The 576,716-nt window shown below is 39.7% G+C and overlaps 2 long non-coding RNA genes across 4 annotated transcripts; both read right to left on the bottom strand.

Moving 5' to 3' along the window:
• Positions 1-147,734: 147,734 nt before the first annotated feature.
• LOC136012937 (uncharacterized) lies at positions 147,735-422,581 on the bottom strand. 3 transcript variants are annotated; one of them, XR_010612084.1, is made up of 11 exons: positions 422,376-422,581; positions 403,601-403,687; positions 342,020-342,180; positions 337,345-337,422; positions 213,789-213,855; positions 211,447-211,600; positions 197,532-197,627; positions 175,017-175,203; positions 174,801-174,918; positions 159,288-159,490; positions 147,735-148,404 (listed from the first exon to the last, which is right to left on the bottom strand). It is a non-coding gene; the product is annotated as an uncharacterized LOC136012937 (long non-coding RNA). The 3 variants fall into 3 exon arrangements; XR_010612085.1 differs by lacking the exon at positions 147,735-148,404 and adding an exon at positions 158,419-159,218; XR_010612083.1 differs by lacking the exon at positions 147,735-148,404 and having other exon boundaries at positions 158,419-159,490.
• Positions 355,392-358,076, bottom strand: LOC136012536 (uncharacterized). Its single transcript, XR_010611798.1, has 3 exons — positions 358,031-358,076; positions 356,002-356,145; positions 355,392-355,470 (listed from the first exon to the last, which is right to left on the bottom strand). It is a non-coding gene; the product is annotated as an uncharacterized LOC136012536 (long non-coding RNA).
• Positions 422,582-576,716: the final 154,135 nt, after the last annotated feature.

The raw sequence follows: 576,716 nt of genomic DNA on the forward strand, positions 1-576,716 counted from the left end.
GACATCTCCTTGCAGCTTAGGAGATTCCTTGCAGCACTCCTTTCCTTTCAGAAACTTTCTGGTTCTAGCCCATGCTCCTGGAGAGGCTGCAGACCACCAGTTACATACCATGGACATGGATAATTGTAAAAGCTTGCTAAAGAGAATCCAGTGCAATGCTTATTTCTGAAGTTTTACTGACGTTCTTTTGCCTTCTAAACTATTCAAACTGCCTTTTCAAAAGAAGAATGAGATTGACATTTTGTGATTCTTTCTCTGAATTTATCTATGTTTTTTAATTCTTTCCATATAAGTGGATAGAAAACTTGCTTCAATTTCTGTGTAAGTTCAGAAGCCAAGATTCCTTCTTCTTTTTTCTTTTTGTCTTTCCCTAGTTCCTGCTTCTGCCTCACTGAAGGATAGATATTTGTATTTCAATTCCGTGCATATTTACCCTCTTCCATAACATCATGGGGTCTAAAGATCGCTTGCATCAGTTTCGTCTCTTGCCAACTTAGATGCATTTAACTTGCCTAAGTATTCTTTAACCTACTTGTTCATTTTGGATTGCTCTTCTTGATCATTATTGTTAATAATTGTGCCTAGCTTTTTTTTTTTTTCAAAGTTCAACTTAAAAAAGAAAAACTGAAGGAAAATGAACAATTTAATGTTTCAGCATTCTGTGTCATCCATTATTTGCTCACCTTGCATTGTAAGGCTTATACTTCATTCTGGTTTTCTCTTACGTCTAGGGTATTTATAGAAGCTGTTCTTACTGTCTTTATCCCCTGATAGTTGTGACTCATCTAAAGTCTGAATCTTTCTGCTTATGTCTCTATGCCCTTGTACTGTCCTTTTCTACTCATCATCAGCTACTCAGCAGCAGCAGCAACACGTCCTTGTTCCAACTCTGTGTACCATCTCCTTTTGATTTCCAGGTGAAGAGCCCTATTGCAGTGACCATCTGAAACAAGCTTTTCTCTGATACACTCAAAGAACTTTAAGGCTGTTCTGGGGCTATGTGCTCACCTTTTAGCAGTTGTCTGGGTGATGCTTTCTGTTGCTGCAGTTGCTGATTGGGAATGTTTCTTACAGTTCTTTCTTGTTTCTGGAGAAGTCAGACTATTTCTCCAGCAAGATACTGTCCGCAGTAATTAGCTAGACCTTGCCTGGTCATCAGAGGGTGGCAGGGTTGTTTTCTCTCTTGTGAAGCCTTTAACTGAGTTACTTACTTAACACAGTACCCCCTGCAAGGTTGCAGGCTCCCCTGTCCCCGCATGGTTTTTTCATGGTCTTTGGCAGTCAGCTTTAACCTCTGATCTTTACTGAAAAGACGTAGTTAAAGAAATCTATGCAATTTACAGATTTAAAATTAATATGGTGTGAATAGACTAATATCTGCATGAAGGTGTGTATACTGTTCTTAGGTTTTTCATCAATATAAAGGTGGAGTAAGCAATAAACACTAGGTACTTCTATACCAGTCTCTGGATGCCTTATGCTTTCTATTCATTGTTTTGATTTTTTTCTTATTCCTTTTTCAGAATGCAACTAATTTTAAAAGTGATCTTGTAAAGTTTTCAGCTAAAACATGTCTTTGATTTTAAATAGTAAGGGACAAATTATTTCTCATGTGTGTCCATGAAATTGCTGTTGATATTGCTAAGAGACCTATGAGGACTGCTTTCTGCCAACAGAGCTCTGTAAGGCATGGAGGGCAATATGGCCCTGAATCCTTTGGGCATCCCAGTTCAAGGCTGACTTGGACCAAATCCAGAGAAATACAAGGAAAAGACATTTTTGCTTTCCTATAGTGAATGTAATTTGGTTAAGACTTATGACCTGCACAGACTTGGTCACAAAGTGATCAGCTGAGCTGTGGCAATTTTCTATGTATGTGCTCCTTACCCGCTGGAAAACATAATCATGTAGGACCAGGTTAGGAGAGACTGTATATGCATGTTAACGACTGAAGTTGAGATGATGCACATCAACTTACTGAGTTTTCTGAGGCAGCTGATAATATTGGAATCAAAACATAGAGCAGTCCCTAAACTCCTCAGCTGCCTCTAATGTCCTTCTGTTTTCTGTATTTAAAGGGAATAGATTGCAAGTATTTTCCATATTTTGAATTTCCTTGCGCCTATATAAATCAACAGTCCTGAGCTGTCTTCTTCTTAAAGGTCAGGGAGAATATTCTGTGAATTATTTTTAAATCCACAACTAAGCCTTCAAAGCTTTTATTTTCTGCTTCTGCCTTACTAAACCAGCTGTTGATTGAATTTAGAAGAGAATTGTTATAAGAGGAACCAATATCAATAAAACCCCTTATGGGAAGAGGGAGGGAGAAAGCTTAAATTGGTTAGTGGACAAGGACTGCGCCCTATCAGGCAGTGATACATTAGCCAGTAATGCTTGACAGTTTAGCCATGCACACCCATAGTGCACACGGCTAAACTGTCAACTCTTCTTGAAGGGTGGCCACATTTGCCATGCTTCATCTGACAAAACGTATTTGGTGTTTAATTTAAAGCTCTGCTCTAGTAATAGAAAAGGGCTCTTAATATTGCATTAGTAAGAAAGCACTGAACATCCAGTTCAATAAAATAGATTTTTCCTACTTTACAAATAAGATGAGAAAGTAGATAATGTGCCATTTACAACTTTTGTTATGTGAATAGAAAAATCTACCCTGGCAAATGCTTGCTGTACGTTTCCTTTGTTAAATGAATGGAGAAGACTGAGAACTTTTCATTATTTGAAAGATTCCTTCACAAATGTTCACAGTGAAAATTATTCCAACTTATTCTGAAGTTTTCGAGTTCTTTTTCCCTAACAAGTGCTGCTAGAAATAAGAGATCAGGGGATCAGCATGTAGGCACAGCTGGTCATTCTTTTTCTGATGCAATAGGAGGGAATGATTTTGTGGTGCAGGATAATGAGGAAGGAAGGAATGATTTCAGAGTTGAGTACCTGTTAGCTAAGAGAGGAAAGCTGTTGGAAACTGAGCTGCTCTTCAAACGTGTGTGATGTGTGTTTGCAATTAGTTTTTCTACTATTGTGTCATTGCAGAAGCCACCTCACCATGTATCTCAGCAAAAACTGTGAAGTTAATGCAAGTATTTTCTACTGACATCAGTATGAATTGATGTAGTTCCTCATGCAAAGAGGTGGCCTATTAAATCGAGTTCAAGGCATCCAGAAACTTATTTTGATGTTGCATTTGTATCTATAGAGAAAGGTAGTCTTAGGAATTATTCTCTATCACCAGACCGCACCGTGCAGGACCATGTGAAAATACTGACCCCGTGCAAAGAGGTCAGAGAATTCTTTTAAAATGGGCTCAAACTGAAGTAGGGGAGATTCAGGTTAGACATAAGGAAAATAAAAAAACCCTGTGAGGTTGCTGAGGTGCTGGCAAAGGGTACCCAGAGAAGCTGTGGCTGCCCCGTGTCTGGCAGTGTTCAAGGCCAGGTTGGACAAGGCTTGGAGCAAACTGGTCTAGTGAAAGGTGTCCCTGCTCATGGCAGGGGGTTGGAACTGGATGATCTTAAGATGCTTTTCAATCCTAACCATTCTGTGTTTCTATAAAAAATCCGTGCAACTCGATGACATATCATAGCATCTCTTCATGCTTCAGTCATGTGCAGCTGTTTATGATCTTTTTAAGTGTTGTAGAGATGAAGGATTTAAGATACGGTAGTATCACAGAATCACAGAATCCCAAGGGTTGGAAGGGACCTAAAAAGATCATCTAGTCCAACCCCCCTGCAAGAGCAGGGTGTATTGAGTTCTGTCCGGGGTCGGATGAGGAGCAAGTGGAATGTCTGTGGGTACGAATCAAGGGGCTGACTGGCACGGGTGATACAGTTGTGGGGGTCTATTACAGACCTCCTGATCAGGACGAAGGAGTTGATGAGGCTTTCTACAGGCAACTGGAAGTAGCCTCGCGACTACATGCCTTAGTCGTCGTGGGGGACTTTAATTACCCCGATATTTGCTGGAAGACTCACACAGCCAGTCATTCACAGTCTAGGAGGTTCCTCGAGTGCATTGATGATAATTTCTTAATGCAAATGGTGGACGTACCAACTAGGGGAGCAGCGCTGCTAGATTTAGTACTCGCCAACAAGGAGGGTTTGGTCGAAGTGGTGACGGTCAATGGCAGCCTTGGCTGCAGTGACCATGAGATGGTGGAGTTTAGGATCCTGTGTGGGAGGAATAGAATACCTAGCAAAGCCACAGTTCTGGATTTCCGAAGGGCCAACTTTGGCCTCTTCAGTCAACTGCTAAGGGAAGTCTCATGGGAAAGTGTACTAGGCAGTAAAGGGGCTCAAGATAGTTGGTTAGCATTCAAGGACCGCTTCTTCCAAGCTCAGGATCGGAGCGTCCCAATAAGTAGGAAGTCAAGTAAGGGATCTAGGAGACCGGCGTGGTTAAACAAGGAGCTGCTGGGCAAACTCAAGTGGAAAAGGAGAATCTATGGATTATGGAAGGAGGGGCTGGCCGCTTGGGAGGAATATAGGACAGTTGTTAGAGGATGTAGGGAGGCAATTAGGACAGCTAAGGCCTCCTTGGAACTCAATCTTGCTAGTCGGGTTAAAGACAATAGAAAGGGCTTCTTCAAATACATAGCAAATAAAACTAACACAAGAGGCAATATAGGCCCACTGCTGAACGAAGTGGGTACCCTGGAGACAGAGGATATAAAGAAGGCAGAGGTGCTGAATGCCTTCTTTGCCTCTGTCTTTACTCCTGCAGACTCTCCCCGAGGGCCCCGGATTTCTATAGCCCCAGAAGGAGTCAGGACAAAGGAGGAGTTTGCTTTGGTAGATGAGGATTGGGTTAGGGATCAGCTATGCAATCTGGACATCTGTAAATCGATGGGACCGGATGGAATGCACCCACGGGTGCTGAGGGAGCTGGCGGAGGTCATTGCTAGGCCACTTTCCATCATCTTTGGTAAGTCGTGGGAAACGGGCGAGGTGCCTGAGGATTGGCGGATGGCAAAGGTCACACCAATCTATAAGAAGGGCAAGAAGGAGGACCCGGGTAATTATAGACCGGTCAGCCTTACCTCCATCCCTGGAAAGGTGATGGAACAACTTATTCTTGACTCCATCACTAGGCATATCAAGGATGAGGGGGTCATTAAGAACAGCCAACATGGTTTTATGAGGGGGAAGTCATGTATGACCAACCTTATAGCCTTCTATGAGGAAGTGACTAGGTGGAGGGATGATGGTAGAGCGGTAGATGTAGTTTTTCTTGATTTCAGTAAGGCATTTGATACTGTCTCCCACAGCATCCTCATAGATAAGCTAAGGAAGTGTGGGCTTGATGATCAAGTAGTGAGGTGGATCGAGAACTGGTTGAAAGGAAGAAGGCAGAGAGTTGTGGTCAATGGCGCAGAATCTAGCTGGAGGTCTGTGACTAGTGGAGTTCCTCAGGGGTCGGTGCTGGGACCGGTGCTGTTTAATATTTTCATCAATGACCTGGATGAGGGAACTGAGTGCACCCTCAGCAAGTTTGCTGATGACACAAAACTGGGAGGAGTGGCTGACACACCAGAGGACTGTGCTGCCATTCAGCGAGACCTGGACAGGCTGGAGAGTTGGGCGGGGAGAAACTTGATGAAATTTAACAAGGGCAAGTGTAGAGTCTTGCATCTGGGGAAGAACAACCCCATGTACCAGTACAGGTTGGGGGTTGACCTGCTGGAAAGTAGTGAAGGGGAAAGGGACCTGGGGGTCCTGGTGGATAGGAGGATGACCATGAGCCAGCAATGTGCTCTTGTGGCCAAGAAGGCAAATGGCATCTTAGGGTGCATTAGAAAGGGAGTGGTTAGTAGGTCAAGAGAGGTTCTCCTCCCCCTCTACTCAGCCTTGGTGAGGCCGCATCTGGAATATTGTGTCCAGTTCTGGGCCCCTCAATTCAAGAAGGACAGGGAATTGCTTGAAGGAGTCCAGCGCAGAGCCACAAAGATGATTAAGGGAGTGGAACATCTCCCTTATGAGGAGAGGCTGAGGGAGCTGGGTCTCTTTAGCTTGGAGAAGAGGAGACTGAGGGGTGACCTCATCAATGTTTACAAATATGTAAAGGGTAGGTGTCAGGATGATGGAGCTAGGCTTTTTTCAGTGATATCCAGTGATAGGACAAGGGGCAATGGGTGTAAACTGGAGCATAGGAAGTTCCACGTTAACATCAGGAAGAACTTCTTTACTGTAAGAGTGACAGAGCACTGGAACAGGCTGCCCAGGGGGGTTGTGGAGTCTCCTACACTGGAGATATTCAAGGCCCGCCTGGACAAGTTCCTGTGTGATGTACTGTAGGTTACCCTGTATCGGTGGGTATCATCTCTTGGAATGATTTATTTAACGGCAAAAGGGGTATCCCCACTCTGCAAAGTGTTCACATTTATGTACTCCTTGAAGATACACTTTGATCTGAGATGCTCTTTTCTGTTGAGAGCATGCAAAGGGGAGAGTTTCTTCCTCCTCTGTCAGGAACCACAATCACAACAAAATAGTGTCATTTTCTGTGAGAGGACATGTAAAAGAATTCTCACCTTAAGGCAATCACAGGGTCTTCAAGTTTTCATAGCCCTTAAAAGCTCCTTTGTGTCAGGAGCTGCAAAAGTATTTTTGTCTGATTCAGAAAGCCTTTGTCCAGGTGGTGTCTTGTGTATGTATGCAAGCCTTGTTATGTGATGACTGAAGTTGCAGTAGCTTGGAATAAAGTGTATGACTGAACCGTGTTAGTACATGCAGATACTTTATAGGGGCCTCAAATTCTTATTTTTAGATTCTTTTAACTACCGGTCCTATATTTAGGCAGGGTATATTTTTGGGAGCATGGGTAGGGTTGTGATTTGTAATTCCATGTTTGCGTCTGTCCTGCTTTTAAATTTGCACATTACTTTTGTGGTGTGTTTTTCTGTTGCACGCACACGTATATATATATTTATCTTCTTTTGTTTCTTATCACTTGCCTGAATTTTTTTTTTGTATGATAAGGAGCTTGTACTAGATCTTTGACTTAAATTTGCTCTTGCCTTCCTAAACATTAGAAAAAAAGCATGTTTTCACCTTTTAGGTTGATTACTTGCTTTTTAGCTTTTTTCTTCCTGGGTTCCCCAGTTCCTGATAGCTATGGGAAAGTCTATGGAGCTTCTTACCATGTTTTTCACTGGCTCCTTAGAAATTGTGCTCTTACCTACCAAATGTTACACGTTTTCTTTTTTGAATGCCATTGCCTGTGCTTACAAGCCAGATGCTGCGATTCAGAAGAGCCTGAGGTGTAATTTCCTAGCAAAAAACCCACCTGTGTTGTCCTTTAAAGGTTGGTAAATGGTGCTATACGAAGCCATTGCCTGTTTTCCTGCCTGAATTAACATCTTGGAATCGTAAAGCACATGTATAAATATCACACAGATGGGACACATAATGCTCATAAAAATATTACTGTGGTACTGGGATTCCTCACAGCCTCATCGGGGAAGGTAGTGATCTCTGAATGCTCTGTTGCTTGCTATTTGTGTGAAGTTGATGCATAGCAGGGTCATCAAGTTGTCCTTCCCAAACAAGTTGCTAGGTACATCAATATGACTATACCTGGCTACATTTTTTCCCCCCACCGTGTATTGATTGCAAGCTTTTCCAATTTATGTATAGCTTATTTTCAACAAAACTTCACTGTTTCTTCTTTGTGCTCATTCCTTTTTTCTTTTCCTATTATAATGAAGAAATAGTGTCTGGAGGAGGTGCTTTTTTTTCTTCCTTTGTTTTGTTCCTTGCTACTCTTCCACTTTTTAATCTTTCTACCTGTGAATTTCTTTTTGAGTAGCCAAAAAAAACCCCCAACCCTCAAACCAAGAACAAAATGATACCTAATTATTTCAAAGGTTCTTGCTCTTAGATTACGCAGCAAAAAAGAAATAGGAGAATGAAAAGGGATGAAAAAGAGCTTTGTCTGTTTTAGTCATTTTAGGTCATAAAGTTTTGAGGGAAAGGGTCACTTGCAAAAAGAAGTATTTTTCTTGGGAGTTTGAAGCATTAAAGCTGATTTTTATTTTTATTCTTAAAAAGCAAAGTAACTTTAAGGAAAAAAATCAGAATTGCCTGCCTGTGTATTTGTGTTCAAAGAGTAACCCTCTAGTCTGCATTTGGTGTAAAATGTCTGGCACAAGTATGAGCTTAATTTGGCGTGTGGGAAAGAAAAGGAGTGATCTCTTGTTCTGTAAAGCTGAAGCAGTGACCTCATCCAAAACTGTTCTTGACTGTCAGCAGAAGTAAGAGGGGAAGCTCTCGGGCAAGGGGCTGTATGAGATGGCTGAGTTCTCTGGCGGGGGCAACTCAGGAGGCCGACCTTGGGGCTGATTGACAAACTGCAGTGAGGAAAAGCAATATGCACCATACGTAACTTGGGAAGGCGCTACTCACACTGGGAAATGGCACAATCGCGTTACATACTGGCACATGAATGTTCCAGAGAAGTGGATCCTTTCTGTATTTGTTTTCTGGGTAGGGCTCTTCAGGGACCTGATTTCTTCATACAAAACCAGCTTCGTTGAACAGCAAATGCCCCAGGGAGGATGCAAGCCGTTTCTGGTTGCCTTTGAGTGTGCTGTTGCACAGCGGAGACGCCCCGCATCCATGGTTTTAAATGGAGTTCTGATAAGATGCAACCCATCTCAGCATTCCTGAATATCCTTGCCTAAAGAAGGGTTGAACCTGCTTGGCTCAGCTGCTTCCCTTGCTTTCACAGCGGGCACAAGCTCCAAGCATAAGGCTGCCTCTGTGCCTTGTGGCCTGGCCAAAACCAGCTCCCAGTCCCTTTCTGCAGCACTGTGAGACCCGGTGGTCACATGCCTGGAACCCTGAAGAATATTTATTAGGCTTCATTTTGGAGTTCTCCATCATCCTGGTGCACTGCCCTCCCTCTCTGATATCAGCAGGAAGGAATCAAGTGGCTGACTCTCCTTGAGTACCACTGCAGATCCGAAACACAGTTGAAAGTTTGTAAGGACAAGGTGCTCAGCTGTGGTGTACTCAAGCAAACTAAGTACCTCCGTTTACTGCGTAGAGACCTTGAGTTCCCTGTGCTGTTGTGCCCTATGCAAGTTCATGTGAGGGAGGTGGGCTCTGTAAGGAGTCTCAGCTTGGCAGATGGCAAAAAGAAGGGATTTTCTGGTTGATTGCTTCTTAATTTCCTCTCCTGTATTTCAGACCCAATTGTACAGTTGCCTGTGGATCCAAGCATGCAGAGCTACTCCTGTTCAGTTCCTCAGGACACACTTAGATTTTCCTCCTTGAAGGCATGATCAGATAGCATGCTGAGAACTGCCACCCCAAACCATCCTGGCCTTTTAAAAACACCCCTGAGACATCACCTACCTCATGTTTCTCCCTCTTTGTTCAAGGGAGAGGATGGAGCATAAATCGTGTGTCTTCCCTTAACCCTTTGTAGCTGTTATCTACACTAAGCTATCTATCACTAAAGGGATCTTGTCTATAGGCCTTCTCAATCTTGTGAGATGTTGTTATGGAGGAGTTAGCTATAAGTTTGATACACCTGGCAAGAGGAATCGGTGTCTTTTGCAAATCCAGTGGAATCTGAAAATTATCCAAGTGATCTGAATGTAGGGCCAGTATTAACAGACACCTGGCATTGATGTATCTTGGATGAAGATTCATTATTCAGATCCTGGTTTGCAGTTGTTTGATTTGTACACTTACCACCAAGTGTTCCTGTGACCCCAAATTAATCAGATGCTCACAGTGAAAACAGTCTGTTTGAAACAATTCTGTCCGTGGTTAGAATGACTCCAGGCAAGTGAGCAGTATAGTTGCACGCTTTGAAAGTTATCCTGATTCATGGCTTGTGCATTCTTGCACTTTTCTTGCACTGTTTTAGATGTCTCTTTTTAAATCTTTCTTATTCTTGTGTTGAATGAAATTGTTCATAGCATGCTAATTGAGTGGTTTATTAAATGGCCTGGGTGAAGCCAGGGCTCTATTCCTGGTGATGCTATTGTGGTACAGTGTCACCTTGAATGAGGAAATTCGCATTGGTTCCTTTATGTCTTTTCCCACAGTTTGCCCTTGCAAAGCTGACCTGCAAGTTGTCTGGGGCTTTGCTGCTTCTGTAATTAGGAGTGATGTTCAGGTTCTGATGCATCAGCTCACCCAATAATGCTTTAGTATGTGAGTACTGGGGGCTTCTTTATTCCCTTTTATATGCTCTGAAAGAAACATATTTGTTGGCCATTCATTGCAGCACCCACTATAGGATTTGGTCAAGGTACTTCATCACACAGTACCAGCCTTGGTTTTTGCAATGCTAGAACACAAACAGTATGCTCTATCTTCATTATAGAGTTATCTCTGATTATAAAAATTATTTCCCATAACTGGGATCTTTTTTCTATAGCCAGGCACGAAATAGACTTTCTTCCCATTTGCAGGACACATTGCGAATATTTTAGGACTGGATTAAAGCACATTGGTGCTTTCTAATGTACTTTTGGATGGAATAGTGGAGTGAGAATTAAATCCATTAAAACATTTATTCTAGCAACACTGAAATGCTTTTTTCCCCTTCTCTAAATCTTAACCTGTTTAAAACAAACCATTGTCAAACACCCTCTCCTTTTACAAAGCATTTATCCCAAGTGTCAGAATGAAAAATTTCTGTTCCACCAAAACCAGTCTACTCTTGCAGTAAGCTTGCTTTGGAAGAAACTGTTTTCTATGACAATAAATGTCCTGTGGTAGGGTTTTCTTGCACTCTGACACACCTGAATTCAGTTGTGTTTTTACTCAAGTTGTCCATGTGCATTGGTGCAGCTGAGTAAGGTTAGGCAGACTCTCACTCAGCTGTTACTGGTCCTCTACACTTTTCCTGTGACTGCCACAGGAACCCAAAGAATGGATAGGATTTTTCATGCAGTTCATGCAGAAATGCTTCAAAGGAACAAGACTTAGAAGTTTCTTATGTCATTTGAAAGTGGATTCATTACAAGTGTAAATGATGAGTTGAAGTGTTAACTTACAGGATGATTACCCTGTCAGTGGAGTTAAGCTACTCCCAGTTCAGATTTTTGGGAAGGCATACCCTTTAATGGTTTGCAGAATATCAGCGCTCAGAGTGAAGTGCAGTGTAATTGATGGTTTGGGACTGTCAAGAAATATGGTGATGGATTTTAGGTGACAATGAATAGCAAGGTCTCTTACAGCAAACAAAACACTGGGTGTTTCAGCTGAAAGTTAATACACAGTGATTTCATCTCTCAGATGTTTTCTCGCAAGACCTCTCTTGGAGTACTGTGTGCAGTTCTGGTGTCCTCAACATAAAAAGGACATGGAACTGCTGGAACAAGTCCAGAGGATGGCCACGAGGATGATCAGGGGACTGGAGCACCTTCCATATGAAGACAGGCTGAGAAGGTTGGGGCTGTTCAGCCTGGAGAAGGCTGCATTGAGACCTTATAGCAGCCTTCCAGTATCTGAGGGGGGCCTACAAGGATGCTGGAGAGGGACTCTTAATTAGGGACTGTAGTGATAGGACAAGGGGTAATGGGTTAAAACTTGCCCAAGGGAAGTTCAGATTGGATATAAGAAGGAAGTTCTCTACTGTGAGGGTGGTGAGGCACTGGAATGGGTTACCCAGGGAAGTTGTGAATGCTCCATCCCTGGCGGTGTTCAAGGCCAGGTTGGACAGAGCCTTGGGTGACATGGTTTAATGTGAGGTGTCCCTGCCCACGGCAGGGGGGTTGGAACTGGATGATCTTAAGCTCCTTTCCAACTCGAACTATTCTATGATTCTATGTTGTGCCTCACTGTTTTTAATTTGTAGAGGCTCCAAGTAAAAGCAAATGGGAGACTGTGGCTTAAGTAGTGCGTTGTATTTGGCCGTACAGCTGGAGGCAGCCTATCACAGAACGTGTGAACTTTATCAGGACTGTTAATTTTCCTTTTGAGCATTAAGACCATTAGAACAGGTCCAGTCAAAAAGAGATTTTATGTAAGTGCAATTATATGATTACGCTTTTAGCAGTGAGACTTGGAGCAGAGGTCGTCTAAAAGATCTTGTTTTTCTCATGGCTTGCAAAACTAAAAGTTCTCAAGAAGACAAATGAACTGCCAGAAATGTAAATATCAGTGTAGAGGGGCAGAAGCACAACTGATGTAAATCTATTTAAGCTTTATTGATTTCTCCCGCCACCCCCCCCCCCCCCCCCAGCTGAGGATGTGGACCAATATATTTAACATCCATTAGTGGGATGTTTGAACAAAACTAAATGAAAGCACAGAAACATGATTACAGTTTCTAGAATTTCAGACCCCTCAGCACTTTCTTATTTTTATGCATTCTATGCACCTCTGTTTTATTAATGCCTTTCCTGTGGTATTTTAATACACTTCAGGGTACTGTTGAAGAAGGTGGCAGCTGCCTGATTCAGAGTATTCAGAAAAATCTGAACAGATGCAAGACTTCGCAGTGCTGCATATGATTGCAAACAGCATCCCTGTTGTATAACTCAAAGGTTCAGAAGTATTATATATTTGTTAACACTCAGATGCTTTGTGTATTTAAACTAACTAGAGCTCATGTGTCTGCACAGCAGTGGCTTGACAGCAAAGGTTAGATAGCCCTTTCTCTGATCTGGTCTCTCAGATCAGCTGAAATGTTGAACACCACTTTTTATGCTGTTATTCAGAATATGTATGCCTAGCATTGCCATGATCAACAAAAGTAGAGTGAATGGCAGCACTGTGATTTTCACTTCTAGTTGAACTACAGTTCTGAAACTGGTCCATAAATTTAGCTACCAAATCCATAATGTGGCACACAAAGAAAGGTGACAATGTTCAGAACAGGAAAAAGTGACTGAAAATCAGATTGTTTTCATACGCATGGTACAATTTATGAATTCTGATTGGTGTTGCAAAGTAACTTAATGCTTTTGCGTATGTGGAGTTTGTCATGTACTGCTAGGCATAACTAGGAGAAGGAGTTTTGATTCTTCCAAGTCAGTGTTATTAAACTCTGTTTTTTGCTAGAGAATATCAGGAAGAGTAGTCTGGATGTGGCCTGTGAAAAAGCTGGGGTTTTTCTAGTCTCTAGCATGAGGTATTGCAGACTGAAAAAGTCTGCAGAAGGAGAAAGGAAACTACTAGGTACTAGTTTGTTAGCGTAAGGAATGGCAAAAGTGAAAAAGAGCAGAATGAATGGCAGTAATGGACACATTAAAGAACAAGAAAAGGGAATTCTTTTATAGCTGGAGGGGTAATTTAGCTTCAGAGCCATCTGAGGATGAAGGAACTGTGTGCAGAAAAAACACCCCTAGGAATCGGAGAAGAAACCATGCGCAGAACAAAGGAACCTGGACTACTAAGATAAGTTTGCTCAAAGTGCAAAAGGCAGTCAGGACTGACAAAGGAATTGAGTCAGCGCTGAAAGCAGATTCTGTTTTAATCCCTTTATATCCACGTGCTTCTTGCACTGCATATAGCAGTGACTAGATTTTTTGGAACCTTTGCAGTCTTTCCATCAGTTTGTGTTGACTATTATGGGCTTCCAACTGGAGAACTGTGTAAACCCAGACTGCCAGCAGAACTGCTTGTTTGAGATAAAAATACGACTAAATAAGCATAAGGAAGCAGGGTGTATCTGGGGTACAGCAGAGGTCCTTAAGCTTCTGACAGATAAGATTTCAGGTACAAGCCCCTCAAAACACAAAGATTTAGGCTCATAAAGTGAGACAGAGAAATGGCGGTAGTACCGTAGGGCACACAAACCCAGGGGTTGAGCTTCAGCTACAAATGGGCATTCAGCTGTGTAACCCATCAGAAAGTTATATGGAAGTGCTCAGATATGAGCACTAGCGAAGGAGCTGATCCATTTCTGTGTAAGGCTTGGCTCTTAAAATTGTATTTGCACTTAATAATAACCTATCTAATAATCCTCCAAGGTGTGAGTTATTCAGATGTTACCAAATGAATGTTAGTAAAATCTCCCCATGATTCTGAGGTATGTTTGCATAAAATAGGTAGAAATTCATAAGGTGGAGCTTGGCAGCTGCTCTGCATTGTGGAAGACCACAAAGCTGAGCCATGTGATTCCTGCAAGCAAAGATCCATTAGTCACCCTGGGTTCTTCAGACAGTCACTGCAGGTTTGAGGATAATTTAGTAGTGGATCTGTCTTGTCCATTGCACAAGTACTTTGCTTTATGTGTATCTTGTATATAATTAATAGGGGAGTTTAATCACTTGATTTGTGAAGCTTAAAATATTGAAATGAACTAATTACTGCATACATTTTATTTCTGTGCTGCTATGCTTTGCTTCAAGTATGCGTTCAGATGTAGGTTGCAATGACATGCAGATACATTTAATTAAATGCAGTGAGTACTTATTCATATATGAGAGGAAAAGAACTCAAGTTCTAACCATGAACATTGTAATTTATTGCAGGCTCTTCATGGGCTTTCTCATTTTCTTGTTTCCTCCCTTTTCTCTGGAGGGGAAGTCTCTGTAAGTACGTCTCTACTTGAAGAAGTTGACCATCATGGCAGAACAACTTCCCAGAATAAATTCCTACTTTGAATTCTGTTGCATTAGTAACTTTATTTTGCAGCAGCTGACTCACAAGACAGTTGTTATCTGTAAATTACATTGCTTTACTTAAGAAAATGTACCCCTGTGGGTGAAAAATCCTGATAAAGCTGAAGTTATTGGAAGTGCATCTCTACTGCAGATAATGCATATGAGTATCTACTTTGTAGGAGTTGCTGTGGAAGACAGCAGTGACTAGGACAAGTGGTTTCAAGGCGGTAGCTTGCAAAAGCAGAGCTCCAAGTTATCATTGTACTTAATTTTGTTTTGTGCCATTGTGCAGTGAGGAACAGAGCACTTGGAGCAATACTGTATTACCACTGTAATTGTTACAGACTGGAAGCCTTGCTCCAGGGAAAAAAAAGAAAAGCTGCTTTCTGTATTGTCTAACTACCTGCCTACTTACAATACCTATCTCCCTCATTCATCTGAAATTTCCAATACCTTGATCTGCAGCAGCTATATTGTTAAACCCTAAATATCCTGACTTTTTCAGTACATGTTGCTTTCTCACTTAACGTGGCAGAACCACAGCAGTTGAAGTCTAAATAGAAAACAGAAGCAGGCAAGTGCTCCAGAATAACGTTGGGGAATATTCCACTTCATTCTGGATAGCTCTTTACTTTGAACTTGTTCAGTAATGGTTTTGTTTCCTTTTACATGCTTAAATAGCATTTTGGTTTTTATTTGATGGCTTGTCTTCATTCAGATGCTTATATAAAGCTGTTTGTTCATTCATACAGCCTTTCATTGTTATTCACACCCAATCTAGAAGCATGATTTTATGAAATGTCACTCATTTCCTCAAAGGATAAACCCAGGATTGCATACACTATGTAGCGTTGTCCTTAAAAAGCATCTCTTCCTGATTTCTACATATCCAGAAGAATTTCTTATAAGGAAAGGTCTCATCGCAGCTTTTGTCTGGACAACCTTCCATGAATAACATTGGAAAATACTGGTTATTCAGTAAGTCCTTGAGGGAAGCCTGTAAGCCTGTAGACTGGTGTATGTAGACTCCCAGGGCTGTAATTGGCTGAGCTGAACAGTTTATTTCTCTGCTGCTTTGGATTGCATGAAGTCTTTTATGTGATAACAAAGCCTGGGTAAAAGCATTGCCAGGGCTATCTCGCAGTAAATTCTTTTCCAAGGTTCAGGCCATGAGAGAATCAAGCCCATGCTTTATATTTGTTTCTCACTAATGGCTTTTGTAATGCATCATTGTTTTCAGTTCTCAGTTTGTTTCTCCCTTTTATGCTGGCTAATTTGCCATATTTCTTCCTGCTCTTCACTGCAGAAAAGAAACAAGCAGACACACCTTGCTGCAAAACAAAATGTTGTGTTGAAACAAGGGCTGTCTATGGTAACTCTCACATATCTTTATCTTTAAAGCACATCACGGACTAAGCAGTGCTGCTGCCAGTGCCTGTATGTTATTAATGCTGCTCTAATTAGGCCAATCAGTTTTAATTAGTATACTGTCATGTAACAATCTCATAAAATACTTTGTGTAAGAAAATTGATCTGGCTCTAATGCTAATTAGCTCACCAGACTCCCTACCTTATAAATGGGAATTGATTGCTTCCCCTCAACACCTCCTTCTTTCCTTTGCAGTAATTCTCCCATAAACTCTGTATTCTCTTCTTTTTTCTTTCAAGTGTCCCTGTGTCTCCCTGAATTAATTCTGCCCATAACCCCACCTCTGGTGTAACCTGAAAAGAGCAGAGCTTTATTACTCGTCAGAGAGAACCTTCCTCAGTTAAATTTTTTCCTCTCAGGAATTTACCAGATCAGAGACCCATAATCCTAAGGACTGTCTCAGAATTTAAGCTGACAAGGTTAGGCCCAGGTTAGCCCACTCGTAAATCAAAGCCAGTAAGGAGCTAAGGCTGTGCCTGAAATCAGAGATTTATAAAGACAGTAGCATTAACATTACAAAAGAAGTTCTTTATTGGCTCTCACGTGGGATTTGTTTACTGGTAGTAAACTGCAGAGTGAAACAATAAGGTTAATAAATGGGAGAGTGAGCAACAGATGAATCAAATACTTCTTGCTGCTCTTAAAAGCTCTTTAAAATTGGGATTAATTTGGTTAATTATGAACATAGCAATAATGCATAAAAAGTCTGGAAATTCTGCCCATGTAAATTTACAGTGTTGTTCTGGTTCAGTTATCCTTGCCTGGCTTTTAATAGAAAGTAAATTAGCAGGCACGGGCAAAGCTGGCTGCTATAATTCTGTCCTGTTTTGTTCCTTAATAATGAAAATATCCTCTTTGGGGGATATTCATAGAAAACAACTATAATTTAAATTTAATGGTTTTAGTTTTCCGTTCTGTTTATTTGGCATATTGTCTCAAACTGGCATAGAGTTACGTGCCAAAGCATATCTAGGTATCATGAGTAATGGATCTAGAATTGATATAAGCAGTCTGATGTGCCGTGTAGGCTTTTTACATGGGTGTTCATGCTTGGATTTCTCCAGGCACTTTGCTTGTTATCAGGTATCTTCACTCTGGGATTGGTATTTGTGACTTAACATTAACATCAGTAAATTACTCATGTGCATGCAGATACCACACATGTGAGTGCAGGAATGATGTCTTTGCAGTTTCCCGAGTATGTATGAATCGTTTTTCACTTGCTTTTGGTGAAAGTGGCTATCTTGCAGTCAGCCTTCACAGAAGCAAGTATCGTAAGTGTGGCTACGTGATACCTGTGAGTAAATAACTCTGTCTCCAAGGGACCTTTTTAGCGCATTGGACATGCACACAGGCACAATTCATGTCTTTTCCTGGCCAGTACTGCTGTTGCAGTACAGATGATGGCAATGGAGCAGAAGAATCTCTGGTTATTGAGTGATCAGTCATAGTCCATTTTTGCTTATAGTGACATTTGTCATGTTCAGAGGTGAAGTTTTCCTCCTACTTCTTAATGAAATAAAAACCTAAAGGCTGATATAATTTGATGAATGTGTCTGTGTCAGAGAAATGCTCAGAGGCATTATGTATGATGTCAGATTATAGTTTTGTGCAATTTATTAATTCAGGGAATGGATTTTCTTTTTCTTAGTCTTCAACTAATTCTTGGTTCTTTGAAAGTATTTTTGTTTCTTATTTTTTTAACCTGCTAAGAAATATTGGCACTTCTTTAAGCTCTTTCATAGTAACATCAAATATAAGCGTATGTATGAATGTGTGTTTCCTAATATGGGTCCCCGAAACACTTTCAGCCATTTAAAAAGGAGGAATTCTTCATTCATTTTTACTGGAGATACTTCTAAACTTTGTGCTCACTGGCAGCTGCAAATAAAGGAGCCATTCAAACTTGGTTAAAGTCAATTTTTATACATTATAACAACAGGCTGGGCTATGGCAGTATTTCTTTAATAGTTACTATCCCAACAGCATCACATTTCTTTCCAGCTTCCAGCAAAGTTGCTGAAGGAGCACTGTGGGAATACCGTTGTTAGCAAGAAATGTCCCAAACAGTTGTTACTAAGTTGATTTGATTGCAGAAAGATCTTGATTTCCCCTCTATTAGGACACATCTTCATTTCCTACAGGATCTGGAGGGGTGATTATCAATTCCCAGCATAATCCTCCTCTGGATATTCAAATCCCTTTAAGGGAGACGCTGAAAATATGCGAGTTTATATCAGCCTGCAGATTAATCAGTGACACTAAGGGCATCTGTAGTTGTAAAAATGAAGGACCAGACTGAGAATTTCCTTGTTCATCGCAGCTTATGATTCAAGTTTTCCACACCTGGTTTGTCCCATGGGAAAAGCTTGATTTCTCTGACCAAAGGCTGACCAGAAATCTCTGGGTATTATGTCTACCAAAACACAGGTACATCCATAGACCTTTTAAGCAATTATCTCCAGCTTCTAATATTAAACTTGTCTGTATTTTGACATGGGTGAAGTCTTGGCCCCTTAAAAACCTGTATTTTTAAACCTTTGAAAATGTTAAGGTCATCACTGTTTCTTGTAGATAGTAGACATTAGTAGCACAAAAGTATAGATGCTAGTGTTTTTTTTTTTATCCAGTTAACTGCATATCCTCTGCCCACACGTTTGCCTGTTCAGTGCTTCCCATCCTGAGCCCTATTGCACAGGGTGGTGCTGCATGCTCTCCAACACCTGACATTTTTCATCCCAGAGGTGTTCCCGTGTTGTGAGATATGACCAAGAAAGGTCGGGTTTTGCCAGGTATTGCTAAACATAACTCTTTTATCTCTATGAAAAGCAGTATTAAACTTGAGCACCACTGTGAGGTAACTGTCAGCAAGTTTTGATTTTGACCACGGGATATCATTAAAAATATTTTCCCTGCTGTGCCATATGAGGCTTAATTAAATATTTGTTCAAACAGTCTGACTTTCCCCAAATGAAAGGATGCAGTATGAATATATTAGTGTAATTTGGATACCTGAACTTCCGAAATGCTCCAGTTGTCAGCAGCAAAAACATTGGCCTTTGATGCATTTTTGTCAGGGCCTGCACTGACATTACAGATGTCACCAGAGCACACCTGGATTATGTGGAGGTCACAATAAGCATGGGGTCCCTGCTGCTGGCATGTATTTCTCTAGCAGGGTGCCTCCAGGCTAACCTTTGGGCAACTTAAGAATCCTGGTTTAGGGTTCTGCTCTGCGTCATGGGCCCATCTCCCATGGGGGGAAGAGGATTGTTCTCTTATTCTTCTCTTAATGGTCTTGCGCTCCATGTAATCTTCCAGATTTATCCATGTGTGATTCTGTACTGTCATGAACAAAACTGTTCCCCAGTTAAATTGGTGTAGCCATGAAATCCACCTAGTGTAGGAGCAAAGCCATGGATTCATGTCATCTCTCATGCAAATAAAAGGAGCAGAGGTAGAAAGTACTGGAAGAAGGAGAGGGTAGCCTTCAGCTTGCAGATGCATACAAGCATATATATATGTAAAATATACATGCACTTTTAAAAATCAAAATACATGGAGAGCAGGCAGTATTTTTTTTTTTTGGGGGGGGTATTTTGGGGTTGTTTTTTTTTTTTTGGTAATAGCAAAATACCTTTCCATTATTCTGAATTTTCAGGTGCTCAGAGCTTGTGAGGATTTTTGTTAGTGGTGGAATATTCTAAGTTGCACAAAAGTGTGATTTTTCACAGGTATCTTATTTGAAAACAAGCTAACTTTTCAGTTGGAATAATGTACATTTGGGGTTTGGGGTTTTTTTCGTCTGAAATATCTTGCTCACTAAGTCCCTTTTTAAAACAAGGAATGAGCTCATGATGAAGTGCCATGGAGGTTTTATTGATCTGAAGCGTGTTTGCCTAGAACAAGGAATATAAAAAGGGAGAAAGAAAAAAAAAATGTTTAAAAAGAAAAAATGGGCTAATGTTCAACAATACTGACGTTGGGACAAAGATGACTGACTCTGAATACAGATGTTACATTGAGGAGGAAGCTAAATTCCATTAGCTTCAAAATAACCTGTGAGTGTCATGAAGCTCCCTTCAGCTCCAGATTGACTTCCAATAATATTTTCTTACATATATACTCTCCTATATCTATCTAATCTTTCTGTCTAATGGATGTAGCAGAAATTCCACTGCTACCTGGCAAAAAATGCTGTATTTCCTGACTGCAATGTCATTAAAGGGTCATATCTAGAGTTATGATATAGCTGTGAACTATGACTATCAAAATGGGAAAGGGCTTGTGCAGAATCTTAAAACAATTGAACATCTGAGTGCAAATGTATTTGTTGCCTTTGTGATGTCTGGCTGGGTCATTGCTGATGTCATAATTCTACCATTCCATGAAATATTTATCAGCTTTGAGATCAAACAGGACCAGAGGAGAGCAGAACAATCCCTCATCTGGGGATTCAGATTGGTGCTGGGAGGAAAGAGACAGAGGGTCTTCCACGACACAGAGCTAATGTGCACTATGTCTGAGGGTTGAATCCGTCAGCTGCTCGTCAGCCTGAATGCTTCTGCTGCCTGCACCGGGACACCCAATGTGCCTGGAAAAGGGATGCACAAGTCAATTTCATAGAAGAAAGAGGAAATAAAATTGGTTTAAAACCAGCATTTGAACAAATAGGATTGAGTACTTCATTTTGGAAAGAAGTAGCTGTTGTTTCTCCAACTGCAGGAGGGAGCAGAGTCACTCAGAATGGAGGAGAGCAGTTTACAGAAGAAAGGGGCAAATGGATTGAATTGATGCTTTGGAAAGCGCAAAGCATTTGTATTGTTATTGCAGTGGGGAGGCCAGGGAGCAAGCACGCTGCTCCGTCGCCAATTTTATTTCATCCTTCTTTCAATAAGGAAGAATTGCGGTTAGGAACATTATCAGAACTTGCCCTAGTTGGCGCAAAGAATGTCTTAACTTTCTTCAGATTTGATTCAAGATGAGCTGGGTTAGCGGTAACGCTGGTAAAGGCCACAGAAAAAGGAAACTGGAAACTTTGAAGGCAGTTTGAATCCGTATCTTGCTGGGAACTGCCCTCCAGGCTTTGGGGCAGTTGGACTGCACAGATGGCATTTTCCATCTGATATCACCTACTTGTGGAGGCAAGGATCTACAGACACGTTCTGTAGCTTCCAGCTTGTGCCTGAACGCAGTAAATCTCATTCCTTTCACAAAGGATGGAGAATTTACAGTTAGTAATTTGAGACAGACATTGGTTTGATGAGAAGGAGAATCTTGGGCTTTAACTCTGCATTGCAGAATTCTTTTTCGTGCTTTTGGTGTAAGTTGTTTTCTTCTCTTGATAGCGTATTCTGGTCCCTAGGATGCAGCGTTGCCCCCATGTCAGTCCAGTTAACTTCTTGTGGGCTATTGTATTAAATATGTCAAGAAAATATTCTTTGATTAAAACAAAAAGTTATGCCTAAAGAGTCTGATTAATTAACCTGATTTCAAACAGGTTGTAGCAGCACAAATCGAAGGGTGAAACAGTGCTGAAAAGGGACAGGAATGAATAGGCAGGGCAAATTAGTCTGAATTAAAGCTAATTAAGGCTTAAAACTAGTTTTATTACTACAATTCCTACGTTGTGAAACTTGAGTCTCAAAGGTCACATTTCCGAACAGCCAGGAAAGGTCTAGTGTAAGAATGGGAGTTAATATAGGTAATTGCATTGCTTCATAAGGGTGCAAACCCGTTGTTTGAAGAGGTAATTCAGAAGTCATTATTAGTATTAAGTGACTCTATTAAGATATTCTAGCTTGCTTGGGTCACCCACACTTTTACACGAGCTTGACCTAATTGACAGATATTCTTGACTGACAACTAGCAGCAAATAGCTTTTTTACGCTCCTGAATGGGGTTCATTAAACCAGGGTTGTATAATAGTGGCCTGGAGCGTGAAAACCAGATCATTGGCAGTTTCTGTAGCTTTGACCATGAACTGACTGAAGATAGCTTCATTCTTCAGTCCTGTATGCCCAAGCACCTCCGTGAACACTAAGCTCTGTCGACATAAAGAAGGGCAGTTATATTGCTGTTACAGTTTGGTGTACATCAGACAAACAGCATTCTCTTAGCATGTCTAGAATTCTCTCCAGGTCTCAAATGAGACAAAGAAAGTGAAGAGAGTGGCAATTTTTCTTCATGCTTGCATAATTTACTCTCATTCAGCGTACTTATTTTGTATTCGTATTCCTTTCATTGTTTCCAATCTGGGTTTATTCAGTTCAATCTTTTATTTAATCAGGTACACAAATCCTTGGAGGTATTTCTTTTCATGCCAAGGTAGCCTCATTCACGCTGCAATCAACTGTCACTGATTTTGGCATTTGTTGAATATTAGAAGTAAAGATTACTGTGATCTCAATGTAATTATTTAATATTTTAGCTAGAAATTCAGATGTCACTTTTGCCATTACAGTAAGGGCATGGATGTATAAACAATAGGTAACTGGATTCCTTTATGCTTGGATATCACAGCATGGAAAAAATAATGAAAGTTCCATATATACTGTATAGCTCTTCCCTAATAAATGTCATGCAGATAAATATAAATGTTTGTGTGCAGGCCTTCTGACTGCCATTTGTCCCGAAAATGATAAATACCCAGAGTGCTGGCAACAAAATGCCAAAGTTATAAAGGACATTATTCTTCTGGAAACATGAATTTGTAAGAGTAGAATAAATTGCATCCTCATGTTTATAATTGGAAATAAGAGACTGCATCTATTATTACTTTAAAATAACATCTTTGTCTTCATATTTGCTGGACAATCTGGGTCTTTGCTGCTTAGTAAGACAGAATATTAAAAGCAATCCTGTTATCAACGGGTGAAGTTATTTCTTACTAGCCTGCATTTTCACTCTGTCAATGCCAGAATGTGAGTGGAGGCCCGCTTACAGAGCAGGGGCTGTTCAGCCTGGAGAAGACTCTGAGGAAACATTAAAGCAGCCTTCCAGTACCTAAAGGGGCCAGCAAGAGAGCTGGAGAGGGACTTTTTACAAGGGCATGTTAGGACACAGAGGAATGGCTTTAAACTGACAGAAGGTAGGAAGAAGCTCTTCACCATGAGGATGGTGAGGCACTAGAGCAGGTTGTTCAGAGAAGCTGTTGTTGCTCAGTCCTTGGCAGTGTTCAAGGCCAGGCTGGATGGGGCTTGGAGCACCCTGGTCTAATGGAAGTTGTCCCTGCCCATGGTGGGGGATTGAACTAGATGATCTTTAAGGTCTTTTCCAAGCCAAACCATTCTGCGATAAGTGAACAAAATCATACCTGTGTACCATGATGTACATGCCTATATAGAAAGAGAGAAAAAGAGTGCTTAGACTAAAATGTATGTGACTCAGAGGCTCATGTTCCCTTCAACTTCATTAGGATGTGAATGACTGCCTTTTGACATGTCCTCACAGCTTTTCTGGCATCCAGATAAGATACCACTTTAGTGCTTTACATGTGGCCATCGTTAGACATGAAAGTAGTTCTGTGTACTTTGCTGATATCATCCTTCCATCCCCTTTATTTCTTTGAGTTGTGGTAAGCGCCTTGCTGAAATGCAAGTATGTGCGCTACAATTTCTTTTATATATTCCTTTCTAGGCAGCCTTGTAAAGGTGAGTCTCAAAGCCGTACTATGCCTGGGAAGGGGTCCGAAGGCAGATGGTCAGTATTTAAGGCCAGAGAGAATGGAGTCTAAGCCAGGGAGATCGCACCAGATTTTGCAGTGAACTTGATATGCATGAACATCCAAGCATAGCTTATGCTTCTCACCAGCTCCAGTGCAGTAGCAGCAGGGAATGATCTGGTCCCTTTGGTTGCAGAGCATTTGTGAATGTGGATCTTCTCAACAGATACAACTGATTGTTTCTTGTGTCAACTCTCTCATGCTTGAGCAAAAGCTTAAGCATCCTGTTTGGCACTACCCAGTAATGCTTTTCTCTTTCCCTCATGTGAGGGAGATGCCCCATTATGTAAGTGTTTGCTTTACTTTCCACCTGTCTCTGTTTTTTTTCCCTCCTAGCTTTAGATTTATGAGCCATTATAAGCATTTCTGACTGCTCCTGAAAAGAATTCATGGCTGCTTGTGCTCACAGCATCCACCGAATCACTCATTTCACAATGTTCATTTCTTTCATTAAATGGGTATTCATTTTTTGTACATCCCTTGCTTCACTGCAGTAGTTTGAAGGATTTTGCATACCGATCTCAAACAAGAGGAATATATTTTATTTGTCGTTGTTTTGAAATGTGGATTCAGTCAGTACCAGTCCTCTTGCCTTTTTGTCACCACAGCAAGAAAAACAGTGAAAGGCATCTGCACATTAAAATGAAGGGTAATTTCCAGGTTCTTTGGGGTTTTTTTGAGGGTTTTGGGGGGCTTTTGAGGGGGGTGGGGCTGTTTCATTTGAAGAGTTGAATTTTGCTTTGAGGGGAAAGGATGGACTAACTGACCTAACGATGTCCCTTCCAAATCCATTTTCTATGCTTCTGTGGTTAGCAGAATGCTTGCGGCAAAAAGTACGTTGTATTTTTAGATCAGATGCTTTTCTCCCCTTTTAATTATTTATTTATTTTTTCTTCTTAAATTTGTTGCAGTTTAGTTTCACAGTGAAGATTATTCCTTTGTCTCACAAGCAGAGCTTACATTCATCGGTGTTTCAGCAATGCCAGATGATTATGACAAATAAACGCGTTCAAAATACCACTTGTGTAGAGCAAATCTGCACCAAAAAATTTTTTTAGTTGTTGGTTGGTTTTTTTTTTTCTTTTGGTGGTTTTTTTTCCTTATTTATTTTTTTTGAAAACAGAGCAGATATTCAGCTTTTCCCTTGGGCTCCTCTCTGTCTAGATTTGGGAACGCCAGAGCCTTTCCTGTGTCAATCTGTCTCCTTACTTGGGAGACGGGAAAGCCCCAGAGAGAGACACATCTCAGAAGACTCTTAACTGTTTAATGTCCCTTTTGATCCCTGAGTTGGCAGCCAGATACTATTAGCTTGCATTTTCTTTGAAGCAGACCCATGACAATTTTTCTCTTTGGTCTCTTGGGTGTGACTTGACTGCTGAGCTTCCTTTCTCTAGGAAAATGATATCTGTAACAGTGGGTGACAGACTCACCTAGCCAACTTTCTCATCCCCACCAATAGTCTGTGCTGCGTGCCTGGGGAGAGAATGCAGAAAATAAATCATGTCTTCCCCTGACATCTCTCTCTCCATTTTCCCTGGTCAACAGGAATGATTGTTACAGCCCCATTTTCTTTCAGTGACTCGCAATAAAAGTTAGATTGGAGTTTGCTTGTTGTGTCTGTATTGATGATATGTTGCAAACGCCCCCTTAAGATACTGTTGTTTTGATTTCTGGTTGTGATCCTTTTGGGTGTTAGTTTGGTAGTGTAAGTGCCAGAAGCTTGGCATAGCAAAACATTAGAGTTCATCTATCTCAGCCCCCAGTAGCGCTAGATTATTTTCAGTTGGATACCCTTTGGGCATGGGAATTTTGGGCAACTCTTTTACAGAGAGTTTCTCGAGGGGGGCCTGCATGGTTTTTCTTGACAGATTTCTCTGCATCTCACTGTTAGAAATTGTTTGGTGTACTGATCTTGTTTTGTTTGTTGGGTCTTGGTTTTGTTTTCCTGGCTTTTATTTTATCTAATTGACAGTTATTCATTGCAACCCTTTCCTTTCCCAGCGCTTCCTGGTATACAGCTGTCGTATATCCTAGCAGGTTATCAAGCCAGTTCACTCTATTTTCAGTTTTCTCCTAAATCCCTTTTCCAGCTTTAGTTCATGGCACATTGGGCTTCTGTTTTTTTTTTTTTTCACCCACTGCATCTCCTGTGCAGAAGGACCCAGAATTCAAGGTAGTGTCTTACACCTGGGTATGCCAATGTTCCCTAAAGAGCTCAGGAGTGATGTACATCAACAACAGAACCAGGGACCTCGCGGCTCATCCAGAGAGTGCAAATATCTTCCTAAGTGCCTCAGCTGTATGGGGTAGGAAGCTCCTACTTTTTCTCTCTGTTGCAGTTACTGCTTAATTGCAGACTTTAAAAACATCTGTTCTCTGCTTCTGTCCTAGATTTTCTTAAGCAAATCTACCTTACTCATGCCATGTACTCTCATTTTGGTTTAAATTTATCTTCTAAATAGGCATATCGATGTATTCTGCAAAAACAGTTTTTCAGGATGCATACCATGTATTATCTTTTCAGCTCCAAATAGTGCCCTAGTTTTCAGTATCACCTGCAAATATAATTAATGTGATTTTTACACTCTGTTTTTGTACTTCAAGTGACATTATACAGCTGTTGATGCAGGGAGAGTGAGTGAATACATTCTTGCAGTTGGATTTCTGACTGATTTACAGTTACATTTCTGTTAGGGATCTTAGGGCAGCTTTATGGTTTGGACTTAAGCTGTTTTGAAAAAAACTTTTCACTAAAGGTTCTATGATTCACTAGTGAGGGGGAGGATAATTTTATCCTCTTTGCTTCTTTTTCAGTTTTGTCACCAGGTCTTCCCTATTGCATTCACATGACCTGCCCCTCCGGTCTTCAAATCCATCCACAGCTTAGTCTCTGCGAGTCTGTCTATGCAGATCTTGACATGTACCTCTGTTGTCCACTGTAAGGAAGAAGAGGAAGAATAGGAATAGCTGTTTAAGATGTATTCTAAGTTCTGTCATATCTGTGAGGGTAATGACCTTGTGAAACTTGTGGTTTTGTTTGCAGCTGGGTGACTGTTGAATACTAAATGAGTCAGTAATGTACCTTTCTTTCAGTGAGACTTTGCAAGCTCTATTAATCCTACTTTTAGAGACAGAAATTTCTAAATCTTCTAGACCATATGTTAAGCTTACAATCTCATTTGTTATCGCTCACAACGGGTCTACTTAATATTCTTTCACTGTATGGTACATATGTGAACGTTGCTATTTCTGGAAAGATGAGATGGTGTTATATGCCAACAGTGCTTCATTTGGTTTTAATAGGAGTTTTCTAACTACTGCGCATTGGCCAGTGCTTGAGAAAGTTTGCATTTGCAATCATGGATTCATGAAGTATAAAGAAAAGGTTTTCTTCTGCACAGAGATTTATCAGAAGAGGATTTATTTTGCTTGGTGGCCACAGTTGTATTTTTTTTGCCGTTAAGAAGAAGCTGCTGAATCAGACATTTCTGAGCTTTTTGTAATTTGATTAAATTTATGCCATAATTAAAGGAAATCTGCCAGGGTTTTTTGCAGATATCACGCTAATGTTTGCGAGTTGTGTTTCCCCAGTCTGTTACTGAGTTGCTTTCTTGCACAAATGTAACTCCCAGGTGTGCTGCTACGCTGGTGCTTTTAATTGCATTTTATTTACTGTGCTCCGGCATTATCGTTTTGCTTTCATCAACATTTATGGGTAATTTAATACATGCAAACTAAATTCGTTAAGATCAAAGCAGTGACTGTGATGCTTGCTCCATACTTTTATTTCTATAGCAATTAAAACCTTTAAGCTAAACATACATTGACATACCTTCTGGAGGTCTGTCAATATATCTTCTGGAGGTAAATTATGTCTTTCTTTTACAGGTAGATTTGCAAGCTATGTAGTTTCTCTCAAGATCAAGTTATGTGGTCTCCATACCTATTCGCTAGAAAATGGAGGCAATGGTATTTATTATTAGCGGAGTATAAAGATCATATGAGGTGATGTAGGAAGCAGCTATGGAAAAGAATCCTTCCCCTTTGCTGTGCACTCTGAAAACTCGCTTGTGCTTCTGGTGCAATACATAGAGTTTACCAGCTGTGAGTAGTCCCCTTGGAACCAGTGATGTTGCTGCAGGTGGAAAGCACTAGAATAAGTGGAAAATGATGTAAAATTGGCTAGTTGACACACTGATAAAAGTAAGATGGGATGCAGCAAAAATCAATGCTCTTGTGCCAGTGCTGTAATAGTGAATATTTTAAGTGACTTGCATTTTGCCCTCCTGCCAGCATTGTTGACTTGTGAATGAAGGTGAATTAAACAATATCGCATGCATGTTGTTCCTATTGAGCAGCTATTTGTCATGTAGCTGATGCAGTTGTCCTTGCTGAAGGAGTGGCTACTTAAAGACGATGTTGGAATTCACTGCTGAGACTAATCTAGGTGTTTGAAAGTCAGCAGTCTGCAGTATGTGCACACCAATGGATACTTGAGAGTCTGTGGGCATCTTGAAAGCTATAGGCTTTTGGATGTGCTGGAAAATAATTTACTGAATGACAGGTCCAGAGAAGTGGCACTGTGTATGAGCAGTCAGCTGGGGAAAAAGAAAGCCTGGCTACAGGAATTATAAATGAGAATAACTGTTGAACTCGAAGAGAACACAATGGGCTGAAAATGCAGTGCAGAAATACATGGTCAAGAATAAAAGGGAGCCAGCTAGGACTTGCTAATAGTGCTGTTCTTAATAATAATAATAATAGTTCTTAAGTTCATACTCCCAAGGGAGAGGAAATAATAAAAAGCTAAAATCTAAACTAAACCAGCCCCTGATCTGTTCTGGATGGCAAGCAAAATGCTATAGCTGCCTTGGGAATGGGAGAAGAAAAAAAGTAAGCACTGGGGAAGTTCTGTATCTTGGCTGCCAAGGGGGAAACAGAACTAGCTGTTCTCTTGGTACAGCAGACAGGATTTCTATTGCACATAGGCAAAATGAACCCAGCAAAGACACAGGCCCATAGATAAGTGGGAGAGCTGCCAGAACAATGAAAGAAGGTAGCTATTTGGCTGTGATACAGATTTTCTTTTGATTGTTACTGAAAAACATACCCTGACTGACGCAGAACATAAGTCTTTTCTGTGAAGACAGTAACACAGCATTTGCTGGAGAACTTGGAGGGTTGAATGCTATCCACACCTACCAGCTGTGTTGCAAAGGGAGCAATGCCATGTCTTTTGCATAAGGCTGCCCAGTGCCCAGTTTGCCATTAAGAGGGGGAACTACTTTGTCTTTGGCTGGTACTGAACATGATTTCATAGGCCTTGGGCAAATTGAATATGATTTGAAGCCATGCATTCTTCTGTTGGCTGCTGTTCCTTGTGCCAGTTTCGCTTGTGTTCATCGAAGTCCTGGTTGGAAACTGCTTGACAGGGGTCATAGCTGGCACTTTCCTGTTTGTGGTTTGTTGCTGTATCAGGCCGGAGCATTTGAATACTCGTGAGGTTTTCCAATCACCGCAGTTCGGTTATAAGAGTCTCTCATAGTGAAATTCTTGCAAAATATTTTAAGGTCATTTCATTGAATTAGCAATATGAGTATGAAGCAGCAGGGGATCTCCTGGCTGTAACGGAGTACTGATTTGCTCTTCCTCAAGTTCCCAGGGCCCTTCTGAGGTTCCTTCCAACCTGACTGAAACAGAAGTAGTGCTCAGTTTTCTCAGCCTTAATTCTGTGTTTTCCAGCCTCTTGACTGGAAACTTTCAGTGATGTAGCTGTATCGGTTGGGAGATTTTAAATGATTTCTGTAACTGACATAACTGCATCAGTAAAGGCCCTGCGTGTGGCTGCAGTTAAATGAGTATAAAACATGCATTATACTGTAATAGCTCGCTTCACATTCTGTATCAATTTATGTTGATGCAGAAGTATTTACATCAATTTGAGTTTGCCCTCTTGGAGGGCAGAAGAGGGAAGCAGGAATATTGCTTGAACTCTGATGGCTAACTGAAAGTCAACTTTTCTCCTTATCCTTCATAATCTCATCTTCCTAAAAGCTGTACTGCATGTGCTGAATTAGAAACTCATTAATGTATCAGCCACATTAAAAAAACAAACCCAAACTGCTAGGCAATTGATTATTCTTTGGGGCATCTCCCAGCAAGTTGAGCAGTTCACATAACTTCTGACAGGTTACGTTTAGCAAATATAAACCAATTCCACCCAAGTACTTTGCCTGAGAACCTACCAGTTTCACCTCCTAATAATATCCTAATAATATCTATAATATCTAATAATATTTATATCTAAATGTAGGGGTAAAGCAAAAAAAGCTACATAAACGCTACAAAAGCCTTAGTGACAAAACCAGTGTAAAGCCTTTGCGTAACTGCTTCTGTGCTAATTAAAGATGTTGAGCATGCATGCTCAGAGCTGCGTAAATACAACCTTATACAATAGGATGGCAGGGATGCAAAAGGTAAACACAGACAGAGCTCCTACATGAATGCAGAGCACGTGAAGCTCAGTATAACAGCACAGATATTTTGTACTGCCTTCTTTTATGAAAAGCACAAAAGCAATTCATTCACTTCAGCTGCTTGTGGACACCAGCAGAGAGAAAGGGTAACAGCATAATCTGTTAGGGTGTTGGTTTGGCAAACGAGAGGTTGTGTTTCCATCTGGAGGCTGCCAAGTCCTCACTGGGTCCAGACTTCACATTACAGTCTCTGCCATTGGCAGCAAATAAGGATTCCTGTGAAAGGATGTTCGTGAAGGGCCAAATGCTGTGCCAAGAGCATCTCTTATATGTCTGTGGTTACAGCTCCTGTGCGTTACAAGACAAATACCGTCTGACAAATACTGGGAGGAATGTAGACACCTTTATAAATCATAGCTTAATATTTAAAGTAATTGTCTTTCCTACCCTCAAAGACAAACCCCCAAACCTATGAAACTTCCTGAAGAAATGTAGTTGCCAGAATAAGGCAAGAATGTAGGAGGTCCTGCTTGGCTAGAAATGGGTTGCTTTCCTGGACTACAAGGTGAGCAAGGGAAGAAAGTGCGATTACATAAAGTCCGTACCTCTATTTGAGAAGGTGATCTAGATGGGAATGCAGTTTTAAAATCTGGATTGCTGTATTGCCATGATAACTTACTCCAGAAGCTGGGTGCTATTCCTAATGGCTCGTATTAGTTCATTTGACTATACTCTGTAGTGCCTTCTTGTGTCTGTTGAGACCATGTCATGCAGCAGTTCAGCCTGAAGAGTCTTGGCTGTAACAGAATTGCACAGAATTTGCTTGGGGGTTGTCTGTCCCTACAGTCTTGTCTTTATATAAAGTAGACCACACACAGGACTGAGATTGAGGGCAGACAAATGAGCGGATCACCTACATCAACATTTTGCAAGCATTGTGTTAATATGATACTTCATGTAAAACCACCTCCAATTGTTTGTGTGGTTCGTTACTCCTGCCACAATAAATGACTACTGAAACGTCACCATGAAGATTTAATTTCAATGAGTAGAATCTTGTTTGATTTCTCCATCTCAATGGCTGAGTAAATTGTGAAAAGTTAGAATTAAGTCATCACCCTTTGAACAAATTCTTCCACAAAAAAGATCCAAAATGTGAAGTCATTGCTGGAAACAAACACATGAACACCCTACCCCTGGACTTTAGTGTTGCTTAGTGTTAACTTTATTAAGATATGAGGAATAACTGATTCCCACTGATTTTACTAAGATAAAAAAAACCAAGAACAGTGCCCAACCTTTTAAACAACAGTGTGTCAGTTGGGGGTTGGACTAGATGATCTTTTGAGGTCCCTTCCAACCCTTGGGATTCTGTGATTCTGTGATTCAGTTCCATCACTCACCTGAATAAAATGGGATGCCTTGTTCCAGACTGTCTGGGGCAAAAGTCATAAAAACTTTCCTATTTCATTTAGCTTGTTTTAATGGCTTTATGCATTTAGTATGTGGTTTGGTTTTATATTGCTGGGGAGACTTGGATTTGTGGCAGCAGAGGTGGAAATGCAGGCAGTGCCATGAGGATGCAAGCACTGGCTGGAGTTAAGTGGGAAAAGTAGTGGCTATTATGCTTCCCTGGGATTTTAGTGGAAACTCTAGAGAGGTGACAGCTATATTTCTGACTTCAGGAGACTGTCCCAGCTTCTGGGCTACTGTAAGACTGAAATGATGAGGAGGGGAGAAGATGTGAATGGGTTTGCAACTTGCTGTCTGTCCTGTTGAGGTTGGGCTGCTAAATAGAAGGCATGCAAACCATTTTGATCCAAAGTGTTGAGAGTACACTAACAACAACAAGAAAAGTAAACACAGCCTAAATACCATATAAAAATCTGTTTCTTCAGTCCGTTGCCTGGAGAATGAGGGTGATGCCACCTGTGTGGAAGTATTGTAAGGATATATCTGTGTTCGCAAAACAAACAGTGGGTTCTGTCACAGTAGAAAGGAGTGCTAGAGTTTACCCTTCACAGAGATGTATGCCTCCTGTTTTCCTTCCAGACGGTCGATGCTTGTTGATCTAATTCTGCTGGCACCCTGTTTTAGTGATCCCTGGAGTGATAGAAGAGTAACCATATGGTTTGCAGTAACATGCATTTCAGCATAGAGCCGAAAGAGAGACTAATGTTCTCTTTGCCTAAATAATGCTTTGAACATTATTTTACGTGGCCTGAGCAAAAATATGGAAGTAACCAGGCAATTTCATAACACCATCTCTACAGAGATCAGAACAGCAAAGTGCCTGAAGGACAGTCCCTTATGGCTGCCCCTGGAGAAGTTTCAGTGGGTAGGAAGCAGATGGCTCAGTTCTGTCTGCATTAGAAAGTCTCCTGAAACACCAGGGGGCAATGAGGTTCTGGCTAGCTAACTACAGGCAATGAGGTTCTGGCTAGCTGACTACATCTGAGGTGCTCATGGGCATGGCTCTCTTTCAGCCTATGCCTTCCTACAAGACAAGAAAAGAATTTTGATCCTTGAAAGAAAACTTTAGAAAGGAAGTATATGAAAATGGGAACTGTAACGTAGATGCATGTTTACTATCAACAGTGAAAGACTAGATCTAGCAGTATAGGAGAGCTCTTCCAGTCTACAGCCCCATGGTATCTGCGAAATTGCTTTATCAGAACATCAGTGGGTGTTATACAGAGGCTATGCCAAATATGACAAAAAATAGTGAATAATTAAAACCTGAACTATACAGGTAATTTAAATCTCAGGTGTGCACAAAAGAAAAATAAATGTGAATGGTTTACAATTTAGGATTGCATATTAGATTTGCCTTGTTCAGGCTAAAGTATACATTCTCTCTGTGTGTAGGTTTCTTTGGTTGTTCCTTCCCTCCTTGTGTGAACTCTCTATATATTATACACAGTCAATCAACACCCCCAGTCCTTCTCCTCAAGGCTGCTCTCAATATTGCACTTCACACACAGAAACATGCATGAGTGAGAGGGTGTGTGAAGAGAAGAAGTAAGAATTTACTTGTGCAGTGATCTTATAGGTAGAAAAAGCTACTTTTGCTGTAAAATGGAGTAAGAGAAGGTTGGTTTGTTGGGGTCTGTTATTGGTGGGGTTTTAGGTGTTTATTCTAGTGATAGCATTTACCCTACCTTCTAACAAGAACAAAATCCGCCAGCTCAGGGCAGCATATCACCCCTTTCTGAACTCATCAGTTCTATTACGTTTGTTACATGTTTGCTTTAGGATGTGTTTCTGGGCTGTAGCTTAGTTATATTTGCCCTGCAGGGGTAATCTCACTAAGGTAGCATACATGCTATTTTTCCCTCTATGTTTCACTTGCAGACATCAAAAGCTTTACTGGAGTTCACGTTGCTACTTCCATGCCTTTTTTCTTAGTGTCTCACAGATAAGGAAGGAGCACGGGGAAGGGACTTTGCAACTTACAGAGAATAGTGGTAGGCTGAAGAAGGAACCGAGTTAATGCTGATATATGTAGCAAGAACAACTAAAACAGAAGGAAGAAGAATAATTCATCTTCTGTCTATACTTTCTGATTTCTTGCTATTAAGCAGATGTCCTTCCAAATAGATTTCCCTTTTCTTACCACTAAGAATTGTAGAGACTTGCACACTTCTGTCTTTCTGAAGCAGCACCAATGTTTCTACACTTACTTGTCTAGAATAGCAGGTCAGGATTGTAAAAGAATGGGATTTTGAATGGAAATCTGAATAAAGCTAAATAGGAAAGTTCTGAAGAAAAAAAATTCATGTTTAGCTCTTTGGTTTATATTGAATAAAAGCCAAGTTTCAGAATGTCTTTACACTAGGTTGAAAAAATAATTGAGAACTGTTTTTTAGCTTCTGCCAGTTTCTTTATTAATATGTGCTACTTAAGAGAAGTTACGGGTCAGCCTTAGAACACAAAGGGATGCAGTCTATATGAAAACTTTATTCCTTCAGGTATTTCTCCCATTTGTCTTACAGTGCCAGCTATTCAGATAAGAGTCTTTTGGGTTTAATGACCATTTCACAAAAGGAGTCCTTCCCTTAATAGTGGCTTTACGAATGATGATAGCGTCAGCCTGAAGTAAGTTAATTTCTTGGCAGCCAAATTGAAGATTCAGAAAAGCACAAGCCTTGAACTTTTCAGGATATGCTGTATGGAGGTAGGGACTCCAAATCTGTAAGGTCTTTCTCTGCTTTGCAGAGTCAAATCTCTAGTTAGGCAGATGGCTTTCATAGTGTGGCTCAGCTCTCCTGTACAGACTAAGAAGCAGCTCAGCTTTAGACTGTTTTTATCTGGAGTGAAAATTGACCCCTTAAGGAAAGCAAGGTGTTTGAGAAATGTAAATAAAGCAATGATGATTTTAGGAGCATTCAGCCTGATGTTCTCTCACCAGGTGGTTTCCTAAGAAAAGCATTCTTTACCCTCTTTCTTTCTTACCTTTCGAGGTGGGTTGGATTCCAAACCTAATCTAGAATTCACAGTGAACAGAAATAACAGGGCTTTGTCCTTCTTAGTATCGTTGATCTTCTGAGTCGATACCATTCATAAAAATAAACATCTGGCAGAATTAATTTCACATGACTTCAGGCATCTCTTGTAGATGTAGCTCTACACCCGCTATTCCCACCTCTTGCTACCTTGTTAGTGGCAAGGAATGAGCATTAGGGAATGACTCATCTGAACTTCTTCAGGCAACCAATTAGGCTGTAATTGGGGGTGACACAGTGGGCACAAAAAAAGCCTGTTTCTTCTCAATGACAGCCGAGGCAGCCCAAGCTGATACCTTCAGGCAGAGGGAGTCTTTCAGGAGGACGTTTCTCCAGACATGATGTCTGTAGTTTCAAGGGATGTGCACAGCCCTGAATGTCACTGCCTGTGCAGGAGCAGGACCTGAATATATATGCCTGCTCGGATCATTTTCTTTAATGATAACCGTTGTGTAGCTTGTCTGATACCTTTTTTTCTGAGCAGGTAACTATTAATAGATACCAGCAGGAGGCTAGAAGTTTAAAAGTTTATTTGGTTTACATGTTATCGTTCCTGTAATAAGAATAAAACTAAGAAACATTTATTAATTATGGGGTTTTTCATAAAATCAAACAACCCTGAAGGATAATACTTTAAAATGTTCCATTTAGGCATCTTACAGTAAAATTCCACAGAGGGTAAATATGTTTTTTGTCTTCAGAGGGTCCCAAAGGTCTTCCATTCTTCCAAGTAAGACTTTATGTCTCAAAGAATGACATTTTCCTTTCCAACTAGACTTCAGGATGTTTTCCTCAGGAAGACAAACTTCTTTCCAATGGTAACACTTGTGTTTGAGCCTTGTTATGTCAGGATATGTCAACATAAGGCTTTTTAATGTGAGTACTATAATCTGCTGCTCACACCCTTGCTTAATTCCTTATATGTGTAACTAGATATTTTACTTTATATTAGTTAATAATAGTTCATTGTTTCAATGTCATGTTTAAATCAACAGCAAATGGCAAAAAAGCACTGCCTAGATTCCAAGCGTATCAGTCTAGCTCAGGTCTTAGGCTGAAAAAATCATTACCATTCCACAGAACTTGACATTGTAGCAGTACTATTGCATGTATATAGCAGCTGCAGACATATTATGGTTGAGGCTTTTTATTCTAAGTGCGTTTATTAGGTTGGCATTTAGGTACCTGTGTAAATTGTAGAATATATAGAACAAGGGATACCCTGACTTTTCCAACTGAGAAAAAATGCAACAGCAGCACCGGCCTGGTACCCACTGCTGTGTGTTTTCAGGGTTACTGAATCGCATGGACTCCTGCAGCACCTACATGCTCTGTAAGCCTTTGCCATCAGATTACAGTCCATTGGGGGCTAAAACTGAACTCTTGCAGTCAGCAGAGCAGGAGCTCCTTTGCAGCTCTGCTGCCATGGGAGTTTGTAGGCAAGACAGAGATGCATATTTATATTTATTTCATATCAGTTTGAAGCTGATGGTGCAATCAGTTTGTTGCGGAAGAGGTAGGCACTTCTGCTACGGTACCAAAAGTGTTATTTTCATGTATCTTGGCTAATACTGAAAAGTATCAGAGAAGCTTGAACTCTTAATGGTTGAATTTAACAGGCCACTTTTTAATAGGACATAATTGAGTGAATTCAACCAGAGGAAAACAGCATTTTCAATTGCTTGTACACAGTAAAATAGCTTTAAAAAATAGCAATAAAGCCTGCACCTCAGGGCAGTTAAAGCATCCTGTGGCCTGGCAGAGGTGTAGGTTCAGGTCCTCCTAGGGATAAGAGAGGATTTGAACTTATATCTCTGATATTCTATGCCATCATAGGTATGGGCTAGAATGGCAGTAGGGATTGTGTTTACGGGAGAGAAGAGTAAATTCAAAACTCAGCTTGGGCGAGAAAAGCAAGCAACTCCCTGCAGCCAAGGTGCAAGGTGCTGGCTGAGCCCTGGAGAGAGGTAAATCCTATTAAAGATTTGACAGAGGGAGGATTCCCTTACAGAGCTGATGTACAAGGGTAAATTGCACAAACAAATACGAAAGGATTGCCCTTTGTTTTAGGGGCTGCTACGCTGAAATAAGCTACTAATAAAAACATGAATCAACTAAAATAAATCCCCAAGCCTATCATGAGAACCTGCATTTAGAATAGACTGAACAAGACAAATAGAAAATGGACTTGGGCATCAAGGTCACTTTCATCTGAGAAGTTTCCTAAGTCTGCTTGGTCTTTGGGGAAATAATTACAGTCAATGGAAAGGAAAAACAAAGAATCAAGCCCTTGCGAGGCCAGATGGGCAGGCACCAAATGGCAGCGTAGGGGCAAATAGCAGCAAGGTGTTTGCCAATAATGCAATGCAAAGCTTGTATCATACTGAACAAAGGTTGAGATTATTGGCATTTGAAACACATTCATCACCAGTATCCATCTGGGGGAAGACTGCGTCAATAGTACTTTCCCGTGCTTGATTTGCAGTCTTTGGTGACATGAGCTTGGCTACTGAGCTCCACAGTGACTACGCTCTTCCCTGGCTGAATTTTAGCCTATGTGTAGCTCTGTTATAACATTCTGTACAGTCTCTCCAACTTTATGAGGATCCTGCTTCAATTTGGAAAAGTCTCTTTGGGCCGTCTTCTATTATCAGTACTGCACAGTTGAACATTTCTGTTGTTCCTCTGAATGCAACAGCGTTCATCAAAATATAGCCGCCTTTATTGCTTAGATTTGAACATGTATTTTCTGACTTTTACTTTCATTTAGTGAACAATGACTGTAAAGGTAAAAGTTCATACCTTTTTTGTCTCGATCTAGAGGAACTAATTTCTTGTGTAATATGGGAAAGTTGCCTCCTACCTTGTATCTCTGCTGGGCAGTGGGTTTCACCCTCTATTTTTAGCCCAGTGGATAGGGAAAGGTGAAAGTCCCATTCATTATATATGATGCCATTGTTCTTTTTGAAAATAAGTTGAAGTCTTAAAAGCAGGTAGGAGTAACAAGTACATTGATTTCATTTTAATGGGATTTGTGTCTCTAAGTTGCCCAGGCTATTTTGAAAATCCCCATGAATGCGTTCTGTGTTACTGCAGGTCTGGGAGGGAGGCTCTGAGGGCAATGCTTATCGCCTTCTCCAGGCACCCAGCTCCCCTTGCTGAAACAGCACCTCCTGCTTTCTGGTTTCTAACAAAAGCTGTAGAATTTGAAGGTCCGCACCTATCAGGCATCACTGCTACTATAGCTATACTCACTAAACTGTGCCCTGCACCAGACGCGTTCAGGTGTTACGCATCCAATTGCTATATACAAGACGGGAGATAAAGGGCCAGGCTTATTTGTGCATATGGGGTGAACCGCTTCTGAATGAGCCTGTGCAGCTTCCGCCTGCATACATTGAGTCCTGTTGAAATCCCACAGCAGCTCGTGGAAAGCCTTCCCTTATCCTGAGCAGTGACAGGATTGGGCCCATGCTGAACAAACCTGCTCCACAGATGTTCACCTCCTACCTGCACCTGGCCACCCATTGCAATATCAAGCGACCTAATAACTGCAATTGTGTGGTTCTCTTCACTTCACCCGAACATCTGCTGAGCAGTTCTAGCACAGCATGGAAGAGCATTATCTTGCTTTACAGCTTATCTTGTACTAACAGTGTCAGAAATACCAGCCATCAATATGCTCCCTCTTGAGAGCAAACCAGTCGCAGGTGTGTCAGCTGGCTACAGTTATCTTCACAGACTCGTCCTCCTCTTGTGTCAGCTCATCATAACTGAAAATCTGTGTCGTTTTAACATTCTTTATTGCCACACGTGTGAACCAGATGACCTAATCAGTCTGGAGTTTGATTCGTATGAAGAATAGTAATCGATGTTAGTCAGAAAAGAAACATCCGAAGCTTTGAACAAATTTCCATTAAAATATGGTTTTCATATTATGACATTTATTTCATGAAACATTAACTCCATTTTCTGCAGACTATTGTAACATTTAGAGGTTTTTCTCTCACTTTGGCATTACTAGATAACTACAATAACGCAGAATATATTGTAAAGTTTGCAGACAGCTGTAAGTCTGAAACAATGTCACAGCTCAAAAATAGAAATGAAACAAAGTCCAAAGAGAAAACTGTCAATGAATATTGGTAGAAATTGGATATGTATGCAAATTACAGAAAGTAATCTACCAAGATTCATAGGGCAAATAACTCCTGCTACTATTACTTGGCCCTGAAAAGGAACATTTCATTGAAAGTGCTGCTGTTAGAGAAATGAACTGATGAACATAAATTGAACATAAATGGCTGCAGGCAAACTTGAATACCAAACAAGAAACAAGTAACTGTATACGTATGTGTGTGTGCACACAGTGTTATATACATATAAATGTCTGCAAGTCTCAGGAATGGATTGGGATAGCCAAGGATTCCCAGCCCAGCAAGCTTACCAGCTGTAAATCTCTCAGCTACCCTTCCTGGGGATGGAGACACTCCCAGGCTACAGGAGACGAAGCCCATCCAGAATGAGGTCTGACCACTGGTCAGAATGGGATGTCAACTACAGTCAGAGATAAAAGGGATGGAAGGATGAAATCAGGCTCTGAACTTCATGCCGTGCTAACTGATTAGCAATATCAGGCTGTTATAGAAGTTATTATGTAAAGTATTAGGCCAAAATCTGATACATTTTTCATTACTTTAAATCTGGAATTTACCCCATTATTTGTAATAGTAAAGGGGAAAAGCGAGGTTTTACCTTATCCCTCCTCCCTTCCCATTCTTTGCTTAGTCTCTGCTGTATTGCCAGGTGCTTCTTTGAATTAAATCCTTTCCTTAAGGACACCTGTTAATTAATGTTAAAAATACATATAAAAACATTATATACATATGAACATCTAAACACCCCTCCTCCTCCCATGCCCATAGATGACATAAATTTTTCTCTGCAGCTTCCTAGAAACCATACTAGAGATGTGTTATTTAAGAGTGAATGTGGCTGGCGCTTATTAGGCTTGAACTGTATTGTGGGTAATTGTCCAGTAATAACCTTTGGTAAATTATATGAAGCCTTTACTTTACTTAACAGGGAACGCAGGCTCCCCAAACTCTAATATTATCATCATTCAAGATAATGAGCAACACAAACCATTCTATTACCAATCTAAAAGCAATAAATGTCAAAGTAAAGAACTATGCAATATTCTGGCCTGGAAGAACAAAGGACAAAAGTAATGATAATGCCTTTTTATATTAGCAGTCTATTATATCATGCATAACAAATGACCCTGTAATTGTAGACGGTGTTATTTTAACAGGTTGTAAAGAGAAAATGGTAGGGGTGGAAAGGGGGTGTTTTGAACACTGCCCTGAAAAATGCTGTGGGGTTGGTAAACCGGAATACCTGATGGTTTAGTTGAATTTTATCCTGGTGAGAACACTAGATTATTCTGAAGCTGTTTTGTTTATCACCATGATCATCTAAAGCTCTGCAATGTGACACCGAGATCCTTGTTTGCCGCGTTGAGGGTTTGACAAATAACTTAGTGGTAGCCTCAGTTCTCCTCTGACACAAGCACAGGCAAGGACAAAAATACATTTTAAAACACAGGTTATTGATTTATGGAAATTCCTAATTTGGGCATTTACAGACCATTCAGAGGTCACACAGTGTTTGGGTATTCATTCATTATGAGCCTGAGAGTTACAGCAAGTAATGGGCGCTCTCTGCTGCTGCGCGTACGGTGGTATACATTCACGTACTCATGGATTTATAGAGTTACTCCACTCAATTTTTGTTATAAACAAAGGAGAATCTAGTCAGCTATTTGATCAGCATTTAGAGTATTTTTTCTTTAAATTAAGGGTGAAGGAAATTGCCTGAAACTCAGGAAGCCAATGCCTCAGCTACCCCTTTGTAAAAGTAACATCATTCTTACTTTCATAGAATCATAGAACAGTTAAGGTTGGAAGGGACCTTAACAATTACCTAGTTCCAGTCCCTGCTACGGGCAGGGACAACTTCTAGACCAGGTTGCTTAAAGCCCCATCCAGAATGGCATTGAACAATCCCAGGGATGCAACAGGTTCTTGCACCTTATATTCATTGCCTGTTTTGAGAAGGACTTTTTGCTGAACAGGTGCTGTCTCTTGGGTTGCGTGTGTTTCACGTGAACATGTGAAAGTCTACAAAGCAAGACGTGCTAAAACAGATATTTAAATGGTACCATTCTCTGTGTGTTGAAAGAATTCATTCATGCAGCTTTGGTGTACTAAGGAAGCAATTAACACAAGTAACAATTATACTTTAGATCTCATTCACTAATATGCACAGTCAAATTCTGTTCTTAAGTACCTCAGGCTGAAGTAAATCCATCCATCCTGCTCTTTCTTTAGATTTACACTTGCGGTCATGAGAGTATGATTTAGCTGTAAGGGGAAAAGTTAAGAGTTCTTTGTCCAGAAACAAGCCCTCTGCTGACATTCTATTGCTTTATTACTCATGTGATTCTTTGCCTTCCCTCCCTTGCCCAACACGTCAGATCTATCCAAGATCCCATCAGATTCAGGACCCTTTAGGGTCAAGCCCTGTATGGTTTCAACTAGGTAAAATTCTACTCTGACTTGCTTTGGTGCTTTGTAGCTGACAAACTTTGAACTGAATTAACCTTGCTTGTATTACCTTTATTAAGCTGGTTTAAAAAGTTGCCCTTGGCATATATTTGCTGTTCATAAAGTCACGTTACTTCACCACCTCAGAACTGAATTCACAACAGTGCTTGTTGGAGAGAAAGCAGGCCCTCATAACAAAGATGTAAAATTTAGGTTTGCATTTGTGCTGCTGAACAGAAGTGACAGAATAAAATAGCAAGCAGTTACTTTACATATCTCTTTCCTTGTTAGGGAAAACAAATGATTAAACTTCTCAATATTTGCATTTCTCCCACCAGCATACATCCCAAACCTGTCAAGCGAATGGCAGGGGGTGGCAGTGCCTGTTGCATGTTGGCTTTTGGAAGAAATCAGAACCCGAACTTCCTGATGGCGCAGCCATACTGCAGTTTCCATACCAGATCTCAGAAAAGATGTTCCTCGAGAGAGTTATTTATACAACTGTATTCAGGTAAGTCCAGAATAATGAACACAGCTTGTTGTGTTTTATTGTTGCTCCTTGTTCCTAATCTCTAAATGCGTGTTACGCGTTTGTCTATATGTTCTTCTGTTTCTGTTTGTAATTTTATGTAGTAGCATCTGTGAGTGGTAGTTTTGTATAATAACATGTATATAAGTGAAATCAACAGTTGGGTTTAAGGACTGTTCAAAATAAGCAGAGGAGTTTTGAATGACTGTGTGAGTTCCTATGGGTTGACTGCTATGCAAGTGATACGTGAAGAAGGATTTAGTTAAACAGTTTTTCTAGGTGTTAGGATTGTTGCCCTCTTTTCTTGGGCTACTACAGAAAAAGAAATCTAGTTTCTTTTAGTCTGAAAAACTAAATAATTAATGTACGGAACAGAACTGTCTTTTGGCTCACTGACTCCCCATCCCAAATGGCATTTGGTTGCTCATCAGACACTGTGAGGCTCAGAAACAGTTATGGGAAGAACATATGTGAATCCATCCTCAGACAAAAGTGTAAATGGTAATTCCGCCACTGAGCTGGGAGTAAAGTAAATGACAATGTCCAAGAGAATCAGGGGAAAATAACTATGGGAAATGTTTTGGAATTGCTTACATACTGAGTTTTAGATTCTAAAATATCATTGAAATAGATTGGGAGGCCATGTGAATGTTCCAAGTATCGGTCTGAAGGTAGGAGTGTAAAACTTCAAATGGTACATCTGAGGCACAGGCAGTCTCAGAAAGAAGTGGAAATCACAAAAGTCTGCTTTTCTGGAAAAAAGAGACACAAAACGCCAAGAGTGGGTTATTGTTAATCCAGCTTTCAGCCGGTTTGACACTGCACAAATGAGATTTGGCACATCAGTAGTAAAACTATAACGTAAGACTTTGCACAGATTAATTTACAGATATGATTTAGCCTTCTTGAACTATCTTTGCAAGGCTTAGATGGTAGAGATTCCTTCCAAGCCAGTGAATGAAAGAATAGTAACATTATTATAGTCTAGGAGGATTTCAATATTTTCAGTCCTGTTCTGTGTAACAGTGCTTGCTCGTTAAATCTCAGTCCCATTGTGCTGGGTTTCATTACGAGCAGGGAAGTCTCACCTCTGAAATGCAATATCCATTCCCCCAGTTGTGCTTGCAAATGTCTGGCAAATCGATCTGTGCCTAATCTCGCTAGTCTCCCACTATCACAGCAGTTGATCATTTGTTGGTCCCAATAGCTGTGTCTCTGACTAGCTGTCCTGAAATTATTAGAGGTTTACTTAAGCTGACATGAACAAGTTCTATTGGAGTTCCTTATCATAGAGTCAAATATGTTGCTCCTGGTACTTACCTTATCCAAATATGATTTCCAACTCATGACCAGGGAAAGAAACGACTTCTCTTAAGCTTGTTTCTGCAATTTACTCACTTTTGAAACTTAAGCATCTCTTAGACACTTTTGTTTCATGTATTAGAATACAGCTTTTAGTGACTACACAAATAAAAATCTTGTCAAAGAAAAGTACTGCACCTTTGATTTTTTTTCCTGTTAGCAAAAAAGAGGGTCAATTTAATTCTTCCGAATAAAAGGATATCTCCTGTATATGAGTATGCTGTAGTTTACTTTATTTATGCCAACCAAACTTACTAAGTCTACTTTTTCACTGCCTGTACTTCTGCAAAGCTTAAAAACCTTCAGTAGAGTCAGCAGCTATACACCAGTTTTGCGTCTAGTGCATAATTGTGATGGATACAGTTGAGGATGTCAAATTCCACTTAATTGGTGGTGTCTTTTCTGAAGTATTTCTAGTTATCTTCTAACATTAAGATGATTTTGAGGGGAAAGAAGTGATTTATTTCTTTTCTTCTATCATTAACAATACTAAGCAATAGAACTCTTTTTGTATTTAGTGTTTTCCCTTGTTTTCATTGCTACAGGAGAACATACTTAGAGCTTCTTATGTTTCTTTTAGAAGGGCATTTTCCTAAAAAAAGCTATTGCTAGAATTCAGTTCTGTATTGCTCATGAGACAGAGCAAATTCAGACAAATGTTGATAGAAGTCATATAAGTAGATGGTACTGTACACTTTACTGTACAACGGTTAAGTGAAGAGGATGCAACTGCAGGAAGATGTGTTCTACTGTGATGGTTTACACCAACAGGAGCAGGTTCCCATGTCTTTCTTTAGCAGGTCCCAGCAGGCCTCAGAAAAAGCATGGGAAACGTCACTGAGGACAGATACACAGTTACATGTCCATAAAGTGGGGTTTTCTTTTTCTGTCTGGTTGCTTTGTTTTCTTTGTCTCCAAAAGGACTTTGTTTCCAACTACAAAACCTCCAAGCTTAAAGGTACAGCAAGTCAGGAAACCACATCTTTAGTACAGGGAGATTGTCACATTTTGAAAGAAGTTCTGATCTAGAGTTCTGCTTTATCTAGCCCATTTCCCAAAATATCCTGAAAATGAAAACTCAGGGTTGAAGACAAGTAATTATGTCACCCAAGCTTAGGACCAAGGTAGGAGATGCACACCTTCTAGACTTGATTATTTTTAGTGACAGGCTGCATATTCTTATCTACAGACCATCCTTAAACTCTGTGTATAGCTATTTTGTGACAGCGACTAGTTAAACACACACCAAACCTAGCATCTGCAAGCCCAGCATGTGCTGTTATATACTCGGTGCTACTCCATGAGCAATGCTAATTGAAAAGGCTTTAAGATAGCCTAGCCAAACTGCCTAAAGAGCTGTTCTGCCTGTCTTCTCCTCCTGCAACTGGTGATGCATTTTACACGTGAATGAGAGATTCCTGAAGTTGTTAATGCATTTTGGAGATGGATAACTTGTGTTAATGAGGAATTGCGTGGAATGATATGGTGCAGAGCCTTGTGGGAATTCCATGCTTTTAAATAATCTCATCACATATACTTCAAGAGAAAGTGCTAATTAAAAGTATAAAAGAGCGTATGTGGTATCTGTGAAGCTGTTATCCGAAGTTGTATTACTGCATCTGTTGTGCGCTGCAATTAGTCATAGTTTAATGAGAAAATAAGATAATCTGAGGTCTTCAATTCTAAAACTACAGCACCCTCCCTACACTTCCTCCTCCTCTGAAAAAGCAGTCACAGGTCACCTAATACGCTCTTATTTCCCTGGCTTCACAGTGTGGTGAAGGGTGTAGGTTTTGGGTTTCTTTTTTTTGTCATTGATGGTTGTTCCTCCCCCTCGGCCCTGTTCCCGGTATATGTAGGATTTAAATAAGTTAATAAAAATGTGAAGTTAATTATCACAACTACAATAGCAAATTCTGTTTTCCGGCTTCTTCCAAACTAGGATTTAATCTGTAACATTTCACACTGCTACTACCTGCAGTTCAGAGCCATGGTTAGACATCAGATCAATGGAAAACTCCTGGCCATATGCAGTATGCAGGCATTCTTTTTGTTTCAGCGTTACCAAAAATTATTACAAGAAGTTAATATAAAGAGAATAATATTAATAGTGGAAAATGTTAATACTGGAAAAAAAGAAGTATAGTGTAATTTTCTATATTGGTTTTATGACGTGTGGCCCATTTTAGAACTTAAACTATAATTTATGGTGGTGCGATGATTTTTAGCAGCATCCAAAATCAGTACTTTTCACTAATCTGTCCGTAGAAATCACAGTAGTAGAAAGGGGAAGAAAAGCCGCAGTGGTTCTGCATTTTCTTAACAGGTGTCTCATAGTTCTGAAAGCTAAAAGGACAGTGCACTTTGAGAACAGGAAAATGCTGTGAAGCCCTGTGATTTATAATGCCCTTACTTAGTGATGATGACTTTTTAGGTTTTAATTGTTTAGTTACCCTGTACTGTTGGTTTGACATTTCTTGGTGCTTACCTTTGCTTGTTGCAGCCCTCTTTCTGCATGGTCCTCTCTTTCCTTTATGAAATATTTTCCTTCCTAAGTAGGGGAGATGGGCAATTCTATCACAGATGGGGCCCCAGGCCTCAGGGAAAACAGGTGAACTCCCCAGAAAGTGTCTGAATTTCCTACAGCCCAGTACATTTTATTACTAGTCTTTCAGTTCCAGTGTATAAAATGCGCTGTAGAACTAAATAGATAGATGGAAAGTATCTATGTTATATAACTTTTATTAATGACGATTTAGCACTGAGTATACCTGATATTATTTTCTCCTTCAGCTGTCATCAGAGGCTTATGGCATGCTGTTCATGACTAGTATTTCAGTGTGCTATACTCATGGTTAATGCTGGGTGAATTATTCATCCCAAACAATACTTATGAATTTATGCTCCCCATTTCCAAGAGCACTAGTTACTATTATGCTTATTGAATAGGACAGTATGCTGCTTTCAAAGGGCTCTCTATTTCTGGGTTACAAGATGCACCTATGAATTGTGTACCCTGAGTCTTTTGTTTTCCCTCAGACGTGATGCAGATGTTGTTCCTTCAGGAACAGCTCTGAGGAGTTACTCATTATTTGTGTGGTAACTGTGGCTGGTCAGCTGAAGCAAAGGAGAGGTTTCTGAAGGTGTGACCTTTCCCTACAGGCAAATATCTTCAGTCAGAATAGTTCATGACCGATCAATTTGCAATTCATGCACTGGTGTTCAGGGGTCCTGTTTTGATCCAGGCCAACTTGGCTTCATGAATATTATTCGTTGTGATCTTAGCACCTCCATTTGAGGTAAGCAAAGATGTTTTTTGGCTTTGACTTCCAGCATGTTTGTAAACTGACCTGACCTGAGCTGGAGGTGTTAATGTGGCCTGGCAGCTTGCCTGCCGCATCCTCCAGGGTGAGTAATCATGGCTTTCTGTGGTTTATCTGACTTGCATGTGTAGTTGGATACTGGGCTGCAGCATGTGTTGTGGTTTAACCCCAGCTGGCAGCTCAAACACCCCCACCCAGCCACTTGCTCCCACCTAGTTGGAATAAGGGAAGGAGTCAGAAGGGTCAAAGTGAGAAAACTCATGAGCTGAAATCAGGACAGTTCAATCAGTAAAGTAAAAGTTAGGCACACAAGCAAAGCAGAACAAGTAATTCATTTGCTGCTTCCCATCAGCAGGCAGGGGTTCAGCCATCCCCAGGAAAGGAGGGCTCCGTCACACACCATGGTGACTTGGGATGACAAGTGGGATAATTCTGAACCTCCCTTCCTCCTTCTTCCCCCGGCTTTTATTGATGAGCATACTGCCATTTGTTCTGGAATACTTCAGTGCTCAGCTGAGGTCAGTTGTCCTGGCTGCGCCTCCTTCCAGCTCCTTGTGCACCCCCAGCCTGGGATGCTGTGATGAACAGAAAAGCCTTTGTTGATGATAACCGCCACATCCCTGTTTTAACAACATGACTTTAATCACAAATTCCAAACGTATTCACTACTTAATCACAAATTCCATACTAACGACTATGAAGAGAATTAACTCTAACTCAGTCAAAACCAGTACAGCAAGTTACCCACTGCATAGGTATTTAACCATATCTATGTCTTTGAGCCACTACTTATTCCCATTATTGCATGGGAGAAGGGCTTGTGTCAGAGGCAGCCCAGCATGTGAAGCAATGAGATGCTATTGCCTCTTCTGATGGTCCCCAGTGGGGTCCTTGACCATCCAGGAGGGGCTGCTGCTGCTGCAGGGCTTCAGCAGCCCTCTTTGTAAGCAGCCTCCATGATGTTCACAGAAAGCACTCCTTGAATTCTGGTTTTGCTCAGTAATACTCATTTCTAACATTGCATGGTTGCTTTTCAAGTAATTTGGCATTGGCTTTTCTCCTTTTTGGAATGGCAGCTGTTTTGAATGGGAGAAAATAGTGGGAATTGGTTCCGTGGTGGTGACAGGAAAGCTGCTCTTGTGCTCAAACTCAGACTATCAAGCTCGCTCTGATATATGAGGAAAATGAATTTTCCTTAAAGAAAAGATTAAAAGTTCCCATCTTTCATGGCTGCAGACGTAAGCTTTACAGCCAGAGGAATGCACAGGCTGAATAGCTTAAATGCAAAAAAAAATCACAAAGAAAATAGAAGGAACTGATTCTTTAATGAAATCATTATATTGTGGGTGCGGGCTGTATCCGTGTGATTTAGGAATAGATATTTCTTGCAGCAGTCTTCACAGAATGTCACAAAATAGGCCTGAAAACTGGCTTTGGGTGCTAACACAATGATGGTTATTCTCTAAATATTTTCTTTTGTTAAAAAAATCCTCTATTTAAATGCAGTTATATATAAAATCCATAAAGTCTGGGGACTTGTACATCTTTCCTAATGATCCATTTCTTGTATCCATACTCTCAAATGCCAACAACAAACAAGTAAGTCTGATGGCGTCTTTTATGTATACGTTTTGCTTTATTCAAACAGATCCATTTTTGTAGCAGTTATTTTCTGCTGAAGTTAAAGGTTTGGGTTATTTTTCCCTCCCCCTCCCTTTTTTTTTTTTGTCGTTGCTTGATCTAGCAAAGAGCAAAGACATTAACCGAAGGTTAAACAGATCCTTAAAATAAGAAATGAGTAAAAAGGCAAATTTATCTGGTTATTTACGGAACTGCTATGCTCATGATATTTTGAGTGAGACTGATAAAATGAGTACTGATTGCCAGCAAAGAAGAGAAAATCACTCTGTGCTTAAAATCTGCCTTCTCTAAGGAGTGGAATGGAATCCATTTCGTTCCATCAAAAATACAAGAGTACTTGTTCCCCACATGATGCACAAAATTAATATTGTCTCAGAAAGTTTCTGTACCATTTAAGATTTACTTAGATTCTTTATAAGAAAGGTTTTATAACCTGCCTCTTTCAAACCACAGCATCTCTGGAGATGTGGCCAGATGAATATGGAGTATATATTCTCCCAGAGACTAACAAATACTGTAGCTCTGAAGTTAACAAAATCCCTTGTGTATCAGAATGCAAGTAAAGTCGCCTGTCTTCCAAACTCCTTTTCTCCAGATATCCTTTCTCCTTCCTCTTCCTCAAGACAAAACCCTCTCAGGTGCTAAGGAACTTGTACTCCCTCTGAAATTAAAGATTTCCTTGGTTCTTTCTGTTTTCCCTATTAAACTAATTCAAATAAATATTTAATTTGAAATGAGGAATAAGAAATGGGAAGGATGTGACCTAGTTTGCTTCTCATGACTACATGATATTTTCAGTCATTCTTAAGATATCCTGAAATACCACCTCTAATACGGACATATGTTCATCTTTCCCTCACAGGATCTCTTTGTTTTTAATATTCATGGGTAACATGAAGCTGGCCTGAGACGTAGATATGTTGCTTTGCTGTATAGAGTGCTATGAACTCAGTGTGGGGAAGCGTATACACTCAGAGCGCAGAAATGGAGTACGTGTGTGAGAGCGTTAGCCAAGTGCTTTAGAAGCAGTAAAAGCTTGCTAGGAAGGGAAAAAATTGGATATTGAGAAGTAGAAAACTTGAAGTTCAGATCTTTTCTCCCTGTAGTTTTCACCTTGTACCACCGAGGCTGTGGTAGCTATAGATGAGAGCAGACTTTGAACCAGGGTGACCTATATAAAGCAGGCATGCTTGGAGGCAGTACTCTGTGCAAACCTGTAGTCGAGGTTAGTTGTAGTGCATACAATGACAGTTTGCCTGATGCTTTCTGATGCTGCCCTACCATCCTGGAATTTTACTTAAATAATTCTGATTGTGTTTTTTTTTGTTTTAATATTTATTTGTATTTTTATTCTTTGTGGAAATTGAGGTTTGTAAAAACACCGTAACCACTTTAACTAAGGTCTGGTGACTTCAATCATCTCTTAGTTAAAACCAGGCATCCACCTTAGAGTACAGCCTTATCCATGAGAAGATTGTACTGGTCTGGGAGCAGACATTTCATCTTGTTTTTTACAGGGATTTAATTTTTTTAGGATCCAGATCTTAAAGTATTGGAGTTATCTGAAAAATACAGGATTTCTCATATGGAACCATTCTACCATTCACAAACGTTATAATCATCAACACCTACATGGCTTTTCATTTCTTGCAGGTTTATTGAAATCTTAAGGATCATATTGTAAATCGCCTCACCTGAATCTAAGCCACAAGCTGTAAAAGGAGTGAGAGATCTAAACCTCTTAAGTTTTGTTTTATCTTTCACAGTAACAAGCACAATAACATTTAAGTTACTGACATTTTCAGATTTGATTGAGGACCTACACCTTTATTAAAGCCCCCAAAATGTCATCATTCTCTTTTTCACTTCTTCCCCTTCCCTCTTGCCTTTATCTGCTACAAAGCTCATTCTTTCTCCACTCCCTGTGCTTTCTTCTCCAGCCCTCTCTTTCATTCTGTATCCGCAGCCTTTTATCCTTTGCAACGGCCAGGTCCTGCTTTGTCCCCAGCCAGTTCCTGGGGGATGATGATGATGATGTTGACCTTCCTCAGCTTAATGCCCACCTTTTCCTGCTCGTATCAGCTGCACATAGGGAGTCTCATTGCTAAACCCAAGGTTTTCTGTCTCCTGAGCAGCAAGTGGTTTTTATCCCACCCTCTGGAGAAGTGATGTGCACCTGCAGCTGCCTGCTGGGTATAGGGAACAGGGAGAGTCACTGATGACCGGCAGAGGACTCTCTGCAGTGGTTTGTCTAGGAAAATTTTGGGAAGATCCTAGGAATTCAGTACTGGCATCAGCATAGCTGCTTTGCACTGCTAGTTCTTGTAGCTGCTTTTAAATTATAGGGGTTTCTTTTTGACAAAATGGGAACGCTTGGAACTTTAGGCTTAAATGTAGGTCTCTCCTCTGGAGAAAACACAAGGTTTTCCATAATAAAAGCAAGAACAGAGATAAAATAGGCAGAATTTCTCACAAAATGTTTCTTATTTCTTTTTTTTTTTTCCTTGAGTGCACATGACAGGACAAAACCCTAATGGCACCATAGCACTTGGGTCTGAGAAAAGCTTCATTTCACCATAGCAGAAAGCAGCCAGTATTTCTGTTAGAACATAGATTTTGTATTTCACTTCGTTTTTCTTCTTCACAGGAACATATCAGTTTGCTAACTTGGAGTGCAGCATTGTAAATAATATGTTTAGCTTTGCCTTAAAATGTAAGCAGAATGCATGTGATGGAAGGATTTTATTCCTCTCCTAGAGCTTTCCCCATCATTCAGTGTTTCAAACAGAGAAGGCCTGTTTCCTGCAGCTGGGTACTCACATCAGGAATGAGATGTGTTGACAAACAGAGAATCTCTCTGGAGAGTGACAAGCTCTGTTTGAAGCCAGTAGCATATCGGGCTTACACCCCGCTCCCCCTCCTGCTTCCTGTCCTTTTAAACAGAAGTCCTGAAATTTACTGTATGTTGAGATAAATCTGAGGGGTGACATATGTGTTGGCACTTCTGCTGTATGAAGCATTTACTCTTATTCCACAGCCTCTGCCAGAGTATCCCTGGTACAGGGCATTGGGGAGAAGCGGTGTGATAGTTATCAAGGTTTAGTTTGTCACTGAGACTGTTTTACAAAGGACACTTATTAAAATGCAAGTTTTTTGTTAAAGAGGAGATTTCTGAGACTTCCATAAATACAGCACTGTTGAAACTGGCATCATCTGATCGCTGGTGTAGAGTGAAACCAGTGTCAGCTTAAGCACTCTCTGGAGCCTGACTGATTTTTATACAGCGCTTTGCTGCGTGAACATGGGCTCCATCTTCCCAGATAGGAACCTGATCCCCTTTCCTTACGGAGCTCTGGGCACACGATGACATCTGAGAAGAAAATGCCATCATGTGTCTGCTGAAGGTGTGATGAGGTCTGCTAGCCTGACAGGTCTGGAAGCTGGTGTGCAATGAAGAAAATTCATGTCCAACCACAGCATAAGGGTTGATTAGCTCAATCTCATAGATACCAATTGTTGCGAATGTCATCCTGGTTAGAGTTGGTTTTCCAACCTGTAAGAAAGGGACCATATTGTTTTACAGGGAAGTAAGAAGTGATCATGGCCTTCCATGCCCCTCTCTAGAAATGAAATGGGATATGGTTATTCACTACTCTGGACGCATTTCATCCTGTGACTTAAAACTGGCAATTAATAAGTACATTTTTCAAAGTGAAGGACTTGCACAATGGAGGCTGCAATAGCATTTCTCCCTATGTATGAGTTACTGAGTGCTTAGTTCTGGAAGCAATAAACCTAGGGCTTGCTTGAATAGTAAAAGCACAAGCTGAAAAGTGCTGACTTCGGTGTGATAAGATGAGTTAAATAGAAAAAGTCCAGCTCCATCTCACATAAAGCTTGCACTACCCTCAATAACCTTGCTAGCATGATTTTTTTTAACTTTTAGTCTATAAAGGTCTTAATAAACACTAGCAATTGATTGTCTTCACTGCATCTTCAAAAGGTTATTTTATTACAACCTTTTGTCTGTGTTTCCGTGCAGTACTTGAATTCCTGTGTTTGCAAGGTGGTTTGCTGATCTTTGTCTTCTTTTTTTAATTGTTTTTACCGTTTTTCTGGCTTCTGCGTGTCACCTTTTTATTATCCGAATTGCAGCGTCTTGTTTCCACCTTCTTCTTACGTTCTCATACAGAGGAGCAAACAGTGGCTCTGAAGCCTGGGCAGACAGTCACACAAATGCCCATTGGCTCTGCTCACGACTGTAAAGCCAAAACAGTAGAGACACCTAGAAAGTCCTTAGGGTTAAATGCAAACAAACTCCCCCTGCAGCAGGCAGGGAGCCTTGTGCCAAGAGCTGGAAGGAGTCATCCCCTGGCTCGATGGGTCTGGGAGCAGCAGCTCAGCCTCTGGCCTTGGAGAGCTGCAGTGTTCCCTGGCCCTGGGTGGGGAGCCAGCCTGCCAGGATATGTGCCCCAGCCCCTTCCTGGCCCATGGAGATGGACTGCTGGCCCTGATGTTTTGTGCCCCTTGGAAAGGGTTGGAGAGTTGATAAGCAGAAGTTTGTGCGGATAGTTTTGTCTCCACAGTCAGTTTGTTGCTAAGATCTCAGAGGATCAAACCCCAAAATAAATGCGTATCAGTCTATTCTCAGAAACGGAACATAATGCGTCTTTTATGATGTACTGGTGCTTGAAGTACCCAGCTGGCTCTTCTAAATTCAGCTTGTGCCCCACTGGTCAACAGGCTCACAGAAATACAGCGCTCTAAATGAGCGAGACTGAGCTCAGAATAACATGTGAACTATTTAGTGCTGATAGGGTTTTGTGTCTGATTCTTTTTCTAAAGTCCACGTGGAGTTGTATTTCCTAAAAATCGTATCAGGTTTTGGGGCATTATAGAATATAAAAGTGTAAAAAGTGTGTGGATGCCAAAGTTGTATTAACCAAATAATTTGGGATGCAAAACCGACATTTCCATGGAGCCCCCTTCTTAAAGCAGCAACACCAGGTCTTGTCTACTTCGGTAAAAAGAGGAAAAGTGAAGAGGAGATGATCAAGAACATGTAACATGGATAAATGTTGTCTGGTAAATGTTATCTGGATAAATGTTAGCTTATCTTGACCTTGGGTTTACACTGAGGAACAGTGTTAATAACCACAGGAGATGACCGCATCACTTTAATGCTCAAAGGGCTGAAGTTTGAGAATGTTCAGAAATGTTCACCATTTTTGTTTTATTCTGCCAGATTAGCAAAAGAGTCTTTCAAAACCTTTTTGTTTCAGTCTTGTTCTTGTAGTGAAGTTCTTGTAGCTTTTACTTTGATTTTTTTGGATACATAAGATATCAGTATTTTACTTGAGTTTTGCATCAAAAGGTAAGAAAACAGAGGAAAGGTAGAGGATGTTTCCCTCTGAGGAGGACTCTGAATCCCGCAGAGAAGGTGGGAAGGCTCCAAAGCCCCCATTTTAAAACAAACATTTAACCTTACCCACTGTGATAGGCTTGTTCCCATGAGCAGTGTTTTTAAGATATTAAGAGGAAAAAACACAAACCCAAAACATGGAGAATTTAAAGAAACAGGAGTGGAAACACCTCCTGTCCAAAACAGCCATTGTGAATACAAGAATTGATGCTTTGAGTAGTCGTGTATTTCATTAGGGAAAGGAAGGCTGTGAAGGCAGCTAAGAATGTATTTATTAAGGCATGACTGATGAAAAGAAATAGAGGTAGAGGTGCTGGGTCTAGTTATGCTCATTTATAAATGAGTCATTTGCATTGAACTCTACTGCAGCCCTTTGAAACAAAATGGAAACAAAAGCCACTGAAATTGCTGTATCACAGCAGGAGAACAGAAGGAAGCCACCCCACAGAAAGCACAATCTGGGTCTCTACTGGTATGGCATCATCTGAAATCTTTTTCTCGATGACAGTAACAGAATGATGTGTTATTTAGCCTGACAGAACACGCAGCTTTTTAGGAGACACCGTGCTGCTCCTGTCCCGGCCAGAGTAAATGGGCACTAGGGTTTCCTACCAAATTTAAGCAATTTTAGCTACTCTATTCCACTTTGTTGTCACACGTGCTAGAGGTTTTATTGCTTAAGATTGAAAAAAAACTGCTTACAAAGGGGACTCTGGAAGCGCTTCACTGTACAGTGATTTCAGTTTCCCAGGGAGAGCCACAAGCAGCAATACAACTCATGGAAGGTCTAACTTGCATCTTCTGTATTCATGGTGGCATATTGGTTTTTGGAGTCCACCTCTCACCGGAACCTCTACTGAATAACTTGTGATGTGTCATAAAAATGCATTTTTTGGGGGCTGTTTTGTCTTTTTTTTCTTACCGTAATATTAAGTACCAGCGGGCAGTGGTCTGCTATAGTAAGAAAAGTGTCAGTTTCTTTTCTCTTTCATTTATGTGGGTGTATTCAAAACAAACCCAAAGTTGGGATGTGCATCCTGTATACTTTTTAATATACAAACTTAATATACAGTATGAACACGTGGACAAGTGTGTACACAAATACCCCTCATCTGTCCTTGTGTATTAAAAATATTTTAATCTTTAAAAACAGAGTTTCTTAAACATCTGCTATAGTTGTACCTTAATATCACACACTACTTGCCAGATCATTTAGTTCAAGCCTGTTTATTGATTGAATTGCCTTTGGACTAATTAATGATTACCACCTGCAGTGCACCCAGTATGAGATTCATTGGTTCCCCTTTAACCAGTTGCTTCTAAGTTTTGTTTGAGAGCTTAGCAAAGAAGTATTTCAAATGAAGCTAATGTGTCGTTTCTAGAAGAGCAGCCTTTTGTGAGATGTTTTGATTACACGGCAGAGCAGCCTCTATAAAGAGCTATTTGGCTGAGTAGAGCTTCTTAACTCCAAATAGGGAAAAAACCCTACAAAATGAGTACTCAAGTGAGTGTAACAAGAGCAAGGGAGATAGTCTTAACAAGCCCTGGGGGACAGACTGTTAGCTGAAATTCCCACATCAGTGTATATGCGTGCCACGCAACTTCAACATCACTGAGGTCCTGTGCAAGCCCTGACCTGAGAAGGTATTTGTAGTTTTGTTATGTGTTTTTCTTCTTCAGTTTTTGGTTTAATTATATAAATGTAACACAGTTCTCATGCTGCTGCTGAATTTGTCCAGGTTTATGCTTTCCCAATAATGAATGTTTCTTTTTAGTATCATAAAATAAGTGGCACTTGTGGGACATGTACAAAGGACGATTTGTCCTACACCACGTATTTATACATGCTTCTTTATGGCCTTGTGCTAATTCCTTCTATCAACTTCCATTTCATATCAGTAAATTGGAGGGACACACGGTATCTGCTGCTTGATTCACAGGTTTGTACAGCATCCTCCTCAGAAACCTTAAATTGGTGTGTCTGTGTGTTTTCCATCTCTTGTTAGAGGCTATGTATTTAAAAATGGCTGATTGGGTCAGGAGATGCAGAGGAAGGGATACAGGGCTGTCTAAATCTTTTCTGTTTTCCAGCTATTTCAATCATGCTGGCAGGGACAGTGGTGACAGGAGCATTGGTTTGAAATGTTTTGGCATGTAATCTGAATTCTTCTTTGGACTTGAATTCATAGTCATCATCTCAAAAGAATGTAACTACCTGTCTGTTTCCAAATGACCGCAACTGAACCTCATCAGCTTGATTTTTGGCAGAAGTCGTCCCCCCCATCTGATTTATGGTGGTATATATATAAAAATACATGTATTTATATATATGCTTATGTTTATTTAGATAAGAAAAGCAGAAAGTTCCATCTTTATTCACATAATTCTATAAGTTTTTTGCAGCTACACATCTTTTTTGCTTCCTTGCACCATTGCAATATGTTTTCTCCTCCTTCATTCTGGGGCTCTTGTTTTCCATCTCTCAAAATACTCAGAATGGAAAGGAGGGAGAAGGAGAGCTGGATGTTGGTGAGGTGAAGGAGGAAGCTTCGGCAAATTCATCTCCTTTTCCATTTCATCTTTTCTCCTGTGTGAAGAATGTCAGTGTAGCGCACTGCTTGGGTCAGGGATTGCTTTTTATTTTGTGGATTTCGGCAGTAAGAGAATCCTTCCTGCCAGCATTCCTCATGCAGGATGACTGCTGGAAAATCTGACTTTGCAAGCACTGTAGGCATTAAAAAACATCTTTAAGAGATTTTGGTTTGGTTTTTTAAAGGTATTTTCCTATTCAAACAAATATGATCTGAGGCTGCCCCTTGAAAACTGAAGTTCAGGTTTTTTATTACAGTTCTTAGCTGTTTTGTTGGCGTTTTGATTCCCCGTCAGCAAAAATAACCCCCTCAAGATAAAAGTAGAACATAAACAAACTCCATTGGATATTCCAAATGTTATTTCCTGCTTATCTTTTACATTAGGGTTTTTTTTTCGTGTGTGTGTAAGTGGAAAAAGTGATAAAGCATAGGCAGAAAGAATTAAATGTATGTGGAAAAGCCACGCAGAGGATTCATGTACGGACAGGCTTACACAGCATTCTAACGTGCGCAGCTGTGAACTTATGATCAATACCAATCTCTTTTCAAAGAATCTGGCTGTCCTTTGAAGTTAACATCAGATCTTATTCCTCAATAGAATACCAAAAGGAAAAAACAAAATGAGGAAATAGCCTCCCAGGTGCTGTTTTGATATCCTGCTTGTGGGCATCTCCTTGGTAATACCGTCCAAATTAGATAGGAACAACACAAATCTATATGAACTTGATAAATGCTGCAATTATGTATTGATTTCTTCAGCAGACCTTTTACACACTGTTAACAGCTGTGGTTGAAAGAGGCTTACCTCACAATTTCTGGTCAACTGTAATTCATGCTCCAGCATTTCTTTGGAGTTGAGTGACTCTTGCCTGTAATTACAGTTTACATCCTTCTTTTACACCTCAGTTTAATACGTGTGGGCATGATCTAGTTTACACAGTGCAGGCAAGCTCAGAACCATAAATTCCTCCTTTACAGCAGTGCAGCCTTATGTTCCTCACATGCACGTCGATAATGGGCTGAAATTCTTGAAGTCACATAGGGAGGCAGTTTCCTCTCTATGCACCATTTTGCGTAAGATGAATTCCGACTTCTGAACTTGCTTAATGTAGTTCAGATATAGGAGCAGGAACCTGAGAGAGATGAGAGCATTTTTTTGTTGTTCAGATTCAGTTCACTGACTTTAGCATCTTGAAAATGTTCTGCATCTGACCTAAGTTAATCATCTGGGCTTTTTCTGTAGCAATGAGAGATGACAATGAAGGTACTTCCAGTAGTGGAGGGATCCTAAATGAACACCTTTTTCAGACAGGCTCTTCCTTAGCCATCCTGGATAGGTCTTTTTAAGGAAAATAGAGATGGAAAGGGAGACAACTGAATGTGGGGAAATAAAAGAAAGAGGAGGAAACATTTATGGCACATTATCCCTTCACTGATACTGTTGGCACATCATTCTGATGAAGAGGGGTTTTCCATCAGCATCAAGTTGTAAACAGCTCAGGTCCCGGGCAGGCTTGCTCCAGGCCTGTCAGAGAGAGGATTTGCTTTTCTATATGTGCAGAACTGGAAGTTGTTGCCTCCCTAGCAGAAACTGGTGTGTAAAGCACCTCTCCACCATCTCTTATAGTCCTCTGCCAAAAGCGAAGCTTGCAGAATCATTCCAAAACAGAGCTCAGAATGGGAGTTTACCACCCAAAAGGGATTTGCAGAAGGATAATATAGATAGCAAGCTGTATCCTCTTCAGAGGTGAAAAATACAACCTTACAAAGAAAGAAAGGAGATTTTGAGTAAATGAGCCCTGCAAATTTCTGACTCCCAGTTCATAGAGAGATGTCTGTGCTCTTTTAAGAGCATAGGACATAGAGGTTTTCAGGACTTAAGAGTCCTCAACAGTTTCTTGTCATTTCAAGGAACGGCATAAAATGAGGTTGATCAATACCTTTGTATTTTATAAGAGAATTACACAATGAGAAGCTCAGTGTTATCTGTGCCTTTTAAGATCAGATGCTTCCTTGAAACAAAACTGCAGGTATATAAAGTGTGAGAGACAGGAAGTATCTTTGAAAAGCAATTAAAAAAGAAAACACCAAGAGTACAGATGCCTTTAGGAGCTTAGGTTCTGGGATACTAGACAATAAAGGAACAAGTGAAACATGAGGAGATCAAGTGGAGCATTCAGTATTCTGCATGCAGTACTGTAACAGCTGTAATTTTCCTGGCAGAAATTAATCAAAAGACAGTGTGGGAACTGCAAAGAGCATGAATAAAGCCATTCAAGATGGAGGAATTAGATGAAATTATAATGCATTTCATTCAGTAGCCATTAAACATTTGTACTCATAAACTCACTATCTGGCTCTGCAGCAAAAACATCCCAGAGAAAAGCATAGGGTTTTAAATCTGGTAGGGATTTCACCTACTTGGACAAGGTGTCAGAAATGAGAATTTCTTCAGCATGCTTTTAAGATCCTTTCACCAAATAAAGGGAATGAGAACACATAATCAAAGTAAGAAGCAAGTTAGATAAAGTTTGGTTTATTGCTAAGTGTTTTCTATTACAGTTTAATCATCTGATAGGTTGATACTGTTGAGAACAAGAGAGTAATTGATTCAGGTAAATGCGTTTTAAGTTATTGGAACAGACATAAAGGAAACATTCATATTTTAGTTATTTATTTACAAAGCAGGGGTTTGCCAAAGAGATGCAGTGGTGCTGTGCAGAATTTGGAAGCTCTTGGTCCTGTATTGATCTAAGACTAGATCTTCTTTGAGATTCATCCTCAGAAAAGCAAGACTTTTTCATCCCATTTTTAGTGTGTCTAACCTATACAGCTGAGGTCAGATTCTTTTAGGTATGATTTTATTTGTATTAAGATTACATTTTACCTGGTGTGTCTCTTTCATCTTTTTAAATGACACAAACCGCGCAACAATCAGTCTTCTCAACTAAAGGTGAGAATATAACCTTATCAGATATAACATGATACAGAGAAGGATAACATGACACAGAGAAGGAATAGTAGATCAGGGAATATATGGGTGACACATCACAGAGAACTGTAGTTACTGTATAGGTATATACATCTTCTTATTTTGCATGCTCTTCATATATATCTATTTTACTTTTGGTGGCTCTAAGAGCAACTTCCTTTGTGATCAGCATTCCATACCTGATCGACAGAAGACTGAAGGACAGCTCTGTCAAAGCATCGTCCAGCTTTGATGTCTCTACAGTGAAAGGGGGTTTGGTAAAATATGTATTGATTTCCTTGGAGCAAACGTGAAATTGTCTTTAGTGATGATTCTTTAAGAGGCAGCTACTGGGAAACTGCTTGGTTCCCTTTCTGAGGTGTAGGTTCAATACCATCCATCTTGTAGCAGGGCTTGGAATAGCCAAGACATGACGTTGTAATGCATTGACCCTTCATTCTCTCAGCGATTGCTGCAAACAAATTGCAGGAGGTCTGATAGGTTTAGCTTGTTGCAGGTTAAAGATCAATGTTCAATGAACATATAAGGCAGGCAGACTAGATTCGCCCTTATTCCCATTCATTTTGAAAAAGGGTTGTCTGCAGGTGAATTGGCTTATGTGAGAATCTATAGCAAGCTGGAGCAGCATTCCAGATTTAGTTAAGAAAGCCTTTTTGATAATATGAAGGTCTCTCACGGGGACAACTTCCCAGTCCTTTTCACTGTCGGATCAAAAGAGCTCTGCCTAAACATAATAGCAAATCCCTTTCCATTGGGTATAATGAGGGAGAAAGAGTTGAAATTGGGCTGTTAGGACAAAAATAAGAAGTAGAGAACTCATTTGATTAACTAGTTTGGGAATGTTTTTAGGTTATTAAAACCCACCTGAATTTGTTTCATTCAGTTCTGTCAGCAAGCATTACTAGTGCTATCTGCCATTTTTTCCCACTGATCCCATAGTGTGCATGTGTCTCAGACCTGCATGAACTGCAATGCTTGTTTCCTGGTGTGTTGTACAATCACCCCAAATTACAGCTATAAGTTGCACACTTCATCTACCAAAAGACTAAAAAGAAATTACAGCCCTATGTAAGGACATAAACTTTCACTTACATCTGAAGTTATATGAATTTAACTGCATTCTCTCTATCTGCAGCTCTGATTCACCTTTCCGTCTTTACTGGTTTTCATTTTCTTTCCCCATAGACAACTTATCTTGGTAATTTTCAACTGCCTGGAAAGTTAAAAGCTTTATCTGTATTTTTTGTCTAAAACAATAGCTCCAGTTCCTGCATTTGTCCCCTCTGATGTAATTTTTCTTATGTTACTTTCTCATAAAACCTTTTGGATATATCTTAATCACTTTTTGTTTCTAGTTCGGTTTAAAACTGATCCAGCATTTGTAGCTGTGGTGAAGCAAAGCCCGTATTTCCCCGTAAACACTAAAAATGCGTTCCACTATTTCTTAAGCAGTTGGAAATTAAGTTCTATTTTTCTGCAATTATTTTTAATAGTTTTTTATTGAATGGAATTTGATTCTAAAGGGTTAATAATAGCCCTGTGGTTTGGGTGATTTTTGCTTTCCAACATTTTCTCTCATTTCTAGATACCGGATTTATTACATATTATATAATTGCAAAGCCAGAGTGCTTGTTTTGGCTTAGTTTTCTACAGTTGCTTTTAATGACAGGTAGGAAAAAAACATGCCAGCCTTATGGTCAGTTTGGGAAAAGAGAAGAGATACATTTTCTATCATAGTGATGAGAGTTTGGTGATACACACTACAGTTACCCAGGAGCAAGAATATTATTACCAGGAGAAACTGAGAAGGAAAGGTACAAGTAAAAAGGCACTGGGATCTCAAATAAATTATTCATCTTGCCTCTAGGCCCCTGAAACAAACCCCGGTGTCAATTCAAAGCCACAGTCCTGAAGCCAGTGGAACAATTTTGATCTACAGTCACCTTGATCATTTGAGAAATACAGAGCTGGAACGCTATTTCAGCTGCCTTGCAGTCCGCTAAACAGTTTTCAGCTTGCAGGTCTATAGCAAACAGAATTAGGTCCTCGGGAGATAACTTATAGCCCCATAGTACTGATGGGTTTAGGTTACAATTATTTTCTTGTTTCTAGCTACCTTTGTAATACCTGTTATATTTAATTGTGGAGCTGGTTGGGTAGGGGATTGCACACATCTCAATACACTCATGGTGTATCACCTGTCTGCCCAGCCATCTCACAAATTAAAGGTATCTAGTTTATCTAGGTTTGAGTGTACTGTTATGTCAATTAGCTTGACGTTTTCCATCAAAAAAACGGTGGGTTTTTTAACAGATTGAGAAAAACTACTAACACTAGGGGAAATGACTGGGAAAACTGCTTTTATGGAAGCAATCTGGTATATATATTTTTCTGTGGCAATCCAGGGGGATCAAAATTGGAAGATGTCTTATGTACTCCATCTCAACATCTTTCTCAGTCTCCATATTTTCCTCCTTCCTGGTGCTGATACTGTCTCTCTAGGTTGAGTAGCTTTACAGTGTCAGAAGTAACACAGAGAAGAAGATGAAATATTGCACTACTTGGGTGTGCTGTAACGTGGTGATTTACACCTTCCTCTTCAAAGTGTTTCTCATGTGCCAAGATCAGAGAGAGACTAGTAAAATTACTGACACCTAGTGAATTAATAGCTGCAGGATAGCAGATGGCTCTTCAAGCCGCTCTATGTTTGTGCTTTAAAGAGCTGTAAATGCACATGAATGTGCTCATCATCTATTGAGATTGCCTTCCTACACACTACAGAGCAATATTGATGTGTGACATTGTACCCTGATAAGGACCGGTTTTACTCTTGGCGTACTGCTTCAGTGCGTCATTAAAACGAATCTGTTCTGGTAGAAGAGTTTTGAAAATAGACCCTACAGTAGATGCCACCTTCTTCAAGACCTTTCTTTTTTGGTGAACTCATAAATCCAAATCGAATTGGTTTAATCAGTGCATGAGCTATATAGGAGAGATTTTATGAGGCGAGCACAAACTTCTGAAATATTTCTTGTTGAAGGCAGAGCAACTCTTGCATTGCTTCTCTGTCAAATACCTACATACTAAACACAGAAGTTATGGTGTATTCAGTCTGATGGATTAACGTAATAGTAGCACATATATGTACTTACTGTGTCAGTGTGTCGCATAGATGAATCTGCTGATGAAAAGCTTAACTAAGGAGCACAGAGGTGATTGTTACTGGGTTGGTTTTTACCAGTTACTTTCTCTTACTTTTTAACGAACAGTATTTCTGCACCTCCTTTACTGGCAGATACTGCCTCATTTTCTGAGAGAGTTTCAAAACAAGGCCAGTACTGTCACATGCCTGCAACAGTCAGATTCCTTCCCTGTCCTTTTCCCCAGGCAGTGAAAATTTTTGTGCATCATTCTGGCCAGCAGCAGCCTGAGCCATCAAAGCAAAGCCTTCCATGAAAAAGCACAAACACCTTTGTGCTGCAGTATGAAGCTAACAGAAGTCTATTATTTTAAAAGGCATTTTCAAAACTAAGCGTTTCACCTCAGTTAGGTGCCATTTTTCTCCTGACAGCCCCTGTGGAATAGAATCTACGGAGTCTGACAAAGCCAAAGATTTGCTGGTTGATGGGTGTTATGTTTAGTTCAGCTTCTACTTGTAATTTCGTTTTCTTTTGCTTATGTCCCTAGTCTGGTCCTCTATGACTGTAGCTTGAGATACTTTTTCAGTCCTTGGTTTTGTTCCTCATTTCCTATCAGTGGGACAGAATGAAAGAAGACATTTGATTGTTCTTTCATTATTTGTTCCTTTTTTCTTAACAGATCAAAAGCAAACGACTATCTTCAAACCAAGTACGAGGGCATTGCAAGACCTTAAAAATGTTTTGACATTTTCCATAAATTTTCTTAAAATCCCTATGTCAGCATGATCTTAAATGCTCTACTGGCAGAAAACTGGGCTTTCGGTGGACAGAAGAATGCAATTTTAATTGCTCAATGCAAGGCTTCACTTACTTTCTCCTGATCAAACTTTACCGTCTCTTTTTCCACTTGCAAATGTCTGTTAGACCGGGGTCTTCCCCATTCATCTCAGACACTTTCAACTTCCTCTAGACATCACTCTGCTTGTGCAGACCTTGTGTACCTCACGCCTCTTCTGCCACTATGGTTTAGCAACAGCCTGTAGTGTAAAGGTAACATATGGTGGAAGCGTAAAGATTTTACTAGCATTCATATGTCGCCTTACAGAACAATGCTAGTTACCTCAGTAGAGATTCTTGGTGACAAAGCCTGACTTGGGGCTTTTATTGATATAGCAATGTTCATTGAAATACTAATTCCTTCAGTGGAACTTTTGTATCTGTTTCTGGTCCAGAGCTTCAGGTCTGACTGGTGTCCATCTCATCTCCTGCATATCCTCTGCTTTTTACGGTGAGGTGGAGAGCCATCCCTTCCCTTCAGTGAATCAACTGAACCACACATCTTGGTGTCATCGGCAAACTTGCTGATGGCTCACTCAATCCCACTGTCCATGTCACTGATGAAGATGTTGAACAGGATCAGTCCCAACACTGAACCCTGAGGGACACCACACGTTACTGGTCTCCAGTTGGAGCCATTGAACTCCATTGAGGCATTGACTACAACTGTCCACATGCATCCATCCAGCCAGTTCTTTATCCAGCGGGTGGTCCATCCACCACCTTTATGTCTCTTCAGTTTAGAGACAAGGATGTTGTGTGGGACAGTGTAAAGCGCTTCGCAGAAGTCCTGGCACATTTGTTGTGCCCCAAAAGATTTGGCTTGGTTGAGGCTCTGCCTACTTTTAGGCATGATAGCAGATAATGGCTGCCTTTGCAAGGGGCAGCTTTGCTTCTGTTTTCATCTTTGGCAAAGTAACTTCAGTGATTTTGAGGCTTCCAGTTATATCAGAAATGGCTGCTTTTCAACATCTCCCAGTGCTGGTTCGCTTAACTCTTTTATTTTTAAATTAATTTTTCTAGCATTCCACTTTTTTATTCTTTTACCATCTCTTCTTTCCTCTTTAATGTGGCCACTGGAACATTGCTTAATGGTAATTGAAAAGATCAAGCATCCAAAATGTACAAGTGTAGTGTAAACCAATCTCCTGGTTTAATATTTTCTGCTTGTGTTCTTTTTTATTTCAGTAGCTTTTTCTTACCAACAGGGAAGTATTAATTGTTATGAAAAAAAAGAGACAAAAAGCAAATATTTTGCTTGAAAATGGTGGTGTGTGTGCATGCACAAATCTAGTTCATAAGCTTTGGGAATCGTTTCTGTAGTGGCAAAGGTGTGTTTTGCAAAAGAAGAATCTTTAACTATAAGCTTGAGAGTAAGTTTCTGCAGCCACACAAAGCTCAGAAAGGGAGAAAATGGTATTCTAACATTTTAAAGAATTTACTCTAAAACATTAAATTGCCTTTTTTTTATTTCTTGCCACAGGCTAATGTGGATTAGAAAGAGAAATTGAGAATGGGGGTAAGAAATCCTCTCTAGATACTAAAAGGCAAGGGCACTTTGTGTATTGTAAGGACTTACTTTGAGATTACTGAATATAACTTTTTACCAGGATTGTTTCCGACTTTCCTCTCATATAAGTGCTTTTAGTTGGATTAGTAAACCGATGTTCTGATCCCATCTGCTGTTTTTATCTCTATTGCCTATGTTCCACTGACAGTTAAAACATCCCACTGAGAGAAATATTCCAAATTACATGCAAGTGTTTGAATGTGCAGTCTGTATTTGGCTGCTAGCCAAAGATGTGCTTATAAATCTCATCAGTAGCTGAAGCACCTTGATTATACCTTTTCTTGTTCTATTTTATTTCTTTTAGTATTTAAAATGCAATTCAGCTCAATGCATCTTTGACGAAAAGTCATGACTTTTCTTTTTGGAGAAGTCCTCCTTTTGGGAACACCATGTTTCTAAATCTTTAGCCCTTAAGCTCAGCACATATCTTTCGTGTAGTTAAATGTCTATCAGGAATTTACCAGACTTCTGAAAACAAAGTTAGGAGAATGTCTTTTTCCACAGGGCTAAGTAAGCCTTACATTTCCTACACCAAAGAGCTATCAAGTAAAATTGCCTATAAATAATAGAATGATACTATAGATATCATTTAATATAAATATTATTACAGGTAGCATATGTAATTAAGTTGATGATGACTGCAATAAGTAAATATACTTTTTTGACCACTTGTTGTTGCCATGTTGGTTGATTTGGTAGCAAACAAAGGTCATAGTTAGCTGGCAACTGAAATCTTAGAGCAAGACACCGGTTCATCACTCTAATGTTATTCTTGACCAGTTCCCAGGAAGAGATGTTTTACAGTAACTGTAGTACTCCAGCAGGGGCCATTATGCAGGTTAACATAAGATTTACAAGTTCCTTTCACATGATAGAATTGCAAGAGCCTAGTGTCCTAAGACACAAAGCTTGAAAAGATACAGCAAGTCATACTACATGATTTTGTATCTGTGGAAGCAGACCAGGAATAATCTCACGTAAAGGATACAGGAAGGTGTTTTCTTGGAAGCGCAGTTTTTGATATGAATGTACCTGATGAAGAGTTCTCCCTTTCTTTCACTCAAAACATTCTGAGGTAGGGCAGGACATCCATGTCCTGAAAGGCAAAGTCAAACACAGATCTGTCAGTGGGGCCGAAAGATTATTCAGCTGCTTTATTGTCATCTCTCCTAGAACCTGACCCTTAAACTTTTGTTTTAGTGTGTTTTTTTGCATTGTGTTTGTAATATCAGTTGTCTTTTGGCCAAAGAATAAAAGCACTCTAATACCACAAACACCATGTTTCTATCAGAGCAACTTCCTTATCTTGAAGCGTATACACTTTCCTTCATATACATCCTTGTTTATTATAGCAGATAAGTTATTAGACTATGTTAACTATAGTTAAAATAACTAGACTAATATAACTAATATTTTAACTATAGTTAACATAGACTAATAACTATAGTTATTAGACTATGAGTGTACTTACTCATCATACACAGTTTAACAGGTTGGTTTTCTGTTAATCTCACAAAGTCAGATTTTCATTTCAGTAGAGAATAACAAACTTGTACTACTAACAGTTTATCACTGACTGTGTATTTTTCAACTGGGTCACATCTGCCTTTTAGTCCACCTAAAGAACTTCTTTCCTCTTAAAAACCTCTGCAATGTTTAGGTACTCACGATTTGTGATGAAGTTGCACATTAACTTTGATGAAAGTGCATTTTGCTTCTTAAACTTCATTTTATGGAACTGTTCGGCAATGCAAGAGCATGGCTTTGCAGAGAGACCAGGATACTCCTTTTTAAGTCTTACTAAATGATTTTCTACTATCTTCTATTTTTTTTTTTTTTCCAATTGCACTGTCTCCTATTTTTTCACATGCTAACTGCCTGGTCAATTTATATGCAGGAGAATGAAGAAGATATTTTCCTATTTTATGGAGCATATATTGTCACCTATTTATGTATCATCAGGGGGGCTATAGGGATGCTGGGGATGGACTCTTCATCAGGGACTGTATTGACAGGACAAGGGGTAACAGGTTAAAACTTAAACAGGGGAAGTTTAGATTGGAAATAAGGAGGAAATTCTTTACTGTGAGGGTGGTGAGGCACTGGAATGGGTTGCCCAAGGAAGTTGTGAATGCTCCATCCCTGGCAGTGTTCAAGGCCAGGTTGGACAGAGCCTTGGGTGACATGGTCTGGTGTGAGGTGTCCCTGCCCATGGCAGGGGGGTTGGAACTGAGTGATCTTAAGGTCCTTTCCGACCCTAACTATTCTATGATTCTATGTATGTCAGACAGGCTTGCAAACAAGTATTAAGAGTCTTTTTCAGGATTCCTATCATGTTCAAAGTAAGGCGTATGTTTGCTTTAGGGTTAAAAACCAGGTTTCCCTGTAAGTAGAACTTTGCAAGTCTGTCTACGCAATTTCTCTAGCGTATTTTTTAGAAGTTCAGTTTTGTGCTGTAAATAGTTGCTTTTAAGGGAAAGTTTAGCAAGAATTAAGGAGTCCTAAAATGTAATATTAAATAGAAAACATATGCACAGTGAATGCATCCTTTAGATTAAAAGTTCTTTTGGGTGTATTACTAGTTAACAACTGGTAACCTGTGCAATCTGAAGTACAACTCTTATGTTCCCCCTTAAGATTAATTAGCTTTGCAGCATATTAATCAAACAGGTTGGGGAGCGACATCAAAATGCATATTCCTGTGTGGTTCTTAGACTTCTCATTTGTTTAATGGAGCTATTTGGATAATTAAGATCTGTACAGGTAATATAGCCAGAATGCAATCTACAGGAAAGGTTATCTAGCAATTTACTCGTGTCTATCTCAGGTTTTTCTCCTTTTTCCTCCTCCCTAGTTATTTATACACATAGCTTAGTAGTTTAAAAACCTTCTCTTCTGTATCATCCCTTCGTATTGGTAAAACTATGATGGATTGTTTACGTTCAAGAAAGCCACCTCAAAGCAAGTAGTTAGGAGGTCCTATTCAATGTCCCTGAAAAATGTTCTTGTTTGACTTCCCCTTGATCCAAAACCCAGAATTCCTATCAGTGCTGGGCCGTCCTCAGGTGAGATCCTATCCTCCTTTACACCTTTTCTTTCAACATAACAGAGCTTTCAGACCAACAACTGACTATGCTGCTGCTGTGGTTAGCAAATACGGAAGAAAGTAGTGTGAACGGGCTGTTTTGGGGCAGCATCCATACGTGGCCAGGAGGGGCTGCAGATGAGATTGCTGGTACCCACATGGAATATGACAGGTAGTGCAATTCTTCATACATGGCTTAGCTCTGGTGGGCTCCAGAACAATTATTCTTAGACTTATTAAACATATATATGTATATTTCTGTTGGATAAATTTTAATTGCATGCTACCTTAAATATCCAACACAAACACTTGGTCAGGTGTTTGCAGATTTTCCCCTGTAATCAGTGGAGATGTATCAGCTCCTTTTAGGTGGTAGTTCAAATGTAGAGCCTCATTTGATGATCTGAACTGCTCTTCAGGAAAGGATTGTTTTTTTTACCTAGAGGGTGTATGTGCTAGTCTGCCATTCTATTTAAATGTCATAGTCCAGGGTGTGATTATCTCCCCTTGGATCTTATGCATCCATTCCCAAGGAGAAGCCATCTACACTAAGAGTGTACCAAGAGATTTCAGCAGCATCAGTCCTGGGCTGAAATACATTTGATTTGCAAGAGATTCCCTGCAGCAAGCTGTCCTTTTTTTTTTGGAGGTACAGTCAGTAATGGGAGGGACTGTGCATCTTTTGCATTAAAAAACAGATAAATAAAAAATGCTATAGCAGTGTGCTCAGTGAAGTGAAATTACTTTTATTACTTGTGGAAATGTAGTCTTGTAAAACTTGCTATTACCAACCACAAGACTATGCCTGACTCATATTAGTAGCTTTGAAAACCGTGTGCAAGTGTTTTATATGAATTGGACATTAGGCTTTAAATTAACCTGAAATGCGTGATTTTGACTACTTGTGAAATACAAATGCATCAATAGTCTAACAATTAATATTTTTTGCATGTTCGTGCTAAGCATCTTTGACACTTAAATGAGATGATTGAAAAAGCCCCTGCTTTCTGAAATATGGTACATTAATAAATTAGAACAGAGATTAAAAAGCACTGCAGTTCATAAGACACACTGTTCAGGCACACTCGGATATTACATTACTAGCTTCATCTTTCAGAATTAGCAAACCCATCATGCAAGCTACAAACTTGAGGCAGTATGTGCAAATCTGTTAGCCCAGTGCAAAAATTCAGCACTACTCAAGCTAATGGATCCGTAAAAGCTATTAGCTTGAGGCTTAATGCTTCAATTCTGATTATTTGAATATTTTAGTGGACTGTTATTAAATATATTGTACACAGCTGTTTGTTTGCCTTTCCAAGGCATAGAAGCTGTTTACACTATTGCAAGGAAGAAAACTGCTCGCACAGTACTTGCAGGCAAATAGTCTTGTTTTGTCTGAAGCTAATATTCCTAGATACTGAGCCTGTTAAATATCTGTTTGCGTAATCTTTACCCCAGTGCTCTTCAATAATTTAGTGACTTAGTGCTACAACTGATAGCAATGCATCTACTCTGGGTAGATTTCTGTGGGACTCCAAATCATGGTAGTCAGTACTTACACATGCAGCAATAAGTACTGGCAAGATTGGCTCTTTATATTGTAAGCTTAATCAGAGTCAGACGGGATATTGGGCACCTCTTAGTGTTTCCAGAGTGTTCATTTGATGGCTCTCAGAAAGGAGAGCTCAGTTGCCTAGAGCTCATATACCAAGCACTTCAAGGATGAGGCAATAACGGAAAATCCAACTAGCGGCTAGGGATGTACATTTTGGGCTGTTAAATGGGACAGAAAGATCACACTTGGTGCTGGGGGTGCATGTTTGAGCTACAAAGCATCAGTCAGTGTAGAAATTAATAAAGACATAACTGACAGCAGTTCTCTGTCTCTCCATGCGTGCATATGTACTTAAACCTGGAGAATGACACAAGTGGGCTATTATTACAGCTGTGACATTCATGGTAATGTCACTACTTTACACTACCATGATGTAAGGTAAAAATGTTACTACTTACACTTAAAACCGCTATGTTCACAAGTTTTTAACTCAGCAAAATAAAATAGCTAGGAGCCTTGGAGTAATTTTTTCTCCTCTTCAATAAAACTCAATCAAGCTTTTACATGAGAGGAGTAATTCACTTCCCTCATCCCCAACTACATTGTCCTTCAGTGTATATTGATTTGGATGATTTGACGTTTACAGAATTCAGGTTTTAAAACATTTTATTTGGGTATCTTATGCTTTCAGGGTCTCTCACTGGTATTCTTTAAGGAAAAGTCAAAATGGAAATAGGAAAAATACTACTACTTAGAGGTCAAGATAGAGTTTCACTTTATCCATCAAAAAATGTGGTGCCCAGCAGTAGAGATACTTTCAAGTATCCCGGATGCTGGCGATGCTTGTGGAGATACTTAATGGAGTTGTAAACTCATTTTAATAATCTCTCACATATGCAGCCTTGCAGTCATGCTGCATGATCCACGATTTAAGCATAAATTGAACAAAATGCAATGCGATTTCAGATGCTAACCCCTGTGACTGAAGTTCGGTTCTTTATCTTTTTTCCCTTCATCATATGTCTTTGATTTTTGTTCTAGTGCTTAGATATCTAGGGCATTCCTCCCTTTCTACAGGAGGTAGAAGGTTTAACAGGAAATTGTCTTGACTTTTCATTTCCAGTCGTGTATTTTTCATCACAAAAAAATGGAATTACAGACCATTTAAGCAATGGCTATAAGGTAAGCAGCCAGAATGTCAGAGGGTTGTGGGAAAAGCCCACATTAGGTAATTAATGAAAAACTGGTAAATTAAGAAGAAGTTAGCAGGTAAACACTTGATTTCTGCCAGTATAAACTGGTTCTGAAATAAAAATTAGTTACACTGATTATGCCCAACAGTGTTCTGGATATATCCACTTCTGTTCCCAGCTGGAGCCAGTCACCAGTCAAGTGGTTAATTAAAAGGAATGAAGAAGCTGGAAGAACAAACTTTGGTGGGCTGTCTCTGCTTTGAGGCCTGCTTGATAATTCCTATTTTTGTTCTATTACTGGGGCACACTGGTCACCTGTAAGGAGTATGGGTTTTTTCTAGTGCTGTACTACAGAAGGCAATTATGCTCTGAACTAATTCTCATTAGCTTGGGAAAGGGATTGTAGTGGTATAGTGGATAGATAGCTGCAAATTTGAGCTTAATGCTCAAAAGCTAAAATGCAGCTGTTGCTGGAAAATAATTCCGGAAAAGCATGTGCAGGGCACATTCCTTGCCTCACACAGATGTAGTAGGACTATTCTATGATTCTATGCGATGTACAGTCGAGAGGGGCAGGGTGGCCAAAAAGTGTAAAATGAGTTCCACGTGGATAGAGGTTAAAGAGACTAGGGGTTATTTTTTGACCTGGAAAAGAGACAGAGGTGCATGCAGCTATGATAGAAGCATATCAAATCATAAGCACCAAAAACTGGAGTAAGAAATAATTATTTGCTGTTTCTCATAGTGCCAGGAGTAGAGGCATGCCATGAATCAGTCATCTGAAAGGCTCAAAAGCACACAGCATGTGATACTGCAACAGAAGGTATTTGTCTCAAGGTGTGGAAGCCCAAACTGTACACAGGTTCAAATGATAAAGACACCTTCACAGAAGAGAAAAGGAGTTATGAGGGCAATTAACAGCCTTACCTCTGTAGGGGTTAGGAATTTCTGAACTGCAGATTGTTGAAGTCTGAGAAAGACAGGACAAGTATCTTCTATCTTCTCCCCCTATGCTATTCCTAAGGCGTCTGCATGCCCTCTTTTTCTGTGTGGTTGGTGGCCACAAAGCATGCTCTTAAATGGAGTCCCAGTGAGGACTGCTGCTGGTTAGCTGGCGGCTTGGCTTAAGGGATGCATTGATTTGAACAACACCCCCAGGGAGAGTGATTTCAGTGTGCTTTAGTAGAAGTAGTGACACCTGCTTTTGGAAAACACCTAAACTCTTTGTAACGCAGGTCAGTTGGTTGTTGCCCCTGTATGTTTCTACTTGGGGTGTAAGGAATGACCCAAATATGCACTTGGGCAAAAATTAACCAGCACGTAAGTTGGGCTGTTAATTACGTGCACTCAGTTTCTCAAATGTTTACCTCTTCTCATCTACTTCTTCATGCAAGTGAGGACTGAGGGCACAGAGCCACCCATCTGTGACAGCGTAAAGCTTTGCTGATGTACGATCCATAAAAGCATTTATCTGTTAGTCAGTGATGGTAACTCTTTGCCTCTTTCATACTGTATGCAGAAAATCTCACCATTTTGGGGAGCAAGGGAGGTCTAGCGATGACAGCGATTACTGTGGCTTGCAAATGTGTTGGTTGCTGTGATAACTAGACCTTTCTTATTTCATATGTATTAGTGCAGCAATAAGAAGTTTAAAATACACTTTATTGTTTTTCCCCCACCTCAGAGGAGGTTTAAATTTGATCAGTTTAGAAGCTCCGTGTGTGATGGGAATGTATGTCAAAAAGGAAGAAACGTAATAGGCTGAGGGTTTAGGCTATAAAGCGGTACAGATGTGTGAGTTACAGTGCAGGCAAAACCGGAAGGCTGAGCCAAGAAACAATCCTAGTGAAGAAGGTGCTGGGTAATTAGACAAGTCAGATTTATGCCACAGGAAGCCGTGGACTCCACGTTGGCTCTGAAAATCAATTTCTCACTTTTGTGGGGCCCAGCAGAGCTCTCCAAAGGGACTGGAGATGAGAGGAGCAGCTCCACTCCCAGTCACTTGGCTGCTGAGTTGTAAATTGCAGATGGGTGAATAGGAGCTGCAGAACAGATAATAGAGAAAGAAAAGAGAGAGCAGGAGCAGGGAAGGAAGGGTTGGATTTACACCCTTTTAGGCTTTCCGAGGAAAACAGTAGATGCTGGAGGAAGAGCAATTTATCCTACCGCAGAGGAAAATGGTGTTTCTTAAGGCAAAGATCTCAGCTGGGGTAGCCATATGGTATAAAGTAAAGCCACATTTTGCAATGCAAGGGATAGAATTTTGAAGCTCCTGAATCTGTATTTCCAATTTGAAGAACAGCCTGGTTTATCCTATCACTGTTTCTACTCTGGCTCACAGTACAGTTTAAATTGAGTGACCAGAAATACATTGACACAGTCCCTGTTCAGATCAAAATTAACCGGACGTGAAAAGCAAGTATAATTTAAGAACGTTGCACTGAGTACAGGTGTAATTATTTGCATCCCTCTCTTTGATGCTCTTTTTTCATTTAAGCGACAGTACTGAACTGCACAGGCAGGATTTCCCCAGCTGTCCACAGAAAGCAAGCAGTATGCCAGTAAAACTTAAATCTAGGCTAGTTATCTAAATAAATAATTCAACTTACTGGTTCTTAAACTGCATTAGTTTAGTGGAAACAGAATGTTAGACATCTTCCCCTACAAGAATCCAGCTAGTGATTCTTGGCTGGAGAAGACAGTCTAACAATTGAATTAATGAGCAAGTGAATCAGTTAAGTTTTAATAATAGACACAGTTACTAAGTAAGTGAGCACAGTGATTTTCCTTGAGAGGGGAGAGCTGAGTACCAGGCATTCTCAGGATGATAGGTCTGATTTTTATAAATGCCTTCTTTGGCTATCTCTGCAATTTATATGTCTGAATTATGTTGCTCTGTATCATTTTGTTGCGCTGTAGTAGCTACTACCCTCAAATCAGGTTAGCTTTATTATCTATTACCTATCATGATAATTTCAGTACCTGTATTCCATGCAAGAATAAGCCATTTTATGTTTAGCTGTTGCTGATTTACTTCAGACCACTACTCTTTCACATCCTCCCTGAAAGCGTTTGAAACTGAGTGGGTTACATCTTGATTTCTCTCTCCTTCCTGTACTTGCATATTCAACCTGTTGCAGAGCTCAAATGACACTGAGGTGCAACCAAGCAGGACGTTTTATTACGAACAAAAACTGAAGTAACAATGCTATTCTGTATGTAAAAACATGGCTTGGGATTTCTCCAAGAGCAGCTCTTGGTCTCAGATTACTCTTGCGTCTCAAATTATCAAATTAATGATAGTGAATTTAATACCAAGGAGACTTTCAAGGCTGAGGGGAATAATTAGAAAGGATGGACTTTGGTGAGTGAGGCAGGTGTCCCTAGGCTTTGTATTTGAACTGTGGAGGGAGCCTTTACTCTCTTAGAAGATTGAGAGCAGAAGTTGAAGTATCAGGGTGCTGAATTGTCTGAGGTGAGGAGGAGGGATGGGGGCCCGGGGGGTGTCTCTTTTGACTGCACAAGAAAAGAAGCCTGTAAACTTTCTCACTTACTCAGAAGCATCCTGAAGTATTTCAGTGGCCCTTGCTGCTGTTATACCTGAATGTCTCTGAGAATGACTGAACCTTGGGGACCACCCTCGTACCTCTCAGATGAGAGAGAAATTGCAAGTACAGCAATCCTGCTTTTCCACAGAGTGTAAAACCTGGTTCATTTGTTAACCAAAACAAGGTTTCTTTTCAGAGTTCATAAGAATGAAAGTCAATATCCTTCCCTGTGCTTAACCCATTTCATATTGGAAGCATTATACTAGGTTAGTTTTGCACAAATCACATTGTGGTTTTGGTGGAAGAGAATTCATATGGTTACTGTGAGAAAAACAAATGCAAATAAGAGTCTGTGTTTTGCTGATGGTTATAAATGTCTCTGCCTTTTATTGGCATAGCTGGAGAATTGGGTTAAGCTTCTGGCCATGAGCACAGTAGGTGTCTGTATTTATTCTGTATAATCTGTTTTTTTCCTCTCTTTTTAATCTTTGTTTACTTGCCAGGCTTTCCTTTGTGGCCTCCTTCCTGCTACTGCATGCTGGGTTCTGCTCTCTCATGTTGCTTACTGAAGCTTAGACATGAAAGAACAATGAAATGGACGTTTTAATCAATTAACTGTAGCCTGATCAAAGTTTCATTCTTCCTTATTGTTGTGGTTGTTGTTTAAAGTGGTTTTATTTACAACAGCATCCAGTTGGGCTTTTGATTCATGTGGTGTGACAAAGTCACTGTCTTGCATAGAATAGCAAGCTGAGAGTTTAAACACTGCGTCTGATCAAGGCTACGCTTTAATCACGGATCGTGTCAGAGTTCCGAGTAAGAGCTCAGCTTTCCTTGTGGACTAATGCTGAAGGCAGAAGGGGAGTGTGCAAGCGTAGCAGAATGCACATTAAGCAGAGAGAACACAAAGAGGTTAAACGTCTACATACAGGTCCTTTATTCAATTCCTTTTGCCTTCAGAGGCCACCTGCTCACTTTTTTGCCTCTTAAAAGAGAATAACAAACTCCTTCAGTCTCTGCTTTTGCAAAGGGTTTGTTCATCCTCTCTGATTCATGGGAGGTGACTGTTAGATATGTACAAGAAAGGGTATAGTCCGCATGAGGTCATTATGACCTGATGGCGGTTGCTTAGGACTTTTGGTAGTTTTAAGTGCTGGGACAAGTGAGGTTTTTTGGTTTTTCTCCTCCCTCTCTCCCTTTTAAGGGTGATATTTGCCTCAGGTTCCTTCTCTACCAGTATTACAACAAAGTAAAGAAAGAAGTGCATCCTGTAGCCCATCCAAACAATTTGGTTGACAAATTTTGCTGGCTTTTATAAATTTCTGTGTATCTGTGATTTGGAGGAGGGATATGAGATCTTGGAATAAATGTCTTTGGATCAGGCAGATCCCTGTCTGACTAACTGCGGATAAGTTGCATCAGTTTTGGAAAAACTACTGCTTGCATGGAACTAGGAGAGCCTTTTATATGTAATGGGTGATTCTTAGTTCTGTGCTCACTGAACATGGCCTGTCCACATGTGAGATCAAGCTACTGGGAAAATACAGGATTTTAACTGCTGGAGGAGGCTGCTGCTGGTCATATCAGGTCTAGCTACTAGCATCTGATTGAAGATCAACAGCATTTTCCTATTGCTACATTGGTTCCTCCTTCCCATGCTTTGACACAGTCAATGCCAGGAAGGTAGTCTATTTGGTCAAGATCTTACTACAAGAGTCTGGTATCTATTAAGTCATTTTGAGCAGTTAAAAGGGCAGGGGAAGATATAGTGCCTTCTGTCAAGGTGAATGGGTAATTCTGAGGAGAGGAAAACAATTGGAATCATACCGGTTGATCAGTACATCTTAAAGGCTTTGCTCAGCATGCAATTAATGCATACGGCTTGTTTAACTGTGGTGTCATGTGGGTCAGATTCAAAACTTGAGCTAAAGAACTGATGTCTCTTGAAAGCACCTCCAAAATGACTGAAGGCCATGTTCTGCAATGGGAAACAAGCAGCACTCAGGAATGGGTTTGCAGTCTAAGTAGTGAAATCAAAGCTCCTGGCTGCCCTTATAAAGTGTGCTCTCAAAGTTCAAGCAGAGATGCAGTCAGGCAACCTACTGGCCTGTCTCAGAAGGTCCCTCTACTCCCATATTCTGGTGTTATTTAGGAAACTTGACCTGCACATGCAGCAGTAGTAATAAGCACATATTCATTCCGATCCCTTAATATTGGAGATAAGCACTTAGTTTTGCTTTGCAGATCTGTATATTTATGTAAATACAAGCAAGCAAGTAATGTGTCTGTTTTGTTTTTGGCATGTTTTTTCCAATCCATCTTCCCCAGTGGCAGTGGTTAATGAAAAAGATTATTAATTAAACATTCAAAACAATGCAGTTTATTGCTGGCAGCCACTTGTTTGGAATAATCTTTTATGCATCATAACCTTCTATCTTTGTGTTTAATTGCTTTTTTTCCCCCTTCCCTTCCTCTGGAGCACTCCTTCAAAAATCTCTCCTGACCTTTCATGCTGCTTTTGCATTTCATGTAATTTCAGTTAAGAAATGTTTAATTACTAAAATAACCACTTCTGCTTTTTATCTGTTTATGCTTTTCTGCCTAGCTCTGTTCCTTCACTGTCATTCCTGCTGATTGCAACAGTGCTTGTGGTAAGGGAAGAATTGATCTCTCCCAGTTCTTAGGAGGACTCCTTCATAATTATAGGTCACTATTTTAACAGAGGTTTCAGACAAGCACCTGCAAAGACAAATTTGGAGCTGCATCAGATTAAGGGTCATAAAGGCTTTCATACAGTCAGATACAAGAGAACTTTCCTAGCTTCAAGTGAATGACCCCGCTTAAAATATCAGTGGAGGAATATACCTTGCTATGAAGAGGTGTATTGCATATGGAGGTATCTAATCTGTGGGGATGAGTGGTGTCATGGTTTAACCCGAGCCAGAAACTAAGTATCACGCAGCTGCTTGCTCACACACTTCCCTGCTCCCCTGTGGGATGGGGAAGAGAATTGGAAAAAAAGGTAAACCCCATGGGTTGAGATAAGAAAAGTTTAATAATTGAAATAATATTAATAAACCCCAATGAACAAAATGATGCACAATACAATTGCCCACCACCTGCTGATCAATGTCCATCCCATCCCTGAGCAGCCATTGCAACCTCCTCGACAACTTGGCCCAGTTTACAGACTGAGCATGATGTTCTGTGGTATGGAATACCCCTTTGGCTAGTTTGGGTCAGCTGTTCTGTCTCCGCTTCCTCCCAGCACCCATGCAGGTTGAAGGACCTAAATAAACTGGCTAGTTTAGCACATCTCCCTAAGTTTTCTGTTTCACAGATGGAAAAAGAGACAGCTGGAGAATGACTGAGACCGCCCAAGTTAGGCACTCCACTCATGAAGCAAGTGTAGGGAAAGCGGCTACAGGTCCACTAATTTAACTTTATAGGTACAATGCAAATACTGATTACCAATGTGGTTTTGGGACCTTGCCTTACTGCTTCTGAGAGCTTTCACTCATGGAGCCTGATCCAAACCCTCTGCAGAGAATCCTTCTACAGCCTCCCATATGCGTGGGGCTTGAAGCAGATTGACTAGGACAAATCCTACGTGTCTTTGAACTCATCTCTGATAAACAGACTTACCTCAGATTTACAACTTTGTCACTTCTAGCAGAAAGTGACTGCCTGACATTCATGTACTGGTGACAAAAGAGCTCAGAGTCAAGTCCATCAGAGCAGACAGATGTGAAGGAGATTAACAGTATATGACAGAGTTGCCATATCTGGAGAAGAACAGAAGTAAATTGCACTCCTGAGTTTACTGTGCAAACACATCTGAGTAAGTGTTACTTAACCTGAACAGTCAAAGGTAAATCAAGTCAGGTTTTCAATCATGACATTTTTTCATCTACATGAACGCTCACTGATATGTTGGCTTACAAAAGTAGTTACAAGCACCTGAAGGTCTCTAATCTGGGTATAACTAGAAATCAGTGGCAAAAAAGTCCTTTGGTAGATAATGAAAAATGGTGAGAATAACTGAGATTACTTCCTCTATATCTGCTTCTCTGCTCAAGAACTCTGCTGATCCCACCAACATCACATAGTAACCTATCTTTAGGCATCACTGCACCCAGGTTTCAGTGTAATGCATGTTCCATGCACTCATTTGAAGAGGCAAGGAAATAAGATTCTCAGAGCTGGACTACAGCTGGAGCACCTGTGGACTTACCAGTCATTTTAATTTGCTCCCTTTCCCTCACACCCTTGCTGCTGAGGCAGCCTTTGCACAGTCCACCCCCCAGTTCTTGCTCCACGTTTCCCTCGCCAGGAGGAAGAGGTGGCCACTGCTGTTCCAACCTTGAACAACAAAGATCCATGGTATGCTGCTACAAAGCTCATGCCAGAGATGCCAGGGTTTAAGATAAATACGATTCGTGGACAGATTTTTACATTTAAACATGCTTCATTTACATGTCTGGTATCTCTCCTGGTTCTTCATTTCTTTTGTTTAAAGCCAACTTGACATTTTCATTGTGAGTTTATTGAGAGTCTAATACATTATATTCAGCCAAACAGAGACTTTTAGCCCTGAGATCTCTGCATTATGCAAAAGTTAAAAAGAATCATGTTTAGAGATCTAGCCTTGCATAATCAGCAAAACCTTCCAATTCCAAACAGCCAATAACTTCTGACTCAGTGGGTTTTCTGCAGGTGTAGATATCTCATCTTCATGTGGCTTCCTATTAACTGAGGAATCCTGGAGGATTGTGTGAGTGCCATTCAGACAGAGGACCCATCCTGACTAAACATAGAAAGAAACAGGGACATTTGTTGCCACTCACTATGTTTTTACATCTGCTTCATTCTGAGTTGCCCGTATTTTTCAGGAAGTTGGACTTTACCCATATTCTCAAACGGGTTTGCTTAACATCTTGCAACATCAGTCTCTGACTCATTGGAGAGAGAGAATATAGAAGAGCACTATATCTCTTCCGTACTGGGAAGGGCTGCTGGAAGAGCTGCCCATCTCCTCCCCTGTACTGCAATAGCTGGTCTGACCCTGGCGTAGAAAGAGTGTGGTGAACCTTTTAATGAGCTTTAGGTAATTTATCGTCTCTTGAGTACAGCTCCCATTTTAGTCCTTCAGGGAAGATGATTCTTTACACCTTTTGTCAAGGCTGTGACTAAACGTGACAAAGTAGTTCTCAGGTTTGCAGTTCATTTACAGTTTTGCCTAACTGCAGACACAATTTTTGAGGGATTTTTATTTACTAGTACCTGGGCTATTATTTAAATAGGCAAAATGACTTGTAGTGAAGTATGCTTACCAAGGTCATTTTCTTACATGAAAAAAGAAAAAACCCAACCTGAAAATAAAGTTAGGAAGCAAAACCAGCTGGTTTGCTTTAGCAAAAAAAGGTTACGATCCCCTTGTGAAGTTATTAGCTTCCTGTAATTAAGCTTGTAGAAATGCAGTTTTGTAATGTGCACTACTACTGAGCATTAGTGTTTACCATAGAGGATGGTCTACATTTTGTTTGAGATAACGTCTCAGGCAGTCTACAAGTGATTATGGAGTGGTAATACAGCAGCAGGCTGATGAGCAGCGTTATTATTTCCATGGTGTGTAGAGTCTTGATGAACTTGGTTGCATTTATTTCCCCATGCAAAGAAAACACAGAGCTGCCTACCTCCAAGTACAGCCTTAATTAAAAAGGTATGTGTAGAAAATTACTGTCAACAGAAAACAGTGCTAGTGAAGGAAATCCTCCAGATCTATGAAGCTGCCTGCACTTAGGATAGTAGTGGATGGTAGTGGTAGTGGTAGATGGATCTGTGAGGTGTCTGCCAAGGAGATACGAAGGAGATGACTAAGGAGCAGAGGGACCTACACCCATTTTCTGTGTCCCCACGGCTTTTTTTTTTCAACTGGCCTATAGAAATAAATAAAATCCATCTGTGACAATAAGGTTATAGGAAAGATGGAACAGAATCCAAGTGTCACCGCCACACTGAGATGAGGTATCTGATACAGCTGCTATAGCAGTGCTCTGTCTTGACTTGAACTGATTTGAAGGTCCAGCAAGTGACTGGACCAAGAGGCAAATTTATTTCCATGTCAAGTCCTTAAATATAGACCTTTCTGTACTTTATGCCAGTACATAAAGCACAGTGCTCAGTATGTTCTGTTCAGCGAGAACTGCTTTAAATCTGACAGGCTCCATTTGTATGGGAAAAAGATGAGGTTTGCATTTGCTACTTAATTTACCATCATAGTTAATGCAGGACTAGTTTGATTCTTGGAAGCTTCTTTCTGTTGTTCTTGTTGGGACTGGGCAGAGAGAGAATAATTTGTTTTGCTGACATTTCCTTCTGTGTTTGTACACTCCAAATGACTTTTTACCTCTGCATAAGAAATGCCAGAATCTTATGAGTCCACCTAGCATACTAAGGTATTTGATAGAAAATACATCTCGTTTTGGCCTAAAAATGTCACCAAGAAGCACACAGATCATAACAGTATTTGTAAAATGTCGTCTGTTTAGATTCATTTGTCCCTGCTAACTTCCTTGTGTTGTTTATGGTTAGAATTTTGAGTTTTTCACACACAAGTGAGCATTTGCATCAATGGTTAGCAATTTATTCTTCTAGATCAGTGCCTAATTTTCATATAGTATTGCTTTTGTAGTGAAGAAGTCAAATTAGATGTGTAATACACATGTTGCATGTTCAACTGGTTATTTAGGTAAAAATCGAGGCTATAAACTCACTGGTATGTTTAAATAAACTTGTCTTCTGTCCAGTGTTGTCAAAAGGGAGAACACTTCCACAGTCACTGTATCACTTAGTGGGATTTCCCAAGCTTCTGCAAACCCAGGACATCCAATTTGTTAGCTAAGCACTCCTGTTCTCTTAAGGACTTACAGTGATTTATTTTCAGTGCCAGTAACAGCATCGTCATTACTGGTAGATCCAACTGTACGGAATGTTACCTTAATAAATCATCAGCCCTGAAAATCAATACTCCAATGAACTGAATCAAATGAAACTGTTTCCGTTGCACAGTTTCACCCACAAAGTCAAAACCTCTGCTGTCCAAGTTCATAAAATTTCCATCAGCTGGTTAGGCCAGAGCCATCAGACGCAGCTCCCCAGACTCAATGTCAGACACACCTTATCAGTTGATGGATTTATTTTCTTTTCATGTCAACCCATCAATGTGTCTGTGAGGCTGTATTCTGATATTTGCTTCCTCTGAAGTGACATGAACTGCCGCTTTATTTTATATCCTGAAAAGGTATCAAAGGTTAAGTATGACCTACCTTTTCTCCTTGTACTGTCTGGTTTCCCTCCTGAGCCACCTCTTTCCACCTCTCCCCCCTTTTAAATCTGCTTTTGCAGCAAAAACTAATGGCTCTATTTGTTTTCCCAAGTTTGCTTATTGTTCAAGTACACAGCACACTGAAATTTGTATACCTTAGAAACATGCTTGTCGTCTGTGTTTATATTGTCATGTTTGAATTGTCGGTGCAATATTTTTGCATTCACTACACTTACTGTTGCTGTCTGGAAGCCTGGTGGAATTGGTGGTACTTCCTTTTCAAGCTGCCATTACTCCTACTAGTGATGAGAAAAAAATAGTTGTGACAGAAGATTTTCCACTGTGCATAAGTACATCTTCTGTCACAAACACTAACAAACGTAGACAGAAGGTTAGTTATTTATGAAACTTAATGATGGCTAGTCCAAGTCTAGCACTGAGGCTGAATGCAGATAAACCACATATGCCAGAGTGAAAGCAGATTACTTCTCTATCATAACAGAGTTCCCCTTTCTGCTTCCCATCATTACTGAAAGCAGTCTAAATCGTATGGTGTATTTGTATACGTTACTCAGAAAGCTCCTACAACAGCACTAACTGGGAGTTCTTAATGTTGTAAAATAAATACAGTGGTTTTACCCACTTCTTAATGCGAGCATACTGGAAATCTTCATGTTGCTTTGGTATCAGTGCAGTGATGCCATGATCTTAGTGATCAAGACAGTTCTACCTTGTGAAGAAAATCCAACCAGCATTTCTCTCTGTAAATGCCTTTTCATTCTATAAAATGCTTTTTTCTCTGTATAAATAAATTACTTGTATAAATTATATATTTTACATAAATTACTTGTATAAATTATATATTTTATATACTTATATAAGTTATATACTTAATATACTTATATAAATTACTTATATAAATTATAGACTTAAATGTCAATTTCTCTCTATAAAATGCCTCTTTTCTCAGTTCTAAATGTTCTATTTTTATCTACTAATGTTTTCAACGAGAGCATTAATCCACTCCTGAAGATGAAGCTCTTGGCAGAAAAAGTAACATGTTCTCATGTGATCGATTTTCCAGCTGTTGTTTTAATGTGACAGGAAGGAAGAAAAAGTTTGGGGCCTGGTTTGCACTAATTCAGCAGTTACGAGAAATACTGATTTTTAGCTGACTTTGCCTGTGTGCTTGCTTGTGGTCCCCTCTGTCTCTGTGCCCAGAACTCCCAGCAATGTGCAAGTAGCAGAAAGGAGCCTGAATTTGTCAGTATACTCGATTTTAGCATCTTTTCCTTCCTTGTACTCAGCTGTCATCTCTTGCAACTTCCTTAAAGCAGGAACTCTTAAAAACTCTGGCATTATGTGATGAGTGAGCTTACCGCCACTGGGGAGAGGTGGGAAGAATCCTTTGCTCTGTGCTGTGATGGTGTTTGTAATTGTACCTGGCATTTCAGGTTTTTCTTCTGTGTGTTTTGCCTCATGAGTTCTGTGTGTCAGGCTAATGGTAATAGTTTCAAATTCTAAGTTCACATCCATGTTCCTAATTGTTGTGACATTTTGAGTTGAACTGCATCCTTTCATGTTACAGTTATTATCCTGGTTATAGTGAGAAGAGTGAGTGAGCTCTTCCTGTGTTGCACATAGGAAGTGAGAATGGCAAACATGTCCAAGTAAAAATCAGATGAACTGTTTTATCTATGTATCACAGACTGTATCTCTGCTCACCAAGAGCACCCGCAAACTCCATAGTGGCAGGTGCACTCACTCTTTGCTCCCTGCTCCCATCTCCCGTGCCTAGCTTTCCCATTGTGGTGAAGTCTTCCTCTATTATACGGCCTCTTGCCTTCTGGCTATGCTGTGATGGAAAGGACTGCCTTAGGGCTGTACAAACTATAAGAGATACCACGAGGTGCTGGAGCCTTGCAGACTTATAGAGTTGTTGCTGGACATCAGAAGTCTGTGAACTTGATAGAGTTTGCCTTAGGGCTGTGTGGGTTTAAGGGCTCTGAAGGATTTTATGATACAAAAATGTCTTTAATAACTAGGTAACTCACCTTCAGATCTTAAGAAAAAACCCTATTAAAAATCTTCATGCTGACCAACTGCAATAGATTAAAACAAAATTAGCTATGTCTTCCCAAAGCTTTATTTGAAATATGGTAGGTCATTCTGCACCACGTTTCTTAGCAAGATGTAGATTTAGTCAGTATAAAGCATGGGGCAGAGGCAGAAATCTGGTTGAGGGGATGAAATCAGGTGTACCTCTAACCGGCCAATTAAAAATTATTTTGGGGAAAAAACCCTCTGAGATCCTTACACCTTAAAAAATTATACCTCAAAGAATTCTGTATTGTTTGAGGATTTTTATAACCAGTATCTGGAGTATGCATTTGGCTCTGATATCCTGCGGGATGGCTGCTGTCCAGTGGCCAGAGAAGAAATCATTGAATGATCCTCAATGTTAACCAGTTAGTTCAACCCAAGCTAGGGTGATGGAGAATATCAGTTGCTCATGTGTCTGAGGACTGGAGTACTGTTGCAAATCAACTCTTGACTAAGGTGTTATCTTAGAGGAAGGCTGAATCACAGTCGCACATCTATATATCGCAGCTTCTTGCCTTTCTTGATCTGTGCTCATGCTGCTGAAATTTTCTTATGAGGAAGGGTTTGATTTAGAGAATCATTATTCCGAAATACTATAGAGTTTGAGGAATGAAGGAACAGAGGTCATTTAGATGTTGTTAGTTACATGTTACTTAGGTGGAGACTGTCTGGTGCTCATTGCAAATTGAACAAAGCAATCCCAGCACTTTCTTCTTGGTGTTACAGGCCAGGGAATGAAACACAATCAAAGAAAATCAACTCTCAGTGATTTATTATAAGAACTGGGTTAAGGCTGCATTGATGAACACAGTGTCTGGAAACTCAGTCAAAGCAGTGAGCTTTGTCACCCTGAACAAGTAAATACAGGATCTGAGTTGCAGTTTTTGACAGTAACACTTTCATAGGTTCCAAGGTGAAAGGGATCTTGTTTCAAAGCCATACGAGAAAAGATTAGCTAATGCAGGTCAGCCTGAGGAGGTTTTGTTTGTTACCTCAGAAATTCCAGGGGAAAAATAACAAATCAAACGGTACACAAAATAATGGGAAAAACACCCTCAAAAACCAACATACCCCACACCCTTGCCTCAAAACCCCACTTCTTTGTGCTCTTTTTCACACACTGAAAAGGAAACCCAGTAGTCAGTTATGATCAAAGGGATCTCAGATCTTGTCTAGCTCTCTCCAATAAGGAGCTGATTAATTTACCTACTCCTCTTCCAGCACAGGCTTTAGTAATTAAATAATGACAAAGCTACACTTGAGGGATTTTATTACATGTAGCATTCATTTCCTGTTTCTTGAGCAGTTATTGATGTATAAGCAGACTTTCCTTACTATCCCAAGGAAGACAGGTTTTTGTAAGAGCGTCTGATGGAGGAGTTTGTCAAAAAGCTTGCTGAAATCGAAATGATTTTACCTATTATGTTTGGATTTCAGCGGGTTTATAAAAAGGGAGCAGTTGCAACACAAACATTCCTGTAATTCTATATATGCATTTAATATCCAGGTTTTCTGTGTTGGGAGAGAAGCAGGGGGCAAAGCAGGAGGAAGGGTGACCTTAAAGGAGGTGTTTGACAAAGCAGGTGCACTACCCTTTGAAACTTTAGAAGTACATGTTAAAGATGTGTTTCTTTGTAGGAGATGGACTTAATTGCTCTCTGAAAAAGTGCTGCCAGGGGGGTCTCTGCTTTCAACCAATAGTTCTTAAGACTGCAAACCCTTAAAGCTTTGCACACAATTAGAAGTCAAACATATCATGAAGCAAAGAAATCATGAATATTCAAACACCTCTAATGTCACATCAGGTAAATGGCATAGGATGTTATAATAAAATTGGCACTTAACACCACTCTGTTCCTCAATCTGCTAATGAAATCTGTAGGTTGAGCACAGGGAAAGGAGAAAGCCATCTTTGCACTGCCAGTGAAGCTGTGATAGGAGGATAAAAATCTTTGTAAATGAAGGAACTGGCACGTTTTGCTTCTGTCCCTCATTTTTAGAGGCCTTCCTGTCTCAATGCTTTGACCTCACCTCCTCTGGCTTCTTTCTGACAGCCAAAGTGGCAAGAAGATAAAAAACCCTAAAAGCCCTCATACAGCCCTAGAAGCTATGCCACCAGCATGGCCCTGCTTCTGCAGTTACTGCCATCGCTAGATCACTGCTGTCGAGTGGTGAAAGGGCGTTTGTCAAAGCACTATCAAAAAGTTACATCTTTCCGGTAATGTTACTACTTACATTTTATGTGCATCTCCTGCTAAAATCCAAGCAATTTCAGGAGTCCTAAAGACAAAACCAAATAGTAATCTTGCAAATGGAAAAGTAAAGATGTTTAAAATTGAATGTAGGTTTCTTAATACACCTTCATTTCCCTCACAAGATAATTCCTTTCATGGCATGTTTTAAGCCACTAAAATAGCTTGTGAAAATTACTTGTGTTTCACCATTTTGTGAATTCTTTGTATTAACCAGGATCAAAATGACACTCAATTTGTCTCGAGAGCTGCTTTTTTGCTTTCACAAACTTGTTTTGGAAACCTGTGTCTCTGAGTAGCTGAAGTAACCATTGTTCATATGTTTGGTTCTTCCTCTGCTGTTTGCCTTCCTCATTTTTTCCCCTTTCTGTAACAAGGTGTCACGCAGTTAATTCAGGTTTTGTTTCCTCATTTTAACCATGGTTTCCCACAGCATGGTTTGTAGCAAGAGCAGGCATGATCCCCAGTAAGTGTTAAAAAGGATGCAGACGTTAAAAGGTTCAGTTGCTCGCTCTTATTTCCTTATGCTGCACTTTTAATTTGGGAAATTAGCAGCAGTGCCTACTAGAACCCATGTACATTTTTCTCCATCTGATAGAAAAGTAGTTTGACAGCATATGTCTGCTTCTCTCTCAAGGGACTGGGTTAAAGTGGGATCTTGAGATGGCAAGAGAAGGACAGATAGAAACAAGCTGGTATTGACTAAGGGAATGGAAGTGGTTTGGAAAGTCCAGAAGAAAGAAGCAGAGGGCTGCTTTTGCTCACAGCACTTTGATATTACACTGGTGTATTTCTGAAGAGGACAAAGAAGTGTTAAATAAAGCAGGTACCTCTAGATGTAGATTCCAAGCTACACAATGCATACGGATCCAGCATTGTGTGTCTTGAGGACACATTTAGTAACATTGCCAAATGCTGTATTTGAGGATCAGCACTTGTTACACAGGACATTTTTGCCAAGAGATGGGTTTTGGAGCTGGCTGAAAACCAGGTTCCTCTGGGTGCCTGGAAAACTGCCACTACCACCACTCCCTGGTTCTTTCCTTCTAATACGGTGTGCATCCAAATCAGGATGAAACAACAAAAGTGTAGGGGTATGGTGTTGATTCTTCTGGTGAGCCAGAAGAGCCCTGGATACTGCAGCTGCTCAGTGAAATTACTGTGCTTGCCAAAATCATTGCTGCTAGCAGCTGTCAAAATAAGGCTGTCGGCTGTAATGACCAAGTGTACAGTTTTGTATGTGCAGGGTTACATGCAAGAATACGTCTGTCTGTCCTTGAGTCACGGACTTGCAGTTTTCAGGATCTGGTGCTTTGGAGAAAATCCCTCCCGCCATTGATTTGAATGAAACGTTTCAGACTCTGATGTAGCATTTTCCATCAGATCTTTGTTTTGCCAGGGATTTGCAACTCTACCAAATACATTACCATAAATGTTGTGAAATAGTGGTAATGCTTCTCCAAGTTGTTTGTGATAGCTATTCTCTAAAATACAAAGGAGAGTGAGGAGGTCTCATAAGCCATTTTAAGTATTTTCTATAGCTATTTTGTTTTCTTCCACTTTTCATAATGATTGACTTTACCTCCCTTTATTAACATTCAGAACGTTACAGAAGTTAGTTCAGAGAACTAGCTTTCATTGAAACTTTATGGAAGCTGCAAACACGATACAGATTTCTATCTTCAGTTCACCAAAGATGCATGGTCAAGAAAGCAAGAAGAGGTAGCTGGCTTCTAAGTCAGTACTGCACAAGCTGTCACTCTATGTGGAAAACTGGGGAACTGTATCTTCAAATAGTAATCCACATGGAAGCTTTATCCCCTTTCATTGGAAAAGTGTGTTAGTTCGGGTGTCTTCTATTTCTAAAGAAAGTAAAGACTCAGCTAAAGTGTCTCGGCTATTGCAAGCTATTCCAAACTGTGTTACTAACCTAAGCAGATTTTACTGTGCCTCAACATTTCTGCTACCATGACTGTATGCAACATCCATCACAAGGTGCCTGCTCCAGGTACTCTGCTGAGAACTATTCTCTCAGTATTGGCAAATGTATTGATTCTGCTACTGGAAGAAACAAAGAAACTGAAAGAAACACCGCACAAAAGCTGTTGGTTGAGAATTGTGACTTATCCTGGGGCTTTCTGGGGGTCCACAAAGAATTCTTGCCCCTTTGAAATTAGTATTTCACCTGATTACAAGACAAATGCAATGCCACAAGCAGTATGACAGTATTTAATGTAAAGTACATTGCTCTCTTTTGGCAAGCAGGAGGAACTGCACGGGTTTTTCTTCAATGCTAACGTGTAATAGGCTTGAACTGTTATGGATTATGTTAGGGTATGTTATGGAAGCATGCTCAGACAATTCCTTTCTGTATCTCCTGTAGTTGGTGGACAGTTTGAGGTTTTCCATACATGTTTCAGCTCCTCAGAATACAATATTTTTTTCCAGTGACATGTATTCACAAAGCTGTGTTTTGCAGATGAACCAGTTATGACTAATTTGGAAAACTTTCCTCTGCACTTTAAACGTATGAGTTCACCCACTATCAGCACCTGTAAAACTCCAGGGTTTACCTGCGAAGTAATGAAGTTTCAGGAATAAATGTAGCAACCAACTGGCTTTATTAGAAAATCAGGCTGATGACAGCAAATAGGGAAAAAGTATTGGTACATAAATCTTCAGGGAACCGGGGGCTGACTTAACACTGCAGGAGACCCCAAATGTCCTTCTCCTTTCAGTTTCTGTGCATGGCTAAATATAGCCTCAGTCCTTATCGTTCCTGCGTGATGGGATTATGAGCAATCTTGTGTACGCTGATTCTAAGTGGAGGAGGTTTTAGACACCTCTTCACTTTCTCCTGTGTTTTCACATTGCCACAGGATGTGAGAAATGAAATACATGTATGCACACATCCTGTTCACAGTGAGAAGCAAAAATATAATATCCCTTTTCTATGGAGGCAGAGATATTGTGACTTGTTAGGACCTTCTATGCGTAACTAAATGGTGAAAGAAAAGCATCGCATCTGCCACACTTCGTCAGATCTGGGGCAGATATCACAGTATCATGGTCTCTATAAATCATCTTCAGTTACTTCACATATGCAGAAACAGAAATTTATGTCTTGGGGAACCTAATCTGTTGCACCAGGTTTAGTTTGTTCTTTGCACTATTGATATTCCTAAGTAATATATGGGTGAGCGCTGAATCGAATTATTTTTCCTTTTCTTAGGAGAGGAGATACTGCAAATAGACATTCAGTTAAATATGGCAATATTTATGATAATCTGAAAAAGAATGGCTTTGGGTCTTGATTACAGTTAAACTACAGTAGTCCAAAAAGACCAGTGTCTTTCTGCTCTCTTCAACTGCTGGCAGCTCATATTAGTTTTTTGATGGTAAAGATCTGCACTCAAACCGCAGAAAGTTAGCAGGTCAGGCCCATTAGTTCTCAGAAGAACGCTGAGAGCACCATTGTATGCACAGAGCTAATGCAAGTCTGTCTTAATAATGTTTTAATTATATGTTAATTATTTATTCATTAAATTGTTTATCCTCGTATTTCATCAAAAGTCCCAGGTGCCTCTGCATAGAAGGCGCAGTTCTTTTGCTGGCAGCGCAGTGCTGCAATGTATGATTACATTTAAGCCGAAGTTGATGAAATTACACTTTTAGCTGGAGGAGGAGGTCTCTGAAATTTCACAGCATCCAAATCTGTGAATTTTCAAGCTTCCCTGACCCCATAACTGTGAAGTCAGTATATTAGAAAGGAGCAAGTACGGAAACACGAATATAGCCCTGCAGTTGACTCAATCACACCATATTCAGTTCTGAGGTATTCAAACCAAAAAGAAAGTCTCTCAGAAGATGTCTTTTCCCCAGCCATGGAAGACCCTTTCTATTGAAGGAGCTTGCAATCCTTTGAGAGCTTTTTTTCCTTAATGTGTACAGAGTAAGCTCTTCCTCAAAGTCCTCTGGAGTATTAGTAGCGATCTGTGTTCTTTCTCAGCATTGCATCATCAAATGTGTCTTGTTGTGAGACACGGCAAATCACAAGATGTGATTTAAGCCATATATAAACTGTGTGCTGAGCACTTGTCTGCAACCTGTAAATAGTGAGTGGGCTTTGTATCAGTGACCCAATCAAGGTCTGTTCTTTCAGTGGGTCCTTTCTTTTGTTCTTTCTGGCATTGCTTTCTCTTTTAAAAGTATAATATGCAAAGGATGCTGAGGTGGAATCACAGTAGATACTCTGTTTTTCTGTGCAGTCAGCACCTAACCCAGTGTATTTTGTAATGTCTTTAACCCCTATGTCTTTAGAGTTTAATAATGTATAATGCTTTTATGTCTTTTACGGTTATCGTCCAGGCTCCAAGCTACCTTTTTTAATGCAGGTTATTAAAAAAGAAAGAGTAATATTTTGGGAACTGAGCTTTATCTAAAAAGCTGCCATTCTGAGTTTTTCACCATTACTGCCTATATTTATTCACACAAATCAGAAGTGTCACAAAATGTTACACTGTACAAAACAGTAATAACGCCCTTCAGATTATCATCAGCAATTGAAATCCCTGGAAAGAGTTTGCTGGCTCCAGATTTGTGGGAGTTTTAAAAATTAAAGAACACCCTGGCAATCCGATCTCTTGATTCTGTTGGGGAATGAGCAAACAAGCCTTTTCGTGAACACGGTGAGTTAAGTCCCAGGCTAGCATAAAACTGAAAGATCTTTATGTAGTCTGTAAAATAGCACCTGTCTCTTGCAGAGACCCGGCGGGTCCACAGTAAAACTGTTCCTTTGTTCTCTACTGGGCCTTCTTACAGATTTAATACTTCTGGTTTACTGCCATAGCTACCACTTACTGCTGTTTCCTGTTAGCATCTCATTCCCCTCCTGAAGAGGCCCAGGGGTGATTGTTTTTGTAATAGTAAGCAGACACACCTTTAAGATGGAGAAATCGGTACCAGTGAGATTCTTTCCATGTACGTGTGACATCTGCTCTGACGCACAGTGGTCAGACCCACAGTTCTGGGTCCCAGGAAACCTGGGCCATCCATTCTTCTGCATCCTTCCTTACCAAGATTTGTTTGCCGGTATTCTCATCTCTATTTTATCATAGACAGATGGATGTTTATGGAAGGTTTCAGATCTGCACTGTTCCTTCTTCCTTAAGTTTTATGAACGTCTGCAGCTTTTTAATTGTTTGACAAGTGGGATGTTGTAAACAACCCATATTTTATGCATATATGAAATGTGGTCGTGAGTTTTATGGTAGTGATTGATGGCCTTGAAAAGTTGAGCAGGGAGGGCTGGAAAATTTGTGACTTGGCAAGAATGGATGGCTTCTTTGTGATACTTGGTATCTTTGCAGTATGCTTTGTATCTCAAGTGTTTTGTAGAAGTCAAGTTTGTGGCTGCTCCTCAACAACCCCTAAGTTGCTAGTGAACATAGCAGCAGCCTCAGCTTTCAAAGGAGGGCCTTCTAAGTGCGGTGTCAAACAGCACAGATTTTAAGGCTACTCTGCCACATTTTATCATATGACTATTGTTCTCTTTGGCTTTCTTTAGAAAGCTACATAACCACCAAATTTTTCCTGACTGCTACAGACATGACGTGTCTAAGGGAAAGCTGTAAGAACTCTTAAAGCCTTTGTCTGTACCTTAGAGCATGGTAAAGGTTCAGACCCGAAAGCATTACGCGTATTGAAATTCCACAAAGGGTCAGACGTAGGTTAACTTTTGCAGTGACTTGCACTGGATTTAAATCACAGGATGGAAGTTCATTTATTTTACATGTAATTCATAAGCTCTGTATCTGAGAATCTGATCACAGGGCTGGTCATATAAACAAGTGTATAGCTGCTCAGAATGAGAGCTGGTTGGAAATACTTGGAAATTCCAATTTTGGCAAGTACAGATGGAGGACAGAGTGAATAGGGTATTTCCATCTGCTGTTGAGCTAGACCTGGACAGCTCCCTGCTCCATCTCTCTTTTCCTCTTCTCTTTTTAAAAGAATTTCTGAAGGCAAGCATATGCTGAAACCTGAGAACCAAGTCTATCTAAAGACACCAGGATAACTGTGACCATATCTTAAATTCCCAAGTGGGCTTTCCGGGGCTGTGTCACCAGATACGCTGAAATACAAGAAGCGTGACGGAATCACACTGCAAACCTCTCAGCTTCTTCTGATTTTGGAAGGGGCTGCGGGCGTTGTGTGGTTGGTTTTTTCAAACCTGTCCTTTGTTAGAACTATTTATTTTTCAATAGAGTTTGTGTCCTGAGGTCAGTCTATTTTTTTAAGCTTTAGCAAGAGTGCCTACTAGCATTGTGGTTATGCGCTTCTCATGTAAATTGTGTTGGTCCCTACTGTTCAAGAGACTCTTCATACATGTTTTAATGTATTTCAATAGAGAGGGAGGCAAATATGAACTCACTCACCTCAGGGTAACAAAGGAGATGGCAGAGTGGGTGCCACTAATACAGCAGTTGGATGTCAACATCATATTCTCCTCCCAGCTGAAGTGCAACAAACTTGACATTTTTCCCTGAATTACTTTCCCACATTTCTTCAACATGTAAACCAACAACCATTCTTTGTCACAGATTCTAGTTGTGCAGTGCAGGTTGCTTTTAGAGTGCTTTTGCTGGGGAAAAAATATAGAATGTAATTGCCTCTTCTAAAAATACTTCTGTTCTACACCAAAGTCTATTGCTTTGTCAGAGAACTTCATAACTTTAAAAGGATATGTGCTGAACTGCAGGTGGTCTTTTGTTTGCCATTGTTCATAAGCACTGTCTTTGTGAAGGAGGTTTAGTTACTGTTAAGATGCTCTAGTTTTCTTTCAGTACAGTTGAAAATAGATAGGAGTACAAGTGTACCTTCATGACTGGATAAATGAAAACCATCCTCACTATTCCACTGGAAAGCTGTCTTTAGCCAAGCACCTATTTGGCAACTTTGGGATGTAAATGACTGCAGATTAAAAACATTAGGTCCTAGTGCCCTTTCCATTCCATTAAGAGCTAACATGTGTATAATTATAAAAGCCAATGTGCAGAAGGCAATCATGTAAATACCAATAAAGGTTTCTTAGTAGCAAAGCTGATTTCATGTAAATAACTCATCTTAATCTGTTTTAATTAAAAAAGTCTAATTACAGAGAGCAGCTTACGTTGATCAGCATGCTCAGATGAATGCTGGTATATGTCAGCCAGAAATAAATAAATAAGAGGGAAATAACCTATATAAAGAAATCCAAAAATAGTGTCGGATAACAAGAGTTGAGCTCGAACACTGGCACTGAATACGTATTGCTGGATTCATCCCAGACAGTTAGAAAGTGAAGGCCAGCTGAAAATACTACTAATTAAAAGAAGAAAAAAACAAGGAAAAAAGGCAAAATCAACATATGGTAGTGTAGATGGAACTCTGAATGCAAGAGTGTGGGAGGGACTGCCGTCAGATCACATCATGTATGCCTTGTCCTTTTGTGTGGGAAAGTTGTCCACCAAGCATGGCAAGGAGTAAGTCCCTCCCTCCCCAAATGCATCCTTCATGTACTCGTGTAGCTTTTACTACTGAGGGCATAAAGCAAAGGCTTAGTCTGGGTAACACAGATTTTCAGATATTTAAAAGAAAGAAACAGTGAACTAGGAGTAAATGGTGATTTGATGGTTATCTAGAAAATAATGGAAAACCTGCAGTTTCCCACTGCACAAAGACAAGAACAAAATGTTTCAAAACAGAATTTCAAAGCAAATTCTGAATACTAATTAAGCAAATTTTCTTCTCTTCACATAGTAGTTCTAATATTATAAAACTACTCTGAAAATCAAAGATTAGGAGAACCATCATCAGTAAGGAAAAACAAGCCATAATGAATAGATCGAGGCAGGGATTTTTTTCCCCGCAAGGTGGATTAAAGTCCACTTAAAACCAGATAAGAATTGCCTTTTTGATTTCAAATGGCATGGTTTTCTCCCGCTGTCCTCTGAAGACAAGATTTATGTGATCACGTTGTTTGTCTCCTGCTCCAGTAAACTTTTGACCTTTTAAGCGGATTGAAGCTGGATTTGATAAAGCGTTAGAGATCTCAAAGCCTCTATCATGTTCTTAAAAAAATAGTGTGAAACAAGGATAGCAAGGAGGAAGGAAGATGATGGTGAGCTGTGAATCTGGTACCAGTGTTAAGCAGGAGGGAAAACTACCAATGCTCTCCTGTGACTATAACCCTTTTGTTACTATGCATACTGCAAAGGGAAGTTGAAAATAAAACAACGTATTCCAAAACGATACTAAAGCCATGTGTATTTATGGTGTAACTATCACAACATATTTAAGAAGTTCCATGTGGTTTTGGTGTGGCACTTGTTGATATTAGGTCATTTCAGCAGACATGTGGAACAGATCTTGGAAGCGGAAAGCTTCTCAGTCCACCTTTAACACCCTCAGGAGTGAAAGGGTATAGAAGTTTCATGTTCATATTCCTGCTTTATTTTGGTTCAAACCAGGCATTTTCCCAAAACATCTTGAGTTCCCTACCTTTCTAGGCTGTCTCATTAGCACCAATGAGCATTTAATTGTTCACTGGCGGGTAGAATAGTTTCAACAGTGGAATGCAAACTGTAGATCCATGGGTACAGCATTAGAGGGAAGATGTAGATGAGTCAGTCTGAAATTGTGCAGGACCCCACACTGGAGCTGGGGGATGCTGAAGGAGGCTGTGACCCCATGCTGGAGCAGGGGAGGAGTATGAGGAGTCCTGCCCGTGAGGAGGAAGTAGCAGCAGGGATAGTGTGTGATCAACTGACAACAACCCCCATTCCCCATCACCCTGCACCGTTGCAGGGGAGGACATAGAAAATTCATGAGTGAAGCTGAGTCCAGGAAGAAGGGAGGGGTGGGGGGAAAGTGCTTTAACACTTGGTTTTATTTCCCATTACCCTACTCTGATTGGTAATTTAATTAAAGTTAAATTAATTTCCCCAAGTCGAGTCTGTTTTGCCCATGACAGTCATTGGTGAATGATCTCTTTCTGTCCTTATTTTGATCAATGAGCCTTTTGTTGTATTTTCTCTCCCCTGACCAGTTGAGGAAGGGGAGTGATAAAGCAGCTTTGGTGGGCACCTGATGTTCAGTCAAGGTCAGTCCACCACGCTCTAGAAGGCCACAGCTGAAGCCTCATTGCTCAAATTTGTAAGTTAGATTGGAAAAATATAAAGGAGCTTTCAATCAAGGCCACTCCACTCCTCCAGTGACAGAAGATGGAACAGGTTACTTATCCCCAGACTGTATTATCTTCAGCCATACATCATCCTGCTATTTTTCCACAAAAACCCCAATTGATTTAAATATTATTTGGGAGGTAGAAGGATGTTCAGCAGCGTGATTACTCTCACAGAACCATAAACTGTGCTCAGGAGCTGTGGGAAAACTTACACCCTGTTAAACATATTACAGATTACTTTCTTTTGTGGTTATGGCACTACCAGTGGCGACAAGAAGCTGTGGCTTCTGATTTCAAATAATTCTTCCCTTTTAAGATGTACCCCTTCTCTTTCCCAAGGAGGTTCTGGCACACTGAGATTTGTATTTGTGGTCAAGTATGCGTGATCCCTCCATCCACGAGAAGAAAAAGGGAATGTTTCTTGTAATACCTGTGGATCTGAGAGCCAGTTCAGTGGGAGAGATTGAGAGTTACACTCCACTGTGTAGTATGATCAATTGGTTTTCTCTCTGAAAATGAAGTCATACAAAAGCACAGCACTGTAGTTCTATGCTTCATAGTTTTGCTCTAGTTTTGACAAAATCCTATTTACAGCAAGCAATGGGTTGAAAAGAGTATCTAGCGGAGATCAGCACCTTCAGCGCTTACTGGCGGACTGGCCTCCTGATTGATGGATAGAGTACAAGTTTTCCTTAAAGGCTCAATAAGGAGGTCTGAAATGGATGCCTTCACCCCTATGGTACCTGTTGGTATGTTCAGCTGGAAAAATAAAATATGGCTGCCTATTCTAGAAAGCATACGAAGTATATACATGTGCCCCAGATGTTAGCTGCAGCACTGTGTTTATGCAGCTACAAGGCACACTCGTGTCTTTAAAGGTATCATCTGGAGGAGTAAACACAATTTGCCACCTATATTTTTAGGTAGCAATGCTACCCTAAAATTCTGGACATAACAGGCTTTCCATTTGGGGGAGAGGTCTTGCTCAAGGTCAGACAGAGTTATGGGATAATATTTTATCTTGCTAGCACAGTTTTTGCATCAACCTTGCCTTGAATTCTTTGTAAGAAACGTTATGTCTTCCTAAAAGTCTTGAGTTAGCAGGTCAGTGTGCTGTCAGCATAAATGTATTGTGGGTCTCGGCGAAATGAGTCTTTTGACTACGAGTATCAGCTCTTAAAATAGCATCATTGTCATTCCCTAGGAGGGGAAAAATAACAGCTGACTCTCAAGAAAAAAAAGCCATCAGCATGTTCTGCAAATATAGATGAGATGTCCAATATAATAACCATAAACATCCTGTGCAAATATAGGGTTGCAATCCTAGCAAAACAGTGTAAATGCTAAAACCCTAGTCCAGATAAAAAAAAAATCAATCTTAGTTTTTCCCCATGAGTATACTGCTGTCCTGAGTGTTGTCTCTAGGTACGTCTTACCTTTCAGAGCCAGCTTACGTGGGGAAAGGCAGATGAGGCGTGTGCTTTGCCAGTAAGCAGCACATTAGAGGCATCTGAAAACACGGAAGATGGGATTTAGCTCATTCATCTGAGCAAGCTGTGGGTAAAAGGGCAGTTCTATTTTTATGTTTTACAAATCACGCATCGTAGAGGCTGATAATCACTTACCTGTCTAAAAGTCCTGATGTCATTCACGTTGTTCTCAAGAGTACACAAAGAGCAAACAGCGAACAAAACACAGAGGAAAGCGTATTTAAGAGGGATGCCAGCTGGAGCCCAAGGACACTTCCAAAAAGTACCACTGTGCTTCAGTCACCAGCATTTTGTTGTACCACGTACACCTGGACATAAATATCCCTAATGAAGCAGCACTTTATTGTTTGTGCAAACTCAGTATTTCAGCAACTGGCAGATACAAACAGAGCAAAACATATCAATATACCTCTGACACATATATTCCTCTACCCAAAGGGTTTTTTATCAATTCCAGGCATTAGAACCTGGCCAAGCAGTAAAGGGCTGTGTATCCAGTAGTAGTCCCTCAAACTTCTGCCCATACTGAGTAGGCTTCCAATAAAATCCAGTTTAGTCTCCTATTCTCCCTGCTTGTCTCTCAGGGCTGCTTGTCTCTGAGGTCTCACAGACCTTAGCAAGTCTATGTACATCTCTTTCCTTTGCAGCTGATCACAGACTGCAACTCTTTCCTCCCTCATGCAATGAAGCTGTCTGTTCACTGCAACTTATCCTGCAGGACCACCAGACAAATTGATCTTTTCCTGAAATCCTGGTCCCCATTTATGTCCTCCCACTGGACAGCTTTTATATCTACATCTTAGGATGCACAGGCTTCACCCAACTCAGACTGTATCTTTCAGTTACCCTGAAATTGCAGGAAGCCTGTAGTACCACCAGGCATGACAGTACACACACTGTCCATTTTATCAGTGCGAAGAAGCACTGCTTTCCTCTGTTCTGAAGAATATATGACATGGTTTAGTGTGAGGTGTCCTTTCTAACCCTAACTATTCTATAATTCTGTATTCAGCTGAAGCTTCAAGGAGTCTTTACACAAGCAGATCAAGACAAACTTGTCATCAGGATGTTCCATGGATGACTTCCAAATGTAGTGCGTGCTCTAAGAACAAAAAATACATGCTGAACTTCCAAAAACAATCTCTTACAAAGATAGACTTCTTGAATTTGCATTTAAACAGAAAATGCCACTTTACTGCATCACCTATGCGGCTTCCTCCAACTTACTACTCGTTATTATGTTTGATAGTGTTTATTCTTAATTCTTTTGCTTGTGGTTTTGTAGCAGCTGTGTGTGAACTTGTACGGCTACATTTAGGATCATTCCAACGATGTTCCACAATCTAGGAATAAAAAGAAAGGAAAAAGTTTTCCAGAAAATATCATCATATAATGTCATGAACTCTTGTGGAGATACAACTTCCTATTTCTTGTCATTGGAGGCACATTCTGGCTTGTTATTTGTTTTCTTCACAAGATAAAAAGCAATCAATTCTAAGCCCATGTTCTGAATGCTGTTGCTGAAATCTGAAGAAAGCAATACTGTTTAGAGAGTAATATTGCCTTTTAATAGCGTAGGTAACACAATCACCTTAATGTTAGGTATGTCAAATACAAGGCAGAAATCTTGTTTTTATTAAACCACTTAAGTCCAACTGCAGTGTGCATGTACGTATGTGTGTATATATTAAAAAATATGGCCTTTTCCTGATAGGCTTCCTCTATACTGAATTGACAGAAACAAGCGCTTCGAGAATGTGATTCTTCTGATCTCCTTTCTAAGTCAAGATGAGATGAATCATGCAATATAAATGCTGATTTCTCCCCATTGAAGAAGGGGTGTATATATTCTTCAGATAATGAAAACAGGGATGACATATTCAAGTGCGGATGTCTTTGTTTGGACCATGTAGAGTTAAACAGGTTTTGCAGCATGTGGGAGGAGGCGCCTAAAACCCCTCCAATCTATTCCTGTAGCCATGAGTGCATATTTATAGGGTCCACAAGTGTTGTCAGGTTTGCAAATCTTTCAGCACAAGTATGAGCTCAATTTTAGTGCCGTCACTTATTTTGTCGTCTGAATGGGAATGACCCTCTCCTGAAAATCTGTCCTTCCCTGCAGATGCTGAGCCCTTCAGAAAACTTAACGGATACATCTGAGCCTGCATAGCTTGAGAAAAGCACAAAATACAAACTGGTCAGAAGTACTGAATAAAAGCTCATTTGATTAATTACTATTGATTGTTGAAGATATATCTGAACAACTGTCTTCTCTTAAACAAGAAACTGATCAATACTAGGAAATAAATTAAGCAAGGATAACTCCAGAAGAACTTTGAAAATGATACAAAGAAAATATTAAATAGACATGTCTGGAAGAGCTGTGGCTCTTTCACAATACTAACAGCAACTTTAACAGAAACAGATGTGTTTGTGAAGTATTGTTCTTGCTCTTGGTTATAAAGAGACTGATGATAACAGAATGAATGTCTTGCTCAATAATAAAAGATCCTTGTGTTAACAGGGATGGACAAGTTTTGGCAAGATCCACTTTCTCAGTTCATTTTCAAAACTTCAGGAGAGTTTCAGCCACGTTCTCAATTGACCATTGTTATGCTATTAAAATCAATGACTTGTCACCAGTTGCTCTTTGGTGATACATTACTTTTGCTCCATCTCAGTGAAAAGGTTTGATTTCTCCTTGTTCAAAATCACTTCAGAAAGGCTATATAATTTATCTGTGTTTATTGCTTAAGCATTTTCCCTTTTTTCTTTGGAAAAGACATACTGGAAAAATGTCTCCCCTCTCAAACTGGTCCTTCACACCCATCCATAAATGTGTTCCAGTCTTAGGACATATTTTATATAGAGTCCTTTTTTAACTGGAGCATCTATCAAACACCAGAATAAAAATCAAAGAGCATGGGGAGAAGGAATGAATAAAACCGCAAAGGACTGACACCCAAACTAACACAGAGAGGTTGCAATATCAAGATAATGGTGGTCTGCATCTGACTGCTTGAGATTGCTTATTCTTAACTTTTAACATTTATGTTTATTTTTTCTTCCTGTTCTTAAGGAACTTCCACATCTCAACATATCAAAAAGGCATTTTACGTTACTTGTGTTATAAATTTAGTCCAGATCTTTCTGTTCCCTCAGGATGCCTGCACTTTGTAAAGTGAAACAAATGAAGCATACCCCAGCACCCGTGAAATTCTGTTTTGATCTTCAGGCACAGGCTCAATTATTATTAAAATGGGTTTGGTTATTAGACAAAGCACATAATATTTACACTTTTCTTTCTGCTTTTACAGACTTCTCCAATTTATATTGAAGATTAAGGATACGCAAATATCAAAATGTCCCATCAGAAATGCTTTCCAAGTCATTTATTTACATAGCACTGCTAAACTAATACTGAAAGTCATTTAAACATTCATTAATATTGTATTCTGGGGTGTGTGTGTCTGTGTTATTTGCTTATGAAAGGAAGTGTGGTGCCAGATTTGTATTTCTAGATATAATAATCTATTGTCTAGATACATCCACATTAATGGCTACAGTACTCTGTTTCTTTGGGACAACAGCTCAGCTGTAACATTTGTTTATCTGACCCGTCATTTTTTCTCTCATCTCGCACAGAACCTCCCACTGTTCAAATAGCTATTCTAAACCAGTCAGCTCATGTGAATCCGAATAAAGGCCTCTTAGGCACTCTACCTACATCAGTCTGTCATCATGGTTTTTGAGATGGTTTAGATATTAAACTTGGTAATATCAGACACTGTTCTCTCTCTGAGTTACGGTGTTTCTACTGAGCAATCTTTGTTTCGTTAGTTTCTTGCTACTTTTGATAGCAGCCAAAAGGTTGTCCTACATCTCTAAAGAAAAATATGTCCAAGGAGGAAACCTGGAATTTTATTGTAGTCTATAATAATTAAATATTGAAAATCCTTACTCTTCACAAAAAGAATCACAATGTGCTAATAAGATGCTAAGGGGACAGACTCCGCTGTTTAAGTTAGAGTGGAAATCCTTCCTGTAAATGGTCCCTTCTGCTTGGTCATTTTTCAGTTTATTGGAATTGAAAATATTTAAATTGAGCAGAAATATAGGGGAAAGCCCCACTTACTATAGTGACCAGAAATATTTTTCCCAATAGATGTTCATACTTCATTAATCAAATCTGTTGCAGCTCTCTCTAGAACGTAGGGAACTCTACTTTCCTTGTAACAGTTCAATGAACATCTGCAGAATAACTATCTAGGTTAAATATCTATGATCTTCCTTTTAGTTTATATGAAGGTGCTACCTGTTACATGAATGAATCAGTGAACGTCTCTCCTTAGATTTTACTGGGAGTGAATCAGTCTGATTCAATCATACATCTGATTTTAAGACAGACTTGCAGAATATCCCAGGAAGACATCGTCCATGTTTCCAGCAACTCCTCTCTATTCAGAAGCTCAAAGAGGACTTACTGGAGCAGTGCGTGATTCATTATGCTTTTGAGTAAAATCAAATATAGAATATATATTATATATATATTATTTGAACTTCTAATGGTTTTAAACAGTAATATGCTCAACATTTGCAACAGATTTTTTCCCCCATTCCAAAAGCATGTTACATATACATTCCTTCTGCTCTGATCCTTTTTCATACAAATGTGTTAGAGTACACAAAAAGATCTGTTATAGAGAGGAGTTACTAACTTAACTATTTGCCTAATGAACGATACCCCGAAAGCTGTCAGAGCATTATTCACAATCTAGGCAAATATAAATGTTTAAAATCATCAGCCTGTATTAGGAGCTTTGTGAGAATTCCGCTGGTTTAAGTCACACTTTTCCCCCTGTATTGAATGCAGGGAAAGTTGTTTCAGTATCAACTTAGAGACTGTGTTCCCACTCGCTGCTTTCTTAGGTATTTCCTCTTGCTGGTAATTTTTGTTTGTTTCTGATTTATCATTATTTATTTTACCGCTGTGATCAACACTGGCTTTGCTGACAGAAGATTCCATTTGGGTATGAATACTTCCATTTCATAATCTTGATTTATGACTTGCCTTTGAACCCATTCATTTTTTCTTGTACTAACTGTGAATTTGAGCTAGAGCCGTATGAATGTGCTAATGGGTCATCTTTTGCTACATAAAGTTTTCTCTTCTGCACTTCCCTTTCATTCATTTTGAAATGCGTAGCCTGCAGACTAAGACCATTCACTCGGCCAACTAATGACAGCTAACGATGCTAATGCACACATGGAATATCTGCGTGTGCAAACAAAACTCTTCATTGCAATGGACATACTGGATTAAAACTCACAGGGATTTCCTGAACAGGAAGAAAGATACTTTTAATAAGCCATGTGCTTGGTGAGGGACACCATTTGCCAGTTTTCCTTGACTCAGAAAAAAAACCCAAAATTTCTTAGAAAGATCTTGAGAATGAATTCACCCTAAAATCTGTGAATAATTGTGGGGGGGTTTAAAATATCTTTAGTATCAAAATGTACTCAGACTGTCTGAAAAGAGTTAACAATTTGGTCACCCAAAGTTTTTTCCTATGTAATTGGGACAGTTACTAATAAATTATGAATATAAAAATCACTTGTTTTGCATAGCCCTACTTATTACATCAGAATGTAAATGCAGTCAAAAGGAAGTGATTAGTTCCATTAAAAAGAAACCTGAATCTCTAGGCTGTGATTTAAAATACTGTTCATATCCTTATGACTGGCTGTAGGGGCAGAGCTACCTTTCTAAATTCAGTCTTTAAAAGTATGTGCCACTGAGTTAGCCTTTCTTCAGCAGTCTTATTGCATGTTTTGCTTTTTGATGACTTGTTTGGTTAAGCTTATTATAAGGTTTGTTACTTAGATAATAGTAAGACGCTAAGTTGGGTTATAGCCATACATGAGAGAGGGACTGTAAGACACACCAGCCCAGAGCTAGCGAGGTTCATATTAGCATCAATTCATTTAATTCAGCAAAGTTTTTCAGAGTTGTTAAAACTATAAAAGAATCTGGAAAAGCAAGGCAAAACAAAGAACAGAAAAGAAACATGGTGCCCTTCATCTACAAATAAAGTATATTGATAGTTTATAATCTGCTATGAAACATTTTATAGAAACGGAAGTCCTAGCGAAAGCTTTGCATGGTAAGCAGATACGCAATTAAGGGAAAACAGTTTGTTACCATAACAGTTGCCTATTGACCCTTTTATTGAACATAAGAATCTCAGGAGTACTGTGTATTTCAGTGGTGTTTTACAGTGTTATGGAGAGAAGAAGTGATACATAAAATCACTTTTCATATTTAGTTTGAGATACTATACATTCAGGTTCTGAAAAGCAGTTTTCATTTTTGTTATATTTAATGTCTTCTTTGCCTATTTTGAAAGCCAGCAAATGTAAGGAAATAAAAAGGTGGTTTTTTACAGCTTTCTGGCTCTGTTACAGATTCATCCTTCACATGCAGACAATAACCAAAATTTCCTGCTACTGGTCAAAAAACATACTGTGAATATGCCAGGCTTCTCTAACGGGCCTGTTGATACAGTTACAGCCATGGCTGGAAGAGGTAGCACAGTGCAAAACCAGACCCAAAGCAGAGTTGGAAAAATCCTTACAGCAGCTTCTCTTTGCCATTGTTGCCAGAACAACACTGTGTATGTCTTTTAATGTGCACCACTCATAATCATGCTGATGCAGAACTCTGTATGCATGAAAAGCATGAAACGCTCTGGCTCCATACTCAATAACGACACACTGTTGTCCAACCACTGCCAAGGAACAAGCATTTAAAAAAGCACAACAAATGGTGTTTCAGTGTTTGACTTCTACTAAAGAGTTCAGCACTTTGCGACAGCCTTCTCTGAAGTGCAACAAAGCGCGCTTGTTTGGTCCCAGGTACTGCACATTAGACAAGCATTATGCACAGGGACTGTTTAATTGGGATAGCTTTTGTCTAGGTCTGACACACATTTGCTTACCATGTGTTTAGCTGAAAAAAATGTATTACGTTTTTCAGTTGTACCAGAGAAGCCTCGGGGGAGAGAAGAGACTTGTGCACGTTTGGACAGAGCTTTCGGCAAGGAAGGGAACAAGGCTGATGGGATCTGACAATGCCCAGCGGGGACACGGTAAATTCACAGACAGACATGGAATTTGAGATTTAGTCACAGCATAAACAAAGACTCTGTCTTAAACTGTCTATCTTTCATTGCGACAGGTCCCCAGAGATGCTCTCCTTCACCTTTGTTAATCACATGCAAAGGATCAGTTAGACAAGCAGATAAATGATCATTCTGGCCACAAACCTTCAAGGTCTGTGCTGCAGCTGCTTCTCCAGCAAATCTGTTAAGCTTTTTCTCAAGGTCCCTTTATTGGCATTTAGTCCATTGCTACTATCCATTGAATTATCCTTTTTTTTCTTTCTTCTCCCCCCAGTTAAAGCAATCAGTAATATTCTATGTTGGGTTTGAAGAGCATTAGGATATTTCTGCAGCCTGCACATTTTAGACATCCGGCCAATGCTAACCGCAAATGGTCTGGGTGCAGATGGGGATTTCTTTTTTCTGTTTTAGATTTATCCTTTTTTAATTAGGGCCATATATCTTATGTGTATCTTGTAAATATTGTTGTAAGGTTTCCTGTCTGTGCCAGTTCTGCTGGATCAGAACCACACTAAAGGAGGGGGTTAATGGCACGGACTGCCTAACCTGTTAACCAGCAACAAGGAAAAGAGATTCTGACCCCTCTTTGAGTGTTGGCTGGTCTCTCCCCAGGTCTGGCAGCCAGTCTGCCCAGTGCAGATTGCAAAGCTGCCTGAGAAGGACGTTCAGAATCTGCTCCTGTTTCACCACTGCCTAAGCTTTTACTATCATCACTGATTATTGATTGAAGAGGACATAGAAAAGGTAAGATCTAATTTGTGAAAGAGGAAAGGCTGTAACAAAAGCAGTACAGGAAAAAATGCAAGACTTTTTACTGAAATCCTCCATCTTGTAAAGAGTGATGTTTGCCTGCTCAGTATCTGTACACAATACCTGAATCTATTCTGCTGAGGAGTCAAGTATCTCAGGTCTGGCTTACCTTTCATGTACACATACTAGGATGGTGCAGGCATGTGTATGTGCATGCTATCTTAGCTCAGTATATGAAAGAATCTGAATTGTCTGACAACACAGAATACAAACAAAAAAGCTTATTTTTTGTTATTATTATTATTACTGGACCAATTCACCTTTCCTGCACTCTCCTTTCTTGATGGCAGTATTGTAAGATTCTGCTCCCTTTAACTTACTAAAAGGTGACTAGATTATCTCCAAGGAAGACCTAACTTAAAGACCACATCAGTGTAGCGTCCAGGTGATACAATAAACTCCTTGTTTCTGCTTAGGATACTACCACCCTTTTCAGTTTGTTTCTTCTTCCCCTCCCAAACCACACAATTGTAGGTGATAAGGCATTTGCAAGGCTTGTCTCTGGAGCTTCCAGGAGGTGAGGTGTCTGTATGGCACAGGAGCCATAAGGAGGCTTTCATGAACACATACTTGGGCATCTCTGCTGGTGCATGACCATATGGTAGATGGGAAGCCTGCTTCTAGCAGGTATGATGAGGCACCGTAAGGGGAGGCCATGAGGCTGCACTGCCAAACTGTTGGGAAGGAGGATGCAGGAGGATATTTGTGCTCTGTGCCCTGTGCTTGGAGTTGTGGATTTTATTTTGGTGATCTGTCACTGTGGAGAAAGCTGCTCTCCTTGCTGACAAATCTGCTTTAGCCATAACAGTCCTTGACTCTTATTTCAGAAGATGATTTAAGACAGCGTTTAAGAGCCTTAATGAGAACAATAACTGATCCCAATGGAACTGATATGCAAACCTTGCTGAATCATGTTCTCAAGTCTTATTTCTGGCCACAGTGGTAGAACCACACTTTTCCTACTGCTACCACTTCCCCCCACCAAAGAGATTTCATCTGGGAACATCTAATACTTTCCCAGTAACCTACAGAGTACTCCAGTTGAACACTTCTGTGCTTAGTAAATATGCTAGTCAGTTGCTAAGAAGAGTAATGAATCCTTAAGTGTACATAAGAATGATTTATGGCATAATGTGAATTTACAGCCCATTACAGGAAATAATTACATTCCACTAATTACAAAATTTAATAGTCACTCCAGCCTAGGAAACAGCAGTATGAGCAAGCAGATTTGCAGCCATGTACTCAGAAGCATCTAAACAAGAAGCAGTTAGCTGAAAATCAGTTTGCCATTTAACCCCAGCTCAATTCAGAGATCTAATTCATGACGAAGTTGTTAGTGAATTAGGTTTTTTTCCCCCCAGTCAACTGTTCTATAAACTTGGAGGAAATGGGATCATTAAAGAGATTGACTGGAAGTATATTAAGAAACTTGCTTCATCAGTCTTCAAATCTGCCATGTTTCTGACAGAGTTCAGGAGGAAAACCAAGACTATTTCCCATAGTGTGGGTGCTTTTTGTAATGCGTGTATGATAATATACTTCATTCAATGGGGTGAAGAGACACTCTTTTGTCACCTACTGTCGCTCACACTGGGGAAGCAGTGTAAGACTTGGTTCTTTCCTTTGAACACTATAAATGATTAGCAACTGTCAGAATCGGTTTTCTGCATATGGAGAATAAAGCCCAACATGTCTGCTCTGAGATTTTCAGCTGAAAAGTAGACAGTCTTGATTTTACTCTTTATTACCTGATTCACCTGTCAGGCTCTTGACAAGGCTGCACGCATCAGTGTGGTCTGTAGCCTCGACATGCAAGATATAGAACCTAGGAGACAGATTTTGTACGAGGATCTGTTTCATAAAACAGCAAAATTGACAAGGACAGTTTTAGTTTGATAGAATAGCATCTAATAGGAAGTGGAGCATATTAACTGAAATAAAGAATTTCATCCAGCTTGCATTATATATAGGGAACCGAAGGGGATGCAAACAGAAAAGCCACCCATTATGTGGAGTGTTTGTTTAACCTTCATAGTCACCTTTGTGGGTTTTAAGAATAGCTGCTTGACAGATTACATGTTCTGTGTTGACCTCAGGAAAGTAAAACCATCTTTCACTGACCAAAAAAGCTTGAACTTGGCAAGAGCAGATTGTAAGCAAATTGTCAGCCAGTGGGCATATAACGGAACTGTGCAGCAAACCTGTTATTTTTATATGTATGCATGTTCCAGAACAGAAGATGTTACATGATAATACTGGCCAGAGCTGATGAATTTTCTTGGAGAATAAGATATCTTCAAGAGCACAATCAGTTAAACAAAGGCTCCTTTAAACACGACTGCAGCTTTTCTTTCCTTAACTTTACAAGTTCACACCACTGTGAAACTGGAAAAGCATCATTTGAGCTAGTAGTGGGCGCTAGATGCTCTTCTCACATTCACAAGGTTGCAAATGATGCTCTTGATCTCATCAAGACATAGCAGAAAAGAAATATGGTCTTTTTTATGAGTGTATAGAACATCAAACATCTTTTCATGTATTTGAAGTCAAAAGACAAGCTCCTCAACTAGTTTCACTGGTTTTGCAAACGACTGATGTGGGATTCCGCTGTTTTTCATTTTTATTTTTAAATATACTGCAAATTTAAGATTTTACCAAAGTTGGTTTTACTTTTTCCAGCTTAAACTGGTAAAGTAAAAACAATCTTACTCCAAAATAGAAACACATGTGCTTAAATGACATTGTGCTTAAATGACATTGTGCCTCACTGTTACAGGTCTAGATGAGCCGGTCAATCTAAATGTCTTTCATGGAGCCTCACAGGCTGCCATCTCAAAGGCTGGTATGTTGTCCTCATCAAAATACATACTGGTTTGGGGGGGTGGGAATAAATCTCATGCATCTATTGGGGCATTATATTGGTTTTTGGATTTGAATCTAACATTATAGATTTACTCCACGTCCATTTGAAATTGTATGATAAAGCACGGTGAAGAAATGAGTCAATAGGGAAACACTGAATAGCCATTTGAGGGTTTTTCTGGTTTTTGATGCTGTCTCCTTGAACCATACAATGTGGACAACATTCTTTTTCTCTGTATCAGAAGGAAAGATGCTGTCTTGGTATTTGAAAACAAAACCAAAACCAAAAAACCCTGTCAAAAAAATAAATGAAGTTCTGTTTTGTTCATGCCTATAAGCAGGCTGGATCTCACATCAGAGAGATTGAGACAGAGTGAAAGCAGCATCAGGTCCAAAGTATACATGTGTGCTAGCCTTCCCTCCCCAGCCCCTTTGTCTTTAGGAAGGCAGAATATCTCTCTTTCATCTGCTACTTGCCGAACTTCCTTGCCATAAAATTATCAGTTAAGCATGAATGCCAAAAAGTATCTACTTTTAATTCTCTGATAGTTAACCTCATTCCATCAGGAGCTGTAATTTACAGATCCTATATGAAAATTGCATTCATTGTCTCTTCTCCCTGCAAATCCACATGCGAATTGAGGAAGCTGCACTTTTCCTTTTGTACAATTTTAGGGTTGGGTATTTATTTAAAGGGACCTTTCAAAAACTGGTAGAAGTGAAAATCAATGCATAGCAAGCAGGAGGGTATTCAATTATATGATGATATTTGAAGTTCTGTTTTGCAAGTTAAAGTCTATGGTTATCTTTTCAAACATGCACCTTCCCAGGATTGCAAACACAAGGCTGAAGTTGTTTGGTTTTACCTCTGTTTACAAACTGACTGCAGCAAACTGCAATATGTTTGAATAAATATGTTCCTTGCTCTTCGTTTAAATAAACATTTGCAAAACAAGGAGTTTCAGTAAGTAGCTAGAGTACAACTTGAGTCTTGGTTTATACCATTTGCCCTGAGATTAGTAGTATTTCACAACTACTTAACACTTGATGTTCAAACTGTTTGTGACAACAAGGATGTTGTTTCTGTGTCCTAAAGGGCAACCATCTCTTACATCAAGGTTTTTGGCATGAAAGGTTACACAGGAAGATTGTTTCAATGTTAGGCAGCCTTGCCACTGACTTTCTTTCAAAACTGAAAAACAGCTTTCACTACAACTCTAGATAAAGCCTCTTACCTTCATGATTGATGCAGTCAACAGTTGCTAAATGATACAATGAAGGACCATTCAAATGAGTTAGTTGATATATGAGCATGGGCCTGAAATTTATGACTGACAGAAAATGGACTGACCAGACTCTGAGACAGCCAGGATTTAAGTTCATGATTCATCTGTAATTATCACTGCAAGATGCTGTTAATGTTAGGCAACAGTCTATATACTAGCATTCATTAATACAGCAGCGTGCACGCATTATTATTAATCAAACATTAATTAGTTGCACTTAAGAGAATTCCTCTTACCTTTATATGATTTTATTACTAAACCTCTACTGTAAGTGTAATCATACCCACAGATCCTGAAGTGCTATTGGAACATCTGCTAACAGCACACACTTCTAGTCAAGGATTATTTGACATTAATCCCATATGTAAAAGTTCTCTATACTATTTTGTGGTGATACTCAGAGCTATAGTGTTTGAAGCTCCGTGCATAGATGTATTGTGCATGCATGCACACACCACAAGTAGAACCACCCAACATATGTGTACATTTATTTGTGATTATAGCATTACATTAATATGGGCCACTGGATTAGCTGGTGCCATTTATCATTTATCAGATTGCATAAAGGTTTAGTTCTATAAGACATCATTATAGTAAGTTACTGTAAATTTGTAACTAATTTAGATGATCTCTCTATGCTTTCAAAGGTAACGGCTCCTAGAAAAAAGTCCTTACATGGCCTGTGCCCTTAAATAATCAAGATAAAAATAGAGTGGTGTTGTGGTAAAGGAGGATGTATAATTGACCAAGAAAGGGACTGTAGAAAGGCTTGAGGTTAAGTTTCTCTTTTATTGCCAGTGACGTTGTTTACCCCAAGCGTCACCCCGTAACCTCTCCTTATTTGTTAAACACTATATGTTTGAAAGTATGTTATCTGCACAACTCAGCAGAGTTTATTTTACACTATCCTAAGGTCACAAACTCAACTAAACTAACCCTTCGCTAGGCCTGAGACAGTTAACTCTTGGTTCTCACTCAACCTTACTTTAAGAATGGAAGTGAAATTATTACCTAGTTTCTGCCAGGCAAGCATCAGAGGGTCAGTATAAGTGAGCTAACTTGCTAAATAAAGCAGGTCCAAGGACTGTTTTCAGGTGGCTAGATTAATGCTGTTGAAATAACTGCAGATCGCCTGACCCCTTTGGCCCCCTTGCTATGTGTTATGTACCTAAGACAGTATTTGTGTGTGTGTGATCATTTATCTTCAGGTCAGTGATGTTTTCATAGCATGAAAGTGAAGGTAGGCACTGCATGTCCCTGAGATACTCTCTGTGTGTGTGCGTGTGCGTCGGGAACTAATTTCCATCACTGTGCCACAAGGATTTGGGTAGCTCAGACTATAAACCAGTTCCTGTTGTATGCATACAATGTATGTATGAGTGCAAAGCTGCTTTAAAATTTACTAATGCACATAATAGCTAACTATGAATAATAAGGTACTAAGCTAAACGTTAATATGCTCATCACCACCTGATTAAATGCCTGATGGGGTTCCACCAGCCAAGTAGTTGTCAATCAAATGGTGACGTGTCAGTCTCCTTTGCTTTTTAGAATGGGCTGATCCTCTTGTGTTGCTGAATGAACATCATCTGAGTATTTGTTGTTTTTTTCTTATAGCTTTATATATTTTCATGTAAGTATTTTTCCTCTTGAATTCTTGAGCTGTTCATGACTCTTGTCTCAAAAATTAGATGACTTCCATGTGTTTTTACATGTTTTATCTTGCATAGCCTTACCCTATGTACTTTCTTATGCCTTAATAGTAGTTTTCTCTGTAAAAGTGAGCCTAGATCATGCAGTTCTCTTGCACAGCAGTAGTCCTTGGATCACATACCCTGAGCCACTGACTGAAGCTTACAAAGATGAGGGTACAAAGTGTGCTGTGATACTGTTGAACAACAGCATATGGTAAAGGAAGCTAAACCTGGTACAGTCTTATCCCTGCAACAGGAATTGTCCCTGATGTGTGCTTCTCCTCAAACCAGACCAGTGTGTTGTCCAAGAGTGCTAATTCGCATAGCCAAATCTGCTGAGGAGCACAGTAGTAGTTCAGCAGTATGGATGATCAAGGGCTACAATGCTGGAGGTTATCCTTGGCACCATTTTCCTTAGAAAACCAGAAAAGGCTGCTAAGGAAAGGCTTGCTTTGAAAGGGCCAGCTAGAGGTTAGAAACTTCTGTATCTACACTTCTGGCTTCAGGAGATCTCCTATGCATTTCTCTGGTTGGTGTATGCTTCGAATCAGCCGGTGATTTCCTTACACTAGAAGAGGAAATCTGACGGAAAGCACCTGAAGGTCAGTGTACTGCAGGCATTTAAGATCTGGAGAAGCCGACTATTTCTCTTGTACACGGAAGCCTTTATTCTCCAGGATGCAGTACTGAATTGGAATTCCATAGTGCAACATCTGTCCTTTAATCTGTTGAAAAGGAAAGTGCTTCTTTTACACTGAGACTGAGTGACATTTACTGATATTTGGGAAACGTTGATTTGTGCACAGTTAAATCTGCAATTGGATTATTACTTCATAACATTTTCAGATTCTTTCTCATTCATGTGCCTGATCATTTTGTTTAGCTGTCCTTTCCCCTTTCTCAGACACCTTACTCTTGCATTCTGAAATGTATCCAAGCTATTGATTGTCTCAAAAATCCATTCTTATTACTAGGCAGATCTCAACATTACAGCTGAAGTTGACAAGCAGATGATGGATTGTTCTCATTCAACACTGATATTTTAAAGAGTGTCCCAAAATTTCAGTGATTAAAATTAGGATTCAAAATTGGAAGAATGGAACATTGGAAAGATTAAAGCTTTCCATGGCCCAGAACTAGACCCCAGGTAATGACTAAATCATTAATTCTTCACTAATGTTTATGAAGGGTTTGGGGCTCCTTCCTTTCAACTGCTCTGGTAAAGGAAAATCTCAGATCACTTTATTGTTCTATAAAGTATGCTTTTCACATATAGCAGCATAGAATAAACTCCTCCTAGTCAGCTTAAAACTTGCAAGGGCACGTTAACCAAGTTCCTTACTGCTGTGTATAAATTACTCTGATTTCTGTTAACTACTTGTGTATTTTTATGTTACATTGGAGTGTTAGTATAAATAGATTCTAAGTGATTAAAAGCACCTTCTTTATTGTGGGTCAGAAAACATAATTATTTTTATGGAAAAGAAAAAAAATTATTCTAACAATGAATGTAGTTTTGAGGAATTAATTGGTATTTTCCAAACTATATTTCACAATGGAAAACGAGTTACAAGTCGAAGACACACTCTGGTGCTTCCTGGAGATTAAATCTGGCTGGAGATCCCAGCTCCCTGGGGAGAGCTTCTACATGAGGCACTTAAACCGTACCTCTGATGATGCACAGCAGTGCCAGAAATTGGATCACACCGATGTCAAGTACCCTGGTTTTGACTGAAAAATGTCAGCATTACATCTGGCATCAGGGTTTTCTTTAATTTTGTTGGGTTTTTTACAGCTGATAACCTGAGAGGTTTGAAAGGGCTTCATGATTTCCAATTTTGCTTTATTCTGCTACTGTGATTTGATACCACTTCCTTGCATAGCGTTGCTGTACTGTTCTTGAGGCGTTTTTCTAAACCGCTGCATCTGGACTGCAGACAGAGTAAGCTTTAATGAAAGTTTATTTTAGACACAATGCCAAAAGAGGAAAAGAAAAAATGCAATTTTCTCTCAGTCTTTTAAAGGAAATCCACTAACTGGGACTTTTTTGCTTCCTGATTTACTGCTAAGTTTAGATCTCTGTAAATCATTTATAGGCCAGTTCTGTTTCAAAAACCAGACGCTCACTGCCACTTGGTAGCTGAATGGGCAAATAAGGCTACTGATGTGGAACAAGTGAGTGAGCCTGTGTGCTCTGTGTGGTACGAGCTAAACGTTTGCAGTGACACATGCCACGGTCCAGGGTAGAAAAAGACCCTATAAACGACCCAGTGCTGTCAAAGCATGTGATGTTTCAGAGAATGGAGGACCATCTGTCCACAGACAACTCTCTATGCTTGGAGAACACCTGGGTCAAGATGGAGTATAATAAGGATGCACTCGCGAGCTGAAATTGTTCGAGGGTTTTAAGGTTCAATCACCGGCTGAAGTTTTCCCAAGTGTGGATATAAACATATCCTGATATTCTGGCTAATGGAGGGATTGACAGCCCTGTGTTTAGAATCCAGCAGAATCTCACTCTTTATCCTCCTGAATACACCTTGTGAAAGATTTGTCTGTGCACCATCGCCTGCCAGGCAAGGTGCTGTGATATCCCCTCTTTTTCCCTTGAGCTAAGTTTTCCTCTTAAAAGGACATTAGGGAAGGGGTTTCAGAGCTGTGCTTAAAATGCCACACTTCATAAAAGCATTATGCTTTGATAATCTTTTTCTCGGCACCTTTTTTCAGCTGAATGGTGCATCAGGCTCCTGTCAGACAGACCCTCTTCATCACAAGGTGTGCCGTCCCTCAGCAGGCAGCCCAGCGGTGACAGGGAGGAAATAACAGCTTGCCACCTATTCAGAGGTAGAGTCACCTTGGAGGATCTGTGCTACCTTTTTCTCCCTTGAAAACACTGTCTCGTGTACATAAACCTATTATATATTTCCTTCTTTTTTTCCTGAGTGACCAGCAAGCTACAATTTGGTTTCACTTACAATGCTCTCAAATACAGAAATATGCTGGATGCAAATCTTAACCTTAAACTGTCTTGAATTGAAACAGTATGAAAGGGGGTCAGCAAACAAACAGGAAAAGGTACTGGTTTTTTTCTCATAAGGTGACTGTCCCACTATGTATCTATTCAGAGCAGTTATACATTAGTGAATGCTAACTTCTGTTTATTTAGCAAATTATTCCTTTCCACTTGTGACTCCTATCAAACTTCATCTGAAACACTGACTTCAATCAGGGAAGCTTAAAAATAGAAGTTTAAATCTGCATTTCAAGCTCGCAGTTTAACAGGAATCTGACCCTTCTGCATTCACCACAATGCTCAAAGCAAAAATCAAATGAACTGTTTATTCTAAAAAAGGGAAGCACTATTTTTAATCAGTGAGTTATCTTTCTGGGCTCCAAATTATCCTGGCTTATGGGACTACTATTTCTTACTTCTCTTTTACAGCCTACCATATAAGGAAGCAGTTTTCACAATTTTCCAATTCCTTTGACAATTCCCTACTTTAACTTACTCTCTGAACTGGAATACTTTAATGAGCTGACATGGGACAGCTATTTACCTTTAAAGAGGCTATGGCTGTAAAAAGCTGATTTAACTTCTCCGAGTGTTTAAACTACCTACAAAGATTAGAATCCGCAATTTCTAGTACTTTACTGGTTGGTAATTCATTGAAGGTCAACAGATACTACCTCAAATATTATATTTAATTGTTAGAAAATACAATGGGTAATACATGAAGTACCAAATGAATTTTTAAATTATGCTGATACATTTATCTGAAGTAAAAACAACTTACTTTCTTGAAATTAAAATCAACGGTAATATTAAATATTTCTATATTTAAACTAAATGCTTCCTTAACAAAGCTTTCTTCAGAAACAGATCCTACCTTGCACACTGCGTATCAATACTGTACCTTTACGTGTGCACTGTCTCCCAGAAACTTCCTTCTTTTCAGCCCAGAGGCTGAAAAAGTGGGTTTTGAAAAAGTGGCTTTGAAAAAGTGGGGAAAACATCTTTCCCATGAGAAGGAAGTAGTTTAAAAGCAAGCCAAAACTATCAACCAGAAGCCTACTACTCTGTCTACTCTGTTTACAGTTAGTCTACATGGAGATCAAGGTATACAAACACCATTTGAGAGATGCTGAAGCTTTTATTCTCAATTCAGATGAACATTAGTACAGCAATAATAATACCAGTAATACTAAGGGATTAGCATTATACAGTGAAGTAGCATTTTGCAGTGCAACAGTATCATAGCCTCCTTGGTGAATGATTGCTATGGTTACTCGGAATGGAATGCGCTGTATGTACACTGCAGAGGTTATGACAATAAAGCAAGAAGTCATAGGAATTAGTGGGCTCTTCATTATTACCATTGTAATGGCTCCCCAGTGGGCAATGTACGCTGGGAAAAATCTCAAACGCTCTAAAAAGTAGTTAATATGAACACATTGCTACCTTTCCCCCAAGGTTAATAATTCATCTATGTACATGCGAAGTACCAGAGGGCCTTAATCTATGCTAAACTAAGCAATTTCACTTTATATCTTCTTTTCTTTCTAGAAAAGCCTCTTGATTAGAACACACTGGCTAACCTGCTGGCTATATTCTTTTCTCACTTTAGACACTACAGTGAGAAAGGGAAGAAGAAAAAACCCTGGAGGACCTTCTCGGAGGAGAAAATTACAGTCAGAAAAGTAAGTTTCTGGAAGAAAACAAAGAACCAGTTTTCTTTGCCACCACCTGACCACACAACTTTTGCTGCTTGCAAGGATAGCGTAGGACCTTTCCGAGCTCTTCTGCAAGCTTAACGTTGCAGCTTCTTTTTAACTAAGGTGAAGTCAATAGAGGTCACAGATGTGCTAAGAAAACTCCCTCGCAGAAATTCAGCAAATTATCTAATGACAACCCTTTGGGGATTTTAGTCTCACTGTCCCTGATAGCTGCAGAACACAAGACAATGAGCGGGATCAAAATAAATGGAACAATTCAATACCCTCAACTTTAACTCCTCAAAGATCCTGACTTGTCGCCTTCCCCCTATGTTCCCCGCATACTGCAAATTAATGAAACTATTTTTGGTTTTTAATGCAGTGATTTCCTCTCCCCCCAGCCCCCAAGATAAATGGTGCATTCCTGTATTTGTTTTCACAGCAGTGTGGTTCCAAAATGTTCTCAGTGCATTGATCTGGAAGCCTTTTTTTATTGAGTAATGCCAGCAGAGATCCTCCCAAGCATGTGAGATGCCGTAAATTTCAGGAGACACAGAACAACCTGAGTCTTTACCACATCACTCCTGGAGTGACTTCTATGTACCTATCCCCTACAATATCCCAAAACACCATAGGATTTGCCTTTCATTTTTCCTTTGATGTTACAAACATTAGGTCGAATGATTCATATGCTGAATTATGTTTGGTTTTTCCTATGTGTGTTTGTGAGATGAAATCAAAGCAGGAGCAGCCATGTCTTGAGACAGCAGGATGTCACGGCTCAGTTCCTTGGCCAGTTGCCGTTCAGACTTAGAGAGCACTTTGCAAGAAAGAAGCTACTTTTACCAAGAAGTTTTAAAACAGGAGGAAGATTTAGGCAGCTAAGCTCAGAGGGGCATGATAACAACAGAGCTGCTGGTGGTTATTAAAGGATTTATAACAAGGTTAGTAGCAGTACTAAAGATGTTTAGCACAAATTTCTGTTTCTCCCTCACCTGTTAGGTTTCCCTTGCCCCAGCAGCAAATAGGCAGTAGGCAGAGAATTCTGTCGTTGCAAAAAGATCCCACAAGCCAGCAAGAATATTTAGGATGAACCAGGGAAAAAGAACAACTTCACTGTCTATGAAAAACATAACTCCCCCTATAATAATATAGGAGGGCCACAAAGATGATCAGGGGGCTGGAGCACCTCTCCTATGAAGACAGGCTGAGAGAGCTGGGCTTGTTCAACCTGGAGAAGAGAAGGCTCTGGGGAGACCTTACTGTGGCCTTTAAGTACCTAGAGGGGACCTACAAGAAATCTGGAGAGGGACATTTTACAAGGGCCCATAGGGACAGGATAAGGGGGAATGGCTTTAAGCTGACAGAGCGGAGATTTAAATGACCTAGTAGGAAAAAAAGTCTTCACTATAAGGCTAGCAAGGCACTGGCACAGGTTGCCCGGAGAAGTTGTGGATGCCCCATCCCTGGAACTGTTCAAGGCTAGGTTGGATTAGGCCAAAGCAACCTGGTCTAAGTGGAAGGTGTCCTGCCCAGGAGGTTTGGAACGAGATGATCTTTAAGGTCCTTTCCAAACCAAACCATTCCATGACTCTATGGTACATTTTTAGCAGGCTCTTACTTGTTATATTTTGCTAGTACTGATTTCAAGTATATAAAAAATGGAGCACTTTCTACTTTTTTAAGAAACTGAGTTTTAAAGCCATTACATTTTATTTTAAAGCAATCCAAAGGGAACAATTCCTTTTCAAAGCTAAAGCAGGTTGGGCTGTATACTCAGACCCCACATTTCTTGGAGCTAGAGTAAATCAACTAGTAAAAAACAGAGAAGAAAGCTGTCTGTTTTTAAGCACCAAAAGATGTGATTTGGAGTCTCCTATAAATCATCAGGACAGATACTTCAACTTCATTAACACTGAAGTTATGAATTATAATAGAATGCACTAACAGTATAATAAAATCCCACACAGCAAATGGCCTCTCTCAACCCCGATAACCAGAGAGATTCAGCTTTCATAAGCAGGTGTCAGCATCTCTATAAAACATTTTGGCCGTATCTCACAAGGAAGCAGTCACCATTCGCTGACACACTCAATTATTCAAGATGCCTTTCTCAGAAATTCATGTCAGAGTTACCTTAACCAAATAACCAAAGTCCTGAAATCATAAATTAGCCACAGAAACAGGAATAGTGTAAATGGACCTTCAACTGTTCTTCTTCAAAAATCAGTCTTTTCTTCTCAGAAGTATACTGCAGTTTATAAAGGTAATAAATGCAGGCTAAGGGCCTGACTTAAATCTGCAATGTTCTTTCTTTTGCTATTACTAAACCCTAAAATGCAGTAACTTTTCTAGCTAGGTGTTGTCACTTGTCTTATTTCATACCACTCATCACAGCTGCACTCATTCTGCAGTATAATCGGAGATACACACAACTTTTATGCCTGAGTTGGAAATCGGGGTCAATCACCCCTGTTCAGGTTCTGTTACAAACTCAAAACTTAAGGCACTTTACAGTCTGCTGGCCAGAACTCAGCAGAGCTGCAACTGAGCACTCCAGCACCTCCTTTAATCTTTAAAGACATTTTATGGCTTAAAGACCTCTGCTCCTTCCTCGCTGCAGGTCTCTTCTGAAGAAGCAAGCTATTCTTTTCTCATTTCAGGGACTTCTTTATTGCTAGTAGTTCCTATTCAAGTGTTCCTGCTTTCAACAAGCTCATCTCTCTTCCCATCCTTAATTTTTGATCAAATGTTGGGAAAGGCAGAGAGTTGTGGTTCTTTTAGATTTTATAACGATCCGATACCGGTTGATACGTCCTTAAAAGCATCAAATGCAATGCTCTGTGCAATGATTCCTAAGAGACTGGAAGTATGAGGAGAAGAGGCAGCCATGCAACCTCCTGAGGAAACTCTATGGAGGTCTTTAACGGAGATCCTCAGTCTCCATTAGAACGTGTCTGTAGTACTTGACCTGATTACCTTCTAAGTTTGAAAAAGCCGCCTGTGGAGCCTACCAAAACAAAGCTGCCACTCAACTCAGTGGAAGACATGTGGCAAGACAAGGCTGTCCGCTGGTGTTTAAAGCTCAGTAGTGAAGAAGTGGGCTTTCTTCAGACACAGTAAGAAGTTGTAAATAGAACAATGGCATGCATTTACAAGAAGTGTAATATTGCTGAATGCAGGAAAAGATCCGTAACAATGAGATTTATTGTGCTCTGGAGCAGTCTCCTGGGGCAAGATGTGAAAGCCCCAATCTTTTAGCACAATTTGAAGCATGGTGAACGAAAGAAGATACATTGCACGGAAAAAGTGCCCCTCTGAAAGGAAGATAAAACAGATGGACTGATAGATCTTTACAACTGCAAATCCATGATACTCTGGCTTGGAGGTCCCTGTTGTTTAATTAGTTCCATTAGTTTCAGCTGAACTGTCATGATGTGGTAGTTATTGTGCAAAGTAAAATCAATAGATGTGTGTCTGTACTGTACTGTAGGCTACACTACATACACTGTAAGATGGAGGAGGAATTCACTAGCAATGTGAAATTGTCATGCGATAAAAAGGAAGGGGGGAACTGCTAAAATTTACAAAGTAGAAGAATATCTCCTGCACCGCACATTGATACTGGAGAACATAAAACCTCGTGGTTATGCTCTCCAGTATCACTAAACTCTCCTTGGAGAGAAATTACAGTTACAATAGCTGATATTGTAAATAGGACACCAATTGCTGACCACCAGTTTGCAGGAAGGAAAATGAGACAAGTGTAGAAACTGCTGTGATTTTAATACAGAATAAACTATTATATAGTATTTCTGATATATATGTAAATTACTGTATAGTGGGTGAGCAAGTTTATTAGTACGTCAATTGCAGTGCAGTAATCTAATGTGCAAATGTCTCTGTTTACTCCCTGTTTTAATTTCCACTGGAGAACTTATGGGGGACTTAAATGATAATATGTCGTTGTACTGAAACCTTTCTGAAATCATGAGCTCCTGTTCAGTTTCCAGCCCTCCTTTTCAGTAAGCTTCAGCTCAGGCCAGTGAAGACAGCACTGTTTTCTACCTGGATAATGAAGGTAGGCACAAGCTGTCTCTTTCAGATTACAGCTGGAAGACTGCCATCAGTAGAAGCTCCTTTCCACACACATTCCCCCCCCCCCTTTCTTTTTTCCCTTTTCAGTCATATGCAAAACCCAAAACAATCTCAAGCAATGGGAACACAAGCCTTTTTGACTCTGAGACTGCTCAATTAGTAGGGCTTTGCATCAGGAAAGGTGATGGCTGCTGGCAACAGTCTCCATGTCTGCTCAGTACCTGGCTTCTCAGTTGGGGTAGCTAGTAGAGGGTGGGACAAATTTAATGCTGAGTACCTCAACACAGTGATAATAGATTATATCACCAAAAAGCTAAAGCAACATAGGATAGTACATATTTACAGGATTACTGTCAAATAAGGGTACACTTTATTTACTGGAAAAAAAAAACAACCTAATGCTCTCCTTGGGAAATACAGAGTTTACTCCTATAGATTTGGAGAGTTCTTTAATATTCTAGACTACCTATTTCATTGCATATACAATAGTTCTGTTCTTTATGAACCCTGACAGGACGGCCGCATTTTGCTACTTCCAGAGAAAGGAAAAGAAAGAGAAATCAGAGTGTATCTCTGGTTTGGGCTGAAAGCTGGTTGCTAGTCTTGTGGAATTACTGGTTAGACTGTGCTTGGTCTGATGGTAAAGTCAGTTTAATGGCTACTGCAGGGTGGTGAGCTTCCAGGACTCACTGCTTGAAAAACACATCGAATGCTTGCATTATGGAACATCAGAATATTGTATTATAGTGATCGCTATCAGGCTCATCACATCATTTAGACCTAATAGCATTGTCTGAGTGTGGCTCATGAATTGCAGGTCATAGATTCTTACTGTGCTATGTAATTTGTTTATTGATGCTTGTGTTTAAAAACGTGATATAGATAAATAATGGAGTAATTAACATGAAAAACAAGAAAATAAGCTTTCCTTAGATTACGAATTCTATTCCTTTCTCTCTTAGAGAACACTTACATAATTTACACGCTCATAAAGCAGGATAATGATTGTAATCTGCCTTCAATTTGTAAAAAGTCTTTCTTGAAAAATTTGGAATTTTCAGCCTTGCTTTCTGAACACATTTAACCTGCCAGGAGAATTCAAAATATTAAAAGGATACAGATCTTTAATGAAGGGAAGTTATTTTTTCATATAACTTAATTGCCCAGATCATTCTATGTTTCAAGGCAATATTTGAGCAGAAAAAAATCTGCATGTCCACAGAGCGCAGTATTGTACACAGTACAGGCATCTGCAGGGAAAGCCAGCCTGGCTGAATGTGCTTACAGCTCTGCTCAATTAAATAAGGTGTGTATCTATTCTGCAAAAATGTGCTGTTCCGCGACTAACTTAAACAGCTTTCCAAGATGGATAAGTATGTAAAGAGATGACCTGTTTGCGTATCTTTGGGCTTTATGTCAAAGAGATTTGGGTATTACAAACCATCTAATATCTTTTGCAATGCTTAGAAGATTAGAATGGCATCCAATTTGAGCAGTTGTTTGGAGAAAGATGCCAGGTTTTGTCTCAGTGACATAAAATACCTTAGCATGAAGCAAAAACAGTAATAAAACTGTAAGAGAAAGAGATAAACTGAGACCTATATCAACAAAAGAAAATGACATCTCTCTCTATTTACTGCAGGTGCTGTGTTTGACAACTCTTAGCCTCTGGAAGATGCTCTTCTTAAGGCAGTCTTTTCCTAAACTTAATTAGGTAACTGGCATAGCCTGTTCTTGATAAACATATTTAATTTCATCAGTATGTCAAGCAGAGGCCAGATGCCTTTAATAAGAGACAGTGGAGAAATATAAAATGAATCACAGCTTTAGACTCTTAAATCTGCTTCTAACAGGCTGTCCTACAAAAGGAAGGTGCCCTAGATTGCACTGCTGAACAGTTTTAGGAATCAGTGCAGGCTTTTTGCCCAATTCTATTTAGCTGAGGCCATGGACATGCATCCTCCCTCAGCCACAGATGCGTCTGTGGAAAAAGCAGCCATCAGCCCTCTTTCCATAAGGAGCTTAGCCCCATTTCTTTCCTTGTTACCACCACAGCAGATCTAGCAGGTTATATGAGCACTCTCTATCACATTCCAATCAATATGACCTGCATTAGTTTAAACAATTAAATGAGAAAGTTTTGCTAATATTGGCTGATTTCCATTCATAAGCCTAGAGGAGAAGGGGGGGAAGGAAATACCCCCCTTTTCCAGAACTGTACCTCCACAGTAGGTTGTATTGATTCCCAACAGGGAGCGATCCTGTAACACCATTTTAAATAGCAATACTCTTAGTGTATTCTATGTAACAAGATTAAAGTACTAGCCACATGCAGCAGTCATCCCTAGGTTTTCCTGTACTCTTCCCTTCTACACTGGTTCTTACAGTATGGATTGCAAAGCTTTTGAGGATTGCAAAAAATAATTCTGGAGCCAAATGGTGGGAGAAAATAAAGCCAAAAGAGGTGAAATAACCAAAGTGGCATGAGATACAGGTAAAAGTAGTTCTAAGAATCAAATGCCCAGAATCACAGCTCAGTGTCTTAGCCATTCTTTGTCACAGTGTTTTTGAATTTCCCTGAGAGGAGATATCCCTTTCCTAGCTAACTTCTATAGAGTAAACAAATGTCATTTCCATTTGCATCAAATAAAACTATACTATCCCGAAGAAACATAAATGACTTGACTAAAACCATACCCTGTGTCAAGGACAGTTACAGTAGAAAAGTAGGCTTTTCATCTCTTTGCAGCATTAATTTTGGTGACTCCAAATTCCCAGAGACTCCTGTAATTATGATTTCTCCTGAACACTTTTGAGAAACAGTCATAAGAAAGAACACTAACTATTCTGAACTACTAAGTTGATTTTATTCTTGTAGCTAACACACTTGTCTTACATTCACTTGCAGTATTTCCAGCTTTGCTCCACTTATATTACCTTCTGTTTTATATACTTCTGACCATTATTTTCTATAATTACCAAATGCCAGTGCGATTTATGAATATGGAAATCCATTCTTTTTTATTTTGATTTAATCATAGAATTATAGAATAGTTAGTGTTGGAAAGGACCTTAAGATCATCTATTTCCAGCCCCCCTGCCATGGCAGGGACACCTCACACTCAACCATGTCACCCAAGGCTCTGCCCAACCTGGACTTGAACACTGCCAGGGATGGAGCATACTATTTATTAGTATCACATCTTTGGGCTCTGCTAGTTCCTTAATATTACTTCATTTTTGAAAGTATAAGTAAGTATTTCTGAAGTGCTATAAATACTTAATTTCTGTTGTCCTTTCAGTGAGTATCATACATTTTAATGGTCATTGATTTTGATGACAGGAAATATTTTCCAAAAAGTGCTTTATTTACTTTTTTAACTTTTAGATAAAGTGAAATGACAACAAAATGACCTGTGTATGTGAAACCAGAATTTCAGTGTCAATGTCGGTCTTTCTGTAGTCTATGCTAAGTTAATTCATTTTCTTTCGGAACATGATTTTGAACAACAACATGCCATTAAATATCTGACTCATCAAAAATAGAGAATGAAAATAATGGCATTACCTTTACAAATATGTGGTCTTGACACTTCACAGATCGTATGTGCAAAGATAGCTGGGTTATGATGCGTACAGCATGTTCTATACAGAGCACAATTGAATGTATTTCAGTCTAATTCCCCTACATAGCTTCAATAGCGAAAACAAAAATTAAGACATGGTGATTTTGCCATACATTCGCTAGTAAATGTGCTTGAAGAACAGAAGCTCTACCTTTTGTCTTTCAGGAAGTAGAGCAAGAGATCTGTTTGCAGAAAGAGGACTAGAAAGCAGGATAATAGGAATAGCATAGCAAAAAAATGAAAGTGTGTCCAAGAAAAAATTTAGAACTATCATCTAAAGCTGCATAAAAAATAGCATGCCACATTAATTATACTGGAAGTAGCAATAGGAATATTACTTCTGTGCAATATGACATCCAGAGAACAGGTTTTTAGAATGGTTAGTGCACACTGAATACTCAGTGACTCTGAAACCCGCTGGTCAGAATGTCAGCGAGTCAGTTCAGTGTGCAAAGCAGATTGATCAAGCAATTGATCAACGTGGGAGCTGAACTCTGCATCCTAAATCCTACATGCTTTATGAACAGAACTACCTTGTATAAAGGTGTGTGGTACCACGACCAAAATGCTTTCAGTACTTACCCAGTCTTGCACATCTGTATTCTACACTGCAATTAAAAAGATAGATCATCCTCCTGACTCATCCAAACAGGGTATTTTTATTATCCAGAACTCTGTGAGTTCCAGTCCTTTTTTTCTGAGACTTTGGAAACAAAAATAAAGGAATTGCACTCAACCAATCATGAGCTTATAAATGAAATTTCTGCCGTTTAGAGTTATGTGAAAAACAAAATTCAGGAATACAGAGGAAGTTAAGAATTCCATCTCGTTTTGGCAAACACATTACTACATGCTCATACGCATTTTTTCATTCTCATGTAGTGTAACAAAGGAACTACTGGAAAAGTCTACTGTGCTTACAGTTTCAGTATGTTTTTTTATCTAACTTTGAAGTTTCATAAAGCTTGAGCTATAAATTATAAAGAGCTGGTAAATGATTCAGAGCAGTTCATGTAATTATTGCTCATGTATCATGGAATAGTCAGTAACACACAACATTAGTTTGAGTACTACTACATATCTTAATTGGCTAATCCCTCGTAATTTTTTCTTCTTTAAATAAGTTACGTGTATTTATAAGTTCCATCAGCTAATAATTAACACCCTATGGAAATTTGGACCACATTTTGTATTCAGGTTTCATTTCCCATTAAATTTCATTTCTTATTTCTCATGAAGAAAATATAACTGTCTAGATAGTGAGACATTGCAATATATATTTCTATTCCAGCAAGCACAACACCTTTGATTACAGGAAGCTAAACATACAGTCTCTGTGCCAAAAATTAATAGGCCCTTCTGTTTTATTTCATCGAGAAGTTACTTTACCTCCAAGTGCATGGGAACCTTGTGTGCTTGCACAGAGTACAAGAAAAGAAGCAAAAAGAAATAAAACTTGTATCTGGGCAAAATTTCTTTCATCCATCAGAGATGCCTGAATGTCTCTTCAGCATTTACCTTTAACCAGCACAGATTGGAAATGTTAGCACTTAGGTAAACAGATGGTGTCAATAATGACTGATACCCACTGGAGTTCTATAAACACAGGCATTTTCATAGCCTGTCAAACAGCCCATATTGTAATAAAACGATATGTTACATATTGGAATAAAAAGTGTGAAGACGACCAAGGCGCTTCAGAGTTAGGGTGCCTAAAATTGGTCTCTTCATTGCATACTCTTCTAATGTACCTTGGTTTACAGAAGTGATGAGATGAAGTTGATAGAGATTGGTTTCAGTGCTTACAATAATCACCTAACAGAAAGATAATGTACTAACTGGCAAACTTCTCTGAATATTTCTAAGCCTTTAAAGACTATCATTCCAAACCCAAAGTCGTGTCCAAGCTGATGGACTAGTGGGCGAGTAGAAATTAAGCATTATATTCACTGTTTACATAATCATACTTCTAATAAACAGGAGGGTACATAAATAGCATTGATGCTATTTGGCCCATTCTCTTTAGAGCACATTAGCCGCAGAGCCTAGATGCCAGATTTCCATAGAGAAATCAAGCAGCCTCTTTTCATGGAAACCTTTGAAGACCATGCAGTGGGTGAATCCATAGGAAGCCATCAGAGATGAGAGCAGCTTGGGAGTTTAGTTCATGGATGTCACTGAAAAAGCGTTATTTAACGAGGCAATAGTTACTGAAACTGAACTTAATGCAGTCATTTGAAACTAGTTTAGGAAGGGCAGCTGCTGAGTGGAACTAACTTAATTCATCTACAAGAATGTTTTTAGATGTATTATCTCATGTCCTGATATCTTGATGGTTATGACAGATCCTGATTGCTAAATAAGATCCCCTCTCCTATCACAAGTTTATAGAAAAGCTACTTGCTATTTTGCTATAATTAAGATGACTGCATAAAAGCCTATGAACCGCTTATGCTCAATGATTTCCATTATTAACACAATTCTGTAAAGCTAATATCTGCCTAGATTCTCAGTACCACAACCAGGCTTGCTGCTTACTGTTTCAGAAAACTGACCTATGTCAATATACAGACTCTTTGTGCAGTGCAAGATTATGATATCCTAAAACATCTGTGCGTATGCATCTGTTGAAACTGTACCGCTATCAGGGATGTAACAGTTTAGATTTTCATGCAGGAGTAATACAGTAGGATACATCTTATTAGCACAGTTGAAAATGGAGACAGATACTTGCTTTCTAACTGATGCCTGATTTCTTAATGTTGACTGCATTCTATTTAATAAGAAGTGCACAGACCAAGAACCTATGGACTAAATCCTGGCTTTGTGGAAATCTGAGAACCTGTGTAAAATGAAATACTACAAAAGCAGAATTCAAGTCTTATTTCCCATTGTAAAAAGTCATAAATGACTTCACTAGAGATCAGACAATAGGGTTTTTCAGACACTCAGATCAATTTACTTCCACAGTGAACACATGAAGTAGAAGAGCTGAATTTGACACTGAGTGCTTTTATTCATGTATTTAAATTAATATTGTCTCTATTTTGAGCAGGCTCAGTGATTATGTTTGCTGATTGCCAAAATAATCTCATTTATATTACAAAATAAGCATTGCCTGAAGCAGTACTTATGTCTAAAGATATTTTTGCACAAAGCTGCAACACTCTGCTCCTGTCCTTTCTCTAATAATGGTAAAAATTTCATTTATTAATAGTTGTAATGCGGAAATGGAATTAGAGAATGATCATTCCCTTCCCTTTTTTCTTCTCTACTTACTGGTAGTATGTATTAGTTTTTATATCAAAATGGATCTCCTTTGTTAGAGTAATGACAAATTATGACACGTCAGTAAGTATTCTCTGCCTTATCATTCCTCCAGGTATTTAAACGCTATGTTTTCCTGAGGATCTCAAATGCTTCTCAACAGCATTCAGAAACTTTGCTTACCCTTTTCTAGCACATTCCTCCATTTTTTTGTGGAGGGATGGAAAGCTGGGAAAGGAGGCTTGGTTGCATTTACTCACTGGTGGCTGCACTGCAATTCAAGCTCTGCCCCAAGAACATAAATTCTCAGTATTCAGTGAAAATTCCCTGCAGCTAATGAGTCAAATGACTGTCAGCTGGGCTTTTTAATCCATTGGTAACACCATCTTTAACCTTCTATTTGAATCAAACCACGTGGATTGCATCCACAGATTGTGACAGTTTGCTATTGGACAGTCATTGCAGTGCTGACTGAAGAACCTAGATGGCAGAATAAATACTGATGACCTAAACGAATGGTAGGATATAAATCTGAACACAGGCTTGCAACAGACATTGCTCATTTAAATTTCTTCTTGAATTCAGCTTTATAATTTCCCTTCTAATATAGTAAAAGGCAGACATTTTCTAGATCTAATGCATTTTCAGTATCAGTGGAGCACTGGGTACAACTGATTCCTTTGGCCACTGTTTTTCCTCTGTTTTCTTCTGAGGCGTAAGTAATAGAATTCAAAATATATACAATTCCCACCGATACGTGTCTAATATTGTCATTGAATCACAGAATATTGTTAGGTATTACTTAATATGTCATCTGGTATTACAGAACACTCAAAACTGACATATGTATATATATTCTGCTTTTCTACTCCAGCTTAATCAGTTACACAAAAATACCCAGAAAAATCCCTTAGTAAGTTCTCATGGGTGTCACTTAAAATTCAGTATTTGATAAAACTTAAATTTGGTTTAGTATATATTAGGAAATTTATGGCTATATTATGCAGATCTCTTCAGTAACTGAACAGTCTTTGAGGAATAAGTAGAATTATCATTTTTCCAACTAAAATAATGAGTAGACCCACACAGACCCAACCAAAGGACCAAGCCAAAGAAAAATTATATGTGGAGTTCCTGAATGCATGTATTAGTACATACACAAACTGCAACTATTGTACACTGATCCACCATACTATAGAGGCTGACAAGGAATTTGGGTAACAGAGCTCTGGGTTTCAGAAGTTTGGATAAATTTAGACATCAGTACAAAATGCTTCTGGCTCAGAGTGAAATCAGTGGGGAAGAACTTCCACACTGGGATGCTTGCTTCTGTTAGTAGCAAGAGGTGCATAGGCCAGTGAAAATTGTAAGCACAAGGTTTGTATTCCCCTAAAACTAATTAAAGGAGTTAAATTCTGGAAAATTTTCATTATATTTTACATGGTTCTGACTGAGCTGGATCCATTCTAAGTGGTTTTCCTCTTCCCACTGCTTTCAAGCAAAAGGTTGGCCTGGAATGAATTCATCCATATGAGCAAGATCTTTCTACCCACTACTTTTTTTCTCTCAACCTTCTTGTCTCTGACACTGTCAAAACCTGCCCTGGCAGCAATACTGGTATAAAGAGTATTAAGCATGCTGCACTGGTCTCCTTGCTCGTTTTTGACTGTTCCCTGCCTGTCACCTTCACCACTGTGACTGATGATGTAATTTGTGGTTGTACTCACACACTGCCACTTCCCTCCTCCCATATCTTTCCTGGTTAACATTTGGGTTTATATATGCCATTGCAAATGAGCTCACTGTGGTTATTAGAATACGGTTAACTTGACGCATAGCAAATAGTTCTTATAGCTTTGTTTTAATGCCAGGGTTTGCCTTCTTTTGTTCCTTTTTTCCTCCAAACATTTCACTGTGCACAGAGTGTACCCTCCTCAGTCCAGAATCTCGAAGCACAATACTTTCATGCTTCATCAGAATTTCCAGAGTTTTATTTCGAACCTTTTTATTTAGATAGTTCTTTTTTCTGTCAGCAATCACTGTAATAGAAGGGTACTCAGGGGAAAGGGAGGTACGTATCACTACAAAGTCAGTGTATTTTCCAAGATCGCTTATTCTGGGGTTATGACTGTCTCTAAATAGACTTGTCTAACCTCACAGTCTGCCAATCATTCAGAAGACAAGGCATACATCCAGTCTTCATTCAGTCCCTGGGAGAAACCAGACAAGACATCCTAACAAAATAAATGTAGGAAATGGCTCCCTGTTCTGCCGCTTAAGCCTGAAAATGATAAAAAAAAATCTATAGCTTTCAATTGTTTTACTTGTTTTCGTGCAGATGTGGGATTTCTGCAATAAGATAGATGCCTCCAGTTTTCCCAAAATGCTGCTGGTGAAATTTATCCTTGGTGAAAGCCCAGCAATAAATGGAGACGCACCTTGAATTAATGTGACTCAACATTCCTGAAAAAAGTCCCATAATGAGATCGTACTGTTTCTGCAACTAAGGAATCATGAGAAGACAGCTGAATTGCAAAGCTTAAATTTCATCATAAAATAGAAAAGAGTGGTTTTACCAAAAGCTAACATGAAGTCACTTTTGTTTATCTTCTATTCATTATACACTGACATTGGTTAAACCGTGACAACTGACTATAGCAGGCACAGGGATTTTATTGTGTCCAGTCCTGTACAGTAGATGACTACCACAGCCAAACCGGACACAAGGCCAAGATGCTCCATAGCTTGCTGCTGCTGCAAACCCAAGAGGTCTCAGTACTCACTGTATGTGTTTTAGCAATTGGCAAATTAGGACCTTGTTGCATTGCATGTGTATAGATGCAAAGCACCCCTTTCCTTCTTCAGACACAGTTCATCAAGTAAAAAGCATCTACTGTTAAATAACAACTTATGAAAATGCAATTTAAACATATTTGTAACTGTTCTCTCATGGTAGAAAAAGGATAACGGTCCCCAGGCGCCAAAAAGTCCATCTGAGGATCTAAATTACTTCCTGTTAGCTGTATGGAAGATCTCCATCTTGCCAACTGCCTGAACTGAGAAAGACTGAAATAAGGTGAATGAAGATGTGTGAAAAATTAATTAGCTAAAGGTGAGCAAACTGAGGGGATAAGATAAGGTTAGCCTGAAAAGCTGCCTCTAAGTGATCACCATTACAGGAACCAGTATCAAGCACAGCGGAGCATATTCCTGTCATCATTTTCTCTGCACTTAGCAGGCAATACTTTTCTTCAAGTAATCTCTGAATGGGCTTGTAGTTGTTGGAGGACACTGGGAAGTTATTGCTTCACTCCTGTTTGTCTGGGGCTTTTATATGCTTCAGTCTTGCTAGAGTCTCACAGCCTCGCTCTATAAAACAGCTTTCCTGTCTGGCTTTCCAGGGGAGGCATGGGTGTCTTCTCCTTACTGTCTTTCTGTCTGTATCTGTCCTCTTAAAGGTTTCTCTCAGTGTAAAGCATATCAATAGCTGTCATATTATTTCTATCTAATTCATTTCTGGCCCGTATTTATGAATCCATGCTTTCTCACTAGGAAATATATCACAAAATCACTGAGCTAGCAAAAAAGCCAGCACCTCAAAAGAAGTAGGAGAGAAATAAAGTAACCTGTTTGTTTAAAAGAATAAATAAAGAGTATGCTTTCAAATAGTATGCTAGGAATCAAAGACTGTGGACTGTCATATGGATGTGGTATTGCTCAGCTATGGGCTCATTTACATGCAATCTTTTGTGTACCAGTCAAACCCATCCAACTACCTACTGGCAGTTCAGAGCACCATCACCTATATACTAGTACAGGTTATAGCTTCCTAGTAAAGCCTCGTATGGATGTGATGCAAACAAAGCTTCTGAAAGTGGTTTTCCTTCACCTGATGGAAAGATGACTGAAGGAATTAGATGATTTATGGGCATGATCTGCAGTAACACTCAGTTATCCTACAGCTTTGCCATTTATAACACTGCACGGCTGGCTGTGCAAGCTGCCTGCTGTGCCTACAACCAAGCACAACAGACTTCCACCCATTTCCATCTATAAACAGAGTTAAGAGGCTAACCTTTTGAAATTCAGAGAATGCTAAATATTTTCTACAGAGTGATGGATGCTACATGTTTATATTCTGGTTTTTTAGTTCAGGTATTGACAAGCCTCAGAACATAAAATTAAGACATATTGTACATTTTTCCACATTTAACACTTGGTTTAGCCCCTGGTTGGCTATGTGAATGATCCCCATTTCACACAATCTCATTTTTCTTAGCTGCTCCCTCCTCCAGAGCTTCAGGCCTGTTTTAACGGTGTTACTAATCACTGCCTTTTGTAGAGACAGCATCTCCCAGAGGAATTTGAATTATGGGAAGAAGCAAATACTCTTACTTGGAAAACGGTACAGAGCAGAGTGATTTTTAAAATGATTACTGGTGATATCAAGTGTTGAGTAACTACACTGTTTATCATCGAAATGACTTTCATCTTGTACTCCAGGTCACTCAGAAAGCCTAAATCTAATAATGCTTTGTCTTCCATGTCTCAAACATGAGTAACTTAAAGCATGCACGGCACTTTAATTTTACTGGTCTAGTCTGTTCTGCCTAGTGAAAGAAGTGGCTTTATCATGGGAAGGCAGCTTCCTTAAAAGCAAACCAGTATTCTGGATCTTAAACATTTTTACCATCTTCAAACTGAAATGTCATGATCGGACATGCTTGCAATTAAGACATTTTTAAACTTTCCAAATACTGAAAAAAATTTCAAGTTCCAACACATGACCTCCATCGAGTTAAATGTGAACTAAACACAATTTGTCTCTGTGTAATATTCATATCAAATAACACACAGTCATAGAACCACACAATAGTTTGGGTTGGAAGGGTAAAGATCATCTAGTTCCAGCCCCTCTGCCATGGGCAGGGACACCTTCTACACTACCAGCTTGCTCAAAGCCCTGTCCAATCTGTCCTTAAACACTTCCAGGGATGGAGCAGCCACAACTTTGCTGGGCAACCTGTTCCAGTGCCTCACCACCCTCACAGTAAAGAACTTCTTCCTTGTATCTGATCTAAATCTACCCTCTTTCCTTTTAAAGCCATTCTGCCCTTCCCTGTCACTATATGCCCTTGTAAAAAAAAAAAAAAAACAACAAAAAAAAAACCAACCCTTTTCAGTTTTCTTGTACCCCCCTCTTTAGGTGTTAGAAGACTGTTATAAGGTGTCCCCTGAGCCTTCTCTTCTCCAAGCTGGACAACTTCAGCTCTCAGACTGTCTTGGTAGGAGAAGTGTTCCAGCTCTCTCACCATTTTCATCATATGCACCAGTCTTCTGTTTGATGGAGATACAGTACCCTGTGTACCTTTCTGTTCCAGTGGATGGCGGTTACTCAATGAACTGTTTGGTGATAAAAGCCTTCTCCAGTATTTTACATGTTTATGTGCTCAGTTTCTCTGAGTTCATTGTCTTTTCACTATGTATGGTTGGTTTTCACTTTTCCCTTTCAGGAACAACCAGAAAAGAACTCTTCCACCTTTGCCTGCAGTCAGTGACTCACTCAACAGCATTATCAGGTTCTCACAGAAAGTACCAACCATTTTTTCTGTATTGAAGATAGTTGCTAGCAGAAGTTTCGTATCTTTTTAAGGAAGTGACTAAGCAGCAGAAATAGACAGACTGCAAAACAGCGAAAGGCTATCTTGCCATCCAAAATGTCCTTCACATGAAGAGTATATGGGAAATTTGGCTGCATTGTACTGTGAGATGTTTCTGTTGTGCTTGAAACATCAGTGACTAGAAGGGCATGCAGGAAACAGACAACCAAAATCTACTCAAAAAATCCTAGTAAAATACCTTTTATAATCTCACACCAACATAACTAAGTGGGAAAGGGGAGAATGAAGAAAAGATGTCAGTGAAGCTGAGAACAGACTGCATGGTGGCTTACAGGAGGTCCCTAAGCAACACCAGCCAGCAGATCTGCGGCGTTTTATTGATAATAAGGGTTCCTAAGCAGATTTGATACTACAGTGTCACACATGGTATTCTATGGGTGCAACACAGTGGCATTCTGGCGCAAATAAAAGAATGTGGGACTCTGAGCCTGGCTGCAGGACCTTACACTCTACAGGGTGCTTCAAGGCTAATGCTTTCCTTCCATTGCAGTAAGGAAATCATGTGGGGAAAAAGATGTGAAAGGGATATTTTAGGCAAGGTGTGACTGAAAAGACTGTGGGTAAAGGGGAGCTCCGTAATGCAAACCTGAGAGGGTAATTTGGTCTGGTTTCCCTGTGGCGCAGTGCGTAGATCCTTCTTGCCTTTCAATTCAAAATGCAGTGTAGCACAGCTGCACAGCCCATGCCAAGGTGCCTAGTGATGTTGAGACCATTACATCACCATTAGCCATCATGTGTAAAGAGGACAAATTTAGTCAATTATACAACACTTTTGGCACCAATTCAGGAACTTGTGTACCATGTGCATACACTGAAAATGGTTGAATGCTCATTTCTGAGATGATTGTGTTACCTTTGTGCCTACACATAAAGCATAACCTGGCTTGGATTATGGTCCGTAAAAGGTGGACCATCGATTATTTGGTCTATAGTGAGTGAAGTGACCACTGGGCCCAGTGATTGAAATTTTCTTTTCTGTAAACTAAGAATTACAGTCACTGACATGTCCTCCAGCCACGCACATTATTCTCTACCATTTACCCAAACATGCTTTTAAAACAATCCCTCTTCTTATAAACATGTATGTGTACACAATTTTTAACTCCAGTTGCTGCAATGGCATCTAATCGAGTCAAATTCATTTTTATTACAGTTCACACTGTGAGACTAATGAACCTAAAGCACTGGAATCATTCTCAGTACACACAGATCTATTTACTGAATCTGCACTGTCTCATGCCCAGAAGCAAAAAACCAAACCAAACCAAAAATGAAAACCAAAAGCCAACACCAACATGCAAACTGCATCTTCATAACCACTTCCCATACCGGAAATAGTTTAAATTAACTATTTAGCCAAATATGAAAGAGAAACTGAATAGGGGATAGGGAATACGTAAGCAACGTTTCCATTACTGGGTTTTAATATGAAAGAATGGTTGACTGATGAAGAATGGTTTAAGGGATCATGAAACTAGGAGAAGGAAAAAAGCTGCTGGTGATGGACAGCCAGATGACAGAGTTACAGACAGCTGACATACATACAGAATTGATGTACCCACAAGCTTAAGAAAAGATACAGTCATTCTGGCTGACAGGCAACTGTCTTTCCATGTTTTTTTCCTAATGGCCTGCAGGAGGCTGGGAATGATCTAGAAGTCATTCACAAGGTCACTCTTCCCCTGTTCATCCAGTTCCCCCTTCAAAACATGCTCTCCCATGGCATGTGCAAATAACCGGCCAACAAGCAGTAAGGAGAAGGGGGAATATGTTTAAACTGCAACAGGGGAAGTTCAGGTCAGATATAAGGAAGAAGTTATTTACTGTGAGGGTGGTAAGACACTGGAATGGGTTGCCCAAAGAAGTGGTAAATGCTCCACCCCTGGAGTTTCACTCAAAAGCCCGAGTAAGTCGATCTTGGTATTTGATGGTGAAGAAACTGTCTGAGATTTGGGGTCACTCTGAAGAAGTGAACTGGAGACAGACTAGACTGTAAAACTGAAAATCATCGTCAAAACACTTGTTTCCACCACCCTATTCCCCAAGCAGGGGGTGCCTATTTATCCCACTTCAGCACCAGTACTTTCTTTTGAGAAGGGAGTACAAAACGTATGCAAAGTGCCAGAGTTTCCAAATGGAAGCTTCTCGACAGGTAACAAAACACAATTTGCCACGTAACCACTTCCTTCCTGTGCTAATGACATTTCTGCACCTCGTGGAACACAGGAAGACCTCTTCTCACTCTGTCCTCTTGGTGCCTCAAATGCAGTATTGACTTTTTCCATGGTTTTAAACTCACGATAAGAGCTATCAAAATAGGTTATCTCCTCATCTGCCTGAAGGGAATGGCCTTTATATCACATTTAGATTTTGGCAAAATACAGAACTACTTTTCCATCAACGTTTTCATTGACTTTTTCATGGCAGTTTTTTAGTCATTTTTAGCCAATTGTAATTATGGATCATCCAACACAAATGCATCAATAAAGTATTGCAGATAACTCCTCAGTAATAAGAATACATAAATCCCCTGCTTAATAGGCTATGCAATCAATTCACCCCTGGGAAAAAACCCAAACAACAAACTCCAAACACTTGAGATACTGCAATCTCTATAAAAATTCATTTAAAGTGGAATTTGTTAATGTTGGATGAGATTGTCAACTGCAGTAAATCAACACAGCCTCCCTGAATCAATGGAATGACACTGAATTGCACCAGATGAGAGTCAGTCTGAAGCTTTTAATAACTAAGGGTTCCTTTTGATTAGCTTTGTTCTTACTGTTACACCCATTATAAATTTACTTAAGTTTACTTATGTATGATATGTTCATTTAAAATGACACAATATTGCATCTCTTTTCCACTTGCAGAACATAAAATAACAAAGGTTTTACTGAAGTGGTTGGCATTACTCAGTTTCTCTTTCACGTTTGGCTAGCAGTGGATAAGACAATCATGGCTCTGCTAAGGGGACCAGGTGGTCCTCTGATCTCCCAGACAGGGAACCAGTCAGCTGTGGGCTGGTTCCAGCATACATACTAGATTTCATTCCCATGGAAACCCTAATGGAGGAGAAGTAGCAGGTCTACAGAGCCAGGACACTGACTTCAGCTGTGGAGCTGAGAATGCTTGCAGGTTTTACAGTTTAAGCATAGCCTTTGTGCTGTTATTGGACTTTTCTCCCCATCTGCCAGACAGAGCACTCAGTGTCACTCGGCTTCTTGCTGCATTGCTAATGTTCTCACTTTAGGGCGTACATGGCAATTCTGCAGTAGACTACACATTTTCTGCATTGCTCACCTTTCAGAGCTGGAAGTACAGACAAAGACATAATGTTATAAAGTCCTTAAACACATAGTAAACCCATGTAGCTAAGATATGGTTTGGGAAGGGCAAGAAAAAAAGTATCTTTAATTTCTCATGTCCGGTGAATAAACCTTAGGAAGAGACTGAATAGAAAAAAGATCCTGCACTGTTGTCTCAGCTTCCTGCCTTAAGCATTTCCATTTACTGTGTTAATGAAGTGCATGCAACAAGAAGCTGTATAGGTAAGTAAAATAAAGGGGAAGGTTTGATTTTAATACTTTTTACATGCAGTTTGATTTCAGATCTAATATACATATCCCAAAATAGATCACAATATGTCCTAAAGCATACAAAATTAATAACATCCTGCTTTCTTTATAACTCTCTATGTTGAGAGGGCTACAAAATTGCCTTGTGCATGTGTGCTTTCAATTAAAATTTCCAATTTCCAGGTCCATTGCTTTGTCTCCGCAAGTACAAAAGACAGCCAAAAGCAGGGAGAAATGACTCCATGGAGTTGGACCTCTGTACTCATTACGAGCTGGTCAGCAAGCACCTGCTATTCACCAGCTTAGAAAACCATTTGAAATTCAAGTAAGTCTCAGCAAGAACCTAAGAGAGCATCAGGAAGCTGGGCAGCTGGCCAGTTTTGTATGCCTCGTCTCTCCAAGATTTTCTTGCTCTGATGCTCTCCCCCACCACCATACACCTCTTATTGATTGATTTATTTATTCCTGCTTTTCTTTCTGTATTTGAAGTGGAAATATGTCACTGTTTTAAATGTCTCCTATCTGTTTTCTAGAATGGAGATTTTAATGCCTTGTAACGACAAAAGTTACTTAGTAATGTATGGCTTAGGAATAAAAGAATGTGTTAAGATAGAAAGCCAAGCCAAAGTTTCTCTTCGTAAGAGCGAACTTGTTTGTTAGTGAAAAATATGCTTGGGCCAAATCACATTGAAAGCCTGGCACATGCTGTAAGGACTCTGAGCGTACAATTTCCAGTTTTCCTCAGGTATTCATTGTAGCAGCAATGTGAAATTACCTTTAATTGTGCAGCAATTTGAGAAACGCTTTATGACAATGAGGGATCTTGTCAGCATTTCTGATAGACAAATATTTTCGGCCAGTTTCCAACTTCTGCTTTCTAATAATTATGCTCAACAGAAAGATCAGGTAAATCTGATGTAAAGTTTCATTTTTGGAAGGAGAGATGTTGTTCATAATGTGGAAAACCCACACCCCATACTGCTTTCTAAGTAGTGTTGAGGCACGGCATCATGACATCCCTAGATATATAAAGCCAAATCTTTGCAGGTTCAGCTGAACCAAGCTTGGATTATTCTTACAGGTGACATGCACGAAGTTGCAACCCTTGGGACCTGTTATCCTAAACTAAGTGATCTGATTTTCACTTAAAGGTGGAAAAGCCGGTTTTCTGCAGTCCGTGTTTAGTTGTCACACCTCTAAGTTTGGTTCCCTCTTTGGCTACAAGCAGCGTGGCTTGGATATCCTCGGATTAGCAATGGTTTGACATTTTTAACTCAACCCAAAACTTTACCTGCTACAGGGCCTTGTTAGCTTTTGGGTCCCGAAGAATGGGAATCCATTCAGCTTTACCTGTAGCTGCTTTACCTAAAGGTTGCATCTCCTCACCACTTTTGTGTAGCCTCTACCAATATAGCTTTCACCTTCTCCTACCATTGCAGAACTGGGAGTATGGTTCTGTTTTAATGAAATACAGAAACCAAATTAAGTGAGACCGGTAATCACAACTATGTGAATATCCATTAAAAAAGAGGTCTAAAGAAAGCAATATACTGAAAACGTGTAAGAAGAAAAATGGATCTGATAGTCTGAATGTTATGCATAGATTGAAAGAGTGGGGAAGTTTGACTTCACGATGTGTACTGATGTGGGAAATTAAATTGGTCAGGGTAGCTCCAGGGAGCAAACAATATTTTTACTTAAGGGTATATAAAATGTCATATTTTCATCTAAAAATGCTAATACATTGCTCCTTTGTTAGCATTTTGTATTTAGTATTAACCTGCAATTCACTGCAGGCAATAAAGTATTTATTTATTATACTGCAAAGAAAGTATAATGAATTCTTTGATGTGTTCAGAGAAAACCTTAAAAAAAACTTTTTGAGACCTGAAAATCTGAATAAATACAGAACTGCACCCCCTTATTGACTGAGCTACTCCAAATAACCTGCAGTCTCCAGGCCTTACATTCCTTTGTTATAATGACAGCAGATAATACAAAGGACAACCACACAGAAGGGCTGCACTTGCCTCTTATGAATGTGCATGTGTGTGTGGTGCAGGGTTTCAGGAAGGCACAAATGTAGTAACAGATCAGGAAGAGTGGGTTTTTTTAACCTGCTACTCTGGTTTGTAGTATCTGGGTACAGGGATTACCTCACCCTGATTTATTTGTGCGGTGTTCATCCATATGAGACTAAAACAACTGCCAGATTTGAGGTTGGCAAAGAACTGCAACTGCTTGTCAGTTTGGTAGCAAACACTGACCCTCTTGTGTAGTGGTTGGCCTGGTCTGCTTCTTCGGGACATTCAGGGTAGTTTCATCAATGTGCTTTCCCAAAAATACAGGGTGCATCATCCTTTTTTCTTTTCCTCAGGCACATGATAGCTGAGTCTTTTACTATGCACTGAATGAGTATTTGGAAGAGTTCTGTGACTTGCAAAACACCACAGTGTGTGAAGTTGCTTCTGAATTAGAAATATATATAGCCTAGTAGTCCATGACTGCAGGGTACAGAACTCAGTGATCCAAATAATTGTTTCCAGTCCTATGTTCTCCAGCATCCAGAAGTACAAAATAGCTGGTAGGAGAAGGATGCTATTTATCTGACCAAAAGTGGTCATGTGCATTGTAGGTGAGTGCCTACATTTTATCTGATCAGCCTATAATCTCTTTATGATGAACCAATATAAACAGGAACTTCTGAGGTGCAGTTCAGCACCCCTAAAGGACATAGGTAAAATACTCAGTCACACCCTAAAATCAGGACATGCACTTAAAAAGAATTTAAGGACACTGAGGTCAGGTGTACACAGCTAGAGCATAAAGTCAGATGAAATTATTTCAGCCAGTGATACTTGGATGGAATATAAATAAGACACATGAAATAACTCTGATGTTCACTGTCAAGATACTAACTGGAACACTGCATCAAGTTTTTTGACTTTGTACTTCAAGAAAGGTGTGGACTGATTTGAGGAAGTCTACAAATGAGTGAGAAAGATTAAAGGCTTGAAAACCAACAATTAGACAGAAAGGCTAAACGAAAGAGAAGTCAAGACTCCAAGGAGACCTTATTGCAACCTTTCAGCTCTGAAAAGGGGGCTATAAGAAAGATGGGGAGACTTTTTAGCAGGGCCTATTGTAATAGGACAAGGGGTGATGGTTTTAAAATAAAAGAGGGGAGATTCAAGCTGGATGTGAGGAAGAAATTCTTTACAATGGTAAAATACTGGCACAGGAGTCGTTCAAGGCCAGGCTGGATGTGTTTCTGAGCAAACTGATCTAGTTGAAGATGTCTCTGTTCATTGCAGGAGGGTTGGAATTAGATGACATTTGAAGGTCTCTTCCAACCCCAATCCATTCTATGATTCTAGATGGCTAAATACAGATTAAAGGATAAAAGGCCAGGGAAAGGGAAATACGAGAAAAATCAATATTAGCACTCTTCAAGTGTATGAAATACTGTTAAAAAAGACTATATATTTTTTGTCCCTGTTTGACCCAAGAAGAAAGACTGATGAACTTTGCTGCAAGAAAGAGGAAGATTTGACCATGGCTTTCCCAAGAAAGTGCAGCAGTAAGAAGCAGCCCCAGAGAATCAGTTTTTCCCAGGGCTCCTCCCTGCCCTGGGAAGAGGCAGAGAGGTAGAGAGCTCAACTGTGCCAGATCTCTGCTTAGTTCACTACCTGCTGGTAGATAAGGGGAAGTAGCTAAAAGCATGCCCATCTTCACTCTGTTCACTTACCTCTCCAAGTCCCATTTCTTACCTTGTTGTTGTCTTTGTTCCTTTCAACAGGCAAAAGTTTGGCCATAAAATACAAATACAAATGGTGCTTAGAATTCTGCTAAGAGCCCAGTCAAGACTTTACCACACTGGTGAAACAGGAGCATATACGACCCTGTGCGCTAACAGGTGAGTAGAATTGCCCTGCACTCGAACTAAATCACAAAGATATTTTGCACACCTCTGAAAGCAATCTTGAGGAGTGATGAAACAATTGGCTTATGCTGGTATTGCTCAGGCTTTTCAGCTGCTGCAGCAACTGCTTATGTTGAATATTTAACCACCTCGCTATTACAGATCCCAATTTACTGATGCTCTGACAACTTTCCTTTATCTCTCACCCTTTCATCACTCAAGGTGTAAGACAGACAAGAAGAAGCGTGGGAAAAATGCCAGTCATAATGCATTAAGAGCCCACAGAAATGCAGAATGAAAGAGTAGGGAAACTATGCAAATAACCATATTGCTGCTAATGTGCAAACCAGGGTGAAAACAGCAAGAACCTCTCTGAACTGAATGAGAGACTATGTGAGGAGTGTGGCTGGCTAACAGAAATTTAGTGCGGCCTTTAGCTAACTCACCTTATTTTATGAAAACACCTGTATGTGTTTTAAATTATGTTTTCAGTCCAGCATTCTGAGTGTGCAATTGGGTTTTGAGCAGACTAAGGAAAGCCCTGTTCGAACATCTCTCCTTGCACCTGACACTGAGATGTCACATACCTCAAGATGTGGTCTGACTTCACATATAAGTTTGCATTTAAAATTTGCAGTTAGGGGGAATAGTAATATCTTCACTTAATGCCACCAACAGAAGCGAACAACTTTGGGGGCACACAAGTATCCTGCTGTGGCAGGTTAAAAAAGCCATAGGACCATGACTTTAGCAGATTGTATAAAGCTTTTGCCCTTTAATGTTTGCATTTAAAGATAAATAACAGAATATAGGAATTAATGCATGCATTTTAGGCAACTTCCCTTATTTTGTTGTAAATCATTTTCAAAGTAGGAGAGCACAGGTGCATCCCAAATGACTGAAAAGCAACCAGCCTTATTCAAAAAGTACAATTGCAACTGCCAAAAAGATTTTAGAAGTCAATACCGCAATGCATTCCCCGGTTTTAGTTACCACCAACACTGCAGACAATTGAAATTACAAAAGAAATAGGCATTTATACATCTAAAAGTCAGCCTTCTTTATGCTGACAGTGTGAAAAGAAAAGAATATGGCAAGGCAAATGTTTAGCATGTAAACCCATTCTTATCCTTATTAAGGGCAGGCTTCCTGTTGATGCTATTCCTTAAATTGCTTGCAGCCAAAATCTTTGTGCCTTCCCCTGGCACTTCTGATACTGCTGACTAAACTAAGGGGATTGATGTGTGCTAGAAAATCCTGTGAACTCTATTTCAGTCTTACGGTTTGATTGAGCAAGCATACCTGCAATAGATTGACAGGATGCCAGCCTCCACCATGGGAGCTGCATTTCCATCTGTGTGGTTTCTTCTGTTTAGATGTGTGTCCCCCATCAAGCCTGTTTCTATTCTAGTATTTCATACCTCAGGAACCTGATTCAATGGCAGTGTCAGACAGTTATTTGCCTGATCATGTTGCTGTGAAATAATATGTATTTTACACTTAAAGTATTTTTATTTGACTTACAGTCTGAAGCCCAGAAGCAAAGTGTTTTTCTCTCAAACAGAATCCTGTACCAATAGCAAGTCAGGTGCTACGCAGGACATAACTGTCTCTCTGGGAGGCACCAAGGGGTTTTTCAGCATCTCTCCTTTCCTTGTAATTCCACAGCTCTGTGTTACCTCTCTGCCTTTTCTGTCTGGCCTGAGACCCGACTTTTCCCACTAGCTGACCCTATCTCAGTGTTCAGTCATTTGCTTCTCAGTGTCATTTCATGCTAGCTCAATTGCATGTTTGAGCCTTCCTGTCAAATATGGTATCACACAGGCATAGGCTTCCCAGAAACGAGAGTCCTCTCTTCAAGGGACAATATCTTCCTCAATGATATAGGAATCTTCCTAATACCCAGAATGACAGGCTAATCAGATGATATAGGCTTTCATTTGAAAACTGACTTTTAATCTTCATTGTCAAAATTCAAATTTAAACTCAAGGGTATCCTAAAAGCTTAGATATTAAAAAAATAACCCAATATAATTACTATTTTTAAATGTCAAGAAGTTTTAAGATTAAGAACTTGATGTGTAAATGGTTACGCTATAGTGCAAAAAATGTGGACTTTTTCTGGACATCCTGATTAGCAAGAAACCCCTTTGAAACCAAAGGATCTTTTCCACACTTTCTTCTCTGACACAAGGAGTTACTAGGCCAGTTTCCTTCATTAGCTTCAGAAGCTGGCACATCATATAATAACAAATCAATGAACTAAACACATTCTAATTAATCACTTCACTGTTGCTTTTTGACCATACAGTCAATTACTTGAATGAATCAGTGCAGGGTTAGAAAGTTTTCTAAATTAAGCTTTTTTGGGGCCTATGGGTTGGAATTCAGACAAAAGGAAAGCCACTAGAAACTACTGCACTAGAAAGAGCAACTGCTTTGCTCTTTGTCAGCAAGTTACATGCTTGAGATTGCAAACACTTGCTAGCTCTTGACTTTAGCACAACTATTTCAGGAAAAAGCACTTGGTCTGTAATCATTACTGTCAGTTATGATGTTTTCATCACAGTACCTCATTAACTGCAATCTATGTAACTGAAAATAGGAAATCTTTCCTAAACTGACAGAAGAGTTCAGCTGCAGTCTTGGTAACTTTGTGTGTGCAAAAGATCACAAACACTTACCCTGAAACCCTGCCAGCCCAGACACAGCCTCAGCTTCACAGGCTAGTGAGGTTGTGGACCCAGCTCTTCAGCTAGGACCTAGGACTGATGTGACCATGCTTTCTTTGCTCACTATGCTAACCTGAAACATGGTCGCAGCTCTGACTTCAACCCTACAAAGAGATCCTGGTGTGGATCAGAAGCTGAGTCACCTTATGACACTAATTTATAGGGAAGCTTGGTATTGTATTAGAGAAAGGCACCACAGTGCTGAACTCTTGCTCAGCTTCTTTTATCTCCTGCTCTGAGGCAGACTACTGTGAACCGGTGCAGAGACCAGCTCTGGTTTGTGAGGAAAAATGGCTATTTTTCATCATGGTGCCTTTGAGCTTCCAATCAAGGAGGAAATGTAGTATATAATGGAGGGGTATTTACCATCCTTTCAGCTTCACAGCAGCTTCTGAGACAAAGAAAAGTGACTAAAGTGGCAGCATTAAAGTATGTCACTTCATTTAAAGATGTCATTATGCACGTAACCATTCTGAAATCAGCTGGTACTTGAACAACACTAAAATTAGCCAGTATTGCTTTGTCTATTCTCTAGGTGACTTCGAAGGGGTGCTCACATGTACAAAGCTGTCTGGCACCACATTTCTGACACTGACAAGAGTTTATACTTCAGGCATGTGAGAAGAGCTGGTGATGGCCAAAGCTGGTCCTTTACTTCCCAGCAAAAAAAGGGCTACAGTCAAGGGACTGGAGTACTTGTCACATGAAGAGAGGCTGAGAGATCTGGGACTGTCTAACCTGGAGAAAAGAAGACTAGGGGGGATCTTACCTATGCCTGATTGGGCCAGTAAAGAAGACAGAGCTAGGGTCTCCTCTGTGGTATGCAGTGAACAGGCAATTATCAGAGTGTTTTCAGAGTTTCCATCTTTGTATATCAAAATCAGACTGGATATGGTCCAGGGCAACCCATTCTAGATGACCCTGCTCGAGCAAGGATGTTGGACAAGATGATCTTCAGAGCTTCCTTCCTACCTCTGCTCTTCCAAATAAATTAGAAGAAAAAAAAGTAAATGGTAATTCAGAAACCTTAAAAACTAAGAGTGGCAAGTAATCTTTAAGGATAGCTCAGAAGATTTTAACTTTCTCTCCCCTTTTATGTCTACCTTTTACCATCAACAATGACAAAATATAAAAGCAAGGAAAAGGAAGCATGAAAAGACTGGCCCCGAAAAGAGCCAACTACGCATCAAGCACAGCACAGACAGGCAGCCAAAGGGAGGTGACTGTCCCACTCTACACTGCACTGGTGCATCCCCACCACAAGTACCATGTGCAGTTTTGGGTGCCTCAATATAAGAAGGACATCAAACTGTCAAAGTGTATCCAGAGAAGGGTGACAGAGATGGTGAAAGGCTTCAAGGGCAGGAATTGCCTTGTTCAGCTTGGAGAAGAGAAGGCTGAGGGGTGGCCTCATCACAGTCTACAGTTTCCTCAAGGGGGGCAGTGGACAGGTAAGTGCTGATCTCCTCTCCAGCGGCCAGGACAGTACACAAAGGAATGGGATGAAGCTGCATGAGGGGAAGTTCGGATTCTTCCCTGAGAGGGTGGCTGGTCACTGGAACAGGCTCATTACACCAAGCCTGTCAGAATTCAAGGAGCATCTGGACACTGCTCTTAGTCATAAGGCTTAGTTTGAGCTAGAGTTCGACTCGATCCTTATGCATCTCTTCCAACTTGAAATATTCTATGATTCTAAAAGTTCACAATTATTTATGGTTATATATATATATATATATATATGTATTATAATTACAGGATTTTTTAAAAGTTGAGTTTTAAAGTCAGTGGAAAGGAATCGTTATTTGTGGAGGATTCATCTCGAGGTAGACGTCTAAGACAGATCCAGTTGACTACCATCACCCTAGCACTGACTATATTTTACAAATGGAGACTAGCATAGTTTACAAGTAGACTGCTCTATATACATGTACCCTAACACATTTGGTCAGGTGAATCAAAAGAAAACCCCACTGTAAACACCATTGAATGTGTAAGCAAATATTTGCCTACTACATAAAGTACCCTAAGGAGGAAGGGGAGATGCCACAGCTTTCACTGGGGATGCTGGGAACGTTTGTCTCACTGAGTCCTTAAGCTCTCCAGCTCACTTTCACTTTCTGTGTCATTAACCTGGCATGAACACACTTTGGTAATTTAAGAAAATTAAAATATTGAAGTCTTACAGTTAAATTTACCCTTGCTTGCAGGTTTTCCAAGGCATGGAAACATCATGACATGTATTATTGGTAGTACACATTAAAGTAGCTGTAAGGGAGCTATACAACTGTTCTTCTGTACAAATGTATGCCTGCAGAGCTGTGCAAGAAAGCATAAAAGTTTGACAATGATCAGTCTCTCAGGGAAGAAGATAAATACTCAGTCTTTTTCCTCTCCTAATCACACTTAGCTTCTGTATTTATTTATCCAAGAATGACTCTGGGAGCTTGTTCTAGCCCCTGTGATAAGCAAATGGGGTTCTGTTTCCTCGTTTAGAAAATAATTATGCATTTCGGAAAGCCAGTAAACTGCATCTTAAAAGTAAACATGCATAAAGGAGGAAAGAGCTCTGTGGAAAGGGCGTACCTAAGAATACTAACGTCTGGTCTGCAGAATTGTAAAAGCTATGAAAAATAAAGGGTGACCAAACCATTTTGCATTTCTGCCTGCCCCTGCGTTATATTCTGGCTTGTTGTCCCCTTTTGGGGGTTGCTAACCTTCAAAGCACAGGACAAGACCCCTCCTTTCAATTTACTATAGTAAGAAGAGAGTTCCTGTGTTTATCCCTTCACTGTCTGGGTATTAGGAACTGCAGAGCACCTGCAGGCAAGCACACACTCCCAGGCACTCCCAGTGATTTTCAGTTTTCTTGGGATCTTGATAATTTCCCTAAGATGGATCACATCTATTAATTTTCAAAACCAGAATTACTTCATTTACTAAGACTTTGTAAGAAAGAGAAAGACAAATGGCTAAAAAGGATTCAATAAGTGGTACTCACGAACCAGGAGCTCATTTTCAAGCAGTCTCTAAAGCCTGTACAATTACTAGTGACTCACTGTTAATTAACCTAAAATCCATTCATTTCCACTGCTTCTGCCAACTTAGAGGCCAAGCTGGAAGACAAGACTACTGGTACAGATATATATGCATGTGGGTATATACTTACAAACAACCAGAGGACCATTAGCAGACAGCAGAACAAAGGTGTGACCGATGCTGTGGAAGAGCAGCAACTGCAATCCCAGCAATCCCACAGCAGCATTTGAAGGGTGCAATCACAGGCTGGGCTCTACCACCTGAGCAGCACAGCTGTGTGCAAGTGGAGAGACAAGCTTGGGTGTCTGTGGTCTCCAGTGGCTTCCCACTGCTGAAGCCTTCCTATTGGTCTTATCTTTCTAGAAAACATGCAGTTTTCAAACTCAGCCAAAATACCCAACATGAAGCCAGGTCCTTGGAAGGTGTAAATTATATCTATTGACTCTACTCTGTTCCCAATGAATTTTATAACCTCTGAAGACAAACACTTCTGTGTCTTTGCAATACAAACTAAGTAGTTTTATGAAAAAGAAAAGATGTGTGTGCAGGCATGTGTGCATTGTGGGTAATACCTGCCGTTCTTAGGAACTGCTTGAATTACTCCAATTCAACTATTTCAGGCATCTTGATAGTGCCATATAAAGATTTCTGCAGCTGCGAGACACTGGATAGACAGAGAGCCCTGTGCCTCAATAAGAGGGGAAAACATTAGGTAAAAATCACTGAATCTGTCAGTCTTCTCCCAAGTTACATGCACATCAGAGAAATGGCATTTCTGAGACGCTTAAAATAAGGGCTCTTCAGTGATGAATTATTAAAGTGCAGATTGTTAAGCTGGATTTCTAATAATTGTAAATTGAAGAGATCTGTCTGACATAGTTCATCCCATCACTAAGTTCTTTCTAAAAATTGTTAAGTTCTGCAAAAAAAACCCAAAGATAAAGTAGTAAGATAATGGGATGGAAGGAATGTATAATGAAATCTGTCCTTCAAATGTATTCAGTCCTAGGGTTGACTAGGTTATATGTATGTAGTAGTCAAGCTAACCAAACCCTGCAGTCAAACCGGCAAGCCATGTGCACAGCACAGCACGTGAATCACTGGTGCAGCCATCATTTAAGGAAGAAGGAAGACAACAGTCTTTGAAACAGCAAAGGACTTAAAAGCAGGTAAGAAGAAAAATAATGGGAATAAGAAAACTATATTAACTTGTTCGGCAAGCAGAATATAACTAGCAGTTAATGTGGAATAAAGGATGCAGAGTTCTTAGTATTGCCAAGGGTAGGAAATATTGCCACCTAGTAAAATATTACTGCAGAGATACTACTAATGGATGTTATACGGAACCACAGGAGAGTGACGCCTTTTCTTGCGCCTAGAAGGGGACATTTGACAGCATTCATTAATGCTGAGGCACTACTGCAGTAATATTTCAGAATGAAAATTACCAATAGGACGAGGAATAGTGTGAGTCAAAATGTAGGAATTTATACAGACACACACACAGAGGCATGCACACTCCCACACATACCAATAGTTCTGTACAGTGCTGTTTAAACACACCCCTCTTCATTTCAGCTGTCGGTCTTGTGGGAATGTGAAGATTTTTCCTCAAAGAATTCACATGTTCACCCTCACTCTTGAACATGCTATAGCAAAATCATACAGGACTGCTATGGTCTGAGGAGGTATTTTACCTACAATTAAAACATTCCTAAACATGTAAGTCAGAGTACAGATATAATTCTGCACATGAAATCATACATTTTATACAACTGCAATCATAAAGCTGAAGACAATTTGTTGGCGGTAAATAATTTTCCTACTATGTCTGTTGATACATATCACATATGAAAGCAGTCAGAAATGACAAACCAAATACAGAACAAAAGCTTATGGGATAAAAACTCTCAAATGCTCCAAGCATTCCCTAGTGAAGCACTAAGTCCTTGAGAAATCAGTTTATCATCTGATGGTGGGGGTAGATCTCTTGCAAAGCTTGTGACACAGGGCTGTCAACAAGTATGGAAACAAAGCATAGACACCTTACTTTATCAAATGTCTCATTTACTGAAAATTTAGAACATCATTTAGAAAGGCTCCTGACCCTCTTGAAAACAGAATCTTTGAATGCCTGAAAGCTTATTCTTCACAGAAGGGAGCTGGTTACATAAAAAAATCTAACCAAGTAAATGCACTATCATTTATGTATAAAATACGCAAAGCAACAAATGAGTTTGTAGGGCTACAGTGGATGTTTTGGAACTGCGTATTTTGTATTTTTAACTGGGCTATCAACATAGATTGCTTCTGAATGCAACCTCAGAAATGCTGGCAGCAATAATCCCTCATTCATAAAAAAAAGAAATGCATGCCTTTGAAACCTCTCAAGGTCAGGTTCTATGCCATTCCTGTCCTGGGACGCACTGAAGTCAAATGCTTTGAATATGGGAGTGTTGGAAACCTATCAACAGTAGACTTCTAAATGATTTGTTCAGTGAGAGTTATAAAATCCAGAGGACAATTTGGACTGGATTTAGGGATGACTTGGAAATCAAACCAAAATTTAGCAATTCAGATGCCAGCTGAATGGCATTTCTGCCCTTACTGAACTGAAGATCAAAACAATAAAACTTGGTCTCATGCCCGAACCTTGGCAGTTGTCTACATGAAAGAATTAAGGCATTTTGGGTTTTCTGTAGGCTATTTTCCCCATCAGAAACAACTCCCTAAATCTTTTAGACCAGAACTAACACATGCATTTTAAGCATCTCCCAGTGAGTTGAAAAGCATTGATTTCAGGTTTTTTTCAAGGGCTTTCATTCCAGACTGTTACTTTCAAAGCAATGTAAGTAGGAGTCTAGGCTAGGCTACCTGTACTTGAAGCTGCATTTTGTATACAACAAGTTCCACCTTATTTATGCTATTTGGTCTACTACTAAAAGCCTGTTGCATAATGACAGAGATGATGAGTATTAGTGTTTGTAATTATATATAATATAATAATATGTGCAGTGGTATTTTCTGATTCGTTTCTATGTCTAAGAAGCTGTGCTTTTCACACCATTCACATGAAAGTCACCCCTATTACTATGTCCCCCCCCCCACTATCAATAGTACTTAAAGCCGCAGTTGTATTAATAATACATATATGATCATTGGCTCATTTCTGATTATGATCCCATGCAGAATCAGGGTTTTCACAGTGAACAGATAGCATAATCTGAACCACACTGTGGCATTTGAAGTTTCTAGTTTCTTTCCTGTTTCATCTGAGACACTTTGTTAGGCGAAAGAGTAAGAAAGAAACAGCAGGGAATTATATGTCCAGCCCTCCTCCTAGCTGCAATCCAGGTTTGTAGCAGCCAGCTCATATAGTCAGCAGAGACTCCACACTGGGGGGAAAACAGCCAAATAAAAACATACAGTCATAAATCAAAAACCAGCAATCCAAACACTGGGTGAGAGGAGAACAGGGTAAAATGATGACCTGGGCATAGCTGCATGGAGCTGTGCCGGGTGGGGATTTGGGCTGCAGACCCGCATGGTATTTTTGAGACTGAGCGAAGCTGTGACATCCTGCTAGAGCAAGAGCTGCATCATCTTCAAGAAGATGTGTGTGGAAATGTCACTGCTTCTGGAGCTTGCTAGGAATCCTTTAAAAAACGGTGGCCTGCACCATCGCTGTGTGGTTCTGCTACCCATTCTTCTGGCCATGTTTTTTCATTCTTCATTGGTAAACTCCCTTGGGTTTTAACTTTGTAAAACCTTTTCTCTCTATAAACCTAGGTAAAAAAGCTCATAATTCTTCTCTCCTATATAGTATAAAAGCTGGAGATGCTACCAAGTCTTATTTTCCATTGCCCTACAAACAATGTTTTTCATTGCCCTACTAGCAATTTTTGTTTTGTGACTTGTTGCATAGGCATTTTTCCTGCCCCTTGGAATCTTTCACTTTCTTTTTAAGGCTTTCCGACAAAGAGACTGCCCGATTGGTACTAAAACATTTCAGACAGCTGACAATTTGGACTGCTGTGAGCACAGGCTTCCCGCCAGATCAGAGCACAGTTGGCTGTTCTTCTATCCCTCTTTACTTTGTACCACTTATTAAAAAGGAAACCACAGAATGGGCTCTCATCTTCCTTGTGGGCCATACGTAAGCGGTAACACACAAGGTGTACTGACTGACCGTGGGATAGTGTGCAAGGGCCTCTCACAGCAGAGACATAAACATTCCTCTGCCTCACTGATTCTTAGTAGACTCATATAATATGAATAGGGTCCACAAAGGGATGTATTAGAGGATGTAGGAACAAATAGCTGAAGCACTGAAAATAGAATGGTAAAGAGTTATTTTAAAATCTTTAGGGTTTTGTTGTTGTCGTTTTTTCATCAGGGGAAATGAATAGGGAATTAGATCTGGCACTGCTAGGTTGGCTGAGCACTACTACTTTCCCATAATGACTGTATTTTGCTTGGGAACTCTCTCCAAAAGAGTTGTTTGTACAACACAAGGCTACATGCTGCCCCTTGACTGATTTTTTTCTTTTTTCTCCTATATTTGGGATTTGATTGAGTGCCCTCCCACTAATTTCTGCTTTCTCCCTCAGAAAGTGCCATAAATGATACTTCAAAGATTAGGTCTCGTTTCTATTAAAGCCACTTTGACACTTTCATTCCTCTTTGGTAATCAACATAATTTGGACCCTCACATTTTTCTCACTAGTAGCAAATTATGGGCAAGGTTACAAGGATAGTTGGGGCTGCATCCAATTTATCGGGTTCACTTTACAGGGTCCTTGAGCCATTCTATTAATACTTGTGTAAACACAAGTAATTTCTGTCATTGTCATGACATCATGTTCATATTGTCTCATACTGATTTTAGTGCTTGTTTGATAAGGTTAGGCCCTTAGATATGCTTAATGACGCATGCTTAATGATGAGCTCAACATTTGCTCAGGTGCATATATAAGCATATACAAGCTGATGTAAATATTATGTATGTTCATATGTGTAAATTTATGTAAATCTATACAAACATTCACATACTAATCACCTATAAATACATATGAATTTTCATAATTTATATTTAAAATAATGATATTACTATTAAGATAATCTTCAATAATTAATATATATATGATCAGTATGCTCTTTACCTGTGGAAGGCTGGTTAAACTTGGGTCAAATTTTACTTCTTCCATAAATATATTGTTCCAAATATTTATGACCAAAAACCCCAAAATCCTCTAGGGGAGCAAAACTCTTGGAAGCAACTGCAAGGTTTTCAGGGCCATGGGGCTTGCAGAGATGCAAGAGAAGCTTGCTTTTTGTGGCTGCTATTGAGCTACTTCATAGAAATATATGACAGATTTAATTGTAAATACTAAGAATGCCAAACAATCATTTAATCTAGGATATTTTGTTAAATTTACTTCATACTATTTTGATGCTTCAGAGTTTGAGGCTGCTGTCTCTGCTCTCTCATTCTCAGCATACCCCTTCTACATTGCCTGAGCGATGCGAGATGACTCATTTCCACATTAAGAACAAAAAGTAACAGCATCGCTTGGCATATGCTAAACTGGTAAATTATTCAAGCTTTGGTGGAATCTGTCATAAGGCATCCACCTCAGTCACTTCTGAAATGTCTTTCAAATGCAGTTTCTTAGAGTCCACAGTGCATCATTAGTAAACAAGACAAAACTGCAGAGTAGCTGACAAGTACAAGCTCACGCAGATCTTCACAGTTACTTGTCAAGCCAGGTTGCGGAAGTTATTGCAGCTACTTGAATTATGGTTGAAGGTATTCTTTGGGGGTTTTTTTGTTCTCCTCCTGTTTTCACTGCAATTGTCACAGACCTCTGGCTACTCAAGGTTTTCAAAGTTTCAACAACTTTATTTTCCTATTAGAAACTTGATATATCAGTGCTCCACTCTTCTCTAGTGCCCGTATCAGTAATATCTCACTCATAAACTGAAAGCCCACCTTAAATACGTGCATTTCTAGTATTTGCATGCTTTGCACTGCATAATCACAAGCAAGATGTGACAGGTTTTATACATCTGTGATTTGAATTTCTGTTCTTTCAGGGTGGCACTTGTACTGAGGGGAAGGGCCAACATCAAATATATAAAATATAACTTCAGTCCTGCTCCGGATCTTTCGCAGCACTTAAGACACACTCATTGAAACAGATCCTACGCACAAAGTGATGCTTGAACTGTGAGGAATGGAGATTTTCTGTTTATGCTATTCCCAAATACACTCATCTGGTTACTGCTGAAACCGGTGATGAAGCTTTGAATTGACTGCAGCGCCTAATGCCAGCTCTGTTTTTAAGTCACCCTTCGACTCATGCTGGAGAATATTTCATTTGCAACAAAGAGTCTCTTGAAAGAAACTCTTCTGGAGCTTTACAGAATACATTAGACTACTTATCTCTGACAGCATTCCATTCGCTATGAAATCCAAATAAATCTTTAAAAGAATCAGTAAGAATGTGATTCAAGAAAGAATAAGCAGTGAAGGTTTAAGAAGACACATCAAGATACTTCAACAAGTCCTACTAAGAGAGAACTTGTTCGTGCATTAGGAACCTGATGTCATTTCTTTTTCTTTTTAAATTCAAAGTGTGACACTTCAGGATATTCCCCAAGGACACGTGTAATTCTATGATCAGGTTTTGAAACCGATGATTTCCACCCACTCTGGCAGATAATTCACCCTTTTTTTTTTTGTATTGCCAATAATAGCTCTATATCTAAGTTCTTCAAAATCCATCTCAAACAAGATCATTGTATCCTATGAGCCATGAAAAGCTGATATGGGAAGAAAGAGATAGGAGAAAGTATTTTATTTTTTATATTGCTTTGGGATTTTTTAATAAAGAAGTTCACTTATTTCTCAGTATATAAAAGATGAAGACATGCTCACATAAAAAAAAAGAGACAGTTCTGTAAGTAGAAACTTTTACTTTGGGTTTCGCATCCTTTTGTTTTAATCTAAAATTTGACTTAGGCAAAGAGGCAGGAAAAAAAACCTAATTTTTATCTCAGTGAAGCTTTTTCCACATGCTATAGATTAATATAAAGATTATAGTAATGGCAAAACTGCACAGCATCAGCAGCAAAAGGTGTCATTCACCGTGCACTTCTGCGCATTTCTGCATTCATTTACTGTGGAGGATATCAGTATTGTCTGTAAAATAAACCATTGTAATAGCCTTGCTGCAATTTAAATTAGTTTACATTTTAAAAATCTAATATATATTATACACTTATATTTCAATATCTATGTATTATTATGAAATGTTACCCCTTTTGTATACTATTTTACATCTCCTTGGTCATCTGCTCTGCTAATTGACACATGCCAGAAATATTCCGTGGGTCTGGGGTTTTTTAGATGACCACATTCTATGCATCCAGTTACAACATCTAAGCTTTCAGGGTAAATGGTTTTGGGGGTTTTTTGATGCTTAATTGGAAAAGGACTCAGCTTTGATTGCTTAGTGTGGAAGGACCTCACTCACTAGAAGCAAGAAAGAGCAGGAAAGGAAAAAGCAACTTAAATGGGCCAGGACCACTAGCACTGGGTATGCCATGTTTAAGAGACATTGTAAGTAATTGTCCTGCCCCTCTCTCAAGTTGCTCTTTGAAGACACTTCTATGACATGGCTCCCATGGCCATTACCATCTATTCTTGCCCTCAAGTAAGGCTGCTTCCTAAAAGGAGAATCAAGCCATGTGAATTAAGCACCTAAATGTTTGTTTAGTTCAAAATAGCACACAAAACAGCAATCTTTGGCTCTGCATTCTTTTCCCAGGTACCTGGTTTACCCCTTCTAAGATGAGCCCTGCTCTATTTGTGTGCTATGGCATGCCGCACCTTCTGGGTTCTATTAAAAAGTTACACACGGAGGAAAACCTAAGTTCTTACAGGGATTCTACTATGCACAGCAATGGGTGAAGAGTGCTGTAAAACTCAGAGGTGAAGTCAAAGATGTACCAGCAGACTCATCAGAACAGAGTGGAGGTATTTCAGATGCTTACCACATTGTTTTCCATCAGGTGCTGTGTCACACTGTGCATGCTCACAGCCCTCACAAGAACACAATGACTGTGTGGGTCCATAAGGGAGGGCCAGTACAGCTGGCAATATTGTTCAGTTCTTGTGCTATTACAAACCATATTTGTACTGATGAAATTGCTCAATACATGTGCACTGGAAATGGCTCTGAGGAAGGTGTCTGAAGCATTAATAGTAACATTAAAAACTGGCTTGCTGTTGACTATATACAATCCAAAGTATTCTTGTTTTGGGAGATAAAGACAGCCTGTAGGATAGCTTTTTAGTTGTTACACTATTGCTGCTGTGTTAGGTTGTATCTGAAGGCCATCCCAGTAAGGACATCCTTGGCTGCATCCACGTTTCATGCTGGGATGTCAGAAATGTCAGACTACCCTGCTTCTGCACGTGATGTGGTATGTCTTACCCCATGAGGTTTGGCAAAGCCTCCTGGCAAAGCCCCATTAGCATTCACCTGGGCCTTGTTAAATTTCCATGGGGCAGAGATACGGAATGGGACCATCTGCCCCATGTAAAGTGACTTGAGTTGATAACCTCTGGACCCTATGCAACACAGATCTTCCAGATGTATTCTGGAGCTAGTCTAAAGAACACCCTGAAGACATGGTGCTCCAAAGTCTCAATCCTAGCATAACAACTGGGGCACCCTTTAAGCTTCCCAAAGGTTTTCCAAAGGCTTGGTAATTCAGAAGGGTGAGATTTTGGTCCCAGACGCACTCACAGGCAGCACTGCAATAGGTTGCTGCAGACACAGGCAGCATCAGTAGCAGTGCCAGACCTGCATCCAAGTAACCCCGTATTTTTATTTCCAACCTTCTAATATGCAATGGAGGGAGGAAAGAAATGCAGTCATGTTCAAATGTCAGCACAGCAATATGCTGGTGACCAAGCACAGTGCATGACTAAATTTCATGCTTCCCTGAACTGCAAATAATTCACAGAGCTATCAGGCCACTGGCTTAATTCTCCTATTTAAATTGGCAGTCGTTTGACCCAGGAGTTAGCCATTTAGTATGTGAAAAAAATCCTTTCACTATAGGGCTTTATAATTTTTTACATTTATCCCAAACAATCAACTGATGCAAAAAGCTGTAACTTTCAAATAGAGAGCTTTATGGTACTCATTATATTTCAAACTCTCTCATTGCAGGACTCGAATGTGCATTATATGCATACAGAAACAGCATTCCAGTGATCTACTTTGGAGCAGGTTTAAAGAAGCTTGTTTGCCTGTTTCCAGTTAAAAACAAACAAGCCAACAATGAAAACAACCGAAAAACTGAACAGCAAGGACCAGGAAAACAATCCGTCTGCTTCAGGTCAATGGTAAAACAATGGGCAAGTGTTAAACACTCACACAGTTACCACTGCCCCGTGGCTTTTCCTCTTTCAATACTGACACAATTCCTCATGGGTCTGCTTGTCCCAGCACTGAGGCAAATTATTGTTTATTTATGTATGGTCTCCCTTCTGTATACTCTGAGTCTCATGCATTTCCCAAGCATCAAGGAAGCTCCTACCTGTTTCGAGCTCTCTTTAAATCAAAGATGAGTAACACTATGAGTAGGTGAGAGCTTTTATCTTGTTTTTGCATCATGTCAGGCCTGAATGCAAATTCCCACTCCCAAGGGTATCTCAGCAGAAGTGAGAGGAAGAAAACAAAACATCTGCAGTATTTTGCCGGCAACAGCCAGGGCAAACATGGTTGAGTGGGCTATGCCAGTAGTAAAACATGTCACAAATATACATTACAGGAGTGGCCACTGCAGGAAGTGGCATACAGGTTGATATCCTTTGTCACATTCACCCTGGATGCATATTACCATGACGGCCGTCCCTGCTACTGCTATGTAATACCTTGAAAGTCATTGGGAGCTGCAAATTCAATTAGAAAGATATTTTACAACAGATTACGTTTTTGTAGGCTGGAGGATTGTAAATTTTTATTCCACCATAAAACACTTTAAAATTAAGTAAACAGGGCTCAAAACTCTCAAGGAGAATTGCCTTCTGCATGTATTTAATTACACACAGTGTAACACGTATCAAAATTTAGGAGACAGAAGGGAAGTATGTCTGCCTGCAACAATTACATGTGGAATAAAAGCAGATCAATACTGCCCAATTTTCATGTCGATGACTTTGTATAAAGTCATGGAAAACTGCCACAACAAGTAGTTATTACTGCTACTACAGAGCAATACTAAACAGTGGTCAAGGAAAAGAAGCTTTTGATACAGAAACAGTCTGCATAATACAGGCCTCCACTGTCAGGGTTTCAGCCAGCTACCTGTTCTTCACAATAAAGATAGGATGATATAATGAAATATAACAGAATTGGCTGTTATCAGTGCATAAGCACCAAAAAAAAATTGACATTAATAGCAAACTAAGCCAAATAATGCATTTTCTTAGTGCTTCTAATGGTTTGTCATGCTGAACTGATGGCTGGTTGTATTCTCCTCAGAAAGCAGACTAATGTGTTCAAAGGAGACAGATAGAGGAATACCGAATTAACTCCTAATTTGTGGGCTACAGTTTACCTGCTAAGTTTGCACACATGGATGAAATAATATTGATCACACCTGATTTCCCAGGCTAAGGCTGCAAGCAGGCTACTCCACCAGACTCAGGATGAGTTCATAGCAGGAAGGGCAGAAGTTGCATTAAGCTCTGATTGTTCCCCCAAAACTGGCAAATCTGCCAAGAAGACTGTCCAGCCCTCAATTCTGACTTCATGAAAACTCCTTCTTGTTCCTGGGAACACGCTCACTGCAGACTGTTCTGCCCATGGGGCCAAACTGTGCAAGTGTCTTATCAAACTTTATATTCCTGCATTTGAAGAGTGAGGACCAGAGCAGAGCTTGTCTTATTGCATGTGTTTAAGCAGTAGAATGGAAAGGACTGAGAGTAGGGGTTCTCTCTGGCAATGCCTTTTTGAAAGAAGTTGTTGCATTTACTGGAAGTCCAGACTGAGTCTGAGTCTGGATACAGAGATGCATCTCTTGCTCAGTCTGAGGCAGATACCTCTTCCTGGCAACAAGCAGGTCCTCTGCAGCCTGACACTATCCGTTACCATACCTGCAACACATTGCTTATTCACATTCAACTCCCATGTCTGCCCAGCAATTTTTGTTGCCAGGGGTCTGATTCCAGGTTTGCCGTGTTTATAACCAAAGTGAAGTTCATACTCCCCGAGCACAGACATCCTACCAATACTACTACTGTTTCCTGGAAGCCTCACTTACTTAACACAATATAATTGCACATTATAAAATCACAGCTGGGCATCCAGTAAAGTAATCCAACAACAATTTACTAGTAACATGAGAATAATTCTTCTAGCTACATGTTGTGTTAATGGCTGTAGGTCACAGTGGTATGGGTACTCAGCTGTGGCTCTTTCACAGGCCACCACTGTCATCAACAGCTCCTGGTTGTTCAGAGCTCTCCAAAACAAAATTTGCAAAGGGAATCTCTTTTATATCAGTTTGTTTCCCTTCTTTGTTCCCTTTCGCCTGCTTTTATAACATGGTGTCTACAACCGATCTGAAGAGAGCAAAGAGGAAATAGCAAATGCGATTTCTTAAGGGGTTTTGGCATTCCAGTGTTTCCTTTAGCCATTGCTCTGTTACAGAGACACATTTTTCAGGTAGTACGGGAGGGTCTGTTAAGTGGAGCACCAACAAGCAGACCACATTTTTTGCATGTATTTTCTTTTCCCTTCCTTTGTAGCATTGGATGCAAGCTTTGTAAGGCCAACACTGCTCTGAAAATTATATACATATATATATATAGTGGTTGCTTAAGCTACAGCTCTTTTCAAAATCAACACCACCACAAGAAGGACCTGGTCAAAGATTACCTGATTTGCAGTTATCAAGATGACAAGGTCAATTTGAACTGGAGGGCTCCAAGTTTTAATCACGTCTCCTCCAACTCGCTACTAGTCATGGGGTAGAAACTCTTTGCTGGTAGTAGGCACAGGATTAGATTTTAACTCACTTTTGCAGCACTGTGCACCCCTAGATCCTCATTGCATTCTGTGGGTTAGAAGCCAGATTTCCCACAAAATGACAACCTAATATTTGCTTTTATATCTAGCAATTTTTCTGAAGTCTTGCTGTTGTTCAGTGCAATTAGTTTAGTCAGCAATGCCTACAGCAACAAAAGAACAAACTTTCTCAAAGAGCAAAGCTCCTATGGTAAGCCTTCTTCTTGTGTATATGGTCCTAAGATCACAAATTTTACATTAGCTCCTTAGGGTGCCTTTTCTCTAAGACGCACACATAGATATGCACCTATCTGTGTCAGAATGGCTTATTAGAAAGGTACACCTTTCCAGCCATGCATGGATGAAATCAGTGAGGAAGAAGCATCTAACATGCATGGACCAAGTCTGTCTGCTTGGGGCAGTGTTGCTTTGCATCAGGAGAGTTAAATCAGGGATGCTTCATACAATGTGGTGTCATTTCTTCAATCACATTTTTTCACGCCTAGAAGCTGCTGTGTCTATTAAAATAGTGGATCAGCTCCAAAAAGGATGCTTTGAGGCTTAGATTTACCCAAACACTTTGGTTTGTACTGGTGGGACTGATAAAACGCATGGTTTTCAGTCTTTTCCTGATTTGGGACTTAAATAAGCAACTACAATAATGCCTAGAGTAGCAGTATCTTCCTTCAGGCTCCTTCCTTAAACCCCTTTTGTTTTGTCATGTAGTACAAAAAGCACCTCTCAACTTTAGGACATTGCCCAGAAACCACTTAGGCTTAACCTATAAATAGTGATGATGTTCTCAGTACCTGCTTTGTCCTCAAGAACACATGAGCATAAGCTGGCTCTGGTGTGACATGGTCACAAAATATAACTACAGGTAGTTATTACAAAAGATCTTTTCCAAACTCTTTCTGAATTTATGGTGTTTTCCAGCAACAAACAAACTTCAGTTCCAGAAAAGAAACAGTGAATGACATAATAAAGGGTTAGAATGACAGCATCGTATCTGATGATACAGACTGAAACAAATTTGAGGTTAACAGAAAGATGGAAGAATGAATGGAAATGGAAATGGAATGTGATTCCTGTGAGTTCTACTTCCCTAGGGTTGAATGTACATTCAAACCACGTTAGCTATCTCCCTGAAAAGATTATACAGTGGAGGATAAATAACTAATAATAAAAATGAATCACACGGTGATGTGTGTCTTTAAAGATCTCACTCTGACAAATAAATCTCCTACAACCAGCTCTCTACTTAATATACAGCAGGAAATCCGTATTGGAATCAAGTATTTGACTCAATTTTACTGCCATCAGAAAACATATAATACACCTTCCTGCAGACTTGTCCGAAATAAAAATCAGCAGAAGAAAACTTACTGCATTCTGCAATGAAATTAAGTGATGGCATGTGTTACTTAATGAAAAACACAGGATGTAAACGTGATCAATACTGCTTCTATAGGTAGCTCATGCTCTGGATGCTAGCTGTTGACTAAATCATACATGACCAGAAAGGTACATGCAAAAGGTGGTAGCCTTTTTTAATGGAAGTCCAAACCAACGACTATTCTGACTCACACATGATTTTGTGTTTTTCTCCATTGGTTTGGTGTATGCATTTAGGAAAAGACAAACATTATTTTTACATTAAGAAAATTAATTGAAAATGCAGACCCTATCAGCTGGTGCTGTGTTATGCAACCATATAAATCCAACAACGAAATACATACAAAAATATTATTCAGGACTGGAGATACAGGATGCTGCTTTGGGATTAATACAAGAGAATATTTGAGAAGGAGCATAGATATCCTATGATGTTTCCAAAATAAATGGGATCCTGTCAGTTATAGGGTACACCTTGACTAGATGTGTGCAGATAAAGCCCCAAATTTACAAACCCCCATTTTACTTCAAGACAGATAAGCCCCTGATTGTGATACACAAAGTGGTCCCTTGAAGTACTGTGCTGGCCCAGCAAAGGGCATCACACACGGTGTTTGTGGCCCAACAGGAGGTCAGATTGGGCAGGAGTGCCCTGGACTTCTTTGCCACCCAGCACTCCATACCCTTAGGCTGTGGCTGCAGGAGGTTCCGCTCAGTCACTGCAACTGATTTATCTCACATTATCTAGCTGTGCAGAAAGGTCAGAAAAAAGGAGTAGCATCAGCTCTTCTTACCTTTTACTTTGCTTTCATTATTCTTCCTTTATCACTATAACCTTGTCTTCAGCAATCGAAAGGAGAGCAAATACATTTCCTCCTATGCCTCTTGAAGACGGCTCAGCGGGTCAATTTTCACCAGTACCCATCAACCAGGAGCAGATCGGGTGGATCAGCGTCTCTCAATCACGGCGCTGCACAGCAGGATGACTTGCACAATGCTGTAAACATGGCAGACATTTCAATTTGATTTTCATTTTCCTTGAGCTTCAAAGTATTGGCATCTATCACCTCTAAAGACACCAACTACTTTTTTCACCACTCTGTATAGAGGAAGAGGGTTTGTTCCAGCAAAGGCCCCTTAATATCAGAGAATGCATATATGGCAGGAAAAATCCTCCTTGCCTTGAACATATGGTTGTCCCGAAATATGGATTGTGAAAGTCCCAGAAATGCAGAAATATTACAAAACAGGAAAAATACAGACTATGCAGCATCCTGCAGCACATTAACACAGATACCTCTTTATAAACACAACATCCCAGAAAAACCTCAAAAAGAAGAATTTTGTCTGTAAAGAGTTTGGCTGTTAGGAAAAGGCAAGCTTAGAAACTCTTAGATAAAGCTCACCATGTAGGATTAGTGAATCCTACTGAGTGCAATGCATCTGTAGGCAAATTTGTCTTCCTAATGCCAATGCACTCTTTCTGAAAGCATAACTGGGACTTGAGAGATGCAATAAGCCCTGCACTGCTGCTGTATGCATGGACCAATTCAGCTCATCAGTTTGTTCATGAGAGCGTGCAGAACTATTTTGTGGCTTAGTATGAATCTTCCAGTAAATCTGATGTATGCTAAAACACTCTTTTCTTTTTAATAGAAGGCAGTTCAATCAAACGGCTTAGAAAACAGACAAACCAGCCTGCTTGGAGAAAAAGGTATTCATTGTCCTTGCTGGAGCAAGAGATCCCAGGCAAGGAAAACTGCAGTGACTTTCTGCACACTCTCAGTGATTTCTAAAGTGCAGCACTTCACTTACTTACAAATAAATTCCCCTACAAGGGGGTTCTGCTCTGTTTTTTCAACTTAGAACTAACAGCTCAGCTCTGGAATATGCCTCAGTGTTCTACCTGAATTTAAATGTACTGAGAGGAGGATAGAAGATCACATAGAAATCTAGACTCCTGAGCTCTCCTGGCTGTAGTCAAGCCTTCTTCCCATTTTATAGGATCTGATGAATATAAGTTATAATCAGAAAAATTATCTTAGTAAGAAGGCCATTTGTCCATTCCTTCTCTCTGCATTTAATCTACTCGCAAAATGATGGAAAGGGAAAAATGAAAACAAACCCTCCTGGCCCCACCAAGAGTTAATTTTCTGACATCTCTGTGAAATACAGAAATCGGGCAGGGAAAAGGGTGAAACCTACAGGAAAGAAAAAGAAATCCCTTGTACATGGGAGCAGAAATTACCAAAACCCAAGACATCCCACTGAAATACACAACTGTTACAGGGAAATCATCTCCTCAGTTCAGGTGGTTTAAATCAAATCAAGATCAAACGGTTTATTGATTTATAGACAGCACATAAATAACTGCTACTCTGTGACCTATATGCTCAGGATCAATACCAGTGATAGAGGAGATTCATCACAGCACTAGACAGTTGCAAAGTGTTAATATGTCCTTGCAGATCCCTCACGCCTTCCCATGTCACCTCTGAGACACAGCACCTGCAGGCACGCAAGCCCCCATGCCCTGGCTGGGAGGGCAGTCAGTTCCCGGCCCTCCCTGGGTGCCAGCAACAAACACACCTCATGTGATTTCCAAAGTCTCTTTATAATTCACAGTTACTGTTTAACCCAGCTGATGGGTCATCTTCCTCAGTTACTCCACCAGTCTGGGGCAAACACCCTCTCAGGCAGCTTTTAGGTGTTTATGCGAGCAGGCTTATGCTCACTTTTCTAGCTCTGCAGCTGCTGCTATTGAGGCCACCCAACTGAAAGGAGCGGTAGTACAGGTCCCTTAACATTGACCCCTGTCCTCAAGAAATATGGCACATAATCTTCTAATTAAAGCTAGATGAGCTACAGAAATAAAAGCAGGGAACTGGACTGCCTGGAGAGGCCATGCTGGATCTGAGGTTCTGCTACGCCGTGGCAGGGTAGACATTACAAGCTGAAGAGACACTACACCTGCACGAGACTGTGTGCTCTAGAAAGAGAAAATGACAAATTATAGGGAGAATCATGTCATCATTTAGCACCCTGAAGATAGTTTCAACGTTACAGCCTATTAGTTCGGAAGCATCTCAGCTTTCCATTTATGTCCATCTCTGAAATAGGCAAACCTTTTACAATTAGACTCACGCAACTATCTCAAAAGCCAGAGCATGAAACTTTGTGTAATTGTTTCCAGCATGCACTTGCTGTGCATTAGAAGGAGCAGTACTCCTGAAAGCAACAATTCATGCTTTAAATACGTAACTTCTTGATATAAAGGCAGCTACAAACATGTTTTTCATTTACATTGTGGTAACAAAATCTGAGCTAAATTGGAGCCTTAATAAAAAGAAATGAGTGCATGACACATTATTTCTTGTACAATTAGATTTTGAGTATGAGTTTTATAACAATAGTCTTTCCATACTGTCAGAGTCAAAACAACTCACCCATTTCTTTTTAAGTATTGTATTGTATTTTGGTTAAAACATTTGGACTGTGCTGAAATTATTTACTGTAAAAACCCTCCCAATACTCACTGTTTCAGACTAACAACTGTCTTTCCAATGGTTCGCAAAGTCAAGTTCAATGAGTCAAGCTGCAGGTTGGTTTTTTTATTATTTAGTTAATTAATTTTATAATTTTAATAAATTTCAGGGTTTATTCTAAGAAAAATGAAGTATCATACTATAAATGCTTAGTGCAACCAAATGGTGGGTATCACCTAATTCACATTTGACCTAGAGATGCTGGGGACTGGGCCCTAATTCTCTTAAAGTCCACGCACATTAATTGCATGAATTATCAGACACTGACTATAATAACTGAATAAAGCAGAAAAGCTGAGAAAGGGCACTTTTTCCTTACCTCCTTGATAACATACTATCAGTCATGCAACATAAACCCATGTACTTGCTTTTCTGCCCACCTGGAAGTGGTTAGAGCATTATATACTTTCAAAAGCTCCCACAGTATCATTCATGATACTGTATTCTGACTCTTTTCAAGGTGTCAGGCACTCATCATTTATTTTTATAAACCAAAGTGTTTACCAGGAGCTGCCTTTCCTTCATCAATACCCAGCTGCATCCCAGTTCAAACATCTGAAGGCTGACTGTGATTAACAGTGGCAATGTCTAAAGCAACCTTCGTGCAAATGCACCACTTCTAAAATATCAAATGTAATAGTAGTGCTTCAGCATATGCTGACATTAAAATTAGTTGAAAAGATAATAAAGTTTTATCAGCAAAACCTTTAACTAGGCCTTTAACAGGAGCTTCAGGATTGAGGTCCTAGACTGCTCACCACTCTTTCTTACTTATATCACTCCATATACTCCAATATGTATCTGTGACTTTATGAAAGCTACTGTGTTAATATAAAATCATCTTTGGGCAGGGGTGAGTCATACAACTACATCTCAGCAAGCAAAGCCACTCTCATATCAAGGCCCGCCTGGACAAGTTCCTGTGTGATGTACTGTAGGTTACCCTGCTCTTGCGGGGGGGTTGGACTAGATGATCTTTTGAGGTCCCTTCCAACCCTTGGGATTCTGTGATTCTGTGATTCTGTGATTATGTATTTGTTATAGACAGAAGGTATGGTGGTCTATGTACTGCATCTTCCTAGTAGAGACATTTCCATCTAGATGCTGAAGAGAGTTCTGCCTTCTCCACAGACACAGGGAGCGCTGTCCTGAGTGGGACTCACAACAGCAAACCCACAGGTTTGATTAAGTGTTCAACGTTCTGTCATTGCCACACACCTCAGTCCCAGTGAGTGACTGAAGGTGAAGGATGCCTGCAGACAACATGCAAGAAGGCTGCTGTGTGAAAATGCGAAAAGGGCTCTAGGTTTAATTACTGATTCCCTTCTCTCTGCTCTTTCTTTTGCCAAATCTGGTTCAGACAGAAGATACCTAATAAGTATCTACCTACTCCTAGTAGATATTGGGGAACCAGAGCAGTCCTTCTCTATATTCATCTTTGCTCTCACTAATCTTTATTAAAGCATTAATTTTCTCCTATAAAACAGCCAGAGATGGAATTATCTCTGGAATTCAGACTTGTACTTTTAGTAAAAGAAAAGACTACATATAGGACCTTGCTTCTGCTCACATTAATGTTTATGCATGCATTTAATTCTCCTCACCTGAGTGCAACTGTGCATTTGCAGAACTGGGGCCAAAATAATTGGAGTTTATACAAGACTTGAGACAGGGAAGTATTCTATTACCATGATGAATCCTTTAGAGCGCTATAAACCAGTCAATTTCTCAGAATTAAATAGAATATTTGTTGCTAATCAAAGGTGAATAGTCTATATTTAATACCATAAGAACATATAATATTTAACAGCTCCATAATCCATGGTTATTTTTCTTTCACTAATGTTTATTGCAAATGGAAGAGAGAGAATGAGAAAGCCTTCCCTTATACTATCAGAGACACTTGGGTTACATTTTTACATTAGGTGGCACTAATTCCCTATTAACTGGTATTAATGTAATATGCAGGAAGACTTCAATTTCATAAAGCTAATGTATAACTATTACACTTCACAAAGCATATAGTACAGTACTAAATGCAGGCTTTTCTATAACTTACTTATGCAAGTTATAATAACCTTCAGATGTTCTTCAGCTCAACCAAGTCAGATCACGTTTTGAGATGCTGGGCAGTTTCAGAACCCTGGACCAGTCTCAGATGTCCAGTACATGTCTCTGTCAACTGCCACCATAAGGAATTGGTGTTAAATCAGATAATTAACTAATCTTCAATGGGACAGGTAGTAGAAAACAATTGCCAAGGGTACTATTTGCATTTGATTACAAAGTACCTTTTTATTGCACACTAGAAGAGTTTCCTATCAATCAATTAAAAGGTGCAAAAGAATGTCATCTGCTGTAAAGAGTGATGTGGCACATACATATCGCAGTACAGATGTAAAGTCTTGGTAAGCTTCACTACTGAGTTCACTGGGTTAGGGTCTGTGATTCCCTTTTGCAATGCAGCACATGCCCTGCCAAGCCCAGGCAGGGAGCTTGATGAGCCACAGTAGAACTCCTGATTTCAGAGAAGTCGCACTGGGATGGCAGGAAGGGGGAACCAAGAGGCAACTCTTTCAAGAAATACAGTAAGAGATGGCTGTACATGCACTGTATTGCAATGCAGGCAGATGTTGCATGGCGACACTGAACCCTCTTAAGACCAGCTCCTGCATGGTAAGTACCTAAAGTGAGGTGTTAGCATTGCCTGCCTTGTGTCTGGAGTAACTTGGGCGCATCATGTGCTAGGCAAGCTCACAGAGAAAAGTGCAGGCTGGGCACAGTGGTTAGGAGTCTATAAATCCAGTAAGCCTCCAAGCAGCAGGTGTGAGCACAAACATCATTTTATCCATGTAAGGATATCTGTAAAACAACCGCGACTTACTGTCCTAGTTTGATTTTGATTTAAAAGTCAAGTCCTCTATTTGCATCTGCTGATGCACACACTTTAGAGAAACTCAGGCACAGTGAACGGTGTCATAGACTGCTTGCCATTCCCTGTTTAAACATACACGCGCTCCTACACATACAAAGGCATTAGTGCTTTTCTATGGTACCTAGCACACAGGAAGGTGGGAAACTGAGCATTCTTGAACGCATTACTTAAGTGTGTCACCTTCCAAGGGTTCAAAGAAGACAGATGGGCTCACCATTTTACATTTTGCATTAGCTGTATTGTATAATCCATCGCCTCATGGCTCCCAACTCGGTGGCGTTTTGTTACAGTGCACGGTGTTTGCTATTGATAACTGCCAGGTTAATTGCTCAGGAGAGTCGCAAGTTCTACTTGCCAGCACTAACCCTGGAAAATAATTGACAAAGCTGTGGGGTGGCTTTTTAAAGGGAAGCCTTTTAATGGGTTCACGAATCAGGTGTGAGAAATCTCAAGAAGGAAAAGAAATGAACAACTGATACAAATCAGAGGAAATGGCTTTTCTGGAAGGTACATCCCAGAAAATGTGCAGAATTAATTAGAAGTTAGAAGGAGAATTATTAAGGGAAGAAAATGTGGAATTCTCTTTTTGGCAAAGTCCATGCTAACACAGTCCTAAAGAAAAGACAATAAAATAAAATAATCAAGAATAATTTATTTCATTTCAACATTTTCAAGTATTTGTGGTTAATTTACTGTTCAAACTAACTAGAAGAGTTTTACAGAGCAAAGAGCATCTCCCAGCCAAGTCTAGCTCCCTGCTGGAGACACCAATCCAACAAGTATATGTTCCCACACACTACCTACCCCAAGCCAACCATCATGGGTAGCAGATGTTCAGGTATTCAGTTATCAAACCTTCCCTTCTGCTGGCTCCTACCACTGTGCCAGCAGCCTGGGGAGGTGAGAAGCAGAGAGCTGGTAGGCAGCATGTCAGAGACACGCAGGGCTTCCTAAACTCAAAATCAGCACTTCTCTGCAGTTTTTTTTTTCTTAGGTGGTCAGCATTTTTAAAGGCTTGACCCTATTGTTTTCTACAGAATCAATTCTCTTTTCTCCTGAGGTTTTAAAACTTTTCTTATCAGTTCCCTATGCTGCCTATTTCAAGCAATTCCTGTTTCAAAGGGTGTTTATTTTGTTGACATGTAGGCATTTGACCAGATCTTATTCTAGTATATTATAACCTATTCTGGGTACAACCACACTTACAGAGTTGTAAGGCTGGTTTTACATTTACAGTGATTTCCTTGTCAAATATCCCCCAACCAGAGAGAAGGAATTATCTAGCATTGTTTCTACAGACAGTTAGTTTCCATACTGGATCTTCCCCATGTTACACCTACCCCAGTATTTGGGTCTTCAGGTAACTTCAAAAAAACAAGTGTGTTGGATTGTTTTCCAAGAATTGCCTGGTTGGTTTCCCATAATTTGCTGGGACTTGATGTAAAGTTAGTTGTAAGAAACTATGTAACTGCATTTACTACTGGGAGCATTTCCCACCAAAGTCAAACAGATACAGATTTAAACAAGGTTAACCTAAGAAATTAACAGCGTGCAGTGCAGAGTGAGAAATAAAATAAAAACTATTAAGGAAGAAGTGCTTGGAAACTGAAAATATGTTAGGTAAGGTAAACAAAATACTGTATAACAGGTCTACCCAAGCTTTGTTTGGTACTGGTTTTTGCCTTTATAGGCTTGGTCAACCTATCAGCATGCAGTTCATGTGGAACAAACTCATGTTTGGGTCTAGCGTGAGCAAGATCTAAAATCAAAGGCCTTTTTTTTTTCTTGGTTTGGGCTTTAGTATCATTGACAACATTAATTTCATACCTATACTGGAATGTCAGAGCAATAAAGGGGTGTTCCATTTCCACAGCTGGCATTTTTAAGTGAACTGTTTATTGTAATAGAAGGGATTTTATTGTAATAGAAGGGTTTTTATTGTAATAGAAGGGATTTCATGTGGCTTGTGTAAGAAAAGTAAAATGTGGTGAAGGTTGGGAGGAAGCTGGGACAAGACAGCTCTGTGCAAATTATAGTCAAACCTAAGCCAAAAGCCTGCATTTGAATATTAGGATCTCTTTACATTCCAGAGCTTTGAAGAATAGCTAAAAATTCCTACATAAACCATCCTAAACTCTCCTTAGGGCATTACCGAATTCCATTTGAATTTTTGTAGCTTGAGTCTATCATCTTTGCTATGAACACAATGATAACCGACTTTAGCTGGCACTGAAGTGTTTTCCTCAAATCTGTGGCAGGCTTATATACATATGCATCTCAGCCTTCTCCCTGCTGGAGCTGCAGAAACCTCCTCAGTCAGGTTTCCCACTGCTCTGTATCCAGTAAAAAATGTGAATTTTGCAACCCACCACAAAAACCAAGGAGATGAGCTTCTGCCTTTGTTTTAAATGTGTGCAAGTAACTTCTGAAAGCCATGCACAAGGCCTCATACAAAACAAAGCAGGAGTGCAAGTCCCGCTATGCTGTTGGTGATTATGAAACGACACGGGAGAAGAGCAGCAAGGGAGGCTGAATGGAGAGCATTGTGGCAGGTTTGATTTACAGTTTGGGAAATCCCAGACTGAAAAAGAACTGAGCTTGCCCTATTTAGCTTACCAAGAAATGTGGCAGGGGAGGGGAGGAGTGGGGAATGAGATGCTGAGAAGAAATTTCACTGATGTACTGAATTTCATCAATTCATTGAATTACATCATTTCATTATATTAATAGTATAGTAATATATTATTGGTATTATTAATTCATAGATTGAATTATAATATTATATTGTTATGCCATACTATTTTATTATATTATTCTATTTTGCATATATATTATTATATTACATTGAATTATTATGTTGAATTATATTACTATATTAATTATATTTTATTCATCTACTGAATTACACCATTTCATTGATGTATTGATGAATGAAAGGAAATACTGGTTATTGAGAGCTCTGTAACAAAAAAGATAACAAATGGCTTGAAGTGAAGACAGACTGATTGTTTACTAATGATAACATGCACATGGGGAGGCTGCCAAGAGTCTACCAACAGTCTGCTTTTACTTCTTTACGACAAGATTGGACACTTCTCTAGAATATATTCCTTTGCCAGATACCAAAGAAGTTTTCATCAAACCAAGTATTTTTGCCCTATAGAAGACAAAAATGTTACAGTTCATGATAGATGAGGATTAAGACAAAAGCTTTAATGCTTTCTTCTGTATTAAAAAAATATTGATTTCTGAGTAAATACATGAAGAACAGCCCATTTTCTTATGTTCATTGCTGATGGCATAGGAGGCTCAGCTATAATGCATGAGAAACTATACTGCAGTCAATGAAAATACCCAGAATAACTGTAAATCACAGCCAGGAGTTAGTGGATGTTGCATTCTAATACAGTAATGTGAGCTGAAAGGAAAAGCTATAGGAAGCAGAATATCAACAAATGTTTTTTCTCTCCCATGCCATATCTCCCCTAATATTCATTCACTGCAAGAATTAGAAGAAATCTCTTCTGCCCCATTTGCTCTGTTTAGACTTTTGCACAAAAGCTGCTCTGAGGTGTGTGAGGTCCATCATAAAGTCTGAGTATAGGCTTGTGAACATAGTACGTGTGTCCTGGTTTGAGCTGCAGCAGTCAGTTTTCTCCTTCTTAGGAGCTAGTACAGTGCTGTGTTTTGATCTTTTGGCCTTGGAACAGTGGTGATAACGCCGATGTTTTCAGTTGCTGCTCGAATGTTTGGTCTGGCCAAGGACTTTCTGAGCCTCATGCTCTGTCAGGGAGGAGGGGAGGCCGGGAGGAAGCAGAGACAGGACACCTGACCCAAACTGACCAAAGAGGTATTCCATACCACAGCACGTCATGCCCAGGATGTAACTTAGAGTGACCCGGAAGGGGTAGAGGGTCTGCAGGGTTGGACGAGGTATCGGTCGGTGCTGGGCTGGGGGGAGTGGGGCGAGTTATTGGTCGGCTGGTGTTGAGGTGTTGTATTCTTTCCTCTTGTTATTTCCTTTAGCATTATTATTATTGGTGGTAGCAGTAGTGATTTGTGTTATACCTTAGTTACTAAACTGTTCTTATCTCAACCCGTGGGAGTTGCATTCTTTTCGATTCTCCTCTCCGTCCCTCCAGGAGCAGGGGGAGGGCAAGAAGAAGGGAGGGGAGTGAGTAAAAGGGGTTTGTGGTTGGGTTTAAACCACGACAACGTGGCATGTTACTTATAAGTTTGGTCCTTTAAAATGTTTTTAAAACTTGTAAGATGCTACACCCATCCAAACACTGAATGTGTGTTAAGGTAGCAGTACCAGAGCACTGAGTGATGAAATGATAGCGGATGCTGTGTTCACTGGTAAAGGCAATGACACGATTTGTGCTACCCCAAGCAGGGGTCAGCACAGGTCTTGCTAAGAGTGTGAGAAATGCAGCTATAATGTACCAACAGAGTGACATTAGGAAAATTAGATTTTGCATAGTGGGAAAAGCAAGTATGAGAAGTGGCTATGGGAGCATTTGTAATGACTGGCCATTTTGCACTAATGGCTGGGGTGATGACTGCAGCGTGCTTTTTAGGAGTAGAGCAAAACCCTGTGCGCAGAAAAATTCAGCATTTCTGTGTCCACACAGTAAGGGTGTGTGTGAATGACGACTGTGGAGCGGCTTGTACACTATTCATTTATACCCTAAACCACAAATTCTTAGGTCATCATGTACAAAAACTTGCACTGCCTTCCAGCCTTCAGAGTGCCTGGAAGAGCTGTCCTCAGTAGGTGGACATTTGCTGTGATTTAATGACACTGAGAAACGCAAGAGGTGGCAAGAGAGAGACTATCACTGCAGTCCCACAGTCAGTCCCTGACAACACTCATTAACAGCACCAACATGGATGTAGAGCGCATTCAAACCAATAATTCTTTACATATAACACCCCAAGAGTAAATGACCGCTACCAGTGCAAGGCAGCAGGAAAATCACTCATTTCTATTTCTGAATAGTTTTCCCCATCAGGGATAGGGCTTTATTTGACTGAACAGCAGCAAAGCTAATGGTGTTGCCCTGCTTTCTAGTTCATCTTGTGCTCTCTATAAACATTATGCCAATAGCCAGCTATTGTCATGAGCAGGGTTAAGATAAACGGTGATGCTAAGAGTATATTGACACTTGTATCCACACAACATCTTTTCCTGCTTAAGTCTGCCAGGAGAGGGTAAGATGGGGCAAAGAAAGAAGTCAGTATTACGTACACTAAACACAACATTACATTTGAATCACTTCATCTGACCTATATATGTGGCTACACAAGGACTCATAATGCACTCAAATTTTGTGTTGCATCTATTGAAAACAAGTTTGGATTTGAATGCTATTCCAGATATGAAAAGGCATTTTATTGAACAAGCTCTAGTATCATTGCTTTAATTATAAAAATAGTTAATTTTATGTATTGCTTTACCATGCAGCAAAAGCAGGTCCCAAGGCAAACACAGTATCTTCTCCTGTTCTGATGCCTATTCTAACTTCCTATTCATGTCATTTGTCCATTTTCCTTTCTCTGGCCCATCTCCTCCTTACCATTACGAAGTGATGGAAGTTAACAACATAAAGGAAGGTCTCAGTCCCGCCTTACTGTTGTCAGGCTGTGGCAGACCTGCCCCAGTTGCCTGCTGGTGCTGGCAGAACTGATGCTTCGTAGGGGGAATGTTGTGCTTAAAAGTCTTGTACTGCTACATTAAAACTCAGTATCCAGATTACTATTACGGTGGTAATCTCACAGCAGCATCTGAACTACCATACAAGCAACATGCAAAACCTGAGCACATCAAGAGCCGTCTTGCAATGCCTGGGTAAAAAGCACAGGACCAACATATTCCCATGGTGTATGTTTTAAAACCTATGTGGGCAATGCAATTCATCCCTCAACTTCTCCTGCTGTGGACTTTTCCAGTAGGAAACAGCGGCTTTGAATATTGATTCAGTGTTTGTGTTTGGAGTGGAACATCACTGAGAAGTACAACTTCACCTTATTACTGCTACAATAAATGCAAGAACCCTTGCCTTTCCTCTGGCTGGATAGCATCAAATCAATATTCCCCAGGTAGAGATCCCAGTGATAGGCTTAGTTACAACATTCTTTTTTATTATTTCTTCCTTTTAACCTTTCTGAGGGATGGAAATTACATCAGTGCATCAACCTGGATCACTGTGCCTTAAATCAAATCTTTCTGCTCTCTATTCTCAACTGATGTGAGAAGTTTTATTTGACTGTCTGGAATTTATAACCATGTTTCTGCAGAGCTCTCATGACCTAAGCCACAGCTTCAACTTATTTTTAGAGTAATAGCAAAGAGCCAGGTAAGAGCTGTGGCAACTAAAAGATGCGTCATGTTCCAGAACAAACAAAATATTCAGGGCCTGCAGCCTCTCTTATCAGAGAAGCGGTTTCCTGCCCTCCACGTGCTGATTTAGATGGTGACATGGAAAAGCTGTGAACTGAAGGATATTCTCCATGTCTCTGGGTGTTCTATGCCGAGGGCAATGCCTTCATAAACAATGTGGCTCTTTGCATTTCCAAGTGCATAAAAAACATAGGCATATTTATTTTAAAGTATGGTGAAGGATAATGGATCATGAATCGCTGTTATATCACTAAGGAAACACACATATTCATTGGTGCCTAGCGTATCTGCAAGGGCTATACAAATGTCACATAGGGCAGAATTACTGTGGTTCAAATGCAGATGTATCTGGAGTAGACACATGTATGAGAGCAAAGAAATACTGCAAACCAGTTTAGGAAATCAAATAAAGAAGGAAAAAAAGCTGTAAAGTAATTGAAACTTCAAAGGTAATGTAGGCAGGGAAAATTTAATTACTCAGTTTAGAACATGACCAAGGCACATCTGATTAATAGTCCTCCTTGGTGAAACCTGCTGAGGGGAAGTAAATCAGTGTTAGGGGCCAGGATCTGCTTGCAGTATCACCCTCTGGAAGTACAAAATACTCAAGGTGAATAATGGGGTAAGGTGCAGCACTGATTTTGGCTGTGGAGGAGGAGGGAATAACAGCACTGATTACTTACCCATAAATACCATGTCCTAAAAATGTGATAGGTTTCCCTTATCGGCTCTCCTATCAAGCTACTAACAAGGTAAAGACTGACTTAGCTTAGAAATCACGGTAAGACCCTAACTCAAGGAGACGTGACAGCAGGTATCATTCTGTATTATTTTCAAATGGCTTTGGCTTCTCACTCAGTCTACGCCCAGCATTTGCCAACACAACTATGTTCACTGTTGAAAGAATGAAACAGTATTTCTTCATCAGGTTGGCTATACTTTTGTTACACTCTGTTCTCAGCTCCTGAGCTTTGGATAGTTGTAGCCTCTTAACTGAGAACATACATAAGAAATCTTTAAACCACACCTCAGACAATCCTGAAATACTTCCCCAAAATGCATCTTTCTCTAATGAAACTGCTAAGCGTGTGACTTCTGTCTCTGAAGGCAACCTCCCTTTCCAACAAGGAATGCTCTCCCAGGTGCTGACAGGGACATGTCATCCCTCTGACACGTGCACGCAGGACAGTTTTGTGTGGTAAGCAGAAACTTTGCCAACTTTTCCCCCATTATAAGTTGATTGCCTGTGTTATGTGTGGATTTTCTGTCAGTCCGTGAGGTCAGCATGCCAGATGCTAGCTTCCAGGATAAAATTATCACTGTAACTGTGCTGCTGACTTTGCAAATATATATTGTATACACACTGCTTTTTCTCACTTCCGTTCAAGACAGTTTATCTTATTTGCCCCGTACAATTAATCCTTGGGAATTAGAAATTAATGCAGAAATGAACTCAGAAGTAGAGTCCTTTCAAATTCCTTAAAGAATTTGAACACTACCCAACTTAAACACCAGGCTTGCAGTTTAAGTTCGTAGTCTTTTAACCCAGTATACCCAGTAATATCAATATCATGGAAAATACTATTTCTTTCTTCTTCCCTATGCTTCTAGAATCCTGTGGTAAATTATACCTCGAGGAAATGGAGTGGGAAATGCCCTCTCAGTCTCTTTGACATTATAAAGCACATTCAGACGGGAGCACACTGAAAAAAAACCCCAAACCCCAAAATGACACACACACAAAAAATCAAACTAATCAAAACACAGCCACCTTTTTCCTTTTTTTATCTCCCAAAATAATTATTTGTTAGAAAAAAACCAACCTGTCAGCAAGACAGCGTAAGCTGAGGCAATATTTAAGTACACTTATTCTGGTATAAAGGCTCGGTATACAAAAAAAATGCTAATCTGAAATCTTTTAGATGAGTATTTCACAACTTCAGTCAAAGCATTTGTGGCATTCACTTGTAAATACACTCTAATAAGCCAGCAAAATGCTAGGAAAACAAAAATGTAAACATTCCTGATTATTTGTCACTTTAAGCTACCGACACTGTTCCATACAGTATATTAAAACCCCTCAAAATTACAAGTTGCATTGCCTATGGGAACGGCTATGAAAACAGACGGCAAAACCTCAAGTATGTTATAAGTTTTTGCATATATACCCAACATACACTGGCATAAAAAACTGCCATGTGCTGGTAAGTTGGTAAGACAATTCTGCAGGTAAGGAGAGCTAAGCACTGAAAACCCAAGGTAAAATACTAATTTAAAAAACCCCTCTGATTAAAAGATACCTAAATTTCCTACTTTTGGGAATGCACTATTAAGTCACCCGACTCCACTCCTTTTACATGCAATAAACAATAATGATGTAATTAAGGTGTAGTACTCTATGCTGGTTTAGATTATGAGATTTTAGGCAACCTTTATTTCATTCTCCTCCCCAACCCTGTGATATTGCTGTTTGTCTGTGTCGTGGCTCTTGCAAAAAATGCATTCTTCTTGGGTAGAGCTAACCCAGAAGACATGCACTAGCAACACATGCAACGCACCCGAATTGCAAACGGATGCTCAGTACATGCAAGGCAGTCTGAATTAATAAAACCTGAAAAAGCCTGAAATGTGGCACTCTCGCTACTATTTCACTCTTCAAGTACATTCCTCTCAGTCCATCCTACTAGATAATCCAGTCATTGTACCCATTTCAGAAACATCACACATTGTGAGACTCAGTAACTGTGGGTAGCAAAATTCCTGTTGAACTATTACAATAAAAGCATGCAAACTTTTAAGTCTGCCAGCTAACAAATATCAACATTACAACTTCTTCTAGACATAAGCTATTTCTGAAGGACAGAAGCAAGTACAATAGTCAGGGATGTGTTAAGTTGCAGCTACGTGTATTTGGAGGATTGCAGAGTAGGGACTCAGTATCAGCATTATCTTTAAACTAGTTAGAGTCTGGCAATGGCTATGCCAGCTACAATGTACTGTTGTGAATTACAGCACAAACTGACTCCACTTGGCAGAGCTCCTGGGTATGGAGTATAGCTTGACTTGTGCCTATGCTACTGCCACTTGACTGTGTATGGTTTTTCAAGTTAGTTAGAGAAAGCTAACACATTCCACTTTTACCTTTGAAACACTATGCTGGTACCCCCAAATCTGAGAGGAAAGCAGAGACAGTTCGAAGAAGGCATGAGGACAGTAATGCCAGTCAAGAGAAGCATATGGGGAACGATGCAGAGGTAGCTTTCTTCATGCTTTAATCTTTGTACTAAGAACATGTCAGTTAGGCAAAAAATGCAAATTTGCCTTCACTTGCAAAATCACCTGATTTTTACCTTTTAATTGACAGCACGTGAAACAGCCCTGGCACCAATACTAACCTTATTTGCCAATGATTTTTCACACTTACCAAGAGCAGAAAGGACTGCTTAAACCTGCAGCTGTTGTGATGCAGCTTCATCACATACGTGTGAACATTTGCTTTGCCTAGAGTCTCTGCAAGTGTGGAAGAGTCTGTGTCGTAGCCTCTAATAAGGAAACAAGGGGGTTTTACATCAGTGGGCTGGAAAATATCTGCTGTGAAAACAGTGTTCCCTTTTCCTCTGCCTTGCAATTGAAGCATTACCTCTTTACACATCCATTCAGCACACAGCTGCAAAGAACACTTTCCTAGTGCAGCTCTCTCTCTTTGGCACAGATTTCCTCTTCCCCTTGAATGAGAGTTTAGGAGTGAGTAGGATCTATTGCCTTTCCATTCATGGGTATAATCCACGGGTACGATTCAGAAGATGTTCCCATATAAAAGTCAGCTGCTGTTTGAAAAACAAAGCAACATAAAATGTTGAAGACTAAACTAACAGGAAAGTATTTAACTGCACTATACGCTCTCTCTGGGAGATGCCTAAAATAACCCTCCAAGCAACAATATGCAGTTTTGCACGTTTTAAAAAGTTTCCCATCACTCCAGCATTTGACCCCATCACTCGTCCAGAAGGCTGCCTCCCTTGGCACAGCCCTTCTGCCACAGGCAGCCTCCGAGCCTGAGGAGACACATGTTTGGAAAGGTCACTGCAGGGAAGCTAAGCTGGAGCAGAAACTGCAGCTGCAATGACAGTAATGGACATTCATGTTTCAACTGGCATGAAATTCCAGCTGTACTTTTAATACAGTTTCAGTGAACACTCTTGTTTCTTGATGAAAACCACCCACCACCAACCTGCTGTTTTTCCACTGCCTGGATGAGATCTCTTACATAATTAGAGCTGACACCATTGTGAATTTAAAAAACAACTGTAAATATAACAACCATAGAGGGGCACGAACTTTTAATGGACATTAAAAGTAGTAAAATATTAATGGCAGACTGGGTAAATCCCATGTTAATCAGTGGGCAGACACTGGCATCCTTTGAGGTCAGTGGGAGTTTTGCATGCCTTAACTTCACCCTGAGAAGTTGTGATTTTTTTACCTCTGAAAGGAATTTCGTATTCATATCATTCAATAAAAGTGTTTCATTCCAAAAGCAATTTTAGTTGGTACCATACTGAACTGTAATTAAAGATTTATGATCCTATTAAAAGGTAATGTTGTAGTTAATCCTTAATAATAACGCGCTTCATAGAAGTTCAGTGTCGCACACAAAGCTGAGAGCAGTTGATGCGTTCCGCAAAGTATTTACTGTATTTTCCAAGTGTCAGCAAAGAGTGCATTGCTACAGCCCTCCTTCAAATAACAATCCATACAACTGTGGAAGTAACCTACCAACTCCAGACATTACTTATCTTTTATGACTTACACATCTACACTGATGTTAGCTTTCTTCCATCTTGATTTACACCATTAGCATACAGATAATCCTACTGTATTTCATACGGCTCCATTGGGACGATAGTGACAGAACTGGGGCTGGATTTAGCCTGCAGCATGGTATCAGTATTACCTATGTAGATAACCCCACAGTGACTCATTTAACTGTGTAATGAGTTATTATTCAACATAAGCATGAGATAATCTCAAATCTGATATGATACATGAACTAGGAAAAAAGTGCTATCCTGCAAAAATAATGTAGTGTAACTGGTAAATTTAAACACACGAATTACCACAAGCCTTAACACTGAAAATGGGTATGTGCTTGGCTGCTTTTCTGTTATCATAATTCACGTACCATTGAATCTGTGAGAAATTCTGTGATTCAAGACAAAAAATACATGTAATGCATTTTTTTAATTCTCTTTTTAAATTCTCTTTTTACACATAATTTTAAGGAAAGAACAAAACCGCTCTATGGGCCACATAAGAATCCAAAATACCTCCTCTTTCAGTTTTTGTCATGTAAAGCTTGTCTTTAGCTTCGGTTGATGTCATGCAGGAGGTGATCCTGACCCTCTAACTCTGCTCTTGTGAGACCTCACTTGGGAGTACGGTGTGCAGTTCTGGTGTCCTCAACATAAAAAGGACATGGAGCTGTTGGAACAAGTCCAGAGGGGGCCACGAGGATGATCAGGGGACTGGAGCACCTCCCGTATGAAGACAGGCTGAGGAAGTTGGGGCTGTTCAGCCTGGAGAAGAGAAGGCTGCGTGGAGACCTAATAGCAGCCTTCCAGTACCTGAAGGGGGCCTATAGGGATGCTGGGGAGGGACTATTCATTACTGACTGTAGTGACAGGACAAGGGATAATGGATTCAAACCCGTTTAGATTGGATATAAGGAAGAAGTTCTTAACTGTAAGGGAGGGGAGGCACTGGTATGGGTTGACAAATGAAGTTGTGAATGCTCTGTCCCTGGCAGTGTTCAAGGCCAGGTTGGACGGAGCCTTGGGTGACATGGTGTAGTGTGAGGTGTCCCTGCCCACAGCAGGGGGGTTGGAACTCGATGATCTTGAGGTCCTTTCCTACCCTAACTATTCTCTATTCTATGGTGGTTCCAATCAGCTTTAAAAGTTTGCATTGAAACTCAGCCAAAACTCCTGCAAACCACACAGGAGCCAAAAATGGCCCACGTACGTAGATAATACAAATACTGCAAATTTTTTTTACTGTAACTGGTTATGCAAAGCTGTTTTGACCATTATTCCACAAACACAAAACACTGCCCTAATATGCCCTTAGGATACATAAAGGGAAGTAGTTGTTGCATTTTGTTCAACTCCAGAAAAGAAACAATGCTAAATCATTGTAGTTATAGGCAACAGAATTGTTGAGCTTACCGCTATGTAACATGCTTCTTAAACTTTTACTGTGCTTCGAGATACCTCATACCCCTCAAAATAATTCATAAACCACTTCTGTCCATTGCATTTCTGAACTAGTAGTAGTCACTAGAGTGACTTTTCTGCCTGCACTATGTGCCATTGCTGCTTTTAGGCTGGTGGGGAGTGTTTCGGCTGTGTCACCAACTGTAGCCAAAGCAGTCATATAAACATGACGAGCCTTTGCACTGTTTTTCTCCCCCCTCTCCTCACAGAGCTGAAAAACCAAAGCCATTCCTTGCACCCACCTCTTGAGGACTTTCTGCTCCCTGTTTTAGGATGAGACAAAGGAAGAACCACCACAGCAACTGGTCCAGCACTGGCACTTCCCTGCCCTAGGAAGTGATGCTAGAAGGGATAAGAGACTTTTCTAGGAATATTCATAGTGATTTGGATTGTGCCCTCAGTTCCCATTATATTTTAGCCACCCATGCACAGCAAAATTTGGTGCTTGGTTCATTTCACACACATCCCCCCTGCCCTGAGACTCAGTCTGCAGCAACCACTAGTCCTTTTGCCCTAAGGTAAGAGAGAGGAGCGATGAATCCTTCGCTGTGTTTCATCTCACACAGCAGGACACAGGATCCCAGTGACAGCTAAAAACAAATGGTCGCTGCTGCTGGCCGACCATAAGTGCAATACAAATAAGGTGTCTGCCTAGGAATTCAAATAGTTTCTTTCCAACTTGCACTCATTATCTGCTATCCCTTCAGAGCAAATGTGAAGCTAAAATGGTATCTTAACAGCTGTTCAAAGGAAGCCATTTGAGCAGTGAGGAATGTTGCTGACAATCTCAGCGTGATATTTCCTTTACACCATGGAATACGATTTCGAAAGAGATGAAATACTGCTTTGAAGCGAGAAGAGCTGCAGCAAGTTGCTGTTTGTGTGAGAGGGACTCTGCTCTCCTACCTGCTATATCTGGCTGAGGCATTCCTGTTGCAGCGCAGCTCCCCCCAATGCCCTCTGAAGAGACTCATGAAATGGATGGCACCTGCAGTAAAAGGCTTTGCGCAGATGAGTCAATGCCTGATTCAAGTGTCGCAATGAGAGTCTGTTATGGGGAAGAATGTGCAAATATTTTTGTCTCTGTTTTCCTTTGCAGCTGCATTTTTTTTCCTTATCTGCAGAAATCTTTCAGCCATTTTAGATTTTCTTCTTCCTTAACTGTGGAAAAAGCAGTATGTTCTGCCAAGAGTTGTTCAAACGTTACTTCCATGATACTCCCAAGCACTATTTAGATAGGCAAACCAGCCCTATGTGTAGCATTTTAGCTTAAGATAATTGGTTCAGAGCAAAGACCTGGCATGATATTTGTCTGTTTAAAAACTATTAGGCCTTACAAAGCTTCTTAAAAATAGCCCCCTCCCTGCCCAACTGATTCATTAATTGGATCAAAACTGTCTCAGAATTAAGGTACATACTCAAATGGATGAAAAGGCATCCGAAATATGACATCATCCTGCTTATGACACTGTACACTGGTACTTACACTTTAATCTTCCGTGAATACGGACCCTTCCATAAAGCTATGTAAGAACCAATACAGTGACTGATTCAACCTAGAACCATGTCTTACATGATGGCCTGGAACATGTCTTCAAAGGAAGATACAAGAAACAAACACTATTTCAAGCATTGCTTTTATCTTGGGAAGTTGTTCTGTCCTCATTCCCATGACGCAAAAATGCCCACCTAATTCACCCATGAACTGTCAAAAAATTAAACCCACAGAGGCTGGTTTAAGCTCCCAACTTCAGTCATCGCTTCTGGCAAACAGTTTTACAAGCTAGTTGCTTGTTATGTAAAAGAATTCTTGCTTTTGCTATCTCTCAATTAATTGCTTTCAATTATTTATTATTTATATATTTTTATACATATTTATATATATACATATATATATTCAATTATTTATTATTTATTTCAAAAAGAAGTAAAATGGCATTTACTGTCAGTAACTTCTTTGCTTCCTCCCCCCCCCCCCTTTTTTTTCTCTTTTGATTGGTGGCTTGATTATATGTCTTTTTATTGTTTATACTGGCAAAAAACCACCAACATTTTGTATAGAAGTCTAATTGCTTCTGTAACCTAAAACCCCCATATATATTCTAAAGGGACAGGACCAGAACTGCACTCTGTATCACAAGATCTACCGTACCACTAGAATTTGATACAGATCTCATATACTGGATATTATCCAATTACCTGTTCTTGTGGAGCTCTTGGAAATTTTACTCAGTCTTCTCTTCTATGTGATTTCCAAATCCTGCCAACCCAATTATCTGTCCCATTTTCCACAGCCCACAAATATAATGACAATGCCGGGTGTCAGTTTCTGAACAGAAAATACTGCCATGATGAACTGGCGACAACTGATTCCTGGTTAGATACCTTTCTATTACTATTTTTTGGTGCTTAAATCTCTTTTAGCTTGAGATTAAAAGAACGCCTCAGAACTCCAATCATTTAAAAATCATGCTTCTGCAATGAAGAAACCATCAGGCCACTCCCTTGCTACTAAAAAGAAAATACTACCTACACGCACACCTACTTTAGCTGTGAATACACTTCAGTTTCAGTGTATCTGTAGCAAGTGAGAAAGGAAAAAATAATCTACAATGATACTAAGAAAATGAATTGGCTTTATACATCGCCCTAAACTACTGAACAAGTAATGTCTGGAATGCTCTCCCAAAACCTATCAGTCTGTGCTCCTTAATAAATCAGAGATTACCTACTTAAAGCAGAAATCTCAGCTTTGCTTGTTCTGGTTGTGGGTAGAAGATGCCTGATGCCACCTTCTCATTAGCAGATAGTCAAAAATATAGGTAAAAGAATAACTGAAAGTTTAAATGTTTACCACTGAAAAAGCCCCTTTCTTTGAGGAGTTTCAATTCCTGCTTTTCCTTCCCCATTTTTTTTTTCTTTTCCTATTTTAATTCTTTCTCTCTAATCTCAGGTAGCACCTAAATGGCATTGAAGTAAAATAAAAAGAGGACATAAACTGGCCACTTCAACAGACATTGAACTGTAAACAGTTTTGATGGTTATACTTGAATGAAAATTCCTTATACCCATAATTCTACTAGCAATGACATTAGTAAAATTGTAATAAATATAATAAGAACGCAAGCTACATTAAATCAGTGACCCATTTAATTACAGGATCATTAATACTGTAGATAGTATTAGCTTGTGGTCCTAGATCTCTCCTGATATTGAATTATTTAACCTGTTTCAGGATTGTTAATGGACTGTGATAACACAGAAGCATGTAAGAAAAGAACACTGTCTGCCCTAAAGAGCTTACAATGTATAGACAGGAGGAGGGATAAGAGGAAGGTACAGGCGAGAGAAAAAAAGGTGACAAGACAGGATTCAGCAGTGCAAGGGACAGCAGTCAACAGAGTGCCAGCTTTTCAATGAACTGAACCTGATGAGAGTTTGCTTTCCGTGTTTGGGAAAACGGGAAATCCTTGTTTAATTCCAGCTGTGTTAACAGCTGCCCTACTGCCACCAGTATTTTAGCTCTGCCAGTTTCTGTTAAGTACCTGCATACCAGTATGCTCTATTATGAATCAAATTGTAACAATTTCCACAAAACACAGACTTAGGCCCTTAATTTCCCAACATATACTTGAGTACTTCTGTGCACATGAATAGTTACAAGCACCGGGGTTACTCAGCTGAATAAAAATTGATACATACATACACACATATATATAAACATGTATCTGCAATTGAGCATCTTAAGGTGGATTGGAACAATTACCCTGAAAGCTCAATCCTCTATTCCATCAGTAATTACAATCTTTTATTTCACCAAATTTCCTCCTTTAATTCTTATAAACTCTGACCTCTTCTTGTCCTTTAAAACCTTTAGAACTGTTGTAGATAAAATAAAAAGATAAATTTTACATAGGCAGGATTGAGTTAAACAAACCTCAGTGAAGTCTTTGAAATCCTTCTGAAACAGGTGGTTAGTTCATTAACATAGAGCACTGGAATCTATGTCCAGAGCTAAAAGGCAGGTCTGTTTGGGTATGTATGGAATAGGAAGAATTATCTTCTCAGTGTTGCCTGCTGGGTTTTAAGACAACTCTGAGTGGCAGATGGCAGAGCCATGTTTATTTTTGAATAGAAAGCACTGTCGCTGCATGGTCATCGAACACCACCACATTCTCAAGGACAAAGCTGCCATTTGAATCACACGTTTTTTAAGTACAGGGGAAAATACTGAAATGTGTTAGTCCAAGAACATGGAGGGGGCTATTTATTTGTTTTTAAATTGTGAAGCAGAGTGAGGTCCAAGGCAAACCTGATTTAGTCGACTGCACACATTGACAAACTTCAGAGGCTTGGTCAGAGGGATCAACCTCACCCAAAGGATAAAGATTCTCAATCCCTCTGGGCAGCTTAAACAAAATAATCTTATAATCAATCATTTTTAGGAAAGGACGAGAATAAATCTCCACTGACTTCTATCTAAAATGAATAACCACTTTACAGCTTGTCCTGACACAAGAGATTTTAAAGCTGATTCAGAATGACATCTTATAACGTTTAATGTCCCTCCTCATTCTATTGATGAGGTGACAATATCCTTGACTGCACACATACATCAGTGCTTGAGGGTACTCTGAGTAGCCATCACCTAAACTCAAAAAACAAGAGGGAAAGTCAGTGTGAAATGTTTCTTTTGTCACTGAGCCAGGGAGTACATTACTGTCTTCTTGCCTAATAAGCAAATCAATGATTGGAGGCCAGGAAACCCCCAAAGGCCCACCCCAAACATCCTGAGACACAGCAGAGACCCTCCTGCTGTTTTGAGTCGGGAGGCTATCCTCAGTAAACAGTGGCTCATCTGCAGTTAGTGCTTCTAGTAACACTACTGGAGTGCCAAAGTCCTACAATGAAATGGATTTTGAACGCTCAGCTCAACATGCCACAGATCTTCCCTATTTTCAGACAGTGCCAGGCAGATTGCTGTGACCTGAACTCCTGATGTTCAAACCCTGGCACAGAAGCCTCGGAAAAGCCCTAGAAAGAGAGACTCATCTCCAAAGCTGAAGTACACTGGTTCTGCCTGAATAGCTGTTTTTTCTGTCTCAAAGATGCTGGTTCCCACATGAACACCCCTCCTGGACGTATGAAATGTGGAGGGTAGCCTTTTATCTCTTTTGACATTTTCACACAGCTCTACAAATTATCTTCTGCCTCCACAGGATAAGAGTGGCAGGACAATCACTGTGCTGTCAGCCTCGGCCTGATACCCAGTGAGATAGGTGCACTGCCATTCAGACACCCCCATCACCATACAGAAATATCGCCCCTCGGAAACTCAGAAACCACTGCAGCGCTCTTCTGCTTCCAAATTACAGGATAAATTAAAAGATAGCTATTAATATTTAATAAAAGTAACTGGGCATCCAAGAGAGATAAAATAAAATGAGATAGGATGCAAGGTAGAATTAATAATGCATTGGAAATAAATAAAATAAATTGCCTATAAGGACACAGAAGTTTGAAAATAAGGTCTGTAATTCTTGTTCAATAAAGTTAATGCAAATTATCATACTTGATGAAAATTACTATCATGTCGAGCAGTTATTCCAGGATAACATTTTCTCCAGCAACCTTCCTTTCCCATTTTACCTCTAAGTTTTCAATCCTCTTGGCAGGATTGAGCCATCAGCTCTATTTCTGTCTAGCTTGTGAACTCCACGTAGGTGCTACCGTGCTGTTGGGGTTACGGCACTTCATTTGGAAACCAGTGAGACCTGAACCACTCTTGCAGTTTTACTTCAAAATGGGTTAAGCTAGAGGTGAAGAAAGTCTTTAGGTTTTTCTTAGCTACAAACTAGACACGGTGCATAACACTGACTAATGTTAAAAACCGTATTTTCGGGGTGAGTAACAGAGTCTTGTGGTAACACAGAGAGGTTGCAGAAGATTGTTGACCTGCATCGGCCAGCTTTGGAGAGGAAGAGGAAAATTCATCTTTAACTCCTGCCATGCCTGAGAACAACAGGGCCAGCACTGTCCTTTGGCTGCTGTGTAGTACGCATGGCTGTGAGCCTGCCTCCCTGGTGTAACAGTATATCCAAATAATGAGCATCTCAGCTCATGTGATAAGAGTGTGTCTTCCTCTGAATTCATTCCCCACAGACTACTTTCATATTTTACGTAACAGTAAGTGACACATAAAATAATCATGAATACAAAAGGCCCTAAATATCTCAACATGCTCAAACTGTGTTTAGTAAATGATTTAAAACCCTCACATATAACTTATCTATAACGCCATTTCATTTTCATCAGACTTTATACTAAAATACAGTTTTTAAGAAAAGAAAGAGACAATTTGCCAAAATACACCCATAATAGTAATAAAACCCACTTTGTTTTCTGGAGCTTGAAACTACTAGACTGAACTGAAATAATCAGGTTTACCTTTGCTTTAAGTATACTGTTCTAGAAGACAAATTGTGCCTTACTACACAGCTGCTGTGTTAAGGCAAAATTAAAGGGTGAGAAGATGCAATTGCCAGGGAAAGGTAACTTCTTTTGGCATCCCCCACATGGCCTTGAGTGCTCTCAAGGCTGTGTTCTGATGAAACACAGCATCCCTGTGTGGTCCTGGGGGGAGCCTTAGCTCCCATGATCCCTATGAGATATCAGGGAGGTATAGAGGGGAGCCCTCGGTTGGGCAAGCAGAAGCAACATTTAGTATGAACCCCCTCCCACATAAGGGAACTTCTGGCTTCTTTAGACTGGAACTTCTCTCTCCTGTGATCATAACCTGGATCACTGCTACAAGTTTCCTTTCCTACACCTAAATGTAAATCAGGACTTCTTTCTCATTGCACACTCAAACCAATTTTCATCTTTTCTTCATTTCCTCTCCTAGTTACTTTTTTCAAGAGCCAGGAGAGAGGCCAGGACTCCTTTGCCTCTACATTATGCAAGAATTGGGGAGGTTTGGTTAAAAAAGAAGCCCACACAACACACTACACAAGCGTATTTTTAAAGCAATAGTGCTGTTGCATTCCTGCTTAAAAATGCATTCACCAGAGAGATCATTTTTATTTTGCATGCAGAAAGCAACACCCTGATCACCAGTGGGAAGGCAGAGAGCCTTGTGAGACCAGAGAGGCAAGGACTAGTCTGTCCTCCATGGGTAAAGGCTCAGTGAAAATATTCAGCAAAGGAAACCTATTAACTCACTGACTTTGTCCAACAGACAAAAACTGGCACTGGAGCTGCTGAAAGAGGTGATCCAATGAAAACTGGGAATGCTGACAGCATCTGAGAAATGTCTAGGATAAAAGGTTTTCAGGCTGAGGCCATCAGCTGCACCAGCCTTGAGGAGGTATTTGAGTTGTGGTCCAAGTACAGCCAGGATAATAATCTCTTCATCCCTCAGGAATGATAAACTTGAGTTGCCTAAAATCCGGGGTTCCTGAGCACAGACTGCAAGTTCTGATTAGGTGAGATCTTCTAGCAAAAGGCGGCAGCTAACAAACTCCTGAACGTCTCTCAAATGGAGGAATACTGACATGGGTTTAACAGTCAATAAACTCTGACCAAGGGGAAAAAAGTTCCCATTGCCTATCAGGTCTTCCAAATCAGCATTTTACTCTTTGCCCCCAGCTTCTCCACAACCTTCCTCTTCCCTTGTCCTGCAAAGTTCTGTCTCTTTAAAAATGCTGATGATGAGTAGGGCAGTATCACTCACTGAGTCCTCTGGAGCTTAGTTTTATTTCTCAGATTTCCTGTTGGGTGCTTCACTCAGCATCACTTAATTTCTTCCACGCTTGTAGGCTGGAATCAATTGAGACTGAACCTTTTTCTACCCAGAACTGCCCCGCAAGAAGCTGACATTTTAATTTATGGAAGATAATGTTATTGTTTTATAGGCCTAAATATAGATACACAGTGAAATCCAAGCAACTATTCCCACTTGGCCATTTTTCACAAGTGGGCATACTAGACCATTCCAACCCAATTACTAATTTGTAAACAAGTAATGGAGAGGTGAGCATTGGTATACTCAAGATTAATATGAAAGGGGAAAAAAACACCCAGTAACAAGTGTAATTACATTGATATTGCCTTCAATAACAAGCAGGAGCTATCAGCATTCAGCAAACAACTGATTCTTAACTAGACAGTGAAATTTCCTTGAGGCTGCTCTTTTTGTTCCTCAGAGGCTTCAGGAACAGAGACTTCCCCAAGAGCAGGCATTCTGGCCACAGCTGTCTCCTTCAAGCTTTCTGTTTCTCTCCCTCACCTCATCCACAGTAATGCATCTCTTTCCCTAACTGATGTTAATTAAAAACTTGGGAAACATTCTGACATCATCAAAGCAGTTGATTAGGCAGACGAATAATTTAGTGTCATGAAAACTTTAATCAGGAAATAGGCTTGTTTGCAGGGAGTTCCGTGTTTCTTCAGCTTAAGAACTACCTTCCCTTTGTGTTCCTTCCATTTACTGTTCCCTCCTGCATAGCTTCCCGCCAGTCGCTCCTGTTCCTTGTCCCATCTATGAGCCCGTGGGACTGCAGGGTGAGCCAAATGGCAGAAAGTTGTGATTTAAAAAAAACCAGGGTTGGACAGCAGCTTTAAATTGTTACTTGTAAATCTGTATTCTTGCAGGGACCACTTTGCAGAGTGCAACATCCCAAGGCACTTATACCTGCCTGGTAACCACCAAAGAACAGATTCAGGAACAGTAATAAGAGTAGTGTAAGTAGTATTGTATTATCACAAATAGTCTGTTCACTTCCCCTTCTTAAAGAAACTGTACTGGAAATACATACATGTTCAAAGATGAACAATGAAAATTATCACAGGCACAGGAGGACTTTTGCTATTAGTTTACAGGGGAGTTGTTTTCAGACTATAAACTAATTAAAGTCTGCTCTTTCCCAAACCTCAACATTATGTTACTGGGGAACTTATCCTCTATGAAAAGCTCATACCTGCCTCTCCAGCATCTGAACTCACCTACGTTGCATAAGTCATTTGATTGCTTTGACTTAGTACAGCAATTGCTGTGTGCCTGCATGTTAGCAATTTGGGGACTAATTTTTATCTTGAGCCTGATATAGAAGAGACACGGGGGCGTATCTCTAACATAACACACATAGATGTACCTGCCTCTCCCCTGGTAGATTATTCAGTGGTAAGTGCATCATAATGGAAATGTTCATATTTTTTAGCTATAGAATACTGCCCATGACATTAAAAAAATCTGACACCATTCTTACCTTTACTCTGTACTTCATTTAGCCAAGAATATGCACATATGTACAGACACATTTTATCACACAAAGGCACTAATAAACACACACAGAACGTTTGTCAAACTTCAGATTAACATAAAAACATCCTCATGCAAATACCTGATTCTGCCAACCCACTGCACATCCTCCACATCTTTAAGTGTCCTGCCTAAAGAGGCATAGCTGAAGAGTACATTAGTGGGAAGAAATAGGTAAGAATACACTACAGGTTACACAAGCAGAAACAGAAGAGACAGCAGATATCACAGTGAAAACCTTGCTGACAGCCCAGGGAATTATCCACTTAAATTATGCTTAAAAATTAATCATCAAGTACTGATAAACTAAGGGTAGAATTGCCTTCTTAGAAAGGAGACATCTCACATACATTGTGGTTGGTCTCTGCTAGACATAGGAAAATTACAACAACTTCCTTGAGTGAATTCCCACTTTAAAATAGAGGATTAAGCAACAATTACGCAGCAGGTTTAGAAATACACATCTCTGTTAATGCATTTTGTATAAGCAATCAGCATCAGTTGCCTACACATGAAAACAACATTCAAAATACTTTCCAAAACCTCTGCAAGCAGTGGCAGCCTAAAGAGAAAGCAGCTGTAGTGTATGCAGAAGATGAGGAGTACTGCCAAGTTCTCTTACCTAGGCTTTTACAAAGGCCTGAATGTTAGTGATTTTTAGGTTTAAATCCATACTTTTGCAAAAAGGTGTGGCTTTAATTACAGACGAACAACACCCGTATTTAGACACTAACCTCTTCTTAGGAAAGGCTCTTAGTCATTAGGTTGGCTGTTGTAACTACAAAACAGCACCAGCTCCTAGGTGAGCAGCATACAAACCCTGGATCTCCTCCCTGCTTCAGAAAGGGTAGAGAACTAAAAGAGGTTTTGCACCCCAGATGCAACAGCTCCTCTTACAACCAGTTTTCTCTTTAAACAAGGGGACAGAGGAGTGACTGTATTAATTTCATTAAATTACTTAAGTGACAGTCGTAATGAAGAGCATGAGTTTAGTGAAAGGGCACACAACTTCTCCATGGTATGGCAGCAGAGGATGACAGAAATGGAACCTAAACACTGTTTTCACACTTTTTCAAACAATACAGAAGGTTTTAACTTGGAAGGTAAATGCTGAAAGTTAATGCAGAGAGGCTATTTAGCCTTTCTCTGCTCCACTAGAAGCACACTTACTTTCTCTGTATGCTGCTGTCATCATCTACATTTCTGAAAGGTGAAACAGAAGCAAGAGGAAATAAACTGAATGTAGTAATTATTAGTTAGTTACATTTGAAGGCATTAATCTAGAACATGAGCTCGCAGGGAATGGAGTGGGGATGGACAGTATAGTTCTAGCTGAGTTCAGACTTTTGGTTTACAGGACAACAGCAAACACAACAGGTCAATTTATTAATTCTGAAACATCTATGATGCTGCCCAGCACTCACATGAAAACTGCTTTGTGGAAAAGACCCTGGCAGTAGCCTCAGTTGTAAAGGCAGAGACAGAGAGGGGAGTATCCCACCAAGGAATAAAATCTTGTCATTTCCGCTGAGAATGTTAGCTCATGGTGGGTGAATGCACGGCCAGATCAAGGCTTGCCTTCCATCCAGTCCACACTGGTAGTTACAGGAGCCAGGTGAGATGTAATGATGGAAGCTTCTGTGGAAAATTCCACAGGTCTAAAATAGCTAATTTGACTGAGGTTTGTGTGATAAAAATGTTGATCACTGTCACTCAGAAAACTGTTTCACTCTAGGGCTGCTTGCCAGGTGCCACCAGATCCAGATAAAGTTCGTAAGAACTTATTACAGATATTGTGCTTTGTGTCAGTAAGCAGTTCAGGGAAAACAGCAATGTAAAATGAGATGTATTAAAAAGCCCTATAGTGTAAATAAGGGCAAGGAAGAAGTTATGAAATCATACAACTCTACAGAAAATGTCGTACTGGTGGTTTCACTGTTTTATGCATTAGTTGGCATGAGTGCAGGAATATCTATGACAAGCAAAAAGGAATATATTTAGCCACCTTTGTCTGAAATATATGGGTCCCCACCAGGACTGCTTTGCTTTATAGGTCTTGGTGTACTAAGACCACATCTCAGACCTGTGAAACACAGTTCTGTCAAAGCATGCTATGATTAGTTGAGTAAGGAATTGGGAGTATTTCATACACGTTGCGGCTGGAGTCAATTCTTCATTAGAACAAAGCTCATAATTCTTGCATGTACACCTACTGTCAGAATTCAGCCTCAAAATATAATGAATATCGCATCTGAATGCTAATCAGCAAGAGTCTGAGCCCCTGATGATTTGAAAGGGTATAGGAGGTGAAAGAAACTCAAGCAATAAATGTTATACTAACAGGGTTTCACCTGTTGTTTTTTGGTTTTGGGGGTTTGTGGGGTTTTTTAGCTCTGAAAGCATTTTAAAAATAAAAGAACAGCCACAGCTTTATAGCCTGATCTCACACCTGAGAAAGTTCTTGGTAGCTGACAATGAAAAAAATGCAGTCTTATCACCATCCCACAAACCAGATCATTTTATGTATTTTACAGAGGAATTCAAACTCGAAGTCCGGAGTTTTAAATCGCTTTAAAATATTAGATTTTATAAGGGAGTCTGGAGTATAATCTCCAAATGCAGAAGCCGGTGGCCTTGACAGCAGTTTATTCATGTCCCACTTTCTGTAGGTTCTGCGCTCTTTTTTGATAAAGTGCAACCAGACATCTGCAGGACTTTTAACTTTGCTTTGCTATTGCTGTGGGAGCTCAGCAAGAACTCTCAGTTAGAAAGTCTGGGGTCAGCAACTGACTTGGGACCTGTTTTGGTACGCAGCCTTGGAGGAGATACTGTAATTACAGATGATGCGGCAATCTGGAGACAGTGTTTTATTTTCTATCTTGGCAAGGTAATGCAAGAATTAATTAAAGTTTGAAAACAGTAGGAGATCCTGAGGCTGACAATCCTATGGAAGCACTAATGATTAATCTTTTCTCTTTTTGACCATATGCACACAGGCAGCTAGATGTTCTTCCAGAAAAGACTAATCTTCTCAGAACAACAAGCTTGAGCTCTTCCTTACCGCCCCATGCCATGGCTTTTGGTATAAAGCAAAACTAGCTGCAATTGGTATAGATGTCCTGCAATCGTTTTCTTGATTCTTCTCCCTGTGTTAGATAACGTATGTAAGTTTATCCCCTATATTCCTTAAAAATTATTTGCTCAATAGTCTTCCAATTTCTATTGTCAGATTTCATTTCCTAATGTAGAATTAACTGGTTAGTGAATTTAGATACACACTTCATCTCCCATAGTAAAGCATTTCCAGTGTGCCAGAAGGTATGGCCACAGAAACTGTCTGGAGGCTGATCTACTCAAATGTCAGTAGGGTGAAATAAAAGAAACGTCACTTCTTGCTCCACAACGGCTGCAAGCCATAAAAGAAAGCAGGAATGACAGGGTGGTGGCAGAGGTGTGTGCCACTTTCGTGAGCAAAGCTGAAAATTCTGTATCTGGCAAGTGACTCCAGCTTGGTGCATCCACTGTTAGTCTGCTGCGATCTCTAGATCTATAGGTGGCTACCAGGATGAACTGGGAAAATGGAAAAATGGCTCTAGAAACCATAGTTACTATTTATGACACTGATTTGCCACTGGACTACACTAAATTGTAAGCTAAAGCATTTGTCTAACATCTTATCTTCGGCAATACCACCACTTCAAAAAGACAGCTCATCATCTGATAAAACCGACATTTAAACCTACACCCTTGCGGATGGCCAATGTCTTTCTACGTGTGCTCTTTTTGAAGCCTACTGAGGTCGATGGGAAAAGCTATCTCAGTGTGTACCCAAGAAAATTGGATCACAGTCTTCCCTTACAGTACTGATTCAGACAAAGTCTGCTTTGCATGCTAATGCAATCTCTGGAAGACAGTATGGCATATAATTTCAGTGCACCTCTGGAACCCCAGGAACGCTAAGTCTTACAAGAGAAAACCAAGAGAGAAAAAAAGGGGGCATGACAGTTTCATTTATCAAAACTGGGATCTGTGGCCTAAAAATATGTTACCTTGGAAACAACGTATAAGAATAGTGAAGTCTGAAGTGCACAGGTCTCTGACTGTTAGACAAAAAAAGTCAAAACTGTGGCCAAAAGACCATAAATGGATCAACTCACATGTTGAAGGCAAGTCACAAACAGCCATGTGCCTTCTAGATGTAATTCTCTTAATGAATGAGCAGAAACCACCGCAATGTCTGTTCTCGGGCTGCCTGCTACAGTGCTATCCTCCTCCTCAGCTTTACGATGTCTTATTATCACAGTTTAAACCCAGGCAATAACTCAGCACCATGCGGCCGCTCACTCACCATCCCCCCTTCCCCATCCTGCACTGGGCAGGATGGGGCAGAGAACTGAAAGACTGTAAACCCCATGGACTGAGATAAGAACAGTCCAATAACTAAAGTATAATATAAAACTATTACTACTACCTCTAGTAATAATAACGATAAGGGAAATAACAAGGTGAGAGAATATAAAACAAAGGGGAAAGAAAAAAAAACCCAATGAACAGCAGCGGTACACAATATAATTGCTCACCACCCACTGATCCATACCCAGCCCCACTCGAGCAGTGATCTGTCCCTTAATGGTAACTCCCCCCACTTTATATACTGGGCATGACATGCCATGGTGTGGAATATCCCTTTGTCTAGTTGAGATCAGCTGTTCTGCCTGTGCTCACTCCCAACCTCTTGTGTCCCTCCTCACTGGCAGAGCATGGGAAACCAAGTCCTCGATTAGAAAAACACCGGTATGTTATCAACATTATTCTCAGATTAAAGCCGAAACACAGCACTGCACCAGCTGCCAGGAAGAAAATTATCCCAGCTGAAACCAGGATAGACATCAGTGCTGAGGCTGCCTGCTAAAAAACCACAACGGATTCCCTCTGTTATCTTTGAAGCAGGGCAAGAATGATTATTATGAACAACAGTATATAATTTAACAAAAAAGACACTAGAGAAGTAAAGCATCTCATGCTTTAACAGAACACTAAAATCACAGGTAAATTTGTATCACGTTGTTAAAGTCATGCGTTCTGAAGTTTTACAAAACCGATCCCAAATTATCTGAACTCCATTCTCCTCAAGGGAAAAGTATCATTATCTCTGTTTTAAAGATAAGCCAATCTAGAGAAAATCAAGGCAGCCTGAGACTTATTCAGGGCCACAGAGGAACTCTATGTCAGAAGGAAGTTGTGTACCCTACGAAGGTACTGTTAGGTTAAAACTTCCCTCTTCCAAAGAATGGCAAGATATGCTATCCACTGTGAAAAGCATCCAGCTCACAGACGCTCCTTTAATACTAGTTTAAAGCGTTAGCTGCAGTCATATGATAGCTCTTATTATAAAAACACTGCTGTGTAGAAGGAATCCCAGATATGACATTTGATCAAAGCTGAATGTCACAATGAAGTTCTGTTCATTTTTGCAAAGTGGAAAAGTATTTGAGACAAGATTTTTTGATAGCCACCTAGAGGTTTAACCAAATGATTTCTTTTCAGTCTTGTATCATGATTTTCACCCTCAGCATCTCAAATTACTTGGGGCAGAGGCAATATGTAAACTAGATCAGTAGAATGCCAGAGGATAAATGGAAAGAAAAGATTACTGGAGATGCTCAGGTGCTCTAGTCTGCAGAAGAGTCAGGTGATACAAAAACACAGTTCTGTAATTCTATTGACAGATATTCACAAAACAAGAGCAGTGGACAATGACCAATGTTATCTTTTAAAGGAAACCATGCATTATAGCAAGGGAATAAATGCACAGAGTGTTTAAATATTTAGCATATCTGCTGTAATTAACCCCACCCCCTAAACAACCACCAGCAACAGAATTAAAACATTTATTACTGCATAATACTTCCTGCTCATTCAGCATAGCCTAAAGCTGCCACAACATTGCTTTTACCAGAGCTACTCCTCGCAATTACAACAGGAGAATTAGGACTTCTCCCTCAAAAATACTGTGTTAAACTGAACGCGAGCTACTAACACAACCCTTCCAGATAACTCTGGTACATGCACACCGTGACTGTTCAAGAACGAACTTTTCAACTTCAATCCACTTCTCTGAATTGCAAGATTCAGCAGGGAGAAAAGTGGCTAAATGGATGATTTTGCATGTTTTGATTAGCAAAGAAAACTGTATCTTCACATTCTCACTATGTATTACTATATATTATACATCTATATATTACTATATTCATCTAAAAATAATGACAGTAGTTAAGAGTATGTTGCTCTCAAACAGGTTCAGAGAGTCATTGCTCTTCCTACCCTGGAGTTTGTGATATTCAGTGTTATTTAGCTTCAGCGGGACAAGAACTTGAGTCCAAAATCCAGACAAATTATGCACTGTATTTTGTCATCAGCAGTGAGAATGTGTACCATGTCGTATGGAGGACATAAAGATGAGTTTGTGAATAGTGGTCTGACCACCTGCCCCAGCCTGACATGGAACGTTCTTAGCCTCACTTAGAAGAAATTAAGTGTTGTAGAAAACAGTGGTGGGTAAATGATCGAAGTGCCTTACAGGTAGCACTTGTATTAGCTTTCTTCAGGACTCACCAGGCCTCTTCTCCAATGTTAATGCAGCAATGGAAAACATACAAAAAAAGCCTTTGAGTCAGGCTGCGCATTGGCACAAAATCTAGACAAGTATTTAGAATAGCTAGAGGATATACGTGAAATCAGGTCCTCATTACAGAGCGACAGATGATATATTTTTTACACAGCAACATTTGTATCTTTAATGGCAGCTGATCCATCTTTCTCCAGACATGCAGACCTGAAGAGAGAACGGTAAATCTTTTTTCCACAGTTTGAAAGAGGAGCCCAAAAGTAACCCTGCATCCCATGACCTGAAAAGGATGAAGTTTTGCAGGCTTTCCAAAAAAGACCATTTTGGCTTCAGGCTGCTGAGTGAGGTTTGGAAATGGAAGAGCCCCAGTCTGACAGCAGTAAGTGAAAAGGCCATGCTCTAGTTCTCTTGAGGCAGCATGGGGCATGCCACGGGTTTTTTTCTGTTTTACTTTTTCAAAGCTGCTTTAAGAAGCAAATGCTGTAAAATAAATGTTCTATAAAAGGAAGACTTCTTTTCCCACATTAAAGTGCAAATTAAACTTTGCTCTGCAGTGGCACTTTTTAGAAAGGTGTAAGGAATGCCCAACCAAGTAGGCAATGGACTGAACGCTACCAAGGGCTTTAAATGTGTTTCACAAGCCCCATACGGTGAGAAAAGCTCTCCTGACAACACATGCAAGAGCCAGATGCTGAAAGAAACAAGTATAGATAGGATGTCTGATCCTGCAGTTCTCACATGGGGAAAAATCCCTTTGAAGTCCACAGGAATGTGAGCAAGGATTGCGGCTTCTATCACTTTTCTGTCATCCTCTATCATGCATCTAATTTAAAAGCACAATTTCCATCTGAAAGGCTAATTCTCATCTTTCTTCCCCTCCTTATACCATTTTCTTCTTTAGCAGCTATTTTTAGCCTAATTCAGCTGCCTATGTGATGTAACCAGATCATTCAGCACCTGTTATTCAATTATTAAAGGGAAAACTATGCAGAGAAATGTGTTATAATTTAAAGACAGCATTTATACTTCAAAAGTTAAATGACCTAGATTGATCCTCATCTGGGGAACTGCTCCTGAGATCCTGTCAGCCCACACCCCAAAAGATATCATAGCAAACTGAACGCAGTTGTCTGTCAGTGACTAGAGCTGTCATCCTGGCTGCAGATGGGTTGAGCTCTGCTGCTGTGCCTGCCTAATGGGGTATCAACACATTGCAGATACCAGCACAGGACTTGAAACAGGAGACCAGATTTTTGTGCGAACACTAGTCCTGTGGGCAGTTCTGAGGATCCCAATCTGAGCAGCTCCTCTGATAAGACAGAAAAAGGGACACCGAGTCTATGGATCTTGATGTATTCTGAGATAAACTTGGTATTGAGATTCCCAGACTCATCAGGATTTGGGGGAACATGGACTTTCTCTACTGCCACTACTTTCAGCATATCTGTCCAGAAGTGGATTTTCTAGTCTTAGAATCTGTAACATTAAACACTGAAGACTAGTGCAGAGTATAGGAGGAGGTGGCAGTAAAGCAAGAATTGTAACTGGGAATTTAGGCACCCCATTTCTTTTGTGGATCTACCCTGTCATAAACTAGAGTTTTTCAGGAAACATTGTATTTTTCTACTCTAACTGGCTTACGGAATGAAGGCCAAGGTCCTCACGCTTGATTATCTCCACATATCTGGGCAGAGTGCACTGGATATTTTTAACCCAAATGCTGATGCTGTATTGACTACATTAAATCAAAGAACAAGTAAAAGCATGCTTCTTCCTGAATTAAAAAATGACTATATTTATGCCTATTTAAAGAGCCGCTCATTTTCTACTGTCAATATTAAAAGCAACATTGTAAAGAGAATGCATGCTCCTTAAGATCAAAATTTGAAAGGAAACCCCAGAACTACCTGATCAGGATTTACACATCCCCTTCTACTACAAAACTGGGGTGCAGGGTTGTGGAAGGGCGTTTTGCAGAAAGGTGTCAAATCAACTTTTAAATGGAAAGGACAAAATGTACATGCATGGAGTGTACCTGTAATTTTTTTTCTCATACCTAGGATCTGTTTCCCATAAAAGTTTCCAGATTTATGGGTGAAACAAAACAGGCAGCAATGGCATTCTGAGTTTCTAGCTCCTGATGAAATTGGGGCTTTTGACAGATACTTACTTAATACTTCTTGTAATATATCTGTAATTGTGAGAAGGGACATTAAGTGCTGAAGATACTGTTCTGCCAGCTTTACTTAATGACAGATTGGAAATGCCTCCCCAAATGACTAGGCTGTGTGTTGTAGCAAAACACACACAAAAAAGTATGAGGTAAATGTAGCAATTTTGCTAAAATGCCAATCAAACTGGTCTTGCCCCTTTGTTCCCATACTGTAGAACATAAATATGAATCAGAATCAGGCAGGTCAACCTGACATGCAGGTTCCTACTGTATAAAAAGTATAGGATGTCCTCACTCTGATGAAATGTTCAAATTGATTTCCTAATTGTGTTGGAAAACAAATTTATTCATATTGAGCACAATTTAAATGACATTTCAGTATAAAATACAAATAGCATGATACCTCAATAAATCAGCAACCACACGTTCAAAACCGATATAATCTTCTTTTATAGTAGTAAAAGTTGTGATTTTTTGAAGGTATTATAGACTATGAAAATAATACCGATGCCTGTTTTCTAACATTCAGTCTTCTTGTTGAAGGTTTTATGTTTGACTTTTCAGGTAGGCGTTTTAAAGACTTTGAGAAAGTAAAATATTTTGAACACACTAAACGTTCTGCTGATTATTTAAAACTGGAAAGTATTTTATTCCTCAAAATCTGACAGGAAACACAAGCTTTAAGGTGCTGAAAACTCCTCCTATTTAAGCCTGTTATTCTCTATGCTGTAATTTCAGTAGCTTAGAATAGCTAACCTTCAGGTAACCCTATACTGGGATAACAATTATGTGAGACCCTTGTTGAGTGTTTCCTGCAAGATAAATGAGTCAGGTAGGTACAACATCCGCTATAAGTAGATGACACAAACCAGTTTCTCTTTTCACTAATAATAAAGTGTCTTGTCTTTCAATACACTTTTAGTTTGCCTAATGGGATACTCTGTGTATGCTATGTACTGTTTAACAAAAACAAAGGAACAAAAGGTACAACCAAACAGAAACTTGCTACCTTCAGGGCTCCCATACAACTTTCTAGTATAACCAGTGAAGATGCAACCTTACAGGAGAGACGCAGCATGCACTTCGCCAACTTTCTTCCATAAAACATATGGCATTTGCAACACGCTGTCACAGTGAGTGAAAGATTAAACTTCCCAGTAGTTCTTGTTAAGAGAAATGATCATCTGGCATAGCCAAATGTTATAATGATCCTGGCCCAGAAAAAGAGATTCTATTTTAGAAGCAACGGCTCTGGTTTAGTTCGTTAGGTAGAACTGGTGCCCACTGGACCATGAGAGACCTAGACCACATCTACGTTATACGACCGGCAGAGCTAAATCTGCCATCTAATCAATGCCGTTCTAAATTAATCTCTTCAGCGGGTGGAGGAAAAATTGTGCTGGTACTGCCTAGACTTCAAACTCTAGAGGTGATTCAGTGGGAAAGGAGTGAAATAACATTTATTCAACGTAGACAGCCATGAAATAAGGACCCCAAAACAAACTGGATAGTTGTTATTTGAGAAGTGTAGATGTGCCTTAAATTAAAAAACCCTAAAAAATAGCTCCTTTCAGAGTTAACAAGTTACCTTAACTGGGTCCCATTTCAGGCTAAAGAGAGGTTTGTAGCAGAGCCCCAGGCATCCCATGAGGCTTTTGAAACACAGCATTCAGGCTTTTAAAACACAGCATTAAGCCTTATAACAGCATCTATATTGAAATCAAGGGAGCAGCTACAGGGGGTTCAAATGAATCTGTTCTTACCAAGCTCTTGATATCCATCGAAATGCAGGAGCAGAAATGAGGCTTCAGCCTTTGTCAGCAGAATATGTTGTACTCTTTTCACCAGGCCTGGAGTACCTATATGCAAAAATAAAACGCTATCAAAAAGATCACATAAATTTGGCCACCAGATTCATCTTCACTAATTATATTAGTAACAGGGTTTGCACCTTGAATCTTGTTTTATAAACATGTGGTTATTTCAAGTAATAGAATAGAAATATGGTTTTGACACAATTAACTCCAAAGCCTGATGGGAAATAACAACCCAACATCAACATTTTCTGTAACATGATTTTAAGAAGGCCGAATTTCGTTCCTCTAGCTTGCACCAAATGACTCAGAACTTGAAGAATAATCTTTTTTCTTTCATAAAATAGTATCTGTGAGCTCTGTCAATTTTAGTGCTCCCACCTTGGTCTCTGGTAGCTGAAAGCACACATAGTTATGCTTTTATTATCATTGCTTTTTAAACTCAGAAAGAAACCCTAGGTATTTTTTCCCTTATCCATGGGAATACATCTTTTACAGCAAGATTATCACAGGGTTTTAATCTCTTCTACTTTTTAAAAGTGTAGGATTTTATTCGGACATTTATTTTTAAGCAGCCAATTACAGATGCCATTTTTACATTCTAAATTCTTTCTTCCACTATAGGTCCAGTTTTGTACACTGTCAACTGTCTTCCTATAGCCCTGAATTTTGCTGGATGAACTTTTGGGAAAGCATATATTCAGGTATAGTTGTAATCTTAGATACCAGACATCGATACGTTACTTTTGATTTAAAGAAGTAATTAACAATGTAATAACATGAAATGAAAATCCTCATACTCTGTTTTGTCCTTTTTAGGTACTCTACGCAAAACAGTGAGGATTAACTGTATCCTTACCTTGAAACATTTCTGAGCAGGCTTTAGCTAAAAAGGCTAACTAAAAAGTTAAGTAGATACACAAATGCAATGAAGAAAACACAAAGGGTATATTTGTTACCTCACTAATGCAAGAGTTTTTCATTACTGGTTCTCCATTGCTGAACAAGTGGTCACTGTTTGTATTTTTATTCCTCACCAAATATAAGAAAAGAGCTCAGAAAGCAATGGGGACATTCTTTTAGAGGCAATACTGTTGAACTTGAACAGACAGAGGGTATGAGCAGCAGATATTTCTTGAGTAATATTTCCATGTCTCTACAGGTATTCCCTCTACAGAGTCCACATAACTGCTGAATCATTGATAAATAAAGGTATACTTAATGTGCAGGCATGTAATTACATAATAAATTAGACTGATTTACAAAGACAACACAGATTCCAAGACTGAGTCAGAAAATCTGGTGAGGACATCGCGTGCTTAAAAGTCAGGATGATGTTTCATGATGATGCTCTTTCAAGGGAGAGGTTCTCTATAGCTCGTCTCTTTCTATGAACAAGTGGCATGTAAAATCTTGTGCAGACATTCCAGAGCACTATGCATGGAGAGAATATACATCTAGAGAGAGAGACAGCTGAAAGGCTGAGCACTGTTTACACGCTGTTCATGTCTCTGGGTTATGATTTTCTTGGAAGAAAGGGGAAGATATTCCCTGTGAATGTGCATTTGGTGCAGTTCATCTTTCATGAGTAATACCTGAACATCACACATGGACTAGCTGTAACTTCTAATCTTCTATGGCAAAATCCCTGAAACAGTGTAAGCGTGTAACAGTCATACAGTTATATTTGTAAGGGAAAGTTTCCCGGTCTTTTATAGAAGTACAAACAGTTTAAAATCAGTCTTCACTTCTCAAACATCTTTTTAACATTATGACCTATACCGGCATTTCTGAGAGAGGGAATATGAACTCAATTTTCTAATAAAATTATAGTAATTTAATGCAGCATACTGTAATATTAATAAAGTACATACCATACAATTATGGTGATTAACTTAAATTCCAATAAAGTTGTGTTATTATGGAGAGTGTACTACATTATGTAATTGCTTCTGCCTCTGTTACAAAAATCATCTTTTAAGACAGACAGAATCCTATTACAATGAAAGCTCCAATTCCATGAATGTGTAAAGCAAAATCTTTCATTTTCAAATCTATTCTATGAAGGGCTGTTTCTCCACAGTAAGCTGAAACTGATAAAGAATCTGTTTCAACTTTACCATCAGAAGACTAAGGCAAGACAGGGTTTATATTTTTGACTGTGTCCTGATTTCAGGACAATGGAAGTTACAATGGATGGCATCATTTAGCACCTTATATTGATTTGTCTCCAGAAAGCAAAGGATTTCATTATGCTGGTTTGTCAAGGTTTATGAACTTCAGTCTAGGCAGGATAAAACCTGTGCAAGTGTAGAGCTTTCCATGGTATTTATGATCAGGGAGCCTCCCACCTGTAACAAGGGATTTACGAAGAGACAGATTTTGTATTTAAAATAACCAAAAACATTTTTACCAAATAAATCCTAAAAAATTCTGTCTGAGCCTGAGTCAGATAAAGGTAAAAAAACCTTTGGATCTTTATTCAGGCATTTCCAGAGTAAGAAAGAAAACAGAGGTCAGAGTCAAATGTGTCTCTGGTATCTTTTCATAGGAATGCCAGAGGGATACAGGACATTTGGGTGCTTCCTCCAGAAACAGCAACAAGAAGAAAAGCAAATCCCCTCTCACCTGTACATGCTCTAATGTGGGTTTGAAAACACCACATTATGAAGCAGGGTTCTGTACCAGATGTTAGTCTGCCTTGTAAACTGGAACTGACTCATATAACAAGCTAAGACTTCGTAATTGTGTGGAAGTTATCTGAATATTTTCAGGGCAAATAGCTAAAAAAGAGCTTGAGCTGTGTGTACTCATGTGGAGATATACACACACATATATATATCATACAAATATATATCACACAAATATATACACATATATATACCACACAAATATATCTGTACATACATCCGTATTATAGACAAATCTTTATATTTACAGGCTTATTAACTATTTCAGAGTTAACACTACTACTCTGGCAGGAGGTTACTTGAGTCAAGGGATGCATGTGCACTCCTTAAAAATAAATCTTAACTGATTTTACATAGCAAAGGGAAGCTATGTCCATGTGGAATGTCAATGCTCATTATTTTTATGAAAATACTTCAAACTCAGGAAAACAACGTGAGTTATTAGAGAATTACAGAACATAGGTATTTTTCATCTACTAAGTATGAAAGTATAAATCACATAGAAAATAAGTAGCAATAATAATGATAATAATTTCAAGGCATTGTGTATCAGTTGGCTGGTCATTTTGAATGTAAAGAATCAAACTAAGTCAGTACAGTTTGCAAAAGACAATTGTAATGACAGACCATGCTTTTCAAATGTTGTGAGGGTGGCTGATTCATTTATTCTGCTTATGAGACCCAATTTCTGATGAAGCCTGCAGTTATTTCGGGTTAATAAGACTTTCCTCATTCCATTACACTTTTGTGAACTGTAAAAGTTTTTGAAGTGAGTAGGCTAAGAATTACTCACAGATGCTCTCAGCTGCAGATTACTTCCTCATCTCTCTCTTTGCACTCTATGCAGCTAATAAAATAAGAGACGGAACTGTATCCCACAGATTTCATCTCGGTCTTCCCACTAACAAAGCAAAAGTTGTCTACAGAAGCCTATGGCCTCCCCTTTGGGAATCAGTGCCTGATTGGTTGGGTTTCCCATTAATAATGCTTTGCTTTTCTGTAGAGAAAGAACTCTGAAGAAAGTAGCTGCATCTAAAATTCAACACCCTACTCCATTTTCTTAAAAGACAGCAGAAGAGATCTTCCTCTGGACTGAATCTCCCATTTATTTATCTTCTGCCTTCCCATGTTAAGAAAAAAACGTGTACAGATGATGTTTGGAATTTAAACCAAATTGAACCAGACATACCATTTTTTTTCAACACTTTTTTTCTGGTGGTGGCATTCTAGGATTCAGTGTATTCATAGGCAGGATCTTCCAGAAGTTTAGATATAGATATATATTTTTTCCTTCAGAAACTTTCAAGCCTTTTCAATAAAACACATTTGTCAATGAACTAGACTACGCATAAAAGTGAGAAGTCAACAAAACTAGTAACTGCGTCTTGTTCCTTTCTCATTTAGAACTACAACAAATGCTTGTCATTATGGGAAGCTTTCAGCATGGATGCAGTGCTCGCATAGGTGTAACTGAGACACATGGGCAGAAAAATGGTACCACATATAATGAAAATTTAATAATGAAGATTTAAATGGTGAAAATGTTATTTGTGCTCTTTCAAGGCCACAAATGCACAGTGCATACCAGCTGTCAAAAATTTACTTGGTGTAAGGTTTCCTGTTGAATACACAGAATAGCATTAACAAACTTCCAATATTCATAGTGAAAATTGACATAAACTGTAAATTCTCTGATAACGTTCTCATTGGACTTCTTACTGCAGTTTTCGCTTTGGAAAAGCAAACTCAAAAGTAAATAGAACGAAGCAGGGAGAATCAAAATTTATAAATGAGTTAGCTTCAACTTTTTGTAGTATCCCTGCTCAACTTCCCTCTCTGCTTATCAGATTTGTACCCACATCACCCCTCCACCTGAGCAATGTCTAACTACCAGGGCATTAAGCAGGGCTGCCTCTATCGGCATTTCCCAAATCCCTTCTGCCAGTACTTGTCCACTTTGCAAAGAACACTTAAATATGCACTGCAGCAGAGGCTGAAGGTCAGGTGTTTCATCAGGATGAGAAGTCATCCAAGTATTAGCCTACAAAACCATTCTCATTTTCAACCTCTGTTGTTTACTTACACTCTAGAACGTTCTGGTCAGAATGGGAAAATGTCAGCAGGAGGAACTCCACAACACAGAGTTCTCCCTAGCAAATGGCTAAAACCAGTTTAGAAGCTGTGTAGGAAACTAAGTTTGGTTTTCCATAAACTTACAGCAGTACATTTGCGAAAGCAACTAATTGATGTAAAAATAGCAGCAGAGTTTTAGCAGTGTAGTTTGATTATCTTCTTTTTCTGACCAAAATAATTTGGTGAACATTTGGCAAACTGGGAAAAAAAAAAAAAGCAGCGTATATTTTTGTAAATAACAATTATTTTTAAACCATCCATTTAATAATATTTTATATTTAATGTATTTTAATGTACATATTTATAACACTTAAATTTACATGGTATTTTTGTAAATATTACAGTACCTCCAAGTAAGCACTGTGTAAATGTTAACCAACTGTTTTTATCACCAGCAGTGTATTTCTAATCACACTGGTTAACAACAACTGACCTTGTAAATACCTTTGTTAATATTCTAGGGAAAGAATAAAAGGACTGCTCCTTCTCCTTAAATAATACTGCCCGCCCAAACTTGTGTTTGCAAAATGGTGATTTTTTTCTTTTCTTACTTGGTCAAACTTCTTCAAAGCTCAGAGAGCCCTTTTGCCATATGATTATATCAGAATTTCAGCTTTCTTTACAAAGTTCTAGCCTCAGGACACCAGAGACAAGACTAAGAACTTAAACCTCATGATCTTCAAAGATAAATAAAAAGCCACTCAAAATTATTACTTTTATCTTCTCCCATGGGTCTGACTCATATTTGAAGACTGGTACTACTGCGACGGCTTGAAGGACAAAAGAAACAAAGACAATATCTGGTCTTGCTTTTGCAAGAAAAGAGCTGTGCAATTTCACTCAGTAACTCCTGGTTTTCATTCCAGTTCTAAAAGCCTCAAATTCCTGTCTTCTATGCAGAAAGAAAACCCCTGCTCTTTCTTTGTTTATGTTTATGAGAAAGAACAAATAAGTCCTAGCCCCCTGTGACAAAGGGAAGGGGGAAAAGGGAGGTAAGACAAACTCATCTGCAATACATGCAATTCGAAATGCAAGTGAACGTAGTTTTGCTTTCACAGATTTGGACTGGTGAGTTCAAATTACAGGTCTGTGATGTCATTTTGGAAGCTCTAACCTGACAGGACAGAGGGAAGGCACTGAGAGAAGCACACTGCACAGAGAAAGGGCTGTCGTGTTGAAGAGAGCTGGCTTACATGTGCCTCTTGTCAAGCCTCTCTGCATGAGCAGGAGAAATATTTCATAGAAACAACATAGAATCACAGAATGGTTTGAACTGGAAAGGACCTTAAAAGATCATCCAGTTCCAACCCTCCTTCCACTGGCAGGGACACCTTCCACTAGACCAGGTCACCCAAAGCCCCATCCAACCTGGCCTTGAACACTGTCAGAGATGGGGCAGCCACAGCTTCTCTAGGCAGCCTGTGCCAGTGTCTCACCACCCTCATTTGAAGAATTTCTTCCTAATATCGAATCTAAATCTACCCTCTTTCATCTTAAAGCCATTACCCTTTGTCCTATCCCCCTAAGTCCTTGTAAAAAGTCCCTCACCAGATTTCTTTTAGGCCCCGTTTAGGTACTGGAAGGCTGCTTTAAGGTCCTCCCTGGAGATTTATCTCCTCCAGGCTGAACAAGCCTAACTCTCTCAGCCTGTCTTCACAGGACCTCTCTTCACAGGAGAGGTCCTCCAGCCCTCTGATCATCTTCACGGCTCTCTTCTGGACTTGTTCCAACAGCTCCACATGCTCCTTATGTTGGAGGCCCCAGAGCTGAACACAATAATCCAGGTGAGATCTCATGAGAGGATATTTGGTAACAAAAAAATAAAAGTCTAAAGCTGAACATCAGCATACGGGCTAGTGTGGGCTAGGTGTGGACAGACACATGAAGAGTTGAAATAGGTCTGAGGAAATACTCATTATAAGCCTTATACAAGGAACCCCTTATTAAAGATTTTTTTGGTTACAGCTCATTGACCCTGAAGTAATTAGCATTAAATATCACTTAGGGAAATTGCTATCCTATGGTATCTGACATGGTGAAAGAATAAAAGAGGAACTCGCTCTGACTCATGCAGCTTTGAACTTTCCTTTCTAAATACCATGCAGCTTTCCAATCTAGTAGTAAGTAACCCATGAGGTGAACTCTAGTCTGCAGGATAATGGAGTGAGGGACTGGACTCCTGCCTTCTTAGCAAAGAGGGCTACAGAGAGCTGTCACTGCACATAATTATGTCTCTCATTCTGTTCTGGCTGAATGGCAGTGCTCTCCTTCCTGGCATCCTTAGCAACTAAAATCATTGCTTCTGAGAACTCAAAAGCCTGGGGCTACACGCTAGCAAACTAGCAGGCAGAACAGTAGAGGATGCTGAGGAAGCAGACGGAAGAGGCTGACAGCGAGAAACATACATTATCTCCATCACTGGATACGTTATGAGCTTCATACCTCTCACATGAAGTGATCTGTGACACATTATGTTGATTCTAAGACAGCACAGACATCTGCACCTCACCCACAAAAGTCACAACCTCAGATGAAGCAAATGGGCATCAACAAGAAAGCCTGCAACTTTGCATTTGTAGAGGTTCTATAGAAAAGTTATGTATTTTTGCTGCGGAGAAAGAAGGCTGATTTTGAACAAGCTAACAACTGTGTGTAGACCAAAGAGATTAGTAACTGAGCAATTTTTTCCCCACAGGTTGTTTGGCTTTGTGGTAGTAGCTCTTTTGCTGTCCCATGTTTGTAAGTGACAACTTCCTGGAGATGTAAGCTGCTGTGTATGTTTCCGAGATCCTAAAACCTCACTGTTGCCTCTACATAAGCACAGGCATACTTCTGGCTGGTGACACTTTTGTCAATACTGCATCACCCAAGAAATCCCATTTATCCTAGAATCATTTAGTTAAGATCTACCAGAGCGCAATTCCTACTTATTACTACAAATAGGTTTCAGTGGAGACTCCTTTCCAGCATGCCTTAGCAGCGCCAGGAAACAAACCTCTCTTATTCTTTTCTCAAGCCAGAGGGTCCAACAGAAACACATCAGGGCTATAAACCAGACAATAATGGGAAAACAGGCAGTTCTTTAAAACATGGCAAAATTTATTTCTGCCAGAGAAGGCTCATGTGATCTACAACTGCCTTGTATGACCTTATATTCAGAGAGCTCTTGGCAGCTTTCTTTTGTTTTATGCTTTCTTTTCAATCCAATGCTGCATTCCTGGGGTCCTTACAGGGTGGCTCCTGTCTTGGTACTTTAGCTATTACTGACAAGTAAATGAATCTATGCTATACAACTCTACACCCTATCATCATGTAGTGGGAGATGTTTTCCCTGCTTCCTGTCTGGAATCTGTTCCTCAATCAGTGTCACATTTTTTGAGCTCTGTATTCAGATTTATTCTTGTTGAAAAGGTCCAAGACGGAGAGATTTCTAGTACAGTATTTGTACAAGGGTCTGCAACCAGGCTTCTAAAATATATCTGTGAACACAACATCAGTTTCTTGAAGTCCTGAGCTTTTTTAACCTTGGTGTTGGCACTATTGGGTTTATTTTTTTTTTTTGAGGTTGCTTACCTCATCTTACCGGTATCAGTGTAATCCAAGGTAACTCTTCAGAAGTCAATGGAATCATCTAACATAAACCCACATACATGCATGGAATAAAAGCCTCTGAGTCACAGGAATAAATCTGTAGCTGTTTGACCAGGCTGCCTTCAACTAACCACTGGGTAATGAAAATGTTCTTTGCTGTGAGATTGACTCTGTTAGAGCTTTTCTTTCTCAAATCCCATATAACATGAATAGATAGCTTTTTACTCTTTTCACTCGCTGTGGTACATTTCATCCCTCGCTCTGTGTGAAGTTTTAGATGTTAGATCTTCTTGATAAAATCTGATAACAAATCAGACATAAGACAAGTCACAGACTTTTGTATGCTCAGTCCAAAAGGGCTGCTGGATGTTTCCCTGAGGTGGCTTTTTGTATGTGATATACCGATGTGCGTGTGTCTATATGCTACTACTTGTAAGTTGTTCACCTCTCATGGTGACACTAAATAAACTTTTTTGCTATGACTTTCTTTCCACACATTAATTACCTTTTCTAAAAGTTTAGCTACTTTTGACTATTCTGCTATAACTGTAATTCACTGGTAAATTAAATATAGCCAGGCTGGATATATTCCAGTAATATTTTTAATGGAAGATTAGGGTCTGGAAGTAGGTTGCAGGAATTCCCTTTTTGTAGAGATGATGTTGCTTGGCTAATGTGATCTGCCACACTGCAAACCATTCCCCATAGCTGTGCTTTCTCTTTTATTTCTCATTTATGCTCAGTAGATATGCATGCATAACAGAGTGTCTTGGGTTCAGCAGTAGCAGTTATTTTTCTCCTTCTTAGTAGCTGGTGCAGCACTGTGTTTTGACTTTTGGCCTGGGAACAGAGCTGATAACACAAATGTTTTAGTCTGACCAAGGACTTCCTGAGCCTCATGCTCTGCCAGGGAGGAGGGGAAGCCAGGAGGAAGCAGAGACAGGACACCTGACCCAAGCTAGCCAAAGAGGTATTCCATACCACAGCACGTCATGCCCAGGAGGTAACAGAGAGTTACCCAGAAAGGTTAGGGCACTGCGGGGTTGGACGAGGTATCGGTCGGTGCTTGGTTGGATGGGGAGGGAGTTATCGGATGGCTGGTGCTGAGGTGTTGTATTCTCTTCGCTTGTTATCTCCTTTATCATTATTATCATTGGTGGTAGCAGCAGTGATCTGTGTTATACCTTAGTTACTAAACTGTTCTTATCTCAACCCGTGGGAGTTGCATTCTTTTTGATTCTCCTCTCCGTCCCTCCAGGAGTAGAGGGAGGGAAAGAAGGTGGGGAGTGAACGAGCTGTGTGACTTTGTTTAAACCATGACACAGAGAAATGTCATCTTGTACATTATAATGCCACTGAAATGAGAGATGCTAAACCTTAAATGAGAGTTTCTACAGATATTTCCAAAGGAGAAGTTAACCAAGTTGTCCAGTTTGGCTCTTTTGACCAAAAATCAGCTTTTTAAAAACACCTCAGTGTGATTTGACAAAGATCTGAATACTACTCATTTTAGAAAAAGGAGTGCATCCACTTCACTATCAGGTGAATGTTTTAATTTCTCCCTCTAATACTTTCTTGCCTTCAAGGTTTTGTATATGCGCTTCATTATTACATGGCTTTTCCTATGTTGTGGTTTTAGAAGTAGAATTCTGCCTCTTTAATTTTTAACTGTTACTTAATGATGATCAGTTATCAGGTTTGACTTTTTTTGTGACTTAATAATGATCATTAAACTGGGTAAAAATGGGAATTTAAAGCGGGCAATTCATTTGATTTGGACAAAAATCAGGTGCACTACCTTGCAAACATTTTACAAGAACTCTGGCTTTCTAAGCTACAGTAACATTTGCTTGACGACACATCTTCCACTGAAACCTTAGTTACTGTTTGTTTTGATTGCATGAAAAGTTAAAAAGAGCCTGCAGTTTCTTAACATGTTATCCTTTACAGGCAATGCTCCAGTTAATAGATCAGTAAAGTCAATCTGACTCATGTTGCCCCCAGACACAAACATGCTCTAGATACAAAACAAGGAAACATGTTGGCTCTTTGTCTTTTCTTGCGCATCACACTGTGTACCCCCTCTCACCTGGAACATCACTGTCTTGATGAGATGCTTCTTTTTAACTTGCAAAAAGTCCCTGTTAACCAACAAACTCTTAAGAAAGCTCGCCAGTTCCCAGATTTTGAAAAGCTTATGGGTTAAACATTAAACATGCTGTATGAAAAATATCGCTATATTAAAACGTACTGTATTTGAAATGCCTGCGTGAATACTCTAGAATATACAAACCACTGAACTGTGACTTAGAAATATTTGGAGGTCTGGTTTGTTTTTTTCTGTAGCTGCATGAATCTTATTGCAGCATGTTTCTCAACACAGGTGAAATTTGCTCAAAAACACAGGTGAAATTTGCTTCTAGCCTCATTATGGAAGTGAATGGATTTTCTGTTTAGGAACTGCTATAGTCTTCATTGCAGAGGTTTTTTTGTGGCTGAGGAAAACCAAGATGAATCTGACACGGTTTTCTGTTGTTTAGTTTTGTTTTTCTGGTAAGAAAAATGAAGTAGGATAGATCTCCTCTGGTCTTGTGGAGCTCTACTGCCTATTTCAAGACAACTTTCCAGCACTAAATTCTTCAGCTCTAAAACTACGTAGCGTTCCCTTTCTTGCTATTGTCAGAAAAAAAAAATGTGACCTTTCCATTCACATTTTTATGCTTATCTTGAGGCTACACAATACTTACTCTTTCTCGGCCAGACATAAAATTTACAGACAGCCTTAATGAGATCTGTTTATATTTAAGAGAATCTGACTGGTTTCAACCATACATCTTTGAGTTCAGCAATTTGCTGACATGTAATTTGTCATGGGCTTGGCTGATGTCCAGGGAGAAATATGAGGACCAAAACATATAGGCTGTGTCAAAACTTCACTCCATGCCCTCTTGCAGTGGAAGGGCATTTCAGATGCATAGCACACCTGCTTTTAACCATACATCCGTTCGTGCACATGCACAAATAGAGGTGTGATGGTCCTTTCTGTATCCCTGTGCCATCACAATGATGTCATGAGGACCCTTCTGATAATTCTGCATTTTTTGCCATTGCATTTACCGGGGTCCATCTGATGCTGCATGAATGTGGGGTTCCCAGCATGTAAAGGGATGTAAGATTTACTCAGTATCCTTCAATCCTCTTTTTATTCTGTCTTATTAATCAGCTATTTTATTATGCCATTTGTTGTCAGGCCCTTCTTACTGAGATATGAAAAGAACCCTGTGCTGTCCCTCTACTTCTCATCCCACATCCCTCAGTACAGAATAGAAGCCAAATTTTAGACTAAGTTTTTGAGAAAGGAGTTGGCTTTTCCCCTCCCTTCCATCCTCCTCACAAGAGTAAGAAATCTACAGTTAGCATTCAAACTGTTGTGCTAAAAGGCTTTCTTTACCCTGCATGTAGCAATCCAAAACAGCTGCTGACATGCATGTGGACCATTACCCTAGTTTCCTTCTCTCTTAATCCACTATATGAAGACATTTGGGGTTTTTACTTCTGGAGTTTCTGTCCAATACTCTAAAGCTAACTTTTTACCAGATGATTTTGTCTGTTCTCAACAAGGCTTGGAACAGCGGCAGCACAGAGCTTCCTATACATCATAGCATTATTCCAATTAAGCTTTACAGCCTGGCCACCTAATAGACTCGGAAGTCCATGACACAGTTGTTGCCTAAGTGCTTCATTAAAATCTTCAACAGGCTTTACAAAAGTTAGGTAAGCATTAAACGATCCACTCTCATAACACTTTTCCAAGTAATTTAGAAACTGATTTACATCACAAATATGGTACTATATCTCAGGAAACCAGCAATTCTGTGGGGCCCAAATGATATGATATTTGATATTTATAAAGATTTATGATAATGGCACTCCAATATGTGTCAAATTAGGCACTTACAAATCATTGGTCACATTGAATATCTGAATTTAAGTGATTTCATTAAGCCTAATATAAAAAGAGCCTGCCAAATCAATCTCTTTGGATGCCAAAATTGAATGCTTTAGGAATAATATTTTTTAAATATCAATAATTATACTTAAAATAATCCCATGGTTCATTCATTTTAAGGACCTTTAAATCATTCCAGTCTTGGATCTAATTTCAAACTTGCAAGCATTATTAAAGTGACTTAAAGTGTTTAATGCAATACATATGGGATGGTAATGTTGCTAACTCCCTCAGGCGTATGCTGAAAACAAATGGTTTTTGCAATTTATGCAGTAAGAACAGTACTTCCTCCTAATGAGTGAACACCAGACAAGTTTCAGAGGACTGTTATTATTCTTATTAAAAGCATTTCCAAAACTCACAATGAGCTTTCAAAGCAAATCTCTGTTATTCTGCTACCACAGTTCCCTATCAGTGTTTATTTAAAACACACCAATGCTGGTCCAATGAACCTTAAAGGAAATGGCATAAGAACAAGGAGCACCTAGACCAGACCTCAGGAGGTTGTCGATACACATCCATGTTCTTCAGGTTCACAACATCCAGCCTATTATTTTTTTATTGTTCTACCAAAAACTATCCCAACAGCTATAATATCCATCATACACTTTCAAATAGACTTCTGTTTATTTTCAACTGTTAATCAATCTTTAATTTCTGCAACTAGAAGAAATGAGTATGTGATAACGAGAAACTCTTCAGCCCTAAACCGCTGCTAAGTTTAAGACTGACAACCACCTCTACTAAGTTTTTGTTCATGTTTCTGTTTTTTCTTGTTCAGTGAACATAATGTATACATTTTGCCTATGTTTCCACTTCCTTGTCACCACTTCAAAGTATTTGTGATCAGAGCTGCAAACAAAACCACAGAAAATAACTGCTTGATATCCCTGTATCAATACGTACAACTATTTGGTATTACTGACCATCACAGAAGTAGGACTTCCTAACAGAGTCAAGCAAGCACTTGCTGCCACTTTACTGTGAGCTCCATCCTGAACACCTGCTGCAACCCACACAGTCCTATACAGAGGAAGACGCAGAGCTACAGTAGCACCTGTGGTCACACTTTAATTCATTCCATGCAGTAAATTCCTTGAGTAGTTTTTTACTCCTGTTATAATTATACAGATCAGGGCTGCTTGCCTTAATGCAAGCAAGAAAGCAAGGAAAAGAGGCAGGAAAGAGCTTGAACTAGGCAAGAAGAGAACTTAACACTTGTCATGTTTTTCTCAGTTATAGTAGCTAACTAGGCATATAAATGGGGATGAGAAGAGATAACAGGCTGCCTGAGCACATCCATCCCATCCTCATTCCTTGTTCTGGGAGAACATGAACTGGTGGAGGGAACAAGTCTATGTCAAACCTCTCTTTCGGGTCTGCTTTTGCAGCTACCTGTCTTATTGCAAAGACAGCAGATACAGTGACAATGTATGCATACCTCTTTTCCACAGGGTCAGAGGTCCACACTTTGTGCCTTCAACAGTTCTTTGTAAATAGAGCAGGTCTCCATTTTCTCTCTCAGTCTGTCCTTGTATTGGAGAGTCGCTCCACCACCAACTTGTGCAACCTCCAGATTTTTAGCCTGAAAATCCCTAGGAAATGAAAAGAATTCAGTTCTCAAAAGAGCTTTGGACAAACCTTCCAATAGTGCTAGCTTCCTATCTTAGTATTTCTCGTATTACATTTGAAATAGCACCATTTTATAGAAATAAATTAACAAAATGTGATTTTCCCCCTCTAATCCCCAAACTGTAACACACCTAGAATTTGAACATTCACCTGTAATTACAAAAATTACAGTCTACATAGCACTATAAAATAAACTGCTTCTGATCTTGACCCAATACATCACCTAGACTTGTCTTCATTCTGACACATTTGAGGTGCATGTAAATTGCTTCTCACTATTTCACTTAAAGCCTTCAATTCAATGTAACAGTAACATCCAGGAACAATCCCTATTACTTATCTCACTGTGGATTGTACATAATCTCCTGCTACTTTATTAGAAGGTACAGTGGTTTAATTTTTGTGAAAAAACAATTCCTTGCTGTCAGAATGTGGCTGAAAAGTATTTTCTAACCTATCTTCTCTCCGGCAGCATGCCAGAGTTGGCTGGGATTAAAAACTCCACTCTTTTATTATTGTTTTAATGTTTTTTCCTTTTTATTACAGCTTTCAAGCAGGATTTGGGGATGCCAAAGCATTATAAAACTTCCCTAGGAAAGTTATAACTGAAAGAAAGCATTTTGAAACAAACCTGATGGAGTGTAGTTTGCAGCTGAGTTTTGTAATTCCTAATGAGAAAAACACCTCCACTCCTGCTGTACATGGATAAGAGACAGCCTCTACTGCCTCATAGCTGACAACAAACACAACCCAGGGGGTACGGAGCTTAAGTAGGAGTCATCACTGTTTTTAAGTGCTTGTGAGACCATTAGGATCAGTGCTTTAACTGTACTGCTTATTTTGCTTTCCAAGTTGAGAACTCTGTGATGGCCAGGGTCTGAAAAGTGTACAGCGTAAAGAGATGAACCAACTGATTTCTGTTTTCAGCTAAAAGTAGGACTATGCCTTTGTTAGTGAACAGACACTGACTACCACATGGCTACAATTACAGAAGAAATTGTCCAGATAATTGACAGTTTTCAGTTTCTTGAGGACTACATCTCCAATACTGAGTCTACCTGATACAAATATTAACTTGACAAAACCGTTGTATTCTATCGAAGGCTCAGAGGTTTATCTGTTTTTATCCTTTTCTGTCCTCCCCCTCATTTTTAGCTGTTCCTGATCTTTGGAAGCTGCTTGTTTGCTTCTGCCTCTGTGAGCTGCTGACTGCTGGGCCTCTCTGCAGGATGCTGGCGATAAAGGTTTAGCCACTCTCTTTTGATTTTGACTGATTTTGCCATTCTGCCACAAAATCAGTTGGAACCTAGGCATAAGACATTCCCAAGACTCCTCATCTCTATTACACAATTTGGCCCTCAAAGCCAAATGCCAAAAGCTACTGAAATGCCAAATGTCTCCAAATCTTTTTCTTAATATCAATAAAGTAATGTGTAAATGAACAAAAACTGAAGCACAGCTAGCTATAATCCGTATTTATTCACTGTGACTACTGCCCTAACCTAGGAAAATGTGCTTTCTCCTGCTGGGTTCTGTCTTGTTTTCACATTTCTTTACACTTTCTTTTGGGAAGATCTCTTTTGAAAGTTATCCAATGAGGATAAACCATCCTTTTGTACTAAGCATTTCCAGTCTTCTGAAATATTTATGTTACTTTATACCTTATAAAGTTGACGTGGCCTGCTCAGATCATTCATCTTCTTAACGCATTTTCCAAGGTTGACTTGAAAATATTAACTTCATCTGGGGTTTTTCTCAACAACATAACTCTAGTAATTTAATATTAGGAAGCTATTACTTAGTAATGGGAATTCAAGAGTTTGTTAACTTTTTATTGTTTAAAAATGTAAAACATTACTGGTTTTGTTACAGACTTAAAACAACTTAATTACTTGTTAAATTGATCCCAGTCTTCTAAGACATGAAGTGACATGGTTTAGTGATGGACTTGGCAGTCCTGGGGTAACAGTTGGACTTCATAATCTTACAGGTCTTTTCTAACCTAGTTGATTCGATGATTTTAAGGCAATTCATTACTGTTAGCAATATATTAAGGTGGATTGCTAACTCCTTATGATAAAATTACAGTGAAATATTTAATCAAGGCCTGTCTCACAGTGCTGCGGTTTCCCACTGATGCAGTTGTGTTACCTGTATTAACTCTGCAGAATCTGCTGCAACAAACACGTCCTTCCTTGCTTTGTGCATATCTTCAACTCTGCAGAGAAGGAAAGTGTCAATAATCAGTTCATAGGAGTACAAGCTTTTTATCACAGAAAAGAAGAATTTGTGGTTTAAAAAGCTGTATCTTAAGAAAATCCATTCTGATGAACACTGATGGAAAAATGGTTTTCTCTAAGTTTGCTTTGAGTGAGACATGGCCTATATAAAGCACACTGGTTATGAATTATTAATGCAATAAGCCAGAAGGCTTAAGAAGAAAAGCCCTGTGCTCCCCCTCTAGGAGAAGGGGAAAAGTAGTGTGGGAAGGCTTCATTTACATACATTATTATTCAGCACCAATGCATTTTTTTCACGTAGCATTTTGCTGTAGTGAGAGTTTGTATTCTGAGCCTAGGAGTACTGTGTGATGCTTGTGAGTGTGCAGGAGTGGGAAATGATTGGGGAAGACATAGCCCAGGGAAAGTGATTACCCTGAACAAACTCTTAGGTATGGAAATCAAAGCCAGTAAGCAAATTGTGTGATGGGTTCCTTCCAGGGGTCCTGTTTTGCTCAGAGATGCCAAATGCTCTACAAAGAAGATGTTGCAGGACAATATCAGAGGTGACAGCTTTGGATAGAATCTGGCAGCAGAAATTTGTCTGAACCTGAGCAAGCAGAAAGAGCAAACCTAGCCCTGAGATAATCTTGAGTCTGGAAAGGGGATTTGAGAAAGTATTGGTGAGAATCTCATGAATGAAGTGCTGTATTTCAGAAAGACAAAGAATTCATAATTGAAGCAACGTAGCACCAGCCATATCTCTGTTAAATTCTTCGAATTACGGCAATTATCTTCATTCAAATGAAAATAAGACTTCTCCACTAACATAAAATTAGTTGCAGCTAGCCACTCCCAAGAATTACTGAGAGACTGCAAGTGGTGAAGGAGAGGTAAGGGCAAGCAGAGAAATCAATACCTAGATTTCAAATAATGTATTAGCTTTCCAACTTGACAATGGAGCTGCAGTTGTGTCTGTATCTCAGACTATCTGTTCCTAGCTCTTGTTTCTGAATGCAACCCACCATACTGACATCAACATCGGGCAGTAGAAAAGATGCATGTTAACTTGCATTCATGCGGTTCTAGACATACTACAGTGAGAGAACATTACTACAGTTCGTTTTGCCAGGTGTTAGCTAAATATTAAAAGTATTAGTTTATAAAATGGCCTAGGTGCAAGATGATCTGGACTCCATTTTTCTTAGGGAAAGGAATGCAGATTCGGATTCTGTTCAGGGAGGTTAATCATAGAGTGGCACTGAGTGCTGGATGCTCAACCTTCACACCCGGAGGCTGGGTAGCACCGCTACTTTCTGCAGCGAAGACTACAGCTATGCCTAGCCAGTCAGTTATCGTAGCCTTTCTTTATGCTACAACCATCTAGTGACTTGAACCACTTATTTATCCTAGTTTTCACTTATTTTTAATGCCTTAGAGGTTTTAGTGACTTCTGTCTGTCACTGATTTCCTCTTTGCTAAGCCATTCTTGGGCGCTCCCAAAATCATGCTTTGCGCCAATAGCTGATTTTGTGAGACTCGGAAATGAGAGACTTTTATTCTGTGTGTAAATCCCAGTCTTTCCTAATGCTCAAATGCAAGCACAGCTTTGTCAGCTCTGGGGCAAAGATTACAGTTTTTTAAGACTTTTTTTTTTTTTTTTAGAAACCCAACATCACTTTGCGTGAAATAAAACAGACGCGCTTTAAAACTTTCCAGTTGTGTCTGTTTCCAGTATGCAAATCTGAGTATTTGCAGAATTCATTATATTTCCCTGAAGTTCGTGCAAATGTTAAAGTAGCATTATTCAATTATGTAAAGCAGCAGGAAAGCTTTTCTTCTTTGTGTCTTAATATAATAGCGTAAGTCAATATTCATGCTAATATTAACTGGAAAATTAATACCGTTTCATTATCGTTGTCACAAATAATAAATATAAAAGCCTGAGTAAGTGGATAGACAACACTCCAGTTTCCCCACTTCATAAGATTATTTTCAGTATTTATTTATACTGCAACTAGACATCGAGTTAAAACCAACTGTGCTAGGCAATCTGTATTTAAAAGCTGGGCTAACAGCTTACCTATGGTCTCCTCTTACCCCAGGAGAAAAGTACAGCGCGCTTCTCTCCATATGCAGAACTCCACTTATTTTAAAGTACTCCCCATGCCCCAGGTGCTTTTAGGGTAGACCAACAGGCCATTAAATTATATAGACTGTATCAAAGACATTTGCTGGAGGCTCGAGGCTTTGTCTTTTCCGATTATTGTATTTCAAATGAACACACTCATATCATTCAAACTCTTACCCAGTTTGGATTTAGCTAAAGTGAATATAAACATATGCATAAATCTGCAAACACCAAGGGAACAGCACAGATGAAATTTAGCCTCTTGAAGTCTAAGCTAACTAAGTTCTAACTGGTTAAAATTAGTTTTAGCTATGTAAATTTAGAGGAGAAGTAAATAATTAATACACATACCCACAGCTCTCTCCATACTGATTTTAAAAACAAGTGAATTCTGCTTAATCCTCAAATCACAAATATAAGCTAGGGATCGGTGACTCTTCACTGGGGAGCTGAAGGCTTGCATTGACACTACCCTGAATTTCACTGACCTATGGGATGCTCCTGATTCTCACTATTAAAAGCAGACTCAATGCCAAGGAATGAAGTGGAAGTTACACCTTGGAAGAGAGAGTTAAATGGTGACATCTTGCTTCTTAATATAGATCTTGATCTTTACCCTTCCATCTTTTTTATAATAGAATTCATAAGGGCTATAAAAAACCACATAAATGCGATAAAAGCAGGTTTATTTCATATTGCTGTAATCTTGTGTTTGCAACAAAGGATTATTCAGAAAGCAATTCCTACAAAAGAAGAAAACATGAAATACATCAGTGTGCATATGCATGCTCTTTTTCTCTTTCTTTCCCTCAATTTTTGCTGCATGTATATAATGCTCATTTTGCCCAATATCTCGGTAATTTCAAACTGCAGCAAGACAGATACATCTCTAATATGTCTCATAATAACAGCTAGAATACACGTGGGTGTGAATTTTACAGAAAATACACTTGGATATTGTAGAAACTTTACTGCTAAATACAAGAATGTAGTAACTGACCAAGTAACAGCTGCTTGTGATAGGTAATACAGGCTGAATAATAAAGAATTACATACTCGGTGGGCAGTGAGAGACTTTCCTTCTCTTAAGATCCAATGCTAGGGTGCTGTGTGCTCTTAGAAAGGTCTTATCAGTACTGGTCTCTTTGTTTCCCACTTTCTGATCATCCTTTCTGTATAAAACACATTCTGTTGTTGGACCACCTCTCTGCATGCAATGGTAATGCAGTTGGTACTAGTATCTGATTCTAAGAACAGGAAAGTATTGCCTTAGTACCATGGTTTGGGGGTTGTTTTGCTTTGGTTTGAGGTTTGTTTTGTTTTGTTTTTTTTCCCATAGTTATTGCACTGAAAATGACAAAAATCCTCCAGGGCACTAGAAATTGGTGTTGACGATTGCCAAGTGATATTACTTCCCCTCTGAAGGTCACCCACAGGATAAGCAGGATGTTATAAGACACAGCATGGCTAAGGAAGATGCCTTTCAGAAAAGACTGAAATCCAGGGTTGCTAAAGACATTAAATTTGCAGTTATTTTTGGACAAAGGAGGACCATCCAGAGACTAAAACTGAATATTTTCCCCTGTCTGAATCCCTTCTCCATCTTCATCTGGATAAGCAGGTAACGGTTTCTGCAGTAGATGTGTTACACAGTGTCATGAGTCCTTAATCAGTTTGTGACTGCAGTGGAGCTGCCTTTCAGTATTACATCCCATTGCTAAAGTAGGTCTGTGATAACAGCACACAGGAGCAACACTAAGGGACAAGACTGCCAAGCATATGTGTTGAATGATGCACAAGAGGGAGAAGGGAGACCTTCTCCTTTTCACCCCACTCATGCAACCCCAGTTAGCCCCCACTGCACACCTAGATGGCCTGTGTCATGCATCATCTCACTTCAGTGCTCTGCAGCCCGTGGAAATGTCACACACATTTTGTGCCCCAGGACCCTTCACAGATGCAGTGGGACAGGTCCAGTCCAAATGCAACCCAGCTGAGCCTTCTCCCCTTCTGCTTACGTGGCACCTGTGTCCCTCTTTAGGTGTGAGTAGGAAGCCCCTGGCAGAAGAAACCCATAGGTTTTCCTTTCTTTTATTCGAGTCAAGACTACAGGGAAGGCTTTTCTCCAGAGTTTGCAAAGCTCTGTAATAATGGACTTCTTTATTACTATGAAGTTCTATGCTAAATAAACTAAGCATTATTCAGGACTCAGATTTGGATGTGCTTGCCTAACTCCGGTTAAGTTCTAACAATTAAAAACCACATAGGCCCTTCTAATTAAGATGCAAAGCTTACAATACATTTTAGTGAAAGGCAGCCAGGATTTAACTGCTTCACTACTGACACTGCATAAACTCCAGAAAGCTGTTATTCATTAATGGATATAAGGAAACTCACCCTCTGTAATTAACATGCCTCAGTGAAGACTGTAGTCTTCACCACACTGGATTGTGAAAGAATACTGCACAAAAGCAAACGTCAGCTCTTTGTGACTCAGAAATCATTAATATTTTCACAGCCTTTTATGTATCACTGTGTTAAAATAGGAATCTTGTCTTTCCTGGTAGTGCCTTAGTAGGAAAGTAAACTAAATAAGAAATACACATTGCTTTATTAAATGGTCAGTGAAAGTGTTAAACTTTCTTTCACTGCATTGTAAAATGGCAGGATCCAAATCAGTTTATAGCAGTGCGGATTTGCCTCTTTTTATTCACTTCTCTCAATACAAGTAAGAAAACCAGTCTCATGCAGAACTCCTTAATCCCATTTTTTTGTACTCATTCTTTATGATGACTAAATAACAATTCTGTCACAAATTGCTTTTAGAGTATAATTAATCTAGACCCAAACAATAATCACAATTAGCTACTGCATTTGGATTTGGGTCAGAGACTTGCACTGGGCAGGTTCACTTCAACTGTCTCGTGGGCTTGAATAAAGCTCAACTCAGCTTCACTGTGCATCTACATCGTCACACTGCTGCATCCTGTCTCTTTGACCTTTCACACAGTATTATTGGTTCATTCCTAGCTTCTCCTTTGATCCCTCTATAATTTAATTTGGGAATGTTTTCTGGGAATAGTTAAGAGGCTGAACAAGCAGGACAGGTTTTAATGGGAAAGCAAAAGAAAACAAAATTCCAGATAGTCTTCTGATGCCAGCAATACCACACATGGCCTCATGCCATGTCACCAGGCACGCAATGCCTCTCCCTACCAGGCAATTAAGGAAAGTAATTGCTCTGCACATTACTTCAGTGACTTTACATTGAAAAGTCACAAAACAAAGTATTTTAGGATACAAAGGCCTTGAAGAAATCTCAGAAAAGCTTGGGCCAGGCATCCTGCAGGAGGAATGCAGCTGCAGCTCACTGGGAAGGACTAGATGTGAGCAATGAACACAAGCCACTGCACTAACTCATCTGGAGACAGGGGAAGAGTGGGAAGGTATCAGCTATCTTTTTTTATACTGAGTCTTATTTTTAATAATATTTATACTTACTTTATATCTTTTATGTGTTTAGTATTTATTGAAATCTGCATTTATTATTCATATAAGCTTACTCATTTGCTCTATTGGGAAAACTTGTGGAGGAAAGTAAGCTCACTTTTTGGTTGATAGCTGCTTTTTCCATGTCCCAGGATAAGAGTGTTGCTCTGTAATATTCACTTCTAAATCAGGGACAATTTTCTGGAGCAAAACACCACACTAAAAGAACCTTAAAGTGTAAAATAAAGGATGTAGCCAAGGGGAAGATTGATCCCTCACATACTGTCTTATTCAAGGTACATTGAAAATTCAACTGAAGCTTACAAAAGTTTAATGGACTGCAGTTTCCAGAATGGGTTAATAAAGTGCTAAGGAAGCATATTCTAGTATGGAAAAAGGACCTTAGCTTCATAGGGAAAACAAGGTCATATGCACTTCAAAAAAATGCTTTGAGCTTGGTGTCTGCTTGGAAGCAGAAAATGAAAACAGGTCAAAAGACAGCAAAAGGTGAAAGAACATACCTATTGTAAAGACTGAGCAGCTAATCACCTGCCATAAGAGGTGGATAAACTCAGAAGCCAATATAGATAAGCAAGAAATTCTTCTGGGAACCAAAGATGAGATAACTTATGAAATGTGCGCCTGAAACTGAATGAGGGACCAAAGTTGTCTCCCTCTAGACTTTATCTAGAGTCAATGACTTACTACTATTTGAGACAAACCACTACATTATCAGCTCAAATTTGATTAAGTTAGAGTAAGCCTTCTTAACTCTCATTCTAAGGGAATTACAAAGATAGGAGTAAAGCTACAGAAGTCCCTGTAAAAGCCTATTACAATACATAAATTAAATAGGTCAAACCCCATTCTGGCCTTCCTCCTTTTCTGGCACCTCTCGTCTACTAAGTTAGTATTTGTTTGCATTCATTTTCCACACCGTACCTGAACGTACTGCTCAAACAGGGAGCCTGAGCCTGTGCATATTGATCACAGCGCTTCTCACACTGGCCTCAGATCACCAGGGACAGCAAGAGACATGCTGGGATGAACAAAGCCCTTGGTCAGAGAGCCTCCAAGGTAATTTCTGAATGGGTTGACACGCTGGATGGCAAGTTTCAAGTCATGTACCGACAGAACAAGGGGGAATGGCTTTAAACTGACCAAGGGGAGATTTAGATTCAATATTACGAAAAAATTCCTCACTATGAGGGTGCCGAGGCACTGGCACAGGGTGTCCAGAGGAGTTGTGTCTGCTCCATCCCTGGCAGTGCCCAAGGCCAGGCTGGATGGGGCTTTGAGCAAACTGGTCTAGTGGAAGGTGTCCCTGCCCATGGCAGGCATGTTGGAGCTGGATGATATTTAAGGTTTCTTCCAACCTAAACCATTCTGTGATTCTGATATTGAAGCTAATTTTCCAGCAATTGGTCCTGTCACCATGAATGGGATATTTCTGTAGACAGGGATATATGGAGAAGAAGGAAGATGAACTCATGGGAAGGTTACAAAAACTGGATTCAGGTACCAAACATGCTCTGTTAGGTAGACCTGGCTTCATACAACATCTCCAAAAGGTTTCCTCCAGCCAGTCTGCTTTCTCTGGGCAGCACAGATGAATTGTGAATTATCACCTCATCTTCTGTAATTAACCATACCAAACTTCTGTACTTTTCAATATTCATCCATTATTACTTTTACTATGACACTTTGTAATGGACATACTAAATGGCAGGAAGCTGGTTCTTATTACAGAGCATGGAATAACGTGTTCCCACTTCCACAAAAAGACAAGGAAATTAACAATCGGAAATGAGACGACTTATAATATGTATTTCTCATGAATCACTGACAAAATATTTTATGACCTCCTGTGAGATAAGAGGCAAGACAAAGGAGGTATTAGTAGATTTGTTAAAAAGGAGAATAGTTTTGGCAGAACAGCATTCTTTTCTATTTCAGAAATACTTATGGAGTAAAATTTTCCCTGGAAAAGAGGTGGTGCAATTCATGGTAGATTCTTATCCAGTGTAAGGTCATTAATACACTCATTTAAGACCTCTGAATATAAATATGCTCTTCAGAATGGTACTTCAGTATCAGATCTGAGAATTTTATTGCACTGTTTAGATGCTAATTCTGACTTTCCCCAAATTATTTCCTTTTATTGATGTATTTAGCTTTCCAGAGTAAGACTGCTATTTTACAGTAACAGGCTAGCAAACAGAAATGAAACTGCTGCTTATGTGTTGGAAACACGATATAACAAAGACTGGGTGGGGAGGGAAAGATGGAAAGGGAATGGGGGGAGGCGGTGGTGTTAGCCATCACAATGTGTATTTCTGTTTTTCCAGTTAGAAATTAATTTCAGCAAAAGCAGATTATTTTCATGAAAGTCACTGATTATTCCATTATTATAGAATTCAGAAACCAAAGACAATATGATTTCTGAAAGAGAAGGGTTTAAGCAGTCGAGCATCTTATTTTACCCTTCCTCCTTTTTCCTGTTCATCATTAGATAAAACAGAAAACAGCAAAGATTCTTTTTCTTCCTCTCCTCTAACCATTTTTGTCCATAGATTATATGGATTTCAATTTTTTTTAATGTGAGTTTTTGGTCAGTGACCATCTAGGAAAGAGTTTGCACTGGAATTAGGAAATACATTACTTCTTTTTTGATGATGTGATTTTCGCAAGAGTCTTTCCAGCAGTGAATGCTGCTGAGTCAATACATGGCCAAGCTCCAAGCAGTCATTTTCACATAATCAGGAATTTGAAGGCAAATAATCAGACAAAAGAAGGCAATTTCTTTAGCTCAAGTGGGCACAAAGAAGTTGTTACCCCCATCTCATGTTTACATCAAGAAAAATTATCAACTTACATCAAGAAATCTCCTGGGAAAGCACACTTCGGTGAACCTTCCCACAGCATCACTGGCCTAAGTCTATGTTTGAAGCACATTTATTTCTTTGAATTCCTGTTTCGATTTCTGCACCCTGCAAACACAGAATGGGGGAAAAAACCCACTGATGACTGTTTATAATGGGGCTTTGAGCAACCCGGTGTAGTGGAAGGTGTCCCTGCCCATGGCAGGGCGGTTGGAACTAGATGATCTGTAAAGTCCCTTCCAACCCAAACCATTCTGATTGTTTCAAAGGCAGACAACTTGGCATGTTCAAAAATAAAGGGTCTTAAGAGGTACATGGGCAAGAGGCATTTAAGTCTTACAAAACTGAATTTGCATGGGCTGTAGGTGGGAGCAGAATTTAGCAAAAAACTAATGTGCGTTGTGTAATGAGTGATGAATTTAGCAAACTTTACTGTGTTATTAGCTTTAACTTGAAGACAGGTAAGAGCAAAGATGATCCGTAAATTATAATATATTAAATATAACAATAATAAAGTCTCTTTTCTGCCTAGAAGGAAAGAAAACTTGTTTAGTCCTTTCTTTACTGCTTATCACAATGGCTGCCACTGTCACTAGCTCAGCCACTGTCTCTGTAAAATTGGATTTTTACAGATGGTATACACGTGGGTAACCCGTCTTCCTTCCAAAACATGGTGCCTGTATTATCCACTGAGTGAAACCCTGGTCTGTACTATCCTTAGACCTAGTTCTTGGGATTGTCTGAGAAACCACAGAATTATGCCAGGTAAGGACCAACAATTAAATGAAATGGGCAAACACAGGACACTGCTCAGGCAACTGCCCTAACCTTCTCCATTCACAAGCAGAGATGCAGTTAACACGCCCAAAGCTGCACCAAGCATAAGCTTTAAACATCTTCAAGAACAGGTCCCAGTGAAATCTTACAGGTCTTGTAATAATCTGCAAAGTACTCAAATATTTATCTTATCCCTGACTCCCAGAAAAATCAAGCCTAATTCATTTCATGGTTGTGTTATGCATTAACCACGGCAATCTTCTGCAAACAACAGATTCAAATTACAAGGAGAGGGTTCACAGTACGGTTTGGCAATATCCTCCTTCACAACCTGCTGGCAAATGGTCTGCCCTGGCCACACCTCATTGGTCAATGGAATCGCTCTGGCTCATGAACCTACCTCTTCTGTAAAGATTTGGCCTGTTATCCACAGCAAGTAACTCCCCTTTCATGCTGGCTTCATAGAATAGGTACGTAACACTCTCTATAAAGGCAGGAAAGGAGGACTGAAAGAAAGGGTTCTTCTCATGGAGAACGACTGGGCAAATACTGTTCCCTGAGATGAGAGCTGGGCTGCTGGGGGAAGGACGGAGTTCCAACTTGTCATCATCCCTAACTCCCCAAGATACCCTGTAATCTCCAAAAATTCATGGAGTTTAATCTTTGTGAAAGTAAATGTAGTGAAAGTCTGATGCAGCTGTCACTGCTTTTCGCCATCCCTCATTTTCCCACTTGCCATTATACCCAGTATGACACCATGAAAACAGGCTTTTCCGTGTTCTGGTTAAAAGCCTTTGCTCAACCCTGTCTTGAGCTGCCCTCTGACAGCTCCCTTAAGTAACCATCACAACACTTGGAAAAACCTAACACAGACATTACCTAGACATGCCTAGCTAACGTAGCAACATGGCTTCTGCCAGAAGGAAACCCATCTGTGCCTGCCCCCCTCTGCCAGGTTGCGAGTTCCATGGATAATATTAGCTGCACTCAAGCTAAGGGAATGAGAGTGCTTTCCCCTCATAGGCTCTGGATGCTTCCTGGTTCCACCCTAAAGCATGAGTGACGATGACTCAGGAAGAAAACCAGGGCATGTGGTGTCAGACCACTGGTGAGTATCTCAAGGACAGCCACACTGTGTTCCTGCTCCTCAGTCAACCAGCTCCTGCAACAACCACACAAACTCAGAGGTGGAATACTAGCCCAGCTTGTGAAAATAAACCTGCCCCTGGCTTCTACTGAGGAACATTTAATGAGGCTGTATGCAATCCTAATAATACATATTTTTCTGGCCTGTTCTGAGCTGCATTCTATTGCTAATTGGCTGCTTAGGTGGCCTCAGCCCAGCTAGTATTGCAAGCAGAGTCCATAACTACCTGCTACCCTCTAGATATTCAGTAAGAGAAAACAAAAAGAAGTGTGTTGGTATTTTCACTGTAGGGGAGGCAGTCTAAAGAGAGACAGATGGCACAAAAAAGGAGACAAAGAGCTCCAAATGCAGGTGGGTGCCTTTCCCTGTGCATGATGTGAATGATCTCAAATGGCTCTTCCCGATGGCAAGAGATGTCCATCCTACTGGTGACTCCACAGTTGCCATCAGATGACAAGATCACCCCAGATGTTCCACCGAACATCTAATGACAGCAGTTTCACTCCATCGCACCTATGGCTATGGCAAGTGCAAAAGGTAGAATGGTTCCACAGCTTTTAGGCAACAAAACAAGGAAAGAACAAACCCACAGCAAAACCAGAAACATTTTTAATCACATATGGTCTGAATTTTACTTCTCCTTGCTGCCCTTTGATGGACAGTCTTTAGGATATTGCAATGTTCCAGAGGGCAAGGGCAACTGTTATTACCTTCTTTTGCTAAAACTCAATGCCAACATTCATTTTCAATTTTACTGTTCTCTTTTTTCAGCTGAACTCTTACTGGAGGATGGAAACTTCCTTATAATCATTTATGAATGTAGTGAAGGATGCGACCATTGAGATGGCTGCCCTGTGCATTTTTAGTTTGCTAACCAAGCACAAAGCAAAAGATGGGCGAGATGTAACAAGCCTTGCTCCCAGTTAAGGAACAATGTTCAAACTTCAGCTCTTAATGTTTTATTTCCTAAAGAAACACCAGACCAAATTCTGTTCAGAAAAAAATAATATCCAGGAATGCAACAGAAGAGAATTAAAACACGATCATGCTTTCAAAAGTTATTTTTTAGGGAGAGCCAGACTATGAAATAGGCATCTATAGAGGATGCCAATGAAGTCAGGCTTGCTTAACTTAACCATCCAGGACCAACCACTAGTCTTAAGACTTTTCAACCATACACTTTGTTTTCACTGTTAAAATGAGAGGGAGGCTGTCTGAACCTATGGCTACAGCTCTCAAAGGGAGGACCTGAATACCTGACTCAGTCTCTAAGCGCAGTTAATACCTAACACGCTGCAGCTCTTAAGATAGGTCCATTCTGCAACCAAAACTGCAACTGAGGATCATGCACCCAGGCTAACTTTAAATTAGCCAGTGCAGTACAAAGCTCAGTGCTGCTGGGACACTTGCACATTCTCACAGCTCCTCAGAGGCAGACTGAGCAGCCTGCGCTGAGCACTGCGCATTGGTAATTAGAGTGTAATGAGCACTTAAGCCATCTTGTTCAAGGCTAGCTCAGTTAGATCTACGCAGGCTGTATTCAAAGGACAGAACAGGGATCCTCTTGGAGAACAGCACCTAAATGAAGTCTTCGACTGGGTAAAGGAAAAAGGGAAATATCATCCACACAGGGACAGAGAAAAAAGTGGAAGGTGTAGTCAGCCTGTAGCTGACTCTTCTGGCAGACACATACATGAGTCAGGCTCTGTTTACCGAGTGAATTCTCAGCCTTGCATACATAAATACTGTAGACAAGAGCAGTATGAATCTTCTCTCTTTGATATCACGAGATCAAAGCGTTCCCACAGACACATTGCTTTGTCATATTGATATTATGGGACAGCTAGCTTGTGCATGTAGTTTTGTGCATAACCAGAGGAGCTACCCCTCTGTTTCTCTGTTTGACCATATATGCTAATTTAATTTTCCTGATGGTAGAAAGCAATGGCTGTCAGAATGAGCAGTAGGTTTGGATATCTTGGCACTCTGATCATTTCATCACATCATTACAACGGCACTGGGTGAAACATGGGTCACAAGGGAAAAGTATTGATAAAAGATTCACTCTGATTTCTTTCTTGCTATATTATTGAGTCATCATCCTTTAAGCTGCTCACTATTTATGATGTGCACAAAATACATAATTAATTGTCCAATTCAACACCACTAGCACTGTGGCCTCTGACAGACTTTCATTTATCTAAATGTGGTTTTCTTTCTCTGGATTTATGATGTTGCTTAAGGAAATTAATTTCATCAAATTCCCCCAGAGGTTCAAGGGGGAAAACCACTCCTTCATTTCCACTGAAGTTACTGTTATTGGATTTGAAATGTTCTTTTTAACAGAGAATTAATTTGCATACATTAGAAGCCAGCCAGTTCTAAAATCAAGAAGCTGGGAGAATATACTGATAAGTACTCTAATGTATTTCTACATTTCTCTGCATTTCAAACGAGGTCCAGATACCCACTGCCTAAACTTTGATGTGATTACCCTCCCCTTTGCTGCCGTGGAGACACAGAAAAGTGTTATGATCTAGCAAGGCTGGATGCTATTGCTTTACTGGAAGTAATATCCGCCTGCACAATGGAAGGAAGACTGTCTTACGCTTTGGGCTGTGACAGTAGAAAGAACTGCCTTTCATACACAATGCAGCATAATAGAACAGGTTTCCTGGAGAAGGAGAATGATTATGCAGAATGTACAGCTTATATGTGTATGCATATATATCTCTGTTCAAAGTATATTATGTGTAACGCCCTGATAGCATAAATGCTGTCACCAGTTAAGCAAATTGGCTTGACATGATCTAAAATACTTGCTATTCAGCTAAAAAAAATCAAACCCCGCCAACAGGAAGTAGGTTCTGACTATGATTGCTGTAAGGATGAAAATGCTGCAAACAGAAATCATTCTTAACATCTATTTGGTGAAGCCAAGGAAAAGGCTCTTAAGGATGGAACTGTGACTTCACACGCATTGGGGAGCTACAGGTTCAGGACTCTGACATACAGAAGTATTGTTTCTGTACTTTTGGATACAAGCTATTTTGTTTCAGAGATCACTTCAAAATAACAGCAGACTGTGTGGAGACAAGTCTGGCACTGCAAATAATAGTAAATAGGTATAGTCAGATATCAATCACAGCTGCAGTAATACCTCAGCTCTTTCTGTATATTCCCTTTAATTAAATAAGTTAATCATTTCAGGTGTTTTTCTGACACTTTTATGTACTTTTTCACTGAAATAATTCAGTGATATGCATTAATATGCATCAAACTTTTAATTTAACAGATTCGTACTTCTGCTGTTTTCACCAATCCTCTATGGTCTGTATTCAAATGGTCATCTGCAAATAACAGTAACTAAAAATGTGGAAAACTCTATAACCCATTGGCTACAGCTACCAAATAAACTACAAATTAATAAGTAACTTGGTTTTGTTGATTTTTCTATCAAAGACTTAAAAGTAAGCAGCTCCTAACACCTGGAATTCTGCAAAAGAATCCAGGTGTGAAGGACCTTTCCCAGCACAGTAACATAAGAAGTAAAAAAATGGGTAAGTGCACATAGGTATGGTATTATGATTAAATCTACCTGATCAAAACAGTGGAGACATCAGAACAGGTTGCTAGCTAACATCACTGTATAAGGTTCTGTGTGTGGCAGTGGGTTTGCATCTAAGAAGGATTTGTTTGCATTTTTTACATTCTCTGTTCTGTACATGGTCTTCAGAACTGCACAATGAACTGTGCATACAGCCAGGAATGCTGCATGAAAAGTGAGGAATCAGTAAAGGGATACGTGTGCAGATGATGGAGCATTATGTACTGATGTGCTCTGTGGCAGGATTACTGCTATCCGCTAAATCTGAAGTTCTACAGTCTTGACATACCCATGGCAAACTGGCAACGGTAAAAACAACTTTACATTAAACAAAGCCAAGTACTGCCTTGTTAAATGTTGATGCAGTCTGCTGTTAGAAAAGGAAAACAAACTGGTTGTAAAAGTAGCAAAAAACATTAGCCAAAATAGAAACTTAACAGTTTAGGTAAACTTTTCCTGGAAAAATGACAAGAACTAAGTCCTGCTCTTGATGAAGTTAATGACAAAAATCAAGTGAATTAAATGGGGACACTGGAATGTATCCCTCAATTTTCTGAGAGCTACTTACACCATCTGCTTATTAATTCATACCCTCAGGACTTATTCTTAGGCTACAGCTTGTGAGCAGCTTCAAACAAGTGACATTTTATGCCAAAAAGTCAGCCTAGCAGAGGATATGATTTTTGTTATTCCCTCCAAAATCTGAGCTAAAGATTCACTTGAACTCCTCACAACTTAGAGCGCTTTTTTGTGAACAGAAAAATGTAATATACCATGTTTCTAAGTACCACTTTCTATTTTGCGCGATTCTAGCCTGATTAAACTTTGAGATGTAGTTTAAGTCTACCTGTAAAATGGTAGTGCCAGTAATGTGTAGTTACAACACAGCATCCATTCAGATTCTATCGGTTGTATTTTGTATTAAGAAAGGATGGCACCTGTAAACCAAGTTGCAAAGACAGTTTTCTCAGTGTTTTAAATACATTGGCACTGCCAGGACAGAAAAAAAACAGTAGAAAGGCACCTATACGTACACTCATGGTCCTTAAGAGGTTTTATTTGCATTAGAACATGAATTTAACATGGCTACAACCCATTTATCATAGCCACTGTCAGAGGACTGGAGAAATGAGATAGGACTCAACCACTATCCATATAAAACATTACTCTGAAATGTAAGGCACTTTGTTCCCATAATGATAGAGCTTGTCAGATAACACTGATGAAGCTTTAACATTATTGTGCCCTGAAGTACATTTCATTGTAGCTATGGAGTTTGAGATGAACAAGGGTCTTGCCTTATTTTTAAAGAAATGCACTCAGAATTGCTTGAAACACCAAACCTTTAGCAAATGATTACTATACCAAAGTCAGACTATGATGTTAAATCAGACTAAACATCACAGTTTATGTACCACCTAAAACAGCAGCTCCTGCGCTGGCTCAAGAATGCACTCTTTAGGCTTAGGTAGGCTTACTTCTACCCCCGTTCCACACCCTCTACACCAGATGAATTAGGTTGTTAGAAAAGGTAACAGATGAAGCTGCAAATGGGAGCTCCTCCTTTATCTGTTTCAGGCAGAGCCAGTTACTTTGTTAGTGCAACATGAAAACGCGGTCAAATGCGTGGAAAGAATGATTCCACGGTATGCGATCTCTGCTGGGCCAGGGCAGTTTCAAGTATAGGGCTTCTCAGCAGTATACCCTAAGGCAGTGAGCTACCATGAGCAGTTATAAATGCTAGGACCTACCAGGAAAAATGAGGGGGAAAGCAAGCAAGCAAACAAAACATGAAAAACTACGTATTTTTATCTTCAGAGTTCTGCAACACATAATGCCAAATCAGTGCATCTTGCTTTTCTTCACTACAACAGCACTGAAAACTATGTTATCAACTATTAAGCAGGACAACACAGACCATGGTAAGCAGAGAGATGTCAGGAAAGCACAGTCTTGATTTTCACAAGGTGCCAAAAGCCCCAAGCAATGGCCCCCAGGTACCCAGCTCACCTTGTCACAGTCATCATCAGTAAGAACTCACAGAACGCCAATGAAAGCCTGGCAGTACAAAGAATTTGTGCCAGATACTTCAGGATGTTAAGGTGTTCTAGTATCTCCTAAAGGAGCAAGTACAAAGCTGACTGACACAGGTGAAAAAAATCCAGCCCCAAACTCAGTGTGTATTGAGTCAGACTCTAGGGAGGAAAAGCGTTTTCTTCTCAACATTTAAAGTGAAGCAGAACATGAGCTTCCACCACAATCTGATCCTAAAGAAACTCATGTTTTAATTACACCTTCAATACAGAAGTAACTGCTTAACAATAAACGCCCATCTCCTTTTTGGTGCAAATGCAAATAAGGGCTGACTCTAATGTCCAGCTGCTACGGAAATGGTAACATTTTCAACGCTTTAAGCCTCATTTGCATTCTTCAGAAATTTCACAATACATTCATACATCCACATTTGAATGGACCACAGCTATTTATTGAAATGATCAAATAACTATTTACTTTAAAATGCAGGCTTGCTCTTGATTGATTGTATTCATTAAGCGCTGTCTGCCTTACAGGGACAACAAAAAAATCAACACACATCAGTATTACTTTTCCTTGAGTGTGTGTGCATGTGTGTGTATCTGTTGAATCTGACCCTTGCTGATTTATCTGAAGGCAAATGAGCTAATTCATACTGTTATACGACCTTATTTAAGCTTTTGATGTTGTTTACCTGCCTAGATAGAAGTGGATTGTCTATTAATTCATTTTACTCTGCTGAAAGTATAAAACAGAATCTCACAAGACTGCTACAAATGCTTCACATAAAATAGAAGAGTAAAAATGTCTTCATCTTATTTAACCTTGACTTGCCTTTATCCTATTACTCTAAAGCACACCAAGGCTTCTCACAGGCAGAATTAGTTCTTAAATTCAAAATTACTGAAAAAACTTACTGACATATGCAGGTTACCCTCCTTTTTATAGTAACCTATATTCAATCTTCTTAACCGCTGTGGTGCTTTGTTGATCCTGAGTCTTATGTTAAAGGAGAACAAATTATAGCACAGTAGATTTAAATGCTGGTAAGAAACCAGAGACTTTATGCCTTCAGGAAACAGAAGTTTTGAAATAAAACTTCAGGTGAGCAATGAGAAATGTGTCGTCACACGTAACTGAATTACTGCACTGTCTTAAATGAGTAACCAATGATTAATAAAACTAAAATCACTGTGATGACTTCTTTCCTCATTACTTTTCACTTACGCATCCAGAGCTGGATATGTGCCCAATTCTGGAAAATGAAAATGTGGGCACAATTCAGGATTTCATTAGTCTTGGTCCTGAATTTCTAGTTGCTATTTTTAGATGCAAAACTTAGCTGCAAAGTAAATACACATCCAGACAGAAAACCTGAAACCCTCTGTTTTCTATGTGAATGCTTGTTCACTGAAGCCAAAGGTAGAGACCTCTGGTTTGGCAGATTCCAGTCCATTCGATGTCCACTAATTAATCCCAGACTGAGGATTATTCCTATTCCTTTCCTTTGCATGATAAATCGACCTTCCTTTTTGCTGAAGGCATCTGGGTTTTGCTGTTGCTGCCTGTGGTTTATATGGCCATATGCTCATGATGACAACAGAAACTCCTAGGTTTGGATTTATTATTTGCTGTGGCACCTAACCAAACTTCATAAGGAATGATCCTGAAGGAAGTTGGAGATGCACAGCTTGGGAGACTCCACAAGTTGGCAGCATGTATCAGCGAAGTGCAGGGAGAGCTTAGTAAAATGCTGAGCAAAGATCTTTGATACTGAAGAGAGCAGGCTTCAAGCTCAGAAAGGCTGCATCCAGTCAAAATACAATGCTAGCTATACTAAATATGTCATATGCAGAAAGAAACCTAAACAGTAGGATGGTATGGAAAAAGAGACAGAGTAAAAAGGAAAAGCACACACAAAGGCAGATTTATTTTTCGACCTTGAGCTGATTCTTGTCTTTACAGGAAAGGAAAGTCCCTTAAGCTTAACATACAAATGCTCTGTGCAGGGCTAAGTAGAAATAAGATACAATGCTTCTTCAGAGTTCATTATATACAGCAGCTACGTGCCTCTTGCTTCTGAAGAAATCCAGTTAAAGCTTATTGGCATCCTTAATCACATCAATGCTCATTTTGATCCCTTCATACAGTAACTCTAAAAAAGTTTACAGAAAAAAATTGCTCTTTGATAATGAAATAAAAAGCAAATAAGGACACTGGGGAGTTAAAAGGGTAAAAGCCTGTCTCTAATTGATTGTAAACTGATGACAGTGAAAACTGGAAGATTTGTTTGAACCAGATGTTTGTTCTATAGAGCTGTTCAACCATCAAAAAAAGAATGTCTCCTGAATATTTACCAAATGAGGATTGATGAAAGAGTATTAAAGCTTCACTAAACCTTTTACCTTCTCTGCTAAATAAAGAGTCCCAGATCTTGCAAAGAGGGCTGCCATCGAAGCCATAGATTCACATTTTGATCACAAGAATGGGCGCACACATTGGGGAACAGTACTGTGCAGTGTGGAAAAAAGCTTTGGAAGCTATCAGGGAACTCATGGCTTTCCAAGGGCAAAGGTTTAGAAAACAACTGAATTGCAATTCAAGCTTTGGAACAAAAACTGTGCATCAGAAACACAATCTAAACAGTGATCCCCCAGGGCTGGCATTCAGGGAATGCCTCCAAAATGCTATGGACTGTATGCTGCTTTTAAGTTACTTAAATCAACTGTCAACTGTGTAAATACTGTGCTTCTGTTTCATGCAAGGAAAGGTTTAGAGGGGTGAAATGGAACTCTTACCTTTTTCAATTTATGGTTAATGCAAGGAAAGGTTTGGGGGATGTGCAAGACAATGCTTGAAGTAGAAAACAAAAGCAAACTTGGACATTATTTTTAAGAAACCCCCTGACAGTCTGGATTAAAAAAACAATTGTAAGTAACAGACAATTCAGTGTCAAACTTAGAAACCTGTTGTATGTTTTCTAAGTTGTATGAAAAACTAAGGTTGGAAGTACATACTAGGAACTAAAGTAAACAGAAAGTCCAAAGTATAGTTTTGAAGCCTATATATTCTTAACTCTGCTCTTAAATGCTGTTATAAGATGCCTAACATGGCAGTAACAGAAATATCAAGAGTACTGAAGAAAACTTCATTTTCCAAACCCTGTTTAACCTAATTTACCTTAAATCTGCTCAGAAAAGTAAGGATATATTTCCTTTTTCTGAGGAGATCTCTCAAAGGTGTTAAAAAAACCCAAACTAGAAATTACGATCCTGATAGTCTGATGGCTTGAAACCCATTTGGCAAGATGAGGAGAACCCCACAGGTGACTGTGAAGAGCTCAGCCCCTCGCCTTCACACTATTCGCAGCAGCTCTGCTGGAAGGATAGCACCACTACTTGCTCCTGCACCTTGATCCTTTCGGATAAATGAAGACACCTCAAGACACCTAGAAGCTGGATTTCCTTAGAGAGCCACAAACAAGTACTTTTATTAGCTGTTTCACGGCAGCTGCTCTGTTATATTGTACAGTCTATTTATCTGCTGTTTTAATTATTAATAGCTTAAAGCAAACTGCCTCTTAGGGCCCAGCAATGGTCGGTGTTAAGCTTGAGAGAGAAACAAACATTTCTGAGGAGGCCAAAAGTTTCAAAGTGTTATTGCTTCCCATGAAAATTTGGAAAAGTTTCGCTGGTGAAACTGTTTCCTGAAGATTGGCCAGGACTTCTGCACCTTCTGAAATGAAGCCCGTTCTTCCAGCTTCTGCAAAAACTACATACCTGCTTTCCAGTAACTTAAAACAAGGATAGTCTTCCCAAACAACTGCAGTCCTGAGGGAACTGCTATAGTGCTTCACCTGACATGAATGAAAGGCACAGTCCAGTCACTGCAGCAAACAAGAGCAAAAATTCAGGGAGAACTATAGACTGCTAAGTACACACAGATGCATATTACTATTCAGAACTTAGTCGGTGTAACATAAATGGGTTTCACTTTGAATGCAAATGCACTTTAGAGAGTAATCTGAAAATGGTGTTCTGGGTACAGATTTGAAAGTCAAACAGTCTAAGTCTAAGCACATTATTCGTTAGTAATCAAAAATTCTATTGCTTCACTATCTTTTCTTTGTATTTAATTCTTTACCAAGTATAAGGTATGATACTATAAACTTTCAGATATAACTGTCAGTGAGGTTCTCCAGCCATACTTCTACATGTGACTGTTATTACCAGACATCATTTATACATCTAGTGGCATCCAAGGTAATTATATAAGGAAGCAACCATAAGTGTTTGATATGTCAATAAATGCATGATGATAGAACTGAGTGCTACAAAGTCTGTAAGTATATGGAAAACATTTGTGATGCCAGACAGTACTTGTACATTCAACATAATCTATGATTCTATGGTCTTGTTTGCCACAGCAAACATACATGTACAGGATGATTATGTCTTACTGGACAGGTCTAGGATTTCGTATCAACTTGTTTGGTAATGGGCCCAATTCTGCACTTCCTGCTGGCGCTGGATGTCACATTGCTCTGTACCTCTTCCCAGTACACAGGGCATTAAAGGCACCCTTAGTGACAGCTGAGTTTTGTTTATAACTTCAAGAGTTCTCTTCAATTAGAAGTACAGGGGCTAACTTGTGAGCAAGAGTGGCGTTTTCCACTGTTTGGTGCTTTAATGCTTTCAGCTATTTATCAATAGCATTTCGTCACTTATATTCTCAATTCTCCTAATGGCAAAGTATGCCAAGAGGACCTTTGTTGAGATTCCATTCAAGGAGACAGAACAGCACTACTACTAGAGGGTGGCAACTGGTTGCTTTCACTTGGTTTCTCACACTATTCAAAAAACACAGCTTTTAAGTTAAATTGGTCTCTTCTCTATTTAGGATGTGCCCAGCAACCAGCAGTTCACATAAAAATGATCTAGACATCTCAATTATTTGCTCTTTGCCTGAATACAGTCAGGTTTCAGGTGTGTCTACACAGAGACCCAGAGTGACTTGCTATTCCTGGAGGGGAACATTGCAGAATCTGATCAAAGCATAAGGCAGTGATGAGCTTTAGCTATTCTCTTAATATGTCTGTAACACTTGTATCAGAAGAGTTAGACACACAGAAAAACAAACAAGATCTGCTTTGAGGGCTTTACAATGAAGGTAATACTAGAAGTAGGACCTGCACATCTTTGGTCGGTGAAAGAAAAAGACCTGGAGGAATTTAGATACCAGTATAAAAATGGTAAAAGAAAATATTTAAATGACCTTAATAATATTCTATATGTCTCATATGTTGCCTGAAAATTTCCCATCCAAGTATTTTAATTAGCTGGATTTCTTTTTATCTTGCATTAAAGAGTGTATTTTATTTTAGTGTTTGCATACAGGAGTGGAAAGGATGGATCAAGGGGGCAAGTGGGCCAAGAGGACACAATCTCAATTTTTCCTTTCTTTTTTCCCCTCATATTAAATACTCCCAGTCTTGTATAGTTTGCTTGCTGCCTCTACAGAAGTCAGATGTGTAAAAAAAAAAAAAGCAGCATAATTGAAGTCAAGGCCTTGAATAATCCTTTTTCTAAAGATGTAAGATATAGCTATGAACATGCTGCTTACTTGTAATACCTGCTGTGATCTTGCAGTCTAGCTGCAGCTAGTCAACAGGATGAACACCAGACAGAGTTGTGTATCTATTTGCCTATGACAGCTGTGAAAAGGAGATTATAAAACCCCACTTAGCCACCAGCCTTATGGAATGGAAGCTTTAAATGATACAGGAAAGATAACACTAAAAAGAGATTTTTGTCACAAGGTTTTAGTCTGCACCAAAATCATATCCTTGACTAATTTCTTGTAAGTATGTATATTACCTCAAAACTTTTCACAGACTTGACATTTTAATGGTTTAAGGTTCATTGGCCAGATTAAGCCTAATCTCCCTCCACTACACATTTAAAGTGGGATTTGTGGCTTTGGCTCCATGACTCCTACTGAAGTTAATGGGTCTCAGTAGGCCAAATCCTCCTATGCTATTTTGACAGTTTTCTCCCTGCGTGTTTAAGTCTTCTATATAAACAAACCTGAGCCTAATAAATACTTAAATAAACAAAATCCATTTTGCTATTTTGACTAATGAATTAGGCTTCCAGCACCACCTGATACGATTTACAAGACTGCTGAAACGTCAGCCAAAAAACTACCACCCCTAATTTTTTATGACTAGGGCTGCAATAGCTCTCAAGGAAAAGGAAGTCCCCTGACCTACAAGCCTGTTGTAGCTGGTTTGTATATATGAAAGTCAGCTTGTCAGGAATGTTGGGAGCATGTGTGTGTGCATGTTTCTGGTTTTGTGGCATTTGTTTTTGTTTGTTTCTTTCCCTAAGAAATACCCTTTTTTTTTAAACTCACACCTTTTTTTTTTCAAAGTGTATTTTAACTCTGACAAAAACCAGCATTAAATATTCAGAGCACAATTTCCACAGGAATAGGATGAAATTTGAAAACCTCCATCCCCTCCCGAATAAACAGTAGAAAATGGCTTGATGACTAAATGAGGGACAAACATTTCTGACCTCCTATGTATAAGAAGAAAGGTCAAGCACGCTAGTAGAAATAATAATAGTCAAGGAAAAAAAGATGTGGTAGTAATAGTAGCCTCGGGAGTTGTTTTGGTTGAAAACCTTTGTTAATTCTCAAATTTACAGACAAAAAAATACTACTTATCATGTGTATTAATCTGACTTCATCCTTGGACAAAATTCAGCAACTCTATTGAGCCTTATGGATAACATGCCACTGGAAGTTGAACAGCTTTACTACCTGGTTGTGCAAATAAACCAGACTGCTGAAGGTGCTGTTTCAGTTTAGTGACTAGAACTGTATTCACCAAGGGAGGGAGGGAGGAAGGGAGAAAGGGAGAAAGGGGAGCAGTGCACTACATATCCTGGGAAATCTTATCATCCAGTAACTCAGTTCCGTCCCAGTGTGACACAACATGCAGGATGCTCAAGAGAAAAAGGTTTTACTCTGTGGCAGAAATAGTTAAGTAAAATACTATCATAGATTCTCAAAATCATGCCTCTCAATGGCATGTAGGAATTCAACAAACAGCATTATTGCAATGGAATGGCAAAAGTCCAATAAGAGATAGTCTGGACTTTATTTGTAGGATTACAGAAAATCTTGCAACACCTTGTAACAACAAGCCCTAAATGAGTTTGCTATGGAAATTAGAACTCTTTAGTGAAGGTGGCTCCAAGGAATGGATTTCCTTATTCTATCATGTCAGTCATTTTGATAACAGAAAACCAGCTGTCATAGTTTGCAGATTCAGATTTGTACATTGTCAAGTACATGCTTGTAGTGGGAGAGACGACAGTGGATACAATGGGCTACCTAAGGCAACTTGCACAAGACAGCTCTCTAGTGTTCTGATATTTATCACTGAGTAAGGAGTAGAGAACAGCTCACTGAAGTATGTGAAAATGACTGTCTTGGTTAAGAGATTCAGTTTTGCCCACATTATGATAGTTTATTATAATTTTATGTATGTTATGTATTTTCCATTCTTCTTCTCAACATGATGCTCAGGCCATTATGAATGATTTGTGTCGATCTGGTACTAATGCATACTGTATGTGATCACCTTACTGCCGCTGGGAATAAAGGTGTAAAGTGCTGGTTAACATTCTTTCAAACATTTTTCATTGCTTCTTTACTGTGCATAATCTTTACTAACACCCCCCCCCCCCCCCCCCAATTTCATTTTAGAATCTGCCTGAAGGGAATAACTAGAGGTGTGAAATAGCTGGAGGAGGATAATATGACATTTTATTACAAAGTAGCAGCTTGAAAGTTGTCAGCTTGGTCCTTGGTTTAAAAAAATGCAGCACCATACAATAGATGTATTTTGAACAGATGGACCTAGCCATACAGCATGAAACCAAGAGGCAACCTGAGACAGATTTAATACATATGATACCTCTCCAGATCTATGTATATTATTATTGTTACCATTGCCACTTTCATTCTATTGCTGTGGTAGATGGCAGTCCCAGCCATAAACTACATCTTCATCACACAGAGCTAATCCTAAAACATTCACAGTCTATGAATGAGGTGAGAAAAAAACAAGAGCTACAGACAGACAAATGCAAAGAAGCACAGAGAGAGTATTGATCAATTTGACCAAGCAGCTGGTGGCTGATGTACCCACAGCCTGAGTGTGTGCTCAATTCCCCCTGGACTACTAATAAACTGTTGTTAATCAATTGTAGCACAAAACCACATTAAAGGGCAATTCTCTTTAGTGCCTAAATATTTCCGAATGAATACGTTAAACTTCCACCATCAATACCTGGAGACCTACAGACCAGCTAAATAAAGGATCTTTGCCATAGACACTTAGAATAGCTATGTTACTTTTTCACGTGAAGAAGCCAAATTCCACAAGGTACAGCTGAAATTAAGATCAGAAAAATTCTGGTTGGGAGTCATGATGGTTACATGTCAGCAGCTTGACTGGAAACCACTGCTCCACCTCCTTCCTCCTCTTCCCTCCTCTCTCTTCTAAATCCTTTTCCTTCTTTTTCTTTCTCTTCCCCCCTCCATTCTCTGATTTGTTATTAATGCTTTCCTGTGTAGCATGCAAGCATTTCTTAAGCCATATCCCTATTGAGCACGGTATACAAGGCCAGCTCTATGCACAATCCACTTGAGAATCACACGTAAAAAGGGACTCTCCTCTCTGAATGAACCAGTTCACCAGTCTCCTAATTTTCCAGCCCTAACCCCTAACACAGTTTGAAATAAATGTCTTTCACAACACAGTAACTCAGAAATTATTTTTTTTTTTTTGCCTATCTTTGATTTCAATAGTTACAACAAAAACAAGGTTAGCAAGAAATCAGCAGTGATATGTGCTTTTGGGATGCACCTCTTACACTTCACTTGGAGCATCACTACAAGCTTTTCTCAGTATTGGCCCTGAAAAGTTAAAAGAGAATTATAACCCCTATCCTCCAAAGGATCCTTTACCCAACTCTTTTGAGCAAGGATACAGTTTGCCAATGGCTGTGCTCATCACTGCTGCATCAGATATAGCAGTGTGTGTTGCTTTTTCAGAGAAATAAGATTTGACAAAACCTGAAAGTCAAAGAATAAAATCCTTAACTAGAAAAGATCCACAGAGTCTTGTGGGAGGAAAAAAAACCCATGTAACACAAGCACAAATATGGAATAGTAAAAAGGCAATCCAGGGAGAGACTGATATATCTGATTAAGACTTCATGAAAACCAATACAGACAGTGAGCTGAATAATAAAGTATTCAGAAGGAAAGCGCTTAAGCAAATTATTTCTATTTATAGAAACAGGGATGTTTTATGAAATACAAAGTCAGAAAAATCCTGGCATATACAGGATAAAGAAATTAGATAGCAACAGATTTATCTTACCATTATAAACACAATGGGTAAGTTACTTCTTAATCCAGGTCATCTGTGTGGCCTTTACTCTTCTCTGAATGATAGATTATACATAAATCCTCTATTAAGGTATCCATCACTGTAGTATATGACTTAAATCATAACGAATGCCTCTTACTACTGAGGAATAAAAGTGAAGAATCAATGAAAATTAACTAAGCTTCTACAGCTGGTACAAAATAGATGTCTATTGACTTCGCAAGAGCTGCACCAGAAGATGTGACCCCTTCACGTCCCGAGTTGTAGAGTAAGTTGCCTACAAAGAAACTGCCATTTCTGGCCACCTAAGCCTGAGCCTCCCCTCCAGTACACAAAAGGCATGAACATTAGAAAAGCACATAGTGTTCCTTCATCTGCCTCAGTTTGCAGCAGCCTTCTTTAGACATGTCGTTCTCTGATGAGAACTTTCCCATTACTTGAACTGTAAAGTATTTCTTTCCAACAATGGGACAAAAGGAATTATTTGAAACCAATGATGCACACGCAATTTTAAAACCCAACCTGTTGAGTGGAGAAAGCCATTCATCCTTTCACTCACTGTTCACCTATCTCATTTGTGTAGACTACAAGCACCCTGGCATCATGATTTTATCTTAATTAGCAGTGGGCTCCGATCTAGGGAGCACAGATTACTGAAATATCAATTAGCTTTTAATGCTGCCATTTGAAAGGCTCTATGCTGCGAATCTGGGAGCTCAGGGGTAATTCTCCTCAGAGCCCTGAGCACACCAATAACCCTTAACTGCTCCATGCAAGGGCTCCAGTCACAACCCCTCCAAATGGAAGCTATGCTTCAGCAGAAGTCCTTGCCCCACTCCATGCCCAAGCAGGGCTGCAAATAAGGCTGTTCTCAGGCTTGATGCTCTGCTACTGCTGACAACTGCCCAGCTTGACCTCAGACATGCCCTGCCAGGAGGGACTTGACTGCCTGCCTCTGGGCAGACTCTGCCTAGCCGTGGCAGCTGTCAGCAGACCTGCTCTGCTCTTCTGCCCTGGGTCCCACATGGGCAGGGGCATAACCTGTCTTCAATCTTTGGTTCCTCTTCCTTTGCAGAGCCTTTTGCCCTCACTGCTCCCCCACAGCCAGCCCAGGCAAGAACCCAAGCCCAGAAGGAGCCCAGAGGTGGGAAGTATGTGACAGGAGCCCCAGGTGGGGCTGGGTCTAGGCAACTAGTGTCTGTAGACATATGCTCTTAGGGCCCTGACAGTTTTTAACACCTACCTGACGCCTACTGGCTTCTTTCCGTTACCATGCTACTAGCATTTTAGTCCGAAAGCAGGTAGTGCATCTCACTTATTAAGATGTCTAAGGAAACAATATGTGCAAACCATTCTTATGATTCAGTACATCCATCATCTGGTTACATTGCAGCTCTTAACTTTACCTTGCAAACACGACCTAAACTACATGCAGTATTCAGAAAGGTGGAGACAGGAGGTCATCCACAATAGTTTTCCATGCTGCATTAAGTATTACCAGTTCCAAATGTTTTCAAAAAGAAAACCCTCCAGAATCACCAACTGGCTGAAAATCAAATGGGATTTTGTTGGTGGTGGCTTTTAATGCAACACCTTTGTACTTTGTTTGGCTTCTTTACTTTCTGCTGTCCTGAAGAAGAAAGGAAATTGGTCCATTTGGAAGTTTATGCCAAACACTAAATTATGTCTGATAGCAGGGATGATCCTTTTAATGCCTATGACTTTGTATTAAGAAAATAGATAATACGAGAGAGTCAAAGTCAATACAGAGAAAATCAACATTTATATATTGTGCTATTAAAGAATTATTTTTTAAAGCATAAAAAGAGGTACAGCTTAAATACTGCACTGAACTCACACACACACACACACCGATTTGTAACACACTAATTTTCATTCCTCGCCTAAACAGGCAAGAAGCCTGAAGCAAGACTTTCTGTTTTTCTTTACTTTCTTTAATTTCCTATCTGAATTCATTCTGGTTCATACTAATTTTTTTAAGTTGTGCTCAAATTACTCTTTTAAATTAAATAGCTTTTATCCTTCTATTTACTTTGTTGGAGTATCTGTAGAGTGAAAGCTTCCATCTTTTCACTGTGCCATGCTAAACAAGCCAGACTCAGGTATTCTTCTAACACAAACTTCTGCTTTCCTCAAATCTCTTCTCATCATCTTCCTCTTCCCCAGTAACAATTTCTTACATACAGTTTGCCAAAATGTAGGTGGAGTTGGAGCAAATTCAGACATGCAATTAATGAGCATCAGTAAAATCAATTCTGATTTCTGTCGCTCACTTACCTTTTTTCTGTTAATTCCACTGAACCCTCAGTTAGGCAGAAGCCTTCTAGGACTCTATGTTTTATACCTTACACTAGTCCTCATTTATTTCCAAAGCACTGAAAAAAATACCCTGGCACTACCAGCCCAGTTTCTTGACTGGGACCAAAGAGTACTTGTGTGACCTAAACTTAGTTAATGACATTACTTTGACAGCGGGAGGCAGGCAGCTCCACTATCCCCAACAGGGTCAGAAAAATAGAATACCAAAAATGCTCTCCACCAAAACAGCCAAATTTTAGGCTACCAGTAGATATTTCATTAATGCTTAATAAGAATGAGGATGGAGAATTCCTCCCAGTTGCAGGCACAATCAGGGATAAATACTCAGATCACAGGTTTTGGCAGAATTGATGGATGTCTCTGAGCAAGCCATTCAACCTTTCATTTTTTGTCTTTTTACCAAATAAAACTGATTTTCTGCCATCTTATGCTTTTTTAAATTACACGATAAGCCTTTGGAGATACTGATCTTCTGCCAGGAGGGATTACTGTAATATGAAAATATAAGGAGCACATAAAAGGACAATAATGCCTAAAGGTCCAGATGGGCATTAAAAGTTGTCAGCAGGGCAAGAATTTACTAGCTAGTATGGCAGGATAGTAGAGGTACAAACTCTCCATGACAAATCTCTCAGCTCCGTAACTTCAAGTAAAACCAAACAGATACGTATGTCTTCCAACTTTTAAAAGGAGTTTTACTGACATAAGTGTATTAGTCCAACATCATATTTAAAGTTATTACAAAAAATATCCACTGTTGACCTGCCTTCGCAAATTTGAAATCCAGTCGTGGAAAAGTAGCAGAAAGATGCAAGTAAGGCATCAAAATAGCGTATCTTTCTTTTATCCCTCTATTATAGTTACTCTTTTTACTTATCACCTATGTATTTCCAAATTCTGACATTTCACATGCCTAGACACTGATATGCTCTCATGAATCATGCGATAGGTTCCCCTCATGTTTCCTTTTTCTGACACTACTAATAGACACCTTTATCAGCTACCTTGCTGATAATATCTCAGATATCAAAAAAATCAGTAACTTTAAGTTATTAGAAGAACTGACACTGTAGCTAAGAACAAGATGGAAAACATCTGGTGAGGAAGATGAAGTGCTACTTGGCACAACTGAGGGAAGAAATCTACTGAAAGTAGTGCCATGTTAGAAAGGGAAATATACTGTGCTGCTTCTACCAGGGGCAATGTCATTCAGGATACCCACGCTGCAGATACTTGCGTCTTAATCTACACTTAAAATGAGAGTGGCTTACTTTGTTTTTCCTCAAAGCTTTTATGCTCTTTATTTCAGAGAAAAACAAAAGAAAAAAGAATATAACAAACATAACCCTACTGTTCATATTATTTACTCATCAAAATTTCATTTCAGACATCTTAGGGGCAGGAAAGTTCACTTGATTGTCCAATTTGATCTCCCATTTACAAAGAGCATGCAATTAAAATGTGTTTCTTACTATTGCACTCTCCTGAAAGGCACTCACCCCTGAAGAAATCCAGTGACGTTGCTTTGCAGTAAAATCACATCACTCCTTCCAGAGAGTCCTTTACAACCTTTTTTCTGTACTGTCTTTACCTGTCCAACAGACTTCTAAAAATACACACAAATTTCATTTGTGCTTCCAAACAGCATTTTGCTATGATCCAGCTGAGGGTTCTGCATGCTATTAGGCCCTCAGGTCTCTACGGATGTCTCTTTACAGCCCATTCTTAAGTGGAGGGAGATCTTGCCACACCACCATTAAAGTGCTCACGAAGGCTCCTATATAATGCTGTCTCTGGTCAAGCCATACCTGATGCCAGAACTGCCACCTTGACCATAGTTACATCTGGCCATGTTCCTTCCTAGCCAGGGCCAGATGCTGTTAGTAAAGTCAGGGGCAAAAAAGGGAATTTTCCCTTGGGTCCACTTTGCTCTCAGTTTTGAAGCTGCTGATAGCTGATGTGAATCAGAGCTGCACCCTGTGTCCAGAACCTTCTAGACACTGTTCCCAGCAGGAGGCATCATCAGCTCCTTTAGCACTGTGGGCAACCAGGTATCTGTGACTGCAAGCAGGCTGTCACCACACTTCCTCTGGTCAGAGACATCCAGGTGCCACCTTCTTGGGTGAGACCAGCACCCCTCCCCCTTAAAAGGCCTTGCAGACGGAAACTCGACATGGTGTTCTAACATTCATCTTATCAATGACAAACATGAAGAGAGAAAAGTCATCTACCCACCCCTCTGCATAAATCTCCAACACATTAGTCCTTCTCTGTAGCATCAATGTTTTTACTCACCATTATACTAATAATTCTTACTGAGCTGCTGCTTTCTATAGAGTGCTGTGCACTCCCTTTGCATTGTAGCCCATATTCCTTTTTTTCTTGAATGCATACAATTTTGCAACTTTAAGAGAGTATTTCATATGACAGGAACCATCTTACCAAGAGATCTATACAGCTCTGTAAGAATTCTGCTGCATCTCTCTCATTTCAATAAAGCTTCTTATGGTCAAGCACTTTAAAATAGACCAATTGGCCATTTATTTAGAAATAGTTTTCTTCCCAATATCAAATCTAAGTAAGGTAACTAGGAAGTTATTTTTCTCAGCCTGATGCATAATCTAATCAACAAACAGAATAATGTTTATCTCGCAAGACCCATTTTGACAAAGCCATGTGAACTATTACTGGGTGAGCATATGCTAACAGGGAATACTGTCATTCACTGGCAGTCAAATGGAGGCTGTAGCTTGGTCTCATACTTGACCAAGCTGATAACAAATAAGAGCATGTATCTGGAGGGCAACTAGCTGTATGGTCAGAACACTTAGTGACATATGAGTATGACAGCATGGATTTAAAGCGAGCTATAGACATGGCTGTCTAAAGAATCATGTTGGAAGACTGAAGAAGGAAGTACACCAACACATTCAATAGTGGCCTGCCTATACACATAAATGCACATTAAAATGGACCAATATAAAAGTAAATGCTACTGCACATGGTATGCACATCTGAAGTCAGAATGTTGAATACACTAAAAACTGACAGAAGTGCATAATGGTGGGGATTCCTGAATGTGTAGCCCCTGACGCAATGTGTGTCCCCTGACATATTAGAAGCTTTGTTGCAGATATTCAAAGAATAATAATTTGTGTGAGGATTTCTGTAGCAATTTTATAGAACAGGTTTTACATGGTCTTTGACACATGTTTGGTGAAGCACACTGCATAGAGAATTAGCATAATCTTTTTTCATTTGAACAAAATCTCAGTAGAAAAAAGCTTTATTTTTCTAAGCTTTTTGACAAAGAGGTGTATTTATCAGACTATTACATGATATTAACAATCATTTTTAAAACAGTTTTGAAAGAGATACTACACTGAAAATATACCAATTATAGCTTTCGAATATTCGAAAGAAATTTTATCTAGAACAACTAATTCTCTCCCTTTGAGTCACTGCATTCCTATGTAATTTTCTTCACTGCAGTTAGACAGTCAACTTACTGCAGAAGAAACCCTGGCGATGCCTACACAGTTTGCTGGCATCGATCATCATCTTTCGTGTGTAATCTATTAATTAAAACCCCTTTCACTACCACCAGCCACAGCCGCTCCTAACATGGATGCTAGATTCTCATGTTACCTATGCTAAACGTTTAGACTTAAACTCTGGTAGGTGACCTCACAACAGCTTGAGTATTAAAAGATACGGACCACAGAGCAGAGCAAACAAGCTTTGTTAAGAATCGCACATATTTAGAATTTCCTATCATTCAGAAAAACAAACCACAACTTATGACAAATAGCTTCTGACTCTACCCAGCATTTATGGACAATCCTGGAGGGCATGCAGAGGAAAGAGCTGAAAGACACTGGCACAATGGAAAGGTATAAAGTCATGAGCCTGAAAGCCTACACTTGTCAGCAAACCAGCAGGCACACTGCCAAGGAGCTGGGTGGGTAAGGTGCTTGGAAATCTGCTCAAAGCCAGATTCCTCAGCTCCATTTGAACAATCTGGTGATCGCCACCAACTTCTACACTGTCCCATGAAAGGCTTAGATTTTGATGGGCTGGTAAATTTCAAACAAAAAATTACAAATTTGTGTATATTTATTTACTATTTAGGTATCCTTACGATCCACCGTTTAGAATCATTTTTTCTGTGCATTTTTAAACAACTGGGCATCACAAGTAACATAAACCAAGCACATGCTATGAGTTTGCACTGAGTTTAAGATGTAAAGATTACACAGTAAAAGTATTCACAGATCAGCCTTTCAACGCTAAAATTCTGTGTTCTACCATTAACTGCTTTAGCAGACATTAAATAAGTGAAGTATGAAAATGTGTTTTTAAGCTTTCTTTCTGAAAGATCCATTTGCAAGCTCTCTTTACCAAAGAATAAACAACTCTGAAAGCTACTAATGTTTGTCACGTCTTGAGGACGATTGTCACATTTATTAATACTCTGTAAGCTGCTTTTTCACACTTCGTTATAGCTGTCTTGGTTAACAGAACATTCTTTCATCGCAACCTGGACATCATTTTCACGAGTGACTTGTTGGCTTCTAATGAATATATATATACACGTAATGAGATAATAAAAAATGCAGACTGCAATCATTTATTGTTAATGTGAATCCAGAATCAGTTCAAATTTAGCAACTGTACTAACATTATTATACTGAAACGATGAGAATGGAATTACATCCTAGTGTATTGAAAATGAGTTTGTCTCCCCTCCTTATTTCATTCCTGGCTCAAATTTTAGGTCTCTTTATGCAATTCATAGACTCTATCAACCTTTTACATCAACAATACAATCTTTTGTCAACAATACAAATACAAATGAAGATTTGGTGCAGATAGAAAATAACATTCCTCAGTATTACTACCTTACACTAGCATGGGGTTCAATTTTTACATCACACGAGTATGCAAATATAAGTATGTAAAATTTTAGTCTTGATTTAGGCTGATTTAAGTGCAGATTTAGGGTAATTACAGTGTAGTGCCCAATCGAACCCTGCTGAAGTACAACGCTGATTCCAGTGATTCTTCTGAGAACGAGGCAAACAAAGCATGAACTGAGACAGGGCCAGGGAGGGGTTTTGGAGACGGAAAAAAACAATTTGTCATATTTGCAGTGTCAGCAACTGTTCACCTCTATACCACAATGATGGACAAGTTTTTAACTTTTGCTATATAAAATACAACATATTCTATGCATATGAATATTGAATTAACTTTATGAGCATCAGCTGGAGAATTCAAACTCAGCTTCTCCTGTAGTACTGGAAAATGGACTCTGAAGATAGCCAACAGTCTGTCAAGACTTTCTTGCCCCTGCGCACGTTTGTGAGTACACTTTTCCACCTTGTACCAACAAAGGGAATTTGCATCACGTTGCAAAGACAATTGGGCTTTACTTCCATTTGGAAGCAATGAGGCAGCAGTTGTGAAAGAGAATACTTCTTTTAGGTTATTTGTGAATCATATACTTCCACAAGATTAAAAAAAAGACAGTAATTACATGGTGATACCAGTTGCGCTTGAACTGGAAGGCAGGATGGAAGAAAAATCTCCAGGCATGAAAGCAGTGGGGTAGAAAAGAAAAGCCCTGTGATGTAAAGCAGATATAAGCACTACATAATTGATCAGTACTGCCTCATCCCTTTGTTCTGCTTCAGAACTGCATTAGAAACAGAGCATTTCAGTACACCCATGCCTAAAAAACTGAAAAGGAGAGGGGGAAAGAAAACTAGCATATATTCTTAGATGGCTAGAAAAGTGTAAGAACATTTTACTTTAGGCTTACCACTTTAGGCTAAGCTTGAAATTAAAGGACAGCAAAACATGAGGACTGACTACAGTTATACCAATAGTGAGATTAAGTAATTATCATTCAGTTACTATAAGGAGAACGAAAGTCATTGGCTTACGATGCCAGAAGGGCAAACAGCTTCCTCCCTAACTTTACAGCATTCACTGGAAGCAATCAGGCTGTCAGTGGCTGGGCAAAGGCATCAAGGTGGTGACAAAGGCAACAGGAAAGAATGAATTACAAAGAATATAGGTTAGGCTTGCAGCTTTATGGCTTGCTGCCATAAAGAGGGGCCCTTTCCCTCCCAGTGACCCTCTCCCTCCACTACTCCCAGCCATTAAGCTCTGCAGCTGCTATCCCTCCCTCCCAAGGTACTTTCTTCAGGCACCTTGGGCTGGGCAGAGTCGCTGGAAGCAGGATGCACATAACTTGGGAGTGTAAAGTAATGATTTACTGGTAAACTCACAGAAAGTATCTAGGACATAACAAACATTAATTACCCATCCTGCCAAAGCACTGGAACAGTCATGGCTAGTGAGGCAGGCATCAGTCAGGAGGGGAAAGGATGATAGGTAATGCTCACTGAGAAAAATCTATAACACTGCTGAGTTGCCATCTCCCACCATATCCACACCGCCAACCACACTGACACCCTGTTTAGGTTTTTTTCCTATAGGATTTTACACCTTTCCAGGTTGGTGTTTTTCTTCCTGAATCCCCAAATCCCTTGACAAGCTTTCCTCTGTTTAGCTGAAGCCTCAGGGGAGCAAGGTAATATTATGAAGAAAGTTACAGACAGCTAGCTGTCCCTGGTATTTGTGGACCTTTCTGAGCTTTGATTTAATCTACCTATATGGTAAGAGGGATGTGGAGCTTCCTCCCCTCCCTGCTCCTCTCCTCTTTCCTCCCTTCTTTCTTTGGGTTTGCTGTCTGCCAAAGTAGTCTTTAGTTCCTGCAAAAATACTGGAATGTGTCACACAACTGATTCTTAAGCACCTTGAAAATAAGATTAGTAGCATCTAACATGGATTTGTCAAGAATAAACAGTGTCAAATCACTTTAATTTCTTTCCTTGAATAGTCCACAGAGAACTATTAGATCTCTCTCATGTATCTTCTCTGTAGTGAGGCTTTCCTCACACAATGTTCTCGCAACCTAAATGCTTCATGCCAGATAAAATCTAAGGTAAGTGAAGACATGATTAGAAACTGTCCATCAGTGTCAAAATGAAAGAATGCGTTACATAGTCATCTTCACCTGGTATTTGTTGTATTTTTCTTAATGGCCCAGTTGAGAGTATGCTTATGACAAAGTCACACAGAAGGTAGCCAGTACAGACCGCAAATGTGTTACCTTGAGTAAATGAGGGAATGCACTTGAAAAACTAGGAAAATACTCTGCCAAATACTGAAATAAATAAACATTAGGTCTCACGCTTAGACAGAAGAAATAAGCTGTGTGTATTCAAAATGAGTAAACACTGACTAGGTGATTTTACAGGAAAGATCTGGTTTTAAAGTACCATAAACTGAACATGAGTGAACAGTGTTATCTGTTATGAAAAAATATACCAGGAGGTATAAACAGCCTGCAAAATACGCACTTAGCATTGCTAAACACTGTATGAAAGATGTAGGCCAACTGGACACTAGGGGAGAGTAGTAACAAGGGAAAATGTGCTTTGACAGAGATGCTTTGTCTGGCAAAGAGAGGACAGTGCTGAGACATAACAGCTTTCAAGCAGTAAAAAGCTGCTGCAAAATCCTCCGTCCATGGCAGCAGGACAAACAGTAATGAGCTTAAGCCGCATTAAAGGAGATTCAGGTGAGATATGATGATAAATTTTTAAAGGTTGGGATAATGAAGCCCACTAGAATAGACTGCCTAGGGCAGCAGCGGAATCTCTAGTATTAGAGTTTTCTTAAGAACACATTAGATAAATATCTATCAGGTATTAGGCAGGTGTTGGGCAAGGAAAGGGATTAGATGTCCTCTTGATGTCCTTTCATCCTGTTAGTGACTGTGCTACCAAATTTCCAAAGGACCACATTACAAACTAAGTACAGTTGTAAACATATTAGACTACTGGTGGTCTTAACTGTTCACTCCAAGACCATAACGCATCTTGATTTCTGATTAAGCAACCTTTAAGTTCCTGAGATGCAACAGGAGGAAGGGGAATTCAAGCCTTTGTGTAGTATATTAAATCTGTCAGTAAGAGGTACCATCAATTCCGACTGCATCATAATGCAAATGGGAAGGAAAGCACTGAGATTTTTCTTCAACTAAAAAACGTTTGTTCAAGACATAGCACTGCACCATGATGCCTGTGCTATGTGTTTATTCAGTGTAATGAATGTTCAGAAAAGTGAATAATGTTTGGAGCGAAAAAAAGAAGGCGCACAACCAGAGAAGTCATTAAAAGCTCTTTTGCTAAAAGGAATCATTAATGATATTTGTTCAGTTTTTCATGATTTCAGCCATTAAAATCATTGAAAAGAAGTGCTCCACACCGAGAAATACGCACGTGTCATTTACTCAGAGGCTGACAACAGTGGTAAAAACACTAAAATGTTCTAAAATGTATTTTTTGCTTTGGGTATGAGAATTCTGCAAGGCTGAACCTGATGCTGTCAACTGTTATAATTTGGGACTAAAACAGTCATATCACCCCTACACAAATATATGAGCTGTGTGTCAGAGTAAACAGACATATACAGAAAAACAACTAATAGGGGGAAAAGAAAACTAATGATTCTGAAACACATTTGCAATTGATATTACCTATAATATCCTGAACTCTCGGTTTCATATAACTGCTTTTAAAGCATGTAATTATTTAAGAACTATCATATGCTCATCAGATATTTCAGATACTAAACCACAGTTGTGCTATTTCAGTATTTCACAAGTTATCACTCCAATTTAAGTTAGCATTTAGTGTCATCGGAAGAAGAACAAGCTCTCCTTTTGAACAAATGTGCCTCTGAATTTGACCTTTGACTATGATCTGCAAAATGCTTCACTTGATGATTGTCTGCAAAGCATTTAATGAAGCTGAATATTTGAAAATCACTGTTTGAACTATTTGACTAGTCACCTAATCCAACTGCCTGGTTTTCTGTGTGAGTTTCTGTTCTGTAAAGATAACATTTTTAGACATAGGAGGATGAGGGAGAATCACAGGTCCTTCGACTTTTTTCAGTAAGAAGGCAGTTTAGGGAAGGGATTGTTTCAGATGAAGGAGACCTAAGTTTCGTTGTGATATGAGAACTGTCTTCATGGATTTGGGCACATGTGCTGTTGCCAGACTTAAAATGTCTTGTCTGCAAGTATCTGATTGATAATGTGTCTCTTTGACATTTCCTAAAATACCACAGCTGCAGTCAGTTGAACCTACAAGTGCAATGCAAAATGAGAAAGTGACGTCTTCTCTATCTTTGTCTGTTACTTGAATTCCAAGGGTTGTGGAATTGCTTTAAAAACCTCAGTTCAAGAAGCTGTCTTGCTTAAAAACACACTAGTCTTAATGTTAACACATTGCATCTAGTAACCAATTCATTTCATGTCATTTGTTTTGGGAGCTATCACTGCATACGCACCTAAAAGTAGTGAGGCAACCTGCAGAGGCAGAAAAGCACCGTAAGAAAATAATGTGGACAGGAGTTCAGGTCTGGCCTCTGGAGAACGCCCTCTCTTTTTCCAGTGATTTCACTATCAGCTAGCTATATTTGGTCTGGAAACCTCTATGAAACATCCTGTCAAACTACCTGTTAGCTTGTTGGGCAATTAAGAACGTCAAATTCCAAGGGAACCACGCTCCTTTCATCTTTCGTTCTGACTAATTCCGTTACATCTATCCTACTCTCCTCCACTCTGTTGTAGCTTTTTATACTAGATTCAATGCAGACTTTTCATACTCAGCATGGAGCTTCCTAACTTCAATTGAAAGTGACTATGAAAGGAGACTTTACTGGATAGGAGTAGCCTTTCGCTCTTTTGGGCAGAAAGCCCAAAACATAAATGGGGTTTATTGAAAGCTGTAAAATCAATAATAATTTATCACAAAACTTCATTGATTTCCTCACGTTCCTGTTCTGCCTCATGCGGGCTGGACACATGATGTTAACCAGAAAGCATGTGTGTTAGGGATTTCAATGGTATAACACGTTTGCCACTTGCAAGGTGAGACATGCAGGAGTACTGTCTTATCCACTTGCCTGCCTTTGTAGGAGAGTGAGACAGGGAAGACGTGAACCACAGCTTCCAAAGGACACCCTAGCAACATTTCTAAACAAAAGTGTTTGGGATAATTAGGGATAATTTTTAATCAATGAATCTTTCAATTCAGGTCATTTTTGCTGTCAATACAGCAAATTTACACAATAGTGTGTAAATACAGCAGGGAAAATAATACCCATTACTACTAGCATTTGAAATGAAAAGGCACTGCAGGTCATGAAGTGCTGAGCACAAACTGGATAAGAAACACATTCTGAAAATGGTATATCTAGACCTACGTGGCTTTGTAGCTTTTAACCCATTAACTCATCTTTGTGGTGAAACTTTCAAGTTAAACCCTGAACACTCGTATCAGTAGTCAACGGGAATAAGCTTTTACATTCAATTAGTCCCTAACATAAGTTCTCCCAATTGACATTTTATGAACGACAAAATGTGGGCTTATATTCTTTTTGCACATGATTTTGCAGGGAGAGAGAAGCACAACGCTTAGGCTAACATTATTCAGAAACAACACAGTTGCACACTTAGTTCAGAAAAAGGAAGAATCAGAGACAGTTATCATCTTACATTTGCCTTGGTTCTAGAAGCTAAATCCAGGACTTTGGAGACTGTTTTAAAAACAGGTCCACCAAAAGAACTTAAGGAGTAAATTCAGCCTGCAAATGAGGACAAATGTTCCAACAATATGGGCAAGAAAAGAGCTACCTTAATATGGCTTTCAGATAAGATGAGAATATGTGAACTGGTTTATAGCTGTTGGATGCAATGGAAGAGCATCTAGAACAGATACCTGGTGCTTTTTGCTACTACTTATTTATTGCCTTGTAAAAACCAGCAGCCTCATTGCACTAGAGACTCTACAAACAGAAAAGAAAACTGCCTTCAGCACACGGAGAAGAAAATTTAGTTAGGTTTATACCAGTGTAAGAAATGCAGTGAGGATTTCTGGCACAGAAAGATGTCAAACATAAGATCTGAGACATTCATGGTAATGCATCAAAGACAGGAAGAAATACATATGGAACATAAGAAAACTAAATAAAAGTGTATCATTTATATAGGAGAAGATAAATTGCTAACCTGTAGACAAATGCTAAAAAGAAAACTGTAAGTATGAGTAAAATATAAGATAAAAACTACTATGCTGCTAAAATAGTCACTGAATATATCTATCTATCTATCTATCTATATATATATATATATAAGAACTATAGAAAATACACAAGGAAACATCAGATTACCAGAGCCCAGCTGACACATTTGTTTCCAAAAAGAAGTCCTGCTGGGAGTTTGAGACTTCTTTGCTTATGGCATCAGTCATATGTTATGACATGACGCTTACAGCACTGAAACAGAACAGGCGGCAGCTGATCCAGGATGCGAGATAACACCACATGGAATGAATCGCTGTTAAATGGGATTTACAAGCCAAAAGGGACCTGCTGGCAACTGTCAGAAAGAAATGTGTTGTAAGTACTGTCCACTTCTTGTCTTTTAAATCCTGTGCTGAAACGTGGCATCTCTGGAAAATGCAGCTTGTACTACCTTTCTGCCAATGAGATCAGACAATAGATTTCTCCCTCCCTCTCTCAGATCTGTTCATCAATGTTTGCTGTATTTCTAGTGATATGTTCATGATCCACTATAGTTATAAGCACCCAAATTGACTTATTAATCACTATGTAGTGATACTACTCAGGTGAACTTCATTCTATATAAATACTACTGTTACAGCTAACATACACAAGGTTAACAGAGGGTAAAAACGTAACTGTGGAAAGTATTCTGTCTTGCTTTAATGTTTTTGTCATCAAGTTACTCAGATTATTAATATGGAGGAAGAGCACTTATTTGCTTGATTATGCCACTATTCGATTAACTGAGAATACTATCATAAGTGATGAATAAAAAAGTGAGGTTGTATAGCTTTTCTCCAAGATTTCTTTAGAATATATCAACTGCTGGATGACTACCTTCGGGTAAGAGCACTGTCTACTGTAATTTTACCTGAATTTAAAACACGTAAATCCTACTTCAATAAAGGAATGTCGGTAACAAGTAAAACCCTTAAGAAAAGCTAATGATGAAATTTTACCTGAATAAAGCCTAGATCAGACTTAAGGATAAACTTTCTCTCAGTGGAACGGAACTGATCTTGTGACTTAAAGCTCCTAAATCAGGATGCAGAAGCGCAGTGTCATTACCCATTGTTCAGATACTCTGTGTTATGATGTTACGATGTTTATGTTTCCAAATTTCAATTTTTTCACTGTTCTGTTTTTCCATTGCATTATTATCCTGGTTTCAGCTGCAATAGAGTAACTTTCTCCCCAGTAGCTGGTGCAGTGCTGTGTTTTGGCTTTAGGCAGAGAACAATGCTGATAACACACTGATGGTTTAGTTGTTGCTCAGTAGCACTTACAGAATCACAGAATCACAGAATCCCAAGGGTTGGAAGGGACCTCAAAAGATCATCTAGTCCAACCCCCCTGCAAGAGCAGGGTAACCTACAGTACATCACACAGGAACTTGTCCAGGCGGGCCTTGAATATCTCCAGTGTAGGAGACTCCACAACCCCCCTGGGCAACCTGTTCCAGTGCTCTGTCACTCTTACAGTAAAGAAGTTCTTCCTGATGTTAACGTGGAACTTCCTATGTTCCAGTTTACACCCATTGCCCCTTGTCCTATCACTGGATATCACTGAAAAAAGCCTAGCTCCATCATCCTGACACCTACCCTTTACATATTTGTAAACATTGATGAGGTCACCCCTCAGTCTCCTCTTCTCCAAGCTAAAGAGACCCAGCTCCCTCAGCCTCTCCTCATAAGGGAGATGTTCCACTCCCTTAATCATCTTTATGGCTCTGCGCTGGACTCCTTCAAGCAATTCCCTGTCCTTCTTGAACAGAGGGGCCCAGAACTGGACGCAATATTCCAGATGCGGCCTCACCAAGGCTGAGTAGAGGGGGAGGAGAACCTCTCTTGACCTACTAACCACTCCCTTTCTAATGCACCCTAAGATGCCATTTGCCTTCTTGGCCACAAGAGCACATTGCTGGCTCATGGTCATCCTCCTATCCACCAGGACCCCCAGGTCCCTTTCCCCTTCGCTACTTTCCAGCAGGTCAACCCCCAACCTGTACTGGTCCATGGGGTTGTTCTTCCCCAGATGCAAGACTCTACACTTGCCCTTGTTAAATTTCATCAAGTTTCTCCCTGCCCAACTCTCCAGCCTGTCCAGGTCTCGCTGAATGGCAGCACAGTCCTCTGGTGTGTCAGCCACTCCTCCCAGTTTTGTGTCATCAGCAAACTTGCTGAGGGTGCACTCAGTTCCCTCATCCAGGTCCCTCATCTACAACTTTTCAGTCTCATGTTCTGCAAGTGAGGAGGTGCACAAGAAGCAAGAAGGGAGCAGAGACAGGGCACCTGACCCAAACTAGCCAAAGGGGTATTCCGTACCATAGCACCAGTATAGAAACTCAGAGGAGTTAACTGGAAGGGATCGATCGCTGCTCAGGTCAGGCTGAGTACTGGTCAGCAAGTGGTGAGCAATTGTACTGTGCATCACTTGGGGTTTTTTGGGGAGTGGAGTTTATTTCTCTTTCCATTATTATTATTATTATTATTATTATTATTATTATTATTATTATTATTATTTCAATTATGAAACTGTTCTTCATCTCAGCTCATGGATTTTACCCAATTCTTTTCCCCATCCCACTCGGAAGTGGGGGAAGTGACTGAGTAGCTGTGTGGTGCCTAGTTGCTGGATGCGCACAAACCATGACAATTATGTTAGTTTAAAAAATACCCTACTATATCAGTACTTCAGCTTTTGTAGTAAGATTTCCCTGCTTCTTTCTCCTGTAGGCAGATACATAAAAGGCCTAAAAGGGATTGACCAATATCTGCTTAGAGGCAGGAGAAACAATGTACCATAACAGAAAATTCCCCCTTGTAACACTCGCCCAATTTGCAGCTGCATCAGATGTGTGAAATGAACTTGCATGTTAAATTTTCCTATTTTTCCAATGCAAAACCAGTGTATGTACTTGTCCGGTGTGAACAAGACAAGTATTTTGCACAAGTATTCCTACAGTCACTCTTACTCTTCCCATTTCCACTAAACTGATAGAGAAAGCTTTTGAATAAGTACCTCCAAGTACAGGAAAGTGTGAAAACACCAAGAACTGGATTAAAATGAGCGGGGAACTGGAAACATTCATGGGGAAAAAAAAAGAAGAAAAAGAAAAACATCCTACAGATGTGTACACACTTGTGTGCCTGCTTGCTTGCTTGGGGAAAACTAATTTTACTTCAGTTTGTGCCTGACTGCAAGATAATAACCTCCAAAACAACTACCATGAACTTTTTTAACTGCATGGCAACTAGTGCTGAACTTTGAAAGCAGTAAAAGTATGTTTTAATGTGCCAATGAATTCAGGTTCTTAAATTAGGAAAGAAAAAGCAAAATAAGTGAACAAGACTCGTAACGCCCTGCACATTTCAATGCCAAGTGCAATAACACACACTGGAACAATTAACCAGAGCTACTTACTCAGTGGATTTTCCGTTACCTAAAACGTCTAAGTCAAAGTAAGTGTCATTTAGAAACCTGTACCTGCAGCTTTAAATGCAAGCTGCGGTTTTGCAGCATAAATTAATTGGATGAGGTACTTAGTGTAGCTAATGCAGGAAGTTAGAGTTAATAATCAGCATGCTCCTGCCTGCCCTTAAAATCTATGAAATGCCAAATAAATACTTTAACAGAAGATCTACTACAGATGACATTCCCAGGAGAAAAATCTGGCCTTTGATTTTATGTATCTATCAATACCTTAAAGAGAAAGGTCTTTAATATATGGTTGCGGTCAAACTAAAGCAAATCTCAGACGTACAGATTGTAAAGGTCAAATGACACTTAATAAAAATACTAACACTGGAAAGTAGTGAACTTAATTTTGCTTTACAACTGGCTTCCTCCTGTCCAAAAAAAAAAAAAAAATAGTTGGATTCTGCATGCTAAATCTCTGTCTTTGCCTTAGGAGCTTTGACGTGCCACAAACTCTCCATTTCACTGGGCTGGACGCCCCAGTAAAGAAAACTCATTGAAGACACAGAATGGTGCATGTTCTGCAATGAAAACGAATTTTATGTCCAATGTACAATATGTAAGAATTCAGGAATAATTTTTTAAGACTGAGCACAATTAACCATACCGTTAGAAAGGTTAGAGCAGCAACAAGTGCAAGAGGGAGAAAAGACCCTGTATGTCATTCTCCCTTCCGAACACACTAAGTCTCTATTGTGCAGGCAGGCAGCAGGCAGAACCTACTTAGCTGCAAGACTGGCAGTGAGAAAGAAAACAGAGCTTACAGGAATTTTCAGCTTTCTTTTCAGCCAACTCACACAAGCTCCAAGGCAAGAGATACGCAGCATATGCAGAGTGAAGAGGTTTAGAGGGAAAAAAACCCTCACTGTTTTCTTTATTGAATGAAGCTGGGGTTTGAAGAATTTAAAAACAACAAACACCGTTTTTCATCATGATAGTAAAGCCATCTCCCCTTCGGAATGGTTTCAGAAAAATGTAATTAGGAAATCACCCGTGATACAACAGATTAGGAATTAATTACTTTTCTCATGGCTTTAGCCAACAAAGGAGTGGAAAACAATCTATGGTAGCTTTTCTGCGCTGCCAGCACCGGAACATGACAACCATGGTATCTTAAAAATGCCAGCCCTAGCTTTCTCTTTGCCACAGATAACACTAAGTGTAGGCTCACATCACACTTGATGGACTGTTGCCTGCTTGGAGAGCAATAATAATACTGTATAATTTGTGCTGATACATTACGCATACACACACATACCTTTTACAAATATAATCACATAATGTATTGCTGTTAAAAACATGTAAAGTAAATGTGATTATTAGTGTATCATTGCAGGTAATAACATTTTGTAAATGTTTTGTTAGACTGCATGCAGGGATAAATTACTCAAATGTTTCTGGAAAATCTTGAAAGAAGAAAGGGGAAGAAAAAATTACTTTTTGAGGACAAATTCAAAGATTAAAAAGATGGGAGAGGGGAGCCTATTAGAGCTACTGTAGATGCTGAAAACTTATTTTGCGATTAGGACAATCGCCCGCAGTGATTAGGAACATCACCTGCAAGGTAAAAAATCCCCAACATCCATAAATATGTGATCAGATGAAAGATAATGTTTCTGAACTGAATTATAATGTGAAACATTATACTCAGTACTTACTAGGTACTAAGAAAAGTCCTTGCTTAAACAATGGGACATTTTACAGCTTTTCAGCCTTTTAACGATGCCTTCATCTTTTCCCATTCCTGCACCTTTATCTAAATTCAGAAGGTGGCTGCATCTCCACAGGAACCCAACAGGAGAGAACCGACTGTGCAGTTCAGACACCCAGTTCTACTGCTGGAGCACTCGCACTCAGTTTAGGTAAAGGAGCTGAATAGATTAAACAAACTCAGAGATATTTAATGACTCCTGACCTCTCTTTCCTTCCAAAACAAGGTTTCTACCGTTTTGCCTGTTAGCAAAGATATTAGAAGTGAAGGATCATACTTCTAACCCCAAATTCAGCAAATGTTTAGGAATATAATTGCCTTCCTATCAGCTACAAAAGCACCTGAGTACATTTGTAAAGTCCAGCTCAGAGACAGTTTCATGTACCTCATCTGCCTAAAGCAAATATTATGCCATACCAATCCTGAAGGAAAATCACTTGCCTTTCTCATGCAGGTCTGTAACTCTCTTTCTTTCCCTCTGCTTTGTTCTGAGGCAGTGGGAGAAGCAACTGGGAAACCACTTGCCTCCACACACCACATTCAGTATATTTTACGCTTATTTCTGACTATGTAAGACAAAAGGACACAGTCAAAGCCAGTGACCTATTATTTCTATCATCACTCCTAAAATGGGGAGCTAATAATATACACAATTCAGACAATTTGCTGTAATTTGCGAAACACAAAAAACCAGACTGTTTTCAAATGTAACTTTAAGCCTGAAGTGCTGACTGCTGGAAAGAACATGAATCTGATACGGAATCAGGGATCTCAAATGATCAGTGAACAGAAAGATACTATTTTTCAGCACAATTTGACCAAAGTTTTGCAAGACCAGTCTTTCTTTCATCATAGCAAGACTGAATCACATAAGTTTAGATTCAATATAAGGAAGAAGTTCTTTCCTGTTAGGGTGTTGAGGCACTGAAATCCGTTGCCCAGGGAAGTTGTGAATGCTCCACCCCTGGCAGTGTTCAAAGCCAGGTTGGACAAAGCCTTGGGTGGCATGGTTTAGCGTGAGGTGTCCCTGCCCATGGCAGGGGGGTTGGAACTAGACGATCTTAAGGTCCTTTCCAACCCTAACTGTTCTATGATTCTATGATTCTGTAAGATATACCAGGCCTTTTGCCGAATAGAGTAGGCTGAAGGTAGTAGCCTGTTATCTACCTTCATCTAAAGATTATCAAAAAAGAAATGGATTTCACTGTGTGCAGGAGTGGCTTTCCAGCTAGACAAAGGCTATCTGGCTTAGTTTTAAGAGCAAACACTTCATTTGTCCTCACAAGATCATTGCCAGTAATGAGCCTGTATCCCTATAGACTACAGTATAAGGTTCTTACTTGCTGGCTTAGAAACTATTACAATAAACATGAGGGTATTATTCCCTTTAAGCAATTAGAGCAGGGTTTCATGTATTGGATGATAAATACACCGGTAAACTTTCATGATCACTGGTGTCACGACTTTACACAATGGTCCCTGGAAAATGTATGCTACACTACGTACGTGAGCAAAACAGTACTACACCTGCACAACTTCATATACACTTTGCACTTTGGAAAGGAAGTTATAAAATATGCAGCATGTTCCGGTGCGAGGTGTCCCTGCCATGGCAGGAGGTTGGAACTAGATGACCTTAAGGTCCTTTCCAACCATAATTGTTCTTTATGATTCTGTTTTTTGATTCATTGCCAGGATTATTTTATGTTTTTTCTGATGCAGCAATAAAGAAGCATTCCTATTCACTTTATACAGCCTTTGTGAATTTCAAGAAGTGGTACCTTTGAATAAATGGAAAGAGCTGCCTTCCTATTCCCCTGCACTCAGGAGGCCAGTCTGTAGCTGATGAGCAGCCTGGGTGCCATCACAACTCATACAGCTACATTTGCTGCTTTCTTTGCCTGGCCCAACTCCACATTAGAGCTGAAAGACCCCTGAAGATGCTCTGCAAGTTTCTGAGGAACTCTTTTCTCTTCATTATCTGCCATCCACATGTTACGTATGGCTGTCCCACTGCACCTGAAGAATGCTGTGTGGCTTGTAGGATCAGGAACATTTTCCCACCTTGCCTTATTTCTTATTGGCATCACGACACAACGCTGCAGTGCTCCGACCCGAAAAGCAAGCATGCAATCAGAAGTAATGAAGACCCCAGGAGGTTGTCTCTTTTCCAGAGGAACCCCAATAGCTCCCCCGGTAGGCAGCACAACTGATATATGCTATCAATAACTGACACAATCGATGGCAAAATCCATTTTCTTGTGCCAGTGGGACAAGTAACAAGTTCACAAGGACATGCATCTTTTGATGCCTTTTGTGCATGATACGGATTTAATCACAGAATGAATTAACTGGGGATGAAATGACAAAAATTGGCACAATTGTTAATTGTAAGACAAGATATATATTCTTTATGATTCTTCCTCAGCTTTCATTTATGAATCATAGATTATTTCTTAGATTCTACTTAAGCTCATTATTAAAAAGCAGTTAGTTCTACAATGCATACCATTCAAACATAGATATTTTCTCCCATAAAACACTGGCTAAGACAAGACTGACCTGAATCTAGACATCAGAATAAAGAGAATCATTATTTTTTCTTATGTTCTGATGATAACATTCAAGCTGATTAAAGAAGAGTCTTCGAGCAAGCTAGCTAAATTTTCCTCCTCAGATGTTTGGAAAAAAAAAGCAATTTCCTTTTACAGTGGTAATCTATTTAGTCCTTGATTAATCCAGCTTCACTGAGAATCTCACTGTGGCAAATCATCATTTCCTATTTCTGAATCAGTATATATAAAGTGACTGACTTCAGGCATCCAAACAAGGAGAGCATGATTATCAAGAACTGCTGAGACCATCAGATCCTGAAGGGAGCCACTAACTCTCTGCTGCTCTATGAAGCCGAGTTTGGTTTTGTTTAGGAGCTTAAAATACTGATTTACTTACTTAATTATATGTGCCATTTCCTAAATTGGAAAAGGTTGGCATACAAACCAACAAATAACTTTAAAATGCTGAACTCTGATGTGATACACCAGGCAATGAGTTAAATGCAAGTACATGTATCTTGAGGACGATCTGTTCAGATCCTGAACAAATAAGGACAAAATCAACTCTCTTTATGTTCATATTTAAGTGCTTTAGGAAGCTAATTTTTGTTTCAAATTAATTTTACATGTATCAAATTCTATTTTCAGAGCACATCCTTGTGATGAAATCCAGAAATCTGGTTAAATATAGAGGCATCACTAGTACCAACAAGCAAATTTTTTTTTGCAGAGGTTTAGCAGTATTTAACAGACATGCAAATAAAGCAGCATATAGCCATTTAGTAACTGACTTAGGATATTAGTATAGGGTGCACAAATACTGCACAGTCTTGCATTTTATATCAATATTCTTTAAACACTCAGGACAATAAACATTTACTTTTAGCCATTAAATGTTCATGTTACTGTACGTTTCATACAAAAGAAATATGCTATGGACTTTATTAGCAGCACTGCTATCTGGCCATGTGTGGCATTTCAGAACTATTAAACAGAAGGCCCCACTTCACAAAGCTACAGACATTAAGAGTAATAAATATGTAAAATACAACAAAGAACACAGTAAATCATGGAATGCAGCATTAATTTGTGTCCAGCCATCTTTATTCCTGTGGTTTATGGCTTCCTATTTGTCGTTTAGCAAAGGGAAGCTCAACAAGCCATGAAATGCCCATAATCTGCTGCTACCCACTGTTTCCAGGTCATTACCCCCACACCTGCCTGCATGGCTTCTGCCCACCAACACAAAGAGCTGCGGCTGCCCACTGCACATATATATATGTCCTCATAGCACACTCAGAGAAGAATCTTCCTTTTGCCTTACTGACTTCCTCCAGGGCAATGCAGCTGGATGCTAGGTTTCCTGTTGCTTTTCTGACACTTTTGGAAAGTACTACCCATGTAGCTTCCTAGGTAGTAGCACTTACAGATGGGACTTCGCATGGGAGCAACCTGTTGCTAATGGCTGAGCTGTCTGCAACTGGAAGAGAACCTCTTTATCACAGACCATCCCTTCTGCGGCTGCATTAAGAGCCACAAGAAAAGCCAGTGCAGTGTTAAGAGTCATTCTGTGCGCTGACCATACAAAAGGTTTCAGTGAGTGATAAAATCGTACAATGCAAGCCAAAGCATGCTGATACAATGAGTGCATTTTGAAGTCAGATTTCCACAGGCCTCAGAGGACACACTATAGTGACCTCCTTCTCAAGTCTATCTCTACTTCATTTTGCACCCAACAGAACTCCTTCTATAAGCTAGGAAAGGACTAGGCTAGAAAGACCTGAAGAGAAGGGGAAAATCAAGAGGGCAGATGGCAGTGGGCAGTGTTGAAGTTCTCTATCAGTTGAAACATCAAGCCTTATTTTGAAAGGCAATTTTCTTCACTCTTTGTAGCTTCTCTTGCCCCTTTGCTTATTGGCTACAGAAGCAGCTGAGAACAAAGGCTTGGAGGGTTTGCACAGCAGTCTTTCAATCTCTTCACAAGCAAGATTTCATGGAGCCCAGCTTTATGGAACCAAAAGAATAGCTCTACAAAACCTGAGGGATATCCTGAATTATGGAGAATTCAGAGAAGAACAGAGGGGCTGAGACAAGCAGAAGTCACAGGAGACGTGACCATGCCGTGTGTCTAACATGATGCAGGCAATGTCAAAAGCCCTGAAGTAAAAATCAACGAGGAAACATACTGAAGTCATGCTGAATTAAACCTAAGAAATTCTTTACATACAGGAGTGTCCCACTGCACACAACTGCATTCGCTCCTGCTAGTCATTTGAAAAAACAATTCCCATTGGAAGTGGATGGTAAGAGAAAGAAAATCACATATGGACTTAATTACATAGCATACATCAGAAATAAATGGCATTCTCATTTTCCAAAGAAAATAATCATAATTACTATACAGCCCTCAGAAACTGTAATTGCCTTTGAATAATTATCCATTTCTCCTTACACTATGTTTAATTCAATTTGTGCCACAATTAACAGAAATAAAATGCACAAGTAAAAATAGTCAGGTTTTCTCTTTAATTACTTATTTAAGACTGGGAAGATAAATCATCCCAGATTTTAAAAGCTGTTTTCCTCATCCTAGTTATTAATTTCATGATATTTATTTGTATTTGCTGTTAGCACAGAATCACCTTGTGAGATCACATATTAACAAAGACATCTATAAACATTTTTATGGTTTTATAAATTAGTAAGGTAATAAACACAAAATGAATGCATTCTGCATCAGTGTGTTCTTCATTCATTTTTATGCTGCTGACATCAGTTTAGTTGTTAATATGACACCGTTTTGTGATGCATTGGTACCATCACTGGAAATGAAGTCTTCAGAACAGGAGATCTTGTTGGTTTTCTGCACTACTAAACACTTTCTGGGAAGCAAGATAGAAACTGCCACTTGCATGTGACAGTGAGGAAGCATATGTTTTAGTGCAGTATAGATAAGCTATATTTTGGCGTGGACATTTTGCTTTTAAAAAAGAGATGGAGTACATTCAATGGACTACACTTCACAAAATCAGCTTGAGCTTTGTGCACCCTTTCCCTTCTCCATAAACTAAACCCATTGCAGAACTGGTTTTGTGGAAAGTCAATTTTATGAACATAGTTCACTACTGTCATAAAATGGAAACCGTATTCAGCAGCAGGAACAGAAATCAATGAAAGTGTGTTTTAATCTATCCTTTTAGGAGTATATTACAAAGACTTTTAAATAGGAGGCCTAAACAAGATGGAAAATCCTTTCCACTTACACCCCTTGTTCATTTTGCATGCTTTCTCAAGATATCTTTGTCTGGTATCAATATTCTTTAGCCTCTATGTAGTGAAAAGTGTTTGAAACAGCAGCTGCTGGATGTGGATCTGGTGGCTATGCCAACACAGGACTGTGACATTCTTGCTTACAAGAGCAGAAACCAGTTGCACCAGCAAGCTTCCCCCATTCCTCCACTAGTAACAGATGCTCTTTCAGGATGGAAGGAGCCTTTCTATATATACTAACATTGATAATGAGCATCAGCCTCACAGTAACAATCTTTTAAGTATCAGTAAAGATACAAACATAATCTCTTTCAAATTCCGCTCTTCCAATGGTTTTGCATGAGGCAGAGTATTACAATTATCATGAACTTGCTGTGCTCTACCTTCAACTGCGTAAATGATTTGCATTTTGTCAGAATTTGGTGGTTAAACACTGGGTTAATAAAACCTTTATGTAGGTTTTCTTCTGACATGGGCTATGCTTATTTCAGCTAGTATGAATTAAGTTTACAATGACTGGGTATAACTGTACATATTCTGAGCTTAACAAGGCATAACAATAGGTTTATTTTGAAACAGCCTCAAAAAGCAAAAGATGGGCATTTCAAAAGGGAAGTGAACTGAATAAGGTTCCTTGACCTTACTACAGAGCTTATTTAAATGCCCTAATTCCAAATTCCATTTTATGAAAGAACTTTATTTATCCCCTAAGGCCTGTTAGCATTGTCTTATCACCTTCCTTTTGAATGGGCTGAGCATCTGGATGGAAAATTCATCACACTGTTTGGAGTTTTTTTCTGTTCTGTAAAAGCATCGAATACTTATAAAATCTACCAGCATTGCTGACAATGGCAAACAGCAGAAAGATCATGAAACGTGGACCTAAGGTTTCTCAACCTCTTTTTTTAAGAGACAGAGTATCTGAAAATATTTCTAGTGCAATTAAAGGGTTTGATTGTACAGTTCTGGCGTCCCCAACATAAGAAGAACATGGAGCTGTTGGGAGCAAATCCAGGGGAAGGGCTACGAGGATGATCAGGGGACTGGAGCACCTCCTGTATGAAGACAGGCTGAGGAAGTTGGGACTGTTCAGCCTGGAGAAGAGAAGGCTGCGTGGAGACCTCATAGCAGCCTTCCAGTATCTGAAGGGAGCCTGTAAGGATGCTGGGGAGGGACTCTTCATTAGGGACTGTAGTGATAGGACAAGGGGTGATGGGTTTAAACTGAAACAGGGTAAGTTTAGGTTAGATAGAAGGAAGAAGTTCTTTACTGTGAGGCTGGCGAGGCACTGGAACAGGTTGCCCAAAGGAGTGGTAAATGCTCCATTCCTGGCAGGGGGGTTGGAACTGGATTACCTTAAGGTCCTTTCCAACCTTAACCATTCTATGATTGTACCCTGAAGCACAACCCTGAGCAAGAGCTGATGTTTAAACCATTCTACCTCTGTCCTTGAGATGTTTGTACACTAGAACTTCTGCAAGACACGTTTATTTTTCCCTTGTCACAGATTTTCTTCTAATAATACATGAAAAGGCAGATAGGATAAAGTCAGAGAGGAAGTGAGAGCCTGCAGATGTTAGCAGTTACACAATCCTGTTGGATATTTCTAACTGTTTTCTATAGTTTTCAGATTTTGGGCAGGGGGAGCGTTCCCATTATGAACTGAGATTAGCACTTACAGTTTTGAATCTTGAAAGCCTGTATTACCTGCTATCAAATTTTCCTTCCTGCATTCCCCAAAAAATGTCCATCCCAAACCAAAAACCCAAAGAGCACTCAGCAAATGGTATTTGCAATCGATCATTTAAATCTCTCTGTTAAGAGCACAAAGTATAGAACATATAATGGTAACAGGAAAAAAAAGTAGTCAAGTAAGATCCTCTTTCTATGGAGGACAGAAATAACCTTTCCTCCCTCGTGTATGAAATTGCACTTGATACATTATTCAGTAAACCCATGCAACATTTCTAGGTATTAATGACACCCACTGAAATGCTGAACTTCTTAATACAAAATAAGATAAGTTAAAGACACGCTAATGATCCACACTGTTAAAATGATCATCTAACGAAGGTCACACACTGCACTTCTGCCACATCTCGCGCTAAGAATTGCTATGGCAGCGGCTGCTGGGAGAAACAGTGACAGCACGTGGAATAGCTGCAAGCTGAGAGGCGGCGGCACCCGCAGTCTGACCTGCTCTGCCATGGCTAGATGCCTTCAGGCTTACCCCTTGGGCACCAGAGGTGTCTCTCAGGGAGAAAAGCAAGGCCCTAAAAACTTTCAAGTAGCGCATTTTCCCTAGAAGAAAATTCATGGTTCTGGAAGCCTTTATTACCTATTGCTTGTCCTTAGCTGGTGATAAAGTCTGCAAGTTTGAAGGCTGACTCTACAGCAGCAATTAGTTTTTCATATATGTGCATTCAGCACCTGCAACATGGTATTCTAGTCTCCACCACGTCTTCTAGGTACTTTCATGACAAACAATCATGTCTGCAAGTTCCCCCGAAAGTGGGCGTGTAGTTTTTTGATTAAGTGACAACAGGCCATAACCAAGTGTAGAAAACCAATGTCATTTGGTTTTAGTCTGATGTGCAAAGTAAAGGTAGAAGAAAGATCGAGCTCCCATTAAATACTTAGCAAAACACCTCATATAGTTAGCCGTACAACGAATATATGCAGCACAGAGATCTATGAACAGAAGTTGTCAGAAACACTTTTAGAAAGTGGAATGAATAAAAATGAAAGTCAAGGAACCAAATTCTGCATTTTTAGCTATCTTATCAAGAAAAAGTCACAGATGGCCTGTTGAGGAATCAATTATGGATGTAAGGTCCACGATCCAAAAGCTTTGTGATTGTGAGATGAATGTTAAAGGTATGAAAAATGGTAATATAAGGAGGGAGATATGTAGCACAGCAGAAAAGATAAAGTGCAAATGGCCTGTAGGATGAAGCCTCACTCATTTGTCACAGCTGATACAGAAGACACAAAAATTGCCTGCTTATCTCCTTCCTTACCCCACCTCCCAGCCTCAGTCAGGTCCAGCTGCTTCATCTGCCTCAAGTAGATACAATTTCGATATGCTGTTGGGTAACAGCCATCACCAGTTTTGAAAGCCTCTATGTAATTCCCAGGGAAATTATGTCAGGCCCTGGCACGGAAGTGAAGAAATGCACCCTGACACGCATGCTCTATTTCCCTGCATTTTCATCCAACTGGAACTGCAAAAGCTTTATACTCCAGATCATTGAACCTGCTTAAAATTCTCTTTTTGAAATGTGTTCTCTGCCATCTGAGCTTCTGTTCGAGGCACAAGAGAAATGCAGAAGTTCATCCAGACTACACAGGATTGAGGGAGAAGCTCACGACAGTCATGCCCAGCAAAACTCTTCCCATATAGATAGAACACAAATACGTTTACTTGCACTGATGGCAATAATGGAGTAGAATCCATCCAGTAAGTAACCAGATGCCTTCTGTAGGGACAACTGTGTGCTACCGCTGGCCTAGACATCCTTTTCTTTAAAACTAGTGGGTTCCTGTGACACAGACCTTCATTCAAATATTATCAAAGAATGATGGCAACTTATATAACAGAAAAACTTGTGTAACAGAAAAACTACCATTTTCTTTCACAGGCAACCTAGAGAAACTCTATGAAAACAATTTGAAAGTGCTAATATCAGAAAAATACATTTGGAAGTAAATAGAGTAGATAAGGATGAAACATTATATGAATGTCTTCTCCAAAATGGAGAAAAGAGACTGTTATGAAGACTATTCTATTCTGATTAATCCTGTTTCCTTTGGGCATTCATAGACTTCTACCTAAAAATAGGTATTTTTTTAAAAAATCAATTTCACCTCTTTTCCTTCATAAATCATGTATTTCCATAAACTAGACCATTCAGTTTTAGCTTTGCAAGTTGCATTTTATTAAAAAGTGTAGTCCTTATCCCAAATCTTTATTGCACTTGTCTGTGAGCTTACATTTTTTGACTTTAAAACAGTAAGGTAACTGAGGGTTGACTTTTATGACTAGAATGTATCTGGAAATAGTAACATTGCCTTGGACATACTGGAAAATGCTGTTTTCTTCCCTTTCTTCACTAGTATCAGTTTCCCATTAACTATTCTCTTACTCCAGTGAAAACATTTTAGAATCATTTGCTTGGAACAAAACAAAAAAACAGTAGTTTCTCAAGCACTGAAGACAAGGAATGTACACAAGACTTTCATTCAAATTCCCCTTTACAAGGCTATCACAAGGTTACAGTAGCTCAATACATACCTACAAAGCTTATGCAGAAAGGAAAAGTATCATTAGAAATAAGGAGCCCAACCCTCAAGAGTTCTAACATTAACAGAGAGTGAAAAATGAGAGGTGAGAGCATTCCCACACATAGTAGTTTCTCTATCCTTGGTCATTAATTTATATGAACCTGAGGTAAGATTTCAGAAATGCTGATAACACTGTTTATGGAAGATTCCAGCTAAATTCAGAATCTGCTAAATTGTTAAGGCACTGTATGCACTCTACACTGCTGCTTTTTCATGCCACCTGGAATTTGAGCTTTTCAGTAAATTTTGCCTGACCTGGTTATCACAATTCTGACAATTCTGAAACAGCATTTTTCAATAAATAAAATATTTGCCGATTTGTATTTTATTTTGGCTGCCAGCATTGGGCATTACTGGTTGTGACTGTGAAGTGAGAATAGTGTGGGAGCAGCCAGGACTGGAAAATAACAGAAAATAGAACCTTTTTATACGAAACATATTTTCTTATATAATAAAATCTGAGCTGGATTTTCTTCTGGAAAAAATTGCCTGAATACTGTATTGCTTGTTTTTATCCTCTCTGTCAAAAGTAAGCATGTTTTTTTTACACCTTATGAATAGAAAAAGACCAACAGAAGATATTTCAAAGTCTCTGCAACTAATGTCTTCTCAGCTAAGAACCTGGTGTACTGTACAGCCCCAACATCTGCTACCATTCAACATGGGGGCAACAATAGATTATTTCTGCTGCTGCAAGGAGAAAAATATGTAATTTGTGCAGTCTTGCAACTGCTACTTGCTTTCATAGCCTTGTTTCTTCTACCACAGAAATCCTTCCTGTTCTGCACTGGAAATTCTCAGGAATAAAGACCTGAAAATATACAGACAGCACTGAACAGGGACCTTCTGCAAAATCACTTCTCTTCCATTTCTACAAAGCCAGCAAATCTTTTAGTGAAAAAGGTTTAGGAAGCCTCAGGTTAGCTTAACAGAAAATTAGCCCCCGGAGCGTGTAGGGATCGTGCAGGCGGACGGCTGCATTCAGCCACGGGCTCCACCTTCTCTTTTGTGCAAAGATTAACTGAACGTCTCAGGTTCAGAAGGAAGACTGCTAGAATTCAGCAGGTGCTGAGACAGTCCGTAAAAATAAGAATAACAAATAATTGCAGATATGTGGGAAAGCACCAAGAGAAATTTAGTCTGCCTGCATTGCTAACAGCACATACGCAGAGGGGGTGTAGAAAGGAAGACAGAAATCACAGGCTGCAAGGAAGCAGGCAACATATTTTCCATTTAAAATATCTTGCAAACTCCCAGCTGCCTTTGAAGCACTGGTTCAGAGGACAAAACAAGAACAATTCATTTTAGAATTATAAGGTGGATAGGGAACTGTTTGGATGGTCACACTCAGAGAGTTGTGGTCAACAGCTCAGTGCCCAAGTGGAGATCAGTGATGAGTGGTGTCTCTCAGGGGTCCATACTGGGACAAGTGCTGTTTAACATCTTTGTTGGCAACATGGACAGTGGGATTGATGCACCCTCAGCAAGTCTGCCAATGACACCAACCTGTGTGGTGTGGTCAACATGCTGGAGGGAAGGGATCCTAACCAGAGGGACTCTGAAACACTCGAGAGGTGGCCTATGCCAACCATATGAAGTTCAATAAAGCTAAGTGCAAGGTCATGCACCTGAGTCGGGACAATCCCAAGCATAAATACAGGCTGAGCAGAAACGCACTGAGAGCAGCCTTAAGGAGAAGGCCTTTGGGGTATTGGCTGATAAGAAGCTCAACACGACCCAGCAATGTGCGCTTGCAGCCCAAAAAGCCAACTGTATGTTGGGCAGCATCAAAAGGAGCATGAACAGTAGGTCAAGGGAGGCGATTCTCCCCCTCTACTCCACTCTCATGAGACTCCACCTGCAATACTGTGGTTCAGCATTAATATTCTCTCATAACCCTCCATATAATACAGGCAAACATGTATTTCCAGAGTAGAAATGGAAGTCTTACGGACTTAATTGTTTCTTCTAGGTTATGTACTGGTCATACAGCCCTCTATGCTCAGTAATATTCTCTTTAGATTAATGTCACAGTGTTGTATCACTCCTGTTGTAGCCTGGTTTATCCTTCCTACATCCTCCACACATACAACACTCTTTAATACGTAAGTGTAGCCAGATCAGCGGCCATAAATCTTGGTAAGTAAGACTTGCAGTCTATACTGAAAATTATTATGGTGCAGAGCAAATAGGAGAATGGTCACATGAAATAGCTACATGAGCTACCAGGAAGCAAACTAGGCTGTTATTTTACAGCATGTCAGCTACTCTGCAGAAAGTAGTCTCTGTGTGTGCTCTTTTTCTGTGGTGTAGGAGGGTTTGCCTACCCTAATTTCATTGAACAACCTTTCATTTACCAGGGGATAAAAGCACACACACAGAGTACTGTTGAGTATCTATGTGCTATAAACTACAGTCCATTCTAATTCATGATAATTTGTTCCTCCAGCAATGCTGAAAATATTTTTGCCTGTATGGGATAATGCTGAGAGAGTTGGAGAATACTTTTCAATAAAATGGAAGCCTCTGTAAATTCAACAATGCCATTAGCTTTTGCATGGGGTAATTTTTAGTAGTTTCGTAAGGAAATCCCCCAATATCTGCAAGCAGTTCTAAATTTTTTTCCTTCAGAAAAGTGCTCTCATCACACACAAAGGTAGGTTTCCATAAAGCAAAGGTGCACCAAACACCCTGATAAAATGATTCACATGCACAGTGCACTACAGAGTGTAGGGCAGATACCCCAAGTCACTGAGGACTTACCTGCCAGCACCCAAGCACCCATCACTTGCACTGATGTGAAGGTAGCACAGCCTTGGGCTGAACTAGATTTGCCTGTAGGACTGATACATGATCTATCATATAGTGCAGATAAGACCTAAGTTTACTCATCAATACCAGTGCAGTTCACGCCAAAAATATAAATAATCCCCCAACAAACTCCATCCAGCAAACTCATCTGTTTCAGAACACACCTGTACAAATGCATTTCAAGTGAGATCAGGCCTGCGAGTGTAACTAGATGCCATGTTTGGCTGGCTTTTTGTGCCTGAAAGACAGCTGAAGACAGAAACTCTTACAAATGCCATTTCAGAGCTGAGAATAGAAACATTTATTTTCTCACTGAATACTGCTGGCACAATATCCTATTACTTCTTTTTTTTAGTAGTATCATCTGCAGGACCAGCTCTGAGTTACAATGCAGAAGACACTATCCGACAGAACAGACTGCTCAAATACTTTACAGACTACCTGGGTAATACTGACAAGAGATGCAACGGCCATGCAAATGACTGCATGATTTCCCTGTTGTTTGTGTTTGGTTTTTTCCCCACTGGAAAAAATCAGCAACATTTGTATTCCCAAGTCACATAAGATTTTATAAAGCATTTGTATACTAAAGTAAATTCTTCAAAGGAAGACCTAGTATCCTAAATATACCACTCCTCATTGCTGCAGGATACCAAATCCACAAACTCAGCCAAATGCTGTTCACTAACACATCACATTATCATGCCTGCAGGAAACTGAAACAGTCTGAGACGCAAACACACCAGCAAATGTTTGTATCTTTTCCTTACGTCGCTGATTCTTCACATATTCTATATGGCAAATAATTCTGAACAAACGCACTGACTAAAATCCTTCTGCTCACTGACAGTTCTTAAGCAACAAGGAAAACAATACTCCTGAAAGAATTACAGCAAAAATAATAATACTTAGCCATAATATTATGATTTTCATTGGTAGCTATCAAAGTAGTATCATGATACTCCTTTATTTTCTTTTTTCTTTTTTCTCCGTTTCAGTGAAGAAACTGAGAAACAGAGAGATCATATGATTTCTGAAAAGCCAGAAAAGGATGAACAAACTCAGGTCCCCTTCCATACCTTTCCATAGAGGCAAAACCTCATTGTGGTTTCTTGAAAAGGCTAGAAATACTGAAGGAAAAAAAAAACATCAAATTAGCACACTACCTTGGATGTATTTTGCACTGTGAAGTGCAGAAGATATTGATAAACAAAACTATGGGTTTTTTGTTTTCCCTGCACTCAAGCTTTAAACAAATAGGATGCTGGGGAGGGACTCTTCCTCAGGGATTGTAGTGACAGGACAAGGGGTAACGGGTTAAAACTTCAACAGGGGAAGTTTAGATTGGATATTTGGAGGAAATTCTTTCCTGTTAGGGTGGTGAGACACTGGAATGGGTTGCCCAGGGAGGTTGTGAGCGCTCCATCCCTGGCAGTCTTTAAGTCCAGGTTGGATGAAGCCTTGTGTGGGATGGTTTAGTGTGAGGTGTCCCTGCCTATGGCAGGGGAGTTGGAACTGGATGATCTTGAGGTCCTTTCCAACCCTAACTATTCTATGATTCTATGAAATATATTGTTTATTACAATGATAAGGAACATTTTACTAAAAAACTTTGTATTTGTACATTCATCTTTTTTTCCCTGGTGGATTTTTTAACAAAAACTATTGGTAAGATAGTGGCTACAGGTAAAAGTGCATGAGTCATACTCCCATGACAAAGAAAAATACTTCCATTTACTTGAGTATTCAATTGGCTTAGATAGAGCAATGAATTAACTTTCTTTTCACTACTTAAAGGAGAACTATGAGACTACTCAATCTTCTGTGATGAGTTATACTGGTTGAAAACAATAAATTAACATATAAAGTAGGTCATTCTCACCACAAAAGCTGGTGGCTGCAGGTTTCTCTGTGGGCCATTTTCCTATTTTACACTATACGTTCCACATTTTAATATTTGCATTAAAAACTATATGATATCACTGGGCAGCCAGAAAGACATGCAGGACACTCCATTCACAGACAATCCCAGCTCACTGCAGGGCTGGAGTAAAGAACTTTATGCCTGCTTCTCAGTCAGAGGTCTTTCAGGAGAGAGGTCCTCCGTAGGGGCAACAGCAGCCTTAAGGCTCAGTGAAAGTGAATATGCACAAGAACAAGGCAGCAGCTGAAAGCTGCTCTGAGATCTTCTAGAAAGGGGAAGAGACTTCGGAAGCTGAAGACAGCTATACTGCATTCCCCAGCTTCACTCTCCTGCACTTGGGATTGTCGTGGAAGAGTGGAGACTGCTATCCAGCACATTCAAACAATGGGCTAGTAGCTGTGGGACTATTCATCCTTTGCACGGCCTCTGAAACACCTCCTACTGGAAGGGAGCCAAGCTGTCAGTGCAGAGAAGAAAGATGCAACTGCAGGAGGCTGAGCGCCAGCAAAACGCACAGTTGTATATAGCTCCATTTCTGGAATGTGTATTGAGTAAGACTACGGTCCAGAACTTGTTTTCTTCAAACCAAATTCAAAGATATTAATGGGGATAGGATAAGGTGTATCTGAGGAGGGACTGGAAGTAAGACTTGTAAAAAAAGTTTGGAACTGTGGGTTCTATACTTAATGTGAGAAGAGAGAAAATCCAGCTCTTGACAAAGACCTCAGAGGCATAGCTTGGCAAAGATCTCACAGGCATACCTTTATTTCACTTCGAGACCTCACTCATCCACACCATCAGGAAAGGATACATTTATACTGATCTGTCATATACATTTAGTATGAAAGGTGCTGGTAAGAGAGAAGCATTCGATTCATTTCAGCAAGCCAGGACCAAAGGCAGTTCCGCTGGCAACTAGACTTGAGTTTGAAACTGATCTCTGTAAGCGGCCTTTAACAGTTTGACTTTTATTGCTTCTTCACTTTACTTAAGCTTTACTCTTTCAGGAACTAAATAAGATGTTCTGGAAAGGAGAAAATTGATGCCACTGATCTGGCAATCCAACGCATATGCCTTTTTGGGGGTTTTGTAATAATTTTGACTGCATTTTTTGCTCTTCTTGTGCAGCTGTTTTACATGACTTTATAGAAAACTTCTAAGTAGGAATAAAATAAACAGTCCAGTCAATCCATCCCTTACACCCCAAAGAAAAAGGAGAAGCAAGGTGTATTATTTAAGCTATTTTCAAAAGCCTGTTTAGGGAACTTCTCTGTATTTCTGCTATGTAAATGGAGGTAACAGCTCTCCCTGCTGCATCATTTACAATTTTTAATGCAATTATCCTCATAAGACTTGTTAGAAATAGAAAATGCAGGAATACTACTGCCCACTTAAAGTGGAGAAGTGCCATCCATCCAGATTTACCAAAGGTGCGCTGAGGTCCTGTAAGGTTAAATAATTTATTCCAAATCACACAGTAAATTGGTAAAATAGTCAACTCTAACAAGTGATTCACAAAAGTTCTTCACGATTTCTTTCAATCTTATCCCTTTATTTTATCCTTTTATGATCTTATTTCTAGTTCCTCCATGCTACTGAGGAAGAGTACTGAGAAGAAGGATGCCATATTTCCTACCCAGTATCCGCTGCAGGGTAGAAAGTGTTTATTGCAATGAATTAGGTGGAAATTTAGGAATAACAACAAGAGTTTTCAGGGAATCATCTTTGTTAAATTTTCAGTCCTTGCCTTGTCTAAAAATCTCCCTCAACTTAAAACCACTTTTTTTTTTTCTCCTCAGAGGGTATTAACACTTCAGAGTCTGCGGAACCATGATATTTCAAATCAGCCACATTATGTGGCAATCATGGAGGACCTTGGATCTGAAATTCCTCCAGTCATTCCCTCGTTTAACCTGTTTCTGAAGTCCTGTGGAAGTCAGGTATTTCTTTTCCTCTCTCTCATTCACCAGCTAGAATGCAGCCAAAAAATAAGCAGTAACTTATTTGTGACTTCTTACAAATAACTATGTCGCAGGTACAGTAAAAGTCTCAAGGCCGCCCAGAACACATGAGCAACAAAGTAAATGCACTGATAGTGTGAGAGAATAAAGAAATTCAGGCAAGTATTACAGTTATATTAAGCCTAGATATATGCCCAGGTTTAATGCCAGTTTACTTCAGTAAGCTTATATTTATGGGGTTTGTGTCATTATTTCCATTTCAAAGCCTGCTGCAGGCCATTTTTTCCTGTTTTGGTAGTCCTGTTTCTGTATTCTGTAGATTAAAGCTTTATCGTTTCCTCTGCTGTCTAGGAAGGCTGTTCAATTTTAGCTCATTATTAACATAATATATTTGAGGGAGTCAGATGTGGCTGTCTTTCCATATTAGTTATTCTACAAGGAGGAACAAGGGAGATGTCAACAATAAACGCTGACAATGGAAGATAAATTTAATGATACACATAATGTTCCTGGAAACCTAAGTTGGGTTTGGCTGCTGTTACATTCCTCTTCAAAGTTTAACAGACATGCTAAACCATTCACAAGTGTCATGAACCTGAATGAGGATTGCGAATGTTCAAACCTCAGATAAAGGAAGGCGTTAGAACCTTGATTTTTGGAAGCTGACACTGAGGAGTCTTCACACACTTATTGCTAATATAGGCAAGTTGTCAGCTTCTGAATTTTAAGATTCTTTCTTAATTCTGACTAAAAAAAAGGAAGTAGCTTTGCTTAGAAACTTCTGACTGACTAAAGCTTGCATTTATGATCTGTTAATCTACCTTCAGAACACACCTTGCTTATTATTGCGTAACACTGGCAACTGATGTCCAAAAGTGGACACTGAAAATCTGAGGCATCCAACATTTTTAGGACTGTTTGTTAACAAAAGGATTTCTACAAGGTCACAGAAAACCCCTGACTTTCTAGCTTTGAACAGCTGCACACCATAATTGCATTTTCTAGCTACTCCAAATAATTCCTTGGTAGCAAATTCCTAATTATAAGTAGATTATCCAAACTTCAGAGCTCTCAGAAATGACAGACTCTGAAAACTCCGGCAGTTGGGAAAACAATGCTTTTGTTTAAAAATGCGGTGTTTTGGCTTTTTCATCATAGAAAACCATTAGGTTACCTCACCTGGTGGAAAGTAAATGCCAAATCATACAAATCAATGTTATTAATATTAAAGCTATTAAATAATGTATTGTTTGGATCCTTCTCTGGGTTTTGTCCTTGCAATGCACAGGACTTCATAGTGGCAATGATTCAGAATAGAGAGAGGAAAAGCAGTTTCCCTGACAACAGAACTACAACTTGATGCATGAGATATAATTAAAAGGTCCAGAACATCTCCCTTGCAACCCAGCTCTCTTCTCATTATAACGCTTCACATCATAGATCACATGGGTGACCAGGCACCTGCACTCTGTTTACTTTTTGCCTTCCCTAGACATGCTGAAGTGCAGCAAGTAGAAATTGTGTTCCCCTAATTAGGGAGTTCACTCACCTTTCAAATAGCAGCCAAGCTGCTGAGGCAGAATCTGTTGTTACAGAGCTGCCTCTAAAGAGGGAAGGGTGGGAAGAAACATTAAAAGCCAGACAGAAGCCGTAACCAAATATTTTCTTAAGTAGCCTGGCTTTTTGGGAATACAGGCTCTGAAATATTTTTATTTCATATACTGCAGGCTAAAAAAAAAAAAATACATGTTTTTTCTATCTGCCTCAACCACTTCTCATCTTTGCATTGAAAAGGCACAGGCTGTGCAAGTTCTGAGCAGCTGCAGTGAGTGCGGCTTGATCAGCAACACATCCCTTCCAATTTCATAGTTACAGAATTTGGCTGCATCCCGACACCCACATTGCTATCCACGCAACATCACACTGTGAGGATGGCAGACTCTGACATCTGTGGGGTTTTTATGCTTTATGGAGCATCTACTACTATTTCTTAATTACACAGACTTCTACATCCATTAAAATTGCCACATTAGACAAAAAAAAAAAAAGGCTAATGATTAAAGGCAATATTCTTACTTCCATTTAACTTCCTTTCTCCCCCAAGTAAAATAGCTAAAAAAAAAGCCAAACCCCAAAACAAAATGACCTTCCATTTGGTGCAGAAGAACTTTCCAGTTGAGTGAACTGCAGGCTATTCACGATACGACATCAAACTATTAAAGTGTGCCCAGAGGAGGGGCAATGGAGATGGTGAAAGGCCTTGAGGACAAGAATTCTGAGGAGCAGCTGAGGACACTTGGAATAGAATAGAACACTGAGGGATGGCCTCATCACAGTCTACAGGTTCCTCAAGGGGGGCAGTGGATGGGGAAATGCTCATCTCCTCCCTCCGGTGGCCAGCCCAGTACACAAGGGAATGGGATGAACCTGCATGAGGGGAAGTTCAGATGGGACACAAAGAAAAGGTTCTTCACTGAGAGGGTGGCGTGGAACAGACTCCCTGAGGATGTGGTCATGGCCTGACAGAGTTCAAGGAGCATGTGGATGATGCTTATAGTCATACGGTTTAGCTTTAGGTAGTCCTGTGAGGAGCAGGGAGTTGGACTTGATAATCCTTATGGATCGCTTCCAACTTGAGATATTCTATGATTCTATGTAAACCCTTGCGGGGAGTGGGAGGTGACTGCTAACATTCCAAGAATGTGACAAAAGCTCTGGAAGCTTTACCACAAAAGCAGCACGCTGCCATAATTTAGGCAGCCTTCCCTATGCACCTTGCATAATGCTGTGAATTATCCCTGCTCATAACATCAGAAGAAAGCTGACATTACTTAAAATCCTGTGCCTCCAAAAGCTCTACAATTTATTGCCTGAGGATGCAGTTAAAGCTCTCACCTTGCAAGAGAAGGTGAGATTTTCTTTTGAATATTTGATATTTTGGCATTATCACTTTTCATAACATCATGCTGTAATTTCCTGTGAAAATCATATCATGTGTGTGTAAAAAAAAAAAAAAAAAAAAGAGTATTTCTGAATGTCTCCGAAAACTCAGTGGATCCATGTAAAAGAACATTATCAACACACAAATTTGGGTTAAAGCAAGTTCAAAAACTAAAGAAATGTTTAAAAATGTACAACTAGAACATTTTCATTGTATTGGGTGGATTCTGAGCATGCAGCTAAGCCTCGGAAGTCTTACTTACAGACTTAAAAATACTGTGCCTATGTCTGGCCACAGCTGACATCTAGAAGAATTTTAAAGAAAGTAGAAAATATGTTTTTATCCCTTTATTCATGCAGTGTCTCATGATCTATGAAGAGCCAACAATTTGTGCTGACACCAATGAACTGTCTTTTGCTGGGGTCTACAATCAAATTAACTTGGACTTTCTTCTACCTAAGTGGCAGGAGTAGTTGGAAGCTATTGAAGTTACTCCTAGGCTATTACTTACAAGTAACACGAATTGGATCCAAAGTGCATAGCAATCATAGCAGTGTGTTCAATTTCAGACTCAAACATTTTCAGTTTTTTCCAAAACTGCAAGTTCTCAGAAGCGCAAATCGGTGTTGCTGGAGCGCTCCCCGTCTTTCATTTTCTGCCATTGGCACTTTAATGAGATCATTTTTGTTCAAATGAGGGACAATTATTTCTGCAAGATCCTAACAAACTTAAAGCATTTTGAAAGAAGTATTACAAAAACATCTCGTGAAGTAAACACAAACACCATTTGGAAAAGAACCAATAAAAAGATTTCCATAATGATCCCTAGATTTTGAGACTTGGCTCCCCAGGTAAATAATTAAGTATTTTTTTCTATTGCCCTGTACAAAAATTGATACATTATACACAAACGTTCTAATCACTGCTGTTTATTTGAAATTGTTTTCTTGCAGAAATGTTTGAAGCCTTTTGATACTGTTACTAAACAAAGTGTTTCACTTTTTATACTATGAAGAGGAAGATAAACAAGCTACATTGCTGGAAGTATATACATCAGGTGTAGTGTTGATGTGTATATTTGTCTGGGTAGGTTTGGAGCTTCAAATTAGGCTCAGTATTTGCCAAATATCAGACCAGTATTCAGCAGCATAATTTTATGAACAAGTCACTCCCCCGAAGGAAGTTAATTTTGCTGAATTAAAAAAAATAAAGGACCATTACTGAATTAAGCAAGGAGTGTCTACCAAGGAACGGCAATGTGATCATATTAAAATCAACACATGAATGCATAGGCAAACCCCATAAATTTATTAACATCTGAGTGCTTCACTTTCCAATCTAAACGTTACTGACCAGAGCTCTTTGCATATCAGGTGTTTTTTACTCCAAAGCAGAACAGAGGAGTCATACTATTACTGTACCTTTCATGAGGTATCCAAGTACATCAGCTTTTATCACATATGTATTTTTGCTGCAGTTACTAGACTGATATCAGTGAATGGCAAAGCAGGAGAGAGTGGGTGCTTTCTCTCCCTGCTGCCTTCTAATTCTAAATTCTAGCAGACGCAGCATCCTCTGCTGCTTCCCTGAAGATGGCAGAAAACATGTTCCTTCAAAGGCACCTCCCTAAACTGAATGGATTTCCTCTGTCTAATAGCAAAGGCTTTTGCCAAACACTGCATGGATTAATACTGTTCGAAGAAAAGGTCACATAAATCCTTTCTAATGGGAGAAGCATTAAGTGACTTAGCTGCCCCAGCTGATAAACAGCAGCTCCCATAATATTAGTCAGCTGTGGTTTCAGCTTAATTATTAATAGTACTAAAATACTCAATGGTATTTATACTGTGTCTTCACTTAGTGCTATGATTCCTTACTGAAGACAGATCTTTACCCTTTCTAAGCCTTACTTGGCCTTAGCATCTGAATAATGTGGGCTGGTGTCGTGGTTTAAACCGATCCACACAGCTCGTCCACTCACCCCCCGCCCGGACCCTCCCCACTCCCAGAGGGATGGGGAGGAGAATCAAGAGAATGTAACACCCATGGGTTGAGATAAGAACAGCCCAGTAACTAAGGTATAACACAAACCACTGCTGCTACCACCAATGATAATATTGGTAAGAGAAAATAACAAGAGAATACAGTATCACCGCCAAATGAGTTCAACCCCCCCTGAAGAGAGACCGTGCCCTTCCAGGTAACTCCCAGTTACCTCCCTGGGCATGACGTGCTGTGCTATGGAATACCTCTTTGGCTAGTTTGGGTCAGGTGTCCTGTCTCTGCTTCCTCCCGGCCTTCCCTCGTCCCCAGCAGAGCATGAGACTCACAAAGTCCTTGGCCAGAACAAACATTACTTAACAACAATTAAAAACAATCGGTGTTATCAGCTCTCTGCCCAGGCTGGAAGTCAAAACACAGAGGCTGCACCAGTTACTAAGAAGGAGCAAAACGGCTCCTGGTAAAACCCAGGACAGCTGGATTCGTGAACATCTCTTAATACCATGTTTTCGGATTAGTGGAAAGACATCACTTTCAGTAAGCTTCCTGACTTCTTTACTCAAGCACACTGTAGGTCCAAGTTATGTTTGCCCTTGCTTCCTATGCATTACATTTTCCTTTATATTCACTTCTTTAAAAACAAAAAACCCCACATATATTCTGTTCCTGATTTATCTATGTCACTCTGTTAACAGGAAAGCAGGGAAATAACCAAAGAGAAGATCTGAATTAGCATGCAGTAAACAACCTAAATCTTCAAAATATGAAAACACCATCACAAGTATCTGGTTGTAGACAAGTCTCTCCTGTCCTCATAGATGACATAGCAGACGCTAGAGTGAGGTCTCATGAGCAGGACTTTATTATCTTGACAATAGATTACCAGCATTTATTAGCAATAGAATGAAATAGTATTATCCTATGTATTATAGATTAAAAAAAGGTATATTGCGATTATACCTTTTATAGTAAAGAAACACTGTGGTTTAGCAACTGTGACTTTTCATCATGCCTGTTCATTTACTTGTTAATTCACAAAGTTCAGTAAACCTCTGTAAGTGGCCAACTGGGTGGTGACATTTGGTGAGATTCTGATGTATTGTAGCAATGGCCTTGTTCACTATCTAATCAAGAAAAAATTAATTAAGCAGTACTTTAAATACATGGTCAAGCCCACTTATCAGCTCACTTAATGAAACAGTCCTCTTCAATGGGTATTTTTTTTCCATGCATCAAACCATCTTGCCATTAGTATAGTGTAAATCTGCTCATTAATTATCATTTGTAATAATAATAACTTCTGATTTTAATGTCAAGAGAAAAATTACTGGTTGCTTGCTCCAAAGAGCACTTAATGTCCATTACTGCACATGGCACGAACAAATTTAAACAGACTTTCTGTAACAGTTATTGCCTTCAGTCTAACTGGACAGTGCAGGTGTGGAAAAAGCTATTGTATTTTTATCCATAGGCATAAAAGCATTTGAAAGTTTTTATAATACCAAAAGTCTTAACATTTTTAAGATATTTTGTAAGATTGCAGGGCTATTTAAACATACAAAAAGTGAAAATTCCCTCTATGCACTGTACTTCAACTGCCATGAGTATGTTGTGTGGATGCTGATTCCTGTCCTCAATTATGTGAGAGTATCACAGAGTTGATGATGAGACCAGCTCATCTGAATGGAACCTACACTGGTGAAGGAAAAAAAGCTAGCAAGTTCTACGATGGCTCTAGGTACATGTGTCTCCAACAAAGCCAAGTGAGCAAAACTATAGTCTTGCAAACTCAGAAAATGCTTAAAGAAAAGGTGGGAAAAATATAAGCAGCAAGTGCTACATCAAATATGTACACAGGAATGGGCATAATTTCTGAGTATGCACGATTTGCTCTTCAGCTTAGAAAACCCCAGTAAAAATGGATTTGAGAACTGAGGTGCACCAAGTAGCCTTAACACAGTACCTTTTATATGCTTATCTTATCTAATTCTCAGCACTGGTTTCTCTGGACATCCTTGATAACTGTATTCAGACATGTTGGTGTGCACACTGCGTAGCAGAAACCTGTGAGTTGTTGAACTACTAGTAAAAAAAACCTTCAGATAGAGTTAAGGTGATCAGTAGTGATGGCAAAGGTTTTAGCATGTTTGGATGGCAACATGATAAATCTGGATAATGTCTCCTGATCTCCCTGGGTTATTTTATTGGTCCAGAAGTCCATATGAAGTGTTTGCTGTTACTGAGTTTGCTGTTATCAAGTCTCTAATCAAACTTATTCTGTAGGGCCCTATGATCCTAGAATAATTTCTGGTGTGGGGAACTGCATTGTATTCAAATTGTTGTTGGTGCAATCCATCTGGAGCTGCCTATACCTAAGCCAGCTATCCTCACTGCCCTTATATAGGGACAGAAACAGCATTCATCTCATTCTAAAGCAGATGTTGCTAAATTGCTATGTTGAGCCATCTAAAACAGGCTGGATTACTTGTCCCAGTGTTTCTTCTGTTGACAACAGATTAGGCCTTCAGGCTTTGTATATGTTAGCACTAAACACACCATGAATGACTACATTTACAACATGTTATACATTCTTTTCTTGCTCTAAAGGTTATCCTCTGAATGTGCAAAATATTATTGATGAGCCCTGCGCTATATAGCAGGTGCAGACCACTGAATACCATGTTACAGAGATAACTCAATGCTATGTTGCACACACTGCCCTTTTGCAACTATGTAAGGTTCAGACCCTCACACTTCATCCTGAAACCTGCTGGCGATCATATACTAAGAAACAATAATGGACCCCTGCAGGCTCTTCTCACTAACAGAACACAATGCTTTCTCACTATTCCTGACATATAATGGATTTAATTTAAATTTAACATTATTGTGTCAATTTTACATTCCCAAAAGAGCTTTCCTCTTTATATTTACAACAGCCTTCGCAAAGCTGTGCTTCTGCCAACAGATGAATTTTGGTGTTGTTTTTACAGTACTATTATGTTCTCCACACATGAAATGTTAAGTTTATGACATGCTGCCAGTTCGGAGACAACAGACTGGTTTAAGTGCCTCAGGGGTGTCATGCCAATCAATTCTCATCTTGCTTTCACTGGCCAAAGAAATATGTATTAATGAAGGGTGAGTAATTAGAGAGCAGGGATGAATTACAAGGGACAAGACAATGTCACAAGAATGGGAACTCAAATGGAGTTACAGAGAAAGATTCAGTCTGCTGAAATCAGGTCTCTGAAACAGGTAGCATTAACAGTGTGCCACTTATGAACAGCCATGCATTTTCTCCTCATCTGCTGCATTCTGGAACTTCAAAGCACCTAGATGGATCTGAAGATGTCAGAAGCTGATGCCAAGTGCTGCAGGGAGATGAAAAATACTTCTCTATGCTAGTTCTACAATATTCTGGAGTAATTCTATTTGTTGTTATTGATTTCACAACAGAGTAACCCGCCTATTTCTTCCGGAAGCATCAGAAAGAAAGTACTATGTGATCTCCAAATGCTAGACTGAAGTTTCAAGCATGTAAAAGCAGTATCCCCTCCACCAGTTAACCTGCTTTAAACACACAATGTTCCTCTTATCTCCAAGGAATACTGGAGAGGAAAGAAATGACAAGGAAATACTGCCAAGCAGGTTTGGCCTTCAGAGAAGACCAACATCTATCTACTCATCAGGATCCCTCCCAACTTGGCATGTCTGTTTCGACTGGGCCATATTAGATACTGACATATATAGCTGCAACATAATGCCATCTCCAAGAGTAAAGTCAACAACAAATAAAGTCATGACAATACAAAATACAAGGATAATAAAATTACAGATGAGGTTCAGTTATTAAAACCAGCTTAATAAGGCAAGAAGAAACAGCTTGCAGTTCAAAGTCTGTATTAAGTTCTGTACACAGAACCTATGAGGTTCTGCACTAGCAAGTGTCAAAAGAGAATATAAAAGACAACCCTGGATTTGTGTGAAACACCAATTAGAGTAATAATAAAATTGTTTACTTAGTTCATGGCCAAACTCTTTCTTATCTTTTTCCTCACCTACCATAAAAACAAGACCATCATGATATTATATATGGTATTATACAGATACCTTAAGAAAAATTACATTTTTCAGGGTTTTTTTGTTGATCACACAGGTTGGAACTTTCTAAAGATATGAAGTAAAATTCCTGTTTGTCGTGGTTTAAGCACAGCTGGTAACTCAGAACCACACGCAGCCACTCATTCATTCCCTGCTTTTTTCCCTCCTGCTCCCAGAGAGATGGGGAGGAGAATGGAAAGAATGCAAACCCCAAGGACTGAGATAAAAACAGTCCAATAACTAAAGTATAATGCAAAACTATTGCTGCTATCACTAATAGTAATACTGATAAGGGAGAGAATATAAAACTAAAAAGGGAGGAAAAAACCCAAAACAACAATAAACCACAAGTGATGCACAGTACAACCGCTCACCACCCACTGACTAATACCCAGCCCAAACCAAGCAGTGACCTGGGCCTTCTGGGTAACTACCCCCAGCTTATATACTGGGCATGATGTGATGTGGTATGGAATACCACCTTTGGCTAGTTCGGGTGAGGTGTCCTGTCTCTGCTTCCTCCCAGTTTCTTGCGCCTCTCCTCACTGGCAGAGCATGAGACTGAAAAGTCCTTGATTGGAGTAAGCAACACTTAGCTAGGACTAAAAACACTGGTGTGTTATCAGCATTGTTCTCAGACTAAAGATGAAAACACAGCACTGCACCAGCTAATAAACAGGTATTTTATGAACATGAGTACAATGACTGGGGTATATGAAACACGTAACAATGGATGCAACTTACTAGCTGGTGACTGTATTAGTGGATATTGGGATATGTGATGCATAAAAGAGTAGGAAAAAATTGAAGTATTAAAGGTGGTGATTTAAAGATTAGTTTAGAGCTGATAGAGAAAAGATGAGTTTAAAGCTGATGCCATGATCTAACATCATGTTAGCTGATGCTAACATACTGCACTGTGGCAGAATGGAAAACAAACTTCACCTATTCTTAAAAATACTAGCATTTGTTTCCAAGAAGATTCTATATTTTAGTCCTTTCTTGTGTCACCTCACTTGCTAAAAGGCTAGCAGTGCTCTCAACTACTCTCCCAAGAGTGAAATTTTATACAGAAAATCTTAGTGTGCCCTGATGCGTATTTAAGTGTTCATTTTTAAACACCAGCTAGTTGCAGGAATCTCAGATAATGGATTATTTCATTCACAACCAGGTAGAAGCCAGCAGTCTTCTTTACTGGAGGTTATATCCCTATAGATTGTTTTCCAGCATTTGGTTACAATTATATGGTACTGCTAGCAATGAAATTATGATAATTTACACAGAAAGTGGACAACTGAATTCCTCAATTACAAAGTCTCAGAGCACTCAAGGGCAGTCAGATGTGAAAAGCAGTGGTATTCCTCTCTTTTGTGGTTGAAGTTTAGCTCACACACAAATCTTCAACCTCTGGAAATGACATGGCAGTAATATTACTTTGAGCCTTAATGTATAAGGAATTTTTTTCACTTCAATTTCATTTGCATTTAGAGCAGTGGCTCAGTGACAACATTTGTTAGATTGTTAGCCACACTTCTCATTGCAATCCCCAATGGACAAGCAGCAGCATTCTAAACATTGTTTGCCAGCAGTCTAACTCTAGTGAGCAGCTTACCGAAGATCTAGTAATTAAATACAAATTGCATGTAGGTCCCAGATACTTTGTACCCCAACTTCACAGACATAAGAATATGCACAAATTCTAAGTTCAGAAAAAAATAACTAAGAACATGATAGCAACTTGTAGATAACGCCCACTTTTCTACAGTTTTCTCCCTTATCTCTTTTCTTTGATAAGTAGTATGTAAGCTATAACAGGCTTTCTATAAGTGTTATCAGCCACAGTCAGTACAAATGTGAAACACAGAATGGAGCACAAACACTAAAATGCCGTTTCAAGTGCTACCAGGGATTCTGTAAGCGTTTACTAGATTAAACCAAGATTACAATGGAAATCTGCAGGAATTACCACACCAGCAGACTTGAGCTATAATCAGACATAAAGGATCATTTCTCTTCCATTCTTAATTACCGACCTTCAGACTATTTCGGAGATACGTGGTCAGAAGTACTGCCCTGAGCAAATACTGTTTCTGGCTCTACCACCTGAAGACTCTGAATCTTGATCACCTTCTGCCCTTCCTCTACTATATCTTGTTTTCCTTTGGGTTCCTGAACTTGAAAAAAAAATACATTTAGCTATAATTACTTTCAGGCTATCCATTTTCTGTCTCCTTACGAATTTCCTAGTATCCCGCTGCTCATAAATACAAGTATCTCTATGGATATATCTTTTTAATCTCCCTAGATGCAATTTAGTACTTAACTATGAGTTTAATGTTTCATTTTTTATTGTGCTTGTCAATTTTATGCATATAACTTAGAATATCTGTTAAACTTGCAATTAATTTTAATTAGCTACAGGCTATTGGTGTCCAAGATCTAGTGTCATTTTTACCTCCTCTTCATGCCTGTGAAAAAATAAGTCTAAAGTTGACCTATTTAAGAAAGGTTATTATTGAACTGCTTTACTTGATATGCTGATCTAATTCTGTGGGAACGGTAAAGCTGAAGTGGAGGGTAAATGTACTTGAAAAGGGTGGTTTTATTCTCTTGCCAGGCAAAAGCAGGACAATGATGTGTAACAGTGATGGCGTTCTTATGTACTGACAAAAATTTGAGAAAATCACTGTATTTAACAGTTTCCTGATTTTACCACTGACTAAAATACAAGGGAAAAATGTAAAACCTTTCTAGTGCAGCACAAAGTTAATCCCTGTAAGAAGGTAATGGAGCTGCTAATGTTTGGCGAAGTATCATCCTTAGCTAACACACTGCAGGCATAGAAGAGCAAATGGCTTACCTTAGCGACTCACACAAGTGAACATTTATTACAGCAGGGCAGGAAAGGCCAGTAAAGAGTATCAGTCAAATTACTCTGATGAGGCTTGCCATTACACAAAGTGGAGCAGAAACCCAAAGTACTGGTTCTAATTAAAAGCAGAGAAGACACCTACACTTCTGACAAAATTCCTACAAAAGGTTTTCTGCCTGCTTGACCTTTTTAATTCTCCTCTTAGGCACTTAGAGTGATTTTCTGTATCCAGGGTTGATTATTCATCATCTAATGACTAGCCTTCACAGCTGAATCAATAAATGTATATATATTTCTAAGAGGTTCCCTCACAAAACAAAGAAAAGAAAAACAAGCTAAACATCTCGAAGCAAAAGTACACACATCGATTCTCTTTTGATTGCTATTAACTGTTACTGCACATTTTGTGGTCATTACCTTACATATCTTGCAGTACTATAAGATGGCGGGGGTGGGGGGGGGTGTGGGCACATAATGTAAGGCATCACGAAAACGCCTGAACTCAAAATGGGTTATAAAAGGTGGTCACAAGAAGAGAAGAGAGCAGTAATATTTTTGAGGATAAAAATGTGAAGAATGATAGTGGTAAGTAAAAGATTTATGCTACCATAATACGAAGTGACTAGAAAAGCAACTTGAAAACCCTGAAAGTAACATAATATCAAATACTACAGCAAAACAAACTAAGAGACACCATCCTAGCAACACGATTATATATGGTAAGAAAAAATCCTGTAACTGAGTTACATGCACATGGATTGCATGCATCTCATTCAAGTTTTTTTGTGAGTTAGTTATTTACTGTCAGAAAAAAGTATTTGTCACAGGTTCGTCCATGGTTTCCAATAGGTTACATATTAGAACTCCATTTTTAGAAAGACCAACTCTGGAATAAGAAAAGGTCCTACAAAAATGGTGCAACTCTCAAGTGTAATTTGTTAGTACGTATGAGGACTCTTACTGAAAAAATACACCCTCACGTGTTCAATTCTCCATCCTGTCTCACTTATTTAATAACTCTTGCAAACAATGCAAAACCTGAAGAGAATTACTATCCCTTTCTTTGCCATACTCAAATCCTCCACAAGGTGATGCAGGCTCTATTTGGTATTTGTGGTGGGACTGGCGATGCTAGACAGGTTTTACCTGGTTTTCAGGAAGTGGTTCTAACACAGTGATTCTATTAAATGAAGCCAGCAAAATACACACCTAACACTTGGAAATGCATCGTCTATTTATTTAGTTTAGAAACATAAGTAAGGTTATTAAAAAGAGGGTAATGGAACTTAAACACTGGCTAAAAATGGGAGAAAGATGACAAACCAAATGACAAAAACATTATGCAAAGCTTCGATCCATAATATCCTTTCTTGGAATCTTGAGAAAGTGCAGAATACGCTAAAAAAAAAAAAAAATCTGAGCAATTACTGTACACTAATGGATCAGTCTTCATGATGCAATGAACAGAGCTACGAGGAAAAATAATTGTTGCTGTATGTTGGAACAACGCAACAAACGTATCTTTTAAGAGAGATGAGATGTTGCCTGTAATACTAACTTTATGTCTTTGAGGAAGAAGTATGATATAGCCAGAAATAAAAAGGTTCTAAAAATTTGCTTGGTAATACGTTTCTGAACAAAGAATTGAATAAGGAAAAATCAGATATCAAAATACTTAAGAGCCAGACAGAATAAAACTGTTGGTATTTTTATGTGATACTCATAAAAACTGAAGGGATTTAATACTCTACTTACACTCAAAAGGGAGATAACAACACTAAGTCATTAGAAAAGTGTACAGCAATTATGTTCCGTATTAAGTATCCTAATAGTCCATGTACTATTTCTGCCTATAACATCTGTGACTGGTGAGCATCTGTATTAGTTTATTTTTGAGAGCTGAAGAAAAAATAAATTTGGCTATCTGCTGCAATTGCGACACTTCTGAAAATATAACGCATTCCAAATGTTCACTTTCTTCATAAAGATCTTACTAATTTTCTGCTTTATTCTGAAATTTAAAGTAGAATGATTACCATTTTATTTTCCTGCAGATGCAAAAGGTGGATACAGGTAACTACTTAAATGGCACTGAATAATACTTTACCTAAAATGTTTTAAAGTATTTCCATAAGATATGCTGTATTTTCACTAGACAAGTGCTAAGTATACAGTACACAAAATTAAATATAGGTCTTTCATGCATTATATTTGCTTACATTTACATAAAACTTCATTAAGTCATGCCACTTGTTTAAATATGAAAAATGGTGTGAAACTCTGGCATTAATATTCAAAACACATGAATTTAGCAATCAATTATAAATACATTCTAAATTCAAAAAACCCTGTATTTTCTGGTATGAGTCTATGATGTTATTGCTACTGCTCTCAGAATATACCAGGATAACCCTCTTTATGCAAGCATCTCCTAAAAGGGTTAAAATGTTATTTCTCCTGTATAGATGGTGACACCAAGATGCAAATATGAAAAGATATACTGTGCTCGGCAAGGCAAATTTGCAATTATAAAGCAGATCTAAATCCAAATACCTTCCCAATTTCTAACCTATACTATCCTTCTAACTGCAAACATTTTCAGGCAAAGCTCATCTCATACTTCCATCTGTGGTTGGAAATAAACCAATTCTCTGGCAATACATCATCATAAAGCACAAGCAAGTCCTTTGATACACGATGCCTTCAACTTCTCAGCTGCAATAAAAAAGTGCAACTGGGCTTCAAATTAAAAATGGTCTTCATAGACTTCAGTAAGAGATGCAATGAAAGAATAAAGCAAAACACTGAACAGAGAACAGCGTGATAGTAAAATGGGATGTGGTTATTCTGCAGGTGTAGAAAAGACAGAATTGTATAGATGGATAAATAAAAACCTTTATGCTGCCACAACTACAAAATTAGTACAGGTCATCTTGAATGATTCACTGAGTTTATGAAGAACTGAGAAGTTTTACCCCACTGGATTATTTATATGAAGAATAAAATTCATATAAATAACAGAAAACACAAACACTAGCATGGTGCAGCAAATCCCTTGCCAAAAGGTTTCTTTACAAAACTTACAGATGACTGATTCAATGTGTTGTAATTAGATGAGAAATACTACTTGGTCTACAGTGTGATATAGGCATTGCTTTTCTATTACTGAAGACACACCTACATGCTTGCAGGATATTAGAAAGTTCAGTTACCTTTCAAGAATAGCTATAAGGTCACAGTAGTGTATTTCTTCCCATTCTTGCCTTAGAATCTGAAGTCACTATTGGAGTACAAAGTAATATAGCAGTCATTTTCAACTAGAATTTTCTTACCTCCCCAAGAGGCAAGGCAACCTATATTCAAAATAGGCAGGGTTTCATTCAGCATTCACACTGCTGCAGGATCCATGGGCCGCATACAGAAGTTCTAACACAAGAAAGTCCAATGATATTAGGGAGAAAGTCACCATGAGGATAGACAAACACCAGAACAGGTCTCCCAAAGAGGTTTTCAAATCTCCTTCTGAGGCAATTTTCAAATTTTAACTTGTCAAACAATGTGATTTTCTTGCATTATTCAGGCTCTGAGTGGAGGTTTGACCCAGATGACCTTCAAAGGACTATCCCAATCTAAATTACTATAGGATTCTATGAAACTATCAAATGAAAAAAGCGGGCACTGGTTGTTTAATGAGACAAAAAAGCCTGACTGTGATTCTGTTCTCCTTGTAGTGGGCAACTCTGATTTCAGATGCCAACTTGCTGAGAAATCTCTGCTTCCTCTCCATGAGTTTTACTAAAGTGGTCAATAAAGCCAAGAAGGAAGATACTCACAACAAAAATTAGTTTCTCCATCAATCCTGTTGTAAACATTCTATGTAAAGCCTGCAGACTTGCTTTAGATTAAATACTCAGTAGGGAACTAATGAATCAAACAGAGTAGCCTCGGGGTGGGGGCACCATCATTTACCTGCCAACTGTGAATGCGAGATGGTTTCTGATAACTATAAAAAATGCAAAGATAGGTCATGAATCCTTGTGGAGTTTTAGTATATGTTGTTTCACAGTACTAGGATACATCCACAGAAATGCTGAAACTTTTCAAAGCAGCAGTACTTCTGAGTATCAGTCCTGGATTGTAGAACCCATGAGTACAGCTATTTTCAATAGCAAAATCTGCTTCTTCAATCTTGCAGTTGCTAATAAAATTCTAAGGTACAGCAAATGAAAACAAAACAAGTCAATCAAAGTGACACTGCATCTCCACACTGCAATTCACATGCAATTGCTCTGTCATGCATTCTAAGGATTTGTCATAATATGTTGATATTGTATCACGCCTTGATACTAACTCCCAATAAAAGAGAGTATTTGAATGCTGTTTTTCTATATCACCATGCCATTTAAGGTAAAAGGAAGCCTGTTCATCTGTTTGCTTTCTTGAATTAGCAATGAAACTAACATGAGTAGTAAATAACTTGCAATGAAATTTAAGGCACATTAGTTTTTAATGATTTTCTCACAGTTCATTTTAATTTGGTTGTAAGCATCATTTGCCTTCTTAATTTTTCTATTTAGTGAATTTGTAACCAAACAAATTTATAAGGCTTCTTTTATAAGGGAAAGATACCGAGTTAGTCCTTTCTTGCATGGAAATCATGGTTCATTTATTTACAAGTGAAGAAGTATGTAGTGGAAGAAGATTAGCCCAGAATGCACCCTGTTATATGTAAATACATGATTACTTTTGCCTTCTACAACCTTTCTTCTTGTTGAAGGTAATTACTTTTGGGTCTACCATATTAACCGTAATTAACAACTAATGCTTGAGAACATGCATTTGTTTGTAATTAAGTTGTATTTACCATGTCAAAACTATTAAGTAGTTGGTATTTAAAGGAAAAGTTCTATTAAATCTGTGATTTCAAGTTTTCAGGATGAATCTACTATTAATACTGATTAATATTAATATATAAATGAATATAATCTGGTTTTCCAAACTGTTTCTGTTTACAAATTTCTGCTAGAGCAGGCAGGTGTACACAGTAGCAGAGTAAAAGGTTTTGAGGAAATAAACCCTCATACTATAAAAAATTTCTTAAATGTCCTTTTTTCTTCCAATCTAGTGCAAAATAAATAAAAAGATATGAAGAACATTTATCTAGTTGTACAAGCATGACTTACAAGAAGACTTCATTCCATTTCAGCCTATTCTTACAAAATTGCATCTGGCACTCAGCTGCAAGAACTTCAATTTTGACATCTTGAAAGTGCATAATATCACATTGTTCTCAGTGTGAAAAAGTGTTTTCTAATCAGCAAATTTCACTGTTATGCATTCCTGTCTGCACTTGTCAGCTCTTTCCAATCATTATAGCCCTTTTACTCTTAGACAGCTGTAGAGTCATCTTAAACGCATAGAGGGAATCAAATCTAGAAGTCTCCAAGAGCCAGTAATGTTAGTTTGGCTGCACACTAGATAATATCTGAATGATTCCTTTAGCGATTTTTCGTCAATATTATTTTTATTAAAAAGTTACAACCCCCAAATCAAACCTCAGATCCTTCATTCTGTTTTCTGTTCCTCTTCATAAATTACAAAGTGTAACAGATCATGAAAACAGAAAGATCATTTAAAACAACATCCATTGAACTCTTTGAGAGTCTTTTGTCAGCCTGATTTCCCCGTCTCACTCATGAGTTTCTGTGAAATAATTTCCTAAAGTGTGGTCTTGATAAAATGAGCAACGTACTATGAGCTTCCTCTTTTACTTTTTGTTATTCAAGCTTTCATGATTTCTTCCTTAATCTAAAGCCATTATGCATTACATAGGAAAAGGCTTTCTGCACTTTATGCCGCAGGAGAGTACAGTATCAGACATCTCAGCCATCACCTCTGCCTTGAACTGACTTCCAGGCTTTATGCTTCATCTTGAAAGATCCTTCTGTTCCTGGTTCAGGACATCTGAAGAGCTACTTAAAGCTCAAGATTACGGTTCAAGTTGCCATACTATTCTCCTATGGTGCAAGGAACTCCCTCAAATGGTAAAACTACCTGTGTGATAGTTTCTTACAATTGGATTTGAGACGAACATAATTTTGTCTTGGACTGAAGAAATGAGCTTCCTTATTTTGTACTCCCAACTCAGGGTTCTTTTCCCTCACCCTGCTTTTCAAATATTTTGAAATGAAATAAAGAAAAATAAAACTATTCCTAAAAACATCAAATATCTCTTCCTCTGTTCTACATCTTAAGAGAACAGGGAAAGAACACAAATCCACCACAGATGTTACACATGCCCTACTAAACAGTAATTAAATGCAATACTGAACAACAGTGATGACTGTTTATGACCTGGTATACAAGAGATTTTACCCACTATCAAAATTGGAATTAAATATGCTTGACATATTTATAGTAAACCACATCCATAGGTAGGTATCTGCTTTTCTGTCCCCGATACTTTACCAAACTTGGCTCTAATAGAACTGAAAAATTACAAAGATATTTGGGAAGTTTAAAAAGAAAAAGCCTGCAGAACAGAGAACAGTGAAAATGTGACTCATCTAAAAGCTAAGAATAGAACAAAAATTAGTGTCTAATAGGAAAACACGCAGCTAATACAAAAATATTTGTATTTTACTACAGATTCACTAGAATTTCAAAGTGAAATTCTGAACAGCCAATTACTTTATACTTATTTTTAGGCTGCTATAGTGAGACAAGAGCAGTTTCTATACTCGTTGGTATTTTTTTCTAAAGGGAGAGCATTTGTTAAAGCTGACCTTTTCTTGAGAAAGATTTCAGTCTTGATGAACTAGGTGTTTTTTTCAACAGACAAGTATCTTATAAACAAAGGTCTGAACCAGCTCAATATACAAGCTATCACAGCCAGCATCTCTACTGAAAGAGTACAGTGTAGTTCTGTAACATGCACAGAATGGTAGAACGTATTCCTCCATGCAGGCCACAGTCACTGAGCGTCTGCCCCCATCAAACTCTGTTATCACTGGGTAAGAGCTGCGTGGAGGTTCAGCTCCACTGAACACTTTGGGATTATTTCTAACCTGCAGATTGATTTGTCATGTTCTGCAGCGGCACCTTTGAGCTCTGAAGTCTGAAAGGAAGGATAAAATGTAATCTCATACATCTTGAAGGTTACTCCTTTCTTCAAATTCTTCCACCGTGTACTCAAAATTCTCTGCATCAAAATACTGAGGAACACAGCACTGAACTTTACTGATTCAATCTGCTCTGCATGGACAGTCACGCAACCTTCATTAATGCGAATTCTCTAACATTTTCTTCAAGCATGCAATTTGCAGCTTGGTTGTACACCAAAGAAGTCAGCTAAACTTGACTTTCTGACATTTCTCTGAATCCAGACTCTAAAAACCTTTAAGGATTCCTCATAACCACTGATTTAAACCCTAAAACATCCAGCCTAAGCTATTTTCAAAACTGGGTTTGCTGTACAAGTTAGGAGAGCCACTGTCAATGTCATTAAGCAATGCCAGTTAGCAATATTTCTAAACCAGATTTTTAAGCCAACATACATACTTAACTCCAGGACCACCAAATGACATAACAAAGACCAAAGTATTACGCTCCTTGAAGAAAAAGATAGTGATGTATCACTGAATGTTTTTTCAAGTCATACTAACTACTGTACGCTGCAGAATGAAGTATAACAGCATACAGTAAAAGGCAGAAGTTTGAGAAAGGTCAGCAAATTACTGATATATTTTTGAGTGGGTCTGTACATATACTAATACATTACCTACACAGCTGCATATGCATGTACATATACAGAAACACACATGAGCATTTATCAGCAGGTGTGCATGTCACCGTCCTGCAGCTCTCCTCCCGCTTCTTCAATTTCCACCTCCTTATCCTCCAAGCAACATCTATTACTACTACATCACACTGCCCAGTGATTTTGACTCCCCTAGAGCCCTGAAAGAAAGGTATTCCCAGACATAGGGAATTTCTGTTCTACTGGTTTTGGCTGCTTCAAAACTGTGTAGGCTTCATGATATTGATTCATATATATATATGACATGATTCATATATATATGATATGATTCATATATATATATTCATATATATTCATGATAACAGAGAGCACAAGTAAAATGCATTATTTCCAGAGCCATTGTGTTCACAGTAGAAGGTGCTCTTCCTTAGAGTGCTTTGGTTACTAATGTCTGAAAACTAGGTGTGTATAGGTTAACATTTTTTGACACACATTTAAAACCTAAATTCATACTGACTCATACACTGAAAGACAGAACAATTTGTAAATGGCTACAAAGTAGCTATTACAATGTCTTCCCATCATTGAGTCCCTTATTAATCTCTCAATAGTACAGCACAAAATGAGTCACTGAGCTATTAAAGAAAAAATTCCTAACATAGTTCTACCATAAACTCATGGAGTATTTAAGCAGCTCAGTAATGTAACGGCGTAGGATGTCAAGGCAGCATGCTGAAAGTTACCAAGATGTATCAGAAAGGAGCAGAATTATGAGCCCCAAAACAATCTAATGTACCTTAGGGGATGTCTACAATGGATGCTGTCCTGCAGACACTTACAACTTTGCTTACTGATCTCTATACTGCTACTGGACTCAAAGATCTGAAGAAGAGGGAGGCATCTACCCTTACATCATTCAGCTTTCCAGGACAGGCTAGTATGCAAGATGCAATTAAGCACCCTCATGAATTTTACTTCAGCTTGGATGCTTAAATTTGGCTCTACTTCTATACAAGTGACCTAATTTTTAAATATGCTGAGTGCCTGCAATTCCCAACAATGTATGCAATCAATCATCATTAAATTGTATGAAAACACTGATGAAGCTGAAGTTGCCTGAGGGCATTTATCTCTCCTCCTTGCTATTATTAAAGCAATAGCATTTGCTCTCAGAAACACTCCTGTAAAACTAAGGAACAAACATACACTTTTAAAACGGTGAGAAGTTGCTTAGTTGCTGGCTGGAGTTAAACCACAATATATACATGTGCATTTCAACTGATAAAACAGAAAATTGAAACTGGGTTTTTCCACGTCCCTAGGAAAGCAGTTCATGCTGCAAATACATGTGATGCATGCAGTTTTAATAGAAAGACCATATGCATCCTCACTTTGTATAGACCTGATAAGAACATATTTCCTTGGTGATGTGAGAGGCTGACATCTCCAAGACAGCCTGAGTAGTTAACTGAACTAAGGGGGTTAATGAGTGGTTTGAATGCTCTCCATTCAGGTGTCTGAATACCAGCACATCTTGGTCCTTGTGGATATACTCTGAATAAAAGCACAAAGTTAATGACATTTATTTACACCTATGCTGACATTTTTGTGTATGCAGAGGAAAATCATCAACATATTTCTTAAAGGTCAAACGCCTTTGCATAATATATTTCACTGCATGGAATGGATGCCTTCTGATATAATTCAATTACTATGTTTACCATGTGTTACCCCTAAAAGAAGTCCTTACCCTTTTTAATATACTGGTGTATATTGTTTATTACCCATTTTTGAAGATAACAGAAGAATCCCATTCTTTATTACCTCCAGCATGTAGCATATGTCTGTGTTCAGTTTGAGTTGACAAATTTTGATTTTCATGGCTCCCCTATCCAGCTTCTCCAATGTAATTTATTCTACTCTGATGAATATTACAAGTAATGGATATTTGTTCCCTGTATCTCTTCAAAGACAGCAGTATTGCCTCTCTCTGCAAATTTCCTTACACTTTCATATTCGAAGGTATCCAAGCTACCACCATTTTCCCCCTTCATCTAGATGGAAGTGGCACTAAGGATTTTTTAATTCACACAGCATTTTTCTGTAGGGATCTCACTTCTGTGCCTTTGTTTCTGAAAAAGCAGACTGCAGTGAAATGTTCTGTAGTAAGCAGAATATGGGAGGAAAAGACTTGACTGGGGTATGAGTACAAGGATGGCATGAGGTATTTCTATTTTAATCAGTTATATTGTGCAGGATGGTAATTCCAAATCTGCTGTGGCATCTTCTGTGCAATTGCAAAGTCTGTCATAATCAACTCTTGCATATAAAACAACAGAGACAACCTTATTCCGGATGGCTCAGAGACAGAATTTAGCTGAGATGAGAATTTAACAGGGAGGAAAAGAAAAAATGTAGTAGAAACTGCCCCATGTACAATACCTGTCACCCTCATCAATTTTAATTTAAATACAGGGGATTAGTTTACAACAGCTTTAAACACCATGTTTATTCTTATGTATTATTAGCCTCTGTCCTTTGCCTAGTTTGTTTTTATTATATTTCATTTAACATTTGTTAATTTAGGGTTCTTTAAACATTTCTGTAAGCTCTATAATGTGGTGTTATACTAAAAGGAGTACACATATAATAAAGCTCTTCAAGGCCCTTTTCCCAAAGCACATTGAGAACCTAGTGACATATACAGTCCTCCTCTTAAAAAACAAGTACAATCAAGCTACTTTTGTGCATTTTCATGAAAACAAAGCAATGGAGAGTTCACTCTGCCCAAGGCATATTTTCGGAGAGATGATACTGTAATGGAAGCACTGAACACAATAATTAACTAGTGACTGAAGATCTTATTTAGGCATAGAAATTAGGTACAGCTCTCAGGCTAGACTGGTCCTCCACAAGTGCTCAGAATATCTGCACCTAACTTCTCCCTTTGACAGTCTCCAGGCTTTTGCTGCAAAGATAATTTGCGTGATTATTTTCAGTGACAAAAGACCTGATTTCAAAGCTTGCTCTTTCCAATAATTCTTCCCTTCTGCAGCATATGTGTGGCAGTTACTATGGTGATTGCTTTGGTATTTAGTAACAGTGGAAGCACATGCATTAAACTGATGCTATATTTAAGTGGCTAAGTTACCTGGGCCCTGACTGTGGTTAAACAAGTGGTTACATCAGGACAATATTTATGAATTCTTGAATGAAGGAATGTACTTAGTATATTAAGCGATTTCTCATTGTCTCATCTAAAGGTGTTTCTTGATAAGGAACCACGTAAGAATCAAACCTTTACCAGAGGGGGAAGAGAAAAGATTTAAGAGTGCAATAAACCAAGTTTTGGTCTGGCATGGAATTTAGAAACATTATGCAAACACTGTGTAATCTCCACCAAGCCTGAATAAGCAGAGAAGGAACTAAGCATTTGAGTTCCTACGTGCTAGGACAGAACTAGTCTAACAGAGTAGCAGAGGGAATTTCTTCAGAGGACATGCATCTTCCCACTCACAGACACTAGTAGCACCAAGCACACTTCTAGACCTGGGAAGATAATGAGTTAGGGTTAACAGAAGACATATGAAATAAGAAACATAGCTTTTTCTAAGTAGAAACTGAAGGGCATCTAGGCTTGAACCATCCTTCAGGTTTCTGAACAGTGGTTTGGGTCAATAGGGATGTTTAAATAGAAAAAAGGATCACAGGTGTTACACTCAAAATCTTGTTGTGAGCTAAAAAATATACTTTATCTATAAAGCCATGAATTTACTATTATGCCAGAAATGTTAGTAGTTTAATCAATGAATTATTAGTAATTCATGTCTAATTACTGCTGAAACAGAAAAGGAGAGAATACAGAATAAAGTCTTAATCATTAGTTAAAATTGTTACACACACATGCCTAATATGAATGCATTTCTATCTGGTGCGCTTCTTTGCCCCTCTGGTTATGAAAATTAATCACTTTGACATGTGGAGTGGGAGGTGTACAGTGACTCCAGAGCATCCTTATTCCCCTTCTCTGGGAGGAGAATGATGCTGATGATTTCTTCCTCTTCACTCAAGGGATGTGCTTGGGGTAATTTCTGGATATTTGCTAACACATTTTTACACCTTGATTTTTCTTCACTGGTATGCAAAGTGACATTGCATCCAAATGCACTATATAAGGCATACTCTACGTATGCCTGATGGTGGTATTTGTTTGTTCTGTTGTCCTAGACCTGACTGAACTCAGTCCCGTATCTCTTTTATTTCTTTAATTGACCATTGTTAACTACAGTGCCAGCCTGTCCCCATTTTATTACCATCCCATGTCTGTACTCCCCTACGTTTCATTCTATGTTCCCACTTGAAAGGAGTTGGCTATACTCAGGACTATTCCTCCACACCACATCATGATACAACCATAAATATTTCAGAATAACTACTTATTGCTACCATCTATATAAAAATCATGGCTGTACCAAGATACGCAAAGCCCTGCACCTCGAGAGGAAAAGTCCCACTCACTGGTACAGCCTGTGGGCTGATCAGCTGGAAAGCAGCCCTGAAGAGCAGGACCTGGAAGTCCTGGTGCACACGAAGCTGACCATGAGGGCAGCAATTCACTCTTGCAGCAAAGAAGGCCAACAGCCCCCTGGGTTGCTCTAGAAAGAACGCTGCAGCAGACTGAGGGAGATGAACCTTCAACTCTGCTCAGCACCGGTGAGCTCACATCTAGAGTGCTGGGTCCAGTTCTCAGCTCCCCAGCTCAAGACAGATATGGAAATACTGGAGGGAAGACATGTATGGATGAATGGAAATATAAGAGAAGGCTCAGAAGGGAATCTTATCAAAGTACATAAATGCCTACTGAGAGAAGCAAAGAGTGAGAGGCAGACTCTTACCAGATCTAACCAGTGAACAGATGAGGCAACAAGAACAAACTGAAATTTTCAAAATCCCAATGAAATTAAATGAAATTCCATTTAAATGTAAGACTAAACTTTTTATTGTAAGGGTGGTGAAACATTTGAGCAGGTTGGCCATAGAGGTTGTGGAGTTTCCATCCTTAGAGATACTCAAAACCTGACATTGTGCTAAGCAACCTCCTCCAGCTGACTCTGCTTGAGCAGGGGGCTTGACTAAATGACCTCCAGAGACTACCAACCTCTGAATCTGTGATTCTGTGAAAAATAAACCAAACTGGGCCCAGCCTCTTGTCTGTGAGGAAAATTGCTGTGACACCTAAAAAAGCCAAAACAGAACCACAGGCACTGCAAGACACGTTCAGACAAAATAAGTCTGACAAAGTCCAGTTTGGAGGGTCTGTGACTTCGCTACAAAGCCTACGGTCTGTTCCTAGCACAGGCAATGCCACATTGACTGAGCTAATGAGATGTTTGTTTGCTTTCGTAAATAAAACAAAAATTGCAGGTGTAGACAAATAATAGATGAAACTCATCTAACAAATTTAATCTCCTGTATATTTATCTTCATTGTACCTGTATGATGCTACACAAAATGACCTTTGCATCTTTTTAATTAATTTTGTTTAGTGCCACATGTTTATCCTATAACATACCCACTGATCAGGAATTACCTGTTTGCATTGAATAAACTCTCCTTGGAACAGCAAGAGAAGTCTAAAAGATTTAGATATTAACATATTAGGTTTTTTTTTATTTACAGTTATTATTTAGCATTCAGGCATTACCCTCTTCTAGGACTTTTTACCCAGTTATTCTAAATCAAACAAAACCAGACTTCTGAGTAAAGAAGAACCAATGAGCTGACCACGCTGCTGTGCTTTAGGGGAGTGTCTCTGTAGCTGTTTAACAACAGGGACATAACACTGAGGTATGCTAAAGGTAGAAAGAACACTTCTACTAAAACCGAATTGAAGCAGAATTTTGACCACAAGCACAAAACCTCCCTGTTTTCTCCTTAGTTACGCTTCCTGTAACTTGTATACTACTACCAGAACACTCAAGAAGCTGATTTGTTGTGTCAGGTAGGTATACGGCAGGTATTTGCTTACGACCAGAATCATGATCTTCAAATGACCTTAACAGGGTTTGTCCAGCTGTGTGGGGCCTTTGGCATTGCTTTAAGTAACCTTTTTTCTTGCACTGAAGAGAACAAGATCATTTATTGTAAGCTAGACAAGGGATAGGTAACTAAACAAACAGCGTTAGTGTGATCACAAGTGAGCACCTCACCACACCATTAGAAAGCTCTCACATGTGCACATCCTAATCCTCTGAGCATTAATTTTGATAATGGAATGCCTCCTGCAAGGTTAGTGTTTTCACGCTGTTTTACAATAGAAAATAAAAATTAACTGTCTTAAAATATTTTAAAGCTAATAAAATACTGACTCCATAGTGCTGAGTTTCACAGTCCTCAAGACTTACAACCATGGCTTGCACTTCATTTAATTCTGGAGAGTTAGCATTTCTTCAAGTGAACTTAAACTTGTAAAAGCTTAATCCTACAATGCATTTTAAATGTCTACCTTCTACACAGGAAATGGTCTAATTAATTCTTTACTCCCAAGTAGCCACATTCAATAGCTTTTTGAAACCTTCACGTATCCCTAAGCAACTTAAAGTAAATAATTCTGAGATGCATGTAGCAAGTTATCTACAAATTCTCTCTGTGGTTAGAGGCAAAACAATGAAAAGATGTAATGATATTCACCATTTTCTCCTCATGAGATCAAGCTAAGGTGCAGATAATGAAAACACCCCCTTCAATTTGTCATCATTAACGGAAACCACATTCTAAACACACATTACTAAAATTTGTTATTCCTGCACCAACCTTAATATATCCCTTTTTATTTTTTTCAGCTTAACCTGCACACCCCCATTAGCTGATGTACACGCTGCCCACCTAAAATGTGCGTTTGTCTCTTTTTCTTCTCCAACATTTAATTTACATATGCAATAAAAAATGTGTCAACTGTTAGACATGCACCTACCAAATCCATTTGGAAAAAATATGCTGACAGCTCTCTCATGACAATGATAATATAAAATTTGTGTTTGCTTGTTGGTTTGGTTTTGGTTTTTAATGAATACTGTATGCACCTGATAAGCAGTGTATAATAGAAGCTCATGCCTTTTACCAAAACAGGATGACACTGGGAGCGTAGCAGACTTCATGAAGTCTGTATTTCTGACTTAAGTATAGCTGTTGCTAGAGGTCATTGAGTATTTTTAAATGCAAACTTGTACCTTCTACAAGAGAATGCAGCATACCTAATACATACCCTATCTAAATATTCACAGTCACTTTCTAATTATTTTCAGGATCTTTTCTGGCATGACAGATCATGCTAACAGCTTCATTACGCCTGCTGTGCAGTGCCACTGTATAGATAGTATGCACAGCCTTATCTATTCAAGAAAAACTATGCAACTTCCTAACAACAGGGTAACTAGCATTCTTTTTCAGTATGTTAATGAGATTGGAAAACTGTTTCACATGAAGCCATCAGAACACTAATACAAACTGTACTGGTTCTCTCAAGGGTTCTTTTTTTTAGGGGTTCTGTTTGTGCACAGTAGTGCTGCTTAATTAAAGGAGACATAATTATGCCCTTGATATGGTTCTTTCATTTACAGGTAACACAATAATGGAGCTTGGTGATCTCCATGGTAGCCATAAAAAAAAAAAAAAAAAAAAATCACTCAGCTCATGTTAGCTGTGAAATATCTGATTCTGAAGTAAAATTTTACCTAACCATTCACTGAAAGAAGTAATAGGTGGCATAGAGATAGCGTATTATTTTCTTCCAGGAACCTCTGAAATTTCAAGCAAGCTCATTCACACCTTTTCAAAGCTGAACTTCTGTGGCAATGGATTATCACACCAGTAATAGTGGCTGGAAGGAGGCACAGTTATTCTTAAATCTAAAAAAGCCTTATCAAGTACTGGTTGAAAGTAATGGAAAGACACCCTGTGATGAAGAACAATGGATGCTGGACCACAGCCAAAACAAGGGGTGGGAAAACACCCCTTGTGTTTTGCGGCCTGGCAACCACAAATAGAGCAAGAACCCTCAACTCCAAAAGCTCCCTACTCCTTTAAAGTCACAGGGGAGTCTCAATTTCCCCCAGACTGCCGAAGAAATTTGTCCTGCAAATAAACGCTAAGGATCTTCACTAAAATCTTCAAAATGCATTTCCATTCCCTCAGTACATTAAAAAAATACCCAAATTATACTTTAGTATAATTATACTTTATATAAATTTATATAGATTTATAGAAATATTTGATTTATATAAATATATATTTATATAAATATATAAATTTTATTTTATTTTTTATTTTATTATTTATTTTATTTTTTTTCTTATTTTATTTATATAAATATATAGAAAACCAAAGAGATGAGGACTCTTAAGAGGGCACTCAAGTATCATTTGTTGAAATTCCACAGCCACATGAGATGAAGGCTTGGGACAATGTGTTTACTACTACACAGGGTCAGATCTTTCACTCAGTCTTCCCGAATCATTACCCCTGCTAGTGATTTTGTACTAGAGTCAAGATAAATGTGTATTTCAGAGCTACTTTTATTTTTATTCATGTTTGAGTATGCAGAAAAAGTCACCATAAAAGATTGCACTCAACATCCCTCAAACCAGTTTAGCACTGTGCAACTAGTTCCATCGAAAAGCCTGCAGCAATTTCTTGTGTAAAATAAAATGCATAATTCTGCTCTATTTTTAAGTGCTAAACACAGAAATTGTGCTTTTTACATTAACAACCAAAATTCCCCCCACAAAAGCACTCCTGGACTGTTAATGTATCTTTCTTCTACCTATCCAAGATGGATTTAGGACTACGATTCCAAGTTTGATGAATTTCCTTCTTTCCTATTTTCAACAGAAATACATGTATCTTCATCTGAGTGTCTCAGCTGTGTGTGCAGATGTTCCCTTAGAGAACGGGGTGAGCAAGTTCAACGTATGTCAGTCCCCTCAGTAGTACTTTTGTACTATTGGGAAGTGGAGGGAGAAGATCTGCATTTAGCAAGCAACAGGAATGCCATAAAAGCTGAACTACAGAAGTGAGAGTTTTGTTGAGGAGGAGAAATTTTTAACAGTCATTGACACAGGACATCAGTGATCATCAGCATAAGCTTATAAACTCCTCGGCTATGCCACCTTATTATGATAAACTGTTTCACCTTTCTATGGATCAGCACCATCTAGGAGTCAGTCCTGTATGGGACACTGCTCTTCCATTTAGACTGGCCAGAAGTCTAACACATATGCCCACTGTTTACAGCTGCAAAATGCAGGGCATATAGGCAAGCTGGTCAAACATTCTAAACACCTTTTGCAAGAATAAGTTGACAAAATGTTATTCTTTCTGAAAACACCAGCGCCAGCCAACTTAGCTTGTACACCAGACTGTCTGTCCTTCCCTTGCCTCCAGTTTCCCTAAATTAGTTTGCCTGGAATTATTTTATCTGTAAAATGGCAATAAATGGTGCCCCATCAGCAATCTATGTTCCATGCTTTAATATCATCAGTGGGTGCCCATCTATATTAAAGTGTTTTAATCCAAGTGATAAGCTGTTAAATGTTCAATAAAACTGGCAATTTAACAAGATTTTAAAAAACACCTCGAACCACCCCATTAGCCTTTTGCCTTGGCAAACTACTTAAAATCCACAACACTGTGGAAAAAGCAACACAAGACAAAGATACCCTTTCCTTGAAAAAAACACACAACTGACCTAAAGTATTTAATGTGCTCAGCTTATATTCACACACCTTTTAAAAGTGAAGTTGCTATCTGAACTGATGTCTTCTCCATTGCAGTTACTTTTGCCAGCTGCTGGCAAAGTGCTATGTCTGAATTAATTATCCAGTAAAGTTTACAAATCTTGGCTTGACTCAGTTCATTTTGTGTGCTATCTATTCACTGGTGCATAGCATAATCAAACTGGGACCTCTCTGGCAATGTCAAAGGGGAATAACCTTCTGTCCAAGCCTGGAAGAACTCTGTTCACTTGTCTCTGAAGCCACAGAGCCACATTCAGCTCTGCCAGAAATGGGCACAGCTTCACTAAATCAATACAATAATCAAAGCTTTATAATTAGATCAATGCAAAGAACAGCTGCAATGGACCTAGGTCCAGATATATCCAGGGCTGAGTTTGTTCTATGAATTTTTCATATCTCTAAACAGTGGTACAGAAGCAGAAATTAGGATCCTGCTGCTCTCAGCCAAAGAATATAAAGAGAGGTGGGCATATATAAATAGGAACATATTCCATCATTACCTGACACTTCAGCCTTCTCTGTCTAATGAGGAGAAGCATAGCAACACATTTCAAGCCCAAGGAACTCACTGGGTTTAGGATGTACTTTTAAACATGATGTAAGAAGTACTCCAAATTTGGTCTGGCAAGACTGATTTTTGTCAGATAACCCTCAGTGTCTGCGGGCTGCACACCCTTTTAGGAACTGCTATATAGCTCCGCCACGGCTTCTGAACTGTAAGGTTTTGTGAGGAAATCCTGAAGCCTTGTAAGAGGACTGAAAGTTATTTGGGTTTGTGTTTCTTTGGAAGACTGGAGGAGAATGAAAACACGGTTGAATTCCCTTGGAAAAAAAAAAAACCAACAAAACAACGAACAAACCAACAATAAACAAACAAAAAACCCCCAAAACATCAACAAACTAACAAACAAAGCCACACAAAAACCCGACTCTGATTTCAGAAAAGCCTTCACCAGAAAAAGTAGAAAATTACATACAAAACTGTAAATGCTGCACAGTATATGCTCATGCTCTCCTTCCGTATCAGGAAATACAATTTGAATCTCAAAGGCATCTTTACCAGAATCAGAGCCCCATCATGCTGGGATCTGTGTATGGGGATGGGAAATTGCACTTTTCTTGACATGCAGAATTACGCATGAGAGGACTAACTCCCAGAGTTATGAAACAACTCAGTGGCCTGTGAATAGATCCATGATGCTTTTACCTGCTACAACCAAATACTAGTTCCATAAGGCAAATCTCACCTGTGCCACGGCAGAACAAGTGCCTTGGGAGCCTTATGGAAGGGTCTGTATTTGAGGAGTCAGTGACCTCCAACAGAATATGTCTGCACATATAGTATTAATATAAACTGTAACTTACAGTAACTTTGGGAAAGGTAAACTGCATGTGAATCAAGGGGTTGAATGTGTTGATCCTGACTGGAGAGTGTTACACACTGAGGACTCAGGGCTCCAGAACAGTTTTAACCTGAGTACACCCAGGCTTGGGCTGTGCTGCACAAGTTTCTCAGCCGCAGGACAACCCCAGCCAGCTCACTGTAACAGTGGGGCTGCAGGCAGTTCCCCCTCTGTACTGCTGGTTATGCCACCTGAGTGGCCTTGGTTTTGTCTAAAACTGCAGCAAGAAGTTCTCATGCCAACATCCTTTACAAATGGAGTTGCTTCCTTGTAAGAAAATTAAATTTAATAGCTTGAATGATCAAAAAGGAGGAGCTTCTGCCACAGACAGTATGCCATGGGAAGAGATCCAGCCAGGGTCCATCCAATGCTGTGTGAACATGGGGTGCTCCAAAGTCTGAAAGGATGTAAGATTTACCTGTTCTTTTTATTTCTTATTAAAACAGCTGTTTTAATAAGTTGGTTTTTGGCAGGCCTTTCTTACTGGGATCCAGAAAAAAAAACTGAACCACCTCCCTCCCTCTCTCTCACGTCCCTGATCCCTCCTGCGCAGAACACCAAGTCCTCTGGCAATGTGCCTACACTGCTTAGTTCTCTGGATGCAAATGTACATATTTAAGTTCCAGAAGTGACTATATGAAATAGGAAGAACAAATACTTCATTCATATTTCTAGTAATCGCTTGAATTAATTTTCTTGAGGGATGAACGAGAACATCCGCTGACATCCAAGTTGGCAGCAGAATGCAGAAAGGGAAACCTTTATCAGCAAAGCTTCTGCAGGCTCCAAACAAAGCACCATAATGGAGATAATAGAAAATCTCATTGGAAGAAAAACATTTCACATTAGAATATTACTTATTTCTGCTATAAAAAGAATACTTATTGACAAGAAAACAAACAGCAGCAAGTTGTACTACATTGATCATCTCAGCTGAAAGTTGTTGTAAGTACGTAAAGTATTCAGCTCAAATTTCCTCAATCAAAAAAGAGTGTTAGGGATTTCAGTGTATTTTGCATTCCTAATCAGTGAAAAATGTTGTATTAATACAATTAACAGTACTACATCTGGTCAGTTAGGCTACATTAGGGAATCACGTTGACAGCACATGGAATTTGCAAACCATTACTTTCAAAGTATTAACACCACAACATACTACTGTACTTGAAAGAGTATGGAATATCAGGAAAAGACAGAAAATTAGTCACTTTGTGTGGAAACCTCAGAAAGTCCAGGGTATATAATTCTGCTGAGGTACAGCAGAATTTGCAGTTTTCAAGGTCTGGCCTGAGAACTGTTGCTTAAAGGAAATTGAGACAAATGGGCTGCTCTGCCAATACCATTAAGATGAAAGGAGGCTTGTATTAAAGAAGAGTGTTCCACTTAAATCAGGCATCCAGTTAAAGCTGGTCATCTTAACCTCCCCATCTAGCAAAAAGGCCACCCTGATCCTTTTCTCAGAAGCCTGGCTGATTTGGGCTGTAGTAATTTCTGTACTACAGATGTTCTGAGTTGATTTGGGCCAGCTGCACTGTAATGGAGGCCAAGAGGCATTAACCACTTCACTACTGCTTCACCGACTTCTTACACTGTGCGCAATTCTTCTCAAGTGTACCACCTCTTGTGACAAGATACAGACCTGAAGTGCTAATGCTCCAGTGGAACACCAGCCTAATCAGCTATTACACAGACACATCAGAAAAAGCCATCAAAAAATAAAAAGGCTAACATGCCAGAGGCAAAAAGAAACCGTATGCATTATCTCCCCCCTTTTAACAGAACAGAATGTTTACGGCTTTTTCAAAGTGCTAAGTTACATACTGAGATATATCAAGCTAAGCCTTTTATAAGCATTTTAATTTAGGACACGTAAGTGGGCATACACAGAGTCACAGTGAGTGGCAGCAATTCAGTTCAGTGGGGCTTCTCATATGATTAAGAACTAATCAGTGGACTCAGCTCTGATCCCTGCTTCATGCTCCCGCCAAAGGGATCAAGAGAGCAAGAGATCACTCTGGCACAACATATTTGTGCATCTAGATACTGCTCGGAGAGCAGCACAACAGGTCACCCGCTGTGAGGATTATACTTCCTCCATAAGAGTGGGCAATAGCAGTGAGGCAGGCACAGAGAAAAAGAGAAAGTGATGAAAGCTTCTCCAACGAACCAGCCAGCCTATGAAGGGCACGATGAGAAACAAAGCTGCTCATTTAACTTGGAAAACTTGCACTTAAAGTGACACAAAGTAAGTTTTAAGATGGTCTGTATGTGCCCAATCAGTCTTAAATGTGCTGTGTCAGCTCATGCGCTCCCACAATCCCACCTCACCAAGAGCTCTTTCTGCAGTCATCCCACAAAGGAAAAGCTCCCCAAGGGATCATAACAGTCCCCAAATATATCTAGAATATGAAGAAAGAGACTCAAATATACACACTTGGGACTATATGGAATTCCAAATAGTAATGCCTTCTGAAAAGATGAAAAGTGGTTTTTTTCTAAGTGTTAATCAGTGGAAAAGTTAATGGGTCCTATAAAGATTGCCTGAGGAATCCAAAGCTTTTAATAAGAAGCTTGCAAAGGTGTCAACCAAGGGATTACAATGGATTAACTTAACAAGATTTCATTCTTCTCAGGTATGTGTGTGTTCATATTTAGGTATCGCAGATTGGCTATTAATAGATGTATAGTAAGGACAGAGGATACAGTAGTAGATTTTCAAGATACGTGGTTATCCTTGGCCACCTACCTGAAAGAAGAATCAATCCCCTTTTTATATTAACCTTCCCCTTTCCTAGGAAGATAAGCTTCCCTTTAGCTCTGCTCCCCACACTGTTAACGAACACAGAAGGAACAGACACCAAGAAATCCTGTAGCATACCTACATGTACACGCAAAGGCACAGGCACACACGCATAGACACCCCCTCCATACTGGATTTTCACAGCATACATTGAATTCTACTGTTATAACTAAGATGATACACTGCTACAGTAACCATTAACTGTAAACTTCATGCACCTTTAATAATTATATTTTTAGAAGAGTGCCCAGCAGAGTACATCAGCAGTATAATGATTTATTGCAAGTAGACCCAAGTCACCAAGCTGTTATCAAATCTGAAACTTCACTCATTCCTCTCTGCATGAACCAAAGTTTTTTAATTTCTACAAATGAACTTTTGTATACTTGCAAGTCATGTGTAATTACATTCTTTTACCCATACAACACTCAAAATTGAACCTGTTTTCAAGACACATCATAGAGGTTCCTGGAGACCTGAAACCCTCCCCAGAACCTGCAGATCATCATCACAGAATCACAAAATGGACTGGGTTAGAATGGCCCTTAAAGATCATCCCATGGGCAGGGACAGCTCACCCTAGACAATGTCACCCAAGGCTATGTCTACCCTGGCCCTGAACACTGCCAGGGATGGGGCATCCACAACTGCTCTGGGCAACCTGTGCCAGTGTCTCACCACCCTCACAGTGAAGAATTTCTCCCTAATATCTCATCTAAGTCTGCCCTCTTTCAGTTTAAAACCATTCCCCCTTGTCCTGTCACTACCTGCCCTCGTAAGAAGTCCTTCTCCCAGTTTCTTGTAGGCCCCCTTTAGGTATTGGAAGACTGTTATAATGTCTCCCAAGAGCCTTCTCTTCTCCAGGCATAACAGGCCCCAACTCTCTCAGCCTGTTTCATTGGAGAAGTGCTCCAGCCCTCTCATCATCTTTGTGGCCTCCTCTGAACTCACTCAAGCAGGTCCACATCCCACTTGTGTTGGGGACCCCAAAGCTGAACGCGATACTCTGAACTGTTAGCATCTCCACTGAACATCATGACCCTGACACACTTTAACTCATAACCCCAAGTGTTCAAATTCAAATATTTTGCTGAGCATTGACAGAAAAGGAATGCCTTTTTTCAAGAATGTGTTTCTGAAACATGTTAACAAAATTTGCAAAACACTATATTGCATCACGCAATCTTATGAATGTTGTTGCCAATAAACTCATTTGGTAGACTACTCACTGAAAAAAGCTGCACAAATGCAAGAAAAGTAAATGTAATTAGAATTTGGAGCAGCTGTTTATCATAGTGCCTTCAATCACTTTATAATACACATCCACCTCTTGCTAACAAGGCCGTGGAAAATAATCATGGCGAAGAGAAATGAAAAGGCTATTTTACAGCACTGCAATTTTATCACTTAGAATTAAAACCAACGTGAAAATGATTTCAGCAGTGACTACAGAATGAGAAACCTGCAAAAATGCTTCCAGGCCTATGTGAAAAATAACAGGCGTATATGCAGTGAGCCCTGTAACTGTAGAACGTTTGTTGCCATTTGTCTGTAGGGTTTGTTCTCATGATTTCACCTCCACATAAGGGCACCTCTTCCTTCAGTGCAAGTACTCTTAACTCATGTTGCAGCTAGTTCAGACTGCAGCTGCTGAAGTCAGGCTCCTGCGCTCTAAACAGACCTTGTCGGATGAAGCAATGCCTGCCTTCTCCTATACACACTGCCATTTGTTATGGTGCATCCACAGAAATCTCTTTTATATTCTCAGCAGCAAGATTTAACTTGTTCAGTTTACTGATACCAGTGTTAAGCTTTACTATCCAGCAGAATCGAAACCTAAGCCTTTTCTAACAACTGGCACAACATATAGACACATTTATTTCAAGACACACATTGCACGTATTTAAAAGAAAAGTGTAAAATATAAAAACATTTTGTCCCCCACCCCTACCCTGAGCAGACTGGTTGCTAAAAGAACTTAAAATCCTGTTAAGAGGAATTTATGCGTTCAAAAAATACTTCGGTTATGTGCAGCTTAATTAATCACCTACACAAAGCTGAAGGCCATCTGTTCAACATACAGGGAGGAAAAAAAAAATGAGACAAGATGAGACGGCAGAAGACGGTTATTGTGATAGTCCTAAAGTATACTTAGCATGGCCACTGAAATGCAAGATACTCGGTAAGTACTACTCTGCAGAATATTTAGGAGAACAACCCCATACCTAAGAGGAAGCCTCACAGAGAATATGAACATTCTGGGGACATCAAATTCCTAAAGCAGTAATAGGCTCTGTTGCAGCTGCAATAAAATTCTATTTCTATATAAAATGTTGACAAATCTTCGAGTCCTAAATTTAGCTCTGACAGTGACTGCCTAGCCATTAACCCTGTGCCTGCATTCCAGGACATGGGATGAGAAGGTTTCACCGAAACTGTCTCTTGAAACCTGTATTTTCTTCCATTTTGATAAATTGTTTGCGGGTAAGTACAGAAGTACAAAAAGTTAGGTAGATACAAAGTACAAAATGTTATCAGGCAAGAGCCCTCAATCCCACCTGAAGTAGTATATTACATGCATTTCACACAGAGATAACACTGGGATTATACAGTTGCATCCATTTCTAAAGCCAGCAGTAAGCACAGATATTTTATGTTAGGGATTTTCATTTGTCTGAAGAGTAGAGCTACGGAAAACAGAAGGAAACTGAGAACCCACTCTTACCTCACTTGCTTCTAAAACAGTTAGCTCATATCCCGAATACAATTTGTCAGAATAAATTAATTCATCCACCAAGATTATATTTAGAGACTTGTTATCTAATACACAGTTCCTCAAAAATAACAGTATGCAGCCCAATTGCTGGGCTCATTACATAATTTCCTATTGCAAACTACAAATTATCCTTTTCTTCTTTAAATCTTCCAGAAAAAAATAAAGAAGTGCTGGCAAAACTGTTATGTTAATCAGTGTACATATTAGTGTTGAATTGATGCTTGAAACAGCTCACAGCTGGCAGCTTTTCTAATGATTTTATTATTGTTCTTTTTTCATATCAGATGATGCCTGCTCAGGAAAAACATTTTCTATGTGCGTTTTTGGTACCGGAAAATCAACAACTGGTAGGTTTTGAGAGTTTTCCACAATAATTAATATCACTGATTTACATGTCTACAGTACATTACACAGACACATGTCAGGCTGTAATGCTGCCGAGTGTTTCAAAGCTGTGATTCCCCCATCATTAATACTGGATTTGCACATAACGGATACCAGCAGTAAAAATATTTACCCAACTCAATGATGGCAGGCAATGTGACAGGCTTTCTACCAAAATAACCTCTGCATATGAGAAGGAATCAGCCAACTTTCTGCTCAGATATCACCTAATGCATTTTTAGAACAAAACTGAACTGCCAGAGGGTGCTTACTGCAGATCAGTGCTTTTGCACTGTCTGGTTGCAGTATCTGTCACTTTGCACCAGGAACCCAAACTCCCTCTGTTTTTGAGCCACAGCCTGACCTTAGCTGACAAAGCATTTTAACACTGAAAATCTCCCCCAATTTCAGTTTTGAAGTGATGTGTCAAATGTGTTTACTTTTACCCTTTCCTATTTTACTGGGTTTTATTTGTTTGTTTCAAGCCCTTCCTTACATTTTTTGTCCTTAAGACAGTTCTTTCCCATCCTGCTGCAAATTCATCCCAGTCTGGAGCAGTCCTAACTCTCTATACAGCTTCTGTAAGATTTTAATACCCTTTACTTGAAAATAAAATCGTGTGAAAATGCAAAAATAGGGCAATTGTCTTCAAGCTTGTATTATAGAAACAGCAATCAGAACTTGTGGGAGTTTGGTGATCTCTCTCTTCTCAGAATTGTCAGATTTCTTTTTTGCTTAAGCAGAAGCTTGGGAAGGACAAACTCTACAGGGTAATGCAATCCTGAAGGTTTGCAGTTCTTCCACACATCTCTGCCTTTTACAAATGCATTTCCTATCTGGACTATGAATAATATTTCATTTGGGTTGTGAATACTACTGTGAAATACTCACTTTTAAAAAATATTTTTCTCAGAAATTTGGGGAAAATCAAGTATTTTAAACATTGCATTTCAAGCAAGAATTTTTCCAAAAGGTATTTGCCAACTCACAAATAAAACTGTATCTCTAAAAGCATGCAAAATAAATCTGCTGGGTGAGCCACAAAAAGCTTACAAAAGTGTGTTTTCACAGGCTTCTATTTGAGACCAAATTAAACTTGACAGTTTCCTTTAAATTAAATTATTAAGTGAGAGACCACAGTATAAATAATGCTTGAAAAAAAAAAATGCTTGCTTTTCACCTAGAAATATCTAAAATTAGGGAAAAGAGATCTTAATCTGCAGCTGCATTAAACACATTGACGTATTTTCCCTCTACTACTGTGATGTTATGCGGAACAGAGCAGTTGACTGGGTTTCTGTCTCCCAGGCATCCCGTGCCAACTAACAACATGTAGCTAACAATTGGCTTTATTATACTAAAACAGGTAAAAAAGTACGTGTTAATACAGTATGAAAATAGAGCTATGCATTCATTTATGTGCTGTTTTCTAGGGACATAAAGGACAGCAGCCACTGAAGGTGTTTGTGAGTTACTTGTGCAAAGTAGCCCTCAAGACACTTGGGATGGGTAGGAAGGGATCTGAAGGTTTTAAAGCAGCAGGTACCCCAAGGCAGACTATCTCTTACCCTGTGGTCAGACACCACCATGGGCTAACAAAAGCCAGCCAAAGCCTTGTTTCTGATCTGCCAAGGTGACTCTTGGTGTGTGATAGTGCTGCCTCTGCGCTGAGCAGGTGGCGATGCAACAAGCCACTGGGGCATTGCTCCACAGAGAGCCCTTCTGCTTGCCTGGCTTTTCCTTGACATTCTCTCGTGCTGTACAGACCAGTGCTTTCTCCTGCTACCTGTGCTAATTCATTTTTTGTAATAACATGCGAAGGAAAAAGACATACTGGGAAGAAAAGGGAAGGAAATAACCCCTACTAAATCAACAGTGGACAAGAAACAAATTATTGACATGGAATCATACAGCAGGATTTCTCACCATCTTCCTAAGTAAAAACCTGCACAGATTTCTTGCTTAAAGCAAAATCAACTGAATTGTGCTTATCTCGCAACATAATTATCAACTAATGAGTTCTATGTATTTCTAAGCTTCATTAGTAGTATGATATTCTTCGTTGTATTAACTTCTTTCCTAATAATTAAATGTTTGTGCATGTCCCCAAGACTATTAAAAAGATATCCACAAAAGTAATTATGAGGATATTCACAGTCTCTTCTACCTCAGAAGAGATAAGAGATTTTCATGAAAGTGTCTTTAAGTTCACCATTTCAGTGCTCACAGACTTTCAATTAAAAAAATGAAAATAATTACAGCTAAATGGGGCATTCCAATTCTGGAAGACTTTAAAAAATGTAAAGCAGGAGACAGCAAGGTTCTTACAATGATGTGAAATACTGGGAGAAAAGAGCAGATAAATTTTTAAGCCAGATGTCATGATGACAGGAAAGCTAAGATCAATGATAAAACATTGTAATGGGACAGAGAGGACTTCTTGACCTCAGTGCTGGGTTGTGAACAAGAAATGAGTCGCTCTCTGAGCAGGGTCTGTATCATTTCCTCATGCAGATAGATAACATTGATGATGTACCAGAAAGCCTGCCTATCAAAATTAGAAAATGTCCAATTTCAGCTTTGTGATATCAAATGGGACTTTAATTCTTTTAGTTTTGGTGTAATATTATCTGACAGGCATAGCATTTGCTCACTGTTAGCCCCTCAATAGCTGTTTTCAAAACACTACTGGAAGGGAGGATGCACTAAGAGAGACTGCCCAGAACTGCTGCGGTGGGCCTGGGGCTGTTATCTTCCCTTTCTGTGTGTTTAATATATTCCCGGCTCTTTGTTAGATCCAGCAAAGAGAGAAGTTGCCATCAGTTGCTATTAGTGGTTTCACCCTTGGTCTGACAGGCAGAGCTGCAGGGTGCAGCTTGCCTGTTCTTGCAAGAAGGCTGGGAGAGATCACTTGCTTACTCCTCTCACTGATCAGACCTTTTGCTGTTTAGTTACAGCCAAGTCAGTGCAAATATTCTGTCAGTCCAGCAGCAATATAGTAGCTGAGAGGCTGAATATACCTCCTGGGAATGGGATTTGGTCTTGCTTCTCTGCAAAGACTGGTTAACACGGGCACTGAGGGAGAAAACAAATTTGTTTTCAACAACTCTCCCAGTTCTAAATCACTTGTCTGAAAACTGGAAATTGTAACGTGTAATTTTGGCACTAGAAGACTCCTTGCATTACAAATTGAGGGGAAGATGGACAGTTTTGGAAGTGTGATGACTTAACTAATCCCTGCAGGAGACCTATGATACTGAAAGTAGATTCAACTGTATTCTTTTAGGACACAAATACTTTTTTTTCTTAGAAAATACCCATGCAGTGCATCGGCAAGGGAACTGTTCGTAAGATGCAGTGATGAGTGAGTGGTTCCACGTCCTTTCACGCTGGTTATTTGGGGACTTACTCTGTTCTCAGTCTTTTCAGTTAAACCACAGCCTATCTTAAAATTAGCACTGGAATGGACCCTCCAAAATATGCAGATTTTTAAAATGTATCACTTTCTCTTTCATTCCCGAAATTAATTTAGTAAACATATGTTTTAAATATTCTTATATTCTGGTATCTTTTCCTTAACAACTTGAGTTATTTAGGACTTCTGGTACAGTATATAATGTGTTCTATGAAATACAATTTCATATAGAAGTAGGGAAGTAGATACAAGTCCTTTATTAACAATCTATCAGAATGTTCATCAAAATAAAAGTGATGGCATGAAAATTACACAAACCTACATAAAATAGCAGCAATCATGCATATTAGCCAAGAGACTAACATACCATAGTAAAACCGAGGTAAAGGAAGATCTCAAATAGTAAAAGCTTTCCAACTTAAAGAGGATGCTGTTCTCACTGACTACTGACGTGGTGAGATGTCATAAATTCAGAGGCTCAAATGCTTTAAATAACCAATCTTCTCTGTATTAACAGGTACTTAGAAAATAAAACTCAGAGCTTATATTCCAAAATATCTCCATTTATGCAAGTATTACTAAATAAGAAGACAAGAAGACACACAGCAGGATTAAAAAAACCCACCAGCCATTATCAGAACTAATTACTTTTCTTACTGTAAATCAATTAGTGAACAAGTTGTCTAGAGATCAGATAAAAAACCGAGCTGAAATGCTTTGATTATAATCACATGGCCTGACTAAAGCATGCAAGCACGGCAGCCATACACAACAGAGGTAGAGCCATTTTCCATATCTGTATCCTCTGTACCTGAAGGTCAAACTTATGACATAGAATAACCCTGTGGGTTGTCTTCTTCACCTTCTTCTTCCTACCAAATATTCTTACCAAAACACTCCTCTGAATGGCTATTCTGTGATCATTTCTGCTTTCATGCACTCGGAAAAAAACCTATAAATAACATACAAAACTTCCTCCCCCCCAAAAAAAAAAAAAAATTAGGAAACAACAAATGCATGTTTTTCCCAAGCAAATATATTCTCTGATTAAAAGCAGAGTAACTCCATCTGCTCCATCTATGTGTAGTTACAGCATTCAGATAGAAGATAAGTGAGAAACCTGTCAACACTCAGTAAGACTGGGAAGCATATGGTATCATCACACAATTTCACTAGATTTCATAACCAGGCATGCACAACCGAGTCCAATGCTGATAGTAAAGACAACGTTACACTTTAATTGGGTGGTCTTTTTCAGCACAGAAGCACCCACAACAGGAAGCCCAGCTGAATAACAGGAAATAAATTGGGATGAGTAAATTTTAAAAATGGCATCTCTGACCTGAAATATCTGATCCCTACAGAGCCAGAATATCAGACTTGAGAATGCTATTCACACTTCTCAAGCTACTTCTGCAACCAGTGGTTTTGAACTATATCGACCAGAGTCTGTTACTCTGTTCCAGAAAATCTGTGTTAAATAATGTCTTTATAAACGCAGAAGGGAAAATGAACAGCTACTCAAGGTCAACCAATCCAGGAGGACAGCTATGCAAGGTCAGTGAAAGATTAACAGTCAAAGTAATATATACTGGTAATATGGTAACCAAACAACAAGGTGAAGTAAAGCAGTAGGAATTCCCACATTAACTAAGTTACCCTTTTTCTCTTAGATTTAAAATGCCTTGTAAATAAGCTTATCACAAGGTTAACGCATTCTTCAGTGTCATTTCTTCTGAAGGAAAAGCCTGTGAAGGGTCAAATGGCTGTTTACTTGGCAATCCTTAAGCCAAGTGCTTTTTCACATTTAATGGTGTAGAAAAAAATACGGCTTGTTCCATGTACAAAACACCTTATCTGTTTGAATAGGAGTGGGCAGTAGGGAGAAGATATAGCTTCTCCTTTATCAACCTTAGAAAGCATGAAAAAAACATGTAATCAATGAGACATTCACCCTGCTGTTGTCTGTTCTGCATTATACATACAAGATTTCTACTGAAAATATACAAGGGGAAAGAAGTTGGATGCAACAGAAACCACTGCTTGGGATATGACAACAGAAATGCCTAATTCTTGATTGTATGAGGTAGAATTCTCTACCGGCTGAATGGTTCCATGAACCCTGGTCTGCTCTGAGTTTTTCTTATGATCCTTTAGGATGATGAATATTACAACTGATACAACTTCTTGTTCTGAAATCATCTTTATGAAAAATCAGGCTTACAGTATCAGGTACTCTGATTTTCATTAGTTCTCAGTACCTATAGCCCTCTCTTCATTCATTTATAGAAACATTTACAGAGCACTCTACCAGTATTACCACAACATGGTTTAATTATGAACATATTTCATTTGATCATTCTTTTGATCAGAGATACCTTAAAATAGACTAACAGTCACATTAAACTACACTAACCTCCATTACAGCAAGAAAGAACCCGTGCTGTACATCACCAGCCTTCAAGGACAAATCTTCAAGGCTTCTATCTGTCCTGCTCTGAGCCCTCAACTTATCATTCATAATGAATTTTTCTGCCAACAGGCACAACTGTCAACAGGTGATAAATCATCATATCAAGTGGCAATTGTTCACTTTTGTTGCTCTACTTTCCTTTCTAGCATCCTTTTATACGATAGATATTTCCTGTGGAAATGAACACATTACACATTACCAGCCTCCTGTTTCTCCAAATTCCCTCTCCAGATTACAATGTGAACTTTAGATTTTTCCTACTGCTTAAATGCATTTTAACCACAAACCCTGACAAGAAGTTAATTCCAAAATCAGACAAATAGAGTGGGCATATATTGTGCAGGCAGACAGCTAGCTAATTCAAGAGCTAAAACCCCATCCATATCTTGAAAGGCAAGGGATTGTTTTCTTCTGGAGAAGGCTGTGAGCTGGGACAGCAGAAGGGTAACTTCTGTGTTCTTTACAGAAGTGCCACTGAGGTTGGCTTCCAGGATGATCACAAATACGATCTCAGAAGAAAACTCAAAGTGTTTCTTTAAACTTGTTTTATTTTCATTGCAACAATGCTACCAGAACCTCAGCATGGTTGCCTAGTGTAAAGGTGCAGCTCTGAAGGAGTAAATTGCCGGGACTGCCTGGTAAGCCTTGGGTCTACAGCTGCAGCTGAGGGAACGTATACACGAAGGCTAGCGGCAGTTGCTTAAGATCAGTAAGTCAACTGAAATTACTACAAAAGGCAATGGTATTCAGGTCACATACCTAAATAAAGTCCTGCACATAAAAATGGGTACACATATGTGCTTGGCCATGATAACAATTGGTTCCTAATCCTTTTGTTTGGCTTTTTTAGACCATACAAAGTGTGCAACTGTTTGGTTGTTCATCACACACACTCTATGAACAGAAACAGTAGCTAGGGTTTTTTGAGAACGACTTTTGTGTACATGCTTCTGGCTTTCCACCCAGTTCTTCCCATGGTCACTTCCCAGAACCCCTACAACACAGCATTCTGGTCCCTTTGAATTCCTATATCCCAGAATCTGCTAAACTTCCAGTGTGCCCCATGTTGCACTGGGGAAGTTCCCTGCAATTGCTGAACTGTAACAAATACTAAAATGGCCTCTACCCAGCCACTAACATCTGTGAAATTTCATACCCTACAAACCTCTGCTTTTCTGTTGAAATGTAAATCTAGCAACAGGTTCAACGTGTATTGGGAACATACAAAGATGAGCAGAGACAGACAATGACAACACATTCAAAAACAACTAATCTCCTTAGAAATCAACTTTAAAATATTTGTCTTAACACTAGAATGAAATTACTGTAAGGGAGCAAATGAAAACATTGCGATAATCCTCAGCCATTTTTCCTAATCATTTCACCCCACTTGCTTTACTTTTTCTTAATAATTTGTGTGCTTACCTAGTACAGGCAGAAAGTCTTTCAATTCTTAATTACTTTATTCTTAGACACCTAGATTCTCACCACACATATTTGTACATTTACTTTCTGCTCTTAGCGACCTGTAGACTGGCTACATTTCAACGGAAGCAGCCAAAGGAGAGAAAAAATGCAGAATGCTGGCCAGGTAAATTAGCTGTTTACTCCATGCTATGCAAGGATTCATAATTTACAATTAGCTAGTTGCTCAGAACCATGAATTTCAGAAGATCATCCACACCTAGGAAATACCAGCTGCCACCACTTGAAGCTGATGCACATTTGTTACTGAAGAAAACGAGAATTAAAGATGAAGCCAATTAGTTGGTGTAACCATAGCTCTTCTTACTCCACCACTGAAATAGGAATGGTGAGTAAGGACTTTCTCAAAGCCAGCTGCAGCTGTGAGGACCATGGTGGTCAGCGTCAGTGACAGTAGTGCACAAATGCTCCATGGAACCTCAGCTGTTTCTCTGTGTCTCCTAAATCATGTCAGCTTGCATTACCGAATGACAGAACTGTGATCTTGTTGCTGAAGTAAACAGGACAGTGGTTTTAACAGTATCTCAGTTATCTGGATCCAGAGGTTTCTGATGCAATGTCTAATGCTACAGTAAATAGAGGAAACCACACTGAGAGCGCTTGTGTAAAAGGAAGGCTGGCTTATCACCGATTTCTTGCCTATTTCTGTTACAGCAGATTCCCACAGGCAGATACACACCATAGTTCAAAAATCCCAATTATTCAACTATTACAAAAGCATTGGAAACACCTTTTTTCTTTATTTATTTTGAAACAGACTTCCACACTGATCAAATAAGCTATTAAAAACCATCCTGTTATTCACAAGCAAGCCCTTCAAAATGGTGTAATGTGCAAGCTGAGATTTAGGACACATATTCCTCTAGCCAGTAAAAAATGAAATTCAGGGCTAATAAAGCAAAGCAAATTACTCATTTCTCCCAAGTCCAACTCAAACCCTCTATTTTCCAAGCAAGACAAAGAGTGCACATTGATCACAAATGAATCATTTCTATACACAGAAGTCAGGGTTTTTCTGCATGCTTTTGCTAACTAGAAATCACATTTTTCAAAAGGAAAAGGAAGATGTAAGAAAAAAATAAATGTATAAAGGCAAAGAGGATTTATTTATTGAAAGTTCATAATCGGTCATAGTATACAGCATTCATCTAGAAACTGCCTTGGGCTTCCTAAATTATATGTAAGGCTAACAAGGGATGAAATATGTGAAAAACACAGGTGATTTTTATCCTCAGAAGCTAAAAAATCCCCACCTTTTTCACACTGCAGAAAGCCAAATGCACCATCAACAGGATAGAGCAGTTGCAATGGATGTTAGGTATTATCACACATAGAAGAGTAAACCACACTTCACATAAAACAGGTTGATGACTAGTTTTCCTCCCTTGGCCTGAGAAGAGTCTGAGCTGGTCACCTTTTAGAGTATGCTGTAAAACTTTATGAATATATTTCTTCCCTCTTTCTCATACACACACATACACAGAGGTCAGAAAGATGAGGCAGCCTGAGTAACAGTCAGTTTGGAGCTATTATGATGTGGCTACACACCCAGTGACCTATCATCACTTGTGGATGTTAACCTAAAGTAACTGACAGGCACATAGTTGAAAATAAAATAGATCCGTATCACGTTCTAACACTGATGTAAATAAATTACATCACAATTGCTGATGTAATACCGCTGTAAACAATACTTTGGCAGGAATTTCTTTTTCTGAGTCCCAGATTGGGTTGTGGTCATACGGAGTCTTGTTTGGTTTGGGTTTTAATTAAAATTCTTGTTCTAGAAGTGGCATGAGAAATGCATCTTAAATATGTTCGTGCTTACTCGGCAGGAGCAGCTAGTCACCAGAAAGCCCTTCCCTTTACTGTCACTGGAAGAAATTAAGCTCAGTCAAAAGTGAAACAAGCCACTGCCACCCACCAGGTTTTCAGTACTCTTATGTGCAGTAAAGTAGCACTTTCATTCTGTTTATAACGGCCAAATACTGACATTCAAAAGGAAAAACACAAAATAAAACAGTCAACAAAGATATAATTCTTGCTAATTTTAAGAGAGAATCTGAACTAGACGATCTTCAGGCCCTTTCCAACCCTAACCATTCTATAATTCTATGAAATTCCTGACCCTGCACATCAATTTGTGCCGTATTTCCAGATTTGCCTTTCCCTCTACTTCCTCAGTTCTACAGATGCAGAAACTACACATAGGTAAATTTTAATTCACATGATGGTCTACAATTTGTGTTTTTGTTTTTAAGAGATAGAAGAATGATGCTTCTGCAGTACTTCAATGTAAATGTGACACTTCAATTGTTTATCAGTAAAACCTAGTATAGTCAGAAAAGCCATCAAACCTGGGGAGAGGACACTGCTGATACTGAGGTGGTGAGGTTACACCAGAGATCACACACAGACTTGGTTTTAAGAGTAAGTGGGGAGGTGGAGGTAAAATAGACTTCCTCACACTAGTACCATGTACAAGAAGGACTTTTTCTGCTTTGTTTCCATACCATCACCCCTTCAAAGAGCATGAACCCAGACCTTACAGGCAGAGAGTTCCAATGTCATTAGCAGCACAAGATCTAGCAAAAGGTGTCAGGTGCCAAGTGCCATTTAGGATAGACTTGATCCTGTCCCCATGGTGTACAGGGTGAGAATCGCAATACTGTGGATCTCCCTGGTTAGATACCGTTCATACCTACAACCCTGTCACAATAAGAAAATTAAACAGCTTCCAGAATCTAATCCATCTTTTCTTAGTAGCACCACTTATGAATTTTGCAAGTACTACAAAGCTAGTCTCAATTTTGTGTAAGTAGCCCAAGAGTTTCCTGTAGATTTTTTTCATTACATCTACCTTTTTGAGAGTGTTTGTTTTTAAGGAGTTCATATGATCTCTTGAGCAAAACATTAAAGAATCTGCAACACATTAAACACTACATCTCACCCACAACACAAACCACTTGAATCACAATTTGCTTACTTTCAGTGAGTTCTAAATAAGACTCTTCTACGCACTCATTTAAAACAAAAAGCAGATCAATCACTCCAGCCCAGCAGCATCCCACATTGAATCAGAAATCTGCACCATTTGGTTGTTTATGCTGCTGCTGCTCAAAACCCCAAATGCCTGGTAAGCTTTTGAGCACAAAATGCTTGGCATCAATAATTTCCTCCTCCTACCCTGTATTTCGCAGATTACCTCCATGATGAATTCATGTTCATCCCCAGACTCCTAAAACTACACCATAAAGTTCCTACCTCTTCAACTATGAAATATCTTCACTTCAGATTCTGCTTTCCAATATGGAGGAATATCCTGAAGAAGTGAAGAACAGGGTTCTAAACAATTCCTTTTTTCCATTTGGGGAAAAAGAAATCCACATTTCTCTTCAACATATAAAAAGCATTTTTATGCTGATCAAATATTATTTCAATTATATTAAAATGCTTTGCACACTACTTTGTTATATATGTAGTCTAATGTAACATTATGACAAAATATTTATGCAAAGAGATTATTATGATGGATGTCTGAAATGTTTAAGAGAAGAATAAATTCCACCATTGTCCCCACTCACATGCCTTTTGTTTTGCATCAGTCAGTGTGCCATTGTTTCAAAGCAGTTGTTTTGGGAAGTATTTCCCATAAGTTTGGAGAGATGCAGCTGTAATTCCATTTCATATTAAGTGGGGTTGATGTGAGGTATTTCTGAAGTTTCACAACATGAGAAGTGTTGCTGCCTTTATTTGGACATGCCAGGAAACTGCTGCACCGAGGAAACAGAACTCTGACTGAGCAATCATGAACCAACTGATTAAACTACTTCCTGCAGAAAGAGAGCTAATGTTTGTAATTTTAAAAGCCAAGCAAGTCAACTTTTGATAAGATAGAAGCTTTCACCGATTAAGACAGTTGTACACAGACATACGGATCAAGGGTTATGTAATGTTTCATTAATCACTAGTATTTTTAGATCTCAGTGCATTGACTGCAAAGAAGTAACTTATGTTAGAATACATTAATTCTAACGTTAGCAATTTTTAGTCTGGAGACAATGTGGAAGGAAAGAGGCAAAAACAGAGACAACTGTTAGAGCTCCAGCAGTGTAAATGTTATTTTAGAAGAAAAACAGCTAAAGAGATCCAAACCCTTTTGTTGCTGATGGCAGACCAAAATATGCTTCTGGCTATGCTGCTGTAAACTTCAGGAGACACTACATTAGCTACAGTTTAAGCAGGTATCTGCTCCCTGAGAGTAAAGCTGAGCACCCCAACACGGAAAAAGATTAAAGAATAATTTCACTTTGCTTTTAAAAAAAAAATATATATTAAATTTTGATTTCTCTGATCTCTTACACAGGAAAAATACACTCACAAAATACAGATAGAAATGTTTCCATCGAGAGCCACTACTGTGAAATGTAATTTTACCTTGACATTAAAAATCACATTGTTGATATTTTATTTTCCAATAAAATCTCTTTTATGGATCATTGTGCAGTTACCCAAGTCACGGATCTGTCTTTTATAATTCTATCTTATTTTGCTGAATGGGCATCAAATGTGTTAAAATACAGAAATCTTGTCATCAAAAGATTTTTCACTACCTGACTAACTTCTGACTACTGAAAATGATTTCTATCTTGGCCTTAAAAATGTAAAAGCTCCTTGTAATAAATTTCTTTCTGTTATAAACGAAGTCTTTAAAGAGCAAGCCTGAAGTCCTGAACAAAACATAAGAGTATTTTAAGGCTCTGAAGAATCACAGCTGATCTGTGGGCAAACTGTTAGCAGGAGCTGTAATTCAGCTCGGGGACCATGGTTCCTATCTAAAGCACTTCCCAAGGCAGTGAGCCCTGAGGGGGTGAAAAACAGAAATAAGCTCTTCTGGGTGAAGCTGCAGAGCAACTAACAGCAAAAATATGGTCTCAGCCTAGTAAATCTCTTTCCCACACCTACTTTCCTCCCTAAGGAAAAGAAGAAGAAACTCTCTTAAATCAAAGGCGAACGGAGGACAGGAAAAATAACAATCATCTTAACCATTTCGTTTTGATTCTCCCCTTCTGTGACATCATTTCTACAGACTGCCTATAAAAGTATCTGCTGTATTTCTTACGGGAAAATAAACTAATGGGGTTTTGGTAATTTCAAGAGGTACTAGTGGTACATTATTTTAATGAGCATTTCCTAGGTTAATAGCTCCACAGCAGCTTTTGGGGAGCAAATTTATTCATAAGAACAGCTATGTTACTCATAGCACTGTATCCATTTGTGCAAATACATCACTGTATCCAATTAAACAAAAGAACCAAATAAGTGTATGACCTACTCTGAAGATACCTGCTAATTTTCTAAATGGAAAATGGAATTTATTTCATCACTGCTAAATAAGAGGCTGACCCTTTCACTCTTCTCTTAGCAAGAAGAAGGTATGCCCCATGGGACCAGCTGCCCATCAGGTAAGGCAGGAGGAAGACATGGAGGGCTGGAATACTTATTCCCCTCTACCTGCCATGTGATCTTGAGCAAGTCACTTCATACCTCTGAGCATTTCTTTCAAAGAAAAAATGCTGAACACACCATTTCAGAGAATTTTGCCCCTTAAGAAGGGCAAAGATTAAGAAGCCAGCACATCCAAAAGGAAATGTCCCATGTGGTCTAGCAAGCACCACACTAAGGTATAGTGAGAAAAAAGCAAGGGAAACATAGACTCAGAATCAATGAGGATGGAAAAGACCTTTAAGATCATCAAGTCCAACCATTACAACATGGTCTCTGGTGGAGGGTGAAGGCTGTCTCTACTCATCACCTGAAAGGTAAGTCCAAAGATACTGCAGCCATGTAAAGATGCTTTTGTAGGATTTGCTCTAGAAGTTGTTGTTGAGGTTAAACTTTCAGAGGACTCTGGCCATGGGCTCCAGTGCGTTCCTTCTGTTGGGGACTCTGCTCTGGGGGCTATGGATCAGCTTAGAGACAGTGCACCTCAGGGAGCCACTGGCCCCTATTGCACCCTGACATTCTTATTATGTGCCTGTACAGCAAGCAAACATGGACAAAACCTATCATCACTTTCATACTCAAAATAGTATTTCCACAGGACCTTCACATTCAAGGCAGCTGCAGAGGAACTCGGAAAATTCAAAGGCTCTCTCAGCCTGACCAGCGTTGAGTTATACGTTCACAACACTTTCAAATCATTTCTTGCCAGTAGGCAATATTAGAACAGACAACAGGATGAATAACCTACTGATTGCATTATTTTACATCATCTTCACTCACAAACCCATTTGTTTTCACCTGAACTTTTTTAAAAGCCATCTAAATTCTCTCCTCTTCCCTCTGAAAGTAATTTCAATAAAGCACTGGTTGTCCATTCACTTTTGCACTGCCACTTCCCTCTGGTGTGGCTGAATGATCGGTGACCTTCTGAATACAGCCATCAGTTTGTCAAATGAAACCCCAAGAGAAACATGGCCTATAGCAAATAATGTGATCTTTTTCTAACAGAACATGAGTAGTGTCTATCAGGTAGCTGTAAAGTTTCTTTGTATATGCATATAATGATTCTCTTCTATTTGAATGTGATGTATCCACGATTGCAGTTACATTTTGGAGAGAAAATGCCCATGTGAGAAGACTCGATCTGGATTACACTATGCTGTATCAACCTACTCACAACTATTTTGGCTACGGGCTTCTGGTAACCCTAATGTGCAAAGTGGAGACTTCTGCCCTCTGGGAAAACATCTGTGTCTCACAAATGAACAGCACACTCTGAACCAACTTGTGAAACCTAAGTGAGAAGATATACCTGGCACCCACTTAGCACAAAAATCCATCCCAGTTCTGCATGGTGCTATAAAGCCAGAGGCAAATACCAACATTTTCTTAAGAATTCGTATTAGTCCAGCTTCCAAATTGCCACTTGGTTGCAAAAACTGGGGCACATTATGAACAGAAAGGTGTCATCAAGCAATGATGCACAGTGTGATATTCACTAAAACAGAAAGTACAGATATCTACCAGTTGCACTTCACAGCAAGAGCTGTTTCATACCGATAATCTTCCTAGTTTAAACATGAGGAAAACAATAGGGTAAAAAGCTCATACCCAGCAAAACTTTTTCGTGTATGCACACTAATACACAGAAATAGTAGTGACTGCTCTTGCCCATGGCAGAGGGGTTGGAACTAGATGATCTTAAGGTCTTTTCCAACCCTAATTATTCCATGATTCTGATTCTAAACTAAAGATCAGGCAGCTTCTGACATAAAGACTTACAGACTTGCCCTGGGCAAATCACAGTAGGCATTCATAGTATGACTTCTATGACATCTTAAATCCAATGCCTAGAGATGTTCTATCTCGAAGTCTCCTACTTGTTAGGATTATACTCGCACAGCTGCTTCCCACTCTAGCGAAAAGGAACCACTGCAGGAGCACAAGCAAATGAGCATACCCGCTTTTGCTTGTCCAGTGTCAAATGACAAAATACTAGTCACAAAACCTGATTTTATTAAGCTGCTTATGACGATCATTACAACAAGAAATTTCAGAAGTAGTTTACATCAAGGACCATGAATTGCCTCTGTGACCATCAATATAGAACTCTGCACCCAGAAGGGCCACAATGAAGCAAGCACAAAATTTATTCTAGGAGAAAATAAGACAAGCAGGATAATAAAGTGCATTATTTACTAACGCTTGTAGAAATAGACCAGCAAGAAACCATTTGACTTGGCTAAGCATTACCTGGGAACATTTTCTTGGAGAAAATGAAGTTGTAATGACAGCACATTTTGTGCATAAAGAATTCTGTAATCCTTTTAGTGGGTGAACAATAGTTATTTCAACTTATTTCAACTTGGAATCCAAAGATTAATGTAGTCAGATTACTGACTACATTAAATAAATGCTAGAAACTGCATTTCTTGCCCTTGACAGTTATTTAGAACTATGACAGAACAGGAAGTAGGAAAAAAATAACAGAGAGCTCCTGGCAGAATGTACCAAAGTGGAGGACTCATCACTATTCCCAAATAATAAACGATACGGGGCTCACTTTGCAAGGCATGTGTGACACGGGCTCCATTTGTTTTCAGACTGTCATCACAGCCATTTTTCTGCAAGTAGAGGGAGGGCATAAAGCCTAAGCTACTCTTCAAAACCCATAAACAAACACAAGAAATTAGAGCTTTCTTCCCTCCTCCCAAGAATGACACGATTAGAAGGCACAGCAATGGGATAAAGGATCTGATATTGTCAGAAATTCCTTCTACATTATTTCTCCATCTTTCACCACAAAACCTTGATACAACTCTTCTTCCTCATTGATCTTCTCTCACTTAAAATTTGTGATTGTGATCATCTGTCCATGCATTTGGCAGGGCGGGTGGTGACGGACAGAAAGAAAGCAAGCCTGACTCCAGCATATATACAGAGCCACAGAGTTGGTTTTAGAAGTTAGGTTCTGCATGGGGAACTGAGGAGCAGAGAGTGAACTTAGACGCCAAAGGAAATGAAACATTTTGTAAATTTGAATTCCATCCAAAAGGGAAAAAAGACAAATATGCCCCAATAAGGAAGAAGGAAACTTTCAGTGGTATATCAGACAATAAAACCTAAGATAAATAGATTTTAAAAATATAACAGAAGACGATGACAAAAAAAAAAAAAGGTTATCTTGACAAGCATTCAAAGTTTTACTCAGTGTTTTCTGTGTTTCACACGTTCCATCCCTACCTCTATCCCTATTAGCCACTGTTTCTGGTTCTGATAATCACATGATCTTCTGCTGATCTGATCCAGATCAGTAACTGGCAAATAACTATTCCACCAAAAAAAGTCACTAAATTTGTTTTTATGTCACAGCAGAAAAACAAATTTCTTCAGGGAATGGCCCAAACATCTCAACAGAATGAATGTGTACAGCTCTTTCCTCATTCAAGACTGAAACTTGACATGAGGTAATAAATCACTTCTAAGGGACAATGAGCTGGAATAGCTGATCCTCATATATATAGGGTTGTTTGGGGGTATTTCCTCTTTTTTCTTCCTTTTTTTTTCCCTAGGGATGCCATTAAAGCCATCAAAACCAACTCTGGAGCTCCTTTGTAAGAAAGGCATTCCAGTCTACAGGCAGTCTTCAGAGCCCTTCACAGCTTGGACAACTCCAAGCTTCTGACATCTTGTGTTGGACAGTCGCCCTAGGGAATGTACTACACAGTCTCCAGCTAATAAGGCATATATTATTTTCTTCATTATCGAATTCCTTTAAAATAAGAAAAGCCATGGAAAGCTTCCTTATGGGAGCACTTTAAAGTTGATTAAGCCTAAGACTTAATAAACTTCAAAGGCTATTTCTGCAAACTTGGTTTTTCATTAAGTAAGGGAGAAGGGAAAACTCTTACAGTAATTCTCCAAACCTATTAAGGAAACAAAACGAACCTACTTAAATACTCAATGGCAATCATGCACTGTCAAAACATCTTCAATTAAGTAGTTTCATTTCCTGAATCCAGCTATTAGCATCCCACACAAATTTTACTCCAGTTTTAAGAAAATACTTTTTTTTTCTTTTTTTTTCCTTTTATAATTAACATTATTAATTAAAACCTATGTTGGGTCAGAGGTTAAAAAAGGTACGGTTACGTACTGATTCTGAAGCAGGAAACGAGATTATTTTCAGCCAACTACAGGCTTTTTATGATCTTCAGCAAGTTAATTAAAAAGCAAAATAATAAGAACCCTTCAGCTTTTTGTATTCACCCTTTGGTTTATTAATACTTATTAAGCTCTTGAGGATAGAAATTATTAATTCTCCATTTAGAGCTTGATAGGGTCAACATTCTATCCACTGTGATGCTCACGGTACCTCGTATCACCTGAATACCAACACAATTTACTAGCAGTAGGAAAAAAATCTTAAAAGTTGCCTGCAGGAGAGAATTAGGGAAATTTGAAAGTGTAAAAAAGGTGGATCCTTTAAAAGTACACTTTTTAGTTCACTTGTCAATGATCAATATTAAAGTAGCCTATTTTAAGAAGAAAATTCCAGCAAATACAAAGCTTACTGGTTCACTTACTGTTTGCAACAATCTGTGAAAAGGCCCCTTGTTAAAGGCATGGAAGAACATCAAACACAGGGTTTTGACTTCAGATGCAAGGTAGGCAAGGGAGTGACATTCTGGTCGATGTGTCCAGCCAGGATGATTTAACATGCAAAAGCACTGTTCTTGGCTAGAATAAAGTGCAAATGGGGCTGGAAGTGGGAGATGTTTACTTGGAAATAGTATGTAAAGGGTATGCAAAATGATGTGGTGTGTCTGTTAAAGTAATGATCTGTGACTCTGAAAAGTATAAACAGTGCTGGAAGGCACCTACTTAGAGATCAGAGTCTGGCTCAGTGATACACTGGCTAAAGATCTGAAGTACAACAAAAGGGCTACATACAGGAAAAAAAATCTATTCAGAAGCATGCCACCTGCTTTCCCCACTCACAGCTATACACGTATTTACCCACCATCCTTTCATTAGCGTGGAAGTGTGTCCCTTTATTGTTTGTATCAACATGAGGCTTCATAGACATTAGGCTGCTGTTTAAGAATTTCACATTGCTGAGAAGTGAAACAATGACAAATGTTGTCAGGAAGTGAGAGAACATTATCTATCATGCCAAAAAACCTACATAAGTAATACAGAGATGATAGAACCTTTTCTATGAAACACACGAGCATAATGTCTTCATGAGCCCATGGAATAAGGATCAAAACTAGAAACCAACTTAAATATTCTCTTACCATGTTCAGTCAGTATCAGCTACAATAAAACTGTGCAGAAAAAAAAATTGACACTAATCTGCTACAAACATTACTGGGAAAAATATTTGCAAATAACAAATTTCAACTTCAAACTATTCAATAGTCTGAAGTTGGAAGTATTTAACAACTGGCATTCACAAGGAAATCCCATAAAATTCCTGGTTACATTTTCACAGTTCTTGAGTTGAGGCCAAATGAATCTCTTCTGTCTTGCAGACAGTCCTTAACAAAACCACTTAATTCCTGGACTGACTTGAAATTAATACAGTCCTAATAAGCTTCCGGGTAACTGGAAATAAACTATTTGTTAGAAAGCTTCTAAAAATACATATATTTACCAGCTAACATAGTGAGATGCAGACACTGAATTCTGACCTCTGCAATTGCTTGTTTTACAATAAAACAACAGAAGAGTCTTCTAAGTGTACTTTAGCAGCTAGCTGAATAGCAAAATTTTGGCTTAAAAACACAGCAGATGAAGTTTGTATTAACTGGACATGTTTGGTGCAGTTTAGTTCATTAGAAATAAGATTCTCATCAGTAACTCCATCTGTCATCTAGAACTCCAAAGAGAAAAAAAAAAAGAAAATCCATAGTAGAAGTTGCATTTTGGCCATTTGGATGGTAGGAAAAAAGAAAATTAAAAAAAATTATCTGAAAATGAAAGTGTTATTTCTAATAGCACTCCATTTGTTACTCAGAATAACACACTCGTATGAAGTTCTCACAAAGAAAACTCCTGACCTTACCTGTGGACTCTTCTCTTCCCCTGTATTTAAGAACAGGGGGGCACGACAAAAATTATTACTGAAGAGGCATAATTTCAAAGGGCCAGGAAGCCTTTTGAAATTCACAAAGGAGCATACCCTGCTTCGTTTCTCTTGCCCGTAGGTATGAGAAAACCACTCCTCAATGGGGCTGAGAGCAGCTTTGTGCATTACGGGCTTCTCTCAAGCATAGTTAGCAGAGGTGACTCTTCTCAGTGGGGTCATTATTCTTTTAGAATTGAAACAAAAGATACCTGATGCTCCCATTGCAACAGGGAGACAACAGTCCCAAGTTGCTGTCACTTTTCATTCCCGCTGGCTGCCTCTGTTTAAAATTGTCTTCTCACCCTCTTGACAGACCAGCATAGCTTCAACTCCAATGAACAGTGGAGTAAATAAAACAAGACTCTTGTACAGCATGTGAAAGAATTTGGCCATCTTCAGAATGGTAAAAATAGGACAAAATAGTTTCTCAGATAAAAAAAACCTACTCACCAGTACTACAATAGGGACAAAACCCCCAAACCAACCATCACAATGAAAAACACTGCAGGAAACAAGTATCTGCCACATAATTTTGAATTTCTACTAAGCAAAAGAAATTTTGATGAAATAGTATTTGCTTTAACTATTCACCCAGTCTGTCAGTAAAAATGTTCTGAAATAACAAAGAAATACAACCCAAAACCTAGAAGAGAGTCAGCACTGAAGCGCTCCTTTAATCTATTCCATTATTTCTAGTCTAAGAAAAAATATTTCCCTTTCAGAATCATTATGTATCATATAAAATCCATCCATTTGAGTCACAGGTGTAACATGGAAAAATAACTGTATCACCTTAATCAAAGCAGGTTATTTCCACAATCTAAAGCTAATCCAAAAGCAGACAGATGGCTCTAAGAGGCGTTGTTTTTATCTCACAACAGACAGATGTTTCTGAGTTGTTTTTTTGGTAATTGTCAGATAACCTTGCACGTCTTGTACATCAGCATGTGAGCTCTCTCTTACCTTCTAGCTTTAACTGTTGCCATTTATGCCTCAAAAACAAGGAACCTGACAGCTTGAAGATGGCAATGTCTTTGCACCGTGGAAGCTTCCCTGCAGCCGCAGGAAGGAAAATCAGCTACAAGAAAGGAACTGTAGAGCTGTCTGAAGTCAAGGAGGCAGCTACAGCTGAAGGAACTGGCCAGTTTCTTCTTCTGGTCCCAGTTGTTAAGTATGCACACATTTGTTGGAAGTACATCCCTAAAAAGCTCTGAACATTTATTTACCAGGAACAGTACTGCCAATGTACCAGTCCCAACTTGAGATTTTAAGTACAAGACAAAAATTAAAATTACAAAGTTTAAAATAAAGTTAGATGCAGCAGACCCTTAGGGAAACAGACAGACATGCATGTGTGTCTTACAGGAATGTGTGAAAACTGGCAGTGCACATTCAGATGCCCTAAATCTATAAGCGTGGCAAAAAACATAACGGTATGAGGGAAAAGCTCGACGACTGGAATGTAACAATGCTAAAGATCATGAAGACTGCAAAAACTACACTAATAGGGAGAAAACTGAAATAAAACCTGAGATGATGGCTTATTTATAAAAATGCTAGGACACCCCATGAACTATTAAATCAACACAAAGAATACAGACATATTCTTTAGATTAAGATTATGAGGGTTCACTTAAGTCTAGTCACATAGGAGTTTCTGACTCACTCAATAGTACCATGTATTATTTGTTATTCAGCATAATGTGTTTTTAAGTATTTGCTTAGTACACTTCCTGTAGTAGTCTTTATTCTCTATATATTCTACATAATACTGCAAAATTATTTAACTGATTGTACATAGCATACATTTAGCAGTTATTTTTCATAAAGCTATGAATCTTGAACTTAGAGTTGCTGTTAAAAAGTCACCATTTAATACCCATGAAAACTAGTGCATTTGAGAGATTTCAGTTATTTCACTGTGCAATGGTATCATACTTCCATTCTGGATGCAGGCAAATACTAAACTTAGTACATATGTCTTAGGTTGACCAAGCCAGATACATTCACGATAAAACTGACTTAAGTAGAAATCCATATACTCTTACAAAAGAATAAAACCAACTCAATTGTCCCTGGTGAGAGAACAGGTACTCTCAGGTCTTCTTCAGTATTTGAGGGAGGTATCTGACTACATGAACTGCCAGAAATTCAGTGTAGAGCTGTATTCTGAACTGTGTTAACTGAGATTCCAGCCTGCTGACAACTAACAAAATTTTTTTTACAGTGACACTTCTATTTCTTCATCATGACAGCTCCAAATTAAAAAGGACTTTGAGCAACAACTGGATTCCCTCCCACTACAGCCATTTTTGCTTGATTTAAAAAGATAAAGGCACAGATGCTTAATGAAAACAGAAAAAAGTTTTAACTTGCAATTTGCCTTACCTTGCTAAAGAAATGTACAGATACATCTACACTTACATGTATTCTTTCCTTCAAATAATCTTCTCAAGACCTTTTAAATCCAACTCAGTACTAGAATTGTCTCTGAGCTCCCAATATCTCCATTTACAACTGTGGCATGCATTGAAAAAGGCACTCAGGAATTTTTCCTTTTAGTAAACTCTCTTCCTTAACACACATGTGCATTTCAAAAATCACCTGCCCTCCTGACTATGAACAACTCTATAACCAACACAAAGCACACCACTTAACCAATATCACACACCCCAACTTGCACATCTTCACACATTTTCAGTTTGACCTTGTTTTCTCTTTGATATAGGGTCATGTATTGCTTTGAACCCCTTGGATTCTCCTTAAAGAAATGTTAGCAGTATAAGACAAGTAGTTCTGCTTTCAGATCATAATCAAGAGCTGATGATACTAGCATATTGCATTATTTTTATGCAGTGGAGGTATTGATACTGAAGTCTGTGGGTATCTGATCAGGCCTGTAATCTACTTGGTGCAATAGCCAGGTAAAACTACACACACAAAACTTTAAAGTTTGTATGTGTGCATGTATTTTTCCCATTATTTCTTAAAATCAGAAACTATTAGAAATGCCAGACTGTCTCTTAGCAATAAAGAAATAGCAATCTGGGGAAGGAAAAAGACATCATAATTTCCTGTGAAGAGCACTTAACTAAATAGATGGGAGTGCAGTAACTGAGATGAAATCAGGCATTTGAAAATTGCACTGAATGGCAAGAAAAGTTCACAAAGCTCTTCTGTGGAGATTCTTCCTAGGCCTGTCTACATCAACAGCTCCAAGAGTATTTGTTTGGCTTGGTTACAGTTTCAAGCAGTAAATTTCTTTCTTTTATAAAGAGTTGAAAGTCTCAACTTTGTTTAAGGTTTGCAATGACAACTAAAATTAAAATTCTCAATTAGCTAGAGCTGCATTACTCCACCTGCAAATTCTCCACCTCTGAAATGCAGAGAAATACAAATACACAGGTCCACCAGAGTTTCCAGCTGCTGTGACCCAGCACACTGCCCTGCTGCTCTCAGGGAAGAGCATGATCACATCATCTCACAGACCTGATGCTCTGCCAGGTCAAGCTAGTCCAGAACATGGCCAACTAAGTGCCTTTGCACCAGAGCCCAAAAATGAGGAGCACCTCCCCAGCTGGTGCCCTGCCATACCAAGGGACCTCACAGCCAGGAAGGCAAGGGGTGAAGCGCAGCACAAGCACATACCCACCAGCCTTGCATCACCCTCTGCCTAACAGCTCCTGCTGAGACCTGCAGGAGAGCACGGTGAAAACACATCCCTTGTTCAGACCCACGAGGAGACAGCATCTGAGTGACAGCTGAATTTTTACTGGCAAGTAACAGTTACAATCACCTGAGAACTTGTAGAATTGCTATCTTATTTAGGTTTCTCTGCTATCCAGGGAGGCCTGTCTATGTAAGCAACATAACGGGAAGTGGATATGTATGAAATACATACTTTCCACAGACTTCCCACTAAACTTGTAATTCTCAATTCACAAAATTTAGATTATCAGGACAATTAAGCCCTCAATTGATTTGAATTGCACTGAGTCAATGAAAATTAAGCCCTCAGTTTTCTGCTGAACATTGGAAACTCTCCCTCAGACAAGAACATCTTTAGCTGAACAAAAAAGTGTAAGGTAGGAACCAGGCCAAAAACTGCGACCAAAATAACTGTGCATGCTTCCTATTTCTCTAATGTAATCATACCGGTCTGAAATTATGTATATTTAGGTTGAGGCAGAGAGATAGGAAAAAATGTAAATATGTTAAAGGACTAGAACAGATAAAAGTTTAAAAGTGATTCTTTTTCATCATAAGAATATTTCTCCTTTTTTTTTTCCAAAACGATACCAGTCCCTACATCACTGTCCTCCTTAATCAAATACGAAAATTAAACCAGAGGCACTGATGAGGAAAATATCAGCAAAAATGCACTTCATCTTATTACATAACACTTTCTGATTAGAGCCTCAGCAACACTTCGCACGTTGAGATACATGATTATATTTTTAATTTGGTACAATTGAAACATTTTATTTTTATTTCAATAAAAGCATTTCCACTCTAAAAAAATCAGAATTTAAACCAGAGCTGAGCTGCACTCCTGGGACTGCAGGTTTACAGAAAACTACATGGGTACAGTGTTAAATCCTTGTGTTTGTTTGGTTCCTATTCAAATATGTGAGATGTTTTTTTCTTAGAAAGGTCTGAATAGATTTTGATAATTCATGGAGAGAGGAAAAAGATGCAGATTATTCAGACAGCGGAAGATGGCTTTTGGGAACAAAGAATATCTTTGAAAATTACAGGATCTGCTGGTTTGTTGCACTCATTATAAAAAGAAGTCTCATTTTTAAACACAAAATAATATAGTACAGTGATTTATCTTAGATTGAATTAGGTATCTTTCTGTAGCTCTATTTGAATCTTACAAATCTAGGAGCTGCCTTTTTATTACCTTCATTGATAAGATCTCTTTGGATGTTCAGAAGTAACATTTAGATTTAACTTGTCCAGAAATCATCAATCATAAAACAGACTTCCTTGTTTTGAAAACACAGTATCTTTGTAAAATACTTTTCTACCTTTATGGGACAAAAGGGGGAATTCTGAGTTAGCTTTGTGGAATATATGCAAAAATAAATATAACTCCAGTCTGAACTATGGCTCGTAAATCCATAGTATTATCACTGCCTTATAAATCGGTTATTCTAATAAAGAAGTACTCCACGGTGTATTATTAAACAGCTTCATCATGTGGATACCGCAAAAAAAAAAAAACTTTAATGAAAATTAAGTGTTGAATGTTGATTAGCTAATAGGTTAATTAAACTTTTTAGTTGATTAACCATTAGTTAATTTTCACTATCTTGTTTTGCCACAAGACTGACCTACAGCATTTCCTAGGTAAGGGAAAACATACCTTCCAAGAGCCTTTACTATACTGCTTTGATCATCTGGCCTCCAGTGAAAACGTAAATACTTTTGCCACAAGGTAAGCAAAATTGCACCTTTTGTACTACAAAATGTTTACCTTTTAATTCTGCAGCTGAAAGGGAAATATTCTAGGCCAAAAAAAAAAAAAGCTAGACAAAACGGATGTATCTATACTGATGCAAGAAGTCTAGCCTACTTCTTTAATGCTGTACAAAACTTTTAGAGACCTGACACTTAAACTTGCACAACCACCTTATTATCTCCACTAAGAGGAAGATGGTAGAATGTATTTGGCGAGTGGAAGCTTCCCTCTGCTAAATTCCCTTCCAGCACTCAGAACAGGATGTGCAAACAGCTAGCTTACTGAGTGGCCTGCCTGCTTCCCGAGTGTGTTGCACAGATTTATCCTACTCAGAGGAGACGCAGTTTCAGATGCCAAGTAACATGCTCCAGGTACAGCCATCTGTTTGCTACTGCATTTGGCCCTTACTTGTTCTTTTTCTAGGTTTCAGTCCAGGCCTTGCCTGATGAAGAGTTTTTCTGAGCCTCCCTTCCTCTGGAAGGCTTGGCATCAGAAACAGAGAAGGAATACACAGGAATACATGCAGCAACCTTACCATAGCTTCATTTTTGGTTCCAGCACAAGGCTGTTGGCTGGATGGTACTTTATGGGCCATACATGAGGCTAACACACTTGTGGACTGCTTTCATGCTAAAATTAAAATGATCTCTTCGTAGGAGGATGACCAACTAACTCCAACTACCATTCCAATAATACATGCACAGACTGACTTCAGTGCTCCCTAGCAACACTTCCTTCCCACAACTTCCACACCTCTACACAACTTGCATGCACACTGCCATAACTGGCACTTCCTCGCTTCTTTCTCTGCCCAAGATTTTTCTTTCAAAGCCAAATCAGTGGGTGCTTATGTACAGGACAGCTGGTCCACATGGCTGTTGCCACATTGAGCCAAATCTGCCTTTTCCACAAACCTTTCCAAGCGAAGAAATGAGAGCAACAATAAATCCACTGGCATTGCTATCCACTTGGATACAATTAAACTCTGGTGAAAAAGCACAACGTGGTACCCAAAGGCAAGGAACATTATCTTTACCTGTACACTGGATACCTTCATGGCGTACAGCACCTAACACAGTACCAGGATTCCTTTCTTTCTCGAAGGCAAGAATTCCTGCATAAAACAGAATATAACATTAAGTATACAACTTATATTAAACTCAAAATACAAAAACATACCCGTGTGGCTGTTCCTCTACTTCAGATACAACTCCCCTAGAACAAATGATTTCAAATGGCTTCTTCATAAATTCCTGGGTACATCCTTGTAGAGACACAATAATGGGACTGGAAGAAATTACCTGCAATCACGCTGTGATGAAATCAGGCCTCGGCTGTGACCCTGCAAAGAATGACACGCGTGTGCCATTAAACTTACAACTCGATTCCAGACTATGGCACACCATTCAAAGACTGAAATCTTTGTGAGTACAGGAATTAAACCATACAGATAAAAATAGAAGGGACCAATTTGCTGCCTACTTAATAATACACGTAAAACAGTGTATGAGAAGGTGAAACTGTTCAATACATTAAGTACAAATTTGAGCTTGAAGTGTTTTGAATGGTGAAACAAATACCAGATGCAGCTCTCACTGTTACACTCTTTTTCATCAAAATGGCTGACCTCTGAAGGTGACCCTTAACATGACAAGGAAATCTATCACTTCCAAAATGAGAAGCACTGAAGGACTATACACGAAGCCAAAGAAAGCTGCAAGGTGATTGCTACCCTTCGACATCCAGCTGCTTACATAAATGTCTACATGTGGAAACAAAAGCCGAACCCATGTTTTGCACCTGCTTTGTAGGCAACGTGTAACAGCTTGGCTAGAAATGAAAACTCCTAACAAAAGATCTGCCATGAAGTCCCTCTGTGTCAAATTAGAAGAGTAAAAGGTGGTGTCAGATTGTAAGTGTAAAATGTGTGACACACAATAAATTACCATGTACGGAAACTATTTGGGGAGATTTCAAGGAAAAGGCGAAGCACTCACACACAAACTCCCACGTGCACCAGCAGAGTTGTCACCTCAGAGATGCTCTGGGGGTGGTGGTGCTCCAAAGGACCTCCTGAGGCAAGGCAGGGTGCTCACAAGCAGCCTTCCCTCATCATGCTGCTGCAGTTTCTACTTCACAAACGTGTCAGATTTTGAAAGCTGCCTCAGTACCATCCTGCCTCGGCCCTCAGACACTTCAGGTCTGTGCAGAAGGCTGTAACTAGGAAGGATGCACTACCCCTTCTCTCAGTTCTTGCTCTAAGGTGGGATGCGATCCAAGAAAAGGGAGACCTTCAAGACAGAGCTTAACTAACACCCTCACCTATGTATTCCACAGAACCAACACTGTGATTTCTACGCTTTGCCAGACAGGAACAGGCAGAGCCTGGAGAGTACGAACACCCCTGAGAACTGGAGCCAGAGGAAACTGGAGCTTCACCTAAGCAGAAACAGGCAGTAGAACGAATGGGGCTCCTAGAAAGGCCAGAAATGTGACAGTTACTATGTGCATAATATTCTTTGTGCTATGTAAAGCAAGAGAGTCACAGGATCTCGCTGTAATTATTCCTGCTTACCTCTGGGCCTGCAGGAAAACTGAAGAAGGTAAGGCACACTTTTAAGGGGCAGATGACACCCTGTATCTCCTAAATCCTCCATCAAATACACGCAGCACTAACAGGGTACTGTACTCACACTGTTTTCAGATCCATGCCTTTAGATAAACCTAACAGCAATGATTCCAGCTGAGGAGATAATGAAGATAGAACTCGCTTCTCATTTTTTTGTTGGTTTTTGCTTATGAAAAAATATATACTTCCTTCTCATTATGTTAGAGCTATTATTTTATTACAGCCACATTGTATATTCTTATCATCAAACTGCCATAATTTAGAAGTCTAGCTCAACCCTCTAATACCATTTGTGTCAGAAACTAAAGCATCTCTAAAGAGCACCATTGCATTATTGGTTTGAATAATGAAAAAGTGGATTACATTCCTTTTGCCATTGAAGCTGTCTGTCACATGCAATACAGATACTGCCAGTACAATGGTTAACTGCAATGACTGAAAGATAGCTAAGGATATTTTCTGATGCTTGGATAGCATTTATTGCCTTCCTAATACTCCCTGAAAGAAACCTCATAAATGACAGACTCTTCTGATTACAACCAAAGAAGAAAAGAATCCCTAATTTAATATGGATATAATTTGGAAACCATTCTTTGTTTTTCAATGATTCAGTGATAATACCATTTTATACACCCTGCATTTTAAATCTGTTCCAAATGTGCTTACCTATTTTCTCCCTAGGGCATTAGAATAGATGGCTCAATGAAAACAACAGAGCCCAGGGTGATGAACTTTAAAAAGCAGACATACTATTACTAGAACTGGATCCAGATTTTGTGATAAAAATTATTACACTGAAGTTCAGTTCTGGTCACTGAAACAAGGTATACGTTATAAACCAGCCTTAACATCAGATGTACTAAATGTCCTCCAACTCCCAGGAAGACAAGATTCTGACTGCATCTGAATTAATCTGTTTTCACAATAAAAAACAACTCACCCAAAACCACTTTTGGCTATAGAATAGATCAATAGCAAGAAGAGATTATAGCTACTTCATGAGCATCTGAGCCAAGTTTAAACCTGTGCTGGAAAAGATGCTTCAGAAGTGCTGTAAAGAAAAGTTTTATAGTAGGGTAGCCACTACTAAGTGGATCAAGATAAAAATGTGATTTAGTTTTTGATGTTCTGCAATGAAAGGTAATGCATGAAAGAAAACAAAGTCTGCTTTGTGGAGAGTAGGAGAAAGTAAGAAGCAGCAGGCTGCCTCCATCCTAGAGTGACTGAGAAATGAGAAATGAAGGTAAAAGAAGGAGCACTACTTATTGGGGCTGGGTGTGCTTTTATGCCAGAAGAAACCAATGAAGTTAACTGATGCAAATGTGCCAAATATTCCATGAAATAAGACAGTCCAGGAAACACAACCCAGAAAAGTCTTTGCTCAGCTTCTCCAAGTCTTCTCTAAACAGATGCCTTGGGTTATGGCATGCCTCATTTAGACTAAGAAGTTGAATCCAGACTACACAACTATTCACTGCCTACCCTAAAATTTCAGTGCTGAGTCTCCTGGTCCCTTTAACCTGTTCAGTTCTCATTAGAGATCCATCTTCATTTTTAGAATTCAAGCAGAGGAGGGGCTATATGGGCACTGGTAATGAGAAGGGAGAGCACGGCAAGAAGTAGTGGTGCGGTGGGAAGCCACGGGGGTCTGCAGGTTCTGCAGAAAATAAAGGCAGTAAGAAAGGCCATCCATCACAAAAACCAAAAATGGGAATATTTCTGAAGTTTTGATAATCTTCAGTCTTTTAAACTGAACATGAAACTTCCCTCCCCTCTCCTCCAAAACTGAAAACTCACTTTTCTGCAAGGAAAACCTACTAATGAATCAACTACCAGCTAAAGCGGAGTCTGACTCTGTGACCTATCCCATCATATGTGCCAAGGGCACACTCAGATGCTGGCATTTCTTATCTTGATTCTTGACTTAAATGCCCTTTTTAATGTGCTCATTAGTGAAATTTTCTAATTAAAAAAGAAAACGCAACAGCTAAAAAGACGCCCTTTCCTACACAAGCCGCATGGAACCAACTCGAACACCTACACAGTTCATTAGCTGAACTGGCAATTTCACATCCCAGAGCAGTTCTCTACCACTTCTAATAACTGAAAAACTTGTCACAGAAGTAGGCTGTTACCTTTTCTACACACCTGCCACAAAAGGCAGAACATAATTCATTCTACAGAAATAAACAGGGTTTTCTGCCTAGAGAACCTCAGGAATCCAGAGGCTTAGAATAATTTGGCCATTTTTAAGAATTGTAGGGGAAAGTGTTATTGCAAGAGTATCCAAGTGCCCCCCCTTCCAGACACCTCCTGCCTCCTCCTTTTTTCACCCTTCAATGTTGCAGTCTGTCATGGTCGCCAGCACAGTTAGCGTGTCATTTGGTTTCATACCCTGTTCTGTCTTACTTTTCTTAAGCCACGTTTTCCCACCTCTCCATTTAAATCACCCTCTTACTCATCTCAGTCCTTCTCTTTCTGTTTAGCAAGGTCAGGGTCCTACAGACACCAATGCGTTCCCATACATAAGTTATGATGTGATCCACAAGAATGATCTGCATTTAACTACATAACCCACCCCCCCACCCCATCCATCCGCTTCACACATTATTTTTGTAGTATTTCCAGTGGTCTTGTGTTACTTTTGTGCACTTTTTGACTTGTGACAGTTTCTAAAGCACCATCTTTTCTAAATGATCTGGTTACACCATGAATAACAATACCCGGGGGACAAACCAGATATAGTAATAATACTTTCTACCCTCTCCATCTATTCCCCTATATTAGCAAATCCAGATTCCTTCCCCAGACTTCTAGCTGCAAAGAGCTGAATATCTATGTGATAAATCATCATATACACATGCACATCTCATCTACAGCGAGGAGTACGGTCAGACCGCTGCTGCCAGTGTCACAAGCCAGCCACACATCACATGGCAGGAGCAAGCCATTCGCTCTTTTGATGATGACAATAATAGTAATAATACTGTTATTAATAATATCATTAATTCGTTGTAAAGAACTGATTTAAAATGGTAAGCACATTTATAAATTCTAGTCACAATTTGCATTCACTTTTTACCTGAGATTGTGCCACGGCAATCTTCCAGTGCTTGTGGTCAGACATCAAGTTTTCGGCCTCAATAATTGCAGGAAACTAACATAATTCTTGCATATCACTCTTCAAAACCTCTTCAGAGCAGCTCACATCACATCCAGTGACCTTCTCTCGGGCAACTCAACCTTTAAAATTCAAATCTCAGCTTGTACTCTGTTCTAAGACCACAGCACAGAAACATGAGGTAAACTGTATTGCTGTTAGGCACTGCTCACAGCTGTACCTGTGCTACCTGCCCTGGGTGCTCTGAACAGGGATGAAGGTCAGGAATGGCTCACAAAGATGGGCACAAGAGCCATTTTAAAAGGGTACCTACCCTAGCTACTTTTAGTGAGATTTAAAATGCACGTAACTGTACTGAACGTGGGCCCTCCGTCGCTGGCAATGGCGGGCTGCAGGGGTGGCCGCTGTGGGGAGCGGCAGGGGCTGCCCCGTGCAGGACACAGCCGGTTCCGGCCGGATCCACCTGACCCGCCGTGGGGCACGGCTGAGTCCCTCAGCCCCGGCGATGGCACCTCAGGGCGAAAGGGGGAAAACGCTGCCCGGCACTGAGAAGTGAGGGGGAAAATGTATGAGGAACAGCCCTGCAGACACCAAGAGCAGAGCAGGAGGAGGGCAGGGTGCCCAAGCAGGGACACCCTGCAGCCCATGGAGGACCCATTCTGGAGCAGGTTTACCTGAAGCCCACACTGGAGCAGTTCATGAAGGACTGCAGCCGGTGGGAAGGACTCGTGCTGGAACAGGGAAAACTGTGACAGATCAAGTGTATGGACTGACCATAACCTGCCATTTGTGTCCCCCTGCACTGCTCAGGGGCATGGGGAGGAGGTGGAGGAGTTGGGAGGTAAGGATTGAAATGGAGTGTGGGAAAAGGGGGAGTAGAGAGCAAGGTGTTTTACTGTTTATCATTGTTTCTCACCATCTATATCTATTTTAATTGGCAATAACATTAAACCAATTTTCCTCAATTTGAGTCTGTTTTGCCTCCTTTACCAGTGATCAACCTGTCCTTATCTCCACCCATGAGCTCTTCCATTTTATTTTGTCTGTCCTATAGAAAATGGGGAGCAGGTCTCTGGCAGCCAGCTAAGGTCAACCCACCAAACACCTTCACTGAGCACCTCCACCTCAACTGCAGGAATGCAACCCCACTGAAGGCAAACACAGACATATCTTACTTCTGTCCCACCGCCCCCACAGGCTTTGTGAGCCAGAGGATGAACTCTGAACACCCCATATAGACTGCACTGATTATACAGAGATTTGCTGTGGTTTAAACCCAGCTGGCAACTAAGCACCACGCAGCTGCTCGCTCCCTCCCTACCCCTGCCTTGGTGGGATGGGGCGGAGGATTGGGAAAAGGTAAAACCCATGGGCTGAGATAAGAGCAGTTTAATAATTGAAACAAAGTAAAATATTATAGCAACTGTAATAGTAATAATAATTGTAATGAAAAGGGAAATGATGAAAAGAGAGAGGAATGACAAGTGATCCACAATACAACTGTTCACCACCCACTGACCAATGCCTATTCCGATTCCAAACAGCAATCAGCCCCTCCCAGTCAATCACCCCATTTATATACTGAGCATGAAAGTGCCATGTTAGGGAATATCCCTTTGGCTAGCTCAGGTCAGCTGCCCTGTTTCTACTCCCTCACATCTACTTGTGCCCCTCCCCACTTGCAGAGCACAGCAAACTGGAAAGTCCTTGACTTAGGGTAAGCACTACTTAGCAACAACCAAAAAAATCAATGTTTTATCAGCATTTTTCTCATACTAAACACAAAAAAACACTGTACCAGCTAATGAGAAGAAAATTAACTCTATCTCAGCCAAAACAAGGGCAAGATTGTAAGGGTAAACATTTAAATTAATTACTATTCAGTCAATAGAGAGGATACTAAGGGATTCAGCTATACGTAAGTTTAGATTTCATGAACAAAATAGTCATTAAAAGTAATGACACATCAATATTTCTTGTGATTTAAAATGTAAAGCATTATCGATGCACTTCTATTTTAAGATGAAGTTTCTCCGCCACTGGAGTTATGAAAAAAAATTATCCCCTATGATACAATTTGGTGCCATTGTTTGCTCAGGATCTCGTTGTGCAGGCACAGAAACCGCATTTTAAAATAGATGTTGACTTCCCTGTTCATACCAATATGCATTTACTGTGTAGCCTAAGGACAGCATCAAGAATGGGAAACCTGACCATTTACCACTAATAACTATACTCTTACTCAGGTTGTGTGATGTACTTGAATGTCAACATTTTTTTTCCCCTCGGCCAAAAATAAACCACTTATGGGTATATAAAAAGGTAAGCTCTATGAAAATACTTCACAGACCTAAGTATCCCATTATTGCTATTCCCACAGGTAATGATGCAGATACATTGTGCCCTAATGAAGAACTTTTGGTACCTACAATGCTGATGCCCAAATACCTAGCATTTAGGTACAGAGCAGCTAAAGCTTCTTTGTAGCAGGTATTCTCTATGCAGGATAGGATGGAATTAAGCTATTCAAAAAGGCATTCCTTTCTAACTCCTAGACAGCTAAGGAGACATTAAGCAAGCCCAGGGGTTGGTCGTCCTGAAATCCCGCCCATATCTACAGCCTAAACACAGAGACAGGGCTTCAGGAGAGATACAACTGCACGCTTAGTGGCAAAAGCACAAATTAAGCTACTTTTTGAATGCAACCTGAAAAAAGAAAGTAATTACCACTTAACTAATACCTCACAATGAGAACTGTTTGTCCAGGCACTAGAAGACTGAAACCCAATGACTTTCTCAGCTTGAAGGAGCTTAAAGCAGCATCTCTAAGCCTCCCATGATTAACATTTACTGTCAGGCAATGCACTAAGTTGAAATGTCTACCTACAATGCTCCCAGTGAAACTACAACATGCTGCTGAAAAGAACTGAAGGTGTGTGAAAAGGAGAAACCCGGGAATGTGGTCCCTGTTCCCAAGACTTTTTTCTCTAGTTTGAGAATAAAGCAAATCTCCTCTCTCCTCCTGCTGCTAAAATTTCATACTGAACAACCACAACCGCACAGTGGTGCCTGCACACATTCAACTTACTCCAAAGGTACCACTCCGACGGTATTAGGACTTGTCAAGTGTCCCTCATATAGCATATAGCTTCAGATTCCTGACTGGATTTAAGTAGGATTTTATATGTTGAGCTAACCAGATGAAAGCAATTACAGATGTAAATATGTGTAGATGTTTTGAAAACTCTCAAACAGAACTGCTCATGAACAGAGACTGACTTAGAGTTCATTGACAACTGATGAGATGCTTTCAGGATCCAAAGCTTCAATTAAGAAGCTTCCATTTTGTCAGAGAGCACAACTAGATCTTAAGCTAAATCCATGCATGTCACATAAAGAAACGTAGCTGCAGATTCACTTATTCCTTGATGGCCATGTAACTCCTCCAAGAATAAAAGCCATCAACAACGGAGGACTTCCAGTGTAACCTCACAACACTTCCACGTCTTTTAGTGAGACATGCTCAGAAAGCTATTGCAGTAATTCCCATATTTGTCTTTGTCCTGCTGCAGGGAAATACGCATCCTCTGTGACAATGACGGTGTATCTCATTAGGAGAAGCATTCTGTATGTTGGGAGACATTCTCCAGTGAGTTAGATGACATATTCTAAACACAACAACAGAGCAAGGCTTAGATCAAACAGCAGTAACTCCTTTTTAGGTTATAGGGAGGCTTAAAAGATCTAGTTGAGGTGCAATAGGCTATTCTTCAAAGCCCACTGGAAAAATGGAGGATTTTCTAAGGACTGGAAGTACTTTGGCATTGGCTGCATTTTTGTTGCATTCCTTGCACATACTAAACTATGATGTGTGCCTAGCAAAATAAAGAGAAACCAAACTTAGCCATATATACTCTCCTGTAATTTCATCTCCAGCGTGTTGAAAGTATGTACTGCTTACTTCATCATAAACATGCCATTTACCTTGGACATGACTGAATATCTGTCATACTTAATAGCTGACAGAGCTATCAATTAAACAAACTTTTTTCTTCTTATTGTTTAACAAAGTTTTTCTTACATTAAAATATTAACATGAAAAATATATCTGCTGCTATGAAAATACCCTAGAGGCTTCATGAACTAAGATGAAGTCAATAAAGGGTCTAAAACCAACCATATTCTTCACCAGTCACTATGACATGTCAATCACCTGGAAAAGAAACTTTGCTTTTAACCTATCTTCCTACGCTTTGTTTAGCTGTATTCTGAAAATAAATTCTATTCCCTGATGTGAATTTCCCTTGCCTGTCCAACATCTCAAATCTACATAACTTAATCTATACACTAATGGCCTCCTAATTTTCTGGGGTAGTCAACCACAAAAAACACTAACACAGATCATTGAAAGTAGTGGAAAATCTAAACAAAGACATAACAATTAATTCTGCACAAGCAATAGCTCTACCAGAAACCTATGAAAGAAATATTTATAGCATTGTTTTTCCAGCAGGGTGTAATTTAAATAGCTAATTATTCCACCAGCTTATTTTACAACTGTCACATCTTTAATGTTTTAAAGAAACAGTCTCTAAATCTGTCTAACTTCCAATTTTTTGGGGGTTCTCTTATCCAGGTTAAATAACCTTGTTATTGTTAAAGTTAGTGGCTTTGCTTCATTCCTGTTCAGTGCCTCTTAAGTGAATTCCCAAGGGTGCTGTATTTATCCTCTGAGACAGAAGTTCATTACAATATCCCATGTTGCTATAGGTTTGGGATAGGGAGACTTCATCTAGGCAAACTTCATCAGGAAAAATGAAGTACTGCATTATAGCATTTCAGTCCACCCTTTGCTCAGTCGCCATACTGAATTGCTACGAGTGACTCCCGTAAACTGCTGTCATGGCTTCTCTGTTAATAGCAAGCTGCAATTTGTCAGTAGACAATCAGCCCAGGAAAAAATGTCTGTCTCGTCTCAGGCATCCTCAACACAACCGCATAAACAGAAATAGCTCAGTAATAGGAGACCCGTCCATGAGATCACCGTACAACAGGAATGGCATCTGTAAGACTTTTTAATGGCAGGGCATGAAAGAACAGTTATATCACATGTATAAAATCGCTGCCATATCTAAGGCTCAAAGGCAAGAGGGTAGCTTAAAGCCACCGCTAAATCACAGAAGAAAGAGTCAACCAGAAGAGTAGCCATACATATAGAATGTAATTTTACCTGGAACAGAAAATGCATTTCTGATTAATTTTAACACTGTTCTATGCAACAGTGCAATACAAAAATGTCAGGAGTTTCCCATTTAGCAGCTAAAATCCTAGGACCTGAAGCACTTCCACTTTGGTTTAATAGTTTTTTTTACACAAATGTGTTGATTCATCGTCCCTGGCTGCTCTGTAACTTCCACGCTTGCTGAAAATACTGCACTATCTACCTCTGGTAATCAAGGTTCTTTCTTTTTGATAAAGAATTCTAGGTAACTCATGAAATGGTAACCCCAGCAAAAGAATGAAGTGTTTTCTTTTTTATTGCATTGCTTTGAGGCTGCCATGGTCTAGAAAGCACCATTAAAGCATGCATATGACTTAACACTGAAGAATCTGAATAGCTTTGTTTTCATTTCCTCAAGCTCAATATATGTCCTAGCTATTTACAGAGGTAGACAACATTCTTCATCAAGCACAGCATTGCTTCCATCAATAAACGACTTCCAATGCAAACAGACTGCTCCGCTGAAGTTCATATTTGTAAGATAAAGTATGTTTCCTCTAAAGAATTTCCAGACAGTCCTTTATTTTCTTAAGGGCATATTTTCTACAGTCGTTCAAATAAATGTGTGTGCATGTATGGTACCCTCCAACTATTTTGTATAGCATCCCTATTTCTTATCTATGTTTTAATCAGTTTTTCAAATAATTACCAGTATTACCAAAACACATCCATTTAAAAGCATAACTAACAAAAGCAGGGAAAAATAATCCCTAAATATAAACAAAATATCAATTTGGTACAAAATGATGACGTTAAAGCCAACTAATATCTTTCTCTAGTTTGTCTGATAGTTCAAGAATCCCCTGTAAATACACTGTTTCTTATGCACAGTATATTTTTAATTATGATAATTCTTGCAGCAAAGTGAAATGACTAAACTAGAGAAAATAACCACTACTTATAGATGATCCATCATGAAGAAAACAGCATACACAAAATATCTGGCTACATGCCGAACTATAAATAATGCACATTTCCAGTTATTTCAATATCTGGGGTGAGGAAAATTTACCCTGAATAAAACACACTTTCAGAATTGTGCTCCAGATCCATACAGTGAGTCTTTATATTTAGTCAGTGTTCCACACTCACTGTCAATGTCACCATGCTTTGCAATCTGGCCAAGAAAACAGCAAGAACTGTGAAAAGTGGCTCTGAGAAATCACTTCGTGACGTGCTATTAAAGACTGTCTGTTGATCCCCACTGATTGGCAGCTCTTCAGATGGACAAAAGGTTTGACTGTTCTCTAGATGTGACCCATGTGAACTTTGACTCAGTGAGTTTGTACAGTTGGTATAACTGGCCTGGAGCATCACTGCACAAAAACTGATATCCATGACCCTCTGTTGAATTTAACAGGGCTCAGGCAAGATAAAGAGAGAAGCTCTCGCTTCCCTCCCTCTGGTGGCAAGCCTCATTTGAGAGGTTCTCATCTTGAGAACAGACCTGAGTTCCCTCACGCTTAATGTATGATTATGTCTCTATATTTCTGTGTGGAAAACGACTTATCTTTCTAATTCTTTTAGATTTCAAAGAGAAGTAAGACTGGAAAGTCAAGAAACCTCTAAGCCAAAACCAGCATTTAAAATTCACTGGAGTATTTTTTTCCAGTCTTAGCAAACAATGTGAACTCAAAAAACAAAAACCCCACAACCAACCAACAAAAAACCCACAAAACTATTCAGCTTATGTGAAAGAAACAGAAACAAAGAAAATCTAGAAAATACTGTATCTAATTTAGAAAATGTCACCACAAAAAAGTTATAAATTTCTGGATAAGAAAATCTGTCAAAAGGCATCTTTTTGAAAGCTAGTAATTTAAAATCTGTGACCAAGCAACTACAGTTTTGGGTTGTTTTTTTTTCATTAGAAATCAGAGTTTTTGTCAACTTAATGAAAAATTAAAAAATACACCTGTTTCGTGAGGTCTGTACCTGTTGCCTGACATGAAGTACCAAGTAAAATGTAGGGGTTTTTGCACCGACTAGTCTCTTGTCCTGACGTGATGAATCTGCAGGTCTCAGCTGCATTCATGGCAGTGGGACAAGCAGAAATACCACCATCACAGTGAGAATTAACAAGCAAGTTGGCTCAGAGTCTCTCAGGAGGGATGCCAGAAAGTGAATGAGCCTTGTAGTTAAGCAACAGTTTTCTTCAGGAAAGATTTTGTTGTTAAATGGACCTAGTCTGGTGAAGTTTAACAGTAAAGCTGACTCTGCTGTTGACTGCCTTTGTGTGTGTATTTCAGCAGATATGCCCTAGATTTCACAATTACAGACATACAATTTTCCACAAAAAATTACTTTTAAAAGCACATAATTGAGTTAACACAGTTACACACTGATTTCCAGGTCTTAAGTCTACATTAAGTCAAAAATTTGGTCTTAATAAAGTATTCTTGCAGGATTTCACAAAGCATATAATTTTCAAACAGTGCTGGGAAAAAGAAAGAATGGGCCGAAATGTAAAATAAAAGTGTCTCTTGCTCCCTTCAAAGTCCTTTCACTTATCTCCTTTGTTAAAGTTCTTTCAGTGCCTGTTAATTAATTGCTGTGATTGAGGTCAAGTTTGAAGATGATACGGGGTTAATTTTAGACTCTCTTGAGTGCAGGCTGAGAAACTCATTACTGTTACTGATGCTTGAGTGTCAAGTTAGGTAGACCTATAATATCTCAGCCTCTCAATGATACTGACCTTTCTGTAAAGAAGCACTGCCTTGGTCTGTGTCAGAGAGGTCTGCTCCTAGTACTTTTTTAATTTCTTTGATTCTGTTGCCAGATTATAAATTACAAGTGAGAGCTCAGGGTTTCTAATTAGTCTGATGTTCTCCAAGGAAGGTGGTGAATATAATGCAGGAACACGTGTAACTAAGTACCACCCAAAGTGCTTTCAGCAGCAAACCAATTAAAAAGAAAATGAGAAAAATTGCTTTGTGCTTACTCTGTGCTCACTACCAACTTCCTTACTAGAAATGACATGATTAGTCTGATTGTTGGCCAGCAAGAATCTTACTGACTATAAGTTTATACTTGGTAAGTTTATTATAAGGAAAGTTCATGCTTTACTTATTATCTGTGTTTGTATTATAAGCATTTCAGAGCAGGTCTGAAATGATTACAACACATTAGTCTACATCCACCACTTACAAAGTGACAAACAGGAGGAGCAACCACTTCTGCTATCTTCCGTACCAGAGTTAGAAAGCACAGTGAAACTACACAGGGCACTGGTCAGTGACTAAAGCTTGTTGATTCCCTGGAAAACTATAGATAGCCCATTCCTATGCTTTATTTATTAAAATTAACATTTGGCTTTATGTCCTCTAGTGAAAACAGAGGAATGAGTTGGCTTATACACAGGGAGACAAGACTGAAGTACCCAAGAAATGAAAACCACACATGGACACTAGTTGTATCACTACCTGCAGTAGAGCAGCATGTGAATGTGGTTTGCACTGATGCATCTGAACTGCCTTTAAACTAGATACATCTGATTAGCAACAACAGCCTGCAACTGCTGAGCTCAGCAGAAACTCCCCAGATGTGGGAAAATATGCAGTTAGCTTCAGCTAAGCTCTGCAGCACTACAATTACACCACTATGTAATCATAGAATGGTCAGGGTTGGACAGGACCTTAAGATCATTCAGTTCCAACCCCACTGCCAGGACAAGGACGCCTCACACTAAACCATGTCACCCAAGGCTCTGTCCAACCTGGCCTTGAACACTGCCAGAGATGGAGCATTTACCACTTCTTTGGCCAACCCCTTATAGTGCCTCACCAATGCAAAAGGACTCTACCATGGGACTTTGTGTATATAAGGGGCAGGAATACTGATAGCTGTAGAGCAGGCAAACCCTAAACTGGTTTTAAAAATGGGAAATAGCCAGTTAAATCTATTAGGTCATTAAAGCACTGTTTTGGTCTGGGTTAGAAGTGCTTCAAAAACAGAGACCTTAGCGTCTCTTGTCTGAAAACATACGTGGCCATACAGAGAGAGGTATAAAGCACTATCAAAAGCCAATTCTAAAAGAATATAAATGGTGACAATGTAAACTAGTGTTAATGCTCTGTTCATGACAGATATTTCAACATACTGCATTTGTGGGTCAAGCCTTCTGCGTAAAGAAGCTGGCTCTTTTGATACAAATTTTCAGCGAGCAATCAAGCCACTGAAAGGGACTGAAGTGCTTCAGTACCTAAAACTATCAGTGACATTCTCTCTTTACCCTAGATTTTGATTCCCTCTGCTTTTTGTCAAAATTCAAGGTTATACGTGCAGCTCCACAAAGTCATCTGAAACACAACTTTAATCCCATAGAATTCTTGTGGGCAGGCTGAGCAAAATACCAAAAAAGATGTGCTCAAAATGGAGTATGTTTTATTCTCAACGAAAAGACTTTTGACACTAGCAGCATAACTAAGTTAAGCAAATCCTCGACTACTTGGTTAAATAAGTCTGATTTCCCCAATAAATATAGGCTTCAGCTATAAACAACACAATAATGTCTTTGAGATTCCTGGCTTTCTTTGCTAAATACGGTATGGAAAACAATTAATGTAAATCCTGAAATATCTAATTGAAAGCTACAGTAATAAAATATAAGTTTTCACATACATACTGCATACATTCAACTTCACAACATAACCAACAAAAGCATCAGTTAAGAAGTTTAGCCCAAATAGGAACTTCTTGTCTTCACTCAGCTTACATTACACCTTGATGACTAGGTTTCTTTTCAGTATTTTCATCAGCTATGAACAACGAACTCAAATATTTATAAAACATCAAAATAAAATGGAATTATACTTAAGACCCTTATTATTTTTCATGTTCTTTTGCTTTAAAATTCAATCTTCTCATACACTATGTATTAGAGGACTTTTCAACTATTCCTTTTACAATGTGCATGTATTAAAGGCAAAATATAAACAGATAACTTTGGGAGAGGGAAAGAAGGAATGCAGGCCATTATCCTAAAATAGAGCTTCAGCATCACTAACAATTTTATTTCACTACATGAATTCACTGCATAAATAAATGGGATCCTAAATGCCTATGCCACTTCCTGGAGAAAGACAGATTCATGAAACAGTCCTCCTCACTATGCAGGATTTCTTTCTAAAGAGATGAATTTGCTCGTTGTGCAGGACAAAAGAAGGTTATGCTACATTTGGTTTGGGGTTTTTTGGTTGGTTGGTTGGTTTTTCAAAAGATTGCCTTAAATTCTCTTTAAACATGTCTTTGTATTTTAAATCAATACATTTTTCTCAGTATTTGTCTGCCTTAATGAGGACTCACATCAGAGAGGACCCAAACAGAGCTCCCTTAGCAAGAGGCAAATCAACTGCGTACCTCAGGGTACCAGCTTAGCTGCATTTACAATACAGTGGTGGAAAAAAGATAATAAAATACTGATAGTAAAAGAAGTAAACTGACATTGAACTTCATTCTGGCAGTCCAACTCACACTAGCAACACATCCACAGGATAATGAGACTCCTTTTTAAAGAACGGATTCTTAGGTAACCAGATACAGGGAATTTATGATTAATACGGCTGTGGTTATCCACTCTATTAAAGTTTCATTATTTCAGTTGTCATACAGTAGCTACATACTCTGCAGTGGAGACAGAAAGAGGTATTTGCCACTAGAAAATCAAAATACGGAAAGAAGATGCAATATATATAAATCAAAATGATGTAAAGTCCCCCTGCCCCAGCAATATGCTATTTACCTCCCCAGCAAGTGAATCTGAAGCAAGCTGTCAAACGGGGATAAAAAAAAAAAACCACAATGCAAAGATATTCTCTAACATAGTCTCAACAGAATTTACAGACAAACCTTCACATCAGCGCATCATCATTCCTCAACTTCTCCGTTTATAAACGCCACACAGGGAACAGGGCCTCGCTGTTGCAGGCGTGACAAAAGAGCTTAACAGCTTTACTGCTATTGTGTGGCAAACAGACAGTATTTCTTTCAGTGTTAATTCACTAGGACATTGCTCCCCTACTCCCAGCACTGCTTATCTTCTCTGCCCACTCAACACCTACTCTGCTGGCTGGTTTTGCATTTGTAATACCCTTAGGAGCAGCTGTGTGGGTTTTGAAGTCAGTTCCTCGATCACCTTTACTAACTACATGTTGCTTCAGTTCATCAGGCAGTTTTGAAGCAGGCACTGACTGATAAGCACCAAATGTACTCCAGCTCCAGAAAGGAATGTAAGGCTCTGAACAAACTCCTCATCTCTGCAGACCTTAAACAGCTCTGGTGAGGGATGTCTGATCCAGGGAATGAGACAGAACTTATTCTAAGGTAAAAATCCCTGAATTGCATATGGAGGAGTTTTAGGGGTCTTAGCACAAGCCACCTAAATTTACTGACCTTAACTGTTAACATGGACACAACCACTATGGTGTGGGATTCCTACCAGAAGCCTTTAAAGAAATCAAAGTACACTTTCTCTCGATATTCTCACCAGGGTAACAGGGATACATTTCATATTAAACAGAAACAGATGAAGTATCATTTGGTTTTACTACCCTGCAACATTAAGGTATACACATAGACAAGGTCTTGTTATTGCATGTTTAGGGTCTCATTACACAACCTCTATGCATAAAAGTGATCCTTATCTGTGTATCACGGAGGTTACACAGATGATTTGCCTGAATGAGGATTACTTACATGAGCTGAAATACTTGATTTTTCTATAACTACCATTCATGAAGATTACCTTTTTATTTAATTGTTTTTTAAAACGTTAATTAGCTCCAGTATACCAAGTCACCAGAGAATGAAATAAACTCCTACAAGCCATTTTACAGTCAGAAGAATTATTCTGCATCCCATTGGTTTCCATTTCAAAAGTGATTATTCTGCAGCTTTACTGCCAATTGCTACTTTGAAACAACAAAGCTGAACATTTGCACTTCTTTTGAAGTGCAGTTATGAAAACAGAAATGGAGAGAGACTTCACAGCTGCTCAGCTCTTACTTTTGCTCACCATTTTGATGGGAAGCTAAAGCTAAAGGAGACTGACTGGATGTTGTAAAGCACTGAGGGATGGGAATGATGGAACAGGAAGCTCAATCCTCAAAACATACTGAAACCCAGAGCTGTAATCATGACTACAGCAGCTACCCTTGCAAGGCAGGACAGCAACACCAGTTCTGCCTCTGATTAGTAGCTTGGCCTTCAAGCCCTGCCACCATCACATCACCAGGCTCAGTGCCCAGCTAGTGCTGCATCAATAGACAATTTTCAGTCACCAACCAGAGATGCACTTGGCATCTCAAGAAAGTCTTAGACTGTGCTATTTAACACATAAGTACTTCCTATGACAGTGTTATAGGTTGCACCTCTGCACCTCCAGATATCCTTTAGCTCCAGCCAAGCCTCCTCTATTCAAACAGGACAGGACTCAAACTCCTCCATGTGAGTCTTCTTCCCGCCTCTAGTAACCAGGCAGAATGAGGCAGGGGACATCTATTCCCTCCTTCCTGACAAAGATTTATACGCCTCTTCCTGACTATTAGATGCTGTATTCCCTGGATTCATGTGCATATTGAATTTAAGCACATACATAGAACTGCCTCTTCAGGATTCAGATGGAAGATCACACCTTAAAAAGCCCAGCAGTTTTACAGAATATGAAGTTGGATCCTGTACACTGACCAATTCACTATTATGAACTGTTTCCAAAAGAAACCATATGCATCTGGACTCTAATTCTGCAGCTGATTCACAACACTTCTGCTTTCAGCATCGCTTGCCATCTCAGAGACACTCCCATGCTGAACAAGTAGTAAGATGACAGTCCAAAGTATGGTTTTGACCTTTTTTTCATTTTCAGCTTCAATATCATCATCTACAATAGTAACATGAGCCACCTTACTTATTTCAGGTAGCTGACTGTGGGCACAATTGATTTCTTGTAACAGGAGCTCATTCCCAGTATCTTTACCTGTGATACCTTCCCCGCTGCTGAGATTGAACTGATGCTGCTGCCAAAATGATTCATCTAGTCCTCAACCCGCTCTCTGCCACAGGGGTTGTTGAAGGAAGCTACAAACCAGAAACACCACCATGCCATGGACATGTCTGCCTGAGAGCAACTACTGCCCTAAAGAAATTAGAAACGTGAAGTTGAGAGGATCTGACTCTTACAAGGCACAACAAGAAAAGAGACTCTTTCATAACACATTACCTGCTTCTGTTAAGGATCCTTTGGCATTTCATACGCGAATGATTTTATATTGTTTGTGAACTATTTTGTAAACTGACTTAAATATATTATGATTAGTAACGCATCTACACAACGATTTTATTTATTTTTTTGGAGAAGACAGCATTAAACCAAAGAAATCACCTCAAATTCAAAAGTCTGTATCTCAACTGTAAAAGCCTATAAAACTATTTCTACATATCTGTAATTTGGTAGTAACTCCAGAAGGCTGTGCTCCAACATAATTAAGACGTAACTGGGGATGTGAGAGACTGAGAATTGCAACAAAAATAGCAGAGGTTTAAGGGTAAGAATAGCAAAAATGCACCCTGGCCCCAACCCAATCATGCACAGGTATAGCATAAGAACATTCCCACCATATGAGACTTTCTTCTAACAGTCAATGATCAGGGTCTAAGAAAAGTATACCTCCTTGGCACAAGCTGCCCAGAGGGGCTGTGGAGTCTCCATTCTTGGGGATGCTCAGAAGAGGTGTCTGGACATGGTCCTGGGCAACCAGCTCTAGGTGACCCTACTTGAACAGGTGGGCTGCACCTTCCAACCTCAGCCATTCTATAGAGTATGTAAAAAGGTCAAGACTTTACTTTTGACATACAAGATATATGCAGATTAAATACTATTATTTGGTCACAAATGACATCCATTGGCCTTAGAATTTCCAGTCTTCTTGGTAAACTTCATTTCTTTATTTCACTGAAATTTTTAAGTGGAAATTCAAGACAAGAAAACCTCCTCACCATGGGAACTAAGAGTACATCCTGTGTTCAGAATTAAAAACACATAGAGGGTGGTGGTAAAAACTGGATGTACAAGAAAAAAAACATAATTTTAGCACATTTGTTAACAGCTGCCCAACTGTAATAATTTGCCTTCAGTAGAGCACAATTATTCTATTACCTCTTATCAAAGATAATAGTCTATGATCATAGTTGCCCAACAATGATAATAGTTTGCCATCAGTTGAGAAGCAAAGGCTACAGAAAGCAGGTGTTCTCACTGCATTAAAAGAAAAGAACTTAAATGGAAAAGAATTAACCTCAGCTGTACCAGAAAATACAGGCAATTCTGAACATCATTTTCTGTCAGTACAGCACAGTTTCTCATTCTGATTTTCAATCCTGCAGTAAAGCAACCAATTTCAAGAGTGCTGCAGAATGGCTACCATGGTATGTTTTTATACACAGCTAACTGACAAGGCTTTCCAAAAGGAAAGGGGTCATAATCAGAACTCTGAGAAGAGAAAAGCATTTCCCTAAAACTGTGATACACAGGGAGATACAGGGAATGTTATCATTAACCAGCAGTACTTCTAACGAATTTATATATTCTTTTGAATCATTTAACTATGCTGCTTTTGTAAGTACATTAGAAGTCAGGAAATATCCTCTCTGATGTCACTGTAAACCAGAGGGTAGAAAGAGATGTTTTTAATGCTGCTATACTAAATACTGTTGTGCTTTACACTTCTCCTTGGAACTGTTAACCTTCGGTCATCTTTGCTACATTCTTTCTAGGGTACAAAGGGTTCACTGATGGATGACAAAACCGATTAGAGGCATGAGAAGACTTCACTCATAAGAAATGAGCACGCTAAGATTGAGATGTTTATAGATGAGACAAATAAGAGAGAACACGCTAGAACTTTACAGAGTAATGAATGTTATAAAAGACAAATGGAGTGGAGATGCTCCTATTTGTCATGTCTCATAATAGAGGAAGAATGGTTACTTCTATGGCACTGAAATGCAACAAATTGAACAGGTAAAGGATCACTTTTTGCCTCCCTTTAACAACAGGTAAGAGTAAGGAGATTAAATTTTATTCCATTAAGGAATTTGTAGTGTCAGTTTTGAAGCTGAATATGAAAAACATGAACCTTCTGAAATAAAAGCTGAGAAAAGAAAGAAAATCTGGCTTCTGCTTCCGCTTAGAAAAGAAAAAGAAGAATTTTAAAATGGAACTTTTTTCCAAGCAAAACTTTAGATGTTTCACTCAGAAGAAACTTAAGTATTTTCATGAAAGAACTTTTTACTTGGGTTTTTCTACTAAATAAAACTTAAACTCTTACATCTTCAAATATATAGCATCTGATGGAACTGAGTTCTAGGGAAAATAGTTGCCCACTATTTTTTCTTCTACCTATGAAAAAGCTATTTCCTCTACGTACTATTACAATCAAAAGAAGAAATATAATTAAGGGTGAAGGAGTCTTTTGGATTAGTTATAAAAACAGTGGCTCTATGTAAGAAAATAACAAGGCTTCTTAAATCTTTCTTAGCTGTGTCTGGTAATCAGATTAATTAGGATACTGAACTAATACTGCTAGCTGTTATTTTAGTTTATGCATATCTGAGTTCACAGCTCCTATGTGTTGTGCTATTGTTACCATTTTTCCCCCTCCCTCCGGCCCGAGAATGAGAATGCATTTTATACTCACAGGCACAGGACACAGTGCTACCTGGTAGTAGCACAAACTCCTGCCTGGTGAGAAGAAAGGTAAGATATCTTAAGGCTTATTAAAATTCAAGCTATAGAACTCAATCCCTAAATCTACTTTTTTATGCTTACACCAAGTTTACTATTAAAATAAGTAACCTTAAAGACTAAAATGCAAGGAAAGCCACGGCACTATGAAGTAGTTCTTTACTTGCTGAGAATTTTCTCTATGAAAAACATGGACTAAAAGTATATCTAAAATCTACACATTCACATTTATTTATCTTTAGTGGAAAAACTAAACTTATTTAAAACTGCCCAAGTGAAATGTGTTTTCAGCCTGCACATTATACCATGTTTTCACTAAAGGTTACTTTAAAATGGTCAAAAGAAAACAGCATTGTTGTGTTTTGTATAAAATGAAAATATGGCCAATAAATATTTTTTTACCAACTGTTTCAGCTGACAACTAAACACAGAAACAAGCACTACGTACCCAAGACTACAATTTTCTTCCACAAAATTTCTAATGCTACCCCCTGTTTAGTGGTGTCATTAACAACATGTTGTGCCTTCAACTAAGTGTGGTTCCACTTAGTTTTGACTATCCTGTCATTATTAATTCATTTGGAATCTGCTGTAGTAATCCTGATCATAATGAATTCATTTTATATTAATGTGCATGTCATACCCATTATCATGGGGCTTTCCACTATAATTTTGCCTGAATGAAAACAAAACTAATTGCAAAAACAATTTGTTTGTTGTGTTAATATATTAGAAGGGAATAACTTGTCCCCCTTTTTTACAGCACCAAGCAGCACAGGTTGTGTGCCCCCATCAATTCCTTCAAAGATGTTTTTTCCTAATTACATTTGAGCTACCCCAGTAACCTACACATTAGGGCTTGGTTCTTCAGAGAGACCTACTACAAACATCCAGTCCCTTATATAGTCCTCTTGACTTTAGTGGGATAACTCTTACGCATAAAATTCCTCTACAGTTTCTTTCTTATCTAGCCCAGACGGATTCATACAGCATCATGGGCTGCTAATGACTGCTGATACACAGAGAGTGTAGTCTACATACAGCTCCTCCTTGTGTTTCCTAATCTTGCATGTGACATCACTGAAAGAAGAAACTAACATGACTGAAACTAGCATTACTTAAACCACGGTATGTATTGTGGAGAAGTTAACCTCTCACCTTGCAAACCCATGTTACCACAAGTAAGCATGGGACACATACCTATCCAATAACTGATACAGCCTTGTACCCTCTCTCCTTCACACAGAAACTTACAAAGGTTTAGGTTAGGAGGGATGGCTGGAGATGTCCATCCCAACAACCTGCTCAAAGCAGGGCTAAATTCAAAGCCAGCACATCGCTCATCATCTTGCACACTTACGCTCTGAACTTCTCAAAGTATGGAGATCCCATATCCTCCTTAGGCATCTGCTCCAGGGGCTTAACTATTAGCAGCCTTCTGGCAAAGAAGCCCTACTTTTACAAACAGGATAGTCATTAGGCTTTCGGCAACTTTCACTCAGTATCAAAGCTCAGCACAAGCCCACAGAAAGGCCCATCTCACTTTGTGTTCCAACAGGCCTTTCAACTTTTGTTCTGCAAAAAGATAAGCTCAGCAGAAACTTCTCCTACAGTCTGACTGCCAGGCCACAGGCCCAGCTGTGTGGAGCTCCATATCTATGCTAAAAACCTCTTTCAACTAGTAATGGGCAAGCTTGATACGGTCTAGATTTTCTATTTAGATAAAAGCACCTAAAAATATGTGTGCTTATCCTGACCTTGTCTGATCTGTGAAAGTGAGCTCAAAAACTTGCAAGAACAGCATTTTGTAGAAAGCTTTTTGCACTGAGGTCTCCCACTGATCCTAGCTTGCAAATACACCGTGAAGAAATGTGAGAAAATAAATGCTACAAAACCAAAGCTCCCCCCTCCCCGGTTTAGTATTTTAATTTCAAAACCAGGTTGATTTTTATCAAAACAGAAGATGCTTATCTACATTGCTGAGCATTTCCCACTTGGAATGACTCAAACCCATCATTAGTACAAAACCAAAATGCTGTTAAACTAAACCTGTGGTCTAAACTAGTGCTCACACCAATACAGAGCTCTCCAAAACCCAAACTAATCACCACTTAGTGAACTACTATACATGATTTACTTCTAAAACTTACAATGCATTTCTACAACTAAAAATGTGTGGATCGCAGCACACAGTACATGCCATTTTAAGACTGCATAAATCTCTGTGTCTTTGTCATGTTAGATCACTTAAGGCCAGCTCCTTCCTATCAGCCCTTTACCCATACTGACATGAATGGAGCTGCTTCCACCTGCCCCATCACTAATCTGCATTTTGTGCTGCTGAGGACAAGTGGTTTGACTCTTTTCCCTGGGAAAATCTTGATTTTCATCATTGTCTCATGTTTTCTGTACATGTGACTTTTCTAGTTCAGGCTGCCACAGTTTCCAATGTCGGTTTCTCTCCCTTGCGTGGTGGCCCATCATGAGGTAACAGGGGACAGACCTGCCCTGCTAAAAAGACCTACAAAAATGAGGGGTTCTTCAGATGGTCAGTGCCTCCTTCAGCTACTTACCATAAAGGACTTATGTGAACTAACCACATTGTGAACATGCCCAAGGTCCCAGCAGTTATCTGCTTTTTAACTGGCGTAATCCCACTGAAGCCATGGATGGCTCCCCTGGGAAACTCGCCTGAAGACTCCAGTTGAACTGTGCTTGGGAACGCAGGAGTTGAACATATTTTCCAATGAAAACGTAATAATTTGAGTTCTCGTGAAGATTTTTGATCTTCATCAGGTTCATGAAAATAGGGAATTGTAAAGAACAGACAAAGAAGTACTTGGACTTGTAAAAGAAAGAGAGATGAAGTACACATTTCAGCCCCACTTTATGTAAAGTGAGTGCATTTTAGCGACAGCTGCCCTTCTTAACAAATTATTTTTGTGCCAGCTATTTTTGCTATGATTTTAAAATGATTCAGATTGCTGCAGTTACTGATCCCCCACAGAGCTTCCATTTGGATGTGACCTCTTCTACATCGAGCTGTTACAACATATAAGCACTGCGAGGATGAATTCACAGATAAACAGATGCCATTAACATTTAAAATCTTCCTTCAAGATAAAAGGCTCACATGTTGTAATGCAAATTTTAACCATTAACTCGTGGAGAATTAAAGCATAGTTTAGAATCAACCCCCGGTCTTAATTCACTGGAGAAGGTGTAGAAGTCTCATATAACAAGTACTGTAAAAACAATAGCAGTTATGGTCTAATGCCTATAGAAAACTAGGTCCCTCTGTCCTGAACGTGTACATGTACACTCTTTGAATCCAACAGTTTCGAAGATCAACCAACTTTAATTTCCACCAAAAATAAATCACCAGGAAATCCGAAGTGAACTTTAGCAGGGAAGTCAGGTGCATTTACACTTGAAATGTAAAAGAGAAAAAATAATCAAGGGCTTTATGATACAACACCTAAATCTGCCTTCGCTTTATACTCCAAGTTATTTTGAGCACATTTCCATGTGGCAATTTCACTCAGAATGAAAAACACCTCTGCCTCTTACTGCAAGCTCATACTTTAATCTAAGACTGATTCTTATTTAACCTCTGGCTAACAAGCATCTTTACTATCAATGTAATACTGAAAAATTAAAATAACTAAGGAGATTAATAAGTCCCTACCTTCTCCCAGCCATACCCAGTGATGCATTTCACACGCAGACTAATACATCATTGACATGCTCTCAGCCTCCTCGGTTCTACAGCAAAGTCATTTTTAACCCCAACATAAACTAGCCTGTACTGCATATAAGCAATTACTGACACTCAAGGGCCTGACCTCTACTGTGTCAGAGCATGCATCTTTGACTGCAATTTTCTTAGAGTGGTTTAGAGGAACCTTAGTATTCAGAAAGCACAAGTGAGGGTTGTGCAGAGAAAGACGATTCCACCTCATGGAAGATTACGCTGGGGTTTTTTTTACATTAAAAACTGGGCTCAAGCCTGAGCATGGGGCTGTTCCCACTCAGCCTCCTTGTTCACACCTGAGAGCATGGATACTCGTGCAAATCAAGAAAAGGTCAAAGGTTATACATATAAAAATATAAACCCCTCTGCCATTCAAAATAATCTAACTCTTCTACAGGACAGACTGCAGTCACCCTGAGTTAGAGCTATTCCTTGATCTCTGGGTTTGGATTGGGTTGGGCTATTTCTTCATCCCTAGTGTTACTCAGATCATTCAGATGAGACTCTAATCTGACCTGTTTTCCAGTACAAAAGCCCTACACTGAGTTACAGCACTCGGTCTGTTTCTTCAGCACAGAAACTTGATGTTCTTGTTAGAGTATTCCCTCCCAGCTTTTGCATAGCTTAGAGATAACTCATCTGCAATCCAGATCGGAAAGGGCAGCTCATGATCACCCTAAATGGCTGATGTCTCCCAGCCTTGGGCTGTCATAGGTTTCAGAGGAAGCCAAGAGCACGGATAGCTATGAGACTATAAACCTAAGGTTTTAGATTTGACACTACCCTGAATACTTAGTGCTTCAAAATAATTAACTATGGCAATGAAAATACTGTTCCAAAATAGCTTCCTTCAATTTCAGAAAAAGATCTGAATATTTCAGAACAAAATCTGGGTATTCAAAATACCAGAAAAGCTTTCCAGTTTCAGGTGGCCCACACAGCATGCTCCTCCAGAGCTACAGACTCCGCAGCACTGCAGTTATTTGCTAACACATCTGGCTCGTGTGGCTGAGGACTTACAAAGAGGACCAGAAGGAAATCAGTCAGGTTTATGACAGGGGCTCACGCTGCTGGCGTGCCTGCTCTAGGTCCATCTGTGAGCTGTCCACATTGTGATAAACTAAGAGCCTTTGTGAGAATGACATTGCAGCGTCTAGACAAATTCAAGTTAAACAACTGTCTCTTCATGCTTTTCCTAGCAAGTACTGGAGAGCACTGGTGTGTTAGAAGAGCCTTCGCAAGGCAAGACCGTTAACAGTGCACTGTCAACCACAGAAAGCTTCACAATAGGGTCTGATGGCATTTCTCACATATTATGCATAATTAAGCCATTAGACTAATTTATCAAAGGAAGTAGAATGTAAATCAGTACCTGGATACTTTTCTGTTTTGTTTTCAAAAGAATGAACGGATGTGTTTCTAAAGGATAAGTTGAAGTTTTACCACAAGTAACTGGGTCCAATAGAAAAGATGATTACTCAACTCAGAGTGAAATTATATGACTTACATTATGCAGAAGGTCAGACCAGATCTTCAAAGAGGTTTCTTTTTCTCTACATAAATCAATAATACTATTGGCCTCTGAGGCAAACTATAAAAGTGCATGAGAAAGGCAAACACCTCTAACTTTTGAATGATTTATTTAAAACTTATTCTATCTTTAGGTGAATGTCTTTGTGAAGCTTTTCATATGCAGTTTCACAAGATGTATATTAGAAGGGGGAAAAGAACCAAGAGGAAGTTGTGGAAAACAGTGATTGAGATCTTTAACAAGAAAACATCAAAACTGTGGAAGTACTTGGATACTTCTTTGAAGGAGCAAAGAAACTGTTGGTCCCCTAAACAACTGTCACATTTTAATGTGACAGAGTTGGTATCATGCAATGCTGTAATACTAAGGCAAAAGTCTGTGTCATATAAATAAGTGTAGAGCACAGGTCAAGTAAACTATTCTGGATTAAGTATCAAAATCAAACAAGGGCTATTTCTATTGCATGTTTAAGGTATTTTTGTTTATATAGGATATTCAATGCCTTCCTTTATCCTTCTCAGAAAGGACTACAGAACTTCCTTCAGTGCTACAGAACTTGCAGTTCAATTTAGATCCACCTTGTTAAGAAAGCCAGAGAGGCATAATTATGCTGTATTATTCACCATTGCTTTTTGCGTCGTGTCTGATGTTTCCTGGATAAATGCATGTCCTACAACCTGTAGCAAAACCAATTAACATTCAAAAGACAGAATAAGAATGTTTAGTCATCAAATACATTCAAAAACAGTCCAGTGCACTAGCTGTGTATTTTTAACGTTAACATTCCTTTGTTGTCTCCTCTTATTCTCCTCCCTTATCACTGCATGTACCAAGCCTGTAAGGAAAATGTGGCGTCGTCTGATAAATTCCAAAATGTAAAATATTAAAAACTACTTTTGTCAGCTCTATTGTATTTCTCAAGTCTTACAGGGCAAGGAATGAACATGGCCCCACAGGAATCCTTTTTTGGTGACTGAGGCTGCAGAGATGAGCACACAAGCATGTCTCAACCATTCTTTCAGCAGCGGTAAGTGGTACAACTGTGATCCGTTTTTCTGTGATGTTTTGAAGCCAAGGTCCTAAAGAAAGCTTGTCATGGACAGCACTTACAAACTCCAGCAGAATCCCAGGCTGATCTCAGCCTGACCTCACTCTCCTACCAAGACCTCAAATTCTAAATTTGTGGCCTTTTACAAATGCCCTTGGGCTTCTCTCAAGAGACTGAATTTAATGGAATTGATTTCAAATGTTGCTGTCATTTAGTTGTTAGTGAGTTCTAGACTCATTAAGAATGCCAATTCCAGCTCAATAAAAATACCATTTAAATTTACAGAGTAACTGTGAGGTCTGGGGGTTTTCTGTTTAGTTTTTTGGTTGATTTTTTTTTTCAATGCACATCATAATGCAATATATGCAAAGTTGAACCTGAATTCCAGTCAAACACCTGCATTTTGACTTTTATCTTCTTTAGCAAATCCATTTTTCTATCTGCAGGCAGGCTTCCTTTAATTCCATGTCTTCTATGGTGATTTATGATGCCTGCTAATGAAACCAAGAAAATAAACGCTAGGGAGCTTGAGTCCAGATGGTATCTCAGCTAACCTCATAATGCTTTGCTATCTTCAGGATACTACTCTAGTGCTCTTTAGTTTTTGTTGCTACAACTGCATGTTCTGATTCACGCTCTGTACTTGGCTAAGTAAAAAAAGAGGGGAAAAAACTAAACAAGGGCTCCGACCCCCTAAAAAAACACAGTGGTGGACACCTCTAATGAATACAATCAATGTACTTTCCTCACTGGGTTAGGGAATTTCTGCATTCAGCACTAACAAAACTGACAAAGGATCTTAGCAGTAGGTGCTGATGGTGTCAAGTATTGTACAAGCCAGTTCGTAAAAGCAATTGGTAGCTGATTAACATTTGTGGTGCTGTGTAGCCAAAAAAACAATCCGATTCCCTCATTCTGCATAATACTTTGGTAAATGAGAATTTCCACAGAAATCACTCACTTGAAACTGAAAAAGATTAATAAAACCTATTCAAACAGGTTACAGACAATTTGTACAATGTGTCCAGAATAAAACCCTTAAGTATTTGGTCCAAACTTAGGACCAGTTAATACAATCATTCACTAATGCTGGCCTTATCACTGCGGCCTCTGCTGAATGCCACCACGAATCATCTTGATCATTTGAAGAGACAAGCAAAGCCCAGCAAATCCATTTCCACAGATCAAGAACAGGCTTCAAGACAAAACCAGAATTAGACTATAATGGCAATAAGAAATGGTTGAAGAAAAACTGGGAGGTGAAGGCAAAAAGTAAAGAACTGTGGAAAAGAGGTCTTGGGCATTGCCTCGGCTCCAATAGGATAGCCAATAAGTCCTTTTCACCTTTGATCATTTATGAACAATGAAGGCTCATACAGGTCTCAAGTTCTTGGAAGTATGATACTTCCAAGTACTGTAACAGATGCTGGTGGGGAAACTTCTTTTTTTCGGAAGTTAAATATGGAGAATTTTCTGCCTCCCAGAGGTGGATATTTTTGACCTACAGACTGGCAGTGACTCTGTGATATTGTGTATTTCACTTCTAGCAAATTTTAAACCATAGTATGTAAATATCACTATTTTAATGTCATGGACGTTCATGTAAAGTAAGCATACAGATTCCGAGCAGCTCAGTTTACGGAAAAGCTGGATTGTACAGCCATTACTATGACAACCTTCTAAATCCAGGCTAAATTAATTATAGTATCACATGCATTCCCATTTTCCTTCCTTTTGTGTTGTAAAGATACACTCACTAACAATTTGGGGTATCGCATATACATCCCATGGTAAAGGAAGCTACAGAAGCACTAAAAAAAGACAGGCATTTGGGACTTGAAGTCCAAAGATGCAGAGTGTGTTCACAACTCAAAACATCCACTGTTTTATGTATTCAAGGACTTAGCAGCAGCTGTGCCAAACTATCGATCCAGAACTTGACACATGCAGAATAAAAGCACATTTTAGAAGTAAAACATTCCTAGTCTACAATGAGCCATGACAAGTCAATCACACCTAAACTCGAGGATGTCATCTTATGCTTCAAAATCTCAGCCTGCTTCTAAACTTGAAAAAAACAAACCGAACCAAACCCAAAGTTAGAGCTGTGGAATGATCACCCCCAGACCATGTGCAGGTATATAAGCTACATACAAGTCTACATGGGGCTGCAACCAGCCTCTGATGCAAGCTTAAGCAACCTGGGTGAAACCCAGTACCTTCTGGGCTATTTTATTTCAGACCATTTCTCGTTCATTATACAACAGCACAAACCCCCGTCCCTTTTAACACGGGGTTGTCCTCTTCTTTTCAGCTACATGAACTGTTGCACTGCATTTCCTCAAATATCTCCTTGTGAGTGTGCTACACTGCAAACTGCCCCTTTCCTACCATACTTGAAGATGACAGCATACTATGTAACCCCAAGGTCAAGGGAAGGTAACGGTCTTAACTTGGCCTCAGCTCAACAGAGAACACCATACCCTTCAACACTATTCATGGTTCATGTTTGGAAAAGGACTACTGCTTTTTCCACCTTCGGATTGCAGCTGCCACTACAACATGAAGATGGAGTATCGGCACAACACAAGTTGAATTGCATATGGTCTCAACCCCCCACCCAGAGCCAAGTGCACTGCAGCAGTGAGGCAGCTTAGACAGATGGTACTCCAGTGACTGCAGTCAGAGTAAGTTTTGTTTCCAATGAAGGGAATTATGATTTTTATTTTCAGAATTAGAAAAATGAACATTTTAGTGTGACTGTGCATCTTGGGGACCTACAGCCCTGAATATATGCACAGCAAGCTCCTGTTTTAGTCCAGCCCTGAGAGTTCACCTTAAACCATCTGCCTCAAGGCTGAGCCTCAAGAACTGAGATAAGCTTGTATAGCAATACCATACATCTCAAAACCTTCAATAAGAAGCTTCCCCTTTTAGGATTTAAAGCTCATACAGTCTGTTTTCTGGGTGGAGCCTGAGTAAGAACCATCATGTATTTTCTCCTATTTTAACCTCTTATTTCCTAGAATGGAAAGTTTGCTCTAAAACTATTATCCTGTGACTAAGGAACTGAAGTCACATACAAAGTGAAACCATTCGTGATTTGTTCCCTTGACAAGTAAGTCTTCCACTATCCTGCATTTCAGTTCACAAATGATTGGTTCATTCTTTCACTCTCTACTACAATCTGATTTTTTGGTAGCTTAAGAACACAGTTAACAGGAAAGTAACCTGAAAGAGAGCATCTTTATATGTTGCCAAGATATTCTAATACAATGATGTGAATCCAGCTAAAAATAATAAGATTAGGCTCAAGTGACTGACTAGGTCAAATCGTACACTTCATTGTCTATTTCTGCAAAACAATGGAACAGCCTGAGGAAACCTTAAAGGAAAAACATAATGAAGAGAATACTGTTAATCATCAAAGCCTCACAGTAATCCTCACGACTGATTAGGTTTCTGAATCATTTGACTTCTAGTAAGATTAAGCCAGGTTTTTTTTCCTCTCATCACGAGTCAAAAGGTCATGCTGACTATTCACCTCTCTAACACTGTAATTCACAGTGACTTTAAACGTCGTGGAACCAGCTTTAGATAAATCTCACCAGCAACATCTGAACCACGTACAGGCAGTGAATCATCACAAACTACACGAGTGGTCACGTCAGATTCACTTGTTAGGATCTGACTCTAATCTCTTACCCATGTGGAATCACTACTTGCCTAACTGATGACTGAACCTTCATTCTTGTGAATGAGACCTGGTATTTTACGTATGCAAAGGCCAAAGATTACTATTCCCTCTCCATTAACCGCACCATACCAAAATCACCATTGCTTATTTCCAACCAACTCAAATACACCACCTTAGATGTCAGTGACTAAAACTGAGGTAGTCTGCCCAGATGAAAACCACCCAAGGTCTGTGGCTCCTGGTCCCTATGACAAAAGCAATGCTGCTGAACAGGAGCTTTCACAACTCGGTAACTGGCATTTCTGTGAATGTCCCTCTGAATAGTCTTGGGACAGTCACTTCTCCCAGTTGATGTTCATGCCCTTTTCTTGTGTGACCTTTCCAGTGCAGCATCTACCTTTATTTTCTTAAAGCAGGTATGTAGCTCAGTGGAAGAACATGGAAATAATCTGAAACTTGCTTTTTATTGTCAATTTTTCTCATTTCTTAGTAGCAATAAATAGATTGCTATTACCTGGTCCTATCCAACTAGGGTCCTGGAAAGCAAAATACGACACCCAAAATAAATTAAGACTCACTGAATAATGCTTCCGAATGAGGCTGTACCATGACTTGAGCAAAGGCAAACCCAGCAGGGAACAATGGCATCTTGCCAAGATCTTCAATATGGCAAATATTGCAGTCTTCAGCTAAGGGAAACTACGTGGGAAAAGAAGGTGCACATAGGACACCATCTGTGGCCTGTGTAAGTCAATAGAAAAGCAGTGGGTTTTTACAGGAGCCACTGGCTCTAGGCCACTGAGGAAAGGCCCCATCCTTTCCCTGCATAAGCCGTTGCATCAGTGCAAGTGCTCATGTGCATTAGATACTTACACACCAGTATCTTTATAGAAGGAAGTCCAGCTCTGCACTGTTACCAAATTGAGCTTAAAAAAGCACTTGCAGAAACATTTGAAAGGTATGAGAAAGAATCCCAAACATCTGTATTTCAAACCAGTCCCAGTGGCTGTCACGTAAGCAAAGAGGGACAACGGGTGCACTACTACTGTGGAGTTTTAACAGGAAGTATGCACTACTAGTTTTAATCATTATATTGTATTGACAATTGACCTTTCCCATGATAATGGAACTTACTAAAAAACAAAAAATAAGAAAACTGAGTATTTTTTTATGGCTCTGATCACAATTAAAACCTTTACCTATGTTTGCCTTAAAGAACTGAGCAGCGACTGCATATCCTCAGAAAAGAAACCAAGACCCAAATCCACACAACCCAGCAACTCCCAGCCGGAGCCTCACAGGACATCAGACTCATTAATCCTTCCAGCATAACTAAAGCTTTCAGGGCAGATGATGAACAGCTGTATCAAACAAACAGCTGGACCCCTGTATATCACCTAAGAAGACTTTAAAGCCTTAATCTTGCCAAGCTATTGCTAGATAAGCACAGGGTGTTAGATTCACCTGTTACTATTTCTGTAATTCATGATGTTATCAAAATTGTTTCCTCCTAGGAAAGCACCTGCATGAGACAGTTTTACATCCCATTTCTGCAGGCTTTTTATTATTTTATTTCTTTGCCTTGAACGTCTGCTTAGGACATTCATTCACTCGCACAAAATAGGTAGCTCCTCTATTATTGCTTGGTATTTCAACACCATTCTTAAGAAGAGAAAAGGCAATTTATAGCTTCATTATATCTGATATTAATACTCTTGCTGCATGTCACACTGGGCACAAAAGAGAAAAGAGTACTTTTAGTTTCTCATGAATCCACCCTTGAGAAAATAGCTTTGACCTGATGATAGTCATTTCAACTTGATAAGCTGAAAAAGGAAAAGTAATGTATAAATACACAGGCAGCATTACTACCACCACCTACTCTGCTGCTGTGGGCATCAACAGCCACCTATTCTGACAACACCAGTGACCAACCCCACCCCCAAAAAAACCCCAAACAACAACTATGCTGCTACAACGTGCAAAATATGTTCTTTTTTTGTCTTTATAATGAGATTATAATGGATCAACAGATCACGTATTAGGTCAGCATCATACCCAGGTTTGTTTGCAACTGCAGTGTAACACACACACTGAAGATCAGAGGACAATAGTGCCTCCAGGGGAACTCATTCACGGCTTGGTCTCAGTTTCTAGACCTGGCAGCTTTCCCCTAAAAGATGCTCCTTCACGCTATAGGACGTGGTTTGGTCCTGACAGTCACAGAAGTTTAGGGAAATGAGAGAACTAATGCAAAGATTCTGCTCTTCTCCCTTTATTCTGCCTACCTCTTCTTGGTACCTTTCTGTCTCAGCATGTCCAATGCACAGGACTGGTCTGTTTCTGCCCTTGTTAACTAACAACAAACTCAGTGGAGTTAGGACACTGATGGCAGCCAGGTCCCCTGGGTTAAAACTTCAGTGATGATGTCCACATATCTGAACAACTATAACAAATATAACTTCATTTATTCAATTACAGATTTCAGCTACTGCCTGTCTGAAACAGCCCTGCTGGGTACCAGCACTATTTCTTAAAATATACTGAAATATTTAAACATGTGTGAATTTGATAAATATTTTGGTTCCACGTTAAGAGGGGCTGAATTTAGTATGACATTTTAAAAGCCATTTAAGAATGTTAATGATTGCAAAGCAGCTTCAGCCTTCACTCATTTTCTGTTCCTATAAGAGGTGATCTAGAGCCACACAGCCTGACCGACAGCATGCCATCCAGACGGTGACTTCCATCATCCCTCAGGCACAAACAATTAAAAACTGCTCAACTTCTAACCATACATGCTGCTTGTTCGTACACACAGAGAGTATGAACAGCGCTGTCTATAAGCATTCAGCCATCCCCTGCTGCCACATCATGTGGAGCTCTGCCAGCTTCACAGATTTAGGCAGAAATGACCCTGAAGCAGGAAGGACAAATAGCTCACAGCTCAGACAGCAACTCCCAGCTACAAGAGCAACTCCAAGATACCTCGTGCCTGCAGGCAATCAGCATGCCAGCAGTGGGTTAAGGTAACATCACACCTAGCACGACACTGAGCAACTGCTTCCTCTGATGATTTCATTAGAAGAATAACAAATACTTTTAATAGAAAGCCATGGAGACACTGGCACCCACAGCAGATAATACACATGTATTTTCACATACATATTACATCACCTTGGACCCCTGTGGCTATTCTCTGGATGAGAACATAATCGTGGATTTTCTATTTTAAGCCAGAAGCAAAAAATCTGTAGCCAATCTGCAGGCAGCATTCTTTTGCTTCGCTTTGCAAGACATAAAAATGGTCTTTCTTATTTCATATTCTAATACTGTTAAGCAGCAGTTATACCCCTATTCCCAGTGGGATGTATTAAGCAATTATACCATGTATTTGGAAGTACATCCATTTGTGTGCTGAAGAGTATCGCTGCACTATGGTTAACCATAGCTGTGTAAAAATCTAGAGGCTTTTTTGTCAGTCAAAAGCATTTGCTTTATGGCATGTTGGGAATTACACTGGGTGGCTTTTTCGCTGCTCTTTTTCACTGTTTCAAGTAGGGAAACTTCTTAAGCCCATAGGCTTCATATCCTGTATGGAAAGTACAGTATGACAGAACAGCAAATCACTAACTAGTTAAAAATACAAACTGCATTTAGGAAAAGCACAGCAGCTCCTCCCTTCACCAGTTCCCCCTCCTTCCTCTCTCCTCCCTCCTAACCAAGCATCAGTTTGGCTGCCAGCTTACACCAGTCCTTCATGACCACAATGAGATGAAGCAGGGAAGATTTACGCTGAGCCTTGTAGAAGGATGATGATAGAAATGGTTGTTACTCCTACTGATGTCAGTGCTGCTCAAGCATCATTTAGCTCTGGGGCTATTGGCAGTTTAGCACACATTAGTAGTGGTAGGGGGGTCTGACACACAAGGGTGTAAATTAAGGATTTGACATTATTATTGCCTAGGGAGTGGAGGTAAGTAGAGCCCAGCAACTGGAAATATGGCGCAATTGCTGAGTGTTTATGTTCATGGATACCACACGGTATTCCCTGTGCTTTACATGAAAATATAACCCACAACCACATAAAATGCTACTGCAATAGTAGAGCTTTCCAAAGGAGGTCAAGTACAAATGCCTGCTACCCAGAACAGTTGGCTTTAATTACTATTCCACATTCTGTGTTAAACGTTTTAAAAACTGTAGAGCCTGTGAAAAGGGTTATCTTAATGGTCTGGCTTCTGGTTTATTTTCATTTTTGAATATCAGAAAGGGATTACAGCTTTAAAGGCGCAAGAAAATGCTACCACGTATTACTGCTGCTGGCAGAACATCGTATTTTTGCCTTTGAGACAAAGGTGTTGAAGTTCAAAGAATTATTGTGTTTTAGCTGCATTTTCTGCCATTCTTTCCTGTTCCAGAAACAGTTTCCCATCTTGAGCACTCAACTGAGTGCTCAGTAGAACTCCTACCCAGGGGAAGACTTGTCACTCAAGGACTTAATAAAAACTACCCATTTCTCCACAGACAAAACATACTGCATCCATTCCTTTGAATTCACAATGAAAAACAAAAGTGTGATCAGTGCCCTCGCAAACAGCCAAGGGTACATTCAGCTGTAACTCAAGATGCTGTTAGATAAATGGTTATTATCTTTGACTGAAAGTTTTCTGTAACGCATGCTCCTGCAACACTGGACTCTGCTGAAAGCTCACCACATTTAACTAAGGCTACATGGAAAGCAGCACATAGGCAGTTCTCCCCTTGGGACTGCAAGTGAAACAACACATATCTGCTGTCAGGTACATCACATAAACCATTTCATATTTATGGCATCTCCCCTGGGGGTAGAGTTTTGCAGCATAACCTTAGATGCAACACTTCCTTCCCTGGGAGGTGTCCCAAGGCATTATAATCTCCTGCTATTTATAAAATTGAAATGTTAGTAATGGCTTACCCTACGTTCTTTGACTGGTGTAACAATTAAGAGAACCAAAACCTTTCTCTTCTCTCCCGTATCTTCTCTGCCTCCAAACTGAAGGGCCAAGAGTGCCTTTTTTTCTGCAAGGATGAGGACTGTCCCCATACCTGCTGTGGCATCCTTTCATTAAGATGCAGAAAAAATTATGGTCACAGCCTTGTTCCAAGCATGTAATACAGTATTAGGGAAATATGAATGCCTAGGCATTATTTTAACTAGTAAATGGAAGAATATAAACTTCTGTAAAATTAATCAGTCAAGACGGAGAGGACAGAGAAGTCACTGTGAAACTGTTACACGCAACAATACAGACAGCTGAAGAATACCAAAGTGGAAACCATTATGACTGTTTTTCTACCTGTAGTGATATTTTTTTATAGTGAAGACAGAGATCCCAAAGCTGTGTGCTCTCTCTGATATTTTTAAATGCAGAATCCTTAAGGGAAACAGAAGAAATGCTGCAGTAACAGGAAAAAGCGAAACAACAAACATTTGTTTTAGCGAGACCCCATTTTAAACAGAACCTTTATTACTTGAAAATCTCATAACTCACCAGTTATGCTCTGCCAACTTTGGTAAGAATACTGTCTAATCATTTGTTTGGGAAATGAGCAGCAATCTACGAGGCACCATCGCATCTCCGAGTGAAAGCCTGAGAGTGGCAGGAAGAAAAAGGTACCCAGAAACCACAACTCCAGGTGGCAGAGTTATCTCAAAGCCTAAATCCTGTCAGCAGCTAAGGAGGCACTGTAATTACTGCAAAGCAAACAATGACAGCTTTTAAACCATAGAAGTTAGCATGGCTATAAAAGTCAATGTATTTACAAAGGGGAAAAGCAGAGAGATATAAAGAAAAGGCAAAGGAAGCATCTAACAAATGACACTTCAATTTTTATCCCGACGGTAATCAGTTACAATAACACTGGGGTTATTTAAACCCCTAAATAGTGCTGTCATTTCAAACTGCTCTGGTGCTTTTAGATTATACTCAATAAAATATTTTCTATGTCTATGTCTGAGTATTTCAGTATAAGCATGCTGCCACCCTTCCAAGGTTGGAACAAGCTGCTCTTTGCCTCCATGTGCGTTATTTCACTGAAGATTTCTACTATAGCTGTGCATAACACTTTCTCAAATACACTGGCATACATATTCTATACAGGGACAGTATTAACACAAGAAATGCTTTGTTTCCACTGTGTCAGGGAAAGCAAGAAAATTAACTGATGAAAGAATTGCCTAACCCAGCATCGCCGAACGAATTCAACATAGGTAAGCCACCAGAAATTAGGAAAAAGATCAGGCTGAATGTGAGCAGCTACACTTACTTTAAGAGCATCTTTGAAAGTATCCAGATGTCTGAAAAGTTGTGGATATCCTCTGGTTTAATTCCCAGTTTTAATTTTACTTATGGAGTAAAGTATCAGAAGCTACTCATTTTGAATGGGTTAAAATATGGTCACATCAATTTTGATTGATTTCTTAAGGAGCTTTGGATCTTAGCAGCTTGCCTGACATGGCAGTTTGATGGGAAAAGGATACCGCCTAAGAGACAGAATACCCTGACTGGCAGAGCAACATGACTTTTAAATCTATCAAACACCAGAAGCACAAAAAAGAGAATGCTTAGCAGGTCTTCCAGTAGTTACTTTTTCTCTGCAGTTTACATAATTACTACATGATTTCTGATGTTACATTAGAAACGACACCTAGACATTTCCCAGCCAACGCAATCTTGCTCGATCCTTCTCCTTTTGTCCTACTCCCCCAGATAGTGTCATTTAGTAGACATTTCTAGAACTATTAAAAAAATGCACCTGATGGTAAGTTTTTAATGTGCTGGTTGTATTTCAGCAATACGAAGGAGGCTCAATGCTATTAGCAGACCCAATTTCATTTTCCTATTTGTCAAGGCATTTTCCTACTTGGAATTCATTAATAATACCTGTGCTTATTTTATGCTTTACCTGCTTAATTCTTTTTTTTAAATCATATAAAACTAAACCATCTGTGGAGGACTCTTCCACTATTAATTTTGAGAGTACAACAACAGCTCCTGTTCAAACTGGTTTAATTTCTTACTCATTCTGGTTGTACAGGAAACTTAGCATATTGCCCGGGTACAGATTAAAAAAGAACAGGTTCTTTAGCCTCTGCATTTGCTGGTGCTTCTTTTGCTGTGTTTCCTCTGCCTCACAGGAGGCAGGTTGATGTTCTCTTTTCGTTATTTCTTAGGAGGGGGAATGTGAAAAGGGTGGCTTAAAAATCTTGTTGGCTCCACTGTTGCCCCCATCTTCAACATGTTTTGATCCAGCCAAACACAAAACTGAGCATTGTAACTAATTCATTAGTTTGTAAATGCCTTAGTGTCAAAGTTTGAAACACTTCTTCTACCAATAATGTATTTTTAACAGGTGTGTACTAACCAGCAGATTGCAGATGTCAATATCCAGTCAAAAAGGAAACAAACCTGCAGCACCCCAATGCCAGGAAAAGTTGAAGCATGTCCCCCTATCAGACACCACAGTATCCTCGGAAGAGTGAGACACGGCAAATCCCAGCTGCAGAAACTCCTCAGGCAGCATTGAAACACCACAGACTCTCAATTGTGAGCAAGGAAACGGTACAATTCCCCTCATTCCACTATGCGTAAAAGGCACTAGTCTATCATTTCCACCAGTTTTCTTTATATATCCACATAAACATATAAAACAGTATTACTTGCATGAATTTTATGTATACTACATACTTTTCAGAGACTGAAACACTTTCACATTAGCTGCTCATTAACTTAGAGAAAACTATATAAGATTCTTTAGATTTATGATCATAAAACACAGGTGATTTAAGATGAACTTCTGATTATTTTGTTCAAAAAGGTAACTGGTACATACCGGTATACATACAGGTATGTATACTCACTACAGGGAGACAAGAATGCTTTTTTTGCTGGCTTTTCCAACAAAGCCATAAACAGCTCCAAAAATGATATATTTGATATAAGTGAGAGCATACACTCCACAGGTAATACTAAAGTATGGAATTAGAGTCTGCTAAACATACTTTTTGGTTAGACTGACAGACTTTTCTGGGATCGTTTTGTTAAGAAATACAGAAAACCATTTTGATCTTCTCCTACCTTCTAGCAGAGAAATTCATGCTCTCTTGGAATAGTTGCCAGCAACTCACACCTCTCAGCAGTAAACTGGCTGTACAACTTAAAACAGTTTAGACAAGCATTCCTATGATAATTATGATTCCAAATCTTGCTTTGCACAGCAATACTTTATCTATTTTGATGAAGCAGTAGATTAAAGGCAGCCCAAGCCCACACGGTAAAGGCATTTACTTGGGAGTACAGTCCAAAAGGTTAATTACTTGAGTACTAAAGTTTGTACAAGAATACAGGTGCCTACACCATAATACTTTAAGTATTTTCAGAAGGACAACTAGATGACTGTCATAGTGAACACTGCTTGTGCTAACATGTTGCTTTAGCAACTAATTAAGCAAGCTTCAGTGTATATCGATCTATATATTACCAAATTAGCTTCCTACCTACTTTACGGCTGTAGAATTAAAATACCATCCCAGCTTATTGCAAGTGACAGCATCTGCTTTTAAAATAAAGATTTCAGGCTAAATGAGGAGTTATGCAAATTAGCATCCATATATTCAGTTGATATCTTTTGTTGTTATTTTTAATTTAGCTTATCCCATAACCAAACCCAACTTATTTCCTGTAGGCTTTAACTGACAGTTCTCTTTTAATTATCTTACTTCAACAGAGTCCAAGCTGGACCTGCAACACCCTTTCGGTATTTGTTTCTACTTAGGACAATTATTGGCAATTGACCTCCACTTAACAGCCTTTAAATTGAATATAGTTGTTTCCCTTGTCGGGCTTATTAGGCAGGAAGCACTGAGCCTGGTTTTGCCTCCCATTGTGCTCAGCCCTCATACCCATGCAGGGAGGCTTCCCCTGCACTCGCCTCACCCTCCCCGCAGAGCCGCCGTCGCAAGCTCCTTGGGAAAGGGCTTTAGCCCTTGTTTGGGAGATCTCTCCCTCACAATCGATTTGTCAGATCAGAGGCCCCTCTGTTAGAGCCCTTCTGAACTGCCGCTGACAGAGTTCGGCCAGGGTCAACTGCCTGATAAATCAAAGGCAAAGACAACTTAAAGGAGAGGGCTAAGGATTAGTGCAGGCAGTATTATCTGCCAGTCAGGGTGAATAGAAACGTGTTTGATACAATCTTCTGGGTTCTTTTTCACACCACCCCTCCCTCCCCAACTACTCTCCCCCTGACATCTGGATTAATTAGAAAAGTTAAAACAAAAAGACAAAAAACGGGCTTATAACCCATCTATATCTGTAAGACCGGCAAGTGAAATCACTATGGTCTCCAACTGGCAAAAGCTTAGAAAGATTAAAGGCTATCAATCTCAGCTGTAAGATATCAACACTGAAAGACCTAAAATTGTCTGAAGGACAGAAAGCCTGAACCATATCAATAAAGGGTTCGAATGTCTCATTTTCAACAACACAATCCAAACACGGACAGTAAGGGGCAATTTAGGGGACACTAAACTATTTTACAATTGTAAAGCCAGGTCTTATGGTGTTTAAGCCCTGCTCTCTAGAAACCTGAAATTTCACACTCACCTTTATCAAAAACTTGAAAAGATTCAGTGTGTTTGTTCCTATTACCAGCACTCTTTGAAAGCAGTTGCTAATGTGAACCTGTGAATTCAACAGACTCACAGGAAAAAAAAACACTTTATTGATTGGTTAAAAGCACAGGACCACAGGTGTAAATTAAGGCTTGACCTAAGGCTTATTCCTATCGATAAAGTCACTCTATTAAATTTGCTGGATTCTGACTGAAGTCACAGAAAAACACAGGAGTCAGAGAGCGCCGTTCTCCTGCACGTAGCTGATGTGATGCCCTGCTACTTTATGAGGAACATATCAGCCCTAGCAGCCTGTCTCTGGAAGACAAGAAATTGCCCAGGTATTTTCCCCCAAAACTTCCCTTTAAAGGAAGTTTTTACAGTAAAGTAAGTTCTGGAAGCATTTGTGTTGCATTCCTAAGAGTCCTGCCACACTATTCATTCAGAGGGTCCAGGCACGCGCATCTGCAATGAACCTGCCATGAAACAAATCCACTGTTTCCCCAACCTCATGTTATATTCTATTTTCTAATACAGAAAAAGCTGGCAGAAAGGCCATCAGAGGAAAGCAAATGTCAGGTCACAGAGAAGCAGGGGACTCCAAGAAGCTACTGGCCGATATGGGTTTACATGATTTGCGGAGCATGAAAGGGCAACGTCTTTAAGGACCTTTCCCAGATAGGATTTACACAGAGGTAACTGCAAAGCCATTTCCATATGGTTCACTGTCTACTGCAACTGAATGTAATTTGTTCTGCTGAGCTGAGTTTCTTCTCATGGTCAGCTGACGTTTTCCTATAGCTAACTGGGAAGCCCAGCCCATTGGCTTGGAACTAAAGTCGGTTAAAAGCAGCGCAACAGGCTGCATCCATCACAGGAAAAACAACTTTTACAATCCATTTAGTGACAGAAAGCAAAGGCAGCAGTAATCCAAGGACAGTAAGGAACGGGACATCTTAACTTCTCAGCTGCAATATAAAAATAGTTCAGGCACCAAATTATATTGCTTATTTGTATGTAATACAGATACCTCACACTTCAGACTCCACTATGGTGTAAACTAAGAAATGCAGAAGAATAACCTCCATACATATAAAGATCTTATAATTAAAACAAAGGCAAAATGCATAGGAAAAATCTCTGACTGAAATTCTGCTATTCTGCCATGAATACTCTAAGTACAACATACATAATAACACAAACATAACAAATGCTAGTATATTTTTAGCTAGCTACCTACCTACACATAAACAGACTTCCTAGTAATTCTATTTGAGGGAAAATAAAATTACTGATCAATCCCAACGCATTTATCATTTCTCCCCAACAGTTACCACTAGAACACAACATAATGTGTGCCGCTCATGAAGTTCATCTCCAACATGACATAAGAATGGTCATTTCATACAACTTGTTTACTGGAAAAAACATGGTTTATTTCATCAATGGAATTGTTGGTTAGTAAAGCACTATTTATCCTTTAGAATCATGTATATATATATATATATATATATATATATATATATATATATATATGAAAGGTACGTGATATCTTTTTAAACTTAACAAATTACCTTAACTCTGGTAACTTGAATCCAAAATCTTTCTTTTGCAAGTGCTCAACTCCAGTACAGCCAGAAACAGCAGAAGGTACACAGGTATCCAAGTCCAGCCAAAGTACACAGATTTAGATTACCTGACTGAAGTTTCCCAGCTCCATGACCATGAATGTTTTCTATCTGTACTAGGTTAAAGGAACTCAGTCTCTTTGGCTAGAGTAGAATATAGCAACTATACAAAAAAAAAAATGATAAAATCTCATAAAGCCTTTCTAAAAAGGGGCTGGAGACTTTCCCAGTTTCAACAGGTAACAACTGACAAGAACCTTTACAACCTTTATCCATACTCATACACTAAAAAAAGCTAATCCTCTATTGCTCCTTCATGCCTCACAGTTGAAAAGATTTTACTAAACCTATCTACCAAAAATGTAATACATTACACCCACCCTATGCAATAGGATGTAGGTGTATTTCAATCTATTGCAGATATAGCTATCTATTGCAAGGTACTATTTTACCTGTCTGCCAAAAACACAGCACTGCACCAGCTACTAAAAAGAAGAATAACTGTTACAGCTGAACCCAGGACACTGCAGAAATGCCACATTTGGAAGAAAAAGCAAAAGTGACTGCTGTTACTTAGAGCTGAAGGAAAACGCATCACTAAGGTCTTTTATTAGTAGATGCTCTTGCACATGTGAACACTGCATTTTCACAATGCTGCTTCTCTCAAGCTTTAGTGGGGAAATCAGGCATTTGTTCAGCAATGGATACAACTGGGAAAAAATACTCAAGAAATTGAATAGGGAAGAGTGTTGGGTTTTGTCCTTTCTATAAAGGAAGCCTTTATGGGTTGTTTTATCTGCTTCTAATTAAAAACGGGTTCTCATCCAGGTCTGATACTGACTTTTTTGTAGCATTCTAAGTCACAGAAGTTAGGAGAAGAAATATTGGCCAGGGACTACAAATGACATGATCTGTTTAAAAACCACAGGACCCGAAGGAAACAACTAAACACACCAAATTGCTTTTAACAGCTGGTAAATCTGTGCTATTACACAGTAACTTTCTCATTGGCAAAGTACTGAATTTTCAAACAGAGCAGTTAAAGTGTGCATTTACAGGCAAGCATGTGAGTCGTTTGTTTCTTTTTAACTCAAATGTCATGAAAATGGAACAATTAAAAGCTTAAAATCCAGTGCATGCAAAATCAGGCATTTCTGAAAAGAAAACACAGCCATGACAAAATCAAAAAACCTTTTATTACTTGAGCTGCTCATCTGTAAAACCAAGGATTTCACAACTACAGGATCCCTGACCCGGCTTAAATTAATAACAAGCTCAATTCCCAATGTAAATGAAAACAACAAATAAAACTGTTCTCACCCATGCAAAGAACTAGAAAGTCCTGCTGAGACATACACCTGACTTTTGTTATAAAGAGGAACTGTAAGGAATGCATCTCAAAACATTTTTGAGATTACACTGCAACCTATTAGTCAATTCTATGTAGTGGCAACAAAACACAAACCCCACAAATAGTCTTTTCTCCTTACACTGCAGTATATAGCATTTTTGTAGCTCCTGGGAGAAAACCAGAAAAGCCCTCCTAAATCACCTCCTCCCCTTTTTCTTTCCTGAAAAACAGAGACAAACCCACCAAAAAAACCTCACTTATCATCAGTAAGCAGATTCCCTTCCAAGCCTTCCTTAACCTCCGAACGAAACCTCCACTCCGAGATGTGGTAACGTTTGTGGTGAGAAAGAATGAATGACACAGATTTCAGCACTCAGTAACCAGAGGCCACTCAGGAACACAGGGCAGTTCTCCCCACAACACGGATGTACAAAATACACACTCGGTACAACAGCAACCAGCATGTTAGAGGGCACTCATTTTTCTATACAAAGCACTGAGATATCAGTGGTACAGCACGTACCAGATTCCTTTTGGCATCAGTTAAGTGTGAAAACGGTTATTTCAAGACTTGATTGAAGAAATAACATAAGCACATGCTTAGGACACATGAACAAAAGAGCATCTGAGAAAGCAGGAGGGGCAAGCTTACTGAACAAGAATGCTGATGCTTCTTTAGGACACTTGATACTGCATTACCTTGTCCTAGATGGTTTTTATAACACCATCACCACCATCGTATCTGTGTCCTTTTCCACTATATTTTAAACAAAGATTAAATTTGCCGCAAGTAGTTACATCTCTCCATCTCCACAATAAGTGGAATTCACCTTTTTAGAGGGATGACCTTGGATCAACAGCGATAGAGAAGCAAATAATAACTAGAACCATTCTGAGCATGCATTTCTTGAATAATCATGCTAAAGAACAAGAAGAAAAAACACCCCCCAAATATTTAATCCACCAGCTATGAGCAGAGCGAAAGGTAGAGAAATAAGTGCCCAATTCCTGTTAACTTTTAATGGAGGTTTACTGCCTATTTCAACACGGGCCTTTGAAAAATGTTTCCTCCAGGTAATTTACCAAACACTAAATCAATTCTGAAATGGGAAATAAATGGCAACAATATTTTCCCAAGCATTTAATAATATAGTTGATCAATGATAATATAGCTATCTCCATAGAAAACATACAGCACAAAACCAGTCATTCAACATCGTTATTTTCCCGTCTGAATTCCAAAAATATTGGTGTGCTTGTTTTGTAAAAGCTGGTTCCTTTCCAGTGCACAGTTCAGATTAAATGCCAGGGAAAATTAAAGACCTCAAAGACCTCGCAAACATACACAACAGTTGCACCACTAGGCATAATTGTTTTCTGATGCATAGCTGGCTGCCATTTAGCACATGCCCTGGTGGAAAAGGTCACTGCTAAAAGAATAGCAGCCTGCATGCTGGTCATAACAGCAGAGCGACACAGCACTGTATTAATTCCGTATTTTCTGAAGGAAGTTGCCTTCAGTTTCACCATTCACGGTTGTTCTTAAAATGTGAACATATTCATTAACCAGATCATGTGTGACAAGAAAACCAATACCAGAATGAACAGTTGTAAGTTATTCCTGACCATTAATCAGCCACATCCTTACACTAATAGCTGAACTAGTAAAGATGTCAATTTACAAACCCGTCACCCCATCACTTAACTCTGTCTCATTGTAAAGCACAATAAGAACCTGTTTCACTGGATAACCTTGAAAACTGGAGAGTTTAAATTGAGTGTGATTTAGTAATACAAAGCGCCACATAAATTTCTCACAAGTTTGGGAACAGGTTACAGGTTGCCTATAAAGGAAAAAGGTGGGCAACTCCTCAAGCCTGTTGTCACGCGACTGTCTTGGACAAATTGGGACTCAGCAATAAGCTATACAACTATAGCATTTAGATGCTCACACCACAAAGGCTTTTAATGTAGAGACTGATATAGAATGTAAGGTTCATAGGGAAAAAGAAACTTCACTGAGGGAAGAAAGGAAGGTTTTGACCTCAGTGAAGTAATATGTTATTTACTAACCAGTTAAGTGGGAGAGATGATTCCTAGTAAAATAAAGCAATATTCACATGTTTCCAGAAAGGAAACAACTCCAGGACAGAGAGTCACACCGTCTTGCCTCTGGAAAGAAAGTATTTGAAGGACTCTGGAATGAAAAACTAATCTCCCCTGTGTCCAAGTCTGCCTGTAATTTTGTCAAATACTTTGTTTCATCTCAGCCAGGTTCTGGTCACTTTTTATCTGAAAAACCTGGGACGCTGGAGCCATCATTGAACAGAAGTGGATTACCTGTGTCTTTGCTGTTACAGCAAAAAGACGCTCAAGCCACACGCAGACACCCCTGTCTAAAAACTACTTTTTTATCTTTTGGTAACCCTCCCACTGGTGCCAAGGCAACAGAGCTTAAAAAGACAGCCAATGTAAACGTAGAGATAATAAAATGTTTGTCATGCTCAGAAGTGAAAGAGAATTTATGGCACAAAGTGGAAAAAGAGACAATGTAACTAGGACTGAAAACGGATGGGAACTGCAAAGGGCAAACTGGGAGTGTTGTGGTTGGCAGAAGACAGTGATTATGTGGGCAAAGTGACCAGGACTGTGAACTGGCAAGGCAGGAAGAATGTGTCAGGACAGATGTTGAAGACAGCACTGAAACCATCCAGGGTTAAGCCTGGATTAAGAAGGTGAGTCAAGATGGGAAAGAAGAATTAGGTATAAAAAGGAAGCATGGAAAGCACTAGGAAGGGGCAAAACATATACAAAATGAAGAGCTGGAACAGAAAAGATGATTAAGGCATCCAGGACAAGAGGCTGAATTTTGTTCATGAGAAGCGTTAACAGCTTACTTTGTACTTGTATTTACCTATCAAAGCACACCGTTTGTTACAATTGAGACTTCAGTCCATATGACTGACACCTTCTGACAACAGGTAACTGACTGACAGCATTTATGTTTAACACGTAACTTAACCTCAAATTCCAGTACAATCTCAGGATCAAAGGCATACATTTGCTCTCCTGGTATACAAGATATGCAATAAACTTTTGAGACTTTAAAAAGCAAACACATCTATTTATAAAACCTGTGTAAGAAAGCTCTGAGCTTCTAAAATTCCTCTTTTATTTCCCCTTCATTTTCTGTGACCTTTTCTGAAGCCTTCCTAAATTCATGCTCACTCTACACTTCTGACACCACGTGATGTCCTTTGGCTTCCTTAATGACCAAACAGAGATGAGAAGAATAGCAATGTGCTTAATGTTCAGCAGGAATTTATAACTACACCATCAAGTCAGTCATGACCTTACAAATTTCCATCAGCAGCTCTCTGGGGCTAGCTCCAAAGTATAACAGCAGAAGAATTCACATTCAAATACATTGTCTATTAAGTCATCTCCTTCAAATATTATTGCTACGCTCGCTTGGCTATCGCAGTTTACTGTTACTTAAATACTAAGTAAAAGACTGAAGTTCAATAGTGACTCAAACAGAAGAAGACAAAGTAGTAAAATTGCTATTTTGCATGGATACAATTTTAGCAACACCACAACCTTCAAACACTACAGCATGTTTGTGCTATTTGCATACTGCATTTCTATACAACAGGGACTCCGTTACTTCACTCCAGTCAAAGCAGAATAGAGGTGAAGAAGACGAAGACCTCTGTCCCTTTCAGTCCAAACATAACAGCCAGGGACAAAGCAGAGCAATCCCAAGTCCAGCAGAATCAGGACACAGCCAAAGAACAGCTCAGTACAGCTGTAAGCACAGGAGTCCTCCACATCCCCTTTCCCATTTAACCTGGACAGTTGCTCTAAATCAAAGACTTGCAAGTCACTTCCCAAACTGCAGCAATGCATTCTTGGGCCCCATTCCCTTTCCCTTTACAAATTCTGCAAATACACTACTCCAAACAAACTACCCTATGTATAATGCCTGACAGTTTGACTAGGTTTGTGAATGGAATCTAATTACAAAACAGGAAAGTTGTGATTCATGGATTAACAAATGTATTCTCAATGGCTGTAATGAAAACTGAGCAAGTCATTCTGCTTTAAAAACAAAGGAAAGGAAAGCAGGTACAGCTACACCAGTCTCAATAAAGCCTCTTTCCCTTTTAAATACCCTAAATCATTTCACCAAAAGCATAGCAGGCTGACCAACAGTCCACCACTGTCACGCTGCCTACCTGGTCTGTTTCAAAGAGCCCTCCTCCAGAGGAAGGTACCAGGTTAGTTCAATCAATTTAACCATCATGTTATGTGCTGGAGGGACCAACCCATTTCTGGCCTTTGCTCTGGGTGAAGCTTGAAACCTTCTTCTTTCTAAAGCTTTTGGGACATTTCATTCATTAAAATACATTACGCCTCTGTCCATCACGGGAGCAGCTGCCTTTGCCTTGCTTCCCCTAATTCACAGCCATCGTTAGCAAAACCTCTGCTTTCTTCAGCAGCAGCCAAGGGTGTCTCCACTCTGTGGGAAGTCCATCAGCCCTGTTCCCTTGTCAAACCGGATACCAGACCAGTGGGACACACCGGTGCTGCTGAAAGCTCTGAGGCAACGGCAAAGGGACATCACGTAACGCCCCCGCGCAGCAGGGCAGCTGTGTAGGTCTGGGGCATTTCTACCCCTACCTTGTACTTGTATTTTCCAAGTGTTTTACAGCACCTGCCCCTAAAGAAATCCTTCAGTGAGTGATCTGCAATTAGGCATGGGAAGTTTAACAAAGCTCATTTAATATCAGAGCAACTCCTCTGAGCCGGTCCTGGCAGATCAGAGATGATGAAGCCAAAGACATGCTCTGACAACAGCAGGCACATAACTTCCTTTAAGGGGACTGCACGGCACGCAGTCACTGTGTTGAAAACATGTCACCAGGGAAACTGCCAGGCTCGCTACTGGAGCGCCGCTCGCCTGCCAGAGGAGCTGCTGTCTGTGGGTACCGGTGACAGCCTCTGCTGGGCCTGACCTGGCCTTCAACACAACAGGTATTTGTTCCAGATCTCCAGAGCCTCCTGAGTAACACCCCAGGAGCCTGCCAGCATCCACTGTTGTTGAGACAACAGGATTCCTTGTGACTGTCACTAGGCTTTTATTAGCTAAGAGTTATTAACAACTTACTATTATGCCATCAAGAAGTATGTATTTTTTGCCAACTGATATTGTTTTAAAACAATAAAGCATACTCCAAACACCGTACTCAATGATTCTCCTGAGTAGCTGCAATGTTTCTTCGGCAGCCAAGACAGCACCATCTGACGTGGCCAGAGAAACCCAGAGGTGAAGCTCTTTCTTGCTCCTCCTGTCGGCAACTCTGTCTGTCAGTAAGACAAGAGCGAGCATCCCTCTGCTTGCAGGAAAGCTACTACAGACCAACCCTGGCTCCCTCTCACAGAGCAGCCAGATCAGCATCTAATTTTTCTGTTCACACTTTAGACATCATGTTCCCCTAGGAAGGACGGGACATGGAAGAAGGAGACTGCTCCTTCCCTGAAGTAGCATACTCCATTTGAGGAAGGAGAAGCTGCCTAACAGCAGACATGGTGGGGTGAGGAAGAGACAGAATTTGCTGTAATCAAGAAAGCAGCAAACTTGCTTTTCAGTGACCTGGAAAAAGTTAGGATGCATGAATACAGCTGTAAGAACACTGGAACAAAGTTAGGATGCAAGAATACAGCTGCAAGAACACTGCAGGTGGTGCCGAAGTTCATCAGAGAAATTACCTGTTTTATCTTGAAACTTTGTCTTCTTATTCAACCACCCAACCCACCCCCAATCAATTTTTACTTTAAACTTTGCTTTTTGAATTTAAGGTCTTTTTGATATTTTGGGGGAACTCATTACTGAAAAAATCAGGCCTCCTCATCTCAACTATCCATCCAGGTTAGAACCATGTTTCCCCTTAGATAGTTTTTAACAGGAGAGAGCACTTTCCTTAATACAATTATTCAACTACAACTTAAACTGGAGCATCTGTTCCTCATATTCTGCAATAACTTTAGGTGCCTATGCCTTGCTGACTTCAGGTGGCTTCCATCAGGATTTGGTTAAGATTATACATAACCAAAAGTTGATTCCGTTATTTGGCAAAAGGACACCCATCTTCCCCACTCACGGTGTTCTTTGGACGCACTGTTTGTCATGATAATGTACTCCTGTCTTGTGCATTTTTCCTTTTCTGTTCCAAATCATCTCGACACAATAATAGGAAGTTTACAAATCCCTTCTATCATAATGACTCATGATTATACGTTCATTTTAGTAACATGACAGGAAGCAAAATACAACCTACCACCAAGGCCTTGTTTTTATCAACGTGTAGAGTCTTAAACTGTTGCAATATAAATAAATGACAAACTTCAGGAAGAGCTGTCTTTGCTGGGTGGCATTATCCTCATTTAGTGCTGGGGAACCCCTCTGGGGCATCCCATCAACTTTCCTGTCACTGTACCATTCTACTATAGCAGAAAACCCTCATCCATATACCCTGGCCTCAAAAGAGAAAGCGCACTATCCTGTGCATAAGGCTCGGCTCGCAAAAATGTACTATCAATACAAACATCCCTCCTCAAGACAACACTCTTCTGAATCCTGCCTGAATTTGGTATAGAAGTAGAATGTCCTTTTTCATGACAGAAATAATTTATAATTGTTATCAATATTAAAAGACTTGATATTTCATTGATGGTCTTTAACTGGGGTTTTTAAAGTACAGCATCATTATATAAAAACATTTTATGGGAGATAATCAGGTAATAAATATGTCATCCCTTCCATTATTTCTTTTAACAGGAAAGTAGCTTGATGATTTTAGCAAATGGGCCTTGTTGGGAAAACTCTTGTGCCCATAAAGTTCTTGGGTGGTTGGTGATGCTAATAGGATGGCAGATTATGATTAGAAAAGCCTACATCATTTTGGTCCTTCCTTTGGCACATACCAAAAAAATCAGTGAATATTCACTGATTCGAGAAAGGCATCTTTTTTTAAACACCCAGGACTTCTTATGTTTCTAAAACATAGGTTTCTCAACAGGTTTTGCTGTGTTTCTCTTGGTATTAAGCAGTTTCCATCAATGAATCTCATCTCCCTTGCATGTTTTAATTTAGTTCCAATGCCTCCGGGGGGAGTAAGCTTTGCTATTCTCACAGCACAAGTAAGAAAACATACCCAACTATTTGGCCATTTCCAACAGTACTTGAGCCCACGGGCCGTGTCAAGCAGGACACCACACTGAATGCCAGAAGTGTAGCTGGATTCACTACCTGCTGGCACGGGGAACTGCCTATCGCTTTCAGAGAGATCATAAAAAGCACGTTTCCACTCCCATCACTCTTCTGAATGTTTTTCTACCTGTTCCAAGCCAGATAACAGAACTGCATTTAGGTATGAAACTCCTGAAGGAGAGAGGGAAAAATGCAAGCCCAAAAAGCAGCATGTTAATTTTAGTGCTTAAAGAAATCTCAGGTTAGGCAAGCATGACTGAAGCAGCCATGCACATGTCACATTACCACCTAACTTCTTCCACAAAGCCTGTTTTCACAGCTATTTTTGATAGCACTGAGCTGCTGTTTTACAGTGTACTTGACTTTGTGGCACTGCAAACAAATTGAGTTTCAGCACCTTGAAAGTGAAGTGGTGTTGATCCAATGATGTATTACTCAAAACATGTAGCCTGCTGAGGCAATCAGCAGGGAACCTGTACTTTCTAAATTAGGTTTTTTCAGCTTATATAGATTGACAATAGCAAAGTTCATTGGCCTTATCGCTGGTGGTAGGCTCAGTGTACTTTACTAACAATTTTAATGTTACTTTGAGCATCAGTGCTATGGTGTCAGGCTGAGCCTGAGGCATCCAGTCACCTTCTCCAGTGCCCTGCATTCATTCCCTCCTTTAATAAGCCACAGAGATTTGGTGACACTATAGATTTGGGTTTTGATTTATGCATTTTTATCAATGATATGCATGAACAAAATGACACCTTAGGAAATCATAGGAACTAATAAACTAACACAATACAAAACCAAATGCATTAAAACAGTCTGAACATTTCCTAAGTAAGGAAGCATCCAGGCCATTCCACTTAGTAACTGCATAACTCGGACAAGTACTGACCCTCACTTAAATTTTTAGTTGTTATTGTCAAAGCATCCCAAGCACCAGATGTTGTTTAGTTCACGTAAGCTGACAACCCTTCATTATCCAAATCCATTAGATAGACTTGGAAATCACTGGTTGCTCAAGAAATGCACTCAATAGAAGAATCACCACATCCATCCCATCTGGAAAGTTGGAGACCCCTGTGCCTCTGAAGAGCCTCCAGCAAGGCCCAAGAGTGAGAGACAGCAGTTAGACACCTTCCACCTATTTTGTTAAGCAAGTGCTGAAGCATTTCCAGTCAATGCACTGTGAGGGAGCATTGTTCTGGCAAGCACACCTCTAAATCGCTTAATTCTGTACCACAGGGTGCTGCAGAGACAAAAAACATAAACAGCCTCAGCAAGATCTATGTCACCCCAGGTACGCTGTGCCCATGGCTGCCCATTCGTGTGACCACTGGGAGGCAAGCTCCACCTGATCACTGACAGTGGAGAAGCACCACTGCTTGTGTCCTAAAACCTCACTCCTCTGTCCTGCACACAAACCCTGGGCCTCAGACTTAAGTAAGTGCAGAGCCTGAAATGCTCCTAGGGTAACTTTTATGTAAATACTCAGGGTATTGGGTGTACTTTAAAAAACTTTGTTTTAACCAAGACAATGGAAGAATCACTTTTACACAGATACAAAGGTAGAGAAAAAGGTGGGCTGGGTAGTTGCAGCCACTCAATTTGCCCTTTAAGTTTGTCTTCCCTTCTTCAGCCCCATCCCTACACCCATCCTAGCAGAAGGCTGGGGCTCTCCTCATTTCCATAACAAGGTAATGCCTACAGCTGTGTATTAAAAGAGCATTTATGACAGAAAAAACCCCAACCAACCAAACAAACCCAGCTGCAGAGTGTATTCTAGTTGTTACACATGGAATTTAGGTTTAGTTCTTCCTTTAATTTTTTTCTTTACTATCTCCAGTGTTAGCCCATGGGCTAGAATAGGGTGAGAGCAAAGTGTGGCATGAAAAATTACTGGGGTTTTTTTGACAGATGATTTATCTTGCTCACATTCATAGACCAATGGGTTATCACAGTAGAAGGTCATACCAGAATTTATTGTAATGGGGGTTTTGGTTTGCTGCTTTCCTCAATAACCCAAGCCTACAAGGTTTGCCTGGGTTTCTCTTACTCATTAGACCCCTAGCTGTATACTGGAGGTCTGCCTTATCTTAGACACCCAGATCAATCTCCCAAAATCCAAAATACGCTGTTTGGATTTGTACAGTCTGTTACAAATTTAATAACCTATTGTTTGGAGGAAATTGAGATTAGAAGAACTGTACTTTGCGACATCAAATGTAATCAAAATTCATTTAAATGCCTCTCATACCCCTTTCACTAAATGCCAATCAAAGAGTTTTGTCGAGCCTTCTGCTCCAAGATATTCTTTGCTGAAATATAATCTCCTGCTGGTGAAATACAACTGATCTTAAGTTGTAATGCCACTGGGAACTGGGGGGGGGGGGGGGGGAATAATCAAGAAAGATACATCTTAATTTAAAGGTAAACAATGGAAGTACATGTATTATATGCACGCCTATTTACAACAAGAATGAAACCCTATTTGTCAGCCCCATATCCAGCTTGTCAGATCAAGATGGAGCAGCTCTTTCAACCACTCTGTCTCCCAGACAGAATCCTGGGGCGGCAGGAGGAAGCATTTCTCGCAGTGTAACTACAGAACTTATGAATTATTTGTTCCATGGCCTTGTTTTTAACATTATTTATACTCAATACACTGTATTGGTAAGGATGATTAGTGCACCATCTGCCTGGGCCACAAACAGGCATAAAGGAGACAACCTCCTGATTAAAATCTCATTTCTTTTAAGCAGAGAGTAGAAAAAACGCATTTGTTTCTGGACATTCAGACTTCCAGTCTCCCAATTAATCTACATCAGTCATCAGATATAGATAGTCTGGCCAGACCTAAAGTTATTTAAATGCATTACTAAGCTAAAACATAATACAGCCAAGCCACAGAAACTCAGTTCTGTATCCTCCACAACACTGTACGGGAAACCCAGTCTATTGTTAGGGCAGAGTGTCAGAATCAAGCATAAGCTCTGAAGCAAATTTCTAGTTTTTATCCTCACAAGACTATGACTGATAGTGGAATTCATCTGGATAAATGTGGATGTCTGCATTGGAACTGGCCACCCCAGCTGCTTCTGCACTTCAGCAGAGATCACTTCAATAGTCAATGGCATCTCAGGTGCAATTTGTCAAATCTTAATATCTCAAAAGGCCATAAATTAGTTGCTTCCAGAGAATATAAAGGAACTATGAGTGATCAGTCCAGAATTAAACAAACATGCTTTTGATGTCTAAATTAGATTATATGAACTTTACAATCCCATCTTATTTTACAGTTGCAAATGACTAAGGTTAGAGGGAATCTGCCATTTTTATTATATCTTTAATAGAATCATAAGAATCACAGACTCAACTAGGTTGGAAAAGACAAGTAATCTGGTGTTCTCATTCCCTTAACCATTGTCTCCACTGTGACATTCGTGAGCACTTTGTGCGACAAGTGCCATTCAATTCAGCTGGGCCCACTGCCATCATTTAGCCAAGCAGTACAACCTCTACCCACTTGTGCTAATCTGCTTTTACGAATCAGCCCCTGACGGACTCTTCCCAGACCTTCCAACCCTTCAATGTTCTCACCACAAAAGCAGTGCAGAAATGCCTGTGGCATCCAAACTCAGCTTGCATAGGGTGGTCTTCACAGCTCTTAAGAAATCATCTGCTGTGTACAGCACCCCCACCACCATATGAAATGTGGCTAATGTGTTTAAGCCTGACTCTTTGCTGCTTTTACAGTATCGGAGTGTGCCGTAGCAACTACGCCTATGCTGATGTGCCACCCAAGCAAGTGCTATCCGTGTGTGATTCTGTGATTCTGTGAAAAATAAACTGCAGGTGAGATGCTGTTACTTTCGCAATACCTATTTTCAGTTCGCATTAAGGGCAAAGCGTCGTACTAAACTCCAAATGCAGTTGTCAAACTAGTATTTAAATGAGAAAATACCTAGACTTAAACTTGAAGAGATTCATAAAAAATGTCTATGATATTGCTCTGGAGTTTGCTCAACCTGGAACTCATGGCTGCTCATTTTTCATATGCTTGAATTAGAATCATCATGCCAGAAGTGTCTTTCTACCCCAGTATCAGAATATACGATGCAACAGCCCTTAAAAAACACACATCCTCAACACCATCTTTTACAGTACAAATTAAAGGCAGTCTTTGTCAACAACACATATATGAGCCACTTTGAGGGTTTTCTGTCCTGAAGAAAGACCCACCTGTCATTACTGTATTCATAAACTGGTAACAATGGAAAAACACTGTATATAGCCACATAATAAATGGAAAGAGTCTTTAGGGAAAATGTAGAAATAATGTATTTCCATAGAGGATTCCAGAGCATTTGACAAACGCTGATTAAATCTCAGTACCCCTGTGGGCAAGCTTTATTCGCAGAGTATTTCACAAACTGATAATACGAGGCATAAACTAAGACAAATCACTCAGTGGCAAATCCAAACAATCTAAGAACGTGGGTGCTAAGACTTATCTGCTATTGTAAACCTCCTTCAGCTGTCAACAACAGAAAGCCTAATAAATTTACAGACTACTTTAGGTTGGAAGGGACCTCTCGTCATCACCTGTACCAACTCCCTGCTCAAAACAGGGCAGGTACCCGACAGGAATTATCCTTTTTCTAAATCATGTCCACTACCTCTTTTCCTTCTACTGCACAAAAAAAAGACTGTCTTTTCTATATCCTCTCTGCAGCCAGATGTAGGCAGCCACAAAATCAACCTTTTTCTTTGCTTAGGACTGAACAAACCTAGCTCTCTCAGCCCTAGTCCACCCATCACCCACCACAGCACCATGACCATCTCTCTTGCCCACCCATGGACCAACTCCGCATGAAATTCCTATCAAGCCCGTTTTCCCAGCCTTGCAAATTGTAACAGCTATTAATGCCGGCACTCAGGAGAATGCCTGAAACGGGTTAAATCACACAACATCATCACATTTATAAAACAACAACATAAAACCCTCACCCTGCCCCAAGTATTAGCCCATACAGCTCTAGGTGACATACACGCTGGCACTCAGAAACCAAGGTAACGCAGAAGGAAGTGGGAGCATGATTAAAGAAAGAGAAAATGCCTATTTGGTAGGGGAGTAATAAAATTCTATACTTGGTTTCATTTTTTAACTCAACAAAATAATCACTCTAATGAATGAACCATACTTAGATTTTATAATAGAACAAAGCACTAAATGTCCTGAAGTAGTGTGTTGATTTTCTTCTTCTCTCCTGGAAATTCAGTGGGTTTATTATTTCCAAATCTGTGCATCAGAACAGCAATGTGCAGCACCGGGTATCACAACGGCTGCTTAGTACGTTATTAACTACAGAAAAAATTGCCCATGGAATTGTGCCTCATTTGGAATAATGATTTAAAAAGAAATCATGACTACACCAACTGAAAGATTTAGTGCATTAAGTATCTTTCCGCTAGGCTTGCAGGCACATTTGGCAGAGATCTGTGGTCTAATGCAGACAGAAATCTGTATCATCATTCAGAGTATGTTTTATCTAATTGCTGACCTGCTGTAAAACCTTTGACATGTCAATTAATGTCCATGTCTGTTATCTCTCCATCACTCACTACTTAAGAGCATAAACAAAGAAATGCTTCCCAAAGAGAAGGGACTTAAAACAATGAGATGGACCTTTATCTTAATTGAAATCTGTATGCTCTATTATAATAAGGATCAGCAATACAGTTATCATCAGGATCATTGGACAGTTGTGATTAGAGCTAAATCAGGGAAACTTTAATAGAACTACCCCGAAAGAAAAACAACATCCATTTCCACCTCTCCTCTGTTTTAGAGTAAAATTGGAAACTGTACTCAGTGTCAAGCTCCCAAGTTCGAGGTTTCAGAATGGATACTCTTTTCTTGTAGGTTTCCCTTTATAAAAGAGAAACGCTATGATGACAATTCTGATCAATCCTGAGGAAGTTATTGTGGAATCTGCCTTTATGAAAAGTATTTTTCAACTGTTAGTTCCCCAGCTGAAAGAAGTTCTCAAAATCTTGAAAACTCACACAGGAGTTTCCATCCTTTATGGATCTCTGACTACACTGTCAGCCAGATCAACATTTTCCACCATTGGTTACATCCCTGCGCCTGCAAAGCAGCCATTTCTCACTCCAGTTTTAAGAAATACAGTAGCAACTTATAACACAGTAGGGGATCTCTTGGAGTTGAATGCTGTCACATTATAAAAACATACAACATTATGCAGCAATTGTGTGGCAGAGAAAACTGCAGACCTTGCTTTTCTTATTTCCTTTTTATTTGCTGTTCTGAGTTGTGTCTAGCTCAGGTCTCATCCCTACAGCCCTTAGTCAAAAAGCATCTTGATTACATGAAAGCTCAGTGGAATCTCAGCAGTAAAGTTAAAGGAAAAAGGAGGGAAAAATCACAGAACTGGGAGCTCAAGGGCACTCAAGGGTTGCACCCTCACCAGAAGCTTGGATTTGAGACCATCAATCAAAGCCCCATGAAATAACTCTTAGGCAGCTGACACTTTCCAGGGCTGCTGCTACAGTGTGCTGCTGGGGAATTGTCCAGCCAAAACCCACTTCCCAGAGGCATAGCACAGAAGCCTGGGCAAAGCAGCAGCCCCATTCATGTCACTGAGGCCAAGATGCTTTTCCTTCGTTTTTCCTTTTCAAATGAGCATGCACTACAACAGCAGGAGAAAGAGAAACCCACTCCTGTAACTGAAGTAATGATACATCAAGGCATCTCAAGGACCTTTTCAGACACAGTCAATATAGCAGAGACCTGCCTGGGTGCATGACACAGTCAGCACTCTCTAAGTAGCACAAAAGGAAAGGCAGGTTACCTGACAGTTTACCTGTTCATGGCTTCCGACCAGGGCTGAGTGAGTACACACATGCAATAGCACCCTGTCTCAGACAAAGCAGAGAAAGTGGTGGTAGGAGAAGAAGCAAGGGAATCAAAACATAAATTTAACCTTTAGATAGCACTTCTCTAATCTTCCAAGGGCTTTAACAACCAACCTTATCTACTCAAATATAACAACCTTTACATTTGGCAGCCTGTAGCTAGGTACCATGGTAAATGTGATGAAATAGCTCTGACCAACACTCTTAGCTGTGCTTCAGGAACTGTTACTACCAAAACAATTCTGAGTTCATCACTTTCCTCCTGGGGCTTATCCATATATGCTCTAAGCAAGTAAGGAAAAGGTAGCCAACGTCAATGACCAGAACAGGGAAGACAGCAGCAGAGGTTCACTAAAGAAATGCGACTGCATGGAGTTTTCTTCTTTCCTTTAAATGTGCCATTTGTCAACATGAAAAGATTACTTGCTATTTGTGGTATATTACCTTCCCACAGGGAAAGGGTAATTCATCAAACACTGAAATATCTGAATTGACCCAACTAGTGCATGAAATTCTCAATGTTAAATAGAAGACAGGAAGTCAAAGTTTAATGCGCTTCTCTCGGGTCCGACTGCAACATTTGTTGATGTCCATACACCCATTTTTCTCTGTAAGTTTATCACCAAAGCTGAGACACATATATAAACCCATCTATCTACATATCTTTTTATATATGCATTTTAGGTATATACAGTCCCTCTCAGGAAAGGAAGGAGTCAAGTATTTCAGTAAATCAGTAAGCTACAGTATAAATTTGGTGCTTCATATCACACTGAATATGTAAACATGATGGAACTTAACCCTATTCTATGATTCTAATACTTCTGCTGCACTATCTAGATTTTTTGGATATACACAAAAAATACCAGATCTGTAACCTGCTTTTTGTGTCCACAAAGCTACTTCTGTTAGGCTCCTGTCTAGAAACTAGGGCATTTAAAATCCTCTCTCTGAATGATGAGGATGTTGTGGAGAGTCACTTTCTGTTTAGAACAGCCAAATGTCACCAATACATTTATGACCACTGTAAGTTTCTATTAAAGAGAGAAAAGAGTTTTATAAGAAGATCTAAAGAAATCAGACTAAAGTTTGAGCCTTAACTTTATCTACAGCAACGAGAAGGAAAAAAAAAAGCAAACACACAAACCAGACAACCATAATCTGCATAGTTGTGGAACAGCATTAAGGAACTTCTATTTAAAAGAGAATTACACAATCACTCAGCATTGCACTTACAATCTCAGAGCTGGAAATAAAAATCAAGATTCATGAGTCCCTACCAACTGCTTTAAGTGTAAGACTAAACTCTCTTAGCAAAATGGGAGTGGGGGAGAAAAGAAAGGGGAAGAAGTTAACTCTTCTCTGCTGAAGACAGACGATTGTCTCCTTTCAGGCTGTGCTTCTAATACACAGAAAGCATTCTTACCTGACCATCGGTTTCTACGTTAACCTCGAAGAACCTGTACTACTTAAACAAATGGGGTATGGTTTGAATGTTCACTTACCCTTCCAAAACCATCAGATTTTCTCACATGGCATAATGAAAAAGCAACATCAAAAACTTCTTACTGCTTATTATTTTGTCTTCTACTATATTTGGAGTTTTTATTTGTACTATATGAGCTATCAAACCCCAAGTATTTGATGTATTTCAATGATTCCAATATACCAGTGAGAACTTGTTTTCATAGCTGGGGGCTTCAGAGTCTAATAAATATTTCTAAAGCAATTTGAGTTGTTTTATGAAGTACTACTGAAGTCTAATAAAATACCATCTTATTAATAAACTGCCTCTCCTGGAGACAGATGCAGGAGAAAGAAAAGCAGCAGTCACTAAGTAATAATAATGGAGCAAAAGTTAAATTCAAACAGATGTTTGCACTTTGGGCAAGGCCAAATGTAAAATCTTGGTTTTCTTATCTGTTTCCCTTCCCACTTCCAACTTGAATCTCCGTTCGCACTGATGCAACACAGCACTTGAGATGCTGGACAGCTTGTCCCCTGGTATTCTTAGAATTTAGCAGACAAGATTAATTTGCCACAGAAGAAGAGAACAAATCATCCTCCACTACTACATCTTTCAAAGAACACCACTGGTCTGCACTACTAGGACATTTCTCAAGTGCTAGTGTTCTGTGGAAAAGAACCTTCGGCACATACGGGGCAGAATCACCCTTCCGTTTCATGACCACACTGGCTAGGACTGTGACACATGAACTTTGATTGGGACAACCCATCGTTAGGACAGAACAAACAGATTTTAACACAACCACTGTCCAAATGCTCTTTTAAAGAACACCATTTCAAAGCAGAGCATTAGAAATACTGATGTTGGAGGTTACGAAGTAGAAGAGTAGTATGTGGAAAGTCATTTCTTACACCATCATTAGCTAAAAAATTCCATCACACTCTGTGTATAGAAGCTATTGCTAAATGCAGCATAGAGGTGATGCTTTAATTAGGTTACAGACACATAAATCTGGAAAGAAAATTAAAAACCTTCTATACACTTCAGTTACTCGGAGAAGCCAAAGGGAGGAGGGGGAACACCACTGAGCTGAAACACTTCCCCTCAACCTCCCTCTAACAAGAGAAATTTGTTCTTCAGCGGGTTTAATCAAAACGTCCTATCATTTCCCTGAAGCATTCTCTCTTGCTGCTTCAGCAACATTTCCATTCTCCATGTGCCCTTCAACACGACGCTGTCTCCCCACGAGACACCGTGGCCACTTCTAAACTTCATCACCACGAAACCCTTGGAAGGTTTCTCAGACATCTGAAGGCTTTCCTGTCTGCTAAATTAGAAAATGATTCAGCGCTGTAATTCTCAAAGATATTGGAAGCTCACTGAAAGCACAGACCCCAGACGAGAAGCTCCTTCTTCAGAGAGTAAGGTTCTACTGAACTAAGTAAAACTTACCACGTAAGTATCTGCAGGATTGAGCCCTTAATCTTTTCAAGAACCTTCTGAAGCTTTAGCATACAGGTAAGCGCTAACGAAACAGACATGTAAAGTCAACCCACACCACTTTTTAAACATTGACAGTGTAACAATCAAAGCAACACAGAAAGGCAGTGAACAGTTTCTATTCAATTGTTATTACTACAATAAAGCCCAAGATGAAAGTTTATGCAAACTGTGAATGGGTGCTCTAAGATATTCATCCAAAAATCACTATATATTGATGAATATCCATCACAAATCACAGGACAGCCCAGGTTGGAAGAGACCTTGAAAAAGCATTGCATATAGCTATTCATGGGAAAGGAAGTGCCAGTGACATTAACTGACACCCTGTCCAGTCATGCCTTGAAAACCCCCAGTGATGAGGGCTCTACCACATCCACAGGGAGACTGTTCCAGTGATTGATTTTCTTACTGTGAAAAACTTCCTTTTATTTTGTTCAGATTAAATGAAAATCGCTTCTGTTCCCTACCATATATGGTAAGAGATAAAAAAAACAATTGGGGTGGAATAAAAGCTAATACAGACTGAATAAATTTCTCTAATAAAGTTGGGACCTTTTTAACCACAAAACGCACTTTAGTTATTTGAACTACCAACCACCTATACGGAAGAAAAAGTTGGCTTGTCTGTGGTTTTCTGTTTTCCATCTTTGCAGCACAGGCAGCACAATATTCCAACACAGTTGTGCACAAGTCCTCCGAGGCCAGACCTCACGTGGCAGAGGTTTCCTGGGGAGACTCTGCAAGCCCCCCACTCAATGCTCCAGGGCTCCCCTCACCCCTGATGACAGCAGGTAACACTGAGCCCCAGCTCCCTCCAGCCCCACAGCACTGATGGCATAGCAAACTTGTACCTGAGGTGCAAGTCCCACTGACCCCCACCAGCCAACCCTGGCCCTCACCAAACCAATTATCCGTGTTAAATCCGCTATAAACTTGCAGTACAACTAGTACTTTACTTATTTCATCAAAGCGGCACCTAGAGAATCCAGATTTAACTGTATTAAAGAGTATATTTAAAAAGTTCAAAAAGAATTGAGTAACTTGTTACTTATCTGTAAGGGGAAAAAAAGTTCTAACAAGTGACAGTTTTGAATACTGGAGGGGCAAAGATGACAGAAGAGGGTAAGAAAGCAGTTACCAGCTACTCAGCTGGTAACCCTTTAATACTCAACCCAGACAGATGCATTTCCCTGCCTGCCCACTCATCATTTCAGAGCCTCCTGTGAAGAAGAATACAGTCTGCACTCTAAGTGAGAGTCCATATTTTCACAAGTCCCCCTCCCACCCAAATTAATCCACCTGGGAGACCATGTAAAGGAGCCAGAGAGTGAAAAGCAGAAGCTTCAGTGACCTCCACGTGAGCTACCGTTCATCCAGCATCCTGTGGTTACAAACACAATCCAGTCACATTTCACAGGCCAGTTTAGAGAATAATCCTATGAAAATGTTCCCTTGCCTTCTCCTTTTTCCCTTCTTTCCCCTCTGACCACTGGAGCATCACCTATGCACACCTGAGAACCACAATAAAAATCTGGGTTTGGTTCCTGTCTCTTTCATTAAAAGGGCAAAGCTCAGAACCATACAGAAATTAAGGAAGATCAGAAATGCCTGTCAAGGGCTGGTTTAACCAGATTTCCTTCCACATAAATATGGATCTTCAATTCACATTCACGCCACTGCTCAGACAAAAAGTGCAAGCTCTTCCTTTGCGCACACCAGGAGCAGCTTTGCCCTGATGAAGTTCTGCGGGCAGCTTAAAGGCTGATTTCATTCTTAGCGATGGTCAACCATGCACCCATTTCACACGGGTTGTGTTCTTTGCTGTATCGTTCTTGGCAACCGGTTAGGATGGGTTTTTTGCTGATATTTTAGTTTCAAACTTGAAAATTTATTATAACTGCAGAGAGCCTCTGCAAGGACGCAGCTTCCAGAGAATGCAGCACCACAGAAAGCAGATTAAAGATAACAGAACTTTTAAAAGCTCATTTTCTGCACCCTGGTGGTTTTTAGCAATAGGAAAACACACACATTATCATGGGAATAGGTATCAAAAAGTAACTTCTACACTGCAAAGCAACCGCCTACTTTAAACCCCTGTCTCAGACTTCTCTCTAATCCTGTTGCAGGTATGGCCAGCTTCTTAAACAAGGCCATGAGTGAGGCAAGGCATTACTTCCTTCACACTAACTGGGAATTCGGATGGGGTAGTCAAAGATGCATATACAAGGAATACTAACATACTCAACTCAGTGAATCTGCATTCCAGGTTGTAATCCACGTGCGCTTCTGGCGGGCACAGGTTCCACAAGTTTCCCAGACAACTTCCAACAAACTTTTCTGGTCAAAACCATGGTTTCTGATTAAAGACCTCTGAAATCATGAGGAGGTTGCACACACATTTCATTGTAAAAACACAAAGACTCAAGAGAAAACCAGCAAGCGTTAACCCCTTTTATTAAAGAAACCCAAACGTCACATTCACGGTTCTTCCTGAACTTTTGTTTCATTCCCTGTGAATAGCAATAAATACAAAATACTTGCATCAGCTATGGATCACAGACTTCTTGTTTTGGGTTTTTGTTTCAGATGGGGAATCACTGGAAATGCCAAAGCTCTCTGGATGAGTTCAGTCTAAAACCATTACAAGAGTTCTATTTCCATCAAGAACTGTACTTTGGAAGGGATGCCTTTAAATTCTGTGAGCTCCCAAAGAACTTACCAGGGCTACAAAGAGGGCAAACAGACCATTTCTGGTTGAATAACAACAGTCCCACTGAAGGAAAGCTCGACCTCTTTTCCTCGCACCCAGTCATTTGAAAGGATTTCTTCCCTTCCTCCCTGCCATTGTAAGTTGAACATTTTCCCTCTTCAAGTCCTTCCACTAACAAATCAAAACCACTGACTTCTTAAATGAAGTGTACTGATCATCAGATATACAGTTCTGGAAAGAAATTACAAGGGTTCAGGAATATTCCAATGATTACACCTGTTTTATTCTCAGCCTCTCCGAGAATACCCATTTTTCACTTTGCTAGTAATGCTCTAAAATACAGCAGGTACTTGAGACCGCAGATGTTCCTCTCTAAAATGCAAAAGGTCCATAAAATTTGTTTGTAAATAACAAGGAAGAAATGGATGGGTAAGAAGTGTATGCGATGGAAGGACTACAGTGCTGTGCAGAGCCCCCACTCTGGCAGCATCATTTAGCCCAACTGCCTTGGGTTTCCTAGGACCCTTGGGACCTGCCACCCAGCTCCATCATGAGGTGGATCACGAACCACTGGGAGCAGGCTTGGGTCAGAAGCCTCCTGTGACACAAAGGCAAACCCAAAGCAAATGAAATTAGCTAGATCCTGACCCCTTGACTCCTTATACACGCCACTGGCTTCTGATCTGATCACAGTGCCTCTTATCCTACTATCAAGCACAATTAATACTGATACTTAAACCAGATTTTGTTTTAAGCATAGGTAGCAGGGTCCATAATTGCTGTAGCTTTGGATGTAGCCCTTAGCTAATTCAGAGTATAAACCTATTATTCCACATTCCTCACACTAAAAATGTTACGCCTTGAATTTGTGGGAGACAAAGAACTGACTGTAACTCCTTTTAACCGTATGAATTTCTTTAAACGGAAAGTACAGTGGAAAATCTCCAGTGCAACAGAGTTTAATTCCAGTACCTGACAGTTCCACATTAAAGAATATTGCCATATTTAGATGTTCAGTCTTTGCAGGTAATGGCATGCCAACTGCATCACTTTTACTGCAGTATTAGTATTTACTGCCCTTACTTTAACATCTTACATGAATATATTATGTAAGAGTTTAAAAATAAACAGTAACTGCAGCAGGACATGAGACCAGGATGGAGCATCTTCCCCCCCCCCCCACCTCCCTGTGCAAGCTGCAAGATCACTGTGGCCCTGTAGCAACAAAAGACAGTTCTTAGTGGTGTGTTTGTTCATTTAAATATCAGGCAAATTCCACAGGATTAATACACAACTCACAGTGGATTACATGCTTCATCTTAGATTTTCATGGGAATTGGAAATTTATGTATATTAAAAGTATCTTTGAACTTTTATTCCTTATTTAGTTCCTTAGCTTATAATATTCCAACATACAATAACGCCTAAAAAATACTAGTTATATCCCCTCTGCAGCTATAATAAGATCTGGAAAAGAAACACTGAAGAGGATGATAGTTACAACATGATGTAGTAATCTGCTGTGATTAACTCCACATTTTCCAATGTGTCCAACTGGAAACTAAAGATTAACAGGTCACTAAGTAACATGAGAAACTGCACACATGGACAATTAATCACAAAACCAGAATGGTGGAGAAACGCAAAATACTGCTAAATTTTATAATTGTTACATTATATTTTTAATCATTCCATGTGTATTTTAATGCAAAATAAATATATTCTCTTCAGTCAAAAATAAAGGGTCCTGCTAGGACCTGAATTTCATTAGTGCCATATCAATCAGCAATTATGATTGACCTTAGTAAAATAGAGTGTGTTTTGATGTTGTTACTGACAGTAGCGCAGGTAAACATGTTCTCCTGCATTTCAAGCTTGCTTTGGTTTGACAGGGATCATCTGTCTCTGACCACCTGACCGGCTGTGATGGGACGAACCCATAGCAAATCAAGTTGCACTGGTTCTACTGCCTACAAGCTTTCTAAAATTACATGAGAACCAACCCAAAACTTTGTGTTACACTTGCCAGATCAAGCATGCACGTGTTCTTCAGAGCAGCAGAGGACAAAGAGACTCTCTTCACAGCATCTAACACAGGCTAAAAAGCAAAACCTAGGGTAACTAGTACAGCCTTCCCCACACACATAGCACCCAACCCAAAGAGCTGCACCAAGGCGGTGCACTGCAGCCAGTCAGGCAGCCTCTCCCAAAGCTCACAGAGAGCATGGCTTCCACAGAACAGTGGTACTGATGAAAGGCTATTAGCTTTGTCTGCCACTTCAGTACGTGGTTTTGGTTGCATTTTGGTTTCTTTGGGGTTTTGCTTTTATTAAGTGATGTAGTGACCCTTATGAAAAATACTGTTGGAGTATTCTTATTTCAGCACCTAGTGCCACTGCTCAGTAACACCCTCTTCTCCAGCTTGCTAGAACAAAGGATAAGAGTTGGTGTTAAGGAGGATTTAACTTTTTCCTCCTATCCCACAGACTGACAATGTGGAGAAGTGCTACTGCCCAGTCCTAAAGAGCTGCACTACCTGCAAAGCTTAACGAGACCTTCGTGCTAAGGCTGGCTAATGCCCTACCAATATGCCTACGAATACACCCAGCAAAGAGACAGTAAGCTTCTTGGAAGCCATTTTTTCTATTGAAAAAATTGACTTTCAGTGTTCTAGTGGCACTTGTAACTTGCAAGTTCCAACAGTACATACACAAAGTAAAACTGGAAGAAACATGGAAAGAAGACCACTGCAGACTGTCCCCCTTGCTCTTTGAATACTTATTTCAAAGACTGGGGTGGGAGGAGCATGTCAAACACATTAGAGCATTAAAGGAATAATTTACAATACACCTTAACTGTACACTTGAGACATCCCTACTGAAGGCAGGCAGCAATTTTACTTGCTGTCAAAGTATATTTTTCTGTAAAGGATTCTTGTAAATGTGCAGAGCGCTTTCAAGTTTCACTGTACTCACCTAAATTGTCTTCACACAAATCACAGGAAGGAGTTGGCCTGAGAACCGCAACCAGTAAACTTCTAACAGCAAAGTCTCTCAAGGCTGCTGTAGATGAGAGGAAGAATAAAGAAGTCACATTATCTGATGCCAATTTTCGTCCCTTTTTAATTATCCTTACTATTATTTAGTAACACCTAGAGAAGTTTTCACTATTTCCCCATATGTGACTAGACGCCACAGAGCACATTTCCATAGCTTCTCTTGACTTCAGTTCTTCATTCCTAACACTAGAATTTGCACCAGGTTTGTATCTGAAGGCACAGTATCACTTTTAAGGGCTGCTGTTCCTGCTTTCTAAAAGACCCTGCATTTTTTAAGCGATAATTTAATTCATTTACCACTAGTAGTAACAGTACCTGATCACACTCACAGACCTTATATGCAAATGGTGACATTTACGTCTGTAATTAATGGTGGGCACAGAACAGTAAACCTAACTGCAGAAGCAAAATCATGTTCAGCTAAACAGGCCAGATAATGGCCTATAAAAAGAGAAAGCAACAAAAGATGACTCAAAGGATATACAAATATACAAGTATGTGAATTGAGTTAGCACCCCTGAGTCACAGCCACAACCGTGATCCCTGACCCCCTCACTCTTAACCCACCTAAGCTTCTGGTACTTCTGCGCCTTGGCAAGATCATGCAACGATTCCTCCCTTCAGTCAGTACTTAGGTGATGTTTCATCACCAGCTTTACTTTCACAAGGCCAAAACCGAATTCATTTTCCCTTGTAAACCGGAGCATTTTTGTGGCTGCCGCAGTAAAACCAAAGTAAATTAAAAACTTCAAAACACAAAACCCCAAATCATCACTTGGGCTGGTAACACTGTTTCCACCTTTGACTCTACCCTTTTCATTGCCCCTCTCATCCAGTATTCCCCAAATCTGATGATGATTTTTTGCACTACCTTGAAAGGTACATTTCCATCGCAGATATGAATGTCACTTACAGTTGTAAGGAAGCCCACCTAGCTTTAAATCAGCCAGCACCGATACCTGACCTCCAACACCCTTGGTATCTTTGTGTAAGTAAAAATGCATACACAGAAGCTGCCCATGTACTGTAACTACTCCAATAGGCAATCGCACCAGGACACTACATGAAAGGGGGAAGCATATTTCTAGAGCTCAGGCAGCCTTCCCTACTTCAGTTCTAGTCTCCGGCAGCATAATTATTGGGTAACCTCACCTCCAATCTCTGACATTAATGACAAAGATCTCACAAGCTCAACAGACCACATGCTGAACAGACACGGAAACAGATTCCCACTCTTTGTATCTTACTCAATACGTCTTCCCTATGCTTGATGTCCCTGCACATATTTAAAAACAAACCTCCTTGTTTTCCATCAAATGAGATTGTGTACATAAACACGTGTTGTACAAGAGCTACTGACTGTAATACTCCCCGTTTTCTCCTTTTGTCTTATAAAAACCTGCGAACAGAGGGAAATAAATTCTCTTTCTTTCTTCTAAGAGTGTTTTTTTGCCTGTGTACAACAGATGTTGTTTCCACAGATTAGTTTATAATTTCTTTCATAACTCAGTCAGAACAACCCTTCAATTCACAGTCAGGGAATAGATTTAGTGCTGCACATAATTCTTGTAATTATGCAACGAAACTGCACTTTGCTAGGTGGAAACTTTGGCTATCAATCATTCTGTTTAGTGTATGGGCAACTTAATCTTCTGTTACACCAGCTGTGCACGGCCCAGCCACCCACGCCAAGGATTTGTTAGGTTTCCACAGTACAAAGTGTAAATGATTACTGTGAGAGGTAATAGAAAGGCAGACAGCAAGTGGGCCAGCTCCAGAGTGGCAAGCTGCAATACATGAAGCTATTAGGAATGCCACACGCAGGAACTGCTCCCCCCTTACCGATGTGCAAAGTGAGCAGTATTTAAATGATTCCACTCATCAACATGCAGTTAGCAACCATAAAGCAAATAGTTTCTCCCCTAAAAATAAACCCAAAACTTTGCTGGGTCAAAAACTAAAAGATGAAAGAGTCAAACTGCTTGTGTGGCTCAGGTGAGCGGTTTGGAGACCTGGTGGATCCTGAGCCTTGAGGTTCAGCATCAAAACTGCAAATGTCACGTAGAACAAAAGCTGGCAGGCAGCAGGCAGGCAATATGGTCAGTTACACTGCTGAAGAGTTCTCGTGCAGCTGTAGAGCTAGGAACAAAGATATTTTAAAAAGCTTTTCAAGAAAATGGTTTCCCTGTAAAATGAAACCCCATTCTCACTTTTATTCAATAGAGGTTACATTGCCAGCCGCGGAAGCTCAACCCGCTGACATATTACCAGGTGCAGAATGCACAACATATTGAAGTTTCTCCAGGAGGTCACATACAGGTGCCCAAAGGCAACTGAAACTCCAGGGGTTACTGAATGGGTTTTAAAGAAACTGATTAGCTAGCCCTGCTTCCCCCCATGAAACAGGCTTAGTGCATGCCTTTAGTAATCCATCTGAAATCATTATGCAGTCTCAGGATACACTTAATGTATCTTTCATACAAAAAGGCTGCAGGGATAAATAGATTCGAAATTCTGAGAGAACAGGTATTTCAGAGGAAGTAGCACAATAAAGTCAATCATAAAATGTTAGGGTCATTCCTCCCTTCCCTATTTCCCCTCCCCTTCCTTTTTAACGGTGAATGGGGTGACAAAGTGGTTTGTCCAAGTTCTGAAAGAGATGGCTCTGAAACACATCTGTGTGTGTGTGACATCCCCGTCCCACCTTCATTTTAAATATGTTTCCCCATATTCTTTCTCTCTCTTCACTCCATGCAGAGGGGGGTGCTCCCTCCCCTCTACCAAGTACCAGTGACACACGTGGAATCCTGTGTCCAGCCCTGGGCTCTGCAGTGTGTGAGAGAGAGAGATGGGCATACCCAGCGCAGTAAAATCCAAAGAATTAAACCTCATTAATGGTTATCAGAGGAAAAAAACAAACCCAAAAAGACACTTGAGCCAATCTCAGTTATTCAAATGGCAGAAAGCCCATACACTTGGAGAACATCCTCCTATTTTGAATTCTGCAGGGAACTGGTTTCAGTTAGCTTGGACTGAGACTACGCTCATAGAAGCGGATTCTGATCCACACCCCATGTTAGAATACATTTGACTGTTGGCAACTCTCACTCAGCAGAAGACAACATTTCTAACAATTCAAACACAGCCTGTACATTAACAGACTATTACTGTGTGCTTTGGCTACTTTTTCTTTCTGCTGGTGAACTACAATCTCTTTTACAACTCTGTTCACTGCACATACAAAACAAAACCAGAAAAGCCAATTACATGAACCCTGCACCTCATGTTATTACCCTGAAGTCATAAAAGCTGAACTAACAGTGACTTTCGTAAGACTGCTGTGTTTTTCCCATCATAATGATTCACTAAATATTATGCTAGTATTACATCAAAGACCCCACAGGATTCAAAGCAAAAAGCCCTACCCACTGTCATACTGCAGTTCTTCCTCACACACAGCACATGTGACTTATGCTGCGGAGTATACTCCACAGCAAAAAAACATGCTCTTTGTTGTGTGAGTGATGGGGTACCTCAGCGGACACCAGTTCTCACCAACGTAAGACGGATGATGTTTCCCTGGTCTTCCAAAACACAGGAGGAAGAGGCTGCTGCATCTAACTAGGCAGGGAAGTTAGTTGAAGAATCCACATGACAGGTGGGTGCTGCAGGCATGGAAGGCATCAGAAACAGCAAAATATCCTCATATCCTCACTAACCCTCAGCCACAATTTATGGTTATGACTAGGTTCTTATTACATTGACCTGAAAAGGCAATGCTGTCTCAAGTATCAGAAAGATTCAATCAAAAACACTGTGGAGATGGAAAAACTTTAAGCTGTGCCTTAAGAGTAAAAAGTCTGTTCCTGTGAGCATCATTGATAACCAGGCATAATCTGAATGCAGCGTGTGGCTTAGCAGCGCCAGATTCAAACAGCAATCTTGGAACTACCACGAGAAACTGCAATTTATCTGTACTGACAAGATAAAGAATCCTCAAGGAGAGATCAGAGGTGACAACCCACTCTTACGAAGTTTAGCACAGTCATCCACGTATCAGTATGTAAAACATAAGAGACAAGATTTCAATGTTGGTAGCTATATTTATTTGTTTTGCAGTTAAAAGCACGAAACATGAATTCAATAGGGAAATTCCCTGCTGCTGCTTCCCAAGCATTCCAATATTTTTCAAGTCCCAAACACACAGGAAGCAACATTCCCCCTCACTCTCCTCACATACTACACAGCCTTCCATTATTCCTTTTCTTATTCTTTACATAAAAGTCAGACCTAAGGAGGAAGGTCAGGAATTAAGGAGGGAGTTGAGGAACAAAAAGCAATTTCTACATGAAAGCCACACTGTGTTGATGTGTGTGCTTTCAAAATACAGCAGCCAAATCTGTATGATCAACGCAGAAGGAACACAAGGATTTGAGTCAGTGTCCCAAGACAGTCTGAGTCCAGGAGCAAGCGGTGACTTCGCACAGCAAAAGGCATTTCATTCCAGCCACCGAAGGAGCTACTAAGCAGCAGTCATTCATGTCATATCAGCCCTGGGCCCTCCATGACTTACTACTAGGCAAAAGAATTCCCCATGAAATGTGTTGTACCAAAGTCTGCCTGACCCCATTTCAGTGGCTGCAGTCAGCATGTAATTTCCTCCACTATTTTTTCCCTGCATGAACAGTTTTTTTCCCCTAAATATTGCACTACTGACTATCTGTATGTATGGATTTCCAGAAGTCCAATTACATGACTGTTTACCAAAAAAACCTTAAAAAATAGGGCACAATCCAAAAAATGTATCTATTTGTTGCTAAAATAGCTCTCGTAACACCCAAACCATTCATATCTGATAGCAATGTAATGAATAAAACCCATCTTTTGAATTATTGTTGGCATACTAGCATGCTTTCAAGAAAAGGTTTCTTAGAAGGTAGCATTTTGAACTGATAATTTTATTGCATTCATTCTTAATGCCCTCATTACTTACCAGAACTTACACATTGCAATTTATTGTACAGAGTAACTACAGCTGGAATGATTACAATCTGATTCAATCAATTTCAACTGGAGTGCAAAAAAAAGGCTGCATCAAGAACCATTGTTTCAAAAGGGGAAATTTGAATAAAGGTAGAGAAACCATTCTGTACTGGGTTAAGAACTTGAGAGCACAAAGGAAACTCTGAATTTCATCAGGACATAAGGGTGCAAAGTACTGCCTGTAACGGGTGCTCTCCACTTGTGAAATGGAATACTAATGGAATACTTGGGTACGCAGAGGTCTTACAAAGTAACAAAGAAAAGGACTTACCAAAGAATATTACGTCTTAAAGATGAAGCAGAGATAGAGTAAGAACTGCACATAGTCAGACTGAGTTAGACTGCATTAAAAATGAAGCTGAACTTCAGCCATAAAAATGGTAAGTAAACATGCACAGTGATGAAGCAGCATTAATCACAGAAAACGCATGGAAGCCACACAATAAAATGCTCTATAATGCATTCAATACAGCAGATGATGCTGAAAATGGAAGAAAAAGTGACACTGCCGTGGGAAGAGGAGGGGTAAGGGGGTATGGAGAAGTATAGAAATATGTAATCCCAAAAGTGATTTACAGGCAGAACTTCAAAACGCAACACATTGACCATGCAACTCCAAAGCCACAAATTTAGACAGAGCAGCACATAGAATTGTAGACCAAAGATAAGTTTTCTATACGTTTAGTGAAACACGGCACCATCCTGAAACAACAACAACAATGCAAGAAAGTTGGTAACAGGGAAAAGAGAGTGATTTTAAGTAGCCTGAAAAGCTTTAAAAACAAGTTTTAAACAAGAAAAACATGGGTAAAAGTAGCAAATATAGGACAATACACGAACAGTTTTTCAGACAAAAACTGCAGTCCAGCTGTAACCTGACATTTTTACCTTGGAATAAAGTACATTCTAAGGTAAGGTTCATCACTGAAATGTAATTATACACATTAGTACAAGATCCTTACAGTGAATAGCAAATTAGTTAAAAGAGAAACAGTTCATGCTCCTGTGAAGATTCCTAATGCTAGAAGCCATCTAACAAAGTTCCTGAAGTACGTGATACTATTTGGTATACTCACAAATCACCTAGGCACATGGGACAAGGGCCGCAATGAAATTCCTTGGAAAACAAAAGTGGGAGGAACACTCACAAGAAAGGACTAGAACATGAAACATGAAAGACATGAAGACTGGTGTAATAAAGAATCAGATTTTCAAGTACTAAATCATGGAAAGGTATCTATAAAGTTACTTGAAGACTGAAAACAAACATTTCTGTTATAAAATCAGAGCTGGAGAAAAGTTTGTTTTACTCGAGATTTGAGTAACTCATAGTATAAATATCCCACATTTGTGAGAAGGCCAACGGCATCAATAATGCACAACTTCCAGAAAAGGTAAGGAAATTATTCCCACTGTACTCTGTATTGATGTGAACAGTTTCCATGCAAGCTCTCAATTCCAATCACCTGTGTAGAAGGAGGATTTAATTCAAGTGGGAAGAGACAAAATAAGATCTATCAGAACTGCAAGAATACAAATCCACTTCTCAAGTCCACACAGGAATATCTGTTTTCAAAATGAAGGTTCAGATACTGTATTTAGATATCAATGATAAATGAATTAAAATTAAACAAGCACCACTGAGGACAGTGAAAAGGATTCCTGGATGTGCAGTTGAGTTGACATGAGATAACCAAGTGAGCTTTGGTATCTGAATGAACTAAGATGGCCATGTGAAGCAGAACAGCAGATTATTACCTCTTCTTCTCACTAATGTGAAGTGCAATAGTATTTTAGATATTTACTAGTTGTTTTAATTCATCCTCATCATCTCTGTGCCAAGATAGGTCTGATACTATTTTGGGGACAAGGCCACCAAACTGTAACAAATGGAAGCAGGACCATTTTTGTTAATAGCAACTTAGAAGTTATGTTCCATCACAGTTCTTGTGCATCTCCACTTGGCCTCCTTGAAAATATTAACAAACAAAAAAAACCACACACACCCAAAAAAAGAAAAGCCAAAACACACCAACCAAACAAAAAAAACCCTTGCATTTTCAAAACAATGTATTTGGTTCCTACTGTACCCCAAATTTTTTGGCTTGATTCTTCCCATCCACATTTTTGAATCTACTTCTTTTGCACCACAGGAAAAGGCCACTGGTTCCATTTGCAACCTGACCAGGTACACTGCTCCTGACTGTGGACAGGCGAGAAGATGGGAAAGGACATACAGGGAGACTGCATGTACAAACTGGGACTCAGGCCTGAAGCAGTAGATACAATACCCATAATAATTAGATTTGTGTCTAAACATTTAAATATAAATAATTACGTATCTATAAATACAAATAGTTTGTGTCTAAATGTTTTAATTTTCAGCAGAAAGTCTCTTTCCCCCCCTCCCCCAGCAAAGCAATAATGAAAAATGCCTTTGTAAGAGACTTAGAAAAATACATTTACAGTAGACAAAATATTCACTCAGGTTCTGTTCATTTATTTTCAATACAAATTAGCTTCCTGAACAAGCATTTTGACTGAAACATCACCAGTGGCATGCAGGCCATTTTCCTCCACGGCTGAAATCATTTCAGAACTAGAAATGGGCATGAATACCCTACTCACTGTAGTAGCCATCAGTCTTAGATTTCATTATGTTGTTTCACACTCAGTTTCATATTCAAAGACATACACACCCCCCATCAAGAAGAAAGATTATACTGTCTTACTCTTCCTTTGTTTTGTCCATGATAATCATCAAAATATCAACTTTCGGCATAGAAAAAAAACTTAATTTTTCAAGAGGGCAACACAACTTCTTTTACCTTCTGAAATGCAGGAGGTAGAGAGAGTTAAACCAGATGAGTATCTCAGGTTGGGCACTGTGAACATCCCCTGAGAGATTAAGCATTTCAGTCCAGTACCTATAAGCTCACGGTACAGTTTTATGAGTTGCCCAAATAGAAAATCGAGCTCGAGTGATTTACAGACAAAAACTATGTGAATACGATAGTGAAAAATTTAATTAATGGGTTAAAATTGGGAAAATTCATTTAGAAAACACTAATGCATCTTCGACAGTAAGTAGTAAAAAACAACCCAAATGACAAAATTTTCTTGCAAGTTAATTCAACCTTCCACAAACACGATGAGGTACTTGGGTAACTAAGCACTTTGCACTAAGTCAGACAGAAGGACTTGTGGACAAGAGTTACTCTTGCCCAAATCAAAAATTAAACCTTTCATTCAAGGCAGCTTCATGAGAGCTTCATGAAATTTTACATACAGCCTCTTTTCATTTAACACTGTGAACAGTGTCGACAGATTACCGTAGGGATATGGTCTTATCTGCCTGCTCAGATTACACTGTACTTACACTGAACCATACAGCATACATAGGCCTAAAAGGTCTCGTTGGTGATTTTCATTTTTAATGAACTGGTTGGAATTCATTATACAATAATTGGAAGGAGGTTTCACAGATAAGCCTCTGTCTTTAGGGGGCATGGTACTGACAGATAGCAATTTCTCTTGAAAAGAAAGGGAACCCAAACACACTCTCCTTGCTAAATGAACCATAGATATTAATCTGAAACCGTCCATGAACACAAGGAAAGAAACAAACAGCACACAGTTCACTGCAAGACAAATAGGGTAATAGGCTTCATTCAACTACCAACTTAAACCAGTTTTGCCCAGGTGAAACCCCATCCACTTTCAGCACTGGCAAAAACTGCATGTGCCAATAGAGAACGTCTGCACTTAGATTTCTGCACTGGAACCTTCACAAAGGTTAAACCCCAAGTATTTACACATAAGAAAACAGCTAATTCTGTAGACTGTCCCACTGCCCAGATGGGTGCGACAGTTGGCAAGTAACCACGTATTTGAAGTCCAGCTTTGATGCAACACGAATCAAACTGCTACCATAAAGAAAAAATTGCTGGGCTTTGCCAACATGGTCTAATAATGCAGCTGTTGTGAAGGCCTTTCAACAGGCTGGTCTGTTAACAAACCTAAGAGAGTGGTGCATCTCATAGGCAGATGTTCCATCTGTACCCTCTACACTATAACTTGCCATTACTGGGTTGAAACTGCAGGCCAGGAAAGTGCAAACACAGCTGTACTAGGCATTGAAATAAGAACAAAAGCAAGCATCCTGCAAAAAACATACACAAATATAAACCAAACTATGACCAACAAAAACTTAGTCTTTAGGAAGTTTAACACACAAGGCTAATTCACAGGATGGGGAAGTCTAGGTTGTTCTGGGAAAACAAAGAACAACTAGGGTAAGAGAATTACTAAGTGCATTTGGACACAAACACATGCCTTTAGTTTAAACACACCACAAATTCATCTCAATTCTTTGATAAAGTACACACCTTCTCATGAGCAGGCATCAAGTTAACGTAGTGGGGTATTTCCACTTTCAAATATAAAGGAATAAACAGCCCAAAACCAGGAAACACTCATTTTCAGTAGTGCCCCTAAAAGGACATCAAGTCCTCCTAGGAAGGATCAGTCGCTCCCTTGGTGCGGCACAGAGTAAGACACCAAAGGCTGGGTTAATTATTGCCTATCTCAAATGGAGTTTGGTGGTCAGCAGGATGCATCAATATCTTAAATCCCCAAATTGTGAGAAAAAGAAAGGGATTTACAAACTAAATCTTGGAGAAGTACCAGTCAAATCACTAAGTAATTTGGAAATCAAGACAACTTCCACTGAATCTAGTAAACTGGAATTGCCATCTAGTCTCAAATACTCTATGTTCTGAAAGAACAGTCAAACTGATTGCGATGTATTTGTTCATACCGAAAATACACTTTTTAACCTAGCATTCACATACGTGAAAAAACATTTATGTTCTAATCATGAAACCAATGACTTTACACATTAGAACTTGCTGCAGGAACAAGAAAGGAAATTACTCTGTGCAGGGACTGGAGAGATGCACACATACACACAAAAACAGAAAAAAAAGCAAGACAAGAAAAAGCATACAAAAGGATTCAAAGAGAACTAATAGAACCCATGTCATAGCGCCAGCACCCGGCAACGCGGCATCACAATGCTCTGGGGCAGTGTAAGGCCAGCGCCCTCCCCTGTCCCACTGCCAGAGTGCCCGGCGCTGCCACCGGGACAGAGCTGGCAGCCTGAGGGCATCCCAGAGGAAGCCCTTGAGCCATTGGGGGAATTCCTGGGAGGAGGAGGGGGTTGATGGGGGAACACTTGAAGCTGCAGGAAGCTGCAGGAGGTTCCGTGCTGCAGTTCCAGCTCCTGGAGGGGCCACGCTCAAAGCTCATCGGATGGATGCATGGATGGATGAAAATCCTGCTTCAGTCATCAGGGAGCTTGCCATACTGAACTCCTGGGCAAAGGGGAATTAGGTGAGGGGGGGAGAACAAGGAATGGAACATAAAACGGCACAAAGTGGCAGGAGGTTCTCTGCTGCCATTCCAGCTCCTGGAGGGACCATGCTCAAAGCTCAGATGGATGGATGGATGCATGGATGGAAGGATGGATGGATGTAAATCCTGCATCAGTCCTCAGGGAGCTCGCCGTCCTCATCTCCTGGGCAATGGGGAATCAAGTGATGGGGGGGACCAAGGGAGGGAACATGAAGCTGCACAAAGCAGCAAGAGGTTATCTGATGCCATTCCAGCTCCTGGAGGGACCACACTCAAAGCTCTTTGGATGGACGAATGGATGGGAATCCTGCTTCAGTCGTCAGGGAACTCACCATCTTCATCTCCTGGGCACCAGGGAATCAGGTGAGGGGAAGAACCGAGTAAGGGAACCCTTAACTGCACGAAGCTGCAGGAGGTTCTCTGCTGCCGTTCCAGCTCCTGGAGGGGACATGCTCAAAGCTCATCAGATGGATGGATGCATGCATGGATGGATGGATGAAAATCCTGCTTCAATCGTCAGGGAGCTCGCCGTCCTCATCTCCTGGGCAATGGGGAATTAGGTGAGGGCAGGACCGAGGGAGGGAACAGGAAGATGCACGAGGCTGCAGGAGGTTCTCTGCTGCCGTTCCAGCTCCTGGACGGACCACGCTCAAAGATCATTGGATGGACGGATGGATGGAAATCCTTCTTCATTCGCTGGGGAGCTCGCCATCCTCATCTCCTGGGGAGAGAGTGGCAGCAGCCAGAAGAAGAAGGATGCGCAGATGGCTCAGTGCCCTCCCCCAGTGCTCTGGAGCTCCACTGCCAAGCACAGGAAGATTCTTGCTCCAAGGAGTCATCAGACCAGCGCCATTTTGCTGTTGTTGGAAGCCCCTGAGATGGCTCCAGACAGAGGCAGAAAAGACAGTGCCAGTGTCCCTTTGTCCCCTCAGAGGCGTAACCAGCGTGTGGACCAGGAGCAGGTCTTGCTCACGTGCTCAGGGAGCAGCCGATCACCAGCACTGGGGTCAGGAAGGAATTTTCCCCCGGGGCAGATCAGCACCGGTCCCCGGGGGTTTTTTGCCTTCCTCTGAGCACTGAGCATCACCACTTGTCAGGGCTCCTGGGGCCATTCTGGCTGCGTTATCGGCCGGTGCTCGTGCACCACGCAGGTGGCCCTCGTGCCCCGCATCCGGGGGGAGGCAGCCTCTGGACTCCCAGGGTGGCCCCAGCGTGGCCCCGGGACTTGCTGCTGTCCTCTGTGGCACTGAGCACCACCCCTTGTCAGGTCTGCCCTGGCCCTTTCTGGCCGGGTTCTTCTTGCACTGCTCTCGCACCACCACGGCACCGCTCCTGCCCTGCCCTTCCTTTGTCAGGCCGCAAGGGAGGTTTTTCCCAGCTCAGCTGAAGGGTCTAAACTAAACCAGGCTGAAATTAACTCAACTAAGCTAAACTAAACCAAGCCAACTAAAATAACTTTATTTCTAAATAAAACACTCTTTCCACCTGTAACCGTTCTGATGTGTGGCTTTGAAAGTGCTTCTGGTTGCTGAAATTTGGCATTTCATGTAAATCGTTTCCTCATTGTACAACTTATCGTGCGTGCAGGGAATGGCATCGAACGGAAGAGAACAGAAAAGAGAACAGAACGGAAGAGAAAGCTATGCTATGTAACGCACATAGAATCATACGTTCGGGTTTCAAAGGACCTTAAGATCACCTATTTCCAACCCCCCTGCCATGGGCAGGGACACCTCACACTACATCATGTCACCTATGGCTCTGTCCAACTTGGCCTTGACCACCACCAGGGATGGAGCACTCACAACTTCCCTGGGCAACTCATTCCAGTGCCTCACCACCCTTAAAGAATTTCCTCCTTATATCCAATCTAAACTTCCCCTGTTGAAGTTTTAACCCATTACCCCTTGTCCTGTCACTACAGTCCCTAATGAAGAGTCCCTCCACAGCATCCCTATAGGCCCCCTTCAGATACTGGAAGGCTGCTATGAGGTCTCCACGCAGCCTTCTCTTCTCCAGGCTGAACAGCCCCAACTTCCTTAGCCTGTCTTCATACGGGAGGTGCTCCAGTCCCCTGATCATCCTCGTGGCCTCCTCTGGACTTGCTCCAACAGTTCCTTGTCCTTTTTATGTTGAGGACACCAGAACTGCACACAATGCTCCAGGTGAGGTCTCACAAGAGCAGAGCAGAGGGGCAGGATCACCTCCTTCCACCTGCTGGTCACGCTCCTTTTGATGCGGCCCAGGATACGATTGGCTTTCTGGGCTGCGAGCGCACACTGTGAAGCCGGCTCATGTTCAGTTTCTCATTGACCAACACCTCCAAGTCCTTCTCCACAGGGCTGCTCTGAATCTCTTCTCTGCCCAACCTGTAGCTGTTCCTGTGATTGGCCCAGCTCAGGTGCAGGACCTTGCATTTGGCCTTGTTGAAATTCATAAGGCTGGCAGCTTCTTCTCAGAGTTAAGGACTAGAAAGAGCATGGTGGTTAAAACCATCTTTTTCCATCTAGAAAATGGAACTGAGAAGAACTGTCTCCACTTGAACCAAAATTTCATACGCACGCTCTCTTCTAAGCCCACATCTCAGTATCTTAAAACACAGATTTGTAGCCTGAAAAAGGTGACAGCCTATGTAGCCTACCAAACACCTTGCAACTGTCAAGTCTATACCTGACTGCAAAGCACAAAAGTATCTCATACCAGTGAATGAGAGATAAAATGCTGAATGAAATTCAATGTTAATGAATGAAAATGGGCAAAATAACTAACAATACTATTGTGATGAATTTGAAATTTGCACCTAGCATTCAGGAGCAAGGTGTAAAGGTAATTGGAGAGAATGGGTTTTGAGCACGGGAAGGGTGATTTCTTAAATGTTGAGTCAAAGCTTGCCATTGCAAAGAAAAAGGAAGAAAAAGAAAGAAAAAGAAAAAGAAAACAAGAGCAGGGTTATGAGATTCATCCATATTACATCAATTTCTACCTCTGCATTCTGACCAAGCACCTAAAAAAGCCTAAACACCTTTGGGCCTCTCTTCACCATTCTATGTAACAACTGAAAATTCAGTCCTTTTAAGTTAGCTTTTAGAGTGTAAGAAAGCAACACCACTGTAGTAGGACGGCTGTTTAACTAACACATTCACCTCATTTAACTAACACTTTAAGTCCCTCAGCCACCTCCATGAGTCCTAATACTCCCCAGAAAAAGAGATTAAGTCAACACAGAGAGGACACTGACATGTGACCCGACAAGACATAAGCACACATTTACACCATAACATACTTAGTAATCAGGGATTAAAACCTATCTTAAACATTTTCTGATTTCACCTTTGAGACTCTTCTATGAGGACACAACCCTGCTCGCAAGTAAGTCAACAGGAACAAAAGTTCTCTCTATGCTTTCAAGTACATAAAGACCTGTTTTGTGGAAGCCGAAATCTACACTCTTTTCTGCTAAGTTTAAGGGTAACTTGAGTCCGACTTACTCTTTAGTCTGAAGATACAACATCTTCATTAAGGAGTTCTAGTAAAATAAGGTTTATTCACAGCTATCACAAAGGTCCTCAAACCCCCTGCAGATTCTCCACATGCCAGTAACATGGAAAAATTTTCACTTGTCACAGATGCTTAAAATTTTAATCAAAGCATGCCATTGCTCATATTATGACAGCTTTTTCCCTATGGTGAAATAGTCAGAATGAAGGTTGTGGAATTACCATGTATTTTCAGATGAATTGAAAACTGCCTCTGTTTCTTGGCTGTTACATCTGACAGTGTTTTTACCTTTAAGCCCAGACACTTAACTGCTTTCCAGAATAAGTATATGAGTAACTTTTATCCTTGGTAACTTGTATCACACACCACAGAACGCTTATCTATAATGATGGTTTTCAAAGCCTCAGACTCTCTGATCCCAATCTGCCAAGCCAAACATGCAAGTCTGAGCAAGCAGTACTGGAACCAAACCTCAGGTGAGGCTAGACCCAGACACTTAAGTCTCAGCTCACCTCCACCTTCTCACAAGCTTCAGACTTCTCTAAAGGGTTACCTTGAGTAAGGGAAACAACAACATGCCCATTCTCCGAATGCCACCAATCTGAGGTTTATCCCAAATGAGCCCTTAAAGGTAAATATTCATAGCAGCTACATAAACATATGCTTCACCTTTCCAAGTAGTGACCTATGCTGAGAATACAAAAGTTCTTCCACATTCACACTATGAATTACTCTTTGGAAGCATGACATCTCACACAGATTTAGAGAAGGCAACTACAGTAGGAGAAGAGAGAAAGGGACAATATTTATCGTCTTGTATCATCAACACCCGAATAGAAAGCAGCATTTACATGATGACATCCAGGTATCATGGATTAGCCCTAGTGATGGATAATTATACAACAAAATTGTCCCAAAACAAAAGAAATCCATCCTTGTTTTGCATAATCACACATCAAACATCCCAGTTGAGTCGTACTGTGAGAAATGATACAAAAACTCTAATGGGTTAAGACAATGCCATTTCAAGCCTTTTTGCACTCTCTTTTCCATGGATTTTTAGAGATTTCTCCTTTTTTGTTCATATACACAAATTAATGTGCCACATTTATAATTAAGCTATCCCCAAATTGTGAGAAAAAATTGGGATTTGCAAACTAAATCTTCCAGAAGTCCCAATCAAATCACTGAAGAATTTGGAAATACAGACAGCTGCAAACAAATCTAATAAACTGGAACTGCTACCTAGTCTCAAATACTCTGTGTGCTCAAAGAACAGCTAAACTGATTGCAACATATTTATTTATACTGAAAATACGTTTCTTGACCTAGCATTCACATACATGAAATAAATTTATTTTCTAATCATGAAACCAATATGACTTTATGCATTAGAACGTGCTGCAGGACCAAGAAAGGAAATTACTCTGTGCAGGAGACTGGAGAGATGCACACCCACACACACAGGACCACAGAAACACAGCAAGACAAGAAAAAGCATACAAAATGTTTCCAAGAGGCCTAATAACAGAGAAGGAGAGGGTCACCTACTGTCCAAAGATGAGCATAAAGCTTGTGCATCCTACTGGTATCCCTGGTCGCCAATACGACAGAGTAGGTCTTTGGAAACGTTAATGAAAAACACGAGTGCACTAAGCAGAAGTGAAGGCCTGGTTTCAAAATTAACACACTTTCTGCAGTCATGACAAATCTATTCAGGAATATTACACCGTGAACCACTTTATCCTACTGCTTTTAAGCAATCTGTAGGTTTTAAAAGAGGCTTATGGGAAACCAACATCACATTTCACAGGCAGATGGTTTATAGCTTAAGTGATCGACTGAAACCTTCTCTTATCATTCTTTGTACACACTTGAAAGCCACTTAGCTGAAATAAACCTGTGCAAAACAACAGCAAATGACCACTAAAAAGCGTAATTATTCTGCTTTATATCTGTGGTATGAAAGGGGTAGTGGGGGGAACCAATCTGCTTTCGAAGCTTGGTTTTAAACTAAGTGGCAAGAGGAAGCTTGGTGCAGAGGACATGGTAACTGGGCATAATTCCAGGGTTTAAACAATACGTCAGGCTTTACGTCCTTTCATGCAATTCAGGTTTTTAACAAAAAAACCCAACTTTTCTGAACCAAAATGTTGCTGTATCTTTGTACATCACAAAAGACCCTTTCTATTACATAGCTCTAGACAAGAAACACATGGTCCTTGTATCACGTGAGGCAATCTAATATCAATACCTCAAGAGACAAGTCTGAAACATTGCTAAGCACATCCCAGAACTGGAGGTACTGAGTACGATGCCAGCAACCTGCCCCAGGCTTTACTGACCCCCAGAGCACAAGGCATGCTCCCACTGCCTCAGGTTCACTTGATTTCTCCCTGAAAGTGTGGTATTACACAAAGAAAGGCATGTTGTGAATTCCCAGCTTACTGCAGCACTCATTACTGTTCACCTACCTACAGAATACCTCTGTACATACTAAGGAGATGTCTGTTGCTAGGTCCATTCATATAACCGGGAGGTGAGAATCAGGACTCTTCACTTCCCAAGCAGAACTACCATTTTCCAACTAAGAACAGCTGCCCTGAGTTTAGGCTGACCATACTAAATAGTTATCAGTATCAGAGAGAAAAGGCAGGTGCTATAAACAGCAGAACAACACTGGTAACAAAGGAAAATAAGTGGTTTACTGCATTTTCTTCCTAAGGTGAACTTCCTGACTGTAGGCCTGTAAGGTGATCTTATGACCTAAACATCTGGCATAGTGTTTGAAACTTTGTCATTGAAAATTCCAGACAAAAATCATACATATGCAATATGCAAAAGAAACGCAGGTGCTGATTTTGCCTGTTTAATTCATTATCCAACACCTCGTGTTCTATCTGGTGTTGCCTGAATTTTCTGATAAGGTTGTGATAGATAAGGTGCAGTCCAATATTTAACACATTTACAAATAAGATTAATAGATTAGCAACCAGGCAGCTAAATGAGATTTGTACACATCCCCAAGGACAATAAGGATTATAAGAAAAGTCTAAATTAACATCTTTGGCCTTGCTTGAACTGCAAGAAGATGGAGCCTGCAAGAAAGGAAAGAGACATCCCATATTACCCCAAAATCAGTCTGAACTGCTCAAGGGCATGGCACCAGCTGCCCAGGGCTCATGCTTTTCCTCTTAAACAAGCCTCTGACTTTTACACACCACTGGCCCCCAAGCTCTGCTAAAGCTGAGAAGCTTGAACCTGACCTTGTACCTTGGGACTACCCTTACTGTGCTTCCAAATAAACAAATCAAATCCACCAGGAAACCATACAGGATGAAGTCATGAGCATGCTATAAATTCACTGTTTAGCTTCCTTTGCAGAAATGCTTCTGTACTAGTAAAGCTCAGCTTTGCAGTTATGTTGCCGATTTGGTGTTCGGTGAATTTAAAAATCAAGTACAGGTATTAGTACAAGCTATTAGGAACTGCTACAGTTTTATATATTCGAACAATAGACTCTACCAGACAGCGACAATATTCACAAACTAACCCCACAGGTACAGCAAAAGGTTAAAAAACACCCAAACAAACAGTAAACCCACACCATGCAGACACAAGCAAGTTTATAAAGTGTGAACTCCTTTTTTCCAATCCATCGGACTCAGGAGAGATTTTCTTTCAACAGCGGAGTACGTGAATTAGAGACTGGCACTGTCTGATCCTTTCATATACTTATCCACAAAGAAAACTTTGTTATAGCCACCATCAATCCTGTCTCATACCTCCTATGCAATTTACTATGTGTATTTATTACAACAGAACTTCATTATAACAAATTGAAACCATACAGCACATCTCTGGAAGTATTCACTAAAGAATGGTACATAATCCTAACTCTGCCTTTTACTTCCCAGCTCCCTTTCTGGATAAATACAGACTACATGCACAAAGTTTCATATCCCAAAATATAGTTTATGAGAAATGTCATCTGTCAGCTTGCTGCAGTAGCCAGCATCTCACATACCCTAAGTCAAATTATGTTCAGTCACGTTAGACAAAGGAACATATCTAACTCAAATACTTACACTTAATGGATAATTTAGAACTGCTCCCCTAACCCAGCACTTCTAATTACATTGTTGCTAGGTGGGAGAGGGAGAGTTTCTTATCTCCAGAGCTCTAATTTCCTGTACGCCACACATTGTCCTTCGTGAATTGAACTGATGAATGGACATTAATTATAAAATTCTTTTTGCAAATTAATATAGTTAAGGCTGAAAATCCAGTAATCAGGCCGTAACAGTATCTGGCAACCTGGCATTACGAGAGCATTTATAGTAGCTAAAGAAGTAAAAGATGGTATTAATGGGAGGTTGTTGTTTTTTTTAAACCACATCAGCACTATTCCATCCTAATGGGTGCAGAATGCTAAGTAACTTGACCAACATCAATAGAATTGTTTCATTCTGTTGCACTGCTAGGCTAGAAAAAACCAATCCAAAATTAAAGCTTTCAATCAGAGAATCATAGGATAGTTAGGGTTGGAAAGGACCTTAAGATCATTCAGTTCCAACCCCCCTGCCATGGCAGGGACATCTCACACTAAATCGTGTCACCCAAAGCTCCGTCCAACCTGGCCTTGATACTTCAGTTGAGATCACAGCTGCAACACCCAAAGAGAGTAATAAAGGTAAACCAACCACCACCATAAAGGAGAGGAGCCAGCACCTTACCGTCAGGAGAAGCGTGGGCCGTTCACTCTGCAAAGACTAGGGATCCGGGAGCCCAGTGTGACACGAGGGCAGCAGCCGTACTGCAGCAAAGACAGCAAAGCAGGTCCAGAAATGGCAGCCAGAGCCAACCAGCAGGCCAGGAATCACCAATGAAGACCCCAGTGACAAGGTGGGGCTGAGACAGCAAATTAAGGCAGCGGAGCTGATTCAGGCAGGCAATTGGACACAGCTGAGCTGGTGAGGAAAAAGAAGAAAGGACCAATCAATGGAGATTGCTCTCACCTGGCTCTGACCTCCACCCACCCACCTGCACAGCATCAGAGCCGCCTCCCAGCACCCACAGCTGCAATAGGGCCTCCCATTACAGCTATCACTAGAATACAGACAGCTTCGCTCACTTTTCCACCTGAGCAAAATTAAGGAATGCTAAAATCCAGGCATCATGCATTGCACACACAGCTTTTGGCAAAGTAACCCTGAGCTGATACAAGAAACAATACCAACAGGACCAGGAGAGGCAGCAGGGTCTGCTTTATTTTTTTGCTACTTTTATTTTCCCCTGGAAGTTAATGTAAATACATCCCCCTACACATTTAAGAGACACCGAATTGGAAATAATGAAGTTTCATTTTGTACCAGTGGGGCATCAGATGTTTTTACATTAACTCGCTAGCCTCAACATTTATCAAGTATTTTGAAAAGTCACATTGCATTGATTTGCAGAGATCACGCATATCAAAAAAGTGGGAACCAGAACACACTAAACACAAAACCCAATTTGAATGACACCAGTACCCTTGTTCTTTATTACACTTTAAAGAGGAGACAACTTTTGCCAGTGCTGGTGCCTGACGATCATCCCAAATTCTTCTCTTTACTCAAAAAGAAGCAAGTCACTATCTCCTCTGCCATTATCTGACTTTTAAAACTAATCCTCTTATTTGGCATAAAATCACATTTTGAATCTAAACCCACGTTATTTCGACACCTCCCACCCCAGATTTTGTTTTGCATACATTATTCAGGGGAAGCCGCTTTACTTCGCTGAGATAATGCATCACTGAATTGCAAGCTCTATGCAGCTGTCACTCTTTGCCAAACATTGAGAAACATAAATGAACTCTGACAAGTCATTTACCTGGTAATTCAGTGTCAAAGTGTAATAATATCACTGGGCTTTGCGCATTATCAGTGTTAAAGCAGAACTGGAGTTAAAATGCAAATTGAAGGCACCTTCTGTGCATCAGAATAAAAATTCCTATAGTTGGTGCCCATCCTGTTAATCCCTTGGGCTCTCAATTAAGAAACAATATAATGTGTGGATAAAACCAAACGTTACATTCACTAAACCAGGAATTAAATTCTTAGCGAATTTAGTGACACCTCCAGTACCTAAAGGTCTCTAAAAGCAATACCTGAAATTTGCTATACTGACTCCAATCCCCAGTGAGCATACATTCCCAGCAGAAGAGCAGAGAGTGCAACAGCCGAAAGTACAGTATGTAGCAGAATTGAAATTCCAAGCACAGCTCCTAAATTTGCTAGTTTTACTAAGGTCACCCTGCAAGAGCTGCCACAATCCTTACCTTTCTCAGTCCTTGCCTGGACACTTGGCCACACACTGGCCACACACTGGCCACACACACATTGGCAGCTGTGGGAAAGCACTGGCTTCTCTTCCGAATGCTCATTCAGCCAAAGAGTTTGCAGCTTAATTCAGCTCTTGCTATTACAAATCAACCCAAAACCACTGGCATGCCTGGTTTTGTTCGGTGGGGTTTTTTTGTTCTCCTGGATATGAAGTGATTTGCAAGGATTTCCCTTCTCTCCCAAAGGGGTTTGGAAACCCTTATAGGAAACAACAACACTGCCACATGTCCTTCTGCTGGCTGGAGTGTTACTAGCTGATCCACCTCAAGAAGACCAAGTGGAAGCTTGTTTTGACCACTGTGGCATAGAATCACAGAGTGGTTTGGGTTGGAAGGCACCTTAAAGCTCATCCAGTTCCAACCCCCCTACCACGGGCAGGGACACCTTCCACTAGACCAGGCTGCTCCAAGCCCCCTTCGACCTGGCCTGGAACACTGCCAGATATGGTGCATCCACAACTTGCCTGAGCACCCTGTTCCAGTTTAATACAATGGCACAGCACCACTGCAGTAGGTCATCTAATAATATTCCCTTCCAGACTGAGTAAGTTTCTCCTGTGCAAAATACCTGTTGTTTTGTCCACTCTCACTCTCATTCAGGCTCCCAGGTTTACAATACAAGGTCAGAGCTATCTAAACTGTTGTTTGTTTCCCTGCATGTTAAAGACAGATTAGAGACAGGCATCAACTAAAATTTAAGATAGCCAGAAAAGGGCCAGTACCGATTACACTGGGACTAAACCTTAAACAAAAGAAGGAAACAGGACAGTAAGATGATATATTTTTTCTGTTATGAAGTTTTTCTGTTAGGTACAAAGTTGAATGAGAGGTCATGTAACAGAACAAGTACCTCGCGCAGGAGAAGCATGAGATAGGATTAAAACGAAGTATTAGCTGTAAGCAATCAGATTTATATACTACTGATAAGTCATCTACTTTGCATACAAAGCAAAGTCTCTCCTTGAGCTGTCCCAACTCCTCTATTATATGTTAGGCTTAGATATTAAAATAATCAAGATTTATACTTTTTTTTTAAAGTAGAATCCAGCAGATATTTTGCTTTGTAATCACATAAAGAACTTCTGCATGTTAAATCTGGCAATTGCTGCTAAGGTCAACAGCCAATAGATGGATTATCTTAAGAAGGTGGAGACAATCTCCTAAAAGGAGAGCATGAAAACAAATTAAACTGATTTATTTTTGAAGGGAAAGTTATCAGAAGGAGACAGTGCATGAAATGATGTGTAGAGGATGTAAAACAGAGGTGTCTTTTTCTCTTCCTACCTTCACATCAAAAACATCTGGCCTGCCTCCTGATGATACCTCAAAACTGATACAGCCAGAAGCCCGAGTCAAAACCTAAATGCAATGCCATGGAGCAATAAGGACACGTAGGAGTATCTGATGTGGGAAAATCCAACTGGATGGGTTAGCCAGCTCTTCCTAGGCGTTGCTCCTCTAGAAGGATCCTGGCCACTCACACAAACTAAGGGATAGCTGTAAATGCACCAGATACGACAACATGGAAGAGCTCAAGGAAGACATCTTTTAACACAGTTATGCAGCACCAGTCCTTTGGGTGGATCTCCCTAGCTGCCTGGGCTTCAGGGCCATCACTGGTTGTAACACAGGTGAAAGAAACTGTTGAGAAGAAGCTTCATTGATGAAAACCCTTCCCTTCAGAGCCAAATCTAAACTGAAGCTCTCACCTGGGACGTGTACCACAGTGCAGCAGCATCACAGCCATGAGCCTCCCTGAGTCTTACCCTGTGCTCTATTACTACCACCCTGGCCCTCACCTCAGACCTGTCACCACTGACTGGCTTCACACACTGTGGTGTGCCTGCCCCTGGTGCTGAGCCTGACTTCCCAGCCTGGCCTCAGACCTGCCTGGCAATGGGGACTCCCAGCTGAACCTGGCTGCCCTCCCTAGGGCTGGCCCTGGGCCCCTGATGGTGAGGACACTGTCCAGCTGCCTGTGTTACCATGCTGAGCTCCCAGCTTCCAGCCCTTAGTTAGCGGCTGGTCCCTTACTTTGCCTTATCATCACAGACAGTATGTGGAGGAAGATGGTGATAGCAAGATCACTATCCAACGTCAATAACAATCAATTAAAGCATTCTATCAGCCAGTAATAGTTAATCGCATTTTTGAAGTGTCAGTGAAAACATTCTTCCATTTCCCCACCTTCCTAGCAGCTTTGCTCAACCTTACTCCAGTTTCAGTTCATCCTTAGGCATAAGCAGACCTGCATAGAGTAACACAAGGGAATACCCACCAGTACTCCTCACCCTGGGCCACGACACCTGCTCCCTTTCCTGCACAAAAGGAGCTTGTTCAACACCTGCCTGAGGTGAACTTTTGAGGTTCACTGACAAAAATTCATGTTTAATAAACTCAGGCAGCTTTTTACCCCTTTTCCAGCCTCCCTTAAAAAACAGCTCTCATGGGTTAGTTGCTACACTTGACTAATGGCCACAATCACCCGAGGCAATTTCCAACATCCTTTTTATAAGGAAAATAAAAAAATCATAGCTTCTGCCTTTCCTGTTCTCCAGTTCAGAAAGTCTAACAACAATAAAGAGTTTCAAGTACACTGAAGGTACAGGTGTTTCATGACCCAGAACTGTCCACAACCAAAGTAAGAAAACCCTTCCCACACAAAATTTCTGACCTATTTCACCATACCACCTGCCCTAAAGTAAGCTGAGTTTGTGGAGAAGTTATGCACACAGAAAGTATTGACTATGTATTATGTAGAGAGCATTAAGGCTGCACCAGGTGCTCTTATTCAAGTTAGCTTAGAAGGAGAAGAGAGTCATAAGCACAAAGCAGGACAATGAAGCAACAGCTGGTCCCAAGTGATCACTTGGAAAGCATCCATTCCCTGCTGCTTTCTCCTGCCCTGAGTTATCACACAACAATTTCAGCCTGAAGAAAACCTTACAAGCAGCAAAGCAGACCCTGAAATATGGTACTGATAAGGATACATACATAAGGCTGTGTTTCAAGTCACCTGGGATTGTGAACAGCCATGTAAAATTCAATCAGATTAGGCTCCTGGTAGCTGTCATTCAAAAGAAACAGTGCTTTTCAAAGCTGAAAATTAGGTGCTGGCACTCACTCCTTTGGGAATTCACTGTGTCTTGCTCCCGCTTTATGTTAGGATAAGCATCTCCTAGACACCTGGTAGGATTTAGCTATATAACACGTTTTTATTGCAAAAGAACATAGCACTGGGTGCATCTGCAAAACATCCTCATTTGTGCACTTAAGAATCCCACACCTAAAGCTGCCGTTTTCTTCACCTAGAGAAAAATCTCAAGATAGCACTAAAATAGTCCAATAGAAATTAACGGCTGAGAATGAACAAACCACATCGGAAAAATCTTGGAAAGCAATGGGCAGAAAAGCAAAGAATAAACTGAGACCACAAGACTCAGATCGTGGCTCACAGGGAACGGCACGTCAGAGTGTGGTGCAGCAGTAAACGTGGGCAGGGCGAGCAGGCAGGTGAGTGGGAGGCCCCAACATAAGAAGGGCATGGAGCTGCTGGATCAAGTCTAAAGGAGGCCACGAGGATGACCAGGGGCTGGAACAACTCCCGTACGGAGACAGGCTGAGACCACTGGGGCTGTTCAACCTGGAGAAGAGAAGGCTGCGTGAGGGGAGGGACTCTTGGTTAGGGAATATAGCGAAAGGACAAGGAGTGATGGGTTCAAACTTAAAAAGGGGAAGTACAGGCCAGGTGTAAGGAAAAAGTTCCTTGTTCTGAGGGTGGCGAGGCACAGGAATGGACTACCCAAAGATATTGTGAATACTCCATCCCTGGCAGTGCTTGGAGGACAGGCTGGACAGAGCCTTGGGTGGTCTGGTTTAGTGTGAGGTGTCCCTGCCCATGGCAAAGCAGTTGGAACTGGACGATATTAAGGTCTTTTCCAACCCTAACTATTCAATGATTCTATATGCATAACATAGCATAGTTGATCTATTCTGTCCAGTTCCATTCTATTCTCTTGTGTTCTATTCCATTCCATTTTAATCCGCTCCATTCCATTTCATGCACACACAATGACTTGTACAACGAGGAGACCATTATATACCTGAAATTCCAAGGGAACTGCAGCAAGCAGAAGCACTTTCAAAGACACAAATCAGAACGGTTACAGGTGGAAAGAGTGTTTTATTTAGAAATAAAGTTATTTTAGTTGGCTTGGTTTAGTTTAGCTTAGTTGAGTTAATTTCAGCCTGGTTTAGTTCAGACCCTTCAGCTGAGCTGGGAAAAACCTCCCTTGCAGCCTGACAAAGGAAGGGCAGGGCAGGAGCGGTGCCGTGGTGGTGCGAGAGCAGTGCAAGAAGAACCCGGCCAGAAAGGGCCAGGGCAGACCTGACAAGGGGTGGTGCTCAGTGCCACAGAGGAGAGCAGCAAGTCCCGGGGCCACGCTGGGGCCACCCTGGGAGTCCAGAGGCTGCCTCCCCCCGGATGCGGGGCACGAGGGCCACCTGCGTGGAGCACGAGCAGGTGCCTTTGGGACACAGGGAGCCAAAGGAGCCCCATGAAGGGGCTGTGCTCGGCTGCGGAGGAAGGCAAAAAACCCCAGGGACGCTTGCTAGTCCAGCCTGGGGAGAAAAAAGCCTTCCCCCCCCAGCTGCGGGACACGAGGGGCCACCGTCGTGGTGCACGAGCACCGGGCGATAACGCAGCCAGAATGGCCCCAGGAGCCCTGACAAGTGGTGATGCTCAGTGCTCAGAGGAAGGCAAAAAACCCCCGGGGACCGGTGCCAATCTGCCCCGGGGGAAAATTCCTTCCTGACCCCAGTGCTGGCGATCGGCTGCTCCCTGAGCATGTGAGCAAGACCTGCTCCTGGTCCACACGCTGGTTATGCCTCTGAGGGGACAAGGGGACACTGGCACTGCCTTTTCTGCCTCCGTCTGGAGCCATCTCAGGGGCTTCCAACAGCAGCCAAATGGCACTGGTCTGATGACTCCTTGGAGCAAGAATCGTTCCTGTGCTTGGCAGTGGAGCTCCAGAGCGCTGGGGGAGGGCACTGAGCCATCTGCGCATCCTTCTTCTTCTGGCTGCTGCCACTCTCTCCCCAGGAGATGAGGATGGTGAGCTCCCCAGCGAATGAAGCAGGATTTCCATCCATGCGTCCATCCAATGATCTTTGAGCGTGGTCCATCCAGGAGCTGGAACGGCAGCAGAGAACCTCCTGCTGTTTCGTGCAGTTAAGGGTTCCCTTCTTCAGTCCTGCCCTCACCTAATTCCCCTGCGCCCAGGAGATGAGGACGGTGAGCTTCCTGAGGACTAATGCAGGATTTCCATCCATCCATCCATGCATCCATCCGTCCATCCAATGACCTTTGAGCGTGGTCCCTCCAGGACCTGGAGTGGCAGTAGAGATCCTCCTGCAGCTTCGTGCAGTTAAGGGTTCCCTTACTCAGTTCTCCCCCCTCACCTGATTCCCTGGTGCCCAGGAAATGAGGACAGTGAGCTCCCTGACAACTGATGAAGGATTTCCACCCATCCATCGGACGTCTTTCAGCATGGTCCCTCCAGGAGCTGGAACAGCAGCAGAGAACCTCCTGCAGCCTCGTGCATCTTCATGTTCCCTCCCTCGGTCCCCCCCTCAACTAATACCCCGTTGCCCAGGAGATGAGGATGGTGAGCTCCCCGACAACTGAAGCAAGATTTCCATCCATCCATCCATGCATCCATCCAATGAACTTTGAGCATGGTCCCTCCAGGAGCTGGAACAACAGCAGAGAACCTCCTGCAGCTTCGTGCAGCTTCATGTTCCCTCCCTCGGTCTCCCCCTCACCTAATTCCCCTGTGCCTAGGAGATGAGGAAGGCGAGCTTCCTGAAAACTGATGCAAGATTTCCATCCATGCATCCATCCATCCATCCATGCATCCATCTGATGAGCTTTGAGCATGGTCCCTCCAGAAGCCAGAACTGCAGCACGGAACCTCCCGCAGCTTCGTGCATCTTCCAGTGTTCCCCCATCAACCCCCTCCCCCTCCCAGTAATTCCCCCAATGCCTCAAGGGCTTCCTCTGGGATGCCCTCAGGCTGCCAGCTCTGTCCCGGTGGCAGCGCCGGGCACTCTGGCAGTGGGACAGGGGAGGGCGCTGGACTTACACTGCCCCAGAGCATTGTGATGCTGCGTTGCCGGGTGCTGGCGCTATGACATCAGGGTGGTGGGGCCCCCACAGCCCTGCCCACCGCAGCCCTGCTGCTGCTGCCCCTTTGCCCAGCATCCCTTGGAGAAAAGGCTTGGGGTTGCTGGCCCTGAGGCAGGGCTGTGTATTTTCAAAGCAAAAATTGAGAATCATGTTCGTCAACCCCATTATTTTTAGTTCAGTGTATGATACACACTGGAGATAAAGATGCTATATGAAAGAATAAAGAACTAAATTCCAAGATAACACACATTACTTAAGAGCTGATAGGTAATTGACAGATTTTTTTCAAACTAGTATATGTTGACAGAATACAGTTACTAATCGGTAGCAGTTTATCTAAAGCACCATAGACCAGCAGCTTCTTTTGACACAAGAAAGCAGGAAAAATGACACAAAATACAAAACAAACGTACTGCTTGATGGCAAACAAAACTGCTAGGGTTAGAAACCTCATTGTATCACTATACCTCCTATAATGCACCCTGTTTTCAATGCTTTGTCTTCCTACCTTCACCCAGCTCAAAATGCAACTCTCAACCACACTACTGGTACGCCGATTGGGGTTGCGAGTACAAAGAAGATACGTACATTGTTATATCAATTTAGACCCATCTAACTTCTGCGGACACCACAAGTACTTGCCCACGTTCTTTCTACAACAACTACTCACCTACTCAATTCAGACTTGCCCCAGATTCGTAATTTGCCTTTCAAAGACCACTTTCTCTCCAACTAAAGTCAGTTTTGTACAGTGTCCGGAAAGATAAGGTGGACTCGTCATTTATACTCCGATCATTATGTTAACAACTTCCAATTGTTTACCAGGAGATAACGTACACAGGCATCTCTGCTCTTCCTGGCTCGTCACCAAATAAGGAAAACAAACCATCGTATTCACAAAGGAACTGTATGAAAAAATAGTAATTATTTAGAAATTATTCAAACTATGGCACTAATTCCACCACAGGAACTTCTTTTCATGTGCTTGTTTTTAAATTTCCTTCTTTTTTAATTTCTATTTGGGTTTATCCCAACATGCCCATTTATCTTAACAAAGGGGTGCCAAAAAATCCTTACATATCCAAAGAACTATGGAATATTAATTCAGTATTTTGTAAATCTGTTCTATTAAGGAGAAAATGCAGTAAAAAGGGAACTCATAGTGAAGAGCTACAGGATAGTTGCATCTCTACAGCTCTGCCACAAGGATTTCACCCAGCAAACCGCACTGGAAGCCACAGACACTGCCATCTTCCATTGAAACAATTCTTTTCACCTGTTCAATGCTGAACCTGACCAGCCCATACAGCATTTCACTGCTCTAATAAAATACTGCTGTTGTAGAGTCACCTACTGTCCCATTCTTCCTGTTATCCATGGGAATAATGTCTGGTAGTACCACCAAGGCTCAAGGGTATATATATTATAGTAGGGTATATACTAGAAAGGGTATTATACTAGACATCATGTAAAAGTCTGTGCCCCAAAGAGCGTACAAATGGCTTTAAAGCTGTAGAGCAGAACCTGTGAGGCAACACTCCTATCAGTACTCATACTGCAGCACTCAAATCCACATTAAGTCCTCCAACAAGTGTGCTGCACACGCTGAGAACTCCTCCCAGGATGTATCATTAAAACACATATTATAGACACTCAGCACTAAGATTTCTTAATTTCCTGGACAGCATGGGGTAGAAAAGTCAGCTGAAGAGATAGGTTTTAATTTTCAGACTATGTTACTTAGACAGAGTGCACCCGAAGGGCACACCATCATTATTTAGGCCATCATTCTACTAGCAAGTAGAAAGACTGAAAATCACCCCAATTAAAGTTACTGCAGCTTTGTTTCCAGTGAATGAAATACAGCACTATGTGTTTTGTCTCAGTGCAGCATTATCTTCAGAGATATCTTCTGAGCATAGTGTGAAACTGTCCCTTAGGGTTTACATTAAAATTGATGGCGCAAAAGAGGAAGCTTCTATTGTTTCTTGTCATAAAATATTTCATAGGGGGAAAAGAACGTCTGATTTTTTTAATCCTCTAAATATTAAAAAAATACAACACCACCCTCCAAGGTATCTAAATATAGAGCTAACTTCTGTAGGAACAAAAGGGTCAGAGATCTACTGACAGGAAATAGCCTTAATTTACAACAGTGAGACAATACCTTTTCCTACATAGGCTATTGAATACTACTAAAACACTTGAACACTGCTCTTCATAGGTTTCCCAAATACACTAAAGAGCAACAAAAATTGGTTTTCAGGATCTTTACTGCTTCCAAAACAAGGTATTTAACACAGATCCTTAATTCCATCAGTAAATAATAGGTTTAGGAGTACGAGCAGAACCTGTGTGTTTCAAAAACCTTTATTCTCATTTCTCTTCACACCAAGTAACAGCCATAGCACCTCTTACTCTAAAACAGCTATTCCCATCCAGCAATCTCACCCTTAGACAACACCACAATCCACCAAAGCAAGTGCAAAACAGACACACTAGCCAGTCCTCCTTCTATCACTTCACCTGTGTACCAGGTAGGTGGACTTCATGTAACTGGTGAGGAAAGGGGGCAAAACTCTCCAAACGAGATATGAAGAAGAAGGTCAGACACTAAAATAGCTGTGGCACAGCTACAGCTCCTGCATCTTGGAGCACGGCGGAAAAGACACCCACTGGGAAACACTGCCTCTGTTCAGTATACAGATGGCTTTAGACTTCAAGTTCGTAGCTACATTTCCTCAAAACTCAAGCAACCCAGATGTTACAACAAATCCAAGACAATGTCAAGTCCCCATTTCTCTACCGTTCTGAACCATAAGCAGTGTAGCAGCAAATGCCAATTGGTTTATCCATAAGGAATGGTGAGAAAATGCTGTACACTCACTACATTTCTGCAGAGCTCATGCAGAAGGAACCCAAACCCCTTTCTTTCACCTTTGGGATCGCCACAGTCAAATGACTGCGTGGTATAAAAGCTTTTATTGATAAGGTCTGAACATACAGATCTATTTACAGGGACACCTCACAGCGGTGCCCAGTGTGTGGCCACCATGGGCAGGGACATCCCCCTGGGCCTCCTGGGCACAGGCACTGCCTCAGGGCCAGCAGCCCAAAGGCCTTTCTCCAAGAGATGCTGGGAGAAGGTGCAGCAGCAGCAGGGCTGCAGTGGGCAGGGCTGTGGGGGAACCATCACCCCGATGTCATAGCGCCAGCACCCGGCAACGCAGCATCACAATGCTCTGGGGCAGTGTAAGGCCAGCGCCCTCCCCTGTCCCACTGCCAGAGTGCCCGGCGCTGCCACCGGGACAGAGCTGGCAGCCTGAGGGCATCCCAGAGGAAGCCCTTGAGGCATTGGGGGAATTACTGGGAGGGGGAGGGGGTTGATGGGGGAAACACTTGAAGCTGCAGGAAGCAGCAGGAGGTTCCGCGCCGAAGTTCCAGCTCCTGGAGGGGTCATGCTCAAAGCTCATCAGATGGACGGATGGATGGAAATACTGCTTCAATTGACAGGGAGCTTGCCGTCCTCGACTCCTGGTCAACAAGGAATTAGGTGGGGGACGGACCAAGGTAGGGAACCCTTAAGTGCACGAAGCTGCAGGAGGTTCTCTGCTGCCGTTCCAGCTAATGGAGGGATCGTGCTCAAAGCTTATCAGATGGATGGATGGATGCATGGATGGATTGAAGGATGGATGGATGGAAATCCTGCTTCAGTCATCAGGGAGCTCGCCGTCCTCATCTCCTGGGCAACGGGGAATTAGATGATGGGGGGTGACCAAGGGAGGGAACATGAAGCTTCACAAAGCAGCAGGAGGTTCTCTGCTGCCGTTCCAGCTCCTGGAGGGACCAAGCTCAACACTCATCAGATGGATAGATGGATGGACGGAAGGATGGAAATCCTGCTTCAGTCGTCGGGGAGCTCACCATCTTCATCTCCTGGGCATCAGGGAATCAGGTGAGGGGGGGAACAAAGTAAGGGAACCCTTAACTGCACGAAGCTGCAGGAGGTTCTCTGCTGCCGTTCCAGCCCTTGGAGGGACCATGCTCAAAGCTCATCAGATGGATGGATGGATGGACGGAAGGATGGAAATCCTGCTTCAGTCGTCGGGGAGCTCACCATCTTCATCTCCTGGGCACCAGGGAATCAGGTGAGAGGGGGAACCAAGTAAGGGAACCCTTAACTGCACCAAGCTGCAGGAGGTTCTGCTGCCGTTCCAGCTCCTGGAGGGACCACGCTCAAAGATCACTGGATGATCACACGCTCAAACGTCATCAGATGGATGGATGGATGGGGGGAAGAATGGATGGATAGATGGAAATCCTACATCAGTCCTCAGGGAGCTCACCGTCCTCATCTCCTGGGCAGTGGGGAATTAGGTGAGGGCAGGACTGAGGAAGGGAACCCTTAACTGCACGAAACAGCAGGAGGTTCTCTGCTGCCGTTCCAGCTCCTGGAGGGACCACGCTCAAAGATCGCTGGATGAACGGATGGATGGAAATCCTGCTTCAGTCGTCGGGGAGCTCGCCATCCTCATCTCCTGGGGAGAGAGTGGCAGCAGCCAGAAGAAGAAGGATGCGCAGATGGCTCAGTGCCCTCCCCCAGCGCTCTGGAGCTCCACTGCCAAGCACAGGAAGATTCTTGCTCCAAGGAGTCATCAGACCAGCGCCATTTGGCTGTTGTTGGAAGCCCCTGAGATGGCTCCAGGAGGAGGCAGAAAAGGCAGTGCCAGTGTCCCCTTGTCCCCTCAGAGGCATAACCAGCGTGTGGACCAGGAGCAGGTCTTGCTCACATGCTCAGGGAGCAGCCGATCGCCAGCACTGGGGTCAGGAAGGAATTTTCCCCCGGGGCAGATCGGCACCGGTCCCCGGGGGTTTTTTGCCTTCCTCTGAGCACTGAGCATCACCACTTGTCAGGGCTCCTGGGGCCATTCTGGCTGCGTTATCGCCCGGTGCTCGTGCACCACGACGGTGGCCCCTCGTGTCCCGCAGCTGGGGGGGGAAGGCTTTTTTCTCCCCAGGCTGGACTAGCAAGCGTCCCTGGGGTTTTTTGCCTTCCTCCGCAGCCGAGCACAGCCCCTTCATGGGGCTCCTTTGGCTCCCTGTGTCCCAAAGGCACCTGCTCGTGCTCCACGCAGGTGGCCCTCGTGCCCCGCATCCGGGGGGAGGCAGCCTCTGGACTCCCAGGGTGGCCCCAGCGTGGCCCCGGGACTTGCTGCTCTCCTCTGTGGCACTGAGCACCACCCCTTGTCAGGTCTGCCCTGGCCCTTTCTGGCCGGGTTCTTCTTGCACTGCTCTCGCACCACCACGGCACCGCTCCTGCCCTGCCCTTCCTTTGTCAGGCTGCAAGGGAGATTTTTCCCAGCTCACCTGAAGGGTCTGAACTAAACCAGGCTGAAATTAACTCAACTAAGCTAAACTAAACCAAGCCAACTAAAATAACTTTATTTCTAAATAAAACACTCTTTCCACCTGTAACCGTTCTGATTTGTGTCTTTGAAAGTGCTTCTGGTTGCTGAAATTCCTTTGGCATTTCATGTAAATCATGGTCTCCCAGTTGTACAACTCGTTGTGACTGCAGGGAATGGAATGGAACTGAATAAAATGGAATGAATTACAACAGAAAGCTATTCTATGTCATGCATATAGATTCATAGAATCATAGAATAAATAGGACTGGAAAGAACCTTAAGATCATCCAGTTCCATCCCCCCCTGCCATGGGCAGGGACACCTTCCACTAAACTATGTCACCCAAGGCTCTGTTGAACTTGACCTTCAACACCACCAGGGATAGAGCATTTACAACTTCACTGGACAACTCATTCCAGTGCCTCTCCACTTTTATAGTAAAGAACTTCTTCCTTATATCTAATCCAAACTTCCCCTGTTTAAATTTTAACCCCTTACCCCTTGTCCTGTCACTACAGTCCCTGACTAAGAGTACCTCCCCAGCATCCTTACAGCCCCCCTTCAGGTACTGGAAGCTGCTATGAGGTCTCCACGCAGCCTTCTCTTCTCCAGGCTGAACAACCCCGACTTTCTCAGCCTGTCTTCATACGGGAGGTGCTCCAGTCCCCTGATCATCCTCGTGGCCTCCTCTGGACTTTTTCCAACAGTTCCATGTCCTTTTTATGTTGAGGACACCAGAACTGCACACAATGCTCCAAGTGAGGTCTCAAGAGAGCAGAGTAGAGGGGCAGGATCACCTCCTTCCACCTGCTGGTCACACTCCTTTTAATGCAGCCCAGGGTACAGCTGCTCTATGGGCTGCAACCACACACTGAAACCAGCTCATGTTCATTTTCTCATTGACCAACACCCCCAAGTCCTTCTCCACAGGGCTGCTCTGAATCTCTTCTCTGCCCAACCTGCAGCTGTGCCTGGGATTGCTCCAACCCAGGTGTAGGACCTTGCACTTGGCTTGGTTGAACTTTATGACGCTGGCAGCTTCTTCTCAGGATTAAGGACTAGAAAAGGGTTGTGGTTAAAACCGTATTTTCCATCTAAAAATTGGAACTGAGAAAATGGTCTCCACTGGGAACAAAACTTCATAGATACACTCTCTTCTAAGCCCGTGTCTCCTCCCAAGAGTACAAGGATATGTAACACGCCTTTGCTAAAAGCAGTCCATTACACACATAACAAACGGTGTTCATGATCCTCCCATAGCAGACAAACAAAGCAGGTAAGCCAAGCAAAGCTTCCTTGGACACTTCAGCACCACAGCTTTCTGGGGATGGTTGTTTGTAACACCAGAGACAATAGAACTTGAATTCGTTCCTCCCTAGAATTCCTCCTGTAGTTCTAATTCTGCCTATTTTTAAAGTCCATGCTGACTTCCGATGATACCTTCCTCCACCCTCATGTATTTCACAGCAGAATCCTCAAACAGATGACAAATCTGCTCTTGAAATAAATGATTTCAAGAGTCCTGCTGGAACCCATCTCCTGTGAGATGCTGACCTTCTTCTAGTTTATTATTATCTCAAATGATTCTATTCCTTCCTCCCAAGGGAGAGCATTTCTCTGAACTTTCCTGAAAGTTATTTTCCACAGAGTTTGCAAACACTGTACTCTGGAGGAATAAGAATTATCCTCCAAGCAGTAGGGGGTTTTCCTACTCTTTTTCCAAAGCTGCCCTTCTGAAACTCTGAACCTAGCCAGCAACTGATACATACACTGGGAGCTCAGTCATTTCTGCAACCTGATACAGGTGAAGTACCTGACTTGGTCCAGAAACAGAAAGCCAGTGGGTGGGAAGTATCAAGGCATACTTATTTTTAACATGCTATTTTAAAAGACCTTATATTGCTGAAAAGCAAATTACAACCGCACGGTCACAGTGGGTCCAGTTCAGAAAACAAATTCTGTTGCTACACTGTTGGTTGAACTGGGTTGTGCAGGTCGATGTCATTAAATATGGGTTACCAATCACAACAGAATTCCTCTCAAACTGAACACGTGCGTTACCTGCAAAAATGCTACATTTTCGGCTTTTGATAGTAAGTTTGCATTTTTCCTTTTAAATACAAGGCAGGTAACTGTGTAATTTTCAATTACAGCAGCTTATAGACCTGAGAAATAAAACAAACCTGTTCAAGCAATTCACAGCAGCCCCAGAATAACGGGATGTGTTTCAAGGCAAAGAAACTTACTTGGGCAATGCCCTGTCAAAAGTACTCTTTGGAACTTGGGGTTTTATACAGCACAGGATGTCTGCTTGAGGTCCAGCCCACAGGTCACAGGCTGTGACAGCAAGGTGTTGGCAAAGTGAGACCCAGACTGAAAGATTAAATGTGTGAGGCAACTACGAGCCATCCAAGATCTCCACATCCAGGTGGTGAGAAACGTAAGCCTTCAAACACACAGTACTGAAGAATCTTCAAGTTACCCCCAAAAGCCCTGAGACTTGCAGAAGAGACTTGCCAGGTAGGGAGGACACGTAAAAGATCTGTCTGTGGCCACCACACATAGCACTCAGTAGACACAATGGCAGCTAGAAGACAGAGTCAGATTTACATGTTATCCCAGAAAGTTTTTACTCCAGTTTGTATAATCAACCTAATTTCAAAATTCAGGAAAGAAGATTGCATTCTGACCCTGTAGATGAAGCCATGTCCTAGTTTAAAAGCTCCATGTTATGGGCGGCTATGCTCACACTGGTCTCTGAAGTAGTTTACATGAATTACCAAGAAACCTTACTCACGATTTGCAACTTCAGTGCTGGTTCACAATGGAAACACCCTTCAAAGCTTGAACTGCAATCCCACAAGTATATCTTGCAAATTCACTGCCACGATTAATTGCTGAATTTAAACTATGACTTTGTAAAAGCTGCACAAAATTATGGCAGAAATAATTAAAATATCAAGTTTGAATTAAAATAAGTGCATACGATTTAATTTCCCCAAGGGGTCTAGAATATATACAGATCTTACCGACTAAATCACACTGGATGGCAAATGTAACTTTTTGCTTCATACCATTACGAGCAGTTTCTTTTAGAGGCTTGTTTTTGTCATCAATAAAATCTAAGTAACAAAGATGCCATACCAATTTTTCTGTCACACTCCCCCCAATGTCTGTCAGCAGACTTATCAGATAAGTTTCCTGATCATATACACACAATAACCTGCAATACAACTCCACAAGACAGCTCAATAAAGGTTCATTTTGGAAATGAACTCCCAACTTTCAGAACAGCAACAACAAAAGGTCTTTTGCTTTAAATACTAACTGTAACTACAAGGTTATACATCAACACAATATGTCACAAAACACAGGACTGCAAGTACTGCACAGTGCAACACATGCCTAGGAAAAAACTTGCAAGAAATGTGGAACAAACTGTGGCTCAGATTTTACAAACCCAACTCTGTTTTGATGAAAGATGAGCCTTAGGTGATACAGGTAATGTTTATCAACCTAAGATGGTAACAGAGTTTGTTATTGTCGTGGTTTAAGCCCAGCCGGTAGCTCTGAACCACGTAGCTGCTCACTCACCCCCCTCCCACTCACTGAGGGATGGAGAGGAGAATCAAAAGAATATTAACTCCCACAGGTTGAGATAAGAACAGTCCAGTAACACAGGTACAACACAAACCACTGCTGCTGCCACCAATGATAATAATCATAAGGGAAATAGCAAGGGGAGAGAATACAACTGCTCACCACCTGCCAACTGATACACAAGCCAACCTGAGCAGTGATCTAACCCTTCTGGGTAACTGCCCCCAGTTTATATAGTGGGCATGACGTGCGGTGGTATGGAATACCTCTTTGGCTAGTTTGGGTCAGGTGTTCTGTCTCTGCTTCCTCCTGGCTTCTCCTCCTCCCTGGCAGAGCATGAAACTCAGAAGTTTCTTGGTCGGAGTGTTACTGAGCAGCAACTAAAAACATCGGTGTTACTGGCGCTGCTCCCAAGCTGGAAGTCAAAACCACAGCACTGCACCAGCTACTAAGGAGAAAAATGACTGCTGCTGCTGAACCCAGGACAGTTATTAAAAAAGAGTTGCTTATGATTAGCACCTGAAGGGATGCAGGAGCTGGGACTCTAAGACTCTACTGCCACAGTTAAGGTACATCATGCTGGAATTTGCATTCTCCATTTCACTCATAAGAAACGTAGGAAAACCATTACCTTCCTGTTTGAAAGTAGACTGCTGAAAAAGTAAATCCCCTACACACTGCACTCGGCACTGACGTGCATGACGGGCCCAAACAGAAAGTATACACAGAAGGCAGCCAGCAAAGTGCTTCTCTTGGTACTGCCTGGTAGAACTGCCTCTGTATCTGCATCAAAGAGAAGCAAAGAGATTAAAGGCAAAATCCAAGGATGCAGCCAGGAAAGGCTTTCTACCTCTTTCCATCCTCCCACGGCTTCCCTGAGGGAAAGCTTTGAACAAAAGTACTGACAAGACAAGACTTTGGAGCTCCTGTTTGATGGTGGTAGTGCTCAGGGGTACTGCGTGAATCCTCTGCACATTCTCCACTGGTAAGGCTTTGCACTTCATACACTCATTATAGAAAATGCCATGACTGCAACACTACGTTCTCCTAGTAAACAATTATTTCTGGATGGTATTTCCAAATGCATGCACATATAATGCTGCAGAAGTTCTTCACCATTGGTCAAAACAGGAAAGATACTTCCATAAAACAGGGCATTTAAAAGCTGTGGTCTCCAGTACGGCACACCAGAGAATATTTTCTTCTTTCAACATATTTAATTCCTATTATTAGTAATAGGAGCTAAGCATGCATCAAAGGATAATATGCCTTCAAGATTTAATATATATTTACCTTTATGGATAAAGATACCCCTAAGTACTATATTAAATAACTCAGTTCTTAGCTTCGTACCAGAGTATATATCTTTTCTATTAGTATGGATAAGGCACAGCTATACGTAGCTGCTTAAACAGAAAAGAATATGTCTCATCAGAGAGACTACGATGGCTTCTCATAAAATGCAGGGGACAGCCTTTGTATGGATTTTGCCTTCTATCTCAGACCCAAGATTCTTCTAAACCAGGGAAGATGCAGCTCTGTTACGGCCATGCAACTGTTACCTAATTTAAAATGTAAGCAGTAGGCTCCGTTTTTAACTCCATAGTACTCCTACAACTAAAAGCAGTCGAACATTATAGCAAAATCAGACAATTTTATTCTCTAAGTAGTTCTGTTACATGGAAAAAAAACCACGAGGATATCCTTCATGCATCAAAAAGGGTCAGGGAATATTAGTGTGTCTTCAAAATGATTTTCAAAGCATCACAGGGATTCTGAAACCCTCAGTGACTGAGGAGCTGTTTCTTCCCCACATCCTTAACCCTTTTCTTTGGAGCATGGCATCTACGCATGAGCAAAGCAAACTAGGGCAGAGCTTTGCCCCGCACAGATCACGTACATGTTGCTGTGCCCCCACTATTCCTGTGCTCATCTCTAGGGATGAACATGTGCCATGGCTCCTGCTGTCTGAGACGGTTTGGGATTTTTCCCTCAGTAATACAGGTTGCACAAGAGGAACCTTACCTTTCAAAGACATTCACAGCAGCCCAGTGGTGCGTCTGCCAGGCTAAGGTCATGCAGGAGGGAGGAGTCTGTTTGCCAAGAGGCAAAGCTCAGATTTAGGTAACTCTGGTAATTTTACCTTCTTGGCCTGGGCCATTTTATGATATCTATAAGAAAGATAACTAGGATTAAATCTGGGTTACCTATGCAGTAAGTGTAGGCTACGCTGCTCTCCATTCTGCTTGTTGGTATTTTTCTCAGGATGTTAAATCCCAGTTTTTCCTTACAGGGAGCCTGCTCTTCATATCTGGTTGGCCCGTTACCTTGCCTGCACTCTGCTACTTAGTTCTGTTATGTTATTTCTGACATGGATTTGTATTTTCTTTCCTGAAAAATACTTGATTTTAATTTTCTTCAGTTTCTGTAACTTCTTCCTCAATTCTACCTATGGCTGTGTTACCTTTCCAGATCCACTTAGAACATTTTTCACTTCATCAAGTGCTGAGATCTAAGTATCGTTTCATGTGAGAGCAGCTTGCTGTTCCTTTCTGTGTAGCCTCTTCAGAAGCAGTTGACTGTCAGATGCAGCAATTTTCCTTGTCTAAAGATTTAAGTCTAAGTCATCTTAAATTGCACCATATGAACTGAGAAGATGGGCTCAAAATCTCTATGAGAAAGTTGGTGCCTAAATGCAGAAAAACGTTGGTTTTATTTTGAAGGAAATATTCCTATCTGGGGAAGGCTTTTAAAGATACATAAATGTATTACAGAGGAAGTGTAGAGATGGTGAACTGGGAAGCAGTGTATACCGTTTCTCTCAATACAACAGCTAGGGAACATCTCAAGAATGTCAAGAAGTTAAACCAGAGACTTTCACATTCTCCTTTACTCCAACCTAGCGTAACACACAAGTCCAAGAGTTACTGGCTGACTGTAATTATTGTATTGTCTTACAATTAATCCATTAAAAACTTCCAGTTAAAACACATGAAAAACAGACAAAACTTATTTTTAAAGAAAAGAAGTTACAAACCTGAGCATATTTACCCATACTACAAAAAAGCCCTCCAGAAAAAATGAAACCTAAAGTTATTAACATGATGGCTTCGTACTTCTGTCATGCTATCTCAGGGAATATGTTTGCACTATGCTTCAGGCCAATGCAATCTGAAATTGCTCTGAAATACAAATAGGTTGTATAACGAAAACAGCAATCAACCTTGCTTTTGAACAATCTGGGTATTATATTTTGGCCACAAGGCACACAGCAGATCTCTGCTTCCAGTATCTTTTCTTTGCATCAAGGAGATCATGCAATAGTTCTTGAATTTTTTTATAACCTGGCTCTATCTGTTTGGATGTTATCTCCCTACTTGCTACATATCCTACAGCTTCAACTTGAGAATAAAATGGAGTGGATCTGTGCACTGAACACAGCAAGAATACCAGTATACGTTGTAAGGCTGATCAATCTTACAAAAACTCCCAACCACACAGATCTGCATCATTTGTGTTAATCTCTGATTTACAGAATCATAGAATAGTTAGGGTTAGAAAGAACCTGAAGATCATCTACTTCCGACACCTCTGCCATGGGCACCATGGGCAGGGACACCACACACTAGACCATGGCACCCAAGACTCCGTCCAACCTGGCCTTGAACACTGTCAGGGACAGAGAATTCACAACTTCTCTGGGCAACCCATTCCAGTGCCTCACCACCCTCATGGTAAAGAACTTCTTATATCCAATCTAAACTTCCCCTGTTTAAGTTTAAACCCATTCCCTGTTGTCCTGTCACTACAGCCCCAACTTTCTCAGGCTGTATTCATACGGGAGGTGATCCAGTCCTCTGATCATCCTTGTGGCCTCCTCTGGACTTGCTCCAGCAGCTCCATCTCTTTCTAATGTTGAGGACACTAGAACCGCACACAGCAGAGCAGAGGGGCAGGATCACCTCCTTCGACCAGCTGGTCATGCTTCTTCAAGCATTACTCATGAGAATACTCAGAAGGTCATGAACACATAGAGTGTCTGCATTCCTTACTCATAACTCCTGCTTAAACAACATATGTCAGTCAGTGACCAAGTACATCCATATCTTGAGATTTCACCAAATGCTCAGAAGAACACAACCACATGCTTAGGTATAGGCTTTATTCTCAACCCAATCCGTGGCTCTTTATAAGGAGTAAATAAAAAGAACTATCAAGAGAACTATCAAGAAAACTGGTGTCAAAACATTCTCTAAACAAATGAAGGGACAAGACCACGCTGACTTTACCAGGTGGGGCGCAACTTAGGATTCCTCTCTATACAGACAGTCATTACAAACTTGTAACATACACTAACTATTCTACGATTCTAAAAACAGGAGTTTGCAGTGAAGTCTTGATTTTATTCCAAACTGAAGTAAAATCTCTAATATATATGGTAAGGATCTGTTTTAGGAGACAAGACTTACCTGTTAATTAATGAGGGCAACTAAGCAACGTGGAACCTGTTATGCCATGTTGTAAAGGCTTCCCATTTCAGCTAAGCTCTAGAATAGGTTTATTTTGCTATACCATTTAAACAGTTGTAGCAATTGCCTGGAAACCACCTCCAAATCAGAACTGGTGATCAGTAAAGAAGGCTCAAGGGAAGGAAAAGCCAATAGATTACACATATCCACACCAATAATTTGGACTACCTTGAGCAATCATCCTTTTTACAGAGCTGGGCCCACAACAGAGCTAATTGAGATAGTGAGCAGATGACATGTACCCAACTACTTTTGCTATATTTTCCATCAGCTTTCTATTTCATCGGCATTTTCAGACAGAAGCACAGAATCCTTCCATGGCTGAATCCCACCTTCACTTACAGTACTCATCAAAAAAGTTTGTTTTCCACTTACTCCAAAAGAGCTATTATCTTGACAACCTTACAACACATACTAATAGAAATAATAAACTTCAGAACAGCCTCCAGTCATTTACAGGCTAAAAGTCTGCTCCACAAAACATCCAATTTACCTGCAGTGCTGTGGCAGAGTTCAGTGGTCTGAGACTTACAAGGTGCATAGCGTGCCAGTAACAAAAGTTAAGAGCTGATGTAGAAGAAAGCTTGTTCCACAGAAATCCTAAGAGTCTGAAAAGCCAAAGTGCAGCCTAAGGTTATCACAGAGGAACAGTGTGTTGCAAGGACTTGCAGCTATAAATAAAACACAAAGAAAACTAGTTTACATTTGTTTGCTTCTGACAACACAAACAAGAGATGGATTAGAGCCTTTTCTCGAGCAACACATCAGATTAATTCAACCTGTTCTCCACAGAATGGTCTCATGGGACTCCATGTTACTCTTCTTCGAGGACTCCACTCTTCTTTGTTCAAAATAAGACTATTTAACAGAAGTTAAACTTCTGAGATCACGCTTTTTTCCTCTAACCTTTGGCAGGGCTCTTGCTGCTCCCTGCAGCATTGGTCTCTCTCAAAATCAAACCGCCCCTCTTCACTCTTTCCTTCTCCTTCCCTTGCAGGATTTCACTCCACAAGCCACCACCTCTGGAGCCCAACATGCAATGTATTGTATTCCTTTTACCTTCACATGCCTTTCCTTCTCATTTTCAACAGCTCTCTCATCATACTGTCCTCCATAAAGACCAGGCAGTCTTAAAGAATCACCTTAATTTTAGCTTCAGAGTATCTGTCATGAGACACTGAGCATTAACAGTTTCAAGAGCAAAGAGAATACATCTCCTAGGGGGGAAGTGAACCATTTAAAAGCAGTCCCTTTAAAATGCAGCCATGGCTGGCATGGAAAGAAATGGAGACCAAATCAGTGCCATTTTTCAGAGGGAATAAGAGCAGCAGCCTGCCTACTGACTGTGCTGGACCTATACCAGCCATCAGTCCTGCAAAGGGTTTGACTCATCAGAAACTTGGGACAATGAAGCCCTGCAGATAGCTTTCAACAAAAATCTGTCCTTACACAAACCAGCTATGCACTCCTGTCTACTCAAACGCTCTCTGAAAACAGTAATATGCAAACAATATTCTTCCCTTCTGCATATTATGAATTTAACACTTTAATAGTCTCTGGCCTGTCAGATCAGAAGCTAATTGCATTCCACCACTTCCCTGCTAATCAGAACACACCTTATGGTAACATACTATTTATAGGACGTATCTGGTGCTCTTATTATGCTGCTAATAAGAGTGTATCTATGACAAAAACTTCACAGAGAAAATGCGTATATATATATATGTATAAAGGAGTAAAAATCTAACAGCAGTGATGCAGAATCGTAGCTGCAGAAACCAGCAATTTCACAAAAGAAGCCACTTTCTATTTTACTTACTTTTCTCTCTGATACCTAGGAGTCTGAAAGATAGAGTTGGAGAAAACAGGTTCCCCCCCTTCCCCCCCCCTTATTTTTAATAGTACTCATTACCATGAGACTTTAAACCAGCCAACTGTTTTTGAAATGGAAATCATTCTGTATCTGATTACAGATAATTTCCCTGTAACTGTTATTACAATTATTCACTGTATTTTGAAATACCACTGAAATACAATTGGGGGGGGGGAAGAACTCATCAAGTGCTCTCATCTTGCTCATACCACCTGTTCACAGAGTGAGCCAGTTTCTCTCTTCAGAATTATTAAGATGGCATGAAAAGATGTAAATGTGAGTCTTTCCGCTCTTGAGGTGAGACAGTCTTTATTGATCACCTACGAATTTCATAACAAAGATAAATTAGAAGGTTTTCTTCTTTAAAGAGCATTTTTGCCTTTGCATGCTACAAGCAACTTCAAGAATCAGAACCAATTTTGGAATAAGTGGTGGATTTAACTGCAAACAAATAGCTTCTCTACTGCATCACTACAGCAATGGCCAGGGGTTCTGTTACCTATACCACTGTCAAGAAGAAAACAACCCAGCAAAGTCCACTCAAGTATAACAAAGATGTTTTCTATGGTGCAGCCAATGCCCACTGTAATTGCTAGACCATGAAGAAAATGATCACAATGTTACCACTATAGAAGACTGAATCAAAATCTGGATTACATTAGAATATACAGACTTGGATACAGTAGCCTTATTCAAAATTTGTGCATAAGGCAAATCATTAGGGTTGTTGAAAACTCGTGTTAAAAACGCCACGAGGCGAAGTTCAAGTGTTAAACTAGAATATGTTCCACCTCACAAACAAACAGCTTTATCACTGTGTGTCTTCCATTAACGGGGAAAAAAGGGACGTTTCCATCTGCATGTATGTTATCTGAGTATCTTGTTATCCCGGCTGTTGGTAAGAGGAGCGGGAATCCTCACCGACTCATCACCAGCACGTGTGGATATTAGACACCCTTGATCAGAAATCTGCTGAGGAGCCAGCGCTCACAGTAGCCAAGGGGCCTGCATGATCTGGCCATATGCTCTCTCTTAACACAACAGATTGATACCAAAGCAAAGCAGTTCAAATGTTTTCAGTGCTCATTCACCACTGCCTGCAATCTGCAAACCATTTGAAGTCACTTTACTTAGCCATACACTAGAAGTGCAGGTTGCAGCTTGAAGCATAAGCTTCCCATTCAGAGATCAAGTGCCTCCACTGACCTGAACATCCTCCATGCTTTGAGGAAATCTGGATTTGGATTTTTCAACAACACTTGAGGATTAAGTGTAAAAACCTACAGTAACACTCTTGTCTAAAGCACCAAGTAAAACTGTTGATTATCTTTTATTTAGGGAAGATATTAAATAAATATTGTCTGGAATGATAGCAAGAAAGGACTGGACACTTTGCTCTGAAGACCAAGAAAAGATACTGGTAATGACCTCTCAAAAGCCCAGTTGTTAGGGTAAAGCCTTCAATCAAATGCCAGGAACTTTCAAAAAGAATAATAAGTAAATATCAAAGCCCATTTATGAGTATAAAACCCTGTAGCAGAAATGTACTCAAGACTCAACTCTAGTAAAGTAAAAAATGGATGGTTGGAGAAGAAAAAGATCTTAACAACAAAGTCTTCAAACTTCACAACCTGACCTAACTTTTCTTTGTCAGAACACTACTAAAACATTTCTCAGGGCCAAGGAAGACTTCCTTAATTTGAACTACACTTAATGCAAGCTACAGCATCCTTGGGTTCTGAGCATTTTATCACGAGTTTCATCACAGTAAATATACCCATTTGTGCTTTACCTTAAACAGGCTTGATGTCAAACTTGATGATGTTTGTAAAACCAGGATCCTGTTCCAAACAGCAGGCAGGTAAGTGAAGTCAGCAAGACTGTGTTGAAAACTGGATAACCCAGTTGCCAACACTCGCTCATTTATGCTTTTTGCCCCACATATTATCCTACTAAATTACAGAGACGGTATATATGAAAATTGGAAATGAGCTTATTGAAGCATTACAACTACACAAGGATCTTTTAAATCACTGACCTATCTTTAGCAGTAAAAATGTTGCTCCCAGAAATAACAGTGGTGGTAGAAAGAATAGACAATCTAATCAAAGAAAGTTATGAAGACTTTGTATGGCCTTATGTCCCATTTTGGCAATTTTCTGCTCAGCATGGAAGCAACCACTGATCTCAGCCTCCTTTACCCTAGCTTGTCTGGGCTTGTGCATGCATGAGCAAGCACAAACATTACATTCTACTCCAACCACAGAGTCCAAAGACTTCTGTTAAGAGACAGAAATCCCTCTCACCCGGGTAGCTCACCATAACTCACAGCTACCAGAGCCACGCTGGTGTGAGATTCAAACATGCAGTCTGCATTCAGAACAGATGCATAAAACAAATACCTTTACTCTCCTTCCTACATGCAGCAATATATCTCTTTGATGAAAAAGACCTGAAATGTCTGTGAGGCGAGGAAGACCTTCCCAGCAAAAGCTACAGTCTTCCTCAGCAGCAGTTCTTCTTCATTTCTCCCCAAGCACTCTAATTATGCCTTGGTCAGTTCTGCCCCTAAGCAATGAACAAGACTCAAGCACACCACACTTAAAAGTTCCTTTGGGATAAGAATAAGTTTACAAGTAAAAAGTGTTTCTCATTTGGTTTTCTGCAGTAGCATTTTACTGTAGCTAAATTCTGATAATGCCATTGTACAGAATAGCTACTTTTCTACTTTAAAAAGTTATTTATTATTGATAATTTGGCAAACGCGTCAGACTTCCTTCGTGTTATACTATGTCGCTTAATGTGCCATAACAGATGGCTTTTTCATTTTAGAAAGGCTTTTCTTTTCCTGAGGTCAAAGCAAGAAAAATTCCATAGAAGACACAAGTTTTCTGCCCACTTTGGAGTGGCCAATTTCTGTGAGCAACACTGACTGAAAAGTCCTTTTGAATCTGAAAAGGAAGCTGAGATGGCATTACTCATATTTCGATGGCTTACAGGAAAAACAAAAAGCATTCTAATTAACAAAACTGTAATGGTTCTATTTGTCCCCCCAGTGCAGTAAAGGACTATGTTATTGCACATTTTTTCCATAGCTGTTCTGGTAAAAACACTCATAAATTGCAACCAACAAATCTAACTGATTTCAGAGACACATGTATCACCTTCCACAGGATTTTTCCATACAAGTCTTTCTGCAAACTTTTGCTCCTAGAGACACGTTGTAATTAAGAATCGGCAATGAAATCCCAAACAATACTAAGAATTATAGCAGTAATTAATTACAGTGCTTTCAAGCTGAAAAAAAAGCAATTTGCTAATTAAAATCACTACTGCTAAGCAGTTACTGTTAACAGCAAAAAATTGTTACAATAAATCACTCTCCATAAACACATATTTATACTGGAAGTTTTCTTAACCCACACAAGTTACACTTATTAAATTAGCCAAGATGTTCAATCATCTTGTCTCTATTACCCACATGTCACCACTCATGTGACAGAAGCACAAGCAATTGCTGTGTACATAGGAGACCTGTGGGTTGGAGATGCTCTGGGACAAAACCAGATCTGAGAAGTGTACCTAGGGGTTCTCAGTACTCTGCTCCTGAGAGGAGATGCCTGGGCACACTTCCTGGTCTTAGGGTAACTTTAGGATCACTCTCTCTTGTTACTGTGTATTAGAAAACACAGCATCCCCACAGCACCCAGGTAAGTTGCATGATACACCCATGGAGCAGCTCACCAGCTTCCCAAGAACAGCGGATAGCTCAAACACTTCTGACAATCCCAAACCAACCCAGTGGCTCGCTCTCTCATACAGTGCTTTTCAAACATATACAAAGCACCTCTCCATACCACTGCACAGCTCAGGAACAGGCCCTCAAGATCAGAAGGAAGTGCATAGCAACTAGGTCACAGACTCCAGCAAAGACTAGTGTTTTCCTTGTTATGGCCCAGATCCCGAGTTAAAACACTGTACAGTGTGGAAGACAGGCTAGAGGAGGGCTAGGAATGACTTCACACAGTAGCTAAGTGCAGCTGTGAAAGTAACCACAGCAAGACAGAGAACATCCAGAAACCTAACAAACTGCAGAGAGGCGCTGCTGTAAATGCTTAGGACCACTCCCGCAGGTATCATAGGAAAGTGACTAGCCGACTAGGTAATATTACTAGCCCACTAGGTACTATCCTGGCTGATGACAAAGCTATCCTACTGAATACATCTGGGGAAAAATTAAAAACAAAACCGAAATAAAATAAAATAACTCCCCCAAAAAAAGTTTTTACAGAATTCTTTCATTTTTAGCAACAACTGCATTACATGAGCGACACAAGGCAGAAGGGAGAAGGAAGGGTGTGTTTTAAATCACTGCCTTACACATTCCAAAGCTGCTCGGTTAGATGGTAGATGAACAAATGCCTTATTTTCATCATACCCTCTGCTTTTTAAGCTAGCCATGTCATTAGTCATGGCATTCATGAAGCTTTCTATGCCACTCTAGTTTACACAATTCCAATAAGAATCACCCAGAGAGTTTCCCAATGACCTGAGTACAGCCTCGCAGTATCATACCCATTAGACTAGGAGAATTAAAGGAGAGCAGCCATAAGTGACAGACATAAGCAATGACACAACCAGAAGAGACAGTACCGAGTAGTACTGAGTAGCTTGCCAAAACAGAGTAATGTTTCTCAAAAGTGCATTTCTTTCTTGGATCCAAGAAACCATGAGCCGTTGCTATTTAGGGATATATGGCTAAACATTCAAAGTAGTCCTTGAAATGGCAAAAGAAAAACTCTGATGAAGTCTCACATATTAAATCTGCAGCACTAAAGCAGCACTTCATTCCTTAGCTACTCTATAGAAAGCAGACAACAGGGATAGAACATAGGGTTTTCCAATTCTGGAAAATGTCAGACTAGCCACTGAACATCAACATTTATACACAATGACTTGTATCTTCTGGACACTGGCTAAAGATGACATGTTAACTGGTCTAGTAATATCCCATGGAGCACAAGACAGAAGACAAACAAAACATTATGAACATCATGAAGAACTGCAAGGAAGAGATGGATGAACTGCAAGATTTTGTTTAGTGGACAGCTGTGTAGCCACATATCGTGGTTTAAAATCCAGTCAGCCACGCAGTCTCTCTCTCACTCCCGCCCCTTCTTCCCCCCTCCGCCCCCCCGGCTCCCAGAGGGATGGGGAGGGGAATTGAAAGAATGTAACTCCCATGGGTTGAGATAAGAACAGCCCAGTAACCAAGGTATAACACAAACCACTACGGCTACCACCGATGATAATAATGATAAGGGAAATAACAAGGGAAGAGAATATGATGCCACTCGTCGATACCGAGCCTGACCGAGCAGTGCACCAGCCCTTGCGGGTAACTCTCCGTTACATCCTGAGCATGACGAGCTGTGGTATGGAATACTCCTTTGGCTAGTTTGGGTCAGGTGTCCTGTCTCTGCTTTGTCCCGGCTTTCCCTCCTCCCTGGCAGAGCATGAGACTCACAAAGCCCTTGATCAGAGTAAACATGACTGAGCAGCAACTGAAAACATCGGCGTTATCAGTGCTGTTTCGAGGCTGAAAGTCAAAAACACAGCACTGTACCAGCTACTAAGAAGGAGAAAAAAAAAAAATGACTGCTACTGCTGAACCTGGGACACTACATTTTGCAAAATCTTCATATAAAGACAAGCCATCACTTGTCTAGATGCCAAAAAACTACCAAAGAGAAATTCCGTGCAGTTGCAAAAAGAACAAGCTATAGTCCCTTTGTAACTGAAAGATACCCTGCTAAACAATCCTGAGGCACAACTTCACTTTCCCTCACACAGAAGGGTTGTTTTGGTGTTTTTCTTTCTGCTTTTGGTTTCAGTGAGATACAGGCAGTGGGCTCTGTGGAAAGCAACAGATGTGGATAACAATAAGCATTTAATGCGAAATACAGCTGAAAAGATTCATCTATGCAATAAAGGTGCATGAACAGACTACTTCACGTTTCAACTGCAGAATGCTTCTGTAGTTTAGTCCTGGTCCTGACCTTCTTTATTCAAGCATTAGCATTCATTGCTGTAATCACCTGTGTTCACCCTTTGCGCATTTACTTTCATTTTGGCACTGCCTTTTGTTTTCTACTTCCAAATAAAATTCTGAAGGTCTAACTCTTGTTCAACAAGGCACTTTTCTGCACGCACATCTTCACGTACTATTATTACATTCAAGTAACTCTTATTCCTCCACCTTTTGAGGCTTTCCCAATTACAAAGTAAAAATCATTATTGAGGACTCTCAATAATCATCAGTTTTCATTAGCGTGTATTCTGTTTTACATTAAAAAAATTAATCTGGCTGTCTTGAATATTTATCAACTGTTATTCCCCCCAAAACACATGATGTAAATCTCAGACAAGGATCATGATACAGATTAGAGCATATTGTTTACAGTCCATAAACACCTTTTATGATAGTTTCATAAGGTAATTCCATCCTATTAGTAAATTAACATTTTCCAGGGTTCATTAATCTTCATTTATTCATTCAGTGAACATGAATCATAACCATTAAAAGGAAAATCAAGACATGAACTTTAATTGCATTCACTATTTAACTGATTGTGCTTAACTTCTGGAAAGCCTAAATTAGTTTTCCCCTTCTTTATATTTTGCGTACAAAAAGGCCTTTGCATACAAAGTATTCTTTAAAATCCCTCTTCTCTTCTCCTTACTTTAATTGCTGTCTGTAGCAGTGAATGTGTACAAGTCAAAGCAGGCTTGCTCTATGTCCTACAAGTTCATTTTCTTAGGAAACAGACACACTGCATCCCAAAAGGGGACTTTTTACATTCTCAAAGTACCCAGGCCATAAAGAGGGCTCCACTGTGTGAGTTTCTTGCACTACTACAGACAAATCACAGTGAGACCTTCCAAAAGCCCAAAGGGAAAACAAACACATGGAGGCTGATGCACAGAAAGCAATACACTGGTGGAGCTCATCTTAAGAGCATAAAAATGTCTTAAGTGTGAAGTTTCTTCAGGCATCAAATGGAAAGAGGCTTAAGAGGAGCTGAGACTGAGGGAGGAGAAGTAATGGGAAGAGTAACTTGAGAAGTGACCTGAAGCACAGCCCTGAATTGCTGGACTCCCATTCTCTTTTGCTTACAAAATTATATATTCCTCACTCCTGTCTTTCCTTCAGGCTCTGGAACAAATCTCTAATAATTTTGAATTCAACTGCCCCCAAAACCTGAATAAATACAATTCCCTCTCTAATATAAACAGAAAACAGAGAAGTTCGAGCATACTTGCTCACCAGAGGCTTACATATCACTTTATGTGTGCTTTGCCCAACCTTCTCCTATCACAACTCCACTCTGAAACTATTCTCACACTTAAAGTTGCAATCTAACAAGAAAGAATAAAGCAGCAAATAAGAAATACAAGCAGTGCAATGAAACTTGTACTGAACTATACAAAAGAAATAACAAATACTCAGGGACAGAGGACCAACTGTTTCCAGCGCTTCCCAAGGTAAATAAACCATTCCTGTTGAGAGGAGGAGAGCACAGGCAACCTAAAATTTAAATTTATTTCAATTGTAAAGCCTTCCTTCCATGTGGAAAACATAGGATGGAAATGGAAGAGATTCAGCAAGATCCCCCTGAGTATTCCAGCTGCCTGAACAAAGGGCTGTCAGCTGTCCCATTCACTGCAAACAGCATCAACTTAAAGGCCAGTGATGCTACTTCAGATGCCACAAAAATATGTATAAAGAAACAGAAAGTATATTATCTGTTTGCTGCAAAGGGCTGCCCATTACAACAAGTCGGCCATGTTTCATTTTAGAACAAAAAGGAATCATTAACATCCAGAAATTAGGGATTATAGATATCCTTTAAGAAGCTGTGTGTGAAGTGTTTTAACAGCTGCTAATTACTAAACATAAAAACAAAAGCCACAAGCTGCTTGCAGACAGCAAAAAAAGAGTAAATTCATTAGCTTTTCACACACACACACACACACACACACACACACACAAAATGTCTTAGTATTTAATGTTTCTATGCTATTAAGAGGCCAGAACACCATGCAGAATGAGTGAATTCACTCATTATCATCTAGCCAGAGGCAAAAAATAAGTAAGTACCAAATACTAAACTAAATGAGGTCTATAATGGGATCTATAATTAATGACTTTTCTGCTGACCACTTCAATAACAGTATTATTTTAAAGGCTACTTTCACAGAATGTTAGCCTCTAAGATACATTAAGTGTGAAGTTAATTGCACGAGTATATAAATCAACAGGCATCTCTTGCCCACAGAAAGTAAGCACTGCCAAGACACATATTACTCAAATGCCATCAATATAATGTCAACATGTTCTTTCCCATGAGAAAAAGTAACTGTTTGCAAACACCGCTTTACAAATCCAGCAGATTATTCACTTAGAAGTAGGCCTCTTTCTGACAGTATTTGCAAGCATCATCTTGTCTGCTATCCATGGAAATTAAAGATCTCAAGGTACTAGCTGCCCTCAGCTAAAATGCATTTCCCACACAGAGAAATGAGTTTAAAATGTAACACTGAATAGACCAGGCTAAACTCAAATCTGAAACATGAATCATTCAACAGTTCAACTGCTGCAGTAATTGGTAAATTCTTGCAAGAGATCATCTCTTGGTTCAATGTTTATCTAACTTTCAAACTGAACTTCTGATCCCTGGTGCTTCAAATTAAATAACAATCCCTGTTACAAACTTCTTTTGCCATTATATTCATCATTATTGTGCCTATTTATTTTCAACTAAGTACTTAAGCTGAAGAAGAAGTAAGAAACCTGTAGATTTGACAATGAACAAAACAAATGGGGAAACTCATTCCTTAGCATATTTATGACACCAAAAAAAAGTCAATAAAAAAAAATGCCCATCTGAGATGAATCTAGAACACTCTTTAATGGTCTTTGGGCTTAAGCTGTACAATTTTGTCCTATTTGGTTTGAACACTGTGTTCAAAGTAAGCAAACGCAGTGATGTTTAAGAATGATTTTCTGTTTTCACAACACTGGTTAATTACACTCAGAGCAAACTTCTAAGACAGTTGCATTACCTGCCTTTGCCCTTTGTTTTAAAAGAAGATCATTGTGGCCAAAGAATTTTGCTCCACACTGCTATTAATCCATTTTCTGGACATGCTGAAAGCACTATCAACATAGAGTGTGACGGTTGCTCTGTTTTGCCCTTGTACAGTTCTCAGTTTTGGTCAGGTACCATTTGAATACTCTTTCAAAATGGGATGGGAGTTTTACTCTTGGCGCATCACAGGTACCATCACAGCGGACCACATACACAGCCAGAAATGTCTGAACAGTAGATTACACACAGGTTTTCATGGATTTATATCAAGACTCCAAAGCAGCAGCTTTCTAGAATTCCTATTTTCCGGATTGTTAGGCGTTAAAGGGGGATGAGGATTTCTTCAGTGGATTCAGCCCCTTGCTCACTCCACAGAGTACCTTCATAGATACAGGAAAGCATCTGCCGCCTGAACTTCCAAAATGACTATTCAGATGGCTTTGTTTTCAGAACGTCACTTCACTGAGTAAACACAAGTGAGCTACCTCAGTTCCTTGCCTTTTAGCTAAAAAGCAGGAAGGCTTCATTAAGGGGGAGGTAAGCTGCCACAGTTTCTTTCACAGCAACCCAACTTGAAGCCCAACGAAATGAATGCAAGCAGAGCACACGCAGTGTCTCACAGGATTTGATCAGCAGTTGACAGCATTACACTGTATGAAGAAAAACTATTTTGGGTATCTCAGAAAACTAAAGACCTTGGGAAAAGGATCTTAAAAGTGTAGAATATTTTAGCTAGATGGGCAACGAAACAGTAACAACATACACAAGGTTTAAGAGTGATTAGAATAACATCTTTGCCTTGTAATGACTAACAGAGAGACCCAGAAAAGGGCACTGCTCTGATCATAAGGAGCAAAGGCATGACAAGATCTGTACGATGCGGCATTCGGACTCCTACTGTATGCCTGATGGCTTAAATTGAACAGTTGCGTATCATAACTTCACGTATTCACAAAAACTCATTTTCAGAAAGATACTAAAGCTGTCAGGGCACTACTTAATCTAATGTCTCTTCAGTAACACAAACATGCAAGACCTACCAGTAAGTATGAGGTGGGACAGGAAGACCAAAAATACATAGATAACATATTGGTTACCAGTATGCAATGTCCTTGGAGCATAAAAGCCCAAATTAATACTTAATGCCATGTATTATGGATGTTGCTGAAAGCTGAGCTGTACGAGAATGAGAAATCACTGTGGGGTTCTATATTCTGTGGGCAGTGACAAAGCCTTGAAGGACAGTTTTATCTCTCCACATTTACAAACTTCTTTTGCCATTAAATTTGCTATTATTGAACCTATTTATTTTCAATTAAATAAGCTGAAACAGTAAGAAACCCACAGATTTGACAATGAACAAACACTTCTAAAAAGCAAGGACAAGGAATTTTACATCTCTGGGAAAAAATATCCTAATCGAAAAGAATTCCAGTAAAAATAACAGAAATCAACCTGGATTTCCAGCAGGTATGCTGATGGCTGAGACTGGCGCTTCTCAGGTCTCTGCTTTTAAGATAAATACAGTTCAAGCTAGAACAAATCTTGAAAGACCAGAAGCTCCCACCAAATCTAAAGCCTTGTTTTCCGGCCAGTGGTACCATGAAATAGATTGTGCATTCAAGAACTATCCTCTAAGTACAAAACTGAAGAATCTACAAACACATAAAGGAGACAGGAAAAACTCCAGTCTTGCCTCTCTGCTTTAATGGTCAAGATCTCACTAGCCCTTGCAGTACAAAAACAGTCCTGTTATTTCAAGGACATCAGTAGAACAGTTCCTTCAACATAATAAGAAAACTCTTACTGTTTTGGCTATTTCTCATTTTACCTTACTCTAATGATTCTTTTTTTGTTAAGAACTTCCTCACCTCAGCAAGTGAAAGAAAGAAAAACCAACCAACCTAACCCTGCATCTCTAAAGCCTAATAATAACTACCATGTTGTTCCAACTTTTGTCTTCTTCACTTTAAGTACAATTAAAGCAAAACCAAGTCTGTGTCTTATGTCCAAAATATAGAGTCTTGGGAGTATAAATTAATCAGGAGGTTTTAACCCTTAAATCCTTCCTAAACATCCACTGCCAGTTTGGTACAAAACACCCAGAAAACCTGAATGTGTGTTGGCTATAGGAGCACCTGACAAAACTGAATAACTGGGCAGTAAAAAGCAGATGAAATCCAAGAAAAGAAAACGGAAATACACGCACTTTAGGAGAAAAATAATCCCAGTTTCCATACAAAGTAATGGACACTCCTGTACCATGCAGGTTGTCGATCTTGTATGCTTTATGATTATTCCCACTAAATGTCAGCTCAGTGCCTAGCAGTGGCCAAAAAGCAAGTGTTAGAAATCACTAGAAAAGAAATAGAGATCAAAACAACTATTACAAGGCATGGTCACTTGAATATTATTAAATATTCAATATTTAATTATAATTATAATATAATTTAATAATAATATTGAATATTATTAAAATATTAAATATTTTCTGGAATTAAAAGAATGTATATGCAGATTAGTAAGTACAAACTGCTACAGACCATGCCCAATAAAGCTAAAACCTCAGGTTTTAGCTGCTAATATCTTTATTATGAGCAAACCCCACTGATTTTAGAAGAAAAAACGGTAAAAAATAACTGTATTTCCCCTACATCTCTGTCAGAAAATGACACTACGCTGCCTCAACATACATCTACTGTTCAAGTATGTTACAGAACTTGTTCAAAAACTGGCAAGCTATTCTTCAGCATGGCTGCATACATGCATTTTTCTTTCACTTTGGCTTCTACTACTGCTGAAAATGAAAAGATATACAGAGCCAGAAGCGAATCTGAATTAGATATTCAACATTACAACTTGAGTTCACTGGTTAAAGCATAGTAAAGCTATAAGCAATATCAAAGGTACCTCTGAGGAATACCAAGCAACTTTACTGATAGGTACCACTACATATGTGTTCACATATGCAGACATGGTTTAAGAATATTGAGGCAAAGAGCAGCAGGTAAAATTTATGAACTGAATTCCAACTAACAGAAAGCTATCTGCATATTCATTATGTCTCAGTCTTCTTCTGAAACTGTTTTTCCTCAGACTGTTTCTCAAATCTGACAAAGCTATATGGTTCACATCCCCAGGCTCAGGTGGTATTACATCACTGCTACATACCATGCTCCCAGATACAAGCACATACTTCCTCCTAAAATATTCCATCTGCCTTACACTACGGTGTGCATAAAACCAGAAGAATACAGCTCTTCATAAATTCCTGCCTGCAGTGCTGTAATCTTTTTGCTCTGCACATATAACTTTTATTAGTGATAGATGAAAACTACAAATTCTGTGTAACTTCACTGGTTCAACAACTGTTGCTGCATCATTCTCAAGCTCTTGAAAGCTATTATTTAATTTAAAAAGCAGAATGGTACTGCTTACAATGAGAAAACCAGCTATTACTGAAAGGAGAATAGTCAGTCCAATCTAAATAAAGAAATGACTGCACCATTTTCATAAGAACTTTGCCTATTTATATCAGTTGAAACTCTTGCCTGAACATTCTGAATTGGAGATAAGGTAAAAAAGAAATTAAAATAAAAGGAAAAACAAACGCACTGTCAAAATCAAGACAATGAAAGACACCATCAACAACAGAAAGAATTACTTACAAATAAATAAGGGTTATTGTTTTCCATCAAAATTGAGCATTCTGAAATAATTCTGTTCGTCTTCTGAAAGAACGCAAACAAAGCCATTACGATTTTTTTTTCACTGCAATGTAAAACACACAATACCTCTATAATTGCAGCAATTTAGGGTTTTTTGTTTCTTCTGTTTTAGATTGCATATTGTAAATCAACTTTCAGAGCAAGCAAGAGATCACCACTTGTATTTGGAACTCACTGGAGCATCATTTCAAGACCAAGGAAACTGCAAAAGTCTTCTATAAAAGCAAAATCTCTCAGTCCCATGCCATTACTTGGATATTTTGCAAAAGCAAGGCAGTCCCTACCTCAAGAGTTTCAAGTTCTAATCAACAATATACAGTCATTGCTCTTGCCTTGCCTACTGTTCATGTTAGTTGCCACTTTAGCGCTACAAGTGAGCTGTACGCATCTCTCACCACTTTTATGATAACTTTCTTCTATGCATTTCTACATCTGCCCTAATTAATTGAATTCAGAGTGTCTCCTCACCTTCCTTCACTTCAATGTCTCAAACAGTGACACCCTGCATGAAACGGCACAATATAAAACCATCTCTCATTTCCCCATGCCTCAAAACCAAAAATGTATTAAAAAAACCCCACCCCATCATACTAGAAAAAGACAGCACTAGTCACAAAATGTCCTCCCCCTTACACATACAGTTGAATACACCATTGTCTATCATCCTGGCATGCATCTCCCTTCACTTCCCAAGCGCATTTTCAGTGCATTGTGTGCTGTATCAATTGGCAACAAGAAAGTGGCTACTTCACTGGCTCTTCCTTTTAGATTAAAGCTTCTTAGACAAAATCATTCTTCATATTTGAAGTTTCCATGTCATCCTAACTTCAGTTTTTTCCAGCTTTTGAAAAATCAGAGCATCACTCCCATGCTAAGAAACTCGACTAAACTTCCATGGTAAAAGTTGTCCTGGGCTATTCCCAGCCATCAGACAATCAGACACCCTAAATTCATTCCTACATGGCCAAGCCTGACAGAATGGTCTGCTCTCCATGCTGAGCTGGTAGCTTTGACCAAACACTATAACATTCAAATATGATTGCTGCATTAAGGGCAACTAATGCCTGATAAATTTGGTGGCTGTGTGGTTCAGCTGATATGCTGGAGAGAAGGGATGGGATCCAGAGGAACCCTGAAACACTTGAGAGGTGGCCAGTACCAACCTCATGAAGTTAAACAAGGCCAAGAGCAAGGTCCTACACCTGGGTTGGAGCAACCCCAGGCACAGCTACAGGTTGGGCAGAGAAGAGATTCAAAGCAGCCCTGTGGAGAAGGACTTGGGGGTCAATGAGAAAATGAACATGAGCCGGCTGCAGTGTGCGCTCGCAGCCCAGAAAGCCAACCGTATCCTGGGCTGCATCAAGAGGAGCGTGACCAGCAGGTGGAAGGAGGTGATCCTACCCCTCTGCTCTGCTCTTGTGAGACCTCACCTGGAGCACTGTGTGCAGTTCTGGTGTCCTCAACAAAAAAAGGACATGGAACTGTTGGAACAAGTCCAGAGGAGGCCACGAGGATGATCAGGGACTAGAGAACCTCCCGTATGAAAACAGGCTGAGAAAGTCGGGGCTGTTCAGCCTGGAGAAGGCAAGGCTGCATGGGGACATCATAGCAGCCTTCCAGTGTATGAAGGGGGCCTATAGGGATGCTGTGAAGGGACTCTTCATTAAGGACTGTAGTGACAGGATAAGGAGTGATGTATTTAACTTAAACAGGGGCCGTTTAGATTGGATATAAGGAAGAAGTTCTTTACTATAAAGGTGGTGAGGCACTGGAATGGGTTGCCCAAAGATGTTGTGAATACTCCATCCCTGGCAGTGCTTGGAGCACAGGCTGGACAGTGTCTTGGGTGACATGGTTTTTTGAAAGGTCCCCCTGGTCATAGCAGGGGCGATGGAACTGGGTGAGATTAAGGTCCTTTCCGAACCTAACTATTTTATGATTCTATATGCATAACACAGCACAGCTTTCTGTTGTATTCTCTTCTGTTTTAGTCCATTCCATTTTATACTGTTCTATTTCATTCCCTGCACTCACAATGAGTTGTACGATGAGGACCCCATTATCTGCTTGAAATGCCAAGGGAATTTCAGCAAGCAGAAGCACTTTCAAAGACACAAATCAGAACGGTTACAGGAGGAAAGAGTGTTTTATTTACAAATAAAGTTATTTTAGTTGGCTTGGTTTAGTTTAGCTTAGTTGAGTTAATTTCAGCCTGGTTTAGTTCAGACCCTTCAGCTGAGCTGGAAAAAACCTCCCTTGCCGCCTGACAAAGGAAGGGCAGGGCAGGAGCGGTGCCGTGGTGGTGCGAGAGCAGTGCAAGAAGAACCCGGCCAGAAAGGGCCAGGGCAGACCTGACAAGGGGTGGTGCTCAGTGCCACAGAGGACAGCAGCAAGTCCCGGGGCCAAGCTGGGGCCACCGTGGGAGTCCAGAGGCTGCCTCCCCCCGGATGCGGGGCACGAGGGCCACCTGCGTGGTGCACGAGCACCGGGCGATAACGCAGCCAGAATGGCCCCAGGAGCCCTGACAAGTGGTGATGCTCAGTGCTCAGAGGAAGGCAAAAAACCCCCGGGGACTGGTGCTGATCTGCCCCGGGGGAAAATTCCTTCCTGACCCCAGTGCTGGCGATCGGCTGCTCCCTGAGCATGTGAGCAAGACCTGCTCCTGGTCCACACGCTGGTTATGCCTCTGAGGGGACAAGGGGACACTGGCACTGCCTTTTCTGCCTCCTCCTGGAGCCATCTCAGGGGCTTCCAACAACAGCAAAATGGCGCTGGTCTGATGACTCCTTGGAGCAAGAATCTTCCTGTGCTTGGCAGTGGAGCTCCAGAGCGCTGGGGGAGGGCACTGAGCCATCTGCGCATCCTTCTTCTTCTGGCTGCTGCCACTCTCTCCCCAGGAGATGAGGATGGCGAGCTCCCCGACGACTGAAGCAGGATTTCCATCCATCCGTTCATCCAGTGATCTTTGAGCGTGGTCCGTCCAGGAGCTGGAACGGCAGCAGAGAACCTCCTGCTGTTTCGTGCAGTTAAGGGTTCCCTTCCTCAGTCCCGCCCTCACCTAATTCCTCTGCGCCCAGGAGATGAGAACGGTGAGCTCCCTGAGGACTGATGTAGGATTTCCATCTATCCATCCATCTGATGACCTTTGAGCGTGGTCCCTCCAGGAGCTGGAACGGCAGCAGAGAACCTCCTGCAGCTTGGTGCAGTTAAGGGTTCCCTTACTTGGTTCCCCCTCTCACCTGATTCCCTGGTGCCCAGGAGATGAGGACAGTGAGCTCCCCGATGACTGAAGCAGGATTTCCATACTTCCGTCCATGCATCCATCCATCTGATGAGCTTTGAGCATGGTCCCTCCAAGGGCTGGAACGGCAGCAGAGAACCTCCTGCAGCTTGGTGCAGTTAAGGGTTCCCTTACTTGGTTCCCCCTCTCACCTGATTCCCTGGTGCCCAGGAGATGAGGACAGTGAGCTCCCCGATGACTGAAGCAGGATTTCCATACTTCCGTCCATGCATCCATCCATCTGATGAGCTTTGAGCATGGTCCCTCCAAGGGCTGGAACGGCAGCAGAGAACCTCCTGCAGCTTCGTGCAGTTAAGGGTTCCCTTACTCAGTTCCCCCCCTCACCTGATTCCCTGGTGCCCAGGAGATAAGGATGGTGAGCTCCCCGACGACTGAAGCAAGATTTACATCCTTCCGTCCGTCTATCCATCCACCCATCCATCTGATGAGTCTTGAGCTTGGTCCCTCCAGGAGCTGGAACGGCAGCAGAGAACCTCCTGCTGCTTTGTGAAGCTTCATGTTCCCTCCCTTGGTCACCCCCATCATCTAATTCCCCGTTGCCCAGGAGATGAGGACGGCGAGCTCCCTGATGACTGAAGCAGGATTTCCATCCATCCATCCTTCAATCCATCCATCCATCAATCCATCCATCTGATGAGCTTTGAGCATGGTCCCTCCATTAGCTGGAACGGCAGCAGAGAACCTTCTGCAGCTTCGTGCACTTAAGGGTTCCCTTCCTTGGTCCGTCCCCCACCTAATTCCCCGTTGATGAGGACGGCGAGCTCCCTGTCAACTGAAGCAGTATTTCCATCCATCCGTCTATCCGTCCACCCATTCGTCCATCTGATGAGCTTTGAGCGTGGCCCCTCCAGGAGCTGGAACTACAGCATGGAGCCCCCTGCAGCTTCCTGCAGCTTCAAGTGTTTCCCCCATCAACCTCCTCCCCCTCCCAGTAATTCCCCCAATGCCTCAAGGGCTTCCTCTGGGATGCCCTCAGGCTGCCAGCTCTGTCCCGGTGGCAGCGCCGGGCACTCTGGCAGTGGGACAGGGGAGGGCGCTGGCCTTACACTGCCCCAGAGCATTGTGATGCTGCGTTGCCGGGTGCTGGCGCTATGACATCAGGGTGGTGGGGCCCCCACAGCCCTGCCCACCGCAGCCCTGCTGCTGCTGCACCTTCTCCCAGCATCCCTTGGAGAAAGGCCTTTGGGCTGCTGGCCCTGAGGCAGTGCCTGTGCCCAGGAGGCCCAGGGGGATGTCCCTGCCCATGGTGGCCACACACTGGGCACCGCTGCGAGGTGTCCCTGTAAATAAATCTGTGTTCAGACCGTATCAACAAAGGCTTTTATACCACGCAGTCATTTGACTGTGGCGGTCCCAAAGGTGAAAGAAAGCAGTTTGGGTTCCCTCTGTGTGAACTTTGCAGAAATGCATGGCAGGGGGTTAGATGATCTTAAGGTCATTTCCAGCCTTAACCATTTATGTATTCTATGTATTCTATGTACCCTGATCACTTGTAAACATAGCTTGCATTGTGGCACTAAATGCACACATCTTACCATGTGAACACTGAGAATTCAACATGCACTTAAGCAGTATTTTCTGTATGATTAACATCTGTCAGATAGACACGAGTACAGTACTGAATACAAAGTAAGTCTTGATTCTAAAAACTGTATTTAACTTTGGGTGGAAGAACAACTTTGGGAAAAGTACCATGTACTGATCAGAGATCTTGTAAAATTCACTTCACTGGTATTTTGATAAGAAATCTCCATAGAACAATTTGTCACATTTAAATTAATCTGGTTTCAGGCAGAACACCTCATTACTTTCTCCCTGTAGCGCGGAAATAAAAGCTTTCAAATTTCATCTGCCTTTTCAGTTCACTGATCATACACTACCTCATCTTAACATAGAAAAGGAAGTATGAACATAGGAGCTGGGAGCACAGAGCATGACACACTGATACTGTACTAGACCAAAACAAACTTAATATGGCATTAGAAATAAATTTGTGAATCAAATCCTCAGACAGAAAGTTCATGCAGCTCTTGGATAACACGGACGTCAACCTGAACACAACCCTTATGAACACCAAGTTTAAGGACCTTCAGCAACTGCCAGCTGCACAATTGTCACTCCATAGCAATTTCACCACGAGTAGGGAGGGCTATTTTTCTATTTAAGTTACATTTCAATCTCCTGTTCTCTGCTGTATGACTGCTCAACACATTTCCATTCATTATTTGGTATGTATTAGCAACAAAGGACTGCTACTGATCTGAATAATATTTTGTACATCACTTAAGAACATAATAGTTTTTCTTGTAATCTGATTTCATTCTTTCCAATTTGCAAATTTAAAAAGACAAGCTGTCAGGATAGATCATGGTTGGCATATCCCTTTCCAAATATCATTTACATTCTTCTCTTTACATACATCTTTAATAGTCAATTTCCCTTTTTCTATACATATTTTAGTGAGAAAATGTTTGCCATCAATATTAAAATAAGAATTATCTGCACAGTCATGTACATAGCTTACAGAATTACATCAAATCCCATCCATTACACTCATATTTAATAGCCAAAATCCCTTTTGCTTTCATATTTTAATATTCAATTGCTTGCTCAGCTGTGCACAGAAAGAAATCTGTGCCTTTTTTTGCATATCCTCCCAAAAGAGAAAAGAAATTTTAGTAAATTTGAGATGTTTATGTATTTATAAATTAGAACTCAAAACCACAGCCTACGACACAAATGTAACACGGTTAAAAGTTACTTGTATTCCAAATTCAAATGCTTTTTTAAGGTATTTTAGAAATTCCCCTTAACCCTGTCATTGAGTGGAGGTGGCAACCAAGTATCTCAAATTCACCATATACCCACCCAAAACTCTTCATCCTCACACTGGACCAAAAAAATCCATACAAAAGATAATGTATTGACCTCAGTTGCACCTATTGGTTGTGATTATATTCAGGCTGAAACTGAGACAACACAGAATGAACACATGGGAAAACAAGTTTCTCCTGATGACCAAGCTGCCTGTGGAACATGCTCCCTTAAGAAATTAATACACAGTATCTGTTCTCCCTTACTATCCTATCAATCCAAGTACCAAAAAGTGTTCTTGCCTTGTGATTTTGTCTTACAGAGAAATTAAAGTAAATTTAACATGGTTGTGACTAATGACATTTCATTTATTCTTCCCACATACAGCCCAAGATGAGAGTCATCACCCATGTTCAGGAACATATGTCCCTAGTTTGTAGATATACACAACTCCCAGTAATGTAACTGCTCACACAGAAACCCAGATCTGTCAAAGAAATGTAGAAGACAGAACACTGCTTCAATGCTGGACTTTTTGAGCTGCCAGCATTATACAATAGGGTTGTACATAATTCACAGATAAAGCTGAGCATGTAAAACAGGACTCTCAGAAGGATATTCAGATGCTGCTTGAGCCTACTCACAGAGAAAAGCTAAACAAAGGCCATGTATCCAAATATTACACCAGCCTTAAATTACTCGGCCTTAAAGAAGTTCCTCCCTTTGAGATGCACAGGCTGGACCCTGCTGTGAGTACACAACACATCCTTTAAAACAAGGTTATTAAAGACTTGGAGGGCGTCACACCATGGGATTCACACCAGAAGCTTGGGCAAGAGAGAGAGAGGTTTTTTAATACAATTGCTCACTTTATCAAGTAATGCATTCTTTTAGTCATAAATTAAGAAAGGCTCCATGGTAGACTGAAGTGGGACATATCAGAACAAAGCTGAAGGAAATGAAAATGCAATACTCAGAAAAGATGAGCTTAGTGATTTTAGCCCATGAAGCCTGGAAAACCTGTCTGCATCTTCATCTCTTCTGGCGTTATTAGAACATGGCAAGGTAATACAGGACAGAATCACTTCAGGTGACTGAGTTCAGCCCCCAGACTCCAAAATTACCTCTAGCTGATGCCAAGTCCAATAAACTTAGCAGGAATAACCACTGCTGTCTGCAGGATTACACATTCTTCCCCAACTTTTGCAGGAGACACACCATCAGTGAAAACCAAGAGACCAAAATCCCCCAAAAGGCCTGCACAGGAGTAAAATATACACCTGGGAACGAGCAGGAAGAAACCTAAAGTACAACTGTTCATTGTGATAAAGGCAATTTAACAATGAACTGTTTTTCACATTAGTGATTCCCAATATGTTTCTAGTTTCATACTTTTGGCAAACTTACACTGTAAAACTTGAACTTGTCTCCAGGTCAGATGCAGTGGGTAGGAGGCTGAGGTACAATTGCCTGAAGGAAGCAAGACACAGCAGCTGTCTGGCCAAACTGGTTTTACACACTGGTTCATCCAGTGCATATTTAGCATGTACCAGAATTTGCTCAAGCAAACTAAGGAGGAAGAGTCAGAGACTTAGGGAACTTATGCTTATGAAGTCAGATTTCACTAGTTTTGCTGTATACAGAAACAACTGTCAAGCATCAATCTTTATAAAGATTTTCATGTGAAAGTCTAAAGCCCACAGAATAGCCAAAAATCTTAAAAATTAATAAGATCTGCAACCTTAACTTTGTTTGAATGCTTTTGAAAGGCCTAATCATCCACAAACCAATCTGAATACTAATATATGATTTAAAGGCCCAAAGTAAGACAACACAGAAAACCTATTAGCAAGTGCTTTATCAAGATTGATGCAGCTGCAAGAAGAGGCAGAAGAGAAGACATATAAGACCCACAACAAGAGGGAGAAAAACACTGACAGAACAAATTTTAGGTAAGATATTATTCATCCTTTATGCCTTTTCATTGTTTAAACATATGATTGAAAATGACTTACTAGATTGGAAAAGCCCCTCTGGTGGCATGGCTCTCGTAACAGCAGATGCTTTATGGCCCACCAGGCAAAATGAGGGGCAATGCCCTCCTCAGTTTCCCTGTATTCGGCCCCTGCTTCATGATTATACACATTTCAGTCTTTGAGCAAGAAGAATTCCACATGCTTCATAAATCTTGAATTAGCTGCTGTACTGGATGGGATTCTTTATTACTGTTAGAAAGCTCACAACAAAGCTGTCAGCAATCATGCAGGCCACCAGAATATTTCTTGTTATAAAACAGGCAGAAGAAATCTAGAGGCATGAACGTCTAGTAGGAATTCTGAGCTGTGACTGTAAATTGTTCATTTCATTATAGAGTTGAAAATTGTACTGGCTAGATAAGAACTCCCAAACCTCCCTTAGGACTCACAGAGAAAAACAGACCATGGAAGTGTCATCAGTGACTACCCAGTTAGTTCCAATTTTGGGAGGAGCGGAAGGATAAAAACATGCATATGTATTTATGTATTTTGTAATCTTGGACTGCTGGGCTTGCACAAGAATCCTGTCAATGCATGAATGGCTCTGCTGACTCCATTCAGATGGCAGATTCACAGCTAACACATACAGACTAATTCCTCCTAATTCATGCCCCGTCATGTCTTTATTAATTATCACAGTACAGGAAGAAAGACAGTCTATTGAAATGTGGGGGAATAGTAATTTGTTCAGTGAAACATATAGATGGTCTTTTCGTATCAAGTTTCCTTGTATTCTCAAGGAACTGTACAGCTATATATACACTCATGCACACATAGATCCTCTTGTTACACAACTGAGAGAACTGGCAAACTGAAGGTAAAAAGCTGTGCAGTACCGAACACAGGAAAGAAACCCAAAACCTGGGCAGCCACAGAAAACATTTAATCCACGGAGAGCAATAAAAGAAGAAAAGCCAAAGATGGTGCCGTGCTTATGCACAAATAGAAAAGTTTGTTTCAAACGGGAAAGAGTCCATAAAAAACAGCTGAGCTCATGTGACACACTCAAGAAAAGATACACATAATATGACTCCCTATTGTTTTAGGGGCAATTTACCAGTAATACCTTCAAAACCCCAACACTTAAAGACAGAGGCTTCATGGTTCATCTGCATTACACAAAGGTTCTGCTATGAAATAGCCTCCTATCCAAACGTAGTGTCACAGGGTCATGAATAGGAAAGTAGAAAAGAGGCAGTGCTACATCACTTAGTCTAACCAGTTGTGAACAGGCACTGATGAGGCATGGGGAAGCACTGAGAATCCTGACATTGGCAAATTCAGCAAGAAAGAAATGTGATCAGGGTTCAGACAGTAGCTACCAAGTTAAGTAGCTACCCAAAGGACATCAACTGCAAAAAGCTGCAATGACCAGCAGAAAGCTGAGTGTGAAAGAGAACCAACAAGAAACACCCAGAGTGTAGAACAAAAGGTGACCAGAGATGAGAATGCACTGCCACAAATGAAAAGCAATGAACCTATTCAGTTTGCTTGGGGACACCTGCAATCCTGAAGGCAGATACGCAAAGACACAGTGAGCAGTCTGAGAAGCAGTTGAAAAAAGGAAGTGCCTTTGTGGTTTTGAACCTGGAACAAATTGCTAGAGGATGAGGGGCTGTAGAACACTTAGTTCATCTTTCAAACATTCATAACATGCACATTTTGGGAAGTTCCTACATAAAGCTTTCCTTTATATAATGTTTAAAGCAATGAATGGAACTAAATAATTTATAAATTTTAAGTCATTAAATGTGAAAAGTAGGCCAATGCAGAAACAAGTTTGTTCTCCTCTGGTAGTCCTTCCCTTGACTGATTTCTTTCCCAATGGTAAAACTTTCATGTTTTGTGGAACAGAGAGAACTTCCTTCCCTCCATTTCTGCTGAAATTCCCTTTGCCCACATTTTGACTATGAAAAACCCCAAGTTAAAACTCAAATGCAAATAAGATTCATTACCAGTGACATTGCATTACCCATCACAAAGTACTGATGCTATTCAGCACAGGAATCATCTTAGGGATTCTTTAAAAGAGACATCAAGACATTAAACATTTTGAAGAATTGTCTGTGGATGCCATAAGTACAATGTGATAAATAACTGCCAAGTACACAAGATGACAGCCTGGTCCCTCTTCAGTGTGGGAGATCAGCCAGGAAGTACTTCTTCATCACAACCTCTCTCCTTCCTCCCACTTTCAAGCAGCACTAGAGGCAACAGATTTGTATTCCAGAGGAGACCAAACATGAGATCAGTGACTGTCTCATCTGCGTGGCCAACTGAGTCCCTGACCTAAAAGACTTTGCATCTCAAAGGACAAAGCAAAATGAGGCTGCTGGAAAGAAATGAGATTTTAACTTCACAGGTGATCAGCTGGAGAGTAAGCTATAGCATTTTGAATTAAAAGAGACCACTAGGACTACATTATCCAGTCTGCTGAGTAACGTGTCCCAAAAATCCAAGGAGTTTTTAACACACCATTTTACAAATAATTATGACTGTTACAAACAGAAAGCAATGAATTTCTTAGATTTACTTGGGAGACACCTACAAATACTAAAGCAAATTTGAGAAGACACACCACAATGCATCTGAAGGTGGATTGCTCTCAGTCGCCTCAACGCATGACAACTTGCACACTGCTCGCTATTAAGAGTCCAGCTCCCTAGGAAGGGTAAGACTTTGTTATGTCTTTACATGATCCAAAGTTAAGATTAAATTACTTGCCTCAATTCACTAAGAAGACCGTGTCCTCGCAAAAAGCCCTGTAACTCCCACAGTGTTACCAACACAGTGGCTTTAAGCACAGGAATTAGATATGTGATCAGAAGCTCCCTTCACACGGTCTAAAGCTTTGGTGTGGTCTGTTCCACCGCAGTACCGCTGGGGAGCAGGTAAGCGCAGCCTCCTCACTAATCCCCCGGACCCTGCCTCCTCCTTTCAACTGCTAAAATACAAAGGCTGTTGCAGTTTCTGGAACTGAACGTTATGCAACTTTGAACAGGTGTTTACAGCAGGCAGAGATTTACTTAATCAGTGAAAAACATTACCACAATCATAAGCTTTTCAAATATGGGCTTTCAGTAACGGCACTATCTTACAGGCATTGCCCATTTTATAAAACATGCCATCCTACACTCGCTAGAGTGCGTATATACAAAACCCTTATATCTTGACTCCACTGCCTCAGCATGGGTCCTCTAAATCAAGGTCAGCATGCAAGATGAGAATCTTGCTGCTCCACAGTTGTCCACAGCAATGGATTTAAAAACACAAACCAAAACCACACACTTGGGACTTAGCTTACTGCAGCCCGACCATCTCCAATCATGTGTTGTTTATAGGTGAGTTCGGTCAACTGCCTGCATTCTGTTTCCTGAATTACAGCAAATTACATGGCTTGTAAATAACACTTCTCATCACATGAATATAAGCTCCTCATCAACATCTCTCATTATTTTTCTGTTTTTAAAACCTATTATATATTTGCACAGAACTAAAATTAGGATCAGGAATACTTGACAACAGTACAACGTGAAGACAGAACTGCAGAGGTGGTTTGTTAGCCCTGGAAAATCATCTGCCACTGGTATGAACTCAACTGAACAGTGAATGCTTCAGACAAATTCAGATGCTTATTCCTGTGCTCAAGGACAGGTATAATTACTGTAGGTAATACTGTAGGTAGCAGCAGGATGGTCAAATTCTTTATAAAAGGAACCATTTAAGCCACTGTTCTTCAATTTGAGGTAATGCGGAAACACAAACATGATTAAAACTACGTAAGCAATGTCAGGTAATTTACGCACTATCTGGAGACACAGAATTTTCTGAGAACAGAAAAGAAACTAGCATCTGCAGTTACATCATTTTATTCCACTAACAAAGTGAGGAATAAGGACACATTCCTTCTCTATATACAGTTATCCTGCAAGCCTGAGAAAAAAGCAGTATTTTTTATTCTCCGATACGTTTTTCATAAAAAGAACTTGAGTAAAAGACCCTTAACAAATGGAATTTCCTTCCTCTGGAAATCACTGCTCCAAACTGAATCATTAAGAAGACTTTAACAGAAACCATTATCAGTCTCACTCCAGCAGAAATGTGCTTACCACTGGTTTTAGTTATGCAGATAAATGATGGGTGCTGGCTCTGGAATTGAAAAGCTGATGACAAAATGGCCTTCGTTAAAACAATATAAAGGATGGTTACAGAACTGTTAAACTAGCCACTGTCCGATCTTAATAATTTTGATGGATTACTGGACTCACTGTGACAGTGTGGAAACAACAAGGGTGTACAGTACAAGGAAACTCTCATCCTCAAGCTCCTCAGGGTACTAAAAAATACGTCTAACCCACCTGAGACAGAGGTCTTCAGTTTTCCAATGTCAATACTCACAACAGAACTTCTGCATTTAAATAGTCCCACTCCTCCTTTATCAGACAATGCAGATTGATTCAAATGAAAACAATGCAAATTTAGTTCAGTGACATTTCAGCAAAATAAAACATCCCAAATTACTCGTATGGATTTACTCATCAACATGCAACAGAGATGATGTTTCAACCCAGTAATACCAGCTCAAAGGTCAGCAGTGTTCTTCCAGGAAAGAAGTGGCAGAAGCCATTTCCTTTACAGAGCTACTCCTCCAAATGCCATTCCCACCTTATCTTAAGAGCATATTGTTCCATTAACATTTGCCTTTCATGGCAAACTACTATTAACTGGCACATACAAGAGATCCTACTGCCTAGGCCTGATGCTTTTGACATCCTTAACAGTAAACGCATAATTCCTGCTGCCAGGGAAACTTCCTCATCTGCCGAGGAGGGATTTGCGTATGGAAATAACTGTTTTCTTTTTATTGAGCTCCTTTTTCTTAGACATATGAATTCAAATTAGTAACAAGTCCAAGACACTAATAATAAAGTGACCCGCGATAAGAAAATATGACAGTGGAAATAAATCGTCTCCTCCTGGAATCTGAGCTTTTTAACTTATATTGCCATTTATCTATGCAGTGAAGACAGCACCAACATTTTAATCATTACTTCCCAGCCTCCTTATCCTCCCTATAACAGTTACTTATTAACCTAATGTGAAATGGTGGTAGCTTCGTTAAATTTGAGCAAGCATCTTTCTAAGAAGACCAAGAAGCAAATGAACATTGTGGTTGCACAGATTTTCCCCATACTATCCATTTTTCATTGTATCAGAAACAGCACGGATTATTTTTCCTTCTGTAAACCGTACAGAAAAAAATGCTGGTATCTCTGTGAAGCTAACTGGCAGTTCCTGAAATATTTTGGTATTCTGTGAAATAACAGGGCAGATTTCAGAACTAGCGAATATTTGACAGTTTCCTGGTTTTGATGTGGCATCATCAAAACCCTCCCATTTCCCCTGCTGTAGAAAGTAATAATGGAAAGGTGAGACAAAGAATTAGTATCTGGATGCGTGCATGTACACTGCCACTGTGCATAACAGGATGTGTAAATGTATATTCATCTACTCTTTTCCTACCACCAAATACAGGACAAAAAGCCTTCATGATACCTTGCTCCAACTTTGCAATTTCTGGGGGAGACCAATGTAGCTCAACAGTAAAATCTTATTGGCCCAGACATCAAAGATGTGCCAAACATATCTATTCCCCCTCCTGATGGCATAACTTAATATCTGACATATAGCCCTCATTAAATCGTATTACGTTCTCCATACTCCACTCCCCCAAAAAAACAATTTTGAGGAAACGACAGAATCAAAACTCAGAATATTTTCTTTTCTATCAGATTATGTATTTTCAAGCCTAAAAATATCACCAAGGAAGCTGCAACACAACTTTTAAAGGTCTTTTACAGGATCTCTTAGTAATCTAGCTAGAAGCTAGATCAAGCTGTTCTTCTATGCTTTATTTCATATTCAAAGCAAAACCAATCGACTAACATTTAGGGAAGGTATGCAAAATATATACCATATCTCTGGGTAGATGTACAACATTCAAACAGTTTTAAAACAGTGGGGAAAAAGTGTGCACCAAAGCATCCTTTTAAGGAGCACATTTGTCTGAGATTTCCTACCATAAAGAAAAGCATTTCATAGAAAAACTCTGCAAATATGAGGAGTTTAACTAGCTCTGTCTGCTACGCATCTATGCCAGATACTACAGTAAAGTAACTGGGGCCAGAATACATGCAGAGACTAAGATGGAGCCTGCATGCTGAGGCTAGAGATCCCTTAAAGAGGAGACAGACACACATGCCTGTGAAAGCATCGGCGCACAGCTCATGGTCATGATAGAAAACTGAACACAGTCTAACATATCCATCAACTCCATCTGTTTTTATCCCTTCTAAAAAAGTTGTATTGTTGTATTAATTATGGTATTTATCACCTTTGATTAACAAGATACTAATTCTTCTAGGTAAGAAAGGCAGATGGAGGCACTGCCCCAGTTCAAGTCGTTTGCATCTGTAACTCTGCATTCCAATTAGATCAGCAAAGAATCTTAATGAAGATACAGTACAGATAAATTTAATAACATACTATGTCTTCTTACAGAAGAACATAGCTATTTAAGCTGTTCTATGGTACATTAAGAACACGAATGTGCAAGAAAGTAATTTATGAGAAAACAAGATATGAGCTTAATGCAGCAAAAGCGGGCTCTACCACATGCACATCACACTATTTTCTGCTTCTGCCACACATACTTACAGCTATTTTAATCAACTGTTTTTGTAAGACACACAGAACAACACTCGTCCAGTAAAATGACAATTTGAAGCTTAAAACTACAGGCATTCCCTGAGCACTGGACCTACAGTAATACAGCCGACACTTGGACAGATATTTTTATGGAGTCCTAACTTTCACATACCTGTATTAAGTTACTAGTATTTCAGTACTGAATATATTCATCCCTCCAAAGAAAAGGTTTCCTTGTAAAATCTGAGGAACAGCCTTAAACTTAACAGCACAAATGGTCCAACTGCAGTTGAAAGACTTCAGTGCATATTAGCTCTCAGGTTTGTAATAGGGACGCGTGCAGAACCCTGAAATTCAAACTAGCAGAATGAGCATTAGCAGCAAAAAGTACGTCTGTAAGTTCACCTTCATTCTGCTTTGCAGACATGACAATGAGAGAACAGTAAAACAAACGCCGAGTACATCCAGCAGAAGCCTATCCTCAACGCCCAGCAACCCCTGCAGTGACTATGAGCTGATTAATGAACATAAAACTATAAAGCACATGAAGAAAAGCCCACTTATTCTGAAGACTGAAAACACAGTAACATTTGCTGAAATTAGTAAACAAGAATAACTGAGAAAAATACATATGGCCCAGTGTATCTGCAATGAGCTAATTAGAAAGTTAATGGGTTTAATCTAAAATTGTTCAAGACAATGTTCAAGGTATTAGGTGTTCAGATGAACTATCTGTTATAAAGGCATCACATGCAGAGGACCGACTGAGTGAGAGCAAGAAAGGCGAAACAAATAGGGTTTAGTTTATAAACCGTTAAGTTTCACAGCATCTAGCTAAACAGAAGTTTCAAAAGGAACTTAAGTGTATAGGGTGTGAGCCTTGCCACCTACTTCACAGACACTGTATGACACACCTAGCTACATATCAGAAAACCCTGAAGCTCTGTTTGAGACACAGCAAATACAGGTCATTCCACAATGCCAAGATACTCTGCTGAAACCTTGTAATAGCCGTTTTTGAAAGGCCAGGTTTGCATATCAAGCTCCAAGTCCAAGAAAGTCCCTATGGTTTTTTCTTTCAGACTTTGTGCTTCCCTGAAAATTACTTTTCAGTGACTTTCTTAAAGCTATTAATTACGTACTTGCAACATTAATCATTAAACATTTTACAGTACACTGCAGAGATATGGTATCATGAGTCCTTTGCAACCTGTGTAATGTTAACACGTGCTTGCTGGCACAAAGCAACAGCAGAATATAATTACAAACAGAACCCAAGAAAATTGCTTTTTTGCTTTGATTGTTCTCAGCAGGACAACTCAGGTACCAAATAACACTTTAAAGGAGAGAAATACATCATTAAGAATTTATAACTTCAACTTCTAAAAACAGAGGCATTTATAAGCTGCTTGGGTGGGCTCCAAGGATGAATAATCTCTCCTATACCAGCTAAAAGAGGGTTCAGTTCTTTAAATGCTTATCAAATCCTTATCAAATCCTTGGCTTCCACCAAGCTATAGCAGAACCTGGTTATCAGCTACTTACACCAGTTTTAGTATTAAAGAGCTAACTTTAGGAACCAAGTTCTGACCTATGGTTCATAATGATCAGTCTCATTTTCAGTGGTAAAGCTGATTTAAGTCAATTTGCTTGAAGCCAGAGCCCTAACCCTGCACCCAGGCAGGAACTTTGGAAACATCTTATACATGGAGGTAATTGTTCCCATTTGAGAAACACAGTACTATGCTATGAGCAGCGATATGCACACAAATACTGATCTCTTGCATGCTCTGGAGAGGTTACTTTCATCCTACAGTTACAGTGAGTGGCCCTGCGTGTCAATCTGTTGAATTTAACAGTTACAAAGCCAGTAACTTCAGAGGAAAAAATCTCCAAAAAAAAACCAAAACAAGAAAGATCTACTAGGAAGTGGGCAAACGAAACAAGAATAGAGGCTAAATATTCGTGCAGAACAGACCATAAAAGCTTGAGTAATATTTATGACGAAATAATAGTAACAACAACAAAACTGTTGTTTTCTATTGAATGAAAGTGAAATGTCACAAAGCAGCAGCCACAGCAGTGATAAGAGGACATGCAGCAAATCCAGACAGTAAATTAGTTGTCTCAGATTTATGGGTTCCTAAAAGAATCTATTAGAATACACTGGCAGAGGGCAGACAGTATTGCTTAGTGGAAGTAGAATAAAATTAATAAAAGCAAACATTCCTTAACTCAGCATTAGAATATATATATTTACATATGGCTGTGCCACCAAAAAGGCTCAAATTAACTTAAAGAAATACACTAGAATTTTTAGAGTGGGGAAAAATACAGACAAGACCTTTTCTTCTTAAGCAATGCTAACACAAGGTTGACAGCTACAATGTGCAATTTAAAAGGGAAGAACACAGCAGATTTACACCCCATTCAAGTCTGCCTGCTCAGACAAACGCTGAAGTAAAATTAGTATTTATTAAAACAAATGGACTATAAATACATGAAAAATGCTATCTTCAAGAAGAAATATTTGCAATTAATGTGACAGAACACAGGGTGTTCACTAATCTACAGCTGGCGAGGATATTTGATACCCACAACATATGGCAGCAATTTCTTTACTACATTTGAACAGTGTTTTTTCATCAGAATCCCTGCATGGAAGGACCTGAGCATTATCATTTACATTCTACACCACTCATGGAGGTCGCCACCACAGCTGGAAAACTTTACCGTAACTAAAGAAATGAGCAGTTAACTCAAACGTTGTGCCATTACGAGCTCCATTTTGTCAAGACAAACAATGGGTTGGAAAAGTGTGGCAGGCAGATGAGTACCACGTTGAAAACTGCCCTGCAATTATCATATTGTAAATTACTCTGGTTATCTTTTAAAGTTCCTCTTGATGTAAAATTTTCATTATATTTGGCTGTTTGCTTTGCAGAAAAAGAATATAATACTATATATATATATATATATAAACCTCGGGTTTGCGTAGCTTACTTACAGACATGACTTTAAAAGCTCGTGTTCTAAATGCAACAATACTAAAAATGAAACCCAGCCACCCATCAAACCATATTCTCCTTGCTCTCCTCTCACAAAAAAACAGAGTTGAAGAAAATACTGCCACTACATAACACATAACGCAATTTCTTTACAGTACTTTATTGACTATGTAGAGGAATCACTGTTCACAGACTGGAGCAGAGCTCCAGAAATTCACTGTGAAGAACTACTTCCAAATAAACCTGAGCTCTTACCTTACTTGGGAACTTGCCATTTAAGTAGATAAACCAACCAACAAGGCAAGGACTTATTGCAGCCAGGCTCAAGGATATAGTTAGTGGTAAGGAAGCTGAGAATATCCAGATCTGTCATACATCCATTTACCAGAAATACAGAGCAACATACCCTTCTTTACTAAGAGGCACATCAGAAAATCTCCTCAGGCAGTTGGTCATTTAAAAGAGACACTGCATATAACCAACCATCATCCTTCAATCCAGCATCAAATGGAGGATTTTACTTCTAGGTCAGAGGGGCAAGTTTTCCAGAAATGCCCATCCAAGTCACCCTACTGTTCTCTGAAACCGTGACTTACACTGCAAGCAGTTGGTGACAGCATTCCCAAGATTGTTCAAGGCTTACTTGAAAATGTCGTTTCTTTATGATAGACAGGGCCACTAGAATCCGTATTTCCCCTGTGCAACTAATACTGTTCAAATGCAAGGCAGGGGGTGAGGGAAGAACACCAGGTTTTCAGAACTGGCACTAATTGCAGAATCACAGGATCATTAGGGTTAGAAGGGACCCATGGAGATCATCCAGTCCAACCCCTTGCCAAGGCAGGGCCACCTAGAGCAGATTACACAGGAACACGTCCAGGTGGGTTTGGAATGTCTCCAGATCTAACCATTCTCAGATATCTCATCTTGCTCAAGGGATGCCACACAGAGGCCACTTCATCATCTAGACAATTTGGTTATACGTTTTATGCTTAAGTTCCCCAGTGATGCAAAAATGGAAGTTATTAACAGCAGTCAGACTGATTCCTTCACCAGCAGCAGCTGGCCTGTTCTGCTGCAATCTTCTGCTGCTTGGTTTGCTCTGAGTCACCAACCTTTTGGCACATCAGCCTGTATGCATTTTGACAAGAGTCAGAACTTAGTTCAAGACTAAAAGAGAGCATCTAGAGTATAGTGCTCCCAAAGCGCAGTTAGAAAATATCCAGTGTGTCTTCAATTAATGCTTTTCATGGGGAAAATGTCTACCAACAATCTATCACACCTCTTTCATTTGCAGAGCTATTCTGACAGGAGCAGTGTTTAAGGTGACGGCAGAACTGCATTGTCACAGAATCCAATTACACAAACAATTCAACATAACCAACACAGCATTTAAAGCTATGACATTCTTGTTTCCCTAACAGCATTCAGTTACTTGTGCATACTTACTTGTCACAGGCAGTAAAGGTTCCCCAGTCTAGAAGAGTCCTCTGCCTTCAGAGCTTTGCTTATGAAGCAGCATTCTGAAATCTCAGAATAGATACGTTTTGAATTCACACTACATTCACCAAATGTGATATGTTTTAATAGACCACTACAGAATAAGTCACTACAATTAAAAACTTCTCTACTGGAAAGCCTCCTGAAATAATGCGAGCTTTCTCATATTTAATTCTCTGGCCACCCTCCACTGCAAACTCTAAATTCCTTACCACAAAACACGGTTTGTAAAATGTGCTTTACCACAGCTTTAATCAAAAATCAGTTTGCGTGTGGGGTACCAGTATTTCCAAAATAATAGAAATAAGGAGTTCCAAAATGTTTCAAGTTCAAAAATTTCACAAAGGAAAAGCATCTTCACACAGATGTGCATTTCTCTACAGAAATTAAGCACTAGGAACTGAGCTACATATCGTGTCAATGCCTTTAATCTCTCAGTTAAGTAAATCCCAGAGATATTTAAGATTCACAAGTTTGATGCAAATTGCGTAGGAAGGAGTGCCCCCCAAAATTACCCATCCTAAACACAAGGTGGGAGCCAGCAACCAGCTTGTGCTCTGTCCACCCAGGCAGCTGGTCAACATGCACCAACAAGCCAAGCTACTCACCCACTGCATGCAACAGGCTGTGGCTGTGGCAATGCACTTGCTGCCTGGCCAGCAGTTAAGAAGAGTAGATGATACAGAAAAGGAAGTAAGACATTCGGAAGAGAGGGGAAGGTGCCAGAGCTACTGCAGTGGGAACAGTAAACATTCATGGAAACTAGGCTTCTGTAGGTCAGCTGCCTATTGTGAAGAAAAAGCTTTACTTACACAGTGTATTCCATAAGACAGGTATATACAGCTGCTGGACTTCAAAAAGGAGTAACTATTAAAAGAATTTCTTTCACTTCAGGAATATTTTAAGGCACATCTGGTAGAACAGAAAAAGATGGAACTGAGCGATTTGATAAATGTCTATGCTATCAGGACAGAAGGGGTTTTAATGCTCAATTTAATAGCCACATTTCTAAACCCCATGAAACGGAGGAAAAGGTTCCTACAGAACACGACTAGATGGCTACAGCAGAAGTAGTCACATAGTTTGTGATGCCCCAACGTCAAAGAAAAATATTTCTAACAAACAAACCTCTGATATGGGGTTGAAATTAAGTTTTATTTATATAAAAGCAGTTTCCAGTCATAGTGCATTTAGATACTATTTCATCTTCACAAGGGCGCTGTAGTTTGAGTACTGTTACCCCTTTTTTTCATGCACATAAGTGAAACAGAAAGACATGAAGAATAAAACTAACATTAGACACCAACACTGTAAACCTAGTGGTTTATACACTAGGTATAAAACAAACTCAAGCCACAGGATCTTAGAACTCCACATACTAAAGCTCAGCTACCAAACAAGATTTCAGTCGTTGTCCTTAGTATCTAGGTGCTATGCAAACCTAAGCCAAGAATGTATAACGCTGTATAGCACATTCCATGACCCAATGGCGACGACTTGCTTTAATATATAATTTAGTGGTAAAAGCAATCGAGAAGTTCACTTCCTCAAAATTGCATTTACCTTTTTTAAAGTCAGAAATAATCTCATTTTATAATGCAAATCTGCATTTTGACACAATACTCGGTATTTTCGAAATATGAGTAGCAACAGAAATACTGTAAGCAATTGCTTTTCCAAGACAGAGTTCTACTCCAGCCCAAGACAAAACTCTGTCTCATTCATAGACAGGGATATAATAATTTTGTCATAAGGAAATTCTAACATGTTCACCTGCTTCCTTCTTCTGAAACTTCCTAACTTTATGTCTAAACCCGTAACACCCTTTTTCTAATGCCCTCTAACATGTACAAAGCTGTCTGCTTTTAAAGCCAATCTTACCCTGGCTTCAGTCTGTGGATTTCAAATATTCAGGTCTGCCATTTCAACTGAGTAACTCCTAGGAAACAGTTACTCTGCAGCAAGTGTTAATGAGCAGCAAGAAACATGTGAAGGCTCACGTTTAATTGAGTTTACTAGAAAAGGAAGTTCTGCACTTCTCACTTTCCTGTCCCAAAAACTCCAACCAGCCCCTCATCCTCACAAAGGTGAGGGCAAAACAGCACGCACAGCTCCGACACCATCTTATTTGGTCATCACAGCTTAACCTGACTGTGAACACAAAGATCAACAGCACACAGTGGGGCAAAACCTTCTTTTGCATTCTCACCCTTAATTCCACAAAGAATAAAACAAGCAATTGAAAACAGAATTACTACAATTTAAGTATATTTTTAGAAAATCGAAGGTAAGAAAACCAACATTTTTTATTCTTTATATATGTGTAACTCATATGTCATATATGTATCTAAATGCACTTCAAAGAGTCAGTTCTACAAGCTTATACATGATTGATGGTTATAAAGCCATCAGATTAGTGACAGCAACAAAAAAACAGAAATTTACAAGCGTGTACTGAAACAAATGTAAGGTTACACATACAGTACCCATCTTATTCCTTCAGGCGTGCCTCTTTAATTATATGATTACGTACTCCATTCTCCGAGAACGCATCCAGTTCTCCACTTGAATGTCAGGTAGCAGAAAAAATACAGGTAATTATCATTTTAATCATCAGTATTCAAGTAATTAACTTTAATTTAATCAAAGTATTCCTTTTAAATCTCTTCCAGACTTTCATTTTACTCACTACACATGATCTGCTGTGCCCAGTAAGGGTTCATATGAACTCCCTGCTATACAGGTATCCTTTTGGACTAACTCCTCATTTTTAACACAGTAACTAATTTCAGCTAAAACTAAAGCAGCTCCTTAAAGAAACCTTCAGGTGATTTGTCATTATCCCAACATCATTCACATAAAAATACTGCTCTAAAATAAATTACTGATAATGCAACACAATGTACTTGAGACACCAAATTAGTGAATGGATCCACCTACATGAGAGCAAAGCACCATCAGGCAACAGCACCCTGAATTTTCATTGGGATCCCATACACTTACAGGAACTCCATTCACTTCTGCCAACCATTTGCTCAAGCCCCAGAGAGTAGAAATAAACCTGAAGGAGAAGGTACCTAGGGATGTTTTATCCTGACTTAACTTTAATGGTCTACTAAAGGCTGTTCTATGTACTTCTCCAAAGTCAAAGTAATCTGTAAGAACCACTGCTCCTGACCTGACCTTATTTTGGTAAAGCTACCATTTTACTTTTCAGAAAAGAGCCATAAAAGTAGCCATCCAAGCAGGATGAACAACTTGAGCTCATTTTCCACAAGGCACAGAATTATCACATAGATTATTTATTATGGGAACAATAGCTCATAAAAGGTCTTCAGTCCAAATTAAGTCCAACTAATACTTCAATAACCAACACTCTCCCATCAAATCACAACAGGGCAATGACAACTGTACGTTCAAAGCAATTAATTATATTAACCTGATAATATCCGTGTAGGAATGGATAAATACATTAGTGTGTTCTGCTGGCCCCTAAACAGCATTTCACAACAAAATTAAACTATACATTAGCATGGTCTGACAGACTCATTTCAATTGATGCCAGCCCTGGAAAGTTGACAATCTAGCACATATGAACACTTCCTACAGACGGAAAATATTACTTCCTAAAACTTTCAAAGAAGCCATATAGAGAAAGGCATTTGTAATAGCACTTCTGTTTCTCTAAAATCATGAAGATAACTGGAAAATATTTCATCCCTCTGGGCAGCAGACAACTCTGCTCTACGCTCCTTTGACCAGCTTATTTCCCAAGCACCAGCCAAGCAGGCGTTCACCTCTCCCCTTGAGAGACTATTCTACAGCACAGCCCTCTTAAGGGCAGATCTAGTTATCACTTGCACAGGTATAAAATTATACTGCCAGCTGTAAGCTACTGATGGATCGCCCAGCAGGGAAAGCCTTCCTCAACAGGACCTATTCCATCTTCGGGACTGAACTCATGATAGCAGCACAGTCTGAAGACACTGGAAACACCACACATCACCATACTAGTTAAGTCTTGTAATGCACTGTCTCATCACAAGGGAGAAGGTGCTTATCTTAGGAAACTTCTTTTCTGTTCTTTACTAGCTGTATTAATATATTAAACGGATGTTTATGTAATTATTACAGATTATAGAACCATATATTCTAAAAATAAAATAAAAACTAAACAAAACACAACAACAAAGACCCACATACAAAGCTAGCACTAATACAAACCCACAGAATCCAAACCTCTGCTTCATTTTTTACTTACATAAGCCGAAGTGGCATACTAAAGTTTGCATCTTGAAACATAACCCAAACATGCCTTTTCTGACAGAAAACACAATGCCAAAAAACAGTGACAAACCCAGTGACTGTTTTCAATGAGGAAGTAAGTCACCAAACGACTGACAACACTGGTGTGAATTAGCTTTTTTGGGCCATATACACAATGATCGGCTCATCTGAGTCTACACTTCCCATAATGCACTGAACTGCACACAAGTATGGGCATTTGTGCATACAGTTTCCTTTTCTTTAGAGAAAAGTTCCACGATACAGAAGCCAAACTTCAGTAATGAGCTATACATTCAACCATCTTGACTTTCACAGAAGTCCCTTTTTTCTTCCTCATCTGAGAAAGGTTACAATACCTTATGGCTACTGATAATACAATATGCATAAAATTCTCATCTCCTGCTTGGCTTATGACATTGTATGCTTTATGCTATTACATATGTATCTATAAATTTATATCTATATCCCAGCAAATGTTACAGTGGATATTTTAATTACCTACAGAAATACTGAATCATTTCTTAATCTTCCTAAGCTCTTGGCCTGCACGATAACTTGTTGCAATGAATTCTTCAGGTTAATTATAGGCTGCATAGGGACATATTTCAAGTGTCAAAGTTTTATGTTTTGCTTGCAATTAATTTCAGGTTAACACTGCGTGCACCCTTCCTCCCACAATTAATGAAAGCAGCTTCTATTAGATATTTGCTTTCTCTTTGGATGCAATTAACTCACCTGTTTCTTGAGGATTTCTCTTTTGTTTTCATATTCATTTTGCCTCATCGTTATCTGTACAATATAAATGAGAACCTTCAGATGTGTTGACCAACTTCGTAATGACAGAACTGCTTTATGGTTTTGTTTAATAACAAAAAGCAAAATTCAATATGGAAATAAAAAGTATGTGTAAAAGGGAAAGAACATAAATCTGTTCTTTTAAAAAAATAAACTGCCCTTCATTTATTACCATCAAATAATTGAAGTGGATAGAAGTTTTGAACTTTAGTGTTCAAACATGCTCTGTCTGGCAACAGCTAGAAATATGACACAATCTCTTGATGATACATTTCTGAGAACTATTTCTAAATGCAGCATTTTTCCTCTAATTCAAAACACTTCACTGACCAGAAGTTTCAAAACCTTTCAAGTATTTCTGTTTGTACTGAATTGCTTTGTCCCTGTAAAAGCAAAAGGTCTCATTCTGAAGCTTTGTTTGCTAAACAAATTATGTTCTTCCTTTCTGCACCTTGGGCAGGCTCATCTGAGAATTGCAGTGCTAAAGAGAAGGTGCTGTGCTACCTTGCAGGGCTCAGGGCAGAGACTGGCCCCTTTCCCATCCACACAGCAACAGACCATCTGCACACCAGCTGACATGGGCAGCTGTGTACTAAAAACCGGAACTTAAAGTGAAGGCAGCTAGCTGTCATCATGGTCAGTTCGCATTCAGGCTGGGAAAAGGGAGCACACAGAGACATGCATTACCACCACCAACTCAGAGCTGTTCTCCCACAGGTAGTTCAACCATCTCCCCACTGCAAGTATTTCAAGTCCAAAGAACTAATTTGAGCATAGGGTAATTCTTTTTTCTTCATGTTTAGTCACCCAGTACAACATGATTGGCCAGGCTGGAGGAAGTCTTGGGTGGCATGGTTTAGTGTGAGGTGTCCCTGCACATGGCAGGGGGGCTGGAACTGGATGCTATTCTTATCGAAGTATCTGACTAAGAAGTATATAGTACTGATTATAATGCTGTATTCAGCTATGGAAGTGAAAAATCAATTGGACATTTGTTTAAGTGGTAGCATTGTTTCTGAATAACAAGTAGCTAATGGTACCATTTTCTTGTTCTTTACACTAACTGCACCTTAAAACACCAAACTAAATTCAGAGCCTGTCTCTGTTTCTTATAATGATAAATGAATTTCAGAGTCTCTCATAATGACGGCTGGCAGGCTGCACCCCAAGCCTTTTAAAAAGCTAGGATCAGAACTTGGTCTAACCTTTATCCCACAGTCACAATGAAACCCGCCATACTAAAGTGAAAGCTGTTTTGTGAAGACATTTTCTTCTTCCAAGGTATGCCTGTGACTGTGCAACAAAACACAGTAAGACCTCAACTTAACTGAAGGCATCAGCTCACTCTTTCCCATAGCATAGCTCACCCTCGCCCTACTTCTATATTCACAGAACATCAGGACATTAAAAGCATGCAAAAAAACATCACACAATCTATCCCCCATCCCCCCCCAACCTATATGGGCAAGGAGGGTGTGATATCCAAAATCCAACAGTAATGATTCAAGTCACATCACCTACTGTACTCTGTGAATGCTGCCTGCTACTGGGCTATAACCACCTGTGCTACAAAAAGCAGCAGGTACATTAGAAAAGACCACTTCCAGAGAGAAGGTGCTGAAGGCAGCTCATTCAAAGCCTACAGGAACAAGAGGAATGTTTCACGAGCCACTTCTGAAGGAGTTCTCTGCACAGGACCTGTAACTGCAGTCCCATGGACCTCATTCTGCATTCACTTTAACTCAAGGAGGCCTCTGCTTCAAGGAGGGACCAAGAAATGGCAAAGTCTTCCAAGTTAACACAGATACACAACAAAAACATCAGATGATTGAATTTTGTATCCTGTCTAATCTGGTGATTACTTCAAGGGTTTTAATGTGGTTTTCAATGTGGTTTTCTGTGGTAACAGATATTTCGTAACAGTCTGAGCACTACTGAGAACACCTAACTATTGGGTTTATATAAAAAAATAATGCTGGCTTATTTAACCAAATCCAAAGCCCCTGCTGAAAGTGCATGATGCTGTGCAGCTCTAGAATCAGTACCTACAAGGTGGTATACTATCTTGATTTTTATGCTATCAGACTTCTACTCTGATTACCATCCTAAATTTACCCAAACCAGAGGTTTTTCAGTTACACTTCCAATTAAGTGATTCAGATAAGGAATTAATTGCAATATAATTAGATACTTATAGTCAGTTAAATACTAATTGAAGGCATTACTTAAAACTAAGTGCTACTGATTCTTCTAATGAAAAGGCAAACAAAAGACAATGCAAAATAACAGGTTTGGGTTTTTTTAAAGTAGCTATTTTCTACATTGTTCTGTGATCTACTGCGTAAAAAACATTTTACAGCATCCTCTGATAGAACATGTCTACTCAAAGAACCCATTATTTTAAATCTGCAGGGCATCTTAAAGTAACAAAAATTATCTCTAAGGAAAGCACTTTCTGAACTTCCTGAAGAACTTCATGGAAATTGCTGGAAACAGTACTATGGTTATGAACTGCGAGAAGCAGAAAGTGCAGTAAAGATCTTCCAATAAACAGCTATGTATTATGCTATTTTCTCAGGGGAGCCTACTTCCTTAACTTTCTTACCAAACATATGTAAAGCAGCAAATGCAGTATTTTAATAGTACTGCACATGCTACCAACACAAGGACTGAAAAGAAATCATTTCACTTATCTCAGTTTTGCATTTGTCCAAACTGACTTTCTATTAAGACTTAGTCCCAAAACACCCTGGCATATGAGGAGGCAGAATCTGAGTCTAGAATGTTTAGTGAAGTAGAAGTGCATCATTATGCCTTTCCTTGAAAGCTTAGAATTTTTGTGTGGCCATAAAACACCTCAAAACTATTACCTAAAGGGGGCTTAAAGGAATTCTCAAGAGACACTTTTTACAAGTGCATGCAGTGACAGGACAAGGGGGAATGCCTTTAAGCTGAAAGACAGTAGATTTTGATTAGACATTAGGAAGAACTTTCTCCCTGTGAGGGTGCCTAGGTGCTCGCAGAGGGTGCCCCGAGAAGCTGTGGCTGCCCCATCCCTGGCAGTGTTCAAGGCCAGGTTGGACACAGGGGCTTAGAGCAACCTGCTCAAGTGGAAGGTGCCCCTGCCCATGGCAGGGGTTGGAGCTGGATGAGCTTTAAGGTCCCTTTCAATGCAAACCATTCTATGATTCTATGAAAACCAACCCAGATGTGTGCTCTGACAATTATTTCCTTTATTACCACATACTATGAAGTGTCCTTGATGTTCTCAGTAGAACTGTAACTGAAAAGTTTCTCATTGCCACTTAAAGTATCTATGAGTTCTTTTTATAGAAAAGGAAAAAAGATCTGAAAAAAAGGCAAAGTACTTTATTACATTAAAAAGGTTAGATTATTTACTCTGGAATCACTCATGAAGTTACTCGAGTGAGAGTATGCAAAAAATATACCTCTGACAGCATTTGCCTTCTTCACCAGTCACAAGACTGTGTGTGTTATTCTCTTTGGCTTTGTACAGCAATATAACAATAAAGAATTATTATAAGTAAGAAAAAATACTTCTACTTTCATAATACTCTTCATGAACATGTATCAATATATTTTTAATATACCTATAAAGGTATTTTTACCATGCTGATAGACACAAAAAAACCCACAAAACCAGACAATGAGAACTGAAACTTCTTACTCAACAGACCAAGAATATATTCATACAGAATCTGAAGTATTCCAAGAATAAATCTAGCACACTATTCACTTGTTCACTTAATCACATCTGAGTGAAAGGGCACTCTGGACTTCTTGCTATATTGTAGCCCAGAATCCAGCAATATTTTATACTCCTAAATATGTGCTATTTCTCTACAGTCTACTGTTAAATTGAAAGCTCTTATTCACATTAAGCTTACAGAATACAGATCTGTATCACAGCAGAATCTCATCTGGGTCCAAGTAATAACATACACTGTACCCCTACAGAGTTAATTGCCTGCTACATCTGATATTTCTGATCTAATAGAAAGGCAAAAACAATTCCAAGACCAGTGCCTAATAACCAGTTTTTCCTTTTCAACAGCCTTTTTCATCAGCTTTGATTCTGTGCACACTATTAAAGAAAAGACCTACTCAAGCAGAAGGCACCAAGATTTGCTTTTTGGATTTCATACATGGGGAACTTCCTTTTGAACCTTTCTGACCTGACCTAAATCCTTAAGCTTTCAACAGAACAGCGTGCACACATACAGGAGAAAGAATCTGGATGAGCAGGTGTAACTGGATTGCTGGAAGCACCCAGCTGTGTTCCTGTCCACACCAGTAACATGCACTGGGATATGAAGGTTTCCAAAATCACTGCTTAATCATTACATAGGAAAAGGAAAGAAAGCATACGCTACACCAGCATCAAGTGCCTTTTGCTACCAAGGCAACACAGAACTTCCCCCATACCAAAGACAAGGATGATCAAACTTCCTGAAGCAAACAGAGAGGGCTTTCCAGGAAGCAGCGCTGGGATGAGTTCTGGACATGATTCAGCACCGTCCTAAGTCAGGAAAAACTCCAAGTATGTGAGGCTACCCACGGGGTGAGAAGCTGCACACTAGCATGGTAGAGAGCTTCTGAGGCTGTAAGTTTTTGTCAGAGATACTCTTAGATGCCTTTACAGATGCCTTTCATTACCAGACTGCAACGAAATTCTAAATCCTTATTCTATTTGCCTGCCTGTAAGAGTTCCCAAACAACACAAAGTGTATGTTAAATCTTCCTTAACATCCTGGGTTTTTTTTTCCTACCTTCAACAGGTAACAAAACTATGAAAATTCACCCTAGCTTTCCTTTAAGTTGCCTTTTTCCCTTCTTCCAATGGGAAACTGAAGGCAAATACTGGTTGTGGTGTTGTCAAAATGCTTTGTCTATCAAACCCCTTTGAGAATTGATGCCAATATCTGTTTTCAAAGTGGTGGAGGGACCAGAACCAAAGCAGTGTCAGTCTCACAGGGAGCTTTAAACCATGCTAAGTGCTGCCAAAAATGAACAAAACTGCTTTTAAAAACTCAGTTAATTATTAGAATAACAGACCTTTTGTATTCATGTAACTCAACACCATTTTCATTTTAAATACTTATTAAGCATCTTTAGCATTCATTTGTGTTCAAAGAAAATGACAACGGTAATGTTTTCTCTCGATGATCCTCACCCATTATGACTTATTGTAGCCTCTCTTTTACACATATGCTTCCAATAAGGCCAATTTCTAGGAAGGTAATAAAAGAAAGGCTACGGGACTTGCTCTCATTCTCTTGTGATATTTCTTCTCCCCAGCCTATAAACACAAAGACTTCAGAAAAATGCAGCACACTGCTCATTTTTATGTGGTGACTACTATCATAGTCATTTTAATGCAATCACATTATTTACCATCTGTTCTTTGTTTAGCCAGAATAGATTTTCTACATAGTTCATTTGGACACTTGAGACAAATAAGCTATTTATTCCTGTCAGTTTAATGTTTCAGCTACTAGAATTTTAAAAAGAAAAGTCTTTTCCACAGGAAAACGTGTTCTCGGATATTCTCTCATGTAATGTATTTCTGAATAATAGTACCTTGGTTTATTGCCACCTTTTAAAAAAGAAATTACTTATGTTCTCTGCTCTATGTCAAGGTTTTAGATCATACAGAAGGGCTTTAAAGATGCTTAGCGCTGCATTTCAAAATTAACCTTTGACAAACAACTTTTCCACCTCCACAAGTTTCTTGGATTTGCTTATTCGAGAAGAGAAACTGTCCTTACAACTAAGTGCTAATCGCATTAAAGGAGAATCAGGGCCCACAATAAAGCACAAGAAGCCACGATAGAAAGATTTTATGCAGCATATTTGATATGCAGATGAGGAAGAAAAAAGCCTTACAACTAAGGGGAACCTGATTTGACATTTTTCAATTTAAAAAAGAATATAACAAAACCCCAACCAATGACTACGTAACTGAGGCAGCAGCATGCTACACAGTAGGAAATAAGAAAGAACTCAACCCTGAGGTTTGACACAAGCATGACCAGGAGTATGTGCAAACAACAGGATACCCAACAATTATGTGTGGTTTCTATCTAAAACACTGTGGACAACCTTCTTTTAAAGCTGCAGCTAGAAGGGGGACTAATATATTTCAAACAAATAAAAATGAAAACAGCAACAATGGAAAGGACTGACCACAAGTTAACACATTTTTGCTTGATTATCATATTTCTATCCCTGGATACTAGATAACTTGTAACTTATATTAAAAGGTAATATAATTTTCCATCACCACTTCATTATTTCAACAGAACTGACTCATACATACATTTATTAAAATGTATGTGATACTGCAGATGTACCATTTTACAGCATACAAAAGATGCTGATTAAGATCATATATGGAATCCAAGTCTTGGACGCTGTGTACTATCTAATCCAAGTCTTGGACACTGTGTACTACTAATGCAATTTCCCCTTTTCACATTTTGGTTCTGCCACAGCTAAACAGGTGTGCTCCGATTTGAATAGTTCTCAAGTTCAGATCGCTGCAATCCCCATCTTGTAACATTCAATCACCTCACTTGTCTAAAGAAACAGATGACAGAATGCAATTCATACACTCATGTTAACTATCATGGTATCACTCATGTTAACTATTATGTATTAAAATGACAAAACGCAAGCTATCTTCATTTTAAAACCTGCATGGATCCATGTTGAGAATATATTGACACTGTATCAAGTTTTTTCAGGCAAAACCTGGTGCTGAAGAAACAAAAAGCCAACATTTCTTTAGGAGGATGAAAAGAACCCCAGTGTCTTTGAGGTGACTCAAGCGCTTGCATACCCTGTAGTTTCCACCATACTGTCATCGCCCAATAGCTTTATAATATTAGCTAGATTTCAGGACTTTTTTGTTTAATAAATCATAGACATGCTGAATGGCAGAGGACAAATCCTGGGAGTGAATCTTTGAGGAAGTCTGCAGAGATCTGATACTTGGCCTTACATGAGCAATTCTAGTTCCCTGTACCATTTTATTAGTATTGAAAAAATGCAAAGGCAATATAATATGTCTTGATTTATCAGTCACCCAATTATTAGGAGCAATATCACTCAGGACTCAATTTTAAGCTTCAGGTGCCTGGGTTTTGACTTATGTTTCCATTCTGTTTGCTTAGGCTAGTGTAACTATGCAGGGTAAACGTTCACTTTCCTTCACAGCAATTTAAGTTGTATTATTAGAACCATTAAGGCATACTTAGCAATAACAGTACGAAACAGGCTTATACTAATAGAGCTTCACTATAGCAGACAGATAAATAGACCGAAGTCCAGTTTCGAGTATACTTTTTTAGTCAGCTTTTCAAAAAAATTCCACTGAATGTTAAGGTTTTTGTTAAATAATTTATGCCGGATATTTAAAATTCTGTCACTAAGCTAAGGTAAATTCAGCTGAAAAGGGGAGTAATTGTCACAAACTGTCCTCTACCCTTGTTTACGCATACAAAGTTTATTGCTGGGATATACCATATTTCACTGTTGAAAAGCTCCAAAACCCAATCAACAAGTTATGAAATTCAGGCTCAGGGCAGTAACAACCTACTGAAGTACCCAAGTCTAGAACTTACCCTCTGACTCACTGAGATCTGCTCCTTGTAGGTCTCTAGCACAGAACGTCAACCCAAGCACGTCTTGTATGCACCATAATCTTTAAAGGACCTCACAGTAGGCTTAAAGGCACACGCCAAGAAGTGAAGAAAAATTTAACGTCATGAACTAATATGGGAGAGATTGAGAGACTACACTATACCCTCTACTTCACTTTACAAAATACAAACAAAAAAAGTTGTACAGATGACCACACTCTGCAGAAGGACAGTCAAAAAAGTGGGAGTCCCAGGCCACGGAAGCAGACAAAAAGTTGACAGCAGTGGAAAATGCAGCACAGCACTTCTCTCTGCAGGCCATATAGAGATCAGAACCTTCAAAGTTTCAGAGGAGCTAAAGAGAACTCCAGGAATCAAAAGCAAATCATCTGGCCTTTGCAAGCTACAAGAAGACATCTAAAGTAGGTGGTTCATTAAGTACAGGTTATGACTAAACACACAGAAAATGGGAAAAAAACCTACAAAGAAACCTGATTTATGCTCTGACTCAAGCAGAGCATTCATCGTGCAGTGTCTGAACTGATTCAGAGCTGTCCATTACAGCAGAAGACTCAAACCTAACCACACTTTGAAGATCCCTTTGGCCAGTCACCTGTCCCAGTTGAGTCCCCACCCAGCTTTTTGCCCATCCCCAGCCTACTCCCTGCCAGGGCAGGGTGAGAAGCAGGAAAGGCCTTGGCACTACTTGAGCACCGCACAGCGATAACCAAAAACATCCCTTTGTTATCAATTCTGTTTTCATCGCAAAGCCAAAGCACAGCACAATAGCAACTACTGTGAAGGAAATCAACTATCCCAGCCAAACCCTGTACAACTTCAAATCATATTTCCCAGCTTTTGTCTCTGGCTTAGAAGACAGTGGTACATCTACAACTAGTCCCTATAGAGGGCCATGCCTTTTCACTGCTACTGTTTGTGTTTTGGTTCTTTTCTTTCACATAACAGAAGTGAAAGATTTCTTTGATGCCAATACTGCAGTAACATGCTTTTGATTACTAGATTTGGATTGGTAGATTGGCAGGGGAAAACCTTAGAAGAAAAGATATTGCCCATGAGATCTTAGAGGTTTGAGGAGCTCTAAGCCTGGAAACACTGGTTAGTAGTACCTGTGCTAACTGAAACTGGGTCCAACTCCACCATAGCTTGCCATAGTGTCCCCCAAGGTATATGACTGTAGCAGTCATATAATTTTCTGCAGCATTTACTTTCATAGTGCAGTGCACAAGAGAAGTAGGTAAAGTGGGTGATTATGAAAATCACATTTTGTATATATGGGGCTAACTAACAAGTTCCAAGAGCTGCTAAATCACCAGGGCAGGGGCAAGGCTAACAGGATTCATTATAGATCATATTTTTGTCATCTTACTGTACAGCACCTATTATGTTACTTTAGAAGAACTTACTCAAGCCACAATATTAATTCCATCATCAACACACCTAAACACACTGATAACTATGGCCCTATCAGTATTTAGCTCATGTTCCCAAGTTATATTATAGCAGTTGGCAGCAAGTCTTAAGGAGAGAACAGAATTGGTTGCTTAAATATAAACTTGATGAATGGATACTTGGGAAGTAATAAAATAATTTTTCTGACTACACCAGCCATTAAAGTAGCAGATAGTAACAAAGAAATTGGTCTGATATAGAGGTTTCTGTAATCACACATTACTCTTTGAGGGCATAGGGAAAGTAGGCAATGTTTAGAATGATACAGATTTTTGGTTGGTGCAGAAGACTCTAGAGACTGAAATATTTTGAATCAGTTAACAGCACATATTATTACATAAAATATTGTTTCACATAGTAATTTTTACCAGTTTAATGGAAAAATTGTTAATATGAAGACCTGCAGAGAATCACAAACTGTTACTACATCATGTGGCACACAGTGTTATCTAAATACACACTGTAACAACTGAATCCCAAGTCACAGTGAATTCAGAGAAGCAACTACAGGCACTGCAGCTTATGCAACTGCTCAAGTGTGAAAGAAGCCCCAACATTTTTAACAATTACAGTGATGTGTCAGGATGTGTCTGCATCGCCACTTGTTTGCACTGGCATGGGAAGTAGAAATACCTCACTAATGAAAGTGCCTCTAAGTCTGTATCACCCCCTTTTCAGGCATATATTTATATATTTGTGTGTATCTATACATATATATATATACACACATATGAAAAAATATTTATCCAATTCTTTTCATGGGACATGGAATACACTGTAAGATGGGAAATGGGAAAGAATATGTACACAGTATGAGATTCCCGATCTGAACAGCTACAATACTGTGTTCTGAAAGAGAAAGATAATATATTTACACATTCATATTAAAGCTAAGGAAATGTAGAAGAATCAGGATTTTTCTCTAGACATTTGAAGATTACTGTACCACAAGTCCAACAGTAATGCACACACAGGGAAATGTTACTTTCCAACAGATGAGGAACTCTGAGAAAGAAAACACAAAGTTAAGAGTCAGTCTTATGTAGAACAGGTAGTGAATACCAATGGTATTTTCCCCAAAATTGAGTCAACAGCACTCACTGCTGTGTAAGGGGAGAAGAGGATGGAGAGAAAAAAAAAAAGTCAGCAAATTAAAGTAATACTCTACTGTTAAAACTGAATTTTAATTGGGTAAATATTGCTTTTAGCAGTCATTTTTTTGTGCAAGCAAGACATTTTGAATTCATCCAAGCAATACCTGCTGCTCCTCACAAATCTCTGAAGGTATGGACAAAGAACTGAAAACAGTTCTAAGTTACAGTCAATCTCAAAGCGTGACTTTTATTCCAATAAGCATTACACCAAGAATAGCACAAACTCATTCCCATTTTTCATAAAATTCCATAACAATACTGCCTTGAACCTCACGGTTCAAGCACACACCTAACACAGCTGATGTTCTTCCACTGCTCAAGCTGAGTAACAGGCAGATTAATAAAACACGTTTCATCATAGAATCCTTAAGGGATCGATGTTAAGCTATTATATTCATTAATTAGTTAACGATTGAGGAGATGTAACTGACATCTGTTTAATCAACAAAATGATATACTAAACTCTACTCAGAAAGCGGGGAGGGGGGGCAATAAAAAGGCAAGAAAAATGCAATTAAAACATACTTCTCAAAGCAAAAATTTAAGAGCAAAAATTTCAATTAGATTAAGAAATAATACACGCTCACATCCAAAAAAGGCCAACAGCATCAGAGCCTCTGTTACAAAGAGCATTGCAAGCATGTCAGGGAGATAATCCTACCCTTCTGCTCCGCATTGGTGAGGCCACATCTGGAGCACTGAGCACAGCTCTGAGCTCCCCAGTACAAGAAAAGATGTAGACTTACTGGAGCCAGTCCAGTCCAAGGCCACAAAGAGGATGAAGGGACTGAATCATCTGTTACATGAAGAAAGGCTGAGAGAGCTAGGGCTGCTCAGCCTGAACAGAAAGCTTAAGGAGAATGTGGTAAGTGAAGGGACAGAATGAAGGAGACAAAACTGGTTCACAGCAGCAAAGAGGCAATGGACTCACATTCAAATACATAAAGTTTCATCTGGACACAAGAAAACCCTTTTTGCAGTAAAGTTAGCAAATATGGGTACAGGTTGCCCATGGACATTGTGGAGTCTCCATCCAGGAGATACTCACAGTGATGAGCAATCTGTTCCAGCTGATCCTGCCTGAGCACAGGGCTTAGACTAGATAATCTCAAGAGGTTCCTTCCAACCTTAATGATGCTGTGATATTAGTTTACTGTGTTATCATCCAACTCACAGACTCCCATCTACATAATTAGTTCCTGGCAGATTCATTTTGATTCACAACCCAACTGCCAGATGTTCCGCACTTAAACATGGGCATGCTCAGTTTTATTCTCTTTTAAAGCCTTTCCAGCCATACTAATTATTTTATAGCTAAGTATAGTAAATTATCTTCCAAAATACACACTTTAAAACCCCTGTTTTCCACTGATTCTCAACACCACTTCTGCTTCCTCACACTTTCTCACCTAGACCCTGGTCCCAGTAATCCCTTTGCAGATTTAGATTAACTAAGACCCTGAAGAATATCTTGTGATAATAGCTTCAGAGGTTGCATAATGATTTTTAATTCAAGTAGAATTACCAATTTGTTTCCTCATGTTTTGCCTTATCTTTTTTTATGCTCTTTCCCAGTAGAGAAAAGACAGCTAACAAAGTAACTAACTTAAAGTCTAGGGAAGAGAGATTCTCCTCACAGAAGATACTACTCAGAAGCAACATTTTACAGATTTAAAGCATACAGGATACAGACAGATATGGTCACTTCCCCTCCAAAATCTGCACAGAACCTGCTTTTGAGGCCAGAAACCTTTAGGGTTTAGAGCCAACTCAGTCTCCAGCAGTGAAGTGGAAACCAGGCGCATGCACCCAGAGTCACAGAATCACAGAATCACAGAATCCCAAGGGTTGGAAGGGACCTAAAAAGATCATCTAGTCCAACCCCCCTGCAAGAGCAGGGTAACCTACAGTACATCACACAGGAACTTGTCCAGGCGGGCCTTGAATATCTCCAGTGTAGGAGACTCCACAACCCCCCTGGGCAACCTGTTCCAGTGCTCTGGCACTCTTACAGTAAAGAAGTTCTTCCTGATGTTAACGTGGAACTTCCTATGCTCCAGTTTACACCCATTGCCCCTTGTCCTATCACTGGATATCACTGAAAAAAGCCTAGCTCCATCATCCTGACACCTACCCTTCACATATTTGTAAACATTGATGAGGTCACCCCTCAGTCTCCTCTTCTCCAAGCTAAAGAGACCCAGCTCCCTCAGCCTCTCCTCATGAGGGAGATGTTCCACTCCCTTAATCATCTTTGTGGCTCTGCGCTGGACTCCTTCAAGCAATTCCCTGTCCTTCTTGAACAGAGGGGCCCAGAACTGGACGCAATATTCCAGATGCGGCCTCACCAAGGCTGAGTAGAGGGGGAGGAGAACCTCTCTTGACCTACTAACCACTCCCTTTCTAATGCACCCTAAGATGCCATTTGCCTTCTTGGCCACAAGAGCACATTGCTGGCTCATGGTCATCCTCCTATCCACCAGGACCCCCAGGTCCCTTTCCCCTTCACTACTTTCCAGCAGGTCAACCCCCAACCTGTACTGGTACATGGGGTTGTTCTTCCCCAGATGCAAGACTCTACACTTGCCCTTGTTAAATTTCATCAAGTTTCTCCCCGCCCAACTGTCCAGCCTGTCCAGGTCTCGCTGAATGGCAGCACAGTCCTCTAAATCCCACACAACACCTGCCTTCAGCTGCAATAGACTGCTCTGTCCTGTCCCTCAGTACTTACATGCTTCCTCCCCCACCTTGATTTCCCTCTTTATTAGTCTCTTTACTCATGTCAGAATTCCTACAGTTTCTCCAAGGTCATTTCCCACTGCTTCTGAACACCTTTGCTACCCATTTTTCTGTCTTCTGGGATGATTAAGGAGTTACATCAGTGATAGGCAAGGGAGCAGAAAACTATCACAAACTAAAACAAACCACACAACTACTTTTAACCACACTGCTAGTCACAGAGGGGGACATCAGCCACCTCCCTTAACTCTTCCCAGTCACCCGGGATTGAAGACCCCCCACACAGTAAGTTTCCAGTTATAAGAGCATGAGATCTTTGTCATAACTGAACAGAACACAATTACGACCACACTAAACATCAAAGTGCTATTTCTGAGTGTCAAAAGCTGGAAAAAAAATGTAAAATGTCTATTTAGCATTTCTGAGGTAAGAGATAGAATGGAATGTAGCAACAACACCAATGTATTTCAGAAGTACAGTGCTAACGTTAAAATCTGCTGTGTTGACAACAATGTGTACAGTCCTGCATACAACAAAAGCCAATATTGCAAAGCCTAATGCTTATGGGTAAAAAAACATCATGTGCATTTCCATTGCTTCTGTGTCTTTAACTTAATCCTCTGACATACAAGTACACAGATGCACACAAGCTACCTAGTATCACAGATTCGTTTTTCCATACAGGCCCTTTTTCTTTTTCTGCATTCTCCTCTCTGCAGGTCATCTGGCACTGAGCAAGTTGGTAAATTAACGATCAGCTCCAGAAAACAAGACTCGGCTCTGGCTTTGCTCCTGTGCATTTTAGATTTATTCCTACCATTACCACAAAATAAAAAGCATAGATGAATGCATTGCCACTGGTACTTGTTTGATTACTCAACATACAGTACATTCACTTAAATAAGTACATTCACTTTTTGCCAATACATGCGGATTTCACACAGGTTATTCACAAAAGGAATCATCCAGAATACTCACTCAGGATTTAAAACCTAATCCATGAGCAAGTGCACGTAACATAGTGACTAGCACAAAAAGTTCATCTGATCATTAGATCCACACAGCTTTCATTTCAAAGAATATATTCTCAGGCTGAATAAATCCAGCAGACTCCTCCTCCCATTCGTCCCCCACTGTCACTCTCAAGAATTACACATCATCTCTGCCAGTCTCAGAAGTGACATCTGGCTGTGAAGCAACAGATTTAGATCTAAGAGGATGTCACTGCATTGGGATAAAGGGCCTCAGAGTTCATCTCACAGCGTCAGCTCTACTACGAATGCAGTGCTAAGACCGGCTTGCATTCAGCCAGAAGCATCAGCTCGTCTCATCTTCTCTGACAAATACACACTAAAGTGACAACTGGTTAGGTACCTGACTGTAATTACAGAAAACTAGGCTAAAAGCTGCAGCTATGACACCACAGACGACGGGGGACACTCCTTTGTGCTCTGAGCAAGTTCAACACTCAAAACCACACAATGACAACTTTCTAGTAACTCATGTTTTATCCTTACTCCTTAGAAAAGGGAGAAGGGAAAAAAAGCAGCTCCTTTTCAGGTAGAAACAATGACTGGCCAAGGAGAAAGCAGAGAGATGGTGAAACACAAGAGCAATTTCAGGCCAAATGAACCTTAGAGAACCTTTATAGTAGGCAACTATACTTTACATTTTTCAAATGTGCTAAGTAACTCAGTTTGAAGCTATTTATACACATAGAAGTTTTATAGAACAGTACTGTTATGGGGTATCTTTCCCTTTGATGCAGAAAACAGTTTCTGATGACATTATAATACTAGAGGTGCGAGAAAAAGGCACAAAGAACAAAACTTTAAGAGAGAAAAATCTAAATGTGAGCAGTTACTCCTATCGTTCCAAGTGACGTTGCTCGCAATAATCTGAAGAGCGGGTATCAAGTACCTCTGGCTTTCTTGCACCAGAGAAAACATAAAATTCACATATTTACAGCACTTAAAGAAGAAAGAATATCCTGCTGAACAGCTACTAAATATAAATATCCTTTTTATATAAAAAAAAAATCCAAAACTAGCTTGTTCTAACCAATTCAGTATTTAGAACAGCATTTTTTAGCAATATCCACTGCACCTACTGCATGTTCAGATCAGACAGGCAGTGTGTGTACAGACATACATGTACTTTCTCACACCATACCTACAGTTTAGGCAAACCTTTTGTTCCCTGAAAATTGCAGCAGAAGAGGAAAGGTGGTATTTAGCTTGCTCAATAAAGCACACAGTCTCAGGAACTTGCCCCTTCCTGTGTGCCTCTGCCCCACACAATGCCAACCTTACATACAACTGGTTAAGCAGTACGGGTTTTGGACTGATCCCTCCCATCTCCTAACCAGACAGAAGCAGCCCAAAGCTGTGTCTCGCTGCCACCTAAGGCACTGCTGCTTCTTTCTAGTGCTTTATTCTACAAACATTACAGCACTCACATGGCAGCCCTCTCCCACAGGCTACTCTGCTTGCAAAACAGGAGAGAGAAAGGGAGAATACATATGAAATTAGCACATTTTGAGAGACTGGGAAGAAAACTCCAAGCAGACAACACACACATGTGCTAAGTGGCTCTAAAACCATAGTGGAGCAACAACAATGCTTTCGATAAATCTTTCTCAACTTTTTCACCCAACACTTCATTTCTGTCATCACTCCAAAATAAGTATCTGTTGGGATTCAAACTAATCCTTCACACTTCACTTTCCAGAGACTGCAACTGTAGCTTTACATTACAGGGAGCTGGCACTTCTATGAAACTTATCTTTCTTGGTTCAGCTAATTGTATGGGGGGAAATCATTCCAGAAATAACAAATAAATGCACCTAGTAATCCTTCCCAGTCTTTGAACATTTACGTTTTTGCTTTGCAGTACTGTTTGTCCATAACAGACTGCTATTTGACAACAAATTAAATCCAGCTCTGGAGCTCCAAATACCAAAAGAACACTGGTTACACAGCACAAACCACATGTCTGCCCTTGCTCAAATATACGAATTTGGTTTATACTCACTACAAGTACCCACAATTTAGGTACTAGCAGCCTTTATGCTGTTTATTGACTGTTCTCTCACAGTCAGCCAAAATCTGGCAAAAAAAAAGAACTAAAAAAGCAAATCCCCCAAGGGAAATCTCAATATAATCTGAAAGAAAGAGGATGGCACATGGATGCCTAACAAGGACTGAAGCTGTACCACCATGTGGTAGGGTGATGCACACATGACAAAGATCATGTAACCACAATGCAGAAATCACTGCTCCACACTCCCCCTCCCCCAATTAATCCATTATCACTAAGGAAAAGGAGTACTTCTTTTTATGCTCTGTATTCCAGAACATAATTTGGAACGTAGCAAAAATTACGGGTAGATAAAATATGACAATACTGACAGGAAAATAAAACTGACAATTTTAGTGCACAGTGAAACAGCCCAAGAGGAACATCAGAAACATTCTCCTCAAGTTCCTGAAGTTTAGGTTTTCCATTAACTATAGTAACACCTCTCAGTCAGCAAAATGAGAAATTAATAGGCACTTATGCACTTGGTATGTAATTTGTATAATGGGTTTTTAAAAAGATAATGCAAAAAAGTAAAACACTATCCTACAAATGCAGTTCTATTATTTCACGTTACAGAAGTGTTAACACCACTGGTCTGCATTTGCATGAAATCTCTGAATCCTGGATGTATCGAGTAGATGCTAAGTAGTAAAAATCACCATTGGATTTTTTTTTTCTTTCAGTATTAGAAATACACACATATAGATGTGTATTTCTTCAAATCTCAAACTTTCAGAAGGTCTCAGGACAACGACACTGATTACTTTTTCCCCACACTGATTTTCTAGTATAGCTCCCATATTACTTAGAATACAGTGCCTGATGCACCTGAAGGATGTGCTGCCATTCAGCAGGACCTGGATAGGTTGGAAAATTGGGCAGAGAAACTTAATGAGGTTCAACAAGCACAAGTGTAGGGTACTGCACCTGGGGAGGAACAACCCCAAGTACCAGCACAGGCTGAGGGGCTGACCTACTAGAGAGCGGCTGAGCTGAGAAGAACATGGGAGTACTGGTAGATGAGAAGTTGACTATGAGACAGCAGTGTGCCCTTGCAATGATCTACTCAATGGTGGTAATCTCACATCTGTAAACTGAAATACGGTCTGTAATCTACCACTTCTTGAAGCTAGAAGGATATTATCAGACATCTGTAAAAGAAGAAATACTTTACGCAACACCTTTTCAACTTTCTTGGGCATCGTAGGTGTCCATCTGAAGCATATCAGGTTATCCTGCTGCGAGAAAGCTACCTATGGCTTTGCTACACTTATTCCTACAGTAAAGACTGAATTCTCCATCTTAGCAATGAAACATCTTCCAGCCATAAATTTAAAGTTATCCACAACAAAAATAATGGTGGAGGAGAAAGAAATACAAGAAAAAAATGATTAAATAACAGGTACTGCTGTCAGACAGAAACTACAGTACTTGAACTACAGAACTGTGAGGAGATGGTAGTTTTATTTAATCAGGAAAGCTCTTTGATGTGGCACAGGATAGGGAGTGCTTGTACACTGATGGTAACTTGTTTTCCTTCATTTAATGTGATGGTGAAAAAATGAAGTCATGGAGGACCCAACACTACATCGGGTAATTTAGAGACTTCATAAGGTTAGTGACAGCATCCAGTCCTTTCACATTCCATAATGTTCTTATGGCTACACTTGGATTAACTGGATATTTAAAAGCTCAATGTACAGAATACACAGCAAAATACTACAAGGAACAGAAGCAAAGAGTATCTTAAATAATTACTCTCTCAACTACACCAGAAATACTTCAAACTAAGCCTGCAAAAAGAGCAGGTTGTTGTAATAATGGCAATTCAAGACTGACAGCTGAGAACAAATGAAACCCCAGAAATAACCTTTTGTGATTTTTTTTAGAAGCAAATTTAAGTAGAATTAACATAATTTTAACCCCATTTCATCCCACATTCCTCATAACTATCAGCCTCTGGGTTTCTCAGCTCCCGACCAGTCTGGCGAGGGTGCTGATGTCGACTGTATTTAAATCTCAGAGGAATCAAAAGTATCTCTGTCCTCAGATCAGGTCCTTATTTTTGTTACACGTCATGGACATTTGCTTTCTTTCAGGAGCTCTCTCACCTCTTCCTCACTATTTGCCTAGTGATTCTCTGCAAACAGCAAGTGAGTTTACTTCATTTCATAACTGTTAAATCATCTGTAAACAGTAACAGTAGCTGAGGTTTTAGTTTCACTTAAAACACACGGCTGTACACTCTGCACTGCAGTCCTTTACAGTATCTTCTCCACTCCCAGCGCTACCTTTAGAGAACATCAATTCTTTACAGTGAAAGGGCACTGCACGGGCAGAACCATGAAAGTGATTTCAGGGGAGCCAATACATCACTTCCCAAGCCGAACTAATATAGCTACCAAACAAGAAATGTTACACCAGTAAACACTCCAATTCTGGAGTATTTCTACAAAATAGTTACCAGTGATCATTAACTACATACACTTACATACACACTCACATTTAATTGGGCAACATGAAAGCTTTGGGGCCTGCCCCCCACAGAGTTTACACATTTGATACAGATCACCACCAAGTAATGCCCTGAAATCTACACTTCATGACATTACCCTTTTGTCTTGTGCCTCATTTCAATCCCTCTCTCATGCAACAGAGAGGTATGGGCAGCAGCAGCTCTTCTCCATTTACTTGATGAACTCTGAAACAACCCCTTCTCCCTGGGCAGTGCCTACCAGTATTTCTAACAGTATTTCTGTAGGTATGCCTACTAGTATCAAGGGCTTCTTAATGATGTTACGGGAACACTTACATCCTTTATGCCAAATGAGGTCACACTGAGGAAGCCCAGTGAAAAGTATGAGACTCTTTGCAGAGAATCTCAGTTTTCTCCTGTCAAATAATGGAGAATCACAAAATGTTATATGAGGGGAAGGAAAAAGCTACACCAACCATTTGCTCAAACCATTAAAATAAAACCTAACCCTAAAACACAATCAACAATAATGAAAACAAAACACATGACAAAAAGAGGGGATGGGAAGCAGAGAAGGAATTACAGAAAGGAAAATGAACTTAAAGGGCCAAAACCTATCCTGTGCAATGTACTACTGATATAATTTTAATCTTGACGCTTTCATTAGTCCGTGACATATATTAACAACGAACAGCAGAACATGACATGATTAAATACTAGCAGTGGAGTATTAAACTCATTAGGTTACGCTGCTAATACCACCCTCTGCAAGAACAAACTTAACTGTAATTCAACTTTTTTTTATGCATTTCTGAATTCAGACCTGAGCCTTAACTCACAACTTCAGTATCAATGGAGCAACACCACTTAACATTATTTAAGGGTACCAATATAAGGCAATATACATCTGCATTGTAAAAATCAAAATACATTCATCAAAAAGCATACACAAATGTTAATCGGAATTTGCTAGTACAAAGATCAGACCTTCCCATATTAAAAGCATAACAGGAATACTAACGGATTAAGAAAAGACTTGCCAGACGGGTATTAGTACGAGGGAGCACCACCACCACATGCGCTCCTAACACTTTCAAATCATGATTCTTCCATTGCTTTCTGTTGCAATTCTGAAAGCCACAAAAAGGTGAAAAATGACATCATCTGCTATAACACCAAATCAATTATAGAAACACATCAGTTCCCTCCCCTCTCTTATTGACAGCCAGAAGGAAGAGAAGGTAGGTAAAGCAGCAGCTCTTCCTCATTTACTTGTTCAACTCCAACACAAACCTCATTCCATATGCATATCAGTCATTTCTTACAGAAGTCATCTGGAGAAAAATTACATTGCTTTCCCTTATGCCAAACAGAGCCACAAGAAAAGCAGCCTGGGAGTAGTGAGAAATCTCCTTTACAGTCCAAAGAAAGCTTGAGGACTTAAGACTACAAAATATAGTGACTTAAGGACACACACATTCAGCAATACTTATTGTCTCTTTGTTAGTCAGCCACTCTGCTACTTCATTGCACTTCCATACCTCCTATGCTGCTTCTGGCCCTGGTACGAGTATCATCCACAGAAGAGCTACTTCTAAAAAAGGCTGAAGAAAAATTGCCAGATTTTCTTTACTTTGCTACTTCAAAAGCAGCCCTCTGATGGTTTCTGCAGGGAGCTCACGTCTCCTTTACTCTTTTAAAATCCACAATCATTCCCTCATTATAACATCTGCCAATTCATAGTTAAATTTGACATTTGAAATTGGTAAAGTCATGCTACTAAATTTTTACTGCTATGACCAAGATACCAAGTTTTGTTTCTTTAAGAGGTATGGTACAAGGGAAGAAGAGGGAAGAAAGGCTCTGGAGATACTTTCCTGCATAAGGACAATAAATGCTTTTTTTAATCCATAAATTCTTACATCAGAAATTGAACTACAGAAGAAAACTATTTAACAGTAACTTCATGCTTTGATTCTGGTTATATTCGTTCTTCTTCCTGCACATTATGTCTTTCTAAAAGACGCAAGTAAGATTTCATTCATTCTTTACTGTAATATGCTTGCTTCATGTACGCCAGCTTCCTAATGAGCTGGCACATTACTCAAATGCAATCAAGGCAATAACCTAATTCAGGTTTAAAATATTATCAAGATGTTTTACAAATTGGCTCAGTATTTAACCATTCAACATACATTTATAAAGTACCTCTTATGATGAGAATCACAAAGTATTGTACAAACAGGGAGAAAAAAACCCAACAATCCAGCAACATAAGAAAAGGTTGCACAGTTCTGCTAAGCTCCCTGAAACACCCGAGATACTTGCTGTGTACTCATCGAGCTTTCCAACACTGCTCTGTTGATCCAATACCCTGAGCAGAGAATTTCAAGTTCAAGGGAACAGATGACAAGGGCTCCAGCACCTGACATCTTCAATTTGCATTTGGAGATGATTAATAAAAGAAAATCCATTAAATACATGGCACAGTATGACATGTGGAGTAAATGAAAGTTTAGCTCAGCAGGACTAAAGTCATGAAAGATCTTAAAGATTCAACATAAACTGTGAAGTGAAAACTTTAGCAGAAGGCTAAGTATTTATGGAGTGACTGAAACATACTCCTCAAATGGGAATTAACCAGGAGCACTAATGTGTTTAGTCCTCGAACTATTAAAAACCTGCTGACTGCTAACATCCTTTTGTGTATACTGATTAAATCCCTTCAACCTAGGTAACAGCAGCTACCTAACTGTCTGTGAAATCAATTGCTGTTCCCCTTCAGACTCACAGGGGAAAGTGCATGAAATGCAGAAAAGCTTTAGCGTTAAGATCACCAGCTGCCACTCTTGTTACCGACACAAAGCATATGAAGAGAAAACGCCTCTTTCACCAGCAGAAATGGCCCATCAGGTTCAGTTTTCGGCACAATCAAAACAACGTATTTCAGAATCTTTTTTCCTAGAAATTAACATTCCTTGTAAAGCCAGATCAGTTACCCACTTCATTTCAAAATACATCATAAGGGAGTGGAGATGAAGGCCACCTATGTGTGACACTGGATGATGCTGAAAGGCACCCAAGCTTCCACTGGGACACCATGGTCAAGTAAATGTTATTAGTCTCTGCAAAATATTCACTAGTATGTTCTCTCTGTGTGAATGTTATAATTCTCCACTAATTCTATCTGCAGGATGTGATAGATACCAGACTGAAAAAAAATCTTTTCAAGTCCTACATAAAATTACTTAACCCTACATAAAACTACTTACCACATACTAAGAGAGTATTACTAAGGGAGAAGCTGCTGCTGGGCATTCACACACCATTCAAGGAATCATGTACACACCACCAGACATTAACTGCTAGGATCAAAGTCCCTTATCAGCAGGCGGCTCCAGCAAGCAGATGGGTGCTCCTCTAGACTCCTTGCTCACATGCTTTCACTCTCAGGCACACCTCCTCCTTCCTCAGTCTCAACTCTGGGTTTCCTGCAGCAAATGGAAAGGACACCATCCAGAGGGACCCTGACACACTTGAGAGGTGGCAGTGCCAAACACTGTGAAGTTAAGCAACACCAAGCGCAAGGTCCTACATCTGGGTCAGGGCAATCCCAGCACAACCACAGGCTGGACAGAGACTGGATGGATAGCAGCCCTGCGGATAAGGGCTTAGGGGCGTTGGTTGATGAGAAACTGCACACAAGCCAGCTTCAGTGTGTACTCACAGCCCAGAAAGCCAACCGTATCCTGGGCTGCATCAAAAGGAGCGTGACCAGCAGGTCAGAGGTGATCCTGCCCTTCTACTCTGCTCTTGTAGACCCCATCTGGAGTACTGCATCCAGCTCTGGCGCTCAGGGCAGGGGTGTTGGAACCAGATGATCTTTAAGGTCCCTTCTAACCCTAACCATTCTATGAGTCTATGGTATACCACCTAGTATGTCAACATTAATTACACCATATGTGAGTATTATCTGTAGTGACCTGACAAATGCTTGGCTAATCAAAACTTCAGTATACACCTAACTAGTAAAAATCAAACAGCATAATGACCTGTTTTGCGTCACGTTCACATTAGTAATTATAGTGCTAAAAGGAAAACCTTAACCAAAACCAGACTCAGACTTTTAGAGGACAGCAAGTTCTGAAGAACTATGCCCTTGTTAATTTTCAGATGTATCTGCTATTTGATTGGGTTCCCCTTCCCCAATTTGTTGTGGGTTTTTTTTTCATATACAGCTCTAGTATAGAGGAAAATAAATCATGTCTGAGGGGGGAAGGGGAAAAGATTCCAAAAGGGAACTGCAAAGATCTTAAGCTATTCCTTGAAAGTACACTAAGACATTTACATGAATATTATCCATGGAGGGTTTATGTGTGAGACCCTTTACACCTACCCAGGCTGTACAAGGCCAACACTGAGTTGCAACTTTGGGAAAAGACTACTTCTTAAAGAACACTGAAATACAGTTGATAAAATTTAGAATCATCTTAGCTTATAAAGCTGTGCAAGGCTGAATTTATCACAGAAACAACAATAAACATGCAATTAAACTTAACAGCCCAACATTCCTGTATGTGCCTAAATACTAGAAATGAGACTTTAAAAGTCTAACTTGGAAGAAGCCATTTCTTAAAGAAAATTCTGTTTTCTTCTACTCCACCTTTTAATTATGTACTGCATCTTGAAGACATTAGCTGAGTATCGCTGAAGGTTTCAAAACAGAGTTTAAGTCACACATGGCCTTTGCACTGACCTTCTTCCTAGGAGTTGATGTAATCTCTAAGTCAGGTACCAGCTTAACAGTCTACTCAGTCTGCTATTAACTGCAATATTCCAGTTCAGCATGTCAGTAATTAAGAAAACAGATTTTTAGACACAGAATGTATGAGCTGTTGGTGTAACTTAGAAATCTCTCTAAAATAACCTACTTTATGTGTGTAGTCACTTTCCAAGATGACCATTACCTGACTCTTCAATTTGAATAAGGAACCAATAGTGCAGTTTTATATGTTCCATAACATAAAGACATCAGTAGCACTAAGTAATGTGACATTTGCTTGGTGTACTGTAAAAACCCTTATTTTGTACATACAGTTCTACATGCCTAGCAAGTATAAAACTGAATTACCAGCTTTCAAGTTGTCGCTGTTCTGTTTGCAGTTAATCATAGATGTTTATTCTTCATACCTTGTTCTTTCATGAAGCATGCATAACTCCAGCACAAATCCATGTGACTACTACTATGTCACTGCAGTACCTGTTCCTTGTTTTGGAGCCAGGGCTCTAGCTATATGCAAATAGAAAGCAAGCACCTACACACACATAAGATCATACAGATAAACATTCAGGAATGTAATGCGACACGGGTTTCCATTCCTTTTTTTATTGCTGTTTACCTAACCCACAAAATAATGTAAGTCCCTGGAAGCGTTCACAAACTGTGTAGCCGAGGCCCTTAGTGGTATGGTTTAGGGGTGGACTTGGCAGTCCTGGGTTAAAGGTTGGACTTGATGATCTTAAAGGTCTTTTCCAACCTAGTTGATTCTATGATTCTAAGTCAGAGCTCTAAAGCACTCTTATTTCCACACTGTAAAAATCTACTTTTATAAGCAGCTTTCACTCAAACTGTTTTTCCCCAGATATCCTGCAGTATCTGCCAACAAGTAATTGTAGGGGTTTTGGTCATACGGCATCTCAACCTCCCAGAAATTTCTTCTGAGGAAGGGAAAAAAAAAAACAACCCCAAACTTTTTCCTCTTACATTATGGCCAAAGGCTTGAGCACAACAGAGGAAAATCTTTTCTCCACCTTTCCTTTTTAAAGTAGGTACATCTGCTGTGGTACCAAGAACCTAGGCTTGGGGACACACATATGAATCTTTGCCCCATTCCACCTTTTCAGGTTCAGTCATTGAGTAGCCTGTGTTCATAGCTCAAGCTGTTTAATGCCTACAACTGTTTTTGAGAATTAGCCACCCCTGGAATGACTAGGGACAAAACCACAGCTCCCAAGGAGCTGCAAGCTGAAATTCATCACTGTCTAAAACTCAGTGACCCTAAAAGTTCCATTACAGTATTTTCTGCACACCCAAACACAACAAGGCTAAGGCAAGGCAAATGTGTCTCCAAGTTTAACTTGCTGACAGAGCAACTCAGGGAAAGAGTGTTAGAAAGTCTCCAAGATTCATGAATTCTGACAGCCATCACAGCCCCAGTTCCAATGGAAGACATGTTACAAATTCCAGAAGTCTCACTCATAAGACAGCATCTCTTAAAAGACATCATCCTCTTACCAAGAAATAAAATATCTTCAACCAAAAGCAACACATCAGGGCTATGCTATTGTGCAGTTCAACACACTTGAGAATTTTCTCCAACGTCAGAGAACCCTGATCTGAAAACAGATTAAAAACAAGTCAAACAGAAGGTTGGTTTGCCTTCAGAAATAATGTGGGACTTCATTAAAAAAACCAAACACCAACCAAGAAGTGAAAACATCTTCCAGCTGTGAATAAAGAGAATTAATGAAAAACATGTTTATTCTAATGCTTATTTTCCTGCTTTAATGAATTCTAAAGTAGAATTGCACTTTCATGTCATTAGTTCAATGTTTAAATTGCAGCTATGGCTGCATCTTAATAATAAGGTAATGAAGCACTTTTCTCAAGATCAGGGAAAATCTGTAAAAACCCAAGTTTTATCTAAAACACAGGTGACCACGGAGTGAGCAAAGGCAGCACAAATGCTAATTTGAGTTTGTACATGCTTCTTTTTCCCACTGCTATTAAAAAGGGAGGTACAGAATTAGGTCTAAAGAAATACAAGACAGACATCAATAAGCAAGCTCAGTTGATGCTGAATCACCAAGATGCTGAAACACTTGACCAAGGATGAAAAGCTAAGGGAACTGGTCTTGTTTAGTCTGTGAAAGAGGTGTCTGAGCAGAGACCTGACAGCCGCCTTCCCACTCCATGGGAACAGCAAGGCACTGGAGCAGCTGCCCACAGCAGTTATAGACTCCATGCTAAGACAGTTTCAAGACCCAAATGAATCAAGCTGTAAGCAGCTTAGCCTGATCAGATGGCTGACCAGAAGGCTGGACTAGTAACCGCACAAGATAACCTCCTTCTACCTAAATTATCCTTTGATGCTACCATTCAAAAAGTTCTAGGAATCTGAAGGACATCTCAGTTATTCATTTGAGGCCTTCGGCCCATTTGAGGTCATAGTTCCAGTGCACGGAAAGGAACTTCAGCACAATTGTTCCTCAAAATTGAATGTTAAAACCAAATCATCAAACTTCAGGTCCAAAAGTCATGATCTTACATTATTCCTCTTTTTACATACACACTGTAAAGGACAACATCACTTTTAAAGTCACAGAGCATATGCAAATCCAGCAGTACTTGCAGTTTGGATTCCAAATCCAAGTTATCGTGACATTTGAACTCAAGTGACTTTTAAGAATTATTAATAATTTCATTACCTAAGTTACTGCATATAAAGGAGTACATCAAGGCCAGCCTGCAATGACAGTTTTACAAACACTTGTCAAGACACAGATTCAGACTTTAGTATTAATTGCTAAGGCTGAATTTGCTAACTCTAAAACATCCATATATCTCCCTCCTCCAATAAAAACTGAAGGGGCAGAATTTGCAGCAGGGTTCTGTAAGGAACATTATCTTAGAAAACATTTGTCAGAGACAAAAAGCGTTTGCTGGGGGATACCAAAAAGGAAAGGACCAAAACAAACTTCTGGGTTTATAATGAAAGCCTTCATTGATTCCTTTTTGCGTTAGAATTAATAAATTAATAATTCAGTATTTGAAAGCCTAAGCCCCATCAGATCTTTTTCAGTTCAAAGGATTTCTTTATATTATTTTTATTTTGGCAAATTTCATCATAGGAAGCTAGAAAATATGCAGCTATTTGATACTGCAAAATTAAATTCAAGGAATGAGAAGAATACACTAAGACTTTTTCCAGTATCACCATCATAGACTGGTTTGGTTGGAAGGGACCTTAAAGTCTATCTAGATAAAACTCTCCTGCCATGCGCAGGGACATCAGACAACAGAAGTATCATACCCAAGACAGGAGTAATAAAAACGCAGACCACTACTTTGTGCTATCTTGAACTGGTATCAGAAATCCTGATGTTGGACTCCAGTAATTACCCAATAATTGCAGTGGTCACGACAGCCATAACATACTCCTTTATAAACTTTTTAGAGCCTCTCATCACTCCTTGCTGTTGCCAAACCACAAGCACATTATCTTAACATCTCTCTGCAATCTATTTTTTTTTCCCTTGAGTTTAGTTGAGCTGAAAATTCCTATTGCTCAAACAGTAACAAGGTAGACATTCACCAAATCCACAGTTAACCCACTCTTCCTTAGTGTTTTCATTAGCATTTTGCAGAAATTCTATTACCTCTCATCATTAATCTGCTATTTGTTTCACCCTCATCTCTATCTGTAACAAAAAAGGAATACGAGACGAAATACAAACAGCAACACTAATAACCTATTGTATTCCAATATCATTGCATTCTGCCATCAACACAAGAATCTTTATCCATTAGACAACTCATGCAACACAAAAAGTTAGGAATCCAACATGCCTACAAACTGGCAAGTACCAGCAACAACTTAATAAGGCTGCAGTTAACATCCACAGGGATACTTTGCCCAGAAAGTCCATTTCAGAATCACTTCCTTCATGATGTTTCAGATTTACCAATTTGTAGGTAGTAGTCACTTTGCTATTCAGAATACACAGTGTCGCTTACCTTCGCAAGTGCAGAAAATAAGCAATACCACATGATTTGTGCCTACAGAAAGTGTGAATTTCAATTTAAAACCTATGAATATTCAGAGTTTACAAAATACAGGAACAGAGTTACTAGGCAAAGTACTGCATTAACATTTTTGTGTTTGGTTTGTTGCCAAGTCTGATAAAGATAAAACAAATTTTAGCATTAATTATATCTTGACAATCTCTGTCCATGCAATGGCTGCACTTTCAATCTGAAAATGTGTTATTAATTTGCATATAAACTACATTAGAAAATCTCAGATACTATTTGCAACTGCCTAATTTTCTCCTTCATCAAATGGTATCATCTAATCCTCAGCATTTATTGGATTTGAAGGATTTAATTATTTTATCAACATGATTAATTTAAAGTGAAAGACTACTGCTATTTTCCAATTTACATTAATGTAACCACCATTTTAATGGTTTTGATCTGCCCGAAGCAAGTAGGATAGCAACATACAAGCAGCTACTTGTCTATCATGGAAATAATCGGAGTGGTTTATTTCAAAATGAACTATCAAGTTCACAAAGCAGAACATAAAACCTGCCACAAATGGCCCTAATGCAAGCGCAAGAAAAACTATAGTACATAAAAACACTGGAAGGTAAAACAAAAAAATGGTTTTCCCTTGTGTAACTATGGCCCAGTCTTTTCACTCCTAATAGCACTGTACAGAAATAAATCACAACGTATTTCTTCCCTTTCATACTTTCAAAGAGAAATTCATTTTGGCTGCTAACCAAACCACAGAGAACTAAGAAACAAATTAAGGTTTGCCTGCCTGACCTTTCTTTCACATGAACTCTAACACTCTTGAATTCAGTTAGTAGTAGGAGTTACTGCTGTGTGCAAGTGGTTTGGTACCCAACTAAACTCATTCAGTGATCTCTTAAAATCCTCTTCTGACACATGGTTACAACGAAAACAATAACAAACAAAACTCACACAACCAACCAACCAACCACCAAACAAATCCAACAAATAAATGAATTAAACACCAACTCTTCACCATCCTCTGTTAAAAACAGTTTTATCAATTATGGTGTCATTATACAGTGAGCCAGGAGTAGTATGCTCCTGACAGCAAATTACAGACACCAAGCTAGAGGAGGACAACCCCATATACTAGATGGTCCTTTCTAAATCATCTCTCCCTACTAAAAAACTTCTCTTCCTATCCAGGTAGTCAAATCAGATAAACTCATTTAGCTAAATAGAGTGGTTTCAAAGTATCTCCTTCCACTTCAGACTTGAAGTATTTCCATGCTTATGGGAAGAGCTTTGTCAATTGTTTCTAACAATAGGTTTGACCTCCTTCAACAAATATTATCTTTATTATGCATTTAGGCCATGATAGAAGTACAACTACCCAAGGTCAAGCATTTCAAATACAACAAAGTCATCCACCTGCCACAGGAAAGCAGACAACAGCTTTCACAACTATTACAACAAAGCAAGCTACTAAAGTGGCATCATTTAGTAAAAACCACAGGCCATTTGGAACAATGGCAGACATTTTAACAGATGCTTAGATAAACAAGACCTTCCTACCGGGAACCTGCAAAAGCTCTTGTGACTGAAGCCCCTAAGACAGACCCCATGGTTTTGCTAGCTCCTCTCACTCAAGGGATAGCACATGACAGAGCATGTCAGAAGTGGCAGGTGAGGCACTGGAAATGAGCTAATCAAAGCCAAAAGCCTAAGTAAAGTATGTGACCTGAACTGACCTGTAGAGGAAAGTACTTGTGCTCCAGTCACTAGAACTCACCTACAGGAATCAACCTTCTAACCTGGTTGCCAGAAACCAGCTCCCAAGGATAACCCCCGATGACACTATGATTAACTTCACCGGTTCTCAAACATTTAAGGAAATAGTCCCTATCTGCTTGCACTATGTGTCCACATAGAGACAAGCTAATTCATATATAATTCATATAATTTGATTATATTCCAGTAATGTAATTTCTGCTGTACTCCAAAACCAGAACAAATTCAGCTTGTATTCTACACTAAGAGTGGTCTCAATAACACTTTTAGTTATGAATATACTATATTTATTATTAAACTGATAATCAAAGCATACAGAAAGTGAAGACACTGCTGTATAATTATCACCTCTGCAATTAGCTGAGTATCATTTTGGTTTGGTGTCTCCGGTACAACATAACAGCACAGCTTGATTTTTCTGAACTGCTAAACAAATTACTTGCTCTCTTCCAAACCCTTCCCAGTCTGCCCAACTCAACCAGAAATTCCCAAAACTACAGGTAAGGAAGAGGGAAGGGGGAGATCGGGAAGAAATTAGTTCTTTTTACCTGCTTTTAGCATCATCTATGGCACTCGGATTCAAGCATGCTAATGCAGCAAAAATGCAATGAAGCCAGATGATGCCCAAAGAAAATCAAAATCATATTTCTGAAACAATACATAACAGTATTTCATTTATTAGCCTGCCTTTCAGAGATAGTATTATAAGTGCCTGGGTTCTGATCCTTTGTTTCACATATTGTACATCACCTTTTTTCCTCCTATGAACTTATCTACTCACTAATCAAAGGCAGCTTTTTCATCTCAGACTTGGGAAACTCAATTTAGTAACTTTTAAATAACATCATTCAGGTTCCTATAACTTATAATTATCTGCCTATTCAGATAGCATTAACTGGCGTCACATTCAAAGTCACATGCATCATACCTGATTGTAAATCTATCAAACGAATCCTTTGTATATATAAGCTTAAATTTTTGTTGACAGGGCTAAATTGGGATTTAACTTCTAGAAGAAGCGCATTTAAATGTAAATTTACTTTTTCCAGCAACACATTTTCAGAACTTAGCATGAGAAACCCGAATTTAATCAAGGTAGTTGCACATACAATTTCCTGTGTAAAAAAAAAAAAAATCACGCAAGTAGATTTCACAAGCAAGTTATTTCCATTTGGTTGCAAGTGTCTGTGTGCATACAATCTGACTAAGTAAGGCTTCATGGATGCATACAATCTGAGTACAGGAAACATGCATTGAAAACTGACCAAAAGATTCGGTTCCAAGAGCTAGAATAGTGTGAAAGACTAGACTCTTAAAGAAAACAATACTTTGATCAACAGCTGCTTCCTAATTACCTCATTGGACATTTGTATGAACTTCCAAATTAAAAAGCAGGAGAACTGAGCAAAAAGAAGCGTGAAAGAAAAGACAGATAAAGGTTTGTTTCCCTTTGTTAAAGATACTGTTGTGGTATTGCTAGTGTTGAAACTGATGGCAAAAAAAAGGAAGAAAAAGGAAGGCACTATTTTATGGTTCTAGGATTCTAGAGACCTTCCCTCTCCACCAGTTGAAGACGAAGCACCTCTGATGACAGGTTAGAAACTGGGGATGCCAGTGAAGTTATAAAAGAGTTCCAAGATAAACAATTTATTTGTAAAGTATTAGTACATGAGATCAAAACCTTTGGACATTTACAATATATGCAACTTCCAAAAAAAATTGTTGTGGCCACAAAAGAGCTAATAACGTGTTTGCTATCTAAACCAATAATCTATTTTTTGTTAATCTAAATTATGCACTGTTTGTAATACACAACGGTTTTGGGGGTTTTATTAAGTTTGGGTTGGGTTTTCTTTCTGTCAAGGAGGTCAGAGACAATTCTCTTTCTAGAGGACCATGGTAGTTCACACCTAACTTAACATCAGCTTCCCAGAAACTGCTTGACAGGTCTGAAGAAAGAAAAAGGAATGCTGGCAAGGAGCAGTGGAACTATAATGGATCTTCAGATGCTTTTACACCTCAACTACTTCTCTCATTGCATCACACACATTAAGGAGCTTTCATTGCTTATAAACAACTAAAGTCAAAACAAATTGCTAACTATATCTAATTTATTTACTCTCACAGTGTCGTAGATTTAACTTCCTAGATAACCTTTCTACAGAAAAATTCTGGCTGCCAAATCATTTATGTCCTTCCTTTGCTTTCATTTCTCTATGAAGCACACAGAAGAAGATGTCACATTGAATTTTAAGAGTTGAAAGCATCAGTGCCATGGCCCTCTAATTGAAAATGTGGCTGCAAGTGGGTATTATTCTCACAGCATGGCCATAAAATGCCATGGTGGGCTTTCCACCTGCATCTGAGCCTGCAGTTCAGAATAAACACACATAAGCACAAACCATTCCCTACTTTCAAGTGTAATTTTAGGCTTTAAGAACCTGACATGTACCATTTCAGGGGTTTTTTGCATCATACTTTAGAGATAATTTAGGATGCTATCAATTCATTGTATACTATACAACTGCAAAAAGCATAAAGTTATTTGCTTCTTTGTAAATAAAGAGAATCTTCATTTGTTTATCAAGTAGCATGGTTTAGGCTGTAAGTCATCGGGTGCTGAGCATACAGCAGAAGTAATGTTTTTAAATCCTAATTTTCATCCCTATGCAGGATTGTTCGCAACGCCTAGTATAGATAAGAATATTAGTACTAGAAAACTACCAATTAAGACAGACAAAATGAACTAACCTTGTTTAGCATAAAATACGTGTCACAGATCTGGCAGCACACTGCTTGAATGCACAATGCTTACTTCATCTAAACCTCCAAATTAGGGCTAAGAACGGCTAACGGAATTCAGCTATTGAGTGGGTAATCTTGTCAACACAGTGGTCTGAAAGAACTGGTAGCAAATAATTTTACAAGGAGGAAATATAAGATAGTGAGTGTCTGTAGACAAGGGATGAAGATAAATTCACTTAGTCTTGTTCCTAACATGATTATAATATTACCACAAAAAAAAAAATGGTGCAGTTAAACCAGCAACATCCTTCCTAATTGTACAGTTTTATTTCTAACACTTTAACTAATTAGTCAGTGTGCAAAAGAGTTCAAGACCTTAAGCACAGCCATTAAACACAATCACTACACCCACTCAAAAGAAAATTCAGAAGGAACCTAATATTTAGGAACCAGAAGATATAAAAAATGATGACAAATATAATATAGAATCATAGAATAGTTAAGGTTGGAAAGGACCTTTAAGATCATCAAATTCCAACCCCCCTGCCATGGGCAGGGATACCTCACACTAAACCATGTCTCCCAAGGCTCTGTCCAACCTATATGACCCAATTAAATCTGCAAAGTAGACAGCCACAGATCAATTATTCCTTGGATGTAAGTGCCTAACTACTAGGGCAGTACATATTCACAGAAAACTGATCTCAAACTTGTAGCTACAATCATACGGCAGAATAAGAACAGATGAGTGCCTTTTGTCTTATTTCAAACTTAAAGAGTCCAAAACAAGAAAGCTCCGAGATTCAAAACACACAGAGCTAATTAAAGTTCCAATCCTGAATAATGCTGACAAAGGCAACAGCTATTCTGAGCAACAGCCAAAGGGAAGGGTTGCAAATTTTGATTCCTCAAAGAAAAACAAATACTAAAAAACCCTACAAACTTGTTAAGTACTTAAAAGCTTCAGAAATGAGACCTGCGACTACTCACTATCACAGAGTCTCTGCATTCCTAACCAGAACAAGTTGAGACACTATCTGCACAAGCTACAAAGTACATGTGGTAAGTGCATCTTACTGTACCTCAGTTTCCCAAGTAATACTGTATGTTTAGCACATAAATGGCAACTGGAGGCAACATCTTGGAAGAATATTGTACTTCTGAATAATGTCTATTTATATAACACAGAGCAGGAAATTAATTAGATATCCATCTCTTTATTAGAGTCCAGTAAAAAAACAGAATGTGCAAGTAGGGCTATCCTTTGTAGAACTCTTTGCAGGAGGCAGGAACAGAGTAAATTAAGCACCTTTTAAAAATCACATCTCACTGTATTTGCTTTCTCCTGACTCCTCATTTGTCCTTAAAACATCTTTCAGCCCTTTTTTCCCCTATAGGCTGCTATTCTCATTGTCTATGTCAACATTACATTCAATAAAATGCGAAAGTTACAAATCTTTACATCCTAGTCACAGGAACCAGTTATTCCACTACCTCACATATAGGCTGCTCTATTTTCTAGATCAGCATTAGTTAATGGATGGCACATACTCCACACCAGTATTTACTCCACAGATGTCTGATGACAAAAACAGCATAACTCAGACTCTGGGGTCTGGATCAGTACCAAAATGGAGTAGGACACAAGTTACTGGTGCTGACTTACTACGCTTGCTCACCTCAAGTAAACCCCATGAAGTTGTTTCTTCTTTCCTTTCCAAATAATTGCTCCAGCCTTGAACCAAGATGCCACTTTCTGTTGCTCACCCCATTTCCCCTTCTTTGTTTCCTGATCCTCACTACTAGCTGCTGATCAAAGCTTACCCGCTGTTCCACATTGCTAGCAGCTAAACAAGTAGGCTGTGCCCTTCTGCTTGCTGTATTGCTACTATCTACATGCAATTTTCTCTCTACTGTCAAAGTACAGATTAACAGAGTATGCACCTTACTTTTACCATCAGTAACCTCAGCTACTGACCATGACAAAATAGCTATGTGAAAATGAGCAAGCAAGGAAATCCACTTGAGCCTATGGTAGCTTACCTCCTTAGCCCACACATACTTGCAGACTTCTGCAGTGATGCGCCATCTCCAATACTCTGGTCATATCTTGACTGTCAGCCACTGTCCTGCAATATGATTTGATCTTTTGGTACAGACCATATTTTCCAGATGAGTATACATTTTTCTAATTGCGGGCATCTGGAAGTCTTGAGCTATATGTTCTCAGAAATGCCAAGCACATCTTGTCACCTCATTTATTTCCTTACCACCTTTTTGTTCCGGTAAGATTACTTGTAGACTGACAGCTGCAACACTTTTACAGTCGATGCATATATTTTCTCCTCACTGACAGAGCTTGAGTAGGACTTGAAAAGTTAATAGGCTACTATAATGAAAATGGTGAGAACTAACACAGAATATATAACCCTTCCCAGACAATATAATATTATCTAAAAAACTCACACATACGTTAAAATGTAAATCTTTGGCCTAGAATGTCATGAGTTGTCTACTCTGTAGGCAGCTTGTTATAGCAGGTTAGATCTTGGCTCAGGACCTGCCAGTAGAGCTCTGCTGGTTTACTCCTAATCTATCCCTGCAGGAAAAAAAAAACCTAACGGGAACTTATTTACCAAGCTTTAAGAATAGCTACTGTTTATACAGTTTATACTGTTTATACAGCAGTTTTGTACATCCAGTCAGATTTGCTCATCTAGAACAGGTTTCCACTCAACAGAAAAATACAGAGATGGGTATGTGTTTCATTTATGACAGCATTCACTTTCTAAATCCAAAGAATGCATCAGAAGTGTTCATTGCATTTTTCCTCCCCATATTTTTCCCCCCATAAAGTCTATCATTATATACTATAATATACTCTAATATATATCATATGATTATATACTATATGGCTTTTTTCTTCCTGACTTCTTTCTGCCTGTCATAAAAACTACCCAAGACTTATGCCTGGCAGGCGACACAACTGTAAATGGCTACAGCCTGGCAAAAATCCAAACTGAAAGTAGACTTTTACTATGGCAGGTGCTGAATAGCTTTGTCTACAGTCAACAGTTGTAATGGCACCTACAAAAATCATGGAGATGCATTATGCTTTTAGAAACAAATGGATAAACATTTAGGTATGCTACTATAAAACAGCAGTAAAAATGGCAGGATGTAAGAGCTCAGTTTAAGTGCCAGCAATCATGTAAGTGACCAAATGGCACAACATTAAATTCAGTATTCGGAACATCTAAATTTAAGAGTAGTTTTTAAAGAAAACCGTTTATAATAAAGATCTACTGTACAGAATATTGATTTTATCACAGGTGGTTATTTATAACACACAGTTTAACATTATGGAGTAAAAATGTTTTTAGATTAGTTTTGAGAGGGTCCTTTTTCCTCTTTAAATTACAGAGTTACATAAGGGATTCAGTTGAAAGGGATCTTAAAGCTCATCTAGTTCCAACCCTCCTGACATAGGCAGAGACACCTTCCACTAGACCAGACTGTGCAAGGCCCCATCCAGCCTGGGCTTGGAACACTTCCAGGGATGGAGCATTCACAGCTTCCTTGTGCAACCTGTTCTGATGTCCTACACCTTAATCATAATAATTTTTTTTTTCCTAATTTCCAATCCAAATCTACCCTCTTTCAGCCATTAAATCATGCAAGGGTGCGATTTAACTTCATGTCTGGATAACTCAGTTTAATGGGAGAAAGTATCTTGAATTTCTGTATTTTATTGGTCATTTTTTTACGGCTTTGTTTCTCCTGACTAAATCATGGCAATAAGTGAAGGGTTAAGTTATACTCCTCACTGTAGTGAACTTATTTGTAAGGTTTCATATTATTATGTAACCTACTATCATTGTATAGTGTATTATTATATACTATATTATCACATGCCATAATCCATTTTTATGTAATCTATTATTGCAACAAGTTATTAACAAAAATTCAAAGGTACACTAGACCTCTTAAGCATGTCTTAACATTTTCAGTCTAGTGGTAATGAGTAAGTGCTTGCTACATTGTTACTTCCATTATAATAAAACAGAATGGAGCCAATATAACAATTGGCTATTTCCTATTTCAGCAACACTGCTCAGATAACTTAATGGTTGTACTATGGTCACCTATGGAAAAAAAATCTAAAGCAAAATAAGGAGAAAATGCCAACACAGGGTAAACATACTATGTGATTTATGCGCAAATATTAATTCTCGGCAGTTGAAGCTGTATTTAAAAGATTCTGCAGTGTTCAACAGGCAAACCTTACAATCTGTCCCACCAAAGATAATTAATACAACATCTAGTGCCTGCTTTTCATCATCAATAGCTCTATGTCAAGATACAGCAGCATTATTTCTCAACGTATTAGCAATGTATGCGCAGATACACTGAAGTGCTCCCCATTCACTATTTTGCTGTGGTATTTCTGTCAAACAGTCCCAGACAAGCTCTTTCAGAAGGAGCTGCAGCATAGAATGCTCCATGGCTATGTAAGTGAGTAGACTCCCCCACACTAGCAAGCACTCCTGAGAGAAATTAGCTGTGCCAGGCAACCATAAAAATCTCACAACATACTCCTAATACTGCAGTTCAGTATGATCTGGAGAGCAAACAAGAATTCACATTACATGCTCTAAAGGAGCCAACTGTGATCACTTTCGCTTGTCTTAATTAAGCAGGCTATTTACAGTAGTGCACAGTGACAGCATGAGGAGCAACGGCCATAAACTAAAGCACAAGAAGTTCCACCTCAACATAAGTACTTCCTTGCACTGAGGGTGGCAGAGCACTGGAACAGACTGCCCAGGAGGATCGTGGTATCTCCCTCTCTGGAGACCCATCTGTGTAACCTGCTATAGGTAGCCCTGCCTTGGCAGGGGGATTGGACTAAATGATCTCCAGAGGTCCCTTCCAACCCAAGAGATTCTGTGATTCACATTTACATACGCATTTTCTGTACCACTGCTTTTGCAGGCGCCCCCCATGTCAGTGCATAGAACTTCCAAGGTGATCCCTTCTTAACATTGTCTTCTTCCAAATGAAGGCATTCAGTGTCCCTGGCATCACAGCCACTTTCTAGTATTAAGAAAGGCACCATGAGTTCACAGAAAATATTATTTCCTCAGTAAGAAATCACAATATTTTTGATAAAAGAATTCCCTGAAGACCATAGGTCATGCATTTTGTACACCATGCAGCACCATCAATTCTCACACTGCTACATCAAAACCGAGATCTGATTATTACTCCACTAATCCTTTCGTAGTACACATATTTCCATCCAAGATCCCTACAAGCAAATTTATTTTGTTTACCCATTGTCACATCTTAAAAGGGGCTCCAATTACCACACAGTGGGTGCTTAGTCCTTCCTGAGTATGTAGTGAGCCACAAAAAGAACCACCTGCCTTTTAGATATATTCAAGGCCTTCAAGACTAAACATTACCCTGAATTTCTCCAGAGAGAAGCTGCGTGTGATGAATACAAAGACTGGACATGCAGTTAAACTTTTCCCTTCAAGTATAACTGAAGGTCTACTATGACAACGGGGTGGGAGTGTGGGGTGGGTTGGTAAAGTTTTTTTCCTACCAAATGCAAAAGGGAAAGGAAAGACTTTGTAGGGTGTCATTATAGAAACTGTACTTCTGCTCCTTTGGGATGAGCACTCCAGTCACTGGGGTACAGAACACACTCTGTTGTGAAGATACCCAAGTTAATCTTTCGTAGACACAAACTTACTTGCTCTCAGCAGCATTCATGACAGAAAAAGTATCATTCACACAATCATCTGCTATAAAGAGACTGTCCTGGTTTAAGCAGAAAGGAAGACACATAACATAGGGCTACACTTTTGTGGGAAGTTCACATTCTGTTCAACTACATTGGTACAACTTAATTGAAGAGTATAAGCTAATGCATTCAGAGCTACATATTATGAATTAGGCAGTTTTCTGTCTACAACACCAGCTTGCAAGAATGCTTGTTTGCATCTTACTACTGACTTTCATTCTTTAAAAGCAAATGCTAAGTATTCATCATGATTAAAACCCTACCCAAGCTAAACACAGCTTAGAGAAGCCCTGTTCTCACCTTTGTACTAATCCTTAGGCTGGAGGGCAGTAACTCCCAGCTTTATGTGGTACACCACTAGAGTCAGAAGACATAAGAGCAACAAGAAGTGAACAGATCTAGTTGTGAACACTGTTTTTCTGCTGTTCTTTTATGTTTGAGAAGTCTCGTATCAAAGGTTATATCTAAAGCCACCTCTATGTGTTTGACTACATCATAACAGAGAGGAGAAAATAAACAAGTGGGGAACCTTGTGGCAGACTTGCATTGGTTTTCATTGTTTCTAAGCTATCTACCTGAGTAAAGAGTTATTGTGTGTTGTTTTGCAACAGCAAACACAAAGCCAAAAAAAGAATTAACTAGACAGAACCTGCAAAAATAGATACAATACATTGTCATGGTCTAGATGGTTTCGATCAAGCCAAGGATGCTGAGTGACAATCCCTGAGAGGCACTTGTTTAATATTCAAGACAAATAAGCAGGGTAACTAGAGTTAAAACAATATATGCTTGAAAATTAGAGTCTCCCTGGGAACAGCTGCCAGATTTCATACATCTCTGAAATCTGTAAAAGGTAAAGAATAAAAGAAATTTTCCCTAAACTTCTCATATCTAGGATGATACCTGTTGTTCATTTTGTTTTGTCTAATTAAAATATCAGTTTCTGCCATACTATCAGCCTTCTGAAACACTTTCATCATAGTATAAGACCTGCTGTGATACAATTGCTGTATCTTTGGTTTCTGCCTTTCCATATCCAGGTGTTTTTTACATCCTGGCATTAATTCTGCCCACATATTAGTTCCCAGTGTGCTCTACGCTGAGCCTGGCATTAATTCTGCCCACATATTAGTTCCCAGTGTGCTCTACACTGAGAAAGAAGTGACCTTTCTGTACTCTCAGAGAACTGTCCTTTAAAGCTGGTCGGTTTACTCTATCACTCAAAGGTCTGTCATCTGGAAACTCCATGAACTGTAGGTGGCACGGTCATGCCCTGGTCACCACGCTTGTTCATCAAAACCAAAGATAACTTGATATGCCAGGAGACTTGAAACCGGTAAGAACAGTAGCATCAGGTGGCTGACAATGAAACAAAAAGATGGTTGAGTGTGATGGAAGAGAAGATGCATTTCAAATCAAGAGATAGTAACAGATTTTCCAGGCAAGTTTGATACACTTCTTATTTGCAATACAAACTTGAGAGAAATAATTAAAAAACCAAAACCCACACCCTGCATTTTCAGAAAACATAGGAAGGGACTAAGTTAGCAGGAAAAACACACATGTATGAGACTGTTGACTCCATTGTTTCCATTGTTCGTAATTGTTTGTTTCTTCCTCATCTCTGACACTATTACGCACTTTACTGGGAATTAATCTTCAGTTAACTGTTATCTTTCTATCCTTACCAGCTTTCTTTTGGCCTGCTTGCTTTCTGGTAAGAGATAAAATGCTAACATACTGAAAAGTATCGTGACTGACAAGCCACTCACTACAAATATGGGTGACCCAGTCTTCAACATGTAATAACTTACACACCACCTTCATGAAGTTGTGTTGCGGCAACCCATGCAGCATGTACCTACACTGGCTTGGTTGATCAGCTGTCCATGATCCATCCCTCAATCAAATCTTTCAGCCTAGCTTCAACAACACTCCCAGTATCTCACGAACATTACAAAGTAACAGTTTCTGAAACAAAAGTGTTGAGGAAGCATCTTTCCCTGTAACTACTACCTACAACACAAATCACTTACCCAGTGTAGTAACTTCCTGTAGTCCAGCTCCTACTGGGAACAGTGGACACTCGTTGGAGGAAAATGGTACTGTGCTTGCATTAAATCAGATTCTGTGCATTAACAGCCTCCTCTGTCAGATTTCTAAAGTTAAAAGGAGGAAAAAAAAGACAAAACAAACAAACAAACAAAAAAACCCCAACAAAAACACAACCTCACAGTCTTATCTGACAGTGAGAATGAAAAGAATCTTTTCACACATGGAACTGGCATCTTCCCTCAAAAGCCCAGCTCTATTCCACCCCAAGGTGCTGATGAAGATACACTGCTCCCTTGCACCAACTGCCACCCTGCCTAGGTAAAGAAATAAATAATCTGCGAGTGCACCATTGTCACAAAAATTTAAGAACAAACAACTGCACCATTCCATAACACAGTATTAAATGCAATACTCAGATACGCAGTAAGTATGGCTGACTCTACAAGGACTGAGTGGGGAAGAGAGGGCACGCTCAAAAAGCTCCATCTTTAACACACAGCAAATCTGCTGAGGAAACAAGATGAGGACACCCAAGCTGTTCACACAGGGGCTGTGTTTTATTGCTCAGCAAGCTAGCTATGTAGCACCATCTCCATTATCAGCTTTTGTTTTATTTCATGTTTGTACTTGTTACTAGCACCTGCATGAAGAGCTTGTAGAAACATCAGGGTACACCCATCCATGTCATGTGCTCTGAAAATAGGCATCATTTGGCGTAATTTGCTTTTCAGACATAATTTTATGGCACCCAGACACCCCCACAGATGGTTTAATAGTACTGCTAGAAGGAATGAATCCCAGAGATAGGAAGTTCCCTGTCTGTGCCACCATACCTGTGCTTTACATATCATACTCATAGAACCATAGAATAAAGAAATAAGCTAAATAAAGTAAGCTATGCCTAAGAAGAAACTTAAGAGATAAATAACAAATAACAAAGCTAAAATGAAAGAACATGGAACAATTTCCATGCCACAAATCTATCACTGTAGCAGGAGATACATATATGGAGATGGTGACATGAGTACAGCTCAGTTCCACACGCTTTTTCTGAGGTATTTCACCCCTCTTTTACTAAGCCTTGTAAATTATTTGTAGAGAATACACATTTCTGCTCTGAAGATCTATACCACTACATCAAAAAAGTCTTCACTGAACCACCTTCCTCTCTCCTCCTTATACACATCTCTCCCTTGCTGCTAAAGTTTCCAACAAATAGAAGTTGTAGCCATTATCTAAATTTGGACATTATTCACAGCACTGTACATATTAAAAATACAACAGAATCTATTCAAGCAAGTACCTGATAAAAAAATGGGTTTGCTAAAAGATGCAGCTTAACAAACTTCCGATTCTCTGAGAATCCTCAGCAAAAGTGCACTACTAAAGAACCTGGTATGCATTCCGAATTCATTGTTAGGGTCAGTGTTAACTGTAGGCTACGATGTTAATCGGGAGCAGCACTTGCCATGTAAGTGAAGAAGATGCTGTTAAGTTTAAGGATTAATCTTCGTCAGGGACTGCAGTGACAGGACAAAGGGTAACGGGTTAAAACTTAAACAGGGGAAGTTTAAATTGGATGTAAGGAGGAAATTATTTCCTGTTAGGGTGGTGAGACACTGGAATCGGTTGCCCAGGGAGGTTGTGAGTGCTCCATCCCTGGCGGTGTTCAAGGCCAGGTTGGATGAAGCCTTGTGTGGGATGGTTTAGTGTGAGGTGTCCCTGCCCATGGCAGGGGGGTTGGAACTAGATGATATTGAGGTCCTTTCCAACCTTAACTATTCTATTCTATTCTATTCTATTCTATTCTATCTTATCCGTTACTGTAACATCCAAGTTGTCATCTCCAGGTACCTTCTAGCAGAGTACTGTCACCACTGCAACCCAATCACTCTTTTCATCTTAGCAAGGACCTCAAGGGCAAAGGAACGGGACTGACCTATTGAAGATGCACCTCCCAAGATACTTGTGTAGAAAGCTGTACTGCCCTGTGCCACTCCAAACAGAAGACTACAGCTTCCATAGTCACTATCTTCTAAGACTTTACTTTTTATTCTTCTTAGTTACAAGAAGCAGCCTTAGCAAACAGGAGCAAGGCTACTGCAGATTTCTCAGCTCACTTGAATCCTGCTGTACAAAACATACTCAAAGATTTTATTAAAAAAGTAAACTACATTAAACTGCAGTTTACAATGTAACATGCAATTAACTTGTCCTGTTAGCAGCTTTGCATACTGGGAATCCAGGCCTGGGGATACATCCCCTTAGCTTCTCACAGAGAAGAAACTGTAAGCATGCAAAGATTAATGTTCTTTGTTTTATTTCCCTATTAGGAAGTCCCTATTTTCACTTTGGGAATTTTGTGACACACTAAGTGAACCATTAATGCCTCATAGCCCAATCCCATTAATAAACTCCTTTGTACTTTCAGTGTACTCTGCTCAGGCAATGAGAATCTCTCAAGCTTCTTACACATACAAAATAGGCCAAACACTGGGCCCTGTGATACCAGATGCACTTGCAATCTCTCATCTGGTTATAAGGGAGACACCATGCTAGGCATTACTGTGGAAGTTTAAGTGGAATCATTCTTAACACTTTCAGGTTTGACACAGTAGCAGGACCACCTTTTAACTCCAGGGAATAATTGAGCAAGTGGAAGAATATGAACTTTTATTCCATCTCTCGCATGACAACACAGGATGGATGCACTCTGAGGTGAACCTCATGCTCAGTGTCTAACACTGGGCTTCCCTTCTCTTTTTGTTTGTCATGAAAGAGATGGTCCACTGTCCTGCCTCCTGGACCTACAAAGTCTTCCTTGGTAAAGGGGAGTGAAAGGGAATTACAACTGTTCAGTGCCTGGCAGGGAAATTTCCAGCAATGGAAGAAAAGAAACAGTGAGGAATCATATGGGCAAAAGGAAAACAAATCTCAGAGCCAAAGCTGCTTTGCCTCTCATCTGCAAATTATGCTTCAATTCCACTGCTTGCTCTCTCCCATCCCAGGAAAAAGGCCTGGAATTACTGGTCTTTTTCTGCATACAAACTCACACTGCTTTTCCTGGAACAAATGAGATGACTCTTTATATTGAAATACATACACATTAGTGAAGATTCTGTAAGATTATTTCCTCCTGTCAGATAATACATACTTTGCTAATATTACATACACTTTGCCATATAGAGCGGTACATACTTTCTCCTTATTATTTATTCCACCATGAAATAAAGTGGTGTTTTGCCTTAAATTCATGGTCTAAGAACATCTACTTTGCCAGCAGTCTTGTATCGAAAAGCCTCAAAGTTTAATCCTGCAGCTCAGAAATAACCAAAAGTAAAACGGTGGTCTTTGCTGTAGCAAGCTATGTGACAAACTCAACTGAAGTATCAACTGACCACTACTAAAAGAGAAAAGCTCCTACTGGAGACTGCTCCAGTCAGAAGTGGACACACAATTGTGAGCGGGAGCAGGGGAGTTCAAGCAGTCTTAAAATGTCATATTTAGGAATTTACAGATTTTTAGCTAAGATGCAGGAGGAAGAAGAGCACCGCGGCTTTCCGACTCTGAATTTCCATGTAGAATCAGCTCTTCATGTCCATTTTTCTCCCCTCACTGACTGTACCCTAATATTTGACTCATTTTCAGGATCATTGTTATCACTGTCAAAAATTATTTGGGGAAAAAAAGGAAAATTCCCAGTAGTTTGAAGTTGCTATTTTAGAAAGGAAAAAAAAAAACCAACCTAGAAAACAGTAGAAACTCCAGTGCTCCCTCTTATCAGCTGTTTCATCCTTCCAATACATTACTTGATCAACATTTTCAACACTATTATATACAACTTTTCTAAGCATGTTTTCCCTTCAGAGTTCCCAAAGCCTAGAAGGTAAACCAAATGCTTCCTCTGGGATAATTCTTGAAAATGCTGATGGTTTTACCATGTCAGGTTCCCCTCTCTTAAGACGAATGTGACCTGTATTTTCCTTCTCTCAAAAGAAGCTCTTTTTTTCACTGAGGAAGATCCAAGCACTGCAGGTACACCAAATAATACTCTGGGTTTTAGCAGTAGCCCTAGGCTTAAAAGACTGTCTGTGTCTGACCTACTTTTCACTTCACATGTAGTTTTCTGAGTCAGGAACACTAAAAAGACTTACCTGAGTGGAAAGGAAAAGCCTGGTTAAGATGGGTGAATTCGTGCTATGGACAAAACCAGGCACAAATCCTATGCATCAGTTAAGGTGTCTGTATAATGTAAAAAATAAAGGGAAAAAAACCCCACGTATACCCCACCAGTATAATTATTTCCAGAAAAGCATCATTAATTCTGACTCTTTGCTGTCTGTATCAATGCTGGAACACATGAAGAGTGTTCTAGTGTGAAACAGCCACCTACAGCAATACCAACTTCTGAAAAGAAGCTGAGATATTCAAAACTAAGAAGTATGACACAACAAGCATATCACATACAAGCCATATTTTTCTCAGTGGTAACAACAGAACTGTTTTTACAACTGTTTTTTAAATAACAAGTAGATAACCAGAAGGATTTTACACATCAAGAAGTCAGCTGGGGGGAGGACGGTATGGGGGGAAATGTGATTTAACATTGCAGAGTTTACTTGGTCTTTGAAATGCTATTGTTCTAATATGAAGAGGTATCTTTTCACATATCCTATGCAAACAACTGAATTTCCAGCAGCAGTAAGTTTAGAAAAACATTGCTAAAAAGACTTTTTAGATGACAAAGTTTCATAGAACTTTTGATATGGAAGTTTTTGTAGTGTCATACTGAATCCTGATGCATTAAAGGTATTTACATTGTAACTTGAACAGAAAGAGTGTGACTGTGTCATAACAACACTGTTGATAACCTTAAAATTTCCAATTGACATTTTGCAAAGATATATTGACAGACGATTTAGAAATGGATGGTATTTACAGAAGCATTAGGAAGAGAAACTGACTGATAATTCACAAGAGAAATGGGACCCATTAAAAACAAACAACAAACCTTAGAACTGACATCAAGCAGAATGCTCAGCTTGATAATTATCACAGAGCACGTAAACAATTTGCATGGAACAAATTTTAAGGCAAGACCTTTGACAAACATCAAGTGCCCAATTCAGGGGCAAAAATGGCCTTGTTTACTAGTGTAAACAGACGTGTAAATGCTTCATCTGATTATTCTCAAATCTATGCAGCAGACACATCTAATAGAGGAAATCACTTTTTAAACAACTCTTTTTCAGCAGCACATACAAGAAAATAGTTCCTCAGCAAAAAAATAAACCAAACCCAACAACAATAAAACCCCACCAAACCAAAATGCAATTCTTCCCCAAAACTAATTCTTGCATTTTCTATCAAGAGTCTCAAGACAGCAAACTGAAGCTCAAAATGTTAGCAGAGAAGAACAGATGAAATGGTCTCTTAAATTTATAACTAGAGCCACAGGAGGAGGCAACGTAAAGCTGGTGCTATAACGTAGATCAGCCTGGGAATACTCAAGATTACCAGAGCCAGACAATGATGTTGTTGTCACAGAACCATGCCAGTTTTAACAGTTTTGATGGACAGCATTTGCCAGATTAGGCTTTCTATTCACCCAATCTCAAATTATATCCTTCAGTGTTGGAAGGTAAGTGACCAAGGCAAGCATAGAGATGCCATGAGATGGGCTGTAGGTAGCTCTACTGAAAAAATCAGTGCTCTACAGTAAAAAACAAGTGCCAAGTAATTCTATATTCAACCCTGCAAAGACCTATACAGAAAAGCAGTACAATCACCTTTCTCAATGCAACTTACAAAACACAAGCACTTACAGAATGTATTTCCATCCAGATGCAAATATGCAGGAGAAACAAGCAAGTGTTACCATGAAGGTGAACACAATCCAGAAAATGGTTCAACGTATGATGGTTCTCCACCACCAAATATGCGATTTCCTCAGCACTGCTCTAGGGGCAACCCTGCAAACTCCATTCTTCCTGGGGCTCACTACTTCTCCTAATTAAGGAATAGTTTTCAAAGGAGTTGTAACATATCAGGAAAGTCTTCTTGTATTCAAATTACTCTCGAGACCTTCTTCTGTCCGTTTTTACTAGACATCCTGCCAAGGACCACACTAACAATGAATCAAGACAGACAGCTATTACTCTGGGGCCTTGCAGCAGTTTACTTAGAATATAGAGGCAGCTTCAATGGTTCATAATATTCTGAATTCTAACTAAGAGCATCAAGATTCAAAAATCCTATTTTCTAATAATTTTATAATTGACTTTTTTATACTGACAACAGTGTTACAATTTACACTAAGATACTCATTATGAATTTCTATAACTTCTATTTCATTTTCTTAGTTTTTCTTCTTTTTCTCCAACTTTCCTTAACGAACATGTTTGTGGCACTTCTTACTCCAGAAACTGTCAGACATTAGAGCTGAAGCACACTAGACACACATTAGACTTGGCTGCCTTTATTATTTAATTGCAATAAAAAAAATGTACATTAAAAAGAAGCATTTCAAAGTAAGTGATACATACTTTCCATCGAAGGTAGTAATGCATTTGAGTAGTATCCTAAACGCTATAATTTTTCTAACACAATCTAAATGTGTATGTTCCCTAATCCATTAAATTCTACTGGATGCCAGACAATTTCCCACTCTTATTTTATTAAAACACAATTAAAGTAAAAAACCTCCGAGTAACACATCACCTAGGTTTTGGTATGCACTAAATGCTTGGACTCCAGAGCCTACTGGCAAACTGTGGAATAGATGTATTTTTTTTTATTTACCACTTAATTTCCATTTAATTAACTTCAATACAACTTGCTCTAAAGCGGTTCCCTTAAATACTTTATGTACCAATATTTGTAAAGTGGGTTTAACAGATACGGAGCACAAAAAGTGCACAAAATACACAGGTAAAAACGTGCTTTAGATCTTTATCTAGCTTAACTAGCTGCCACTGAGCATGATCAACTTTAAACTTATTTATTCATCCTATTCACCTCAGTATGAAAGAATATAATACGATCTAGGTATTTGACAGTTGTTTCTCTTAAATTCAGTTTAACCACATACCAGAAGTTGACTAGACAAAACCAACTATCTTCACCTTCCATTATTACACACTTGTTTCCTCTTGTGCTGTAAACCACCACATACCCACCATTTACTGCTCCTCTCATTCCTTCTCATAAAAATCCATGCATTTCCGATTATATCAACTGGGGGGAGGGGGGGAATGGAAATCAAATGTTTCTTAAGAAGCACAATGAAGGCCTGAATTAGTCTGTACGGTCAGGAAAAACGGACTAAATCTTGCACTTTCTGTGCTCTGGAATAAAACCATGGCTATGAATGGACTATCATACAGCAGATTTTATCTCCACTTTACCAGTGGAGCATCCATATCAACCCAACACATTAATTTTATACTTACGTACCAATTGTCCCGCCACTTACTTTATAACTGAGATAATGTAAAACCGGACCAAACTGAAGAATCAGTTCATGGAGAAGCATCCAACAGTAACCAACACCTTGTTGCAAAACCCATGACCAGAAGCTTGATCAGAATATTTACCCTTCACCTGTAAAGACTTTTTTTATTTGTGTGAAATTGTATGTAAGTTGTTTTTTCATACACATAAGTTTGAAACATGGAGGATTTAAACAAAGTACTTCTCCTCATGTTCACCATTTTGTAAGAGACAAAAATAATGACTACAACGGCTAAACTAAATTATTTCCTCTGGATCAGAGTCTGCACACGTGTTCAATCTAAAATAGCATTTACCCACTCAGTATTTGACATGTATGTCAAGCAGCACTTCATACCGTGGAAAGATTGTGATAATTTTGGCTGTGTAGTCAAAACTCTTCCACAAAGTTGCCTGCAGAACTAAACTGAAGCCACAAGGAAAAAATAAACTTATTTTATTGTGTATGTCTCAAAACAGGAAGAGCCTACCCCAGGAAGTCTCAGCTGACACAGAATCAGAACCTTAATGAGCAATTATCATTACAAGAATTACGCAGATCTTTGTCTTACTATAGCACTAGGGAATAGCATGTTAACTCCAATATTCACATTTATTTCAGACTTCTTGAGCCAGTTTTAGAACAGAAGACAAAAATATGCATCAACTCATCTGATTGTATTTGTCTTCTTATCTGTAAGCTATCAAGTCAAGGTATATTTACATGTCAGTTTTTGCAGATGCTCTATTTAACTACTATTGGGAACCGAAAATGTTAAGTGTACGTGACTCAGAATCCAATTCTATTAACCCACACTTTGGATTTCATCCAGAAAAAACTAAACATCATTTCATATCTGAAAGCTGAATGTATTTCTGGACTGAAGATTTATTTTGTTTGCCACAATACTGTGAGAGGTGAGGCAAGGCAAGGAATGCATGAATGTGGACTAAGAAGGTATGAAGCAAAGCCATCAGGACAAATACAGCAGCCATACTGAGTTACATCAAAGGTCCATCTCACATAGCTGCAAATGCCTGCAGAAACAAACAAGTGGTAGCTGCCTGAACTCAGCAGCACTAATAGGGAAGCCTGTATCGCAGCCCAGTCACAAACCAAATCATGGAAGGAGAAAGAAAAGCTTTGAGTTACTCATCAGGAAGACACTCAATACTAAACACTTCCACCAGGCCTGCTCTCTTAATAGTGCTTTCCCGAAAAGGAGCCTTTGCTTTCTAACCTAACACCCCCAGAAGTTAATGCAAAAATCTTGACCTTCAACGGACTTTGGATAGGTCTAAGCCAGACTCACCAGAACTGATGATGGGAGCTGTACCGACCAAGCATGCTCTCCAGCCTATGACTCCTAGCTGCCTGCATGCACTGCTGAACCTATCAGTCCATCAACTGTTCCCACTGATGAAATTCTATTAAAATAAGATGAGCTACACAAACAAGAACCTCAGAGATTACTACATAAACAAAATCTTCAGGGCTGATCTAGATGGTGGGTCATAAAATAGAGCTATTAGAGCAGTCAAAAAGACTCTACTATTTGACGGGATTTTCTGAACATAAGTAGGAATCTCTATGTTCAAAGATACATAGAGATTTGTATGTATCTTTGTATTTTTTGGTTTTCACTTACAGCAAAAGGTCTTACAAGACTTGAAAATGAGACAAAGCAGAAAGATTTCTATAAAGCGTTATTCAAGGATTTAGACTTCCAGATGCATATATTTTGGTACACACATTCGTGTTTGCAATTCTACAGATGAGAACTGAAATTGTATAAAATGAACATCAGTTGCTACAAAAAACCCCTCTAAACTCAATTAGAAATAACTTGTAACAGTTTCTTTAGTATTTGTGCAGATGGGAGAACTTCAGTAGTTGAACAATAGACTACAATACTGAAACCTGTCTGAAAGCATGACGTGTGACAGTGATTTCTCACTAACAGAATTCATATTACTCTTTATTTAGTTGCCATAGGTTCATCTGATTTATTCCTGTCTTTGCCAGTCATTCCATATACATGGTTTTCTAACACATTAGTTCAGGACTATCTGGAGGCAGGAACTTCTCTTTTCTCTGAAAGCCAAAAATTTTAATACACATTTTTATGCCACTAATACTGCATTCAAATTTACCAGCCCTGTGTTGATTTACTGAATTATACACAATTTCTATACCAAGGTCAAACTCAATTCTGTGACATGGGGAAAAATGGTGACATCTGAAAGGGCTTAGATGAAATTGGCAGGTATGGCTAAAATTGTATTAAGACCCCATTTTCCACAGTGGCTGAAGATCGTAACTTACCTGATACAGAACAGGATTGGTTGCTTGCCCTCTGGACCCTTTCCCTGGAACAATATAGTTTTATTGGATTTTCACTCACACCACTGTTGTGAACCAATCTTATAGCTCTTTCCTCTGATAGAGCTATGACCCCATTATTGGTGCTACTAGGGAAACATATCTCATAGGGCTATATTTGTAAGCATTTTCTAATTGGCACTCCTAAGGATGCATGGCATGAAGTTCTCATCATTCCATTTAAAATTTGGGGCCTGGAGTTACTTCATTCTGTGACTAAGTTTTCTTCCCCCACATTTGCCACATTGCAATTTGTCTTTTCACAGCTGAAAAGCTGTGTGGCTCTTCTGCAGATACCCTGGGACACATACCTGGTCAGGGCACCTCAACATAACTCCTGCTTTAGCAATTCATAGAGCTGAAGACCAGTACCACATTATTTCAACTTACTGTATGTTTTGTACCTTTAATGAAGCCAAGAACTGTCTTTTGTATAAACTGCGTGGAAGGCCTGCTAAGATTCTGCAAATGCCTTTGCAACAGACAAAAAACAGTCCTGCTATGTACTTCCTCTTGAACAAGCCACAAAGTGCACACGTAACTATGAACAAACACTAAGGCTGACACTGGGGGAAAGAAGTGCCTGGATACTCCTGACTGCCAACGTGTTGCTTCATTCTCCTATCTAGCAGAATTTTTAGGTCTTTTAACCCACTCAGATGCGCATCAGGTGGCAAGTACTGCAACACAGGAAGCGGGGACTCATTGCTGAAAAACTACAATGAACTCGTAAGTTGAAGACTGATTAAAGCTTTGCTTCAAGCAAAGGATTTAATTTTCAGGAACGGGGTCTTAATGAGATGAAGGTGCATGAACAGTGGATCCCTTCACCTGCATTTTCCACAGTTCTACCACATTTTTGAAGGTACCTAGAAGTGACATGTTTGACGCTCCAGAGAGTAATTTTATTCTTTAACGTATCAAGGTCTGCATTAAGAAAGGGGAAGTAACCCATCTGAGAGGAGACACAGCCATTAGGATAGCATGGCAGATGCTGAAATATTACAGCCAATTTCACCTTCAGGAACACCTGCAGTGCTACTTCTGCCAGTTTTGCCCGAGTGCTACTTAATGGTACATTTAGAATGATTGAAAGAGGACCCTGCACAGACAACAGAGATTTCACAGAAACTAAAAAAGCATTCCGCTTTCCTCGCAGAGATATTCACATTTACTCATTTCACTGGAGAGTGTTTGCAATGGTTCATTACCAGGTACTTAATGATAAACTGTGCTGTCAAAAACAAACTGCAAACAGAAAAACATTAATGGTGTACCCCATATGTTTTCAATAGAACCAACACAATCCAGTAACATGTCAACTGGAACATCACTGATGAAAGGAAAACCCAACTACAAAGTCTGCTGACACTATTGTGAAACGCTCATTTTTAACCAGTTTTGATTTTAGATACGTATCTACTCCAGACATCTTAGGACTCTGAAAACAGAAATGAGGGGCACTCAATGTGTCATATGAAACACATTGGTACTATGCCAATTAAGAGAGTGGACAAGCTTATTATTCCACTTTGCATATAAAGCTACACAGAAATAACTACCAGCTACAGCATGTGTCTTACAGGTCCTGCAAAAGAGCACAGATCAGGTATTGAAAATCCACTGTAACACTGCAATAGTATAACAACACTTAATCTAGGGAATCTAAATCACCATGCAAGTTTCTAACCTGCAAGTCTACAAGCCCTGCAGAGATAATGCTAACCTCATTTTAACAGAAGCAAAGATTATGAAAGGTAAATATTACTGGTCTGTGGACAAGCCAAATTCATCAGAACTGATTCTCACTGATCCTCAACACTCGGCAGTGTTGCTCACAGCCACCAGTTTCTAACCCTTTAGTAGAAGGCAAGGAAAGGCAGTTACCACATACAACAAGGTAAAACGGCTCGTTTAAGAAGCTCTGACACTGAGTTCTAACAGATTATAATAGTAATAAAAACCAGGGAGGTAGACAAGTTAAGCTACAAAAATTGTTAGTACCAAGTGTTACCCAGCATATTCAATAACACTGAAGTCTGAAGTGTTTAGAGGAAGTACCCTTATTTTTGCCCTTTGATGTGCTAATATATCAGAAATTCTAACTTGAACACCTCAGCCTTTACAAACTTTCTGTTCATCCCGATAAACCACCAGACATACAAATGAGGTGTATGTGAGGCTCTTAGCCTGCAGTAAGATTTTTATTAGCTCACATGCACCTGTGTTTTTAACATCTCCTGAAAATTACTAAGAATTCAAGCTGCTTAAAAATTAATGCAAAGTAGATTTAGGGAAAACGGCAGAGATTTGTTCAAAGATGAAATGCATTCTGACACCTAAATTAATAGGAAATACCACCTGACCTTAGGCTAGCCATCCCAAGAACCAGAAATAAGCCTGTAAGACACAGCAGACAACTCAAAGCAACCAAACAGTAACACCTTCAGATAACGTTCATAGTGGCCCATTCACCAGCATGCATGCAGTTAACCAGAACAGTTCCCACAGAAAATGTGCTGAATGGCAGAAGTGGGATTTTTGGCTAGCTAGCATAGTGAACACAGCATGGGACCTAGTGAAGGCCACAGAGTAAAGAGGACTCAAGATTCAACCAAAGCAGCCTTCTCCTAAAGGGTTTACATTCTAAAGCCACAGACGGACAATGAGCAGCTACAAAAGACAAACATGTACATACAGGAGCGACCTGGAACACAGGCAAAAATGCTGTATTTCCTGTTTGTGATACTCTTACAAGTGCACAAAGTTTCAAATATATAGTTGCTTTGTGACTTGTGATGTGCTAACACTTGGTTTGCAGATCATCTCGGAAGGAAATGGAGAGAGGAGAGATGGTCAGGCTGCTGAACAAAAAGGGTAACTTCTACAGCAGCTTAACAGACCTTCCTTACACTATGCAGGGACAAGGGAACTCAGTCAGGACAGCTTAGGCAAATATTCTGGGTGTGTGAGCAAAGAAAGAAAGAAAAAAGCAACTTACCTGGAAACTTTTGCTTAGACAGAATATTTAAGAATAAAATAAAGGCCTGACAGCTTGTGTTCTGTCTGCCTAAAAATAGAATTTATCCTAAAGCTACAACAGTAGAAGAAGGGGGCTCAGTCCATAATGACAGTGAAGCTGAGGGGTAAGAGTACATGAACTGCATTTTGGCTACGCTGCCTCAGAGCCATAGTGCCTAACACGTCTGAAAGGCAGGGCAGAAATACTAGATGTGTGAAAACTTCACAGTACTGTGTTTTCCACCAAGCAGATTACACTCTGTCACCACATTGTTGACAACAGGTAGAAAAGAGGACAAACTATAGAGTGGATAAAGCATATCAGGCCTTATCCACTAAAAGGGAGGATAAAGCCCCATTAGCTTCTCTGGGGTAAATCCCTGACTGTATACTAAACACATTGTGTGCAGCAATTTCATTGTCTGCAGCATTAAAGCAGAAAAGGTCTGTTCACAAAGTCCCATTTTGCAGGGGAGCTTGTTCAAGAAGCAAGATTTTCAGAGAAGTCTTAATTTGCATTCAACAGGCAGTGACAGGCACTGGAAACTGGGGGTATGTGCAACTCGGGTCAGTAAGAAGTAATCTGCCCACTCTAGCTGAGCACCACATGCACCCTCAGCCAGGAATGGGTCTGCAGCTAAGCCCAGAGGCCAGCAGACTTTCTCAAAGCCCCCCCACACACACACAAGTGTATGAAATGCAGGCTGATGCTTCCTAATATACATACATAAATGAATCAGTAGCTCTACTCACTGCATGCAGCTTCAATTTTTGTACAAGCAACTACAATACTGGTCATAATTTACCTTCAGCAATAAGGTAAAAGTTATTCCTGGGGTGACAGTATTACCTATGTGACCCCCACCAGTGGACAGTGTACCAATACCTAACCTTACTTTTAATTCATTTGCTGCCTTGGTAGTCATGAAAGTCTGATGTTAAGGCCATTATTCATTCTAAAATAACCTACTTATTAGAGATCAGGGATAATGAGAGAGTGTATTTCAATTCTCTAGCAGTGTCAAAAGCCCTGCTCTGAGAACACTTTCAAGTATCACCTAAATTAGTTGTTTTGGGTTTTTTTCCAAGGAATAGCAAACACTATTTCTTTTTAAGCCCTTGTAACCAAGTTACTTTTTAAATTATTTCCAAAGAAAAAGTTATCTGACTCAGAAAACTATTCCATATCAAAGCTTTCAGATGCTCTTTGTGTTTCTGCAAGAAACAGTTTAGCAAAATACCCAGAATATTCCACTGTTGAAATTCCATTGTTGAATTTCAGAGTGAAATTATTCAGTGAAAAACTCATTTACATTAAAACATCTGAAAAATAATCCAAGTCAGAGATTACACCTATGTAAACATACTTGGAAGATAAAAAACACCCATACATTGGCTTTGAGTTAAACGTGTTCCACAGCTCCTTGTATTTCACATACTGTTTTTATACAACAGAGACTTGAGCTGCACAAGTACTATCATCAATAGAGTTATCTGTCACCATAGAGGAACAGCCTGACAATGTCATCACACTGCTCTGTTATTCTCTACTAGGGAGCCATTCTGCTCAAACACCATTTACACATTTTCCAGTTGCTTCCAGATACAATTCTGTTCTGCCTTAGTTATGTTTTACTTCATGATTCTGTCTGCCAATAAAGGCTACCGTATCTCTACTGCTGCTGAAATATCCATGGATGGCCACAGCACGCTCCGTTTAATTAATAAACAGGATCTGACAGCTTGAAGCTCTTTTTCATTTTAAGGACTTTACTAAGCCCACCTCAGAGACACCCAAGAATCTGGCCAACAGGCTGAACTCATTCACCGTAAGCAACTCACACTCAAAAGCTTTCCATACCATCCCAAAGAGACAAATATCAAAATACATCATTCAGAGGGAAATGCACACAGATTAGCACAGAGTCACCAGAAGCATTTGTTCATCGTTTGTCACTATGAACTACAAATATAGTATGCTATGATTTTTAACAATACTATAAACACCATTAGATTTTATCAGGTCCTTTTCCTTTCATTTAGGGTTAAAGGCAACAGCATCAGGGTCTGAACTGACAGAATGACATCTGCTCCAAAGAATCAGCCAGAAACATGACTTAATTCCAGATATGGCAGGAGCCCCATGATTTATTGTAGACCAAAGGGATTCTTGACATAGTGCCAGATTATACATAGAATTTTTGCAGCCATAAGGTTGAAGAGGTGGGGGAATATCTAGATATATAAATATTTAAATATATAAACATATATATATGTATGCATGTATTTTCACTAGCTTGGATATTTACTGAGCAGCAGTTCTTAGAAACTTTGCAGTAACTGGAATGGCAAGATAGTTTAACTCTAGTCTTCCCTTACCTCTTGGGACCCAAAGTAACAGGCTGCTGAAATAAGCTCTCTGTCCCTCCCATCCTCACCTGGGAAACAGCACAAGTTTGTTCCCACCAGTATGTGATAGCAAACATACACTGTGCAGAGAACTGAAGCCTCTAACACACAGTCCTCTCTGGTTTCTCCTGTGGGCCATATAGTTCCAAACCACCTCTGAACAGTCACAGTGACACTGTCTTCAAGCATGGCCACAGCATATACATATGAGGGGCCAGATGCAGGTTTCGGGCACCAGTGGAAAGCACAGTAGAAAGAAGGTACAACTGGCTAGGGTAGTGGAGAAATACAAAGAACCAGAAAAGACGAAAAAACAGTGTCCAAGAAGCTTCTACCAGAACTATGTAGAATAAAGCTCATTTCTCTTTACAATTTTGCTATTTCAAACTTGTTCACATTCATATTCAGAAAAAAAAAAAAAAAAAAAGATAAAAGATTCAAAATGCCTAAGAAAAACCTGAATCCCAGCTTATATACATTCTGCTTTAACCCAGAGACACAAAATCTGGAAGGCACAGGATCCAGTATCATGGACCCAGGTAGACAAACTATCAGAACACCCAAGTAAAGTTCAAAAAGCCTGCCTCACTAACCAGATCTGACCAGAATCCTGCCTGGTTTCCAGAAGAACATTTCTAACTTGACAGAAATGATCCCACAAATCTTTCCTTCTTTTAATCTGAGCATTTCACAAGTTTTTCATCCATCACCTCTGTGCTGATATACAGAAAATGTAATACCAAACTACTCTGATCTCTTTGCTCTTCTCCTACCTCCCTGTTACCTCTTCAGAACATCTTCATAAGCAGCCATTCTCTGTGGTGCTCTGTGGCAGTGCTTACTTTAGCAAAGTAGTGCAGATGAGATACAGCAGCTTTATAGAGAACAGTTGTTGAGAAGACTTGATGCAGTGTATCTCTGATCTGTTTCACACTAATTCTAGTCCAGTGCGCCAGGGATTTACTGTTTGTTTACATCTGGAGCGCTGTAGGTGCGCTCCTGAAATGCATTCTCATGTTTGGCGGCTACTGTGACGCCTACTGAAATGCAGCTAGTGGGGACAGAGGAGTCTCTCCAGAAGCACAGTCCTGGTCCCAACTGCAGTGCTAGCATAGACATGGCCTGTGGCCAACACTGGTATACAGTCATGAGAGCAAGTTGTACATACAGTCCTTGGGGCCAAATGTCTGTTCTGGCAGAGAGCAGGAGGACATTGCTCTGCAAGGGATTCTGAAAGTCAACAGGGTTATTTATGTTGTGACTCACTCATTTCTGTCAGTAAGCGTGACAGTTTGGAACCCTCTAAAGACGAAGTTGGGGTGTTTTCCTGAAGAGGTTTCCCTGCTCTTTTTACACTCACTGAATAACCAGCACATTCCTCTAGAACACAGCCTTAAAGGTACACAGCAAAAGGGCAGGCGGAAAACAAGAGCCCTCTGCTAACATAAGATCAGTGACAAATAAGCTTTCCTTTGGCAGCTTTCATTTGTTACACAAACTGCTCTGAAGAAATGCTATCACTGGCAGCAGCTGTTGCATTTAGAGGTAAGAGTATTAAAATTTCTATCATTACAGATTAACAATTGTGGGAGTCATGGATAATGATTTAGTGATCATTCTAGTAAAAAATTACTCTTGTTGAGCAACTCCTCAACTCTGTAGGCCATGACCTTTAGATGCTGACTCTATCGCTTATCCTTCCATATAGTTCCTGTTGTATTAATCAATGAAATGACCTCTTTTTTGTCTCTTTGTAAGACAGTGGTTTCAGTCACTTACATCATTACCTGGGCTAACATCTTCTTTGGACTGTATTTTTCCTTCCTGAGAAACTTCAGCAATTGTTATTTCATTCTCATCCATGTCTGAATTCACAAGCAAAAATGAACAAAGGTAAAAAGCAATGCTGTAAGGACAGGACTATTATATGAGCAAAATTCAGTCACTTCTTTGCTCACTTTCTGTGTAATGCAACAGGCAGCAATGAAAACTCAACATGTTAATGCCAAAAAAATGGTACTTCAGTAGCCACAGTTATAAGCCTTTTCTAATTATAAAGATACAGGTCAAATTCAAAGCACACTGAGCATTCTCAGTTCTCTCAAGGAAGAGTGTGACTTTTTTCTTACTATTGGCATAGTATCAATTAACACAAATTAAATGTTAAGTATTTCACATTTATCTCAGCCAGTAAATGGCGCATCATGTTTCCATTCTTATCAAAGCCTCGGGCTAGGTCCTCAAAGGAACAAAATATCTATTCATTAAAGACCAAGTAATACAATAAGAAGAATTCTTCTGACCTTTTCCTGCATTCAAGAAAAAAGTCCAGCACTGTAATGCTAATTCACTTAGCTGTATGGATTACAAATATTAAAAGATTATGTTTGCATTTTATACTAAGAACATAAGGGCACAGCACTGGCACCACTCACCTGCCATTCTCAGAGCAGTTTGGGCTTTGTATGCAAACAATAAGAATTAAATGCCTTTTTGTTTGAAACCCTCCAGGTCTATGGAATTCAGCAAACATACCTAGAGCTGTGAGAACTGCGGCCCCTACGTGTCATCATATTTAAAATTAATAAACCAAAGTGGGAAAAGTTTAGACTGCTGATGTATAAAGTAATAAGAAATGCCTCTTCTCATCCAAAGCATTATTTATCTTTGTTAAATATTGCAGCGGTGTCTCAGACTTAAAACCTCAGTTCTGTGCTTTGCTAAATCACAGGCATGATGACTCCATAAAGGTTATTGTTTTTAGCAATAACTTCTTAATAGCAGAATTACTCTTTTTTGCTCCTTGCAGATTTCCTGTAGTAAAATATTTCCATTCTGATTTAGCTCACCTCAAATCACAACCTGTTTCATCCTCAGAGTATGCTTTCTGCCAAGATAATGAACTGTAGCAGCTTTTCATATCAAAAGAACAAGGGAAATGCAAAAGAACACTCAGGATGATACAGTTCTATTTATATCTGACACTATTTTAACTTCTCAGAGCTGTATGAATCTGAAAGCATTATACTTCATTGAATGTGAACCCATCGACCCCCACATTATCCAGCTTAGAAATCAGTCTAATCTCAGAAAAATAATTTATTTCTCTGATTGAAGTTATTAAACAAATGCACAGCACTGGCTAAGAGTTGTGACTACCTGAAATGACATGTCATTTTATGCTCATATTTCTAACTTGTTGATTTGGGGGGGAGTATTCTGGGAAGAACATATTAGGAAAGGGAGAATAAGGGAAACCAAAACATCTTTGTTGTTGTTGTCATTGTTAGCCAATTCTTGCCAAGGATATATGTCAGATTTTCTTAAATTGCCAGATGAGAAGGGATTCTCCTTATCCGTTCAAATGAAAGCACATTTGCTCCTACAGGATCACGGCACCACAACAACAATGAGTAATAAAAATTATCAAGCTGTTACTGAGTGCAAGAGCTTTCCCAATGGTGACTGTGATTAGAAACTAATATTCATTATTCAAAGCCAAAATAATTTTTCAACTGAACTGAATTGCACTGTTTGCTTTGGTTTGGGTTTGTTTATTTTTAAAGGTACTGAAAAATGTAAATGCATAAAAATTATAAATGAGGACGCTCTCTAATCATGCATGGCAGCCTTTAGAATGTAACTACCTTAATGCAGTGCTGCATTAGCAAGCTTTGTATCATACAGTTAGTACCTTCTAACTTGGGTAATACACTAAGGCAGAACTAACTACAAAACATACTTTGACTTCATCTTCCCCTTCTGTCATTGTTACTCCCATATTCCACAACTTGTAACTACAAAGAGTGAGATGAAGGTATTTTGACTAACACTTCAATGGTCATGTATCTAAGGTACAGGACATGACCTCCAGATACTAAAAGTTACCCTTCTGGTGTTGGGGTTTTGGGGTTTGTTGGATTTCTTGTTGTTTGGGTTGGTTTTCTTAATGAATGCCCTGGCAACAGCTTCTCCACCTATTAGCAAATGGCTCTAATAGTCATTCTTCTGTCTTACACTTTCACTAAAACTGAGCAAGTTTAGAAAAGATACTAAACCCCAGAAGGAGAAAGGAGGAAGGCAAGAGGCAACAGAGAAAAGATTACCCAAACCTGTTCAATTTATTGACTTACTAAAATGAAATTTGAGTTGAAAATAAGAAATAGTAAACACGCCAATTAATACCTGCACTACATTTTCAGCTTTGGAAGGCAGGTGGTAAGAAAAACAATCCTTCAATGCAATAATTTTCAATCAAAACAACCAGAAGGGCTACAGATCTCCCAGAACAGGATTCTTCACCTACATTAAAAAAAACCCGTATCGAATAAGGAACACAAATCATGCATCACTTCTGAGCTTGCTCAAAACTTGGGGTTTGTCACAAATCAAAAACTGCAGTGTACACAGTTTTCATGGATTTCTTCCCATACAGCTCTAGGAAAAGAATTCCATAATTTGTAACATCCTAGGGGGGAAAGTTGATTTTTCATAGTTTTAACAGAAAGCCAGATTACATTCACTATGTTTCTCATTTTAGGCATACAAGTTCACTTAAAGACAAAAATGAAAGATTGAAGAGTGTTTAAAAAAAGTCATAAACCTTACAGAAGCTAATGAATTCCAGACCATTTGTCTAAATCTTCTGTTACTTCCAAGACCACATGCCACTATATCTGATTTAAGAGTCTTTTATGTTACCTTTTTATCCCTTCACTCATGGTGTCACCTGTCATCCTGCTACTGGAGAACTCCAAGCCTTACACTTGTTAATAGACTTACTAGATTTCTATTCACCTCATTGTTTGTTCACCTGTGTTCCTAGGAGAACACCTCTGTGTAACTGCCTGGATGGGGAAAGGGAAAAAGAAGCAGGAGGCAGAATCAATTACTGACTCCTTTCTGAAGATGGTTTTGGAGCACTGTCAGCACCGACGCTAACATCTGGCATTTGAACCCAAATTTTATCAACCATTTGTACATTTCTGGTGGAGCCTTTCTTTGCTGTTATCTACGTGCCATGGTTCTGGTTTTTTTTAGCAAGTGTTGCAAAATGAATACTACTATATATTCCCATTCTTGGGAAACATTCTTGAGCACCATTTTGTTTTCCAGTGCCACCACCTCTTCTCCCACGACCATGTTAGAGCATGTCTGGTTTGGCATAAGTTGAAAGCAAAGGGACTACCAATATTGATACCTCTTTGCTCATCTGTTTGCAGTTGCAACTTGAAATGCACTGCCCACTCCATCCATTGTGATTCAATCTGTAGTCAAAGAAACTACTTAATTTTTCTGCCTCCCAGATTGTCTCAGAGAGATACTCCGTAAGAATGCACTCGTCTGATAAATCTTACGACCTTTCAATGACAAATGCTATTTTTAGCACTGTACATTTTACCTTTGCTTAATATACTTCAAAAAAATCACATACACATGCAACATTATTACAAAACTGTTCAAATGTGCACCTGTGTATTTTTTTTATTACTCACCAACCACTAAGAACTGAAATGGCCTAGGATCACAAAAATATAAAGGTGTAAGCTATCATCTATATGAAAACATATTTTACTTTCACTCTATTTCATAACAATAGCGCAAGTGCCATTAATCTTATTTTTTGTACGTGTAACTTGACAAAAAAGACACCTTAGAAGGAGGCTGGACATTGAAGCATCTTGCACTCCCTGACAGTCATTTACCCAGACCTCATCACCTTCTTACATTAGTACCTGAAATGCACTTCGAATCTGTGTGTGGAAAAAACAGAGCACTGGAAACAGAAATGCGAGTGGGTAAGTGGCTTGGAAAACTAAAAGGTCAAGCGCGTTGAAACAAGCAGCTAACAACTAAAACAGTCTCAGGTATTGTGTCAGAGGGCAGAAGAGCCTAGTGACCTGGAAACAGGTGAAAGTCTACACTAAAGCTGTGTGATCAAGCAGAAGACCCACCAAATGCCATTTCACTTTGCGTGTTTTGCTTACTTTATAGATACTAAACTAAAACGCACGAAGTAACGGAGGCAGGACCAAGACCCTGATACAAGCAGAACATCTGATTACTACAAGTATCAACCTACACTAAGGATCTCTACACACATAATGAGCTTATTAACCTCTGCAAATGATAAGCCTGCCTTGCAGGCTTGGGGGAGTGGAGAAATAACAAGAAACTGCTTTAGTAACAGTACTGGCCTTTCAGGTACAGCAAAGAAAAAACAGACAGGTGTTTGTACTATTACTTTGCCAACTTTCATTCTTCATACTCAATCAAATGGCCACCTCCAAGCTCAATGAATATACCACTCATTTGCAAAGGGAGCAGAACTTACACTTAGATGGTCAATCTAAAATTGGTACTCTTAACTGCCTTATTAATCAATGGATGTTCCCTCTGCCTCTCCAGTTTATCCCAGCCTCCCTGAAACACTCGGCGGGCATGTCTCCATTAAGTCTCCAGACAAACATGGACAAGGCAGCTATGGTTTAGCATCTTAATGTTCTTCAAAGTAAACCCATACTTAGCTTCCATCAATGGAGAACTGGGGAGAAAAAAACAAAGCACAAAAAACCTAGACACCTGCAGAGCAGAAATACACTTGCTGTTCTTAGATGACCTACTGACACTCCAGTTGTACTTACACTGGGGGTGGGAGCTTACCAACCAGCATCAGTATCAATTCAAATAGAAGATGAGCTATTGACAGATCCAAAGTTGCTTGCGAAGCACCTAATCTTTATGACAACAGGCTCCTATTTTTCTTTCAACTTCTCCGAGATATCTTAATGCCCTGATAAAAGGATAGTGAATCTTTACAAATACATTCATTCAGGAGACTTAATTGAGTAAATGGATAAAGCAGCAAATGAATTATACTGTTGGATAAATGAATTATATTGAGTAAATGGCTTATAATGAGTAATTTTTTTTAGGTAGTTAATCGAATTACACCAAGTAACAACAGCGATTAATTTAATTGTTTCCATTTCTACCAGTATCAGTATTTTGCTTTCCATCACATCCTGAACTCAAGGTTTGATTTTAAATAAGGTTTCTAATTCCTCTTGCATTTAATTTATACTATATAGTCCACGCACACAATTATACAACCAAGCCATTTTTTCAATTGGTTCTGTGTATTCCCAAAGGAACAGAAAAGCTGAACAGGCACCAGGCGTGGACAAGACAGTATTCTGTAGCAAACTCTAAAATTTAAAATAACATGTTTTTTTTTAAGTTGTGTATCATTATTACTCCAAAGATCGCTCCAAAATTTAACTGTGCCTGCGTGTTTTGGGTTCTCAAACATGTCATGGTATTTACCACATAAGTCAGATTCCCCACAGCTAATCATATAAATGAATTTGGAATAAGAAATGCTTAATATAGGTCTCAAATATTCTTATTTCACTTAAATGGCAAGTAGCTAGGATAAAAGGTCAAAAAAAGCACACCATGACAGACATTCCAAATGCTGTATTTATCTGATTTGATATCTATTAACAAAAATGTCTACAGAAAGCAGCAGTCACTGTGTTAAATAATTCCAGTGTACCATACCTAAGGAAAACATCAATGCATTAAAATTACTTAAGCAGTGGTTTCATAAAATGAGTGATTTAGGATCACTCAAAGAATGAGCAAAGGTATTAGCGAGAGCAGTTTTAGTATGATTTAGAAAGGCACAACTTAACTGAACTTTATGGCAAGGTTCATCCTATCACTTAGTAGATGGATAAAGAATACAAAGGCAGATCAAGGGAAAAATCAACTTGGTTTTTTTTTAACATCTATACACTTTCACAACCTCCATCAGAAAAGCCTAGGAAGTTGAAGCCTGGCACTCTACCACACACACATCAGCACATTTATTGTGTTAATGAAATAAATCAGAGCAGACACAGCTAGTTTGAGCTGACTGATTACCTAGCACAAACTGACATAACTCTACCAAAACCACATAACTACACCAATTCTCAAAGGTCATGCCTGTGATCGCCTTCTCAAGGCAGAATATACTACTTTAGCCATTTCCTTCAAAACAAATACACTATCTATCCACTTATAGATTGATATATGAATATCTATAAAACGTTTTGGCTTCATGACAGAAGTTGAGCTTTGGTGAATAAGGCAGTATATTAGAATCATAGAATAGGTAGGGTTGGAAAGGACCTTAAGAACATCCAGTTCCAACCCCCCTGCCATGGGCAGGGACACCTCACACTAAACCATGTCACCCAAGGCTCTGTCCAACCTGGCCTTGAACACCACCAGGGATGGAACATTCACAACTTCCCTGGGCAGTCCACTCCAGTGCCTCACCACCCTTAAAGTAAAGTTCTTCCTTATATCCAATCTAAACTTCCCCTGTTTAAGTTTGAACCTGTTACCCCTTGTCCTATCATTACAGTCCCTAATTCAGCCTAATATCCCCTAATATTCAGCCTGAAAATATTATAAGGGAAAAGCAGCAAGTGTGCACAATTTTGTTCCAGATTCGAAAGCTTCTGTAAGGAAATCTTGATCATATTTTAAGTATTATATTTCAAAAAAATGATATTTGAATTCTTTTTTGTTTCAAATAAGCAAAGGCTTGAGTAGGAAAAAGACCATAATTAACTCTGTGCCAACACAGCCCCAAAACTATTATTTCTGCCTAGGGAAAAGCAAAAGCAGTAACTGACTACTGTGTCTCTTGTGCCTGTATGATAATGCACCTTCAACCTGGACATGTGCCATTCAAACACAAAGTTAAAGTTTGCACTGTTAGCTGGTACTACATGCGTACCTCAGCTGAGAACCTCGCAACTAGAGAAACATATAAATGACCTCTAATAACCGTAAGTAGTCTAGAACTTCATTTTGCATATTTTTCCTGGAGGCACTGCCACAATAACCACACACAGAAGCAGAGGGGCATGCACTCTGAATGAAGCAGAAGTCCCTAGAAGAACCTGCCTCTTTCAGAACTACCAACTACTTTGGGGAGCAATCTATATATTGAGATTCCCATGACATTTTTATTTTATTTTTTTTTTTACAATGCAACAGCAATACCAGATGAATGACTCTAACTCTGAGAGTAAGTGGGGATCCCCTAGCAACACTGGCACCCTTTGTGAATGCACTCAGTCAATTCCCCACTGCTTTTGTAGTGGTGATAAAGTCAGTGACTGCACTTCACAAACTTTCTTGTAAAGTTATCAAACACACAGCTACTTTAACAAAACAGGCAATATGAAAGAATTTTCCTCCTCTCTCTTCATAACTGTTTCCCCCAAACCTGTATCCGTTCAGGCACCACATACATTAAAACACTGCCTCACTTTGAAATCCGTGATCTCCATTTGGGGTTGCTGACATTTACGTGGTTACCACCACTGAAAAAACCTGGTACAAACTCCTTGCATTTTGGACAATGAGGAGGTATTCACCTACCAAGTGCCAGTCCTCATTTACAAAGCAGCTGGCAGTGAAAAGAATGGCTAAAAGTGATTAATAGCTACCTGTCAGCAATACACTCTACCTACTCCAGCTGTAATTCTGAGTTCCTAAATATACCATACAAACCCACATTTGAACCACTTAGCTATTATGCTATCACTGCATCAACTACACAGATGGCAAAAAGGGTTTCTAAGTTGACTGCCAACAGACTGCTGAAAGTGCACCAGCAGTGGTGGAAAAATCCTAATAACAGTACACAGACTGGCATAAGAAATGCACCAGACTGACAACTTTACAGACTTAGTCTACAAAACAGTAAGTGCAACAGCTGTGCCATCTTCTCCATACTGCCCCATCACAGTATTTCACTGCTGACATGGAGAGACCACCACAAGAAGCAAAGAAACATTCCAGTTATTTTGGCATCTCTGATGAGGCTGCTAGCAAGGGTCCCAATTAGTGCCAGGTTTCATCATATTTGTAAAGTGGAAATGTGTTTACTCAGAACTGGGCTGAGACTACCAATTTAATTTTACACAGAGTGCTCAGCCACCGGGTGGTAACAACTCACAGCTACTAATGATTTGGCTGGATATGAATTCTAGAAGTAAAAACCAAAAGGCTGTCTGTCCTCCTTGACATACTCTGACCTCTACTAAAAATCTGTAACGAGGAAAGAAAGCTGCACAGCTTTAAGCACACCAGGACATGAGGAACGTGCTTGCTCTTACTTTACTTATCTTTCCAAATCAACTTAGGACTGCATACACAATATCACATTTAAGAGGACTGCTGTAAACACTTAGCCATCTAAGAGCTGAAGTAAAATAGCTTCTTTGTGTAGGCTACAGTCTTCTTCCAGTCACTAATGATTTCTAATGCTCTAAGACACAGCATGCATGATACACTTCACACTGTTTCAGTATTAGGAAGATCTACCAAACTAATGCTTCCTACCCAAGGTCATGAGAGGGCCATTAGGTTTTACAATGCAACACAAATATTTCCAAATGCCTCAAATCACAGATACGCACATATCACAGAGACATACTTAAAAATGTTAATTCATCTCACAGTTGAGAGTTCTGCCCAAAATTTTGTGTAAGGAAACATCTACCACCACAACCATTCTCATGTCTGTACTACAAGTATCAGCAATTCAAAAAAATAAAGCATTATAAAATCTGTGGATTAAAACCAAGCCAAATTCCTTATTAACCACTGCAGCTGAGAGATTCTCCTTTAACTGAAAGAAAACAATCCAACATCTAATAAATAACTCCAGCAATGCTGTAACTTCTAACACTCTTAAGTATTAAGACAACAGAAATATTTACTAGGCACTACAAAATTTCACTACTGTATTTAAACAAGGCATCCTTTCCGGCCAAGTTATTCTTCACAGTCAGCAATTTTCGGTGCTTTTTTTGTCTGATCGGGATGTTCAAATTGCTTTTAATATGACTGGGAACCAATGTAAAGTACTTAAGTACTACATTAGAAGAGGGATTAGTATAGCAATTTGTTCAGTTGAAGTGTAATGAACTACATTTTGGCATCAAACTTGTAGACCTTAATATGCATTGTGAAGCTTCACAGGCCAATACCATCCTCCAATATTCATAAGGTTAAAAAAAATGGTTCTGTGCTTCATTTCAGCTAACTACACTGAAACATTACAAACATACTTAAACCTTGGCTCAGCCGCTTGAGCTAGGGCCAAGCCAGCTGAAAACTCTAGTCTTTCTGTGCTTCTTACTTGTAGGAGAATGTTTAACACTTACACATAATAGCCACAATGTGATCTATTTTCTGAATCAGACTGAGTTTGGAGGGAAGTTCAGGGTTTCTGTTCTCTCCCCTCAGCCTTCTGAGCGGTGCCTATGGGAGGATTTCTAATAACATCCAGAAACTGAGTCAAACTCTTCTCTCTCCTGCATGGAACATTCAGGACAGCTTTAACTTCATACATATCCTCTGGTCTATCCTCTATCCAAGTCTTGGGCTCACTCTGCAGCATTTCATGACCCACCATTGCAGCACCTGAAGTTTAACTCAGAGACCTCTATGCCTCTACCAGTCTGGGTTATAGTTGTTTGCACTACTGGGCTAGTGCAGGCAGGAGGGACATAAAATATTATAAATCACCTCTACAACCACCTCAAAATTCAAACTGTCATAAAAAAATTACTTATTTCCTTACCCTTCTTAAAACACTAGCTGAACTGTGGAGGGTTGTTTGGTTTTTTTTTTTTTTGTTTGTTTGGTTTTTTTTTTACAAAGCACAAGCCTTAAAAATATACAGTACTGAAAGAGAGATGAACTTGTTTGGTCCACCAAGAACAGCTCATTTTCAGTCATTTATACTGTTTTCTTTAGAGTAGGAGAATCCTTGCTTGCCCTTTTGATTTTCCTCATCCCCCACCACTTCAAAGTGTCTACCTAGATGTTTCAACCATGGAGGGAACCAACAGAAGGACTTAAGTGTATTTCTGTGTGAAGAAATGCCTCTCATTCTCATTGCCCTCTTATTTCTTACACATCTGATGAAAGCTTATCTGAGGACAAATTATGCCTAAGTGTCTGTATTTGGTACATAAGGCAATTTAAAACAACTAGTTTCTAAAGCTGCTGCTTCTTGAATTGTATGGAGGATAAAGTTTTCTGCCCTACCATCACAGCCTCTTTTCTTTGACAATGGAATCAGGACTCTGACCTTCTCTCTATTGCTATATTTGTAAGTGCTAAAATCCTTTTTACCTTTTTTTTTTGCAGTGCTGTAACCAGATGTGAACACAGTCCTCCAAACAAGCTATGGCTATGCTAAGTGCTGTAATCTCAGCACGACTTCCCTTTTTACTCATCAACTTCTGCTTTCATTTCACATCTGGGCTTTGCTATCACTTGCTGTGTATTTCATGCATTTGTTTTGAAAACACTTCTGAAACATTCTCAGCAGTAACTCCACTCTCACCTAAAACAAAACAAAACAAAACTTGAGAGCAGCATTGGAATTATGCTCCTATACCTTTTGCAGTATTAATTTTTAAAAGGAACTTAAAAACTGCACCCTTCAGCGTTAAACCACAAGCAGCATGTGAGAGTCAAGTCATCCACATTCCCAAAACTACCTTAGTCTACAAAGCTTATAAAACAGAAACATACTTCCTGACTGAGTACTATTTGTTGCTTCAGTTTTGTATTATTAAGACAGTTGTAAGGTAAAATAATCTTTACATCTCCTACAAAGATGAGTATGATACAACCGTGCTACAGCAAGACCACAGCACAGCCAGTTTGGAACAAAGCCCCAATCTCCAGAAGGGCCCCGGTTCTTACGGTCAGAAGAGGGCGATATGTATATCGCAACAGCTCACCTTGCTCCCTGGTGGCTACAGAGGCTCTGCCTTGTGCCAATGGACCATCACTCCTAAATCTGTTTCATAGACTAAAATACCTAAACAACACTGCTGGCAAAACCAGTGAGGTGAGCAGCCATTACTTGTCTGGTTTTCATAGAATCATAGAACAATTAGGGTTGGAAAAGACCTCAAAATCATCTAGTTCCAACCCCCCTGCCATGAGCAGGAATACCTCACACTATACCATCTCACCCAAGGCTTTGTCCGACCTGGCCTTGAACACTGCCAGGGATGGAGCATTCACAACCGCCCTGGGCAACCCATTCCAGTGCCTCACCACCCTAACAGGAAAGAACTTCCTCCTTATATTCAATAAGGGTATATCTCCTTTTACAGAAGGAAAAATTGAGGGTTTCGGATATGCTACAACTGAAGTACTTTTTCCTGTTTTCCTAGTTTAATTACAGATGCTTTTACTATTCCTTTCATTCACAAAATACTTCAGATCAAGCAACTTACTAAAAAAAAATTTTTTACCTCTCCTCTTTGCCACAATTTTACCCATCTTCAACGTCTGTCATGTTCCACAAAGATTCATCCCCCTTCTAACCTGCTTTCAGCACTGAAGCGTTGTTCCTGTGTCACTGCTAACCTTCCTTCTTGGTTCATTTATGCTTATGACACATATCCAGTTAAGTCTCCTAAATACAGCAGAGCCTACATATTTTCCTCTAATAAACTAGCTTCTGCGTAATCACTCCTGCTAGAAAGCGCACATGCCTTTCTCTGGGTGGCTCTGTATGTTCATACATACATACATGGCACAACATTCCTGCATATTATTCTGTTCTATTTCTTTATTATTCTCAAAGCACATATTTAAACTATGTATTAACACTAGAAAAGTCACAGCACTGAATAACCAGAACGATGTTACTCCCTCCTTGTGAGAAAACTGCAGACAGTATTGCACCAACAATCTGAACCCCACCCCACATCCCAGTTCTTCAAAGGTTAGCACTTTCCCTATAAACAGCTGCATTATGGATACCAAAATACACAAGACCAACTGTTTACTTAAAACTTGATACCAAAACAAGCTTGCTAGCCACATACCTTCATTAGAGGTTACAATAAAGTGCTCTTTCAATTTTTCATATGCTTTACAAGATTTTATCCACAACTACGAGGAAGAAATTTCCTTTTCAAGTGACATTAACAATTCTTACACCCTTAAGTACAGAAGCTGGAGCCCAATGAAAAACCATAATATGATGTGATTAAATCACATGAAGCCACAACACTTACTACAACAGGCTGAAAGGCCTGATCTATTCCTAACAAAAGTTCTCTTCCTATTACTGGAAGCTTGTAACAGCAAGACAACTACTAAATCAAGCCCAGCTAGAGGATCTAAAGATGCACTTAGGCTTCTTTGTTTCTGCCACAGACTAGAACGGATCCTCAGGTAAAATAGTTTGTCTTCCTTAACTCTGACTTTATGTCATTAAAATCAACATTGTACAGCTTTCACAGCAAAGCTAATGGGAAGGCAAGCTGAACAAAATTCTCACGTCCTTTTGTTCAGGATGGGGGGAGAGGAATTTGCATGGCCCATCAAGAATAAAGTGTATGTATGACTATTCATATTTTTAACTAGACAGTAACAAAGTGCCTCAGACTTCCAGGGGGTTTGGTACAAAAATGTGTGAAGTTATTTTATCAACTTCTCAATGCTTTAGCAGTGCAGTGCTTCAAACATCCTTTTGTGCCAACAGCCACCTCTCACCTTAAAGTCTTTGAAAGCTATGTTGATGTCCAACCATTAAGTAGTACAAATAACGCTGGTAACATACAGGCAGCTCCTGAATTCCCAGCCTGCTGATGAGCTTTGCTGAAGCCCAGCACCTGATGTCATGATGTTGCTGTTACTTTTGCAGTACAGTAATGTAAAATAGAGAATGAAAAACATGCTCTAAATACAATTACTTCATGAGAATTTCCAAGAAATCCTTTCAGCTTTGATACAACATTCACCATCTAAAGCTCACTAGATAGAGTGGTTCCTCCAGCAACATGGTCCTTCTTAGTATCTTCCAAGCATTTCCTGTAACTGGAGTTGCCTGAGAAAATCTAAACCTCTAAAACAACATAAGACTCACCTACATCCCAGGGTAGGTAGTACACATCACAGTATGCTTCTACCATTAAGTAACGTCAAGATACAGAATTACTCCGAAATTCTCATGTCTTAATTGTTTAAACAGGAGTCAAAAAAGCTTTCATGGAAATCACATGTTCCAAAACAGGATCCTTTCCCCATTTCAAGAACTTCTTCATTGTTGAGGGTTTTCTTATTTGCCTTTTCTGCCTTTGCAAAACCACTTTTTTGGGGGGAAGAATCCCTCACGTGGTATTGGGAGGCATCTACACTCACTGGATAGAAAATTAACATTTCAGTGGTATTTTTCTTTACAGACTGTCCCCCTCTTTCCAGTACCAGTGGTTAGAGGGAAAAAAAGTTATATAACCTCAGCAAGATGGCAGTTTTATAAATGAAGTGGACAGAATGTACATTGCTATTCATCCTGAAAATCAGAAACTGTACATTGGGAGTACTGAGAGCATATGTCACTACTTAAAATGAGTAACGGACTCCCCCCAGAAGACAGGGTAAAATACTGGCTAAGTGAACTGGAAAATAATGTTTACATCTGAGAGTAGTAGTGAGGATTAGTAAATCTTTGGTGTTACAGGGAATGAAGTACACAATAAACTGAGCACACTGGGTTGCCTCTAACCCCTGCTTAATCACTTATCTATACCATATTCCAAAATATAGCATGCCTTGTGCCATGGTCCAAATGTGTATATACTCCCAACAGCTCCACAGCACTAACTGCTGCCTGGCTTAAGAAACGATGGAAACCAAACACTACAGAGTCTGCAAGAGTCGATACTATAAGGGAAAAGCACAAGAGGGGCTTATGGGGAATGGATTTTTTTCTCTTCTTTTTAACTGTCAGCTAACAGTTTGCCACAGTGCTTATATTGTGATTCAGAGCACATACAATATTCATGACAGGTAAATTGAAGGACTCTTTTGTGCCTGTGGGTTGAGACTCAGTAGGTATATAGTACAAATCACAGGTTGCTTGTTGAATTTGAATATATTTCCAATGGTAGGTTGGTGATAGACATTTCAGAACTGGCTAGAAATAGAGAAGCATATTCCAATATTTACTTATGACCCTCTAAATATGGTAATAATGTCCCCCAAAATTGAGGCACAACTCCAACCCATTGTATGATATGTATAGAGGAATACACAAAACAAAAAAACTTCTCATACAAGATTTCCACTGCTCTAACTCAATTCCATGGATGGCACGACTTCTTTTCCACATTCTTCCAGGCTGCCTCCTGCTGGCTAGAACTTCCACCCTTAAGACTTGAAACCCACATATACTATTTGTGGAGTGTTGACTGCTGACTGGTTTTCTTGCCAGCCCCTTCAGTCGTCAAAGGGTATCATTTGTTTCCTGGTATTTTAGTAAAAAGCATCAACCTTCTCTTGAAACAAAATACAGACTGTCACAGCATTTGTAAATCAAGTCACATACACGCTCTTTCAAAAGTTATCTACAGTAAGTGTACTAAAACAAAGTATGTCCAAGTCTATTGCTCTAGAGCTTAAAGGTTCTTAGCAGAATCCTCTGAATAATGAAAAATGGAAAAACAAACTAATAACTTGAGACTTGAAATCTCTGAAGTATTTTGCCACCTCATATAATTCTTGGACTTGTTTGTGTTTTGTTGGTTTTGTTTTGGGTTTCTTTTTCTAATAAGAAATTTCTAAAAAAAAAAAAATAATAAGGACCAATATTCAAGGTAACTTCTTCCTGAAGTAGAATTCTGCCAGGTTCCAAGTTTTTTTTTTTACTGTCCTTCAAGAATTCTGCTGACCTATCTACTGACACACAGAGTACCAAGGCAAGTTTACCGATGCAGAATCGCAACTCCTTTTCAATGAGTTTTTTTGCTGGTTGGCTGAGATAAGCCCATCAATGCCTTGTGTGTGACACACAGTAAATTTCAAGGATGAAATAAACAGTTGGCTATGAATTCAACATTGTGTAAATTTTAAAACTGCCATTTCATCTTTTTGGAATTGCACATGCAGTAAGGACACAACGTTAACACTAACGAAATGTCCATTTATACCAAAACTACAGTTGAACTGCTGATGTGTTTACATGGCTGTGGCACAGTGTCAGCGCATGAAAGTTAAGGCTCTGAGGTACCCTTATGACCTAGCCAGAACCATCAGAACCAGACACACTGGGTATGTCTCTGCTTCACTTATTACTCCAGTTTAATCCTGGTTTCACTAGTTTTATTCTGCTTGTTGATTATCTCATCTCTTAGAAGACATTAATTTATTAGCATACTAACTCGGTTAGCAGACTCAAAGTGACTGGGCAAGTAACTTCCTGCACACAAGAAGACCTAATGAAGAAATTCACAGATACCCCATTATTAGCAGATGAATACTATTTTAAACTAAACACCTAACAGACTGTTTAAAAGAATGAAGTTACCAACACATGTATTTAGCTTTTGTAAGCTTTTAAAAAAATTTAACATTTAATGGCCTGACCACTGAAAAGATTCTCTGTAAATGAATTAACACAGCATCTTCTCTCTGTGTTTCTAAGCTACTAAGAGTAGGCAGCACTGTATTCTCCTACCTAAAAAGCAAAACCAGAATCCACAACAAAACAAAACAACTTTACGGAGAAGAGAATTAATCACACTGTACAGCTTTATGACATAAAATGGATAGGCCAATGTGGAGCCCTGACACTAAGCCTCTGCTCTCAACTACCATCTGGAGGAATCTCTTTTCAGTTGACTCTTTGCCTCTCTAATAAGCCTTGGAATATAGATCAATTTTTTGTGCTCATCCAAACTAAGAAGGAAAGCTTAACAATCCTCAACCAAGACTCCCACACCCCTGAGACCTCATAGGTTAGACAGAGCCCATGATGATAAAAACAAACATATAAACACAATAATATACAATTTTTTTCATCAATGGACAGACATGTAATAAATAAAACCCCACAACCCCAAAACATTTTTATGATTTCCCCCCCTTTCCCCATTAATAATCCCAGAAGTAAGAGTTCCACTGGAAATGGACAATTAGCCTTAAGATTTACAAATTTTTTGGAATCTCTTTCAGGAATTACAGAAACAGTATTTATGGATTCTGCTCTACACATCTATACTACACATTCTAATCTTCCACCACTATGAACAGAGTTATTGAGATCTTTTCTCTCTTTTTCAGTTCTAATACTTGTGAACAAGGAACTGTAGCTTATACATTCATATAATACTTCTGTCGTGTAAATTCTCACGCCAGTTTCTCTCTTTCATCACAACCTTAAGGTGTTTTCAATTCTTGCAGAGTACCTTTGTTCTACAAATACTCACTGTTCTACAAATAGACATTTTGACATCTTTAGGCAGTTAAACCAAACAAGTTCTGCTTTTTCATTTTTCACATTGTAATCTGATAACAACCCAGCACAAATGTGGCTGGTCCAACATATAAAAAATGAAATTAAGTAAAAATGAGCAAGCCTCCACAAATCCCAATTTATCCATTACACAGTCACAAATAGGGCACACCTTTTGTTATTTGTACATCTTGCATTACTTGCCACTATCTCTTCTTCATGTAGGACCTCTGAGGGTTAGACAAACGTTTATTTTAATAATGTTTTTCTATTACTTCATGTGCAGTGCAGTTTCATTTGCTTTTACCTCTGTTTGTAAGGATAAAATAGTTAAATCTAAAAGCCTTTGCAAAAACACCTCCACAGAGATATAGCGACAGTTGCGCGGCTTCTCTTTGCCTTTTGTGCTCCTCATCAAATTCTGGGAAGCTGCAGAAATGGTCAGTTTAAGTTCCAGTAACTTGTGCAGGCAATACTAATAGCAAGGCAGAAACAGTCACTTCTACGTTACATTAAAAAAAGCAAACAACAGTAAATTTCCCATGGAAAGTCAAGGGACATTTCTCAAGGGCCTCCAATAAAACCAAAGTGATAAGCAACATCATGAACAGACTGGTTGCAAATACTTAAAGCCAGATTTTTTCTCCAGCCTGTGAAGTCTGCAGCAGAAAGTTGTTCATACATTCAGCATTCCCATTCATTGCTAAGAGCAAGACACAGCTACCGGTAATTAACCTTAAATCCTAGACTCCCATTTTCACAGCCCAAAATCCTCAGCCTGAAGTTGCCGGCAACTTACATTAGACATCCTTACTACTGAATTAAATGACAAATGGTACTTTCTCCCAAAGCAGCAGCTGATTTTCAGATTATAAAAACACTGAAAATCAAGTGACACCAGAATCAGGGAAACAATAAATGAGATTTAGGTAAGTAAAACAATACACCTGCTACCAGTTATGCTGTAGCAAGTGAGCACTACCAATCTCAAAACCTTTTCATCACCTACAGAATAAATCTCCCAGCAGGATGCCCCAAAGGCAGCTTGGGGTTCCCGAAAATGCCAGCAGCCAGAGAAGGGTACAATTAGCAGGCAAGCCCATTTATTACTACAGAACTCACCAAGGGCCCTTCAATGCTCATCAGGAGACTGACAGACCTGGAGTCTACCACAGTAAGCCAGAAATCTGCTAGTGCACCTTTGTGCAGCTCATACACACCATAGAAACCTGCAACTAGATTGAGTCACTGATGAGAGGGAAAACCAAGGCCTAGAATGACTCCTCTCATATCTTGTTACAGCTGTGGGACATGCCCCAGAAGCACAGACATACTTAGAAGTTCCAGGAAGAGTCACCCAATACTTTTCTTTAACAGATAAACTGCCAGAAAATAAAAAAAAAAAAAAAAAAAAAGTTTTCTCGGGGAGGCAGAAAAGAGATTTTCTGATTCCTTATTTTCTTCTGTATGTATCAGGCTGTGCTTCCTTTATTGTCAGTATTAGTTGAGTTCAATTTTTCTTGTTTATTTTTACATTGTTTCATTATCACAGAACTCCTTTGCTATATAACTGAAACATTACCATTTAGAGACAGTGCTCTGAAAAAGCACTAATGTTCACCTTCATTTCCTGTTTTTCTAGTAATGACAGATGAAGATACGCAGGATGAATCCAGAATGTTCCTATCTATTCTTAATATCACTATAGTGAATTCCTTGTGTCTACTGTATTTCAAGACAAACTGTTTGCCAACACAGAAGACTTACAACTGAAAGACTATGTGGTAAACTTCAAAATACCCAAACAACAAACCAACTATCACAGACACAAAGCAGTTACTTTCCCCCTGTGAGAAAGCGCAGGACAAATAGACCAAATCATTGCAATTTTTCACATGAATTTATTTTAGATGTAAGCATCACCATCAGCTCTTCCACTGCATCAAGACATCAGCCTGGCCCTGTGCAGCTTGATCTCATCCACTGCTCCTTCTCCAAGATCTGAAATGCAAATATGGCTCCAAGACACTTAATTTAGGAGGAAAATTATTCCGTTAATGAACACACTGAAAAGTACAGAACAGTCACTGCTCTCAGGGTGGGGGAAGCTGTCTGGTTTGGGGTTTTTGTTTCAGTTTATCTTCGGGTTTTGTAGGCAAAACGCAGAAAGGAGCTGTAAATCCATGAAGAAATCTCTTTCTCCTGACACAGGAGACTTTAAGGAGTCTTAAGACAGGATGTCTGGGTTGGTTTGACACATATATCCCCCCTCCCTGCAAAGAGGTATCTTTTCCTTGAGAACATCATGCAGATCACTTTTGACCAGCTCTGGTCTGTGTTGAGCAGGGTCTTAACATAAATTATTACATGCTCTGCAAAAACTCAGGCCCTGCCTTTATGCTGAACTGCTGGTGATTTGACTTGTACTGCTTATCTCCTCCAAGGGGATTCATCATCATGAATACAGACGTGAAGAAGCATTTCTGGCAGCATCAATGGAATGACAGAATACTAAGGTATTAACAGATGCAGCTTTGTCCTTAGCCCACTGGTTTAACCCTGATATCCCTTTACTACTATAAAGAGCACTGGGAGATTGTGTTTGCTTGCAGAGGAGAAGAGGAATGAAACATTAGCCAAAGACCGATACCTCCTTCTGCCTGCAGGCACTGAAAGGATCTCCGGATCACAGCAGGATTTCAAGGAGGTTCTACCCTTCACAGGCCTAGATGATGGCAGAAAGGAATGAGGAAAAGCCACATCCCCTTCTTAAAATAAATTTACCTGAACTGGTGTAATCCTGGAAATGTACCAATTGATTGTATCAATTTACTTGGTCTCTCTGAGATGAAGTTAATTTTCCTCACAGCAGCACATGGTGCTGTGTTTTGGAGGTGTGACTAAGACAGCGCTGAAAGCACCCTGGTGTTCTGGCTATTGCTGTACATGCACAGCATCAAGGCTTGCTATTTTCCCACCACTACGCCTCTCCCAGCAGGCCGGCCAGGGGTGGGCAAGAAGCTGGGATGGGACACACAACTGAGACAGCTGACCCAGATCAACCAAAGGCATATTCCATGCCATGTAATATCATACTCAACAATGTAAATTAAAAGGGAGGCAGTTTGGGGGAGACAGCCATTACTCTGAAACTGGAAACGGCTCAGACTGGCTGGGCACTGGACTACATGTGAGAGGTGGCGACTGCTTTTGTATCACTTTAAGGTTTTGTTTGTTTCTTTTGCCTTTCCTTATTAAAATTAACTCATTATTTTCTTGAGCCCCACATTTTCACAATTTTCCCAGTTCTCCCCCTCCTGCTTCTAGAAGAGGGAGTGAGCAAGAGACTGAGTCATAGCTCAGCTGCTGACTGGGGTCAACAAAGCACAGTCAACTATTAGGGAAACCATTCTTTAAAGCACTATCCAAAGTACTAATTCCGCCATTTTCTTTCAATGAGTAAGGTGAAGGGAGAAATAAGGAAGCTAACATGGGTCTGACAGCACTGAATATAGAGCCCAATTTTAATAAAATGCATTATTCAAATTAATGAGATTTAAGACAGTCATTTAAATTCAAGAACAGAAATTTAATAGCAGATGTTAAATGAGCTCTAATGTTGAAATGAATTTGTATGAAAAAGATAGAACGTGCAAGAGCAAAATTTGGAACAGTATTTTGTGGCACAGAAGTAACCTCTGACCTATTCTATACAGCTGCATTTAGAAGCCAGAAATAATCTTGCACATGCACAGACATGAGTGAAAATAACTCTACACACACCTGCAGTCGTGACGAAGAGGAACACATATGAAAACATCTTCCTATATAAAAGGTCACAAACCTGAAAAGTTTCTCAAAGGGATGGCATACTTACAAGGATGGCAAAAATAGCAGGAGTTACAGTACTTCGTAAATGTATTTTTCAGGAGATCACATCTAGAGGTGACAGTTTCACACTGCCAGCAGTAACCACGTAACCATCGCTCTTGCAGAATACAGCCAAGATTGGAGGGAGACAGCAAATGCCATCCATGATGCACTGACAATACTACCTATCAAAGGCTGAAAGAATTCATTGAAAGCCTGTCGGAGGGTTATTTTTTTTAACCACAGCATGCATATACTAGATCAGTCTACCTATTAGTCAGGCCTTGTATTTATTTATCAAGCCTTCTGGTCCCATATGCCTCTAACAAAAGCCTTGAAACAAAGGCGGTCTGCACTCTCATTGTATTGCACCCCAGTTAGCAACATAAGATCAAATGCTAAAAGAGCAAAAACTTCTGTACCAACCAAGCCTTACTCTGATACAATTTTCTCATTTTCAGTAGGATTTTCATTCAAACTGAGACTACTTTAATAGTAAGAAAATAATTAACACATAGAGGTGCTGGGAGATTATCCCACAACTACTCATAGAATCATAGACTAGTTAGGGTTGGAAAGGACCTCAAGATCATCTAGTTCCAACCCCCCTGCCGTAGGCAGGGACACCTCACACTAAACCATCCCACCCAAGGCTTCATCCAACCTGGCCTTGAGCCTAACATCTTCATTGCAAGAAAGTGCATGCGTGTGGGGAAGGGAAACACGGAAACCCCACCATTTTTAACACTGATTTTGCCTCCTGTTGTACTCACACAATAAATAGCTCATCACAACATCTGTAATAAATAAATAAATAACTCGAAGCTGACACCACAAGGGGAAATGTCAGCTCTTCTGTATTTTCTTTTGCACCACTGATCCACTCAGCAGGTAGAACACAATCTTTCTTTTTACCTTCCTACAGCTCTTAGCTAGTATAGAGGAGCTTCCTGGTTCACATCTTTCTTCACATCTTCCAGTGAAAGAAAGCAAACAAAAAAGCCACCAGGCAATCTCAGGGGGAGAGATCGTTACCTAAAAACAGCAAGGCAAAGTACCAAGATGCTTAAAGTACAGACAAAGTTGATGATCCTACAATGAGAGATGGTCCAAAACAAATGAATTCCAAAGTCTTCAATTGCATTACAAACTAAGTTAAAAGCTATAGGGTACAAGTGAAGGACTAAAAACCCACCAACACTGAAAGCAATTGGTAGGAGGAAAGGTGTTTTGCAAATAAACAGAATTTCACAGTCCCAAGAAGGTCAATATAACCACTCAGAAAGCTGTGAGGTGAAGCACCTCATGACACAGACATGCCAACCAAATTTTCCGGAGAGGAGGAAAGACTACTTATCTCCCATACATTTTTTTCCCTGTGGTACAAGGAGGAAGCAAAGAAAAGAACAGTGCATTTACCAAGTCTGCCACCAGCAAAATTTATGCATGGAATTACTCGGTCTCTTTCAATATTCAGTCAACTCCCACCCCTGTAATTACCCATGTTTAAATGAGCAATAATTTGGCTTGAAAAAAAACACAGAAGGAAAAACTCTAAATTTTGTTTCACATATGTCATTTCAAATGCTAACATGGAATAGCGACTGCAGAATGTCAGCTACCTACAGAAAGAAGCTGAAAGACTGAGTTTTTCTTCCCTTAATTCATGCAGTTCCTTCTGCCAACTGTATGGGGTTTTTTTAATCAATACCTTAATTGAAATTTCTATAATGTTACCATATTCGTTGCTAATTTTGCAAGGCCACAAGTATATCCAGGGCTGTGTGAACTGTTATCATTGCTATCACTTAAGTTCATCCAGACTACAGCATTAATAATGCAGATAAACTTAACCAAGACCCGTAATTCCTTCATCCCCTGCAATAAAGCAAATGGTGTATTTACAGTTTGTCTGGAGCATTAATACAGTAAAAATGTCAAAAGCAGGTTTTTCTTCCAATTAAACAGACAAACGCTTTCTATTTTTAATTACTCTTATATCTCTGATTGAAAAACAGAGCTGGAAATCAGTTCCAGAAACAGTATCAGCCTAATTGAAAAAAAAAAAAAAAACAACAAAACCAAACCACCCTTAACAGGCATTGCCTTCATTCAGTCTCATCATATCCAAACTGGACTCTCCACCGTTTTTCACTTTTACTTTGAATAGCGAAATAGACCACTGATGAAAGAGGATTTATCCAATTATTATGAGCAAAGTAGCTTTAACTTCCTTTAGATATCCACTAACAAGATATAAAATGACACTTCCCGGACACATCCCCAGCACAATAGGGCCTTTATTGATTTTCATATCATGTTCTTCAGTCTGAGATGACTCTCTTGAGGACTCCACTTCCCAGCAGGAAAAAAAATTGCCTTTTCTATGTTTGAATTCAGATCTATTAATGCATCCCTTGCTGGAGACAGTGTCATTTTAGTTCTTTCCCTCTGTAGTTGATGTGTCTACACCTTGCTGGCTCTGTGTCCTAATGGATCCTAGGGTTAGAGGTTGAAGTACAAAAACAAAAAATGAAATTGCTCAGCTTGGCAATCAATAAGAAGACTGTTAATCCTTCTAAGGGTAGAATGTGCAACCAATGAGGTGTGAGAAGTGTGTTCGACCTTGTGCAAACGCTATAAATAGAGTATTAAGTCCAAACAAAGTTACACACCAAAAATAAAGATGAAAAAGAGTTAATATCACTGTTTACCTTGCATTAATGCCACCAGAACACTTACAGCTGAAGGAACAGTCATTATTCCTTTCATTTGTCACTATGAAGATTTCTAAAGCACAATGCTGACATCTCTTCACTATATAATTTAAAAGACTAAAAGATAATCTTAATAGTCAAATTACTGCTGAGATGTAAGTTTCATAGATCAGGGTAAGTTAACTTTTGACATATGTCTAAATTTACCCATGATCACATATTCAATCTGGGGAAAGAAACAGTGACATGAACCCTTGGAATCAGCAGGCAGAAGCCACAGGGTTCCCATAGCCTTTACCTGAATTTGAAAAGGACAGCAGATTAGCTATGTACGTGCAGCCTCTGACTTACAGAAAATTACTAATTTGAAGAAAGACTTGAATTTCATGATAAAGAACTAAATAAAAATACAATGTGATGGGTTGTACTGCCTAGCTTTAATACAGCACTTAATAACCACCATTTACTGAGCTTAGAACACCAGAAGATAGAAAAAGGAAAGTTAAAAGGCCAAAAATAACTTGTATGGCTCAATTTTTACCACTCTATCTTTGTAAAAGTCATGCAACATAATTGCATGATAGTTCTGACAGAAGCTAACTCCACTTACAAGAAGAAGAAATCGCCTGACAGCTAAAGAAATACATTTTAATAACAGACTGTGTACACTGAAAACCAATCTCTGAAACCTAATCCTCATTACACTCACCTTTACGTAAATACACTCCTCTGTACAAGGGTACAGGAGAGCATCAACACCTGGCCCAATATGTTCAACTATCCTTCATTCCCATAAAGAATAGCTGCCCTGCATTTTAATAGCATGGTGTGCACGCAATCTACATTAGAAAGTCTTGCTTTATCTTTGCCACAAATTCTTCTGGCACGTTACAGCTCCAAGCAATATATGTATGTTCCTCCTCGTCAAGTGAGAGAAAAGATCTGCTGCAGCATCCACAATTATTTAATACAACAGAGTACCAAAGGCTTTGCTTTGGGGGTTAAAAGGAAGACCACATCCACATGGACACCTGATGACATTTTCTAAGTATACAGAAAAGACTGACACCTCTTTTTCAGTTATCTCAGCATTTAATGGCCACTAAATTCATGCAACCAACAGGCAACTGCATACATTGTTCTTATCTACAGTAAGTTTAAAATAGTATACTATTAAGTGAAAAAAAAAAAAAACAACTCAGTTCTTATCTCCATGAGCTGCATCTCTACCCTCCTTTTTCAGGAAGAAGGAGAGGCTGCGAGGAGTCAGCTGGTCTTGAGATACCATAAGGAGTGGAGTCAGAAGAGCAGATTGGCAACTGGAAGCAATGTGGATACAATTCATTACTGAGCTATAAGAGTCCTGCACAGAACCCCGAAAACCAGCGTGGTAAGAAACAGTTAAACACCAACTTTGCCTCTCCTTTGTTCTGGAGTAGTGGCCCATATTCCAATGTTCTTTACTCAGCCTCAGGCTGTTGTTCTGTTCTTTATTGGTATCACAAGTAGAGAACCTGGTAGGCAGACCTCAGGAATGTTCTGTGCACATTCCTGGCAAGGTTAACAAAGGAGATGATATACAAACTGTCCAGGGAGGAAAAACAACCCTCCCCTCATCTGCCTCTCTTACCTGAAGTAATACAGTCACCAAGGTCACACTGCAAGAAATCAGGCTCAGGACCTTATCCTGAGGACATCCAGTCTGGATCTTGACACACATTCACATGAAAAGTTGCGCTCCCAACCCCCATCTACTAAAAAAAATCAAGTGTAGCAGGTGATTAATCCTAGTTTATTAAAACAAAATAGCTTCATCTCAAAATTGCACTGCCTTCCTTATAAACATGTGGACATGGCACATTGGTCTCTTTACAGATAATTCAGAGCTAGTGATTTGTAGAGACTTAAGTCTCCTCAGCCCTCCAGCTATCATTAGTAATCCTTTATCACCTGCTAACAGTTTCTTCTATAGCACAACATGGTACACCAGCAGGGAGCCTCTCTCTTTCTGGCCTTGGTCTGCATCTCCGTAAGCCAGGGAACACTGGCAATCTCCGTAGCACAGTCTCTGAATTTAATTTCAGAGTGACTGAATTCCTTAAACCAAAAGAAAAGCTTCATACGAATTTACATGTGCTCTCCAGAGCACAAACTTCATACTGACTGACCACCTATGTACTTGTACAGAAGCATACAACCAGCCTTAAAAAACCCTCCACATCCTCAGTAACTCAGTTGAAGGTCTACAGTATTATTAGCAATAAATGACTAATTAAACATATCCATACATTATAGGTCATTGACATTTTCCAGGACATCTATGACCTGCTTGAGGGGGTATATGCATTCAGTTCTGCTGGCAAAATGCCTGCTGAGCGAAGACAATGCCAGCTTTGGCCAGGATGATGTACAGAATGCACACACAGCAGGAACTCTGCAACAATGACTTGGCCAATTGATTAAATCTGAGCACTGACTAGCAGGCGTCTTTTTAGTGTGCTTTGAATAGCTTTCCATAAAGCCTTGTGCTTCACTGTAGCTGGATGCACATCAGCATGGTCATACATCAGGGTGTCAGGATTTTCTGCTGCAAGATGAAAGCATCACTCATTTTCAGATCTCGGAAGTAGTAGCTCCCTGTGCCTCAAATTTCAGATACTTACTCAGAAGAGCTCTCAAAAATTAACAAGTTACAAAAGAAAAGGCATCAGCAATCTACTCATCTGAGTTCACTTTGATGAGGCATATGAAAACCAGTTTGATTTTCATTCCTGTTTTACAGGTGAAGGACAAGAGGAGTGCTGGCTTACCAGTCAACTCCCCACTGAAAACTGTCACTGGGCATCTGAAAACCAGCCCTATGCTTCTGTTGTAGAGCTTTCATAAAATCAAGCTACTGATGTATAGTTCTCTCACTCTCTCACACTGTTCTGACATACAGTTTGCCATAATGCCCAAGGCAAAACCTTACGGTGTAAAGGACCCATGGCACATCAACTCATCCCCAAAGTTTACTGAAGCCTTTCTAGATCCTCACAAGACAGACTTCCAGTTGAAGTCCATGGAAGACCTTTCAGTAGCATAACATGAAAAACCACAGATTTAACTGTTCTTCAGTAGAGTTCAGGAAACTGAAGAATCCAGGAATTCACTGTTTGTAGAGGTACATTAGCAAAACCTAACATTTTATGCAACATAGTTTTTAAAGTACCAGCAAAATACCACCCCTCCACCACAACTCCAGACTGGAGTTTGGAATATCTGACTGAAATTTCTATGGATAGAGGCGCATTATTCACAATTGGCAACACTTACAGCAAAGAGACACAGTATTTTCCGTCCCACCAAATCTCAGCAATACCAAAATCCCAGAAGCGTATTTCCACTCTAACTCCAGATGATTTCAGTAACAGAGTTGTCTGTCCACAACTTACTCTAATAAATTTCATGGCTCTAAAGGCACCAGTTTAAAACACTAATTTTCTCTACACAAGAAACACCTTGCACATGATAAACTGACTATATAAATGATAAAAGCTTTTATCATTTTGTAATGATAAAAGGAAACGTGTTTTCACTCAACACGTAGCTTGAACTCTGATACAGAAACAAGAACTTAGCATTATTTAAAAGAGAATGACACACAGAACAAATAACTACCCAGAGTTACAATTGATACTAAACATATTTTGTGGATCTACCACTAAACACCTCCCACATCACATGACAAATCCATGCCTGCTTATTACAGATCCACTTGAGACAAAACCAGAGGCAGTTTTATCTTACATCTTTGAGGGTTTTTTCAATTCTTGCTTCATAAAGGTAGTATTACCCACTAAAAAAAAAAAGCACTAAATTAAACTGACTTCGACTGCTGCCCTGTATGCAAATCATCATAATCTTAAGTTTAGAGGGACACCCTCAAAGTATCTGCAGTATGCAAATCAGACCATAAGTAGCTCACATAACAAGTGAGAAAGCTGTTCAGGAAGAGGCTGGCAGCTCTGTCACTAGCAGTGATCATCTTTTCAGAGTCACATACTTTACCTTTCATTTAAAGTCTCAAATGCTAGAGTACCTTCACAGGAGAAACATGGCACTAGGGTAAACTCCAATAGAAGGAATCTGCAGTGAAGTGAGAACCTTCACTGCTCAGATTAAGTTCTATGAAGTGCTACCATAAATATACTTTATAATAGAGTAAGTATGGCAGTATTTTATGACCAAGGTAGTTTGTACCATCAAAGCTGCAACAGAAATTACAGTACACGCTTGCCTATGGTAAGCGCAGCCATCATCTGCAGCTGAATAAACAAGCCACTACCCAGGTAAGGTACCACTACCACTGGCAAAGTTAACACTACTAGAGGAAGCTGGCTACAAGGTTTACATGCAACTCTGACCCTGCTCTTACTCCCCCTTTTTAACCATGAATGTTGTAGCCATCCCCCTCCCCTCTTTTCTCAAATGGGGATTATACTCAGGTGCATTTAAGATATAAATTTCACACAGCTCTTCAATATTACTGAAAATAAATAAAAAATAAAGCTAAAAATCTTAACCTTGAAAAGCACATTAAGGGCTTGCAATTGCCCAAGCAATCGCTTGTTTCTCTCCAAGAACAAGCAGCATTGAACCACAGTTCCTGAGACGTACAAGCCTAAAGAAGCTCTGGGGCTTTTGACCCAATTCTTCCTTACATAATTGTCATCTTTGAGTCTGGCTCTTACTCCAACTTTCAGTTTAAGATTGAAGCAGTCTCACTACTCATTCAAAAATACTTCTTCGGCTTGACATAAGCTACTGGTCAGAAATACCCAAAAAAACCTCACTGGAAAGTGCTATCTGGAATATTGTTATAAATACAGCCACAAGTATTTCCACCAACACAAAAGGCTGAAAATATCCTTGAGGTTACAGTTTCTGTAACTAACTGAATTGCATCAGCAGTATTATTTATAAGCTGGAAAAGGATTTAGAAATGCTTGACCTTCAGGAGTCAAAGAAAGATGCAGCTGTCCCTGTTACTATTTGAAACTTCACTGCCACTTGCTGAGACAGATTTAATGCATCCTCCTAGCTTATCAGCAGAAATGGTAAATAGTCCACATTAATCAGAACATACCCATCTCATCTCAGTCATTTGGGGATGAAGGTCCATTAAGGAATCAAAAACAGATAAAGCAGAACTTCAATTACTTGATGCTTCTACTCAGATTCTGCCTGAATTATCCTTGTGTTCCTCACAGTAAAAGGATGGAGGAAGTGATTTATTTTCTGAGATATTCCCATTAAAAAACAAGAGCAGCACAGTCCATTCCCATTTCCTTACCCAATTTTTAAAGGCAGGCAGATGTCAACAGGACTCACTGTTTCCTGGATTTTCAGCAAGCAAACACTGCTCTTTGCACTTCTAGAATGGAACAGGTGAAGTAGCGTTTAGGTAAGTTAGGGAAGAAGAAAAAAGTATGATGGTTTCTAGCTTTTACTCCATGGCTTTTTCAATTAATCTGACAAGCACTTGAATTCTCAAATCTCAAAACCAGCCAAAGTTTAGAACATCAGCTGCCTAGACGTGCTAGTTACATAAGCAATTATCAAAGTTTGTAATGTAACAACTGGTTTGAATCTCAGTGACCTTGCAGTGATCAGGCAAATACTTCTAATGCAAACACATCATGGTGGGGTTTTCCCCCAATTATAAGACTTGAGGAATAAATCAAAGTTCATCACTGCACATTTCCCAAGAAACTGTGCCGGCAGACACCACTGCTTCAGACAGCCAGGAAATGGCTGGAATACCACACACTTGAATTCCTTCCATCTTGTAGTTTTGCTTGAAACAGTACAACTATAGAACACTCATTTTCACATTTTAAAGACCTGTAATAAAAATACATAGTTTGGCTTCTATCCCCATATGTGGTAACATTCTGCAGTTCTTACTCATATCCTTACTACTTTACTCAAGCAAAACTCTAGATAAGCCCAGCTGAAACCCTCCAGGCCAAGATACTTTAATGGCCCATATTAAAGCAGCAAAACATGGTAGAAAGAGCATTGAAATAAAAACGCTAATTGTGTGTGATATTGTGTCTGGAGTTGTACTCTTCCTTCAATCATCACTGCTTCCTAGGTACTAAGTAAACAGCAAGGAGCCAAATTCTAAAGAAAGCTGTAATTTAAGTGACTCCATGCAGCCACCAGCATTCAGAGCGGCAACACGTTCATTTATTACGCATCATGAGATGCCATGAATGTTTGCAGCAAGTATCAGGATTTGCTTTTATTAAATCCAAAATAAAGTTCATTTCCCCAGAAACTTGTTACAACATATCACAACCATTGCAACATTTCCTGATAGGACCAAAACGAATTTTTGTTGCCTCCCAGAGGGGAGGAACAATTCCTAAAAGAGGTCACAATGTCAGAAATACCCCAAAAAGCCTAACAGTCTGTCAGGTTGCTTACCCAGCAGTTCACATGCTTCCTCAAAAGTGTAACTTCTGCAAAAGGATACAATATGCAACTTGCAAAATGCCATTTTTGACTGCTGTTTCTGAACAGGAACAGAGGCCTACCTCTAAAAAAATCACTAGTTTTCTCATTCAATCTAGTTTGAAGAGGCCAACATCATGTAAATCCATCTAGAAGGCGACATAGTAAATCCACACCAAGTAACATTGTTATCTTCTGATAAAACAGCGTCCATGACTACATACACTAAACATTTCGAAAAGTATTTTCTCACAGTGGGAAACAATCATGCTCACATCTCACAAAGTGCGCTGCTTCCCACAGAAAGCATTTATGGAAAAGACAAATGCATGCATTGGACTATGAGTTCTGTCATTCAAAAAACAGCTTTTTTCCTCAGGAAGGACTATCTGAATCTGCAGCTTATGAAGTGCAATTTAAAATTTCCATAGCCAGACTCTGTGTGAAGTGATAAACCTGAAGACCTGGTGATCACACATGTGGAAGGACATATCCAATAGAGTTTCACTCAAGCCCTCTATGGATCCAGGCACTGAGAAGAAAATCTAAAGAATGCAAGCCTGGGGAAAGTTGCATTTATGACGCTGCATGCAATAGCAGACTGCACACTGGAAGGCTGCACTTGGGACTGTGACAAATATAGCCATTTACATCCAGAAAAGAAATCTGTCATTCTTGGAAAAAAAAACTAAGCTGTTTTGAGATCTTTCTTTGTGTATTTGCAGGGCCATTCCTCAGGTTTTGATTGCTTATAGTTCAATATTCTTTTTAGGCTGTATGAAATTCACTTGCAAAGGGTTAATGATATGCAGGTGAAATGGTACACAGAGTATGAAATTGTTTGCTTTGACTCTATTTTTAATACAAACAAAGCCTCAACACCCAGAAGAGTGTAAAGAGTCAAATGGACTGGGATGGAAGCAACTACATTTTCCCTCCTTCCTTAGAGCAGAGCTGTACAGTAGAATGTACAAGTCAGGGCAGAAGGTGCACTCTGCCTTCTGAGGAATTCTGCCCCTCTACAGAGACTGCCTCTGGAAGCACCCCTAGACATAATGTTTCTCCCATCCTTATGGTCTTAGCTTTAGAGCCATCATCACCAAGTCTCCAGACAAATGACTAGAGTCTGGGAAAATTACTTATTGAAAGCAATTTACCTGACAAATATTGACATTCACTTCAAATGCCTTTCAGCAGTTCATTATTCGACCAGTTCCACAGACAGCCCAAATTCAGCAAATAACTCATTCAACAAGTTGTTTTCATGACTCCTGTTTAGGAATAATTTTTATCATTTGAAAAGCACACCTGTCAAGCAAGTGTTTTACACCACCTTTGGCATAGTAGTACTGCAAAAGAGGAGGGAAAGGATCCGACTTCAGTTTTACAGGACATCTGCCTTCATTTCCTAATCAGGAAGGGCTATAAACCTTGTCAGGCTGTAGGCAAACACCAGAAATGCTGATGCAGAATCGCTCTAGTAAAATGAAGACTATGGTGAAAATTTGATGTAGGACCAACTAGCCAAAACCAACCTCTGCCATCACACAGGCCAAATGAACACAGTCACTATTCTCCACTCGCAGATGATGTGCTTGTGTTGCAAACCCACAGCCTGCTTTCAACCGCAAAGTGGCTTCCATCAGACACATCAACCAATGGGACTATTCAGGTTGCACAGACCTAGGGCCTGAAAATAATGAAGTCAATCCTTACCTCTACTGGGAGATGTGTAATGAATCCGATTCTGCAGTCTTACCCCTTGTGTCATCATTTAGCATGGTACCAAGTACAAGCAATATGCAAGCAACAAAATAGGACAGCTTTTTTAAAGATAGAGCAACTGCAAAAGCAGCAGGTGATTACAGCACTTGCACCACTATTTTTAACAGCAAATATTTCCTGGTGTCACAAGGAGATACTGTTAGGGGAGAAAAAAAAAAAAAGAGTGCTTTTGACTACAGATATCCAAGATCAACTCTTGTATACTGTAGAGGAAAAGAAAAAAGAGGTGAAATATAAAAACTGAAAGCAAACTTACTGTTTTGTATTGCTCTGCTCTTTCGCCACTCCATTACTACAACTCTGTGGTAAAGAGTTACTGGAAAGGAAGAGACACACATTTTTCTGGGTTACTCCCTCCACCCCTCCTTTTAACAAGTCAGCAAAACCAAACTGGTATACCAGCATACAAACTAAAGCACTCTTCTCTTGTACTTCAAGTTCAATCCTTTTTGCCTGAGGAATTCTCTTGGCTCACGGGTTTGATGTCAGCCCTTGATTGTGTTTTGATGTTTCTGCAGATCTACGATCGAGTTCAATTCTCAGCAGCCAAAACAGACATTTGTCATCCTGTATGCATCAAATTTCCTGTGGCACACTGCCCACTTAATCATGCAGGCAAGAGGAGCTTTGACAAAGCAAGGGGCTGTCTGCAAGCCACCATGACCTAGCATGTGTGGAGTCACATGTAATTATCATTACTTATAAGGATCACTCAAGGCTTCCTGGTGTTGCTGCACACCAGTTCAACCACACCAGAGTGTTTGAGTAAATATTTGCACGCAACAAGGAGCTGTTGAGAGGGTTTTGTCTACAGCTGCAGCCCCCAGCACATGAAATATTCAGCACATTAAATGTCTCCACTGATGCAGAGTGGTAGGTTTTCACTCTGATTTGATTAACAGTGATGATTCTTTCATGAGGTGTGACTGTCCTTCCAGATTAGCATCAGGCCAGATTCCATGCAGCAGTCACGGAAAAAAAGAAGATGGAAAAAAAAGAACAGTCTGACATGTTACAAGGGTTACTTTACAGAGTCTCTAGCAATGCTGAGATTTCTTGTTCAAAAGAAAATCCTGAAGCCTAAATCTTGCTGAAAAAAAACCCAAACAACTCAACGCATGACTGTGTAAGGACTAAATTTAAACACACAAGTAAAACTCAATACTAGTGAGAGTTAACTAGGAAAAAAACAAACACGTGTAACTCAGGGAATGTGTTAACATTCCACAAAAAAGACATCAATTCTTCACCCATAAAAAGCTACAAATGTTACACAGGAAGATGGGTTTCTATATTGAGTATAATGATCATCCCCTAATGAACACCACAGAATTTGTTATTTATACTGGATCAACATTTAGTAGCATCACTTCTAAAATTTTTTCACCTAAGTACACCTCATCACCATGCAAACAATAGGCAGTTGTCAATGATAATAACATTGACTTTGGTGGCATATTTTTAATACCAGCATTTTAAACTGGTAACATTCCCACATTGTTTCTATACTGTATTATGCTGAACCTGAATCGAACAGAAGCAAGCAGATCCTGCAGGAAAAGGCAGGACACTGGACTGAGTGATGTAGCTGGAACAGACAAAAAAGGGCTGGTATTCCTAAAAGTTGTTTTTGTTTGCCAATCTGTTGCCTTTCAACAGATCAGTTGCCTTCACAGACCTTTGGTTTAGTCCCCTCTTTGACTTAAATAAATCAGCTTTTGGAAAGATTTCAAACTCTGTAGCAAGCATTCTGCCTTAATATGAAAAGCTGAATAAGCACCCGCTTAAAAAAAACAACAAAACCTACTAACCTCCCAAGTGGAATCTTGGCCTGTATGCCATTAGAGCCAAATGTGAAGTCTGTGCATGATTTCACAAGCACAATAAGAGAAATTGAGGGCTATCAGATACTGAATTTTCACAGTACATCAACAGCAGTTATTCAGTAGAATATGCTTCTGTAATAGTCACTGAGCGGGAAACTCCAGAGTATTCAATAAGCTTCTGTTCTCTACGGCAAGTTACTCCCATAAGGCATACCGCACCTGCCTGGTACTGCAACCAGTGATATTATTTTCCTAATTAGACCAGCAATGGCAATATGGAAAATTGGATGACACAGGGTTAAATGTAAGAGTTCGATGATGCAGACATCGGGTGCTATGCTTAAAAGCATTTAAAAACATTATTAGCAGCACTGGCACAGATTGTAGTGTAGTAAACTCCAAGGCAAACCACCATATTTCTTGTACGTTTCTGACTTCAAGTGTTACAGATTATAGTCACTGCTATGCATGCAGCAAGGTTACCCACATACAGACAATTGATAATATTCCTATTATGCCCTGTGGCCAAAGACCACAGGAAGAACAAATGCATTGGCTCTCACCCCCACATAAATTTTACTACACTCCATATATGAAGTGTCATTTACTTCTCCCTGTATTTCCAGCCAATTTTTTCAGGAGAGTTAAAGTATCAGAAGCCATTGTTCACCCCTTCCTCAATCTTCAAAACAATGGAAAGTAGGATAAAAGTACACGCTTTTGATTACACTGAGTGAAATTTGCTGGTCATGGTGGCAATGTTGACAGAAACAACCATTAAACCTTCTAAGCCATAAGCAGAATCTTGACCGTTAATTACTCAAAAATTATCTGAACGACTACTATAGTAAAAGCTGGTTTGTTCATTTAGACAAGGAGTGTTAAAACCAACATCCTAACTCAAATGTTTCTATCAAAACGAAACCTTTATGTTTAAAAACTGACTTTTCTCTAAACTAGCACCTGAAATCCGTGGCAGTTCTCAAAGCACTTGGTCCAGCCATTCTCAGCGCCCTTCTCTCTTGGTACCACTGGTGCAGGGACAGCAGTGTATCTGTGAACAGACAGCTACTCCATATAAACTAACACAAGAGCAAGCACTTAAATTTATCACCAAGCACTCGAAAAGCTTCTCAAACCACAAAAGAGCATACAGTTTGCTCCGCAGAAATGGCTATAGGAATGCCATGAGCAACACCAGAAATCACTAATGATGACAAATGCAAGGCACAGATATTCAAGATGCCAGTTTTTCATAAACTTCTGGATGTCCACTGTCTGATAAGGATGGCCTCTTGAGCTATCTCCAAAAAGCAACATGCAGAGATGAAGATACTTAAAATTGCTGAAGAAAAGTAAGGAACAGAGTAAATAGGAGAAGATTGGGTCACTGGAGGGGAAACAGACAAACACCATCTGGCAGAATGAATCAGGAAATGAGCGAATCACCCAGGACAGACTTCCCAAAGATTTCAGGCTCTGAAACATGCCCATCTGTCAAAAACACTGTGTGACTATTACTGATAGTTTGATAAAATTTGTACCAATATTTCGTAAGGTTTTGTAAACAACAATTTCTACCAAACTTGCACAGTTTCGTAGCTTGGTTAGGAAGGGTAGAGTACCTGCAGAACTCCTCATATCTTTTCTCATTGCTGTACATTGATCTATCTTATGTTGCTCTGAAAATTAATTTCTAAGTGATAAGCTGAATTCTCAACTTCTACTGGGGCAGGTACCTCACCCTGAACAGCTGTTTAATCAAAATGCAATGTTCCAACGATAAAATATTACAAAATCATCTGCGTTCCAACATGACCTAAACTTCAGCACAGGTTTATGCTTTAGACAGTCTGAATAGGTTGAGCATGTGGATTACAGAAAGGTAAGGCTCAATAAACCATCAAGTTAATTCCAGATTTTTCCTACACCTTTTCATAAACAGTGGTACACATGAACTCCAACTGCATTAGAAGACACAACAGATAAAAGAGCATTTCTAGGAAAGCAATTATCCAGATGACAAACTATTTAAACTAACACACAGAACAAAACAAACTATAGCTGGAAAAGATAAATGCTGTCCTGATTTTGACCAAGTTGGTTTATTTGTTACTATTTTGTTTACACTGAGTCACAAATCCAAACCAAATCAAGCTAACAGGTTTGTAAGCCAATTAACAGGCCCACTGAATACATAACTTGTTCCTGAAGAAACAAACATTGTATAAACCTCCCCTGCTATAAAATGCTCTTGAATTTAAAAAACAAAAAGCCATAACCAAGCACACACACAAGATATAACCTAAATTTAGACAGTCTTAATGCTCTAATACATTTTGAGCTGAAGTTAGAATCTTGGTGTTTTACAAATAGGAGTCACAAAATCTGAACTGGAAGATATGTTTCAAAGGGCTAAGACAAGTTCATCTCTACTCTCAGCCTCCATGCCAAGTTTAAAATCTTGAATTTCTGAAACTTCTAATTTATATATATACACACACATATATATAAATTTATTACGCTGGTATACAAAAAATTAGGCTTGTGTCATTAATAAATATTTTTACAACCATTAAAAACCATTTTTTAAACCCTTTAAAATATTTTAAACGAAGTCTCTTTAAACAGCATCACTAGCTCTGTAATACATAAACACATGTTGCCACTTGAGTATAAGCCCAAGCTCAAACATCCAAGATAGAAGAGGTCATTTGGCCTATACTCTATCAAAGCAAAGGTTTTTTCCATATTGTGTTTACAAATACTCTGTGTAGTTCCTCACTAACATCTACTGCCATTCACTCCCCACCAGGAAAGTTATCCTGCAGATTATGTGCACATTAAAATAACCTCTAGAAAAAGCTGCACATAACCTTTAGCAAACGAGTGTTTCGAAAGAGAACAAGAAATCAATGATTGAAAGTAAAAAGGGAAAATATACAACCACTGTGATCTATCAGTGTCTGGGAGCTACTCTAAGATTCCAGCTGTGTATTCCCCAACTAGGATCTTTTCTATTGAGTCAGAAAAACTTCATGGGGACTGCTGAAAACAGGAAGAGTGTGTACTGAACAATTGCAGGCAACAGCATGCAAACTGCTTCAGTCACTTAATCTGCCCTGTCAGGCTTTAAGATTTAGCTTGATCTCTTGAATTAATTTCTTAACGACATGGGGGGTTTTGACAGCAGAGGTGAATCCCAGTTTTCCTTTCTAATGTTGAAATACCTTGATCATTGTGAACTCAGAAGTTCATCTTCCAACTTACTCTATTCCTATTAAAAATACTAAAACCAACAAAAACATAAAAGGTAATATAAACTTACTTTCTTTTGCATTCAGTCTTCACTGGGAAACTTTAAATTGAGAAATATGAAAGCAGTTAAAAAAAAAAAGGCATTTGTATTTAAATCTTGTGAAAAATAAAGGTTGAAAATTCACATAATTCTTGGAACCCTCTGAACATGAAAGGATTGATGTTTGCAAGACACCAGCCACCACAGGGCCAGAACATTTCTCCAACAATTAACAGCAAATTTAACCTTATCAATATTCAGAGCCAACTCTAGTATGGAGAAGAAAAATGTCACAGAAACATAAGAAAAAGGGGAGATAAAAGGAAAGCAGT

This window comes from Lathamus discolor, chromosome 4 (genome assembly GCF_037157495.1).
Source record: "Lathamus discolor isolate bLatDis1 chromosome 4, bLatDis1.hap1, whole genome shotgun sequence".
Lineage (NCBI taxonomy): Eukaryota > Metazoa > Chordata > Aves > Psittaciformes > Psittacidae > Lathamus > Lathamus discolor.